The sequence below is a fragment of the Capra hircus genome, chromosome 24, assembly GCF_001704415.2.
Source record: "Capra hircus breed San Clemente chromosome 24, ASM170441v1, whole genome shotgun sequence".
In the NCBI taxonomy this organism is placed as follows: domain Eukaryota; kingdom Metazoa; phylum Chordata; class Mammalia; order Artiodactyla; family Bovidae; genus Capra; species Capra hircus.
Window position 1 is genome coordinate 34,939,962 of NC_030831.1, and position 536,447 is coordinate 35,476,408.

A 536,447-nucleotide genomic window follows, 5' to 3' on the forward strand; every position below is an offset into this window, starting at 1 on the left:
TGAGAATTTGACAAGACTAATTTACCTCACTGAGTATCTCTTTTAAATAAAGACAGTAATTTGGACCAAGTAAGAAAGACTTCACTGTCAGTTAAGACCATGACTCAGTATTAACTTATTACAGGACAACTGTTTATTTGTGCCCTCTATAGAGGGTTGTCTTCCCCCGGAGTTAGATACTGGTACCCAAATTTTGCAAGCAGTACAATGATCATATCTACACCATCTGTACTTTCAGTTTATTGTGAATTATATTATCAAGCATTCAGTACCAGCTGCATGTGAATAGACACGCTGTCAGAATATTAATAGAGCAGAATGATCACAAAAGAGCATTACTCTTTTAAACTGTCAACTTACTAATTGGTTTCTGCAAATTTTAAACATCTTATCTGCTTTACTCTACCTATGGGCAGATAGCTTCAGATTTTTTCCCCTATCTTTCCAGCCTCAAAATGGAACATGCATAGTGCTTAATTCCTGGACTCTGATGGTGGTTTTTTTTCCTTTTAATGCCATATAGAAGTGATCCAGTATGGCCTTTGAAACCTCTAGGTTTTCTTACTAGAATTAAAGGGACTCTGAAAAATATGACAAACAATAAACTATCATATATGTTTTCATGATATGTATTCTAGAATATATGAATAGATATTATAGATATATAAATATCAACATACAAAGTAAAAATGCCTAATATTTTCTGTATTTACTTAGAGCTCTTTATAATCATTAACCATAGTTCCTACTATTTTTGTGTGTGTGTGTGTAATAAAGTTTTATTAAAGTATAAAGGAGATAGAAAAAGCTTCTGACATAGGCATCAGAAGGGGGCAGAAAGAGTGCCCCCCTGCTAGTCTTCAGCTGGATGTTATATAGTCACCAGCAGTCTGTTAATGAAAGAAAGGAATGTCTTAAAACTCAGAATGGCACCAGGCCCCTCACCCATAAGATGCATTTGGGGATAATCTTGGCACCAAATGGTTCATCTTGGGCCATAAAATGATTAACTTGAATCTTGAAGAAGGGCAGATCACCATACAAATAGTTTCATTTCGTGTCCAACTCTTTGCGACCCCATGGACTATAGCCTATCAGGCTCCTCAGTCCATGGGATTTTCCAGGCAAGAGTATTGGAGTGGGTTGCCATTTCCTTCTCCACCTACTATTTTTAAGATCATTTCTTGGTAAAGAAGTTTGGGCTTGAATTCAGAGCACATGAAGTTGATTCTTGGCTCTGCTATTAATTCACCATTTGACCTGAAGGAAATCATTTGTCCTGTCCAGACTTTGATTTCATCTAGAAAATGCAGATGGTTAAAAGTATATATATAGATGGAAATATCAATGTTACAGAGTTATTATGAGGATTAAATAAATATTAATAACATGTGAAAATACCTTATGAACTGTGACAGTGCTATATATAAAGTACTATGTTGCTTTGAAAAGGTGTTTACTATTAGAAACCAAAACCAAATAACATTTTATTACTAATACAGCTTTCTCTATCTAAAACGCATTGGTTTAGGTAGGGGAAAAAAGTACATGTTGATCTCTGTGGTGATATTAACCTTGATCCCTTGGCTGAGGTGGTGTCAGTCAGGATTCACCACAGAGAAGTTACTAATTTTTCCTTTGTAATTGATTCAGGAGTGGGGTGGGGAAGGGAGGAGGGCCTATTTTGAGACTATGCAAATATCCCATTTGTTTAAATTTCTTTCTACTCATTGGTGGATCTTATCTCGCCTGTAGCAAGGTACTGTTGTGTTCTGATGGTCTTTTTCTATTTCTCATATTCCTTCTGTGTTTGTAACTGAAATCCTTATGAAAGAAAATGCTGTCACTTTTCTCCCCCACTGGCCCCATTTCTTTGTTTAGGTGTTGACATCAGTATAGATTCATGAGTATTGTTCTTTGGCTTGTAATTAAATATCAATACTATCCTTATTTTATTGTTCAATTTGTTTCAGTTTGGGCATTCTGGATGGCTTCTGTGTCCCTTTGATATGCTGTTGTTTTTTTTTTAAGTGGGTTGGCACCACCAGATGCTCTCGTCTCATCTTTTATTTTCTCTACTCCAGTCCTGGAATCAGTACAGTTCTTCAAGGAGTCCTGATTTCTCTTATTAAAGAATGATATTTAAAAACCAAGATACTGGGACTTCCCTGGCAGTCCAGTGGTTAAGACTTTGCCTTCCAGTGCAGGGGTTGTGGGTTCTATCCCGTCAGCAAGCTGAGACCCCACATGCCTCAAACTGCCCCACCGCCAAAAAAAAAACAACAAAAAAAAACAAAACATAAAACAGAAACAATATTGTAACAAATTCAATAAAGACTTTAAAAATGGTCCATACCAAAAAAAAAAAATCTTAAATAAAAAATAAAAGTCAAGATCTGGATGTAGATATGCTCATTGCTACAGGGATCCCATTGCTTATAGCCCTTTTCAATGGAGGTAGGAAAAAATTATATGCAAATATAATGCATGCACATGTCTATATTTATCTATCATCTATAAGTAAAGGAGTCCATCCATACTGACACCTCTGACTCCAATTCAGCAACAGAATGAATTCCCATTTCTCATTTGTAATTTCTTTCTCTAAGTTAGAAACCTGGCTCTGATGGTCTATAATATATTTACTTATTTACTGAACAGTACAAATAAAAATAGACAAAGTCGTTTCAGAATTTCTAACCTACACTCCGGTGAAAAATTTACTTAACTTCACAGAGTGTGGTTATGTGACTCACTTGTAATACACTTAGATTCATTTGTCATGATTTGTATTCTATCTTTCTTAACACATCCTGATGGATTTTTAAAAATATAAGTCCATGAGTTTTAACAAATGCACAGAATTGTATGTCCACTACCCCAGTTCCCTATTCAAACTTAGTATCACCTGCCTAATTCCCCCATGATACATATTAATAGAAACCCATTCTCTTCATCCCCACAGACTCTGGCAACCACCAACCAGCTAATATTTATTAGCTGTGCTTTCTGAAGGCCAAAGAAAGGAATTAATTTATAGTGACTTTTCTTTTTTTTTGCCACGACACATGGCTTATGGGATCTTAGTTTCTTGACCAGGGTCAAGGCAGTGAAATGCCAACTCCTAATCATCGGGCCACCTGGGAATTCCCTAAGACTTCGCCTTTCAATCACTGAGTCATACTGTTTAAGAAGCTGTGAAAAACATAGCAACAAAAAAGAATAGCATCCATGAAAAATTACTGAGAAAAAATTAAAGGAAGTAGGTGAACTTCAAACTTCTAGTTTATAGGAAGTTCAGGGGTCAAAGGAACATGTTAAGAGACCAAATGGGGGTGCAATCAGTAAAATGAAGAAGTCAGGAAACTTTACAAGTTGCACGGAAAAAAAACCAAAATAGGGTAAGAAAACAAATCAAATGCAAAAATGTCATCTATAAAACTTTATTTTTTTGCCACATCATGTAGCTTGTGGGACCTGAGAAACCTGACCGGAGATTGAACCTGTGTCCTTGGCAGTCAAAGTGTGGAGTCCAGCCCTAACAGTGATCCTGTGGTTATATTTTTTAAAACTGCCCTTATGTTCAGGGATACACACTGAAACATTTGTAGATGAAATATCTCACATCTGCTTCAAAATAATCCAGTGGGTCATGGCAGGGGGCAAGGGTGGGGAGATGGGTGGCAGTACAGATGAAACAAGTTTGACCAGAGCTGACAGTTGTTGAAGGTGGGTAGTGACTATAAGGGAGCTCAGTGTACCAGTCTATTCTGCGTACGTTTCAAAGGTCAAACAGAATCAAAGTGGAATACAGTTCCACTAGGAAATACTTACTCTAAGATGAATATAATCAATTACTATCTATCAAACCACTTCAAAATCCTGCTGAGAGTAGTCAGTACAGCAATACATTGCAAACTGTTAATCAAGCAGAACATTCCTGGTTTTTACAGGTGACTCATTCCTTAAAGCAATGGAGGATACACTGTGGCAACCAACTTGCCCAGTTATAAATTCATAGGCTCTTTGTCACAAATACAGACTGGCCAAATTCCATTTTAAACCTCTAATAATTTGTAGAATTGTTACCTTTACAATTCATCCTATCCTTACCAAGTCAACTGAACAAAGCAGGAATAATATTGTAGCACAGGGGCTAAGCGGTCTCTTTCATTAGAAACTGTATCCCACAGGAACGGCATTTGGCAACAGATAATACAAGAAGCAATTTACTATAGTTTGTTCTAAAGTAGTATTTTTTTCTTGCAGAACAGTAAATTCAGGGGAAGACAGTTGCTGGCGCTGGTTAAACATCTTAAGAATGTGAAGGTCTAGGTCTTTAATTCTCTTGGACTTTTCCTCATTGTAAAAAATAGCTGCCTTAGCTCCAGTTATCCCATCTGTGTTCCAGGGAAGAAAGTGGAAGGGATATAGAATAAAAGACCCAAGACAGATGATTCTGTTTTTTATCTGAAAAGAATAGCTTTTCCAGAATCCCTGTAAGAGATTTCTATTTACATGTCATTAATCAGAACCAGGCCAAATGGATCCTGATAAGCCCAAATTGAGAGGGAAAATAAAGCTTTTAGAGCTCAACATATTTCTATTCCCCTGAAAACTGGGCTCTTGTAAGAGTAGAGCATGAATACTGAGTTGGTGACTAACCATGTATTCTACCAAACCCATTTAACCCAAGGTCTTCAAAATGTCAGATTTTTAAAATTTCAAAGATGACCATACCTCCTCTCTGGGTTTTGAATAAAACTGAGAAGACAGGTAGGTTCAGATTACCTACTTTATTAGTGGTTAAGACAGATTAAAGAACATAACTTGGGTTAAGATAAGAATTAAGGCTTTTCTTCCCCCGAAGCACACTTAGAACAAGCTTATGGGAATAGAGCACTCTTTCTCAGTCCATGGATCACAAATAGAAGAGGAAGTCATAGGCTGGAGGACCTCTTAGAAGATGCCTCTAAGGAATGTCAACAGAACAGTCTTCCTTGGGGAGATAAAACGGCCAGGCCTTTTCTACCCTCAATATCTGATGAAAGTGTTTGTTGTTCAGTCCTGTCTGACATTTTATGACCCAATGGACTGTAGCCCACCAGGCTCCTCTGTCTATGGGATCTCCCAGTCAAGAATACTGGAGTGGATTGCCATTTCCTTCTCCAGTGGATCTTTCCAACCCAGGGATCAAACTCCTGCATTGCAAGTGGATTCTTTACTATCTGAGCCACCAGGGAATCCCAATAGCTAATATTTTATGGACCCAAGCAGGAATATGGAGAGAGGAAGAGATACCCTACCCCTATATGAGAGAGAATATTTAGGTTTTCATTTTCAGGGATACTCCCTGAGAGTTATCATTTTATGAGAACACTGAGTAAAGGTTGGCAGCCTATTATAAAAATATGATTAGGAAATTTAAGCACATTATTTCTTACTGAAAGATAAATCTGAAGTAAATCACAGTAAGATCCTGGTTTAAATAAATCTGCTTCTCAGTATGTTCTAAGCAGAGTATTTGGTTTTTCTAAGTTGGGTGCCAACAAGAACATCTACACATGGACTTTATCAATGTTACCCAAAAGAAGTATAAATAGACACAGAAGATAACTCCCAAAGGGAAAACTACAGCTTAATGAATGGGAGAAACTGGATTAGAGGTGAGGCTGACTAGCAGTAAGGAGTAAATACAAAAGTGAGAAGATGATTAAGACAGTTGTAAAGCCCTGTTCTCATGAGGTTGATTTTATGTGTCAAATTGACTGGGTTATACAGGTGTGGGTATTTGCCTTAACATTGCTCCTGGGTGTGTCTGTGAAGATGTTTCAAATGAGATTAACATTTGAGTTGGTGGACTGAGTAAGGCAGATTGCCCTGTCCAGTTTGGGTGGGCACCATCCAATCTGTCGAGGGTCTGAACAGAAAAAAGTAGATAAAGACAAGAGTTTGCTCTGTGAACTGGACTGATTGATACGCACTGATCTTCTGCCCTCAGACTGGAACTTCCAACCATCAGTTCCCTCAGTTCTCTGGACTTGGACTTCCACTGTTGATTCCTGGGCTTTGGGCTCAGTTGAGAACTTTCTTGGGTCTCTATCTTGCAGAAGGTTGATCATTTCTGGCTATCTGTCTTTATAATTCTGTGAGCCAATTCATTATAATATATCTCTTTGTATATGTAAATATCTTTTAGTGGTTCTGTTTCTTTAGGGAACACTGATACAGTTTCCCAAGAAAGATGAGTGGTTATCTTTTACCTACAAATGCATTAAGATTCACATCAGCCAAATCCCTCAGGTGACATTTGCTATTTCCGGTTAGGAAAAACAAAAAGCAATTGTCATAAGCTTTATCTGTGTACAGTTAAGGGGAAAATACCCAATAAAAACAAATGTGAGACCCTGGCTCAAATCTTAAAACTGCAGGATGAAATACACATTCAGATTGTACAAGCTGTAGATCAGTCTGTGATGCAGAGGCTTACTGGGCAAAAGCAGCAGCCGAGGGAACATTAACCGGCCCATGGGTTGACACAAAACCACTGTCTTGGAAGTTCTTGTCACTTGCCTTTGTATATTTTATTTTGGCTTCTTTGTTGTTTAGTCACCAAGTTGCGTCTGACTCTTTTCCGACCCCATGGACTCTAGGTAGCCCGTCAGGCTCCTCTGTCCATGGAATTTCCCAGTCAAGAATGCTAAAGTAGGTTGCTATTTCCTTCTCCAGGGATTGAACCTGGGTCTCCGGCACTGCAGACAGATTCTATACTGTCTGAGCCACTAGTGAAGCTCTTTGTAAACTAAATCTCATATTATATACTAACTTAACTCAAAATATAGGAAATACACAGAATTTAAAACTTTTACTTAGGGGAAAGACTGATTCAGATAAATGGAACACTACCATGGTCCTGCACAGAAAATTTAAAAAAAAATGCAAAATTTCTCTTCCTTCTCAAAAGTACACCTCTTGTTTTATGAATCCACCATGAACTTTCACATTAAAGACCAATATTAGACATATTCTTTTGTTGTTTTAATTGGCATGTCTCCAGAAATGTCTGTTGTTGAAGATACAAAATTCTTCCTCAACATAATAAGCAAAGTCCATTTTAGGTTTTCAGGAACGACTATTGTGTTATTAAAGGTTATTCTGATACATTGGTCACCTGATGCAAAGAGCTGACTCATTGGAAAAGACTCTGATGCTGGGAAAGATTGAGGGCAGGAGAAGGGGATGGCAGAGGATGAGATGGTTGGATGACATTACTGACTCAATGGACATGGGTTTGGGTGGACTCCGGGAGTTGGTGGACAGGGAGGCCTGGAGTGCTGTGGTTCATGGGGTCACAAAGAGTTGGACATGACCGAGCAACTGAATTGAACTGATTCTGATATTATGGAAGACCATATGAATTTTGTCTACTAAACACATTATGACATTTCACAATACTAAACCATCCTTGCTTGACCAATCTAGTTGTAGTAAAACAAAACACGCTGTAAAATATAATTTCTCTATTAGCTCACTTACAGTTTCCTATATAAACTCATTAATTTCTTTAAACAAACCCCCAAATTTCACAAAATCTTAAGCTTTAAAAGATATCAAATTGGGAATTCCCCAGCAGTCCAGTGGTTAGCATCCTGTGCTTTCACTGTTGACGGCTTGGGTTTGATCCCTGGTTGGGGCATTAAGAACTCACAAACCAAGTAGTGTGGATAAAAGGGAAAAAAACCCACCTCAAAACGTAAAAACAGAAGGCAATCCTTTTTGTAATACCACATGCCTGGTAAAGCCTGCCCTTGAACACCAAAGGGGACAGGACAAGGAGGAAAGTTCTACAGTCCAACTGGCCAGCTTCACTTCGAACCCAGTTACTTCTAACATCTGGAGATGAGGGTGATGCCTACTGGCTATCCAATAGGAAGAAAACCATCTGTTGTCCCCTGGGTAGCCCAGCCAATCAGAAACTGTAGTTACCCAACCAATGAGAGGCCTCTTCCTGCAAAAGATTCTGCTTATTACTGCCCCTCGCCAGGCCTCCCTGCCTCCCTCCCCCACGCCCTATCAAAAAAGGCCTGCTTCCTGGTTCTCTGGAGTTGCCTGTGCTCGGCCAGTTTGCTGCCAAATTGCAATTCTGGGTATTCTCAAAGTCACTGTGCTGATACAATAACTGGCTATTATTAAAGTTGACAAATTCAATCCAGTACCCACTAGGTTTAGCCTTATATTTAAACTGTGTCCCCAGACTGGTTTCACACTACAAACCTTGAAACACTAAAATTCACAAAATAAGACACAGTTAAGGGACTTCTGAAACTCCAGTACTTTGGCCACCTCATGCGAAGAGTTGACTCATTGGAAAAGACTCTGATGCTGGGAGGGATTGGGGGCAGGAGGAGAAGGGGACGACAGAGGATGAGATGGCTGGATGGCATCACCAACGCGATGGACATGAATGTGAGTGAACTCCGGGAGTTGGTGATGGACAGGGAGGCCTGGTGTGCTGCGATTCATGGGGTCGCAAAGAGTTGGACACGACTGAGCGACTGAACTGAACTGAAGGGACTTCTCAGGTGGTCCAGTGGTTAGGACTCCCCGCTTCCACTGCAGAGGGCACAGTTTTGACTCCCTGGTCGGGAAAGTAAGACCCTGCATGTCATGTGGCTCAGCCAAAAAAATTAAAAAGTAAAAAGGCACAGTTAAAAACATTTTTTTTGTTATTGGCATTTGACTTAAAATGAGCTTCCAGTTTTCAAAACAGACAAGATAATACAAAGTATGATCAGAGTGTTCACAGTTTGCAATTGTGTGTGTTTCCCTTTCAGCCTGTTAGTGCGGTGAGGTCAGGAGGCGCATGTTTATTCACAACTTGAGCTTTACTGTTCGTCCCCTCCTTGATGAACACTGGGTCCCTTTGCCTTCTGCTTGCATTCAACTAATCGGCTCAAAAACAGAGGATGGAAAAGCACGAGATGCACACACACACACGCCACCCACAAATGCTGCTGCTCTCTCAATTTACCTGACTTCCCAGCAGCAGTAAACTAGCTTTATAAGAAACTATGTACTGAGACGTTGTTCTCTAGGGTTTCCCTGATGGCTCAGTGGTAAAGAACCTGCCTGCCAATGCAGAAGACATGGGTTTGATCCCTGTGTCAGAAAGATTCCCTAGAGAAGGAAATGGCAACCCAGTCCAGTATTCTTGCAGGGAGATCCCATGGACAGAGAGGCCTGGGGCTGGCACAGGAGGCATATACAACTTGGTGACTAAAACATTTTTCTCTAAATCTAATCTATTAAAACAATTCAATAAATCCTTATTAATGATAGGAAAGAATCCAGTTTTGCTGGCAAATAAGTCAGTTGCCTTTTTTTCATTCTTAAAGAACTACTTGTAAAAGTATTTGGTACAGGAGCCAATGATAGGTATATTACACATTTACAAGTCTCAACACTGCTTATAACAGATAATCTAGTGAACACTGTTTACAGTTTCAATGCAGAGAATGTAAAACAGACTTCCCTGGTGGTCCAGTGGTTAAGACTCTGTGCTTCAAATGCAATGGACATGGGTTTGATCCCTAGTTGGGGAACTAGGATCCCACAAATTGTCTGGCAACCCCCCCCAAAAAAACCCCATTAACAATGACGACAAAATCAACGACTCCTGAATTAGATGAGCATCACCTTTTACTAAGAAACATCTCCATGGACCAAAACTCAGGAAAAGGAGAATCAATTTTAGACCTCATTCCACAGGACCTCAGTTTCTGACGTATCAAAAAAGACTTATTTTACGTGTAGGAAGATTCCACAGAAAGGAATCAAGGTAAAACAAAACACGCCAGTGCATGTGAAATAAAAAGGTATATATTCTACATACATTCATGAAAGAAATACTTTAGTTCAAAAAATTAAAAGCCTGATCTAAGATTGGAATTACTGTAGGACGACCTAGTAGTAATGCTTAGCTCTTACTGTGTTGATATCAAGTATACACACATGAACTTTAAAAACTTAATATGATATAATCAACAGACAAATGTGTTACATTTATGTTTATTAAAAACTGCTACAAACAAACAAAGCCTGTACAAAAAACTTGCAACATCCACCCCTGTAGAACTTGTAAGCTCCAGCAACATTATCGCTTAGGACTTCACATTCCCCTGCCTTGGCCTCATAGTCTTCCTCTGTCACGTATCCGTCTTCCTGCCCCACCTGCCATAAACAAAACCAGGACAAAAAACATCCCATAATTCTTATCACTCTGAAACAGTAATCGCAAAAGACATTATCACTCAGGGCCTCCCTCTTTCTCTGCCTTGGCCACGCCCTCTTCCTTGGCTGCCATAAATGAAACTTAAAAAACATAAAAAAAAACATACCGTAATCCTTACTACTTTCTTGGGAGACATTATCGCCTAGGACCCCCTCTTCCTCTGCCTCTGCCTCTGCCTCGTCCTCTTCCTCGGCCTCGGCCTCTTCCTGCAACTGAGGGAAGAGAAAAACAAAGTAAGGTAAATTCTCTTCTGTGCTGATGTGACCTGGCCACTGCCAACAGCACCTACAGTAAAGAAAACTTTAACTCAGCTTCTCTCAAATGTAACCTCAGAGTCACCTCTTCCGATACTTTATCATACGGAACCAAGAACTGCTGGCTTAATACCTTAATATTTGTTTCATTTGACTTTATTTATTGAGAAATTCATCAAGGTTTAAAATATTTTTTCTTTGTATCATGCCTCAAATTCACCACAAAATGAAACACAAATGATCTGAACTTCACGTAAGATGAAAGAGATTTCATACTAATGGAACAGAAACACTATGTGCCAGTTTTGCTACTGAAGAGAATCCAAGTAAGTTAATTCACATTAAGAAAGTTTAAGATACATTGCATCAAATAACAACCTCGTGATTTTTCTGAATCTTAAGTCGTCTGACCCAATCATAATTTAGTACTTTAATACAGTAACAATATCCCTGTTACCTGGTCATCCTAGCTCTGAGCTTCCTATTTTCAGGTATCTATGAATGTTCTTAAAACCCTGACATTTCTACTCATCGTTTGGAGTCTTATCATTCAAAGCAACAGAGTAAATCTAGCACTTCTCTTGAAACAAGGCAGATTAACCACACTTATCTCCCATTCGCTCTGAGGTTCTATTCACGATAGAAAAGAAAGAAAAACGGCAAATATCCATGGAGCAAGGGCACAGAAAAAATGCAGCAGTTTAAACATCTCAACAAATTTCTAAGTCAGAAAACAGACTGAGAACAACAAATTTTTAGTAAAGGAAGAATAGCCTCAAAAAGACCTAGGACCTTAGAAGCCAAGCGTAAGGTGAGGCAGGAGGCTGAAGACATGGGGGAGAGGCTGACAACCCTTGTGTGGGGCAGCAGACTGGCTAGCCCTCTTCCTATCCTGCAATGCTAATGCCTATTTCCCTGACAGGTAGGCAGGAAAAGAAAGAGAAAATTAACCTAAAGACTTTGAAGCAGAAAGGGTTTGGATTTGAAAACAGTTGCAAAGTGGATGGCAGCAAAAGTCACCGAGCCAGAGGGACGAAGAGAGGGATCAAGTCAGTGTTTTTTGAGCTATGTGGTACAGCCTGAACGGTTTTTTTTTTTTTAACTGAAAGAGAATAGGACAGGAAACTTAAGGGCATCTGCATGTATAAAGACTAAACAGTTCTTTGTGAAACTTTGAATGAATAGGTCATGATGCAAAAAGTGGATTTGTTAGTGTGGGTGGGAGGAAAAGTCTCAAAATCATTGTGCTAAGTTCAGTATCAGTCCCTTTCTCCTGTCCTGCTCCTGCGATGCTGGTTGCCAGACACATCTCCCATGTGACTACAATCTTTTTCTGAGAAAACCAGTTCCAGAAAAGATTTCCACATCCTAAAATCTGGGGTTGCCTCGGTGGAGAAGCAAATTTACTTTGAATCCACCAGCGAAGGAGTCCAGCCTCCCTTCCCAGAAGTTCTCTTTCCAGGGTCCTTCTTAAACCATGGATGGCCAAAGTGCAAGATACTACAGTTAACACCTTCAACATAAAGAGCATATTAAGAGGTTAAATAAAAAGAGAAACCAGAGAAAACAACACCAAGTTTAGAATAAAAGACAGAGAGAAAAGTAAGAGAAGAGACTCAGTCAGTCAGAAAACTCAATTATTAAGAATTCCAGGAAGAAAGAACAGAATAAGCAAAACAGAAGAAATTTATCAAAGGTACACAAGTAAATTTCTTAGCTCTAAAATACAAGAATATCCATACTGAAAGGGCCCACCAAGTACCCAGAACAATGAAATGGACAAAAAGCTAAGTCATTAAGGAATTTCAGAATAGCAGGAATAAAGGGTTCATCCCCAAACGTTCCCAAGTGTGCAGGGAATGGGGAACCAGGCCATGCACAAAGGACCAGCAGGTAAGAACAAACAACACTGGTCTTTTGAATAGCAATACCAGGAACCATAAGAAACAGCAGGTGTACTCATATGACAAGTATAGGCAATTAAAAGCAACCAACCAACCTGTGTTGTTGGCAGATATAAACATATTTTGAATAGTGGATTAGGTTATAAATATACCATACACAAAAATGTTTATAATCCTTCAAACTTACCAGCTTCCCTTTTCTTAGATTTCACCTTTGGTTCCACATCCACGAGCAGTGTATCCAGAGGTAAGCTGTCTGGCAGAATAAAATACCGAATGTTATTTCCTCGAATACTCAGTGTTTCCAGCTGTACAGGTTCTCTGTTCTTCAGGGTCATTTTCACTGCTTTAAGATGTGTATTCATACTGACGTCTACACCTGGAGGGAAAAAAGAGGGCAATTATTAGCATAAAAAGGAAGGCAACCGATTTATCTATCAGGCCACAGTTGGTACTATATTAGATTTATGAGCTCTATGTTCCAGGAATGGTACGCTAAGGCATTCTAGTTTAATCCTCAATGTCCCTGTGGTAGATGGTATGATTATCCCTATTGTGAAGACTAAAATATACAGCCAGGATATAAGAAACATAACAGTGGTTGTCAGTGAGGGGAGAGAACTGGATTTTTACTAGATTTTGCTCCCCCAATTAACTACATTTTTATTAAGTGCCTACTGTCTGTGAGGCAGATCTTGCACTGTACTACTTTTGTCTTCTTCCACCACTGTATTTTAAATTCGTAAAAAGCAGGAAAAACACTCAGCCTCCTCCACAACATGTAACACAAAGCTCAGAAGTGAAACTGAAAGTCGCTCAGTCCTGTCTGACTCCGAAACCCCAGGGACTATCCAGTTCATGGAATTCTCCAGGCCAGAATACTGGACTAGGTAGCCTTTCCCTTCTCCAGCAGATCTTCCCAACCCAGGAATCGAACCAGGGTCTCCTGCATCGCAGGCGGATTATTTATTAACTGAGCTAGAGCAGACTAAATCATTGTTTAAAATCACAGAATTTTAACAGCAAAATTATACTTCCTTAGATACGATCACTATGTATCAAAACCTTATACTACATGGACTTCCTTTCACAGCAATTGGTGTTGCAAAGTTCTAGGAAACTCACAAAAATCACCAATTATGTAAATATTTCAGAGAGTAGAATGGGGCCATCTGCTAAGACAGCATTTTCTTTCATCAATTCTTTTAAAAAATCTGCCCTTTGGCGGGTGTGTGTGTGTGTGTGTGTGTGTGTGTGCAACATCTACTATCAGTGAAGAATCATAGTGGCTTTAAATATAAAACTACATATCAAACATCTAACATCACTAAAACAGAGACATCTAAGAAAAAAAGACAAAGAAAATACTCAAAACTGTTATGCTTAGGTAAAATTATGGTTCCTCATCACCCCCTCCCCATTTCCTATGTATGTTTTACCCAAGATAATCAGATATGGAAACCCTATCCTCTATCTTCAAAGACTTTACCATTGAACAGGGGACACAAAATTCTAATAAAAGTAATATGTGTTTTGGAAGATGTAACACTCCAGGGGGCACATACAGGCAAAAGTGGAAAAGGCATAAATCAAGAAAACAGTGGTTACACATAGGATAACCTGAATCCAGTCTGGTATTAGCACAAGAGCTTAAGGGGAGACACATGTAAGAAGGTGCATGTAATACTCCAGACAAAAGGCATGAGATTTGTACTAAATAAATGTTATTAACCAAACAAAGAATTCTGGCCTGCAGGTCAAAGAGACAGGGGGGAAAAAAGTGTTATAAACTCAGTCCAACCTCCATACCTGTGATTGTTCCATGGACCTGTGTTCCATTCTTTAATTCAATGGTTACAGTTTCGTGACTCAATTTCATCAAAAATCTATAAAGACATAAGAATAAACAGCAAGTTTTTACTTTTACTACTCCAAAAACACGTTTATGAAGTCAAAGTGAAATTTCTAGATGTAGAAAACGTGCTCTGGATGCTGTCTGCACCCATTCCCGTTAACAGTGTGCATTATAAGTCCCCTAGTTGTATAGAAAGGGGCCTCAATAACAACTCACCGAATAGTCATCCATTCCTCACTTCACCTATTCTGCTCTCCAACTTATGAAACAATGCAGAGGAAATTGAAGAGTTCACAGATTCACAACCACATCTAGGAAAGTAAACAATAATCCTACAGTATGATCTAATATGCAACTCATATTCAAGATTTCTGGCGTATAGTATAGTATGTACTCTGTATACTCTACCACAGCATCCAGCACAACTGTAGGACTCCCACAACTGGAGGATTCCCTATGTCCCCACAGGGAGAATCCACTTGAGGGGTGGGATCAGGAGCTTTATATCTAATCCTGGATTGTAACAAGCACTAAGAGTTGGCAAAAATGTTTCCACGATTAAAGGGAAGTCAGCCTTAAAAATGTAACTTTTTAAGAGGTATAGACAGCCATCAAAAAAGGGGAAACTACTTGATCTTGTATAAAAGCAAGTCTCAAACCTGCTCTCATATAAAGAAAAACCCAAGTGTTAAATCCTTTCCCTTTCCATATTTGCTGTCAAGGAAAAAAGTCTCTCTTAATGAACTGAATCCAAATACATTTTATCCAGTCCAAGGATATTTCTTTGATAAATAATACATGCCGTTCTATATTACCTGGTACTGCCTGTGCTTGGTAATGAGTATTAACAGTGACCAAGACTAAGCCCCCAAGGAGTTCAAACTCTAGGAGAAGAAGGGACACATAAAGTAATTTTTTAAGGTAACTACATAAATTTCAAGCACTATGGAGATACGCACAGGTTTTTGTTGTTGTTGTTGTTGTTTTATCATGAATATAATGTAGCATGAGTAGGAAGGAATCAGATCTTAGTGGACTTCTAACAAGAAGTCTGAAAGGCTGCTAATATATGCAGCAAGAGAGATAAAAGCAAAGACACAATAAGAAATAGCACAATGTACACAGAAACTATATGTATTACTGCTGAAATATTAAGTCCAAGAAAATGAGTAGAGAAGAGTTGCCTTTCAGGGGATGCCCCAGCTCTGTTAAAGAGTTCTCCTACGAGAACAACAGAAGGGTTTTCATCAATGGAGTGAAGCATCACATTAGATGACAAAGTAGGTGTCTTCTGGGGTTGGACACGACTGAAGTGACTTAGCAGCAGCAGCAGCATACACTTTTCAAAATTGGGAAGTGATGCTAAATTTCACTGTATGAGACATTTACCTTTTAAGAAGTGAGATTTAAAAACCTGGGTGGAGAAAAAAGGAAGTCTGAACAGCTTAGTGGTGTCATGGAAGTGGCAGGGAGGGTTCATGGAGGGCAGGAGAAAGAAACACTACCATCCAAGCCAGGAACCAAACAAATTAAAATTATTTTCTGATAAATCTTTCACTATCTGAATTCCCTCTGCTTACTGAATTTCAGATACTCAGATAATACTTAAATATTCAGGTAAAATGGGATCCTTCAGTATACCACTGAAATGGCATCCAAAGCCACACTATTAAATTAAAAAATCAAAGAAAACAGAATAGTGAAAGACACTTATTAGGTACTTAAATCTGCCAAAACCTGGCAATTTATCAGATTATTAGGATCATCAAGAGGAATAAGTCATGGATGACTCCCAGGTTTTTGATCAGGGTGACAGTAAAATAATAATGATGTCACCAACTGAGATGCTGAAAGAAGTCAACCAAATCTGCAAGCCACTTACACAAATAACCATTTTTTCTGGTGCAAAATACATTCTTCAGGTATTAGAAATTTTGTTTCTATAGTCTAAGACACCGAATAGGATTCAGTACATTCATTAAAATTTATAGAAATACTCTGTCCCTGTCACACAGACTGTCTTTAAATGAGACAAACTGATTTCAAAGAGTAATACATAAAACTTAACTATAGATTCAGGTTGGCAGGTATTGACTACACACCAGTTATATCTCAATAAAACTGGAAGGAAAACAATGTACAAAAAGTTGACCTTAAATGCGCTCTCTAAAATGCCACCCTGAATGAGCATTTTTATATGCTATTTCAAATGTACTAGAAACTATCTACTTGTCTGCCTTCACCACAAAACATAAAACTCCAGGAAGGCAGGGACCCTGCCTGGGAAAAAAAAAATAATCCATAATGAACGTACAGTGTAACAGGTGGCCAAAAACTAGTCGACACTGACAATCCTTGACTGAACAGACAGTAAACTAGCTAAGTTAGTTTATAACTGCCTGCTAAGATAGAAACTTAGTTATCAGAAACCTCTGCTTCTATGTTCCACCTCTCAGTCTCAAGCAAAACCACCAAACCTAATCTATTTGCAGGGAGTACAGAATGAATTACTTCAATCAATAAGCACGTCTTCAGTATGCAAAACTAACCGGCCAAATTTAAACACAGATACAAACCAGAAGAAATCTCGAGTATCTGTGTAATTAGTCAAAAAATACAGCAAACAGATTCTTCCTAAATCAAAAGCTTACTCTACAGGGAATTAATGCAGACTGTATAACTTAGAGTCTAGGGAGTAACAACAAGAGGGGAAAAACACTAAGAAAACAACTTACGAAATCAAAAAAGTCTTTTTTGATTGAAACATTTGGGAATTGGGTTACATTATTTCTTAATAAACCTCTGCTGCATGCTGAGACGAAGCAGAAAAGTAACCCAGACTAGAGCACAAGTTCGACGCCAATCAAAGTCTACCGACTTTCACCCAGAGTTAAGAGCTTGGGAGCCTGGCGCTGCACCTCTACGGCCTCTATGACTCTAGGTGGGAACACCCGGTCTGGCCTTTATTTCCACCTCTAGGAAGACAGGCAGGACCCCGGCTCGAGCCAGTCTGAAGCCCAGGCCCGAGCGCCTGCGGGGGCGCGGGCCAGACCCGGCTGCAGTGGCGGGCGCCGGAGGCCGTTGGCAGGCCGCGCGCGCACGCGGCTTTCGCGCCTCCTGCATCGGTAGCAGCCCGGCCTCCCGCTCCGGGCCCCGATCGGCCCTCCCGAGGCCCCACTCCGCTCAGTCACCTCCTCACCTCACGAGCTTCATCCTAAAGGCGCCGTCACCCTTTCCGCCCGATAGTACACGAAATCCGACCACCGAGAGCCGAGGTTGGGCGTATGAATGGCCGGAAACACTTACTCTCGGGGATCCGACGTAGAGACCGCGCCGAGCGCAGGGACGCACGGCGGAAACGCTGCGGCCGTGCTTGGGCTTTTCCCTTCCGGCTGCGCGAAGCGCCACGGCGGCCCCTGGCGGTTGGAGGTGTGCCTCGCAACTGCTGAGGGTGTTTAGGGCGGGTTTAGACTTTCAGTATGGAGATTTGAGGAGATTACATCCCCTTAACGGGCAGGGCAGGGCTCCGTGTATTATGCAGCACCAGATTTACTCGTTAATGAAAGTTAGTTCTGGGAGAAGTCCAGAGGATTATGCTAATTCTGTTCCAACAGCAGGAACTTCAACATTGCTTTATGTGCCTGAAGAAAATCACACAATTTAACTGATTATAATATAACTAATGGATACTTTCTCCTTTAGTCCAGGTGATCTCCAAAACTAGAGCTTTAATTTGTATCTCCAGCTTGGACTTCATCCCTGGTCATCAGAATTCCTGAATATTGTGAGGCATTGCTCATCTAACATCAATGTCATCTGGAGGAAATGTTAGAATGAAATTCTGTCAGCATGGGGTCTGAAATTCTGCACTTCTAACAAGCCTTTTTATTTTTTATTTTTATTTATTTATTTTTACTAACAAGCCTTCAGTTGATGAAGATGCCCCTAGTCCATGGATCTCAATTTGAGTAGCAAGACTGTAATGGACTTATGTGTGCTACCTTCTCAACATCTATCCCCCGTCTTCCCAACAGCTCCTAATAATCTCCTGGCGATCCAATGTGGACCAAATGGCCATCATTTTTGTTTTTATTTTCTAGCTTGAAAATTTTTAAGAATTTTTACTCTCTCATAGTATAAAACCGTCAAGAGTCCTGAAATAAAGTCAGCAAGAATGGAGGAACAAAGAAAAAGCCTTTATTTGCTGCTAGCTAGAGGGTCAGTCTGAAAATGAGACTCCTCTGTCTTCTTGGAGTTAGCTGAGGTTTTTTATGTTACAAATGGCTTCCCTGGTGCTGCAGAGGTTAAAGCATCTGCCTGCAATGCGGGAGACCTGGGTTCGATCCCTGGGACAGGAAGATCCCCTGGAGAAGGAAATGGCAACCCACTCCAGTATTCTTGCCTGGAGAATCCCATGGACAGAGGAGTCTGGTGGGCTTCAGTCTGTGGGGTCGCAAAGAGTCGGACACGACTTAGCGACTTCACTTTCACTTTGTATGTTACAAGTATTTAGATTGGCCATGAGAAAAGAATAAGGAAATGAGAATGCAACCAGTGGGGCAATACAGCTGTTCCATTAATTTTTAGAGGCGGATGTCTTAATGATAAGGGCTTCCCTGGTGGCTCAGTGGTAAAAAAGAATTCATCTGTCAATGCAGGAGGCTCTGGTTCCATCCCTGGGTGGGGAAGATCCCCTGGAGAAGGAAATGGCAACCCACTTCAGTATTCTTGCCTGGGAAACCCCATGAACAGTGGAGCCTGGAAGGCTACAGTCTTTGGTTGCAGAGTCAGACATGACTTAGCAACTGAACATTAGCAGCATGCAAACCCCCACCAAATTCACTTATGCAAATCTTCACCAACACTAATTGTCACCAATCTTTTTATGGACAATTTGATAGGGGTAAAATTAGACCAACAGGCTACAGTCCATGGGGTTGCAAAAGAGGTAGACATGACTTAGCAACTAAATAACAATTAATTTATGTATCAAAAATAAATACATATGGTTTTATATGGTGTAACCTTTGTAAGGATTCCCATGTTCCTGATTGTGGCCAACACAAATACAGTGAATAGACAACTGAGAAGCAGAGGCTCTGGAACTTCCCTGGTGATCCAGTCGTTAAGACTCCATGCTCCCATAGCAAGGGTCAGGGAACTAGACCTCCCATGCAGCAGCAAAAAGATCCCACATGCTGCAACGAAGACCCAGCATGGCCAAATAAATATCTTTTTCAAAAAACAAAAGCCAATTTTGGGGGAATGGAAACTTGTAAATATGGTTTGTGTAGGTGTGTATGTCAGAACTTAATTTATTACAGATAAAGTGGTTTACACACAAAAAAAATTCCACCAATTGTCTTGACAATCTAAAGGTGAAGGTAAATGTATCAATAAGTCAGATATTTTATCAGTAGTAGATAACCAGCTTTAACCAGGTTGGCAGTCTACTCCCTGGCATTAAGGGCACAGATCCTCTGCTTAGTGGAAAATCCATGCCTAAATTAGAGCTCCCCATCCATATCTTGGGTCCTACAACCTCCCAACAATCAGTTGATTATGACTGTTTACTCTTGTATTTACTACTGGAAAAAAAAAAAAATCCCCGTATAAATGGGTGTGTTTAAACTTGTGTTGACCAAGGGACAAATGACTGTGTCAAGGATTGGGGATGTGGGGGTGAGGGGCGGCAGACAGGTTTTCGCCAATTATCAGAAGATATGGTGGTGGGCCAATGGCTTCACCCACCAAGAGCTCTCATTTTGGTTTTTAAACCATAGCACCTCTCCAGACTAAACTGACAGGCAGCTCTATAAAGTTTTATGGAAGATGATGAAAAAAAAAAATCAGGTTTCACTAACTTAAGAGGGTATATTGGGGTGGACTTGGCTTCAAAAAAGGAGGGCAGTAAGAACCATGGGGAGAATCCACTTTTGATCACCTCTTCAGATTCTCAAAGGCAAGAGGACTCATTTACCTATCCTCACAGTCCTACAAATAAGCAAAGAGAAGCAGAGAGGGCGTGTTCAAAAGCAGTGTCGAATCAAGAATCCTAGGATCCTGGATTCAATCTTTGGAGGCCTTTGTCTCAACACACGCCGTGACTAAATTTAGTGGAACTTCCTACAATTTCTTGTCAACTCTTGTGCTCTGATGCCCAAGGAGGAAAGTGTGCAAAGAAACGCTGAAGCCCTGCATTTTGGGGAGACGCTGGAGAGCAATGCCGGGAAGGAGGGAGAACGGATCAGTCGCCTCCCCTTTTTTGTACACTGGCTCGTGTGGAAGATGAGAGGTATCTGAACTGGAAGTCGCAGAGAGCAGTACCTGCAACCAACAGAAGAACCGCTGGCGACGGATCTTCAAGACAAACCTCCACCGCTGGGGGCGTGGGTGGCTTTATTCCGAGACGACCGGGGGGAAACAAGGGAAGCGGCTGCCGGTCGGGTACAAGGCGCCCACCCGTGGAGGCGCGCACGCGAGGCCTCCCACCGCGCCTGCGCTGCGGCCGGACGCGGGCTCGCCTCTCCCCGACGCCCCGCCGTCCCGGCCGGGGTGAAAAACGGCGTGACACGCAGCGAGCGTGGCGGCCATCTTCAGCCTCTGGGCACGTCAACGGAGCGGGTTCGGGCAGAAGAAGAGCGTTGCGCAAGCGCGCCCAAGACGGTCCCAGGTAACTCCCATCTGACGGGCGAGGCGTCGCCGTCGTCGCCGGAAGTTTGGCGTTTCTGTGCCGCGGGAGAGGAGGCGGCGGCGGCGGCGGCAGCAGCAGAAGCAGCTGAGTGTCTCCCGATACCCGGATGTGAGGCGGTCTGCTGGCTCGCGTCGGACCCTCGGCCGGGAGCAAAGAAGGTAGGCGAGCGTCCCGCCCGCCCCGCCGCCTCTGTCGTCCTCGTCTCCCTGTGGCCAGCCCCTCCGGAGAGCCGGACGCCTCTGCCCTTTCCCGTCCCACCCTCTGGGTCGCGTCGCCTCACACGCCTTTCCTCCTCCTAGGGTCTCGGCTTCGGGCGCCCCCGGGAGGGAGTGGGCGGTTCCGGGACGCGGTCGCCGGAGGCAGGCAACCAACCTGCGCGGCTCGGCTGCCTGGCCGCCGCATCACCTGCCGCGGCCCGCTGGGAGGTCGGAGGTATTGAGGAGTCGTGGCCAGAGTCTCGCCGGGGCTTCTGGAGCCCCGTGGCGGCGTGCAGCCATTGCGGCGGCCGGGGCGGTGTCGGCCCGCAGGTAGCCGGGCCTCGTCCCGATCTTCTCCCCCGAAGCCGCTGCTCCAGCCCCGGCGGAGCTGCTGTCCTGCGGCTCGCTCTGCTGCCCGCCGCCCACCCGCTGACCCGGCGTGAACCCCGAGGCCTCTGCAGTCTGCGGGCTGGGCTGTGGGGATCTTGGCTTCACGATCCTTAGCCTGGGAGGGGAGCGGTGGCCTGGGTCCAAGGTCAGAGAGGGATTCTGGTTGGACCCGAGGATCTGGGCGCAGGCCAGGCTGCTCTGGAGTAGAAATTGGGTTTGTTGAGGGCCATCGCGAAGTTTGTAGAGAGAGATGAGAGCAGAAGGGAGTTGAGTCCTCGATTTTGATCCCTGTTCACAAGATTATTTTACAACGGGGGTTGTTTTCCTCGGGCAGAATGGGAGAGATAGCTACTCCAAAAACTGGAGAACACTCCCTCTCCCACACCCTCAAGCTTCCCCTCCCCCATCCCCAGTTTTTTTTTTTTTAATTGAAAACCCACCTCATACAGTAAGGCTTCTCTAGTGGCTCAGGTGCTAAAGAATGCCTGCAGTGCAGGAGACCGAGGTTCGAAACCCGGGTTGGGAAGATCCCCTGGAGAAGGGAATGGCTACCCACTCCAGTATTCTTGCCTGGAGAATCCCATGGACAGAGGAGCCTGGCAGGCTGCAGCCCATGGGGTCGCAGAGTCGGACACGACTGAGTGAGTAACACACGCACAGTATTTTACAGGAGACGGGGCGGGGGAGGAGGGAGTAAGCTTTGAGGTTTGAAAAGTACTGTGAACCTTGTTTTCCGGTAGCCTCTGGATGGCTGAAAAGGGATTCTTTCTGCAGGAAGTAATTGCAGCACAGAGTATTTAGATAGTATTATCAAATGCCGTTTCAGTAAATAGCCTTTGCAGGAACCAACAAAAGAATGCCACTTAGTAGAACAGTAGGATGTGGGTGTACTTTGTTTTTTTCCCACCTCAACTTTTTTTTTAAAAGCTGGGTAAAGCACGAGTTCAGTTTATAATATTTTGAATGCCGTGAATTATGCTATATTCAGCGACTTCTGGTCAAGTCTTTAGTATGCCCGGCACCAGCCGCAGTGGAACTGGGTCTAATTTGAAAAACTTAAAAAACCCCCATGGACAGAGGAGCCTGGCGGGCCACGTCCATGGCGTTGCAAAGAGTTGGGCACGACTTAGCGACTAATACACTAAAAAATCTCACCGTGGAATTAGATATGAGAGTAGGATGAAAAGTGCTTAATTTGGAAGCTGCAAATTGAGGCCTAGAGCTTGTGCGGAAGTGAGAAAGCTGTAACACAGACACTTCCCCTTTTTAGGCAGAATGCAGTGTATGCCCCTAGGTCAGATGTGTGACTTTGGAAGTACCCGACTTAGAAGAAAACTTGTCCTACTTTATGCACATCTGCTCATCTTACTATTTCTTGGGTAAAGAAAATTCGTTGATTACTATTATGATTTTGTAGTGAAAAAGTAATTGTTTTATCATCAGCTTTAAGCAAGATTTTGTGGTAGCCCTTTAAATCAATACATTATGCTTCCAGAAGAACTGGGAAAAGGCCCTAATTAATGAATGTCATTAACCCCTTTTGCTGGGTGGCCCTTTTTAGCTTGGTCATTCATTACAGCACAAAGCTGACTGTAATTATTCTAATAATGAAGGAGACTGGCATTGCACAATGGATTTTTTTTAATAGTTAAAATGTTTATCATGAGATTTGTTACCTGATTTATATTATACTTTGTGAGTAAGTTGAATAACCTCAACTGAAGGTGATCAGAAGTTGAGACGGTAGTTAGAAACTAACTCCAGTGAGATTTTAACCATATGTAATTTGCTTAAGGACTCGTTTACACCGCCCCCCGCCCAAGCCCAGACTTTAATGTTTTCCTGTGCATCCTTTTTCCTTGGCACAGTAAAAGTTCTTTGGCTCACTCTCTGCCTAAGTTCTTTCTATCAACTACTGTGGTTACTTTTGACGAATAACATCATTCTGTTGACCTGACCACCCTGTCTTCTTTTTTGCGAGAGCTACATTTTATGCTTAGTTGCATTATAGTACACCTGAAGAAGTCAAGATTTATGTCATCTGCTCTCTTCAGCTTACTTTAAAGATTTATGGCTGTGTATGTGAAATTCACAAGAGATAAAGCTCAGTATGTAAATTAAAATGGGGTTTAAGATGTTACTTTTTAAATTTTTATTTTATCAGCCACACCTCATAGTTCGCAGGATCTTCATTGCCTGACCAGGGATTGAACCCTGGTCCTGGCTTTGAAAAGGTAGAATCCTAACTCCTGGACTGCCAAGGAATTCTCTTAAGTGTTACTTTAATATAGTGGTCTCAAGCTTTTTGGTCAGGATCCCTTTACATTTTTCTTTTTTTTCCCCTTTACATTCTTAAAATTATGTAGGACTCCAAATAGCTCTTATGTCTGTTATATCTATTGGCAGTTACTATATATTAATTTAAATATATTTAATATATAATAAATAGCTAATAAATAATTACAGGTTAATATAAATAACTTTTTAGAAATTCTCCCGTACATGTTGTATATGACAACCTTAAGCATAGTCTCTTTTTTTTTTCAAACTTCCAACTTTTTATTTTGTTTTGGGGTATAGCCAATTAACTGTGTTGTGGTAGTTTCAGGTGAACAGCTAAGGGACTCAGCCGTAAATATACATGTATCATCTTTCCCAAACTCCCTCCCATAAATAACTTTAAATGAGAAACTACTATTTCCTCCCTCCCCCCAAAAAAAGATTAGGGAAAAAATAGCAACTGTTTTATATTTTTGTAAATCTCCTTATTGTCTGACCTAATAGAAGACAGCTGGATTCTCCTATCAGTTTCTGCATTCAGTCTTTATGATGTTCTGTTTGAAGCATAGGGCCAGCTGCACAGGAATGTGTTGGGAGGAGTAATTGAATAACATTTTGAATTAATTGTGATATTCTTTGACTTTACAACAAAACTCAACAAGTGGTAGTTTCTTAACAGTTAGTTGTGGTGTGGAGTCTGAAACTATACCTATATCCTTCTCATTCGGTGTTCCATTAATTACATTGGTCTGTTTGCAGTTTGAATTGATCTTTTACTGGTATATAATTTTAATCTCATGAGCCTTTGAAAGGGTCTCTGGAATCTGCAGGATCCCTGTACCACACTTTGAGAACTACTGCTTTAAGGTAAATAATTTAATAGTTTAGAATTAATGTAATTACTGAAGCTGAAAGGGATAATGGTAGTATGGAAAGAGTTGACAAGTAGTTAAGTGAAATGAGGCATAATTAAGACAAACATTTTCTTTTTCATGCTTTCTTTTCAGAAAAAATGTTACATCAGTATATTAATTATTACAGCAAATTATTATAACTAATACTTGATAACTGCTTACGGTTCTAGGAACTGTTCTAAGAACTTGGTATTAGGAAATGAAATGTTCCTATTGTCATTGTTGCTGTCATATTCATTTTTGGGGGGCTTTATTTTCTTGATGTGGGTAGATGGTAGTATAATAAATTGTGGAGAATGGCAGTAGTGGAATGACTTGACTGACAACTGAATTTAAGGTGCCTTTAAGACATCAGGATGTATATGTCCAGTTTGTTGTTGGATATCTGAGTAGCACTAGGGATGGAAATTGTGTTGGGCTATTCGTTTGTGTGTTAGTGGTCTACAGGTAGTAATCGAAAGTATGAGTATAAATGAAATGAGTTAATGTGTGTCTTTTGTGGTAAGAAACCAAACCTTGGGGAATACTAATTTGTAAGAGACTGGTGGAGGAAGAGAATTTAAAAAATTAAATTGTCAGTGTCTGTCTTAAGAGTTTTAACTAATGATGTTGAGAATAACGTTGTTTTACTGAATGTGTATGATAAATCTAGTGTAATTAAGAGATTTTTGTCTTTGAATGTTTGGAAAAATTTATTAGGGATAGTACCTTGTATTACTGTATGTTTCTGTTCCATTCTCTGTTAATGGTTTATTGTTGCTTCGGTTGTAACATTTTATATGTTTTTGGCTAGTGGTAATTCATTTAATTTTATGTTCCTTAACATGTTTTTTTAATTTCTAAGTATTTTTTGGGCATTTTAGAGCATGAGAAACACTTGGATTACCCTAAATAGGGGATAATGAATGGATTGGCAGGATACACAGAGAAATAAGGAAGAGAAGACTGTATTTGTAGAGCCAGATCTTGTGGAAGGAGAAAACAGGAATCACCAACACTAGGCTTTACAGAAATCAGAAGTTAGTTCAGGACTCAGAAGGTTGCTGAGAAAAGGTGCAGCTCTGGCATTTGGCTTACTTACAAGATAAGCCAAATGTTCATCCAGGGGTGATTTTTGCCTTCCAGGAGACATTCAGTATTGTCTGAGAATATGAATATATTTGATTGTAACAACTGAGGGCAAAGTGCCACTGCTATCAAGTAGGTATAGACCAGGGATGCTAACTGTTAAAACATCCTCCATGCCCACACCCCCATACTCCCTGTCAAAGATTTTTATTTGCTCCAAAATATTAGTAGTGGCAAGATTGGAAACCTTGCATCATAGTGACTGTATTGGCTGCTTTGGTGTCAGGAATCAGCTGGAGAGCGTAGGGACAGGAGGTTCAGAATATTAACTACTTATGAACTCCCTGAAGGCCCCCACCTTTGTTTTTTAAAGCAGGTACCTGCGGCCATGGTGAATTTTCAGAAGAGGTTATGAATTTGACAAGCCACCAGTCTCAAACATAGAGTTTCCATATTGCCCAGCAGTTATATTCTTGGGTATATATCCAAAAAACTTGAAAACATATGTTCACATGATAACTCATTCAGGATTATTCATAGCATTGCTCGTGATCGCCAAAAGGTAGAAACATCCCATCAAACAGTTTATCTACTGATGGATAGGTAAATAAACTGTGATATATTTATACAGTGAAATAGTATCTGCCAGTAAAGAACAAGCTATTACAGATACATGCTGCAAACCTACTGAATGGAGAAGGAAATGGCAACCCACTCCAGTGTTCTTGCCTGGGAAATCCCATGGACAGAGGAGCCTGATGGGCTACAGTCCATGGGGTGATAAAAGAGTTAGACACGACTTAGCAACTAAACAACTCTACTTGAGCCCTGAAAGTGTTAATGCTAAGTGAAAGAAAGTGAAGTCGCTCAGTCGTGTCCGACTCTTTGCGACCTATGGACTATAGCCACCAAGCTCCTCCATCCATGGGATTCTCCAGGCAAGAATACTGTAGTGGGTTGCCATTTCCTTCTCCAGGGGATTTTCCTGTCCCAGGGATCGAACCCAGGTCTCCCACATTGCAGGCAGACGCTTTAACCTCTGGGCCACCAGGGAAGCAAAAGAAGCCATCCACAAAAGGCCATGTGTATTGATGATTTCATTTATATAAAACAGCCAGAATAGTGAAATCCATATCCACAGAAAGTGGATTTGTAACTATCAGGAACTAGAATGGGGTTGGGGATAGGGAATGACTGCAGATGGGCTTGGGGTGGTGAAAAGATTCTGGACTTAGTGACAATTATTATACAACTCTGAACATATTAAAATCCACTAAATTGTATAATTAGGTGAATTTTATTGTCCATCTCAAATTATATCTCAGTTAAAAAAAATTTTTTTTTATTCCTGATCACACTGTCTGTGGGATCTTAGTTCCCTGACCAGGGATTGAACCTGGGCCCTTGGCAGTGAGAGCTTGGAGTCTTAACCACTGGACTGGCAGAGAATTCCCAATTGTAAAATGATTTTCAAAATATCACTTTAAACTTAAAATATTTTGGGTGATATAATCTAAATGCTTTAATGATTAAAATTTGAATATATTTTATTATAACGTACAATTCAGAAATTGGATGTACTCTTAAATTCTCAGGTACTTTCTAACATGTGTCTTGTAAATTATCTTTCTATATAAGTGTTGTGGATTTTCTGAAGTGATCGTTTTATGTTAAGTTTGATTATTGTGTTTTGGCCCCAATATTAATTTTATTAGAATTCTATTAAGAAGCTAGCTTTGGCTTGTGGAGGGATCTTGTCAATTTGTTAACAGGTGAGAGAATGCATTTTTACAAGATTTTATTTAATAGAAAGGGATGTTATTAAGGTATATAATGCTAGGTTAATAATGATTTAACATATAAGGCAAACTAAAGTGAACTAATCCTTAGCATAACTGAACAGATGAGTGACACAAATACTGTAGATTTGTGTATCAATTAACCTCTTTGTTCTGTTAGGGCACAACTGCCAGATGTTAAAATATTTAGAAATTGGGAGGAAAAGATGTAAAGTAATTCATAATTTTAAAAATTAAAATTGTTGGTGGTTAAGTAATAGAGGACTTTGAATGAGTTTTTTCAAGTAATTGTACCTCAGAGGTTTGTGTGTGTGTGTGTGTGTGTGTGGGTGTGCGTGCACAGTTGCTCAATCATGTCCAACTCTTTGCCACCCTATGGACTGTAGCCTGTCAGGCTCCTCTGTCCATGGTATTTTTCAGGCAAGAATACTGGAGTGGGTTGCCATTTCCTACTCCAGGGCATCCTGACCCAAGGATCAAACCTGTGTCTCTCTGCATTTCTTGCATTGGCGGGCAGATTCTTTAGTACTGTGCCACCTGGGAAGATAAACCTCTGAGGCTTAATTTTGGGAAAATCTGGGGCTTCCCAGAAAATTTAACTATAATATGTATTAGTCAGTTATTATATGAGAAACTGCCCTACAACTCAGTGGTTTAAAACTGTGTAAGCAGTTGTTGACAGTACATCTGTAAGCTGCTGTGGGTTAGGGGATTTATGTCAAAGTGACTTGAGTTATGCTTTGCTGTGGGTGTGGGTGGGCTTGGTGCCTCATTAGGGGTTTGACTCCGGTTTACTGTTTGTGTTTCTTCTGGGGCCTAGGCTGAAGAGGCAGCATCTACCTGCTGAAACTCTTCTTCTGGTAATGGCAGAGGTAGCAAGAGGGCAAGACCAATTGCACAAAGACATTTTAGATCTCTCTGTATCTTTTCTGCTAACATCCCATTGGCCAAGTCATCAGATAGCAAAGCTGTAGGGGCAGGGAAGTATGCTCTGTCCACCATGAGGCCAAAGGAAGACATATGGTCAAGCTGAGCCTCTGATGGGAAGGAAAATAATATACTCCTTCCATGGAGGTGGGGTTTGGGGTAGAAGATAGTGATTATTTTCAGAGAAAAACCAAATTTATTATACGGTATAAGAAAATGAGATGCAACCATATTGAACTGCAAGATTTTTGTATATCAAGTGAAAAATGGTCACTAAGCTATTGTTAGTCTAGCTTAGTCCAGGTTGTTCTAATAGTTAATAGACAGTTAATAGATGATACTGTTTTTGTATTCTTATGTTTTTTAATAGATTGTTTTACTTTATCTATATAGAATTCTTTTTTTTTTTAAGATTAACAGCCAAACACATGGAAATTATTAGAACCATCATTCATTAGAAGCATCATCTATCAACTTGAAGAAAAAAATTATATGTAATTTTCATTTCAATAAGGTAAGTAGCTTATATTGTTATAATTTAGTGCCTTCAGAGATAATTGGTCAGTATGCCAAATACACTTGAATATATTCAAAGAAATGTAACTTTTTTGGACAAGATTATGTGTTCATATGATAAAATGGAGTATATAGTGAAAAGTAAGCATTTTTTTCCCACACTTCTTGCACTTGGTCCCATAGTTCTCTTTCTCGGAAGTCTTCACTGTTACTAGTTTCTTGGGCATCCTTCCAGCCTATTGTGTTCACAGGCAAGCATATGTTTCTATACCTTTCCTTTCTCCCACTGTCTTCCTTTTTTCTTTTATGACAAGTGGAAGTCCGCCCTGTTATGCACCTTGCTTTATTTGGTTTAACAGCGTTTCTCAGTTGTAGGACCATATGAGTTACTTACAGTTCTGTTTTATGGGCAGATTTATTAAAGCATAAGTAGTGACGTGACGTCAGTCAGTCGTGTCCGACTATTTGCGACCCCATGGACTGTAGCCTACCAGGCTTCTCCGTCCATTGGATTTTCCAGGCAAGGGTACATTAAAGCATAATGTATGTATAAAAAATGGCAGCCTTTTAAAGTGTACAGTTTGGTGGATTTTGACAGATTTGCACATTCTTGGAACTACCATCACAATCACGATAGAGATCATTCCCATTACCTCCAAAAGTCTCTCTCTCCCTCTACTCCTACCCCAGGCAGTGACTCATCTATTTTCTGTTACTATAGATAAGTTTTCCTTTTCTAGAATTTCATAAAAGTAAAATACTTTATGTACTCTTCGTGTCTAGCCCTTTTCATTCAGCATCATGATTGTGAAGTTCATTCACGTGGTTCCAAGCACTTTGTTCCTTTTGATTGCTGAGTGTTCTGTTGTACTGAAACACCATATTTTTGTTTCCCCATTCACCTGGGCAATAATTGGGATGGCTGTATGGGGATCTTTCTCCCCATCTTGTGGTATTGCCCATTTCTGCTTCTTGAGAGATTCTCTAGTTTAAGTAGAGTTGCTGCTCACTTGGCTTTCCTCAATTTCCAGTTTAGGATCAGGTTTCTTTGAGTTTGGAGGTTATTTGTCCTTCTTTGTAGCTTCTGTACTTTTATTTTTTATCATCTACACTTTTGTTTTTTATCCTTTGGGTTTATGGTTTTGTCTTGCTTCATTTTAATCTGTTGCCTTTTTTTTTTTTTTAGTATTACATGAGAGTAGACATAAATGTTGTGTATTTAAATCTGCCTTTTTACTGTGTGTCACTATTTTTCTATGAATATAATTATTTATGTGCTCTATTTTTCCTCAAAGTAGGATTTTACTTTACTTGCTTAACCATTGTATGCTTGTATTATGATTTTTTTTTCAATTACAAAGTTTTTCTAAAATGTAAAATTGAAATAGAAAAGCTTACTTCATTGGATGCATGTGCCATAGTTTACTTCAGATTCGAAATACTATACTTAAGTGTTATGTGTAAATGGAGCTCTGAAAACTAATGTTGCTGCTGCTGCTGCTAAGTCGCTTCAGTCGTGTCCGAATCTGTGCGACCCCATAGACAGCAGCCCACCAGGCTCCCCCGTCCCTGGGATTCTCCAGGCAAGAACACTGGAGTGGGTTGTCATTTCTTTCTCCAATGTATGAAAGTGAAAAGTGAAAGGGAAGTCGCTCAGTCGTGTCCAACTCTTAGCGACCCCATGGACTGCAGACAAAATTATGGAGTATAGATTAATATATTGATTAATAGATGAGATATAAATAATTACGTCTTTGTACTTTATAAACATTTCTCAATATTTTAACTTTTAGGTGCTGTATAATGTGTTAAAAAGAAATTATAAGGAATGATTTTGTCAAATTCTTATGAGTTATGGTGGCTGAAAGATCACATGTATCTTGTGGGAAAGGAAATGTAAGTAACCTCAAGGAATAGATTGATTTTCAGCTATTCTCTGTTTATTTAAGACAGGTGTTTGATTTATAAGACTATACTTAGGATACTTTTTTCTGTTAGCCTTAAGTATGCTGCCCCTTCAGCTTGGCCCCAGAAGAAACACAAACAGTAAAATGGAGCCAAACCCCTTTTGAGGCACCAAGCCCACCCACACCCACAGCAAAGCCTAACCCACAGCAGCTTACAGCTGTGTAATCAACAACAATTGCTTATACAGTTTTAAAGTGTATTCTAAGTATACACACTCAGTAATTGAAAGAGAGAGTAACATTTTTTGTAAGTTGTGGTTATTTCTTTGTAGTGTTAGCATTGCCAAATGCTTGGGTTGTACAAAATTTAATGTTTGTTTTTTGTTTTTCCAGAAATGGCAGCACAAAAGGAAATCTATATTAATAGAGTATTTTATTAAACGGACGTGGTTAAATAAGAACTTTAAATCAACAGACTCAGCAAACAAGGAAAGAAACGTGTTAGCTGTAAGACATGTTTCTAATGAATCAAAGTCCAATAACTGTAGACTTCAGAAGAAAAAAATTTTCAAAAACTTTGTCAAAACAGACAGGTCAGTGATAAATAACTTCTCTAGTCATAGGCCTAGGCCTGAAAACGAATTTAATTGAAACATTAACAAAACAGATGAAACTTGAATTAAAATTTTTGTCATAAAAAGTTCTGAAAATATCAGCTTAGATTTAAATTTTCCTCAAATATCTATTGCCTTGTCCAAAGTAAAGCAAATATCATTCAGCCTTCATGCCATAAGGATGACAGAAATCTTAGCAGACTAGTCTTTTGTTGAAAATGTGTATCAGTATCAGTTGATTTTTTTAGACCTGCTCAGTAATAATACTAGACATTCAGCATTTATTATTTACTAGGAAAGAAAAATTTCGAAAATACTCAGAAAAGGAGGACCTTACTCAGGAATGATGTCCATTCAGGAGAAATCAAAAGAAAATTCCTCCAGTGTTATTAAAAAGAATGAAGATAAGAATTTAGAAACACAAGTTCAAGGTTCTCAAAAGAATCTAGCCAAAAAATCAGATCCAAAGGAAGCTATAAAATCACTGGTTAAATCTTCCAATGAAAGTAAAGTAAATCAGCCTGAATTAGGAACATGCATGAGCACAAGGTCAGCATCCACTGATAAAAGAGCCAGTAAATCTACTAATAAAAATATGGTGACTGTAAAGGGACATTCACAACAGGAATCTACAAAACAGAAGAAAATATCTCAGAAAAAATCAGTGCACGAAACCCCTAAATCAAATGAACAGCTGAACCGGAGATCACAAAGACTACAACAGCTAACAGAGGTTTCAACAAGGTCTCTCCGTAGTAGAGAAATTCAGGGTCAGGCTCAAGCAGTTAAACAGAGTTTGCCACCAACCAAAAAAGAGCACTGTAGCAATACTCAGAGTAAATCTACTAAAGCTAAAACAAATCAGAAACATGTGAAAAGAAAAGTATTGGAAATAAAGCCTGATTCTAAAGAGGAAGAAAATTCTGTAACTAATGAAGCGATCAATTCCCCCAAAGGAAAAAAGCGCAAAATGGAGCATCAGACGGCTTATACTTCTAGTTCTCAGTGCGTAAAAGGATCTGAAAAGTGTCTGCAGAATACCAGAAAAGAAGAAACAAAATCTGCTTCTGAGATAAAAAGATCCAAAGTGGCTGCTTCAGTGGTCTCTAAAAAGAACGAGATAAAGAAGTCGGTTCACGCACAAGTGAATACTAGTGCAAAATCCCAAAAAAGTCCACAGCCATCAGTGCCTGAACAAACGGTAGACAATGGGCTGGAGCAAGCAGGAACAAGCAAACGCGGGAGCATTCTCCAGCTCTGTGAAGAAATTGCTGGTGAAATTGAGTCAGATACTGTAGAGGTAAAAAAGGAATCTTCACAAATGGAAAATGTAAAGGAGGAGAAGCCTACAGAAATAAAATTGGAAGAGGCAGAGACTGAAAGACAGATACTTCATCAGAAGGAAACGAATCAGGACGTTCAGTGTAATCGTTTCTTCCCCAGTAGAAAAACAAAGCCTGTGAAATGTATACTAAATGGAATAAACAACTCAACTAAAAAGAACTCCAACTGGACTAAAATTAAACTCTCAAAATTTAACTCTGTGCAGCAAAATAAATTAGACTCTCAATTTTCCCCTAAATTGGGCTTATTACGAACCAGTTTTTCACTACCTGTGTTAGAAACGCATCAGCAAGTGACTCAAAGTACATTTTTAGGGTCAAAACCATATGGTGATAAAAATAAAGCTTGCCAGCGGGAAGAAATGAAAGAAGTTAATTCTGAAGATGTTAAACCTAATGATATTGCAGTTGAAATGAATAAGATCCCCCAAAAGGCTCCTGAAAATTGTCATTTGGGTAATCAGATAAAACCACCTCCTGACCAGCCATTGGATAAGCAGAAGAAAGATGCTTTTGAATCAACACCGGATAAGGTAATCTATTTTCATTATGTATCTGGAGGTGTCTGAGTATTTTCTGATAAGAATTAAGTGTTTATAATGTACTTTAGCTTAAAAATTAAGTTGTAAAAGATGGAAGAGTTATTTGGTAAGGAATTAGTGAGAGTTTCGTTAACCCAGTCTTGTTTTGAGTAATAGAACTTACTGACTCCTTTAGATGGCTCATATTTACATGAATGCTTGTCATTGTTTCCTTATTTTCATTTTTATTTTATGTGAAGCACAAACCTGTCAAATTCTAGCTTTTCATTTTCATTTAACACACTGGTTTGTTTCCTTTTTCTATTAATTATAACCAAAGAAACTGTTGCATAGTGAGTGACTAAAATGTGGAACTTGAAATTGGGCCCAGTTCTGATCAAGTTGTTAAAATAACTTCATCTGGCACAAGTCAACTTTTCACCACCTGATAAAACTTGAATATTTCTAGCAGAAATGCCTTTTGCTTTGACTTGTGCAGCCATTTTGAACAGTTGGCAAATAAATGCCTGAAGGATGTAAATAATTCAGTCCTCAGGCTAAGAATAAAATTATAGTGGGCAAAAAGTTTGTAAATGGGAAAGTAAATTGAAAAACAGAATCTAAATAGCTGGAAGAAACTTGATTACCTAAGAAGTAGTTTTGAAACTTTATAAAAGCAGCTGAACCATTTCTTTCCAAATTAAGATGTAGTTAAAATATCAATATATAAAATCAGTAGGCAGAACTTTAGCACTCTATAACACTGATTTTTAAAACTCCACCAATTTTGTTTCAGTTATTTAATTTTATAATGAGAAAGCTGAGAGCGGTAGAAGAATGTGGGTTAGGCCATGTGTTTGGTGGCACAAAGAGATTTGAATTCAGATGTCCTGATTTTCAGTCCTTAATTCTTTCTACAGTGACATACTCTGGATATAAGAAGATCATTTGAGAAAAAAAAGTCACTTGAAAGTTTTACAAATGATTTAAAGTTCTCTTTCAAGGCATTTCAGTCTAGAAGCAAATTTGAGTGAGTAAGGAGTCAGAGTTTGTGTCAGAAGCCCCCAAAATAGATCATTGTTTATTCTCATTGATACATGGGTATTTTAATAGTTGTAGAAAAATATACCGCACTTTATTTATGGTTTCCTCTGTGAAAGCCCTTTTACGTTGTTTCCAACTTTTTCACTGATACCAACAATGTGATCACTATCATAAAGAGTGGTTAGGAGATGTGGTGTTGAACATATCGTTTCAAGACATATTGAGTGCTTGCTGCATTCAAGACACCGTGCTAATAAGGCTATAGATGGTCTGTGTCCTGCCTTTAATGAACTTACATTGTACTAGTCACTTAGAGATTTCTCTTCTTCCCTTAAGTACTAAGATGTTTAGTGAAGCCATCATAATAGCTTTTGTTTAATGAACACTGCTTCTTTATTAAGCAAAGGAGAGCTTCATATTATTGTCACCACATTCTACAGTGTGAGTTTAATTACTATCCACGTATTACAGGTGAGGAGAGTGAGGCTTAGAGATGTTAAGTGAAGCTTAGAGATCTGTGTAGCATGTAAGTGATGGAGCCGGGCTTTCAGCTGAGATTGACTGGCTTCAGAATCTAGCTGGATTTATACTTGGGGAAGTAGAAGAGTGTAAAAAAGCAGACTTTACACCATTTGAAAACTTATTCTGTGGCTGTCTGCAATTTTTCTTCTTTTCATTACATGGTGTCAGTCTCAAAAATACTGAAAAACGATGATGGTTAGTAAGGCTGAGCATCTGTCTGATAGGCCTTCTGAATTCTTTGGGCTGAATTTAAAGTATTTGGATTTTACGAATTTTATTTAATTTTTTTGTTTTTATTTATTTTTAATTTTTTTTAAAAAATTTTACTTTACAATACTGTATTGGTTTTGCCATGCATTGACATGAATCCGCCACGGGTGTACATAAGTTCCCAATCCTGAACCCCCCTCCCAGATTTTACGAATTTTAAAGCTCAATTATTTTATGATTTTTTAAAAAAAAACTAGTAATTCTAGCTTCCTAATGGAGATTGATTACTAACGTCATTATTTTTATATTTTAATTTTTCTACCTTTTAATGACAAAAATGTTCATATTTCAAAAATGTAATGTTCAAGAATAATGTTATGTGTTCTTTGTAACAGTTACAATACAGATAGATACAGACACACACAAAAGAATTATCTGTTCACCACCACATCTCCATTCCTCTGAGATAGCTAATGTTTGAGTTTGCACTATTTTCCTTTGTTAGTTATTATCTACTTTGACAGAGTTCTGATTTAGGAGCTCTTAGAGATACAAGGATAAATATGATAAGTCTTGCTCCTAAGAGTATTAGGAGATTAAAAAATATATACTTGAAACTATATACTTAAGTATATATATATACAAAAATATACTTCATATATACATATGCATATGTACTTAAGAGTATATAGGAGATTAATAAAAAAATAATTCAAAATAGAAAGTGATAAGGGCATGAAAGATGGATGAGGTAATCGGGAAATTTGGGGAAAAGGAATGGAAAACTTGGAGGAGATTTGATGGAAGGGGTTAATATTTAATGACTTGAGTTTATACAGGGGTAAGCTGTTATAGATTAGTATTGTTCAGTAGAGATAAAGTGTGAGCCACATAAATTGTTTAAAAATTTCTGCTAGCCACATTTAAAAAAATTGGTAAAGTTAATATATTTTACTTGTCATGTAAAAATAATGGTTCAATGTGTCATGAGTTTTAAAAATTGAGGTATTTTACTTTTTTTTTTTTTTGTCTAATACCTCAGAATCTGGTAGGTGATTTACGTCTGCAGTAAATCGCAGGTCAGTCATATCACATTTTAAGTGCCCAGTAATGAGCTGTGGCAGTGGCTATTACAATGGACAGTGGGACTTAGGTAGATGAAACCCAGAAACAGCATAGAGCCGGCAGATGTGGAGTGTATCTGTGGGAGAGGTAAAGGTTTCAGTCTAGCATGAAGGGGAATAATAAGAGTTGATGCTGAGAGGAAGGGTAGCTTGAAGGGAGATCATAAAGAGACTCATATCTTGTGTGAATTACTCCATATATGATCTTAAATTTTCTTAGTATAGGGCTAAAATTCACTGAAAATATTGTAGAAAGACCCAAAGGTTGATACAAAAGTGAATATTAACATTTTGGATTATGTGTGCTTAGAATTGCAGCCTATGTTTGGAATCTAAGCTTGAAAACAATCCAGTGGAAAATGCCACTACTGTCTCAGCTCTGCTCAGTCAAGGAAAAATTGATACAGGAGAGAATAAATGTCCAGGTAATACTTTGAAAGTATTGTTTAGATTTCACAGTGGTCAGAGATTTTTTTTGTCAGCATAACAGAAGACTATATCCACTATCAAATAAACCTTCTTTTAACCATTGCTTATGTTTTTCAAATGTGTGATAACCTTTGAAGGGGGAGAATTGTGTCTGTTGATTGGGTTGTGTACAATACTTAAGGTGATTCTTTGACTCCCTACCAAAACTACTTTGCTTTTAAATCTTTTATTTTGTTTGTGAACTTACTTTCTGGAGAAGTGTTATTTAATGAATTGCTTAAATTAATGATGGCAGTTTATATCTCAAGTATAAATGACTAGTTTACCAGGTTCTTATCTTTAAACCTTAATTACTCAGTTTTCCATCTTAGTAATTGTATCTTTGATTTAAATCAGTTCTTATAGTCTGTTCACTTTTACCATAAAACACTTTATTTTTGTAACCTAATGAATATTTTGAGGGTAATTCCCTGGCAGTCTAGTGGTTAGGACTCAGCGCGTTTTCTGCAGGGGCACGAGTTCCGTCCCTGGTTGGGGAATTAAGAGCCTACAAGCTGAATGGCATGGCCAAAAAAATTGGGCAATATAGTCTTTGAACTCTTGAATAGGAATTTGTTCACCTACATCAGATGAAGCACCAGGAGATACAGAAGAGAAATTCCTAAATATTGAGTTCATATAATTGATTGCATCGCGTATGTCATTTAACCTTTTCACTTAGGAGTGCTTAGTTGCTAAGGTGTGTTTGACTCTTGTGACCCTATGGACTGTAACCCACCAGGCTCCTTGTCCATGAAATTTCCCTGACCCACCGGGGACGCCCTTAGTGGGGGAAGGGGAAGTATAATATGAATACCAGAAATGCATTTATTTGTTAGAAAATTAATTGTTATTGCATTATTTGATTGGTAATATGATTAAAGGACTTCCCTGGTGGCTCAGTGGTAAAGAATCTAATCTGCCTGCAGTGCAGGAGATGTGGATTCGATCCCTGGGTTAGGAAGATCCCCTGGAGAAGGAAATAACAACCCACTCCAGTAGTCTTGCCTGGGAAATCCTGTGACAAAGGGGCCTGGCGGGCAACAATCCATGGAAACGAAAGAGTCAGACACTACTTAGCACTTAAACCACCACCAATGTGATTAAAACTCCAGAGACTACAGGTTTTTTTAAGCTAATGTTTTCCTTTATTTCCGTTTAGAGACTAAATAACTATGAACGCATTATTATGAACAGTTATTAAAGCATTTAAACAATTTCCTTTATTGTTCAGTGCTAGTAATTATTGCTGAAACTAGAGACACACTGTTAATCTACTATTAGATCTCTCTGTAGCTCTGTAGAGCTGTTTTGCCTCTTCTCTGCAGAGAAATTCCTAGAAAGGTGACTCTTAATTTTAACAAATGGTATTTATTAAAAATAAAGCATTTAGTGCATTGAGGTTGTTTTTCTTCATGATAATTTTTAACTGTTAGGTGGACGGCTAGTACAAAGCTTAGTACATAACCCATCTTTTTATTAAATCACAGGTTCAATTCCCAAACAGCACAGTATATTGTGTAATCAGACATCTAAGACGAGTGATAACAGGTAAGGTATTAGATTAATATAAGTATAAATATGAGAACGTCAGGATTTTATACTTGGAAGTTTTGAGTTTGGGGAATTTTTTCCCTTGAAAGGTTGCATTAGTAATCATCAGTGTTTCACACAGATGTGACAGAAATTCTGTTTTTAGTGTACTTCTTATTTCCTGTGTGTACACATAGTGTTTTGCAGCTTTTAGTGTTTTCTCAGTGTGTTATGGTAGAAAAGATATTTTCTACCTGCTTTCCTCATTCTTTTAAATTCTGTATTAGATTTCATTGTGCACATGTTCCATTGTTTATGAAACAGTTCTCTATTGAAACCTTGGTTGTTTCTAGTTTATTTCTGTCAGAAAAAAAGTCCTGCAATAAACACTTATCTTTGTCCACTTATGTGGCTCTATCTAGGATAAATTCATAGCTATAGGATTTAACCTGCCTTGCCAAATTTCCTTGCAAAGTGGTTGAGTCTTACACTCCCAGCAACAATATATGAGAGTGCTCCTTTTGCCCAAAAAGCCTCATGATACATATTAGCAACATGTAAAAGTGTTTCAGTAGATTGAAAGCTTTTTGTTTCTTTACTTTGAAAATAAATTAGTATGACATTTTTGCTTTACTGATTACTGAAAACAGTATTTAGGACAAACTGTAGTGACTCAAATTGCTGAAACTATGAAACTTAAAACTTATTCATACTATAGTAGGTACTACATTTTTTTGTCTTTATGTTGTAAATAAGATGTTTCTTTGGGTTTCCTTTTGGTTTTTAAAAGGTTATTTCCCCGCCCCCACACCCCTTGAAATTTTATTTGTCACAGTGTTGTATAGAAAATCCTAAGTATTTTTCTACCAGTGATTTGAAATGATATGGATCTATAACATTTAATAGTTGGTTGGTTGGTTGGTTGTTTTTTCAAAGGGAGATACCACCAAATCATTCTTGGCCCAAGTGTAATTCCCATTTGGAGATAACAATTCCAAAAGACTTGAAACTAAAAGAAGCAGAGAAAGCTGATGAAAAACAGTTGATCATAGTAAGTATACAACTTGACCTTTTAGCTAAAATGTATTATACCATCTTATTTATGCACATTGTCAAGGAATAAGTTCATTTTTTTCCCCTACAGAGACTTTTTGTCACTGTAATTCTTCATTATGGAAATAATTCTTGGTATTATGACAGCCACTCTCTCAGTGATTCCATCCTATAACAATAAAAATTCAAATTTCCTTACTTCTAGTTTTATTTACAACAGATTGATACTTTATTTCACATTATTTTCTTAAATGTGTCATTTGATCCCTACCTTCTTTTAGTAGTTGGTTTAAATTTTAAAATAACATGGAACTTAATAAATACAGATGATTTTAAATATGTATATTTTAGTATATGATGTAATTGTAAAACTACATTTTACAGGAAGATAAACCAGTAGTTAATTTGAAATAGAAAATAAGTACAATTTGGTGGCAAGGTAGAAAAGAGAGGGAGATAGTTTGGCTGATGAAAAATCTAATTTGAATGAGTAAGCACAAAATAAAAAAAATGAAGAAACCCAAAATAATAGGAACATTAATATAGTTCCAGTTGACACAAGTAATTAGATTTTTTGGTACTGGATAATTGGTTCTAGCTTTAATATGGGGGGATAATTTTGTAAGAATTGTCTAGAAATCTTTTTGAGAAAGATTAGTGAGGGAAAAAGTTGTTTCATCAAATTCAATACTTTTCTGTAGTCAAATCAGTATGATAGTGCAACAGGATTGATTAGACAAGTAGAGTCTAAAGCTGCACCATCCAGTGTGGTAGCCACATGTGACTGTTGAGTACTTGAAATGTCACTCACCAGAATTGAGGTATGCTCTAAGTGTAAACACATATGCTGTGTTTCGAAGATGAGTACAAGAAAACATGTAAAGTATCCCACTAAGTTTTACAAATATTTAATGTATGTTGAAATTATAACATTTGGTATATGTCTTGTTAAATATTTATTTTATTGGTTTGCTTCTGCAGAGTTTAATGTGGCTATTAGTAAATTTAAAATTTCCTTTGTGGATGACGTTTTTGTTGGATAGTGCTGGTCAAGAGTTGATGGTAATGATGATGTTAATGATCATGATAGCAGCTAATATTTTTCAGTACATTGTTCCATTTCCTCCACTTATATTAACTAAGTTAAGCCTTAGAAGAAAGTATGAGATAGGTACGACTATTATTTTCCATTTACCAGTGAGGAAAAGAAACCAAGGTAGATACTTGGTCATTACTAAGAAAACTGCCCGCTTGAAGAGGTTGTTTGTACATCTGTGTTTGTTACTCACAACTAAAGCAATTAAAGAGTGGAAGCAACTAAAGAGTCCACCAGTGGGTGGATGGCTGAACAAAATGTGGTGTGTATGTAGACGGTGGAATATTATTCAGCCTTAAAAAGGAAGGGAATTCTGACACATACTATGATTGAACCTTGAGGACATTATCTAAGTGAAATGTCAGTCACAAAATGACAAATACTACGTGATTCTACTTCTATGAAAGGTGCCTAAAAGAATCAAATTCATAGAGATAGAAAGCAGAATGATGGTTTCCAGGAGCTGGGGAGGAAGGAGGATTGGGGAACTGTTGAGTGGGTATAGAGTTTCAGGGATTTTTGTTTTGTTTTGTTTTTGACCACTCCTCACGGCATGTGGGGTCTTAGTTCACTGACCAGGGATCAAACCTGTGACCCTCGAGGTGGAGGTGTGGAGTCTTAACCAGTGGACCACCAGGGAAGTCCCTAGAGTCTCAGTTTTGCAAAATGAAAGTAATTCTGTGGATTGGTTGCACAACAGTGTGAGTGTACCTAATACTACTGAAATGTACACTTAAAAATGGTTAACATGGTAAATACAATGTTTTGTATCTTAACCATAATTCAAGCAATTTTTTTTAACTCCCTGAATTTTCAGGTAATATTTTATCAATAGTTCAGTCTTTCAGAATGAGCTTCCCTTCAGTTTTATATGCAATCTTTCATTTACCATTTGATTTCTTTTTGCTCTGTGGCCCTAGCTGTAAGGCACTAGGATATAGTTAGCTTCTGTTTTTTGTTTTCAGTAATTAGTTGAAATTTCCCAGTTTCAGAGCAGCAAGAATAAAGGAATTATGCTTTTAAAATTAATATTAAAGTTAGGTCATATTGCTGTAATTTGTCTTTTTAAATGAGGATAAGTATAGAAAACCTTTTGTAACCAGTTACTGTGCTACAGCACAAGTATGAATTACTGGAGTATAGGTGATTATAGTCAGTCTTTCACAGTTACTTGATATAAAGAAAATAGGGAATGTTTAATTTTACCTTTGCTTAAGAGTTTCTGGTGACATCAAAATACTCTTTTTAATATAACTAGAACAAAACTGTTAAAGAGAAAAGACTTAAGACATTATAAAAAAAAGTCTATGAAGCATTTCTTCTAAACTTCAATGGTAAAATTATCACAGATACAAAATACATACTAGTTCTCATTTATAAGTATTTGCCACTTGAGGCTTTATAACTAAGAGTGTAGTGTTAAAGATACTTTCTCGGTTCTTTTCAGTTGTTATTAAATGGTGTGGAGTGAATGATTACTAAAATGGAAAACAATTCTTAATAAAATTACATACAGATTTTGAAAGTTAGCATCTTCATTTTTGTCATCAACATGGAATGTTGTTTTAAACAGTTCTCACTCTATGTTCACATTATAACTTTAGAGACTGATATTGTCAAATTATTCTTTCGTGGGGGAAAAAAAAAACCCTCTGTTTGTTTTTTATAAATAGGATGCAGGACAAAAAAGATTTGGAGCAGTTTCCTGTAATGTTTGTGGCATGCTTTACACTGCTTCAAATCCAGAGGATGAAACACAGCATCTGCTCTTCCACAATCAATTTATAAGTGCTGTAAAATACGTGGTAAGTGGAATTCATGACTTCTAAAACACAGAATCAGATCATTAGAGATGAATTGTCAGATTCAAGTCATTGAAAAAATTTTGTCTTTAGAAAAGAGCACCATATACAAAGCCCTTGTAGTATATATACAGGCTTATTTTTTAAAACAAAGCCAAACATAAAACCCAGCAAATTCATTCTGGCTGGTGTATGTTGTGGGATTTTAAAATTTAACTTAATTTTTAAATTGTTATATTTTTAAAGTGTTATTGTACCTCTTCTAACAAGTGATGCTCTTCAACTTGAGTATTTTTTTAAATTTCCTTTGACTTTAATTGTTAACTATTGATAAGTCTGTTTAGTATTCAGAATAGCTTGACACAACTTTTTTTGGGTGGGTTGATAGTGGTATATGTTATACCAAATAGATTGTGTGGGGATTTCCTTTACCTTCTCTTTGCTAACATAAGAGTTTTTGTTATTAAAGTTAAAGAACAATTCTTGATGGCTAAAACCTCAGAATTTGTAGTATACTTAAAAAAAAAATCCCACAAAGTAAATATGTTTTAGTATATATATTTTAATGTATGTGCAGTTGAGGCATAATGGGTATTATTTAATATTTGTTTTTGGAAATAGCAAAATTTTAAATAATTTTGAACCATTTCAGATATCTTGTGAAAATAGTAATTTAATGTAATTGCTGTTTACCCGTATCTGAAATGGAATTTATTTTATACATGTTACCTTCAGTACTGTACACTCACATTAATAAGACCTCCAGGATATCTGAACTGAGATCACCAATTCATTTCACATAGGCACTAGATTTAAAAGGTCTTTATTGGCTTCAGTTAAATTTGTATCCTTATCTTTGGTTGAAGAATTCATATTCGTGGTTTTATTTATTCAATTACTTCTTCCCAAGATAGGTGGGGTTTTCCTTTTTTGGTTCCCTTCTTTGGTGATCCTTTATATTCCTTATTCCATCTGCTCTTCCCCCCACACACCCTCCTCCCACTTAACTAAACAAAATATAAGGTGTGTGGACATAGAATATAGCTAGATATTTATTTATCATTTGAAATTTGTCCTTTTCCAATTTGACTCTGTTAATATCCTTACAACTTGAAAAGAAAAATAGGCCTTCAGGTAGCTAAATGATGGAATACTTCTGGGGCAGAAATACTTATTTTATATCCATCAATCTGGTAGAACTGTATTCTGCTCAGGTTACATTATTTGATTCTTGCAGCCAATTTCCAAAAATTATAAAGAAATTTGGTTTAAAAGACTTAGTTCTTTATTTTAAGGGAAGTTCTTAATTTCTGAGACCAATTGTAAGGAAATCAACCAGGAGATAATGTGCTTTGCTCTTCCACAACACCAAAGGAAATTAGTTTATGGAACAAGGTGGAGGCATCACTTAACAAATCCTGACTCTTGCAAGTCCGTAAAGCAGCAGAGCAACTTAAGGAAGACTGATTCCTGCCCCAGACCCCCCTCTCCCCCTTCTTGATGGGACAGAGCTAAAGGTTATTTTATTTACTTTGACATAAACTCAAGAGAAGGAATTGAGTTTAGCAGTTGGCCATCCTTTGCTAACATCAAAGTTAACGTTCTTACCTTTTGTTGTTTCCAAACATAGATATACATAGATTGTAAGGTAGAAACTCCTCCAGAACTTTGTAGCATTCTTTTCTAGTGTATGGAGAGGATAAAAAAGCACACCCGTATTAAAGATGTTCTGCTGTGACCACAGCTCTGGATTCTGGGTTGTCACTTATGTGAATCTTTTATTGGGCACCTAGTGTTGTGCTTTTGCATTAAGTACTCGTGTTTGATGAAACATCTAAATTTTTTAAATGCCAGTTTATCTGTCATGTCTGTTTCTTGGAGAGAAGCACTTAGAACTAAGAAGTCATTTTGTGCTGTGGCTTTTGTTTATATTTTTAATTTTAAATGGGCAGTGTTCAGGGATTGGGAATAAAGTTCTGTACTGCTTAATACAGAATTAATTTTTTACTGCTTAAAATAGAATAAATTAGAATAAGTTTTAATTATTTTAATCAAACACTGTCTATAACGTAAGCAGTTTTTCTTGACAGTAGAAATTTTTTCTTATAATTATTTCATGATGATAATCTATGACAGGTAAAAATGTCTGAAGTCTTCTTTTCAAAAGATTAAAATAATATATAAGTTATATAGTCATGGTAGAAATTGATGCCACAGGACCTACTTTTAGTTGACTGAAATATTTTATCCCTTACGTATTTTCTTTGACTTGGGGTAGGGGAGAAAAATGACAGTGCTTTCTGTGTATTCCTTCATTGTACTCCATCTGCTTCATTGACCCCATTTGTGGAAGTGTATTTTACGTGACTTACTGGAAACTATTTAGGAAGGAGCCTCTTAAAGCTGCCTAGGGATCCTGGATTCTGGTTTAGACCTAGCTTCCCTTCAGTTTCCCTTCATGAAGTGTTTTCCTAAAGGTGTGAGGAGAAAACAGGAAAAACTCCCCCAAGAGCATTCAGCCTTATTGCCAAGCAGGGAACTATCCAGAATTCAGCTGTATTATAAACTTTCAGTAATGCAGAAGAGGAATAATATTTTGGGTTCTTTGCAGAAAAACTCCTGACTTAATCCTTCTTTACCTCTGTCTGTCACTTAACCTCCTTTGAGTTGATTATATGACTGAATGCATTGTGGAGGACCTTACATGCAGGGTATTGGATATGCCCTTGGCCTGCAAATTTAGGAACAAAGCCTGAAAGAAAGGAAAAGTTAACAATAAAAGATTTAAACAGCTATTAAAGCAATAAATCAATATTAACTGTTTATAGATTAACTTTTCAGTTTAGAAATGATAATTACTTTGGTAGAGCGGTGATCAGAAGACGGGTTGTTTTTCCTGTCTTGGTGACCAGAGAAGCTTTGAAGAAAGGTTGGACCAATCCCTAGCTGGCTGTATAGCTGCACTGTCCAGTTTGGTAACACCAGGCCTCCGAAAATGAGAAATGCAGGTCCTCATTCACACCAGCCGGTGCTCCGTTGTCACGTGTTGCTAGATGCTACATGTCACTGTGGAGGTAGAATATTTGAATTGTCATAAGGAGTTCAGTGCTGCTACAAGTAGATTTATCAAAACAAATAGCTTTAGAGGAAGAGTAGGGATTGTAGCCTCTGTTCAGTTCAAATATTGCAGGGAATGAGAGAAGTACACTGGAGGTGATCCTGCCGTCACAGCATACCTACAAAATGAAGTCTTCAAAGCATCTTTAGAATTGAATCCGATTTTTCTAAAGTAAAACTTAAATTCTTGTGTATATTCTTTTATTCCTGACTTATTCAGTGAGTGAAAAAAACCACTATGTCATGGGACTTTTGTTTTTCTGAATACCTTCTGTCAAACTATGAAAGATTAACTTAAACAGGTTGGCTTGCTTTTAGTGGTTAAGTCATTCAAAATGGGAAACCATGAATCTTGAAATACTCTAGTGATAATAAATATAGCTAACAGATTTGAAGGTTAGCTTCAGAAAGCATTGTGCTTAATTATGCTTTAATAGACCAATTATATCATTCATGTCTTGTTAGCTGAACATAAGTGAAAGTCGCTCAGTCGTGTTTTCGACCCCATTGACTAGAGTCACTTGAAATTCTCCAGTCTAGAATACTGTAGTGGGTAGCCTTTCCCTTCTCCAGGGGATCTTCCCATCCCAGGATCAAACCCATGTCTCCCACATTGCAGGTGGATTCTTTACCACAAATTAACATATATAAGATACTAGGTTTTAATTATTTTATTTTAATTTCAGCAGTTATATTGTGTGTACAATTAAATTTAGTTCAGAAATAAATTGACCTCAGTCACTTTCAAACTAGTCTCAGATAATCATCTTCAGTGCTTGTGATACTGTGATTTATAAGAACAATATTTATTTAGTTCCTGACTCACAGCTCCCCAAACCTTTGAAATTTCCTAAGAGATGGGATACAATGTGTTTTGTTATGTTAATGAGATGACCTTTGGAACTAGCCTAAGGATGGGAGCCAGCTACTGAGGGTTGGAACTTTCAGTTCTCACACAGTGATCCTAGGAGGGAATAGGCACTGGAGATTGAATTCTGTTACCAGTGGCCAGTGATTTAATCAGTCCCACCTCCGGTGAAACCTTCAAAAAGCCAGGACGGGGTTCAGAGAGGTTTTGGGTTGGTGAACACATGGAGATTTGGAAAGGTGGTATGCCTGGAGAGAACATGGAAACACATCTTTAACAGTATTGTTAATACAAAATTATTTTTGCACAGTAACCAAGCATGAAGTTAAAACCTTCTGCTTGGGGGTAGTTAAGGTATATTAATACTTTTATTATACCATTTTATAAAAGTAGGAAAAACCAGGAAATACAGATAAACCAAAAGGAAAAAAATTAAATCACATAAATAACCTTAGTTTATAATTTGGTGTACAGTCTTACTGACTTTTAAAATATTCATAAGTACATGTTTGCTTTTAAAAATCATTTCAACAGAAATCTTTTTACGTATTTCAAGAGTCTGTAATTTGTTTCTCTTATGCAGTTTTTCTGCAGTTTTTTATGCTGTGTGCCATGGGTACTGTCAAAAAGAGCATGTGACTGAATTTTGAATGAGCTAATTTTAATTTACTTTTGTTTCTAAAGATTAAAATTTTTTTTAAATGGTATTTGGAGTATGTTTATTTAAACAAATAACAACTGTTAGTCTTGCTGCTGAACTAAAATGTCTGTTTTTCAAATTCCTTTAGTGATTTAAATAAAATTTTAATTGAAGTACACCTTGTAAAGAGAAGTACACAAATAAGGAACGAGTGCACAGCTTAATGGTGTATTTTTGCAAAGTGAACACCCACATGACAAGAAGCACCACTAGTATCTCAGAAGCCCCTTTGTGTCCCCATTGCAGTCAATGCTTGTCTCACCCTCAGGTCTAATCACTCTGCCAACTGGATTCATTTTACATTCATTTTTCACTTCTGAATAAATGGTATTTGCGTACGCCTTGGACCTTTGGCACAGTTTGACAATTGGGTAATTTGAATTTTCCAAAATAAAGTTCAATCCCCATTCCCCCCCCCCCACCACCAAATAGCGAATCCCCATGTATTTTTCACTCAGCTTCACATAGCAATAAACAAGATTTTAAGAGTATAATCACGCCTTTAAATTTTAATTCCTTAATATCAGCTATTCCCTCAGGGTTCAGAATCTCCCCAAATATCTCATAATTTCCTGTACTGTTTGAATTAAGGTCCATGTATTGCACTGGTTGGTATGTCTCTTAAATGTCTTTTAATCTAAAGATTCTCCCTCTAGGTTTTTTTTCCCTTGCCACATTTGTTGCTAGTCTTTTTGAAAAGCTAGTTATTGATTTTATTTCTCAGAGTATTCTTTCATGAGTATTTCCATTCAACCTTTAATGGAAGTGATTAGTAGGAACTTTTATAGTTGGGATATAATTTTAACACACAAATCTTAAATGTTTGATTGATGAATTTTGACAGTTGTATATACATCAATACATTTACCACCCAGTGTATTTTGTTTTCACTTGTAATCTTGTTCAGATAGAAAAAGAGGAAAACCTCTTCCATTCTTGAGACTCTAAAGCCTAGAATAGAACAGCAAAGGGCAAAAAAAAAAAAAGATCATTGATTGCTGTTAGCAGTGTAAAGCTTTCTGCTTTTTAGCAGCCAGATGGGTGAATTAAGAATGGGATTTGGAAAATACTACTTGCTAGCAGAGGGCTGTGTGTAACATCTTAGAGCTAAAGGTGAAAAGTGTAAAGGCACTGCATTGAAATTTATATCTTTGGGGAAAGCTGTGGCTATTTGGTTATTCCTCTAAATCACATTTACCCTTCAGCAAACACCCTCTGCCTCAGTTTCAAGCAGCAGACAGACTTCATCTCATCTAAATTCTCTAAAGATAGGAGGATCATGTGGTTATTGACTCCAGGAAAGAGTTAACTGCAACTGAGGCATATAAATGTCTTTAGTATCTTGACAGTTTTTAGCCATGTTGGTTCTTTCATCTTTGCCTTGTCCAAGGTTTGAACTTATTTTTGCATGTAACTTTGGGGGCTTTATTAATTGTGTTTTCTTAAAGTAGTACATTGATTGTAGTTTGACACCACTAGTAAGGTAGAGTGGAAATTACTAAGAGTTTCTGAATAGCTCCTCCTCATCTTAAAGCAGTTCTCTAAACTACTAAGTGATGTGGGTGACGGCAGCTATTTTGTCCATAGCCTAGGTCAGGAAACAGAATGGGTTGCAGTGATTTGCCCAAGATTATATTACTAGCAACTCAAGAAATGGGATTTAAACCCTCAACTTTTAATCCAGAACTCTTAAGGTTTTCTCTTAAATATGCTGTCTTCATGGGTATAAGAAACTGAAGCAGCAATAACTCTGCCCTTTGCAGTTCCTCCTGCTTATACACATACATGAAAAAACAACCATGTTTAAAACATTTTTTGAAATTGTATCAAATCCAATTGTGAAACATTTTCTGTATGAACATGCAAGTCTCAACTTGTTTCAAGAGAAAATTTTGTACAAAAAAGTCAGTAAAGCAAAATAATTTATCTAGTGCCGATGGTACAGTATAATGTTGGCCAGTATTGTTATTTTTAAAGACAACAGGAAAGTAACTTATCAAATTATTTTTAGATAATTCAGCTCAGGAAACTATGACTTTGTTATAAGTTGGAGTTAGTTAAATTCTAAATCTTCATTGAAATTGTAGCTTAGTTTTTAAAATGAAAAGTCTCCATTTTCATTTTGTGTAAAATAGATTTATTTTAAATGCTTTTCCCCAAAATAACATTAATGTAAATTTGTTTTTTAAAGAGGATGATATCTCATGCCTTTTCAAAACATTTACCTATATTCAGGTCTGGATATGATTCAGATTTCACTTCTGATTTGAGAAAAAATGACTTCTGTGACTATTGTTTCTGCTCCTTTTTTCTTTTCAAATTTTGGGAACACATGACCATCCTAATTATAATCATCTGAATTTGCTTTACTTTTGGGTGCTCTATTTTTAAACAAATTCTGGTTTTAAATACTTTAATCCAAACAGTTGTTTATACCAAGTTTGTTATTAGACTTTTTGTCCCCAACCAAGAAACTACCCTTTCCCAAAAGACCATTCTGGATCATTTCGGAAAATCAATCTCCTTTCAGACCTGCTGTAGTGTTTTTTAAAAATATTGTTGCCTTTTTCTTGGTTTCATTGAGCTTTAATACTCTGAAACAAATCTCAGAAAGATGCTGGTTTTCTTTAAGATAAACACATTGCTTCTTGAAAAACCTTTTTATTTCAAGTTGGTTGGGTAAGACAAATGGAACAACTAGTTAAGCTCATTCCTTCTGTACTTATTTTTAACCTCAAAGCTCCTAGTTTTAACCTCTGGTTCAGTCCCATCTTACTAGATTTAAGTGGCTTTTGTTTTGTTTTTTTTTTCATGCAGGTTCTGCTCATTAATCACCACGAGTGTGGATCTGAAGAAGAGTTTATTACCTCTCTTTTTTTGAGTATGTTTAACTTCAGATACACACAACGTAGCCTCTCCTTCCCTATTAGATTCTTAGAAGGTAGTTATATTTTTATAGTATCCTTCTTGTGACTTTTGATAGTTGTGATCAATAAGAATAAAAACTATTCCTTACATATTGGGCTCCTGCATGCAAATCAGTTCATTTAAAACCTCCTGGAGGTCTTTGGCATGCCAGACATAAAACCACGAGTGTTTGTTTGTGGAGGTAACCATGTTCCAGAGAAATTTAAGACTTGACTTCTCTTATCAAGAAACTGGGAGAGTTATCCTTTAGGTTCTGGGAGTCACTGACTTTAAGGGGCTTGCTTTTGCTGTGTGATTTTCAAAATTAATTTAAAATGGAAAATGATAAATTAGAAATGCTTTTGTGGTCTTAGATCACTGAGTGAATAGTAGAAAGAAATTAGCTTTTAATTGTACCTGTGTGTGCTTAACAAATTAGCTGATTTATCATATCTTTTTAAACATTGACGAGCATATATACTTTTCCATGTTTGTAATTTTTAGACACATTGATGTATTTTTCTTATTGTACATGAATATGATGTATGAAATGTGGTAAATAAATTTTATTCTTTTTTCTTAATATATATCTAGGGTTGGAAAAAAGAAAGAATTCTAGCTGAATATCCTGATGGCAGGATAATAATGGTTCTTCCTGAAGATCCAAAGTATGCCCTGAAAAAGGTAAATTTCCAGTGAAATTTCACACAGAATGAATAATTTCGCAGCTGATTTTAAGAGTACAATGTATTGCTGGCAGAGCACATTTAAACACCCCATTCTGAGAATAAGAAATAAGCATTTAGTCACAACCCAACTGAAAAATGAATGCTTTAACTTTGTAGTGTGTCATTTGTTGTTGATTTTCTAAGTCATGTCTGACTCTTTGCGACCCCATGGACTGCAGCAAACTAGATTTCCTGGTACTTCACTATCTCCTGGAGTTTGCTCAAACTCATCTCCATTGAGTGAGTGATGCCATTCAACCGCTTCATCTTCTGTCCCCGCCTCCTCCTGCTCTCAGTCCTTCCCAGCATCAGGGTCTTTTCCAATGAGTCGACTCTTCCCATCAGGTGGCCAAAGTATTGGAGCTTCAGCATCAGTCCTTCCAATGAATATTCAGAGCTTATTTCCTTTAGGATTGACTGGTTTGATCTCCTTGCTGTCCAAGGGAGTCTTCAAGAGTCTTCACCACCACCACAGTTCGAAAGCATCAATTCTTTGGCACTCAGCCCTCTTTATGGCCCAGTTCTCATATCCTCACATGACTACTGTCTAGCATATGTGAAATGAATTTTTAGTGGATTGATTAGTATCTCATATTATCAGTAATTTGAGTAATGATATAGAAGGCATAGTAAGTGCCACATAAGTGATTTTAAGAATCAAAATACAAATCTGAATAATAATTTATAAAACTGAAACTAATAGATGTCATTTTATTCTGAGAGTAAATTTCTAATATCCTTGTTCTTAGTAATCTACAGTTCACTATGTTACTGGTTAGTAACCCATAATAGGTTAAAAATCCTAAGAATTGTGAGTCATTTGCCTTTAGGAACTGAGTCAAGTGTTGCATTGTGGGATTTTTTCTAGGATTAAGAGGACTTGGGTTTTCATCACTGAATAAGGAATGTGTTACATGGTATTCTGCAATTCAGAAGTGTGAATACTTAACCCCCTTAGGTGTCATTTGCATTTTAAACTTAGTGTCACAGATGAATGTTTATTGGACTGAATATTTGCAGATTTTTTTTTAACTGGCAAAGGAACTGATGTTTGAGTGCCTATAAAAATCTTGACTTTGAATACCTACAAAAGTTTGAGCTTATCGTATTTGACCTTGACAAGAATTCCAGGAGGTAAAGTGGTAGAAGTAGTTTGAGCATTATGGGCTCAAATCCCAGAAATCCCAGCTCTTTGGTTCCCAGTGTCCCATATCTGACATTGGAAAGTTATCTAACCTCTGAATTTTATTTCTTCCATATGCAAAGTGAGAAACTTATCAGCCTGTAAGAGGTGTTGGATTTAAATTAGATAATACTCATAAAGTGCTTTGCATAATATCTGGCCCTATAAACTTTTGATAAGGAATAAATATTTATGCCTTTTCTCTGTGCTCACTTTCACTCCACTGATGAGAGTAAAAATTAAGGCTTTCTAAGAACAATGTGGCCTGCCTGGCTAAGGTTCCAGTGAAGTTCTCTCCAGTGCTCCATTCCGTGATGCTTACACTGGGAAGCCTTAGTGTCCTTATTACCTATCAGAGGAGCTCTCACTCTTGTTCCCAGACTACTGGGCTTGACATTATTCTCCATTCTTTCTTCCTTTTGCAGATTGGTCCACAGAGCTTGAAAAACATTTAGTGATCAGGATAGTCATTCAGAGGCACTCTTTAGAGGATGTTCTGCTTGGAATAATATGCTCAATTTATTGAACTGAAATAGAGCATATTTTTACATATATAAAATGCTTTTGTTTAAAAATAATAATTTTTCTTTATTTGGCAGGTTGACGAGATTAGAGAGATGGTTGATAATGATTTAGGTTTCCAGCAGGCTCCACTCATGTGCTATTCCAGAACAAAAACACTTCTGTTTATTTCTAATGACAAAAAGGTAGTTGGTTGTCTAATTGCAGAACATATCCAGTGGGTAAGTGATTTTTAAAGAATGGTTGTATGTAGTTTGGTGTTTAAAGAGTTACAGCAATAACATCATTCTGGTAAATTTTTCAACATTCTGTGTAAGGAAGAGTATGAATGCGAGAACTCCTGTGCATAATTTTTTTTTACTACAGTGAAGTTGTCTTGCATGGGAGTTTGTTTAAGTGAGTAAATATAAGATAAAAATTTTACAAATCAAAAGTACTATTAAATTTTGTTTAGGAAGTTTCCTTGTTGGCTACTAATGAAATGTCTGTCTCAGTCCCCTTCAGCACTGAAATAAATCAAGGGTTGCCAGATTATAGTCCAGAAGGCAAAATCTAGCCTGTTTTTTACAACATTTTATTGTAACATAGCTATGTCGATTTGCTTAAGTATTGTCAGTGGCTGCTTTCACACTGCAGAAATTGAATTAAGTAGTTGCAAGGGGTCAGTTACGCTGCACCGCCTGAAATACTTATTTCCTGGCCCTTCACGAAAAACTTCCCACGCCTGCATTAGGTTACCACTTCTTTGGTTGAGCTCTGTTGAAGACTTGGCTTGTATTTAAGAGCCAAACATAAACAAATAATAGGATTATAGTAGAATTGGTATATTAATATTGTAAGATGGTCCCAAGTTACACCAATTTAAGAAAACAGAAGACTTTGGACTTCCTAATCATGCTCACCTTGAGGTAGACCTCCTGTGAATTGTCTTATTTTCAGCTGAGTCTTGCTCATGAATTCAGTGTGCATTGTTTAGTTGATGTTTTTTAGTATATTAATAGTTGCCTGCAAGTATATACGCTTCAACATAAAATTTTCTAATAAGGTGCAGAGTTGAAACACATATGTGTGATTAATGTCTATAATTAAGCTACATAAAAATTGAATCTGAAAAAAAAATTCAACTTGACATTGTGTAAGTTTATGAATTTTGCTATTTGTAATCACAAATTTGATTTAAATAAATAGGTGACAAGGTAGTTTGGAGATATAAATTTGATATAAAAGGACTAAGACATAGAAACTTGCCATCCTGTAATTGAGTTAATTTTGCATAGTGCACATCTTTTGGCTTTATTTTTTCCATTGCCCCAGATTTATTCTTTGCTTGATCATTTGTCCACTTGATAGGTCTCTGAGTCTTGATTGACCCACTTTTAAAAGATATCAGCAATGTTGTGCTTGATTTACCAATATGTCAAAGTGCTTCCTGTGTATATCAAATAACTGTTGTCTGTTTAAGGATTGTCCTTAGCAACTCATCCCCCTTAAATTCGATCCAGCTAGCATGATTTATGACTCCTGAGGAGGGTTAATAGTAAGGTACCCACTTGAAGGAAGTATCACTTTTTATGTGGGACATAACTTCAGACAGAATTGATCATTGAAACAAATGAAGTTAATTAGAGGAGGGGAAAAAGATATTTGAAGTCAGATTTGCACAGAGTGATAAGGGTATTTGCAAATTTTATATAGAGTATTCTTAAATTTGTTTGGCAAATGACTAAGCATTCAAAAAAAATTGCAGACATCTATCTGGTTTTTTGACTGTTTCTTATAGTGTTTTTTTTGTTTGTTTTGTTGTTTATAATGAATGTTTTTTGATAAATGCGCGTGTTGCGGGGTTTTTTGGCCCTGCTGCGTGGCTTCTGGCATCTCAGTTCCCTGACCAGGGATTGAATCTGGGCCGTGGGAGTGAAGGCACGGAGTCCTAACCCCTAGACTACCAGGGACCTCGGCACCCTTGTGTGTTTTTTAATTCCTATTCTACCCAGTTCCAAAAATGACTTGTCGCAGTGTTTATATTAGAACATAGCTGTGCAGTACTTGCTTGTTTATTCTTTGTTAACTCTCAGTTGTGTTGTCTAATTGTTTTAACTTTTGTACCTCATTCTGTCAAAAGGCTGGTGGTGTCCCTTTTTGACCACTAGACTGGCAGAAGAGATGTATGTTTTTCAAAGTACTTTTTTTATTTTTAAGAGATAGGAGTGTAGGGAAAGGACCTTCCTAAACTTCTGATTCCTCTGCCATCCTGAGTCCCAATTCTGCACAGCTTTGAACCCTGTAACGATGACAGCTATCACAGAAACAGTTGTGACTGCTGAGTTCACCACATGTACTTTCACTGCGAGCCCTAGAACATGGGAGGTGGAGAACATTAACATTCACTTCCTATTATGTGCCAGCCATGATGGCCAGGTGCTTTGTATTTCCTTATTTAATCTCTCGCAAGTCTCTGAAAGAGATGGCGGAGAGTTCCAGTTTATAGGCAAGGAACCCAAAGCTAAATTAAGTAACTTCATCTCGTGGTCACATAACTAATAAGTGAGAACAGAATGTAGATCCTCTGTTTATTTTCTAAAATGAGAGCAAAATGCTCTCATGGGAACCAAAGGTTCCTATGGTTTGTTAAGAAGCCAGATGGACGTAGTGATGACCTCACAAAAGGTCGGTATGAGACAATTGCTTAATAATAGTCTCACTTTAAACACCCTGCCCCCCCCCTTCAGGAATGTCTATATGTGTATAACGGACTCACTTTGCTGTATAGCAGAGAGTAGCACAACATTGTAAATCAACTATACTTCAGTTTTTAAAAAATCACCTATGAATTTCCCCTTAATTTTGCTGCATATAGGGCTACAGAGTTATAGAAGAAAAACTTCCAGTTATCAGGTCAGAAGAAGAAAAGGTCAGATTTGAAAGGCAAAAAGCCTGGTGCTGCTCAACATTGCCAGAGCCTGCAATCTGTGGGATCAGCCGCATATGGGTGTTCAGCATGATGCGTCGGAAGAAAATCGCTTCTCGCATGATTGAATGCCTAAGGTAACTTGGATGTAATCCTTCAAATCATTGTCAGTAGTTAGCATTTAAGCAGAGTTTTATATAAAAATTGACATTTAGTTCATCGTAAATGTATAACCTTTATTTATATTAATTTAAAATTTGCATAAGACTGTCAGTATGTAAGAAGTATGGGAAATTTCTTGGGAGTTTAGCTTTTAGGAAAATTTTTAAGAATAATGTTTGTAAATAATCTAAGTCTCTCAATAGTTTTTCTTGATTTTATTCCTTTTTTCTTTTTTTTAAAGTATGAAAATATGATAACACATTTACAGGAGACTTGGAAAATACAAACAAAGTTATATATATGTTGCTTGATTTTTAATCAAAGGGATAGAGATTCCAAAAATTATGGTTTTTTTTGGTCTTTGTATTTGTATATGAATTTTAGGAACAGCTTGTTAATTTTTGCAGAAAAACTCACTAACTATAGATCAATTTGAGGAGTAATGCCATTTTAGCAATATTAAGTCATCTGATTCATAATCATGGGATGTCTTTCTGTTTAGTAAGGTCTCCTTTAATTTCTTTCAACAGTGCTCTATGGTTCTCATTTTTTAGGTCTTGCATGTCTTTGTTAAATTTAATCCTAAGTATTTACTTAGATTACTGAGTATTTACTATATATTTCAGTGTTGTTTTCTAAATTTCATTTTGAATTGGTCATAGAAATAAAATTAATTTTTTAATATTGATTTTATAATTTGCAAACTTGCTGAACTCGTGTTTTATTAGATCTGTTATTTTGTGAATTCCTTAGAATTTTTGTATATAAAAGATCATGTCATCTGTGAAAAGATAATTTTACTTCTCCCATTTCAACCTGGTTGCTTTTCACTTCTTTTGCTTGTCTAATGTCTAATTGTCCTTGATAATAGATAGGTGTCAGCAGTATGGCCTTACCCTGTTCCTGATGTCTGAGGAAGTTTTCAGTCTTTTTTTTTTTTTTAACTGTTAACTTTGACATTTTTTGATGCTGTTTATCAGTTCCTTCTATTCAGAGTTGTTGGAGTATTTTTATCATGAAAAGGTGTTGGGTAAATGTTTTTATAACCATTGTTGCTTTTACAAAACAATCATTTTTAAGTTTCTAGAATATACAGCATTATTTACGGGTTTTTTTCCACTTTTAATGGTTAAAAATAATTAAATTTTCTTTTTTCTTCTACCCCCCCTTTTTGTTTTAAACAGGAGTAACTTTATATATGGTTCATACTTGAGTAAAGAGGAAATTGCTTTCTCAGACCCTACTCCTGATGGAAAACTGTTTGCAACACAGTACTGTGGCACTGGTCAGTTTCTGGTATATAATTTTATTAATGGACAAAATAGTACCTAACATAAACTCATGCCTGCAGTATCAGAAGACATCTACTGATGAGAATGGATTGGTTGTTGACTTAAACCAGGAACTAGGGCCATTTTTATTACAATGAACTCAGGACTGGCAACAACCAGAAGGTTGTTCCATTTTCATAAAATTGGAAAAAAAAAATGAAGTAATTGCTTATTGTTGTTTTGTTTTTTAAAGAAGATATTTTATTATCTTTTACAGAAATTTATGATTGATGTATTTTATCTATAGTTATTTAGACATGTTTACATGCAGCAGATAATTGTTCATAGTGGACTGAAAACTAATGCAAGGACTATGGTCTCAGTGATAAGTATAATCTGAAGTTCTTAATTGTGGCAATATACCAGTATAGCTTGGTACTGTATTTTTTTAATATTGATCTGCTGATACCAGTTATAGTTTTAAAGATTGTATTTTCACAGAGTGGAAACCAATGTTTTTACATTATTATTCAAGAATAGTGTGATGTGTTTAGGAATCAAGACTAATTCTTAAAGGGTCTGATACCTACTTTAAGGGAATCACCACAAAAAAAGCAAAGCTCCTTTAGCAAGAGAGAATTTGAAATACTGAGTTTGTTCTTCTGTTTCTCTTTTTCTGCTTCTTGCTGCCATCACAAAGCAGAAGGTGGAAAAGAATTGAAGCTTTCCTCCTTGGAGAACTATGAATGACTCGAATTAGAATGGTGCCCTTTAGTTTATTTATTTTTTCATTCTGGTTTCACTTTTTAAAATAAACGTCAACTTGGCACACTTTGGCTATTCACAATCCCAAAGAGGTTTATAAAAACCTGTGGACTAGTTGCAAGCTAAATATGTATGACTTGGTATCTGCTTTGTTACTCCTCAGAAATACTACACTCGGTATATGCCCTCATTATTGGACTTCATTTTGATACTTGTCTATCCTTCATAGTGCCCTCTACTTTTAAAGGGTTTATATGTTGAAAAACTGCTGTGGCCTTTTATGACTTGTATATAGTGTAGAATAAAATAATAAAATACTTGATAGTTTTTTCTAAGTGATAAATGTGATAATGATATGTTGTTATTGTGCTTTTTCAGGAAGTCTGTTAGGTTTGCTACCTTGAAATAAGATTAAAACAATGGGTTTTGAAAAGGTAGTTTTCACCAGTTTGCTGCAGAATCTGTATATCAGTAACATCTCCAAAAGACAAGATCCTAACATGGGAATTTTCTGGTCTTTCAAAGAAATGAAGAGCCATGGCCCAAGAATGAAACACCACTATGATTTAATATAGGTGAATGTTATGAGCTGACATTAAAACCAGCTAAAATTAAGACTTTTAAATTAAGATCGACATATTGTGATATATGATATATATCATTGTGATAATACACACACACACACACACACACATTATCACCCATACATGTGTGATTAATTGAGTGGTGTAAGGCTCTGTACCTGTCAGTAGGGTGGAATGGTAAGGCAGTGTGACTATTTCTTCTCATTCATCATGATGGTCCAACTCTTGACACTGCTTTTCTCTTTGGTCTTGAGACTCTTTTAGTCATCGCTGGTCTCAATGTTTGCCTGACAGGGAACCCATGATTTTTTAAAAACAGGATGAAGACTTCAGGTGTAGCATAGATGTTCTAGTAACTGTTAAACTCAAAATATAGGCCCAGATCCCATAAAAGCAATAGGATTCTCTGGGTAGCCATACTCGGTGGGTTTCAAAGGGACTTGGAAGTAGACAGGCTGTATTTATTGGTTGGTTTAAAGGTTACCATTACTAGGAAGATTGTTTCTTTTCATGTTTATATTAAAGACACAGCCCCTCAAATAAATTTTACAATCTAACTATTTCTCCAAGAAGAGATTAATAATATTTAACATTTGAGTGTTTGCCATGTGTCATACCTTGTGTTTGTGCTGTGCTTAATCACTCAGTCGTGTCTGACTCTTTGCAACCCTATGGACTGTAGCCCGCCAGGCTCCTCTGTCCATGGGGATTCTGCAGGCAAGAAGAATACTGGAGTGGGTTGCCATGCCTTCCTCCAGGGGATCTTCCAACCCAGGGATTGAACCCAAGTCTCCCATATTGCAGGCAGATTCTTTACCATCTGAGCCACCAGGGAAACCCAAGAATACTGGAGTGAGTAGCCTATCCCTTCTCCAGGGGATCTTCCTGACCCAGGGATCGAACCTGGGTCTCCTGCACTGCACGCAGATCCTGTACCAGCTGAGCTACCAGGGAAGCCCTAGTGATGCATTATTTAATTATGACAGCCACATAGGTAGAGTTTACAGGTGAGGAGTCTAGAATTTAGACAAGCTTATAGAAGAGGCTGCAGTCTTTGTGAAAGATACGCAAATTGAACTAAAGCTATGATGTATAGATGAAAATTAGACAAATGAACTCTGAGAAGTTAAATTGAAGAATTGATGGAGTTGATAACTGACTAGAGAAAGATCATGACAGGAGAATCTGGGTAATTTTGGTTTAGGTAGCAGAGTAGGTGGATTTGGGGCCGAGAAGAGCATACTGGAGAATTAGGTGGGGAAGGATGAGCTTGGTTCTGCTCACAGTTTGAAGGTGGTTGCTGAATCTCCAAGTGGAGATATCTATTTGGTGTATATGACGGAACATGTAGACCTAGAGTTTGGGGAAAGTTTGAACTAAGCCACTTTATTTAGTTATTTGAAGATTTAGAGGAGATCTCCACCCTGGGGTTTATTAGAGGGTGGAGGAGACTATTGAAGAACTTGTGAGGATACACATGCAAGGGGAGAACCAGGAGAAAGTGGCAGAAACCAAGACTCAGGAACCATCGACACCGTCACACCGCTGAAGACGGAAGAGTGACGACAGAAGCAGCATTGTGGTCTCTGTGGAGTTGTGGAGGCACCAGCGCTACAGTGAGTAAACGCTAGTGGTCACAAACATCAGTAGATTGATTCTGTAATTGCTAATTATACAGAGGTGCCTGTAAATGTTTTCTCAGCTACCCTTGAATAGTTGGGCTGAATGTCTGGTATATTGACAGTATAGGACCCACCAGTATAGACAGACACCCTGCGATCTTATACGTTATGCTCTTGTTTACGTGGACGGACAATGGTTTTATTTCAGTTTGTCAGCATTATAAAAATCAGTATTTTATCAGTTTATAATGTGCAAGAGTGAACTTGATATATCTATTAAAATCATGACTATCATAAGAACAGTAAATACAGTAGACATACACTGATATTTTAATTGTCGCTTACTTTGCATGGCTGCTCAGCTAGGGGATCTTGGTAGGAACACAGCCACATTCCTTCCTGGCTGTAGTTCACTGGTGGTGAAGGTGGCTAAATTGATTTCTGGGGTAGCGACTGCAGACACACATAGGCCTTCTACCTGTTCTCATGGCTCTTGGGCTTTCTAGCAGATCAAGGGAAGATTCTGTCTCAGAATAGCGAAGAACTGGTAAGAAAACTTGCTGTTGCTTTTCCTAGCTATTCCTATCCCATTCGCCGTCATAATCACTGAAGTGCAGCTGACCCTGGAACAAGGTGGGGGTTGGGGTGCTAACCCCACGCGTAGTCGTGAATCAGGTGTAACTTTACAGTCGACTCTTTATATTAGCACTTTGTAGATTCAACCAACCAGGGATTGTGTAGTACTGTAGTAATTTTTTTCTTTTTGAAAAAAATTGTGTATAAGTACACCTGTGAAGTTCAAACCTGTATTGTTGAAGGGTCGACTATAGATTCTTTCCTCAGCTTAATACTTGACAGCTAAGACATAGGAATTTACAGTGTTTCCTTGGTCCCAGGGGTCCTTCCTGCATCTTCAGTTATGATTTTTTTGTTTTTTTTTTTTCAGGGAAGCCAGGGTTTCATTGTTTTATCAATATTCTCTTAGACCCAGAGGAAGCTATGAGCTTCTTGCCATGACTGAAGACAAGCCTGAGCAATGTGTGTTCTCTGGATATTGTTCAGCTCTACGTAGTTGCATACAACGGTACAGCAGTCAGTTTCACAGCTGGTAGTCTTTCCAAGGCAGCTCATTGGAGTTTGTAATGGGACACTGGCAGTTTCCTCCTTGCTCCTGAATCTGTCAGCATACTTAAAATAGTTACTGGCCCTCCTGAGGCAACAGCCAGGGACCTCTGACCCTAAAGAATGTTTTTACAGTTCTATATCAAAGGTTATTTTAGCACTGTCAATATAATAGAACTGAAAGGCATTCCCCCCGCCGCTCCCAGAATAATAAGTTAATTCTCCAAAGCTGGTGAAATTAGAGTTTAGAAATAAAATGGAGAGTAACCTCAGGTTATACTACACAGTTCTACCATCCCAAAGTCTGCCTCTTGGGACATGGAAATAAATATAGTTGCCATCTATAAAAGATCGGGGATGTACCATGGATATTTCTAACATCTCTTTAATCATTTCTAGACCTGTTATTCATGATTATGTGGCACTCTGCAAGTGGGCATGGTGTGTAGATACTTTATATGTGTGTATCTTCTTTGGATAAGCTATAGATTTTCAGTCCACAAATACTTACTCAGCACTTTCTTGCACTGTTAAGCCAGAATAGTAGAATCTTAGAGTTATCCAACTTACGACAGGTGGACTTGTGGCCTTTCTCGGACACTGGCAGAACCAGCTTATTCCATTTTTGAACATATCAGAAAATGTAAAGAAAACACACTTTCTTTTTAGAGGGTGAGGGAGAATTTAATACATTCACCAAATTAAATGAAAGGACAAGAATGTACTGTCAACACAACTTAAGACAATTTAGAATCATAAACAAAATGTGAGGTAGACTGACTAGTGAAATTCACCAAATTTTGGTTAAGAAACTTTACAGTAATAAAGTAACACAGGTGCCTCCTTTTCTAACAATCACAAGAAGCAATTGCATCAATTACAGCCCAAAAAGTTGAATACAGCAATTCTCATTGTAAGTTTACATTCAGTATTAACCTGTGTGAACCCTCACATATGGCAGGGCTTAACAGGTCTATAGGTCAGTTATTCTGCAGGCCAAGTGAACACATTCACACCATGATATTCTAAGGGCTGGCGAGGCTCGAAGTGGAACACACCAGGGGTTGTATTAACCAAATCATGGTGGTCTGTGCTTGTGCAATTTTATCCTTAAAGGAGAATGACCTAACATTCTCTAAAGAATTATACTGATAAGGTGATTTTAAAAGATCCAAGCCTTAGTAAGACAGACACTGGAAAGAATAGGCAGGTCAGTTTAAATTCTCCATCATCAGGGTGATGGTCTTTTGGCTTTATTCTGGCATTTCTCTTCCAAAGAGTTAAACAGAATTTAAGGGATGATAATCATCTGATTTTTTCAGAGTGTAGCCCTAATAAATATGGAGTCTCCACAGCTCAAATAAGTACTTAAAATTTTTTTCCTTAAACTGAAGCCATAAAGCCAGAAGAAACCCTGAGAGGCCATCTGCCCCAGGAACAGCTGTTTTAGGATTATTTCAAGTATTTTATTTGCCCTATATAGTAAATATTGGAATATTGCACAAACAGTGGGTTTCTTGATATCATCTGCAGTAGGCCCTTTCAACAAAACAAGTGAAATACATTCATATCTAAATCAGCCTGCTTCATTACGTACCTCTTTGCCAAAAGTTCTGCTGTACTAAAAACAAGTATTTTTAAAGCATATATAAGGCAGGTCCTCTTTTAAAGATCAATTAAAAATGGAATTTTTAAAAGGAATTGTTCATTTTGATACATATACAACAAAAATAGCTATTAAAACCAAGAGATACGAAATCATTTTCAGATTAGTACATTCTATCTTTTCACTCTCTGTAAACTCCGTATCACAAACTAGTAAAGCTGGTCAGGTAACACTATTTGTTCTGAGTGAATGCAGGCTTAGCAGGCCCCTCTCAGTAGTTTCAGGCCTTAAACAAGACATCTATTCAAGTAAAAATGGCTGTGTAAAGTGGAGATAAAGTGAAAGTGATATATGGGCTAATAAGAAAAATGTCAAGCCATCAATGAAAATTGAAGTAATCTGCAAGAATCAACTTCCAATAAACTTAGTATGTTCTAGAACATTGTCTAGAAATCTGTTTTTGATTAAAATATGTGGTAAAAGTCTGTATAAACTTATGTCTCCTACTGTTGATGCTGAACAAAGATCCCCTGCTGATTTTTGAGTCAAAAAGACTTAAATGGAATTCTTCTTTACTGCACACACACTCTCACTCACTCACTCACTCACTGGTAGAATTAAGTAAAACAGCATCTCTCTATGGCTCTATTTCCCATTTCAGCAGTTTCTGTGGTATTGTCAGTATAAGGCAGCTAATTCAGTGTATCTTTGAAAGGAAACTCCGCTTTAGTCTTTGAAACAAACTAGGTCCACTCCACACAGAAGCTTAGCCTGCCCGACATTTAGCTTTGCTGGTGACAAATGCTTAATTCCAACCCAATGGAGTGGGTGTGGGGTGACTGCTGAAACCTTCTTAATTGGCTCAACTTTTGAATCAGGTTTTCCTTGTACAAGATTAATCACTGTTCATATTCTCACAGGCATGATGTGCTTAAGAGACTGGAAACATTTTTAAAGAATGGATAAAGCAAAAGAACGTAAGCCAGGAGAAGCTGCATAAATACACACAGCGCCTGCTCTCCATTTACTGACGTGTTTGTTCAGTTTAAATAGTAAACTTTCAACTCCTGTGGAAATTTTGCCAAAAGTTTCAGTACATACAAGATTATAAATCATAAACTAACACTGCACAGAGAAAGACAAGGCTACTTTTTTTTTAAATACAAATATCTTCTACATTCTATCATTTCAGACCCCTGAGTAATACTGTACCAAAGTACAGATCTGAAGAGAAACTGAGGGCTCAGGCCTCAAATGTTAATCTTCAATTAATTCCACACCAATGGCGTGAGTCTCACATAACACATTCAGGCTCGCTAACGCCAAGAGTCAGTTTTCCCCCTGACAGAGCATAGTAGAAAAAAACAACGCAGTGTCCATGCGGTTTCTCCACAGTATTTCCTCCTCAGGCTCCCGTGGGCAGACCACATCTTGAGTTAATTGCATAACTACCTAGGGTGGAGTTAACCTGAATTTAAGGTCCTGAAACTGGAAGTGAAGGAAAGTGATGCCCCCCAGAGATCTGGGTCAGATTTGGGGGTGGGGGCGTTTCTTTGGAGAACAGACAAATACATGTTGCACTTTGCTCCACAGTGATTGTACTTTAAAGGAAAAAATTAAATCCCCAATAATTATTTCTGCCCCACCCCTTCTAGGCATTCCTCTGCTAGTTTTGGTCTCTTCAAAGGTCATACGTGACGTCCGGTGAGAAAGTAGAGCGGCTTGTCGTCGCTGCTGTTGGCGGTCTGGAACTCGTCCCGGAGGCGGAACTGCCACTCGTCCTCCAGCTCCAAGCGGACAATTATTTGGCGCAAGGAGCTTCTGTCTTGGCAGATGACACACAGGGTAGCACCTTCAGGAGAGAGCAGGGATGTGTCTTAGGCTCAGGGGTTGAAAGGACTTAGAGAACCTTTCTTACCTCCCTCTGATTATATCCCCTAAGCGAACACTTTTGAGAACCAACGTATAAAAGTAACCTGTCAGGACTGTTCATTTGATTATTTACTTTGAATAAAGAAACTGATGTAAATGCCAAAGTTTGAAAGAGTGTAAAGTGAAGGCCCTCCCAACCACACCCCACCCCTTCTTCTGTGTGTGTGTGTGCGTGTTGCTCAGTCGTGTCCAACTCTGCAACCCCATGGACTTTAGCCCAGCAGGCTCCTCTGTCCATGGAATTCTCCAGGCAAGAATATTGGTGTGGACTGCCATTCACTTCTCCAGGGGATATTCCCGATCTAGGGATTGAGCCCAGGTCTCCTGCATTCTAGGCGGATTCTTTACCGCTGAGCCACTAGGGAAGACTTTCTGCTGTGGTAACCAGCATTAAAACCCACATTGTAAGGTTCTGTGAGTCCCGCTAGATCAAGGGTTCTCAACCTTGGCACTGGGGCCACAAGACTATTGTGGGGCTATTTTGTTCTTGTGGTATGTTTAGCAGTGTCCTTGGCTACTTCCCACTCTGTGCTAGCAGCACCCCACCCTGTGACAACATGAAATGTCTCCAGATATTGCCAAATGCCCCCAAGATGCTTCCTCCTGTCCCCTCACCCCGACACACACACTGTTCTCATAAAAATGGCACGCTGTACACAACATACTGAACCTTTTTTCACCAACCTCAGGAGTCGCCTTATCAAGGTTATTTGTGATGCTTAATCTGCAGTTTGTTCTTAAGCAAACCTCTGTATGCTGTATATCTGTTGAAGCAACTTGGGCTTCTCTTCCAGAATCGTAACTCACTAATTTTTATTGAAATCAGATTTATATGAGAAGCATTTGCATTGCATCATTCCTATGTAAAATTAATAGCAGCGACAACATCTTTAAACCTGGCTATATTTATCCACATTTAGCCTAACTCCCTTATTTGAAAAAAGTCAGTGCCCCAGTTTCAAAGAAAGGTGTATCAGCTTACTGGCAAAATGTGTTAAAGTGCTCTTTTATGGTTTTCACCTCTGCATTTTGTCCAGTGGGAACTAACAGCACTCACAAGCAAGATGCTGAATTTGATTTACCTTTGAGAAACTTAAATTTCTTAAGAAGATCAGCACCTACAAAAGAGTCACAGAGGTACAAGAGGAGTCCACCGAAGCACACCGCTTCACAGTTGACGTTGCTGGAGTGGGGTCTGGAGCTGATGTAGCATATGGCCACCTGCAACCATCAAGCACAGAGCACACTAGCATTTCAGAAGCCAGTAAAACCTCTGCATTGTCAGTTGAATGATCCATGCCTGCCTTTCTAGCTGTCCCTCTCAGGGTCAGGTAACGGAGACATGTTTTATTGGAACTTAAGGGGGCTGCTTATCTGAGTTTTGTACTCCCTTTGTGTGTCATGTTTTAACCTACCTAAAGCTTCTCTTATTTCTCATAATAAAGGGTAGTTATGAGAGAAACTGCCAGATGCAGAACAAGCCCCTCTACCTGAGCGCCCCGGCCCCTCCCCCTTTACCTCTGGTCCAATGTTAAGGTAGCAGTCGATGGCCAGCACGGGGCTCCGAAAGTTTCGGATAGCTTTGGGGAAGAGTTTGTAGGAGGCGTGCTGCAGGAACTTCTCCAGGAGGAACTGTGCAGGGGCTGCCAGAAGGGTGTGCTCACTGTCGGGAGCACAGACGTACTGTAGGGGCAGGATAGGCGCCATGCTCTCTGACACCTGGAATCAGAGCCAAGGGAGTGATGGGAAATGTTTGTGTGGGCATTGTGTGACCCCCGCCAGGAGAGCATGCCTGCATCCTGACAGCCCGCAGGAAAGGCAGCAGCACCGTCTTGTCATCCTGGGGTTCTGAAATTCTTCCTGTTGGATTTAACATAATTTATACGCAGCAAGGGCCCGAGCAGATGTTAAAGGAGGCTTCTTTGAAAGTTTGTGCACTTAGCATGTACATTGTAAGGACCAGCAGAAACCTTTTTACAGCACTGCTGGACGTGGATGGGTTAAATCCCATCCTGTCAGCACCAGGAAAAAAAGCAAGGAGGTCTTTAAGCTCCACCGGATAGTCCACATGCTGTAAATGACTGTGCATGGCCAGTCAAGTCCATCTTTTCCAACTCTGTGGACTGTAGCCTGCCAGGCTTCTCTGTCCATGGGATTTCCCAGGCAAGAATACTGGAGTGGGTTGCCATTTCCTTCTCCAAGGGATCTTCCCAACCCAGGGATCAAACCCGTGTCTCCTGCATTACAGACAGATTCTTTACTGCTGTGCCTCCTGGGCAGCCCTATAAATGATTAGCTACCAGCAAATCTTATAAACGGAAAAGGGTAGGCCCACAGAATTAACCCTTAACACATTTTGATCTGCCTGACTTTAAAAATAAAACTGGCAAAGGCCATGCAAGCAAGCAATTTGATTTACCTTTCTCTCACCTGTTACATAAAGAATGTAAAAAATGTTAACTTTGCCAGTTTATAGAACACATTTGAAACTAAAGCTTTGATGGAGTTAAGCCTTAAATCTAAAGAAAGGTAATTTGTTGAAATTTCAAAACGTAGGTTTGGTTCTAGATGAGTCCTCAGGGAAACAAGGCTCCAGATTTGACATTAAGAGGGGCCTCCCTTGTGTCACCTCACTTTCCAGTCAAGTGGCACGTACTTAATGCCGACCAGGAAACAGATAACTGAGGGATCATCTTATTTTCAGCAGGAGACTCAAGCTTGCCAACTTACCATGATCTTTGGTTTAATGATAAAGTCCCTCTGCCCGCCAACTTGCACATGTTTCTTCATGAGACTGAAGTTGTTAAAGCGGCAGATGAGCAGTCCACTGCTGTTGGTTCTCAGGTTAAAGTCAACGTCTTCACAGAAATACCTAAATCAGAACCACAATGGCAGGGTCCGTGGACTGTCACCTCTCAGCTGTGCTACTTACAGAGACAACACCTGTGGCAGATGTTAGGTGACCGCCTCAGAGAGAGCCAGCCTTTCCCCCATGTGGGGCTGGCTCCGTGAGCACCAGCTTGTGTTGTAATGCCCTGATGGGGGCACTACAGTCATTAAGGAAGGAGCACTGAGGGGACTGGTCCCAGACCTGGCACAGCCCCTTACTTAGGCACCCCTGAACTGAAACAGGACCACGCACTCTGTATACTCTTTGTGGGACAGGAGTGCAGAGCTGCTCCCAGTGTTAACATCCTGGCTGCAAACAGGATGAAGCATCTGCCAAATTTAAAACAGAAGTAAAATCGCTACAGAATATTATAAGAGCTGCAGCTCGGGGGTTGACTTAAGACGGACTTGCGGCCTCTGACATTCTTCCTTGGCCATTTCGGATTTTCTGGGACAAGTGCATAGTTCATTCGGGAGGCAAGGCCAGGGCTAGCTGGCTTTTCCCCACAGGATCCAGATCTCAGGGTCTTGCTAACATCTCAGGAAGTGACTACCTTCCGAGTTCCGAGTGAAAGGTTAATTGTGAACAGGTTTATGGGTCCACACACTGATTTCCACTGATGAAACAATTTGGTCCCTGTTTCAGTTCTTGTGGAATAATAAGATGGCTGAAATATGCTTCCTAAGCATTTCACATTGCAGCACTCATGACTGAGTCTGGGTCAGTTTGAACAGTGATGAAGGGGCACTTGGGGGCTTGTGATGCCCCATTCTCTGTCCGGATAAACAGTCTTAGTTTCTCAGAGACGAATAAACACATTACAGAGGCTGGAGCTGGGCAGAAACAGTAACCGGCAGGATGATGTGCATCCAGGAGCCCAGCTTACCTGTTGAAGTCGTACTGCACGTTCTGAGTCAGATCTATGTTGAGGAGGATGAAGTCGTGCACGTGGCACCTAGAGAATGGGACCTTGAGGCTCCGAGAAGTCAGCCTGCTGCTCCACTTCTGGATGCCCAGGATCGCGTAGTGCACGATTTTCGGTGTCGCCTCCATGTGCTGCAAGACACTCTTCAAGGACACATTCTTACTGGAAACTCCTGTTTCCATGGGCTGGCTATGAAATGCAGAGTTCGTTTACATAAGAGATCACTCAGTATCACTGAAGACATGGTCACATGGGAAGAGCTGACACTACTGTATGGTCTTGATATCTGCAAAGGACACAACTAGCTGGTTGACTTTCTCTTAGTCTGGAGCGGACAAGGATGTCAAGCCTGGTTTCCATGCTGCCTGTCACTGCTGATCTAGAGAAGCTGCCTTCCAGGGGTGAGCGTCCTTGTGTGTGTCCGACTCTTTGCTACCCCATGGACTGGAGCCTGCCAGGCTCCTCGGTCCTGTAATTTTCCAGGCGAGAATACTGGAGTGGGTTGCCATTTCCTCCTCCAGGGGATCTTCCCAACCCAGGGAACGAACCTGCACCTCCTGCACTGGCAGGCTGGCTCTTTACCACGGAGCCACCAGGGCAGTCCCCTGGGGTGAGGCTGACCCCTTAAAGGCAGAGAAAGAAATCGGCCCATTTTCAAGGTGAGTAATGAACAGGGAGTTGCCAAAGAGAGGCAGCCAGAGGTTAGGAGCACACAGGTACTCTTCCCAGTCCTGGAAATTACAGTATAATAAAGGAACATTTCTTAATGTCCCTGGCTTCAAATCCACCAGGGAAATGAGGACACAGGGTCACACATCTGAGCTGGAAGGGCCTTGAGTCCATGTGGCACAGTGTTTCACTGGGGCTGAGGACATCTGGGCTCATTTACTGCCTAGGACATCTCCAGGTTTAGCATTTCATGGTCCTCATGGATCCCCTCACCGCTGCGCCAGGAGGAGAACCACGTGTTTTGGCCCAGCCGTAATTTTATAGGGGATGGAATTGAGACAGAGATGGAATAACTTTCCTTTTCATCCAGTTAGGAAGAAGAGCTAGGGCTAAAAACCATTCCAATTCAGAAGCCAGTAGTCTTTCTACATAAACCACAGTGTCTTTCAGCAGACTTTTACAGCAGACCAAAGCTGTGGTAACACAAACAGTCCAGGAGTTTAATGGCATACCAAGTGTCTAGATTAAAAAATCCCTAAGTCGCCGCAGAAAGTGCTGGTGAGAGTAAGTGGTCTCAGATGGTGGCTCTGCTCTGGGAAGCTGTGCCCCTCCTTTACTTTCCTGTGCCATGATGGCCGAGGAGAGGACCTGCTCGGTGGCATGTCACATTCCTAGAACTGCACAGAACCGCCCCTACCTGGTCTGCTCCTGAACACTGTGAATGTTCCACAGGACACACGAGTCATCCATCACGACGATGAAAGGCCAGACACACTCGCGTTTAACTCCCAGCTCTTCCAGGCGGTTTCTCTCCAGCTCCAGGTTGTGATACGACAGCTCCTTAATGAGGAACCTGGCAGCACCTGGAAGGCAACACAAGGCTGGGATGTTCCCCTCAGGCTTGGTGGAGGCCCCACAGACATGTCACATTCTCTCCATACGCATGAGTGTTCGCCTGGTGACTACACATCGGGGTTGACCGGACATCCAGGAAATAATTTAAAACGCAGATTCCGGGAGCCCACCACCAAAGGCTCACACGTGTCTGATGAGGGGCCAGAGACCTTTTCACTGGTGATTGGTGAACTGCACTTTGAGGAGTGCTGCTAGAATCCCTGTGCCTAGGCTTCCCCACCTGTAAGAAGGCGATGATAATGTCTACTTCATAGACTGTTGTATGGTGCTCAGGACAGTGCTGCACATGGTGAGTGAGTACTCAGTGTTAGCAATTAAGATGATGACCATCAGGAATTAGCCAGGTTTTATGAGTGGGCCACCCTAAAATGAGGCTTCCCTAATGGCTCAGATGGTAAAATATTTCCCTGCAATGCAGGAGACGTGGGTTCAATTCTGGGGTCGGGAACATCCCCTGGAGAAGAGAATGGCAACCCACTCCAGTATTTTTTTTTCTTCCACTCCAGTATTCTTGGAGAATCCCATGGACAGAGTAGCCTGGTGGGCTACAGTCCATGGGGGTCACAAAGTGTCAGACATGACTGAGCGACTAACACAGACCCTAAAATAAAACACAGAAATAAAGAAGTTCAAAAAACCCCAGTTAAGTCCATGGAGGAACCAGGAAAATAGTTTGTTAACAGAATTGTGTGTAATACTTTGCATTATAAGGGCCATATATGAAAAAGCCTACAGCTAACATACTCACTAGTGAAAAACTGAAAGCTTTTTCTTTAAGATCAAGAATAAGATAAGGATGCCCAACTTTACCATTTCTATTTAACATAGTACTGAAAATCCTAGCCAGAGAAATTACACACACACACACACAACACACGCATGTCACCCGAGTTGGCAAGAAGTAAAATTATCTGTAGACATGACTTATGTGAGGAAAACCTTAACTATTATACACATGCACATGTTAGAATAAATTCAGCAGAGTTGCAGACAAAAAACAACACAAATTAGCTGTGTTTCTATATGATAACAATGAACAATCTAAAAGGGAAATTAAGAAGTGCTTCATTTTCATCAAAAAGAATACTTGGAATACGTGTTTAACCGAGGAGGCTAAAGACCACTATACTAAAAAGTACAAAATACCGCTGAAAGTGTTTCCAAATAAGTGGAAAGACACGTTCAGGGACTGGAAGGTGCAATACTATTGACAAATCCCACAAGCAACCCACAAATTTAATACAACCCCTATCAAAATATCAGTTTTTCTTTTGTTAGAAAAGTTCATTTTTAAATTCACATGAAACTTCAAAGGACTCTGAATCACCAAAACAATCTTCGAAAAAGAACAGCAAAGCTGGAGGTCTCACACTTGACTGATTACAGAACTAGAGTAATCAAACCAGTGTAGCAGTGGCATAGAGACAGACACAGACCAATGGAATCAGAATACAGAGCCCAGAAACACCCTTGCGTATATGATCAAATGATTTTTGATAGAGGTGCTAAAACCATTCAAATGCAAAACGATGAAGCTGGACCCTCACCTTAATGCTGTATAAAGAAGTCAAAATGACCGAAGAGCTTTTATAAAACTCTTAGAAGAAAACATGGGGGAAAGCTTAATGATACTGGTTTTGGCAATAGTTTGTTGATTTGTTGGCTATGACACTGAAAGCATAGGCAACAAGAGGAAAAACAAATTGGACCACATAAAAATTTTAAACTGTGCAAAGAACACATTCTTCTATGGAATAGGGGAAAATATTTATAAACCTTATCTGATAAGGGGTGAAAATCTAGAATATACAAAGAACTACAAGTCAACAACACAAACCTTACTAAAAAATAGATTCTCCAAAGAAGATACACAAATGGCCAGCAAGCAAATGAAAGTACGGTCAACATCACTAACCATTAGGAAAATGTGAATCAGAAGATACTGTCACATACCCATTAGGTTGGCTACTAACAACAACAGCAACAATTCCCAAAAAACACAAGTGTTAGTGAAGATGTGTTAAAACTGGAACCATTTTACATTGTTGGTAAGAATGTACAAGCCATTATGAAAAACAGTATATGTCAATTCCTAAAAAAAAGTTAAAAGTGGAATTACTGTGTGATTAAGCAGTTCTACTTTGGGGTATATACCCATAAGAACGGAAAGCAGGGTTTTGAGATTTGTGTTCATGTCCACAGTAGCAGCATTCACAATAGTCGGAAGGTGAGGAGCAGACCAAGGGTCCATTAGTGAGTGAATGGTAATAAAAATGGGGAGTTAACCTTTGATGTTACTGAGTCGGTTTTGCAAGATGGACAAGAGTTCTGGAGACTGGCTGCATAACAACGTGAATGTACTGATGAATGCTGAACCGTACACTTAACACTGGCTAAATTTTGTGCTGTTTTATCAATTTTTTTAAAAAAAAGCTGCTTTATTTGCATATATGTTGGTTTCTCTCCCCAGATGATTACAAAAATGGCAAAACTGGCACTAAATAAATTCACTCAAATCTGGGATGAGCAAGTATTTTCTCCTAAAGGTCAGTTAGGCACAGAAAGGTGTGAGGGTCATGTAAATATAGAGAAAGATTTTAGTTAAGTTTGGGGATATGTGTTTTTGCGGAAGGATAAAGGACCAAAAATATGTGAAATTCTTACCTCATTTGATGTTAAGTGATGGGAAATAAAATTACATTAAAAATATAAACCTGTTTGGAAAATATTTTAATCAATATTAAGGCTAAAACTTAAGGTAATGAAAAGGAATGAAATGGAGAACAAGAAAGGAAGAGTCTTAAGGAAAGGGGAGAGAGACCTGGAGAGAAGGGCCACGTGGATCCAGGGCACTACTCGGGTCTTTTCTGCCTTCACTCCAGAAATGGGCTCTAAAGCTCTTCTTGATCCTCAGCCCTCCTGAAGCTCTGCCTCCAAGTTCCCACTGAAGCCAACGGGAAGTGAGTGAGATGCAGGGAGTGGGCAGAGGGCAGGGCTCTAGGACACTGGGTCCAGTTGGAGGTCTCCTGCCTTCAGGGGTAAACGAAGGAGCTCTGGACCTCTCTCTCTAGTTCCTCCTCCCGCTCTGTCAGTACACTCGACAGCCAGGTGTCCCCTTGAGAAATCAGCCCCCACTGACCCTAAACCCCGAGAGGAAAAGCAGGAAAGGCTTCCAGGCACTTTTAAGATGACTGCCATCGGCAGTGATGGTGCTTCGTCTCCAGCTGTACAGCACCCCCGAGAACTTGCTGTGTGCCTTTAAGATCAGCGATGACCCCCAGTGATCCCTCCAGACCTGGGTCTGAATTGCTAACCACCCCTTCCTCCTCTGGCCGTCCTCCTCTCTGTGAGGTCCCTGCTGCCAGCTGGTAGCGAGCAACACCTGCAGCCTGTGCTGGCCAGAGTCCCAAGCCCTCCCAGGGTGCTCAGTGTATCAGTGACTTCTTTGGATGCTAGTCCTCAGAAGTTAAAACATTCTGCAAGACTGCAGATGAAGAGAAATGAAAACTCACGTAAAGAGGAGTCAAGGGCTTCCCTAGTGGCTCAGGGGTGCAGAGTCTACCTGCCGACACAGACACGGGTTTGATTCCTGACTGGGGAAGATCCCACATGCGGAGGAGGAACTAAGCCCGTGTGCCGCAACTGCTGAGCCTGTGCTCTAGAGGTGGGGAGCCACAACAACTGAGCCCACGTGCCTCAACCACTGACGTCTACATGCCCTGGAGCCCACGCTCCGCAATGAGAGAGTAGCCACGGCTCACCACAGCTAGAGAAAAGTCTGCAGCAACAAAGAGCCAGCCCAGCCAAATATAATTTTTTTTTGAAGAGTCAAAAAGTCCTTTGGTCCACAGAACAAGACACTTTGCAGGGTCATGGGGCCCTCTGGAAGCCTGAGGAATGGAGCTTGGTATTTTTCTTCCTAGCCCTTGCCCGGCGTCCCGCATGCCCCCTTACCCACGCCTGCGTTATTGAACATGCCGGGAAGCACCAGCATGATGTGGTTGGGCCAGTATTTGCGGTATAGCGGCATCTCATACTCTTTGACCACCAGGAGGTGCAAGTGGCTGACGCCCTCCATAGCATGAAAGAGGTTTAGAAGTCCGTGCTCGTGGCGACCGCTGGAGGGGGTGAAAATAGGGCTCTTGACCACGTTCAGATTCTGCTGAAAGAAAAAAAAAGGGGGGCCAGAGGCCAGAAAGAAAAATTAGAGCCCTTAGATACTAGATGCTTATAAAGCTGGCTCTAGCACCTGAGGCCGGCCGGCCGTGCACCCAGACGCTCTATCACCTACCTTGTCGGAGACCAGTGGCAGCCGCATGCTCTCCAGGTGCTTGCCCTGCTTGCTGAAGACAAAGTGACTCTCTTTGGATTTGGGAATGATGAAGTAGAGCTGCACCTCTTCTCCCAGCATGGAGGACGAGAACGTGAAGGCATGGAGAGTGGCGTCGGACATCTGCGTTTGCAAAGAGCAAAGGGAGGGCGTGTAAGCTCACAGTTGGCAAGCTTCCAGGCTGCTCCTCTCAAGATGGTTACTGATAAGAGGCCAGCTATCCTGGACTTTTACCTCCCGCCAGACCTGGCTGTGCGTGCAGTGTCAGAAAAGGCAAACACTTCATCTTTTAGTGGCTGACACGAGATCCAAGCTTCTCACCCCAAACACCCTTTCTGAGGGTGGTGCAGTGACTGCTGCCGAAAACTATGATTTCTCACCTCCTTAGGACCACTAGTGCTCAGCCCTGCAGAAGTCCAGTATACCTCTGGGAGGTCTTGCTATCCAAACACTCCCAAAGTTGCCCAGTTATGGGGGAAAACGCTCCTCTGCGCGCGCGTGTGTGCTAAGTTGCTTCAGTTGTCTCCAGCTCTGCTACCCTTTGGACTGTAGCCCACCAGGCTCCTCAGCCCATGGGATTCTCCAGGCAAGAATACTGGAGTGAGTCGCCATGCCCTCCTCCAGGGGATCTTCCTGACCGAGGGATCCTCTTCTGAGGGGGTCAGGTCAAATGATATTTTTCCTAAATAAACTATTAAGATTGGCATCATTAAAACAGCCCTGTGGGCCCATCTTTCCCGGCTACACTGGAAGCTGAAGATGTCTGAATGGTCACTTACCCTAGAACTCTGGCTTCCAGAAGACTTTTGACTCATCCAAGCCACATACAAATCTAACCTCTTTTTTAAGTTGCTGGAAAGTTCACACACTCTCTCATAACCCACCTCAGAGAATAATTATATACAGGTCTTTACAATGCAGACAATATTTGGCCTAATGAGAAGAGAGCATCACTAGTCAGCAGGCACGAGAAGAATCCAGGTAGCCTTCCCAAGAGGTTCAACCTAAATATTGTATTTCATAGAAAAATAATATTGTAATACTCCCCTTAAGATCTCCTTCATTCTGCTTCACAAGTATCAGGCAGTACTGTAATCACACAGAAACTAAATAGAAGGTTTTTAATATATTGTCTAAAAAATGAATTTTCTAATGATTTATAGATCAGGGGCTTGTATCATCTATATTCCATAAAGCATTGCGAGCTGATTTCCAACAGTCCACTGAAAGTTTTCAGTGACACAGGAAACCATTTGGGGTATGAAAGGTAACTTCTATCAGAAGAGCAGAAAGGCCAGTACATCCTTCTGGGTTCCCTGGGGGAAATGGAGATCAGATCCTCAAGCGTAGCAGCAAGTCTGGGGAGGAAGCGGGGTGCCCACCCAGCACATGCTATAGACAGGAAGAGTTGTTCTAGACGTTCAGGGCCAAGTGCTAAAGGTCAAGAAGATAGAGTGGGGAAGCAACGTGGAGCTTAGCCTCCACACAGGCGCTGGATACAACCATCACTGGCTGCTTTCCCATCCTCTATGCCTAAAGATGCTCTGGCCAAGGAGGAGTGCAGCAGTGCGGGGTACTTGCTCAGCTTCCGTGTTCTACCTCTCAGCGCTCTCCAGATAAAAGAGCACACGCTGACTCCTCTGTGTGCCTAGGGGGCAAAACCACCCCACGCTGGAGTAAGAGGGAGACTGGGTCTGTGCAGATCACAGCTCACAGGGCACACCCTACAGACTTGCAGATAGTAACACCATCTTCATCAACAACCCGAAGGAGGGAAAGAGACCCTTTTGCCAAACATACTGTAATATCCAGCTTTTTCAGAATCAGACATACCAGTTACTTTCTAAACACAACACATGTAACCATTTGATGAAGTGACTTAAGACACAAATCAGTTTCTTTCTCTCCCCTGCCTATAATCCCAATAAACCCAAAGTCATTTTATCAACTGCTTCATGCATTCTGCTCACAAATGAGTGGCTCCATCTCATGAATAAGCTATCCTTGGAAGTTCCCTGATGACCCGCCTTAAGAATCCGCCTTGCCATGCAGGGGACGTGGGTTCAATTCCAGGTTGGAGAACTAAGATCCCACATCCCTCGGGGCAGCTATAAAGCCCACGGACTGCAACTACTGAAGCCTGCGCTCTCTGGAGCCCATGCACTGCAACTTCAGAGTCTGTCTGCAGCAATGAAAAGATCCTGCATGTGGCAACTAAGACAGGTCTTTACAATGCAGACAATATTTGGCCTAATGAAAAGAGCATTTTTAGCCGACACAACTAAATAAATATTTTTTAAAAAACCAAAGAAGCCATCCTTTGTCTAGGGCTTGAAGCTGGGCCTTTCCCTCTCTTGCACACAGAACCCAGGCTGGGTAACAGGCAGGAGCACAGGGGCTGCACCTGGGAGGCAGAGGTGAAGTCCATGTACTGGTGGCACTGCTCACAGTGGTGGAAGGTGTTGTAGGCGGCATACTTGGTCAGCATCATGGACATAGTTTCTCGTTTCCGGGGCTCCTCAGCTTTGGGTTCCTTTATCGCTTCTGTGTAAAAAGAGACAAAACACCTTCCCATGCTGTGTGTGAAGCCTCTAAGCCTCGGCAAAAAGTCCCCCACCCCCAGAAGGGCTTTTTCTAGGATTCCGCAGTTTATGCCCTGAGAGGCAGCTCTGAAAATTACAAGGTGACCTTGCTGTTGTTTAGTTGCTAAATCACATCCAATTTTTGCAAACCCATGGACTGTAGCCCACCAGGCTCCTCTGTCCATGGGATTCTCCAGGCAGGAATACTGGAGTGGGTTGCCATGCCCTCCTCCAGGGGGATCTTGCTGACCCAGGGATCGAACCCACGTCTTCTACATTGGCAGGTGGATTCTTTACCACTGAGCCACCCAGGAAGCCCAAAAGGTGACATTCATGTGAATAAAACGAGACATGCAAAGCCGTATGACAAGCTGCTCTCAAGGAGTAAACGGCCCCAGGTTTCCTGCCCTCATTTAGGTGAACCCTCGACCTTCAGGCTCCACGTACACTGACCTTGTTTGACCCCTGCCAGCTTTTCAGTATATACCAGGCTCATCGATCTGTACTTGGGGTCGTGCACACTGACGTCAAAGGGCATTTTACTGACGCTCTCGATGTCAGGCCAGGGTTCGCCCTCTGACTGGCTCACTTCACTGCTTTCGCTGTGATCTAGGCCAAGAAGGAAAGTGCACAGAGCAGCCCAATCAGACCGACTGGCTGCCCTCCCTCCCTCTCACCCAAGTGTCAGGGAAACATACAGCCCAGGTAGGTGGACAAAGGCCTTTCTGAGAAATCAGCTCTTGAGTCCAGGGGAGAAGGGTGCAGAGTATCCTTCAGACCTGCTGGGAGGGATGCTGGCCCTCACTGGTTCCCATTAGCTTCTACACATCCAGCCCAGAAACTCCCAAACCTAAGAGACCCAATAGTCTCCCACACCCGACCTCCAGGTGTCCTTAAAATCTTGTTTAACTTTGGATGATCTGAATCCTATCACAAGAGTTTTAGTCATGGGGTTTTAAGATGCTGACAGCTGAAAGGATTTCAGGGGCTCATTAAGCAAGATTCATAGTGTCTGTCGCTTATTAGAATCCACTGGAGCTTGTAAAACCCCTGTGCTCAGGCCACACGGCCTAGAACCACCTTCCTTCCTTAGGCACTTGTTGTATTTAAAGCTCCTTCAGTGCTTCCAGCATGCGAGAGGTTGAGAGCCTGGGGCCTTGGGTTTGAGTCCAGGCTACTGCCCCCGCTGATCTTATGACTTCACACCTGCAGGCACCTTTATTTCTTAGGGTTCCCTGATTGTTTTAAGAAGTCCAGATGGCATATTGAAAGTGCTAACACCATGTGGCAGGCACATGGTGTGTGTCCAATAGTTGATATTTGTTATTAACAATAAAAACTATAAGATCAGCTTAGGACAGTGTATAGGGTGTGTGTGTGTGTGTTAGTTGCTCAGCTGTGTTCAACTCTTTGCAACCCCATGGACTGTAGCCTGCCAGGCTCCTCTGTCCATGGAATTCTCCAGGCAAGAATACGGGAGTGAGTTGCTATTCCCTTTGTCAGGGGATCTTCCCAACCCAGGGATCGAACCCATGTCTCATTATGTCCAGATATTTTAAACCTCATTATGGCAGATTCTTCACCATCTGAGCCATTGGGGAAGCCCTCAAAAGGAGAAAGAAAGAAAAAACTCCTCTCTGCCAAAAGCCTACAAGCTGGGAGCACAGCTATTACCTTTTAAGCACAACACTGCTTATTTTTACATCCTGGACCTTTTTAAAGTTTAAGTTTCATTTTAAAATATGCATTGTGTTTAAAAGTTAGAGCTTATTCTCGTTTAATAAAAACACATCCCCATGCCTCTCCAGTACACTGCTGCATTCACCGGCACCAAAATGAGGGTGAAGGAATAAAGCCAAACTAACAGTCCCGCTCATCACAAAGGCCAGGTTTGACTCTCACAGCTGCAGGCCCTGTAGTGGAAATGTGAGATGAAAATTAAAGGCATCGTTCTTCCCAGGAGCCTAGGAGGTGGGGGTCAATGGGATGACGGCCCCTCACTCCTGGTCAGCTTGGCTCTGCCTTTGCACTGTAGCCCTGCCTGCTTTGGGCAGCCCCCGGGGTCTTTCAGTCCCCTCTGGGGTGGCCTGGGGTCTGCTACAGCTCAGCTGGGCACACAGACAAGGAGATGTGGACGGGAAGTCAGGACTGTGTGCGTTTGTCTGGAATCATGCATGTAAACTGCAGAGGATGGAACCTGAATCAAAAGCCACAGGAAGATGATTAAACATGGCTGATTTTACCTAGTCTGGCTCTGAACTAATCTATCCCTTGGGCTGGTCACAGGACAGGTCCAACTGTTTAGGAAAAGCAAGCGAGTGGAGGTCTCCAAGGGCTAATGTGATGGATGATGCAAGGCCTTTTTCTTCTCTGGCTTCATCTTTCAGGGCTTGGGAAGACGGTCTACTCATGACTACTCCTGCCCCCACCCCACCCCCCATTTCCTCCAGCACCACAGTCCCTCTGAGATGCGAAGCCACCCTCCCCTGGCTGCAGGGCTAATGCTGGCTGACCCCTGCTCAGGCCCACGCTCCCGCCCTGCTGGACAGGCTGAGGGGAACCGCCTCCCTCACAAGTGACAGCAGGGTGGCAGGGCCAAGAAGTGGGGCAGGAGGTGCAGGCTGGGGATGGCCTGTCAAGCACCAGCCCCTCCACCCTTCTGCCAATCCCAAGGGGTTGTTGATGGTGCCAGGGTTCTGTCCTGCTCAAGGAAGTTTTCCTTTGAGTAGTAATCCATATACCTTCACTCACAGCCAGCAGGCAAAACATAAGTTTACCTGATGGGAGTATAAATCGTGCCCTGGACCCTTAAGCCATAGAACACCGCAGTCTACTAATTTTAAATCTGAGCAGTGTCACCATCTGAGCCGTGAACGCACCTGACAGGCTTTATAAGATGCCTCTGTGCCCAGCGACTCGGGGGACACAGTGGGGATCAGGGTTCAAAGGAGGGGAAGTCACACCCCGACCTAAACGGCCACTGCATCTTACAACTCTTTGTTGGCTCCTGGCCTCTAACTTCTCAATCACCCTGCACTAACTCTCCGGAGGCCGCGGACAGCCCCGGGATGTAGTGGTAATAGCGCGCACCGCCACGCCCAGCGCTCACCGGTGTTGATCTCGGCCTCGTCGTACACGTCCACTTCCAAGAGCCGGATGAGCATGCGGAAGAGGAGCCTCAGGAACTGCAGGTAGGAGCCCGTCTTCCCCACCTGGGGCGGGTATCGAATTGTAGGCGGGGAGGGGGAGGAAAACAGAAAAGAGACGTCACACCTGGGCTCTGAGTGGGGCCTCGACGCCCCCCGACCCGGGACACCTCCAGACCCCGTGCCCCCACGCCCTGCCTCCGACCCCCCAAGCCCAGAACCCCTGCCCCCGCGCCCTACTCCGACCCCCCGACCCCGCAGCCCCAGAACCCCTGCCCCCGCGCCCTATCCCCATCCCCCAAGCCCAGAACCCCTGGCCCCGCGCCCTATCCCGGATCCTCCAATCCCAGATCCCCGCCCCCGCGTCCCACCCCCGATCCCCCAATCCCAGACCCCTGCCCCCGCGCCCTACCCCGACTCCCCCAACCCCAGTCCCCCACCGCAGCCCTCCCTGCCCCTACCTGGGGGGGCCCGCTCAGCAGGAGCCGGCGCGGGTGGCAGGCCCGCGCGCCAGAGGCGGGGTCGGGCGGGTTGCCGTGGTCGGCGTGGTGCGGCCGCGTGGCCGTCCAGCGGCGGTAGTAGAGCGACTGCTCCTCGGGGCCGGCGTGCGCCGGCGGAGGCGGGCGCAGCGGGCTGGCCCAGGCCACGTCGGGGTGCGGCAGCAGGGCCGCGGCCGCCGGCAGCTTGCCGCCCCGCCGCGCGCCCAGAAGGCTGTAGGCCGCCTTGGACAGGATGACCACCGGGGGCAGCGCGGCCTGGGGGGGCCGGCCGGCCCGGCCCGGCGGCCCGGGCCACGGCAGCACCCCGGGCCCCGATGACGACGGCGACGGCTTGGCGGTGGTGCTGCTGGCCAGCGGGGGCCCCAGCGAATCGCACTCCTGCTTTAGGAGCTCCCCGGGTCCCGCCGGGCCTGCCGAGAGCCCCTCGTCCAGCCCCGCGCTGGGGACCGGGCTCCGGAAGCTGGGCGTCGGGGGCGGCTTCTGGGACTTGTCGGCGGTGCTGGACGAGCTGACCCCATTCTCCATGATGGAGCCTGAAAGCGGACCCACACGCCGCGCTGTCACCGCCGCCCCTGCCCCGGGGGAAGGCCCGGGGGTCCAGGCGGCGCTCGGGCTTCGGGCCGCCCCTCTTCCCCTGGCGCCCTGCCGCCCCCCTCGCGCCCCCTCTCCCCCTCCCTGGCTGCTGGGTGGGGTCAGAAACGGCCACTTATTCCCGGTTCCCTCCGGCCGGCCAGGAGAAACCTGGACCCACGTCCTATCCTCCCCACGTCTTCAGGCTGCTGGTAGTCCCGGCGCCCTGGGGCCGACAGCCCCGCCGCCTCCTGCTGCTTCTTTCCATCTGCCCTCGCGTCTTTGTACACCGCGGGTTATTAAACTGTCCTCTGGTTACGTCGTTTGGATAAGCCATCCGAATCACTCCAGAACCCTGACCAATACACGCTCCATACCCAAGTCCTGTCCAGCGGCACTCGCCTCCTTCTGGGGTCCAAGGCCCCACCCTCCTGGCTGTGGACAAGCTCCCCAGGGTGCAGCCCCTTCCACAGATGCCCAGACCGGCGTGGGAAAGCGGCGCGTAACCTCCTCCCTCCCTACCCGCCAGGGCCGGAGATCTGCTCCCCTGCAGCCAACTCACCGCAAATGTCCCCCACCCCAACCCTTCCCTGGTGGCTCAGACGGTAAAGAATCCACCTGCAGTGCAGGAGACCTGGGTTCCATCCCTGGGTTGAGAAGATCCCCTGGAGGAGGGTGTGGCAACTCACTCCAGCATTCTTGCCTGGAGAATCCCACGGACAGAGGAGCCTGGAGGGCTACAGTCCATGGGGTCACAGAGTCAGACACGACTGAGCAACGAAGTGGTTTGAAGACAAACCAGAGTCGAATTGCAAGACTCTTTCTGCTCAGACTGGCGCCTCCCAGGCATGCGGGCAAATCCCAACCTTGGGAGCTCCTAGGTGAAGGGCCAGTAACCAGAGGCTCCTGACCCCATCGCTGCTGCTCAGCTGACTTGTGTGTGATGGTTTTCTTCTGCCTTCAAGGCCCTTGAGTCTTCTGGCCTGCATGCCTTGGGCAATGAGCACCCCCTGAGGGCCCTGAAAGTCAGCTGGAGGCTGGTGGGGTGGTGGGTAGGGTGGTGTGTGTAGGAGGGCAGCACCTGGGTCCTCCAAGATTGGGGAGGGGGAACTCCAGACAGCAGAGTTCATGAGAGCAAGGACAGAATCCAGAGTCTGCGGGGCAGCTCTTCAGGCGGAGGGGAGGGAGGGGGCTGATTAAGGAGCCCAGGGAGGAAGTGGACTCTAATCACTCCACCCCACTCCACCTTCCTCCTCTCCCTCACTGATGCTGGTTGGTGTGGAAAAGCTTCTGAGTGTGTTCTTCCCCTTCCTTCTGTTACCCTTTACCATCTTCCCAAACTCCCTCCTTTATTCTGAACTGGTCTACCAGGCAGAACCGGGGAGCCTGTCTTTGGAGGCTGGGGATACAGCCCTGACCCATGACTGAAGCAGACCTCGGTGAAACAATTCTCATGCTCTTCCAGGCACAGATACCTGCCTCTTCCATTCGGAAGGGGTGTGTGTGTGTGTGTGTTTGTGTGTGTGTGTGTCAGTGTCGTGAGGTAAGAGAAGGGAAACACGGGGCAGAAGGAACATGAATGGTGGCTCCCTCTGTTGTGGGATTTTCATTTTTCACCTCTTCTCTATACTTCATTACATTCTCCAAGTTCCCTATATTACACTCTATTATAACTTTCACAATCAGAAAAAAAAAAAGGAAATAATGCTCTGTGTGTGTGGGGGGGTAAGTTGCTTCAGTTGTGTCCAACTCTCTGGGACCCCATGGACCATAGCCCACAAGCCTCCTCTGTCCATGAGATTCTCCAGGCAAGAATACTGGAGTGGGTTGTCATGCCCTCCTCTAGGGGATCTTCCCTACCCAGGGATTGAACTGACGTCTTGTATGTCTCCTGCACTGGCAGACGGGTTCTTTACCACTAGTGCCACCTGGGAAGCCCTGGAAATAATGCTGCCAGGCACTGCCATCAGCCACACAGTAACATAATAAGAGGGCAGTTGGTAGGCTGTAGGCTGGATCATCCCAATCAACCAGTGGTCCCAGAGTAGCCTTCCATATATAAACACTTGCCATTTAGGTACTTGGGGGAAAAGTCACTCATTCATTCATTCAAACAAACACATACTCAGTGCCAGGTACTAGGCCAATTAGCACAAACCACTTCAGGGTCTGGAAGGAAAAGAAGGCCTTTGTGCAAATATCAGATGTGTAATATCGATGAGATGATTAGGGTACAGAGACTAGGAGACGTGGTGTTAGTGAGGATTCATGAAATTTACTTATTGTATTTAGCCTATTGGTCAGGACGATCTCCTGGAGCAGGAAATGGCCACCCACTCCAGTATTCTTGCCTGGAGGATCCCTTGGACAGAGGAACCTGGCAGGCTACAGTCCATAGGGTCACAAAGAGTTGCACATGACTGAAGTGACTTAGCATGCAGCGTGCACGCATGCATTTAGCCTATTAGCAAGCTCTTCATTAAGTGCTTCCCAGGCAAATGTCTTGTGGCTGCTCATGACTCACGTTTGTCAACTATGTCTCCCCAGGACTGAGTTCTGGAGGGGATGCCCAGGTCAGCCACCGCTGCTCTGAAAGCTGGATGGGAGTCAGCAGGTGCCTCTGCCTTCTCTAATTCTACCTCTTCCTCTCTCCTGCCCCAACCCCTGAAGAGAGAAGGTACTGACCTGAAGTTCCTGTGACGGCGCTGCTGTTGCTCTGGGGTCTCTCCAGGTCGATCAGCAGCTCCTCGGTGTCATTCTCGCTGGCCGCGGCTCGCTCTTGCTCCTTGCCGCTGAGGTCCAGGGCAGCAGTGGGCCCCCGGATCACCTCTTTGGACACGTAGCAGCAGGCCAGCCCCATCTCCTGCTCCAAGGCCGTGCGGGTTAAGTAGCTCGAATCAATTAACCGGAGGTCACAGTACTTTAGAGACCTGCAGAAAGTAATGGTGTCTTTGGTGAGGCGCGAAGCGTTTACGTGTGGCTGACAGCGGTCAAAATGGTGAGCTTCAGTGCCAGGTAATCCTCGATGTAAACCTCAGTGCTGCCGCCTCCTAGCTGTTAGGGCCTCGGGACGGTCACTTCACTTTCTCCACACATGGAATAGAGTAACAGTGCCCAGCTGACAGTTATTGCAAAGAATGACTGACACAGCACAGGCAATGTGTTTAGAGCAATACCCAGTGGGCTGCCCTGGTGGCTCAGACGGTAAAGAACCTGCCCACAATACAGGAGACCTGGGTTTGATCCCTGGGTTGGAAAGACTCCCTGGAGAAGGGAATGGCTACCCACGCCAGTATTCTTGCCTGGAAAATCCCATGGAGAGAGGAACCTGGTGGGTTACAGTCCATGGGGTCACAAAGAGTCAGATATGACTGAGCAACGTTCACTTAACTCACAGCAAGCATTCAGTGAATGCTGTGACTATTCTTGGGCTTCCCAGGTGGCTCAGTAGCAAAGAATCCGCCTGCCAATGCAGAAGACTCGGGTTTAATCCCTGGGTTGGAAAATTCCCCTGGAGAAGGAAATGGCAACCCACTCCTGTATTCTTGCCTGAGAATCCCATGGACAGAGGAGCCTGGTGGGCTACAGTCCATCAGGGCCCCAAAGAGCTGGACCCAACTGAGCAACTGAACAACAACAATGACTATTCTTGCTATTGCCTTCCAACCCACAGGCCCCAGATCCTTGAGGGAACAGCAGCCTAACAGAGACACTTCATCCAAAAAGCTCCTCATTGGGGGCAATGCTTCTCCTCCCTGCCTCTCTGGCTGCCCAGCTTTCATGCATAAACACTTCTCCTCCGGGGCTTCTCTCTCATTCCCCAAATTGCTAGGCAATCTCTGGAAAGTTGAAAGAATTCAAGAAGGCTAAATTTCTTATATCCCCGAGTAAAACAATTGCCTTCTCACTTGCCAAGTGAAGGAAGTGGGTGAGCATCAGCTAAGTTTTAACCGTCAGCTCAACCAAGCAACCAATGGAAAATGAGAATTAGTGATTCGTATCGTACCTGGGAAAGGTTTCTCCAAGAGGATCTTTGCCAGTTAATATCACAATACAAGGCAGACCTTCTAGGTCCTGGTACGTCCGAGGGACCCATTCTTCCGCTTCATTTCCTCTCCAGGTCTGTAGAAGGGGACCCATACGATAAAATTAAAACCCCTCATTGAGTTTCTACCTTTTTTGTTTCTACAGTCAGATTTTACACACATCTGTGCTTCCAAATGACTTCCAATAAGTGTGTTTGTGTGTGTACATAGATTTTATTGCTACTGAAAAGAATACACCAAGTACTCATGGGCTTTCATGTTATCTCAATAAGGTAAAACAGGAAATCTTAATGAATATATCATCTATTAGCCATGCACACCAAAGAAATATACAATGTGAAATATCCCACCAATGGCACAAACCTTACAGAAACCCTGCTTAAACTACCTGACTCAGTGCTCTTAAGTACAACACTTTCTTTGTATAATGGAAAGACTCTTAGGATTGATTGATTGAAAAAGACCATTTCGGCTGTAAATGACTAATAAAATAATCACAGCAAAACTTATATATAATCACCTCTATACATTAACTGAAATGTACATATACACACATATGTATATCTTTAACGAAAGGAACAATGTCAAATACAGGAATTTATCAAGAGGAAGAAAATCTCAACTTGAAGGATGCTCGAAAGTGAAAAGATCTTACAGATTTTTTTTTCTATTTTAGAGCAGAAAGAAAATAAATCATTTCTTAAGTGGATAAGGTGATTTCTACTACTTTTTATGAAGTGTGTAGCATCTAACTGGGCTTTATATCAGCTTTCTAGCAGGAATTATTATAAGAAATGAACTGACATTTCTGATGTTTTGGGGAACAAGAACTATGAAATGAAGTATTAAGAGATGCATATAATGTTATTTTAAAACAGACTGGAATTTCCTTTGCTAAAACCAACATGGGATAAAAAGAAATATATCAGGCAAGATATGATATGATATAATATAATATAACAGAGTTTGGTTACGGGTTGTTGATGTCTATAAAAACCAGTCTTGGAAATAAATATACCCACAATTATTTCAAGTAAAATGCATACAGTTTGTAAAACCGGAAGAGCCCCCAAACCTCAATCTTTTGTCATATATTTTTATGCCAAGGAGAACTCAGTGGATCTACATAACTATTTATAAGTTTGAGAGACTTTCTATGTCTTAGAAAATCAATCTGTCAAAAACATTAAGACATTAGCAGAAAGTTTCTCCCCACCCCCAATTCAGTTTTCCATATATCTTCATGTCAAAGGGAACTAGAACATTACCTAAGTCAAAGCAAATACTTCTGCAAATAAGAATAATTTTACTCATAAACCTTCTTGTTGGACTTATGAGATCCCTGAATATACTTAGGTCTCCCCAAATATACTTCATGGTTCTAGCAAGAATGAGGTTGGGCTATAATGATGGAAGAATAGATGTCATGTTTTATAAGGAGAATTATTTTCAAAAAATGATTAAACAGATTCCACTTTTACTCTTGAGCAATCAGAGCGAGAGAAACCCACTACATAATGTTTTCCTGTCCCGTTGTTACTTATGATGATGGATGGCTGCCGTTCTTCTACTGGTCTGTCATGCCCTCAGGGAGCTTTTCCTACAGAAGCAGTTAAGACAACACGAAAGACTGAGAGAGCATTGACTTAGGGGCTCCTATGGGGTTTGAGGTCAAGGCAATCTAATGAAAGCTTCACAGGCCTTCTGGACAGACTAACTTAGATATAAACTTATATCCTTCCAAAGTACTTATTCTCACTTAAAAGTTAACCACAATACCTAAAGGATAAGCACAAAAATAAGGCCCCCTAATGGAAAAAGAGGCACTGGATATTACCCAAGGCTAGAGACAAAAGGCATGGAAAATCCCATGGACAGGGGAGCCTGGTGGGCTGCCGTCTATGGGGTTGCACAGAGTCAGACACGACTGAAGAGACTTAGCAGCAGCAGCAGCAGAGACAAAAGGGATCCTGGTGCTGTTTCATCAGTGGTAAAGGTTGGTATTAATAATTTAGAAATCAGCAGGTGAAACAGAGACCACCTGCCAAGTGGCAGTCTTACTAGGGATGTGAATGTTTCAAATTTTCACTTCCACACTAGTGGAAAATAGGGACTTCCATGCTGGTCCAGTGGTTAAGATTCTACCTTGCAATGCAGGGGGCCTGGCTTTGATCCCTGGTCAGGGAACTAGATTCTACATGCTACCAACTAAAGATCCTGTGTGCGGAAACAAAGACCCGGTACAGACAAATGAATAAATAAAAATAAATATTTTTAAAAATAAAAAGGTGGAATATAAAAAGGATGGATCGATGTGATTGAGGGATTTTGAACATATGGAAACTCTCTTGTTTTTTAAGCCATCCCCCACACATGTGGGATCTTAGTTCCAAGAGGATCAAACCTGCACTCCTGCATTATAGGTCAGAGTCTTAACCACTGGACCACCAAGGAAGTCCCTGGAAATCTCTTCTGTGTAGCTGGTGCTTGGCCACTACTCATGCGAATTGAGGTGTAACTGCTTGAGAAGTAATCACCTGAGATCTCTTCATGGCACACCCCTAGCAGCCCCTGGAAGCCCTGCAGGTGATTCTGATGTGCTTGCAGCCAGGTTGCTGCTGCTGCTGCTAAGTCGCTTCAGTCATGTCTGACTGTGTGTGACCCCATAGACGGCAGCCTACCAGGCTGCCCTGTCCCTGGGATTCTCCAGGCAAGAACACTGGAATGGGTTGCCATTTCCTTCTCCAATGCATGAAAGTGAAAAGTGAAAGTGAAGTTGCTCAGTTGTGTCAGACTGTCAGTGACCCCATGGACTGCAGTCCACAAGGCTCCTCTGTCCATGGATTTTCCAGGCAAGAGTACTGGAGTGGGGTGCCATTGCCTTCTCCGTTGCAGCCAGGTAGGAACCTCAATTATTGACTGGTTTTCAAACTATGGCCACAGGGGCAAATTATTGAAGACTGCTGATTTACACTGATTTAGTAAGTATCTGAACAAACAACCTAAGACGCTCTAAGCAGCTACACCCGGTCAGTGCCAACAGAGACCCAGAGAAGACCTTGCAGCCTCATAGCCTTTTAGAACATCTCCCTGCAGAAGGTGTACAAGACCTCACAGAGCAGTGCTGATTACCTGCCTGTCCAGATTCCTCATCATTAGCATCATTCAAATTGTCTCATAACTAACAAGTTGTATTGTAAGAAGAGTTTCAGGATTCTCATTTCTTACTTATCCCAGGAATACTGCTATATTTTGGTTTATGACTTTAATTCAAAACTGTGAACATTATATCTATATATCCATATGTGAAATGTAAATGTTACAACTTCCACTAAATATAGGAGCTTCTATGTTTAGACAGATTTATTTGTTCCAACTGTGTATCAAGCTAATACAAGACATTTTGTTTGCATTTTGGATTATTTGAGTTAGGTAGTTATACACAATACAAAGGTTTACATTTGTAAAATGCTCTATGAATATGAAATAATAATGCTCAAATTACAGCCCTTAGAGACCAGGCAGTCTAATGCTCATTTTGCAGCTGGTAAACTGCAGCCCAGATGGAAATATAACTCCTCTAAGACTGCATGCTTTCTTTTTATACAATTTGTGCCAAAGTAGGCTTTTCTTCATCCAGGTTAGCTCAGTATTTAGTTTCTGCAAAGTTCAGAAACCATGTTGATCTAACCCAGACATAGAGCACCTTGCTCAGTACCACACCTATCTGTGTGCAGAATTTCATTAAGTGCTGTCAAAGGGCTGGGACACATTGGATTAGAAGAGTCCCCAGAAAAATCTGAGCGGGCCATGAGGTAGGGACTTAGGTTAGTTGATCAAAGAAGTCTCCCCTGCCCCCACCACACCTGACAGGAGGGGTTCAGAAAAAGCAATGCCTTCCCCGTGCAGAGGGGTGGGGGACTTAGCCATGCACAGGCTTGGAAGAGTCTCAGTCCAGCCCACACTTGGGGCCAAAGCAAGTACAAAGAAACAGCAAACTGTTGGGGAATCCACATGCAAGAGGGTGGGCAATCGTCCTCTGTGAGCCCTGAAGAGAAAACAGGATACTTTACTGACTCTGGGTGGACAGAAAAGATTCAGTGAATGGATGATATTGAAAGGCGTGCCCCCATGGAGGTCCGAGAGAACAACTTACCTTTTTTTTTTTCTGAGAAAACAGATGGCCGAGGGCTAGATGAATCTCGAACAAGGTCAATAAACAGGGGTGAAATTGGGTCATCGCATTTTTTTTTGCACCTGCAGTCGGAGAGCATGGAAGACCAACTGCATGCATGCACTAGCATGGGGGACCCAGACTGAATGTTAATAAACTAGGAAGGCGGACACATCCCTTAGCTTAGCCTTAATGTTGTCACGAAGATCGCGTGACACTTGTGCAAAACTCTAGCAAACTGCAGGTCTCTGAGCCGCCTACACGGGGTGGGGGTGAGGGGGTCCTAGAAAATGGAGCGAAGGTCTGTCCATTGCTAACCTTTAGTCGTGCCACAAAGTGGGCTGCCACGCTGAGTTCAGAGGCAGGGTTCCCCAGGACCACCTCGAAGCGGTACTGGAGCCCCAGCTTGTCGCGCACCTCCTGCAGCCGCTCCTTGGCCAGCATCGCCAGCTGCACGGAGGGCACCCTGAGGATGAGCATGTGTCCGCGCCCGCTGCGGTTCTTCCCCGGGCAGCTGAGGAGGTCATCCATGATGTTGAGGGTCTCTGGTGTGCTGTGGTCACGTAGGGACGCCACGGTGGTCAGAGCCATCAGAGCCTCCGAGTACTGCTGGATGAGCAGGTAGCAGCGAACCACCATGCTGTGCAGCCTGGGGTACCTTCAACAGAACACAGGGGCGCTAGCATGGGGGCCATGGGGCCCTGGGATCGCGAGGGCTGTGCGGTAGGAATGGAGACCCAGCAGGGTGGGCAGGGGATAGTGGTGGGTGGTGGGCTTGAGCTCAAGAATGACCTGGATTTGAGTCTGTTCTTATAAGGTGGATGAACCTAGAGCCTATTATACAGAGTGAAGTCAGAAAGAGAAAAACAGATATCGGATACTGACACATATATATGGAACCTAGAAAGATGGTACTGATGAACCTATTCGCAGGGCAGCAGTGGAGATGCAGACAGAGAGAGCAGACTATGGATGCGGGTCGGGGGGAGGAAAGAGAAGGCGGGACGAATGGAGAGAGAAGCATGGAAGCATATACACTACCGTTTGTAAAATAGCCAGAGGAAATTTGCTGCATGACTCAGAGAACTCAAACTGAGGTTCAGTAACAACCCAGAGGGGTGGGATGGGATGGCAGGTAGGAGGGAGATTCAAGAGGGAGGGGACATATGTATACCTATGGCTGATTCATGGTGATGTATGGCAGATACCAAAGCAATATTGTAAAGCAACTATCTCTCAATTAAAAATAAATTAATTTGTTAAAAAAGAATGAACTTGGAGACCTCCTGTAGAGCGCAGGGAACTCTGCTCAATGTTATGTGGCAGCCTGGATGAGAGGGGAGTTTGGGGGAGAGTGGATACGTGCCTATGTATGGATCAGTCCCTTCCTTGTTCACCTGAAACTATCACAACATTGTTAATCGGCTATACCCCAACACAAAATTAAAAAGTTTAAAAAGAAGAATGACCTTGGAGCCCACATCACTAGAAGGAAAAGCTGAGCTCACAACACCTGCTGGCACAGGTACCTCGAGTTCAAGAGGCTTAGGGACAGTCTAGGGATCCGAGCTTCTCCCAGAGTGGTCTCTGAACCAGCAGCATCCCCACCGGGGATGCTTGTTAGATGTGCCAAACCCTCCTACCCGATGTGCACGGAATCAGAAACAGCCTGGACAAGGTCCCCAGGTGATCTGTACCACATTGTATCTTGAGAAGCACTGGTCCACTCAGACTATCCACAGAGTTATAAACGATCATCCCTAAATTCTAAGCTCTTGCTGCTGTCCTGGGGTTTGAATGCTTGGTAGCTTATTTCTCTGATACTTAAAATTACAGTTGAGGAAACTGATACACTAACGTAATGTCTGTGAAGTATGAGGAGTAAAAAGAGTAATTATTATGGCTAATTTGAGGTCAGCTCCCTTGTAGCAATAACAATTGTTGTTCAGTCGCTAAGTCCTGTCCGAGTCTTTCCGACCCCAGGGACTGCAGCACATCAGGCTTTTCTGTCCTTCACCATCTCCTAGAATTTGCTCAAACTCATGTCCATTGATTCGGGGCAATAACAGTATCTTCTCATAAAAATGGAGGAAGCTTGGAGCCGGCTGGAGAAATAGCATCCCCTAGTGGTGTGGTCTCCCATCCACCTGGGCGGAAGGAGCCCAGGGAAATAAATAGCAGGGGTGTCCTTGACTCACCCCAACATTCCCTGCTCACCACCTTCCACTGGACCAACTTGGCTGGGGTTTTTTTTTTTTTTCTGTTTTTTTACAATTACAGAGCAGGCAGAAAATAAACCTCTCGTTTACGTGCTATTCCTCATAAGACCCGGCCAGAAGACAAGGAATACACATGGGTAAAGAGGACACACTCGCAGACCTGAAGAGGTGCTGGTCAAGAAAGTAGGCCTGGGGAAAGCAAGGAGCTTGGCTGGGCCTCCTGTGGAGCCTGCAGAAGGATGGCGGGTCTATGAACTTTCTTCCTGGATGCTGGCTTGTAGCACAGGCAGCTTCCTAGCAGCTGGGTAGACCAGAGGGGAATTTCACCTTTGCTCCACTTTATAATTCTATTTAAAGTGAAACAGTCATCACCAGCCTTGCACAGGAAAGCCCAGGGTCAAATACCAGTTCAGGTCAGCAAATGACTACTATGGTTTTGAAGTACTTAGAGCTGGAAAAGACCATGGATTGATTCCCTGGGTTCTGATTCACTTTCTTATGGAAGGATGCTGATTTAAGGACTGGGAGAAATTCAGCTACTTGCCTAAGATCATCCAGTCAGTCAGAGACAAGAGTGTGGATTTTATTCAGTTCTTTGACAATGTCTTCTCAAATGGTAAAGATTTAGTAGACTGGGGAAAAGTAAAGAACTCCTTTAGTTCCATTGGTCCTCCTGAACCAATCCATTCAAGTGTTCAATAAATCATAGCTATTATGAGCCTGGGGGACCTGGGCTGGAGGAAGTGAGCACAGATGATGCAAGTTTAAGGCTTACTGGTGTTTTTTTTTTTTTTTTTTTGCTGCGGCATGTAAGAAAACCAAAGTTAGATCAAAGGGTAACTTTGATATGAAAAGTGAAAGTGTTAGTTGCTCAGTTGAGTTTGACTCTTTGTGACCCCATGGACTGTAGCCCACCAGGCTCCTCTGTCCATGGAATTCTCCAAGCAGGAATACTGGAGTGGGTTGCCAATCCCTTTTCCAGGGGATTTTCCCAACCCAGGGAATGAACTCAAGTCTTCCACATTGCAGGCAGATTCTTTACCATCTGACATGCAGGCTTTTAAATTTTACACTGAAAGAGCTATGAATTTAGAAGTGAATAGTTTTCCCAATTTTGTTTTTGTTTGTATTCAATTGTAATCATAGTTTTTGTAAGGATTACAAAAGTTGTATAGGAGCTGATGGGACTGTCCATTAAAATACAAGTTCTAAAACTGCAAGATGTTACTGAAAGAAAAGATAGGTTCCAAGCTGGTAGATAGAACAGGAGGCTGGGGAACCCTTAGAGGGGACACTCATGAGGTGGTTTTAGAAATCTCAGATCACAGGCACCATGAGGGGATTAACATCTCAGTGTCTGTTAAGTCTTCTCAAACCCAACAGCTGCGAAAGTACAAAATCCCCCTGCAAGCCTGTTCCTTTTCCTGACACCACCCAATAACTTGCTGGGTAGGACGTTTCTCCCCGATCATCTTTATTTCTTTTTCTTAGCAACCTTATAGGGCAGCTTTTAAATAGATGGTTTGTGATCAATGAGAGACAGTGTTAAGAACTAGAGCTACTAAAAATGTATCTCATCACGTAGTGCCTGACTGCCCCATCACTGGATGATCAGACAGAATATTGCAGTGGACAGGGAGGAACCTCTGCTAGGTTAAATTCTTTTCTTTTTTTTTGGCCATGCCCAGCTTGAGGGATCTCAGTTCCCCGACCACAGATTCAATCATGGTCCTAACCACTGGACTGCTGTGGAATTCCCTATTAGATTAAATTCTTATGCCTCTTTTTTTGAGTCTATAGTTCAAGATCAGAGAGGGGAAATAAAATGAACAAACAAAACAGAAAATCCCTTTGCTCTTCCAGCATTTGACTTGAAATTGAGGAAGGAAAAGGAGACAGAGTCATAAACCTTTACCCCAAAGTCGGGGACTGGAGGAGGGCCACTTGAAACTGAGCTCAAACAATCTGATTATTCTTTAGTGTTCTCCAGTCTTTAGTGTTCTCCAGTTTACACTTCCGGAGAAGGCAATGGCACCCCACTCCAGTACTCCTGCCTGGAAAATCCCATGGATGGAGGAGCCTGGAAGGCTGCAGTCCCTGGGGTCTCTGAGGGTCGGACACAACTGAGCGACTTCACTTTCACTTTTCACTTTCATGCATTGGAGAAGGAAATGGCAACCCATTCCAGTGTTCTTGCCTGGAGAACCCAGGGATGGGCGAGCCTGGTGGGCTGCTGTCTATGGGGTCACACAGAGTCGGACATGACTGAAGTGACTTAGCAGCAGCAGCAGCAGTTTACACTTCAAGTCTCTCATAGTAAAGTTTCATTTCACAGGTGCTTGCCTGTGGTAGACAGAGGAGAAAAGTGTGGGGTGCATGATGGGGAGGGGGAAGCCAGACCCCAGAGGAATGGCTTCTAATAAGCCAATCCCTCTCTGCCCGAATCATCTCTGGGTGCAGCTGTGAACCTGCCTGGGAGATGATTCAGAGCACGGAAGGTGGTCCTCCTTCCCACTTGGGGTCACCGGATTCCTTTGCTGGTCCTGGATGATGATAGAAAACCCAGCTGAGTGAAAGGTCATCTCAGGACAGGCTATTTTTATTCTGCTCTTGAGTGTCATTTGCATAGCCTGGGCTCCACCAAAACTCCCTGTGACTCTGACAAAAAGACGTTTGGCGTGTTCAGACAAACAAGAGCAGCTAAAGACAAGGTTGAAGGTCCTTACTTACCTTTCCAAGAGCGTGTTCACCATTTTTTCAAATGTCTCGTCACATCTGAGAAGGGGGCTCGTGATTCCCCACTGCAGAGATTTACTGTACTCGTTCAGGCCGAAGTACAGCTTCTCCTCACAGCTCACATCCTCCTGGTTCAAAACACAGAGCAAAAGCCAGTGAGGGCAGGGCACAAGGTGTTTGATATTCAGGGTTGGGGAGGAGGGACCTGAAACATGTTATTGCCTGAAAATTAGAAAAAATTTTGAATAAGCAAGTGGGACTATATCAGACTAAAAAGCTTCTGCACAGCAAAGGAAACAAAGTGAAAAGGCAACCTACTGGATAGGAGAAAATACTTGCAAACCATTTACCTGATGAGGGGTTAATATCCAGTATCCATAAAGAGCTCATATAACTCAACAGCAATCCCCCAATCCAGTTAAAAAGTGAGAAGATCTGAACGAAATGCTTTCATTTTTTTTCCTTCTCTTTTTTTTCTTAGCAAAATGATAGGGGCAGCTTGTTACACAGATGGCTTAGAATCACCTGGAGCTAGCGGGGTTTGAAGAACTAGAGCTACTGGGCTCCCCCAGTATCACAAATCATAAGTGACATGATTTACTGAATTCTTGTATCTTTGGGGAAAATGTTGCTCTGCTTAAAATAAAAAAAATCTCCGCTCCCAGAGTCCTGCCCTGTCAGTGACCCTGAGCTTAGCACTCCCTGTCTTTGTGCAGCCATCTCTGCTTTCCCTCCAGCCCAACCCTCTGCTCCGTGGACACTGTTCCCTGGAAGGTCACCAAGGACTCCTGAGGCCAAACCCTCAGTCCTTGGCCTCGCTGCTCTCTCAGCCATTCTCTTCATTACTTTCTTCCATGATTTTATCTATACCAGCTGCTTCGGTCAGTGATCAGCGTTCCTGAAAAAATATTCCAAATCCTCAGTATAGAGTCCCAGCTCCTACCCCAGCTCTGTGTCTGCCACGGCGCACTTGCCTGGCCTCCGCTCAGTTCACATCTGTCTTGTGTGCCCTCCGCACGCAGCTCTACTGCTCTACTATCTTCTCTTTTCCCACTAAAGGCACCACCTTAAAAATATCTCTGCCTTTTCCCTCTTCCTCAAAAAACAAATCCTAGAAAAGTTACCATTTCTTCCATCCTCTTTATTGCCAGCACCTCTATTCTGACTGAGGTACTCGTTCATTCGAACCTGAATTATCAGAGAAGCCAGATGACTCACCCCCACCTTTCTAATCACTTTGACTTGACCTCTTATAGTTAATAAATTGCCTTAAAATGCAGCCTCTTAGTATCCACTAAAGCTGAACTCTGCACTCAGCAATTTCACTCCCAGATACATACCCAACAAAAGTGTATACAGATGTCTACTAAAAGGCATGAGCTAGAATGCTCAAAGCAGCAACTGAAATCAGTGAGCAGGGTGAATAAATCAACTGTGGTGAGTCACCCAGCGTAACCTGTATACAACCAAAAGAACGACTGTTTCACGACTCATTAAAATATAAAAGAATCTCACAATGTTGAGCAAAAGAAGTTATATATCACAGAGCGCCTGCTGCATGTCTGCATCACTTTAGTTCAGTTCAGTCGCTCAGTCGTGTCCGACTCTGCAACCCCATGAATGGCAGCAAGCCAGGCCTCCCTGCCCATCACCTCAGTTGTGTCCGATTCTTCGTGACCCCATGGACTGCAGCCTGCTAGGCTTCTCTGTCCATGGGATTCTCCAGGTAGAATGCTGGAGTGGGTTGCCATTTCCTCTTCCAGGGGATCTTCCCAACCTAGGGATCAATCCTGAATCTCTTCCGTCTCCTGCACCGGCAGGCGGGTTCTTTACCACTAGCGCCACCTGGAAAGCCCATGCCTATTGCACAGTTCCATTTATATAGCATTCAAAATGAGGCAAACCAAGCCAGAAGAGTGCCTCCTTCTGGCGACAGAGTGCCTGGCCTCTGGAGTGAAGCTCGTGTTCTAGTTTTTCATCTGGGTGCTGGTTCCACGGGTAAAATTCACAGAGCTGTATATTAACATTGAATAATGGTGAAACTAAAAAATATAAGAATTATGCATATTCTGGGAGTTCCCTGGCGGTCCAGCGGTTAGGAGTCAGCACTTTCACTGCAATGGCCTGGGTTCAATCCTTGATCAGGAAACTAAGATCCTGCAAACTGCGTGCACAGCCAAAAAAGAAAAAAGAGTAGGTTCTGCTATTTCTAATAATACTGCGCCTTTGCTAAAAAATCATTCACCGACGTGTAACAAGCGTAAGCTTTCCCAGCCTTGTCTCAAAGATTCCATATGTATGTTTGCAGGTTTCATTCAATCCCACTAAGTATTTTCTGAACAATGCCTGGTGCTTCCTCCTCTCTAGCCCTGCCCTGATGTCTGCTGTCGGCAGTGTCTGCTCTGTCCTTCCTCTCCTCCAGAGACCACCCCGTGCGTGCTGTCCTCCTTGTCACCATTCCTGATACTCTCAAATGGGTGGCACTTTCCCTCCTTCAACCCACAGACCACTTTGGCTTTTTGCAATTGTCTTCTTCTACTTTGTTTTTCTTTTCTTTTCTATGTTTGTCATTTTGTTTTTACAAATGAAAATTGTATTTATTTAAGATGTATATATTGGAGAAGGAAATGGCAACCCACTCCAGTATTCTTGTCTGGAGAATCCCATGGACAGAGGAGCCTAATGGGCTACATACAGTCCATGGGGTTGCAAGAGTCAGACATGACTGAGTGACTAACACACAGGGTGTATAACTTGATTTTTTTCTTCTTTAAAACTATTGAAATATAATGGACATGAACATTACATTAGTTTCAGGTGTACAACATAATAATCTGCTATTTGCTTATGTTGTGAAATTATCACCACAAGTTTAATTAACATCCACCCATCACCACATATGGTTGTAATTCTTTTTTTCTCGTGGTGAGAACTTTTAAGATCTACTCTCTGAGCAATTTTCAAACGGGCTGTACAGTGTTATGAACTATTGTTATCTTGCTGTACATTATTCATTTTATAACTGGATTTTGGTACCTTTTGACCACCTTTACCCATTTTGTCTGCCCTCCAGCCCCCACCAATTGGCAACCACCAATCTGTTTTCTCCATGTCTCTCTCTCTCTCTTTTTTTTAATGTGGACTTTTTTAACGTCTTTATTGAATTTGTTACAGTATTGCTTCTGTTTCATGTTTTGGTTTTTTGGCCAGGAGGCATTAGCTATCTGACCAGGGATGGAACCCACATGCCCTGCATTGGAAAACAGTCTTAACAACTGAACCACCAGGGAAGTCTCAGAATGAATCATCCAAAAGCACAGAACTAATCCAGAATATCGATGATTATGTCAGATCATGTTACATTTTAGGGGGACAAACTCCACAGGTGGATAGTTTTGTATCTGCACGATAACCCAAAGTAGAGCCCACCGAATCAAATTCATAGAGAACACTATTCACTAGCTTTTGTTGTTGTTATTATTTAGTCACTAAGTTGTGTCTGACTCTTTACGACCTCATGGACTGTAGCCCACCAGGCTCCTCTATCCATGGGATTCTCCAGGCAACAATACTGGAATGGGTTGCCATTTCCTTCTCCAGGGGATTTTTCCAACCCAGGGATTAAAACCGAGTCTCCTGCATTGGCAGGTGGATTCTTTACCACTGAGTCACCTGGGAAGCCCATTCTTTAGCCTTTAGTGAATACTAATTGTAAGTATATGGAACTTTTAGAAGCTAAAGCATCCGTGAGGCTTCTGATCATGTTTTATGATGCGATTCTGCTCCCGAGGGAACCGAGAACATGAAGGTAGGGGAGAGACTCACTGTGCTGTCCAGCTGCATCCAGTGCACCTCGTTGCTGGTGCTGATTCGGGACTGTTGGGTCTGCAGAGTGTATGGACAGGAGGTGACCTGGAGCACCAGGAGGTTGAAAGCTTCCAGAACCTCTCTGCCGTTAATGACCCTGTCAGCCAATCCATGGCCCGGCTCACCATGTGACAAAGAGCCCGACATGACACTGTAGAGACATTGAAAGTCACATTAACACCTCCTCATTTACGTGACTAGATGCACAATCAGAGAGCAAAATAGAGGTCATGTCTTAGCTCCTATTTTTTTTCAGTTCTTATTAACTGAGACCAGCAGTGGAAACAATCAGCATTTGATGTAGAAGAGCAGAAACAACCCTCTTTCTTACCCCTTTCAGACAGCTTTCAGGGACATTTTTTTTTTCCTTTTTCAGTTTGTCCATGATACACCTTGAAGTCTAAACTCCATTATCCAAGCCAAGGATATCCAAGTCTGTAGCTTGAGGTGGATTATTTTAGTTTGAAAGCCTCACCAGTGTAAGAGAGCTCTCGATCAAAAAATGATGCTGAGCAATGATCTGTGCCCCTAGAGAGATTCCCCAAACGACAAGGAATCCTTGCTGTGTTAATACACTTTGCTTCCTCCCTTGAGGCTGCTAGACCATGGAGAGGGCTCTTCCTGCCCTCTCCCCATGACCAACACTTTTATATCTTTGTTCCGTTCAATGTGGATGTACCAGGTTTCCATGCAGCCTCAAAAACACATGCGTTTGTGTGTGTGTGTGTGTGTGTGTGTGTATATATATATATATAGTCAAAGAAGTAATCTCAATGCCCATGAGAATTAAACAGAGAGATTCAGTGTGAAACCCTCAGAAGTTTCAAAGATGAGGTATATAAGGTCAGTGAGCTATTTCTGCTCATAGAACACAAGCAGTAACTGAACAGGATGTGGGCAAAATTTCTTTTCTTTACCTTTCCTACCCCCTTCTCACCCCTCTGTCCTTCTCTGCAAATTTAACAAGTTATGCAAGATCTTACTTACACCTGCATGGGGCTCTAGACCAGATTATGGAGTACCAAGCACATTCTAACTTCTGAACAAGTGCTTTTGTAATTCTAACATCTCTATCACAGATCAAAAAACAAAATCCAGATGCCTAACCTCAGTGTGTCCCAAGGGAAGAAAGTCTGTGAGTGCTTGAGGATGCTAAAATTTTCGGACAAACCATGATATGTAATATGTGACAACTATTTTTCCTTAAAAAAAATCTTTTTGCTTTTTCCAATCCATAGCAACAAAGATACCCCCTACCAGATAAGTACTGTGATTTGATCTGACTCCATCACACCACACATACTACCCTATCATTAAAAAGCCCATAAAGAGAATGTTCCCTTGTTTAAACTGGTAAATTGTGGAAGATTCTGAAAATGCTCTCAGACCATGGATGTGGCATCCCTACTGCTGTTAAAGGGAAGAGGGAAGAGAGAAAGGTAAGGAGGAGGAGAAATAGCAGGAGAGGAAGGAAAAGAGGGCCCGGAAAGGGAGGGTAGGAGAAGAACCAAGGAGGAAGAGAGGCTGCAACAGGGAAGCACGTGGACCTTCTGGGAGGCTGCTCACCAGCTCCTCCTTGCTGTTACCCTTTCCCTGGAGCAGCCGAGTCCCAAGATGCTCTTAAGAGGGAATTTTAACAGGAACTTGAAACTCTGAATTTGAAAATTCGCCCACAGTATAGTTAACATCAATATTAAAGCAGTAAGAAACACTGGGAGAGCAAGGAAAGGGCAGGAATGAGTTACCCATGAGAAGATGCGCTTTCAAATTACCACCTTTTAAATCATTTATTACATAACCATTACTGTTTGAGAAGAAATATTGTATTTGCTCACTCTGAAGCAATCACCTCGTTAGTTCCACATGGGAGTTGTCATGAACTAGCACAAACAGCGTGTACGGGTTCTGTTTCACCCTTCTCATAAAAACTTCAAACTTGGTTTGTATCTCATTGTCTAGACGAACAACATATTTCTCTGCTCTCTGATAGGCTGTTCCATTTTCCTCCAGACCCAAGTCTACAAGGACACCTGCCAAGAAGAAAACAGAGATTATCTTTTTTAACGTACATATCTATGAGATAAACTTAAGTTTAGTGTCAACTGATTTACTGAGTACTAACCATATATGGAGAGATTTACAGAGTGGATAGCTTTCCTTTTCCATATTGCCCACCACTATTTGAGGAGGAAATATCAGCTTTCCTTTTCTTTAGAATACCACACTTGACCTGCCATACCACATACAAATGACACCAGGGACCAATCTGATACATTAAGTAGAAGCTTGAATAATGAGACCTCTGTCCAATCAAATTCTATTTCTATGTGAAGTGCTCTGCTATAGGCCTGCGGGGGAAAAAATGAAGCTTTGGGCTACAGCTCTTGGCCAAATTAATATAACAGTGCAAGTTTTCCTTACCCCAAATTTAGCAACATAACACATATAAGAAAAAAGGAAAATAAAATGTAACGTCCAAAGATACCACAGGCAGATCATGAGCTTTTTTAAGGTGGTATTTTACTCATTTTATACAGTGCCAATGTTGCACAGTATACAAAGTATGGGAAGACCTCAATGAAAGTGGGATTATGTGCCAAATCAAAAGAATGAACTGAATTACTATGAAAACTCTCTTTTCAAAATGTTAGAAACTGTACAACTTTAATACTGTATCATTATCTCTGTCTATAGTAAAATTACTTCTATATACAAACATCTAAAGTAGGTCTAGGTGCAAGAAGCTGTTATAATTAAAACACCAAATCCTCCTTTAAGATGAATAGACAAAGTGGTAATTATGTGAGGTGAAGGACGTATTTACTAACCTTACCATGGTGAACGTTTCACAATATATACATGCATTAAAACATCACAATGTATACCTTAAACTTACACAATATGTTCATTATGGCTCAATACAGCTGGGAAAAATACTGCCCCCAAACAAGAGCGCACAGCACTCCGTAGCCCATCCCGAGACACTCAGCCCTATGAGAGGAGGACCTTGTGACTCAAGCCTATGACCCTCTGGGGAGGAACCAGAAGACTGATCTGGGGTTAGATATGATCTTCCAAACATATTCATTTAACATCCAATATCAGCCACATCCATCAGTCCCAACTGTGTGGGAAAAAGTTTTAAATTAAGAAAGATAGGTGAAATGAAGAGACTTTTACAAATTATGTTGACTTAGTTTCATTCATCAATTTTTTCATATAAAACCAGCTCAATTAACAACGACATGCACTTAGCATCTAGATGCCATAATATTAACAGCTCTAAATGGTATAAAGGAAAGTAAGAAAAATGTTTTACAATATGAAACATTCACTATACTGGAAAAAGTGAACAGAACGGTAATTTTGCTTTCAAACTTTTTTCATTAGTCAAAGATTTTGAAACTTTTTTCTAACTTTTCTCTTTACTCAGAGATTGTTTTCAATTTCCACCCAAATGTAGTCAAATGCTATTGTGACTATTTCCAAAAGCCATCAATCAGATATTTAATTTGGCAGGTAGCCTGATTTCTTGGAAAGTGAACTGCTTATAAAGTGTATTTAACATTCAGTAGAGGTTTCTTCAACATCTATTATGTATCAGGTACTATGTCAGGTACTGTGCTAGGCTTGGGGATACACAGGAGGGCAGGACAAAGATCTTAATCTCATGGATCTTATGATGGAGAATACAGATATTTTTGACAAGTATCTGATGAGAGACAAAGCCCTTTGAAGGGAGCAGCTGAGCAGAGGCACAGAGAAAGGACCTACTTAATCTCTGGGGGCTTCTGTTCCTTTTTGTAAAAATGGAGAGAGTAGAGCCAGTCGAAAATTAGCCTGTATTTCCTAAGTTTATCCTTAGGAAACAAGCAGTGCAAGTTAAAAATCTCTAAATATGAAAACGTGATAAATAATTCACAAAAAGGAAAAATATATCTTGTGGATAATTGAGTTGATCACATTTCAAAACAAATGAAATGAAGACCAATTGTGTATGACTTTTTCACATCAGGTCCATACACGCCCTTAACGGAAAGGTGAAGTTCCACGCATCTCCGAGGTCGTTCTCTTACACATAACACGGTGTGTTAGTCTATGTAGCCAGCTGGCTCTGCAGTGGTGTGTCTGGGTGGAAGGAGGCACATCAGATGTACTTGATTGTTTTAGCTCTAACTGGACATTTTTAGTAGATCATCCTTACCTTTAAATTTTGTTTTAGACTTGCTTTTAGTTTTAAGTTTTGTTTCTTTCCTGGTTATGAAAGTGATAGATACTCATCTTGGGAAAACTGGAAAGTATAGAGATATATTAAAAAAGAAGAAAAAAATCATCCATGATTCTTTAACTCGAAATAAGAACTGCAAACATTTTTGTCCATTTCTTCCTGTTTTTTTTTTTCTTTAATGGATATTCTTCTACCTAGCTCATATTTTGCAGTTGTATATCCTGACCTTTTTCACCTATAACTGCAAAGTGAGACATAAAACCATCCACAACCAGTCTAATGATACAGTATTTATCCTTTCATAGAACCTGGTGGTCTTACACCATGTATATTAAAATGTAAACAGAATATAATTTAATATTCCAGTCTAATTCCTTTCTCCCTTCACAGCTTCTCCTTAGTGAATGTAAAACAAAAATGGGTATGGTCTCTTCCTTCAGAGGGTCTCTTTCAAGAGGTGTTAATGGCACTATTACAAGCATTTTATTTCAACTCAGTAAAAGTTTCTTGTGCAGCTACTATATTTAGAAATAAGTGGAACAATCAATTACTGTAAAAACAAAAGAGAAAGAAACAAAACTATCACTCTTTACTACTAATATATTTTGGTAGCAAACACAAAAGCATCCACAGATAAATTAATTAGTAAGAATTTAGTTAAGTTGATGGATTCAAAATCAATTTATAAAAATTAGTTGGATTTCTATATACCAAAAGCAAACAGGAAATGTGTTTTTAAAAAACCATTTTCAATGATGTCAAAAAATACTGCTTAGGAATGAATCTTATAAAAGATATGTAAGACCTTTGTGGAGAAAATGAAACTATTAATGACATTAAAGAAAACTTAAAGAGAAGTATATCATAAAATATAGTTAAAATTATTTTTTAAATGTATATGGCAGAGCAAAAAACCAAGAATAGTCAAGACAGCTCTGAAGTAGAAAAGGTGGGAGAGATCTATCTACCCAGAAACCAAGAATTATCAGCTGTATTATTTTATATACAAAATCATTATGTATTTGCCCCATGTTTTGGCATGGGGCAAACCCTGAAAACAGACCCCCATGTGTGTAAAAACCTGATTTATGATAAAGCTTGCAATGTACATCAGTGGTAAAGAATGGACTCTTTAATAACCAGTACTGAAGAAAAATGAATATTGGCTCTTACCTTACCTGATATTAAAAAAAAAAGAAATTCGGGTGGATTAAATGTGAAAGAAAAAACTCTAAAACTTTTATGAGACAATGAAGGAGAATAACTGTGTGACCTCACAGAGGATTTCTTAAACACAAAAGGCCAAAGGATAGATAAACTTTAAGATTCATTTAAGTTTATTCATCAAAGATGTTATAAACAAAAATACAAGCCTTCCAAATCTATAACTAGTATTACTAAAAAGGATTAGTATTCAGAATAGAGAAATTCCTCCTATAAATCCAAGAAGGGCAAAAAAACTGGAGCAGGCATTTCCTAGAAGAAACCCAAATGGCCAATAAGCATCTGAAAAGATGTTCAATCACATTAATAAAAAGGGAAATACAAATTAAAAGCATATAAAATGGAAGCATATCAAATTAATAAAATAACAAAAAACAAGATAATTGTGAGGAAGAAGTAGATGAAAGACAGACTTATGTATGTTAGCATTTCTGCAAAGCAAATTCAAGGATAAACCAGAAACTAAAGAGATTGGTTACCAGTAGGAGAGTGGATGGGAAAGCGGTGTAAAGAAGTGAGAATGAGAATGGGTAAGTATGAGGAGGGAAGGGACGCTTCGTACCACCTTTGGCTCTTAGAACCACAGAAAAAAGTTAAACAAGAATAGAATGGGGGATGGGAGAGTGGAGTCAGAAGGGAGAAAAGGCAGGCAACACGGAATCCAAATGGTAACAAATGAAATCGAATATCACCATCCTGGAAAGGTGAGCATGACAACAGCAAGTCTAAGTTTAAACAAATCAGTGTGGGTTGGGAATTGCACAACTTCTAGAAAAAAAATCAAAGAAGTGAAAAAGTACATTGTAGATAACAAGAACTAGGTTCCCTTGTCAGAGAAAGAAGTCACAAATAAAGACACAAGAAGGACTAAAAGGAACCTTGCTTCACTCTGTATGACAGACCCCAGGTCCATCCACATCTCTACAAATGACCCAACTTTGTGCCCCTTTATGACTGTGTAATATTCCATTGTATATGGGAGGGAGGTCCAAGAGGGAGAGGCTATATATATGTATATATATATAGCTGATTCACTTCTTTGTACAGCTGAAACGAATACAACATTGTAAAGCAATTATACTCCAATAAAAATATAAAAAGCATCTTGCAGTGTTCATATAGAATTGGCAAGATCAGTATATAGATATAGAAATAAAGAGGTATCTGAGTCTATATTCAGGGCTTCCCATGTGGTGCTAGTGGTAAAGAACCTGCCTGTCAATGCAGAAGACCCAAGAGGCGAGGGTTCAATCTCGGTGGGGAAGATCCCCTGGAGAAGGAAATGGCACCCCACTCCAGTATTCTTGCCTAGAAAATCCCACAGACAGAGGAGCCTGGGGGCCATATATATGCCTAGGTTAATATACATACATATATTTTCTACCTCTGTGTGTTGAGCAATTACACACCAGTAACAATAAATACAGTTCCAGTTTCTCTTCATATTACTTGTTATCCTCTCTGTTTTTGCTTATAGCACTCTTAGTGGGTTTCATAAAGTAGTATTCATTGTGGTTTTGATTTTCATTTCTCCAACTGCCTAACGGTGTTGAGTATCTTTCCATGTGCTCATTGGTTATATGGATATCTTCTTTGGATATTTGCCCATTCAGATCCTTTACCCATATCTTAATTAGGCTATTTGTCTTTTCATTATTGAGTTATAACAGGTCTTTAAATAGTTTAAGTCCCTATCACAAATATGATTTGCAAATAATTTCTCCCATTTTGTGGGTTCTCTTCATTTTCTTGATGGCATCCTTTGAAGCACAAACACTGTTAAATTTTTTTGAATTATGTACTTATTTAGGCTGCACCAGGTCTTGGTTGCAGTACTCGGGATTTTCTATCTTGGTTGCTGCATACGGGATCTTTTCTTTTGTTGTAGTTGTTGCACCCTGTGGGATCTTTAGTTGCAACATGAGAACTTAATTGTGGCTTGAAGGATCTAGTTCCCTCACCAGGGATCGAACCCAGGCCCCTGCATTGGGAATGCAGAGTCTTAGCCACTGGACCACCAGAGAGGTCCCCAAATGTTTTTAATTTTGATGGTGAAAGTGAAAGTTGCTCAGTCGTGTCCGACTCTTTGCAAGTCCATGGACTATACAGTCCATGGAATTCTCCAGGCCAGAATACTGGAATGAGTAGCCATTCCCTTCTCCAAGGGATCTTCGCAATCTAACTGTGTCCAGTCTGTCTGTTTGTTGTTGCTGGTAGCAGCAGTGGCGATGGTGCTCTTGGAGTCTTATCTGAGAAATCATTGTTTGATCCAAAGTGATGAAGATTTACACCCATGTTTTCTTCTAAGAATTTTATTGTTTTAGGTCTTACACTTAGGTCTTTGATCCATTTTATTGCTTTTTGTTTGTGAGGTAAAGGTCCAACTTCATTCTTTTTGCATGTGGATAACCAGTTGCCCCAGCACTATTTGTCAAAAAGATTACTTTCCCCATTGAATGGTCTTGGCCACCTGGTAAAAATTCAGTTGACCATAAATAGGAAGATTTCTTTCTGGACTCTCTCCATTCTACCCATTGACTTATATGTCTATCTTTATGCCAGTACCACAATGTCTAAACACTATAGCTTTGGATTAAGTTTTAACATGGGGTAGTCAGTCTTCCAACTTTGTTCTTCTTTTTAAATACTGTTTTGGGTATTCTGGGTCCCTTGAATTTCCACATGAAATTTAGAATCAGCTGGTTAATTTATGCAAAAAACTCAGCTGGCATTTTGATATGGAATGCATTGAATCTGTAGATCAATTTGGGGAATAATGTCATTCTTAAAAATATTAATGGGACTTCCCTGGTGGTAGAGTAGATAGGAATCATCTGTCAGTGCAGGGGATACAGGTTCAATACCTGGGGGTCTGGAAAGATTCCACATGCTGCAGAGCAACTAAAACCCATGTGCCACAACTACTGAGCCAGCAGGCCCAGAGCCTGTGCTGTGAAACAAGAGAAGCCACTGCAATGAGAGGTGCGTGTATCACACGCAGATTAGCCCTTGCTCACCAAAACTAGAGAAAGCCCAGATGGCAACAAAGACCCCGTGCAACCAAAAATAAATAAACAATAAAAAAATATTAATGTCCTCCAATTCATGAACGTACAATGTCTTCCCACTTATTTAGGTCTTATAAATTTTCTTTCAAGAATATTTTCTGTTTTGAAGAGTATAAGTTTCACACTTGTTTCATCAAATATACTCCTAAGTGTGTTATTCTTTTTGATGCTATAATAAATGGAATTCTTTTTAAATGTAAGTTTTGGATCTCTTGCAATGTTTCTGTGACTTTTTTGTAGTATTTTAAAATAAAAAAAAAAAAACTTAAAAAGAAGCACAACCATATAAAATATTTGCAACTGAGACACACTGCTGGTGGGAATGTAAAATATAACCAACCACCTTGGGAAAAAAATGTAACATTATTTTAGTAAGGTTGATAAGTGTACACAATCTATGCCCCAACAATTCTACTCTGAGAAACTGTTTACCTGTGTACCAGCACTGCTTGAAATAAAATAGAAACAAATGTCCATCAGTAGCAGAAATGAATTTCTTAAAATGTGTGTTATATTCATATAATACTAAAAAGCAGTAAAATTAGTAAATTACAGCTACACACAACAACAGGATTAATCTCAGGAACATATATTGAGTATAAAAAGGAAATTACAGGCAAATGCACTTAGAGAAAGCATTTAAAGTAAACAAAATTAAACAATATACTATTTAGGAGTTTTGTACAGTGGCAAAACTATAAATGAAACAAGGGAATAATAAACACAAAACTCAGCATAATGGTTACCTTTCAAAGAAGATGAATGTTAGCATGGAGAGGGGAACAAGAGTAACATATTTTAATGGGAACATGGTGTGTTCCCTATATTGTGATTTTTAATATCTCTTACAAAATTTATAAATTTGATCTGTTAAATATTTAAAGTTTCTTAAAAGGGGGAAAATAAATATATACCCCTCTTTTAGAAATTTTAAAAAGACATTAATAGGCATACAAAATCTATTTGATGGATATATCATCAAAATACAGTAACTATTTTCCCATCACTTTCTACTTTGACTACTATAGAAAAGTTGAAAGACTAGTGAAGGCATACCTATATACCCTTCAATGAGTTTCACCAATTGTTAGTATTTTGCTATATTTGCTCTTTCTCTTCATTTTTATCCATTGTTGTTATTCTTGCTGAAAAATTTGGAAGTTAAGTCACATGTAATATTCAACCCTATATACCTCAATGTGTACTTCTTAAGAGCAATGGAATTCTCCTGTATAACTAAAATATCCTTATCATGTCCAAAGAACTGAACTAACATTGATATAATACTCTCTAGTACACAGCCTGGATTTGTACTTTTTAAATGAATTTTAATTGTAGTATAGTCATGGTATCCAGTCCCATCACTTTATGGCAAATAGATGGGGAAACAGTGGCAGACTTTATTTTTCTGGGCTCCAAAATCACTGCAGATGGTGACTGCAGCCATGAAATTAAAAGATGCTTACTCCTTGGAAGGAAAGTTATGACCAACTTAGACAGCATATTAAAAAGCAGAGACATTACTTTGCCAACAAAGGTCTGTCTAGCCAAGGCTATGGTTTTTCAGTTGGACTATAAAGAAAGCTGAGCACTGAAGAACTGATGCTTTTGAACTGTGGTGTTGGAGAAGACTCTTGAGAGTCTCTGGAACTGAAAGGAGATCCAACCAGTCCATCCTAAAGGAAACCAGTCCTGAATATTCATTGGAAGGACTGATGTTGAAGCTGAATCTCCAATACTTTGGCCACCTGATGCAAAGAGCTGACTCTTTGAAAAGACCCTGATGCTGGGAAAGATTGAAGGCGGGAGGAGAAGGAGATGACAGAGGATGAGATGGTTGGATGGCATCACCGACTCAATGGTGATGAGTCTGAGTGAACTCCGGGAGTTGGTGATGGACAGGGAGGCCTGGTGTGCTGCCATCTATGGGGTCACAAAGAGTCAGACACGACTGAGTGACTGAACTGAACTGAACTGATTTACAATGTTGTGCTAGTTTAGGCGTATAGCAGAGTGAATCAGTTACACATATACACATATCCACTCTTTCTAGATTCTATTTCCATATAGGTCATCATAGAGTATTACTGAATAGAGTTCCCTGTGCTAACAGTAGGTTCTTATTAGTTATCTATTTTGGATATAGTAGTGTATATGAGTTTCATTAATTGTCCCAGAGCTGTGTTTTTTATTTTTAGGTCTAAGATCCAATCAAGAATTAAGCATTGTACTTGGTTGTCCAGACTATTTATTCTGTATAATTAAAACGGCCCCGTTTGTTTTTTTTTTCTTTTTGGTCTTTTAAAAAATGCAGGTTAGGTGTTTTGTAGAGTCTCACACACTCTGGATTTTCCTGAGAGTGTTCTTAGATGATTAGAATCAGTTAAACACGTTTGGCAATTATACTTCATGGGTGATGTCATGTACTTCCCTTTGTTCATAAGGTCAATCTGTCCCATAACGGGAGATGCAAAGTTTGATTGCATGGACTCTATGCGATCCTATGGACCGTAGCTCACCAGGCTCTTCTGTTCCTGAGATTCTCCAGGCAGGAACACTGGAATGGGCTGTCATGCCCTCCTCCAGCGGATCTTCCTGACCCAGGGATTGAACCCACATCTCTTATGTCTCCTGCATTGGCAAGCGGGTTCTTTACCACTAGCGCCACCTGGATAGCCAGAACTGGAGGTTTAGACAGGGTTAACAGAGGCTTGTTTTGTCTCTCAGATAGTGGGGCAGCTTAAAACTGATGGGATGAGTTCCAGGCGGGAAGGAAATGGAAGGTAGCAATAAGAGAAAAGAATCAAAAGTGAGGAGAAGGCAGCATCCAGAGCCAGGTTGGAAGCATCAGACTTCAACAGAGGAGGGCAGCTCTTCACTGATTGGGAAGGGAGGGGAAAGACCAGTGTGTAAGCAGTTAGGTTTCCAGATTTAGAAGGAAGTTTATAATCTAAAGTGGAGAGGGAGGAGAGAAACAAGCAGCATGGTCATTTGTTAAGAGAAGGAGGAGGTCAGAAGTGTGAATGAAACTGAGTCTGCAACAGCCAGTCACTGTGGAGGGTGGGAGAAAGAGCCAACCAAGAAACCAGAAAGAATTTATGAGACATCAATCGAGCTGATTTCTCCCCCTACACTGTGTGTTGCAAAGGAGGCTGTGGTCTGTTGTTGGAGACCTTGGGATTTACAGTTCCAGGATCCGTAGGGTCTGCAATGTGACTAGGAGCAGGTGACCAAGCAGGAGTAAAGGTGATGGTGTTTCGGAAGAAAGCATGAGAAGAGAAACTAGGAGCTGGTGAGACAGAGACTGTGAGCCAGGTGCCAGCATCGGCTGTATACTAGAGGTGGGCACTGTGCGGCTACTGTTTAGTTGGAAACTGACTGCACAGATGCTGACTTTGGGTACTTGTTCAGTTATACTTAAATGAAGGAGTCTTAGTATTTCTCCACTTCATCTCAGGACAGAGTGGTTTCCTTGTATTTTTTTTCCCTGGATCTTATTCCATGCTGCCTTTGTCACTGCCTTTTTTTCTGGCTTACATTTCAGGTAAGGAGATCTAAAGTTGATGATATCAAGAAAGTACCTTTCAGAAAGTGAAAATGCCTTCTCTCTCTCTCTGCCTCCCTCCTAATCTCTACCACTGCCTTAATGCTTCCTTAAGTTCTTTTGGTTGGAATGACCTATCTACATATCAGCAGATGACTCTGTCTCTCTGGTTATTTTCTGATCAGGCATGCACTGAGCTGTCAAATTTATGTCATTCCCCTGCACATGATGAAATTTCCCTGACTGGATGCTGCCAGACCTGCACTCGGTTGCTGGGTGCTCCCACTAATACCATTCTCAAAGCAGGGAGGAACACTTCCCTGGTGGCACCGTGGATAAGACTCCACCTGCTAAGGCAAGGGACACAGGTTCATCCCCTAGTCCAAGAAGATTCCACATGCCGAAGATTCCACATGAAGCTCATGTGCCACAACTACTGAGCCCTCGTGCTGCAACTATTGAAGCCCGGGCTCTGCAACAAGAGAGTAGCGGCCCACTCTTTGCAACTAGAGAAAGCCTGAGTTCAAGGCAGCAAAGACCCAGTGCAGCCAAACTAAATAAATATCCCAAGGACTATTTAAAAAAAAAAGCAGGGAGGAGGAAAATATGGACGGTCACCAACCCTTCCTGTTTTCATCCTATCCATGTTGAGTTGAAAGTGGCTTACAGTTTGATAACCTAATTCTAATTTATAGAATTTGGAACTTTTTGAATTAGAAGAATCACACTACAATATCAGCCTATTTAAAAAATGACACTAAAACAGAAGTACCTCCTATAGTCTAGAAATCCCATGGACTGCTGCACCACTTACAAGTCCTTTCAGGGCAAACATAATCCCCCTGAGGAGGACAAGGCAACCCATTCCAGCATTCTTGCCTGCAGGATTCCCATGGACAGAGGAGCCTGGTGGGCTACAGCCCATAGCGTCACAAAGAGTCGGACATGACTAAAGCAACTTAGCAGAGCACACACAAAAATGATTAACCCATTTCATCTTTTTTTCACCTTCCAATTCTTTTCTTAATGTTTTCTTTCCCTCCCTGCCTCCCTTCCTTAATTAGAAAGGGACTTGAGGTATCAGTGGGTCACCTTGGTGCTGAGTCGGCAGCAGCTTGACGGTTTCTATTTCCACCTTTTTCTTTCAGCCACTCAAGGGCTGCCAAGGAAGTGGCCTTTCTGCAAGTCCTGGCTGCTTCTCCCTGCCTGGTGCTTTTCCTGGCAGGTGGGCCCCACAAACCCTTCTTTTAGGGAAAGGCAAATGGAACCAGAGAGCAAAGCACTTAGACACTGGCACTCCCTCTGCCCATCTCTCCCCTTCCTCCCTCCAGCACCACCCTGCCCGTCAAACAGTAGCTGAGCCCCTACTGGTGCCAGGCCCAGGAGAGGCAGAAAGGAGGCACCAGACACACAGAGATGAGAAAACAGTCCTTGTCCCCAAAGCACTGCCCCCTGGACCTTACACAAATGAAGATCTCCTTGATTCACAGACCAAAATACAAGGAAACTGAGTCAAATGACTTCTTGAGAATCCTTTCTGTTTTCATAGCAATGACTTTCAAGAATTGTTTTAGTGGAGAATCTCTGCTCTGGAAAATCTCTTTACACCCTAACATGCTCCAGGTCCTTCACATTCTATCAACTGTTACGTGTTTCAAGAATATGAAGGTATTCAAATAAAAAAGTGAATAAATTGTGGTGTTGTTATGATACAGAATATCATATACATTCATTAAAAATGATGTTTACAAGGGACTTCCCCAGTGGCCCAATGGTTAAGAATCTACCTTGCAATGTGGGGGATGCAGGTTCGATACCTGATCAGGAAACTAGGATCCCAGGAGCCCTCATGCTATCCTCAGGTAAGAGTCTGTGCTCTGCCAGGAAAGATCCCCAGTGCTGCAACTAAGACCTAACATAGCCAAAATATATAAATATTTTAAAAAACAAAAAATAAAATAAGAATGATGCTTACAAAAGCTTAATGAGATGGAAAAATAGGCCAACTATAACACCTGACACAGGCAGAGAAGAGAGCCTAGACTATTAGGTATTAAGTCACTGAAAGTGATTATCCTCGAGTGGCAGGATAATAAGTGCTTAAAACTTCCTACTTTTGTTTTTCAAAGTTAAAAAAATAACTTTTTACCTATAATAAAAATGAGTACAGTTATTTAAAAATATCTAGAAGTGATTGTTTCTGTAGCAAATATTTCAGTATACATGCCAAGGCCAGATGTGAATACTTTTAAAAATGTGCTTTGCCTTGAATTTTCTGAACCTGTCTATAGCACTGATTTTCTTTAATTTTAAGCTACTGTAACTAGTCAAATTCCAGTACCTTTCAGAGGAACGATAATCTCAAAATACTCACTTTGGAAGAATCCAAGGGCATTGAGAAGGGGAAAGGAAGGGCCAATGAAATTTCTCTAGCTGTCAAATGTGCAGGGTCTTATTTAGGGTCTTGCACTGATAAGCTCAGTACGTAAAGAATCCGCCTGCAAGGCAGGAGACGCCGGTTCGATTCCTGGGTCAGGAAGATCCACTGGAGAAGGGATAGGCTACCCACTCCAGTATTCTAGGGCTTCCCTGGTGGCTCAGCTGGTAAAGAATCCTCCTGCAATGCAGGAAACCTGGGTTTGATCCCTGGGTTGGGCAGATCCCCTGGAGAAGAGAAAGGCTACTCACTTCAGTAATCTGGCCTGGAGAATTCCATGGAGTGTATATTGCATGGGGTCGCAAAGAGTCGGACATAACTGAGCGACTTTCACTCACTGATTAAGAAAGGTGAAAGTGCAGGTCATCAAGAGGTTATTTGAGGAAAAGGCTCGGGGTGAGGGAGTCTGACCGCTGACCAGAGATGACTTCACCTCTTGAAACAGGTGCTCAGATACCCTGGCCGGCGTATGACTGAGCTATTGGATAACAAACTCGGCAAGGCCACAAATGCCACTTGGTACAAGGAAAACACCTATAAGAGAAGGTGCTCCCTCCACGGCAAGGAAGTGGAAAATCCACAAGAAGTAACCAAAATCTGGTTAATGCCTGGTGCGACGAAAGCCCCTCTGCTTCCCTCAGTGGAAGTGGGCAGAGAGAAAAATGCAGAATGGCCAGTAGTGGAAGATGCCTAGAATTCACTTCTGCTTCTGGAAGAGCTGAGAGAGAAGGCGTCTGACCATCTCTGGCTAATACACTTACAAGTCAGTATTTCCAACTGACTGTGGTGTAACTTGTCAATCAAAATTTTAGAGGTTAAAGTGAAGATTGCACTGTTAATCAGGTGCTTGGGTCTCCAGAAGGAATGGACAAACCTTTCATGTCTCAGGCATAGCCACTAAGAGGTGTTAAAGAGGGAAAAGGCTATGGTTAGCTGGTTCATCTAGCCCATGGAACTAGCAACGAAAGATTTCACAGAGAGCTGTACTCATCAAAGGGTACTCCTCTGACGAGCCGTCTGGTCTCCCCTGGGAGCTTGCTGGAAGCCAACCCAGTCCTGCTGAAAGGAATGTGCTTTTCTTTTTTAATGATTTTTTTTTTTTATGAGCACCATTTTTTAAAGTCTTCATTGAATTTGTTATAATATTGCTTCTGTTTTATGTTTTGGGTTTTTGCCCACAAGGCATATAGGATCTTAGCTCGTGTCAGACCAGGGATTGAACCCACACCCCTTGCATTGGAAGCCAAATTCCTAATCACTGGACCACCAGGGAAGTCCCAGGAATGTGTGTTTTATTAATAACAAGGTCCCCAGGTGCTCTGCATGTACAGTACAGTTTAAGGTATAGTAAATGGCAGGTGCAGAGTATTTCAAGCTCTTCTGAATTTTCCTGCTTCCCACCTGTTTTCAAATATATAGAAAATAAATTTCTTTACTGTGGCAAAAAGACTTATCCTCCACTTAAAAATCTCTGTGAGTGTGTTTGTGTGTGTTTGCCATCAGCTAAGGTACTCAGAAGCAACTTGACATTTATAATTTCCTTTTCAAACCTAAAGTTAACAAAAGCAGGCATTTTCCAGCAGTCTCAATTTTCTAAATTCCTTATTGCTTCTTGTAATTCTAACCAAATGTGATGTTTGAGAGGGATGTTATTTACCACAGAGTAGTTAAATATTTGCTCCTTACCTTTTTACATTTTCTGGAAAAAAAGTTTTTTTTCCTTCTCGGGTTATTCTCTTAGGAGATGACCTTCTCCTAAGGTCATCAGGAGAAATTCTAACTTTGAATTTTTAAAATGAGGTTTCTCGTTGCTAACACGGGGAGTGGTATTCTGGTTTCTAGGTTGAAAACGTGCTGGTAGTGTGCTTAGCAGCAGCAGCAGCAGTGTGCTAAATGTATAAAAGTCCTCCTGTGAGAATGTGACTCACTGAGCCATAGAAAGAGCTCAGGTAGCTCAGACCCCACCATCCCAAGCAGGGTTATCTCTGCCCTGAGGGAGTTTCTCTTCATAAATGAGTGACCAGCTTCCAGGCCACTGATGATATCACAGATTTAACAGAATCGGGCAAACATGCACATCAGTTTACCCTTGACCTAGGAGGAACAAGGTCAGAGTACTTTGAGGACATACTTACACATGAATTTGAAGTAATATTTAAAGTACTCCTGTGATATTTAGTACTGTAAACAGAAGGAGAGAAGTGCTCTAAACATGCTTGGATTAAGCCAAAGGAAAAAGCAGAGTGAATCTAAGACTGGATCTAGGTAGGGCCCTCCTTGAAAGCTCCATCTTACCTGATTGTCGAATCCGTTGAAGAGTTTGTTGCACCAGGACTTCTGACCTTGGGACAATGATGATGAAGTCCACTTTGCTGAAGTAGCCAAGGTCCAGGCTCTGGCTGCCGCTGTCCGCAATAGCACACACCTGGGACAAGAGTTTTCTGGCAACTGTGAGCTGCGGCTGATAAATCTGGAAGGTCTCATTCCCTAAATCTAAAATGTGAAAAAGTCATAAGAACACGATTAATTCACTTCTGTGACGGCCTCTATGAATCTATACAGGGACAAGTAATACACCCAGTGTAAAGTGATGCTCTGTCACCAAGAACCTTCACTTCCTACCCTCTCTCTCTATTAACAGATCGTCCAGAATTAACAGATTGTTTCCCTGACAACTCAGCTGAAAGGATGTGCTCAAGAGTGAATGTGGCAATTTCACAAATGTGTTATTGTAAAATCGATCGTCTCACAAAGTATGAGCTCAGCACCCCTCCCTTGCCCAGAAACAAGGCCAACAGACCACATCTTTGCAGCTGGAGCCAGGACTCATCTCTGGAAAGGGAACAAGCTTCCTGGTTTCTTTAGGACTGTCAGCACAGGTCAGGTGCCCAAGCCCAGACCCCGACCAGAGGCAATGCCATAACCATAATCTTGCTGAGTTCCTTTGAGCTTTTCTGGATGGCACTGCAGTAAACACTGTCTCTCCAGCAAGTCAGTTGCAACATGGTTTGAAATTCTCCTCCCCATGACACTAACTTCATCTTTCTTTCCACTTAACTCCACTTTGCCAGTGCGTGTGACTTGGCAGGTCTGGTCAACAGTGGTGCTGACGCCTGTACTATCTGAAGAGACCTGATTCATGACACATCCAGCTGGCTGCTCAACAGGTGACATATCAGAAAAACATTGCCCAGATACTTTAAACATGCCAGTAGCTTTTTATTACAAGTTACAACCAAGCAATCAATCTCTTATATGTGCATGCATTCACACACACACGAGAGATAGGGTTAGTCAGCTAAACACCTGAGCAGGAAACATTTAATGCTTCTTGAAAGGACTGCTTTTTATCAGGAACACATGTGGAAGTCTGAGCGGCACACACAAGGGCCCAATTAACCTGTGCTAATAAATGTTTTCTAAAACCAAGCTGCAACACGGCCCAGGCAAAGACAGTGGTCACATGACCACCAGCCACCATGGAACCCTGACAGTGAGTGGGTCTCCCTACTGGCTGAGAGAACCCACTAGAAGAGCCCCAAACTGCAACTTTCAAGAACAGCCCACATAGTTTTTGACCCACAAAGATAATCAATCAAAATAAAAAATCCATCTTTGGATAGTTAGACTGTTATATCCTTCACTTCACAGGTTAGACAGCTGGGGACTAAAAGAGGAGGCATAACTTTGTAGAATTGAACTTAGCAAATTTTGACGTTGGATGAAAGCTAAAAATGTGTTTAAGCAGCGTTTCTTTTCATCACTAAAATCTCTTATTTATTTATTATGTATTTTAGGCAATGTTTCTTAAACAGGGAATCGAGGGTGTGAATGTGGGAAGCTGTAAGTCTTCTAAGAATTTTAAAATTCTAACTTGGTGCACATAATACATTTTAGATCATGCAGATGATTACTTTACTGCCATATAACGTCCAGGAGTCAAAAATCTTTATTGCCTTCAAATTCATTTTTATGCCTGGGGTGATGCCAAACCACGCTCCTTTTCCTATTGCGGTCATCCTAAGGCCTGAAGGATGCATTCCCACCAAGTATTAATAGAAGCCAAAAAGCTGTCAGCAGCCGCTCATACAGATCTGTTTCATATCCATTCCTCTGTTCTTTGTTCTGTCCTTTTTGACACTGTCCCTATCAAACAGGAACTTGAGGTAGGAATCTGAACCTAACGGAATCCAACCTAGAGATCCAACTCCTCACCCTGGTCCCACCGTCCCCCTTGGCATCCTGCAAATCTGCTGTAGGGCACACGATGTGCCAGTGTTTCTGCTCCAGCTTCCAGGAAGGCCTCACTAACCCTCACTGTGCTTGCTAAGCCGCTTCAGTCGTGTCCGACTCTTTGTTGACCCTATGGACCGTAGCCCGCCAGGCTCCTTTGTCCATGGATTCTACAGGGAAGAATAACTGGAATGGGTTGCTGTGTCCTCTAGGAAATCTTCCCAACCCAGGGATCAAACCTGCACCTCTTATGTCTCCTGCATTGGCAGGCAAGTTCTTTACCACTAGCACCATCAGGGAACCTCTGAGATTATGTGTGTTTTACACATTGGAAGGTAAATGCAGGGAGTGGAGAGCCAGGGGCCCAGGCCAGACTTTGTCCAGATTCTTTCAGGCAGTTCTCTAAAGCCCTATGTGAATACCTAGAGCTGGTGGGCCCAGTTGTGGAGCTAAGGAAGGTACACCAAGGACCCCAGAATCTTGTGAGGGAGAAAAAAAGAGAGAGGAGTACTGTTTAAAATAAAATCTTTGACCTAATTCTAGACGACATTTACTAAGAACAAAGGCATCAGACTCAGGCCACAGGCTAAGGGAGAAGGAAATGGCAACCCACTCCACTATTCTTGCCTGGGAAACCCCACGGACAGAGGAGCCTGGTGGGCTACAGTCCATGGGTCACAAAGAGTCGGACATGATTGAGCAGGCATGCACGCACAGGGTAAGGCGTTTTTAACCTGAGCCAGACCTCTCGAGGAGATAATGAGGAAAGGGCTGCCAGTCCATGACTGAAAGACAAGACCTCAGAACCCTCAGAACGAGTCAGCTTCTATGTCCGTCCCGAGGATGGGGTTCCCTCCTTTTAGCCTGAGGTGACATTACCCAGGTTCTGCGTGGGGATCATAGCAGCAGCCTCCTGAGGCGACACGTATTCGTTAAGGTCTCCGTTGAAAGGGGTCACCACACTATCTCCTCGTCTCTGTTGCATTTTGTCTAGCAGCTTGTCTAGGTCATCACCTGTTACAAAATGAAGCAGAGATGAGGAAGTCACCAGGAAGGACGTGTTTGTACCAGACGTTGGGCAGCTAGGCTGGGCTTCTGTCGAGATCTGCCAGCCATCCCACTTCTCACATCAGAATTCACACTCAGTCACCCCTGTAACAGAATCCCCATAGCCACAGCTATCCTTGTTTGTATCATGCTTATAGGTTGCAGGCTCTCACATACTATTGATAATTCTCTCTCGGCCCCTGTCATAACCCAGAGCAGGCAGGATGGGATCACTGCGTCTCCATTTGACATATTAGAAAACTAGATCTGGGAAAGCCCGGTGTTGCCCAAGGTCACACAACACAGCAGTGGCTGAGCTGAGGCCTCCCATCCTAGCGCCTGGACCCCTCCGCTGTGTTAGGAGCAAAATGCTTAGCAGAAACCATTCCAAATGAGAGAACATAAGTCGTCGAGCTTAAGCTCCACTCTCAGCTCATGGACAGGCTAAGATTTAGATCCAGAAAATCATGCAGCTGGGGACCCAGCAGCGTTGCTGAATCTGACAGCCACTCACCTAATGATGTGGTTTTGAAATGTGATGCCAGGAAACTGACCTTTCCCGTGATGAGTTCATAACTAATTTCTTTCAAAAACTCACTTGTGGTGAGCATGCTCTCTGCCAGAGCCCTGGACTGGTGCTGACCTGCAGAACAGAGGGAGAGATGACGTGCCAGTGGACAAATGCTCACCAGGACATGATTTATAATAAAACATCCAGAACTGAAAATGCAACCAGAGTCTGTGCCTAGAGGGACTTGGATAAGGAAAGTCTGGTGCATCCAAAGGTAATGCTGGTGACTCCCCAGCATTTGAAAGGATGATTCCAAAACTCCATCTGAAATGAAGTTTCAGATACAAAGTTAGGTGATTAAGGGAAAAAAACAACATCCCTTATGTGCATGGCAACCCACTCCAGTATTCTTGCCTGGAGAATCCTGTGGACAGAGGAGCCTGGCACACAGGCACGCATGTTTGTAACTGGGAAAACATGCCATGGATATATTTAAAAACTAACAGAGGGATGTTAAAAACCTTTAAAAAATTGTCTGCATGGCTATTATGAATATCAGTCTTAAAAAATGTTAACTTATGTTGTTTTTTCAACAAATGAAAATTAGAAAAAATGAATGTGTTATACTTTCTGATGAAGCTTGTTGAAAGATACATACATCACAGAGAGATAGGCAGGTGGGTTTCATCAAAGCAAGGAGGCTGGGCCCCTTTGTTAGAAAGATGTGAGAGCCATTCACGGAGAGGAGAAAAGCAAAATTTAGTCCAAATGGCAACTCAGGATGGCATCTGATAGAAAATCAGCACCAGAAACAAAAACACATTTTGTAATGTACCAACTTTCTGAAGCTTTTCTTTATGGTCAGTGTTACAGCATTAAATACCCTCTCTGGTGAAGAGGTGAATATGTGAGTTAAGCTCCTGGCAGATAACGATGAACTGGCTTAGGCCACCTGTGGCAGTGGCTTTCTCACATGCTAGAGTGGTAACATTTCCAAAACCTTTTAAGGACAGAAGCGACATGAGACAAGGGTATCTGTTACCAGGATGTGCTTTGAAATAATGCTCCCACCACCAGCTGACAGGGAAGCCAGCCAAACTACACGCTGTAAAAACTCTGATCTGAGGAGCAAAGGAAAAGTTAAAATTAGGAGGAAGAACCCAAGCTGAGGCCCTTGATCAGATATTAATTGCATGGATTCCTGAGACACTCAGAAAGTAGTTTTCAAATGGACAGATGATTGAATGAATAGATTTTAAAAATTACTCACCTAATACGACCACGCAAAACTCATTTCCTCTGATTTTTGAAGCACAAATGGTTACCACATAATCCGGTAGTTTTTGATAGTGCCTCATTTCACTGAGAGTCCTCAAAGTTTCTGAAATGCCCTCTGCCAAAGAGTTCTGGGTCACAATCACATGAACCAAGTCTTGAGACACGCTGGCAATTAATCTAGCCAGCCAGGGGAGTTGTCCTGGTGACACTGGTGTGCACTGCGCACCCATCTGCAGGGCTTTCTCTCTCAGAGTAAATTCCTGCATAGCTTTCAGCATAATTTGTTCAAATTCTTCCCTGAGAGGTATCTGATCAGGACCTAAATTGAAGAGAATTATAGCTAGAATTTTTTTTTTTAGATCACAGCTAGAAAAGAGAGACACATACATACACACACAAATACACCAGTATGCTGTCTATTCTGGCTGGCAAGTAAGCTTTTTTTCCTGTAGTAGCCTTAGGTATGGTGCATCTACTAATCATTTTTGATTGTGAAACTGCCTTCTCTCTTCTCTGTCTGCCTCAGTATATATTTTTACAATGCAGACTTCTGTTCCTGTTACCTTTAAAAAAAGATGTGCTCAGAGAGTATCAATTCCACTGTATGCCTTGGGAGATGGTCACTGAGGGTGGTAATTTAAAAAATAATATCAGAAATATTATTATATAATATTGTTGTTGTTGTTGTTCGGTCGCTATGTTGTGTTCGACTCTTTGCAAACCCATAGATTGCAGCATGCTGAAGGCAGTGTTTTTGTTGACATATGAAACTTGGCATTATGTAAATAGTTAATGACTAATAATGCAAGAAGCTAACCCACTAGTGTGTATAATCAGTTTCAGGCTTCACACAGTTCTCATTTTATTCATAAATACTTTAGAAAAACATTTGCATGTATAGCCTCTGTACCAAATTTTGAGAATACTGTCCACAAAGAAAGTTAAGTTATTTTTCACTCCCAATTTATATTTAGGCAGTTTCACGCTTTCCCCAGATAAAGAATGCTCTCATCAGTGAGTTATTTCCCAGAGTTCTGGGGTAAAGATGGCCTTTGGCCCTCCTCTCTGGCTGTGGTTATGGCTAAGCTTTCACGGTTGATCCGTCCACCCTGGAATTAGGGGGATTTTGTTTCTCTTTAGAAACTCAACCAGGCTTTAGGACAAAATAAGCAAGTCAATGTCTGGCATCCAAGTGACATAAATGAATTCTTACACTTAAGTTGAAACTGGAAGGACTATGTTCACTACTGCTACCCAAAACCCCTTCTTTGGCTGTGCAGAACTGAGCTTTGAAACTCAGGCTTCTAAAACAGATCTAGAACCCCTCGGTGTCTGTGATCTGAGATCAAGCAATTGCCTTGGAATCCAGAGTCAAAAGCCCCTTGCAGAAAAATACAGGGATGAGGGACCTGACTTCTGTATGGGAAGGAAGCACTTGAATGAATCAGAAATCTCTCCTTCCTTTAACAGGGATTTAAGTGGTCTCCCTGACCCTGCCCGTCATCTCTGGGAAAGGAAGAAAGTGAAAGTTTAGTAATGTTTAGGACAATCAAAATTAAATAAAATGTTATAGGTTTTTTCTTTTTAAATATGTTTTAAAAATAAACAATTTTGGATAACCACAAGTACACCTATTGTCTAGCACAGGGAACTCTGTGTTATGTGACAGCCTGGATGGGAGGGGAGTTTGGATGCATGCATATGTATGGCCGAGTCCCTTTGCTGTCCATCATGTGATTGTGCTGTGAAACTATCACAACATTGTTAACTGGCTATACCCCAATACAAAATAAAAAGTTAACAAAAAAAACAATTTTAATTTGAAAAAGAAAACAACCCAGTTTTTTCCAGGATTGGCTGGAGCCAGAGGGAAGTAAAAGAGTGAAGTCCTCATAGACTTTTCTCTTCTGTATATAGAAAGAGGGCAAAGAAGTGGCAATGTTAACACTGGCTTTATGGTTCCATGCCTTCCCCAATCCTTTACTAGGGGAGACCTTTCTTATCACCTGGGAGCCACCAAAGTTTCTGGTCTTCATTTAACTTTACCAAACTAGCACCATGGTTCACGGCCATTAAGTACACACTTAGTAGTGAGCTCAAAGTGCATAGAACTGTATGAGGAGAAGGGAAGGTAGTCGTCTGTTTAAAGATTTCTCCCATCAGAACAAACCACAGCTCAAAAAGCATGTGGCTCTGCCTGCCTCCAGCTTCTCATAGGCCATCTGAAGAAGCTGGTGAACAGGTATGTCATAGGACCCACACCAAACCACGATGGAATTAACATGTTCTATTAGGCAGCATCATTAATCCCAAACACAAAGGCATTCTGGGAAAATAAAATCTCAAACACGTTCATGGCATTCTTGATTACCTTAAAATTCACTTCTAGAGTTTTGATCAAATTACTGTTAGGAATGAGAAATGGAGGAAAAAGTATTAAAGTTTAAATGAAGTAAGAGACTTTTTTAGAGTAAATTGCCTAGTTTCCAATCACCTCCCATCATTTCTTCATCCTTAGCCTTTAAGCTAAATTGCAGGAGCCTTTTCTCCATTTGATTATGGTCATTTTTCCCCCTTCAAGTACTGATCTCCAGTTACTCAGCCCAGACAGCAGGGCTGAAGGCTTTTCAGCTAGAGCTGCCATAATAGGAAAGAACAAGGGTTGCCATAATAGGAAAGAACAAGGGTCCAACCGACTCAAGGTCCTCCAAGACTCTGGATTTGCTGATTTCATCATCTACTTCAAAAGACTTTCAGATTGTGAAATAACTGAGACATTTTTTTTAAGTGACTGTAGTGGAAGGATCCATTCTTTCTGAAAAATCTTGCTTTTCTTCTTCTCTGTTACATTCAGGTAACTGAACCATCTGAGTATTAGCCCTATCCTCTTAGGAGTCTGGATTTATTTTTTTGGATGTCTATTTATAATCTATACAATATGTGAAACTATTCTTGCTGCCTTCTTTGAAATTTCCAAAGGCCAAAAAAAAAAAAAAAGGACTCCAGAAGAGTTAGTTGAGGAGAACTGACGTCTCAATGTTTAAAATTTACATTAAGAAAAAGAAACAGCTATTTATTTTGGACATCTAGAAACATAATTAATTGGTTGCCAGTAAAATTCTGGATTGAATTGATCCTGAAGGGCAGAGAAGAGTTTTGTCTAATAAAGAGTGTTCTATTTTTTAATAAAAGAGCTTTTAGTAATTTAAGGGAAGATGTTTTGTTTAGACCATGTGGTTCATTTAATTAACTTGGACTTTGACTGCTTAAATTGTTACTGAGATTGAAAAAAATGCTATACTGATATGTTTGGTTTGCTATAATAGCATTACTTCATGTGGTCTTGTCTTACTGATCCTGAATGTATCTTGAAGCTGTTTTTTCATCCTGAAACATGATTGAAAGTCAATATGTATCAATTAAAATTATGATGTCAAATGTCAGACCCAGGAGATTTTTTATAATTTTACTACCTGCTAATAAAAATGATTAGCAAGTCCCAGATTTATCATGAAAGTGGCTCATGAGATACCTGAAGCCTCACAGAATTTCAAAAGCCCACGTCAAGGCAGATCCTATGTCAAGGCATGCCTTTGGGCTCTCCAGGTACTAAGAGGCACAGCCAAGGCTGCAAGCTGATGATCCAAAGGCTGAAGGTGAAGTTTGTGTGTGTGTGTGTGAGTGTGTAACATTGTTTAGCCCCATGTCTTTTTATCATTTAACACCAAAGTACTTTAAAACATTGAAAAAAATTCACAAGAGCACAGATAAAATTTTTAATGTGTAATTTTACACCTCAAACATTTTTCCTAAGTAAATCAGTGGTTTGAAGTCATGGAAAGAGTGTATAATTAGGCTGCATATTAGATGGCCCACTGCAGTTTGCAAAATAAAGGACATTGCAATGTAAATGCTGTGGAGCCACTGCAGTATTGTTGGGGCACATGCATACACCCACTATGGGGCTCAGGAGGAGATATCAAATAGAGGAAGGAAGTGAAGGGTTCATGACCTACGTACCCCTTTACCCTAAAGCCCAGAAGACCTTCCAGGGAGTTCCAAGATACTACCTCAAGGAAGGGAAGTGGTCTGGGACCACATCAAAGGGATGAAGCTAGAGAAGAAAAAAAAGCATGTAGGGACAGTAGATAAATAAGATAAAAAGGCCAAGTGGAAAATCGGAAAATAACTGTCTAAGGCAATGACTACATTTGCATTCCAGATGGGAGCTGCACTTTCAGAAAGGTGGCTTGGCCTGAGTCCCCAAGGGAGGTACCCATGGCACAGCTCTCAGTCAGTCTGCCATCAATTGCTTTGGAGACTTTAGATCAACATGGGACTGGACACTAGGTGGAGCAATTTATCTCTTCTAGAACCTGAAGAAGTAAAGCAAGGAGCAAGGGAGGCTAGGTCTGAGAAAAGAGGAGAAAAAATGTAGGAAAGAGAAGGAAATGAATAGGAAAGAAATGGAGGAAAGGACGAGGAAAAGTCATAGTGACTGGGGTTGAAGAAAAAGAATGTTAGAAGCGAAAAAGGAGAAGGAAGAAGTGGATAAAGGTGAGAAAGTGGGTGAGAAAGGAAAAAAGTATGTTACAAAACAATAAAAATGGTCACCATCAAATGATTATTGAAAATAGCTTACCCAGCCGTACGAGATACTGTATTGTCAGAAGAATCATGTTTTCCACGCTCAGGAGTTGGCTGCCAGTCAACCCTAATTGTTCCAAATCCTTGTTTTCCAACTGTGGAATCTTGTAGCAGTTCACCAGCAGAGGACTGACAACAATGTCACCAACATTTCCATAGAAATAGGGTAAAGTGCCATAGCCTGCCCCAACAGAAGCAGGTCAATAAAGTTCAACATTTCCTCCTGAGGTCCAACCAGGTATATTTGTTCAGCTAGGATCAACGATGCCTACCAAAGTTCCCTGACCTCTGAATGGCTACCAAACAAATTACTCAAATATATCAATCCTAGAGAATTCACTCAAATGCTCTAAATTCTACCCTTTTATTAAATTAGATGAACAAGGAACAAAATACTCAAATTATATTATATAGGGACATGCTAATTAATATCTCTGCCATAGAGGATTGATGAAAGTTTGCAAAAACATCTCTGTATCCTTTGTAAACCTGCAGGAATAAAATATTTTCAGATAAAATTCCTGATCAGATAAGAAGTCAGAGAATAGACTACCATAACATGCTTACTTCACTTCTTGATGTTTTCTTTTAAAAAGTTTAAGCTAAACTCTTAGATCAACAGCAATATTCTGCCAGTCACAGGTATTAAAACTTGGAGGGTCTTACTCTTTTTGCTATCTTAGCTATTTTTGTTACGTTCTCTTCCTGAATGTCAATAAAAGTCTCAAATCATCTTAGAAGTAGATAGGATAAAATGTGTTGAAAATACACACTGTGTTGATGGTCTGATGGAGAGAACAGTCCCTCCATGAGTCTTTCTAAAACAGACACCAAAGGGTCCTAGTTTTACTTATCCTTCCAAGGCTTAGCTGCATTGTGCATGTAACTCATATGCTCAGTAAGCACTTCCTGACTATATGGAATTTAAACAACTGGATTTCCCCCAGTGCCTGTAGGTCCAGGGGGCAGCCTGATAAAGAACAGGGCTCAAAGCAAACCATCCATGTCAGTAGGCTCAAGCCAACTGTAAGAAACAGATAACACCTCACATAGACATACCATAAAGACCCACTGGGCTCAAACACCCTATCTGTTTAATCCTGGGGGTAAAGTCAGCAGTCTTCTTCTGGCCTCGGCTAGTCGCACCTCCCCCCGACCACCACCCTCGGCAACGAGGGGACTCTTGATGTGGGTATGAAAGGTACCACCACTTATCGAGAGCTTAGAAAGGCTCTCACTCCTACAGCTTCCCATGGTTGAAATCTGCAGCCTGGGGCCTCTTGGTCCTCCTGAGAGGGGCCTCTTCGCCAGCTCAGCTTGTTCCTTTTCTCTGCAGCCTGGATCTCTTTGACTGAAATAAGCCCTCCCCAGCTTTGTCCGCTTTCACCCACCCTTCACGTCCCCAGCTGAAAGGTGACTTCTGAGAAGTCTTCTCAGACCCCTCCCAACAGAGTTAAGCTCCCTCTCCTCTGAGCTCTTGGAGTTCTTGGCTGTGAACTCTAGACTCCCCCCCACTAAACAATGCTCTTTGTGGGCAGAAAGACTGCCTTCTTCCTAACTTCTAGTCCCTTGTTTAGTACAGCTTGAAGGAACTGACCAATAAAAGCTGAAAGAATTAATAGAGGCATCAATGAATACATTCACGAATACATGAATAAAGACACATCAAAATGGAGGAGTGCTTCTAGATTCCAGGGGACACAGGCAACTTGGAATTCCTTTCCTTACCTATCAAGATAACTGGTCTAACTCCTGAGTTACTCAGCAGATTTTCAGGAACAATTACAGTTTCCCCTGCAGGAATGGGTCGAGGTTGTAAAATTCCAGTTAATGGGGTCTGTGGAACTGGGGTAGATAAAAGGGACTCTGCAAAAAAAAGTTGTTTGACAAGAAGGATTATATAGGAAGGCTAAATGAAATACAGTTGAAATCAACACAGTGTGACTACCTTTAATATGCAAGTTTTATAGGTCTAATAGCTGTTTTATTAAAGATATTCATGCTTACTGTATAAAATAAGAAGTGAGTGGAACAAATATATCAAATCATCTGGAGATAGCTACTATTTAACATTTTGGCAGTTTTTCCTTTTAGTTGTTTTCCCATATACAGTATTTTGGATTCTGTTTTGTGTTTTATCTCTTCCTGCACTAAATTATCAAGGCATATCTAGTCATTACAGAAAATGTGAAAAGTATAGAAAAATGAGAATAGGGATAAATTCATAATTAGTCAGTATACCTACAGGCAATCACAGTACCATGTTGGCACAGTTCTTTTTGTATGTATCATTTCTACACAGTCTTTAGAATTACTTTTTAATCAAACAAATTTTTAAATAACCTTATATCCTAGAATTGGTATGTTTACATTTGTCTGTGTTTTATACAGCAAGGTAGATGGGCATTTGAACATTTTAACTGTAGGCATCAAATGGCCACAGTTGGGTATTATAAGAGGAGACTCAGTTGGATTTCAGGATTCTAGTCACAGACTGAACCACTCAATTCAGAAACAGTAAGTACAGGTCATGTAAGGACCCAGATCACAGGAGAAGACATCTAACACCACTACTCACAGTGCAAGTTCAGTCATGATCTGTGATGGTGGGCTGGTAGCATTATGCCCTCTGTAAAGAATGGTTTATGGATACTATGGGATACAACAAAGCCAGATGGTGACTCAAGATCTTTCATGATGGCACATGTGCTTGTTCAGATGGCAGATACGATGGGGACAAAACATCAGCTGCTAGAATGCTGGACACAATTGTTGGCAAAGGAAATTTATCTTCAAGGGTTCATGGAAAGAACAAGATTAGGAGATACCTCTGCTAATTTAAGGAAACTTAAAGCCCATCTTCTGTTGAAATCTTACCAGTTCTTGAAAGAGGGCGAACTGTAGGAATAGGTACAACTAAACCAGGTTGGGGGATGAGTGACCCAGGATACCATCCTCGGTGTCGCTTCTTTGGTGGCCCAGAAATGAACATGGTAGCTGAATGCAAAAAGAAAGATGAGGCTTGTCCTTAGTGATGGAAGTAAGGAAAGAAGTCAAAGTAACACAGGACCTTTACTCTGATTATATTCAGAAAGTCGAAGTCACTTTTCTAGCGGTAAGGATAAAATTAGAAAAAGTCACATATTTACAATACCATCTAACAACTGCAGGCTGTTTTATGATGTACAGTTTTACCTAAATTATTTCATCTGATTCTATCAACAACTCCATGAAGTTGCAGGACAACTACACTGTTATATCCATTTCATAGAGAGTGAATGAAAGGCTCACATTTACTCAGGGTCACATAGCAGAGATGAACTTTGAACCCTGTAATTTGCTCATCAAAGCCCATGACTTTTAAAGATACATCTTATATATTTGCTTCAATGTTATTTCCTTGGTAGGCCCATCCTTGTAGAATGGGCAGTAGACACACAACTGTAATTGTTCATACCAATCATAAACTTTCAAAATATTGCACGAGAAACTAAGGAAAAACTGGGACTGCCCTGCCAGACAGTTCATCATTCCAAACTCTTTGGAGTACTTCTTCCATAACTGAGTTGCATTATTTCAAAACTCTAAGATGGGTATTGTACCTTGGTCTCCCGAGGCAAAGCTAGGTCTTGGTGACAACGAATAATTCCCTGGGCGGGCGGGCGTGGAGCTAGACGCACTGCTCTTTCCTCCGTGGCTACTGTTTCCATTAGCAGCATCTGTGGTACAAAAGAGGAGCCACTCAGAACAGAGTCTGGGTGGGACACTGCTTTCTGTGATGCTGCAACTGTACGACAAACCACACACCCTAGGACTCAAAGACATCCCACTGATGGGACAGCTCAGCTGCGCAAAGCCAACTACAACCATCAGAGTAGTACCTTCAGTAACATGAACTATCATCCCAAATAATTTTCTAGGACCCTAAACGATCTTTTTTATTTAGTTAGTTTTTTGGCTGTGAGGCATGTGGGATCTTAGTTCCACAACCACGGATGGAACCCATGCCTCTGCAGTAGAAGTGCAGAGTCTTAACCATTGAACCGCCAGAGAAGTTCCCCCAAGAGATCTTTTAGAATCATTTTCAGTGACATCTTTGGAGATGGTGGGTGGAAATAAAACTTTTAAAAAGACCTTTATCATGGAAATTTTCAAATATATATAGAGAGAATAGTATATGAATTACATTCCCCCCACCCAGCTTCAACATTTATCAAGGTATGCCCAATCCTGTTTTACTTATACTCCCTATCTCTTCTCCCCCACCCTACATATGCACATATGGGCTCTAGATTATTCTGAAGCAAACTCATTTATCATATTACTTCATCCATAAATACTTTTGTATGTGTTTCTAAAAGGACTCTTAAAAACATAACTGTGATATTGCTTTATACTTAAAATTAACAATAATCAATAATTTCTTAATATTAAATATCCCATCAGTATTTGAATTTCCCCCAGTCATCTCAGAAATGGCTTTTTACATTTCTTATTCAAACTGGGGTTCTAAAAATATCCACACATTGAATTTAGTCGCCGCTGCTGCTAAGTCGCTTCAGTCATGTCTGACTGTGTGCGACCCCATAGATGGCAGCCCACCAGGCTCCCTCGTCCCTGGGATTCTCCAGGCAAGAACACTGGAGTGGGCTGCCATTTCCTTTTCCAATGCATGAAAGTGAAAAGTGAAAGTGAAGTCGCTCAGTCGTGTCCGACTCTTAGAGACCCCATGGACTGCAGCCTACCAGGCTCCTCCGTACATGGGATTTTCCAGGCAAGAGTACTGCAGTGGGTTGCCATTGCCCTCTCTGGAATTTAGTTGCTCTGTCCCTTAAACCTCTTTTAATCTGTAAGATTCTCCTTTTTGTTTTCTTTTTAATTTTTAGCTTTTCCTTCAAGGCTTTTTACGTTAATTTTAATTAGAGTATAATTACTTTACCATGTTGTGCTAGTTTCTACTGTTCATCAAAGTGAGTCGGCCATATGTGTACATACATCCTCTCTGTTTTGGATTGCCGTCCCATTTAGGTCAACACAGAGCATTGAGAGGAGCTCCGTATGCTATACAGTAGGTTCTCATTAGTTATCTGTTTTACACACAGTATCAATAGTGCATATATGTTAGTCCCAATCTCCAAATTCCTCCCACTCCCTTGTTTTTTCTTTCTTGCAATTAGTTTGCTGAAAATATAGCAGAATTTCTCATTTTCTGTATTTTGCTGACTGGATAGCCATGGTATAATTTGATATCTCCTCTAATGCCTAAACTAATCATCAGATATAGATGCTTGCTCAGATTTTTCTTTTTTTTCTGACAAGAATACCTCCTAAGTCTTGTTGTATACTTCCATTAAGAGAGGCACATAATAGCTAGTTTGTTCGCTTCTTGTGATGCTAAGATTCATCAGTGGGTTTAAGAGTTGCTAGCCTAATCCTCAAGTTATATCAGCCTTTCATACTATAGTTTTAGCAACCATGATGATTACCACCAAGATTCATAATTTCATTAATTTTTCCTTTAGCTGTAAAAACTTGGGATTCAGTTTGTTCCAGTCTATAATCTAACCAGAAGACAGATTCTGTAAGAATTGTTGGACCAAAGTAAGAACAAAAGTGGTCTGGGTAAATTACGATGCCTAACTGTTGGAAAGTTGCCAACAATAATAGGTTCTCTTTCTCATTTTCCTTCTACCTCTCTGACCATTTCTTTTTGTTAAACACTGCCATTTTCTAGGGTTCTACCTTTAGCTCACAGCTTGCCTTACTCTACATTTCTCCTTGATTGATATCATTTACTGTGGCATGCTGGTGGGTCAGCTTTACACCATTAATCCTGCTTTCTCTCTGTGACAAATTAAATGACTGTTGAGTGGCTCCATTTGGATGCCTCATCGTTATTCCAAACTCAATACACCCTATATTGAACTTGTCATCTCCCGGGGAGACTGCTACCCCTGCTGTATTCCCAATGTCAAGTAACAGAACCAACCACTAGCCCAGAAAGATGGAGATCAACCGAGACCCCTTCTTCCACTTCACGCTCCCATTAATCAGTCGAGACTGCTCATTTCACATCCTGAGTTCTCCAATCTATCTCCTCCTCCCCTACCGATTTTCACCCTGGTCAAAGACCTCATTATTTCTCACCCAGACTACTGAAAGACCTGCAACTTCTATTGTCATCTCTTTTTTGCTGCCCAAATGATCTAGTCAAGTTAAAAGAAGACTATGTCACTCCCCTGTGCCGTAAGTTATAGAGTAAAATTCATGCTTCTGAGTCTGAACTCCTATGACCTTTCCCTTGTCTGAAAGTGTAGCTGCTCAGTCACGTCCAACTCTTTGTGACCCTGTGGACTATAGCTTGCCAGGCTCCTCCATCCATGGGATTTTCCAGGCAAGAATACGGGAGTGAGTTGCCATTTCCTTCTCCAGGGGATCTTCCCAACCCAGGGGTTGAACCCAGGTATCCCACATTGCAGGCAGACTCTACCATCTGGGCCACAAGGGAAACTTCCTTTGTCTGCATCGTGCTTACTTCCTGCTTGTCCTTGAGTTCTATATTGTATGTTTCTAACAAGTCCAACCTGCCAGAAGTTCCTGCACATGTCATGTTATACTGCTTCTCTCCTTTTCCTTTCAAGCTTTGCTCCCGCTTTCCCCTGAACATGGAATGTCTTTCCCCTATTCCGTTATACAGTGAACATCTCCTCATAGCTCAAGACTGTACTCCTCTAAGAACTCATTCTTAGTTTCTCCCTAAAAGGCTGTGCTAGATGCCCCTCTTCTAGGAGGTGCTCCCCTTAGGATATTATGTATTTATTGTAACCCTATGGACTGTAGCCCACCAGGCTCCTCTGGCCATGGGATTTTCCAGGCAAGAATACTGGAGTGGGTTGCCAGGCTCTTCTTCAGGGGATCTTCCAACCAGGGGTCAAATCCATGTCTCATGTCTCCTACATTACAAATGGGTTCTTTACCAAAGCACCACCCAGGAATCCCGCCCTCTATTTACTGCAGTATACTGAAAACATCTCACAGGTCAATCTCCTCTGCAAGGTTACGAGCACATTAGAAGTCAGGGATTGAGCATTATTTATCTTAGTATCCCCAGTTCCTCATCAGAGAAATGTATATTGAACAGAATCAATCTGTTTTGTCTCCCCTCTGTGCCAAATGTCCATTGACTCTTTCGGATCTAACAGAGAAAATGCAAAGCTTTGTATAATAATGTGCTATTGTAGACAGCCCCACTTTTGCCTTCAGCAGGCAAAGAAGGAGCTTCTGTTTTCTTCTACCAAATTGCTAATTAAACTTCTCACAAGTCTTTTGTAGACTATGTATTCACCAAAGAAATATAAGTGAGGAAAACATCACCTGCAGCAAAAGTCTTCCCTGCAACCTGCAAAGACAAAGCCAGTGGCTTCACAACATTCTTATTCCGGGTCAGGTCCTGAGCTCCACTTAAATTGATTGCAGAATTAGCTGGACTGAGAACCGGTGAATCTTTAAAATGAAAGAGGTTGTTCAAATTAGAAACTAGTTATATACGCGGGAAGGAAGTTAATTCAACAAGAGTGAGCCGAGAGAGAGTAGACTGTAGAATTACAGTTATCCCTTGATCTATTTTAAGAAAGTCCATTTTGCTGTACACCAGTTTTATTTTCTTTTTATGTATTTAACAAACACTCCCTAACAGGTACAATGTGCTGGGTGATAGTCTAAGCACTTCAAATATATCAATTCACCTAATTCCTATATGAACTCAATGAGGCTGTTACTATTACTTTAGATAGTGGTAGCCATTTAACTTGGTCAAAGTCACATGATGTGGCATCGAAGATATGATCATGTGTCATACTAAAAATGTCTCTACAGTTTCCTTCAAAGTCATATTTTTATGAGATATATTTATCTCTATCCAGATAAGTTTATCATTTAAAAAGTATTATGCAAGCTAAGTCATTGTAATGTTGGAAAAACAACTTGCCTTTGAAGAAAACTTGTGTTAATATTTGGAAATAAACTAGAATTTCTACCTATGTAATACCAGGGACATCCAAAAAAAATCCCAATTTGGATTCACAAAATAATTCAACATGAAAAAATCAAATGCCATTTCAGAGGCAGGCTATGTGAGAGATAAAGACTCCAGCCAACTAGAGTTTTCTGAAATGAATATAACAGACCCCAAGTTCCTGACTCTAAGGGCTTCCCCAGTAGCTCAGTGGGTAAAGAAAAAAAAGTGAAAGTGTTATTCGCTCAGTTGTGTATTCGCTCAGTCATGTCCGACTCTTTGTGACCCCATGCACTGTAGCCAGCCAGGCTCCTCTGTCTATGGAATTCTCAGGCAAGAATCCTGGAATGGGTTGCCATTCCCTTTTCCAAGAGATCTTCCTGATCCAGAGGTCAAACCCAAGTCTTTAGTTTGGCAGGTAGATTCTCTACCATCTGAGCCACAAGGGACCTGCATTTCAGTAGACACAGGAGGCATGGGTTTGATCCCTGGGTTGGGAAGATCTCCTAGAGGAGGAAATGTCAACCCACTCCAGTATTCTTGCCTGGAAAATCCCATGGACAGAGGAGCCTGGTGGACTATAGTCCACAGGGTCGCAAAGAGCTGGACACAACTGAGCAACTAAGTGGGAGTGTGAAGTCCCTGACTACACCAGCAGAACAGTGTAATCAGGTAACATAGGAATGGGTCAAAGGAACTACTAAAACTCTGAGAGTTTAAAAAACAAAGTGTTCTGAAGAGCAGGATTCTGACGATACTACATTAGAAATTATATAAAAAATTAATGCTCATACCACAATGTGATTCCCAATACATCTAACCAGTGCATAAAAACTCATAAGAACTCAAAAGACTGAAATGGTCCCCTGCTGGCTCAGGAGAGTTCATATTCCTCTCTGTAGGTCAAACTTACACCATGGAGTGATTTTAATCCCTACAGGAAGAACAGAAGCCAGCAACTGCACACACAACATTATAAAGTCTCAGGAAACTGAAGACAGGCCAAGGTTTTCAGGTACTAACAGAGAACCGTAACTACAAGAGTCGCAGGTAACTGTGCCATGTCTCTATACAGGTTGGTCATTATGTTTCAGGCCACAAATATATTGTTTGGTGCAAGATTCGTTGTTTCCTAGTTTACACTTAGAATTTTAGCATATTTCTAACAGTCCAGATAAGCATACAGGTGAAATCTGGTTAATAAATTTTAAGTGGTGGTAATTTTTTCAAGTCAGTGAATTCAGATAAGCACAGACCATCAGGTACAAAATGAATGTACAGAAATATGCACAAGAATAAAGAAACTGACTAATAAAAGCTCTTCCTATCACCATATATAGAAATTAACCAGAAATGGATTATAGATCTAAATGTAAGATAAGAGCTAAAACTGTAACACTCTTAGAAGAAAACACAGGAGTAAATCTTCATGGTCTTGGCTGAGGCAGTCATTTTTGAATGTGACACCAAAAGTGCAAGCAACAAAAGAAAAAATAGATGAATTGGACTCCATCAAGATACAATAATGTTGTGCTTCAAGAGACACCATGGAGAGACCATTGAGAGACACCACCAAGAGAACAAAGAGACAACTCAGGCGAAATATTTGCAACTCATATATGGTAAAGGATTTGTATCTAGAATGTATAAAGAACTCTTATAATTCAATAATAGAGAGACAAATAACCCAACTAAAAAATGGGCAAGTTGTTTGGAATAGACATTTCTCCAAAAGAAGATATACAGGTAGCCAATTAGCACATGAAAATATACTCAATATGATTAGTCATTGGAAAAACACAAGTCAAAACCATACTACCAACATACACTAGGATGGCTAAAACAAAGTGAAACACAACACAGCAAAATAATATTAAGTACTGACAAGGATATGGAGAAACTGGGACCTTCACACATTGCTGGTAGGAATGTAATATGGTGCAGCCACTTTGGAAAAAATTTCTCAGGGACTTCCCTGGTGGTCCAGTGGCTAAGCCTCCATGCTCCCAAGGGCAGGGGACCTGTGTTCGATCCCTGGTCAGGGAGTTCGACCCCACATGCTGCAACTAAGAGTTCACATGCTGCAACTAAAGATCCTGCATGCCACAACTAAGACCTGATGCAGACAAATAAATAAAAATAAAAATATATACATTAAAAAAAAGAAAACAGTTCCTCAAATGGGTATACATAGAGCTATGACCCAGCAATTCCACTCCTAGGTATAAAATGAGAGTGAAGTAAAAACATATGCCCATGCAAAAATCTGTACACAAATGTTCATAGTAGCATTATTTACAACAGCCCCAAAGTAGAAAGTCAAGTGGGCCTTAGAAAGCATCACTACGAGCAAAGTTAGTGGAGGTGATGGAATTCCAGTTGAGCTATTTCAAATCCTGAAAGATGATGCTGTGAAAGTGCTGCACTCAATATGCCAGCAAATTTGGAAAACTCAGCAGTGGCCACAGGATTGGAAAAGGTCAGTTTTCATTCCAATCCCAAAGAAAGGCAATGCCAAAGAATGCTCAAACTACCACACACTTGCACTCATCTCACACGCTAGTAAAGTAATGCTCAAAATTCTCCAAGCCAGGCTTCAGAAATACATGAACCGTGAACTTCCAGATGTTTAAGCTGGTTTTAGAAAAGGCAGAGGAACCAGAGATCAAATTGCCAACATCCGCTGGATCATCAAAAAAGCAAGAGAGTTCCAGAAAAACATCTATTTCTGCTTTACTGACTATGCCAAAGCCTTTGACTGTGTGAATCACAATAGACTGTGTGAATCACAATAAACTGTGGAAAATTCTGCAAGAGATGGGAATACCAGACCACCTGACCTGCCTCTTGAGAAACCTATATGCAGGTCAGGAAGCAACAGTTAGAATTGGACATAGAACAACAGACTGGTTCCAAATAGGAAAAGGAGTATGTCAAGGCTGTATATTGTCACCCTGCTTATTTAACTTATATGCAGAGTACATCATGAAAAACGCTGGACTGGAAGAAACACAAGCTGGAATCAAGATTGCCGGGAGAAATATCAATAACCTCAGATGTGCAGATGACACCACCCTTATGGCAGAAAGTGAAGAGGAACTAAAAAGCCTCTTGATGAGAGTGAAAGAGGAGAGTGAAAAAGTTGGCTTAAAGCTCAACATTCAGAAAATGAAGATCATGGCATCTGGTCCCATCACTTAATGGGAAATAGATGGGGAAACAGTGGAAACAGTGGCAGACTTTATTTTGGGGGGCTCCAAAATCACTGCAGATGGTGACTGCAGCCCTGAAATTAAAAGACGCTTACTCCTTGGAAGACAAGTTATGACTAACCCAGATAGCATATTGAAAAGCAGAGACATTACTTTGCCAACAAATGTCTGTCTAGTCAAGGCTATGGTTTTTCCAGTAGTCATGTATGGATGCGAGAGTTGGACTGTGAAGAAAACTGAGTGCCGAAGAATTGATGCTTTTGAACTGTGGTGTTGGAGAAGACCCTTGAGAGTCCCTTGGACTGCAAGGAGATCCAGCCAGTCCATTCTGAAGGAGATCAGCCCTGGGATTTCTTTGGAAGGAATGATGGTGAAGCTGAAGCTCCAGTACTTTGGCCACCTCATGCGAAGAGTTGACTCATTGAAAAAGATCCTGATGCTTGGAGGGATTGGGGGCAGGAGGAGAAGGGGACGACCGAGGATGAGATGGCTGGATGGCATCACTGACTTGATGGACGTGAGTTTGAGTGAACTCTGGGAGTTGGTGATGGACAGGGAGGCCTGGTGTGCTGTGATTCATGGGGTCGCAAAGAGTCAGACACGACTGAGCAACTGAACTGAACTGAACTGAACAAAGTAGAAAAACCTAAATATCCATCAACTCATAAATTCATAAATAAAATACGGTATATCCATAAAATGGGGATGTTATTCAGCAGCAAAAAGGAATAAAATACTGATATACACTACAACGTGGATGCATCTTGAAAACATGATGTCAAGTGAAGAAGGCCAGTCACAAAAGGCCACATGTGTAGGCATATAGTCAGAAAGCAGTTAGGCATTAGATAAGGTCAGAGGGAACATGAATCATTTTATATTATTCCCTACTCTTTACCATCTTGCCCATGCTTGTATTCTTGAACTTATCAGGTATTGGCATATTCAGTGTTTAACAGTGGTTTTGATCAACTGGGAGCAGCCCCAATGTCCAAAATTCAATAGCCTTTGTGATCTTACTCAGAGGTGAAGCTGAACTGTAGGCTGTTGTGCAGAAACTGGTGCTTAGACACTGAGTAAACAGCTGATCACCTGGCCCGATTGTCACCAAGACCCGATTATCTTTACCCGTGAACTTGTAAACATGGGAGCATTTGAAAACTTGGAAAAATCCTCAAGCAAGTCACAGCTCTGCTCTCTGTGTTGTAGGATTTTGTAAGATCCTGTTTCGCTCTTCAGGTCATGAGCTCCTTGGTGGCATTCCCAGCTTCTGGCACAAGGTCTGCCACGTCATGGCTAAAGAAACAGTGAAAAAAAAGCCACAACAACTTCCTTATCCTCTTTATGCAATAGCTCAATCTGTTAGCCCAAGATCACTGGGGGAAAAAATTTTTTTTTACAGGGAGTCATTTAAGTAGCAAGTAGAAAGACTTTGGATTCTGATTTTGTCAATTACTTTTTTTTTTCCCAAATAATTAACCTTTTCTGAGATTCTGTTTTGTGATTGGCAAAATGACCCTAAAACCTGCCTCACTGTAGCAATTAACATGTTTAGCAAGTACCTAGAACACAGCAGACATTCAAGAAATACTTGTCTTGCTCAATCTTATTAAGGGGCTTCCAGATGCTTGAGACTTTAAACCTTTACAAGCCCTCTTTTTGCCCTTGGTACCTGTATTAAACTTAGACAGACCGTGTAGACTTCCCTGGTGGTCCAGTGGCTACGACTCTGAAGTCCCAATGCAGGGGGCCCAGGTTCGATCCTTGATCAGGGAACTAGATCCCACGTGTCACTGCAACTAAGACTTGTTGCAACCAAATAAATATTTAAACATAGACTACATAATTTGCTTCTTTCCTGGGGATAGTACTCTGAACCTATTTTCTATTTCGACATTCACACTGGCAATTAGAGTAATATTCTTCTAATAAGACACAATATTTTCACTAATGCACGCTGAGGCTGCGTCATTCATGTCAGTCATATTTTACTTCTGACTTAATGAGACTAGCACTTAATTAAAACACAATCCTTTGCTCATGTCAGCAGCACATATACTAAAGCTGGAACGATACAGAGAAGGTTAGAATGGCCCCTCTCAAGGATGACATACAAATTTGTGAAGCATTCCATTTTGGGGCTTTTTAATATCTTCAGTGTCTACTTAGCTTCTTGAACATACGAGATATGTTTAATAACTGTTTTGATGTCCTTTTCTGCTAATTCTGACACCTCTGACAGTTCCGGGTTGGTTTTGATGGATTAATGAGTCTCAATATTAATCGTGTTTCTCTGCCTCTTTCAATGGGCTTCCTAGGTGGCTCAGAGGTAAAGAATTTCACCTGCCAATGCAGGAGGTTCTGGTTTCATCCCTAGGTTGGGAAGATCCTCTGGAGGAGAAAATGGCAGCCCATTGCAGTATTCTTGCCTGAAGAATCCCATGGACAGAGCAACCTGGCGGGTTACAGTCCACAGGCTCACAAAAAGTTGGACACGTCTGAGCCTGCACACACTCATGGGAATTGTATAAGTTCAAGGTGTACAGCATTTGACTTACATACATCATGAAATGATTATCACAAGAAGTTTAATGAATAGTCATCATCTCATATAGATACAAAATAAAAGAAAAAGAAAAAATTTTTCCTTGCGATGAGAACTCCTAGGATTTATTGTCTTGACAACTTTCATATACATTATACAGCACTATTAATTATCTTTATCATATTGTATGTTATATCCCTAGTACTTATTTATCTTATAATTGGAAGTTTGTCTATAAATATTCTTGAGCTTTATTCTGGAATACAGTTGAATTGCATGTGTGCATGCTAAGTCACTTCAGTCATGCCCAACTCTGCAACACTCTGGACTGTAGCCCACCAAACTCCTTTTGTCCATGGGATTCTCCAGGCAAGAATACTAGAGTGATTGGGTAAGATACATACTCCTACTTTGTTCCCCATCTATAAAAACAGGCAAATGACCTACGCTTGTCATCGGCTCTATCAGGAAGGCAGCCCACTGTTCTTGGAGTGACTCCCACTCTAATAAACTGTATTTTTCTTTTTTTTTTAATTAAAAAAAATTAAAAGAATACTGGAGTGGGTTGCCATGCCCTCTTCCAGACAGTTAAATTGCTTGGAAACAATTTGATCCTTTTGGATTTTGTTTTTTGATATTTTTAGGCTATTTTGAAGCAGTGCTCAATCTAGAATTAAGTATTCTTCATGACTGAGACAAGACTTTCCCAAGTACTCCATCCAATGCCTGATAAATTGTGAGGTTTTCCCACCTAGCTGGTTGGAACAGCCCTTATTCCTGGCCCTGTGTGAATGTTCCCTCCCACCCTTCTGGATGGAACTTTTTACCAGCCTTGATGTTGTTCAGTCACTCAGTCACATCTGAACTTACACAATGCCCATGAGTGTCTGCGGTCATGTACACTCACTACATGCCAACCACTCAACTGAGGATTTTCTAAAGTAATCCTAACAACACTGTGGAGTGGCTGTAGTTCACACTTCTGTTCAGCAGATGAGGAACTAGACTTAGAAAGCTTAAGTGTTCTCAGTGTCTGCCACACAGCAATAGATACACATGGAACTTAAACCCGAATGGGCGAATTCCAAAGGGTACATTTGTAGCACCAAAATATTTAAATAAATGAGTGGGGATAAAAGAAGAATTTGCTTTAAATTTTTTAACCCATTTCTCAAAGAACTGGATAGATCTCATGTTGTTGTTCAGTCACCCAGTCATGTCCAACTCTTTGCTACCTCATGGACTGCAGCACACCAGACGTCCCTGTCCTTCACCATTTCCTGGAGTTTGTTCAAGCTCATGTTCACTGAGTTGGTGATGCCATGCAACCATCTCATCCTCTGTCATCCCCTTCTCCTGCTTTCAATTTTTCCGAGCATCAGAGTCTTTTCCAATGAGTCGGCTCTTTGCATCAGGTAGCCGAAGTATTGGAGATTCAGCTTGAGCATGAGTCTGTCCAGTGAATATTCAGGACTGATTTCCTTTAGGATTGACTGGTTCGATCTCCTTGCAGTCCAAGGGACTCTCAAGAGTCTTCTCCAGTGCCACAAGTTCAAAAGTATCAATTCTTCGCTCTATGGTCCAACTCTTACAGTCACACATGACTACTGGAGAAACCATAGCTTTGACTATACAGCCTTGAGTAGTTTCCAAATATGCATGCATCAACTGACCCTATACTGAACATTTCAGGGAAGTTTTCGCACGGTGCTGGGGATCTCTCTGTGCGGCTGTCTGCCTTCTGGTACTTGGTCCAGTGAACTTTACCTGCTTTGGTTCCTTCCACTCAATTTAGGGGACCACTGGGCTCCACCACAGTTCCCCCTCTCTGGATCATGGACTGGAAACTGGCAGGTAAGCTGGGGCAATGCTAAGACTCACATTATCTGCTTCCTATTGCTCAGAATCAATGTCGTTTGTTGCCTGAAGGACAGTGTCCTAACAACTGTTTTTCATGTAGTTTTGTCTCTTTTTTCCTGGTTGTTTCAGGTGGTATGATAAACTTAGTCCCTTTTAATGCATTTTGGCCAAAAGTGGATATAGAATTGATCTTTACAGATTTTTTTGGGGGGGATGCTTTTTTAAATTGGAGTATAATCACTTTACAATGTGTAGGTCCTGCAGTATGACAAAGTGAATTAGCTATAATACACACATATCCCCTCCTTCTTGAGCCTCCCTCGCCCCTCCCCACCCCACCCCTCTAGGTCGTCACAGAGTACCAAGCTGCGCCCCCTGTGCTATACGGCAACTTTCCATTGGCGGTCTATGTTACACACGGTGGTGTATGTATGTCAATGCTACTCTCTCAGTTCATCCCAGCCTCTCCTTCCCTGTCTGTGTCCACAAGTGTTCTCTACACCTGCGTCTCTATTCCTGCCCTGCAAATAGGTTCATTAGTACCATTTTCCTAGATTCCATATATATGCATTAGTATATGATATTTGCTTTTCTCTTTCTGACTTACTTCCTGGGCATGATTCATCCACATGGTTCATCCACATCACTACAAATTACCCAATTTGGTTTCTTTTCTTCGTGGATTTTTCAACCTTAGTCCTCCCCTCTCATCTTCCCATTCCTCTTGCCTTTTACTCTGTTCTTGAAATTTGAGGTAATTTATGAACATTATAAAGAATTCGAGATAATATCATCTTTGTATAACCCAGCAACTGCCTAATAAAATTGTCAATAGTGAGCAGAGAAAGTTCAAATTCTGGTTTTGTTACCTTCTACCTAACTGTAACTTAGATGCATATATGTTAGGTTCTGGTCCTTATTCCTATACAGAATGCTGAAGAAAGATAAGTGAAAACCAGATCTTTCTACTGACCTGTACATTCGACTTCATCCTGAGAATTTCTAGTGCTTAATTATGAAAAATATAACATAAAGGAAAACTCAGAAATAGAAACAAACATGTTAAAATATCACTTCTTGAAATACCATATGCCATCCCTTATATGTGGAATCTAAAAGGAAACGATGCAAATGAACTTACAAAACAGAAAGAGACTCACAGACTTAGGAAACGAACTTATGGTTACCAAAGGGAAGGGACAGTTAGGGAGTTTGGGAAGGTCATATACACTGCTGTATTTTAAATGGATAATAGACAAGGACCTATTGTATAGCACATGGAACTCTATTCAATGTTATGTGCCATCTGGATGGGAGCAGGGTTTAGGAGAGAATAGATAAATGTATATGTGTGGCTGAGTCCTTTCACTGTGCATCTGAAACTATCATAACATTGTGTGTCAATTAATTGGCTATACTCCAGTATTTTTTCCATGCTATAACAAAAATACCTATAGAGGTTAATATTTTTAAAAAAATAATTTTATTTATTTATTGATGTTTGCCCGTGCTGGGTCTTTGTTGCAGCATGGGGCTTTCTCTAGTTGCGGTGAGCAGGGGCTACTCTCTAGTTGTGGTGGGCGGGCTTCTCATTGCAGTGGCTTCTCTTGCTGCAGAGCACAGGCTCTTGGGCACACGGGCTTCAGCAGCTGCGGCACGTGGGCTCAGAAGTTGCAGCTCCAGGCTCTAGAGCACAGGCTCGATAGTTGTAGTGCCTGGGATTAGTTGGTCCATGGCATGTGGGATCTTCCTAGACCAGAAATCAAAACCATGTCTCCTACATTGGCAAGCGGATTTTTTAACACAGCCACCATGGAAGCCCTAATATGTTTTTGTTTTTTAACCTTAATAGGATTATTTCGTATGTGGTTGGACAGTGTCCCAATTTTTTTTTTTTTTAACATCTTTGTCCTGTAAATATGCTATGATTTCTTTGTTTCTATATTAAAAGGGTGCTTCTTTTCTGTTCATCTAAAGGATAACTGCAGTGAATATCTTGAGTGTCCTTTTAGGTTATTTTCTTGGCTAAGGCCTCTGAAGTGAGATTACTAGAGTAGAGGATATAAATATTTTTAATGGTCTTGTTATATATTGCCAAATTGCTTTCTTAAAAGGTCATATTGAGGCTTCCCTGGTGGCTCAGTAGTAAAAAATCCGCCCGCCAATGGAAGAGACACGGGTTTGATCCCTGGGTCAGGAAGATCACACTTGCCTCAGAGCTAAGTCCATGCGACACAGCTATTGAGCCTGTGCTCTTGAGCATGGCAGCTGCAACTGCTGAAAGCCTGTGAGCCCCAGGGCCTGTGCTCTGAAATAAGAGAAGCCACTGAAATGAGAAGCCTGTGTACCGCAGCTAGACAGTTATCCCCATTCTCCAAAACAAGAGAAAAGCCCTCTCAGCAACGAAGATGGAGCACAGCCACACAAAAAATTATACATAAAAAAAGAAGTCATATTTCTGTGTACCTCCATCAGCCTGAGATTGTCAGTCTTATATGCTTGCCAGCACTGTATATTATCACTTGAGATGGGATACTGTGGTTAATAGAACTGATGAATGACTTTTCATTGTCATGATTTGCAGTTTCTTTATTTCTACAAAGTGCACCATTCCTCCTTATACTTGCTAAAGAGTTTCATTTTCTCTTTTGTGAGCAGGAGTCTCAAAAGCACTACAGCCCTGTCTCAGAGGAGTTTGGTCGTTGACTTCTTCACTCTCCCTCCCAGTCACTCTTTGGATGTTTATTGAGAAGCATTCCCTCTTTGGATATTTATTGAGCTGCTTCAGGAGGCCAGATATGATGCCAGGCTCTGGGGATAGAATAGGGGAAGAAGGCAAAGATACAATCCCTGCCCAGGGAAAAGCCCATGTGTTCCTGGTATCTAGTTAGGAGTGGGCAGATCTGCCAGCCCAAGGGTTCCACCACATGTGGAAAAAGGAGACTGTGTTTTGGTAAAGGGATAATTTGAATATTCATGAGGAACTAAGCTTAGAAAAACCTGCGAGAGGAACTTTGCTTAGTCTGACCTTAAGGAAGTTTAGTGGCTAACGGACAAATCGAAAGAGGAAAGGTACGCTTAAATGATACAGCACTTTTGGTCTCTACATTTAAGATATCTACAATATCTCCTTAAAGCTTGACACTTCTGCTTGCTGCATTTAGATTCTTCAGCGACCCGGAATTGATTTTTGTGGATAGAGGACAATAGGGGTCCAGTTTCAATTTTTTTCCACATGGGATACCCAACTTCTGAGCATCATTTGTTGAATGGAAAGGTTCTGCTGATCTGCAAGTCACTCTGTTAAGTAGAAAACACCCACATGTCCTAGGAATCTGTCTGGGGACTTTCTAATCTGTTTTGCTGCTCTTTGTCTATCCCTGCACCAACTCCATGCTGTCTTTATTAGGAAAGCTTCATGAGGTTGATATATGATAGGGCCAGTCCTTTCATTTGTTATTGTTCTGACTTCTTTAATACAGAAGCATAATCACTTCTCAGCCTTTTGGCTAAGATTAAGTGTAGTATCTGTCCTTATCAGTTTAATACATAAGCATAAGACAGTAAGGGGTTTACATTACTTTGAGCCATCAGTTGCTCATCTATAGGGAAACCCCGTTTCATAGACTGTGCATTCGTCTCCAATAACAGGGCTACCTTCTCCACTAGGCAGAGAAGACACAGTGCCTCAGGTCCATTAACACTTTTAGGTGTTCATGAGAATGTTTTAATTTCTTTTAAAATTAGAAGAAAAAGATGAACTTTTGGTCAAAGAAAGTGTCTTAACATTTAATGTTAATATATTCATCTTTGGGGCTTCCCAGGTGGTAAAGCACTAGTGGTAAAGAACCCACCTGCCAATGCAGGAGACATAAGAGTTGCAATTCGATCCCTGGGTCGGGAAGCTTCCCCTGGAGGACGACATGGCAACCCACTGCAGAATTCTTGCCTGAAGAATTCTTGCCTGAAGAATTCCATGGACAGAGGAGCCTGGTGGGCTACAGGCCACAGGGTCGCAAAGAGTCGGATACAACTGAAGTGACTTGACACACACATGGCACTCATGCATAGTCATCTTTATATTAATACCAACGCAGCCATAAAATAGAACTTTAAATACTTTAGGCAAATGTATCCAGGGCCTAAGACAGTCATACATTCATACCAGGTCCTGCCTAATAGCATCTTCTTAAAAATGACACTATCAGTTCCAGGGGCAGAGCTTAGGTGGCCCATCTCTATCCCAGCTTACAAGCTAATTTTTCCTTCTCATGGTAGAAGAGCATACCATCTTCAGTTGGAAAAAGAGTATGCATGAGCAAATTAACAATCCCACAAATGCTAATTTAAATAAAAATGGAATTTAAAAATATTTATTTCCAGGCATCTGCCAGTTACTAGGGTGTAGAGGGATAAATAAAATGAGCCTACAGTTTCTAGCATATAAAAAAATATAGATGAGGGTTTCTCTAGTGGTCCAGTGGTTAAGATCCACCTTCCAATGCAGAGGACATGGGTTCCATCTCTGGTCCAGGAAGACTCCACATACCGCAGAGCAACTAAGCCCATGCACCACTACTTCCATGCTCCACAACAGGAGAAGCCATTGCGATGAGAAGGCCACACGCCACAGCTAGAGAGCAGCCCCCACTCACCACAAGAGAAAGCCCTCTTGCAGTAACAAAGACCCAGCGTAAGCCAAAAATACAGAAATAAAGATTATTTTAAAAAGAATATAGATGGTTAATAAATCACAATTGGGAGAATGGCACACAGTTCAGTTCAGTTTAGTCCCTCAGTAGTTCCAACTCTGTGACCTCATGGACTGCGACACACCAGGCTTCCCTGTCCATCACCAACTCCCAGAGTCTACTCAAACTCATGTCCATCACATCAATGATGCCATCCAACCATCTCATCCTCTGTCATCCCCTTCTCCTCCCGCCTTCAATCTTTCCCAGTATCAGGGTCTTTTCCAATGAGTCAGTTCTTTGCAACAGGTGGCCAAAGTATTGGAGTTTCAGCTTCACCATCAGTCCTTCCAATGAATATTCAGGACTGATTTCCTGTAGGATTGACTGGTTGGAACTCCTTGCAGTCCAAGGGACTCTCAAGAGTCTTCTCCAACACCACAGTTCAAAAGCATCAATTCTTCAGCACTCAGCTTTCTTTATAGTCCAACTCTCACATCCATACATGACTACTGGAAAAACCATAGCTTTGACTGAAGTGAAGTGAAGTGAAGTCACTTAGTCGTGTCTGATTCTTTGCGACTCCATGGACTGTAGCTTACCAGGCTTCATCCATGGGATTTTCCAGGCAAGAATACCGGAGTGGGTTGCCATTTCCTTCTCCAGGGGATCTTCCCGAGCCAGGGATCAAACCCGGGTCTCCCGCATTGCAGGCAAATGCTTTACCATCTGAGCCACCAGGGAAGCCCTATAGCTTTGACTAGATGGACCTTTGTTGGCAAAATAATGTCTCTGCTTTTTAATATGCTGTCTAGGTTGCTCATAGCTTTCCCTACAAGGAGCAAGCGTCTTTTAATTTCATGGCTGCAGTCACCATCTGCAGTGATTTGGGAGCCCAAAAAAAAAAAACCTCTCACTGTTTCCATTGTTTCCCCATCTATCTGCCATGAAGTGATGACACCAGATGCCATGATCTTTGTTTTCTGAATGTTGAGTTTTAAGCCAACTTTTCCACTTTCCTTTCTTCAAGAGACTCTAGTTCTTCGCTTTCTGCCATAAGGGTGGTGTCACCTGCATATCTGAGGTTATTATATTTCTCCTGGCAATCTTGATTCCAGCTTGTGCTTCATCCAACCTGGTATTTCACATGATGTACTTCTCATATAAGTTAAATAAGCAGGGTGACAATATACAGCCTTGACGTACTCCTTTCCCGATTTGAAACCAGTCTGTAGTTTCATGTCTAGTTCTAACTGTTGCTTCTTGACCTGCATACAGATTTTTCAGGAGGCAGGTCAGGTGGTCTGGTATTCCCATCTCTTTCAGAATTTTCCACAGTTTGTTGTGATCCACACAGTCAAAGGCTTTAGCATAGTCAATAAAGCAAAAGTAGATGTTTTTCTGGAATTCTCTTGTTTTTTCAAGGATCCAGCAGATGTTGGCAATTTGATCTCTGGTTCCTCTGCCTTTTCTAAATCCAGCTTGAACATCTGGAAATTCATGGTTCATGTACTGTGGAAGCCTGGCTTGGAGAATTTTGGGCATTACTTTGCTAGTGTGTGAGATGAATCCAATTGTGCAGTAGTTTGAACATTCTTTGGCATTGCCTTTCTTTGGGATTGGAATGAAAACTGACCTTTTCCAGTCCTGCGGCCACTGCTGAGTTTTCCAGATTTGCTGACATTGAGTGCAGCACTTTCACAGCATCATCTTTTAGGATTTGAAATAGCTCACCTGGAATTCCGTCACCTCTACTAGCTTTGTTTGTAGTGACGCTTCCTAAGGCCCACTTGACTTCACATTCCAGGATGTCTGGCTCTAGGTAAGCGATCACACCATCGTGGTTATTGTGGTTTTGGCTCACAAGTACAATAGCAAGGCTGAGTTAATCCTTAGTTGCAAAATAGGTATTGTTATTTTCAGTTTTACAAATGAGAAAATCCAGACACAACAACTGAGTGGCATCTCCCAAGCCTCAACCAATAAACATTGGGGACAGTATTTGAACACCAGGACTCAGACTCCAAGCCCTGTACAGTTTACTGTTTGGTCAGAAACAGTGCTCATTCTTTAGAAAACACTCAGTAAATTAGACTGGATTCAACCAAGGGAGAAATGTTGCCACTCCAAATGATTTCACCTTTGTCTTTAGAGCAGCTTTTTAATCTCCCTCCCCAGCTTTACTGAGGTATATCTTAACTATCATAAAGCTTACTCAATTCAAGTGGATAGTTCAGTGATTTCTAGTAACTTGACCAAGTGGTGCCACCATCACCATAAACCAGTTTTAGAACATTTTCATCCCCCAACAGGAAACCTCATGCCCACTTTCAGTTAATTTTCATTCCCTCCTTGCCCCAGGCATCCACTAATCTATTTTCTATCTCTTGCAATTTGCCTTTTCTGAACATTTCATATAAATGAAACCATATAATACATGGTCTCTTTTGACTAGTTTCTTTCACTTAGCATAGTGTTTTTGAAGTTCATTCATGATATATGATAGCAGGTATCAGTAGCTTGCTCTTTATTATTGCTGAATGATATTCTATTTTATGGATACACAATGTTGTCTATTTGTTCATGAGTTGATTGACATTTAGCTCGTCTCCAGTTTTCGACTGAATGAACAATGCTGCTATATAAACATTTGTGTGCAAGTTTTTACAAGAACATGTCCTTATTTCTCCTGGGTAGATGGGGTAATATTAATATTAATATCTCATTACAGTTTTGATTTGTATTTCCCTAATGACTAATGATGCTGAGCATCTTTCCATGTGATTATTAGCTATTTGTATATGTTCTCTGAAGAAATGTCTGTTCCAAATCTTTTCCCCATGTTTTGATTGGACTGTAATCTTCTTACTGAGTTGTAAGAGTTCTTCATAAATTCTGGATACAAATCCTTTATTAAATATGTGTTTTGCAAGTATCTTTTTCTAGTTTATCACTTATCTTTTCATTTCCTTAATACTGTCTTTTGAAGTGTAAAAGCTTTGAATTTTGAGGAGGTCCATTTTATCAATTTGCCCAGAAATAAATCCTTTTATTTATAATCAATTGATTATTGATAAGTGAAATTCACTGACAAAAAGGCAATCTGTTTAACTGGTGATGCTGGAGCAATTGGATATCCACATGTGAACAGGTAAACTTAGATGCTCAACTCACATGACACACAAAAATTAACTCAAAATGACTAATGCAAGAGATAAAACAATAAAACTTTTAGGAAAAAATATGGAAAATTTTGTGTTAGGCAAAGGTTTTTTTATCTGTTCTTTTTTCCTCTCCCTCTTTATTTCTGGCTGTACCACACAGCTTCCAGGATCTTATTCTTGAATTCCTGTCCTTATTAAACACAAAACACATACGTGTGTGTGTGTGTGTGCAGTAAGTGCGTACAATATAGGTAGTAACTATGTAGCCACCTTCAGTCAAAACCATAAAATATTTCACCAGGATTGTTGGCTAAAATTTGAATTATCAATGACACAAATATGTTGAAAAAAAATATTCAAAAGATAAAGCAGCGAGCCAGCCAGAACAGAATGTCCAGAGCTCGGCAGTTGGAATGAAAGACAAAGCTGTGTAAATAGTAAATTAATCCCATCTTCAAATATTTTCCTTATTTGTGTGCTTTAGCAAATATTTTGCTAAAATGTATGCTTACATTTCTGGCTAAGAAATGCTGATTACAGGCAGTCATTGATTGCAGATTAAGAAGGCAATCTCCTACAGGAGGGTAAATCTCTATCAGCTAAGGAGATGCTGCATACGCTTAATGTTTGAAATGAAAACATAGGCTGGTATAAAATTCTTACAGTCTATTACTTTCAAAATACATTGAAAAAAATTATTGTTGAAGACTCCATAAATATTATTTGTCAAGAAGAAAGTTTTAGACACAAAGTTTTACTCTTAAAGGCACCATCTTCTATTAAATTCTCTGGATTGCACCTAAAATTAATAGCTAATTTCATGGTCAAATTACCATTCTCACCTCAAGAAGGGATACACAAGAATATTGACATGGCACTTGGTCACTTGTGTTCACTGTAAGTCAATTGTGAAAATTGAAGAAGCCGTTGCTAAATAAAGCCTGAATCTTGAATTCCTCTATTTGGAGCAATTTTCATTTTCAAAATATATTTCTGCATAATTAAAATGCTAATTAACATTTCACTATTTATTATTAACATTTCAGTATCTTTTCATTATTTTCAGGTACAACTAGTTATACATATTCACCTCTCCCTTATGAAAGGTAACATATTTTATTGCTTTTATCCCTTATTTGAGTGATTTTTAAATCACTGGAGCCAACAATCAAGTACTGGAACCCTGCCTTATAGCATCTGACAAGGGTCTGGGAATATAATAAACACACAGTAAGTTTCTGTTGGAATGAAGTAAGTATTCACTACTAATGCTGTAGTTTTAAAATTGAATTTCCTTAGACCCAAGTTCTAATGGCAGAAAATATACTGCAGAATCAAATTACTAAAATTGTAGGAGACATCACTGTAACAAAAGCTAATATTTCCGGGCCAAGAGCCAAATGCCAACTTTTTTCTTACTTGAATACCTAATGACATGATGTTCTCTCATTTAGAATAAATGAGAATTTAGAATATTCTCTTCTCTCTTAAATGATAGCCTTTATATAAATCTCTTGGACAGTTTAAAGGCTAGACTTAAAATCCAGGATGAAATGGTTTTTGCTGAGTCCAGATACATAGCAAAAAATGTCCCCAAATATAGTCATCTTCATTATCACTGCAACTGTTACTAATATATTCTAATAATCACTTCCACCTTGAAAATAAGTGGAAACCATTTACCAGCGCATCAAAATTTCATATACATTTGGAAGAGAAATGCCAAGTAGTGCAATGAAGAAAGACAGCCTTCTTTCTAATTCGTTGTGGTTGAGTGAACTCTGGCAGAACACATATGCTATGAGGTTTGTGGGTAAAATACTTTCCAAAATACAAGTGAACTGAAAAAAAATTCACTCATACTTTTGAAATACTTTTCTTCTTGCCTAAGATACAACCTAGGCTGGTTCTGAAAACTTTTCTCAAATACTATCTTCAGGGATCTCTTCAGTTACAGCCCTCCAGCCCTTCGGCCACCTAGAAACATTAAGTCCCCCTGGAGTATTATCCTGACCTGAGTGTAGGCCTTCACACTAGAGGAATTCTCAGAAGTTTTAGACTAGTGGCTTATCTGCTCAGTTATCAGATCAGCCATTCTGTTGACCCTGCTCTGATACTGTAACGTGGCTTCAGGTCCTAAGATTTTATCTGGTTATTTGTAACCAAGCTGCAATCTTGTATTACCTGAAACTAGATCCTAGATTCTTCCACTGTGATCTCCAGTCCCGCTTTGGGATTTTAGTTTATATCCAGGTTGGTTTGTAATACTCAATATAATGTTCAGCAAGCCTAGTTAGAGCCCTACCCTAGCACCCCAGTCTTCATGAGAAGGTCCTCAATAAATGCCACCTCATAGCTATGACGCAAACTTCTCTCATGGCTGTATTTCTACTCACTGCCTCCTGTCAGACTCCTCTAGACACAGGTCCTAAGCTTGAGCTAAATTCTCTACCAACTGTCAGTTCCTGTCTCCTTGCCTTGCCTGGCATTGGCAGTGCTCTTTGGGATTTGGGGTCCTGGTCACCCATAGACTGACCCATCTCAATGCTGAGTTCTAATTCGAATAGTGACTCAAGTAATACCTCTATTAAAAAAAAAAAATCTCTGTTCAAATCAGCCAACTGTAAGTTTAAAATGCCTCAATAAATATACATCTGCTGCTTGAAACTGCGAAAGAAAATAACCCGTTACCTGTCTGAATGAATCCTGATTTGTATCCATTTGTTGTGCCGTTTTCTGGGGTTGCAGTTGATGACACTGAAGAGTTTGGTTTAATGGAGTGGCAAGTGGTAGAGGATTGTCGGCTTCTACATTCTAGGAAGGAATAAGAACCATAGAGAACAATATTCTGTTAAAACAAGTGATGGAGCCACAATCCACAAAATCTCTGAAATAAACTCCTGCTCCTCAAGGGGCAGCCACTTTCTTTAAGAGATCCCCCTTCCCCAGTCCTGACTCCAACAGAACGTCCAAGCTGGTGAACATAATTTGTCTTCCTAGGGCCATGTTTGGAAAAGAAAGAGATGATTTTGTTCCCTAGAACAGTTTGGCTTTTGTTAGGCACAGACTAGTTCCCAGGAGAAAAATTACTCATAACCAATATGGTCATGCTAGTTTTATGGGTAAGACTGAGGTTAAATTATCAATAATTTATAAAAACTCAGTAAGCTTTTAAGCACCAGTTAATCGCTTGTCTGGGACTGATTTCAGTACAGAATAGTAACCTAGATTTGGAGCCTCCTAGACTCCCTTCAACCTTAATTTATGTTCAGAAACAGAAGCAAAGAAAAATTTGTAAGCAGAGGAGAAAAATGAGAAATTTTCAAATTCTTACTATTCTCAGTTCTTATTAAAGGAAACTGGCAGATATTATTCAAAGTAATTACTGATTGGGCAACACTAAACTTCATTTTAAATGAGCCAATATTAATTGGGCTTTGGTGTAGTATACTTTGCACTGATTCAGGTAGATAGCAAATATTGTGACTACCTGTGTGGCTATAACTTCCAAACAATTTATACTATATGTTGCACCGTATTAGTATTTAAAGGTAGTGGGTGAAAAAGGAATATAAATGGTTGTAAATGACAAAGTTAATTATAGTGGGTCCTTTAGAAAGCTTCCAAGTTTATTGGAGACATGCAAAAAGTAAGTGCAGTTTTCTGCAATCTTGTATGCTGTGACCTTCCTTGAAGAGCTACTATATCTTGGCCGAAAAGGATATCTCCATGTCAGGTATATTGTATACAAATATGTATTTGACATTATATACATAAATATAATTCCAAAATAGCAATGGCTATAAGTGTGAGGTTCCAGAAGTCACCTAGGATCATTGTGTCACAAACTATTTTAAAAAGGTAATTCTTTACCAGAAAGATGAATTGTCACTGAGCACTAAATAAGAACTTAAAGATACTCTATGCAACCATAAAATAGTCATCACTCTGTATCAACACAAAGTGTCTCGTCACTTTGCCGACAAAGGTCTGTATAGTCAAAGTTATGGTTTTAGTCATGTATGGATGTGAGAGTTGGACTATAAAGAAAGCTGAGCACCAAAGAACTGATGCTGTTGAACTGTGGTGTTGGAGAAGACTCTTGAGAGTCCCTTGGACAGTAAGGAGATTAAGCCCATCCATTATAAAAGAAATCAGCCCTGAATATTCATTGGAAGGACTGATGCTGAAGCTGAAGCTTCAATACTTTGGCCACCTGATGCAAAGAGCTGACTCACTGGAAAAGACCCTGATGCTGGGAAAGATTGAAGGCAAAAGGAAAATGGGGCGCCAGAAGATGAGATGGTTAAATAGCATCACCGACTCAATAGACATAAATTTGAGCAAACTCTGGGAGATAGTGGAGGACAGGAAAGCCTGCCGAGCTGCAGTCCATGGGGTTGCAATGAGTCGGACACGACTGGAGCGACGGAGAAAGCATGCACACTAAATGCCAGAAGAGCTAGGAAGAGTCCATTCCCTCCCCCTCAGAGAGATGTATTCCACACCCCAAGAGATAAATACAATGAGAAATTTAAATAGTTTCTATTAAAAATGAAAAGCAGCAAGTCAAGGGACTTCCCTGGCGGTTCAGTAGTTAAAGGTCTGCCTCCACTGCAGAGAGAGCGGGTTACTTCCCTGATTAGGGAACTAAGATCCCACAGGCTACGTGAAGTGGCCAAAAAAAAGAAAAACCAAAAAAACAAAAAACCGAAGCAAGTCACATAACCTGTCAGGGGTTTTATATTTTGGCACAGTCTTCTGAACTGGAGGTATTTATCTATTCCACACCTGGATTCTGAACCCCGCGTGGGTCACAGGTCACTTGTCAATATCCTAACACTCACATTCCCTTCCCACTCCCGGAAACTGACGCTACCTTTCCAGCAGATAAGAGGTCCCTTCGACAGTACACCCTGGGAGCTTCTGACTAGGTAGTACTTTAAGTGCTTCTGCTTCTTTGGCTGGGTGGTGAGCTTCAAGTTTATGTGGTTGGAAAATTCCGTGAAATACCGAAATCCTCTTTCTCCACAGCCGATACAGTTTCCAGAAAACCCTGAAATGACGAAAAACAGTTACTGGTGGCCTTGCATGTTGTTACAATACTTAACTTTTATACTCAAAAAGGATAGAAATACTCACGCTTGGGCCTGTTAACTTCCTAATTTCAAGGAAATAATTCAAAGGAAAAAAAAATAGGTGCAAAAAATTTAGCAATTATAACAGTGAAAGATGAAATAATTTTAAAATGCTCTAAAGGGATAATGATTAAGGGAATAGAATGGATAATATCATAGGATAGAATTTATATAGCTGGCACAAAAATATGAAAAATATTGGACCTAGAGATACCTATTATTTCCTCCTTACAAATTCCCTTCTGTTTTTAAAATTGTATTGGTTTTTGGCTGCGCTGGGTCTCTGTTGCTGCACAGGGTTTTCTCCACTTGCGGCGAGCAGGGGCTACTCTCTAGTTGTGGTGCGCAGGCTCCTCACTGCAGTGGTCTCTCTTGTCGTGGAGCACGGGCTCTGGGTGCACAGGCTTCAGTAGTCGCGGCTCCTGGGCTCTGGAGCACAGGCTCGATAGGGTAGCACACAGGCTCAGCCGCTCCACAGCATGTGGGATCTTCCCGGCTCAGGGACGGAACCCGTGCCTCCTGCACTAGCAGGTGGATTCTTTACCACTGAGCCACCAGGGAAGCCCCATATTTCCTTCTTAACCTACTGACCCTGGTTCTCCATCCTACCCACCATGTGGACTTGACTCCACAGCCACAGCTGATTAGGCTGTGGACCATTATCTGACCCCCATCTTGGACAGTCAGTCTCTCTCCTGGAATTTTGAAATAAATGCAAAAAGAATTGGTCAGATGATACCAGACCCTGGATATGTAAAGTTTCGTAAAATCTGAACCCAAGTCAGGGCTATGCCAGCTCGGGTGTGGGAGAGAGCAAACTGGAATCATGAAGAGGAGCTGGTCTCCAGATAGGAGAGTACGAACAGAGATGTATAAACTCAGGGCATTGTTCACGTTCTAGTTTCTATGAGATCCAGTTGTACCTTTTGGCACAAGTTTCCTGAAATTCCCATTTCCTCTCTATTCAAGGAGATCCAACCAGTCCATCCTAAAGGAGATCAGTTCTGGGTGTTCATTGGAAGGACTGATATTGAAACTGAAACTCCAATACTTTGACCACCTGATGCGAAGAACTGACTCATTTGAAAAGATCCTGATGCTGGGAAAGGTTGAAGGTAGAAGAGGATGACAGAGGATGAGATAGCTGGATGGCATCACTGACTTAATGGACTGACTTAAGTTTGAGTAAACTCCGGGAGTTGGTGATGGACAAGGAGACCTGGCGTGCTGTAGTCCATGGGGTCACAAAGAGTCGGACACAACTGAGCGACTGAACTGACTGATGTAAGAAGAGAAGGACCATGGGATTCAAGACAGACTATCTTATAATGTCCCAATCTCAGAATGCTGACAATCAATTCAGAATACTTAGAAATGGGCAGTCCAACTTATTATTTATTCAATGATTATTTGAGCACCTACCTGTATGCCAGGCATTGTGCTAAACACTGGAAAACCAGCGGTGAATGAAAGATAGTCACAATCTCCCGTCAGTTACATGATATTAGTAATTCTACATAATTAGTTTATTACCATCACTTATAGAGATATAAATATTAACATAATTTCATAAATTATTTAAAACTTATTCAGAGATGGATTTCATTTGAGGGCATTTAGCTATTTGTCTAATACCTTGCAGTTGTAGACCAAAAGAATAAAGATGTCAAAGGTTGCCTCATTCACCAAACTCCTGAAGTCAACCATCCATCTAACCATTCATCCATCCACGTAGCCACGTATCGATCCACTAATCCATGCATCTATCTACCTGTCCATCCATCCATCCAACAAATATCTGTACGCTGCTATGTGCTGGCACTATTTTGGGTACCAGGTTTTGGCACTGAACAAGGAAGACAAAACCACGGCCTCCATGGACCCTGCTTTCTGCTGTGATCATTATCCCTTGACGGAAAATTGGCTGACCTATGAGGCAGACGCAACACACTCAAAACACAATAAATGTAAGAATCTTCAGCTGAAATAAAAACAGTGTCAAAAATGAGGCTTATCTCAAAGGTCCAAGCCAAGTAGTTCATAAAAAATTAATGCGAGAATTGGAATTAAAAAATTATTGGGATTAGAGTTTACCTCTTTTCCTCTACCTGTTTCCTGAGGTGAAAACCAAAAGAGTGTAAGGAGGAAGAAAAGCAATGGATCTGGATAATCTTCAAAGAAGAGAAACTTCCTACTAATGATGAGAATTAGCAATATAAACAAGTAAGAATGCGATAGTCCATTTTCAAAACTCTGTATGGTTTCCGTATTAACTTTGATTCAAGACAGATTTTATCTGCTCAAAGTGCATGCTGTTACTATCACAAAAAAATAATGTCTCTTTCAGCCAAATTACCTTTCTAGTTTTTCTAGCAATCAGATCTTTCAATTGCATGGCAGATGTGGGGCATATGCACCGCCAAGTGGATCAATTTATTTTAAAATCAATTTCCCCATAGTCTTTGGAACCTGCATAATCTATATAAAAATTTAGACAAATTGATATTGGAGTCTACTAGGATTATAGAATATTTTAAGTTTTAAAAAAATTTCCCACTAAATCTTTTAAAATTTATATATATATATATATATATATATACATTTTGCTGTGCCACATGGCTTGCGGGTACTAATTCCCTGACCAGGGATTGAATGTGGGCCCTCAGCAGTGAGTGTGTAGAGCCCTAACCACTGGACTGCCAGGGAATTCCCCCCACTATATTGTAATGTATACTAAAATCATTCATCTTAAGTAAGAAATGTTAGATGAATATTAACTTTTCCACAATAGAGTAATGAACATATCAAAATCTCATAGTGCCTGTCTACGAGAACTTTTACCATTTTGTGGCACTACACTTTCACTTGGAGCAGCGGTTAATAAAAAATTATTAAACAAAGTCCCATGTCTATAAGGTTATTTAATAAATATGATAGACTGGCAGAATAATTACCATTTAAAGAGCAAGTATGTGCCAGGCACTGTGCTATTGGGTACCTTATAAACATCACCCCTTTGATCATTATAACCCTGCAGGGTAGGCATTATCGGTTTCTTTACATATCAATAAACGGGGAATCTGAGACTTCAAGAAAATAAGTAGCTTGCTCAAATTCTTAAAGTGCTAAGTAGCAAGTCTGGGATTTAAACTCAATTTTAATTCCAAAGCCTTTGGTTTCATATTCCTGATTACAAAGGATTATAAAATCTATTATTCTGATGGTCTTTTCTGTGTTTTTTCCATGACATTCTGAGAGGATCCCTCTAATCATGAAGAAAAGGCATTGAGTAAACAGGCATTATAAGAGATTTTTCTATGTTCATAATCAGAACCATATATGCACTGTCCCATTTGATGAAACTTTGATGCTTTTAAAGTGCTAAAAAGGTTTCCAACAACAAAAAGTTGTTCTTCCAGAACCAACTAGCTTCTTAGCTCTGTGATGGAAAAGACCGTGTCTTATCATTCTTGTGCTCACATATCATAGCCTAATGTGATTTTTTGGAAAAAACACTGTTGAATGAATAAATGAACAAAAGAATACTTGGATCTTCTTTGCTAATTTAGTCCAATGTACAAACTTTACAGGAGATCCAACCAGTCCATCCTAAAGATCAGTCCTGGGTGTTCACTGGAAAGACTGATGTTGAAGCTGAAACTCCAATACTTTGGCCACCTGATGCAAAGAGCTGACTCATTTGAAAAGACCCTGATGCTGAGAAAGATTGAGGGCAGGAGGAGAAGGGGACGACAGAGGATGAGATGGTTGGATGGCATCACTGACTCGATGGACATGAGTTTGGGTGAACTCCAGGAGTTGGTGATGGACAGGGAGGCCAGCGTGCTGCGGTTCATAGGGTCACAAAGAGTCAGACACGACTGAGCGACTGAACTGAACTGAACAAACTTTAGGTGTCTATATTAAACCATCTGCTCAATTTCACTAAAAGAAAAAAATGGATATTAAAAAAAATTAAAGCCCATGAAAATGAAAATTATCACTTCTTTTTCTATGAATCAAGAGCAGGCTTTGAACTGTAGTTTAAGGAAACTTTACAAAGCATGTGCAGGATCATTTTCTGACTCAAGATACTGATCTGTGTACTCCTAGACTTCACACAGCAAAGGAAACCATACACAAAATGAGAAGACAGCCTATGGAGTGGGAGAAAATATTTGCAAATGATATCACCACAAACGGGTTAGCATATAAAATACACAAACAGCTCTACAACTCAGTATTGAAAAAACAAACCACTCAATCAAAAAGTGGGCAGAAAACATGAATAAACGTTTTTGCAAAGAACACATACAGATGGCTAATAGGCACAGGAAGAGATGCTCAACACTGATGGTTATTAGAGAAATGCAAATCAAGACAACAATGATATCATTTCGCACCTGTTTGAATGGCTATCATCAGAAAGTCTACAAATAACAAATGCTGGAAAGCATGTGAAGAGAAGAAAACCCTTGTACACTTTTGGTAGAAAAGTAAACTGGCGCAGTCATTATGGAAAAGAGTAACAGAGGTTCCTTTAAAAACTTAAACCAGAACTGCTATATAATTCAGTAACTTCAGTGCTGGGTATAAAGCCAAAGAATGAAAACACTAAATTGAAAGATATACGCACCTCGAAGTTCATAGCAATGTTGTTTACAATAGCCAAGATATGGAAGCAACATAAGTATCCATCAACAGACAAATGGATAAAGAATATGTGGTATGTATATATAATACATCATATATATATCCTGTGGATATATATATATATGTGATATATATATAACATACAAACGAGTTACATTCCAAGAGTGTATTCATAAGTCCAACTTATTCAAAAGCCCAACAGAGTTAACCTAGGTACCCAACTAACACAGTTGGCTATATGGTACTATACTGTAATAGGTTTATAATACTTTTCACACAAATAATACATGAAAGACAAACACACAAAATAAAACATTTTCAATCCTACGGTACAGTATCTTGAAAAAGTGCAATAGTACTGTATTGATACTGTACTATTGCACTGTATTATATATAATACGGTATGTATTGCTGGCATACAGGGGCTGGCATCCAGTGAACAGACAAGAAGAGTTACTGACTAGAGGAGGGAGAAGGGGCGGGAGATGGCAGAGCTGAAGGACTGTCAGCAATAGGAGATGGAGGGCAAGCTGCAATTTCACTCACACCTTACATGACTGGACGTGCACATATACATTCACATCTTTGAAAGGCTGCAACTTGAAGGTTTGTATGTAGTGGCCTTAATATATATGTATACATACACACATGTATACACACAGACACATGCACACACAATGGAAGATTACTAAGTCATAAAAAAGAATGAAATTCTGCCATCTATAAAAACATCGATGACCTTAGAGGGTATTATGCTTAGTGAAATAGGTCAGATAGAAGAAAAAAACTGTATGATGTCACTTATCTGTGAATCCAAAAATAATACAAATGAATGATACAGCAAAACAAAAAGACTCACAGGTATAGAAACCTAGAGCTTATCAGTGGATAAAGGGAAGGAGGGGGTGTGATAGGTGTAAGGGATTAACAGATACAAACTGCTAATATAAAATAGGTAAGCAACATGGATATGTATTTCAGCACAGGGAATTATACCCATTATCCTGTAATAATTTTTAATGGAGTACAATCTGTAAAAATACTGAATCACTTGAATCAATGACACTTCATGCCATTCATTTGAAACTAATATTGAAAATGAACTATACTTCAACTTTAAAAATAATAATTAAAAAGTAAATCCACTTTTGTTATTTTCCATGATGTAGAGAAGCTAAATTGTGAAAAAAGAGCCAGATTTAAAGTAACACTAGAAAGTAAAAAAAACTCTGAGATAAAAGTTACACATCAAAAAAAAAAGTTACACATCTTATATCATAGATATATTCCTATACATCTTGGTTGAATTAATGCTAAATATAAAATGAGAACCACATCAATAAAGTATAACTAGAAATAATGGATGGTACAGAATAGGTATCAATAATTTACAAAGTAGATAATCCACAGTTGAATAATTGAGAGTTGATTTTATATCAGGTCCAGATCAATGACTCTAGAGAAAGTAAATCCTATTTTATTTCACAAAATAATTATTTTTGATAAATTGCATGGCATTCTTTAACGCCTGGTTTTAAAAATCTCTTCGTTAAGATGAATATTTTGAGATTAATAAAAAAGTGAAAGTTAACTTGTGAGAAGTTACTAAATGACAGCATATTAAAAAGTAGAGACATTACTTTGCCAACAAAGATCCATACAGTCAAAGCTGTGCTTTTTCCAGTAGTCATGTACAGATGTGAAATTTGGACCATAAAGAAGGCTGATCACCAAAGAATTGATGCTTTTGAACTGTGGTGCTGGAGAATACTCTTGAGAGTCCCTTGGACTGCAAGGAGATCAAACCAGTTGATCCTAATGGAAATCTACCCTGAATATTCATTGGAAAGACTGATGCTCAAGCTGAAGCTCCCATACTTTGGCCATCTGATGCAAAGAGCCAACTCATTAGAAAAGACCCTGATGCTGGGAAAGACTGAAGGAAGGAGGAGAAGAGGATGAGATGGTTGGATGGCATCACTGATTTAATGGACATGAGTTTGAGCAAACTCCAGGAGATGGTCAAGGACAGGGAAGCTTGGCACACTGTAGTCCATGAGGTTGCAAAGAGTTGGACACAACTGAGTGACTCAACAACAACTAAATGAAAAAATGTTTCTTACTTAAACTAAACTATATAATCTGCAGCTAATTCTGTGATTTTTAAAAAATTCTGTGATAATTTAAAATAAACTTGTATTTTATTTAATTCCTTTATCTCAGAAGGAACTTTGCAGGTATGAAATACTCACCTAAAAGTGCATTTTTCCCATGATCATCTGGCAGGAATCGCTTGTCCACAGCACACACTAGGATGTGTTCAGGAAGGTTGGGAGACTTGGCCCCCACCAGGAGGAATCCTGCTGGGATGTCAATCTGTTCCATACACAGAGATACCAAACGCAGATCTTTTCCTGCTTGACAAAAACCTAGAAACCAATAAAAAAGAGAAAAAGGAAAAGGACACAGTGGAATGTTTAGAGAGGTTGTAACTCCGCATCACCCATCTGGAGAGTAGATTTGCCTGTGGGAATCACTATGAAGGACTAAATTTAAAGTTCATATGCAAAGTGAAAGAAAAGGAAGTCTCTCAGTCATGTTCGACTCTTTGCGACCCTATGGACTAGCCTACCAGGCTCCTGCATCCGTGGAATTTTCCAGGCAAGGATACTGGAATGGGTTGCCATTTCCTTCTCCAGGATTGAACCCAGGGATTGAACCCCGGTCTCCTGCATTGTAGGAAGCCGCTTTACCGTCTGCGCCACCAGGGAAGTCTCAAACACACATCTCCCACATGTGCTCTTCTGAGCAGAGCTAAAAAGATGCTCATGCTCAGTTGCTTCAGGGTCCAGATCTTTTCAACCCCATGGTCTGTAGCCCACCAGGTTCCTCTGTTCATGGGATTTCCCAGGAAAGATTACTGGAGTGGGTTGCCATTCCCTCCTCCAGGGGATCTTTCCAATCTAGGGATCTAACCCGTGTCTCCTACATTGCAGGCAGATTCCTTACTCACTGAGCCATCAGGGAAGCCCAAAAACTTACTAAAAGGAGATATTTCCAACTGTTTTAGCCAACACTGATGACTTTATATTTTCTTATCCACAGATTAGGAAATGATAAATATATAAGAAACTGACAAACATACATAATTTTATGTGACTATAATACAGTATTCTTAGTTTCAATGCAAATTCACTTCTCTAAGTCAGATTGATCATAGAACAAATGTTTTCTGTTTCACAGAGGAAGAGACTGAAGCTCAGAGTTTAGTGAATCATAAATGAATGAATTAGAACCAGAACTCCAAACTGTTTAGGTTATTTTCACTAGATGAGACATCATAAGAAACAGCAAAACCTTACATAACTGCTTTGTAACCATGAATTATTACCTTAATTCATTAGTTCATCATTTACTAAAAATGATTTGCAGATTTCCCTGGTGGTCCAGTGGTTAGGAATCTGCCTGCCAATGCAGGGGATGTGGTTTCAATCCCTGGTCTGGCAAGATTCCACATGCCACAGGACAACTAAGCCCACACATCACAACTACTGAGGCCATGAGCTACAACTACTGAAGCCCACGCATCTAGAGTCTGCTCTCCACGACGAGAGATGCCATTGCAATAAGAAGCCTGCCCAATATAAGGAAGAGCCAGCCCCCTCTCGCCGCACCTAGAGAAAGCCTGCACATAGCAACAAAGACCCAGCACAGACAAAAATAAAGAAATAAAATTAAAATAAAATGATTTTCAACATGCTGTCTTTGGCCTGGGGATAGAGCTGAACTGATGTGTCATCCTCTAATAACTCACTTGTAGTCAACTGCAAGGATGTATAAGGAACTGGCAATTACAAGACAATATAACAGAGGACAGCTATGCTCTGCTACAAAGCACCAATCTCCACGTCTTCTGGGAAATGATCCTCCCAACGCTCTAGTTATGGGATTCCCCTGGACAGCTGTGATATTCCAGCCTGAGCTAGTGCTGGCACCTGGTCCAAGCTGGGCCACTGGAACATCCCACCTTTCTAGCCATAGTTGGGCACCTGACAGAAAACTGGACAACAGAGGATGGATGGCTAATTCCCAGACACAACCCTGGGAAGAGCGCCATCATCGCCCAAAGCACAGTGGGCCAGAACCATGCCAGGCTCTCCCAGAATCAATGCATATTATGATGTTAACCAAATGCCAACAAAAATAGAATGCCATCAGTGAGTATATGAGAAATAAATTTTAAAAAAAAACAACCAAATATGGTATGAAGCTATGCTGCATAGGAATCTACTGTATGGTTTGGATCATTAAACTGCAAAAGCAGACAGGATAAAATTAGAAAAAAGCCAGGAAATCAAAGGCTAGAATGATAAAGACAGTGGGGTTCAACTATTCCAAGCTTGTAGATCCTCTTTTAAAACTAAAAACTCAAATGTAACTTCCAGTGTTCACAATTTGAGAAAAATAATATCAAATGTTCTTGTGACTTCTTTAACAATTTGAATGAATTTGTATTTTATTATTCACAATATCATTTGTATTTATTTCAATAATCATTTATATATGGGGTCATATTATTTATTCAGATTATAAACTTTTTTTTTTTTGCCTATAGATGCATTGAACCCTTTAAAGAATCAGCTGTCTCCACCTCCATTAAGGGACAAAACTCTCAGGTTTGAAAGTTGGGAGTTGATGATATGATATGAAAGGCAGTTAAAATTTATGGAGCACTTAACATAAGCCAGGTGGAGTGTTAAGCACTTCAGAGACTTTCTTATTTACAACAATTCTAGCTAGGTATGACTGTATCCCTTTCATACATGGAGAAATTGAGGCTCAGAGAGGTGAGAGTGTTTGTCCAAGCTTACATAATGAGTCCCATAATGTCCAGTGATGTGAGACATGGAAAGTTTGCTATATAAAAACAGGCATAAAATGTATTAGTCAACTTGGAAAAAAAAAAAAAAGGCACTAAGAATAGTTATACTCCAGAGCCAAAACCATGAGGGGTTAACACAAATGTCTTTACCAAATTCTAAAATCCTAACCCTAGGAGGCTAAAATAGAGACTCCCTGGAAGTCAGGTTAAATTAGAACACTGTTGCTGAAGGCACTGGTTCATTCCCTGGTGGGGGAACTAGGATCCCACATGCTATGCAGCCAAAAAAAAACTCCTAAAAGGAGCAGTAAATTTCTTAATCAAAGGAATTATTAATTCATATATAGACAGCAAATCTATCCCTAGTAGGTAGCACCATTATTACAACTTTCTCCAAAGGGCAAAACATAAACACCTTTGCAAAGGATATAGATAATTCTGTGATGAGAGGTTTACGATTACTGATTGATGGAAACAGGAGATTTCTGCTTGAGGAGATTTCTCTGTCACTAAGGAGTAGTACTACAAACTCTCTGAACTTACAGTCACTCCATATTAGAAAAAATACATGTCAGTACCAATCTGCACCAATCTGCATATTATTAAAAAGCAGAGACATCACTTTGCTGACAAAGGTCTGTATACTCAAAGCTATGGTTTTCCAATAGTCATGTACGGATGTGAGAATTGGATTATAAAGAAGGCTGAATGCCAAAGAATCAATACTTTCAAATTGTGGTGCTGGAAAAGACTTTTGAGAGTCACTTGGACAGCAAGGAGATCAAACCAGCCAATCCTAAAGGAAATCAATCCTGAATATTCATTGGAAAAACTGATGCTGAACCTAAAGCTCCAATATTTTGTTCACCTGATGCAAAGAGCCAACTCATTGGAAAAGACCCTGATGCTGGGAAAGATTGAAGGCAAAAGGAGAAGGGGGTGTCGGAGGACGAGATGATTAGATAGCATCACTGACTCAATGAACATGAATTTGAGCAAATTCCAGGAGATAGTGGAGGACAGGGAAGCCTGGAGTGCTGCAGCCAGAGTTGGACATGACTTAGCGACTGAACAAGAAGACAACTTTTAGAACATCAGAGCTATCTGGAATCTCAAGGTCATCTGATACAGGATTTTCCAAAGGGGAGTTATCAAAGTCCTAGGGATTCATAAAGATTCTCCATGATACTGGAGAACTATACATGAAACTAAAATAGATAACATTACCAATTTCTAAAACCTAATAATTATTCTAATAGTCTACCTTTAAAGTAAAATGTTCTAAGGACATTCTATACTATACATGTAGGGATAGTGGAAATCAGATGAGTGAACTCAGTACTCACTTGATTGAAGCCCATATCAATGTGTGGTTTTGATTATCCCACATTTTAAGATTGATTTTTATTATCAGTCACATGTATTGATATGTTGCTTAATATATACCCATAATAAGCTAGTGGTTAATAATGGGAAGCTTAGGGAACATAGATTGTGTTTCACGGACACAATCATTTTACAAATGTGCCTAAGTTACTCTTTGCTAGATATGAAAGTTAGAGTCAACCTCATCCTCACTTATCAAATTACATAAAATACACTTCTAGGGCACCAAAAAAAAAAGCAATGTTAAGGTAAAATTTTAGTGATTATAATACAATTCGGGGCTTCCCCAGTAGCTCAGTGGTAAAGAATCCCTCTGCCAATGCAGGAGATATGGGTTCAATCCCTCGGTCGAGAAGATCCCCTGGAGAAGGAAATGGCAACCCACTTCAGTACTCTTGCCTGGGAAATCCCATGGACAGAGGAGCCCGGCAGGCTACAGTCCCTGGGGTTGCAAAGAGTCAGACAAGACTTGGTAACTAAACAACGACAACAATCCAACTTGGCTTTTTGTGTAAGAAGGAAAAGCCTACTTCTTTCAGCAGCATATTATTTGCAGACAAATTCTGCAAAGAGCAGTCTGAAACTCTTTCCTCACGTGGAGCAAAAATTATAAAAGTAAATTAGAACACCCTGCTGGCTTAACTGGTAAAGAATCCACCTGCAATGCAGGAGACCCTGGTTCGATTCCTGGGACAGGAAGATCCTCTGGAGAAGGGACAGACAGCCTACTCCACTATGCTTGGGCTTCCCTGGTGGCTCAGATGGTAAAGAATCTGCCCACAATGCGGGAGACCTGGGTTCAATCCCTGAGTTGGGAAGATCCCCTGAAGAAGGGAATGGCTACCCACTCCAGTATTCTGGCCTGGAGAATCCCATGGACAGATGAGCCTGGCAGGCTACAGTCTATGGGGTCCCAAAGAGTTGGACATGACTGAGCGAATTTCACTTTTAATCCTAAAATGTAAAAGTTCCAAAGTTTGGGGAATACAAGTGGATCTGGCCTTTTTTTGATGCTGGGAAACATATAAATACACTTGGCTCCCATCCTCTGCCACTCCTCCTACCTGGGGGAAAAAGGGTTAACATTTTATTCTTGAATTTGTCAACAAAATATGCTTTTCCTTACACAACCAGTTTAAAGTAAATTAAACAGTAATTGCTACATGCTCAGTCATATCCAACTATTTATAAACCCATGGACTATAGCCCACCAGGCTCCTCTGTCCATAGAATTTTCCAGGCAAGGATAGTGGAGCACGATGCCATTTCCTCCTCCAGGGGGATCTTTCCAACCCAGGAATCAAACACACATCTCCTGTGTCTTATGCACTGCAGGCGGATTCTTTACCTGCTGACCCATCAGGAAAGCCCTAAACAGCAACTAAAGGATAAAATGTAGACAATTTTTTCTCATGCGTGAATAATATCAAAGAGTAATTAGTATATTGATCTAAAATAAGTATATTCTACTTAAAATTGATTCTTTATCACATGCCATGCAGTGACAGAATTAGTTTTTAAATTCCTAAGGGGTCCAAAAATTATGTACTATTATAGGAGATTTGTGAGTCAAAGATTGGGTAACACTAATCTATCCCTATCTCTAGTTTGTAGACAAGGAAACTGGGACCCATAAAGGTTAAGAAAACAATCCAAGGTCAAATTCCCAGCAACCCAAGAAGTTGGGACCCAGGTCTCTTGACTCCAGGTTAGAGAGTTAATGTCACTGTGACCACAGACTAAAGGTTACTCTGACCACAAGAGCATCCCTGGTCTGACATAGGACACTCTCCTATGGCTTCTCCATTGCCTATCTTTGCTGAGTCTCATCACCTAGCTTTCTAGGCTGAATCCTTGGGGGCACTTGTCAGAGCAGTCCCTGCCAGCCATGGGCTCTGTCAGCATCCACCTATCTCACACCTACTGAAAGTGAATGTGTAGCTCAGTCGTGTCCAACTCTTCGGGACACCATGGACTGTAGCCCACTAGCCTCTCCTCTCCACCGGAATTCTCCAGGTAAGAATACTGGAGTGGGTAGCCATTCCCCTTTCCAGGGAATCTTCCCCACTCAAGGATCAATCCAGGGGTCTCCCACATTGCAGGCAGATTCTTTACTGTCTGAGCCACCAGGGAAGCTGCAGTGAATCCTCAAAAGTTTTGCAAGTCACAAAGGTGCCCCTTTCTAATGAGCTTTCTCAAAGCAATACATTGCAGCCAAAGGGAGATTAAGGGAGGAAAGTACAATTTTAGTTTGGGGCTAAACAGGAATAGCGGAGAAGGCAATGGCACCCCACTCTAGTACTATTGCCTGGAAAATCCCATGGGCGGAGGAGGCTGGTAGGCTGCAGTCCATGGGGTCGCTAAGAGTCGGACACGACTGAGCAACTTCACTTCCACTTTTCACTTTCATGCATTGGAGAAGGAAATGGCAAGCCGCTCTAGCATTCTTGCCTGGAGAATCCCAGGGACGGTGGAGCCTGATGGGCTGCTGTCTATGGAGTTGCACAGAGTCAGACACGACTGAAGCGACTTAGCAGCAGCAGCAAACAGGAACAGAGTAGAGAAGACACAGTTTGTGTGCAAAATATCTGAAGAAAGCAGGATTTGCTCTGGAAGAAAGATGATTTTAACGTGATGTCTGTGATATAAGGAAAACTACACAGTCCACTCAAAGTAAGAAGCACTAACAGCTTTCAGCACTTTAGCCTTTAAAGGTTTTCCCATTTATGATATGAGGACACCTAGAGGTGAAAACTTATAATCATTAAATAATGACTGGATTCTAGGAGAAAAATTTTTCTCATAGGAGGAAGCAAACCTCTTCCTTTAATTTTTTTTTTTTTTTTCAAAAAGTGCCTGTGGGTTTCCTTGGTGGTCCAGTGGTTAAGAATCTACTTTGCATTGCAAGGGACACCAGTTTGATCCCTGGTCAGGGAAGATCCCACATGCCAAGGGGCAACTAAGCCTGTGAGCCACAATCGCTGAACCCTCGCCCCCTAGAGTCCGTGATCCACAACAAGAGAAGTCACAGCAATGAGAACCCCAGGCACCACAACTAGAGAGTAGCCCTGAGCACCACAATAAAGTCCACGTGAAGCAACAAGGACTCAGTGCAGCCAAAACTTTAAAATAATGAATAAAAATGAAAAATAAACAACTGCTTGTTACAGTGAAAAGAGAAATTTTCCTCTTTTGTGTTTAAAAAAAAAGACTCATAATGATGGCAGCATATAAAAGGGAAACAAGAACGAACTGAAATTGCTACCAAGGGCTAAAACTGGAAAAAGTTAAGCAAGATAATAAAATAGTATTGGATTATAACCCCCAAATAAAATAAATATTCATGAATGAATATAAACAAATGACTGTGTAAATTAATAAACGAGGGAAAAGAGACAAACTTCCACACAGTAGAATTCCAAATAATTTATGTAGCTACTCTGCCCTCAAGGATGTGCAGCCTCACTCCCCATTCCTTAAAAAGCGTAGGCTGAGTATAGGGACTTTCTTTGACAGTATGAAGGGGGAGTGCAGCAGGGATGGGATACTCATGGGGAATGGAGATAACACTATCTCAGCCAGGTGATTAAGGTCAACATCACCACCCATAAATCATCTGAAAGTATGTGCCCTTGATACAGTAAGATGAAAATGACACTTTATCTCTGTGATCATTCTTCACCAAACCCATATATAACCCCAGTCTCATCAGGAGAAAAACATCAAATTCCAACAGAAGGTCTAGAATACACTTGATCTATAATCTCTGAAACTATCAGGATCATCAAAAACAAAGGAAGTCTGAGGAACTGTCACAGCCAAGAGGAGTCTAAGGAGACACAACAGCTACATCTAATGTATTAACAGTACCCCTGACCAGTTCTATTGATCAAACTAGATAGCAAATTAAAAAGCAGAGACGTTACTTTGCCAACAAAGGCCCATCTAGTCAAAGCTATGGTTTTTCCAGTAGTCATGTATGGATGTGAGAGTTGGCCATAAAGAAAGCTGAGCGCCAAAGAATTGATGGTTTAGAACTGTGGTGTTGGAGAAGACTCTTGAGAGTCCCTTGGACTGCAAGGAGATCCAACCAGTCCATCCTACAGGAAATCAGTCCTGAATGTTCATTAGAAGACTGATGCTGAAGCTGAAACTCCAATACTTTGGCCACCTGATGTGAAGAACCGACTTATGTGAAAAGACCCTGATGCTGGGAAAGAATGACGGCAGGAGGGAGGAGAAGGAGACAACAGAGGATGAGATGGTTGAATGGTATCACTGACTTGATGGACATGAGTTTGAGTAAATTCCAGGAGTTGGTGATGGACAGGGAGGCCTGGTGTGCTGCAGTCCATGGGGTCGAAAAGAGTGGGACACAACTGAGCAACTGAACTAAACTGAAGACCCGTTCTGGATATTCCCTGGCAGCTCAAACAATAAAGAGCCTGCCTGTAATACAGGAGAAGGCAATGGCAACCCACTCCAGTACTCTTGCCTGGAAAATCCCATGGACGGAGAAGCCTGGTAGGCTGCAGTCCATGGGGTCGCTGGGAGTCGGACACGACTGAGCGACTTCACTTTCCCTTTTCACTTTCATGCACTGGAGAAGGAAATGGCAACCCACTCCAGTGTTCTTGCCTAGAGAATCCCAGGGACGGGGGAGCCTGGTGGGCTGCTGTCTATGGGGTCATACAGAGTCAGACACGACTAAAGTGACTTAGCAGCTATAATATAGGAGACCAGGGTTCGATCCCTGGGTTGGGAAGAGCCCCTGGAGAAAGAAATGGCTCCCTAGTCTTTTTGCCTGAAGAATCCCATGGACAGAGGAGCCTTGCAAGCTACGGTCCAGAGGGTTGCAAAGAGTCAGACATGACTGAGCGAACACTTTCAGATGGGTTCTGGAATAGAAAGAGGACAACAGGTAGAAACTAAAGAATCCAAATAAACTATGGACTTTAGTCAGCACTAAAATTACTAATAATGTAACATGTTCACAATAGGGCAAACTGTGGGGACATACAGAAACTCTGTAGTGTTTTCTCAATTTTTCTGTAAATCGAGAATGGCATTCTAACATGTATACTATCATGTAAGAATTGAATCGCCAGTCTATGGCTGACGCAGGATACAGCATGCTTGGGGCTAGTGCATGGGGATGACCCACAGAGATGTTATGGGGAGGGAGGTGGGAGGGGGGGTTCATGTTTGGGAACACATGTAAGAATTAAAGATTTTAAAATTAAAAAAATAAAAAACTAAAATGCAAAATAAATAAATAAAACTGTCCTTAAAAAAAATTAAGTCTAATAAGGAATAGATCTGTGGTTGCCAAGGAGCAGAGGAGTAACGTTGGGAGCTGGAGTTAGCAGGTGCAAACTAGCATGTAGAGAATGGATAAACAACATCCTACTGTATAGCACAGGAAAGTATATTCAATATCCTGTGATACATCATAATTGAAAAGAATACAAAAAAGAATGTGTTTATATGTATAACTGAATCACTTTGCTATACAGCAGAAAGTAACACAACATTGTAAATGAACTAAATTTTTTTTAAGTTCACTTTTTAAATGTCCTACTTTGTCTTTTTGCCTTTCAGTTAATCACCAACACAAGACTATAGGCAATTTAATTAAGAGGAAATAGGTGAGGAAATGAAGGCAAGGGTGAGTCCAGGGAAAGAGTCAGGAAGAAAGAAATCAATCCAAAGCCAGAAAAGATTTCAAAATCAAAGAAAAGTTCCTCAGTTTACTTCATAGTTACTTTGAGAAGACGCTCACAAGAGTCGGGACTGTTTCCTACAAATCTTCATTCTTGGGACTCAGATCAGCTAATTATATACAAAATATATCATCAGGGACCCCCAATTAAGAAAAATGTATATTATGCAAAGGGAAATATTTAATTTAGCTTTTTTAAAAAAAGACTGAAAATAAGCTCTGTGCATCTGTACAGAAGTAGCTAAAGAATCTACGAAATCTGATTCTATTTCAAGACTTATAGGATCTAAATATCTGGAATAGCAGATAGCTCTATTTCTTCACTATTTGAAATATGTCAGAATATTAATATAATAAATATTGTTCAGTCACTCAGTCGTGTTCAACTCTTTGTGACCCCATGAACTGCAGCACGCCAGGCTTCCCTGTCCTTTGCCATCTCCCAGAGTTTGGTCAAATTCATATCCACTGAGTTGGTGATGCCATCCATCCAACCATCTCGTCCTCATTAAATCTCAATTAAAACGTCAAATAAAATGGAGAAACCTTAATACTCCCCTCTAGGGTAATTTTAAATTTCATCTGGACTAATCTTGAAAAAAAGATAGGATTTTTCTTTTAGAAGGGGATCTGGGGGGAAATACCCTAAGGATGGTGTAAGCCTGATTACTGTACACAAGGAAAGAAAGATACGGAATGGGGCACAAACATAACAATTTCTTGGACACACTTGCCCCTAAATAATTTCATTTTCTAAAAGTAATACTGACATGCTGCCTTAAAACCAAGACTCTTGCAGCAAATGATTTTAATTTTAAAGGAGTCCTAGTACAGAGCACTTCTTTGCAAACCTCATCTGCATTTTCCTTAAGAAATCAGCCAAGGTTTTCACTTCACAGAACCAGGATTTGCATTCTCCAATTACCTCCAACTTGAAGGTTACAGAGTAATCTAAGTGGGGGAGGGGAAAGTTTACTGAAACAGCTGTAAACACAAACTCAAGTAATCAAAGCCGTATTTGGAGGCTTAAAATTTGGTGGCCCTTTACCCCTTTAGACAATCAACTGCTTCCCAGTGGGGTAGAAACCTACTAATAATTTACATAAGAAATTAGCAGCCAAAATTTACATCTGAATGGCAAACCCCAGAAGCCCATCAGGTGTTAAGTATCTGCTTATCTAAATTGCCTCTAAAAATAGCTTTACCTTCCTGTGAGTCTTAGGTAAATAGAAGATTTCCCATGAAGGGAAGCTGGTCTGCTGACACAAACCCAGGTACTATATTGCCCTATTCCACTGTCAATTTCATTAGGAAAATGTCAGGGCTGTTCTGCCTTTGAGTGAGAGGACTCTTAGAACTGCCTTACAATGAACCACACTGAAAGAGCTGTGGACCAACTATAAACTATCAAGAGTGTGTGCTCAGCCATGTCCGAACTCTACAGCCCCATGGACTGTAGCCCACCAGGTACTCTGTCCAGGGAATTTTCCAGTCAAGAATATTGACTGGTTGCCATTTCCTTCTCAAGGGGGTCTCCCCCACCCAGGGGTCAAACCCACGTCTCTTGCGTCTCCTGCATTGGCAGGTGGATTCTTTACCACAACCAGATTATGAACTAATTAGAAATCAGGCTGGAATAGCCAGGAAGCAGGACCATATACCGTTAATGGAGGGGAGAGAGTATAATTTGTTATGTGATCAAAAACATGAAATACTGAAAATGTTTAAGTAGGATTTTCTTTTTTTAAAGTGTGGTTAAAAGCCTTTGTAGAAGAGGAGGCTGACAAGATAAATAAAATGGGATGATAAAAACATGTTCATTTTAATCTTCTATTGATAACAATATACTGGATGAATGTTCAAAATACATGGAAAAGGTATATATTAAAACATATGATATCTCTGTTGTTGTTTTAAGAGTGGAACAGAAAGAAGTAGAGACATCACTTTCGAGCAGCATTCTTGCAGGAAGTTCGTGAGGCATTGAAACAGTCCTGAGCTGGGTCTAGGCTTGTGTTTGCCACATACCATGTCAGAGAAGTCATTCAATGGCTGTGTCTCTCCGTCTCTTGATCTATAAGATGGGGTGATAGTGCTTGTCTTTCTTAATAGACACCTGCTATGAAGTCACAGGAAACGGCAACCCACTCCAGTATTCTTGCCTGGAGAATCCCATGGACAGAGAAGCTTGGTGGGCTACAGTCCATGGGATTGCAAAGAGTCGGACACGACTGTGCGACTTCACTCACTCATGAAGTCACAGGCAGCAATGGGAGTGAAAGCATGGTCACTCCTCATTCCTTTCTCTAATTACTGGTTTCCAGCCTTAAGCAGCCAATCAACGATTAGAAACTAGCCCAGACAATATTAAAGGAACTGAAAAATAAAAAAGGAAACCCACCATCTGTAGTGCAAGACCCTTCAGGGGCAGGTTTCTGTGAATAGGGAATTGGTGGGCTATTTGAATCTGACATATCTTCATCATCTTCATCATCTTCCATTTCATTTACTGTGAGGTTGTTAGAAAAATCCAGGCTTCCATTTTGGGTGTATCGGTGTACCAAGTCTTTATCCAGATCCTCCACCTTGGGTTTTACATCTGGGAAAGCAAATAAATCATAGCTAATTTAATAAAAAGATGCATATGGGGAGATAGCCAAAAGAAAAATTCATAGTTCTGAAAAGATATCTGAGGACAGGAAGACAGGCATTGGCTAACATTTAACCCACATATTTCAGAGATCCCCAGATCTAGAATTCCCACTTCTTTTAAAAGGCATGTAGAAATGTGTGGGATTGAGAAACTTACCTGCAGAGGAGAAAGGATGCTGGTCAGGATCCAGGTACAGCTGGGAAAAAATTGGTCGTGGTACCACACTACTACATCTCAGAGAGGCTTCAATGGAGTTGTGGAGAGCTTCTTCAAATCGAGCAGATTTCAGTTGCCCAGCATATGAATTCCCCATGGTCTATACCACCCCCCCGAAAGAAGAAGAAAAAGGAGAAAGTTGACATTAGTAAAGAGTTATATGTATGCAAGGTACACATAGAGCTGATATAAACTATACCCACATATCCTGTTACAATAGAAACTATATGAACTACACATTTCTTGAGATAACTTATCAGTTTATCTATTCTATCACTTTTGCTTCTTATCTTCAGAGTCCAAAGGGGCTTTCAAAAAGTCCCTTTAAGGGATCATGTGTCTAAGGATCAAACCACAATAAGTGCTTTAAGCGAAGTTTCTCCAACTAGGAAATCAAGATTGACCTGTCAATCATGAAGCCCAGCACAGTGACAAGGGGGCCACACCTTCTGCTTAAACTGGTGAGTGGTGGACTGCCATAACCCAAAGGAATACTATCAGTGGTTTCAGAAGAAATATCAAATTACTTCTCTCTCTACTAAGATTTTATTACCCTAGGAGGATTCTTCTCTGAAAAAGAAAAAAAAAAATGAAAGCTTTGTGATAATATATTTAATTGATGAATTCCTAAAAGCAAGATTTGAGCCTTTTAAAATTCAAAGAACTCATTCATGTATTATTAGTATTTATTTGAAAAACAATGCTGTTTCTTTTGCTTAGTTTGAATCACAGTCTTATTTGGGACCTCAGAAAAGCATGGAATAAGAAGTTTTGATGCAATCGCCTTTACTTCTCATCAATAGTTACAAAAATTTCCATATATCTGAATAATAACCAAATTTATTGGGTGCTAATGCTAATGATTGGTCAAGGACCCCAAGACCTCTTCTGGGTTCTATGAGGTCAAAAGTCTTTTCAAACTATTATTAGGATATTATTTGCCTTTTCATTCTCATTCTCTCAAACATTTACAGTGGAACTTTCTAGAGGCTATTTCATGAGTGACACCACAACAGATTGAAGGCAGAAGCTGACAGACTACTCTTTCTACTAACTTGTTTTGGGGGAAATACATTTATTTTCCATGTATAATGGGTTTATTGTTAACTTTTAAAATTATTAAGTATTTTGAAATTTTCTCAGCTTTAATTTCTAATAAATATAATACACGTAAACAAAATTCAATTGTTTTTAAGAGTGTAAAGAGGTAATGAGATGAAAAGTCTGCAAAATGTTGGGCTAGAGAATATACCAGGTACTTCCTAAAAATTATTTTATTTAATCCTCAGTATTCCAGTGGTCATGTATGAATGTGAGAGTTGGACTGTGAAGAAAGCTGACCGTTGAAGAATTGATGCTTTTGAACTGTGGTGTTGGAGAAAACTCTTGAGAGTCCCTTGGACTGCAAGGAGATCCAACCAGTCCATTCTGAAGGAGATCAGCCCTGGGATTTCTTTGGAGGGAATGATGCTGAAGCTGAAACTCCAGTACTTTGGCCACCTCAAGCGAAGAGTTGACTCATTGGAAAAGACTCTGATGCTGGGAGGGATTGGGGGCAGGAGGAGAAGGGGACGACAGAGGATGAGATGGCTGGATGGCATCACTGACTCAATGGACGCGAGTCTGAGTGAACCCCGGGAGTTGGTGATGGACAGGGAAGCCTGGCGTGCTGCGATTCATGGGGTCACAAAGAGTCGGACACGACTGAGCAACTGAACTGAACTGATTCTGAAGTAAGGCTTCCCAGGTGATGCTTGTGGTAAAGAATCCATCCGCCAATGCAGGAGACGCAAGATATGTGCATTTGATCCCTGGGTTGGGACGCTTCACTAGAGGAGGAAAGCGCAATGCACTCCAGTATTCTTGCCTGGGAAATCCCATGGACAGAGGAGTTTGGTGGGGCTAGAGTTCATGGGATAGCAAAGAGTTGGACATGACTGAGCAATTAAGCACACACATATATATCAAATAATTATACTATATACCTAAAACTAATGCAATGTTAGATATCAACTATATCTCAGTAAAACTAGAAAAAATAAATTACTAGGCTTTTCTTATGATAAGTACATGTGCCAAAGTATATATATAATGCTCAAAGTTGTAAGTTGAAGAAAATCAACAAAGCCTCTCAAATGAAATTTTCCTGAAATACCAAGGGTTTTTTTTTAAGGTTTCAGGAGTAGTATTATGATATTCTTAAAGAATTAAGTTTACAGATTTTAGAATTAAAACATGAAATTTTAATTTTAATTTCATGTTTTCTATCTTCTGTAACAATTTGAAGATAGGATTCAAACAGGAAGTACTAAAATATATGAATCAGGTAATCAAAAACCAAGGTTTTGTTCAAACTTGTAAAACCCTACTGGAACAAGTATAAACATTCAATTTTTCTACAGCAATTTATTTTTTCACCAGAACCACACACAATCAAAACAGAGTGGAGGTTGGTAGAGAAATACACCATGTCACTAATATATGCGTCTAAGTCAAAATCCAATGGCCATCTGACCTTTCTTCCTCCCTGAAGGGAGAAAAATATGAGGAACTAGCATGGTTATTCATGGGATTTCTTACTGCGGAAAACAATAGAATAACTTCAAAGGTGGACCTTTAGCCTTTCTCCAGAGCACCAAATGCCTGAAAATCTTGCCTCTTCTTAATCTATTACCTGCTCAACAAGTTATCTTCCTTTCATCACTGAAAACCTACATTCTCCAAGGGACCTTTTTAGTTGAATAAAGAAGTACTCAACTATACATGGAAGATAACATAATCTTAATCCCTTCAATTTATACATAGTTTAAGGAGTAATATGATAGATATGGCAAATAAATATTGTGCTGGTTAAACTATTAAATCAATATAAATAGGGGTGATCCAGTTTCACCATCATAGAAGATACACAGAATATAGCAGCATAACCCTGGGAAATGCTCAGATGAAGACAACAGTAAGTTCTCATGGAACAGCCTTGGGAGAGCAAAAAGAAGGGGCTGACTATTCCAGATGAAAACATAACCAGGCAGTTTTAAAAATGATAATTTATAAGGTGAAGAATGACAAAACTGACCCCAAACTTCTTTGGTGCTAAGTGTCAAGTTCTTCACTGACAGTTCAGTTCTACCCAAAGAAGGGCAGAGGTCAAAAGAAGAATTTTTAATGCAATGTATTCTTAATATCTTGGAGAAAAAAATGGCAACCCACTCCAGTATTCTTGTTTAGAAAATCCCATGGACAGAGGAGCCTGGTGGGCTAGAGTTCATGGGGTTGTAAAGACTCAGACACAACTGAGCAAATTTGCATTCTTAATATCATATGCTGTACATAATATTTAGGGTCACTGAAATCACTGGCCTTATCCACCTAGACTACTAAATCTCTTCCTCTGAATCTCAAAGAGCCCCCAGGCATAACATCCCATTGAAAGTGAAGAAATTGTAGTCATTTCAGTTATGTCCGACTCTTTGCGACCCCATGGACTGTAGCCCACCAGGCTCCTCTGTCCATAGAATTCCCCAGGCAAGAATACTAGAGTGGGTAGCCATTCCCTTCTCCAGGGGATCATCCCAACCCAGGGATCCAACATGGGTCTCCCACACTGCAGGCAGATTCTTTACTGAGACATCAGGGAAGCCCAACATCCCACTGAAAGTCAGTGTAAATAAATCTAACTTCAGGTCAGAAAATGGAGAAATACTTTTTAGAATCAGTTGTTGAATGAAATACAAGAAGAACAGACTGTGACTTCCGTACAAAGGCACATATTTTATGTCTCTGGCTGTCACTGGCTGTGAGACTGCACTATATTGCTTTCCCATGTTTCCTTTTACTGTTGTGAAATTACACAGGGAAAACTATATTAATTGTCTTGGCATAGCACCACAGACCTCTGAGATGCGAACAGGCACTCTTGGGGTAATCTCTAAAAAAGATATGGTACCCTATATGAGCTCTTTCAGCACCATAATTAATTGCTAAAAATGCAAGTGGGATCAAGCGCAAACCATCAGGACAGTGTAGTTTGGTGTCTTTCTACTCTTCCTTTACCCCTTCTCTACAGAAGGACAGGGGCTTCCCATGTCCAAAAGTGGTAAAGAATCTGCCTGCCAATTAGGAGACACAGGTTCAGTCCCTGGGTTGGGAAGATCCCCTGGAGAAGGAAATGGCAACCAGGCCAGTATTCTTGCCTGGGAAATCCCATGGACAGAGGAGACTGGCGGGTTACAGTCCATGGAGTGGCAAAGAGTTGGATATGACTGAAGTAACTAAGCATGCATGCACGTCATTATTAGTATCACAGGGAATGGTCATAGTGGTGGTCTTGGTGGTGATGGTAGTAGCAGTAATTGTCATCATTGTCATTGTCAAGAAATCTGAAAGAAAACATTCTTTGTCAAACCACGATAATAACAGTAACATAGGGGAACTTAGCAACCACCAGGAAAATACAATTACTGCCTCCATTTTTAGGAGAACCAAGGTCTAGAGAAGTTCAGGAACTTGCCCAAGGTGATACTATGAGGAAAAGGCCAAGACAGGAGTGGAATCTAATCAGTTTGTCTATGGCAGCAGACGTCTTAGGTTATCTAATCACATATGCCATTCTGTAGTTAAAACACCTACAATAATGACCCAATTGGGAAAAATGCATATTATGTAAATGCCTCCGAAATTGTGAAGCCAAGCCAAAATAAAAATCAAGGAAAAAGAGCTTTGTTTGCTGATTTTTCCTTGTCTACCCATCTGCTCAGATGCTCATTCATGTCCGACTCTTTGCAACCTTACAGACCATAGCCCACCAGGCTCCTCTGCCCATGGAATCCTCCTGGCAACAATACTGGAGTTGTGTGCCATTTCCTTCTTCAGGGAATCTTCCCAACCCAAGGATCGCACCTGAGTCTCTTACGGCTCCTGCACTGGCAGGTGGATTTTTTTTTTAACAATAGTGCATCTATATATTCCGGGGCTGCAAAACAAGGCTGAAATGTGAGTTTTAATGTTGGATACCAGACAAACAGTCACAAAGACAAGCAACAATTTAAAAAATTGAAGCAAAATAAAAACACCACTTCTCCCCTCAATGAAAAAACCCAAACCTTACTGTAAATGTGAGATGAAAGATAGATATGAACAGAGAGTAAAGTACTTCACAAAGAATAACAGAATTGCCCTCGGTGTCTTTAGGGGTTTGGTTCTAGGACTCTGGTGGAGACCAGTATCCACGGATGCCTGAGTCCCTTACATAAAAACACTAGTACAGCCTTCTGAACCAATGATCAAGTTTAATATCACTTGTTTTAGTATCAAAAGTGAGGCAATGAGACACTGTGGGCCTCCCCATGGGAAACAGCATGAAGCAAACAGAAACCACCTAGGACTTATTCCTGCCAAAGCGGGTAAGGAATGTAGTCAAAGTCTAACTTCCATTTATGGGATGAAGGACTAAGTTAAATGAAACCACATGGAAACAAGCAGATTCAGAAAGAGGGACAAGTAGAGCAACAATCCAGTTTCTGAAAGGAGCCAAGGTTATCTAGTTTGTAAGTGATGGAACTAGAATTCAAATGTTTACTCAAAAGCCTGTTTTTTTCCCCTGCTAAACCAAGCTATCTGAAGTAGAAAAAAACGTGAGTGAAAACGATACATTCTGTTTGTGTGTACTTGTTTTTGATTCGAATTTTTTTTTAGGCACAATTCATTGACTGTGTGCCAGGCATAGTACTAAATAGCTTCGAATAACTTATGAGTTGTTACTTATCTTGTTCTTTATAGATGTTGTCACCTACTTTCCAAAGTTTAACAATCATCCACACAGCCAGATAGCATTTATAAAAATCCTACTATTGAAGTAGTTTAGCACACAGGGTCTGGAGTAACATGGTCTTAATTCAAATCCTGCACCCACTACCCTGTATGATACTGGGCAAGTTACTTAATCTCTCATCTGTAAAATGGGGCAATACAATCAGTATCATAGACTTCTGTGAGAATACATAAGATTTTATGTTTTTAGAATAGTGCCTGGCACAAAATAAATGTGCAGAAAATTTTAGAAGTACTGTGTAGTGTTTTCTTCTTTTTGTAAGCTTGGTGCTATGTTGAGTATACTAAGAAAAGTTGAGATGTATCTCCTTGTATATTTTGGAGGCAGTGTTCTAGTAACAAATGACCACCAATGTAAAAGTTGCAAAAACCGGTATTTGGTGATATATACAATTCACTTATTAAACTTTACAATCATATATACACATCATTATTGCCTCTTACACCTATCAGATTCTTTGGCTCCATATAAAATATTTTTGTTTAAGGCATTACTGTTTAATGTCCGTTAACACACCCTTGCTCTGTTAAACATATTCACTGATGAGAGAGATACTATGTGATTATCGGACTAAGAAATCAAACATGGTTCTTGCAAGTTCTCAAAGAGTCTATAATTCAAAATTAAAAACAAGCATATAGTTACAGTTATTTTATGCTCTTTTCTCATTTTATGTATTCTTTTAAATTGATATTTGTTGCTCTAGTATCTGACTTTCCCATTATACTGCAACTACTTGGGGCAAAACATTGTATTTACAACCAGAGTTGAATTTAAACAAAAATGAATACATTGAGCTTTTTTGTGTCTTACTCAATTATACAGTAAACAGGTTTGAAGAGATATTATGTCTTGTCAAGCACATTCCAAAAAAGGCACAAAATTTATGATGCATTCAAAACAAAAGTGTTCTATTTCATTTTTAGTCATTCTCCTTGCTGAAAATCTTTAGAAAATGCAAACAAATTAAAAGACAAAATTTTGAGCCTCCTTTAATAGTTCTGTACATTTAAACCTGGGTGACTCTCCTTGGGCAGTTTCTGAAGCCAAAATTATTTTAAGTACTGAAATAAAAACCTAGCCCTAGTTACTTTATTCTAAGATTAACTGTTTTTAACCAATATACTTAGGGATATGTAATATGTCCTGAATTGCCATAGAAATGCTTATTGTTCTATGTGAACTAATTTCATAATGATTATATAAAAGCTGTCATAATTAAAAGATAAGGGATAATGCTATCTTTTCCTTTCTGACAGGGAGTTACATGTTACTACTGGAAATTTTTACTTTCTTCCTCGGAATACCAGAAATTCTTCTGTAAAATAAACACATCTCGTCAAGACCCTCTGGAACTAGTATAATTACCAGAGGCAATTGCTGTGTCAGATCAAAGAAACGAAACAATAACAGGCAACGTGTGACCTCTACCATGTCGCCAGAGACCAATTTTTCAACAGGCAGAAGAGTCAATAATCCAGAACAGAAAACATTAAATAACCAGAAATGCTTCCAAAGTGTGGCTTAGCACATCCATCAAGGCTGCCACATTCAGAGAGTTCTGAGTCTCTGTGGTTTCTGAGGACAAACTTCTGGGGATTTATCATAACAGTCATTAAAATCTACATAAAGCACCAGAGGCAAAAACCAATTTCCCAAGTGCAGTGTTGAATTTCAAAAGATATTACAATAATTTTCCAAAGGTCATAGGATGCTTTAACCAGTAGAGTGGGAAGAACACAGATGATTCAATAATTTCCATATAACATTCACCTTATTTTTCTTTATTTACCTGCCCCCATTCTGTTTGGAAAGCAGGCAAAGAACATTAACCAGATAAATATAATTAGTAAGAATACCTTAAAGACTTCTGCAGGTTTTTTGTTTTGTTTTGGTAATACTGGGTCACTAAATCCAAAAACAGGGCTTTGGTATCCTTTGTAATGTATGTAGTTGACTGATAAGAATCATAAGGGTACAAAGAGGGGTAAAGAAATTCTCATTCATGTAATGATAGAAATACACTTAAAAATGCACTTTTAAAAAGCACCACGAATAAAACTGTGCCTTAGTAAAGCAAAATCTGATTGATTTTCTTAGCCGCCACTGCAATGTCTTCTTTCAAAATCAGATGTGAATGAGGGACTGAACACACACGTATCTGAATTGTTTAACTTGCAAACACTCATTCTACTGGTGATTTAGAGACTAATAAAAGGAGGGCTTAGCATAAAGGAAAAAGCACTGGCTATGCAAAGCCACTGTGAACAACATTCAGTTCTTGTATAGACGCATTACTCTTGCTTCCTTCATCTTTCCACTGTCATTTGCCCTATCTTTCCATCTTCTTATCTTATTAACATTGTTAATTCTATTTGTCAGTTTTGCCACAATTTCAGCTACTTAAAACAGCTGTGGGTTTTCTCTAGGCAATTATCAGTCACTACACTTAGGTTTCTAAATTAGTTGTTGAAAGGCACTTTAACCTTGGGAAAATAGACACAGAGCACGCTGCCTCATTAAGCCTTACGTTTATGTGCGTGTGGCTTTAAAACGAAAACTTATTTTAAAGCATTAAAAAATCACACACACAAGTAATTCAAACTTATTGTAAAGTTATCAATGAGCAAGAAAATGCTTAACAAAGCCTATTCTGTACTATCCATCACTTTATCTTTTCCCCTTTACAATACAGATGGCAATACACACACTCTATGTCTATGTACATGTATAGAGTATATAAACTGGGACATCAAAATATTGCCAAATTCCTCTTTTACTACCTGTCTGCCAGGTGGCAACACCTGTGGAAAGTCTCCACAATCATGTAAGTGGTATCTTGAGGCCATGGCAAAGAAAGTTCTTCCCACATGCAGATTTCCACCCCACCACTCCACTCCCGCCTCCTCTTTCTCCATTTCCCTCCAAAGAGAAAATTCTGTATTCGCGTTTCTTCTTCTCCCCTCTTGACTCTTACTACCACCACAAAATGTGGTTTTCTCCTTACTACCACAAAATGTACCAGAAGCACAGTCAGGGAGAAACCCCACGCTTAAGGTTATTCATTGGCTGATACCCATTTCTATGAAATACAACTAAATTCAAAACAAAAAAATTCTGTAATCCAAAAATAAATGATACTTCATGAGCCGTTTATTCCTTTTATGTTAAAATAAACTCAAAGAACTTTCCAGAGTTAACTTTTGGTGTTTTTAAAGGTTTATACTATTCTGCTTTGGGGTCAGTCAAAAGCTTGTTAGAATGATTTTAAAATTAATGTAAACTAATTGCTTACCCACCTCTCCCCACCCCCAACTCCTGCCACTTTCTGCTCCAAGGAAAAGGTGATATTTCAACAGTGTAAAATTCTTCACTGAGAGACAAACATTAAAATGATAAACATTTTGGAAAGCAAAGTACACTTCAAACCCTAACTGTTCTTTCAGACCTATATTGACTCATAGTCGTTGCCAACATTTGGTAAGGATTATCCTTCCATTAGGCAAAAGCAAGCATTCCTTAGATAAATCAGGAGTTTTTGCCATGAGACTCATAAAACCTTTTCACAACACAAGATTTTCAAGAGAATCCTTGAAGGTTTTAGGAGCCTGCTCCTTTTACTCAGTAACAAAATACACCCCATGGTGTCTCACTGACCCCACTCAGCTGTCCTTTGACCTCTTCAATTGTTGAAGCCTAACTCCAGGGCCCACAGAATTTGCCTCCCATATCAAAAAGGCGAATGAGGCTTCCTCCTAGCACCTGGTGTAACAAAACCCAACCGTGTCTCCCTCTCGCGATCTCCTCCGCTCCCTCGCGGGCCACTTTCCAGATGTCCCAGGCCCAAATGTTAAGCCAATACTAGGTTTCAGGATCTGCGTGGTCACCACGCAGGAACAACAGGAACCGAGCTGAAGTGGCAATGACCCCTCTTGTTCTTTTTGGCCTCAAAAGGATACGACGGGTCATAAAAGAGGAAAAGATCTTTGGCCTCTCTTGGAAATGTCAGGCTATTTAAGTACATTGTAACTTCCAAAAGGAGGGAGCCGGTCTTGGTTATGCCCTGACAGTCAAGAGTTACCTAAGCAGTGTCCCTAAATTCTTAATTCTAAGAGGATTTTTTTATTTTCTTTGACATAGAAGGGGAAAAGGACAGGATCAACTTTCTCCCCTTCCTTGCATTCAAAGGCTTCTAAAAATAGAAACAAAACTTTCATAAAACTTTCAAAACATACATCTCAGGGTATATGATTAAAAAATGTAAATACATGCAGTCACTAGAGGCTGTTTGGTCTTCTCTGCGGAGACCAATAATCTGATGTCTCTCTTGTTAGACAAGTTGAAAGATAAAACCACAATCAACAAAGAACCAAGAGCTGAATTCTTATTGTCTTAATTTAGGTATGCAGGAAATATAACACAGAGGCTGTTGTAAGAAAAAAGAAAAACCTTAAAGCTGAGAAAGTGTTTTGTTTGGGGTTTTTTGGGGGTGTTTTTGGTGGCGAGGATGGGGGAGGGGAGAGGAAAGCAAAGAGGAGAGAAAATAGAAGGAGAGGAGCTCATAGAAATATCTGCTTCATCAGTTTAAGTGCCAAAGACAGAGCTTTATTTATATTCTAAAATGTTCCCCTCCCAAATTTGACCATGAAAGATTTGGATGAGGGGACATATTATAATTGTACAATACCTTGGTTTATTTATTAACATTTTTGAACCATGTTCATGATTTAGTTGGGCTGTCAACACTTCAGGGAGCCTGTTGCCTAGATTTTACTTGATTAAAGCTTTTTTGTACCTGCAAAAACAAAAAATAATATATACATAAAGACATGAACTAATTTCCAAATGCATTATATTCCACAATACATAACTTAAATATTTACAATTCTACAAATATTGCAACTAGAAAATTTATCGGTCTTATACAATTCCATATATATTATAAAGGGCAAATATAATATTCCTCTTTCCCCAAATGATCACTCTTTACATACCTGGAAATAATTCCTTCTTAAGATTTCCCCCTACTAAATGTAATTGGAATAAATCTGTTAAGTCTGCATTTTGGACAGGTGTTACCATAATGCTTAAAGCCCACAGATTATTTTTATTTTTAGGAGAGAAATTGGTGACAGATAATTTCCTTACTCAAAGTTTGAGTTTTATAATTTCTGGTGCTACACCAAAATTTATCTTCTTAATGAAGTATCAAAAATTTAAGACATAACCAATGTTGATTAAAATTATTTTTCAACTTTTTGAATTGAACAGTTTAATAATTTCCAACAAACAAAGCCTGAAAGAATAAAGGCAACTACTGTTTCCCATCCTTTTGATTAGTGTATTCCTAGAAGAAATTAAACTAAATAATTATAATTACATATAACTGGTTGAAAATTACAGTGAACATATTCTTCTGCTAAGTAGATTATAGTAAATATACAAGAAAATATAGTCAGAACCAGAAAATGAAATAAGAACTAATTTTCACTGATTTTTATACGTAACTTAGAAGTGTTTCTATTTTGTTATTATGTCTAAAGAGAAAATAAAAGAGGATTTTTTAAAGAATATACTGGTTTCAATGCATATTTATGGCACTAAAATATGTAAAGTAATATCAATGTATATTTTCTTTAAAAAAAGCTTTCATTTTATTTTCCTTTTAGGACAACTTGAAAGAGAGAAAAGAACCATTTCAGATTTTGAAATAAAAATATCTTACCTCCCTTACAGTCAGAAGAATGTCTTCAGGCAAAAGCACAGTTAAAAATGCAAGACCTGGATGTTCAATCTCATGCATTTCACACCCACCCGTCCACCCACCCACAAGTAGACATCTTTTTGTGAGTCAAGAGTCTTGCTCCCTCCATCCAAACCTAAGATTACCCCATATGGTCAGCAAGGTCAAACTGCATTACTGCCAATGAAACTATATGACTCCACAAGGACCTTAATGATTAAAAAAAAAAAAAAAAAGGTCAGTAATCCAATTCCAGTGGCTTCAGAGTCTAAAATTGCTAATTTTTGGCCACGTGCTGCACACTTCACCTGCTAGTAATGACATTTTTGTATTTTCTTCTAATTACACTCAAAGCTAAGACCTTTGGCCCCGAGCCACAGACCCCTATTCAGGCTGCACACATTCTCTTAAACGACCTGATCCTTTGTTGTCACTCTTCCTCTTTCATCTATTATTTACACCCATAGAGAAGGAAGATACTCCACCATTTGTATAGCTTAAAGCTTCTAATCATCTTAATTTCTTTGCCTTTCAACCTATGGTTTTTTCATAGACGAATGCCAAAAAGTTTGACAAAATCATTTTTTTTCAACCACATACTTTCCCCTCCTTCCCTTTTCTTACTCTTTGCCAACCTCCTTCCTGTCCCTTCTCTACCACAGAAGGTACTCTTGAACAGCCGGCATTCACAAATTTTGACTTTCACCAACAAAACGAATTTCAAATATAATACAAAATCTCCATCTTGCTCTCACAGAGTGATAACAATTATATTTTTCTCCTCAAAGAGCTGATTAAAGTGGAAGTTTACTTTAAATAACTTACTATCTGCTTCAGCCTCCCTAAGGCATGAGCACAGAATTTTCAGAATTCCCCTGCAAAAATGTCAAAGAAGCTTCAATAAACAGTTAGGATGTTAGTTATATAGCTGAAACTTTTCAAACATTTTATTATCTGCAGATGCTCAAATGCTTACAAGAAAGAAAAAAAAAGAGGAAGGAGAGCATAACAAAAAATACATACAAAGAAAATTTTACCAATAAAAGAATTTGTAAATTACTACCACATCCAAACAGCAAAGTCCTTACATAAAACATTCTATATCATTGTAATTTCCCAACATTTTCCCCACACTTAAAAAAATATATATCCAAACACATTTTGAAAATCCAAAGCACAGGACTGTTTACCATGTTGAAGATGTCCCCTTCAGATCACAGCAGCCACCCCGAGACTCTGATTTCCAAGATGTTTATAAAAGGACACACGATCCATCTTTGCTCTCTCTTCCTCTATTGCTCAGCTTACTCTTGATTTCTAGCAGTATTTCCTTGTTGTCTGTCCTCTCTGCAGACCCTAAAACCCCTTGTCTTTTCTTATTTTCACCATTTGCCTCAACCAGCAGTTCACTGGAGACCCATCCATCTTGTAATGCCTAAAGTGACAGATGCTCCCAGGAATGACCACACTGCTGAGTGAACAAAAGATAACATCACCTCTAGGAACTCCAGAGAGAAATACAACTGCAACCTTAAGACAGGGTCTGACTTGACAGACACTGGACCATAAACCTCTTCTAAGCGAGAAAGAAAACAATTGCCACACACACAAAAAAATCTGACACAATCAAAGGCAGAAAAGAGTGATTATTTGTGGATTGCCTTTTCACTCTGCAGCTCACTTTTCCCCCCCTCAACGCTTTTATATTGGGGCAATTCACTTGCCAAGAGGCAAGAGAAGTTCTTGTAGGGGAAAAGCCTTTCCCAGTATCTTCTTTCATTCAACAATATTCAAAGTGAAATTCATTCACAAGTGTGTTTCAGTAAATCTAAGCCTTATGATACAGCATCCTTAAGCCTGACCCACCTTATCTGCATAAAGCAATGTCTAGATTCCAAAATGCTGGCTCAGTGCTACTGCTGTGAAAGGATACACATACTTTGCAAATTAAAAACACATTAGAAATTAAAAAGCAGTGTGACACAATGTCAACAATATGTGTAGCTCATAAAAGAAAGCTCACCATTCATTCATCAGACAACCTCCAACTTGGGTTAAAGAGCCTATTAACAAGAGGATTCTGGGAAAGACTACAGCTCTCTTTTTCAACAAAGAAAAGGTCATATTAACATCTCCCAGCAACGAACTAATGATATGGATGCTGTAGATGCAGGGGACTCTGCTTGATACCATCTAGGTTTGGGGAGGGCAGGCAGGCTGCTTTTCATTTTTAAAAGCATTTAAAATCTTCATGCAGCAAAAGGCAAATTTAAATTCTAACATTTAAATTTAATTTTAAATTTCTAACATTAAATAAATACAATGAAGGGAAATTTTAGAACAGAAAAACAAAAACTGACTTGGAGAGCAATTAAGAACATTGTGATCAATGTCAATTATGAAGATTAACAACCCCTTTTTATAATAGATATCAAGCAACACAGAACTCTGCTGCAGCTAAATGCATTATCATTTTCAAGCAGGGTAAATGATACAAATACCTTTGTTAAATCTAAAATAAAGAGCCAAATGCTCGAGAAAAGTCTGTCAGCCTTATTTCTAAGAAGAAATGTCAGCATTTATAATGTCATTTCTTTAATACAAATATTTTAATTTTTTTTAAAAATTTGCACAAAAATCTTTTAAGTTACACTTCTTTCTCTTTGGAGAAACTAATGACTCATCCCACTTTACTAGAAAAAATAAAATTTAAAAGATATTTTATTTTATCTCTTGCATGTAGAGTATTTGTGGGGTAAAAGAAAACTTTTTAAGTTGACAAATCAACATATCTTTTTCTTTAACATTATCTTATGTCTCTCTTTTTTCCTCAAACACTTCAGTGTATCTGTACAAACAACACAAATATTTCATAAGGTCAGAATTTCCTGATCCTTATTTTAATACTGGAAAAACATATGTATATAAAATAATTAAATGAACACATACAATTAGGTAGATCAATGGGAAAAAGATTAGGTAATTATAGACTGCTTATCAATATGAAAGGACTTGTTCTAATATGGATGATCTTTAACTAGACAGCTTTGTTTAACACACACTGACCCTAAGTTGTCCCCCTAGAACCCTGATCCAAAAACGTCACCTCATTCAACACTCAAATTTTGGCATTAATATCAAGAGAGAGACGTGACCTTGAAATGACAGTTCCATGGCAGAAAGTAAAAAAAGAAGACCCAATTAAAAGACCTACTTTAAGACATAATAGGATCAATACTGCACGCAAGAAAAGTACACCCCCGTGGAAAGTTCTTATTGCCTGATTGATCAAAAACAAAACAAAACTTTTCCTTTTTTCAGGGCCTCTTCCAGATCACAGTCAGTGCCAGAAATCCACACAGGAAAAAAATCCATCAAAATGAAACCCTAAAAGGGCTTACCCTTCACCATCCCATTTGCACTTCAAAACCCTGTAAGGCCTTCAGTTAAACCCCAGGGCTGAACCATTTCAATAATAAGAGAGGTGGCCAGCAGTGATTTATCTCCCATTTGGCCTCTGGACAGAGCTGTAACGTCTAGGAGGCTTCCCTTCCCTGACTCAACCCTCCCCGCTAAGTCTCAACCTTCATTTGTGCAGCTTTGGATCTTCAGTACCTTATAAACAACTCATATGCCCTTTCCAGTCAGATGCAAGAACAGTGTGTAACCCTGGGTTTTCTTGGCAATGCTTTCACAAAACGGAATGCTGTTGTAATAATCAGAGCATTGAAAATACCAGGTTAAATTTCAGGTTCTCTTTGCTGTAATAAGTTGAAGAAGAAAGAAACTTCAACTTAAGCCTTTTTCTTCTCACACATGTTGATTGTTGTCAGAACTTCTTAAACTTTTCCCAATTTATACCTTGATATCCATTACATCTTGGGCTACATCAGCCAACTTCCTGTAGTGATGTTCATGTAAATTTAAATCCTTGCATTGTAAAATATCTTAGCAAATCCAAAAATGTGGAGATTTCACAGGTCACAGACTCCTGGGTCAGAAAGACCTTAAGAACAGATAGCAGACCACTATGACTCAACTGATTTATTCTACACTTGTTATCAAATTTGTACTATAACTGACATCACACACATACAATTTTCCTCTAGTAAAATAAATACCAAACAATGTCAACAGTTATTTAAGTTGAAATAAATGTACCAGAAGTTATCAGATGGGAAACAGTGAAGTTACTCCTTAAACACTCCTTAAACATGGAGAACATTTTGTCACTGGGCATGAATTTCCTATTTCAAAATTATGTTCATATGCTTGCTAATACACAGAAGATGAAAAATATATACACTCTTTTCCCTACCTACTCATTGCTTTCTATTTTCATTTCAGTGACAGGGTTTTGTTCTTCTAATTGATTCTGATAAATTCCGTCTGAATGCCACATTAACAACTTGCCCCAAATGAATCCACTATAGTGATTCTGATTTTATAATATGAAAACTTTCACATTATTCATTAATTTTATAAATTTAGAGACTCTACAGGCAAATATAAATGTATTTCATTTAAACCTAATATCAGTTAAGAGAAGTTTAAAAGAATAAAATTAATTATATGGCCCTGAAAGTTAAAAATACAAGAAATATAAAGTTTTGTTGATTCAAAGAAAAGTTATTCATGTTTTTGGAGCTATTTATCAATAAAAATATCTAACTATCCTTATACCTCATTAGCAAATAGTTTTCATTTTTAGAGCTCCAAATACCACAAGTTCTAAAAGCAAAAAATAAACCAACTCTTACAGCAGATGACTTTATTGCACACTACCAGGTCAGTGAATCTCAGATTTGTGTATGAGATCCTGCACATATAAATCAAGAAGAACAGATAACTGAAAAAACCAAAGGGACATGGCTTTTTATATCACTGAAACGAACTTTGTCACTAATAACAATACTCAGAAAAACAAATTTCTTAACCTACCACATGACATTAAAAAAAAAAAAAAAAGCTTTCCTCAGAGAGTCAGCAAGAGTAATTGATCCACCACAGAGGAAATATTCAATCTTCATTAAATATTTATTCAGTGCAATAGGTTGTTAGGTCTATTTAGACCTCAAAGAAGAAATAGTTCCTGTCTGGTAGGAATCAGGTCTTGGGAGAATTGAATGGAGATGAGCTGAAGTTCCTCAAGTAATGACACTATATTTCAAAACAATGATGCTAAAAATTGGAAGTGTGCTATGAGATGGTTGCTGCTACTTTGAAATCGGATACAATGAAACTGATAGTTCAGGGAGTAATAATTTTAACAAGGTATGACCAGCTAAGTAAGCAACTTGATTTCCTAGTAACCCAGGACAATACAATTTGGATGTTTAAGATCTGTGGTTCCCAACCCTTCCGCCATAGCCAAGTCGCCTGTCTTTTCTGGGCCTCTTTCCTTATCCATAAAATGAGAGGTAAAGGTAATCCATTTCCAGATTGAAGACACTATGGTTACAGTGGGCGAAGGGAAAAGATCCCATTCACAACCGGAACATGAAGAACGCACAGGACTCATCTTAATGACAGATCTGTAACAACATCATGTTTTCAATTGCCAAAGGTGAGCTGGATGATATAAGTGAAAATTTACACACAGAGAAATATGCTGCGTTTCTTACAGAGAAAGCTAATGGTAAAAATACTTGTTTCTCAAACAGAATAATAACACAATTCCAATCAAAAGTACAGTAAAATTTGGGCGGAAAATTGTGAAAACATTCATAAATTCATAAGGAAGATTATCATAGAAAAGATGGGGAAAACATCTTTTTGAAAAATGTTACAAGGGGAGGTGAGTCAAAATAAATGTTAAATGAAGAAAGAGCTTTTGTTCATTGTCACTAAATCCAGTGAACATTTTTTTTTTGGTTCTTGTCTAACATGTCCTGAGTATATTTCATGAAATTTCCTTTCCTTTTGCTGGGTTTCATCTCACAGCTCTCTGGTTTTCCTCCTTCCCTATGCAGCTCCTTAGCTCTCTTTGCACTCCCATAATACTCCACCCAGCAATGAAATGTGGTAGTTCTGCAGATTCTAGTACGTGGCAGCCATCCTTCAACAGGCCCCATAGTTCCCACCTCCTGTGTAATCCACTCCCAAGTCGAATCAGGGCTGACTTACATGACCAGTAAAATACGGAACAAGTAACAATGCGTGATTTCCAAGGTCATAAAAGATATTGCAGTTTCTTATATATAAAACAGAAAACTAATAAGACTCTACAGTATAGCACAGGGAATTCTATTAAATACTCTGTCATGGCTTATATGGGAAAAGAATACTAAAAAAAAAAAAGAGTGGAAATACATATATACGTAACTGATTCACTTCGCTGTACACCTGAAACTAATACAATATTGTAAATCAATTATACGCCAATAAAAATTAAAAAAAAAAAACTGGGAAATACTCCAAATCAAGTAATCATTTGAATTCTGGAATTGTTGATTCCCTCTACCATGTTTCACGTGGAGTTTACAAAAAAAAAAGATACTGCAGTTTCTTCCCTGACCTCTTAGATCGCTTGCTCTAAGAGAGGACAACCACTGTGTTGTACAGACACCCAAGCCGCTCTGTAGAGAGGCCCTCATGGGTAGGAGCTGAGGCCTCCTGCCAATAGACAGGATCAACGTCCCTAGCTGCTCTCCTTGCCTCCTCTCTGGCACTCTTCAATCGCTACTCTGCATCAAGTGAAATACAATCACCAACTCTTTGCTAAAGACCGTGGAAGTTTTATACTGTTGAGGATAAAAATCAATATTGTAAATATCCCTGCCTACCTCTCCAGTCTTATTTTGCAATGTTCTCTTTCTAAACGCTGGGCTCCAGAAACACTGACCAACTTAGACACTTCTGTTCCTCTGCTGTGAAACCACTCATCCTTTCACTTCTGCCCAGTGAAATTCCCTCATCCTTCTAGATCCTCTCTGAAGCACTGCTTCTCTAACTCCCTCAGCCCTTTGCTGAAACCTCTCAAAGAACCTTTTTCATCTCCTTCTCAACATTTAATTCACTTTTGAGCTATGTAATCTGTATGATCAATTGTTTTAATGCTTGTCTTTCTTCCTAAATTTTAAACTACATTGAAAGTACGGGCAATATTTTTTGGGTTTTGCCTGTTATTGAAATCACAGCACCTATTGTGGTGCCCTCTGGCACTCAAAAATTCTGCCTGAATAATTTAATAATTTAAAATATAGGACTGGCACAAGAATGAGAAGCTCATTGGTGACAGTCCAAAAATTTTTAATATCTGTAAGCATTATTGTATGATAATTGAGGCATTCTAAAACAATGAATTGCTTTATATATTTATACATGGACATCACCAGATGGTCAATACCAAAATCACACTGATTATATTCTTTGCAGCCAAAGATGGAAAAGCTCTATAGAGTCAGCAAAAACAAGACCAGGAGCTGACTGTGGCTCAGATCATGAACTCCTTATTGCAAAATTCAGACTTAAATTGAAGAAAGTAGGGAAAACCACTAGACCATTCAGGTATGACCTAAATCAAATCCCTTATGATTATACAGTGGAAGTGACAAATAGATTCAAGGGATTAGATCTGATAGAGTAAAGAACTATGGACAGAGGTTCGTGACATTCTACAGGAGGCAGGGATCAAGACCATCCCCAAGAAAAAGAAATGCAGGCAAAATGCTTGTCTGAAGAGGCCTTACAAATAGCTCAGAAAAGAAGAAAATAGAAAGGCAAAGGAGAAAAGGAAAGACATACCCATTTGAATACAGAGTTCCAAAGAATAGCAAGGAGAGATAAGAAAGTCTTCCTCAGTGATCAGTGCAAAGAAATAGAGGAAGACTACAGAATGGGAAAGACTAGAGATCTCCTCAAGAAAATTAGAGATACCAAGGGAACATTTCATGCAAAGATGGGCACAATAAATATGGACAGAAATGGTATGGACCTAACAGAAGCAGAAGATATTAAAAGGTAACAAGAATACACCGAAGAACCATACAAAAAAGATGTTCACAACCCAGATAATCACGATGGTGTGATCACTCACCTAGAGCCAGATATCCTGAAGTGCGAAGTGAAGTGGGCCTTAGGAACACTTCACTACAAACAAGCTAGCAGGTGATGGAATTCCAGGTGAGCTATTTCAAATCCTAACAGATGAAAGTGCTTCACTCAATATGCCAGCAAATTTGGAAAATGCAGCAGTGGCCACGACTGGGAAAGGTCAGTTTTCATTCCAATCCCAAAGAAAGGCAATGCCAAAGAATGCTCAAACTACCACACAATTGCACTCATTTCACATGCTAGCAAATTGATGCTCAAAATTCTCCAAGCCAGGCTTCAACAGTACATGAACTGTGAACTTCCAGATGTTAAAGCTGGATTTAGAAAAGGCAGAGGAACCAGGGATCAAACTGACAACACCCACTGGATCATTGAAAAACCGAGAGAGTTCCAGAAAAACGTCTACTTCTGATTTATTGACTATGCCAAAGCCTTTGACTGTGTGAATCACAACAAACTGTGGAAAATTCTGAAAGAGATGGGAATACCAGACTATCTGACCTGCCTCTTGAGAAATCTGTATGCAGGTCAAGAAGCAACAGTTCGAACTGGACATGGAACAACACACTGGTTCCAAATTGGGAAAGGAGTACATCAAGGCTGTATATTGTCACCCTGCTCATTTAACTTATACGCGAAGTACATCATGTGAAATGCCAAGCTGGATGAAGCACAAGCTGGAATCAAGATTGCCGGGAGAAATATCAATAAACTCAGATATGCAGATGACACCACCCTTATGGCAGAAAGTAAAAAAGAACTGAAAAGCCTCTTGATGAAAGTGAAAGAGAATGAAAAAGTTGGCTTAAAACTCAACATTCAGAAAACTACAATCATGGCATCTGGTGTCATCACTTCATGGCAAATAGATGGGGAAACAGTGGAAACAGTGTCAGACTTTATTTTTCGGGCTCCAAAATCACTGCAGATAGTGACTGCAGCCATGAAATTAAAAGACACTTACTCCTTGGAAAAAAAGCTATGACCAACCTAGACAGCATATTAAAAAGCAGAGACATTACTTTGTCAACAAGGGTCCATCTAGTTAAAGCTATGGTTTTTCCAGTAGTCATGTATGGATGTGAGAGTTGGACTATAAAGAAAGTTGAGCGCCAAAGAACTGATGCTTTTGAACTATGGTGCTGGAGAAAACTCTTGAGAGTCCCTTGGACTGCAAAGAGTTCCAACCAGTCTATCCTAAAGGAAATCAGGCCTGGATGTTCATTGGAAGGACTGATGCTGAAGCTGAAACTCCAATACTTTGGCCACCTGATGTGAAGAGCTGACTCATTTGAAAAGACCCGGATGCTGGGAAAGAATGAAAGCAGGAGAAGAAGGGGATGACAGGGTGGGATGGCTGGATGGCATCACTGACTCAATGGACATGAGTTTGAGTGAACTCCAGGAGTTGGTTGTAGACAGGGAGGCCTGGCGTGCTGCAGTCCATGGGATCGCAAAGAGTCAGACACGACTGAGAGACTGACCTAAACTGAACTGAAAACAATAAAGGGAAGGAGCAATTGTTCATTTAATTACTCAAAGTAATTAATTGTTCATTTAATTACTGAAGTAAGGATCAACAATACAAAAAGTAACATCTAACAAACAACTCAGACACTAAAAATAAATGCCAGAGAGACAAAACATTAAATTTAAATATCTATACCTAAATAGATTTCTATGCCCACCCACATCAGACCATATAAAAACTGTAGAAACAGAATTAAATATTTTTTACATCGATATTTATCATGTACCAAGATTTATTATGGTGTTATAGTGAGAATTTTGCTTTCTAAGCCTGGAAATCACAAAGGATAAGACTGACAAATTTGACTAATAAACATATACAACTTCCATATATTAATATTTAACAGCTAAAACAAAAAGAAAAACTTTTCCAGCTAATGAAAAGAGTTAAAGTCTACTATATACATAAAGGAACTAAAAGAGGTAAACTAAAGATAGTGAAGGGCAGGGAAGCCTGGTATGCTGCAGTTCATGGGATTGCAAAAAGTCGGACACGACTTAGAGACCGAACAACAACAGTGTACATGATAAAGTAAAACATTAATACCTCCACTCCTGAGCACAATCTAATATTCCATCCATAGCGAACTGCAGCCTGCCAGGCTTCTCTGTTCATGGGGATTCTCCAGGCAAGAATACTAAAGTGGGTTGCCATGCCTGCCTCCAGGGGATCTTCCCAACCTAGGGATCAAACCCAGGTTTCCTGCAATGCAGGCAGATTTTTTTTTATCATCTGAGCCACCAGGGAAGCCCAAGAATACTGGAGTGGGTTGCCATTCCCTTCTCCAGGGGACCTTCCTGACCCAGAGATCAAACCCAGGTCTCCTGCATTGCAGGCAGATACTTTACCACTGAACCACTGGGGAAGAAAAGAGTAACTAGAAGGAGATGCTTGCAGGATTAGACTCTTCCCTCATCCTGAAAAGGATGAGGTGATGGATGGTACAGAAGAGAGGAGATGGCCAGTGGACTCAGGTACTAGAAGGTGTAAAGAACGGAGAGAGGAAAAGGATGGAAGCAGCCCTTACGTGGCAGAACCACAAGGCAGGAGCCGGTGTCCTTGCTAACAGCAGTGCTGCTTTATCAGCCTTAGACAATGACTTCTGAACTCTTTTTACACGGGAAAGAAATAAACTACTAACTTGCTATTTAGAGTTTTCCTGTCAATGTAATCCAAACTGACATAGGAAAGGAGAGTGTTGAAAAAATAAGCAAGCATCCCTCAAAAGCATGAAACAGCATAGCATATACAGAAGACAAGGGGGTTTCCCTGCTGCTTCAGTGGTACAGAATCTGCCTGCCCATGCAAGAGACAGAGGAGATGACCTGAAGATCCCCTGAAGAAAGAAATGGCTACCCACTCCAGTATTCTTGCCTGGGAAATCCCATGGACAGAGGAGCCTGATGGGCTACAGTCCATGGGGTCACAAAGGGTCAGATACGACTGTGCAACTGAGTACACATATGCACACACAACCCAGTCTTAGAAAGTCTAATAATTTGCTCAAGCTCACATGGCTAGTTGAAAACTGGTCATGTCAGGAATCAGACATAGATTCATCTTACTTCAGTGTCGTGTTTTTGCTTGGCTAGGTTATCTCTCATAGAATGGCATGAAATGTATGAAATAGTATGACAGGCAGTACAATGGTTTGGATTATTGCAAATGAAGCAACTGACAAACAACTAATCTCAAAAATATACAAGCAACTTATGCAGCTCAATTCCAGAAAAATAAACGACCCAATCAAAAAATGGGCCAAAGAACTAAATAGACATTTCTCCAAAGAAGACATACAGATGGCTAACAAACACATGAAAAGATGCTCAACATCACTCATTATTAGAGAAATGCAAATCAAAACCACAATGAGGTACCACTTCACACCAGTCAGAATGGCTGCGATCCAAAAATCTGCAAGCAATAAATGCTGGAGAGGGTGTGGAGAAAAGGGAACCCTCCTACACTGTTGGTGGGAATGAAAACTAGTATAGCCACTATGGAGAACAGTGTGGAAATTCCTTAAAAAATTGCAAATAGAACTACCTTATGACCCAGCAATCCCATTGCTGGGCATACACACTGAGGAAACCAGAATTGAAAGAGACACATGTACCCCAATGTTCATCGCAGCACTGTTTATAATAGCCAGGACATGGAAACAACCTAGATGTCCATCAGCAGATGAATGGATAAGAAAGCTGTGGTACATATACACAATGGAGTATTACTCAGCCGTTAAAAAGAATTCATTTGAATCAGTTCTGATGAGATGGATGAAACTGGAGCCAATTATACAGAGTGAAGTAAGCCAGAAAGAAAAACACCAATACAGTATACTAACACATATATATGGAATTTAGAAAGATGGCAATGACGACCCTGTAGGCAAGACAGGAAAAAAAGACACAGATGTGTACAACGGACTTTTGGACTCAGAGGGAGAGGGAGAGGGTGGGATGATTTGGAAGAATGGGAATTCTAACATGTATACTGTCATGTAAGAATTGAATCGCCAGTCCATGTCTGACGTAGGGTGCAGCATGCTTGGGGCTGGTGCATGGGGATGACCCAGAGAGATTTTGTGGGGAGGGAGGTGGGAGGGGGGTTCATGTTTGGGAACGCATGTAAGAATTAAAGATTTTAAAATTTAAAAAATAAAAAAAATTTAAAAAAAAAATAAAATAAAAATGCAAACTGGGGAGGATGGTGGTGTCTTCTCTGATTAAGCGCACTTTGGAAGAAGATCAGGTTTTGAATGGAAGATGGAAGATGATGCTTTCAAGTCTTAGATATACTGATTTTGAGATGGCTATGAAATATCCAAATGGAGATATCGAGCAGTAATTTGATAAGATGCTTCTGAAGTTTAGGGGGAAGCAGGTTGGAGATAAAGCTCTTGGCATCAATTTTTCTTAGAGGTCAGCTAAAGTCAAGGCAATTACTGAGACTTTTCGGGGACTCCCAAGAGTGAGAAGAGCAGCCTGTTGAGAAAAGGGTTGTGGGTACAGCCTTGAAAAGAAAGGAGTATTTTGAAATAATTACTTAAGAAGAAGGAGACCAACTCAGTCAAGGACAGTCAAAGATATCACTAAGTTGTACTTATGGTTAGGGATAATGAATTTATAGTGATATCAGTCTGAGTGGTGGGAGGGTTTTCTACTGTATAAATCACTAACTCAATAGGAGGAAAACTTGCTAATATTTCATTATTTTTCCGGTTCCTTTCTTCTCTCCCAATGTGAGTTGCCTGAATTGACCTGGGCACTTAACCTATTATTTAAATCCATCTCCCCTTCGGACTCTGAAATCTTCAAAAAGTCTGTTGAGACTCTGAAAATCTTTTTTAAAAACCATTTTTATTCCCAGCAACTCGCACGGCAATATCTGTATACTTTGTATACTTGTTTTATCTTCTGGTTAGGCTGTCTGTAAGGGCAGGAACTGTTTCACAGTTGCTGTTGTTCAGTCACTAAGTCCTGTCTAACTCTTTGCAACCCCATGGACTGCAGCACATCAGGCTTCCCTGTCCCTCACCATTTCCTGGAGCCTGCTCAAACTCATGTCCATTGAGTCAGTTATGTCATCCAACCATCTCATCTTCTGTCATCCCCTTCTCCTGCCTTCAATCTTTCCCAGCATCAGGGTCTTTTCTAATGAGTCAGCTCTTCACATGAGATGGCCAAAGTATCAGAGCTTTGGCATCAGTCCTTCCAATGAATATTCAGGATTGATTTCCTTTTGGATTGACTGGTTTGATGTCCTTGCTGTCCAAGTCTTCTCCAAGTTGGTGATATTGTCTAGCCATCTCATCCTCTGCTGCCCCATTCTCCTTTTGCATTCAGTGTTTCTCAGCATCAGGGTCTTTTCAAATGACTTGGCTCTTTCAATCAGGTGACCACCTGATTAGCACTTCAGCTTCAGCATCAATCCTTCCAATGAATATTCAGAGTTGATTTCCTTTAGGATTGACTGGTTTGCTCTCCTTGCTGTCCAAGAGACTCTTAAGCATCTTCACCAGCATCACAATTCTAAAGCACCAATTTTTCAGCGCTCAGCATTCTGGTCCAACTCTTACATGACTAATGGAAAAACCATAGCTTTGAGTAGATGAACCTTTGTAGGCAAAGTGATGTCTCTGCTTTTTAATATGTTGTCTAGGTTTGTCACAGCTTTGCTTCCAAGGAGCAAGCATCTTTTAATTTCATGGCTGCAGTCACCATCCACAGTGACTTTAGAATCCAAGAAAATAAAATCTGCCACTACTTACACTTTTTCCCTTTCTATTCGCCATGAAGTGATGGGACCAGATGCCATGATCCTAGTTTTTTGAATGTTTTTTGAATGCTGAGTTTCAAGCCAATTTTTTCACTCTCCTCTTTCACCCTCAATTAGAGACTTTAGTTCCTCTTTGCTTTCTGCCATTAGAGTATTATCATCTGCATATCTGAGGTTGTTGATATATTTCTCCCAGCCATCTTGATTCCAGGTTGTGCTTCATCCAGCCTAGCATTTCACATGTAGAAGTTAAATAAACAGTGTGATAATATACAGCCTTGCTGTACTCCTTTTCCAATTTGAACCGGTCCGTTGTTCCATGTCTGGTTCTAACTGCTGCTTCTTGACCTGTATACAGGGTTTCTCAGGAGACAGGGAAGGTGGTCTGGTGTTCCCATCTCTTTAAGAATTTTCTACAGTTTGTGATCCACACAGTCAAAGCTTTTTGCATAGTCAATGAAGCAGATGTTTTTCTGGTATTCCCTTGCTTTCTCCATGATCCAGTGAATGTTGGCAAATTGATCTTTGGTAATTCTGCTCTTTCTAAACCCAGCTTGTACATCTGGAAGTTCTTGGTACACATACTGCTGTAGCCTAGCTTAAAGGCTTTTGAGCATAACCTTGCTAGTATGTGAAATGAACAAAATTGTACAGCAGTTTGAACATTCTTGGGCATTGCCCTTCTTTGAGACCGGAATGAAACTGATCTTTTCCAATCCTGTGGCCACTGCTGAGTTTTCCAAATTCGCTGGCATATTGAGTGCAGCACTTTAACAGCATCACCCTTAGGATTTTAAATAGCTCAGCTGGAATCCCATCACCTCCACTAGCTTTGTTTCTAATAATGTTTCCTAAGGCCCACCTGACTTCACACTCTAGGATGTCCAGCTCTAGGTGTGTGACCCCACCATCATGCGTCCTCATGCACAGTATGTTCTTATTAAATATTTGTGAGATTGGATTGACTTTAACCTGTAAAACTCAGTGTAGAAACTAACCAACTATCGAATACTATCAAGCAGTGATTTTTAAGATTCCAGACTTGGAATAAACAGTCTCCTCTCAACCTTTTATTCTGTTTTTCATCAAGAGGTGATTAGGACACCTCCACCCTAGTATGTGCCAGGTTGTGTTTGGAGTTTGGGTGGGCCCTGAGGGCCACTCTTTAGGTTCTGTGACCATGGATGAGTTACCAAGCATTTCTCTGTTTCCTGAATCCTTGAGTGAAACTCAAATGATTGGACCTGATGATAGCTGGTGTCCCTTCTCATTCTAAACTCCAGAGATCCCATAACCCCCTGGAAGACCTTTAAACCACACCTGAGAACCACCGCCTTATAAACAGCAATTAACACATGACCTCCAGGGCTTCTATGGTGGTCCAGCGGTTAATGCAGGGGACAGGGGTTTGATTCAAGGTCCAGGGGAATCCCAAATGCCACAACAGAGTTCATATGCTGCAACTATTGGAGCCTGTGCTCTACAACAAGAGAAGCCACAGCAATGAGAAACGCAAACACAGCAGTGAGAAGCAGCCTCTGGTTGCAGCAACTAGACCAAGTCCGTGCACAGCAACAAAGACTCAGCACAGCCAAAATAAGAATAAGAATAAGAAATTTTTTAAAATGGGCTCCATGTTTCAGTACTGGAAAATGGGCGAATGAAACCCTCTCCCTATAAAACTGGGTTATAATCTACAAAGCACATTACTTTTAAAATTAAGACCCTGATGCATGCGGGCATGCTAAGTCACTTCAGTCACGTCTGACTCTCTGCAACCCTTTGGACTGTAGCCTGCCAGGCTCTTCTGTCCATGGGATTCTCCAGGCAAGAATACTGGACTGCATTGCCATGCCCTCCTCCAGGGGATCTTCCAGACCCAGGGATCGAACCTGCATCTCTTACATCTCCTGTATTGGCAGGAAGGTTCTTTACCACTAGCACCACCTGGGAAGCTCAAAGACACTGATGCTTTATATTTGATTATTGCTTTGATCGCTGGTAAAAACATTTTTCAATGTAGGTTTACCCAAAAACCAAATGAAAGGGCACTTCAGTAGTAAAAAAGAGAAAAAAGCTAGAAGAATATGAGACATCATATTGGATCTCATGTGTGCTTTGGTTAACACTTTCATTTTTTTAAAATTTTCAGATGAGAAATGAAAGGGTGTAAGTGACTCAAGATTGCAGAAGTAGTAAATGGCAAGGCTGGTACTAAAATGCAAGGCTCCCTGTCATATAGTAAAAAAAAAAAAAAAAAAAAAGAATTGGTCAAAATTCCTGAAAGACAAAAACAGATGAAGGTGAAATGCCAGTTGGCTGAGTTTAAACAGAGGCTCCACTTTGTTCTTTGCAGGTTCGAGAATAAACAATTCCAGTGATTAACATGAAGGGCTGCCAGATGAAACATTCTTACTCCTAAACAAAAATATTTGTAATTTTGCACCACAGTTAGTAGATCAATTGTAAAAATTCAAGTAATGGAAAACAAGGAGAATTAGCAAACCCAGAATACAATTTTCCTTCACTCTTTCAGAAGACAGATTGAAAAAAACAAAAAAATAAAATCCCCGTACCTCCCTTCATTAGCAGCCAGGGTGGTGAGTGCCATTGTAAATCCCACATATAAAGGCTCAGGGCTACCTGCAGAGCCTAGGAGTACCAATCACATTAGCGAAGACACCAGATGACCAAAGGGAGCCGTAAGGGTCTGGGAAGGCGAGTAAACAAAAGGCAGCATTCCAAACGAATGCCATTGCTAGAGCCTGCAGTGTAAAATGCCTGGGTTTAAGAGCCCTAAAGCAGATTAGTTTAAGGCAACAAAAGATTCAAGTGAGCTACAAATAACTCATTTTGACACATTAAGAAATTGTCTTCATTAGATCACCAGGTACTTAAGTACAATTATTAAAAAAAAAAATTCCACCTAAATTGTGTTTCAGGCACTGAGGCCTAGAGGAACAGGGTTCAAAAAAATGGTTCATGACCAAAATTCATGAACCAGACACACGGGCCTTTTCCCTTTGAGTCTTCCTGACATTTTAAAGGCCTATCATGACATTAAAATTTGTTGTACACATCATTTCGGTTTTACCACTCTATTTAAAGGTGCTACTCTAAGTACCAACCAGAAAAGCTCAAATCTCTCCAACTGTAAAGTGACTTTTCTTCCACACTGTTACCTCATTTACAAAGAAAATAAGCAACACTTTTGGGGTATGAATGGCCAAAAAAGAAGAAAAAAGGCCCTGGTGTAGCTTTCTGAACATTTTCTATCACTTTACATGCTTGTTTCACTTTTGTTGCAAAGTTTAAACTCAGATACAATTTAGATACTTAAATTTGAAAATGTTGAAGGGAGATTTATTTCCATGTGGGGAACGCTGAGATTTGTTGCTATTTGTTTTTTATTGGGGAGAGGGACAACTAAAAAATTATGTTAAATAAATTTAATAACCTCCAATATTGTTTGCCATTTTGCTCACTAAAGAATCCATTTTGTCAAGACTAATAATACTGATGTAAAATAGAAACAATCACTTATTTAAAGTCCTGTGAAAAGACATGGTCTCATATGTGTAAGAGTAGATAAAATGGCCTTCCACTCAACATCTTCAGGTGTTCAGACCATCAGTAAGTCTGAAACTGTACAAATGTATTTAGAGACTCCCTTTCTCACTAGCAGATGAGCAGATGGGCAAATGTGGTTCTGATCATTTAAATAGTCCTAAAATCCAAGATCAAAATTGAGATATAATTATGATAACCTTTCCCCCTAAATTTTACTTTTCAAAAATTAATTTCTCATCACTGGTTTAAAATCTAATAAAACCCCTCACCAAGAACAAAAACAGTCCGGCTCATACTTTCCCTTAAAAAGGTGCACCCATCGTTTCATCGGGTCCTAATAGGGTCATGAGCAAGGCTACACAAAAACAGAAGGAAATACTTCACAGCTAATGGGCTGATGTTACCTGAGGCAGCAGTCCCCAACCTTTTTGGCACCAGGGATCAGTTTTGTGGGAGACAATTTTTCCATGGACAGGACAGGGGGATGGTTTGGGGATGATTCAAGCATATACATTCATTGTGTACTTTATTTCTATCATTATTACATCAGCTCCACCTCAGATCATCAGGCATTACATTCTGGAGGCTGGGGACCACTGACCTGAGGCTTTTAGGTCAGATGAAAACTTTTGACTTCGTTTGTGTTCAAGTGAAAAAACACTGGAAAAGTCAATGAGTCTGAATTCCAAAAAGCTTTTTGACTTCCCCATTCTTCTGGGTTTAAACACTATATCATCATATAATAAAGTTATAACAAAGTTTATAATTCTTATAATATGTATACAAGTAAATAATCAGCCAATCACTCTCGTTTCAGAGAGAAAAGATGTATATATTGAGAGGGACTTGTGGCAGAGCCACGTTCCAAGTTGTTTGTGGATGGTGACCCCTAACTACAAGCTCTCAACTGAAGAAACGCTCATCATTGCTGTGACCTCTCTGGCCTTCTCAGTTTTGTTGCATAGACAGTGACAGAAAGAAGCCCGGTCACGTCAGTGACAGTGTATTTTCTTGGACAGCTCCTTATTTGCTGGAGAGGCTCCTTCATTTTCTCATCTACTCCTTTCTTCTCTCCTTGACAGTCAAGAGGCAGGACCAAGAGTGGCCTGACCCATGTTGCTTCTAAAGAAATAAAGATAAGCAGTGCAATGAGGGAGAAATCTGACTCAAATCATGCTCTTCTACTCTACATCCGTGTGGCCTGAGGCTAGTTATCTGCAAAATGGGAAAAGTATCTTCTACTTTACAGGGTTAAAAGAGAGAAAATAATAACTGTGAAGCACCTGGTATTTATTAGGCATACAACAAACGTTAATACGCTTCATATATAAATCTGTAACCACAGGAAGAATAATGCTTCAGAGTTCTTTCATGCATGTATATTATCTCAGTTAATCCTTGTATGATCGCCACACTCGTAAAGAGCCAAGTACTCAAATGCATGATCTCTGACTCCAGAGCTACTGTATTTTTCTCTATTGTGCTGCTACATGAGGTGCTGTGCTGATGGAGGCCACATTCCATTCCTTTATGTCAGCCCTTGTGATGGGTTAAGGAGTTTGGGAGAAATCTTAGAAGCAAGCAAAGGAAATTTAAAAATCACAATCAAACAGAGCCAGGCCACTTAGGGTAATTCTAGAGGGATATGCTGCCCTATCAATAAAGTATCTTTGATTGATAAAAAGGCAATGAAAACAAAAGTAAGACCCATTATAACGTCCTGGGTTCCAGATCTTTATAAGAACACGATTATTTTAGGTTGGCCAAAGAAAACTCATGAAATAGACCTATAAAATCTTGCCTCAGTCTCAAGCTGACAGAGGTATCCTACTTGTCATTAGATGTAACCAACAACTAAATTAACCCAAAATTTCTAAACAACACCTCAGAACTGTACAGGGAACTTGGATATACTTTATTTCATTTAATCCTCAGAGTAGCATTTTAAGACACATGTTGTATTCATTGCATGAGAATACAGACTCCAGAACTTCTCTGATGATCCAGTGGTTAAGAATCTTATCTGCCAATGTCAGGGACACAGATTCAATCCCTGGTCCAGGAAGATTCCACATGCTGTGGGGCAACTAAGCCCGAGCTTCACAATCCTGAGCCCACACTCTAGAGCCCACGGGGCACAACTCCTGAAGCCTGAGTGCCTCACAGTCCACGCTCTACAGCAAGAGAAGCCACCGCAACGAGAAGCCCGTGCATCACAACTAGAGAGTAGCCCCTACTCACTGCAACTAGAGAAAGCCAGCTTGCAGCAAGGAAGAATATTTTTGGCCAGTGCAGCCAAAATTAAAATGAATTTTAAAAATTCTTTTAAAGAAAAAATTTAAGAAAGAGTACAGATTCCAAAAGATTGAGCAATTTGAGAAAATCCACAGTGCTGAGATTCAAACCTACATTCTTTAAACCCTATATGCTGTGCTCTTCAAGCTAAGTTACACTATGCTCTCTACAGCAACAGAAGAGAATATGTGAAATGGCCCAAAATGTTAACAAAATTGTTAATTAAAATTCAAGAGAGAACTAACAAATTTTAACTGGTTAAACGTGTTTACTTACACAAATTGTGAAAATCCCTATTTAGAGAATTGTGAGGTTAGAATGGCATCCATAAGGAATTGCTTTAGATTTTAAAACAACTTAAAAAGCTATTCCTAGTTTACTTCAGAAGTCAGACTAAAAGAAAATGGGCGTCCTTCACACTACACTGTTTACATTAGGTGTGATGGATTCTACGCCATTTACATTTGACTCTACTTAGTATTTTTTTAAACATCAAATTTTCTAATAAGCTAAATTTAAAACAACCCAGAAAGACAAATTTCCATCCAGGAATATGATCTTCTCTCTCCCTTATAACTTTTCTTTCTATTACCTACCCTGAGAAAATCTGCATTGAGAGGTAATATAAATGGAACTCCCTAATGAACCTGAGGGATATAGACCAATGGCCTAGTTGGAAGGCACAGTGCTCTTTATTCCTGATATAATGTAAAGAGACCAAGAAGAATCCTAGGAAGACAAAGCGGAGAAGAGTGATCGCAGAGCTGGATGAAGGCAACCAACAGCCAAGTGAGGTAAAATGAATCAGTCCTGCTGACCTGGGCAGAGAGGCTGGTCAGACGGTGATGGTGGTGGTGGGAGAAAGTGCTGAACGAGAAATCAGGAGTCACAGTGAGGAAGAATAAACGGATGTTCCCATTTGTTTCAGCAACTGCTGCAGCAAGGGCTAGATTCAACCTGAATGTCACAAAACAGAAAGCCTGGTTGGAGGGACTACTGGTTTTTCCTGATGATACCAATGTGGCTACCAAGACGCCCTTTAAGCTCAGAACTCCTTAGATCAGGGTTTTTCCACAAAGTCTAGTTTAAGGACTACAACAGAAATTACCCGAAGAACACATTTACTGTGTGCATTCCTTATCCTCTCCCCCAGAGATTTACGAGTCATGGGTCTAGGGATGGAATGAGGAATATGAATCTTGAATACCCCAGAGAATGTTGCCAGATTGAGCAAACAGGCAACCCTAAGCCCAGGAAATCAATCCTGAATACTCTTTGGAAGGACTGATGCTGAAGGTGAAACTCCAATACTTTGGCCACCAGATAGGAAGAGCCAACTCATCGGAAAAGACCCTGATGCTGGCAAAGATTGAGGTAAAAAAGAGAAGGGGTGGCAGAGGATCAGATGGTTGCATGGCATCACCGACTCAATGGACATGAGTTTGAGAAAACTCCAGGAGATAGTGAAGGACAGGGAAGCCTAGTGTGCTACAACCCATAGGGTCGCAAAGAAATGGACATGACTTAGTGACTGAACAACAACAACACCATGTTATTCTATAATATTAGAGTTTGAAAGCCACTTACTTGGATTAAAAAAGAGAGATCAAAAATATGTATGATTGTTAAATGGTATGCTTACTTGTACCAGTTAGCCAAATACATTAAGACAAAAAGTTATAACCTTGCTGCCTGATCTGCGGACTGGATATCAGACTGCTCTGTGACTCAATCTCCTCCTTTGGAAAATGGAAACAAACCAGTGATGGTGCCGACTAAACCCCTTACCATTCTGTCGTTATGCTCAGAGGAGGAGCCTGAGGACAGAAGAGAGTTAGAAAAGGCCATTTTTGTCAGGACAAAATAAAACTCATCCCAGGGGTGAGCATCAGGTCTGCCCCAAGGCCCCGCAAGTTCTTGGATGCCTGTGGCATTTGACCTTTACTGTTTCCTCTCAGGATGGCCTCAGCAAGGAATAAAAGCGTTAAAAATAAAAAATTTTAAACATTGTTTATCCATTAGGTTTTTAAATAGAAAACCTAAAAAAAAGTAATCAACTGGAACCCTGAAAAAAAAATAATCCCAGAACATCCTGGGAAATACTGTTCTTATAAGTGTGAGTGAAGTCATTCAGTCCTGTCTGACTCTTTGTGCCCTATGGACTTGTAGCCCACCAGACTCCTGTCCATGGGATTTCCCAGGCAAGAATACTGGAGTGGGTTGCCATTTCCTCCTCCAGGGGATCTTCCTGACTCCTGCCTTCCACATTGCAGGCAGACTCTTTACCATCTGAGCGACCAGGGAAGCCGTAAAATGTCACCAAAATCATTGGGATAAAACATTACGCTTAGGATCCAAAGGAGAAAACCCAACTCCCCTAGGTTTTGTATTCTACTTTTCCTTCCAACATGGCTTTGAACTAAACTTTAAGAAATGATGACTGGATTCTGCATTAGATGAAGGCTATATTTCTAAAAAACACTGTGGGATGTTCAACTATGAAACAAGAGGCATCACGTCTGTAGCATTCTGAGGTCAAGGAAGCTGCAAATGTTACTCCTGTCTCAAAGAAAAGTTAGAAAAACTGCAAATATTAATGTCATGTGCATGCACGTTCAGTTGTGTCTGACTTTGTGACCCCATGGATTGTAGCCCACCAGGTAGGTTCCTCTGTCCATGGAATTTTCCAGGCAAGAATGCTGCAGTGGGTTGCCATTTCCTATTCCAAATATTAATACCAATTATTAAAGTCTTTAATTAGAGAAAGAATGCCAGAAAGAAGGAGAGTTCTCAAAGTGGTCCAGGAGCATAGAAGGGCAGAGGTGTGAGTAGAAAGGCATTTTGAGGGGCTGGGAGAGGCCTGCAAAGACACATCTCGGACTTCCCTTGTGGTCCAGTGGTTGAGAGTCTGCCTGCCAATGTGGGGGACGTGGGTTTGATCCCTGATCCAGGAAGATTCCTCATGCTTCAGCACAACAAAGCCCACGTGCCATAGCTACTGGGCCAATGCTCTAGACCCTGTGCTCTGCAGCAAGAGGAGCCACTGCAACGAGAAGCCCGCGCTCTGCAACTGAAGAGAAGCCCTCGCTTGCCTCAGCCAGAGAAAGCCCACACATAGCAACGAAGACCCAGTGCAACCCAACATAAACGAAAACAAAATCTTGAAGCCCTGCAGTCTCCTGATGGTTGGTAAACACCAGTGCGCCTCAGAAATCTTCCACTGCTGCCTGTGACATGTAGGTGTATGCCATAAAGGAAAACAGATTGAAAAACGAGTCGCATTAAGTTAAGCTCATGCACACAAGTAAGTGTAATCAGACTCAACGTAAGGGATACCCAGCAGAATGTGTTGGCTTACTCAAGATTTCTGGCCATATCACTGTCGCAAGGTCCTGCTATTTTACTACCAACAGGTATGTGGGAGGCTGGTTGAAATCATCTGATGTCATTCCCAGGCTGAGGGCTTTGTTTTGTTAGTTTCTATATAATGATGCTCTTGGACAGTGAGAGCACCCAGGGTCTTTCCTTATTAGAGCGACACAAGTCACTTGACAGAAGAGAGACACCTGATTCACATGACCGGGGAGCATGTGAACTTTGAACACTTTGAACAAAAGAGGAAGCTTTGTGCCAGATGTGAAGAAGTGAAGTTTATTTTTCCATTTAGCTTGTTTATTTAAGTAAGAAGGAAGGAGACAGTGGCTGCTTCCCATTCCAAACCTCTCAGGGAATGACATTCTTTTTTTCTTTTTTTTTAAGACTTTTTTTTTTTGTGGGGGAGGGGGGGTTGCCATGGACCATTTTAAAAGTCTTCATTGAATTTGTTAACATATTGCTTCTGTTTCATGCTTTTGCTTTTTGGTCGCAAGGCATGTGGGATCCTAGCTCCCTGACCAGGGTTCCAACGTGCAGCCTGCACTGGAAGGCAAAGTCTTAACCACTGGACAACCAGGGAAGTCCCCCCTCTTTTTTCTTAATAAATGGACAAACTTGGCTATTGCAGCTTCCAGAGGAGGAAAGGAGACAAGTCACTCATGCTTATATTTCATCTATAGTGAGTTTAACCTTTGAAACCTGCCAGTCAACAGAGGAGACCAAGAGGGGAAGTCGGAGCAGCCTTGCTCATCTAGCATTCTCTGTTTACATGGAAAATTACTTCTTAAGGAAATTATTTTAGGAAATGCAAAGCGCATGATAGAGACTTTATTCAAGATCTCATAATACTCATTTAAACATCTAACAGCTGAGAAACTCTCAAGTCTTAAGTCTATTTTTCCTTTTAATCACTGTGTACAAGAGGCACAGTGATAGAGCTTTTACTTTTAAAACAAAATATCCAGAGAAAAACTTCTTTCGTCCCTGATTCATCTATCTTATTTTGGTCAGGCACACCATGTTTCTAAACTAAAGATCTTGTTGGTATACATGCAAAGACACACACTTTTTCACAAATTGTTGAAACATTCCTCCTAATGCTGAAGGTAGTATATGCTTCTAATACATGATATAAAATACACCACAAAACAGTCATTAGTATTTTGACCATGTATTCCCAGGTGACGCAGTGGTAAAGAATCCACCTGCCAAAGCAGGAGACACAGGTTCGATCTCTGGGTTGGAAAGGTCCCGTGGAGAAGGAACTGGCAACCCACTCCAGTATTCTTGCCTGGAAAATTCCATGGCCAGAGGAGAGGAGCCTGGAGGGCTACAGTCCATGAGATCACAAAGAGTCAGACATGACTAAGTACGCGCACGCACACACACACACACACACACACACACACTCATTATCAAAAAAGGCCAGGCTACAAAATATTAAATGACCTTCCACGATTAACTATTTATGTATCCATTTAAAAAAACGTTTACCTCCTCTCCATCCCCCATAGCATCCTCTCACTCCACTTTTTGCAGGAAAAGAAAGAACATCACCACAAAGATTAATGGAGCATCAATAAAGTATTTTAGGTACAAATGACCCACTTTTATGTACTGCCAGAGAAACTCAGCAAGGGTTTAAGAAGAAGAAAACCTGAAGTTCTCTTCCATTGAATTCATGTAGCTGGTGGTGATGAATTGATTGTTCTCTTTTAATGGCAGGGTCAGAAAGACAGAGAGGAAAGAGGAAACATAGCTGGCTATATTTTTTATTAATTAGTAAACTGTTTTTTTTCTTCAAATGTTCTATGTCACTGAGATGAATTATCTCCAGTTTTAATTAAAGCCCTCTCAAAGGATAACTCATCTTTCTAGAAGAGAGGGCAAGAGGGGCATAACAGAATGATTTTTCTTTCAGGAAGACAAAACATAAAATGTTCTCTCTTTATAAAGGAAAGAGGAAAGGTATTGTATCTATCCCCCTCCCCCAGATTTTTATTCCTTGGAATTGTTTCTTAAACATATGTGCTAAAGAAAATCATCACTTTACCTTTAAAACTCAAACTGAAAATAGACTGGTAACAAATCAAATATTAGATCCTGCCTGAAAGTCGAGAATCTCAAATTGTGAACTTATATCTATTTATCTAAGTATCACTATCAAGTGTAAATTAAAAGTCACTTACTCAGTCTTGGCTATGAATTCTCACAAAGATCTGAATCTGGTCCTGTTATAATACAATTACTAGTTACTTCCCTGGTGACTCAGTGGTAAAGAATCTGCCTGCCAATGCAGGAGGCGCAGGTTCGATCTCTGGGTAGGGAAGATCCCCTGGAGAAGGAAATGGCAACCCACTCCAGTATTCTTGCCCGGGAAATTGGACAGAGAAGCCTGGCGGGCTACAGTCCATGGGGCTGCAAAGGAGTCAGACATGACTTAGCGGCTAAACACCACCACAACAAACAACAAAACTGACAATTACTAACATCAGCTAACATGTAATGTTCAGTTTAAAGATATTTTTCCCCATGCAATCTAGTAGCCGATTTTTATTTAAAACCTTGGTGCAGCTACCATTTGATACAATTAGTGAGCAAACATTTATGCGTGCACGTGTATGCCTGTGTGTATGTGTGTGTACGTGTCTGTGTGTGTGTGTCTACACAGTAAGGCCTCCTTCTAGACATCAGACTTCTGGGAGTCCTCCACCATCCAGCCTAGAACCAGCCAAGTACCCAGAAATAAGAGAAAAATAAAACTTTACAGCAGTGTAATGAAAGGAATGTAACTGGCTTGTATTATAGGTAGCGGTTACCCTCAGGTGTAAAGCGAAATAGCAGTTTACCAGGCACGTGACACACAGATTCCAAGGAGAAGTGGTAATTTATCTGAAGGGGAGAGACTCCATATCTATGAACAATGGACGGTAAAAATAAAAATATGGCTGCTCAGGCCATTTAGTGTGGAGGCAAACAACTCCACGAGATACTTCAATGGTCACTGAGAAAGTCACTGTATTTCAGGGTAGCACAACAGTGGGACTTTATAATCAGGACCCTGAGTAAGTGAATGCCCATCCTTTAAGAGTATATTAAAAGATACCATTAAGTGATATAATTTAGGAAGTTCTTTCACTGAAACTTTTTTTTTTTTTACTTTCAAGGCTCCAGTTATCTGGAAAATAAAGTTAACTGAAACAACTTTTGTATTGTTTTACTTCATGCAGTGTATTTTGTCTCTAACTTTCAAAGGTTTTTCTGAATACTGATTTGTCATGCTCAGAGAGGTTTCAAGGAAAGGAGATATCTTACACAGTATCATTATTTACATGCAGATTACACCTAGAGTTCATTTTTTAAGGATTCCTTTTCAAATTATAGCATTATTTGCCCTATTAAAAACTATTATTTATTAATCTGTTGTACAAGTTTTACATTATACCACAGGGTCTCTTTCTCTGCACTGCTATAAAAAGGTGCCATTCTTAGCTTGTAATAAGTTATCCCTCACACTATTGTAATGTTATTTTAAAATCTGATGCACAAATGGGTATTAAGGCCTCCGAAGAGATCTGCATAAGGAATGGGAGGAAGAGTGGTTTGAAACAAAAAATCTTGTCTCATTAGTTACTTGTTGAGCATCACAATATCGTGGATATAATCCACCAGTTCTGGAATATGCTTAGAAGACAACAGAATAAGAAGATTTTGGAGCAGCTGAAATCTTTAACTCTCTTCCTTTGAAAATCTTCTGTCACAAGTCAGAAGGATAATGTCTCTTTTCACCCAATGAGAAAGCTGTTCTCACACGAGCATAATTAATCTTCTGACACGACGACAAAGAAATTCCTTAAAAGGATTTCTCTGATTTCCTCTCAAGACAGAAGATTGTCTTTATCCATCATCTGTTCTTCCTGATCCCTTCTTTTTGAATATCCCCATCAGCAGAATTGTCCATCAGAAAGGACAGCAGGAGGGAAGTCTCTGCATGATGGATAGGGCTCAATGCTCCGCAGGCCTATTTAAGTGTGAGCATCTATTGTTGCAAACTTACTTTACAGCAGTTAAACAAATATAATAGTCACCAATTCAACCATTGTGCAGCTTAGACTTGACTAAAACTAGTAAGTGAAGTTGGCTAATGACAAGGCACTGAGTTTGAAGCCAGATAAAATTTTGCAGTTAGCCTAATGTCTACTCAGAAAAACAGAAAATTCTCCAAGTTATGCAATGACATGCATAGATTAGAAAGTGTCATACACTATTCTGTATGTAGATGGCCATTCCCATCAAAAAATAAGAAAACTCAGGGACTTCCCTGGTGGTCCAGTGGCTGAGACTCTGCTCCCAATGCAGGGGGCATAGGTTCGATCCCTGGTCAGGGAACTAGATCCCACATGCCACAGCTAAGACCTGGCACAGCTAAATAAGTTATTTAATTTAAAAAATACTTATAAAAAACCCAAGAAAACTCTGATACTTGTTATCCTAACAGTCACTCGGTACTTCTTACCTGTATCATGGTTATCTGGAAAGAACTCCCTCCAAACTACATGCACTGTTATCTAAAAACTCAGGTGCGGCAAAGAAAAAAGGGCTACAAACATGCCTCTAAGAATTTCTTTTCAGATTCATCCTAGTAAAGTTGTTTCAAGAAGAGATGTAGGTATGTCTGTGTGGTCTTACTCCCATCTGTGAAAGAAAACCAAAGGCCTTTTGAGGCTCCTTGTGAGCACCTGCTGTAATACTTCCTTGGGAAAACGAATGAACCATTGTCGTCCGGAGCACCACGAGTCAGTTCCAAGGAGAGGAGCAAAGCATTCTGGGCAAAGGAGACCCCACCAAGGACAATGCAGGCCTGGCCCCACTTAGAAAGCAACCTGCAGGAATTGGAAACACGTCTAGAAATCTCACTGAGCTGTAAGAGGACACCCGATATCAAGAGCAGAGGTTACAGCATGCTCTGTGTTCTTTATCGATGCTGCCAAGAAAGGCCACTTAAGCCGAGACACCAGGACACACTGACACCATATGTTCTGTTTGTACCACAATGACCTTGACTACTCAGTTCTGGGTGCACCCTATGAAAATATTTGTTTATCCTTCTAATTCCCAAACAGTGAGGCCAGTCCATAGGCCGGGGCCTGGCTCACTGGTGGTCTCCTGGCACTGTTACAAGGACACTGTCCAACCCACCGTGGGGCTTCTTCTCCAGCTGAGCTGCCTCCTCCAGAGAAGGAGAGGAACTGATAGCTGATTCAAAGCCAGGACCCACGTGTTCTGCAAAGAGTGGCTTGATTTCAGTTTTTCTTAAATTATAGGTTACATTCAGAACCAGTTATCCTTTTGAAGATCTAAGAAAAATGACTTCTATCCAGGATAACGACTGAGGAAAAACCTTACAGATAAAGACGCTAAGAAATCTGAATAGAGAATATGGCCCAGAGTCTGAATGTAGAGAAGCTGGAAGCCAACAGAGGTAGAGAAAGTCACCCCAAGAGAGGGACAGATGGGGAAGGCAGGCAAGCAGCCCAGAGAGGACTCTGAAATGTCCCCTCACCAGCTGAAGTTGCTCAGTTGTGTCTGACTCTTTGCGACCCCACAGACTGTAGCCTACCAGGCTCCTCTGTTCAAGGCCAGGTGTGCAGGACCCAGGAATGGGACAGGTAAATCTTTCCATATACTAGGGGTGAAAAAGCAATGAAGTCTTTGAGCTGAAGTCCAAGTTCAAGACAGAGAAAGCAAACTAGCGGTTACCAAAGGGTAGAGGGAAGATGCAGGGCCAATTAGGGGTATAGGATTAAGAGACACAAACTACTATGCATAAAATAAACAAGCAACAAGGATATGCTGCACAGCACAGGGAATTATAGCCATTATCTTGTAATAACTTCTAATGTAGTACAATATATATAAACACTGAATCACTATGCTGTTCATTTGAAACTAACATAATATTATAAATTAACTATTACTGTTTCTTAGTTGCTAAGTCATGTCCAGCTCTTTGTGACCCCATGGATTATAGCCCTCCAGGCTCCTCTGTCCACGGGAGGAATACTGGAGCAGGTAAGAATACTGGAGTAGGTTGCCATTTCCATCTCCAAGAGATCTTCTCGATCCAGGGATCGAGCCCAAGTCTTTCACTTGCCAGGTGGATTCTCTACCAATGAGCCACGCTGGAAGCCCTTAAATTACTAAGAACTATACTTCAATTTTAAAAAGTCCAAGTGCAATAGGAATATCCTCTTCCCTATAATGAACCTTGGAGCCAAATCCTTGACAAGAAGAACCTACCAGTGTATATGGGAGATCTGTGCCTTCCTCTTAATTTCGCCATGAACCTAAAACCGCTCTAAAAAAGTAGTCTTTTTTTTTTAAAGAAAAGCCAAAAACAAAACAAAACCCACCAGTGTTCACAGAACTAAGGGGAAGCCAAACATTTTATTCTTTTGCCTTTCAGACATTTCTTTGTTAAGACAAGGATCAGTTATAGACTAATTATGTTAGAACTGCTTTTAGGTGAAGACATGCATTGACTGGATCTGAGCTTCCCCCTTTCCAAGGGTGTATACCATTCACTCTCTTAGCTTCAATTAGCTCATCTGTGAAGTAGGAATAATAATGATGTCTACACCTTTCAGGGTGTTGTGAGGATTAAACGTAAACCCTGATACTTGGCAAACACTCAACACAAGACAATGGATGATTTGATGTTCTCTATTTCGCTTTTTCTCCCCCCATCCACACAACTCTCTAAGTAGGCACACCTAGCTTCATTTCTGGAAGTTTATACACACACACACACACACACACACACACACACACACACGATACAGTGGCCTTTAGTGCCGAGGACGGAGCAGACCCAATAGATGGAGCTAGATGAACACTTTGGAGCTATTGAGAGAAAGGAATGAGGAAATCAGGCAGAAAAAAGCAGAGAAGAACAGAGCAGGCCAGGGTGACATGGAGCTGGCAGCAGACCGTTTCTGAGGACTCTGTCTGAACCTCTGAGGCCAGGATGTGCCTCATTCTGCTCATCAGCTCAGCATCACCACCTGGTTTCCTGGTGCTCTGGGCCCTGTTGTCAGGTTGGGGTCTCCCAGGGACACACAAAGCACATTCTGTGCTTGCTTTTATTTCCACTCAATTCAACACATACTTATTTTGTCCTCATAGTTGCCAAGCATTGTGATAGATGCCGAGGATAATCTGTGACTAAAACTGTACCATCGAGAAGTTCATGGATCAGAGGGACGGACAGGACGATCACAGACAGGCTAAGAGAACATGTCCAGTGTCCAAGAAGCCTGGAGGGAGGGGGCAGCACTGGGTTAGGACTTCTCAGATGAGCAGCAGTTTATATGACAGAGAAGGGGGTTTTCACGTCAAGAAACTGTGGGTTAAAGAAGTAGGTGTCACTTTGAATGTGTGTCTGAGTAGTAGAGCATATGAAGGCGAAATGCTGAGAGGTCAGGCTAGAGTGGAGCTAGGTTAAAAAGGCAATTAGGATTTTAAAGAAAAAAATTCTTACAGATATGGGGCATACTTAAAGATTGTTGGCAAAAGAGTGACATGATCAAATTCATTTTTTCGAAAAGACAATTCATCACAGAACCAGATGGAAGGCCTTGGAATGGGAATAGGAAGAGGAACAATAAAAAATGGAGAGTCTGGGAAGGACAAGATTAGAATGGTCTGGCGGAGGACAGTGAAGGGCTGACAAGGAGTGGAGATGAGACGTCATTTACTTAAGACTTAGGTAGGATGCCAAGTTGATGGGATTCAGTGCCTCACTGGACACAGAATATGAGAAGGCGAGGAGAAACCTTAGACAGCTGGGAAGTTTCTAATTTGAGCACTTGAGTACATGTCATGCCGTCAGAGGTGGTAAAGGAAGTCGCCCTGTTTCTGTGTATGTGAACTTGCAGAATACCACGCCTGAAGGCCTTTTGTTTTTCTTATTTAACATCATGCTGAAGATTAATTTATTCAATAATTTTGTTTTTTGTGTTTTTACGGGTTCAATGTGGATTCAGGTTTTCTCAGTTAATCTTTAATTGAATTATTTGACATAACTGTATAAATTTAAGGTATATGATATGTTAATTTGATACTTTTATGTTATGGACTGTCATATGATTGCCTAAAGGCTTTTTGTCTAAAGGTTTATGCCACTAACACCTGGACTCCCCAGGAGAAAATTTAAGAATAGATTGAAACTTCAAGAAACTAACATTTTCCAATTTGTCTTTATAAGGTATTCCTTTACTTCTTCACCCTTCCCAAGGAAATCCAATTACACCCACTAAAATAAATTCTAATTTCAACAGTTGCCCCAGAGATTCAAATTTGAAGGTTTATTTCATAAACTGAAAGGCTTGATGGATTTTGTGGCTAGACCAGCCTTTAAGGATGAAACAGCTACGTGAAAAAAGAGCCAAATGGGAAATGAGAAGACATTTGGAGAAAGAGCTGGGAAGTTTTTAAATGGGGAAAAATTGCTAAATGATCAGTTTCAAACATTAGAGGTCCAAGTCAAAGAAAACATGGATACTTTTTAGAAGGTATCAGCAGGCTTCAGTTCAGTTCAGTCGCTCAGTCATGTCCGACTCTTTGCGACCCCATGAATCACAGCACACTAGGCCTCCCTGTCCAGCACCAACTCCCGGAGTTCACTCAGACTCGCGTCCATCGAGTCAGTGACGCCATCCAGCCATCTCATCCTCTGTCGTCCCCTTCTTCTCCTGCCCCCAATCCCTCCCAGCATCAAAGTCTTTTCCAATGAGTCAATTCTTAGTCTCACATCACTGTTTCATGGGCATCTATATCAGATTAATCAGAGAAGGCAATGGCAACCCACTCCAGTACTCTTGCCTGGAAAATCCCACGGACGGAGGAGTCTGGTAGGCTGCAGTCCATGGGGTCGCTAGGAGTCAGGCACAACTGAGTGACTTCACTTTCACTTTTCACTTTCATGCATTGGAAAAGGAAATGGCAACCCACTCCAGTATTCTTGCCTGGAGAATCCCAGGGATGGGGGAGCCTGGTGGGCTGCCGTCTATGGGGTCGCACAGAGTCGGACACGACTGAAGCAATTTAGCAGCAGCAACAATAGCAGCAGCATATCAGATTAATAGATGATTTGTATCCACAATTCACTAACATGTTACAAATGTAAATAAAATGAATGATATTTTAATGAAAAGCAATTTGGTTTACTCTCTACCCTACAAAATTGATGCTTCTGAACTGGGTTGCTAGTGAAGGTTCTTGACAGTCCCTTGGACTGCAAGGAGATCAAACCAGTCTGTCCTAAAGAAAATCAACCCAGAGTATTCATTGGAAAGACTGATGCTGAAGCTGAAGCTCCAATACTTTGGCCACCTGATGCAAAGAATTGACTCACTGGAAGAAACCCTGATGCTGGAAAAGACTGAAAGCAAAAAAGAAGCGGGCGGCAGAGAATGAAGATGGTTAGATAGTGTCACTGACTCAATGGACATGAATATGAGCAAACTCTGGGAGACAATGGAAGACAGAGGAGCCTGGTGTGCTGCAGTCCATGGGTCACAGAGTCGGACACGACTTAGCAACTGAACAATAACAACAACAAAGCATGATTACCCAGCATTCATTTTGATTAAAAGAATATAAAATTATTACTGAGAGGGGAGAAGGACTGTGGACTGGATGACTGGAGCTCCAGCACTCAGCTATCTTGGACCATGAGGTGTCTTTAGGAACAGAAGGCATACACAGTAGAGCAAAAGATGGAAAGAGCCTGGGACCATCTCAGGCCCACATTGTTTCCCCTGGGAGTTCCTAATCATAAGAGAGAGATGAATTCTATTTTATTTAAGCCACTATTTCTTAGCTCACTGTCAAACAATTCCAACAGAAACAGTTCCTCTTAACACTTTTCCTACATAGTCTTAGGGTTTGTTTTTTGTTTGTTTAGTTTTTGTATGTGTCTGTGCAATTTCTCTCACAAAGAGTAGGTATTATATTGTACACACTGAGCTTTTTTAGAATCAATTTATGATGTTGCACTAAAAATAATCTATGACATAGTATTTGAAGATTACCATAGAATTCTTCTCTATGAATGTGCCATTATTTATATAATGAATTCTCTGTTTGAGGAGATTTAGTAAGTAGTTTTACTTATTAACAGTCTCACTCAATTTACTGTAATTTATTGAGGATCAAAATTTATATGGCTATATTTTACAGCAAGTAAGCACAATAAATATTTGCTGTCATATAAGGTTGAGCTGTGTGGCCATTATTTCACTCAATTCAGTTTTTAAGTTGAATTCAAGCATAGAAGAATGGTACAGAGAGAAATCCAGCAGGTATTGAGCTATTTGTCCACCAAAGATGGAGAACAGCAGAGACTGCTGCCATCTGAATAAATTTATGATAATATTTTATCAAAAAGCCTCAGAACTAGAAGATTCACCCCCACAAAACACCATCTTTATAAGCTCAGTAGCAACTTCTCTTGCCATGATCTTCATTTTCTGAATGTTGAGCTTTAAGCCAACTTTTTCGCTCTCCTCTTTCACTTTCATCAAGAGGCTTTTTAGTTCCTCTTCACTTTCTGCCATAAGGGTGGTGTCATCTGCACATCTGAGGTTATTGATATTTCTCCCGGCAATCTTGATTCCAGCTTGTGTTTCTTCCAGTCCAGCGTTTCTCAGGATGTACTCTGCATATAAGTTAAATAAGCAGGGTGACAATATACAGCCTTGATGTACTCCTTTTCCTATTTGGAACCAGTCTGTTGTTCCATGACCAGTTCTAACTGTTGCTTCCTGACCTGCATACAGGTTTCTCAAGAGGCAGGTTAGGTGGTCTGGTATTCCCATCTCTTTCAGAATTTTCCAGTTTGTTGTGATCCACACAGTCAAAGGCTTTGGCATAGTCAATAAAGCAGAAATAGATGTTTTTCTGGAACTCTCTTGCTTTTTCCATGATCCAGTGGATGTTGGCAATTCGATCTCTGGTTCCTCTGCCTTTTATAAAACCAGCTTGAACATCAGGGAGTTCACGGTTCACGTATTGCTGAAGCCTGGCTTGGAGAATTTTGAGCATTACTTTACCAGAATGTGAGATGAGTGCAATTGTGCGGTAGTTTGAGCATTGTTTGGCATTGCCTTTCTTTGGGATTGGAATGAAAACTGACCTTTTCCAGTTGTGGCCACTGCTGAGTTTTCCAAATTTGCTGGCATATTGAGTGCAGCACTTTCACAGCATCATCTTTCAGGATTTGAAACAGCTCAACTGGAATTCCATCACCTCCACTAGCTTTGTTCATAGTGATGCTTTCTAAGGCCCACTTGACTTCACATTCCAAGATGTCTGGCTCTAGATTAGTGATCACATCATCATGATTATCTGGGTCATGAAGATCTTTTTTGCACAGTTCTTCCGTGTATTCTTGTCACCTCTTCTTAATATCTTCTGCTTCTGTTAGGTCCAGACCATTTCTGTCCTTTATCGAGCCCATCTTTGCATGAAATGTTCCCTTGTTATCTCTAATTTTCTTGAAGAGATCTCTAGTCTTTCCCATTCTGTTGTTTTCCTCTATTTCTTTGCACTGATCACTGAAGAAGGCTTTCTTATCTCTTCTTGCTATTCTTTGGAACTCTGCATTCAGATGCTTATATCTTTCCTTTTCTCCTTTGCTTTAAGCCTCTCTTCTTTTCACAGCTATTTGTAAGGCCTCCCCAGACAGCCATTTTGCTTTTTTGCATTTCTTTTCCATGGGGATGGTCTTGATCCCTGTCTCCTGTACAATGTCATGAACCTCATTCCATAGTCCATCAGGCACTCTATCTATCAGAGCTAGGCCCTAAAATCTATTTCTCACTTCCACTGTATAATCATAAGGGATTTGATTTAGGTCATACCTGAATGACTTCCCTGGTGGCTCAGACGGTTAAGTGTCTGTCTACAATGTGGGAGACCTGGGTTCGATCCCTGGGTTGGGAAGATCCCCTGGAGAAGGAAATGGCAATCCACTCCAGTACTATTGCCTGGAAAATCCCATGGACAGAGGAGCCTGGTAGGCTACAGCCCATGGCATTGCAAAGAGTCGGACACGACTGAGCAACTTTACCTTACCTTACCTGAATGGTCTAGCAGTTTTCCCTACTTTCTTCATGGGAAATAGATGGGGAAACAGTGGAAATAGTGTCAGACTTTATTTTTGGGGGCTCCAAAATCACTGCAGATGGTGACTGCAGCCATGAAATTAAAAGACGCTTACTCCTTGGAAGAAAAGTTATGACCAACCTAGATAGTATATTCAAAAGCAGAGACATTACTTTGCCGACTAAGGTCCGTCTAGTCAAGGCTATGGTTTTTCCAGTAGTCATGTATGGATGTGAGAGTTGGACTGTGAAGAAGGCTGAGCGCCAAAGAATTGATGCTTTTGAACTGTGGTGTTGGAGAAGACTCTTGAGAGTCCCTTGGACTGCAAGGAGATCCAACCAGTCCATTCTGAAGGAGATCAGCCCTGGGTGTTCTTTGGAAGGAATGATGGTAAAGCTGAAGCTCCAGTACTTTGGCCACCTCATGCGAAGAGTTGACTCATTGGAAAAGACTCTGATGCTGGGAGGGATTGGGGGCAGGAAGAGAACGGGACGACAGAGGATGAGATGGCTGGATGGCATCACTGACTCGATGGACGTGAATCTGACTGAACTCCGGGAGATGGTGATGGACAGGGAGGCCTGGCGTGCTGCAATTCATGAGGTCGCAAAGAGTCGGACACAACTGAGCGACTAAACTGAACTGAGCAACTTCTCTAGCCTAACTGGGCAGCAATCTGTAAGATTTAGATAAAAATCTGTAAGATTTCTCTACTAATTAGGTGACATCAGGAAATTCAAAAACTATAAAATTATGTCTAAACTCCTTTATGTCTAAAGATCAGCAAAACACACCTTTACCAATATTTTTATTTAAAATCATTCTCAGATCCCAGTGAGTGTACTGAGAGTGATGAAAAGTCAGTCTGTGTACTGAGTCATCAGAATCTACAAACCTACCATGACGCGGTGACAAGTGCTGTTGAGAACTACAACCCTGGAAGCCCCGAGGAGTCCTCATATGCACCAACTAGCTTATGTCTGGTACAGTCTCCTTCTTAAGTAAGAAAGTGGACTAATTCCCCTTGGACATATTTACAAAAGTAAGTGTTGAAACAACAACAACAAAAAGCCTTCTGCTTGACTTTATACAAAAATCTCCAGTTACCTAAAATTTCTAGTTACTTGTTATCTTAGCATATGAATAGTTGCTATTGTTGTTCGTCACTAAGTCGGGTCTGACTCTTTGCGACCTCAGGGACCATAGCACTCCAGGCTCCCCCGTCCTTCACAGCCTCCCAGAGTTTGCTCAGATTCGTGTCTATTGAGTTGGTGATGCCATCCAACCATCTCATTCTCTGCCACCGCTTTGCCCTTTTGCCTTCAATCTTTCCCAGCATCAGGGTCGTTATCCAGTGAGTAGGCTCTTCGCATCAGGTGGCCAAAGTACTAGAACTTCAGCTTCAGCATCATTCCTTCCAATGAATATTCAGGGTTGATTTCCTTTTGGATTGACTGGTTTGATCTCTTTGAAGTCCAAGGGACTCTCAAGAACCTTCTCTAGTTGTCTAGATTTGTCATAGCATTTCCTCTGTGGATAAAGTGAAAGTGAAGTCGCTCAGTCGTGTCTGACTCTTTGCGACCCCATGGACTGTAGCCTACCAGGTTTCTCTGTCCACGGAATTTTCCAGGCAAGAGTACTGGAATGGGTTGCCATTTCCTTCTCCAGGGGATCTTCCCAACCCAGGGATCGAACCCAGGTCTCCCGTATTGCGGGCAGATGCTTTACCCTCTGAGCCACCAGGGAAGTCCTCCTATGGATAAAGTATCTTTTAATTTCATGGCTGCAGTCACCTTCCACAGTGATTTTAGAGCCCAAGAAAATAAAATGTCACTGCTTCCACTTTTCTCCCTTCTATTTGCCATGAAATGATGGGACTGGATGATTATAGGAATAACTTTTCCCTAGAACATTGTAGAAATAGGAATGAATCTGCACTCAACCTCTCACAAACCAAGCTCTCTAACATAGCTTTTTACTCTTGCCCAGAATGGCTAGGATAATACAGTGCTGTTTCCATTAGGTTCAGTAAACATGAACTGAACAGCTGTGTGCTGAGTGTAGAGTCATTTCATTAAATAGCATTTGTAAGAAGCATGAAGTATGTACACATCCAAATTTTCCAACAATCCAAATACAGTAACAACTTCTCTCTCTAGGGGTCACTGACCCAAAATTATCAACTACTGGAAACACAATCCAGCGTCTACAAGTCAGCAAACAAGTATATAAACAGACACAACAGATAGTACAAAGTTCACATGCTAAAACCATTTGTACTACTTCACTCAAGGGGAGCCACTCAGGCACTCACTCAAATTCATTTCCTCTCATTTTAGACCATTGGAGGAAATTTGCTTATATGATTCCTAGCATTTGATGGATTAAAAATGAATAAGATGCCAGGGACAAGGATAATGACAGTAAAACAAAACAAGAGGTAACCCTAAATCCGATACTGACAGTGAAGACAAAAAATAATTTCAAAAGAAGACGAGGAGAACTTAAAATACACAATAATCTGGAGCCATTCAGTTTAGAGTACATGTTTCTAGTCTGTCGCTTGGCCCAAAACTAAGATGTTGAAAATAATCAAAATAATCAAAAAAGTAAATAATCTATCATAACCTTTTGAAAGAGGACTATAAAATTATTTCTTAAAATTTAAGAATCTCATAAAATAAATTATAAAGGTCCTTTACAACTAAAAAACTCTATACATTCATGATTCTCTGGAAAAATCAGGAATTATTTTCCAATAATGTGGGTTATATACATTTAAAAATGTAATACCATGTGTTTTTGTGTTTTTCTCCTTTTCTCACTAATCTGAATAGTATCTTTTCTTCTGGTATGTCATCTAGTTAGTTGCTTGCAAATTCATAAAACATCACTTATTTCCACTTCTAAGTTATATGGAAACCCACAATGATGATAAATCAAATTGATAATAGTGACCATCTTTATTTTGAATGCTTCTAATATTTCCCCATTAAGCATGAGGCTGGTTTGGGGTTGGACACACAATATCTCATGCAAAGGAACAGTGTATAATGCATTGGATATATCCATCTCTTGTTATTATTTTAGGAGTTTTCAACCAAGGGCATCCGTTGAATTTACAAAGTACTTTTTCAACATCTGTGGAGAAAATAATATGCTATTTCTTTGAGGCAGAAAAATTTCTGAACAATTCTAGAATTCCTAGAATAAGCCCCACTTGGTAACATTATATCATTCTTTTAGAATGCTTTTGAATTACCTGGTAGGCTACAGTCCATGGCGGGGGGGGGGAGGGGGGGCGGTGGGTGGTCACAAAGAGTCGACACGACTGAAAAACTAACACTCTCACTCTTCAGGAAATATGTTTCCCCAAATCCTCTCCTCCGAATGGTTCTGGATTAGAGTTGGCAGACGTGGAGGACAGTGGTGTGAGATTCGGGGGTGGGACTGAGGGAACGTTACCGGTGGAAAGTTGCTGCAGTCAGAAACAATGGCAGATGGGTGCCAAAGCGGGTCCTCACTCGTTCTCTCTCTCCTCTCTTCCCCATCCAGCTTTTCGTCCTCACTCCTGGCTGGCAGCAGCTCCAGGCCCACCAACACTGGCTGCGGCTCCTCCGAGGCGGCGACACCGAGGCGGCAGCTCCCCACAGACCTCTCCCTGAGGCAAGCTCCCACCTCAGAAGCAGACCTAGCTGGGCACACGCTCCTGTTCGTCCACCCACATCAGTATTTCAGGCGACTGGTCAGGGACTCCGTGAGCCTCTGCTCCCCCGTTCAGACTCTCTTTCCCAGCCCCTTCCACATTTGTTCAATTTCTAATTGCTAAAATAAACCCCTTACTCCATCACATTCTGGAGTAGCTCTATTTCCCTGATTGAACCCTGACTGATAAAATGGGGATTCTGTACCTATCATTTCCAGTTTGCATATGTTTAGAGTAAAATATGAAATAATGAGTCCAGAATACTTCTAGATTTTGGGGGCCCCTCCATCAATATCTTTTACAATTTTAACAAGACTTGTTTTTGGAAATTCACCTTTACCAAGTCTGTCCAAACTGTTAACCTACTTTTCACAGAAACAATAACTATCTTTGTTTTTTTAATCTATATGTTATTGGTTATTTAACATTTAATTAAAACATGCATTTATAGTAACAACTGGCAAATACATGTTTGGAAGCAAACAAATAATTCCCGTAAGGAGAAATGCATGGGCTACCAGATAACAGCCATGAGGGTTCAGCTATTGGCGTGCTATCTGTGGGCAGCTGGTGAGTGTGTTTTACATATGGAATGAAGAACCCTGGTATTCCTGTGAGGTGAAAACTGTTTTTCCTATAATCCGAATGTGACACATCCCACAAACTATTTTTGGAATAAATCTCTGTCATGTTTACTTATCATTTACTACCTCTTTATGAAGGCAGAAGACAGAATATGCCCTTTTTGTCTGAGTGTCTGAGTTTCATCCTCATTCAGTTCAGTTCTTCAGTTCAGTCGCTCAGTCATGTCCGACTCTTTGCGACCTCATGAATTGCAGCAAACCAGGGCTCCCTGTCATCCTCACTAGAACTACATTATTCTGAGTTTTTTAAACTTTAGGTATTAGAAAGTAAGACCGATTAGGACTGAGTTTTGACCCATACATGTGGCCTTGTTAAGATCACACTAAGTTCTTTGGAAGAATTTGACCAGATTCTTTAAAGAGGCACATAATTTAAAAAATGTAGAAAGGATAAGATATGACTTTTAAGGTCATTCTGCTGTCTATATTTGGAAGAAAAAAAGTAAAAAACTGTATAACACACTCTAAGTATCACGAAGTTTTTCACCTGAATTTAAGGACTGTTACTGGTTTTTAGTCCTTTTTTTTGTTGGTTTTTTTTTTTTGCCACGCCAGGCAGTTCATGGGATTTTAGTTCCCTAACCAAGGATTGAACGCAGGTCCTTGGCAGCAAAGGTGTGGAGTCCCAAGCGCTGGACTGCCAAGAAAATTCCATACTTGTATTTAGTCTTAACTTCCTTCTTTTGCTGTGACCTGATCAAATCGATCTGATCAAACAGATAAATCTAAAGATTATCAAAGAATCTTAAGATTCTCTTAATCTTTAAATTGTAAAGGTTAAGTATTATGAATACTTAATACATACCAAGTTCTGAAATGGCTATTTTCGCAGGCGCCCATCTCACTTAACCTTTACACTAACCTGGAGGACACAATTTATTCCTCTTTTCTATATGACGAAGGAGATCAGCAGGGTTGGGGACTTAACCAAAGTTACTCAGATATTAGCATCAAGCCAAAACTGACTCCAGGTCAGTTCAATGGCTTTTTGCTTTAGAGTGGAAAGAATATGACCAAGAGATCACATATCTTAGTCCCACATAATACAATTGTGAAACTTATATTTGTTTTCCAACTACAAAATTACTATGTGATGAATTTGCAATTATTATTTTTAAATGTTATATAACTTGGGATAGGGGAATTTTTTTGACTGTTATTAGGAAAGATGAGGCCTATTTCAATAAACTGTCTAACTGCCAAGAAATGGTAATAACAAGATATATTTAAAAACAATTTTTAATTTTTTTGGCCCTGCCATGTAGCTGTGGGACCTTAGTTCCCCAGTCAGGGACTGAACCTGCAATCATTGCATTGGCAGCTTGGGGACTTGACCACTAGACCACCAGGGAATTCTGAAGATAAATTTTTTTCTCTAAGTCATAGTGATGTAAGTAGAACTTTGTATTTCTATTCTCTTTTTTTCAGCAACTTAATTTCTAGAGACATTGCCTGTTATCTTTCACAAGAGCCCAGTAGCAAGAAGTGTTTGTTACTGCCAGTTAACACAGGAAGAAGCAAACTCAGAAAGTCTCAAGAACATACAAGTATGTGGCCAGGGCAGGAGTAATCATGTCTGAGCCTGGTGTTTGGTCCATTAATGTTAGCTACATCTCTTCAACCACATTCAAAATCAGCCATCACCATTTGGCAGAGACCAAAAGATCTGGGAGACAAATTTCAGCTATAATCTTGAGTATTCTAAACATAATATTGCACCTTTTCTGATTTTCTGTAATTTGAGCCAGACCTCTCTCTTCCATCAACTTAGGCAATGACTGAAACAAAAGGCAATTGTTCATGTCCTAGTTTTGCTGAAGAACACAAATGGTAAAGGTGGCAGATTTGCTTTTTGCTTGTCACAAATCCATGTTTCCCTGATCTACTACATAAGCAGGCTATAGCTAGGAACTTACTTTGCAGTAAAAATTAATAGCTACATTCTCCACCCAGCCTCTAAGTGAATTCTGAAGAGATGCATCTGGATAAAAAGAGATATGCCTTTCCATCCAGTTAACAAATATATTCAAGATCATGGAAACTCCAGTCATAGACTCTGGGGAGTTCTAGGTTTAAATCTTCTGGTTTAAGTGATATTAGCATCTGTGCATAAACATCATTTATTTGGGTGAAACTCCCACCAGACCCAGAAAAAATGAATTACCAATGATTCCCACCACCTCCAAACATGTTCATCTTAGCTTCACTCTTTGTACTTAGATTTTGTTTGGAGACAGTTCTCTAGCTGAACATTCTATGCTTTATATGTTCTCTTTCCCACTGATTGGCAAACATCCCGAGAGAAATCCATCTCAGTTCTGCTCCTAGCTCACAAGTCATGGAAAGGGGGAGAGTTAGTATAGATACAAAAGTAATACTGATGGCTCGCTGCACACAAAGTCCTCTTTATACGTTATTACTTTGACTCCTCACAAACATTTTGTGATCTAGCTATTATTATCAACATTTTGGGCTTCCTAGGTGGTGCAGTAGTAAAGAATCCGCCTGCCAATGCAGGAGACATGGGTTCAATCCCAGGGTTTGGAAGATATCCCTGGAGAAGGAAATGGCAGCGCACTTCAGTATTTTTGCCTGGGAAATCCCAAGAACAGAGGCACCTGGTGGGCTACAGTCCATGGGGTCACAAGAGTCCGATAGGACCAAGCACATATGTACTGGTACTATTGCTGATTCAGTTCATTGTACAGCAGAAACTAACACAACATTGTAAAGCAACTATGCCTCAATTTTAAAAAGATAATAAAACTACCAGTAAAAAAAAAAACAACTAAGGAAAGAAATTAGTAGAGAGTATAAGCACCTTTACTGTAGCAACTTAAGAGTTTGAACTGCAATAATTAAGCCACCTTGGTGAAAAATCACTGATAGCAGACACAGGAAGAGCAGGCAAACAGGCAAAACAAACAGCCCCTGTGTACCAAGTAATTCCTCCTGCAGAAATTCCTTTGATGTTTCTGCCTTCGCCAGTCAGGGAAAAGAACTGCCCACTTTCTGACATCAGGACGAGCAAGACACTGGTAAACTGTTATTTTACTTAAAAAATTAAAATTCCTATTTATGAGAAAATGCCCATACATGTATAGTGAGGAAAGAGAGAAAGAAAAGAAGCCAGCACTATTGTTTTACTCACCATAAAGATGGGGGGCAATAACAGAGCAATCTAACTTGGGGAAAAGACAAAACCCTGAGCCAAGTATTTCAGAGGATTCTAAGGAATGCAATTTGGATCCAAGTTTGAGGGAAGTATTTTGTGAGTTTTAATGGGCAGAAAAAAGGAAGAAATTATTTTACAACCCAGATACTGTCTCCCTTTTTGGTGGCACAATTAATTTGTTACAAAATTGCATTAGACCAAACTAGAGGCAAGTTTCTTGAATACTCTGTCGTGCTGGACCATCACTGGTGCTATCCTACATCACTGGGATAAAAGAGAAAAGTGAGTGTCTGTGGATCTGCTCTCCCTTGCCTCTTATTAGCTGGTAAGCCTTGTGTAAGCATCGTCTCAGAGCCCCGTCCTCTGTGAAATGTGGATAAGGTGGTGGTTTAGTTGCTAAGTCATGTCCTACTCTTGCGACCCCATGGACTGTACAGCCCACCAGGCCCCTCTGTCCATAGGATCTACCAGGCAAGAATACTGGAGTGGGTTGCCATTTCCTCCTCCAGGGATTGAATCCGTGTCTCCTGCATTGCAGGCGGATTCTTTATCACTGAGTCACAAGCGAAGCTGGGTCTTCTTGCAGAGGAGGTAAGGTACCATGAGTCAGCTCATAACCCAGTTATTGCCATGTATTTGGTGCTGAATGAAATATGCTTCTTTTGTTGTCATCGTAATTTACAGTATATAATAAAGCCCCCGAAACAGACTTCCCAGAGTTGGTGGAGTAGACGTTTGTCTCCACTGTTTGCCTCAGCAAGTATCTGCCTGGCTTGCTTTTTTTTTTCAGTCACTAAAATTCTACTAACAGAGATGTCTTCCTTTGGCTATTGAAGTCTTCTCTCCCATTGAAAGTGGTCAGCAAAAACGCATATGCTTCCGCATACTTGACATCCTGACATGTTATCGGCTGAGCCCTCTCGGGATTAGGTGGTATCTAGCTGAGCATAATGTCTTTAGGATAAAGTTCTCTTGTTAAGCAACATGTGCCTGGAGAAGGGAAAGAAATATTTAGCTGGCAGGTACGCAGGTGCCACTTGAGGCATAGTTTATCCTTTTGTCAAAGATTTATCTCCAATGGCTTATTTGTGGAAATATGCTCATTTGCCAAAAGGAATACCCATCTGGAAAATGACAGGCCAGTCCTGCTGGTTCACAGCAATTCAGAACCATCAGAATGACTTGTTCTGACCTGCTTAGAATAAACAAAGCTCTACGCAACTATTAACTACTCGCATTGCCTGACTTCTTATAACTGTGTTATAAAAACACAGTTCTCACAATATGTCCAAAGTATTGGCCAAGGTCTCTGTTTTGTTGATTTTGCTGCTGTGAGAGAACTCAAAGACAACTAATATTTGCATTACTAATTGGCTTTGGTAAAGTGTCTTGATTATTACATTCTTCTTTCAAGTGCTTCAAGCGTCCTTCCACCTAGTCTGTGCTGACCAAGAAAATCAGTTACTGTCCTCTGTCCCTCACCAAGCGTTAGGCCAGTTTGACTTGTTTTCCTCACCATCTACCACTCCCTCTATGCTCCTTGTAAATGTTACTTGCATATTCACAACTATGGATTTTGCTCTCTCAACATCGCCCCTTTTTGAGAGTCCTCAAACCCAAAGGACTTATGTCCACCTTAACCTCTACAACAATGTGTCTCTAACAAGATGTCTGCTGTGCAAGACAGTATTTGGGGTGCAGAAAGAAAAAAATTTAACTTTTATTGACATTAAAAATTTTTATTTTGTGTATATATATATGTGTGTGTATATATGTTTTGTTTTTTTTTAACAGAGACTCCTCAGGGCATCTGAGATCCTTTCAGGGCATCTGTAAGGTCAAAACTGTTTTCATAATAACACTACAATGGAATTTATCGTTTACAGTCATTGACTCATGAGTGTACAGTGGAGATTTCCAGCGGCCACATGACACAGATATTGCAACAGATTGAGTGAGGAAGCAGATATGAGAACCCAGTTGCTGCTATTAAGCCAGATATGAAAAGGACTTGAAAAAATGTAAAACAATGAAGTTCTTGTCACTAGATTTTGCCCTGTTTTAGATGAGTCGCTTTTCATTAAAATGTTATTCATATTAACATGTAACGAATGATTATTGCCTTATCCAAGTGAAATGGTTTTAAATCCTGGTTTTGAGTATCAGTATGGTGAATATCAGTAGATATACAATGATGTGTTGGTGCTGGCTCCTCCTACCTTGCAGAAGAGCAATTCATTGCTTAAAATAGTCCACGGTGAGAGTTTCCACCACAGAAATCGGCAAATGCCACAAACTAAGGCTTTTGTTTTGAAAGACTGCTTTACCAGCACACCACTGGACATGTCGTTTAAAAATTCTTTGGGCTCCTCAATGATTTTTAAGAGTGTGAAGACTTCCTAGGCTTCCCCAGTGGTTCTGCTGTAAAGAATCCACCTGGAATGCAGGAGACACAGGGGACACGACTTCAGTCCCTGGGTCGGGAAGATTCCCTGGAGAAGCAAAAGGCAACCCACTCCAGTATTCATGCCTGGAGAATTCCATGGACGGAGGAAGCTGGCAGGCTACTGTTTGCGGGGTCGCCAAGAGTCGGACACTACTGAGTGACTGAGCAGGCATGCACCCAGAGTTCCTAAGACCAAAACACTGGGAGCCTCTGCTCCACAGTATTCAACAGTGTTAACAGCTACACCTTGAAATCCTTTTCATGTCCCACCTCCCTTTTCACACTGGGCACAACATACAATCCTCTCTGCTCATCTCATCCTTATTCTTCACTCCTCCCGCTTCCCCTCAAACCCTTTAGAGCACCAGTCATTCTCCTAATTTAGTCTCTGAAACATCCCTCTACTAAAATATATTGCTTCTCAGAGTGCCACAAAATCACTTAGGGTGCTTATTAAAAATGAATATTTTAGAACAATTGTACTGACCCAAACCTACATCTCTGGAGGGGGTAGTCATCAACTTCTTCATATCCAGGGGTGATTCTTAGTATGACCCTAAGTTTGAGAAACCTCTCACCCTCTCTCCTTCGGGGATCTCACTCATTTCTAGATCCTAAACACTTTGTTTTCTAGCCTCAGCCGCTCTCTTGAGCTCCAGACATAAATGCTCTTGTTACATCTCCATAGATTGTCTTGCCACCACTTCAAGTTCAACATCCCAAGCAAATCTGCCACTCATCCTGCTGTCTTCCCTCGGTCAATGACACCACAGTTATCTCCATGACTCAGATTTGCACTATTGAAACGATGCTACCTTTTACTTCTCCACTGCTCCCATGTCTACCTAGGTCTCCAGGCATCTACATCCCATCTTTGAAGCACTACTTGCTTCTCTCTTGTCCATTTCCAACCTGGTCTTGCCTTTCTTAACTCTCCCCTTCATGATTAAATCACCTTTCTTTTTTGTCAAGAAGTTCAAATTCTCAGTGATTTGAAAGCCATCTTTTAGTGCCCCTAAGATTTCTAATGCCATCTGCTGCCAGGTAAATGATGTATGACACTCTTGGAAAGTTCTTTTTGGAGTTTGTTGTGTAGTCACTCACCATTCACTCCATCAGTGGGTACACTGCATGGTTTTCTGCACAGAAAAACTGATCTGAAGATGGACAGAAGCAAGGCTTTGGTATGGGAGTGAGTCTGAGATCCCACGGCCATGCAGGCAGTGCAGAGACCCTGAGGAGCCGTCCCAAAGAGTTACAACACCGACACTACACACGCACTTGTGGAAAGAACAGACTGGAGTTACCAAGAGAAGGCAGAGTAAAAATGGGAGGAAAAATTACATGGAAGGCCAGTGAGAAGGGGAAAAGGTTGAAAGAAAAAGAGCAGACAAGGTGTGTTGGGTACTCCCTGTTTATCCCTTGATCCACTCTCTTCTCATCACCCTGCTCTGTGCTGGGAGGCACACAACCACAGAGGTCACCTGTGCTTTGACTTCTGGTTAGGATTAGCCTAGGGGAGATCTGGAGAGAAGGAGAGTATAAGGAAGGGGGAAAGTGAAGTCAGAGTATTTCCCTCCAGCCAGATCACCTGTGGCTGCCTGAGTCCTCTGCTGAAGGCTGCGGCTCCTCCCAGGCAGCCCTGTCCACTGTCCCCCAGTGCTGGGTCCCAGTAGGGTGCCCTTCCTAGCACCTTCTGTCTTGTCCACAGGAAACCAGGACTGCATTCAGTCTCATGGCTTCTATGAAGACATCCCACCCCACCCCCCATGCTTACAGATTCCTCTAAATTTCCACTAAGATACCAACCTTTTCTGCCCATCACTTTCATAAGCCAAAGTTTGGACAGGGGACCCCAGATTTGCACTATCTGGTGTGGCAGTCTTTAGCTACAGTATGGCTATTAAAATGAAAAATTCAGTTTCATAGTTTCATTAACCATGTGTCAAATGTTCAATAGCCACATACAGTAATAACAACTGTATAGAATATTTCCATCATCACAGAAAGTTCTGTTGGACAGATCAGAATCTAGACTAGGGTTTCTCAACCTTAGAAATACTGACATTTGGAGCCAGAGAAGTCTGTGTTGAGGGGTTCCGAGGGGCTGTCCTTTGTATTATAGGACATTCGGCAGCATCCTTATCCTCCACTCACCAATGGAAGCAGAATTCTTCCAGTTGTGACAACCAAAAATGTCTCCAGATGCTCCCACACTCAGGTTTAGATGAAACCATTCCACTATAGATTGTGTTTTGCTTACCCACAGAGAAGGGCAAGATAAGTTAAAGGAAAAAAATAAAGTGAAGATACACTTGGAGCAGGAGATAAGAGTAAGGAAAGGAGGCAAGAGAGGGGAAGGTTTCCACAAAGTCCTGCGCAGTTTACTATCACTTTTTCGTAACAAGTTCTAGTCCTTCAGTAAAGTGCACTGAATTTTCTTTGGCCGCTCCCCTGGCACTTGGAACACTCAAACAGGGTCATCATAAGGTACCACACCGCCACTGCACACCCTGAAAAGATCAGGGAGAGTTTTGGCTGAAGTGTCGATTGACGATATCTCCCGTCGGGAGCACAAAGGGCAGGGCGGCCAAACATTATCACATAATGAAATTAAAGACAACCAGGAGGCCTCACTAACTGGACAGGGTCACCCGCACACATCCCTCCCCCTCAACATAGGAAGGCAGTGTTGTGTCCTCCTTGACCCACCCAATCCTGTGTTAGGATCTTCAGGGTTAGCAGGCATTGAGAGCAGAAAAGTTACTACAGCCTGGGATTCTGGTGGCTACAACTCCACTATGCAAATCAGGTTTCCCCAAAAGTCCTAAGGGACGTCGTAGAGTGAAAACCTTTTTTAAAGACAATGGCCCACATTTAGCCAGAGACCCCTTCTTCTGAAATATACCTACTGGTTTTACCCAATGCTGACACAAAGAAAAGAAGACTTGTGTTCAACCTGAAATCTTCCATCTGCCCAGAAGGGTTTCCTTGACACTCTGAAAGATCTCCATCCAGCAAGACGAAGGCACAAAAGAGGTCCTGTTGTGGGCTCAGGAAACGGTCACGCTTGAGAATCACAGAGGCCACTGGATGGAACTAGGAGGTGGGAACTAAGAGCAGAGCAGGCCAGGGCCAGACATCAGGCACAGCCAGAGAGGCTGGCGATTTCCTGCTTTCTTATCAAGCTCCCAAGGCAGGGACCACAGACGATTCGGAAGGTCTACAGCACCTGGAGCTGGTGTGACTCAGATGGTAAAGAATCTGCCTGCAAGGCAGGAGACCCAGGTTCAATCCCTGGGTCAGAAAGATCCCCTGCAGAAGGAAATGGCTACCCACTCCAATACTCTTGCCTGGAAAAATCCCAAGAACAGAGGAGTCTGGCAAAGAGTCAGATATGACTGAGCGATTAATGCTTTCACAGCACATGGGCTGGAGGGATGCAGAAAGCAGGGTGACACCTACCTTCTCAGTTCAGGGTCACAAAGAGCAATGACAGAGGGTCAGGACCTGGGCATTAGAGAGGTTTACAGAACTAGGGGAATAACTCAACCAAACAAAGTAAGTCACAGGGTGAAAGTCTTCCGCAGGCTCCAGCCAGGCACCATGTGGTACTAACACTCTAACAGTGAATAAATCTAAGCTCATGCCCTCCACGTGCTCACAATCAGCCCCGATGGTCTGACCATGGTGGTGCTGGTGGCTGGTGATGATATACGGAACCTACTGTTTAATCCTGGCAAATGTGTGAGGCTGGGAAATGGAGGGACTGTCCAGTCCAAGACTGTGAATCATAATTATCCGAACACTAGAATGTTCCCTAAACACACAGTTCAAGATATAAAATGGCAGGGATTAAACAGTGCTCACCTTTGAATTCACCTCAGATCCATACACAATGTCTGGTTTACAGAAGCCAGTCAATAAGCACTGACTGAATACGGAATGAGGTAAAGGAGAAGCTTATCTATCTCACATGATAGATTCCCCCAGAAAGCAATGACTTTTTCTTTTATTTTGTGCCTGTTCCATAGGCTGCTCAGGTGATATCTGAGTAGTGGGTACTTAATCAAGAATAGTTGGGCCTTCCCTGGTGGCCCAGAGGCTAAGTCTCTATCCTCCCAATGCAAGAGGACCCAGGTTCAATCCCTGGTCAGGGAAATAGATACCACATGCTGCAACTAAGACCTGGCACGGCCAAATAAATGAATAAGTAAAAATAAGTATTTTTGAAAAAGGAAATATAAGAGGATACCATGAACACCTATAAGATAACACATTGGACAACCTAGAAAAATGGACAAATTGTTAGAGTCATACAACCTTCCAAAACTGAATCATGAAGAAATAGAAAATGTGACTAGGCTGATCACTAGTAGAGAGATTGAAATGGTCATCCAAAACCTCCCAAAACACTATGCTGAGGACCAGACAGCTTCCTAGGTGAATTCTTCCCCAAATTAAAAAAAAAAAGCTAATAGTATCCAAAAAAGAGAACACTTGCATCAGAGAGGATTCCAACAGGAAACAGATGCCACATTTAAGTTAGGCTGGTTTGCAGAGACTTATTTGAAAGGGACTATTTGCAAATTTCTGGGCGCAGGGTTGGGAATAGTGTTGAAATTCAGGGTTGTAGCAGCAGCATTGTTACCAACCCTGGAGAGAAGGGAAGAGAGGAAGGATTGATTGCAGGAACCTGAAAGGAGAAAGTCTGAGAGTGAAGAACCATGACCTTAGGTCGAGGGCCACAGGCAGCGCAAGGCAGCCCTGTAAGCAGGGAGTCTGGAGAATAATTAGCCTGACCTCACTCTCGCGCCCTGGCTCTCCTATGGGGACTCCGCTGTTGGTGGAAGGCAAGGGGCACGGGAGTCCTTGGAGAGTCCTCACAGGCAGCCTCCCCAGTACAGAGAGGGAGGGCAGAGAGGGAGACAGCAGGACAGAAGCGGCAAAAGGAAGACTCCCTTAACAACAGGTGATGGCTGTCTCTGAACTGGTGGTGTCTGGAAATGCTTGAGATACCATAATCAATCTTTCCATGATGTGATGAGAAAGAATTAACTTGAAACTCTTACTCCGTAGTCATGGTCAATAACTGAATGTTAAGACTACCACTCTAATTGAAAAACAGGATTTCATCTAGGCCAAAAGTCAAGTCCCAGTTAAGAGAAATGTTAAGTTCAAATAAAAGTATGAACCTCAATTCTGTAAGACCTGCAGGTCAGCCACAAATACACCAACTTCAGACCCCTGGCTAGAGGTGAAGGGATGGTGATTCCTGTCAGGAAGACTAGTTACAGGAAATATGTTGCTGCATGCAACTAAAGTTTCTATTGTTAGAGAATATAGCACAACTTAATACTGGGCAGTTGTCAGTGGAAGAGGGAGAAGGCAAGATGACCAAAACTCCTAAGGAAAAAATTACTACTGTGCAGTAGAACACAGATAATTGAGGACTGGGAAGTTCATGACGAAAGTCAGTGAGAAAAACTCTACCTTGAAGGCTGCTACTTTCCCTAAGAAAGTGGAAAGGAAAATATCCATCAAATGACAGAAAATGACAAAATGCAATATTGGAAAGAAGAGGCTAAGAAGAATTCTTATGTCTCCAGCATTCCAGGCAGATGCTTTAATCTCTGAGCCACCAGGGAAGTCCTATGTGATTTTAGCAATCAATAAAAGAAACAAAACCAAAACATCTTTATCATCTTTTAACTTTGGTGAGTCTGTGGCCTCCAGCCTATTGACATATGCAAACTATAGGCAGGGAAAGAAAAAGATTCATTGGCTTTCTCCTCTTTTATGCCTTAATCATAGGCATACATCCAACTTGTTATACTTGATTTACAAAGATTTACAGTCACAAAATAAATACATTAAGGGCTCATTATTTCCATGTTCATTAATTCCTGAAAAATCATAATACATTCAGAATCTTGATGGTTAAATTAATTGCTGCTTATCACACTCAGTCTGGAATTTGATGTTTTCCTTCTAAAGAGAGACATATGCATGGCTACGACCTGTTCAGTGCAAGCTGTTCTCATCATAATGAGCACTTATCACAATTTCAGACTCTTAGCTACAAGGAGTACACCTTGTACTGTTGTTCAAGCATATAAAACTCACAGCAAGTTGCAAATACAAGATATGCACAACTGATAAATGATGACTAGTTTATATGCACAGATACAGCAAGAGAAGACGCCAAATGACTGCAGTTGCCAATCTCATTAGCTTTGCCACAAATTAATAGAATAACCAGAAGAGAAGTATCTATTCCCTTGCCTTGGGGCCACTTAATTACCATGAATATTTGGCAGCAGTATTATCACTAAAATATAACCTATAAGTATGTTTATGGATTCAATAGTTTATAGTCTTCATGGACCTAAATATTCTTATTCACTAATTCAACCACAAATATTAATTGAGCACCTACTGTACACATGAAACAGTGATGCTAGTACTATAGGGGATACATCAGCAAACAAGGCCAGGCAAGGTTTCTGCCCACATTGAGCTTATTTCAAAGGTAGATGGCAAATTACAATCAGTAGGTAAATAAGTAAATAAGGATTTTACACAGTGACCTTTCATCCAAGAGTAAAATGAAATATGTGATGGGATGAAGAGAAACAGAGAAGGAAGGATTTAGGTGAAATACTTAGGGAAGGTCTCTTTGAGGAGTTGACAGGTAAGGAGTTTATATGTGAGTTGCTTAATCATGTCTGACTCTTCACAACCCCACAGACTGTAGCCCACCAGGCTCCTTCTGTCCAGGGGATTCTCCAGGGAAGGACACTGGAGTGGGTAGCCACTTCCTTCTCCAGGGGATCTTTATGACCCAGGGACTGAACCCACGTCTCCTGTATTGGCAAGCAGGTTCTTTACCACTAGTGTCCCCTGGGAAGCCCTAAGCAGTTTATAGGTAAGTGTTGAACAACAAGAGTAAGTCAGCACCTGGAGCTACAGAGAAACAGAATTCCAGACAAGAAAGAGCTAAGGTATAAGCCCTGAGGAGGGAATGAGCGGAGAATGCTTGAGTAAGGAGGTCAGTCAGTGAGAGGGAAATGACAGGAGATAAGGTGGCCTGGGCAGCCAGGTACCAGACCTCGAAGCCCCTTGGAGGGCAGGGAATTCGGATTTTGTTCCAGGAGTAATGGGAGGTTGCCATAGGGTTTGGGGACAGAGAGGATATGATCTCTGTTAAAAGGATAATTCTGGCTCTGAATGGAGAACACATTCTAGGAGGGAGAAGATCATTGCAGTCATTCAAGTGAGAAAAGATGCTGGCTGGAACTATGGTAGGAAAATGGACAGACTGGAAACCTATTCTGGAGACAAACCTACTGGCAGATTGAATGGGGATATGCTCAGGGAAGGAGGGCTTCCCAGTGGTAAAATGGTAAAGAACCCACCTATCAATGCAGGAGATATAAGAGACGTGAGTTCAATCCCTGGGTCAGGAAGATCCCCTGGAGCAGGAAATGGCAACCCACTCCAGTATTCTTGCCTGGAGAATCCCATGGACAGAGGAGCCTGGTGGGCTACAGTCCTTGGGGTCACAAAGAGTTAGACACAATTGAAGTGACTTAGTATGTATGCTCAGGAAAAGAAAAACATTAAAAAACAACTCTCAGGTTTTTGACTTAAGCAACCAGGTATTGTCATTAACTGAAAGGGGGAAGAAAAGGAGAAAAGCAGGTATGAGGTAGATGGAGTGGTTATGTAGGGGAGTCAAGAATTGCATTTTATACCTATTACATTTGAGAAACTTATTAGATATCCAACCAGAGGTAAAAAGCAGATAGTGGAACCTGGAGTTCTGGAATCAGACATACTGTTTTTTCATCTAAATGAAAACAATTTTTAGAAAAGTAAACCCAAGAGCAGTGGGGACTGTGTCCCTAAATTTACTCTCAAATTCCGAAGTGTTGTAAACACACGGGATGGTGTGAAGTAGTAACTCTAAAACCCCAAACTGAAATATCACTTTTTTTTTTGTTTGCTTGATGTTCCTACAAAACTCAGCTCAAGTATTCCTCCACCAGAAAAACACAGGACTGCCATCTCCTTGTACCAGAGAATGATCACAATCAGGAAAACTACAGTACGGGCTGAGTTAATAAAGGTTTGAAATACTGTATGGATTTGGAAGCAGGTATACTGATTTGCTAGCTCCAGCCTGAACAGAAGTGTCCCTCACCAATGATATACAGGCAGAATCAGGCTTGGGAAGGATCTGTCACTGCTGCTGCACCAAAAGAGCAAATTCTATGAGGGGCAACTGACTAAAAGGTGTTAATAATGCCTTTTGCAGGGATAGGTGGAGTTAGGTCAACAGAATTTCATAGAGACATAAACACCTTCTGACTGGTTGTTCCTTAACACAGTCTCAGCTCTGGATTGATTGGCTTTCTTACTACACATTCATCCATTCATCTTACTCAATGCATGATTCACCCTGGATTCAGAGAGGGAGACAAGGGAGGCAAAAAACATTTCAGCTCTTATAAATGGAACTCTTGAAGTCCCGGGGGGCGGGGGGGAGAGAGAGAGAGAGAGAGAGAGAGAGAGAGAGAGAGGGAGGGAGAGAGAGAGAGAGAGAGAGAGAGAGTGTGTGTGTGTGTGCGTGCGCGCGCGCGCGCGCGCTCCGCCATCCAACTCTTTGCGACCCAGTAAGTATCACATTATAAATTATATAATAAAACAGGCTCAAATAAAAAGCCAACATGTTGAATTTAATAGACATGCAAATATCAAGAATTTTTACTTGGGCTGATTTCTTTACAGTAAGGTCTAACCCCACAAAACCTCTTTGTAAGATCAATAGGGCAGGAAGTGGCAAAGTCATAATCAGTGACCTTAGATCTTTTTGAAGTGCAAAGAAGCAGAGTAACAGCCTACAGGGGAAAACTAACATCACACCTTTGAATCAGTGAGTGAAGAAAGATGATCATTAACAGCTAACCTATCCTTTAGGGATGCTTTCAAAACCAATTAGAAAATCTCTGAAAAATATTATATTTATGGTTAAAAGTTCAGCCCTTCTAAGAATTTTTTTCCCCAGATACATTTCAGAATTTAAAAAAAAAATCTACCAGTAATTTTCCATTTGGGAACTTCTTTTTCTACTTTTAATGTAAATCTGAGATTATCTGGCGGTTTCTATGCAAGTCTAATAAACGACAGTAACTGCACATGGGGGTAAGACTGCAGTGTATATGCACTTTGAGTTTTATCTTGAAAGTGCCCATGCGAAGACCTAGCCTTTAAGAACTTGTTGCATTCAAAACACTTGGAGACATAGATTGAAAGTGATCATTAAAACCCTCTGAATATGGAACCTACTTCCTTCCAACAAGTATATCGCTGCAACTCAAGCCCGAGACATCCTTTGGGCACTGAGGTATGTTTCTTCAAATCTTCCAACAAATCCTACTCCACCCCCAGGGGGGAAAAAAAAACAAAACTTGCACATCTTATATCTTAGTCTGTTTATCTTTAGTTTCTACATATTTATATTTATTCAAAGAGGACAGGAGGGAAAAGAAAAAAGAAAGAAGAGAGAAAGAAGAAAGCAAAAGGCCATCCATGTTTACTTTAATATGACAAAGTTAAGAAATGGTAGGTACTATCAAAAGCATCTGGTCTACCAAGGCATCCATGCTCTTTGCTATTCTTCTTGAAGTTTCCTCCTCTTCTATCTCCCTTCCTCTGTTCTCTACCTTTTAGCCAACTCCTTCCACCCTAGTCTCTACGCCACCAATGGCCACACCATACAGAAGCAGGGCAAAAAGTAAATGATGGGTATGTTTCAACAGTCATAATAAATCAGTATAGCATGATAGAGTTAGCCAGTTAAAAAATCTGGTAATTGGTTTGAGCCAAGCTGAGTAAGTATTTCAAATTAGTGATTCTTCTAATCACAACCAGCAATAAAAGGCTGATAGGATTTATCTAAGACATGTAATCAAATCATGTCCTATAGCTATTTCTAATCTTTCAATAGGAAAAATGACCCTGTTGCCGTTGTGTGTTCAGGCACTCAATCCTGTCCGACTCTTTGTGACCCCATGGGCTGTAGCCCACCAGGCTTCTCTGTTCTCGGGATTCTCCAGGCAAGAATAGTGGAGTGGGCTGCCATTTCCTTCTCCAGGCGGACTTCCTAGCAAATTCATATCTCCCGCATTGCAGGCAGATGTTTTACCACTGCACCACCTGGGAGGCCCCTAAAATGATCACAGGAGACCTAATTAATATTTCAGTTCCACCACTTCTAAGCTTTTTCAAAAAAATTCGCCAATAAAGAGCATGAAAAGAATTTGGGCACCTCAAATGCTTTTAATTCATTGGCCTAAAGCTCTCAACAACAAAGTTCTCCAGGAACAAGGTCCTTGTACATGGATATTGTTCAGCTGCTAAAAAATTATTGCTGTTTAAGGTAGGACTACAAACTGCTGTTCAGTCGCTCAGCAACTTTTTGCTACTCAACCCTATGGCCTGCAGCATGTCAGGCTTCCCTATCCTTCACTATTTCCCAGCTCAAATGGACATACTCAAATTCATGTCCTTTGAGTCGGTGATGCTATCCAACCATCTCATCCTCTGCTACCCACTTCTCCTCTTGCCTTCAAACTTTCCCAGCATCAGAGACTTTTCCAATGAGTCAGCTCTTCGCATCAGATGTCCAAAGTATTGGAGGTTCAGCTTCAGCATCAGTCCTTCCAATGCATATTCAGGGTTGATTTCCTTTAGAATTGACTGGCTTGATCTCCTTGCAGTCCAAGGAACTCTCAAGAGTCTTCTCCAGCACCACAATTTGAAGGCATCAATTCTTGGGGGGCCGTCCATCTTGGGTGGCCCTGCACGGCATGGCTCATAACGTCACTGAGTTATGCAAGCCCCTTCGCCACGACAAGGCTGTGATCCACGAAGGGGTGTATACATGGATACTATTTGCTAAAAGGAGGAACCAAGCTCCCAGGGAGGGGGGCAATCTGCTAGCAACCAAGACAATCTGTGACAAAAGACTCGCCTCTGAGAGGGAGTTTCTGCACACAAACTTCACTCCTAGGATACCAGCAGCCAAGGATGTGCTTTCTCCTGTTGAGTTCTACAAAGCGAACAAAATGACTTGTCACCCTCACTCCAACAATACACACAGATAAGGGAGGTCCAAATTCCTTTAAGAACAAATGAAATAAATGGCAAATTATCTCAATTACACTAAATGATTCTACGACACTCTGCAAGAACGCTGACATTTTCCTTTGTGAATAGCCTTCTGCCAGATAGCAAACACCCTCCAAATACCAGCCACTGACGGCATCACAAGTAAGGAATTAAACACAGGCTCTACATTCCAAACACTAGAGGACACAAGAGTCAAACTTCCTTTGGGCATATGTTAGGCGTAGCTGGATCTTGGGTAACCCTTATGGTGCCAGAAAGGCCTCCCTGAAATTAAGCTGGAGAATAATCCTCTGAGAGGCAGAGTCTGAGAGTCTAACTGTAGAATAGTGTGATTTTATTCAAACAGGAGGCCTTTTTCCTCCCTACTCAAAAATGGTGTGTGTTCTGGAGGGCAGGGAATGGCAGGTATTTCAAGATAATATTTCAAGGAAAGATAAGAAAAGCAAGGAAATAGCATAATAATAGCAAAAATATAGCAGTGAAAAAGTTTTCCAGACTAATTTTGTGTAATGCCTGGCCTGTAGGGAGACATATGCCTTAAAAGATATTTCCATTCTTCCTGCTTATTTTGGGCTGATTTTATAGAACAAAACAACGTAACTACATCAAAGTATCTGCAGAGATAAAATCTAGGGACTTTTCAAAACCTAAGCATGCTTGGAGAAGGGGAGGGGAAGGTGAAGAGGGAATAGAAGTTAGAGGAGGATAGAACAGAGGCAAAACTGGTTTTTGAACCAAAGTAAACAGGAGCATTAAACATTTATGAGTGTTTTCATTCATACGATTTCTTCCTAACTCAACGAACACTTTGGCTTATGATGGGATTGACGCCACAGTGAAACTTGACAACTTCAAAATCAACTTCATGTTTGGGTACCATTCTTTCAGGTGATGAATAGTGGGAAATCAGTGAAGGAATGCCAGTTGAAGTCAGTCATTTATCATGAACCAAAATGGCTAAGTGCCCCATAAACTGCAATGATCCATTTCCTATTAGCATCACACAACAGAAGGCAGTCTCATCTGCATTAACAAGTCTTACCACCTCTGCATGCAGAGAGGCTAACGTTAGGAAATAGGTTATTTTTGTTCTGTTATAAATCCTCATTATTATACCATAAAAAATTCTTTAAGGATATAAACTACTGATTGATACATTAAGGAATTCTTTGACAAGATCTTCCCCTGCTTAGGTTTTTATGATTATTATATTTTTAAAAATTTAAACTTGGTAAAGTACTTTAATTGTTTTCACTCAACCTCTACCTGGATTTCTCTACATAATAGAAGCTTCTTTTACCATAATGTCAAACATCACAACAGGCTACAGTTAAAATAATTTCCTGTTTGCCACAACATTTAGGTAACACTGACACATTTTCAATGTCCTAAGTTTGCCAAATACTAGGTTTCCTAATTCCAAAAAAAGGCATGACCATAGCATGTCATGACTTAAACTAAGACCATTAAAGTGTTAAGTTCAAAACTTTTCCCATGAACACAGTCTAACAGTTTAAACGTGTTAGTGGCTCACATCCACATGACTAGTGACACTCTTGCCTACAGACATGGTCAGGAGTTACCTTCCTCCAACAAATGGCATCACTTCTAAACAGAAAGAAAAAAGAAAAAGAAACCCAAATGGCAAGATGAGAAAAGCAACTAAGGAGAATGGGTACCATTTAAAAAGATGAGTAAAACAGGACTGTTTACTAAGACACTACGAATCCATACTTTTTTAAAACCTCCTCTTTTGAAATGAAACACTGAAAGCACAAAATTTTTAACTGCAGAATGTACTTTAAAATACATAAAGTATTTTTACTGTCTTTGAAGATTCTTCAGCCTTCCCTCTTCACCTTCCTTCTTTTCTTCAAAAGAAACATCAACAAACTTGGAAAATACAACAAATTTGGAAAACAAAAAAGGACATGGCAAACTACTTTTTATCATTAATACTCAATTATGATGAGCACCCTGAGAACAGTTATTTCAAAAAGTCACAAATTCCCAAGAGGACAAGAGGAATTAGACAAGGTCCACATCCTCAAGATGCTTATAATCTACTGAGGAATATAGGATGTGTGTGTTAGTCACTCAGTTGTGTCTGACCCTTTGTGACCTCATGGACTGTAGCCCACCAGGCTCCTCTGTCCATGGAATTCTCCAAGCAAGAATATTGGAATGGGTTGCCATTTCCTTTTCCAGGAATATAGGACACCTTCATAAATAATAAAAATGTTTTAAAAACCCTGCAGCAACATGGGTGGGCCTAGAGATTGTCATACTGAGTGAAGTAAGTCAGACAGAGAAAGACAAATACAAATGATATCACTTATATATGGAATCTCAAAAATGGTACAGATGAACTTATTTACAAAGCAGAAACAGAGATGTAAATATAAAAAAACAATCTTATGGTTATCATGGGTGAATGGGGGGATAAACTGGGAGACTAAGACTGACATAGACATACTTCTATATATAAAATAGATAACTAATAGGAACCTACAGTGTAGAACAGGGAACTCTACTCAGTACTCTGTAACAACCTCTACAGGAAAAGAATCTAAAAGAGTGGATATACTGTACACGTATAACTGGTTCACTTTGCTGTTCAGCAGAAGCTAACACAATATTGTAAATCACCTATACTCCAATAAAAAATTTCTTTAAAACTTTGAGTGAATTATTAAAAAATCAGTATATACCATAATACTTTTAAAATATCAGGACTAAAAAAAAAAATACTTGATGACTCATTAAAAAGGATTTTTGGAAATAGAGAAAGAGAGAATAGACTATGAGCTGGGGTGACTCAGGAAGAATTCATGGAAGAGGACAGCTTAAGCTTGGTGTCGAAGAGTGAGCAAGTTAGTGGACTGATAAGTTCAATATTTTTTTCCAAACAAAATAATCTCTGAAAATATACAGGCTCCCCTAAAAGTGTTGTCCCAACTAGAATACATCATTCTGAGTCTCCACAACAGCCAGCCTTTCATACTTGGACTTTTAACCTCTCCATTTCCTGAAATTCTCGCTTGCTGCCCATTCACCAAATGACGACCATCATTGTTATCCTTTCTCCTTTGAAATCGCTAATAACCCTCACGTCAGAAGATCCCACCCACCAAGAACTAGAGGATCCTGCAGAGTTAGGGTTGCCTCTTTATGACCTTATTTATGTCAAGTAGATTTTAATCATCAGAAACTTTCCTGACTCTCTGAGAGGATGCCCTTCAAGGACAAATTAAAATAAAAGAAAAAGTTTTAAGGGGTCTCCAAAAAGATGTCTGTTACGATTTCTTCCAAGCTCTGCCCTTGAGATTTGGGGACAGGTATTTACATGTTATACAGATTCCTAAAGCATGATCAAGCTCTTAACTCTTGGCCTTTCTCAACTTTCGTGGGAATTACTGCAACACGTAGACCATGTCTCCCCAACCCTAGAAAACACCCCTGGCCCAGTGCATTCCATATGCTTTTGCCAGGAAAATCTTTCTAGACTACAAAACACTACACAGGAACCCCTTTGGATAAAAATCCTCCAGGGGATTGCGACTACTGATAGAGTGCAGTCCAGTTCTTTAGCTGGTGCTGCCCTGCCTTTTTCCCCCTCAAGGCACCCAGAGAGAATGCAAGAATATTTATAGAGCACATACAGATAACCAGAGATGTCTTGCAACAAGAAATACAAGCATCCCCAGCGGCTTGAGGGCAAAGTAGTATCACTGCCCACCTGTAATTCATTCCTAGTCCAGCACAAGAAAATCTGGTTAGGTGATCTGCCCTCTTCAGCCATATCTCTCTTTTCTCCTCTACAGCAGGGAATCTCAAACTGTACTGTGCATACAGGCCACCGGGGATCTTGTGAACATGAATATTCTGATTCACTAAGTCCGAGATGAGACTTGAAGTTCAGGATTTCTAACAAGCTTCCAGCGGGGGACGGCTCTGCTGGTCCGAGGACTGTACTTTGAGTAAAGGAGACGATGGCAGTGGTTCTCAGGCTGTCCATGAAAATCACCTGTGAAGCTTTAAAAAGTCAGCCGCCTAGGTTACAACTCAGACCAACCAGAATCTTGAGGAGAGCTATTTTTAAAACTCCCTAGATAATTTTATTATTTTTTATTTTATTTATTTATTTATTGGCTGCATCACACAGCATGTGGGACCTCAGTTCCCCAGTCAGGGATGGAACCCGTGTCCTCTGCATTGGAAGCGCTGAGTCTTACTTACTGGACCACCAGGGAAGTCCCTCCCCAGATGATTTCAATGTGCAGCCAAAGTTGCATTTTCTACTTGAGCCAGACCATTCTCTCACTATTCCCCGTTCCTTCTCTGCTCAGCTAAGTCCTACCCTTCTCATAGCGCCTGATGTTAGTCCTCCTCTGGGAAGCTTCTCCAGCCGTGGATGACATCGGCCGCACCCCCTCAGACCCTCTAGACTGCATATCCCGTCCTTGTCCTCTGCCCTGAATCAGCAGCGGTATGTGCAGTGCTCCAAACAGGTGCTGCTGATTACCTGTCTTCACACGCTCAGGCCTGGCAGGAACAAATGTTAGACGTAGCTTGGTATGACTTTCAGATGCACTTTTGGGGAAACTCAGCAAATAACAACAAGGGAGTTCTTTCATGTCTGAATTGAAAAACACAGGTACTGTCTCAGTCTGGAAGGAGTATTTTCAGGCCTTGACCGTGCTTGCCAGTTAACCTCAGTTAGGTTCCTCTCGGTTAAGGATAGCAGAGCTTCTATCCAGTCACTAAGATCTGCTCTCAAAAAAGGGTGAAAAGGAAGAAAGAAGCTGGAGCCCAGGGTCATGACCTTTAGGGTAAGATGTGGAGAGGCTCAAATAACAAGCCATTCCCCCCACAGGGAAGCAAGAATTCTCTGGGAATGATGGTCATGGGAGCCCATTCAAATCTGAGAATGAATGCACTGGCTTCTCCAGTTTAACCGACTAATTCCCTAACTACTCCAATTTAGGATATAAAAGGCTCCTACTGCCATAAATATACAGAAAAAGCAAGGAGTTGTCAATTCAGGTATTCTCAAAACCTGAGTTCACGAAAAGCTTAGTTAATGAATAGACGATCTCATAATATCAGTCTCTTTACCAGAAAAACATTTTCAATATGAAACTAGAATTTTTTAAAAACAAAAGGCGTGGACTTCGAGTGGTGGGAACATGTCACAAAAGACAGACCGAGGGAAATCCATCATAATTCCAAACTGAGAAGAATTTGAAATGAGAGACAGAGGGTCACTGATGAAGATATTGATCTCTGAAGTAACAGGCCTGGATTCAAATCCTGACTCTGTCCACTTTGTGTCTGCAGGCAAATTCCTTTACCTTTGTAGGCCTCAGTTTTCTCTCCGTGAAATGGGGATCCTAAGGGCAACTCATGCATCTGTTTTACATGATAAATGGGGCCGTTTCTCCAACAATGCATATGGTATGCATTGTTTTATTTTAAATACTTTTTTATTTTATTTTAAATACTGTAAGTATTTAAAATGTTAAATTTGTTTTTAATCTGTTCAGGAAGGCCTTTACCACAAGAGCTGTGTCACAGAGTATAGTATTGCAGTGATCTACACTTAGACCTTACCAAGCCACCTGAACCCACATACACCCATGTTTTTAATGCTTCGGTGCTTCTGCACTTTGCATTTTACCTGGAATGAACCCTCCCAACTTCCTGCCCTTTGCTTCTGCCAAAATAATTAAAATAATGACTCCTATTATTATTATTTTGTCTCAAAGTCTCACTCCCATGGAATCTCCTCTCCTCTGGGTTCGTTCCCTGTCACCTCCCCATTGGAGGCTGTCTCCTATGCTCCTTGTTGTTCAGTCGCTAAGTCGTGTCGGGCTCTTTGCAACCCCATGAACTGCAGCATGCCAGGCTTCCCTGTCCTTCACTATCTCCTGGAATTTGCTCAAACTCTTGTCTATTGAATTGGTGATGCCATCCAACCATCTCATCCTCTGTCGCCCCCTTCTCTTCCTGCCCTTAATCTTTCCCAGCATCAGGGTCTTAAGTCCTACGCTCCTAGAACATCTCATAGGGACCTATATTGGAGTACATATCACACTCTGAGTTGTGAGCACCTGTGATTCTTTCTCTCATTTGTGAATTTACAGAGCCATGCTGTCCAAAGTGGTCACCACTAGCCTCATGCGCCACTATCAATATTTAAATTAATTAAACATAAATTAAAACTCCCAGTTCCTCAGTCTCATGAGCCACATATCAAGTGTTCGAGAGACACATGCGGCTATGAATACCATACTGGGCCATCATCACAGAATATTCTTTTGAACAGCAATATTCAGGAGCTTCCCTGGTAGTTCAGTGGTAAAGAATCTGCCTGCAATGTGGGACACTCGGGTTCACTCCCTGGGTTGGGAAGATCCCCTGGAAGAGGAAATAGCAACCCACTCTAATATTCATGTCTAGAGAATTCCATGGACAGAGGAGCCTGACGGGCTACAGTCCACGGGGCAACAAAGAGTCAGACACAACTGAGCAATTAAACAACAACAAATTCATCCTCTTGTGCAGGGATTATGTCTTGTTTATTCCTAGTGCCACCCACTTACTATAATGTTTATAAATGCAAGACAATATCAACAAACACAGGCATGTCTATACATACTCTTTCAGCTGAAAGAGAAAGGATTAATTATTCATTAATGTTTGAGCCTACAAGAGAAAATATAAATACTTAGCATCACCACAAGGCAGGCAATGAATAAAGGATGTTTAATCATGCGTCCCAGGTGGCGCTAGTGGTAAAGAACCTGCCTGCCAATGCAGGAGACATAAGAGATGTGGGTTCGATCCCTGGGTTGGGAAGATCCCCTGGAGAAGGAAATGGCAACCGATTCTGGTATTCTTGCCTGGAGAATTTCATGGACAGAGGAGCCTGGTGGGCTACAGTCCATGGATCACAAAGAATTGGACACAACTGAGCAACTTTCAGGACAGGAATCATGTGAACGAAGTTGGGTAAGAAGTCGAATTCCTTGCCTTCTGTTATAAGTCATAGTTATTCAGCCAGACAACTGTTAAAATTTTATTTTAAGGAAAGTCAGTACAATGGCTGAGTGGTCAGTCCTGTTTGGTGGTTTGGTTGTATCTTGCCTGCCTCATCTGGCCAAGTCCATTTGCTCCTTAATCTCAGCCCCAGTGTTTATCCCTCTCACGTGAAAGCCTGTAAAGCACCTCTGAGATGTCTCCAACAGACTCAGACCAGGTCAACAGAAAGCATTTCCCCGCAGGGCAGAGCAGGCAGCAAGACCATTCCTCTGAATCCTGCTTTCTTCCCAATGATTTCCCCAGCCTCTCTCTGTCCCTCGACCACCCCAAACAAAGATGCTGAGGTACCAGTTACTAAACTGCCCTGCTTCATGACACGATACCACCCAGTCCAGTGTTGGTCATCTCTTCCCTTGTCCCTCCAAAAAGCATTCAACCAAGTCCAAATCTGACAAAAAGATCTGTATTTTGCTTGCCCCCCACTGTGCTCTCTCCTTGCTGTCTCAAGTTAATAAATTTAACTGTGATTACAGTAGCTTTCCCGCAGTCTTACCCTGTGACCAAATTTCAGGACCCAGCCTATCATGGCATTCATTGTGTGCCACATAATTCTCCAAGAAGAAAGAAACAGAATATTTTTTGCTCATTGATTTGCTGATCAAGAGCCATGTTTGTGGTCTTCCTTGGTAGCTCAGTGGTAAAGAACCTGCCTTGTAATGCAGGAGACCCAGGTTCAATCCTTGGGTCAGGAGAAGGAAACAGAAACCCACTCCAGTATTCTTGCCTGGGAAATCCTATGGACAGAGGAGCCTGGTGGGCTACAGTCCACGGGGTCACAAAGAGCTGGACACAACTGGGCGACAGAGCATGCATGCACGCAAGGAAGCCAGACTGGACATATTCAAGTTCTACGCAACATGAGATCCACTTTCAACTGGAATTACAAATAGGAAGTGGCATTTCCCTCAGAGTTAGCTTAAAACACACCATCTACTGCCATGCCATGCAAAGCACATTCATCTCACAGAGAAAATAAACAGGCATCTCATCAAGAGACTGCTGAAAAGAGGCACAAAATGGCAGTGCTGTAAATGGATAATGTGAATAACCAGCAAAAGCAAAGAATATTCACAGAAAGAACAGCCTGTATAGAAACCAAGCACGTGGACGTGGTATTTGGGCCTGCCCTGGAACGAGTACATCAGTAAAACACAAGGACCTTTCTACTCTTCTGTGACTTGGAATTAAGGTTCTCGAGCAAGGGGGCAGACCTCATCTCCACACACAAGCTGGTGACGGGAGACACAGAGAGAGCTCAATCCAGATCACGGCAAGGCTTGGTGCCTGACTATCACCAGCTTCCCAGAGAGGAAGAAACAGAAAACCCATCAACACACTTACAGCTCACACCATAGAATATTCAGAGTAAACTATATAGACCAGTGATACTTACTTCACAAGGGTGGCTTCTGTTATCTCTCTAAAATCTTTCAGGCTTTCACGGTCATCGCATAGAGACACCTGCACATGTTGTGTGTGGTGGTGGTTTCAGGGCTCCCAGAAATTCCACAGTCCACCCTCTCATGCCCCAAAGTAGTCTCTACTTCGTTCATTCTCTTTCTTTAAGGTTTAAGGCCCCAGGGAAATGCATGAATTTAGCACTACAAGGAAAGCCCAGGGCACTAGTTATTTCTCCCACTTCACAGTTCACTCCAAGATTGACTGATTCATAAGTTCAGCATGTTGTCTAACACAAAGGCATCATGTTCATAGTATCTTCGGGAAACACGGTTCCTCTCTGCTTCTCTCCATTAGTAGTATTAAAGAATAAAAAAAGAATAAAAATACAAGCTTTATCTGACCCTGCACGCATTCACCCAACACACACTGCATCCCAGGTAGTACCCCAGGTCCTCAGGAACACAAAAGAGAAAAAGCACTTACTCCGTAATGGTGAAATCAACACGTGCTCAGCAGGGAAATGCCCCAGGTGTCCCTTACATGGGCTGACAGTGAGTCAGAGAAGGCTTCACCACAGAGGTAACACGGAGCTGAATGAAGTCAGGCTTTCCTTAGGCAACTGCGTCTGTGAGGTCAGGGGCAGCAGGGAGCATTCCAGGCCAGCCAAGGGGACAGTGCGTGCAAACTCACTGAGATGTGAGAACGCCTGGGTTTCAGGAACAAAGGGGTAAGTTCTCAGTGCAGCTCGGGCACAGCCTGGGCAGGTGGGAGAGGAGATGAAACAGCCAGATTACAACGTGTAATCACCTGGCTGAAGAATATGACAGAATGTTGGCCTAGCAATCATTTTTAGTGAATGAATCTGTGGAATGATAAAGAAAACTCCTTCAGAGAATGACTTGCTTGCCTGGAAAAATATTAGGCAAGCAGTAGGACAAGTATTGCTCGCTATGAAGTTAGGGAGTTTGGGGTGGACATGTACACATTGCTATATTTAAAATGGATAACCAACAAGGACCTATTGTACAGCATAGGGAACTCTGCTCAATGTTATGTTGCAACCCAGATGGGAGGGAAGTCTGGGGGAGAACTGATACACGTACATGTATGTCTTGAGTCCCTTCACTGTTTACCTGAAAATATCATAACATTGTGAATTGGCTATACCTCAGTATAAAATAAAAAGCTTTCTTAAAAATGGAAAAAAATAAAAATAAAATAAATATAAAATAAAAATAAATGAATTGTATCAATCAAAAAAAGAAGTTTCTTTACCTCAATAACAGCTACTGATACCATTTATACAGATCTGCTACGCCTTGCACACTTTGAGCCTACAATAAAGGTTTACCATTAATTTGAGATGTCCTGTTTTAAATGAGCTGAGTTTGGGGAGTTTGAAGGGGAAATAGTGTCTAAACGATGATTTAGAAAGAGAAATGGAGCCACCTGCCCAGTAGTTAGGGATTAGATAAGTATTTATATAAGATGTAATTTTTTTAAAGTAATAATATTCACATGAGAGTATTGTGATATCAAGATAAAACAAACAGTGGTTTTAATACCAAAAGATGAATCATCCATTTCATACAAAATAAGAGCAACTTATCTGAAATACACCCATTTGAATTCAGAGTTCCAAAGACCAGCGAGGAGAGATAAGAAAGCCTTCCTCAGCAATCAATGCAAAGAAATAGAGGAAAACAACAGAATAGGAAAGACTAGAGATCTCTTCAAGAAAATCAGAGATACCAAGGGAACATTTCATGCAAGGATGGGCACAAGAAAGGACAGAAACGGTATGGACACAACAGAAGCAGAAAAGATTAAGAAGAGCTGGCAAGAACACACAGAACAACTATACAAAAAAGATCTTCATGACACAGATAACCATGATGTGATCGTCCACCTAGAGCCAGACATCCTGGAATTTGAAGTCAAGTGGACCTCAGGAAGCGTCACTAGGAAGAAAGCTAGTGGAGGTGATGGAATTCCAGACGAGCTATTTCAAATCCTAAAAGATGATGCTGTGAAAGTGCTGCACTCAATGTCAGCAAATCTGGAAAACTCAGCAGTGGCCACAGGCCTGGAAAAGGGCAGTTTTCATTCCAATCCCAAAGAAAGGCAATGCCAAAGAATGCTCAAACTACCGCACAATTGCACTCATCTCACACACTAGCAAAGTAATGCTCAAAATTCTCCAAGCCAGGCTTCAACAGTACATGAACCATGAACTTCCAGATGTTCAAGCCGGATTTAGAAAAGGTAGAGGAACCAGGGATCAAATTACAAACATCTGCCGGATCTTTGAAAAAATGAGAGAGTTCCAGAAAGATGTCTATTTTTGCTTTATTGACTACACAAAAGCCTTTGACTGTGTGGATCACAACAAACTGGAAAATTCTACAAGAAATAGGAATACCAGACCTCCTGACCTGCCTCCTGAGAAATCTGTATCCAGGTCAAGAAGTAATAGTTGGAAATGGACATGGAACAACAGACTGGTTCCAAATCGGGAAAGGAATATGTCAAGGCTGTATATTGTCACCCTGCTTATTTAACTTATATGCAGAGTACATCATGAGAAACGCTGGACTGGATGAAGCACAAGCTGGAATCAAGATTGCTGGGAGAACTATCAATAACCTCTGATATGCAGATGACACCACACTTATGGCAGAAACCAAAGAAGAACTAAAGAGCCTTTTGATGAAAGTGAAAGAAAGTGAAAAAGTTGGCTTAAAACTCAATATTCAAAAAATTATGATTATGATATCTGTTCCCATCACTTCATGGCAAATAGATAGGAAACAATGGAAACAGTGACAGACTTTATTTTGGGGGGCTCCAAAATCACTGCAGATGGTGACTGCAGCCATGAAATTAAAAGACACTTGCTCCTTGGAAGAAAAGCTATGACCAACCTAGACAGCATGTTTAAAAGCAGAGACATTACTTTGCCAACAAAGTCTAGTCAGAGCTATGGTTTTTCTAGTAGTCATGCATGGATGTGAAAGTTGGACTATAAAGAAAGCTGACTGCTGAAGAACTGATGCTTTCAAACTGTGGGTTGGAGAAGACTCTTGAGAGTCCCTTGGACAGCAAGGAGATCAAACCAGTCAATCCTAAAGGAAATTAGTCCTGAATATTCATTGGAAGGACTGATGCTGAAGCTGAAACTCCAATACTTTGGCCACCTGTTACAAAGAACTGACTCATTGGACCCTGATGCTGCTGGGAAAGATTCAAGGCAGGAGGAGAAAGAAACAACAGAGGATGAGATGGTTGGACGACATCACCGACTTGATGGATATGAGTCTGAAAAAACTCCGGAAGTAGATGGACAGGGAAGCCTGGTGTGCTGCAGTCCATGGGGTCACAAAGAGTTGGACACGACTAAGCAACTGAACTGAACTGACTGACTGATCTGAAAAATAAAGGCTGAAAACTTACTTTATCCTTGAAATATGGTACGACCACTAGATTTCATGGAAGCCTCCTTACTCTCTTTTTTGGCTACATCTGGAAGGTAATTAAAAAGATCCATTTGGCAGCTGAATGAAGAAGGAGGATAGGAAACCAGGTGTTCATGCTGTTATATTTTTTAACAGAAATACTCCAAGGCCAAAGCTCACTTTTGTTGTTGTTGTTGTTTAGCCGCTAAGTCATGTCTGATTCTTTGTGACCCCATGGACTATAGCCAGCCTGGCTTCTCTATCCATGGGATTTCCCAGGCAAGAATACTGGAGTGGGTTGCCATTTCCTTCTCCAGGGGATCTTTCCAACCCAGGGATTGAACCCGTGGCTCCCGCTCGGAAGGTGGATTCTTTACCACCGAACCACCAGAGAAGCCTAATGTCCATTTTACCCTCTCCATTTCCCAAAAGCCAAACAGCAATAGAGCACTTGTCACAACCACAAAGACAAGGCAGGAGGTCAATAGAAGCTGTTATAACCCGTCTTTCTCAGTCATCATAGCCAGTGAGTTGTTGGTTATAAATAAGTAGTTCGGATGGAGCCCTTTTTTGCATTTGCCCCAAACACTCTGCATCTTCAGCAGGGAAATCTTTTTGCTGTCATAATTCTGAAAGCAATTACTAGCAACTCAGAATGGAACTTGTTGCTATGGTAATGGCATACCACCAGCAACTATCACCCATGGTCAAATATATATATACCATCTAATGAAAAATATGTATACCATCTAATGAATCTGCCTGCAGTTCAGGAGACCCCGGTTCGATCCCTGGGTCGGGAAGATCTGCTGAAGAAGGGATAGGCTACCAACTCCAGTATTCTTGGGCTTCGCTTGTGGCTCAGCTGGTAAAGAATCCACCTGCAATGTGCGAGACCTGGGTTCAATCCCTGGGTTGGGAAAATCGCATTGAGAAGGGAAAGGCTACCCACCCAGTATTCTGGCTTGGAGAATGCCATGGTCTGTATAGTCCATGGGGTCGCAAAGAGTTGGACACGACTGATTGACTTTCACTTTCTAGTTTAATTACCTAGATAAAGCAGCAAAAAAACAAAAAGAAGGTTATCACAGTGACTGTATTTTTCTCATTCAGATAAACAGACTGTTCCCCATCCTACACAAAATCAAGGGAAAGATTGAATGCAAAGTAAACTGGAATCAACCAGCACAAAATTATTACTTAAGCCAGTGTCAGCAAAATAGTAGTTTACATTCCATACAAACAGGTATGTATATTGAGGATAAGATTAACAATCATATTTTACTGAAGCTCCCCTCTGGTGAATCTTCACCATCGTATACTCCAGGGAACCAGAAAGAAAGAGATGACTGTTAGCATTTCCTTACAGTAAGTCAGAGTCCCCTCCATGCACTGGGCAGCTCCACCTGTAATTCGCAATCTTCATCTTCCCATCCTCAGGCCTCAGAGAGTGAGCAAGAAAGAGAAAGAAAGGTGATGACCTTACAAAATTTATGCCACTTCTTTCAATCCCTCAAGAAGTCACCATAAACTAAGTCTGTACAGAATAACAGGGTGACAGATATGCTCAGTGACAAGAGGTGTCATATCTAAAACCAGAGCAAGCTGCTTAAATCAGGGGCCGTCCTCGTATTTCTTGCCAGCCATGGCCTTGGAAATACAAGGAAGAAGACTGGGAAGAAAGGTTCCGACATCCAGTGCCCCCGGAAAGAAGAAAGCATAACAGGAGATGTGGGAGAGCGTGCCTTGTGTTTCAAAAGTGCGTCTGTCTTCTGGTCTGTCTTGGACTTGCTCTACTCTGCTACCACATGGCCCCTCAACCTCCTCATTACACCAGTTTTAGGACACACACAGTGTATGGGTATGTAGGCGTGTTTTAATGAAAGGGGATAGTTAGCATGACTATCATTGCTGTTAAGGTAACTTTCCTCATTTCAACATGGGAATAGTAATATCTACCTCACATGGGTTGCTAAGAGGAATAATTTAAAGGAAATGACTTTATAAGCTGTAAAGCATTGCCTCAAATGTTATTTCCGAGTATAACAGTGCCTTGCAACAGATATGTATCATTTCCTTATTGGCAATGTGTTTTATCAACCTCCCAAAGTATATATCACAAAGTTAAATAAAACATTTCTGTATCCCCTTGCTATCTTTCACTATTAAAAAAGAACTACATGAGGGACTTCCATGGTGGTCCAGTGGCTAAGAATCTACCTTCCAATGGAAGGGACGTGGTTTCAATTCCTGGTCAGGGAACTAAGATTCCACATGCCTCATGGCTAAAGAACCCGAACATAGACAACAGAAGCAATATTGTAACAGAGTCAATAAAGACTTTAAAAATGGTCCACATCAAAAAACTTTTCTTTAAAGACAGGTAGAATGTCCCCCAGAGAATGCCAGAAAAATAGAAGAGAGCTGTTTTCCTTAAATATAACTTTCCACATTTCTTTGGAGTTTGAAAAGTATAGGTTATATAAAAGGAGTATTTTTAGCTCAGCTCTCAAAAATCTCCTAGATGTATGCTCAAACTATGAAAACAACAATATTTAATTAATATGAAATACAGCCTTTTCATTGTTATTTACTATTGATAAGGAAGAAATAACCCTGTTGGCATTCTTCAAAGCTGAGCTCACCACCATTCATTAATATGCAGTGCAAACTGGTCAGCTCAGAGGAGTGGTACTTGGTCCAAAATCAGCAACCTGGTTGTAGCCCTGCAGGGGTACAAACACATTCACTGCAGAAATGAGGGACCGTAAAACTTTGCTCCACAGAGAGACACACACCTATTTTCCCCAAGTAGAATAAAATGTTTTTCTGCATAGACTTCTTGTTTATCTGGGGGAAAAAAAAAATCCTCATAGTCTGTTTTCATCTGTGTGTGCGTTTTAGTTGGTCAGTCACATCCGACTTTTTGCGACCCCATGGACTGTAGCCCACCAGGCTCCCTTGTCCATGGGATTCTCCATGCAAGAATACTGGAGTGGGTAGACAGTCCCTTCTGCAGGGGATCTTCTCTACCCATGCATCAAACCCAGGTCTCCTGAATTGCAGGCAGATTCCTTACCATCTGAGTTTTCAGCTCATACCACCCAAAATGTCTTATGCACAACAAATAAACAAAAAACAAAACAATAACAACAAAGGCAATAATATTACACTGATTTTAAATAACTTAAAATAATTTTTTAATTTATTATATGCAGGTAGGTTTAAATTGATTTTGATATTCTTTTTCTCTTACCACAGCAAGCCTGCTATAATCTTAGCAGGAGGACTCTTCCTCCTCTTCATTAGATTAGCACCTCTACTCAAATGAAAAGATGGTAACTTTAACTCTAATGCTTGGTTTAGAAATATATTCAAGGGTAGTGTTTCTCTTGTTAAAGGTAGGAGTGAGTCCAAAGATATTTGGCTGCCACAGGAAACAAATGTATTGGGTCTGTTTTTTAAATTAAAATTTATTTTTAGTAACATGTAAAAAAAATAGATAACTTCAAAGAAGCACAGGTGATAGGGTTGAATCTGAATGTCTGATAATAATCACAAATTTTCAAGTCATGTATTAGGGAATATGTATTTCAAATAGCAATGAACACTGTACTCCATTTTTAAAACATATTTATTTTATTATCTGGCTGCGCTGGATCTTAGTTGCGGCATGTGGGATCTAGTTCCCTGACCAGGGATTGTACCCAGGCCCTCTGTATTGGGAGTACAGAGTCTTAGCCACTGGACCACCAGGGAAGTCCCTGTATTCCATTTTAATTAAAGAAAACTCCCTCTCCTTCCCCAGGAGTTGCTTTTACTGAGTATCAATAGTGCAGTGGAGTGTGCAGCTCTTTAGAACAACGTGTGCCAAGTTCTTGTTCTAAGTTCTGCTGTCGGGAAAAAAATAGCATCCATGACTAATTATACACTCTAGTCTATTTCTTAAGCAAACAAATAAAAAACTCAAACTCCAAAAACGTTTCACAAAATTAATCTTTTAGAGGGTAAAGTCATTTGGAAAGCCATAGCACTAACGCAATGGCACCCCACTCCAGTACTCTTGCCTGGAGAATCCCATGGACAGAGGAGCCTGGAAGGCTGCAGTCCATGGGGTCGTGAAGAGTCAGACACGACTGAGCGACTTCACTTTCACTTTTCACTTTCATGCATTGGAGAAGGAAATGGCAACCCACTCCAGTGTTCTTGCCTGGAGAATCCCAGGGACGGCAGAGCCTGGTGGGCTGCCATCTATGGGGTCGCACAGAGTCGGTCACGACTGAAGCAACTTAGCAGCAGCAGCACTAACTGGACTTAACATCAGTTCAGTTCAGTTCAGTTGCTCAGGCGTGTCTAACTCTTTGCGACCCCATGGACTGTAGCACCCCAGATTTCCCTGTCCCTCTCTGTCTCCCAGAGTTTGCTCAAACTCATGTCCATCGAGTCAGTGATGCCATCCAACCATCTCATCCTCTGTCCTCCCCTTCTCCTCCTGCCCCCAATCCCTCCCAGCATCAGGGTCTTTTCCAATGAATCAGTTCTTCGAATCAGGTGGCCAAAGTATTGGAGCTTCAGCTTCAGCATCAGTCCTTCCAATGAATATTCAGGACTGATTTCCTTTAGGATGGACTGGTTTGATCTCTTCAACACAGCTTACATTATACTTAACATAGCCTAGATTAAATTCTTTATCCTATGCAATGGAGAGACTAGAGGACTACATGACTAGAACTAGATTTATAGGGCGTCCCTGGTGGCTCAGTGATAAAGAATCCTCCTGCCAATGCAGGAGACACAGGTTCGATCCCTGGTCCAGAAAGATCCCCCACGCCACGGAGCAACTAAACCCTTGCGCCACAACTACTGAGCCTGTGCTCTGGAGCCTGGGAGCCGCAAATACTGAGGCCCACGTGCCCTACAGCCTGGGCTCTGCAACAAGAGAAGCCACTGCAGTGAGAAGCACCGCAACTAGAGAGCAGCAAGCTCCACTTGCCACAACTGGAGAAGGCCTTTGCAGCAAAGACCCAGCACAGCCACAAATAAATAAAGTAAATTCATAAATAAGAATTAGATTTATAGAATGCCACCTCAAAATTGGAATTGAGAACCGATGGCCTAGTGTTATCACCCACCCTAGGTTCAATCTACTTCACAGGGATATTTTGCTTCAGCAATGACTATAACCCTCAGCACTGTCTCTCGCTAAACAGCTTCATCTCTCCTGTGTGTGTGCTCAGCCACTCAGCTGTGTCAGACTCTTTGAGACCCCATGGATTGTAGCCCACCAGGCTCCTCTTCAGTGGAATTTTCCAGGGAAGAATACTGGAGTGGGTTGCCAGTTCCTGCTCCGGTTCATCTCTCCTATTCAAGGCCAAATCTCTAAAAATTTATACCAAAGACAGTTGAAGGACTAAAAAGAGTGGCTAATGCGCTATCTGGTATCCAAGGACACTGATAATCCTCAAGTCCATGGCTGAAATGCTAAGCGAGATTTGCCAAAACCTCTCTATAAAGACACTCATTTAAGAACCTAAGAATCTAGGTTCTGGGTTACACACTCCAACCATCTGACAATCACGCCATTCATCTGATGTGACCTTGGGGCAAGTTACTCAATCTTTTTTAGAGCCTGTTTCCTCATCTGAAAAATGAGGTTAATAGTGCTACTGCACAGGATTCTTGTAAAGATGAAACGAGATAGCCTAGGTAAAGAGCTTAGTACTATATTTAGTACATAATGGTACTTAGTAAATAATTCTGCTACTGTTCCGTCTTCACTTCTGCAGCCTCAGGTTTGAGTAGGTATTTATTGTTTGGCTTTTGCTTAAACTCTCATGACTTAGGTCTTGGAAGTCTCACTGTGTTTCATTTTACCACTAAAATCAATCTTAAATATGAAAGCTATTTCCCAAGATACCATTCCAATTATATCACAAACTCCCCCTTCCTTTTCAAATCTTTTCATTCTACAGAAGAAGAAGAAACTCAAAACATCAGCATCTTTTCTTACCCCTGAGCTTTCATTATAGTCAAACAGATCTCCTAATGGACTCCATGGACAGATGATCCAAGCCCCTGTGTGGGCAATCATGACAGCCTACCCTCTAATCCAGTGTTACTCAAAGCGTGGTACAGCAATTTGACTAAGTAGTTTTAGTCTGTTGGATCTAATTTTTTTAATGGAGGTTATATTTTGTATGTATCGTATATTTTGTATTTTGTTATATTTTTTTCATTTTTCTCATTATTTATGCTTGTCACGTTTTACAAAATTATTCATTTACTTGAATTGAAAAGAAAGAAACTGGTGCTTTACCACACACAGTTTGAGAAGCACTGCTTTAATGCACTGTCCTGTTTGATTAAATGCTATCTTCCAAGGCTCTTAGAGCAAACCTCACCTCCTTTTCTCAATATGGAGGGTTCCAGGTAACCTCACCACTGAAGACAATACTAAGCTCTAAAGAATCCACTCTACCTGAGCGACTCACTGGAAAAGACCCTGAAGCTGGGAAAGACTGAGGGCAGGAGGAGAAGGGAGCAACAGAGGAAGAGATGGTTGGATGGCATCACCGATTCAATGGACACGAGTTTAAGCAAACTCCAGGAGATAGTGAAGGACAGGGAAGCCTGACCTGCTGCAGTCCATGGGGTCTCAGCAAACAGTCATCTATTATATACCCGTGTTAGTTGTTTTGCCCACTGGAATCTAGCTTGATGACAACTTACTATGGCAAGGAATTTAATATAGGATTAATCCATTCGGGATCCCTTCTAGACATTCACTCTCTTAATGAGATGATTCAGTTAGAAAAATATTTAAATAAGTGCTCCTACTGCATGAACCCTGAGGACAACATTATGAGAAAGGTCTAGCTGGTCTGTTTTTTTTATCAGTAGTGTAGAGTCATCAACATTATCTCCTTATCTGTAAGGGGACTTTTACCAGTGCCTTCTACATGAATCATAAACCCCAGTCACCATATACAAAGCCAGTACAGGAAGCTTCTGTTGAAATTATTTGATGATCAAGTACACAAATATGGCCACCTGTTTAAGTGGATGTCTAAGTTCCTCCTATATTGAGTCAGAAATTTAATAAGCATGTTCAAAGCATTATATGAGGAAGTGATGGTATACCAAGATTAAAAATACACCAAGTCCTGACTCAAGGGGCTTACAACCTTGTTGAGGGATAATATAAGTATGCAAATAACTGTCATACAAAGTGACACCTAGTAGGTGCTGTGTGAGATTTATAAAACTCTGCTTATATAGAAGTTCAAAGAAGATCATCTCACATCTTTTTAAATGGAGGTTATATTTTGTATGTCTTTTTAAATTTCATTTTTCTCATTAGTTATACTTGTCATATTTTACAAAGTTATTAGTCTACTTGAACGGAAAAGAAAGAAACTGGTGCTTCACCACACGCAGTTTGAGAAGCTGGGAGGGTCTAGATAGGTTTTATGGTATATGGTACATTTGAGAGAAACTTAAGAGGATGGATAAGGCATCAACAGTTCATAGGATGAGGCGGAGAATGAAGAAATGAGCATGAGATTAGTTTTACACACACATACACACACACACAAACTCATTTGCTTACTGCCCATGAACACCCTCCTCAAAGTTTATGGAAACTGTATTAAAAACTAGTCTGTCATTTGTAAAAGCTGTAAACTGTTAAGGAAATCCATTCTCTCATCACTGGATTATACTGTATTTTATGGTTGTTAACTCAAAAAAGTGAATGTAATAAATCACATTTCCAATGTCAGGAAAAGGACAGTGGCTCAAAGAGGTGTTCAGTTTCCATTTATACTACTAGCAAGATTCTTTAGCTATAAGATATTAACAAGGATGTCTTTAAGTTAATCAGAGGTGCAGAAGCCCAGAAGAGAACTTGTATCACCTAGGAATTCTCAAGACACTTGAGGAGGGGGCTGAACTGAGGAACAGACCAAGTTGGGTATCAAAGGGAGCAGACTCTTCCGGCAGGCTGGCAAGCATGTGGACATGGGGATCACAATAAAGTAAACACACACAATCTCTACCTGACACTTCATCTCAGCAGACCCCCAGGGTCTCCTTATCTGTTAGCTCCTGCCTGCCTCTAAGTCATGAGCATCCCAGTGACCAAGACCAGGAAACGGAATTTCCTAAGGATTAAAAAGGTATGTTCCAACAGTTGTTTCTTTACTCTCCATTTCCCTGGAGCCTAGAAATGATTATTCTTTTCCATTAAAGTTTTCTTAGTGAAAAATATCCTTTTTGCTACATATCATAAATATTCCTCTTATTTTCTATGTTTTAACCTATCAAACATCTGCCGATGAAGTGGGAAGAACATGGACTTTGGAGAATCAGATAGATGCAAGTTTTCCTGGAGTACAGATCACACCTGAGACCGCAGTAGGGAATGAAGCCATGGATGAAGGATTGGAGAATCAATCTAGATGCAAAAATGCCTGGAGTATAGTTGGTTCTATTATGGATTACTTATACTCGATTATTTATCCAGTGCTTGTTGGGCACATCACATGGATTCTCTCATTTAATCCTCACAACATCTTTAGACAAAAATACACTTACTAAACCCACTTTATATGAGAGGAAACTGAGAGAGAGAAAAGCACACTTAATTGCTAACATTTATATGAATGCTAACATCTACATGAATGTTTACATGAATCTTTCTCCTTTTCTCTCAGGACTAAGGGCAATGAAAAATTCATTGACTGGGAGAGTAAGAAAGGCAGATTCCCAAGATGCCATTTCGGTACCCAAAGTAAACACACAAAACAAGACCTTGATAAGCAAGGTGAAAAGACAGCCTTCAGAATGGGAGAAAATAATAGCAAATGAAGCAACTGACAAACAACTAATCTCAAAAATATACAAGCAACTCCTGCAGCTCAATTTCAGAAAAATAAATGACCCAATCAAAAAATGGGCCAAAGAACTAAATAGACATTTCTCCAAAGAAGACATACAGATGGCTAACAAACACATGAAAAGATGCTCAACATCACTCATTATCAGAGAAATGCAAATAAAAACCATAATGAGGTACCATTTCACACAAGTCAGAATGGCTGCGATCCAAAAGTCTACAAGCAATAAATGCTGGAGAGGGTGTGGAGAAAAGGGAACCCTCTTACACTGTTGGTGGGAATGAAAATTAGTACAGCCACTCTGGAGAACAGTGTGGAGATTCCTTAAAAAATTGCAAATAGAACTGCCTTATGACCCAACAATCCCACTGCTGGGCATACACACCGAGGAAACCAGAATTGAAAGAGGCATGTGTACCCCAATGTTCATCGCAGCACTGTTTACAATAGCCAGAACATGGAAGCAACCTAGATGTCCATCAGCAGATGAATGGATAAGAAAGCTGTGGTACATATACACAATGGATTATTACTCAGCCATTAAAAAGAATACATTTGAATTAGTTCTAATGAAGTGGATGAAACTGGAGCCTATTATACAGAGTGAAGTAAGCCAGAAAGAAAAACACCAATACAGTATACTAACACATATATATGGAATTTAGAAAGATGGTAACGATAACCCTGTATGCGAGACAGCAAAAGAGACACAGATGTATAGAACAGTCTTTTGGACTCTGTGGGAGAGAGGGAGGGTGAGATGATTTGGGAGAATGGCATTGAAACATGTATAATATCATATAAGAAATGAATCGCCAGTCTAGGTTCGATGCAGGATACAGGATGCTTGGGGCTGGTGCACTGGGATGACCCAGAGAGATGGTATGGGGAGGGAGGTGGGAGTGGGGTTCAGGAAGGGGTTCACGTGTACACCCACGGCAGATTCATGTTGATGTATGGCAAAACCAATACAGTATTGTAAAGCAAAATAAAAATAAATAAATAAAATACAACACAGTAAAAAAAAAAAAATCAAGACCTTGAGACCTACAAATTCAGTGTAATCTCTATCAAAATTCCAACTGTTTTTTTTTTTTTGGCAGAAATTAACATGCTGATTCTAAAATTCACATAGAAATTCAAGGGATCAAAATTAGCCAAAACAATTTTCCAAAAGAGCAAAGTTGGAAGACTTACACTTCCAATTTCAAAACGGCAGTAAGCCAAAAGCTATAGTCATCAAGACTGTGCCGTTGGCATAAAAATAGACATACAAGTCAATGGAATACAACTGCGGATTCAGGAAAAAATCTTATCTTTAGGGTCAGTTGATTTAAAAAAATATTTATTTGGCTGCACCAGGTCTTAGTTTCAGTACCTGGGATCTAGTTCCCTGACCAGAGATGGAACCCAGATCCCCTGCATTGGGAGAGCAGAGTCTTAGCCTCTGAACCACCAGGGAAGCCCTCCATGGTCAGCTGATTTTTGATGAGGATGCCTAGATAATTCAATCAGGAGAGAAGAATCTTTTCAACAAATGGTGCTAAAACAGCTGCATATCAACATACAAAGAATGACGCTTGACTTTATACTATACATAAAAATTAACTCAAAATGGATCATAGACCTAAAATGTGGGAGCTGAAACTACAGAACTCTTACAGGAAAACAAGGTGTAAATCTCTGAGACTTGGATTAGGTAACAGTTTCTTAGACAGGACACCAAAAGCACAATGACAAAACAGGAAACAGACAAACCAGACATCATCAAATTAAAAACTCTTAGGCTTCAAAGGACACTACTAACAAAATGAATGCTACAGCATGAGCGAATCTTGAAAACATAAAATGAAAATATGAAATACCTAAAATAGGCAAATCTATAGTGATAGGAAGTAGATTAGTGATAAGAAGTAGATCAGTAGATTAGTGACTAGGACACGGGGATTTGGGAGGAAATGGGGGTAATTGCCAATGGGCATGGGTTTCCTTTTGGGGGTTGATAAAAATTTCTAAAATGGATTGTGGTGATGGCTGCACAACTCTGGATATGCTAAAAACCATTGGATTTTACATTTTGAATGAGCAAATTTTATGACGTGAATTATATCTCAATAAAGTTATTAAAAATAATAGGCCCTCGAATCAACTAGAAGGTGAAAGGCTGATAGGCCCCCACACAAAGGGGAAGGAACTGGAGTGCTCCCTGCCCCTCATACTGAGTGTTCCTGGCCACTTAGGGTCTGAAAGGGGAGACAGAGAGAGAGAAAGAAGTAGCTGTCAATGAGGGAGCTAATTTTACAACTTGGACAATCTTTTAAAATTACCCTTTAGAGTGTTGGCGGGTCTTCCCCAGTAGCTCAGCAATAAAGAATCCGCCTGCCAGTGCAGGAGATGCAAGACTTGGGTTCAAGCCCTGGGTTGGGAAGATCCCCTGGAGAAGAGAATGGCAACCCACTCCAGCATTCCTGCCTGGAGAATCCCCATGGACAGAGGAGCCTGGTGGGCTACAGTGCATGGGGTCATAAAGAGTGGGACACGACTGAGCAACAAAACAATGACCACAAAGTGGGGGTGACAAGGTTTCAGGTGTCATGCCCTGGTTACAGGATAGAGGGCAACGAAGTCAAAGCTGCAGACAGTACACGTTGTCTCTCAGGAGCCAACTTGACCTCGGGCTTCTTGAGCCCCTACCATCTAACTCATTCACTGAGCACAGCATCCTAGACATGTGGCTGCTTTCTATCTCTATAGACATAATTTATAGGTTCAACACAAACTAAAAATAAAAATGAATCACATGTTTATGTATCACCCAGAAAAGTCGGAATGGACTTGTACCAAAATTTTATAAATGGTCCATTTATAGATAATTAATTTATAGGTTATTTATAATATATAATATGTTATAAATTTATAATTTATAGATAATTAAACTTTTAAAATACTTTTCTAAAGTTTTAAACCAATTAACATCTATTGATAATTTATAGATAATTAAACTTTTAAAATATTTTTCTGAAGTTTTAAACCAATTAACATCTATTGCCTATAGAGAAGGGTATTGGATTTCCTTTCCTCTTAAAAAAAGATATATAAGGACTTCCCTGGTGGTGCAGTGGATAAGAATCCGCCTGCCAATGTAGGGGACACAGGTTCAATCCCTGGTCCAGGAAGATTCTACAAGCTGGGGGCCACTAAGCTCATGTGTCACAATTATTGAGCCCTCTTACCAAGAACCTGTGCTCCACAAGAGAAGCCACATCAGTGAGAAGCTCAGCCACTGCAAGGAAGAGTAGCCCCTGCACACTGCAACTAGAGAAAGCCCGTGTGTAGCGACGAAGACCCAGTACATCCAAAATTAAGTAATTCAATAACAATAAATAAAAAGGATAAATGAGAATTTCACATAAATGACAGATTATAATTCCATTTCTATCAAAGCCAAAAGCACAGCAAAGGGTTTTTAAAGACACGAAATCATAAGGACCAAAGAGAACAGAAGCAAAAGAAATGCAACAAAAGATTTAAACTGGAAAGCAAACGGATCAGCAAATGACCACACAGAATTGAGAAAGCTGAATCCCATGTTAAGTTTTAGAAACAACCAGTTTACACAGTAAACCACATACCTCCCCTAAAGGTACTGCAAGGTTGGGTTCCAGGTATGAGGATAAAGGTGAGGCTAGAAACAGGAGGATTAACTGAAATTCTTCCTTTGTGGCTCAGCTGGTAAAGAATCTGCCTGCAATGCGGGAGACCTGGCTTCAATCCCTGGGTTGGGAAGATCCCCTGGAGAAGGGAAAGGCTACCCACTCCAGTATTCTGGCCTGGAGAATTCCATGGACAGTCCATAGCGTCACAAAGAGTCGGACACGATTGAGTCACTTTCACTTCACTTCTTTTAAGAATCAGATAAGTTGCAGAGCCCTTCCCCAAGTCCAAGCAGGTAACTTTATCTCCTGCATCTGTAGAAAGCTGGACAGCCACAGTTTTCCCGGGGGGAGTGGGGCAGGGGTGAGGGTGGGGGTGGGGTGAGGAGAAAGCCATACCAGTCTGCAAACAGGGGGATCAGATGAGCATTTTATATACTAATAACTGAGTACACCCACTGCCAAACGGCTTTTCCAGCTCAGCTTCCAAACAAATGGTAACCCATTTTTCATCATCAAGAGAGAAGGTCAGAAGATTTTTCTCTGGAGAAAAATCTAACCAGCCCAAGAGGAAAGTCTTAACATACCAACACTAAGTATTCCTTAGTGAAATGGCCCACAGGTGGCAGGCCTCACCATGAGATCAGAGCTTCTTATCAGCTTTATGGGGCATTGCTCTTAAGTAAGACCAGACAACTAGGATCACCAGACAGATGAGGAATATCTCAGACCCAAAAGATAGGGACCGAAACAAACAAATGAAAAGCAATCTGGAGAAAAAAGAATCTCAAGAGGGAGAAAAGGGTATTTAAACATGTTTCATTAATATATTCTGAGACAGAAGAGAACACATGTCTAAATCAATAACAGGTAAGTATAAAAATATATTTTACCCCATGAGTTGAAAATGTATGTCCATACAAAAAAATCTGCATATACATGTTTCTGACAGCTTTATTCATAATTGCCAAAACTGGAAACAATCAAGATGTTCTTCAAAGGGTGAACAGATAAACTGTGGTATATCCTTACAGAGGAATATCATTCACTGATAAAAAGAGAAGTCATCAAGCTACAAGACACAGAGGAAATACAAACGCATATTGTTAAGTAAAAGAAGACAGCTTAAAATGGCTACATATTTATATGATTCCAACTACATTAACATTCAGGAAAAGACAAAACTACAGAGACAGTGTAAAGATCAGTGGTCGCCAGGGGCTTGTGGGGAGGAAGAATGACTGGGTGGAGCACAGGAAACTTTTAGGGCAATGAAACTCTTTTGTATGATACAGTAATGGTAGACACGACATTAAACCTTTGTTAAAACCCATAGAGGTGTACAATACTAACAGTGAATCCTAATGTAAACTATGAACTTTAGTTCGTAATAAAGTATCGGTGTTCATTCATGAATAACTTTCATTCATCTAACAAATATACTACTCTAATGCAAGATATTAAGAATAGGGGAACTGATGGGGGAGGCAGAACTAGAGTGGGTATCCAGGAGCCCTCTATACTTTCTGCTTCATTTTTCTGTAAACCAAAAATTGCTCTAGAAAACAAAGTTTATAGTTGTATGTGTGTGTGTGTTTGGCTGCCCTGCACAGCAGATGGGATTCTAGTTCCCCAACCAGGGATCAAACCTGTGACCTCTGCATTGGAAGTGCAGAGTCTTACCAATGGACCACCAGGGAAGTCCCTAGAAAACAAAGTTTATAAACTAAAATAAGGCAAAACAACAATGAAGATGAAGTACTCTTTAAAAGACCTGCTAAATTAGCAATGAAACCGGTACTCTTACACTTCAAGGGGAACTATTATTGGAAGACTCTTCTGGGAAGTCATTATGAAAGTATAACTTTCAACTGAGCAATTTTACTCTTGGAAATCTACCATAAGAAAAAGCACAAAGTATGATGGGGAAAAATCCACAGTACCAAGTAAAAAATCGGATCTCATCTAAATTACCCAATAGGCAAATGGCTAAGTAAATTATGGTATATCATTAGATGATACCAGGTGAAAGTGAAAGTGTTAGTCACTCAGTCGTGTCCGACTCTTTGTGACACCATGGACTGTAGCCCACCAGGCTTCTCTGTCCATGGGATTCTCCAGGCAGGAATACTGGAGTGGGTTGCCATTTCCTCCTCCAGGGGATCTTCCCGAACCAGGTAGTGGTTTTATTTTACAAAAATTACAATCATAACTATTTAGTAACATCATAGAAAATTTTTCATGAGAGAAATACTAATTTTAAAAGCAAGATACAAAATTATATATGCAATTATAATTATTAAAAAATTTCTGTAAAATGCTGTGTGAAGCTGGTGAGATTATAGATTCCCTTTTTCCTCTATTTTTCAAACTTTCTAAAATGTTACATTTAATTTAAACAAGGAAAGGGTTTGAAGTGATAAGGCAAACTGCATTGTGGGAATTACTTTAATATAATATTGGATTTAGTAATATCTCAATGATACTTTCCTACCCTATGGAAGACTTAAACCTTAAAGGCTTACATTTACAATGAGTTTTTGAGGGAAGAATTAGAGAAATATGGAGTTAGTTGTAGATAATTGACTTTATAGGACATGTGTTCATTGTACAGGAACTATTACTGTTACAAAGTGACCGTCGGGATATTCTAATGTTCATTAATTTCAAATTTCCAAAAGTCTTGAATTACCTTAAAAAAATCATTAGTCTTGGCACTAAGACAATTTGAATTTACAATACATAACTGATCAATTTCTGGTCTGAGGGTGACATACATATCTTTTTTTATGACTTCTGACTGCCATTCTATTCATTCAAATCTAAGCTCTTAAGATTATAATTCCTCTACATTATAACACAACATGACTGGTGTTTTCTCCCTTGCCTGTTTTATAGTTGGTGTTACAAATTGCTCAAGGCTTAGTAATCTGACTTAAACATTCTCAGAACACTTGATACTAGAACATTTTAACTTAGAACATCTCACGCTGTGTTCTCAGTGCTGCCAAGAACCAAGAATTCAGGTACTAGCTGAAACTATGCTAAGCGCTAAACGTAAGATCTTCAGTGGTTACTGCTAAACTTCACATTTTGAGGAGAATGCTGCCAAAGCTCTGCAGCCTACACTCTACAAGCCGAAAAGGCGTTGGTACTAAATAAAAAGTCATCTGTCATGCTACTTAATGAGTTTCAACAGGCCTCATGAGTTTTTATTGTTTTAGCAACAGACCCTAGAAGAGGAGAATGTTTTCTGCACTTCATTATCCAGCCAATTTCCCACCCTCAGTTCATTCCAGAGGACAATCTATTAACTGATTAGTCGTGATTTCTGTCGGGAACACCTGACTCCCAAATAGGTTCCATCCTTTCTTGTTTTCCCTCATCTTCCTTACTTCCACTGTCTCACACGTTTATTGAGCAAACTCGGTGTACTGAATGCAGAGTTACAGAGCTAAAACAGGTTGTCCCTGCTCTTGAGAGGCTCAAGACGGAATTAGGCAGAGACCAGTCAAGGAGCATAATGGCACAGAGGTTCACATGGTGCGACAAGCGATAGGGTGGTACCACGTGGAATGGCATAACGGGGGTAAAAGGGAGTTGAATTTTGTGGGATTCAGTTTGCAATGATCTTAGGACATCCAGTCATGTGGAACTCCTTGTAGGCATTCCTAGTAGGCACTCTGAGGCGTCTGAGAAAAAAGGTCCAGAGTAGGGGTAGAAATCTGTGAGTCAGTGGTATAGAGGTAATGAGATTGCCAAGCAGAGAAGAAAGGCTGGCCCGAGGATAGAATTCTACTTAAGGTGGGGGATGAGTAGCAGCATGCAAAGCTGTTGAGGGAAAGGAAAGAAGAAAATCCAAGGAGAGGAGTACCAACAAACAAAGTGAAGGCAGTTCTAAGAATGAGGTCAACTGTGTCATAAACTCAGATGTGTCCAAAGAGACAGGGATGGGAGGGGGGCACTTTGCATGGAGACTTGGCCAGAGCACCCTCATGAGCTTCACGGGAGGTGAACCATATGACACTATGAGGAAGTGGTGACAAGCCAGGAGCATGTGCTCAGAAACGTGGCTGTGAAAGGAAAAAAAAGATGTGTGGCCACAGTGTAGAGTCCAAGGAGTCACCATCATCTCTTCTTTCTTTATTTTTCTCTCCTTCCATCCTCCTCTTTGGCTTTATCTCATCTTCCTTTCTCTCTCTCTCTCTCTCTTTATTCTTTCCTTCTTTCATTTTTTTTTATAGGAAGACCAGAGATGAAATAGGTTTAAGCTACAGGCAAGGAAAACAGTTTAGAGGCAAATGTTGGAAACAGAGCAGGAATGGACCTCCCTTGTGGCCCAGTGATTGGGAGTCTTCATGCCAATGCAGGGCACCCAGATTCGATCCCTGGTCTGTGAGGATTCCACTTGTCAGGGGCAGCTGAGCCTGTGCACCGCAGCTACTGAGCCTGAGCACTAGAGCTCACATTCTGCAACAAGAGAAGCCGCTGTAATGAGAGGCCCAGGCACCGCAAACAGAGAGTAGCCATCAATCACCACAGCTAGAAAAGAAAGCCCATGCACAGCAACAAAGACCCAGCGCAGCCAAAAATAAATAATACATTAAAATTTGGAAAAAGAAAAGAAAGCAGGAAGAAGGTGTCACAAATGAATTCCTCATCTTGGGAATCAGAAGAGGTTGGGATCCGGTATTTACTGCATGAAGTCTTCTTTTTTTTCTTCCTTTGTGATGTAGAAGCAAGTTCATTTTCAGATAGCTAAGAAGAGAACAAGAATGTTAAAGTGAGAGAAGAAAGTTTAGGTAGGGCAGCTGTGAGATGTACTTGGAGAGGAGCCAACTTGGGGTCATGTAGGAATTCAGAACAGAGTTCCTAGCAGAAGAAAGAGATCACAAATTGTAGTTATATAACCAATTGCTCAGTGGCACCCCACTCCAGTACTCTTGCCTGGAAAATCCCATGGACGGAGGAGCCTGGAAGGCTGCAGTCCATGGGGTCGTGAAGAGTCGGACGTGACTGAGTGACTTCCCTTTCACTTTTCACTTTCATGCATTGGAGAAGGAAATGGCAACCCACTCCAGTGTTCTTGCCTGGAGAATCCCAGGGACGGGGGAGCCTGGTGGGCTGCCGTCTATGGGGTCGCACAGAGTCGGACACGACTGAAGCAACTTAGCAGCAGCAGCAGCAGCCAATTGCTCTAGTTGTGTGAATTTCTCCAGAAAAAGTCAACAACCTGGATGCAAGAGGAGAGAAAAGTAGATGGTTGGAGGGTCAGGTATTGATAAAACTCAGAGAATGTGTCTTGAAAGTACTGAAGACGCAAGGGTGTGTTTCCCATGGAAGAGATAGGGCTGCAGAGGAAGGTAAGGTTAAGAAAGACAGGTCAACAGGAGGACTGACTCAGCAGGAATAAGTCTATAAAAGAGGACAGATGCCTACAGGCATTCAACCCAGGATGAGTTCAGTATCAAACAGGATAGAGGTGAGGGAGAGACCTCAAGAGCCTAATCAGACCACCTAAAGCCATTCCAAACGGAAGAGACTCTCTCTTGTCTTTCAAGACCACCAGAAGGGGACATTCCTCCACATCAGAGGTCAAGGAACCTTTTCTGTAAAGGACCAGATAGTAAAGAGTGCAGCCTTTGATGGCACAATTATTCAACTCTGCCACTGTAGCTTAAAAGCAGCCGCGGACAATATACACGTGAATGAGCACGGCTATACTCCAACAAAACTGCATTTTCTAAAACAGATGGTGGACTGTATTCAGTCCAGGGCCAGTTTGTTAACCCCTGCCCTAGGCTATTTTCTTTGGGGGGATTTGTTCCTTTTTATTGATTGTAAGAATGCTTTATACATGGAGTATTAACACTTTGTCTATTTACATACACTATCTTATTTATAGTTTTCATTTGGGCTATTTGGGGGAAACATAAAAGTTTAAAAAAATACATGTTCACGTAGTCAAATCTATCAATCGTTTCCCTTGTTTTTGACTTTCTAACCAGGATTAGAATGGTCTTCCCTAACCAATGCTACATTTTTTCCCCCTATAACTTTTGCATGTAGTATGTGTATGTGACAGATTAGAACAGAGACTCTGGAGCCAGGATGCCTTGGTGGTTTCGTCCCTAAGGCATATCCGACTCTTTGTGACTCCCTGGACCACAGCCCGTCAGGCTTCTCTGTCCATGAGATTTTCCAGGGAAGAATATTGGAGTGGGTTGCCTTTTCCTCCTCCAGCGCATCTTCCCAACCCAGGGATCGAACTCACGTCTCTCCTACACTGCAGGTGGGTTCTTTACCACTGAGCCATAGTGCCTGTAGTCCCATCATTATCTTTCTAAGCATCCATTGCTCTAACTGTAAAACTGCAGAGGGGGACTCGCTCCTAATTTATAGGGCTGTTTCAAAGATTGAATGAGTAAAATCTGTGCAATATAATGAAAAGTGCATCAATCAGGGCTTGAAACATAGTACAAGCTAAATGTTAGCTATTGTTATTTTGGTATCTTTAATTCATATGAAATTTCTGATTTAAAAAGTGAATCTGAAGTCAAAGTCTACTTTCCCCTCCACTTATCTAACTCCATCTAACTACCACATTTTCTCAATCTAACTTCCAAAATGTAGCCAATATTTTCAGGGTTTTTCTCTTTCACTCTTGTTACAGGGTGGTATTCTTTTTAGTTTACAAATAAAAATTGTACTTCACTGAATGTATATCCCTGGTATTCATATTTTAGTCCTTGGCTAAAAGGTCAAGCTAAAGGGTTTATTATATGTTGCCATCTAAACAACTAAGTTCGGAGACTTCCCTGCTGGTCCAGTTGTTAAGACTGCACTTCCAATGCAGGCAGTACAAGTTTGATCCCTGGTTGCAGAGCTAAGATCCTGGTGGTTCCTGCCAATGGCACCCTGGGCTGGGAAGATCACTTGGAGAAGGGAATGGCAACCCACTCAAATATTCTTGTCTAGAGAATTCCATGGACAGAGGAGCCTGGTGGACTACAGTCCATGAAGTCGCAAAGAGTTGGACACAAATGAGCAACTCAGCTTGCTTTCAGCAATCAAAAACCCCAAACAACAGCTAAGTTCTTTTTTCTCTTTTATTGAGTCACATGAGCTAATATATTAAAGCAAGAGTCCAGTGAGGTCCATGAGGTCTGGGCATGTCTAACTCTGGGCCTGTCCCCCTCCAACCTGATAACCCTGGTCTTTTTCAGGTCCTCCCAGCCGTCAACCCCCAAGAACCTTCATGTATTCTCAAGTGCACTTTCCCAATTCTCCTCTAGCTTTGTCTCACTTTTTATTTTCATCTCAACACGGACAGTACCTCCTGAGAAACATTCTTAAATCCCCAATAAAAATTATGTGTTCCCTGTTACTCTTTGTCTTTCTGGTGTTCATCCCAATTATAAATCATATAGTTAATTAATTACAGTCTAGTATGTTTATCAATGTCTTGTTTGAGTAAGAACTGACTATTGGTTGAGTTAATGAACAGACAATTTAAATAGTATTACAAATATTACTGGTGAAATAAAAACATCACTAACTTGCTCTCCACAGATGTGAAATTTAAGGTCACTGAAATGGAAATATGTTTAATCTATGAAAAAATGTTAAGATCTTTTTTTTGGTCGTGCATGTGGCATGCAAGGTCTTCCCTGACCAGGGATTGAACCCAGGCACCCTGCACTGGGAGCTCGGAGTCTTAACCACTGGACTACTAGGGAAGTCCAAAATTTTAAGATCTTTACCTCATAAGCATTTGTATGAGCATAAACCATCACTTGAATGAACTGCTGGCAAATAATTAACATGCAGTCATAGCATCTAGCTGTATACAAATATATATACAAAGACAAAATATATATGTATAAGGAAAAACATCTTTATAAATATTCTATAAATCAACATTTTCATGAATTCAAAACTAGCCTTTTCTCCCTTTAGTCTGCTTTGAAGATTTACTATTGTCAATACGCCATTCACGCATTTATCCGTTTAATCATTCATTCAATTACATGTTCGCTGACTATCTTCTTGGCATTAAGCCCTGGTAACTGAAAGATGAACTGAACCTGGTCTGTTCCTGCGGGAATTTACAGCCAAGTGAGACACATGCTAACTGGCTATCATTGCCAAGGAGCAGCACACACAGGATTAAGAACAGCAGGCTGCCTGCCGCCTTGAGAAGTCAGGAAGGCTTTTCAGAAACAATGTGCTTAGGACTTTGTGTGTTAGCCGCTCAGTCAAGTCCGACTCTTTGCGACCCCATGGACTATAGCCCTCCAGGCTCCTCTATCCATAGAATTCTCCAGGCAAGAACACTGGAGTGGGTTGCCATTTCCTTCTCCAGAGGATCTTCTCAACCCAGGGCTCGAAACCAGGTCTCCTGCCTGCATTGCAGGCAGATTCTTTACCATCTGAGACACCTGAGACTTCAATTTTCCAATATTTTAACTATCCTTAAAGAGGAATGTTTGGTGAAAAGATACTGAAGAAATATCAAAAGATAGTAAATCTCATTTATTTATAACTTCTTGTGAAACAAAAACTTTCACATTTGTAAAGAATGCCTTTATTCATTTGTCAGCTGTCTTCCGTGACAACTAGATTTGAGTTGATTGCAGTTTCGCAGAAGCTTTCTAGAGGCTCAGCAAACCCACCTCTCTCCCTGGACACGTGGGAGAACATTTCCTAGTTCTCACGGTAGAACGTGCCTGACATGGTGGCCAAGACAGCTAAGTGTTGTGTGCTTTCCCTGTGCTCTTCTTCCTTCTAGGGCAATCTTGGCGGCTGGAATCAGAAGATGGCAGTTGAACAAGACGGAAGGAGACCGGATCCCTGAGCAAATGTGAAGACCTCACCACGATGGACTGAAGTGCCAGCAAGTAATTAATTAAGCCGCTGAAAAGCTGAGGATATTTGTTAAAGCAGTCAGCTCATTTGGATGCATCACGACACTATCAGGGTAGTATGTAGTCACTCAGAACTATAAAGAAGACGATGATGACAGCTACTCTTAGTCCCTTGTCTAACACCCACCTCTCTTCTTTGCTAATAGGACTCTGATTCTGTTCAGCATGCTAATAAATACAGCTCCAGCCAAAGGATTTTGACTGCTCTAATGTGCTAAGTCACTTGAGTCGTGTCCAACTCCTTTGAGACTCCACAGACTGTGAGCTGCCAGGCTCCTCTGTCCATAGGATTCTCTAGGCAAGAATACTGGATTGGGTTGCCATTTCTTCCTCCAGGGGATCTTCCTGACCCAGGGATTGAACCTGTGTCTCTTATGTCAGCTGCACTGGCAGTGGGTTCTTTACCACTAGCACCACCTGGTCTAAGCTCATCTTGAAAACTCTGTTCCCCACCTTTAGCCTTCCCAGCAGTGAGACATGGCCATGCAGCCTGACCTCAGAGGAGTGGGTTGCAGCAGTTTCTGGGGAAGGTTTTCCTCTCCTGATAAAAGGGGGCCTACATGGATGACATCACTCTCATCCCTTCTTCCTTCTCCTTCATTCACAAAGTGACCCACATTCTGAAACTAAGATAATAAAATGTGTTCTGAACCAACAGAGCATGTTTGCCAGTGCCGTAAATCTGTGGGCTGATATGGGATAGCCATGGAAAGAGTGTGTACCCCATCTAAAGGCATTCAAAGATAATTTTTTATTTAAACGCTGACATGACAAAATGAAGGCCTCAATGGACCATGGCCATTCAGATCATGAAATCTGAAACATAAAGGGTTATTCATTTAACACTAACTCTCAATATTTTTGTCATCATTTACTGCTTCCCAGATGGCTCAGTGGTAAAGAATTTGCCTGCCTGCACAGGAGATATGGGTTTGATCCCTGGATCAGGAAGATCCCCTGGAGTAGGAAATGGCAACCTGCTCCAGTATTCTTGCCTAGAGAATCCCATAGTCAGAGGAACCTGGTGGGTACAGTCTATGGGATCATAAAGAGTCGGACATGACTTAGTGACTAAACAACAACAACAACTGAATATATTAATAGCTTATCCTTCACACTTTGTCCATGTGTGACTTTAAATCAGTATAACACACTGGCTAAAAGTTTAGGTTTTGCAGTCAGACTACCCGGATTCAGATCCTGGCTCTGACATTTACCATGTGAACTTGAAAATGTTAGTCACTAATTCGTGTCTGACTCTTTGAGACCCCATGGAATTTACCATGTGAACTTGAAAGTGTTAGTCACTAATTCGTGTCTGACTCTTTGAGACCCCATGGACTGTAGCCTGCCAAGCTCCTCTGTCCATGGGATTTCCCAGGCAAGAATACTGGAGTGGGTTGCCATGCCCTCCTCCAGGGGATCTTCCCAACCCAGGGATAGAACTCTGGTTACCTTCATTACAAGCGGATTCTTTACTGCCTGAGTCACAGAGAAGGCTTATGTGAACTTAAATGCTACTAAGCTTTGTCCATTTTTTTCATTATTAAAATGGAGATAATAATAACATGCTTCTAAGGATGATGATAAGGATTAAATGACACAGTCATTATCAGGTTCTGAGAAGAGTATTCGGCACATATGCTTAATAAATAAAAGCTTTTATCCTTACTCCTGATTTCATCTACACAGCTTCAAGCAGTGAAATAATCCATTTTCTGAGAGGGGAGATCTCTGCTTCTTCTGAGTGCAAGTGTGCTTTATGTTCATGGCCTCCTGGTGAGTGAACTAAAGAATAATTAAGATTGTGTGACAGCCTTTGGACTGCCTGGGTTTTAAGCAGGGTTAAAATAACATCACAGCTAAGTTGTTTTAAGTCGAGGATTAAAGTCAATGACTAAGAGTCAAGGGCGGGCTGAGGGAGGACAGCGGTGGCTGCACCCTCTCATCCCTGTGAACTCTTCCGCCCTGGATGTGTGGACTCTGGAGCCTCACCCCGACAAGATGATAAAGAGACAAGAGCAAGTAATGGCCACAGATGATAATCCTCCCAGGGGCAGCAAGTCGGGCTCCGCTCCCACCTCTCCATTCACCTCCCCCATGCTTCTCCAAAACGGATTATCCACCATTTCAAGGCCACAGCCCACCTCCACATGTTCCTACCTTCATATCTCTGCATGTGCTACTCCCTTCCCTAAAAACTCCACCAGCAAGCAAAAGAGACTCCAGGTCATGAAAATGATTGCAATACAGAGACACCTCCCAAAAATGTTTAACTTGTATGCCTTTGGACTGCAAGGAGATCAAACCAGTTAATCCCAAAAGAAATCAATCCTGAATATTCACTGGAAGGACTGATGCTGAAGCTGAAGCTCCAATACTTTGATCACCTGATGGGAAGAGCCGACTCATTAGAAAAGGCCCTGATGCTGGGAAAGATTGAAGGCAGGAGGAGAAGGGGATGACAGAGGATGATATGGTTAGATAGCATCACTAACTCAATGGCCATGAGTTTGAGCAAGCTCCGGGAGATGGTGAAGGACAGGAAAGCCTGGTGTGCTGTCGTTCATGGGGCTGCAAAGAGTCAGACACTGAGCAACTAAACAACAATATATGCTCTTACTGTTGTCACTGGAATCAGAACAGGTTGACTGATAAAACTGTTTAATGTGTAATAATAGCCCAGGTTTCTTGGCAGATAAAAGATCCTAAACAAAATTCACATATAAACATGGCTTTCCTTCTGAAACTGGAGGAGGAAATGGCAACCCACTCCAGTATTCTTACCTGGAGAATTCCATGGACAAAGGAGCCTGGTTGGCTACAGCCCATGGGGTCACAGACAGTCAGACACTACTGAGCGACTAACACACACACACTTCCTTCTGAAAAAGGGCAAGTGGAGTTTTATCTTTGTGTGCATTCATTCAAATATACATATTCAGTATATTTATTGTCACTATACACAGTGAATGTATCCAACAGGAAAACAAAACAAAACAAAACCACCCCATCAGCCTGTCAAAACCCTGTTCACTTCTGAGTCTAGCATTAAGTCCTCCTTTTTCAAGATAGCATCTCTAGTTTCCCTCTCAAATAGTCTCTGTGACTTTTCTGAATTCTTGCTGAACATTCAAATATTTTTTAATACCTACTATGAACTTGGAATTATTCCATGTGCTGAGGGGACATGGTCTTCTGAGTCTCTTGCTTGGCAGGTGGATTCCTTACCACTGAGCCACCTGGGATGCCCCATTACATTGCTGCTGCTGCTGCTGCTACCAAGTCGCTTCAGTCGTGTCCGACTCTGTGTGACCCCACAGACGGCAGCCCACCAGGCTCCGGCGTCCCTGAGATTCTCCAGGCGAGAACACTGGAGTGGGTTGCCATTTTCTTCTCCAATGCTACTAGTAAACAATTTGGAGCTTCCCAGGTGGCTCAGTGGTAAGAATCTGCCTGCCAATGCAGGAGATGCAGGCGACTCAGGTTCGATCCTGGTTGGGAAGATCCCCTGGAGGAGAAAATGGCAACCCACTCCAGTATTTCTGCTTGGGAAATCCCATGGACCGAGGAGCCTGGCGGGCTACAGTCCATGGGATCACAAAGAGTTGGACACGACTGAAGGGACAGCACACACACAGTAAACAATTCCTTCCCAGGTAAACTGAGTCTGGTACAAGTTTATCTCGCGTTCTCAGGCGGGCAGATGTGGCATTCAGGGGGCAGCTCTGGGTCTAAAAAGAGATTTAGGAACACTGCCATCCACAGCTCTGATTTCTTTCAAGAGCTTTATTTAATCCACTATTTCAAACATGTGCTTTTATCTGAATCTCCCTCATCATATCAACTTAAATCTAAAATCAAGTTTATCACTTCGCTTCCCAAAACACTGACTTCTATCTTCCCTATTTCTGTTAATGGCACCATTTTTCTCCCAGGCAATGGGGCTTAAAGACATGGAGTCATCAGTTGCTCATTCCTTGCCCTTGACTCCAAAATTTAATCAGCAATCACAAATCTCATTTTATTTTTTTATTCTTTCTTTTTTATCACCAACACTAATACTGAAGTCCATTTTACCCTGAGCCCATATTTATGCTATAGGACATACTCACTTTTCTAACACAGCACATTGTGTCACACTGCTGTTCAGAAACTTTCAGTGGGCTCTTGTCACTCCCTAAATGCAGACTGCCCTTCAGAGCCTCGAATGTGCCTGCTCCATAACGTGGTTTCTATTTCCTGTCAACTCCTTATCCACCCCCACCCCCCTCATACTGCCTTACCCAGGGTCCCTGTGATCACTTTCATTGCTCCTCAGGGCCCAACTACTCTGCTTACCTCCTCCTTGTCAATCCAAACTCAGTTCTTCAGGGCTTAGATACAGTTCCACCCCCACCAACCAACCAGGCTGTGCCATCCTTCACTTAACTCATAGTACTGATGTCATCTACCTGGATCATTCGATAACTATCTGTATATACAGCTCTGTGACATCATTAATTGTGTCTTATGGAATTTTTCACACTTACACCAATGGTATATATATTAGCTATGGCTTGTCTTTTAGTATACTAAATGAAATGTATGCTATTATCACATTATCCTTACACAAGTATGAGTATGCTAAGAAATCTTATTTTTGATTGAAATGTAATTGACCTACGTTATTTTGATTCCAAGCGCACAACGTAGGAGGTTGTTGTTATTATTACAAATTGGTCACCTTAAGTCTACTTACCATACAAAATTATTACAATATTACTGATATATTCCTCATGTTGTACATTTCATCTCTGTCCTTCATTTATTTTGTAATTGATAGTCTGTACCTCTTAATCTCCCTCACCTATTTTACTCATTTCCTCCTCTCTGGCAAACACCTATTTGTTCTCTGTATCTATGCGTCAGTTTCTGTCTTATTACATTTGTTCATTTGTTTTACTTTTTAGGTTACACACGTAAGTGAAATCATACAGTATTTGTCTTTCTCTGATTTACTTCACCTAGCACAATACCATCTAGGTCCATCCATGTTGTCAGAGATGGCAAGACTTCGTTCTTTTCATGGCTGTGTAATATTCCTTTGGGAAAATAGAGAGGAAATATAGATCTATCACAACTTCTTTATCTGTTCATCTACTGATGGATGCTTAGGTTGCACCCATATCTTGTCTATCATAAATAATGTTGCAGTGAATGTAGAGGGGTGCCTATATATTTTTTCAAGTTAGAGTTTTGGTCTTCTTCAGAAGACTACCCAGAAGTGGACCTGCTAGATCATACGGCAGTTCTACTGTTAATTCTTTGATAAACCTCCATACTGTTTTCCATAGTGGCTGCACCAATTTACATTCCACCAACAGTACACAAAGGTTTCCTTTTCTCCGCATCCTTGCCAACACCTGCTATTTGTTGTTTTTTTGATAATAGCCATCCTGACTGGTGTGAGGTGATAATCTGATTGTGGTTGTGGTTAGTGATACTGAGCATGTTTTTTGGTGTCTGTTGGTCATCTATATGTTGTCTTTCGAAAAATGTCTGTTATACTTCTTTTTTGATTCACAGTACTCAGCACCTAGTCATCACTTAAATATATCATAGAACTTGAGAAAGGGAGCCCTGGAGGTTATCTATTGCCAATGCCTACTCAGGATAAGAATCTCTTCAACACTCCTAAGAGCCAATCCTCCAGCCTTTCTTGAACACTGGAGTAACAGTTCTTAGCTACATCATAAGACAGTCTGTTCCACTGCTGAAGAGCACGATTCAACAGAAAGGTTTTCATCAAACTCTGAAATGCAGCTGGTCGGAAGCACAACATACTCAACAGTACATTCAGTATGCTTCCCTATGTGCATGTATATGCCCAGGATATCTCAGGAAGGATATTCAAGGAGCTGGGGTTATCATTGGACAGAGAATTGGGGTAGCTGGGAGACAGAAGAAGACCTAATTTTCACTATTAGACTCCTTGGTATAATTAAAAATTAACAAGTAAAATATGACTTAAGTTCTTTCTTGTTGTATACTTAAATCTTTCTCCGTGAAACTTTCATCCTGATCCTATCTCTGATCTCTGGAGCTATCCACCATAACTCAGCTATGCTGATGGATGGATCGACATTTTAATGAACTGTTGCTAAGAATCATGTAAATTGGTACATTCAACAGAGGTTTATTAAAGGCTTCAAAAGTAGAATACGCTCTTACGTGAGTTAAAAACTGCTTCCAGCAAGCTTTATAAAAATTTATTTTATTAAAGTATAGTTGATTTACAGTTCAGTTCAGTCATTCAGTGTGTTTGAGTCTTTGCGACCCCATAGACTGCAGCACGCCAGGCCTCACTGTCCATCACCAACTCCCGGAGTCTACCCAAACTCATGTCCATCGAGTCAGTGATGCCACCCAACCACCTCATCCTCTGTGGTCCCCTTCTCCTCCTGCTTTCAATCTGTCCCAGAATCAGGGTCTTTTCAAATGATTCAGTTCTTCGCATCAGGTGGCCAAACTATTGGAGTTTCAGCTTCAACATCAGTCCTTCCAATGAACACTCAGGACTGATCTCCTTTAGGATGGACTGGTTGGATCTCCTTGCAGTCCAAGGGACTCTCAAGAGTCTTCTCCAACACCATAGTTCAAAAGCATCAATTCTTAGGTGCTCAGCTTTCTTTATAGTACAATTCTCACATCCATACATGACTACTGGAAAAACCATAGCTTTGACTAGACAGACCTTTGTTGGCAAAGTAATGTCTTTGCTTTTTAATATGCTGTCTAGGTTGGTCATAACTTTCCTTCCAAAGAGTAAGCATCTTTTAATTTCATGGCTACAGTCACCAATTGCAGTGATTTTGTAGCCCAAAAAATAAAGGCAGCTACTGTTTCCACTGTTTCCCCATCTATTTGTCATGAATTGATTACAACATTGTGCTAATTTCTGTTGCACAACAAAGTGATTGTTATACATATATATACATTTCATATTCTTTTCCATTATAGTTTATTACACGATATTGAATATAGTACCCCATTCAACATGCTTTAATGTGCTTGTGTGTATTAGTTGCTCAGTGGTGTCCCACTCTTTGCAACCCCATGGACTGTAGCCCACCAGGGTCCTCAGTCCATGGAATTCTCTAGGCAAGAATACTGGAGAAGGTAGCCATTCCCTTCTCTAAGGGATCTTCTCTACCCAGGGATGAAACCCAGGTCTCCTGCAGTGCAGGCAGATTCTTCACCATCTGAGCCACCAGGGACTTATTTTTTGCAGAATTTCCAAATCAGTTGTCTTAATTGTCTTAAATTTTTTACATAGGCCTTCTATTGTCACCCATATTAGCATAAGAAACTTGTTGCCTAAGGCATTATGATGTTATCTTGTATATTATGTAAGCAACTTTGTGATGTTCTTGACACCTGCAGTGCCCTCTTATTACCTGAAGGCCTAACACATAGTTAGTAGCTCTATTAACAGGCTATATTAACAGCTTTCAGATTTATGCATAATCCCCAAATTTCAAAGTAACCTTGAGAAGAAAGGCCATTTCTAAATATTACGAAAAATTTACAGAATGAATAAAGATATTCTTTCAGCATTATGAATAAGCATTTATCTCAGAAATCAAACAACCTGTGTTCTACTCCTGGCTCTTTAAGTAAATCTGGGCCCTCTATTTCATCTCCATCAGTATCACAGGTATGAGTATTAGACTATTTTTAAGAGCCTTTCTCTATGGAGCTTTCTGTTTATGACATCTTTGCTGCAGAAGGTACTCAGAAATTATAATACACACAGTTTGGATTTCTAGCTATTCACCTAACGAAAGCACCCCTGGGGGTATAGCAAGGCTTCCTTAAAGCAGGAATCACTACCAACTCTAGGCATTCCCCTTGTCAATTATCAGCAGCAAATCTGGACAGAGATTCGGCACAAGTCTGTATTTTCAGACATGACCAATTTCTCCATTTGAATTATAAGATATTGACACCAATGACAGCTGTCATCCTGAAACTCAGGTCATGAGCTTGCAGAGGTATAGTACAGACAGATAGTGATGATGCCAACTAACACCAGCTACAGTGTGGACTGTAATTAGTAACTGGCTATGAAAATCCCATTAATAAAATTCAGCTCAATTAAATAAGGACTTGTTGAGTGTCTACTAGGCCCAAGGCAATGTGACCCTGCTTCCATCCTTTGCCACCCAATACAAAGAGAAGAAATACAAAAGGCCTCTGTGAGTGAAAGGGCTTCTTGAGATGACACTGTTCATCAAGCACATGCTTCCCTCTATCAATTCTATCACGCTGACTAGACTCTAATCTTGCATCTAGAAAGTTCTAGTTCTTATAATCTCAGAACCCACAGAGTCATGAGGCAAAGGAAACACATACACACACACCCCTGAAGTCCAGACTAGTGATGTGATCCTTTTACAATGGACTCCCCTATCCGCACTTGGGACACCTGCAGATCTCATGTTGCCCTCCCACTGTATCTCAGTTTGGATGGAGAGCCATAATTTCCACATTCCAAGTTTCACCTGTTGGTAACCCCTCCCAGGGGGTTGGGGGAGAGAAAGGAAAGGGGGGAGAGAAAGGAAAGGGACGAGATCATGTTCACTTTCTCAGACACAGTAGTATTCTGGCATATATATACACTTATCTTAAATCTCTTTGGTCATTTCTATTATTCCCAGAGGGCAGAAAGCAATAGTAGAAGCAAAAAAAAAAAATTTCTGCAAATACCTTCCCTTATCACCCTTCATAATTGGAAGAGGTCATAAGGCAACGAAGCATGTGCTTCTTGAAGTTATTCCTGTATCAATAGGTATTTATAGATTCCTCCATCCATGCTGGGATCTGAAGAATCCAAAAGCAGTGAAGATACTGTTCCTACCCTCTGGAGCCTTATGATTGAATGGGGAGGTGCTGCTGCTGCTGCTGCTAAGTCACTTCAGTCGTGTCCAACTCTGTGTGACCCCATAGATGGCAGTCCACCAGGCTCCCCCGTCCCTGGGATTCTCCAGGCAAGAACACTGGAGTGGGTTGCCATTTCCTTCTCCAATGCATGAAAGTGAAAAGTGAAAGGGAAGTCATGTCCGACTCTTTGCGACCCCATGGACTGCAGCCTACCAGCAAGAGTACTGGAGTGGGGTGCCATCACCTTCTCCGAATGGGAGGTGAGATTTACCCAAATAACCGATTGAGAAGAGCCAAGTGCCAAATCATCTGATACTGACAGTAAAGAAGGAATCAATGGTACAAACACTATAGGAAACCTAGGGAAGATCCAACACAGCTTCTCCCCATAAGCAGAAATCTTCCATCATCCTTGTCAGGGCCACTGAACTTCTCACTTAATGGTGGAACTCACATTTCACGAAAGCAGTCCATTTAATTTTTCAAAGCCTCTTACTGCTGAAACATTTTGTCCTACATTGAACCAAAATTCTCACCTATTTTTTAATTCTACACAGTAATGATTTTTCAAAACTTTAGTTTAAGTGCCTTTAAAAGAAATAGTAGGCTAACAAGCCCAATAAATAAAGCAGTTAAACGTAGAACTCTTCTGTTGGGAGCTGCAGGGGCCCCCAGCATGTCCCCTAGGGCCCCCATCTCCTCCACGCAGGGTCCCCTGCAGCCCAAGGCATACCACAGAATGCCTGCTGCTCTGCAGAGCAAACCACTGTTTTAAAGGTAATTAGAGTAAATCTAATTTGAGCTGTGTTTGCCAGCCCTTGAAGACAGCTATCTTGTCTCTAAATCTTCTTGAATTAAACTTGCCCCCCTTTCAAACTATCTATTCCTTTTATATTATTTTCCCCCATAACTTCCTCATCCTGCTCACTCTTCTAAAATGCAGAAACCATATCTGAACATAGTTCATTAATGACTATGATCAGCTAAGGGTACGGTCTCTCTCACACTCTGGACAGCAATAGACGCAGACGAGGGCTTAGTGGATGAAGAAGGACCTGATCTGGACCCTGAGAAATGTGGAATTTAGACAGATGAAGAGAAAAGAAGATAAAATTCCAAGCTGGGTGATCAGCATGAACAAAGACACAGAAATTAAAATGAGGGCCTCTAGACACACTTTGAACACTTCTCTTCCAGACCCTTTCAGTTCTTCTTCATTTGGCCAGTTGCCCACACTCTTGTATTTCTCAGAAGAAAATTAAGCCAGATCTTACCTCCATGAATTTAGATTTCTATTGTGTTGATATCTGAGTGCCATGATCTAATCCATACTAAAACTAGATCATTTCAATATTATATTTAGTGCCACAGGGAAAGAGTACTTGATGAAGATATTTAATAAGCCTATAAAAACAAACGGTCATCTTTTCAATGAGTCAATATCTGGATAAGAAGATTCATAAAGGCTATAACACTACTGGGGAACATCACTGGGGATTCTCAAATCTAAAGCAAACCCAAAGAACATCTTGCCCCAAGACATTATCTTGTTTATCGCTTATCACACCATAGGTAATTCATGCCCCAAATGGTCTCTTGACTATGAAAAAAACAACAGCTTTTTCATATATAGGAGTGCTAATCCACCAAGGCAAAACATCCCATGAAAACAAATATTAAAAGATCAATTTGTGGGGCAAATATTTAATACATTCATCAGCCTACCTTCTCATGTTACTTAATATTCAGCACATCAGTGTTTCATATAATCTGATTTATTATTCAGGAAGTAAATCTTTTTCCCATAAAAATGTATTTGTTAGTGATTATATGAACATTTGCTATTTTTCATTACAGAAATGAAATTTTCACATACACACAGCACTTACAAGACTGAGGAAATTATCTTGTCCTAAATTTTATTGTGTGTTATGAATCTAAGAGTTTTAAGGCATTGAGAACAAAACTGACGTTACTAGCATTCAGGGAAATTGACTCCAATGTTTTATTTCCATTATTTTTCTCTTTCCCTTCATCTCGAAAGAAGATAATCTGAATTGCTCTAATCTGGAAAACAACAATAAGTGTAGCAAATACTTGACAATGAAGATAGAAAGCCTCTAAAAATCTGTTGCCTTAGTAACAGCAAGAATGTGGAAGAATAAGAATACACTGTCAGGACATCATTTCAGATTCCACAGATTTGAGGCCTAAATACAGTCAGCTTTCATTAGCTTTTTGTTTTTCCCAGCAGGTCCTTGGACTTTGAAACAAAACCTGAATGACAGCTATGAGCAATTCCAGCCTGGCTCCTGATTAGCTATGCCAAACAAAACAACTCTCAGCAGTGTAAACTTCCAGGCATCCGCAGCCAAGCCTCTCTGGAGACGAGGAGTCCTCAGTGAGATCTGAAGGAGAGCCAGAGAGGTTGGGGGGTAAAGGGTGAACAGGATGGGGGAGGGGGAGAAAAGGATAAGACCTTCCCCTCTACCTCGAACTAGTTCCATGAACTAGCCTCTGATTAAAATGAAGTAGTAACTAGTCTTGGCAGTATTCTTGTTGTAGCTTTATAATTCCCCCTATTCTATGATTTAACCCATCAGTTCATTAAATCTGAATATTCCCTTCCAATTAACACCCATAACATTCTCATATTCCAAACTACCCACGCTTTTAAACCAAACAAGCAATTCTGAGGCCGTACCGGCATCAAATAGAGCAGGCAGGCGATTAAAGAGATTCTAAAGAGATTCTGAAGAGACCGGAGCAAAACATAAGAATAGACAGTGCCCCATATGGATGCAAACTAAGACGATGTGCCATTTGTTGTTATTCACTTTCGCTGCAAGCGGACCTAAAATTAATTACAGCAAATGACAGTGCGCTGTGCTGTGTGGTCCCAGCTGCTCCATAATTACATCCCAGCGGAACTAACTATTAAAAAGCTTTTTTCTTACCATTGATTCTACCTAAAGAACATTCCTTTACCTACACAAAAGCATTACAGATTAGATCTCAAAGATCAGATTTCCTTTTGGTCAGATGCTTGATTTTTAAAGTTATAACTGGTTTCAGAAAAAGTGGTCTGGAGAAAATTCTGTATTGGATTGCTAGATGGCAATTCAGCTGTAAAGAGAGGAGTCATACTAAAAGGTGACTTCACTCTGCCAGCAAGCCTCTTAACACTTCAGAAGTTAAAAGTGAGTACTTTTATATTTCTTGGTCACATAGCAAAATGGTAGCACTGACATTTCCTCTTGTCTTCTGGAAAAGTGACATTTAACCACACTCTGATCACTACTGTTTCTGAGATAACCTACAATGGCTGATGGTTGATTAACTTATAATGCTGGGGAACAAAGGACCCTGCTTGTAATCTGTAACCACCTTTTTTTTTTTTTAACAGTCTTGTGATGATCTTGTAGCATGTAAAGTAAGGAAAATAGCTCTAACACCCTAAGATGTGATTTGCAGATATATGGTAACAGATGCCTCAGGAAAGCTTAACCGTTTACATGACCACATCATAAAAGCCCAGCCTGGATTTAGGACATTAAATTTAAATCATCAAAGGTTCAAGTAGAAAATTCAAGTTCGGACATACAGAAGAGAGAATATATAAAGATTCATCAAAAATTACAATCAGGGAGAGAGATTAATTTTGAAAACTAAGAACTAGGAAAATTTCCCTCTTTGAGATAGGTAGTATGAAACCAGAAAGCTACACTCCCAATTATTTTCTTTGACTTGTCTGCAATCCCACCAATTTATTAAACTTATAGAAAAGAATCTTAAGAATATTTTTGTAATAAATGAAGACAGTTAAGGCTGTCAAAACAACAGAAATCCCCTCAATATGAGTCTATGCTTGAAATCCCAAACCAAACCTGCTGATTCAGCACAAAGTCATCAAACAGAATTCTTATCAGTAAAAGCAACAATCCATTGTCTGGCTGAAACAAAGGGCAATGCACAGGAAATCAGCCAAATCTGGGCCAGATGGTCACAGATTCAAGTTTCATTCTCCCCATCCCCCACCCTGCCGGGCACTACAGAAATACATTCAGACAGCATTTTTGATTACCAGGTAACATCCCGGGGTGTAAGGTATAAACCTCTTATAATGACTATACCACCCCCACCTCAATACCATCTAATTTACTGAAAGACAAGGTCCTTATAAAAAGTTAAAAGAGGAAGTTACTGTGTAGCAATTGTTGAAAGGAAAATACCTCTGAAAACCCAGTGTCTATATCTTAGGCATGGCATAGAGGTTTACTAGGTGGGATAATTTAAAATATTCACACTGATTTATGCTCATCTATTTTTTTTTTCTTAAACCATGACACAAAATAGAAATGACCCCAGAGAATATACTCTATTTCTCCAGGTTGACCACTGGGCTATCATCACCTTATAGAGTCTTATGGTTTGTAACCCAGGAACACTTTTTACCAATAACAAACTACCAACAAAAGGAATCACTGATTCTGATTATAAACCAATATATCTGACTTCATAACACAGAATCTGTAAGTTAGGATACTGCTGTGAATAAACATTTCACACCCCTACTAGGTTTTAAATTCTAAAGATTAACAATTAAAGGAAAACATGCAGAATTATGTCTTAAAATTTGCAAGCACTCTATAGAAACCTACATATTAAAAATGGCATAAATAAAAATTCAAGCCCTCTCAAAATACTCAAAAAACACTCCTTTACATTTCCTAATTGTATAAAAGATATTTAGATTAAACAAAGGTCTTTTCTTTGAAGAGAAACCCATGACTATAGTGGTTTCTTGGAATGTAGTTACATTTATGTGACCTAAGCACACTTTATCAACCAATGAATAGCAATTCCTTTAGTAAACTTTATCATTCTTTTAACAAGGTTACTTTGGAAATGTCAGTGAGTGGTATGCTACAATGCTACTCTTTCAAAATTTACATATAGAAAGGTTAGGGTAGATCAAAGAGTTTTTTTGTCTATTTGTTTGTTGTTTTCTTTTTACACAAGATAATCACAGGCTAGTAATGTCTTCGAAAAATGACTTCAAAATATGCAATCAACAGCAACTCATCACAAATGGCCTGTTTTATTGTAGGGAAGTAGAAAAAGTTAGCACAAATAACCTCCATTAAGAGAGCATTCATGGTAGCTGACACAAAGCCAAAAAATAGGTATAAAAATGAAGCCAAATAACAGAACTTTAAATCTTGACCTTCTGTCTTAAAGTGAATAATAATAACTAGAAACTTTTTCAAAAACTTGTTCTCAGAAATTGTTCCTGAAAGTCGAGTTAAAATTACAGTATCAGACTAAGTTTTCAGCAGACGTTAGAAATATAGTCTAAATATATGCAGAGCACCATATGTAGATTTGTGTGTTATGCATGTGTGATACGCATGTCAGGGTGCCTCTGCTAACTTCAGTAGTTTTTGTTTAACATCTCAGATTTATTTGAAGTGTATTTCTACAACTTGTACTACAAAATAATACTCAACATCATACTGAAAATTGTTGAATTATGGCTGTATGTGCTTTTAAAACATATAAATTAATTTTCCTTCAATAGGATTATAAATTAGAAAAACTGCTGAGAAAAATTAATAATCCATTAAGAAACTTTAAAATAAGCTAGTTGAGTATTGTCTATTTAACAAGTTTTATTTCCTTCAGTATAAAATGAGAATTTATTTCACTATTCATGAAAAAAGAAGTAAATGACTATTCAATTAAAATTCTCTACCTTCTGAGCTCATCTTTAGAGTCTCTAAGATAAATTTACATTTAAATGAAACACACACAAAGACAGCTGGTCTATCTATCATAACCATCCCACACACATGAGTGTTTTCAGAGATTTAAATCTCTAGTTCTAAGCAGAGAGAAAATTGTGACTTACAACTATTTCTAATCAGTCAGTTTTATTTCTACATCATTGCAATGACATGTATATGCTAATGCTTTAACTTAATACAAGAGTTAAGGGGAAAGTATCTCTCAACAGTTCAAAACAGAATTCTACCATCAAAAGTCGACTCTGAACAGACTTCTCATGCACAGAAGTTTCTGGAAAGCTAGCTTCTAAATAAGATAAAAACAAAACCTGTATCAACAACAATAAATACAATGTGTCAGAATTCAGCAGACTAGTAGGCCCTAATATAAAAGAGGAACAGAGTTTAAAGCCAAAATATTAATATGCAAGCAATAAGTTGTAGCTGTTCTTTAAGTTCTTTCTTTTTTTTTTTTTTTCTTTCCTTAACATATATCTTCATCTTGTGACCCACAAATCAGGTAGAAAATTTAACTCCATTCAATTCAAAAAAATTATGTTGTCTTTTAAAAAGATAACATATTTATGATAAATATGGCACTGATTAGTCTTATTACTTTATTACTGTACTTAATAAGAAACATGGGCTTCCATGGTGGTTTAGTGGTAAAGAATCTGCCTGCAAATGCAGGAGACATGGGTTCGATCCCTGGGTTGGGAAGATCTTCTGGTGAAGGAAATGGTAACCCACTCCAATATTCCTGCCTGGAAAATCCCATGGACGGAGCAGCCTGACAGGCTATAGTCCATGCAGTTGCAAAGAGTCAGACACGATCTGGTGATTAAATAACAACAATAAGAAACATATATCAAGGGCCAAATTTGAGTGTGCATAGCTTTCACTGATGAAAAACTGGCAAGAAATCAAACTTCTAGAGTGAAGTTTATAAGAAAATATATTTTTAAGAAAATGCTCTTTGATCCCATACTTTAAATGCTTATCATTTCTCAATATAATCGATTTGCATTATAGTAAAATAGTAGTTTATTACACAAATGAGTGTAAGTTTGTTTTAAACATCGACTGAAGGTCAAAATAAGCTTTCACTCATTTTCTCTTTAAATGACAATTTCTCATACCTAATATTTACTACATAAAGAACCTCTAAAAAGGAACTCATTTACTAAAATTAATATTTGTTCTACCAAAACAAAAGGATACAAATTGAATACTTGATGTCCATGAAGTTTTACTAACAAATATAAGGCTCATACCAGGATTTCCTTAACATCGCTAGCACTGTTTCAAATTTTACATTCAATACTTCATGAACAAAGTTTAAAATGTCTTCTAGCTTAAAACATGGACACTAAATTTCCACCAGATATCAGTTCAACTGAATTGTTATTATAATTTTGGTATTTGGCACCAGAATAAATAACATGCTTCCGTATATGTTATATAAATCTTTTACTATATGAGTAATGATTCAAAAAACATGATTTAAATAAAATTAGATCTGAATCTACAAAGCCACAAGCCACAAAACTGTCTTAACTAGATTGTAGGCTTCCCCAAGGTCAGGAATAATTCTTTATTTTCCTCTCTTTCTCTCTCTCTAAGGCACCATTCTAATTATAGGGACTTGGTGAAGACTTATTAGCTTGACTTTTATTGTTAATTTCCTGCCCAATGGAGATTTCTGTTAACCCCACTGGACATTAACTTCTTGCTCAGTAGGAAAACTGAAGACAAAAATTATTTTTAAGGAAATGACAAACATATTTGATGCAGTGATTACTTTTTATCCAAAAGAAAACTGAGAAGCAGTGTGATATTACAATTGCTGCTGCCAATTATTACTTCAAAGCCTTAAGAAAATAAGTACAGGTCAACCACAAACTTTACGGTGGAATTATGGTGTCTGTTTGTAATACGTGAACTTTAGCTTCCCAAGGGTAAACAGCTGCCTGGTAATCTCCCATGTAGAGGTATCTAAAGTGCGTGCGTGCTAGGTCCCTTCAGTCGTATCTGACTCTGTGACCCTATGGACTGTAGCCTGCCAGGCTTCTCTGTCCATGGGATTCTCCAGGCAAGAATACTGAAGTGGGATGCCATACCCTCCTCCAGGGGATCTTCCCAATCCAGAGATCCAACCCATGTCTCTTTATGTCTCCTGAACTGGCAGGCATGTTCTTTACCACTAGCGCCACCTGGAAAGTCCTGGTATCTAAGTAAGTCCATGCTATTTTGATTTTGAAAGCCTTATCAATTTAAAATCAAACGAGCAAAATGAATTGTAATGTTTAAACGGTAGGAAAGATTTGTCCCATTTTTCAGAACACTTTTTCCAGACTTCCAATTCCATGGTTGTCTTCCACTATGGAGCCTTATCCTGGAAACAGATGGCTTTCAATTATTTCTTATTAACTAGGATATTTATTGACAAATTTAAAGTTCATGTTACCTAATTTACATAAGCAAATTTGTAAACAAGTAAATATGATAAACTTAACATACATGAAGGATGCATGCTCATTCTTCATGCATGAGAAATCATTATTTTGTAAAACTCAAAAAGAAGAGAAAATCAAGGGCATCTCCTTTCATTTCTGCCACAGTATTGTTTCAGTTTTATTTTTCCTTATTACTATTCTTAATGTAGAAGATAATGCTACTGATCTAGCTTCTGTAGTGCCTGGGCTCATCGTGGTATTTCCAGTAGAAGTGATAAGCTTATGCTGTTCCATCTACCCTCCCTCTCCCAGCTCCCTTGAAGTCAGTGGCTTAGATCTGAAAGAAGCTTGACCCAGGTGAAGGACAGATTCCACAGCCATAGAAGAAAGCTCACAGGTCCCTACAGAGGTCATGCATTTATTCGTTGACAAATATTTATTGAGGAGAACTAAGTGCTTGTTCTAGGTACAGAGATAGAGGAGTGAACAAAAGGACAAAGCGCTTCCAGTCACGGAGATTACAAGTTTGGTGAGTAAATCCAAGACCTGATCTCCATTATGCTCCTCAGCAACCAAGATACAGCCTTGGTACAGTCTATTTCTCAAAAATTAGGTACTGAATGGTCGCTTGATGGCCTGAAAGAGTTAAGATGCCCTTGAGCACCTATGTATGCCATCTTCAGCAAGAACAGCAATGTTTTCCATAAGATGCACCTTCTGATATCCAGATCTTACCTTCTAGTTGAGTCACAAGACAGGCACCCAAGAATGTGACATAGAAGAAAGAACAAAGATTCTGAATTATCCAACCCTAGATCTGACTTTTCTATGCACTACCTACAGGAGCTTACAGAATTTACTTCAACCTTTCAGAGCCTTAGTTTTCTTAGATATAAAAAGAAGGACAATGATGCATACTTTACAAGGCTGTTGTGAAGATTAGAAAGAATATGTGTGCAATGCCTGATGACGTGTACATTAACTTTTATTAATTTACTGGGTTACATTACTAATTCCTACTATAAATTAAATTATTAAATAGCAGGAAAGGACTAGTCAGAAAAGTATATATGGATCATAAAGACTTTTCTGGTTGTTTTTTATTAATGGTTATGTTTTATGCCTATGCATGTTGCTTTTATGCTCAGTCACTTCAGTCATGTCTGACTCTTTGTGACCCTTCTTTGAGCCCACCAGGCTCCTCTGTCCTTGGGATTCTCCAGGAAAGAATACTGAAGTGGGTTAGGGGATCTTCTCTTATCCAGAGACTGAACCTGCATCTCCTGCATTGGCAGGTGGGTTCTTTACCCACCAAGCCACCTGGGAAGCCCTATGCATATTCTCTGACATATACACATACTTTCTCTCTGATATTCCAGATACATAACTATGGGATGCATTTCACTGTCCTGCCACATTTCCTGTTTTGGAGGTAGAGTTGAGATAAGGCATACCACTGACTCAAGACTCTTTATGATGGCAAAAAACCGCAAACACTTAGAATATCTGAAATACCGTAACTCAGACACTACACTTCCAGACTCCAAAAGAGCTTTAGCTTTAGAAATACCTGCCAATATCCAACAACTTCTGCACATCTTTTGACCAAAATACTATGAAAATATTTCCCCTAATATTAGATTGCTCCATTTATATGAACAAGGGGCAGAAAGGTGATTTTAACATAGTCTAACTTTTCCAGAAAAGGAAAAACTTGGTAATATTAGTTGTGAGGGCAAAACATTTAATACTAATTGCTATTCTGGCACCAGTAGTAGAGAACCCACCTGCCAATGAAAGAGACGCAGGTTCCATCCCTGGGTTGGGAAGATCCCCTGGAGGAAGGCATGGCAACCCACTCCAGTATTCTTGCCTGGAGAATCCCATGGACAGAGGAGCCTGGCAGGCTACAGTCCATAGGGTCACAGAATCAGATACGACTGAAGCGACTTAGCACGCACGCACTTAAATACCTTTACAAGGGAGATTACGAGATAGTTGTTTACCCTTGGGAACTAAAGTTCACATATTGCAAATAGACACCACAATGCCACCGTAAAGTTTGTGTTTGACCTGTACTTATTTTCTTAAGGCTCTGAAGTACTAATTGGCAGCAGCAATTGTAATATCACACTGCTGCTCAGCTTTCGCTTGGCTTCCCTTGGCAGCGCTATGGTAAAGAATCTGCCTGCCAAGCAGGAGATGTGGGTTCGATCCCTGAGTCAAGAAGATCCCCTGGAGGAGGAAAGGGAAACCCACTCCAGCATTCTTGCCTGGAGAATCCCATGGACAGAGGAGCCTGGCGGGCTACAGTCCAGACAAGAGTCGGACATGACTGAGCAGCTTAGCGCACACACACACCACACACGATGAAGTCTGAGGCATGTCATTCAGCCAATCTGATGAGGAAAAAGAACTGAGATTTCTTGAGGGACAATTTTGTATTAGGCATCCTGCTTGATGCATTGATTCATTATCTCAGAAAGGTGACTGTTTTGGAATCCAACAAATAAATCCAATAAATAAATCAACTGTCTGAACATCAAAAATATATCAGGAGTCTCCAGTGGAAAATAGTTATTTGTTCAATAAAGATCTCATTTCTTGAAAAATAAATTAGGTTAATTTTGTATTATAAGGTGGCTTCCCTGATAGTTCAATTGGTAAAGAATGTGCCTGCAATGCAGGAGACCCCGGTTCATTTCCTGGGTCGGGAAAATCTGCTGGAGAAGGGAGAGGTTACCCACTCCAGTATTCTTGGGCTTCCCTTGTGGCTCAGCTGGTAAAGAATCCACCTGCAGTGCAGGAGACGTGGGTTCAATCCCCAGTTTGGGAAGATTCCTTGGAGAGGGGAAAGGCTACCCACTCCAGTATTCTGGCCTGGAGAATTCCATGGACTGTATAGGACATGACCTCTCAAAGAGCTGGATACAACTGAGCGACTTTCACTTTCACTTTGTATTCTAAGGTAATGAGCCTACCAGAGAATGCTGCTGTTTGTTTTCATGTCAACCCATAGAATGATACAATCTGTGAAATTATGCACAAAAGAAATGTAAGAGAAACATTCCTTACATTTAGTCTTTACATTAAATGAGATGCTGCTGTTCATGACTCCCATTACTAGTAATATGACTATTACTAATATTAATTATTAGTCTAACTTGATCCTTCACTGGGCTGCAACTTGTAAAGATATGTCTAATATCTCTAATATACCAAGACCTTAACTTCCTGCTCCAACAATTTTCATGTGATTATTAAATCATTAAAATAGAGGAGAATAGTCACTGGATTCTCTAGATAGGAAGTAAACCCTGATTCATGTGGGGAGTTCAGTTGCAACAAGAAGTTCTCTATCAGCTATCGCTCCAAAGGTTTGATTAGTTTATATTCCACAGGAGAACCAAGAGATCAGAGCATATTTTAAATGCCCATTTTTTAAAAATGCTGCAAACCCAAACTTTTATAAGGAATATCATCATATACTATTTGTTAGAAATCTAAGCAGAAAGTTTTCAGGTTTATTTCTAACAAATGAAATTGAGGAAAAATATTGTAGAAATACTTTTATCATCATCTATCTTCTTTCCCCAATACCACAGACAGTTTTATGACATTTCAAAGAATTGCCAACTAAATACAGACTGTATATGTCAAGTCTGTGGAATGTAATTTATCAGTCAATACTTTGTACTTACTATGTACCCAACACTGTATTAGACATTTTGAAAAATGCCATACTATCTCTTCTCAAAGGGCTTACATTCTCACATTCAGAAAAAAAAAATCTTTCTGAAATAGAGATAATAAATATCTATAATGAAAATCTAAAACTTTGATACATAAACTACAAGTGCTATAAAAGTTTAGAGAAGCAGAAAATTAATAAAAACTCCAATATTTAGGATACTTCCATAAAGGAAATAAACTAAACTAGGCTAAACACTTAGAGCTTGGTATCTACATTTAGACAGCAACTTCAAGTATCCAATAAGTAGTTAATATCCAAAATATACAAAGAACTCATACCACTCAAATTTTTTTAAAAAAACAACCCGATTAAAAAGTGAACAGAAGACCTACAGATAGGCAACAGTCACATGAAAGATGCTCATCACTAATTATCAGGGAAATGCAAACAAAAACCACAATGGGATATTCCTCACACTGTTAGAATAGCTACCATCAAAAAAGACCACAAAAAACAAGTGTGGGTGAGGACGTGGAGAAAAGAGAACCTTTCTATAATGCTGGTGGGAATATAAATTGGTGAAGCCACTATGTAAAACAGTACAGAGATTCCTCAAAAAACTAAAAATAGAACTACCATACAGTCCAGCAATTCTACTTCTGGGTATTTTTCTGAAGAACACAAAAGCACTCTTTCAAAAAGATTCATGCACATGTATGCTCACTGCAGTAGTATTTGCATCATCCAAGGTAAGAAGCAACCCAAGTGTCTGTCAATGGAAGAATGGATAAAGAAGACATGAGAGATATATATAGATATAAATATAATGGAATATTATTTGGGCATTAAAAAAACACGAAACTTTGCCTTTTGCAAACATGGAGGGACAAACGGAGAACTATGCTAACCAAAATAAGTCAAACAGAGAAAGACAAATTCTGTGTGATTTCATTTATATTTGAAATATAACAAACAAAACAAATGAACAAACAGAAACAGTCATCCATACAGAGAATAAACAGGAGGGTGCCAGAGGAGAGTGGGGGGAAGAGAGAAGTAAGTGAGGGAGATAAAGAGGTACAAACTTTCAATTGCAAAATAAAGGAACCACAGATATGAAATGTACAGTGTGGGAAATAAAGCCGATAATTATATCCTTTCTTTGTATAGGGATTGATGGTAACAAAACACTGAGGTGGTCATTTTGAAATGTATAGCAATATCGAATCACTATGTTCTATTTACAGGAACTAACACAGTTTGGACAATTATACTTCAAAAACAAACCAACAAACAAACTCACAGGAAAAGAAACAAATTTATGGCTACCAGAGGTGGGGAGTGAGAGGATCAGGAATTGGACGAGGGCAGTCAAAAGGCACAAACTCGTAGTTATAAGATAAATAAGTACTAAGGACATGATGTACAACATAAGAAATATAATTAACATTTCTGTATGTTACAAAAGTTGTTAAGACAATAAACCCTAAGAATTCTGACCACAAGGAAAATAATTTTTTTCTTTAATTCTGTATCTGTATGAGATGATGGCTGTTCATTAAACATTTTTGGTAATCATATCATGAGGTCAAATCAGTCAAATAAGTTAAATCACTATGATGTACACCTTAAACTATACAGTGCTGTATGCTCAATAAAGCTGGGGAAAAAATACGTATCTCTAGTTGATTCTGATATAAGTGGCCTATAGTTTGGCAAACACTGTTTAAATATGATGTGCAAGACTCTTTAGAGTAGTGTTGTCTGAAAAGAACTTTCTAAAGTGGTGGAAATAGTCTGTAACTGTGATGTTCAGTACAATAAGACACTAGCTACATGTGGTCATTCCAGGGCCTTGAAATGCAATTAGTATGCCTGAAGAACTGAATTTTTAATTTACCTGTAATTAATTTTAATTTTTATAGCCACAGCCAGCACTAGGGAATAGGAAGAGACTTTTAAGGGAAAACTGAGCCAAGCCACAGGTAGGAACGCATATGAGAAGGCAGGAAAGACAAGTGATCGGCTTGCCTAAAACAGAGGTTTTATATTTGATTATCATGAGGTCAGGTTATAAAAAGCCTTGAAGGGAACTAAGGAAACTGGATTTCATGACACATGCTGCTAGTTGTATAACTGAATCATTTCCTGATCTTTTTCCATATTAAAACGTGTGGGTTATTCATGCTTATCTCAGAGAGGAGACTTTTCCCCAGGCTCTGGAGTGAAACTTCATTATTCGACACCAGTCGTGGGATTTCTGTTTTCCTCATCAGTAACTAGCTGGCACATGTCATTCAGTTGCTAAGTCATGTCTGATGCTTTGCGACCCCGTGGACTGCAGCACGCCAGGTTTCCCTGTCCTTCACTATCTCCTAGAGTTTGCTCAAACTCATGTCCATTGAATCGGTGAGGCCATCCAACCATCTCATCCTCTGTCGCCTCCTTCTCCTCTTGCCCTCAATCTTTCCCAGCATTGAATTATTTGGAGAATGGGATTCAATGAGAATCCCATGAACAGTATGAAAAGCTTACACATGAGTATGTGATAAATTCTAACCAATGGGATTTGGGACATCTATGTATGTGGGTAAACTCTTTAGAAAGTATTTAACTTGAAGAAATAGAATCTTTTCCTGACTCCAGTCAGAGCCTTGCAAGGCTTGAATGTGCTGCTGACACCTGGGTACAATGAAAGGACAAGGTGGAAAATAAACAGCTAACAACTAAGGATAGCAGAAAATGACGGAAAGAACCCGAGTCCTCGACAATATCATCGAGCACCAAGAAGTGCTCCCCGCACCCTCTCCCCATATATTTTGGAGATATAAGGAATTAATTAGTTTTAATTTCTTTAGTTTTTTGTTCTCTTCCATGCATTAGAATGGAATACTAATATTTCGGGGAAATGCTAAGGAAGGCATCTGATCCAGGCTGAAACTGATATGAAACAAAGTTCAAGGCTTAGAAATGACAGGCATGAAAAACAGGTCAGAAGAGAGGACCAGAGTCAAGCAGACTAGCATGAAAGTCCTAAAAGTCAAAGTTGCCAAAAGATCTTGGAAATATTAGTGAAATATTATCATTTGTGAAATCATTCATGCATATAGGTAAGTACTTGAGGTAAGGTTGGAAAAGCAGTTCATTTTGTAAGGGTAGTAGGATTGTGATATGTGTCTTTGCTGATTTTTTATACTGTTCTCATTATGTTATTATTTCCACTTAAAATCTCCATGACAATATAATTTGTTTAAATGCTGTATATTCAATACTTTTTTGAAAATGGAAACATTCTTGAAATGTGACTTCTCTATATTAGCTGCAGCTAAAGGCATGAGACGATTCTGAAGAACAGGACAGTAAACCAGAAAGGATGAAGGAGTAGCCAGGTGACCTTGGGAAGTCAAGTAAAACCCTGTTTTCCTCTTAGGATTGATTTCTGGCTCTAAAATCCACAATTTCTGTTTTCAAATTGAAGAAAACTTTTTGGAAAAAAAAGAAAGTCCTACAACTGATCTCAAACTCCAGTTTTCTGGGCTCTGTTCTCATCTCTCGTGCTGTGTTTTGTTGCTGTTTGTTGCTGAATTGTGTCTGACTCTTTGGGACCCCATGGACTACGGCCCACCTGGCTCCTCTGTCCATGGGATTTCCCAGGCAAGAATACTGGAGGGGGTTGCCATTTCCTTTTCCAGGGCCTTGTGCTATGAGTTGAGTCTAAAAGGGAATAAAAGTCAATCTCTCCTCAAATTCTCTAAGCAAATGAGAAACCTTGGAAAATAATTATGCTTTACTATAACTGTTGAGAAAAAAGTTTCTGCATGTATGTTCAGTGAATAACGAAACTGATTTTGGAAATTTTAATGTGAATTAAAGATCTATATTAATATCAGGTAGGTATCAAGTGAAGCTTACTATTATTTTTAACTTTCATTTCCAAATAACTGATAAAGTTAAGCATTTTTCATATTTTTGACCATCTGGAATTGTGCTTCTGTGAATGACCTAATCACAGCATTTTTAAACTGTTTTAAAATTATGCTTTAGAAAATATTTTTATTATCATTTTGTGAAGACTTCCTTATATAACAGATGGTAATTTTTTGTCTGCATATGCAATGATTTTTTTTCAATCTAACATTTGTCTATGGTATTTGTTTACAGTTCTTTTTTTGCTTTACAAAAATGTTTTAAAATTATATAATCAGATATGCCTGTCATTTAGTATACAACTCTGGCTTCTTGTTTGGTGTAAATAAATATCCTCTGGTGAAGTTAATGGTTGTTTAACTGTGGAATATGTATATCACGGAATAGTATGCAGTCATTGAAATGAATAAACAAGAGCTATACCATTTGACTTATAGGTATGTCTTGTGTTTCATTAAATATTAAGAAAAAAGAAATTATATGTATAATTATGATTATATGTCTATATAAAATACAACATTATATATAAGATGTTGAAGATATACAATATATATATGTTTCCATGATCATGGAAAAAGTTAAACAAAATAAAGCGCAGACTAGCCACACTGTGGAAGTGAAAAGGGAGGTTAAAGAGGAAATTTAGACTCCCTGAACCCAGATGACTCAGTGGTAAAGAATCTGCCTGCCAAATTTAGGAGACACAGGTTTGATCCCTGAGTCAGGAAGTTCCCTTGGAAAAGGAAATGGCAACCCACTCCAGTACTCTTGCCTGGGAAATCCCATGGAGAGAGGAGCCTGGCGACCTACAGTTCATGGGGTTGTTCAGACACAAATAAGGGACTATGCACACATAACAATGAATTTCTTAAAAGATGGGACTAGTTTTCTTAAAAAACATACGACCCTATTATGTAAAATTATTTGTGTTGGTGAATATATATAAATATGCATGGAAATATGTAAGAGAATGGTGACCAAAACATTAACGGTATTTAAGATAGTTAGATTTCAAGAAGAAAGGAAGAGGAACGAGAAAATAAACACTAGGCAGAGAGAAAGAAAGAGAATGGAAAAAAAGAAAATATGATTTTAAACAATCAAATAAATTGAAATTCACCCTTTCAAAAAAAAAAAAACTGGATGAGGGGGAGGACAGAACCCTCAAGTGAAAAGGTTCCTCATTCTCTGATGTGGGTAACAATTATGACAATAATTACCATCCCCGAATACTCCAACAGAGGTATACACATAAACTTACTATGCTGCTGCTGTTAAGTCACTTCAGTCACTTACTATAAGCAGTATCAATTTAATCAGTTTTAAAAAGCAGGAAGTAAATGAGACACTGTATCAATTACATCTTCTCATTATGACCTCCACAGGCTGTAGTGAGAATTTTAGACACACCTCCTTTCTAGAAGCTAAACTTGCAAAATGATAAATGTGAGGAGTGGTTTTCAGACTTGTGTGTCCATAAAAACCACCTGAGAAGATCGTTAAAACGCACATTCCAGGGTCCCAGCCTAGAAACTCTAATTCCTCAGGGACAAGTAATCCGCATTTAACAAGGACCCCAGGCAAATAAGGCAGGTGTCGACAGATCACACTGAAAAACAGTGAATTTAAGGATGTCTGATCTCATTACAAACTGATTAACCAAAGAGTTGGAGGAGTGGGGTACACTAGGGAGAACAAAGAATTCCGAAGCCAGAGGATTTCGATGGCCACTCTGATCTGATCCCCCTCACTCCCTCACTTGCCTCTGCTCTTCCTGCCGTGGCCTCCCTGTTACCCCTCCGAGGACCTGAGCCCTGCCAAGAATGCTCTGCCTCCAAATTTCCAAGAGTTCCGTCCCTCCCAGCCTTCAGGTCCTCACTTAGATGTCACTTCTCAGTCACACCCTGGAGAGAATCTCAACTCCCATCTCACTTTCTAAGTCCTCTTTCTGCTTCAGTTTTCCTCCCCAGAGCTTCTCACTACCTAAAAGACAACACATTTTACTGACTTATTTCTTTTGCTTATTGTTTGATTCCCATCAGGACAGGGATGTTTGTTAGTTTTCTTCACTGCCACCTCTGAAGCACCTCAAACAGGGCCTGGATCGAGTTCAAGGAGATCGCACTTGGCCAAGATAAAACAAATGAAGCTCGAGAGATCAGTGATAGGAGGTAGATACCGGTGATAGGAGGTAGATACCGGCAAGAAGTAGAGAGCTTGTTATTACACAGATCCCCGGGCCCTTCGAGAGATTCTGATTCAGGATGTTTGGAATGGAGTCTGAGCCTCTGAATTTCTAACAGGAACCCTAGTGATACTGATGCAGCCTGAAGAGTTGTCAAGTGTCTCTGCCTGCTCTTTTGTGAAAGTCAACCAAGTCTAATATGAGAAGAGCTACAGGCTAAAAAGGCAGAGCTTGGTCATAACTACAATCATTTGCTGGAGGAGAAAATTTGTTCCCCTAATCTCCACGTGGGCTTCCCTCGTGGCTCAGACAGTAAAGAATCTGCCTGCAATGCAGGAGACTCAGGTTCGATCCTTGGGTTGGGAAGATCCCCTGGAGAGGGAATGGCAACCCACTCCGGTATTCTTGCCTGGAGAATTCCACGGACAGAGAAGTTTGGCGGGCTATAGTCCATGGGGTTGCAAAGAGTCGGACACAAATGAGCGACTAACGCTTACTTTATTTCTGTGTACCTAAGTTATCCCCCCAAATAAATAAAATGATTCTGCAACAGGATATTGTCACTAACAATGTATCATGGATATTTGTGTGTGTGTGCCCAGTTGCTCAGTCATGTCTGATTCTTTACGACACCATGGTCTGTAGCCTGCCAGGTTCCTCTGTCCATGAAATTTTCCAGGCAAGAATACTAGAGTGGGTTGCCATTTCCTACTCCAGGGCATCTTCCCAACCCAGGGAATGAACCCACGTGTCCTACATTGACACGTGGATTTTTCACCACTGAGCCACCTGCAAAGCTCATGGATGTTTAATACAACACAGTTTCTAGTAAAATATGATGTTCAGTTTGTTTCTAATTTTTCACTCCTATAAATAATGTTTAAGATGATGTTTTTACTACATGCATTTCTCTAATTATTTCTTTCTAACAAATTCCTGGAAGGGAAGTTTCTGACTCAGAGGTTCAACCAGTGCTATCCATAAGAACTTTCTCTGATGAAGAAAAAGTTCCACATCATCACAGTTCAATATTGTAGCCACCCACCACATGCAACTAATGAGCACTTGAAATGTGACTAGTGCAAATGAGAAACCAAATCTTTAGTTTTACATAATGTTAATTAATTTAAATTTAAATAGCCACACATAGTGATGGACTGCCACATTGAACAGTACAGGTACAGACATTTAAAATCTTGACACATGATGCCAAACTGCTCTCCAGAAAAGTTGTAATTGTCAATTTATAGTGTATAACAGAAACCATTTCTTTATCCCATCGCCAATGCTAGATATTATTGATCTACTAAATCTTTATATCCTGAAAGTCGAAATATGTCTGTATGGTTTTCATGTGCATTTCCTTATTAATAATGTTAAACAGAGTGCTTTCTTCTGTCATCATAATAATCCAAATGCAAATATTTTCACCCATTTTGGGGGCTTGTTTTCTTGTTTTGGGGGGTTGTGGTTTTTTTTTGTTTTTTGGTTTTTTTGCTACACTGGCCAGCATGTAGGATCTTAAGTTCCCTGACCAAGAACTGAACTGGCTGGCGCCCCCTGCAGTGGAAGTAGGGAGTCCTAACCACTGGACCATCAGGGAAATCCCCACCCATGTCAATTAATTGAGAAGTTGGAAATTATCTGGCTTCCAGGTTTGTTTTCCTGGGTCCATATGTTTTCTTTAAAATGTATCGTGTGTGTTAGTCGCTCTGTCATGTCCGACTCTCTGTGACCCCAAGGACTGTATCTCTCCAGTCTCCTCTGCCCGTGGAATTCTTCAGGCAAGAACACTGAAGTGGACTGCCATTCCCTTCTCCAGGGGATCTTCCCGATCCAGGGATCAAACCCGGGTCTCTCGCACTGCGGGCAGATTCTTTACCGTCTGAATTTACTGCCATCATTTAAATTCATATAAAAATATGAATATTCAGTTCCACTTGAAAAAAATCAAATGATCTGGTTAGCAGTGACATACAGGGCAAACATCAGTGCAGCCTTAGAAATCATGCTACCTTTAGTCTTTCTTGCCCACCAGAACTCAGCATACCCTATCATTTTACAGGTGTCCTGCTTCACTCAAACTACCTGCTCCAAGGCACCTGAGTTTACAATTCCTGCTCTGAATCACATTCAGAGAGGTTAAAAGGTGAATGATAACAGCTAACTTTCATTTCATACTCAGAATGCAAAAGTGATGTTGTATTTCTGGATTATCTTACCACTAACATTTAACAAGGAGAATACTATTCTAGGGATTAACTGACATTTACTACTCCCAATGTGAGTGCGTCAGTATCAGAAGTGTTGTTAAAAAGTGTTGTAGAACAGGCCCCACCCCCACGATTTGGGTTGGACCCCAAGAATATTCATGTAACCCCATGCTCCCAGCACAGCTCCACACTGGGACAGGGCTTCCTCAAAGACACAGACACTCCTAGACGTGTAGTGGTAATATGTAATTATGACGCGGACACTTCTGGATGTGTAGTGATAATGTGTAATTATGACGACACAGTGTGAACTCATACACCCTTTTCTTCTAAAACATGGCCGAATTTATTAGTTCATTTTACCTTCACAACAATTCTGTGCAGAAGGTGGATAATTAGAGCAGTCCTTTAATTGTTCATCCCATTTTACAGAAGAAAAGAAAGACACAAGAATTAAGAATCTCCTCTAAACACACAAGAAGTTCAAAAGGCCAAAGCAAGCAGGTTCCCTAACTCCTAACCTTGGTAGTACAGGCAAACACAGCAATCCAGCACACAACCCGAGCTTGTTTTCTATTTTACCATAAAAATAGCACGATGCCCAGGAACAGAGAAGACCATAGGAGATATGGTTCACAGCAACAAACATTTATCCAGTGTTGATTAAGCGTTAATCTATGTTAATCACGCCTACAGTTTCTACTGTAGGGACTGTTGAAGACACTCATAAAGCACAGAGATAAACTAAAAATAAAATCTGAAACCACAACCTTGAAAAGAGTGAATTCTCTATGTCAGAGGACAAAAGTAAAGGCACTGAAGGGGTGGGTGGTGGGGATAAACACAGAGCCGGGCTGCAGAGAGGCAGCCCTGTGGGGACTTCACATCTGGACTTGGAGGAGCTGCTATCACCAGTCAGTCAAGAATGGGAGGCAAGGAAGAGTACACAATAGGAAGCCCTCCTGGAGCCCAGGAGCACAAAGAGCTGCTGTTATCCACGTTGGGTGTGTGTTTGCCAGAAATATCAGGGCTGCTGGAACTCCAGAACTAACAAGGGCATGCTTTTGTGTAGTCTAAATTACCTTGACTGTATAAGAACTCAAGTCAGAGGATATAACTTCATTATCCACTGGTAGCCAAAAAATAACATGATTAACAATCATGAAACTTTCTCTCTCTGATCTTTTCTCCCCCCATTTTAGGAAGCATTCCTAGCCAAAATCCACCAATTTGGATCACAGTAATGCTAATTAATAAAAACCAGCCCTTCGAGGGGAAAAAGAGAGGATTGCATTTTCACTTAAATGGGATTGACAGAGAACACTATTCATTAATTTTAACAGCCATATTTTTAAGAATAATGGATAAAATCCATCATCAGTTGAGAATACAAGAAAACTACAACTAATCTGAAAGAAACCTGGAAAAGTTGGTTCACTCATTGGTGTTGTAACTGACCTGTCCTATTGGCTTGGCTTATAGTCTTGTTCAAAATGGCTGAGGTGATGAAATTTCCACTTCTCCAAGTAGAAAACTGTAGCAATACTATTGAAAAAAAAATTACCTCTCACCTCACACAAGATCAAAGGAATGCAAATTAAAACAAACAGATACAATTTTACACTGATCAAATTAGTCACAATAACATAAATGTTTAAAATAAGTACACACAAATAAGTACAAATGTATGTAATCCTTCTGGAAAGTAATTTGGAGATTACAAGAAATCAGAAAATTTCCTAATTAAAAAACATCTAACATTTACATATGTAAATACGTTTTACATGTATTACTGCTTTTTTATCTCAACCATATTAAGAGCTATTACTACACCTACTTTACAGATTAGGAAGCTCTGAGAAAATAAGTTACTTGCCCAATATTGCTCATAAGGGATGGAGCTGTTTTGGACACAGAACCTTTAATTTTAGACCCCAACTATTTAGAACTACACTGTATTACCTCTCTAGGGAAACAATTCTTTGTTTGTTTGTTTGTTTTAAAGAAGGTCCCATTCATAAGGGTAGCCATTGTATTTTTTAAAAAACAGGAAAATCATGAAACAGAGAAAGAGCTAAGTAAATTATGATACAATAAACTACTTGTAAACAGTAGAAAGTAAATTATAGAAAAATGTTCATAAAAAATCAGAGTAAACATGTGCAATACGATAAGACATTTGTAAAAATACATATTCACATGGTAAGGATGGGAAGGAAGCTGCTCAAAAACAAAAACGATTCCATCTTAGAAGAATTTCATTACTAGTACTTAATCTTCTTTTGTTTTTGTTAGTTTTGTCAATCAAGATTACTCTCAGCACCCTTACAAATCTAACCTTCTAGTTCATATTCTTATCACCCCAATTGAACAACTCCTAAAACTTCACTGTAATGTATTTATATTACAGATATTCAAACTAAATACATCATATTCTTTGTTGTTGACTCCGAATCTTCAAAGTATGAAATCTCTTTCTTTTACAAGAATGATTTCTGTAACCGCTAATTACAGTGTACTTTTGAAACCCTTAACTGAGATCACATATAGTGACTAAAATCACTTAACTCTTTTTACTGTCATAAATTTGAAATCACTCCTCGGCTCCCTGCAGCCCTCTAGGAATTTACAGTTGCAGGTGTCTTAGAGATTAGAAAAGTTTCCTACTAAGAACATGATCTCTAAGTGAATATTTATAAAGTCACTAAAATAGCTTGGCCATAAGGATTATTCATATTCTAAATACTTTTGAGAATCGCTAATGAAATTAGGCAAAGTTCCTTTGAAGTAGGTCAATGAACTTTATTTCCACTTTAAGAAGAAAAGTAAGAGTCTGGTAAAAGTAATTTCCCTAAAAATGGCACCATGAGCTGTGAAGAAAATTCACTCTCCTTAGCCATACAAGGTGATACACAGAGGCCCATTCAGGGTTCGACCTTTTTCAGTAGCATAAACAGACATTTTGTGGGAAAATAAAGTAGCTGTTCTCCAATGATATCAATCTCATAAAAGCAGGAATGTTGTTTAAACATCTCAACTTTTTCTTTATGAATCTACCATTTAGGATTTTTTTTTTTTTTTTGGTCCCTCCACTAACACCTACAGATCCAACTGGTTTATCCTTACCCAGTCTTAGGACACCTACAGAACTACCATTTTACCAAAAATCACAGAATTTTGGAGTTAGAAGGAGGCTCAGAAGCCACATGGTTCAATTCCTTTATTTAACTGGGGGAGGAAACAAAAGCATTTCTTAGAAAGTTAATTCATTTAGCTAGTTTATGGCAAATCCAAGCCTGGAACTAAGAGATATGACCAAATATCTTAACCTTGGCCTTCATACTATTGAAATTTTTATACTATCTCGTGTCAGCAGGAGTTATTCATATATCCTTTCAATGTCTTGCAGATATGTGCTGCGCTGGAGAGAATAGCTATAGTTCTCATTCTCTACTTCATAAAGAGCTCCGAAATGGAAGAAAAATCAAAGATTATAAATAAAAAACCAGGAGAAACTTGTGATGGAGGGAGATAACCATTTAATAGTTCTGCTTTGCACTGAATGCTTGTTCTAAGATTTTTAGCATTCTAACTGATAAGTGCCTTAGGCCAAATGAAAGGGTCTAACATCATCATAAGTGAATATCAAATTAAGATTCATCACCACTGAGAAGCAGTTCAGTCTTGCATATCCAGTTCCTTTCATCCTCGATTTCCACAATGTAATTCCATTCTAACAGAAGGTTTATAGAAAGATATACAAAGGAGGAGAGTGGTTGCCTCTGGGTGGAGGAAGGACTAGGGCATTAGGAATATGGGTCTCTGAGACAGAGGGCATATTTTACACTGGTGTTTGAAATTTTCATCCTTTGCATATAACTTTCCAATATTCATTAATTAAATCTTTCCCTTGAAACACATGCCTACATGCACGTAATACTATTTTAATAAAACAATTATTTAAATTTTTCTCTATCTGAAATTTTCAGTATTGCGATTTGTAAAACTACATAGAAATATTCCGAAAGGGGGGGGGGGTCAACACAGTTCCAAAACTCAAAAGAGAATTTCAGGATTTAAAGTACCCCTCCCCCACAAAAAAAAGATGTACAGAGGAAGGGGAGGTTTCTAAAAGGGGCGTTTCATTCAAAAAACCTTTTGCGGACAAACTCTTCCCCATCTTTAAATAGCTAGATTTTTTTAAAAATGATATTTCAGTGGGATTTCCCACCTCCCGGGCGAGGTGGAGGGAGGACAAATTAAAACATGGTTTCTGTCTTCTCCACCCGGGCCAGAGAGCCGTGGTGGTGGATAAGGACCTTGCATCAGTCACGCAACCGGAGGAAAGGAACCGATCGAGTAGGTGTTTCTCCGGGCTCCGTCCGGCTCCGCGGGCGAACCCGGCTCTGGACCCGACGTGGGCTCGGGCGGACTGATCCGCCCCGTGAAGTGCGTCGGCACCGAGCGTTCCTTTTTCCCCGGAGCCCGGAAGAGGGACTGAGGAAACTGATGAACTTTAACAAACCGCCTTCGCATCCCTCGCCTCCCTCCCCAGCCCGGCCCTGCACACACCGCTCCGCGCCGTCCGCTCGCGTCAGGTCAGCTGTCAACACAACCCTTTGTGTCTCCGTCGGCACAAGCAGGGTCCCCAGCCCCTCTCAGAGAAATTCGAACGATGGCCGGAGGACACGCGCGCGCGCGCCCGTGACCGAGTGACATTTCGTGCGGAGCCGAGCCGCCCGGGCACCCCGGGCAAACGCCCGGCCACCGCCGGACGCTCCCAACTTTCCACCCGGGGCTCAGCTCTCTCCATCCTCGCGCGTCACCTCCGCGCCTCCCTACCTGCCGCCCCCGACCCCGCGCCCGGGAGACCCCCCTCGGCGGCCCGCGGGCTCCGGGAGACGCTCCCCAGGGGCGCTCCCCGCCTCCCTCAGCCCTCCGGCACGGGCTCCCTCGCTCCCGCCACAAAGGCGGCGGTGACAGGCCTCTGGCCTTGGGGCGCGGACCGCACGGACTGGGTCTCCTCGTGGGGCTTGAGGCTGGCACGGGCGCCCAGCCTCGCCGTACAAACGCAGCAGCGCTCACGACCCGCGCTCCGCCGGGCCAGCCCTCCGAAAAAAGTCAGCCGCGCGCCGGCCTGCGCAGCCAGGGTGTGCACAGCCCGCCAAAGGGCAGCGGCGCGCGCTCGCGCCCGGCTGGCCACCTCTCATCACCACCGCCCCCGCGCCCCGCCGCCTCCCCGCGCCCCGAGTCCCCACAGCCGCTCACCTGGCCCTGGCAGCGCGCGAGGGCCGAGGACCGGGGGTGGCCCTCGCCTGGGTCGGGGCTCGTCTCCCCACCCCCAGCCGGGTGGCGGCGCCGCGCTCCGCTCGCTCGGCCGCGTTCCTCCGAGGAAGCTAGCGCCGCCGCTAGGCTGGCGTCTGTGTGCGCCGGGCAAGCCGGCCGCGCGCCCAGGTCCCCGGGGCGGAGCGAGGCGGCGGCCGCCGCGGCCGGAGGCGGATTCCTCAGGTGCGGCCCCTCCCGCTTCCCCGGGACCTCGGCGGCGGCGGGGACCCCCGGGCCCCCCCCCCTCCGCCCCGCCTCTCTGCCGACCGCCCTTCCAGGCGCCCCCCTCCCTGACCCTCGCGGAGTGCAGTGGGGAGTGGGCTCGCGGCCCCCCGCCCCGGGTGAATCCTCTCGCCCGGGGGCTCGCGCCTCCATTCCCAAACTCACACGGCCCCCGGGGGGGACGTGTATGTCCACTGCGGGGAGTGGAGGGGTCTCCTCGGGAGGAGGACTGTCCCCCACAAACGCCCCCGGGGCGGCTGACGGGCTCAGCCGAGAAGAAAAATTATTTTCTCGCCGATTCCACCTTCATTCATAGAGTGCTTTCGCCTCGCTGCGGGATTGCTTTCTCTGTCCGCTGGACGGCGGCGAAAGAGCCCTAAGCGTGAGCTCGAAGTGGGCGATCGGGGTCGAAACCCTTCCGCCTTTTGCTTGAAGTGGGGCTGGGGGTGGGGCGGGGACGGGACGCGCACAAACCCCAAGTGACACCCCCCGCTCCGCCCGGGGGCTCCGGCCTGATCTTCCTGGACACCTCCCAAACAAGCACGCTGCCTCCGGCCGGCAGATCTCGGCCGGGCGCCGCCTGCTCGCCCCTGGACCCGAGACTTCCCGGGCCGGGAGGGCTGCTCGACCGACCGCGGGGCCTCGACGGAGCGGCGGGGGCAGAGCTTCTGCAGAAATGCTTGGGCCCCGTGGTGACAGATGTGGCTCTATTCTTCACAGCTGGTGGGTTTTGTGATTAGAGCTGGAGCTCATTTATTTTTAAAACGGTCATTGTGGCCAGAGATGCAACTAGACGCCTTTGCTGGATGGCCCACACTGGAAGAAGCCGCTCCAGGCTGGATGTGATGGGAGAATCTAGCTAAAAGCTGATCTATTTGAGGTGCCTTTGGGGCCAGCATAGCCCGGGGTAGGTCAGCCGATGGGTGGCTGTGGGGAACGGACCGCGGTGCCAGGCCCCGGGCGTGTTGTTTATCAGTCTTGAGAAAGGTATCATTGTCAGTTCCAGTTTAAAGACAGCTTCAGTTAAAGCAGATCTCATAAGATCTCTAAGTCAGTACGTTTTGTTTGCTCGTCTTGCTTTTTTTTTTTTTTAAAGAACCGAAATGCATTTCCCCCTCCCCATTTCTCTTTTGGTCCATACAGAGGGAACTGACTGGAAGACAATAACTCAGGGCATAGTTCAGTTGTGGCTTGCAAAAAGTAAGCGATTTGTTTGTGATTTGGATTTATCTTCTCTTCCTCCTCTACTGGGAACACAAGCCCAAGTACCATTTTTTTTAATTGTTTGTTCCATGTGGGAATAAGGAGTAGATATGTTTTTGGCCTTGCTTTATAATTGAATCCTCGTTGTCCCGTCTTTTAAAACACATAAGAACACTTTTCTTTGCCATGAGAGTAGGGGCCATGTCTCTCTCATTCCCGGCCTGTAATGCCACTGTCCTAGATCTTGCACACAATACAGGCTTAGTGGATGAGATCAATGCAGTTTTTAAATAACTACAATACAGAAAGGTGCCGCTGATTAGTAGCATTAAAGCTCAAGGTATCAAAAAGAAATCAAATGTCAGTTCACAAACTCAACCTAAGAACCGGCTATATATGTGGGAAAAGTGGTGAGTAGAAACTGAACATTTCAATTTCACCTCCGTGCATAAAAACCAAGCTCCTGAGAGGTTAAAACAAGTAACCATCTTTTGAAAAACCCAGTCTGTCACAGGGTTGGTCGAGTTGAGGAGGGGAACACCTTCCATTTTAAAGATAAGGAAACAGGGAACAATGAGCAGCCTTTATGTAAAACCACAGAGCAGTTTTCTCTTAGTTTAGTTCAAGGACCATTTGTTGAGCATCAAACACACTAAACTCTGAAGATGTGAAGGTAAATTTGGCACAGTTGCTCAAGAACCTTAGACCAATATTACAGAGCTCTGGTATTCATTCTCCATTCATTCAACAAATATTTATTGAGCACCTACTGTGAGCCAGATGGCGAAGTGAGAACTGGTAATTTATCAGTAAACAAAACAAGTCCCTAACAAGGTTAAAAAGTTAGTGATGGCAATCTATCTGTATTCTGGTAGTCTGAAAATGTTTCAGGATCTCCTTCATTAAGTAACACTCCCTTGCTTTGAATTTATTTGTGTATATGTCTTGTCTCCTTTTTGAGGTTTGTGGATTCCTCCTCGTGTCCAGTAGACTTCTGTGATTATAAAATATGACAGAATCAGGACTTCTCTGGTGGTTCAGTGGCTAAGACTCTACACTCCCAATATAGGGGGCCTGGGGTTCTATCCCTGGTTGGGGAACTAGATCCCACATGCCACACCAAAGAGTTTGCATGCCACAACTAAAAATTCCACACACTTCAGTGAAAGATTCCGCATGTTGCAACTAAGACCCAGCACCATCAAATAAATAAATAGATTTAAACAAAAAATTGTTAATAAAAATATGACAGAGTTAAGGGTGAACCCTTTGGAGTTAAGGTGAGCCCTTTGGACCCATGGTTTTGAATCCTGGCTCCAAGGCTTACCTATTATGTAACCTTGACAGTGTTCCCATTTGTAGAATAGCATCATGATAGTACACACCTGAGGGAGTAGCCGTGCAGATTAAGACAATGCACAGTGCCGAGCTGACTATAAAATGTTAACTCCTATCATCTGTGAATCCCTCCTCTTCTCTGTAACAATGATTCCCAAATGCTTCTGCAGAGATTCACTGCATTAGAACCAAGTTCAGTGAAACACATGACTCATAGCAGTCAGGATCCATAGAAATGACGGATTCCTTCTTTGTGATAATTGGGAAGGTCCTCCATCTGAACGATGGGGGACATTCCATGATTACATCCTGGTTCTGCTCTCAAGAATGAATACCCTTTTGCATTAATTTCTGTGCCCCTTGGCTTACAGTCTCTTCCTTGTTCATTATCCTTTATGCCCACATCTGAAGTGGTCCTTGGGAAGTAAGCCCTCTTTGGAGACAGTTTTCACAACCCATTTCCTGTTGGTACAAGTTTGGGGTCCTGAGAGCTTATTTACAGTTAGTTTTTTACAACTGGATTTGTGATTTAGCCACACAATTTCCTCATACACTTAGTAGGCTGTTAGTTGATTTTAGTCACTAAGTTGTGTTCAACTCCTTTGTGACTCCATGGACTGAAGCCCCCCAGGCTCCTCTATCCTTGGGATTTCCCAGGCAAGAATACTGGAATGGGTTGCCATTTCCTACACCAGGGGATCTTCCCGGACCAGGGATCAAACCCATGTCTCCTGCATTTGTAGGTGGATTCTTTACCAGTGAGCCACCAGGGAAGCCCACACTTAGTAGACTGCATATTTATTTGCTTCCATTGAGTTCTATGTGCCAATAGTTCCATGTAAAGTTCTTTTCTGGACACTGTTTCTAATAATTGATTTCTTTGCTTCCTCACCCTGATCCTTTCTCTCTAGGTTCAGGTTTGAGACTTGATGACTCAGCATCTTGTGTACCATCATAACCAGTATCTTCCACAAGGAAAGGGGATGCTACTTTGCTACTCAGTGCCAGTTCACTGGCGTCACTACCTAATCCCAGCCTCCACTCTGCCACCATAGTCCTAAGAGCGTCAGACCACTATAGGGAATTGAACAGTGGTCTCTCTAATTCCAGATGGGATGTCAGTTACTGATGCTGAATGATCTAGATCTCCACTTTTAAATATGAACAAAGTCCTCACTCTCTCATATTTTATAATCACAGAAGTATACTGGACATGATGAGGTATACATAAACCTCAAAAAGGAAACAAGATATACACACAGATCCACTAGTCATGAAAAGAGGATCCACTATTTGAAAGAAGAGGACCAAATTAGAGCAACTCCCACTCACTAAAATGGAATTAATGCAGGAAATAGAAAACTTTTTTAAAAAAATCCTGTTCAGGTTCTCAACTGAAATTTAAAGAGTGACAAGGGCAAGTAATTGTGAAAATGGAGCATCTAAAAGCTAGAATGTCCTCAGAATTTTTTTTTAAATGGATGAATGTTTAAGTTGAAAAGATTATGAAAGAAGTTAATAGGAAAATAGATGCTACTGAATACTGAATTAGTGAATTATAAGACCATATCAAAAAGTCCTTCCAAGCATACCAAAAAGATAAACAGAAATTGTGAAAGAAAAGATTTTTTTAAATATTAAAAATATATCCAGGAGATCTAATATTTATATGTTAAAAGTTTTAGAAGCAAAAAAAATGGAATAGATATTGTATTTTATAATACTTACTTTGTAGTATATGAATACTACAAGATATGTAGACTATAAAACATCATTAAAAGAAATTAAGGCTTAAATAAAGGGAAACAGTGTTGTTGGAGTTTAAGAGTTAATATTGTTATAGTAGCTGCCGCTGCTGCTGCTAAGTCACTTCAGTCGTGTCCGACTCTGTGCGACCCCATAGACGGCAGCCCACCAGGCTCCTCCATCCCTGGGATTCTCCAGGCAAGAACACTGGAGTGGGCTGCCATTTCCTTCTCCAATTGTTATGGTAGCAATACTCCCCAAATTGATCTACAGATTCAGCACAGTTCCTGTCGGATTCCAAAATTGTCCCTTTCTTTTTTGAAGGAATTGAAAAGTTGATCCTATAATTTAGGAATTATACGGAAATGCAAGGGATTCAGCCAAAACAATCTTTCTTTTGTCATTTTTTTTATTGTGGAAATACTATTTAACCATATTTAGCTGTATGGTTCAGTGGCACCAAGTACACAAAATTATCTTAAAAAAAAAACTTTTTATTTTGTGTTAGGGTGTAGCTGATTAACAGACAATGTTGTGATAGTTTCAGGTGAACAGCAAAGGGACTCAGCCATACCCGTATACATGTATCCGTTCTCGCCCAAACTCCCCTCCCATCCAGGCTGCCACATAACGTTGAGCAGAGTTCCATGTGCTATACAGGAGGTCCTTGTTGGCTATCCATTTTAAATATAGCAGTGTGTACATCTCCACCCCAAACTCCCTACCTATCCCTTCCCCCAGTCTTTCCCCCAGCAACCATAAGCTCATTTTCTAAGTCTATAAGTCTAAGTCTGTTTCTGCAAAACAATCTTTTTAAAAAATAAAAATTTCAGACTACAGTTTCCAATTTCAAATCTTACTACAAAGCTATAGTAATCACGATAGTGTGGTACTGGCATAAAGACATATAGATCAAAAGGATAGAATTAAGTCTACAAATAAGCTCATGTATCTATGGTCAATTGATTTTCAACAGGTTGTCAATACAATGGGGTAAGAATAGTTTTTTCAACAAACAGTGCTGGGACAACTGAATATCCACAAACAAAAGAATGAATTTGGACATCTGCTTTACAGCAGCTATAAAAATTAACTTAAAAGGGATCTTAGATCTAAATGTAAGAGTTGAAACAACAAAATTCTTTTCATAGAGTTCTTTGACATTGGGTTAGATAATGGTTTCTTAATATGACACCAAAAGCACAAGCAACAAGGGAAAAACTACATACATTGATTCATAAAATTAAAAACTATGTGCATCAAGGGACAGCATCGAGGAAGTGAAAAGACAACCCACAGTATGAGAGAAAATATTTTCAAATCACATATCTGATATGGACTTGTTGTCTAGAATATATAAAGAACTCTTGCAATGCAACAATAAAAAGACAAATATTCCAATGAAAGATAGACAAAGAATTTGAATAGACATTTCTCCAGAGAAGACATATAAATGGCCAATAATCATGCAAAAAGATGTGCAGCATAATTAGCTACGGGGAAATAGAAATCAAAACGACAATGATATATCATGTTATATCCACTAGGATGGCTACATTTTTTTTTAAGTAACAAGATATATAGACTAGAATGTTATTCAGCAAGAAAAGGAACAAAATTCTGACACATGTAACAATGTGGATGAACCTTAAGACATTATGCTAAGGTCAATAAACCAATCACAAAAGGACAAATACTGTATACACAAATACGAATACACTTATATGAGATACCTAGAACAGTCAAATTCCTAGAGACAGAAACTAGAATGAATAGTAGTTGGGTAGGGGATGAGGACCCTGAAGAGGGCACGAGATCATGGTGGGTTGTTGTTTAATGGATACAGTTAGGTTTAGGGTTAAGGTCAAAGTTTCGGTTTGGGAAAATGAAAAAATCTTGGGATGGATGGTGGTGATGAATGTACAACAATGTGAATATCCTTAATCCCACTAGAATGTACACTTAAAATGTTTGAAATGGTGAATATGTTATCCATAGTTAACCATAATAATAAAAAAGAGATTTAGAACATTTTTTAAGCTGTAATAACAGATGTTGGTTAAGCTATAATAACAAATGGAGCCTTTATATATTGCTGGTAGGAATGTAAATGGTATAACTCTGTGGTAAACAGTTTGGCAGTTCCTCAAATTAGAGTTATAATATGATCCAATAATTCCATTTGGAGATGTATACCCCAGAGAATTTAAAACATATATTTGCACAGAACCTTGTACATGAATGTTCACAACAGCATTATCCATAGCAGCCAAAAGGTGGATACAATGCAAATGTCCATCAGCCAATGCATGGATAACCAACATGTGTCCTATCCATGCAATGGAACACTATTCAGCAGTTTTTTAAAAATGAAATACTGATACATGCTCCAAAATGGATGAAACTTGAAGACATGCTAAATGAAATAAGCCAGGCATTAAAGGTCATATATTGTATGATTCCACTGATGTGAAATATCCAAAATAGGTAGGTCCATAGTGATATAGGAGGTAGACTGGGCTTCTCAGGTGACTCAGCAGTAAAGAATCCACCTGCCGGTGTAGGAGACGTGGGTTCGACATTAGTATATGCATTCTTAGCATTAATAACAATAAACTAAGTGAGCTAGATTTCCTTAGTGAAAGACAAAAATCTTTGAAACAAGAAAATGTAACTATATTCTCCTTATACATTAGACCCAAAATAAAACAACATGGAAATATTGAAAATAAATGGACGGGCTGTTAAGGTTATAAGCACATGTAGAGGGGGAAAACAGTAGCAATATAAAATCAAAGTGAAATTCATGATTGAAAAGTAAGTATCAAGCAGGACAATAAAACCAATTTACTTGGAAGAGTAGCAGACATTTATTATACACTCACTACACGCCAAGCACTCAACTGAGGATTTCCTAATCCTTACAACACTTTGGAGTGACTGTAGCTCACACTTCCGTTCTGCAGATGAGGAACTAGGCTTAGAAAGATTAAGTGTTCTCAGCATGTGCCACGCAGCAATAGATGGACGCAGAACTCAAACCCTAATGTGCTAATTCCAAAGTGTACCTTTGTAGCCCCAAAATATTTAAATAAATAACGAGTGGGGCTAAAAGAAGAATTTGTTTAAAATTTTTTAACCCATTTCTCAAAGAACTGGATAGATCTCATAGACCAAAAATAAACAGAAGAGACAATTGAGGGACTTCCCTGGCAGTCTAGTGGTTAAAACTCTGTGCTTCCAACTGCAGGGGCCATGATCACTGATTAGGGAACTCAGATCCCTCGTGCCCATGCAGTGATGATTTGGGTAATGTGAGAAAACACATACCTGGGCTCCCCCAGTGGATCAGTGGTAAAGAATCACCTACGTACGATGCAGGAACTGCAGGAGACGAAGATTCGATCCCTGGGTCCAGAAGACCCCCTGGAGTAGGGCTGTGGGATCCCACTCCAGTATTCTTCCCTGGAGAATCCCATGGACAGAGGGGCCTGGCAGGTCACAGTCCATGGGGTTGCGAAGAGTTGGACACAACTGAGCAACTAATATGAACATGAACATATTCATAGAGTCATAATAAAGGCTATTGGAAACGTCAAGGAATTTCTTCCTTTCCTTTTCTGTTTCTTTCACTGATACAATTTGGGGGTGGGGAGGTATAATTTACATACCACATGACGTTAGTTTTAAGTGTACAACATAACGATTTCATACTTTTATATTTTGTGAAATGATCACCACAGTAAGTCTAGTTAACATCTGCAGGGAATTTCCGGTTAGGACTCCATGGTTAGGACACTGCTAAGGGCATGGGTTCAGTCCCTGGTCAGGGAACTAGGATCCCACACGCCACGTGGTTCAGCCAAAAATAAAAAAATTGTCATTATACATATTGACAGAATTTTTTTTCTTGTTAAGAGGACTTTTAAGTTGTACTCTCTTACCAACTTTCAAATATGCAATACAGTGTTATTAACTATAGTCATCATGCTGTACATTATAGCCACATTGCTTATTTATTTTTTAAACTGGAAATTTGTATCTTTTACCCATTTTATCCATTTTTAAATGGATCCATTTTTTCCCATTTTATCCCTTTACCCATTTCATCCACTGCCTCCCCTCCCATCCCCTCCATGGAAACCATCAACCCATTCTCTATATTCACAAGCTTGTTCTTTTGTGGATTTTTTTGGTCTTTTTTGTTTTTTGTTTTGTTTTTGTTGTTGTTTTGTTCTCAGATATACACATATAAATGAGAGATCATTTAATATTTTGTTTTTGTCTGGCATATTCCACTTAGAATAACACCCTCAAGGTACATCCTTGTTGTTGCAAAGGGCAAGATTTCCTTCTTTGGGCTGAATAATATTCTGTTTTATATAGATATAGATCACATTTTCCTTATTCATCTGTCAATGGACATATATTATTTCCATATATATTTCCATATCTTGGCTCTTGCAAATAATGCTGCAATGAATATGAAGGTATATATATTTTTTGAAGTTAGTGTTTTCATCTTGTTCAGATAAATACCCAGAAGGGGAATTGTTGGATATATGGTAGTTCTATTTTTAATTTTTTGAGGAACCTCCATATTATTTTCCATACTGGTTGTATCAGTTCATTTTCCCACCATGAGTGCACAGTGGTTCTCTTTTCTCCACATCCATGCCAGCATTTGTTATCTCTTGTCTTTTTGGCAGCAGCCATTTTGACAGGTGTGAGGTAGTATCTCATTGTGGTTTTGATTTTCATTCCCCTGATTAGCGATGTTGAACCTTTTTTTCATGTACCTGTTGGCAGTCTGTATGTGTTCTTTGAGAAAAAGTTTACTCAGATCTTCTGCCCATTTAAAAATCAAAGTATTCATTTTTTAAAATATTAAATTGTATGAGCTTTTTTCATAGCCTGTGTATTAGGAATTTCTTAACTTTGTCGTTTCTCTATGTTTATTAGATTCTTTAGTGATTAACAGTAAACTCCACAAAACCTAAGGACCAGATTGTTGGCCTTTGGGCATCTGAGGACAAAGGAATTTATGGAAATTCCAAGACACCACAGTCAGTATTGTTAAAGAAAATGACAAAAGAATGCAGGGACAATGACAACATAAAAAGGAAAGACAAGAAGGCTACCCTTGGGGCCTCCTCCCCTCCCCCACACAAGAAAAGGAGAAGATAGGGAGCTGCCTGGGCCTAACCAGCAGCCTAGAAGTTTCTCTCGTTTCCCAACACCTGTAACTCCTCTTGTTCAGACAACTGCAGCCATCTTTTCGCCAGTCTCTTATATCTCCTCCCTTTGCTCTTGCGGTTTCTTCAGCCGACGTGCTCATTTACCTCATCTTCGAGTAACAGAGCTGGGACTGTGGGGGATTAAGGCCTCTGGGTTGCAGTGTGTAAGGAAGCACTGCTTTCAGGAGACAACCCCGCATCTCCACCATCCTGGGAGAGTCTTTCTTAATTCTGCACCCTGGGTGTACACTGAGCACAACAAGGCTACTCTGTCCTCGTGCATGCAGGCTAAGTCCATTCAGTCATGTCTGACTCTTTGCAGCCCTATGGACTGTAGCCTGCCAGGTCCTCTGTCCAAGGGATTCTTTAGGCAAGAAAACTGGAATGGGGTGCCATGCCCTCCTCCAGGGGATCTTCCTGAACCAGGGATTGAACCCGTGTCTCTTGGGTCTCTCGCGTCTCCTGTATTGGTAGGTGGGTTCCTTACCACTAGCACCACCTGCGAAGCCCCATAAATGGCCCTACCTGAGACCAGGTCTCCAACCTGACTTCCTGCTGCATCCCTCTTTCTCTCTCCATTCCAATCACGTGTATTACCCTCCCTGGTGTTCCCCCAGGCCATTCCTGCCTCCTGTCTTTGCCATTTGAGCTACCTAGAAATCTGTTCACTCAGAGAGTAGCACATTTCACTTCTTAATCTTTCTCAGTTCTCTGCTTAAACAGCACATTCGCAGAAGCTATCTAACACAGCACCCTCATCACTACTGCTGTTTATCCCTTCATATTGCTTTGTTTTTCTTTAAGGTGCTTATTACAATCTATATTTTATTATTATTTATTTGTACATTATATGTCTTCTCCACTAGAATGTGTGCTAATGAGGGAAAGGAATTTTGTCTGTGTTTTTCTTGGTGCTTTATCTTCAGCACCTAGAACGGTGATTGGCATAGGGTGGGAGCAAAATAAATATTCATTGGATAAACTGATGAATTCTGCTCAGTTTTATAGCTCGTCTTCATGATCGTCTTACCCATTACAAGCCTTTATGGTACCTGTCAAGATTTCTGCTTGTATTTCCAAGGCATCTATCATAGTGCCCTGCATTTCATACAAACTCCGTAAATGTTAAATTGAATTAAATCTACCTCTCTGTAACTTCTCCCTTAACTCTTATCCACCACACATAATTATATAAGATTAAGCTACCTAAAATCTGGATCTGATCATGTTTCTGTACTATTATTGTAAAACCTCCAAGGAATTTTTTTCTGAATTTTTCATGAAACTATTGTTTTGGGAAATCTTCTATTTATGAAATACAAATAGAGTTCATACGTGTAACTTAACCCTCACAATTACCCATAAGACAAACAATACTCTTGTCACTTGACATATGCGGAAACAGAGCCTCAGAGAAGTTTAGAACTTTTTCCAGGCGCAGTTATCTAACAATTGTCTGATCTATTTGATTCCAAGAATGCAGCTGTCACACTACATTTTGCTGTAATTTCTTTGGTATTCAAAGCCTTCCATAATATGATCCTTATCTGTCTTTTCAGTCTTGTTCTTCTTCTTGAGCCAGAAACTAATATTAAACCATAGAAATGTAACCTTCCTATGAGGTCTCATGTAAGCTAGTGGAAAATGGCAACTGAGCAATCTGTCAATAATAGGGACATAATTTAAAAGAAAATACTGTTTCACTACAAGGACTGTTTACAAAATTAATATCTGTAAGTTTAATTTGAAATACATAAAAAATGGACTGATCGATGGATAGGGCGATATTAATAGATATGTGACCAAACATGTACAGTAAAATGTTGACTATATTTATGAACATAAGCAATGAGAATATGGTTCTTCACAGTAAAATGTTTTTGACTTATGCTTCTAAATTTTTATAATAAAATCTTGTGAAAATGTATTAAATAATAAGAAAAAATTTTATAATGAAGTAGTATATTTTAAAACATGAGAAAATTGTATATAAAAAGAAACTCTGTCCCTCCCCCCCCCCAAGAAAACTAATTGACTAAATTCTTACTAGTAAATGTGTTCAGAAATTTTGATTTTTCCCTTGTGTACTTTTTAGCATTTTACAAATGTTTAATGAACATGTTATAACATTCAAATTTTAAAAATAAAGCATTTTAAAAAGTAAAAATGCATAGTAAATTGCACCTTACAGTCCTACAATAAAGTTAGCAGGATTCATGAGAAAGAATAGGAATCAACAGATAGAAGCAGGTAGATTAAATGGAGAATTGGCCCTAAGACTGCCTCTCTGCTTTGATAAATAATATCTGACTTACTTATAGGGCTTCCAGGTGATGCAGTGATAAAGAATCCACCTACCAGTGCAAGAGACACAAGAAACTTGGGTTTGATCCCTGGGTTGGAACGATCCCCTAGAGGAGGAAATGGCAACACACTCCAGTGTTCTTGCTTGGGAAATCCCATGGTCAAAGGAGCCTGGCAGGCTACAGTCCATGGGGGTCGCAAAGAGTCAGACACAACGGAGCAACTGAGCATGCATGCACCAATTATTTATAGGATCACTCCCCTCCCTTTACCAAAAGGTATCTGCTATGAAAATACACCTATTTTCTTGTTTTCCTTGATGATCAAAAGGCCATTTCTAGTGGAACTCTTTCACACCCCTCTAGGTCGTACTGCTTAGAGTTAAACCATATCCACATAGGCCTTGACAGCAACCCTTCACTAGAACCCACTCTCTGTGTTAATGGAGGCTTCCCAGTCGTGTGGGGGTGAAGATTTGGTAAATGGATCTGATTTTTGTAAGAATGCATCAGATTCTTATAAGAATGTTCCTGGAATTCTGACTCCCTACTGTTAACATAAATAAATTCTCTACATCAACATGCCAAAATGGAGTTGGGCTTTAGAGCTAAGGTCAAGGGTAGGGTCAGTCAGCAGGGGTCTTACAAAACCTCAGAGGCTGTGACATCTCAGTGTAGGGTGAGTTTTTTTCCTAACATAAAAGTGTTTGCAGATTCTTGAAACCAACAAACAAATGTGACTTCACCTTTTTTTTTTTTTTTTTTTTTGGTCTCTTTGAAAAAAAAGCTCTCTTGCAGTTATCAGATGGCAAACTCAAATAAAGCTCTCTAGGCTTCATTTAATTAAAAGATAACTTTTCTTAGACAGCTATTATTTTAATCAGGTAATTTTCCACCATATATCAAACAGAATCCATTTAATGGGCAAATTTAAACACAAAAAGTTGTCTTAAAGGCAGGATCTTTGGAGAAAACACTAGAGAATAAAGAAACTACAAAATTAATATCAAAAAAATTATTGGGCTTCAATTATATATTTGGCACAATTTCAGTGTTCTAGTACCATACAGATTTACCCATAACTACAATTTGGTTTGGATTACCTGAGGATGAAAGTGAACATGTTCTTCAAGTTTGCAATATATAAAAGTCACATGGGCTAATTAGCCCTAGCAAAATAATTGTTTCATATAGATCTACAAATATACATTTAGTGTACAAATGAGAACTCATAGCATTTTTTAAGCCAGAAAAGGCATTCTTATTTCAAATTAAGTTTTCAGAACACAGTCCTATGTGACATTTCATGAAAAAACAATATCATTTTAGAAAGAATAAAATAGAAATCCTTTGGCTAACTGATGCAAAGAACCAACTCATTGGAAAAGACCCTGATGCTGGGAAACTTTGAAGACAAAAGGAGAAGAGAGCGGCAGAAAATGAGATGGTTGGATAGCATCACCGGCTCAATGGACATGAATTTGAGCAAACTCCAGCAGATACTGAAGGACAGGGAAGCCTGGCATGCTACAGTTCATGGGGTCGAAAGGAGTCAGACACGACTTAGCAGCTAAACAATAACAAATGGAGGATAAAACATGAACAAGATCCAGTCTCTCAAACTGTTCATTGTCAAGTTGGGGCAAGAAAGATATTCAGCTATTGTGTAGAAGACTGAATGTGAATGACATGTGCTCTAAGAGGTTGGAACAGAAAGCTGTGGGAACCCTAAGGAAAGAGAAGGTATGGGCTTTAGAGAGAAACAATTTTTTATAGTCTTTTAGTGTCAGATCTGGAAGGAACTGGGAGAATTTTAGCAGGTAGAGAGATCAGTGTGGTGGAGAGTCCAGGTAAAGGAATTGTGTGAGTTGAAGGCAGACAGGCAGAAAAACTATGTACTTGTCCAGAAAGGAAAGCAAAATCTGATCTGATGGTGTACTCAGTGCAAGCAAGGAGTGCTGAGAAATAAGGCTGGGCAGGGAAGTTGAAGACATACCTTTGGATGACCTCAAAAACTCCATTAAAGCTTTTGGAAAACAATGGGAAATGGTGAACTTTTTGGAGCCGGGTACTGGTATGACCTGACCTGCAATTTAGGAAGATTATCTGGCAGCAATACATGAGTTGAACTGGAAAGAGAAAAAGAAGGCAAAGAAATAAGGAGGAATCCCATTTAATAACCCAGAACAGAGATGTTAGGGCCCGAACTTGAACAGGGTTGATGGAAATTGAAAGTTGGGGATAGATAAAAGACATTTCAGAGATAATAGTTCAACTGGCTTTTGTATTATTTGTTTTGGGGGGACTTCCCAGGTGCCTCAGTGGTAAAGAATCCACCTGCCAATGCAGGAGATGGAGGTTTGATCCTTGGGTTGGGAAGAGCCCTGGAGTAGGAAATGGCAACCCATTTCGGTATTTTTGCCTGGGAAATCCCATGGACAGAAAAACCTGGCTGGCAATAGTTCATGGAGTCACAAAAGAGTTGGACACGACTTAGCAACTATTATTTGCTTTTGCTTTTCTTCTGTTGGAAATTCTTGATGGGAACTGTGGCTTTAATTGGCTGATGCAGGGAAACCAGGTGCCAAGTAAATCATGTTGGTTTGTAGCTTATGTATTTTTTTTTTCAAATCAAGAGTTTTTATTGTCTCTTTAAAATATCACAACTGAGTGCTATCTTGTTGTTTCTGCAGCAGGATCACTGAGATCTTACTCATCAGCCTGCTGAACTGTTCCTTTTTCAGAAACATAGATACCATCCAAAAATTTTCTGATATCCTTGTTTTTAACTGTGGTGGCTTGCTGAATCAAAGCAGCTGAATTTGACACAAGTTCAATGTCATTTCCTTCAAGAATCAACTCATCTTTCTGGGCTTGAGATACTGAACAGGCAACCCCTGGCCTCATTCGAACCCTGCGTATGTATTTTTCACCCCCAAAATTTCGGATTTCCACAAGAGAACCATTCTCCTGAATAACAACGTTGATGGGGAAGTGGGCATACACCAACCTCATCTTGTAACAGAAGCCCAGTGTAACACCCTTGATCATGTTCTGTACGTGACTACAGATTGTGTGAACAGTGGCCAGTTCCTTTCTATTTCCCCACCATTTGTCAACACGGAGCCTCTTCTTTTTCTTTCCAAGGAGACTGAGTTCTACACTGATGTGATTGAAGTCCCTCCGCAGGGTGCCTCTGGGGCCCTTCACAATAACTGTCCGTCCCTTCAAGTTAATGTCGACATTTTCTGGGATGTTGACAGTCTGATTACTGAGAATGGTCTTCATTCTCGCAGTAGATGCGGCAAAGAGTGTAGCTTATGTATTTTTAAAAAGCCAAACTAGTTAATAAACCTTGGAACATCCTGATGTTGGTACAAACATTTGATGTGCTCACATTTTCTAACATTATAGTTATTTCAGTTAGCTTTTTTAATGTATAGCTACTGTGTTGTTGGGGGCTTCCCTGGTGGCTCAGTGGTTAAGAATCAGCCTGCCAATGCAGAAGACGTGGGTTCGATCCCTGGGTCGGGAAGATCCCCTAGAGAAGGAAAGCGCACCCACTCCAGTATTCTTGCCTGGGAAATCTCACGCACAGAGGAGCCTGGTGGGCTACAGTCCATGGGGTAGAAAAAGAGTTGGACACAACTTAGCAAATAAACAACAACTATATTGTTAAGGACTTTCAAAAAGAACTTAAGGATGCTTTATGTTTCATCATCTCATCATTCTCATGAGCCAAAATTATTTTTAAATAAATTAAGAGACAACCCCACAATTAACATCACACTCAGTAGTGTGATGTTAAAAAATCAGGAATAAGACAAGGATACCCACTCCTAACACTTTAATTCAACATAATATTAGAATTTGTAGCCAGAGAAATTAGGCAAGGAAAAGAAAGAAAAGGCATCCTCATTGAAAAGAGAGAGGTATCACTATTTGCAGATGACTTAATATTACGGAAGTCAATATTACATAGAGAAAACTCTAAAGACTCCATCAAAAAACTGTTAGAACTAGTGAACAAATTCAGTGAAGTTATAGAATACCAAGTGTGTTAGTCTCTCAGGCGTGTCTGACTCTCTGCAACCTCATGGACTGCAGCCCACCAGGCTCCTCTGTCCATGGGATTCTCCAGGCAAGAATATTCAAGTGGGTTGCCGTTTCCTTCTGCAGGGGATCTTCCTGACTCAGAGAATCTTCCTGACTCAGAGATCAAACCTCGGTCTCCTGCATTGCAAATTGCAAATATTCTATTCTTTCTAAAATGATTTGTAGAATACCAAATCAATATGCAAAAATCTGTTGCATTTCTAGACACTAATGATGAACTATCAGTAAGAGAAATTAAGAAAACAATCCCAGTTACAGTTGCATCAAAATGAATAAAATACCTAGGAGCAAATTTAACCAAGGCAGTGAAAGTCCTCCTAATAATAATAAGGCAGATCTATTATGCCAAGTATGTTATGGCAGTAATTATGTTATTATTGTGTTTGGGGCTTCCCAGTTGCTCAGCGGTAAAGAATCTGCCTGCCAATACAAGAGACACAGGAGACAAAGGTTAGATCCTTCAGCTGGGAAAATCCCCTGGAGGAGGAAATGGCACCCCACTCCAGTATTCTTGCCTGGAAAATCCCATGGATAGAGGAGACTGGCAGGCTACAATCCATGGGGTTGCAATCCAGAACAATTATATTTAACTACTACAGTGGCTGTATATCTAGTCACACTGACTTCAGTGTCCCCCACATTCCCAACCTACCCAATCATTCATAGAATTGTCAGATGAATGTTCCTGTGTAATATTTATTCACCACTCGGATTTATATAGTGGTTCCTTAATGTCGACCCTCTAAAAACTACATATTTTCTGCTCAGTATTCAAGGCCAACAACACCTGGTCCTGTTCACCTCTGCAGCTTTGCTATAAGTGACCTCTGACCCTAAACCTCCATTCCACTTTGCCTGATCTTCTTATCCTCCACTCTCTACATGCACCTTCTGCAGTTTAGGGTTTTGCCTTCAGGCTCTTCTTACAGAGAATTCCCTCCCTTGATCTTTTTTTCCTTATTCAAATTCCTACCTGTCTTTAAAGGCAAGCTCAGTTTCTGCCTCTCCATTACCTCTTCTCCCAGGGACTTCAAAGGAAGTTGATCTCTGCATTTGCTAAAGTGATAGAGCATTTAAAGTCTGCACCATCTAATTTGACATTTAAATATCTGCTTATTTGCGTATGTGCTGGCTACCCCTCCTTTCCAAGCAGATTATCATTTCCTGGAGAACAAGTTAACTCTATTATGTACTTCTGATTCTCTCCATCTTTACTCTCTGCGCTTTGTGTGTGTGTCTGTGCGCGTGTGTGTGTCTGTGTGTTAGTCACTCAGTCGGGTCCGAGTCTGCAACCCCACGGACTGTAGATCACCAGGCTTCTCTGTCCATGGCACTCTTCCTGGCAAGAATACTGGAGTGGGTTGCCATCCAGGGGATCTTCCTGATCCAGGGATCAAACCCCAGTCTCCTGGATTATAGGCAGATTCTTTACAATCTGAGCCACCAGGGAAGCCCTGCTCTCTGCGTTAGTCAGAAATGTTCTGGCTGAAAGCAGTAGCATCTCGATTCAAATTCTTAAACAAAAAGATTTTTTTCTTCCTCAACCTAAATGAAGAAGCTAAGGATATAGCAAGATTTGGAAGCATATTGGATCTTAGGTGCTTAGGTACAACATCATCAGAAGTTAGTCTCCATCTCTTGGCCCTGCCTTCCGCTGAGAGACTGAGCTCAGGCGGTTTTAGTGAAGGTGGCCAGCAACAATAGAAGGTACATCTGACCAGCTTGGTAAACTGGGCAGAAAGAATGCATATTTTTCTCCATTGTTTTAGAAACTACCCAAGGCTGACTCCCATTGGCCTGGAGAGGGCCATATACTCACTCCTGAACCAGTCACAGCAACTCTCACTAATAAGGCGTAGGTCCCGTGATCAAGTCTTGAACAGGAAAGAGGCAGAGACAGGGTCGCTCCTTGCTAGCAGACCACGCCCATTGAGAAAGGTACAGGGATGCTGTTCCAAAGGAAAATCCGGACATGGTTACTCACAGAAGTGTTAATGATTCTGGGCAGGAAAAAATAGCCCATGTCTGCATGAGTGTCCCACCTGCTATGTCCTTTAGAACTTTAAAGAGCTTTCAAATGTGATCAACTTTCTGAGCTGTTAAATTGTATTTATTTTTTATGCACTATAGTAAAGATCTGGATGGGCAAAATGTGACGTCCAAGAGAGTGCAGGGTCATCTTTTTATTCTTATGTAAACACTGGAAGTCATGACAAGCATAACTTGTGGTGAAATAGCATCACCAAAAGAATTCTCCTTAAGCTTTGCTTCAGGCAGATTTGAAAGGGCTGATTAATGTGCTATAAACCATCCTATTGAAAGCTAGATTTTATTCTTGTTTCTTGTGCCATTAGAGCTTGATGAACTTCAAGAATAAAGACCTTCACATTTTGGAGAATTTGAAATAGAAAACAAATTTAATGATAAGTCATAGTCATTTTGGGGTCCAAAATCACTCCAGATGGTGACCGCAGTCATGCAATTAAAAGACACTTACTTCTTGGATGGAAAGCTATGCCAAACCTAGACAGCATATTCTGTCTAGTCAATTTTCCAGTAGTCATGTACAGATGTGAGAGTTGGACTATATAAAAGGCTGAGCACTGAAGAATTGATGCTTTTGAATTGTGGTGCTGGAGAAGACTCTTAAGAGTCCCTTGGACTACAAGGAGATCAAAACCAGTCAATCCTAAAGGAAATCAACCCCAAATATTCATTGGAAGGACTGATGCTGAAACTCCAATACTTTGGCCATCTGATGTGAAAGCTGACTCATTAGAAAAGCCCCTGATGTTGGGAAAGATTGAAGGCAAAAGGAGAAGGGGGTGGCAGAGAAAGAGATGGTTGGATGGCATCACTGACTCAATGGACATGAGCCTGAGCAATCTCTGGGAGATAGTGAAGGACAGGGGAGCCTGGTGTGCTGCTGTCCACAGGGTCACAAAGAGCTGGACATGACTTAGCGACTGAACTATAAACATAATGACTTAGTTATAATAAGTAACAATTATTTAGCTTTAATGTTTACTCACCATTACAGAAGCAAACACTCTTTTATTTCTATTCTCTTCAGATACTGTTTGCATCCTTGTCCCCACTCCCTCCTCAGGAAATTAGACACAAGTTGAACATTAACTTTGGTGGTTGTCACCATGGGGGAAGTTAGGACATCAATGATGGGGTCAGACTTGGCAGTCTTGAATGGGAAAGTGGATGGGGTTGTACAAGTCAGTCATTAAGTGGGTGAGATGCCAGTTGGTTGAGAATTACCTGGAGAGAATCTAGAATCAAAAGTTCAGCTTGAGTGAGTCCGTCACCTCAAAAGAAAAATACAGGAAAAAAAGCATCAAGTGGTATTTCACTAGAAGCTGGAAGCTAGAAAAGCATTAAGTGATATTTCACTAGAAGCTGGAAGCTAGCTGGAAGCTAGAAGCCAGATGATATGATGGTGGTGACCACAGGGCAACACAACACGCTAGCCACATGTTAATTAAGTGAATAAGCAACTGAAAGTATTTATTAAAACCAATCAACAAATATGGGTAATCTGGCCTGGAGTAGGAATAGAAGTGAACATGATAGCCCCCTCAGAGTAATGAAAAATCCCAGATTATACAGTTCTGTTAAAGACCTACATGACAGAAAAAAAAATCTGTGCTAACTTTAAATTAGAGTATAAAATAGGAAAAGGAGAAAAATTGGAACTTTGAATCCAGATTGAAATCCAATTTTCTATCACTTAATAGGCATAACCTTGGTACAGCTTTGCATTCTTTCCAAGCCTTGGTCTCCCTTTTTGTAAAACAGAGAATAATAATGACAGTATATACCTCATGAATTGTTCTAAGGATTAAATGAGAAAGTACATATGAGATATTTAGCACAATACCTGGAATATAATACGTACTAATTAATTATCAGCCATTATCACTATTATTTTCATTTCTAAGGTGAGTTCTTTGAAGAAAAGGATGAACCATCAAAATAACTTTGTTTTGTGGAAGCAGGATTAGAAACAAACTGAGTGGATTCAAAGGGTTCAAATTCTTGACTATATTTCCAGGTATAAAGCTGATGTTTCTGACTAGACTCTGCAGCAAAGAGGTTGCGGTGTCTTGTTCACATTTGTGTCATGTGTGTGTGTACCCAGCATACACTTGTGGAATGAATGGAAGAATGACTCTCAGACACACTCGTGGGGACATATGTCCCCTCAGAAACCATGGAATGATTCTATATGTGTCAGAATTTAATAGGCTACCTATAGTTCAACCCACAGTTTCTAGAAAGGGGCTTCCCTGATGGCTCAGCAGTAACAAATCTGCCTGCAATGCAGGAGAAGTGGGTTTGGGTAGGGAAGATTCCCCGGAGAAGGAAATGGCAACCCACTCCAGTGTTCTTGCCTGAAAAATACCATGGACAGAGGAGCCTGGCATGCTGCAGTCCAAAGGGTTGCAAAGGGTCAGACGTGACTGAGCACATACACAATTTCTAGAAGAGGAGAGATCTTGGTAACGGTATCCATTTCCCGAAAGGATTGTTGTATGTGGATGAAACAACATAGGGAACATAACAGAAGGAACCCTAGAAACTGTCATTGTGTTAGCCTCAGTTTTTAGGCTGCTGTTGCTTCCAGAATATTGGAACTTTGTGCCAAGATAAGGCAGAATGGGCTCTGAGGCTGCGGTCAGATTTAAAGTATGATTCATTTTCAAATTCAAAGTAAATGAGTGTATGCTCAAGTCTCCACTACTTAAAGCTACTTTGGGAGCTTTAAGTACCTGGGCTGCTTTACCTTATTGTTGCCTTTGTTGTTCAGCAGTTCTGCAGTGTGCCTTCTCTCCATGTTCGGAGCGCCTGCTGCTGCTGCTGCTGCTGCTGCTAAGTTGCTTCAGTCGTGTCTGACTCTTCGCGACCGCATGGACTGCGGCCTACCAGGCTCCTCCGTCCGCGGATTTTCCAAGCAAGAGTACTGGAGTGGGTTGCCATTGCCTTCTCCATCGGAGCTCCTCCTGGCTGCCATCTGGGACCATGACTTACATGTGCATCAACACTATTTTCAAAGAAAACAGGGACAACAACAAATTTTAACCAATCTACTGTAACATCAAAAAAGATCATATACATTAGGAAAGCAGTATACAAAAACATTTTTTAAAAAGTAAAGTAGCTTTCAACACAGTTCAATGCTGTCTAAATAAAGTTTAACCATGGTTAGTGATTGAAACTGAGCTATAAAGTTCAATAGGTCCCAATGACAGCTATCACATGATTTTTTGCTGGTGATATGCAGGAGAAATGACATCCTCTTTTAAATGCAGAACCTATTCTGTAACTACTAAACAAATGTGGGCTTAAAATTATTGGGAAATAAAAGGATAAAAGAGAATATAGGTAAAGACTAATATGATGAAAGAAAAATATATTACAAATGAAGAGACATGAAATTGAAAGAAAGAAGATCAACTAAAAAGAGAATAAAGAAAAATTGAATGGGTTTTTGCTGAACCTGACTTTTGGGTGAGAAATGATGAGATGAAGGGTTTGAGGACAGGCAGGGAGGTTCCTCTAACCTTCCATATCAAAGAGAAACCGAGATTTTAAGCCCAGAGTCTGGAATTCTCTTGGGACTCTATACAGACCAGCATCTGCCACCGTAATTACAAAAGGTGTCATCTGACCAACCTCAGGCTGCAATGTTAGGCTAGTGGTGTGAAACAAAACAAAATTTTACTTTCTTAACATCCTTTAAACAGGTGTTACTTCCCTTAATAGCACTGCCATGCTTGGTTTGAAGGAAGGAAAACCTACATCATTCAATAGCTCGTTCCAAGTATTATTTTTAAGCCTATGCATTTTCCCCTCTAAAATCCTGACTTCTTAAAGGGTTATAGGTTTATATAGTTTTTTTTTTCCTTCTTACTTAGATGATGAACAGAGTATTTTTCATTTGAAACACCCAATAGTTATTAAAAGTTCTATAGAGCTTGCCTTTAGAATGCATAATTTATATAATTATAAATTTAGGCTGTCTTATAATCAGGATGAAATTTATTTCCCATTCATTTGTGTGGCATCTAGTTTCCAGGGTGCTAGTTGTTGCTGTTTTTGGTTATGACTGAATTTCACAGCTGATATTGTGAGGAAGAAAAAATATTTGGTGATCAAATCAAAATTTAATTTTAACATTTTCCCTGGGGGTAAAATAAGGGATGAGAAATGAAGTTATACATGTCTTTAATTCTGGTGACAGTTTAAATGAATCATATGTCACTCCTCAGTGAAACTTGCATCTCATATCCAACATTTATTAAATAAATAAAGCAAGCCTTCTAGAGGATAACAGGAATTAAGAGTAACATTTGGCAAATAAAGTAATGAATTAACTATTGCTAGTTACATTTATGTTTATTCTTTTTTTAAAGGTGTTAGCTACAGTCATAAATTGACTTGTATAGCACGTCAGTATAGCACCTCTTTGGGACTTCCCATATGGTCCACTGACTTCACTTGTGATCATCTGTCCTTTCAGACCTTTCAAACCTTTTGTCTATAGCATATCTATCCAAAGTAAACTTTCATAGTTTTCCCTAGCAGTCTGGGCAGAGGACTAACAGTCCTTGAGGTTTGTTAGGCTCTTCGACATCTACAGGATTCTTCCCTACTTAATAAAAACTGAGTTCTTTATCAGATTTTGGCTTTTATATCAACTCTCATGAACACAGAATGTAGCTAATGGGGAAAGATTTTTTTAGTACTACAAAGGGTATCTAATCTCTCTGGTTGATTTTGAAAAATACTTTATATGTCTGTTTCTTTCTTGTATTTTAAAAGACAATCTGATAAGTGCTTTCTAAAATTGTCCACTCAACTCAGTTGAATCCTCCAGTTTCATTACATTTTAGACTAACTCATTGAAAGTGACGGAAAATGCCGATGATTCAGAATCTCCCAAATTCTTGAAGGTTGTTAAGTTATTCGTGGCATTATCTACTTGAGGATATTTTGGGGAGAGAGGCATAAAAGAAAGCACAGGGTGGCTAAAAGCAAAGAAAGGTACTTTGGGTTCAGAAAAAAACTGGGTTTGAGTCCCTGTGCTGTCACACAGTGTCAGCATGACTTTAGGTGGTTGCTTAACATCACTGACCTCCATCTCCTCACCTGAAAGGAGAATAAAACCTAGCTCATAGGGTTGATGTACAGAGTAAGTAAGTTAACTGAGAAAGCACAGAAGATGTCCAACTTAGCAAATGCCATATAGAACATAGTCCATAAATGGTAACCAATATAATTATTTTTAATATTTATTTTTATGCATTTATTTGGCTGTGCCAGGTCTTAGCTTCGGCACTTGGGATCTTTGGCAATCTTCTCTCTTTGTTTGCCAAACAAAGGATGTGGGATCTAGTTTCCCCGACCAGGAATTCAAACCAGGCCTTGTGCACTGGGCGTGTGGAGTCTTAAGCCACTAGACTGCCAGAGAAATCCCAGTAACCAATGTTATTAAAAACATATTAAGAATTAAAGATCTAAATGTACGATCAGAAACTATAAAACTCCTAGAGGAGAACATAGGCAAAACACTCTCAGACATAAATCACAGCAGGATCCTCTATGATCCACCTCCCAGAATTCTGGAAATAAAAGCAAAAATAAACAAATGGGATCTAATTAAAATTAAAAGCTTCTGCACAACAAAGGAAAATATAAGCAAGGTGAAAAGACAGCCTTCTGAATGGGAGAAAATAATAGCAAATGAAGCAACTGACAAACAACTAATCTCAAAAATATACAAGCAACTTATGCAGCTCAATTCCAGAAAAATAAACGACCCAATCAAAAAATGGGCCAAAGAACTAAATAGACATTTCTCCAAAGAAGACATACGGATGGCTAACAAACACATGAAAAGATGCTCAACATCACTCATTATTAGAGAAATGCAAATCAAAACCACAATGAGGTACCACTTCACACCAGTCAGAATGGCTGCGATCCAAAAATCTGCAAGCAATAAGTGCTGGAGAGGGTGTGGAGAAAAGGGAACCCTCCTACACTGTTGGTGGGAATGCAAACTAGTACAGCCACTATGGAGAACAGTGTGGAGATTCCTTAAAAAATTGCAAATAGAACTACCTTATGACCCAGCAATCCCACTGCTGGGCATACACACCGAGGAAACCAGAATTGAAAGAGACACATGTACCCCAATGTTCATCGCAGCACTGTTTATAATAGCCAGGACATGGAAACAACCTAGATGTCCATCAGCAGATGAATGGTACATAAGAAAGCTGTGGTACATATACACAATGGAGTATTACTCAGCCGTTAAAAAGAATTCATTTGAGTCAGTTCTGATGAGATGGATGAAACTGGAGCCGATTATACAGAGTGAAGTAAGCCAGAAAGAAAAACACCAATACAGTATACTAACACATATATATGGAATTTAGAAAGATGGCAATGACGACCCTGTAGGCAAGACAGGAAAAAAGACACAGATGTGTATAACGGACTTTTGGACTCAGAGGGAGAGGGAGAGGGTGGGATGATTTGGGAGAATGGCATTCTAACATGTATACTATCATGTAAGAATTGAATCGCCAGTCTATGTCTGACGCAGGATACAGCATGCTTGGGGCTAGTGCATGGGGATGACCCAGAGAGATGTTGTGGGGAGGGAGGTGGGAGGGGGGTTCATGTTTGGGAACGCATGTAAGAATTAAAGATTTTAAAATAAAAAAAATAAAAAACTAAAAAAAAGAAAAAACATATTAAGAGCTTCTCTGATGGCTCAGTGGTAAAGAATTTGCCTGCCATTGCAGGGGACACAAGTTCGATCTCTGATCCAGGAGGATCCCACATGCCGTGGAGCTGCTAAGCCCGTGTGCCACAACTGTTGAGCCTGTGCCCTAAAGCCCGTGCTCCACAATGAGAGGAGCCACTTCAATGGGAATCGCATGCACTGTAACGAGAGGGTAGTCCCTGCTCGCTACAGCTAGGGAAAAGCCCGAGCAGCACCAAAGACCCAGAGCAGCCAAAAAGAAATAAATAAAAATATTTTTCAAAAATACCGAGAAGGAAGAAGTGTCTAGCTGTCCTTTTATAACGTGTTTACCATCAACTGGACAGTTTTTCCCCCTTTCTTTTATCCAGTCTTGGAAAAAAAATACTTTTGGAGTAAGGATAAAAGCTTTCTATACCTATAAATATATAGTTTTATATGTATAAATGGCGACCCACTCCAGTATTCTTGCCTAGAGAATCCCAGGGACGGGGGAGCCTGGTGGGCTGTCTATGGAGTCACACAGAGTCGGACACGACTAAGTGACTTAGCAGCAGTAGCAGCAGCATACCTATAAATATATAGTTTTACATAAACATTAAAAAAATTAATTTTCATTTGGGAACAAAACACTCTGTGCATTGAAAGTGGTGCCTAAATCTTATTTGCAGATAGCTCTGTGTGTTTAATGTCCCTTCTCTGTGCTAAACAGAGAATGAAGGAAGGTATTGGATCAAAGTACATGGCGCAATGTAACCAGAATCAGGAGACCCGGAACGACAAAGAACATTGGAGAGCACAGGAACATGCCATTCCAATAGCCTAAAATATGATTCTTAACCCCTCCCACATCAGGCAACGAAACACAAGCATTGTCTAGTTTCAGGCTCAAGGTTGATCTCCTTAACGAAGCTAATAATAGATAGGAAAATTTCATAGATTAGTCAACCCTATGTTGTATGCAGTAAGGATTGTGCGAGACATAACCTCTCTTTGAGAAAAGGAGGAAAATGTCACTCTAACTCGATCACTAAAAATCACCTTGGAACCAGAGGCTTGTCAAATAGATGTGCGCAGATAAAATGAATTGCAAAGAGGCTGAACTGCTTGATTAAAATAAGATGAAATTTTCAATTATTTGCAGAAGTTGCATTCACAGTATAATAAAACATATTATTATTGTTTTAAATATTTTAAGGTGTTAAATAATATATTTAAATATTTTATTTTAAAATTAAAAAATTATTATTATTAAATACTTTGTTGATTTTCTTTCCTTTTTCTTTTTTTGGATTGCAGGATCTAAGTTCTCCAACCAGGAATTGAACGCAGGACCTTGGCAGTGAAAGCGTATTGTCCTAACCACTGGACCAGCAAGGAATTTCCCACAAAACATTATTGTCACAAGAGAAATGCTTTCAAGACTCAGTTTTCGAATTCCCTGGCAGTGTGGTACTGGCACAAAAACAAAACTATAGATCAATGGAACAGGGTAGAAAGTTCAGAGATAAACCCACTCACCTATGGTTACCTAATCTATGAAAAGGAAGCAAAAATATACAATGGGGAAAAGACAGTCTCTTCAGTGTTGGGAAAACTGGGCAGCTATATGTGAAAAAATGAAATTAGAATATTTTCTCACACCTAAATTCAAAATGGATTAAAGACCTAAATGTAAGGTCTTTAACATATTGTCTGGAAACAATAAAACTCCTAGAAGAAAACAGAGAGAGTCCACTCTTTGACATAAGTCTTAGTAATAGGTTTTTGGATTTGTCCCCTCCAACAAGAAAAACAAATGCAAAAATAAACAAATGGGGCTTTTAATTACACTTAAAAGCTTTTGCAGGATGAAGAAAACCATCAACAAAATGAGAAGACACAATTTTACAATGCAGTATCAGTGGTTGTTCATTTGTTCAAACAAAAGATATGAGTGACATCTAGTGTTCACTGAGACTATCTGCAACTTTTACCACTATTTTCATGCATTCACCCCACCTGCAAAATATTGAATGCAACATAAACACGAATGAGAGGTTGCAAATGAAAAAGGTCACTGTGATAATCAGTTCAGTTCAGTTCAGTCACTCAGTCCTGTCTGACTTTTTGTGACCCCATGGACGGCAGCACGCCAGGCTTCCCTGTCCTTCACCAACTCCTGAAGCTTGCTCAAACTCATATCCATTGAGTCGATGATGCCATCCAACCATCTCATCCTCTGTCGTCCCCTTCTCCTCCTGCCTTCAATCTTTTCCAGCATCAGGGTCTTATCAAATGAGTCAGTTCTTCGCAACAGGTGGCCAAAGTATTGCAGTTTCAATTTCAGCATCAGTTCTTCCAGTGAATATTCAGGACTGATTCCTTTCGAAAGGACTGGTTGGATCTCCTTGCTGTCCAAGGGACTCTGAAGAGTCTTCTCCAACACCACAATTCAAAAGCATCAATTCTTTGGCGTTCAGCTTTCTTTATGGTCCTACTCACATCCATACATGACTACTGAAAAAACCATAGCTTTGACTAGACAGACATTTGTCGGCAAAGTGATGCCTCTGCTTTTTAATATGCTGTCTAGGTTGGTCATAGCTTTTCTTCCAAGGAGCAAGCGTCTTTTAATTTCATGGCTACAGTCACCATCAGCAGTGATTTTGGAACCCCCCAAAACAAAGTCTGTGACTGTTTCCATTGCTTCCCATCTATTTGCCGTGAAGTGATGACACCAGATACCATGATCTTAGTTTTCTGAATGTTGAGTTTTAAGCCAACTTTTTCACTCTCCTCTTTCACTTTCATCAAGAGGCTCTTTAGCTCTTCTTCGCTTTCTGCCATAAGGCTAGTGTTCTCTGTGTATCTGAGGTTATAGGTATTTCTCCTGGCAATGTTGATTCCAGCTTGTGCTTCATCCAACCTGGCATTTCACATGATATACTGTGCATATAAGTTAAATAAGCAGAGTGACAATGCACAACCTTGACACACTCCTTTCCCAATTTGGAACCAGTCTGTTGTTCCATGTCTAGTTCTAACTGTTGCTTCTTGACCTGAATACAGATTTCTCAGAAGGCAGGTCAGGTGGTCTGGTATTCTCTTTTCTTTAAGAATTATCCACAGTTTGTTGTGATTCACATAGTCAAAGGCTTTGGCATAGTCAATAAGCAGAAGTAGATGTTTTTCTGGAACTCTCTTGCTTTTTCGATGATCCAACAGATGTTGGCAATTTGATCTCCGGTTCCTCTGCCTTTTCTAAATCCAGCTTGGACATTTGGAAGTTCACTGTTCACACACTGTGAAAGCCTGACTTGGAGAATTTTGAGCATTATTTTGCTAGTGTGTGAGATGAGTGCAATTGTGAGGTAGTTTGAACATTGTTTGGCATTGCCTTTCTTTGGGTTTGGAATAAAAACTGACCTTTTCCAGTCCTGTTGCCACTGCTGAGTTTTCCAAATTTGCTGGCATATTGAGTGCAGCACTTTCACAGCATCATCTTTTAGGATTTGAAATAGCTCTACTGGAATTTCATCACCTCCACTAGCTTTGTTCATAGTGATGCTTCCTAAGGCCCACTTGACTTCACATTCCAGGATGTCTGGCTCTAGGTGAGTGATCACACCATCATGGTTATCTGGGTCGCGAAGATCTTTTTTGTACAGTTCTTCTGTGTATTCTTGCCATCTCTTCTTAATATCTTCTGCTTTTGTTAGGTCCATTACATTTCTGTCCTTTATTGTGCCCATCTTTGCATGAAATGTTCCCTTGGTAGCTCTAATTTTTGTGACGAGATCTCTAGTCTTTCCCATTCTATTGTTTTCCTCTATTTCTTTGCACAATCACTGAGGAAGGCTTTCTTATATCTCTTTGGTCTCTTTTGGAATTCTGCATTCAAATAGATATATCTTTCCTTTTCTCCTTTGCCTTTCACGTCTCTTCTTTTCTCAGCTATTTGTAAAGCCTCCTCAGACAACCATTTTGCCATTTGCATTACTTTTTCTTGGGGATGGTCTTGATCACTGCCTCCTGTACAATGTCACAACCTCTGCCCATAGTTCTTCAGGCACTCTGTCTATCAGATCTAATTCCTTGAATCTGTTTGTCACTTCTACTGTATAATCATAAGGGATTTGATTTAGGTCTTACCTGAATGGTCTAGCGGTTTTCTTCAATTTAAGTCTGAATTTGGCAATAAGGAGTTCATGATCTGAGCCACAGTCAGCTCCTGGTCTTGTTTGTGCTGACTGTATAGATAGAGCTTCTCCATCTTTGGCTGCAAAAAATCTAATCAATCTGATTTCGGTGTTGACCATCTAGGTGATGTCAATGTGTAGAGTCTTCTCTTGTGTGTTGGAAGAGGGTGTTTGCTGTGACCAGTGTGCTCTCTTAGCAAAACTCTACTAGCCTTTGCCCTGCTTCATTCTGTTCTCAAAGGCCAAATTTGCCTGTTACTCCAGGTATCTCTTGACTTCCTACTTTTGCATTCCAGTCCCCTATAATGAAAATGACATCTTTTTTGGTTGTTAGTTCTAGCAGGTCTTGTAGGTCTTCATAGAAGCATTCAACTGGTTTGATCTCCTTGTTGTCCAAGGGACTCTCAAGAGTCTTCTCCAACACCACAGTTCAAAAGCATCAATTTTTCAGCGGTCAGCCTTCTTTATGGTCCAACTCTCACATCCATACATGACTAGTGGAAAAATCACAGCTTTGACTAGACAGACCTTTGTTGGCAAAGTAATGTCCTTGATGCCAGAGCTAAACACACATCCGTCCTGGAGTCAGGAAGCCTATGGGCCTGCAGGGGAAGATGGGGCATTTGAAGACCGGGCTCCGGTCCCAAGCCAACCACATGGGGCTGCACAAGGGCCTGCTCAGACTGCTGAGCACAGACACATAAAAGCAGCAGCCCCTTTATCTCTGCCCTTCAAATACCATGAGAAGATGCCCCCTGTGGCCTCTCCTAACTGGAAACCTTTGGGGAGGAAATTCTGGGACATTTAACCCAGCCCCCACCCTACTGATGTATCACCAACCCACAATCCTCCTTCCTCAGCCTTGAGCTGCTCAGAAGGAGAGATCTTGTCTAGCTCAGTACATTACATTTATTCAGCAAATTTGTATTGGGCATCTACTATGTGCCCTGTGCCAAATGCTGGGCACACAGAGCTGACTTGGACCTAAGCCTGATCTGAGGACCAACCAGAGGGAGCATTGTTTTGGTTTCAGAGCTGGATTCCCTGCCTTGACCTTGCTCTGCTCCCTGGAGAGGGTGTGTTGCCTGGATGAGGCACTTCTACATTCTCCATGCAGGGATTCTGTGAGGATTAAGTGAGGTTGTCTGGGGAAGCCTTACAAATAGCTGTGAAAAGAAGAGAAGCGAAAAGCAAAGGAGAAAAGGAAAGATATAAGCATCTGAATGCAGAGTTCCAAAGAATAGCAAGAAGAGATAAGAAAGCCTTCCTCAGCGATCAGTGCAAAGAAATAGAGGAAAACAACAGAATGAGAAAGACTAGAGATCTCGTCAAGAAAATTAGAGATACAAAGGGAACATTTCATGCAAAGATGGGCACAATAAAGGACTGGAATTGTACGGACCTAACAGAAGCAGAAGATATTAAGAAGAGGTGGCAAGAATACACAGGAGAACTGTACAAAAAAGATCTTCACGACCACGAAAATCACGATGGTGTGATCACTCACCTAGAGCCAGACATCCTGGAATGTGAAGTCAAGTGGGCCTTAGAAAGCATCACTACAAACAAAGCTAGTGGAGGTGATGGAATTCCAGTAGAGCTATTTCAAATCCTAAAAGATGATGCTGTGAAAGTGTTGCACTCAATAGGCCAGCAAATTTGGAAAACTCAGCAGTGGCCACAAGACTGGAAAAGGTCAGTTTTCATTCCAATCCCAAAGAAAGGCAATGCCAAAGAATGCTCAAACTACCACACAATTGTACTCATCTCATACACTAGCAAAATAATGCTCAAAATTCTCCAAGCCAGGCTTCAGTAATACGTGAACCATGAACTTCCAGATGTTCAAGCTGGATTTAGAAAAGGCAGAGGAACCAGAGATCAAATTGCCAATATCCACTGGATCATGGAAAAAGCAAGAGAGTTCCAGAAAAACATCTATCTCTGCTTTATTGACTATGCTAAAGCCTTTGACTGTGTGGATCACAATAAACAGTGGAAAATTCTTAAAGAGATGGGAATACCAGACCACCTGACCTGCCTCTTGAGAAACCTATATGCAGGTCACGAAGCAACAGTTAGAACTGGACATGGAACAATAGACTGATTCCAAATAGGAAAAGGAGTATGTCAAGGCTGTATATTGTCATCCTGCTTGTTTAACTTCTATGCAGAGTACATCATGAGAAACGCTGGGCTGGATGAAGCACAGCCTGGCATCAGGATTGCCGGGAGAAATATCAAGAACCTCAGATATGCAGATGACACCACCCTTATGGCAGAAAGTGAACAAGAACTAAAGAGCCTCTTGATGAAAGTGAAAGAGGAGAGTGAAAAAGTTCGCTTAAACATTCTCAATATTCAGAAAATGAAGATCATGGCATCTGGTCCCATGACTTCATGGGAAATAGATGGGGAAACAGTGGAAACAGTGTCAGACTCTATTTTGGGGGGCTCCAAGATCACTGCAGATGGTGACTGCAGCCATGAAATTAAAAGACGCTTACTCCTCGGAAGGAAAGTTATGACTAACCTAGATAGCATATTCAAAAGCAGAGACATTACTTTGCCAACAAAGGTCCGTCTAGTCAAGGCTATGGTTTTTCCAGTGGTCATGTATGGATGTGAGAGTTGGACTGTGAAGAAAGCTGAGCACTGAATAATTGATGCTTTTGAACTGTGGTGTTGGAGAAGACTCTTGAGAGTCCCTTGGACTGCAAGGAGATCCAACCAGTCCATTCTGAAGGAGATCAGCCCTGGGATTTCTTTGGAAGGATTGATGCTAAAGCTGAAACTCTAGTACTTTGGCCACCTCATGCAAAGAGTTGACTCACTGGAAAAGACTCTGATGCTGGGAGGGATTGGGGGCAGGAGGAAAAGGAGACGACAGAGGATGAGATGGCTGGATGGCATCACTGACTCGATGGATGTGAGTCTGAGTGAACTCCAGGAGCTGGTGATGGACAGAGAGGCCTGGTGTGCTGCTATTTATGGGGTCGCAAAGAGTTGGACACGACTGAGGGACTGAACTGAACTGAACTGAGCTTGAGCTCTCTTGGAACTGCGTCTGCATATGGACATTGCTCTGACCTATTAGACACTCTGATTTCTTCACCATCAGATTGACCTCAGATCCCAGTAGCTTGAAGGTGACTGTCAAGGAGCTAGGTTTTGTTTTTTGTTTTATTGTTGTTGCTTAGTTGCTCAGTTGTGTCTGACTCTTTTGTGACCCCATGGGCTGTGGCCCACAAGTCTCCTCTGTCTATATGATTTCCCAGGCAAGACTACTGGAGTGAGTTGCCATTTCCTTCTCCAGGGGACTTCCTGACCTGGGAATCAAACCTGTGTCTCCTGCATTGGCAGGCAGATTCTTTACTGCTGTGCAACCAGGGAAGTCCCCAATACTTCCTTTCTTCTTTTACCGATTTTTTTTTTTAACAAACTTTCTGTGGATGTGTATATGTGATAAATTATACATAATGTAAAATTTGCCATCTTTGGGTATACAGTTCAGTGGCATTTAAGTACACTTACATTGTTGTGCATGCATTCAGTTCAGTTCAGTCGCTCAGTCGTGTCCGACTCTTTGCAACCCCATGAATCGCAGCACGCCAGGCCTCCCTGTCCATCACCAACTCCCGGAGTTCACTCAGACTCACGTCCATCGAGTCCGTGATGCCATCCAGCCATCTCATCCTCAGTCGTCCCCTTCTCCTCCTGCCCCCAATCCCTCCCAGCATCAGAGTCTTTTCCAATGAGTCAACTCTTTGCACGAGGTGGCCAAAGTACTGGAGCTTCAGCTTCAGCATCGTTCCCTCCAAAGAAATCCCAGGGCTGATCTCCTTTAGAATGGACTGGTTGGATCTCCTTGCAGTCCAAGGGACTCTCAAGAGTCTTCTCCAACACCACAGATCAAAAGCATCAATTCTTCGGCATTCAGCCTTCTTCACAGTCCAACTCTCTCATCCATACATGACCACAGGAAAAACCATAGGCTCAACTAGATGGACCTTAGTCAGCAAAGTAATGTCTCTGCTTTTGGATATGCTATCTAGGTTGGTCATAACTTTTCTTCCAAGGAGTAAGCATCTTTTAATTTCATGGCTGCAGTCACCATCTGCAGTGATTTTGGAGCCCCCCAAAATAAAGTCTGACACTGTTTCCACTGTTTCCCCATCTATTTCCCATGAAGTGATGGGACTGGATGCCATGATCTTCGTTTTCTGAATGTTGAGCTTTAGGCCAACTTTTTCACTCTCCTCTTTCACTTTCTTTCTTTTTTTTTTTTTTTTCTCTTTCACTTTCATCAAGAGGCTTTTTAGTTCCTCTTCACTTTCTGCCATAAGGGTGGTGTCATCTGCATATCTGAGGTTCTTGATATTTCTCCCGGCAATCCTGATGCCAGGCTGTGCTTCATCCAGCCCAGCGTTTCTCATGATGTACTCTGCATAGAAGTTAAACAAGTAGGGTGACAATATACAGCCTTGACGTACTCCTTTTCCTATTTGGAACCAGTCTGTTGTTCCATGTCCAGTTCTAACTGCTGCTTCCTGACCTGCATACAGATTTCTCAAGAGGCAAGTCAAGTGGTCTGGTATTCCCATCTCTCTCAGAATTATCCACAGTTTATTGTGATCCACACAGTCAAAGGCTTTGGCATAGTCAATAAAGCAGAAATAGATGTTTTTCTGGAACTCTCTTGCTTTTTCCATGATCCAGTGGATGTTGGCAATTTGATCTCTGGTTCCTCTGCCTTTTCTAAATCCAGCTTGAACATCTGGAAGTTCACGGTTCACGTATTGCTGAAGCCTGGCTTGGAGAATTTTGAGCATTACTTTACTAGCGTGTGAGATGAGTGCAGTTGTGCGGTAGTTTGAGCATTCTTTGGCATTGCCTTTCTTTGGAATTGGTGCATGCATTACCACCATCCATTTCCAGGACTATTTTCATCTTGTGAAACTGAGACTGTATCCTCATGAAACAATTCCATGCTCCTCCAGCCCCTGGCTGCTACTTTCTGTCTCTATAAATCTAGCGACTTCAGGTCCCTCATGCAGGTGGCATCATGCACTATTTTGTGTGTGGATGTGATTGACTTGTTTCGCTTGGCATGCTGTCCCCCAGTTTCATCCATGGTGCAGCATCCTCAGAATTTCCTTCTTATTTTAGGGCTGAATGGTGTTACATTCAATGTATATATCACGCTGTGTTTATCCATTCACCCCCCGAATGGACACTTGTGTTGCTTCCCCCTTTAGGTTGTTGTGAATAGTGCTGCTGTGAACTTGAATTACAAATACATATGTGTGTGTGTGTGTGTGTGTGTGTGTGTGTGTGTGTGTGTGTGGATAAGCACATGGTGTTGGAAAAGAGCAGTTCTGAAAAGGAAGGGTTACAAGGCAGACAAAAGTAATAGATGATCACTGCTTTTAATTTTCTTGTTTGCTAGAAAAATGAATAGACTAAACCAAATCTCTACACATTTTTTAACTGGTTTGCACTTTTAATATCCTAAAAGAAAGACTCATGATACTTGCAATTTCTTTTAACATTTTAGAGTTTCAAGTTACAAAAATAGTTCAGAAAGTTCTCTTATATCCTTCACCCAGCTTCTGCTAATGTTAACTTAGAAAGTTCAGCAAGACCAGTGGTTTCCTTGAGACCAAGTCAACCAGCAGAGGAGTGCTTGGAACCACTCTCAGTGTTTGGCTGGAGCAGGCCACAGCAAGTGTGGGCTCAGTACAATCACATGATGAATTTCAGAGAACAGCATCTCAAGTCCTCAGTCAGTTGTGCTCCCGAGAGCTGGGAGCCTGGGAGGCAATTCTCATGACCACCATGGTCAGTGAAATTGAAGAAAGAGTATTAGAAATTACACATTCTGAAAAGTGAAGGGAAATAAGATTGCAAATAATGAACAGAACCTCTTCAGTCTGTAGGACATTTTAAGTGGTCTAACACAAGTATAATTTGAGTTCCAGAATGAAAAAGGAAATCAAATGAGACCCAAAAGAGCTGACAAAAAATAGTTGAAATTTTCTCAAATTTGGTGGAAATAATCTACTTACATATCAGAAGTGTAAAAGTGTTAGTAGCTCAGTTCAGTTCAGTTCAGTTCAGTCGCTCAGTCGTGTCCGACTCTTTGCGACCCCATGAGTCGCAGCACGCCAGGCCTCCCTGTCCATCACCAACTCCAGGAGTTTACTCAGACTCACATCCATCGAGTCAGTGATGCCATCCAGCCATCTCATCCTCTGTCGTCCCCTTCTCCTCCTGCCCCCAGTCCCTCCCAGCATCAGAGTCTTTTCCAATGAGTCAACTCTTCGCATGAGGTGGCCAAAGTACTGGAGCTTCAGCTTTACCATCATTCCTTCCAAAGAAATCCCAGGGCTGATCTCCTTCAGAATGGACTGGTTGGATCTCCTTGCTGTCCAAGGGACTCTCAAGAGTCTTCTCCAACACCACAGTTCAAAAGCATCAACTCTTCGGCGCTCAGCCTTCTTCACAGTCCAACTCTCACATCCATACATGACCACTGGAAAAACCATAGCCTTGACTAGACGGACCTTAGTCAGCAAAGTAATGTCTCTGCTTTTGAATATGCTATCTAGGTTGGTCATAACTTTTCTTCCAAGGAGTAGGTGTCTTTTAATTTCATGGCTGCAGTCACCATCTGCAGTGATTTTGGAGCCCCTCAAAATAGAGTCTGACACTGTTTCCACCGTTTCCCCATCTATTTCCCATGAAGTGATGGGACCGGATGCCATGATCTTCATTTTCTGAATGTTGAGCTTTTCACTCTCCTCTTTCACTTTCTTCAAGAGGCTCTTTAGTTCTTGTTCATTTTCTGCCATAAGGGTGGTGTCATCTGCATATCTGAGGTTATTGATATTTCTCCTGGCAGTCTTGATTCCAGCTTGTGCTTCTTCCAGTCCAGTGTTTCTCATGATGTACTCTGCATATAAGTTAAATAAGCAGGGTGACAGTATACAGCCTTGACGTATTCCTTTTCCTATTTGGAACCAGTCTGTTATTCCATGTCCAGGTCTAACTGTTGCTTCTTGACCTGCATACAGATTTCTCAAGAAGCAAGTCAGGTGGTCTGGTATTCCCATCTCTTTCAGAATTTTCCACAGTTTATTGTGAGTCATGTCCAATTCTTGTCCATGGAATTCTGCTCTGTCCATGGAATTCTCTAGGCAAGAATACGGGAGTGGGTTGCCATTCCCTTCTCCAGGGGATCTTCCTGATCCAGGGCTCTAACCCCGGTCTGCTACATTGCAGGCAGATTATTCACCCTCTGAGAAGAGGGTCAACAATTTCCAAACAAGATAAATACAAGAAAATCACAACCAGGCACTTCATAGTTCAACTACCAAAAGTAAAAATAAAGAAATTACATTAAAAGCAGTAAAAGGAAAATATTACACATGTTATGGTATATGATAGCATTCCATCAAAGGAAATAATATTTCATGAGAAATAGTAGACAGAGACAGTGGACATGTTTTCTTTAGAGTGTTTCCAGCACACCCACCAATATGGTGACAAGCTAAGCCACAAAGCAAAGTCTCATGAACTTTCAGAAATATTGAAATTTTACAGAGTAATTTCCCTGATCACAATGGAATTAACAAATAGAAGAGAAGTAAAGTCATCTTTGTTCACAGATGATATGATTATTTATAAGAAATAACAAAATAAATTACAAAAAAGCTAGTAGGTGTAAAACCTTAATTTAAGGTCATAGTATATAAGGTCAATATACAAAAATCAATTATATTTGTTTACTGTCAAATAATTCAAAAATTAATGTTTAAATACTAAATATAGTAGCATCAAAAATATAAACTATGTAAGAATAGACTTACAAAAATTCTGTAAGACTTCTACACTGAAAAATACAAAACACTAATAAGAGATATTAAAGAAAAATTAAGTAAATAGAGAATTGTATCATGATCATGGATTCTAAGACAGAACATTAAAGAAACAACCTTGCAAAAGTGATCTGTAAATTCTACATAATTCCAAACAGAATCCTAACAGATTTTTTCTAGAAATTAACAAACTGATGCTAAAAATTGTATGGAAATGCAAAAGACACAGAATAGAACAAGGCTGGGAGACAGACACTCTTACCATAAGACTGTGTAGAGAGATAGAAATTAGGATGACATATAAGGAGGTAATGACTGATAAATAGGTAAAGGGAACTGAAATTGAAAGCTGACCCACAGTCAGTTGACTTGTGACCTAGGAACCAAGGTAATTTGATGTGAAAAGTAAAGTCTTTTTTAAAACAGTGCTGCCTTAGCCTCGCCAAACTCTAATCTCTGTCTCTTCAATTCAGTAAAACCGCCACAATATGCTTGGATTTCTGCTGCCTGCAAACTGCCTCAGGTAACCAGGACAACCATATGACTCACCTTATTGTTTCCTTTGTCTCAGGGATAATGGTCCTAGGCTTTCAGCTGTCTGATGTTGTCCAGTCAATTTTCTAGTTTTCAGTTTTCTGAAATTGAAAACTGAAAAAAATTTCCAGTTTTCTAGTCATGGGGGAAGGTAAGTCTGGACCTTGTTACACCATTATGGCTGAGACAGAGCTGGTGTGCACTTTTAAAAAAGCTCTCTGCCTGCTCTGTGAAGAATGGGTTGTCATGGAGCAAAAATGGAAGAAATGGAAGCAAAGAGTCTATTCAGGAAGTACTGCAGGTGTGCAAGTGAGAGGCGACGGTGCTCGGTCCCTGGCGCAACAGAGGCAGGGACTGGTTGGCTGCTGAAGGTGCTTTGGAGTTAGAACTGGAATTAACTGCCAATGGATTGGATTTGAGGCAGAAAGGAACAGACAGATGTTGACGCTAATAGCAGACATCTGGGGCCTGAAAAACGACCTGCATGCCATTTACTGAGAAGAGAAGGCAGAATATGAGGAGATTCAGGTTTGTTTGGAGGAATGGAGATGGGACAGGGACCAAGGAAGGACTCTGAAACCTCCATTCTTTGGCTAGAAGAATAAAAGAGAAAGTTTATATTCTCCCTATAAGACTGAATCTTCTAATGTGTTTTTCTTAGATTGTTCTTATATATTATAGTTTTAAGTCTCTTCTCTAGGCCATGAACTCTTCGAAGAGAGCGTGACTGTCTTATTTATTCTGCTATCATATACGATGCTCAGAGTGGTCTAATAAATGTGTTAGAGAGAGACAGATAAAGTAGGGGATCCGATCAGCTTGGTGTCAGAGGTGAGAAGCTGGGTGTTCTGGGTTGGAGGAGAGAGCATCCCACATCTCTGCAGAAGATCTGAAATCTTCTGCTCTTCTTTTTTGGAAACCAACTGAGCCAAGTAAGGATAAAAGAATGTGTCTTAAATCATAAGTACTGCATATGATTTACATAACCTTAGATGGAGATAATCTAGAGAAGATGCCTTGTGATTTTGATATCGTTTGTCTCCATGAAGAATAAAAATCCTTCTTTGAATTGAAAAACACAAGGGCGAAATGGGGAATAGGCTCAAGTATGTGTCTAATAACACGCCAACATATCTAAGTACACTGCTTAAAACCTAGTCTTTCTCAGTTACAGTTTATAACATAACCTCCACAGAACTATTCACGGTCATAGATGGTTTTATTTTTATAATCTTTAACCTCAGTGTTAAAAATGCCAAATCTATGCTGCATTCTGTGGGCATGGATGGAAGAAGTTAACCCTAAATGGTAGTGAAAGATGTTTTTGAAATTTTCACTATTCAGGTTAAAGTATTGTCTTGAAAAATAGCCACTAAAAGTTTTTAATTCCTTACAGTGTTAGTTTGCACAGTAAATACTTTTTCATATAGGGAGAGTCTGCTGCTGCTGCTGCTGCTAATTTGCTTCAGTCATGTCCAACTCTGTGCGACTCCATAAACGGAAGCCCACCAGGCTCCCTCGTCCCTGGGATTCTCCAGGCAAGAACACTGGAGTGGGTTGCCATTTCCTTCTCCAATGCATGAAAGTGAAAAGTGAAAGTGAAGTCGCTGAGTCGTGTCCGACTCTTAGCGACCCCATGGACTGCAGCCCACCAGGCTCCTCCATCCATAGGATTTTCTATGTAGCAGTTAAAAGCTGTTACACTAGAGACCCTCTTTGACTTAGTAGCCTTGTGATTTTCAGCAAGGGCGACTTAACCTCTCAGTCTCAATTTACTCATCTATGAAAGGGGACTAATAGTATCCCTCACACCAGGTTCTTGTAAAGATTAACAATAAATGTAAAGTTCCTCTGAAATAGTTTGTGGTACCTTTTGTTAGCTAAAAAGAACAAAGAATAATGAAATAAGACCCTGGAGAGGTAAGTTTTGGTGTGACATATGAGGTCAGAAAAGATGTAAAGTGGGACTTTCCTGGCAGTCCAGCGGTTGGGACTCCACACTTTCACTGCAGAGGGCACAGGTTTGATCCCTGGATGGGGAACTAAGATCCCATATGCTACCTGGTATGGCCAGAAAAAGAAAAATTCGAAGGTGTACAGAGATACCATTGAAAGAAAGAAAAGGCCTTGGCTGAGTATGTTAGTGAATAGATACCATCGTAGGGATTCTGAAGGGCACTGGGGACCCGCTGGAAGGAGAGCTAGGACTTATCACCAATAGAAGGCTGGGAGCTGGCGCCAAGAAAGCCACATGACTCCTTGGCCATCTTAATTCAGACAAATCTAAGTAAATATTTACCCAATCTTATTATGGGAAAAAGACTAATTTTGGAAACAATGAAAGAAATCAAACACACAGGTTAACTATGTTTGCCTTTAGAAAAAAAAAACCCTCAACTTCTGTACTTTAAAAATATTTAAAGAATTTTAGGATGAAAGGGAACTTCATAAACAGAAGATATGATCCTGTAGAAGGTCTTCCAGGTAAAGTTAGTGGATTATACACAGGCACCTGCTTTTGCTCCTCCTCAAAACCCACTAAAATGACAGCAAGGTGATTGTCACAAAGGCATAAACCCACAAGGATGGAGAGAAAAGAGAGAGGAGGCGACAGAAGTAAGATCTTGAAGGGAGGAAACAGATGGGGTAGTAAATGACTTAGAAAACCACCCGAAAACAGGATCTGAAGGCAGCAGTGGGAAAGCTGAAGCCCGCCCCAGTTTACACTACAGAGTGTCCAAGGGGCTTGGGCAGGGGCAGCGTGGGGAAGCAGGAAGGGAAGTGGGGAGAGGCTGAACACAGGACCATTGCTTTGAGAGTCTATTAAGTAACTGGCCCCAGGTCTCCTTTCCACTCTGCAGCTGGGCCACTGATGAGACCCAATGAAACCAGAGAGGTTAAAACAGAGGACACCAGGCATGGCTGAAAGCAGGGCATATAGTACTGAACAGAGATTAAGGAAACCTTTATATCTTCATCCTCAGACTCGTTGGCCTCGTCTCCCAGTCAGCAAACCAGAGTCCCATCCTGAAGAAGGCAGATCAGAAGTTCCCTTTGAGGAGATTGACCAGTCTAATAAAACAAAGTGTACTCACCTTCCCAGGTGGCACTAGTGGTAAAGAACCCGCCTTCCAATGCAGGAGATTTAAGAGACAGGGGTGAGGTGGGGGTGGGTTTCAATCCCTGGATTAGGAAGAGCCCCTGGAGGAGGGCATGGCAACCCACTTCAGTATTCTTACCTGGAAAAATTGCACAGACAGAGGTGCCTGGTGGACTATAGTCCACAGGGTTGCAAAGAGTCAGACACGACAGAGCACTGGGCACTCAATAAAACAGATCTAAACAGACTGACAGTGAAGGTTCCTAACTCTGTGATCGGGCCAGATCGCCCTGTTGTGGAGGCCACATTCAACACGTACTCCCTTCCCCTTCCCCTGTCAGAGCCTGCAAGAAGCTTTTAATTCCCTACTCCTGAAGATATGAAAAGAGCCAAGAATTACCAGACATCTGAGGGAAGTTCCCAATATGAAAGATAGAAGCCAAAGAAATAAACAGAAAAAAAGCAACTTGGAGGATACAAAACTTCCAAGAGAAATAACCACCTTTTTAAAGAAATGATGCCATTAATATCCTGAGAGAGATAAGAAAAGGTATCGCTGCATAAAAGTAGAACAGGATACTGTTTTAAAACAAGGGACAGGTCTCTCAAAGGAAAAATTGTTGAAACTGAAATTTTATAGAAAAAAATTAACACGATAAAAATATTGAAAGAAGAAAATTAAGGAAATCTTCCAGAAAACAAGGTAAAAGACAAACAGATGAAAAATAGGAAAAGCAAATAGAAATATTAGAGGCCCAACGAGAAGGTCTAAAACCCTAATAATAGGAGTTCCATAAATATAGAACAAAGGAAATATATAAGAAAGTATTCAAAGAAAAGATTCAATATGATTTCTCAGAACTCAACCGTGTGAATCTGCAGGTTAAAAGAGTCCATTGAGAGCACAGCGCAATGGACAAAAATAGGCCTGCTCCAAGGTTCATGTGATGAGTCATTTTGTTGTGTCAACTTGGATGGGTCAGATACCCAAACAGGATATTCTGTAAAACATTATTCTGGGAGTTTCTGTGAGGGTATTTTGGATGAGATTAACATTTAAAGCAGTGGATTTGAAGTAAAGCAGATTGCCTTCCATAATTGGGGTGGGCCTCATCTAGCTGAAGGCCTTAGTAAATTGAGGCACTGCCTGGCCCACCCGGCAGACTTCTTCAACACTCATGAGGATTCCCCTTGGGCTTTTACTTTCTTCATGCTCTCAGTTCAGTTCTGTTGCTCAGTTGTGTCCAACTCTTTGCAACCCCATGGACTGCAGCACGCCAGGCTTCCCTGTCCTTCACCAACTCCCAGAGCTTGCTCAAACTCATGTCTATCGAGTCGGTGATGCCATGCAACCATTTCATCCTCTGTCATCCCCTTCTCTTCCTGCCCTCAGTCTTTCCCAGCATCAGGGTCTTTTCCAATGAGTTGGCTGTTTCCATCAGGCGGCCAAAGTATTGGAGCTTCAGCTTCAGCATCAGTTCTTCCAGTGAAGATTCAGGACTGATTTCCTTTAGGATTGACTGGTTTGATCTCCTTGCTGTCCAAGACCCTCAAGAGTCTTCTCCATGGTCTGGCTCCTGGGATATTTTTTGCTCCACCCTTGAGTCCATCAAACTTGAATGAGTCCACTCAATTGTGAAGAGAGTTCAACTTCTTTCCCACAGGACTCTTCAGACCCGTTCAAATGTTGAAATATCTCTGGATACATGTGTGAGAGTCCTCAAACATCCCACTGAGGGCAAGCATAAGGGAGTTCCCTGGCAGTCCAGTGGCTGGGACTTGGCACGTTCACTGCCATGGGCCTGGATTTAATCCCTGGTCTGGGAACTAAGATTCTGCAAGCAGAGCAGCAAAAAAAAAAAAAAAAAAAAAAAAGAGGGCAAACATAAGATCCTTGAGGAAGGTGTTTCCTAACATCTCAGACTAGCCTTTCTCAATTCCAACTCCCTTCAGCCAAGATAACATTATAAACTACAATTATTACATGGCATTTTATACTCCTGGTATCCTAAACTTTGAAACCATTTTATTTTTGTATAATTATAGTCTAAGATAAGTGGTTTTTTACCAATTAAGATGCTAGTGCTTGTACCAAAAGGAAAAAAAAAAAAAGGTATGTTCTTTAAAGAGAATCATCAAAATGAAACTGAGGTCCAAAAGCATTAAAATTATCATGATTTTCTGTGAAAAAAAGGTTATTATAATTTTGTTTTAAATGGACCCATTTTGACTGTTTCAAAATACACACAGACCTTTGGTATTTATTACACCAAGGAAGACCTACCCCATCACATGTGGCCTAAGCTGGTGACACATTGATATAATTCTGCTCATGCTCTTTGTACACGTGTTAAACAATCAAAGTGAAAATTCTGCTAGTATCAAAGATAGCCAAGTGAAAAGAGGCAATTATAAGCAGCTGGAACCAGAAAAAAAAGAAAAGTGATATTCACCATCATTTTGCATTCGAGCTTGTTTTTCTGCAAGTACTTTTCTTACATGTGGGTTGCATTACCACTAGATGGCAGTGCAGTGGCGTTTTGATGGTCTTTAAACTGCATGTCTATCACAACCAGGAAACGGGTTTGAAGACTCCCCTCAGCCTGGCTGAACCTTAGAACTGAGACTCACATTGGCTTTACTCACCCACCCATCCGTCCATCCATCCATCCATCTATCCAACCATCCATTCATCCTACAAATATTCACTGCCTTTAAAAAGAACTCTTGATGGAACTTCCCTGCAGTCCAGTGGTTAAGACTCTGTGCCTCCACTTCAGGGGGTATGGGTTCACCCCTGGTCCAGGAACTAAGATCCCACAAGCCGTGGCCAAAAATATAGAAATCTCTTGATACAGACACAGTTAAATTTAAAACACTATTACTAGAACCATGTTTTAAAATAACCGAATAACTGGTTGATTAATTGATTGATTGACAGATTGAAGGAGCCCAGCTAGAAAAGGAACAGATTGAAGTACAGAGTTACTGCACAATTGGTACAGAGGAATAAATCAAAATGTAAGCACTGGATGTTTTAAAGCACAAGGGGTCAAGCATTAGATCTGACTCAAGGAGGGAGCCTTGAGAGCCATTTCTTGCACTCAGAAACCCCAAATAATTCAAGGTCAAAGCTTTGGAACTAGAGGAAGTGAATCATGATCAGAGTCAGGATAAGGTGATGTTGATGAGATTTGGCCACGTTTATTTGTGAACTCAGGCAATTTTATAAAGGTGTCACCCTGTTAATTCCTGACAGAGGCAGTTTGGTACCAAGTTTACCAATTTTTAACTGTTACTATTTTTCTTGCACAGGCTTCCCCTGTATTTCAGAGGTAAGGAATCTACCTGCAATGCAGGAGGCACAGGTTCAGTCTTTGGATCGGTAAGATCCCCTGGAGAAGGAAATGGCAACCCACTCCAGTGTTCCCGCCAGGAAAATTCCATGAACAGAGGAGCCTCGTGGGCTATAGTCCTTGTGATCGCAAAAAGGACACGACTGAGCAACTGAACACACACATATTTTTCTTGCACACTATCAAAGGGATTCCTTTGCTTACATATTTGCCACTTATATACTTCATTCCAATCCTATTTTTACTAGCCTAAACTTCACCTACATCTGGCAGGATATTTCTCTTCTCTACTAAGTCTTACTTTGTGTAACTACTCCAAAACTAACGTGAGAAGTAGGTGAGTCTTCCAATTCAACTTCCATAGTTCAAACTGCCTTTTTCTTTTTTTTTTTTAGTTTTTTATTTTTTTAATTTTAAAATCTTTAATTCTTACATGTGTTCCCAAACATGAACCCCCCTCCCACCTCCCTCCCCATAACATCTCTGTGGGTCATCCCCATGCACCAGCCCCAAGCATGCTGTATCCTGCGTCAGACATAGACTGGCGATTCAATTCTTACATGATAGTAAACATGTAAGAATGCCATCCTCCCAAATCATCCCACCCTCTCCCTCTCCCTCTGAGTCCAAAAGTCCGTTATACACAGCTGTGTCTTTTTTCCTGTCTTGCATACAGGGTCGTCATTGCCATCTTTCTAAATCCCATATATATGTGTTAGTATACTGTATTGGTGTTTTTCCAAACTGCCTTTTTCAAACACACCAAAAAGGGAAGCATTTGGTATCTTCTAGTGGTCCAAATTGTGATTTTATTTTGTATTTATTTTGTTCTCTGATATAGAGAGAATAGCATAAATTAGAGAATAGCTTTGCCTGGTGGCTGAGACGGTAACGCGTCTGCCTACAATGCGGGAGACCCGGGTTCGATCCCTGGGTCAGGAAGATCCTCTGGAGAAGGAAATGGCAATCTACTCCAGTACTCTTGCCTGGAAAATCCCATGGATGGAGGAGCGTGGTAGGCTACAGTCCATGGGTCGCAAAAAGTCGGACACGACTGAGCGACTTCTCTTTCACTTTTGCCTTCTAAAACAATGGGCTTTCAACTTTCTAAAAGCTGACCTTCAATCAGAAATACATTTTATTACACAGCTATGCCAATCCCTGGCCTTTTCCCTCTCAAATCCGTTTCCTGTTCTTCCTCTTCTGTGTTTCAGGGTTGCTAATCCCAACAGGCTATGTTTCTGAGGCTCCCAGGTTATGTATGTACTTCTGGCTGGGTCCGATCCATGGGCAGCCCTGCTATGACACTGGAGGGTGGGAGGAATGGAAAAGCAAAGAAGATTCTCTCCATCTTCCCCTGCCTGTAGTGCATCTTTGACAGCTGTTCCAGTTCCGGCCAAATCAGCCTCTTGTGACTTCAGCTTCTTCTGCATAATCCCAGCTCCAGGGTCTATCAACACCACCCCCTCCCTGGATCCCTGAGTATTATGGTTTCTGCCACTGCTGATCTCTGAGTTGCCTCACCTTCTTCTTTTTCACTTCTCATTTTTTTCATCACATGTGTAACCTGTTTCTTGTATTAAATTCCTTCTATTTTGACAGTGGTTTATATATATATATATAATTTTGTGGTGCGAGGGCTTCTCATTGCAGTGGCTTCTCTTATTGCAGAGCATGGACCCTGGAACACGTGGGCTTCAGTAGCTGTGGATCCCAGACTCTAGAGCACAGGCCCAACACCTGTGGCACTTGGGCTTAGTTGCTCTGGGGCATGTGGGATCTTCCCAGACCAGGGATTGAACCTGGATCTCCTGCATGGGCAGGCGATTCCTCCTCAGGAAAGCCCCTGAATGGTTTCTGTTTTTCTGATACATTAATTTCCTGAATCAAATGTTTTGTTAACAGTTTTCCTTCTTTTGACACCTTGTACATTGGTTCTGATATTTCCTATTCTATCTCATTTTTATAAAATGCCAGCCACAGCCTCAAAACTGAGTCCACAATTCACTGATGGGTTACGTCTCACCAGAGGAGATTTGAAAGTTGCATTTGAGACTGTATTTATTCATTTATTGTTTAAAGGTGGGTTTACTGAATTATAATTTGTGCACAGTAAATTCACCTTTTTAGGTGCACAAAGTAAGAATTTTTGACAAATATTTACAGAATATTTGCATCTCCCCTCAAAGTTCCCTGCTCTCTTTTGCAGTTAACTCATCCCTCCCTCCCTAATCCCTATTGACCACTGATGGGTTTTGGTGGGTTCTTCTTTTTTGGGGGGGCTTATTGTTTAATCTTTTCCAGAAAATCATATAAATAGAATTATATAATATGGGATCTTCTGAATCTAGTTTCTTTCACTTAGTATAATGCTTTTTACACACAGAATTCACATGTGTTCTTTATCTACATTGCTGAGTGATAGTCTATTATCATGTTAAACCTTAGAGACTTTTTTGAGGTCCAAAATGTATATTTTACTTTAGCTACTTGTTTTGTAAGCTATCAGTCTGAAATTGTACAAAACCTTTCAGAGGTCATAACTACTCGGCCCAGTGATTGAAGCCATGGAGGTGGGAGCTCGTCATGGAACAACCTCAACAATGCCCATGTTCAAAGGCAAGAGAGTAAACAGGCTGGACCTTGGAGCTTTACTCTCTGGAGTTGAATTCTGCACCCAACTTTTGCTTCCTCTTGATCTGGAGCAAACTGCTTAACATCCCTTAAGTTATAGTTTCCTCATCTGTAAAATCAGATGATAAGAATGGTACATGTTTCCCCAAATTATTGGCCATCCCTGGTCACTCAGACGGTAAAGAATCCACCTGCAGTGCGGGAGACCTGGGTTTGATCCCTGGGTTGGGGAGATCCTCTGGAGGAGGCATGGCAACCCACTCCACTATTCTTGCCTGGGGAATCCCTATGGACAGAGGAGCCTAGAGGGCTACAGTCCATGGGGTCGCAAAGACTTGAACATGTCTGACCAACTAAGCACACATTGTGAGGATAAAATGAGATAAAATGTATAAAAATATTTGGTACATCGACTGGCCACAAAATACTCAGTAAATTAGCACATGTGCTATGAAAGCTGGTATGATTGTAGCCAGCCTAAACGGCCAGGAGGAATAACTTTCTCCAAGACTAAACCAGTCCCTTTAAGCATCTATTGCTCACTTCTGAGTGCCTGGGAGCTGTGTCACTACCAACCAAGGAGGAGAAAATTCCTGACTCAGTCCATGAGGTCAGGAATACATGTCTGTGAAACCCAAATGTGGGGACTTCTCCTTTACTCTGGCACCTCACATCATTAAGTTAGACGATCAGTTCAGTTTAGCTCAGTCACTCAGTCGTGTCCGACTCTTTGTGACCCCACGGACTACAGCATGCCAGGCCTCCCTGTCCATCAACAACTCCCAGGGTTTATTCAAACTCATGTCCACTGAGTCGGTGATGCCATCCAACCATCTCATCTTCTGTCACCCCCTTCTCCTCTCACCTTCAATCTTTCCCAGCATCAGAGTCTTTTCAAATGAGTCAGTTCTTTGCATCAGGGGGCCAAAGAATTGGAACTTCAGCTTCAGCATCAGCCCTTCCAATGAATATTCAGGACTGATTTCCTTTAGGATGGACTGGTTGTATCTCCTTGCAGTCCAAGTGACTCTCAAGAGTCTTCTCCAACAACACAGTTCAAAAGCATCAATTCTTCAGCACTCAGCTTTCTTTATAGTCTAACTCTCACATCCATACATGACTACTGGAAAAACAATAGCCTTGACTAGACGGACTTTGTTGGCACAGTAATATCTCTGCTTTTTTAATATGCTCGTTAGGTTGGTCATACCTTTTCTTCCAAGGAGCAAGCATCTCTTCATTTCATGACTACAGTCACCATCTGCAGTGATTTTGGAGCCCCCCCCCAAATAAAGTCTGTCACTGTTTCCATTGTTTCCCCATCTATTTGCAATGAGATGATACGAGATGCCATGATCTTCGTTTTCTGAATGTTGAGTTTTAAGCCAACTTTTTCACTCTCCTCTTTCACTTTCATCAAGAGGCTCTTTAGTTCTTCTTCACTTTCTGCCATAAGGGTGGTGTTATCTGCATATCTGAGGTTATTGATATTTCTCCTGGCAATCTTGATTCCAGCTTGTGCCTCATCCAGTCCAGCATTTCGCATGATGTACTCTGTATATAAGTTAAATAAGCAGGGTGACAATATACAGCCTTGATGTACTCCTTTCCCTATTTGGATCCAGTCTGTTTTTCCATGTCCAGTTCTAACTGTTGCTTCTTGACCTGAATACAGATTTCTCAAGAAGCAGGTCAGGTGGTCTGGTATTCCCATCTCTTTCAGAATTTTCCACAGTTTGTTGTGATCGACACAGTCAAAGGCTTTGGCATAGTCAATAAAGCAGAAGTAGATGTTTTTCTGGAACTCTCTTGCTTTTTCGATGATCCAGCAGGTGTTGGCAATTTGATCTCTGGTTCCTCTGCCATTTCTAAAACCAGCTTGAACATCTGGAAGTTCACAGTTCACATACTGTTGAAGCCTGTCTTGGATAATTTTGAGCATTGCTTTGCTAGCATGTGAGATGAATGCAATTGTGCAGTAGTTTGAGCATTCTTTGGCATTGCCTTTCTTTGGGTTTGGAATGAAAACTGACCTTTTCCAGTCCTGTGGCCACTGCTGAGTTTTCCAAATGTGCTGGGATCCTGAGTGCAGCACTTTCACAGCATCTTCTTTTAGGATTTGAAATATAGGACTCTAAATCAACAGATATGAGGTCTTTATGATCTCTTCAATTCATATGACTTTGAATCTCTGATGCATGTCTTGAAAAGATGCAGGCAGCACGGTGCAATGGGTTTAAAGCCAAACGTGCTTGGATTTAAAGCCAAACACTTTGGTACCAGCTTGCACTTTGCCACTTTTTACTGATGTGACCTTGAGAAAGTTACTTAGCATTTCTGTGCCCCACCTTCTTCATCTGTAAATGAATATGTGACTATTTCCCATAAGTGTTCCTGAATCAATTGTCACTTGCTATGCTTTCAAATTGAACATTTCATTATCTTATATAGAAAATACATTTTATTTTTCAAATGTGGCCATTCAGAGTAGAATTATATGAACTCTCTGTGATATGATGACTACATTGATTATTTCTGTGAAAGTATTTGTTATTGCTTCTGTAATAAAGACTGTGTTTAGAAAAAACTGTTCCACCTGACCCCTGAATGCCTGCGCTTAATACTCACCAGGCATGCACTTTCTAACAGCCTTTGTGTTGGTATAATGGACCAGCAAATTCTTTTTTCTGCTGGGGATTTGATCATATCCTACAAACAAAGACAGATTGTTTTGAATTAGTGTCTGTTGGCAAGGATGTTCCATTGTTAAATTACTTTATGTGTGAGTTTTGATCAACTTGAGCCTATTTACCTTACAAATTACATTTCTCTACAGAATAAAATTTTTCATTATGAATTAGATAAACTAGCTTATTAATGTATTTCTATTATACTAAACTCAAACAGTGCCTAACCTAATAAGGTTGTAACTTGTGTCAAGAAAGAACAAGCCACAGATTCACACGCAGTTACTGGATATTGCCTTTACTATTTTTCATTTCCACCTGTCAAATAAGTAGTTCATGCAATGCTGGTGTTTCAAAATGTTCTGTTGGACCCTTCTACATAACTACCACCCACATAGATGAGAATGCAACTACTAAGTCAAGAAAGACGACGGAACGGAAAGAAAGGAGATGATGGTGGCTGTGATATCACACAGAGAGTGCAGCTAACCTCGAGGAAATTTAAACACAGAAATAATTTTAAGTCTAGTGGGCTGGAATATAGGATGCTTGAACTTCTCCAGTTATATACCTTTTCTCAGATTTAAAGAGCAGATCTTCTAATAAAATTTGAGCTGGACTTCATTATGAGTCAAAGCATAGTAAGTAAATTAACTGTTCCTTGTAAGTCTCGGAAGCAGTCTTCCACCTCGTATCACTGGTAGCGGCCCCTAAATTATAGATCCTAAGTTTGATCCATGACTGGTATTAGCATCATGATTTCTAAAATTCTGTTTAAATATTGTTTTAATGTGATGTAGTCAGTCACTTCTACTGTCATGAAATTCACAGACCAAATATCTCAAGTTAGGAATTGTTTGTGGAGATGACTACTAATTATAGTGACTCTTCATTTATTTTGAATTCATCTCTGTTGCCCTTTGATCTCCTTAACATTCCAACCCTCAGTCTCCTTCTAAATATTATTTTTTTTAGTCTTTACTTTTTCCTCCATACTTTTAAGTTTCTCCTCATTCCTCCTAAATTATAAATTCTCAAACTGAAGGAATTAAAATAGGATTCCTGGTAATATACTCTAACGTTATCTTAATACTTTTATTACATACTCGAGGCTCTGTGAAAAATATGTTTCCTTTCCTTCTAACACAAGCTCATATGCTTTGATTACTAATGCCTGAGCCACCCCTCCCTGGTGATAACATAGCTCAGATCATCTTTCTAGTGTGTTGAGGAGGCTGTCATGTGGAATGGAATCAAAGCCTCAAAGAGAAAATTATATTGACTTGCTTTCCCATACAAGACCCAGAAGGAAATTAAACTGCTTTCATGTGGCTTGTATTCAGAAGCCCTTTGGCATAATATTCTATGTTGCCAATATATTTCCCCCTTTTGCATGTGAATACAAATAAAAATCTTCCTGGGAAGATAGGCAAGTTTTGAAACAAACAAAATAAAGAACAGACTTCCAACTTTTAAACAGTGTATTCACATTGCTGAATTTTTGTAAGGCCAGAAATAATTTGGCCAAATCTTACTGAGGATGTGTAGAAAAGCAGTCCCCAAAACTTAACACAAAAGCTTTTCATTTAACATAAATGCTTTTCATCTTTCGGATGATGACTTGAGAAATACAGAACCACGCTGAGAAAGATGTCTCATGGCTGAGGTTTTACAAATGTTGTGTTGTGGGAAAGTGGTATAGAAATTTTGCAACACCATTAGAAGGGCTGAAGCTGAAGCTCCAATACTTTGGCCACCCGATGCAAAGAGCCAACTCATTGGAAAAGACCCTGATGTTGGGAAAGATTGAGGATAGGAGGATAAGGGAACGACAGAGGATAAGATGGTTGGATGGTATCACTGGCTCAATGGAGTTTGAGCAAGCTCCAGGAGATGGTGAAGGACAGGGAAGCTTGGTGTGCTTCAGTCCATGGGGTTGCACTTAGTAACTGAACAACAAGAAGGCATTAAAAAAAAAAAATTAGTGTAACCTAGGCCTGGAGATGAGGAAGGAGAGCAAAATCCCAGCCCCAATATCAGATTCACTAAGTTAGGGTAAATAAATTTTGAAAAAGCAAAAAATAAAATAAATGTAAGGCATTATCACCAATGTAAGATTTCAAGATTATTACTAACGCGAATGGGGCTTCCCAGGTGGCGCTAGTGGTAAAGAGCCCTCTTGCCAATGCAGGAGACGTAAGAGATGCGGGTTCTGTCTCTGGGTCGGGAAGATTTCCCCTGGAGGAGGGCATGGCAACCCACTCCAGTATTCTTGCCTGGAGAATCCCATGGACGGAGGAGACTGGTAGGCTACAGTCCATGGGGTCTCGAAGAGTCAGACACGACTGACTTCACGTTCCCTTTTCACTTTCATGCATTGGAGAAGGAAATGGCAACCCACTCCAGTATTCTTGCCTGGAGAGTCCCAGGGACAAAGGAGCCTGGTGGGCTGCCGTCTATGGGGTCGCACAGAGTCGGACACGACTGAAGCGACTTGCAGCAGCAGCAGCAGCAGCGCAGCAAGCGACTTAGCACGCACACGCTAACGCAACTAGTATAAGAGTGAGGCGTTGGAGGCGCGGCTGCATCAGAAGCAGTGTGGCTGCTCACCGGCAAGAGGTTTCATCTGTCCTCCACGAGAGAATGCTGGTCTTCACAAAAAAACAGCTCCAGGCAGATTTGGGAAGGAGACCGTGTCTACTTGACATCAAGAATCTTCCCCTCCCTCCTACTTATTCATTCCAATAGTCTCTTCCTTTTTGTTCTCAGGAACATATCAGATATTTTCCCAGCGAAATACAAATGGCTAACATGGCTTCATCTGTTTCTTCCCAGAGGTAATTATAGAGATCAAAGCCTAAAGCAAAAGCAGTGTAGTTGAATCACACGTCCCAGGGGCTGGGCAGGTGATGTAAAGAAGCAAAGCATGTAGCAGTTAAGGAAAGCAAGAAGGGGTGACCCAGACCGAGAAGATCACTGGCCTCTGGCAAAGATGGCCTCCAGCTCCCACACTCTTTTGCCAAATGGGTTTGTGGGCTCCAGCCTTCCCAAATCTGACATTTCATTTACGGTTCAGATTTTTGTGGAAACCCCAGTCTAAAAAATTTCAGACTTCTACTGTTTGAGGGCTAATCTGGACACACCTGACAGTTGCATTTATCTGTGGGCTACCTGTTTGGATATGTGGATTGCAGGAAGATGTTCAAACCTTCGAAAGGCTATATGGACCAGTGGAAAGAGATTGGAGTGCCCCACGCCTATTGAAATACCAGCTTTATTTCCCACAGTAAGTGAGAGCAAATTACTTAACGTCACTGAGCTTAACTCCTTATTTGTAAATTGGGGATAAATCATTCCTGCCTCACAAAAATTATATAGCATATAAAAAGCATGCATCAGAGTTTAGCACACAGTAATTATTTCGTATGTGGTCACTGCTGCCACCACTGCTTATGTTTAATACAGTGGATTGTGGGCATGCACCAACCCATGGGGAAGGTACTCAAAAGGGCTACATTCCATGGAACCACTCAGACACACCATGAAGGAGGGTCTCCTATCTGTATATAAAATGATTCCTGGCTGTTGAGTTTGGTGTGGATATAGTCTGATCATGGATGTGCCAAAGAAGTCCATGGTTGTAGGTTACTGGATCATTGACATGAGACATCAAAATATACAACTTATATTTGAACAAAGAGGCGACATTGCTGCTGCTGCTGCTGCTAAGTCACTTCAGTCGTGTCCGACTCTGTGCGACCCCGTAGATGGCAGCCCGCCAGGCTCCCAAGTCCCTGGGATTCTCCAGGCAAGAACACTGGAGTGGGTTGCCATTTCCTTCTCCAATGCATGAAAGTGAAAAGTGAAAGGGAAGTCACTCAGTCATGTCCGACTCTTAGCGACCCCATGGACTGCAGCCTACCAGGCTCCTCCGTCCATGGGAGTTTCCAGGCAAGAGGACTGGAGTGGGGTGCCATTGCTTTCTCCGGGTGACGTTGCTACATACATTAAAATCAATAAAGAACAATTATTTTAAACGGGTTCTAGCTTTTATTTTTTAAAAAACTGATAGCTTTATATTTTTTTCTCAAAAAATCTATAGTATAATATCTAGATAGATAGTTTTGATATCTATAGTATGCAAAATTTGTAGCAAAACTTCATTTACTTAATAATTCTATGGAGTGAGAGAGATGACAAAAAAGATGGCATAAAGCCAAGCTTATGTGAAAGTGAATTATAATATATTTGTAATCTCATAATTTTAAGTCCTAGGCCATAGTGTAAAGTCCTTGTAAATAAATAGGAAAGTTGATTAAATCCTATTAAGGAAAATATAATTCAAACTAACCGTATTAAAATAGACTAGAATAGTCCCAGTTATCTCATTTCTTTCTCTTTAATTTCAGTCTGGATCCTGCCAAAACTGGAGACCTTTACCATGGATTCTTCCCTTTAAAAAACACAGGGGAGAAATAGACCCAGAAATGCACAGGGTAGAATAAGGCAAAGAATCTGATGTCAGCCATATCTATTCCGCAGGACGGTAAGGGATTGGCAATAAATATGCTGAATCTGGGATCTGAGGACACCAATACAGAGATGTTAGGAGCAAGATTCCTGGTACATGTGGGTCCAGTAGGTAGCATTGGTGGTGGTGGTGGTGGTGGTCTGGTTTAGTCGCTGAGTCATGTTTGAGTCTTTGCGATCCCATGGACTGTAGCCTGCCAGGCTCCTGTTTCCATGGGAGTTCCCAGGCAAGAATACTGGAGTAGGCTGTCACTTCCTCCTCCAGGGAGCTTCCTGACCCAGGGCTCCTGCGTTACAGGCAGCCTTCTATATTGCAGGCAGATTCTTTACTGACTGAGCCTCTGGGGAAGTCATGTAACATTACTAAGGATTAATCCTTTGGGGTCAATTTCCATGAAACAGGTCTTCAAGTTTTCCTTTATCAACCTGCTTTCAAATGTTCTCTCCAACTTTATTAAGTGACAACATTCTCAAAGTTCTGATAATTCTTTTAATAAGGCCAGTTTGTTTATCCTTGGATGAGGCAAGGAAGAGGGAGAGAAAAAGTGATGTATCGGCAGTTGTTCTAAGATAAAACAGAAAAGAAAGATGACTATCAAAGAATTTATGACTATGATAATCAAGATTGCTGATTGGTATTCTACATACATTTTAAATGATGTCATCATACGAGATTCATCTGTTTACTACTTTAGGACAAGCTTTGTTTGTTTTGGTGGTAGCACTATTTCCACCCATTTCAAAGGAATTTGCTTTCAATCATGCCTTATTTTTATATTTAGTTTACATAGAACAGTTGTATTTTCTTGGTTTTATTTTTTCCCTAAGAATTTCAGTTCAGAGCAATACTATATATTTGAAGTGGTTTTTGTGAATTTCTTTATGTTTGTTTTGATATCTGATTGGGACAAGGTGTGTCCTTCTGTAGACTTTCTGGTTTCTGGAAATAATGTTTTTCTTTTTCATGCCATAAATCAGATGGTTAAATAGGTCCCCTTACATTTTTTCTTTTAGAGTGAAAATATCTTATGGAAAAAGGGAAGGAAGTCTGAGTGAATATGACAGTAAGTTTTAGAAAACCATTATCCTCTTTTCTCCTCCCCCTTTGCACAGCTAAATAACTTCTGATGCAATGAAAAACACCAATTGGTCATTTTCTCTTAATTTGTCTGCCTCTTCAGACCCTGCTGCCCCATGGCCTCTAATAATAGAACACTGTAAAAAAATGTGTTCAAGGGCAAGTAATAATAATAGGTTTTATATTTCTAGTATTTGTGATGGTAGAATATGAAATACAGTAAAGCTGGGCTACCAAGGAAAAGCCAAATTTAGAGATCTAGGAAGCAAGAAATATGCCATAAAGCTCTCAACCAGTTTTTTTTGAGCATTTTTATGTTTGGGAACCCTGCTGACCACTGGTGAAATGACAAAAGTGCATAAAATGCAGTCCTTGCTTTTGATGAACTTACATACCAAAATCATCAGTCAGTTCAGTTGCTCAGTCGTGTCCGACTCTGCGACCCCATGGACCACAGCACGCCAGGCCTCCCTGTCCATCACCAACTCCTGAAGTCCACCCAAACTCATGTCCATTGAGTCAGTGACGCAACCCAACTATCTCATCCTCTGTTGTCTCCTTCTCCTCCTGCCTTCAATCTTTCCCAGCACCAGGGTCTTTTCAAATGAGTCAGCTCTTCGCATCAGGTAGCCAAAGTATTGGAGTTTCAGCTTCAACATCAGTCCTTCCAATGAACACTCAGGACTGATCTCCTTTAGGATGGACTGGTTTGATCTCCTTGCAGTCCAGGCCTCTTGAGTCCAAGACCCAAGAGTCTTCTCCAACACCACAGTTCAAAAGCATCAATTCTTCGGCGTTCAGCTTTCTTTGTGGTCCAACTCTCACATCCATACATGACTACTGGAAAAAGCCATAGCTTTGACTAGACAGACATTTGTTGGCAAAGTGATGCCTCTGTTTTTTAATATGCTATCTAGGTTGGTCATAGCTTTTCTTCCAAGGAGCAAGCATCTTTTAATTTCATGGCTACAGTCACCATCTGCAGTGATTTTGGAGCCCCCCCAAATAAAGTCAGCCACTGTTTCCACTGTTTCCCCATCTATTTGCCATGAAGTGATGGGACTGGAGCCATGATCTTAGTTTTCTGAATGTTGAGTTTTAAGCCAATATTTTTACTCTTCTCTTTCATTTTCGTCAAGAACCTCTTTAGTTCTTCTTCACTTTCTGCCATAAGGGTGGTGTCATCTGCATATCTGAGGTTATTGATATTTCTCCTGGCAATCTTGATTCCAGCTTGTGCGTCATCCAGCCCAGCGTTTCTCATGATGTACTATGCATATAAGTTAAATAAGCAGGGTGACAATATACAGCCTTGATGTACTCCTTTTCCTATTTGGAAACAGTCTGTTGTTCCATGTCCAGTTCTAACTGTTGCTTCCTGACCTGCATACAGATTTCTCAGGAGGGAGGTCAGGTGGTCCGGTATTTCCATCTCTCTCAGAATTTTCCACAGTTTATTGTGATCCACACAGTCAAAGGCTTTGGCATAGTGAATAAAGGAAAAATAGATGTTTCTATTACTATTGGTCTTCCAAAATCATAGCAATACTGAAATCATAGCACAAATTATAAGATATTTGAAGATGACCTCAGGGATATAGGGATGTCTACAGAGTGTGTGTGTGGTCTTTTGGTTGTTTGGTTGTCTTTTGGTTGTTTGTTAATACCTTTATTGAGATATGATGTATATGGGATAAAACAGGCCTACTCAACACGCACATTTCAATGATACTTAGTAAATTAACACAGTTGTGCAGTCATCACCACAATCCAGTTTTCGAAAATTAGCATCACTCCAAAAAATGTCATTGTGTGCCCATTTGCAAATAAATCTCGCTCTCCCACCCCCTGCCACAGATGCTCATTGGTCTGCTTTATCAGAACAGCCGTCAGTCAAGGGCTAAAGCTGACATCAGTACTGGAGACAGTGACCCTCTGGAGACTTGACCCAGCCACTAGTGGGAACGTGAACCGCTCTTAGCCATGGGTGCATAATCCTCTAGGGCTTTTTCCTCCTACCCCTTTCCTGTGGCTCTTTCCTCAGTCTCATTAGTTCTCTTATCTTCGGCCTTAAATTCAAGAGGGCCTATCCAAATCTCTGACAGCGATGGCCTCTCTCTGTATAGCTCTCTCCTCTGAAGCTTTGCCCCATTAGTTTCAGTTGCTCTGTCTTCCAGTTCTCAGTTCTGGCTCTTCAACCCAAAGACACTACTGGGCTTGATGTGTCTTCCTCCTCCCTGCATTATGGGCTGTTGTTAGGGTGGGGTTAATCACTGGGCTTTCAATTCGTTTGTTCTCTTGTCCCAGGGACTGCTGTCCCGTGCTGCCTGTTGTCCAGTGTCTGGAGACACATGGTTTTATATATTTTAAACAATTTCCTAGCTCTTTAAAGTGGGAAGGTTAATCTAGTCTCTATTATTCTGAATAGAAGAACAAGTTTTAGGTTTTTTGTCTGTTTTTAATTAATTATTTATTTTTGGTTGCACTGGATCTTCATTGCTGTGAGTGGGCTTCTTGTTGTGGTGACTTCTCTTGCATGGGCTTAGTTGACCCATGGTATGTGGTATCTTCCCAGACCAGGATAGAACCTGAGTCCCCTGCGTTAGCAAGTGGATTCTTAACCATTGGACCACCAAGGAAGTCCGCAAGTTCTGGTATTAAGGGTTTTAAAAATTATTCCCATATGCTTTCTACCTATGGCCAGTTTAATATAATAGAATTAATTCTCAATAAGTCAGCAATGGATTAATCCAGTTTTGAGATCAAACAGTAAATATACAGAGACATATATACATACTCAATAGACGTGTGTGTTTATACTTAAAAACAAGGATGAATCTGTGAAAATCTCTTCATATTGTTACGAACTACAATGCTTGTCATGTTTTGTCAACTTAGCTGCAATCTGTCCCTTCCCAGGCCACGTGTAGATAAATGTCATCCTGAATTTCATGTGGAATGGGGGTCAGATGATGGCTTTGCTTTTAGATTTTTTAAAAATGAATTTCTTTTGTAACCTCTTGGATGAGACTGCAGATTTGCTTAGTGGAGAAGAGAATGTTAGTAATAGAAGAGTGGAAGCAATGAGCACCACAGCCGGTACCCTGCATGATGTACTTAATAGTATGCTCTCATCCAGACAACTGTGTTTGGATCCTTGCAATAATTTTAAAAATACTTATTTATTTATTTGGCTCTGCTGGGTCTTAGTTGTAGCATTCAGGATTTTTAGTTGTGACATATGGGATCTATTAATAGTTCCTTGACCAGGGATCAAACCCAACCCCTGGATCGGGAGGGTGGAGTCTTAGCCACTAGACCACCAGGGAAGTTCCTCTTGCCATATTTTTGAATGATATTTACAGACTGATAAATGTATTCTTTTCTCAGGATATTATAGTTCTTAGTGACAGAAATCCCCACCCAAACTAGTTAAACAAACAAAGTCTTGCCTGGCTAGCTAAACTTAAGGTCTAGTTTCAGATGTGGCTAGATGTGTGTGTGCATGCTAAGTCGCTTCAGTTGTGTCCGACTCTTTGCAGCCCTATGGAGTGTAGCCCACCAGGCTCCTCTGTCCATGGGATTCTCCAGGTAAGAATACAGGAGTGGCTGGATACAGGACTCCAAAATATGTTATTAGCTTTCCAATTTTCTCTCTCCAACTCGGACTCTCTTTCCTTTATCCTGACTTCATTCTCAGAAGATTCTTCCATCGTAGTTACAAGATGGTTGCCTGGGGCTGCCTATTTCCACTTCATATTTCCACAAATGCCAAGGAAAGGTCCCAAGATCCACTCTGGATCAGCCAAGGTCACATGTCCACACTGACCACTTTGGCAAAGGAAATGTGATGATGCCCCGACTGGTTTAAGCCAAGATCATATATTTTCCTTAAGAATCTAAGAGGGTAGAGCTGTTCTCAGATCATGTGACCCGAGGCTGGAAATCAGACTGTGGTTAGAAGTTGGGTGAATGATTGCTGGAGAGGCAAGTAATAAATGTGCTCTCTGCACATAAGATGTAATCATAGCCAAATATATTTACACTAACTCCACTTCAAACTGTATTTTGACTATTACAGCCTATACTTCTTGCCCCCAACACACATCTAATCCTATTACCCTAAACAGCTGGAGGCTGATTATACGTACATATATTGTGTAAGAGGAGACTAGACAAGGAGACTATATAATCAGACAATGGAAATCTTGAAAGACCTCATAGAAAGGGGAAGACTTTAATATCAAGGGATGGAAGGTGATGGACATTCTAGGAGAAGAGAACAGCACGAGGAAAACAGGCAGGAAAATAGACAACAATAAGTAGGTCAATGAAAGTAAGTGTTGGGATCCAGGGTGAGACTATAAAGAGACTAAGAGACGGTCTTGCTGGTTCTTGTGCCCCAGGCTACAGATTTGAGTGACTCTGAATGTGCTTAAGGCCTAGGTCAGCAAATTTTGTCTATAAAGATCCAGATAGCAAATGTTTCAGAGGTCAACAGCAAAAATCATAGATATAAGGCACGAACCTACACAATAAGAAATCAAGTTTGCATAATGAAGTTCAAATTATAATAAAAATAATTATTTTTTGTATACAGGCCTGCCATATGAAATTCTTTGTGGGGGGATCACATTTTACTGCATTGAGGTTCAAAGCGAGCATGCCCTATGGACAAACGCATGAATGCATGCATGTCAGTTGTGTCCGACTCTTTGGAACCTTATGGACTGTAGCCCGGCAGGCTCCTCTGTTCATGAGGATTCTCCAGGCAAGAATACTGAAGTGAGTTGCCACACGCTTATCCAGGGGATCTTCCCGACCCAGAGATCTAACTCAAGTCTCTTATGTCTCCCCCATCTATCGCTAATGCCACCTGGGAAGCCCGAATGCATGAATACACGTGTAAAAACCATTCTTAGTTCACAAACCAGACAAAAACAGGCAGCTGGATGTAACCCACGGGCCATGGCTTGTTGACCTCTGCACTAGGGACTCAGTTCATGCTTTCGAGAAGGGGAGGTTATCTGATCATAATGTTGTTACATCAGCGTGAGACACACTGGAGGCAGTGGTGTAGAGGCAAGAGATAGTGAGGACCTAAATGAGACTGTCTTGGGTTTGGGTGGTCATGATCAAGTAAGTAGCTGACATGAGAGGTAACAATTTGGGGTCAAGTCAAAATCAGATGGAGCAGCATTAACCACTCAGATCATAAACCCTTATCGTAAGGAATGTCGGCTCCCTTTTCTGTAACCTCCTTGACCTGTGCAGGGCCTCTTATTTGTACTGGGAAAGGAGTCCAGATACCTTCAGGCAAGTCTTGCCCCTGATAGAAGTAGATGTAAGAAAAGATAAAAGAGCCTCCAGAAATAAAACACTGGCAAGATGACTGACTGAGAAAGAAGGCCAACTCTTCGAGTTCTGTTATCAGGGGCTGTAGAGACCCTTTGAAAGAAGAATCACTTCTCTCCTAAACAATTTTGGCACTACAGAGAGTCAACATGTCTTTGGAGCCCATCCTGTTTGGTTATATAAACTTAATTGGGTCAAACTCTCAGTTATCTAATACAAATCCTAATTCTCAACAGCTTTTAAGGCCACGTTAGATAGATACTACATCAAGTGAAACTGTTTTCAAAAAAATGGAAATTAGGTGCTATGTTTCATCTTGAACTGGACCCTTATTTACCTAGAGTCCAAGGTGAATGTGCAAGCATGTTTCAAGAAGCAGCTCTGGGCCACAGAAGTCTGTTTATAGGGAGGACCAGGGATCCTGCTTGGATAGTCAGTGCTGTGGGAGAGGGGTGGTTCTCAGAAAGGTGGTGTCTGTCAATTCAGTTGTTCTCTGATTTGGTTCCTATAGACTTATCCCCTGTCTTAGCGTACTGGGGAGACAACAAAGGAGGGAGTAAAAACTGCACTGAGAACTGTTTATAATAGCCAAGACATGGAAAGCAGCCTAAATATCCATCGACAGAGGAATGGATGAAGATGTGGTGCATATATACAATGGAATACTACTCAGCCATTAAAAATAATGAAATAATGCCTCTTGTAGTCCCATGGATGGACCTAGAGAATGTCATACCGAGTGAAGTAAGTCAGACAGAGAAGGAGAAATACCATATGACACCCCTTATATGTGGAATCTAAAAAGAAATGGATACAAATGAACTTACTTACAAAACAGAAAGAAACTCACAGACTTAGAAAACAAACTTATGGTTGCTGGGGGGATGGGATAGTTAGGGACCTTGGGAAGGTCATGTACACACTGCTATATTTAAAATGGATGACCAACAAAGACCTATTATATAGCACATGGAACTCTGCTCAATGTCATGTGGCAGCCTGGATGGGAGCGGGTTTAGGGGAGAATGAATACATGTATATATATGGCTGAGTCCCTTCCCTGTTCACCTGAAACTACCACAACACTGTTAATTGGCTATACCCCAGTACAAAATATTTTTGTTGTTTAAAAAAACAAAACTGTGCTAAGAGATTAAGAACCCTTGGAATTCAACATTTCATCAGTAACAGCAGACTGGCTTTTGGCATAAGTCTCAGTACCCTTGATTCAGGTATTTACTATTTTTGGGTACATGTTGGCAGCAGGGCACCTGCATGTCCCTGAAAGTGAAGAGGCTCCCTAAATTTTGTTGCTTAGTACCTGGTCCCAGCCCTGGTTAGCAGTCATAGACAGCAAGATGGCAATTTTGGTGACAACAAGATGCTAGTAGGTGGATGGGGTGCGGTGGTGGGGAGGAGGGGAGTGGTGAGTTGCACAGGAGGCCATTGTGTGCAGTCTGCAAAAAATTCATGAAACTAGAGTCACTCTATGAGCACATAGGGGGCAAATGTCAGGGTGGCCTCAGAATATGATTGTTGCATTACATCCTTGGAGGTATTAACATATGCAGACTTCAGTGTTAATAGAGACGTGAATTCCTATTCCACACATCAAAATGTATTTGGTGCATTTCATTCCTCCTGGAAAACTACAGAGAAGTTACAGCGGTGCAACTGTGTTATTTCCCACTAAGTGTTTGCTTTATAATGAAGGAAAACAGGCATATTTCTTAAGGAACAGGTGTAGTGCTAGTGGATAGGAGAATAGCAAACAGCAGGGGCCCACTGCCTTGGCAACAGCTTGGTGTCCTAGCAACAAGCATATTCATTTGCCTGGCCTGCCCTGTGGAGTTCTGTCAACAGAGGTAAAGAGCTCACCCACTAAACTTAAGTGGCAGCCTTTCTGTTCCAGAGTGGAGCTAGGCCAGTAAGTGTAAACTTGGAAGTGGAGAAGAAAATGAATCATTCTGCCAAGAAGCCAGTAGTTTGGAAGCTAAGAGGTCAGCAATGTAGGAGTTAAATTGATTCACATTTACTCTTTATCTAGATGTGTTGGATATCCGTTTCTTTACTTGTTCGCTCTCCTAAAGGGAGGATCAAAAATATGGTGGTGGTGGCTAAATTAGCCATGACTATGGCTCTGCCCCTCAGGCTTTCTTTGGGTTAAGAAGTGTGTTATTTTCCCCAAACTTCATTTCACCTGTGCCTCTCTGTTTGAAGCCACAAACACTAGGAGAAAGAAGACAGGACAGTGGCAGTAATTTAAATGTGGGAGCTTCCCTTTTCCCACATATTTTCATGGTAATCGTTAAATTCTGTGAGAATGATTGAGAAGATTTTTGATCTGGAAAATGTCCAAAATATTTCATGAGACCCATAGGAAATTTCAAATGATTGGAACTAGCTATGGGATAGGATAAAGGGCAAATTTTCTGAAGCTGAGGCCAGGGCAAAAAAAAAAAAAAATATATATATATATATATATACACACACACATATATATATATATACACACACACTTTATGTATAATTTCAAAGAGTACATAATAAGGAATTAAATGCTTAAAACTTATATTCCTTTAGAATGGTTTAACTCTTTTATTAGTGGGTGTCATAGTCTAGTAGATTATATACACGCATACACAAAATGTTTAAAAATCTTTCATAACTAAATCAACAAGAAGCCAAAAAGAAAAAATATATTTAATAATGAATCTTAGGGAATTCCCTGGCAGTCCAATGACTGGAACTCTGTGCTTTCACTACCAAGGGCCCAGGTTCAGTCCTTGGTCAAGGAACTAAAAACCCACAAGCCATGCAGTACAGCAAGAAAAAAAGTTTAAAAAAATGAATCTTAGCTGTTAGTTTCTAAAAAAAATTCAGTCTTTCCTTTTGACTCAAAATGATGTCATAAAGTTCTAGTTTTAAAAAAAATGACAGAGTAATGAAAAAAATTATAAAGTTAGTTTAAAAATTCAAGTGGATGCCTGAAAAATGTCTTTGGTAACTGTGGAGATCATTGTTCATAACAAAGAACATGCTGAGTAACTATGCTGGGATCATTATGATAACTTAGGCTTTTCAAATGAATTCTTACACCTTTGAAATGAATTCCTTACATCCAAGCTACTGACTGACCAACCAATTTAGAGGTTGAAACGACAAACAGATGGTATTATATTTCAGCTGATTACATGCAATTGATTAGTAAAAGTAAAGTACATAGAGATGAGACTGTTTTTTGGAGTGTGATGTCAAGAAAAAGAAACAAATGATACTGAGTGAAGATACAAGGCAAGTTTCGGCAGAGCATTAGGAGAACCTGGAAATAATCACAGGTAAAGCCAATCATTGCAGCAATGAAATTAAAAGACGCTTACTCCTTGGAAGGAAAGTTATGATCAACCTAGATAGCATATTCAAAAGCAGAGACATTACTTTGCCAACAACGGTCAATCTAGTCAAGGCTATGGTTTTTCCAGTGGTCATGTATGGATGTGAGAGTTGGACTATAAAGAAAGCTGAGTGCCGAAGAATTGATGCTTTTGAACTGTGGTGTTGGAGAAGACTCTTGAGAGTCCCTTGGACTGCAAGGAAATCCAACCTGTCCATCCTAAAGGAGATCAGTCCTGGGTGTTCACTGGAAGAACTAATGTTGAGGCTGAAACTCCAATACTTTGTCCACTTGATGCGAAGAGCTAACTTATTGGAAAAGACCCTGATGCTGGGAAAGATTGAGGGCAGGAGGAGAAGGGGACGACAGAGGATAAGATGGTTGGATGGCATCATAGACTCGAAGGACATAAGTTTGGGTGGACTCCAGGAATTGGTGATGGACAGGGAGGCCTGGTGTGCTGCAGTTCATGGGGTCGCAAAGAGAAGGACACAACTGAGCGACTGAACTGAACTGAAAGCCAATCATAAAAGGCAGAGAGTCTTGAAGAAGTTAGGGAAAGAAAATCTTTGTTAAATGTGAACCAAGAGAAAGTTACATATGTGTATGTTAACGGTTTAAATAAACACCCAAATATGTTTTAATTTAAGCAATGCCTTTAATTAAATGTAATTAGCAAACTCAGTCACCTCAGCTTCTATTTTAGTAACATGTTTAAAGGAGGTTATAAATCTCCTAGTAACGATGTAGCTAGCCACAGTTTTTCTTAGGAAAAAAATTTATTTCTCTAGAAGTTTGTTCTAAAAGACAATGTATTTATAGAAAATGAAATGTAACACCAAAGAGGCACTATTTTGCAAAGTATGTGACTGTTGGCTTGAGGTATGCTAATCAAAATGCATTTAGTTTTCCAAAGGAGAATTCTATACAAGGTGTGAAGGTTTAATAAAAGTTTCAAAGTCCTGCTAAAGATTTCCTAAGAGTCCCCATCTCACTTGCTTCCATTTTACTTCTGCTTCTCTGTGGTCACTATGAATGCGCAAGAAACCATTTTGCAAGCATTTAAATGGCTGTGAGCCATGTATGAGTCAATTAGATTGCCTATTTTTTAAATCTCTCTAACAGTTTATAAAACAGACTAACCCCTTCTCTCACACTGCATCAGGCCTGGATTCTGCCCTTTTGAGGAAGAACACATTACACCAAAAAAAAAAAAAAAAAAAACCACGGTGAGATCAGGGCAGAATGTTAGTATCAAACTCTTTTCCTTTCAAAAATGATCTATAAATTCTTGAGATCTCTATGAAACACATGTGCAATGCTCAGAAAACAGCGATTCTTTGGTAACAGAGCCTCACAGATTCCCAGGCCCTAATCACCCCCCTCAACAACTTATTCTTCTAGATTTGTTTGTTTTAGATGGACTAAACCATGTTGCTTATCAAAATTGCAAATAACTTCCCATGAGAAACCCACTTTCCATGAATACAGGTCTCCAAAGATAGAAGTTTCAGGGATGTGAAACACAATCTGTTCAATATTACTCTAGGCCAGTATTAAATATAATGAACCAATAAAAAGAGTGGCATGGATAACACAAAAACTATTTGAGTTATTTGTATTTCAAAAGGAGGTTGAAAAAATGTTTTAATTGCCTTCAAGGACAGCAGACTTGCCTTCCTTCCTCTTTTCTTCCTTCCTTTTGCCCTTCATTCCTGGGTGTTGATGCAGCCAATATCAGCATGAGTTTGTATTCTCTCACCCCAAGGTAGATGCTGAGGCTACTAGTGATGAGACATGGACTAATAGTGTGCTGAAAAAAATTCAACCTGGAATTTCTGCTTCATGGACCTACTTGAGGGGCCTTGGTGAGATAACTGGATACTATTTTATCCTACATATACATTCTGTATTCGGCAATACAGCACTTGATGTGAGCCATTTGTTACATTAGAACAGGAATGGACCTCTGCTTGCTCATCATTTAGAGCCCAAGAATCGAGAGGAGCATGGCATACAATACATAGAAACACCATGTGCTCAGTCATGTCTGACTCTGTTGTGACACCATGGACTGTAGCCTGCCAGATCCCTTTTGTCTATGGAATTTCCAGGCAAGAAAACTGGAATGAGTTGTCGTTGCCTTCCCCAGGGGATCTTCCTGACCCAAGGATCAAACCCATGTCTCTTGCATTGCAGGCAGATTCTTTACTGCTGAGCCCCTGGAGAAGCCCATGGCATACAATAGGCACTCAACTCAGTGGAAAAGACCCTGATGCTGGGAAAGATTGGAGGCAGGAGGAGAAGGGGACGACAGAGGATATGATGGTTGGATGGCATCACTGACTTGATAGACATGAGTTTGAGCAAGCTCTGGGAGTTGGTGATGCACAAGCAAGCCTGGCATGCTGCAATCCATGGGGTTGCAAAGAGTTGGACGTGACTGAGTGACTGAACGTGGCTTTGATTTACTCTTTTTGAACATTTCCAAATGCAAATAGAGAGAAAACAGTCATGCTAAAGGTATTTGTCCTTATCCAAACATGCCATGTTCTCTACATCTCCTTGTATTTTGACCCATTGCTTACTCAGTGTAGAACGTTTTTGAACAGCCTTTTACTTACAGATTACTCCAGCTTTCAGATGGAGGGATAACACTTTTTGTGATGCTTTGACAGACTCCTCTGTTTTGTGATGTTTCTTCCTACGCACATAGCTTCTTACACTCACAGTTCTCTTACGGCATTGCGATTGTTTATTGACCTAATAGGATGTCCTCTCCCTAAACTATGAATTCCTTAATAAGTGAGGAATATATCTTTTCATCATGGTAGTCCCATTCTAGCATCGGTCTGTTTTGTTGGAATACATGCAGTGTCCATTGAATAAAAGCTGTTTCCTTTCACATCCCAATAGGAAAGTCAGACACCTGATCAAACAATTTGGTTATAGTTTGATGCATCTTATAGTAGAAATATGATACAATGAGAGAACAAAGGAGGGGATGGTTACTTTTTCCTAGAGTTTGGGATTAGAATGCATAGAGAAGATAACATTTGACCTGTCCTTGGAACATGACAAGGAGCTCACCAAGTGGATGACCTAGAAGAGAGAACACAATGAGCAAAGGCAAGAAGATTTAAAATTGCACAGTATCAGGGCCTTCCAAGGTGGTCCAGTGGTTGAGTCCCCTCTTCCAACTCAGAGGACATGGATTTGATTCTTGGCCGGAGAACTGAGATCCCTCATGCACTGGGGCCACTAAACCCTTGCATGCAACTACTGAGCCCACAGGCCACAACGAATGATCTCGCGTGCCACAGCAAAGATCCTGCATGCTGCAACTAAGACCAGATCACCCAAATAAATATTTTTTTAAAATTAAAGTATTGCGCATGGGGCTGGAATTTTGCTTCCAGACAAGGTGGAATTGCAAGTAGATTTACCTTCTCATCTGAATCAACTGTAAAACCAGATAAAATATATGAAATGATGTTTTCAAGATCTTATACACAGGTAACAAAGGACAGTGATGGATGCCAAACAGGTAATAAGGAAGATGAGCCCTGTGATTGTCCCAACTTACCTGGAGCTTTCAGGCTGTGGTTCAGGGAGAAGGAAGCCAGGCAGGGCTCACTGGCCTGCCTGAGTCAGGGAGATGAGGCTGGGCATCTCAGGAAGCTTCATTTCCTTGAACCTGAAGAGATTCCTTCTGGAATCTTCAGCTGAATGCTGATTAAGATATTCATGTGAAGAAATTACCTGACACTGGAGAAAGAACCACCAAAAGGATGAAAAGGAATAATCCCTGGAGTTAATCCAATGATGAAATGGCTTTGGTTCCCATAGCTGAAATGGAAAATCTTGTCATTCACAGAGATTGAATAGATAGGGTTTGCACCAGACGAAATTAGGCCTAGACTCAAAGTTGTTCTAGTTCCCTCTAAGGAAGCTGGAAAGCAGGAACTGTGTAATGGGTTTTTTTATTACTGTGTAACACAGACACATAAACGTAGCAGTTTAAGGCAACACTAAATTTATCTCACAGTGGTTGTAGGTCAGGAGTCCAGGTACAAACTAGCTGGTTCCTTTACTCAGAGCTCATCAGTTCAGTTCAGTTCAGTTCAGTTCAGTTGCTCAGTCGTGTCCGACTCTTTGCGACCCCATGAATTGAAGCACCCCAGGCCTCCCTGTCCATCACCAACTCCCAGAGTTCACTCAGATTCATGTCCATCAAGCCTATGATGCCATCCAGCCATCTCATCCTCTGTTGTCCCGTTCTCTTCCTGCCCTCAATTCCTCCCAGCATCAGTCTTTTCCAGTGAGTCAACTCTTCGCATGAGGTGGCCAAAGTACTGGAGTTTCAGCTTTAGCATCATTCCCTCCAAAGCACACCCAGGGCTGATCTCCTTTAGAATGGACTGGTTGGATCTCCTTGCAGTCCAAGGGACTCTCAAGAGTCTTCTCCAACACCACACTTCAAAAGCATCAATTCTTCGGCACTCAGCCTTCTTCACAGTCCAACTCTCACATCCATACATGACTACTGGAAAAACCATAGCCTTGACTAGATGGACCTTTGTTGGCAAAGTAATGTCTCTGCTTTTGAATATGCTATCTAGGTTGGTCATAACTTTTCTTCCAAGGAGTAGGTGTCTTTTAATTTCATGGCTGCAGTCACCATCTGCAGTGATTTTGGCACTCATCTCGCATGCTAGTAAAGTAATGCTCAAAATTCTCCAAGCCAGGCTTCAGCAATATGTGAACCGTGAACTTCAAGATGTTCAAGCTGGTTTTAGAAAAGGCAGAGGAACCAGAGATCCAATTGCCAACATCCACTGGATCATGGAAAAAGCAAGAGAGTTCCAGAAAAACATCTACTTCTGCTTTATTGACTATGCCAAAGCCTTTGACTGTGTGGATCACAATAAACTGTGGGAAATTCTGAAAGAGATGGGAATACCAGACCACCTGACCTGCCTCTTGAGAAATCTGTATGCAGGTCAGGAAGCAACAGTTAGAACTGCACATGGAACAACAGACTGGTTCCAAATAGGAAAAGGAGTATGTCAAGGCTGTATACTGTCACCCTGCTTTTTTAACTAATATGCAGAGTACATCATGAGAAACGCTGGGCTGGAAGAAGCACAAGCTGGAATCAAGATTGCCGGGAGAAATATCAATAACCTCAGATATGCAGATGACACCACCCTTATGGCAGAAAGTGAAGAGGAACTAAAATGCCTCTTGATGAAAATGAAAGAGGAGAGTGAAAAAGTTGGCTTAAAGCTCAACATTCAGAAAAAGATCATGGCCTCCGGTCCCATCACTTCATGGGAAATAGATGGGGAAACAGTGGAAACAGTGTCAGAGCTCATCAGGCTGAAATGAAGTGAGTCTTGGAGTCCTCTTCCAAGGACTGTTGGAAGAGCTGTTGGCAGAATTTACTTTCTTGCAACTATAAAACAGAGATCCCTGTTTTATTTGGATTGTAAAGGGATATAAATAGGAGCATGGTTTCTATACTTTATTTAAACTGATAAATTGTCAACACCAGCAAACTATGATAAGTTCTACATATATAAAATGTCATACTTGAAAAAGTATACAAGGTGATTTATGCAAACAAACCATAGATACATAACAATGGAATTGTAAAATGGTTCAAATAACCCACTGGGAAACAGGAAAAAGAACACAGAGTAGTAAAAAAGAGAGAATGAACATAAAACAAAAACTGGCACATTCAACTCCTAAAATAATAATAGTTACATTAAATGTTACTGGTCTAAAGTACCAGTAAAGACTTGCTATAAAGCTAAAATAATCAAGACAGTTTAGTATTGGTGGAAGAATAAAAAAATAGATCAACGGAACAAAAAAAGAGCCCAGAAAAACACTCACATAGTCAACTGATCTTTGACGAAAACCCAAAGGCAATGAGATGGAGCAATGACTGTCTTTTAAACAAATTTTACTGGAACAACTGGACATCTTCATGCAAAAAAATTAATTTGGACAGAGACCTTATACCTTTCATAAAAGTTAACTCAAAATGGGTCACAGATATAAAGTGCAAAATGCAAACTGTAAAATTCCTAGAAGTTAACATAGGAAAAAACCCATAACCTTGAATATGTAAAAATTTTTTAGATATGATGACACCAAAGGCATGATGCATAAGTTGGATAAGTTGGATTCATTAAAATTAAGAACTTCTACCCTGAGAAACACAATGTCAACAGAATGAGCAGACATGTCACAGAATGGAAGAAAATATTTGCAAATATTTTTCAAAATATCTGATAAAAAGACTGCTGTCCAAAATATACAAAGAACTCAAAGCTCAACAATAAGAAAATGAACAACCTGACTTTTAAAAAATGGGCAAAAAACCTTAATGGACAACTCACTAAAGAAGATGCAAATAATACATACAGATGGCCAAAAGGCACATGAAATGAAACTCAACATAGTTAATAATCAGAAATGGAAATCAAAACCACAATGAGATATCTCCTCACATCTGTCATCAAAGAGGCTACAAATAATAAACATTGGTGAGGATGTGGAGAAAGGGGAACTTTTTAACCCTGTTCTGGGAATGGAAATTAGTGCAGGCACTATGGAAAACAGTATTGAGTTTCCTCAAAAAGCTAAAATACAAAAATTTGATCCAGCAATTCCATTCCTGGTTATTTCTCCAGATGAAGAAAATGAAAACACAAATTTGAAAAGATACACATACCCTAATGTTCATAACAGCATTATCTGTATTTGCCAAGATATGGAAGCGACCTATGCATGCGTCAACAGATGAGTTTACAAAGAAGTGGCGTATACACGCATGCACACGCAAATGGAATACTACTCAGCAATAAAAAATAGTTAAAATTCGACATTTGCGACAATACAGATGGACTTGGAGGTTGTGCTTACTGAAGTAATTCAGACAGAGAAAGGCAAATATTGTATGTTATCACTTATATGTGGGATCTATTGAAAAATAAACAAATGAATATAACAAAATAGTAACAGACCCACAGCACAAACTAGAGGTTACTGGTGGGGAGAGGGAAGGAGGAACAGGAAAGGGTAAGATTATGGTAGGGGATTAAGAGGTACAAACTATGTATATAAAATGATAGGCTACAAAGATATGTTATATAATGCAGGGAATATAGCAAATATTTTATAATAATGCTGAGTGTAATAAAGTCTATGAAAGTTTAAATCACTATGTTGTAAAGCTGAAACTAATGTAATATTATAAATCAACCAAACCTGCTTAAACAATTATGCTGTTTATGTTGGACAATATCCATTAGTGTCATTTGGCAAAGATTTTTGCCAAGATTTGTTTTGTTGCTGAGCAAAATGTATATTATTAATTTTATGACTAGTTTTACCAGCCTGTTAGCAACAGTATGACTTGTGCCTGTTTTTGCTGTGAAGTCTTCAATGTTGAAGAAAATCCTATTAGTTTTGGTTTAAGTAATATAAATTATCAATTTTATGTTGGAAAATATTATTCAGTTCTGGGAAAACTAAACTGGCTTAATTTTTAGCTTTTGAGGAAAACTGTACTTTTTTAGAACATGAAGCAAAAGTATGAAGAAATTCATGTTATTTTTTGACAAAGCTTCATTAGAGAGGATGAGGTAAATGGACTGCCTGTACAATAAAATGCAGCCTTCAGTTATCCATTAAGAAAAAAAAAAGAAAATGAACAACCTGACTTTTAAAAAATGGGCAAAAGACCTTAATGGACAACTCACTAAAGAAGATACAGATGGCAAATAAGCATATGAAAAGATGCTCAATATCTTATGTCATTAAGGAGTTGAAAATAAAACAATAATGAGATACCATTACCTACCTCTTAGAATAGCCATATATTTTTGAAAAGCCTTAAAAATTATATAGTTATTTGGTCTCTTATACTAGAGAAAAAAATTTTCCTAGCTTCCTCTTTAAATATAGTGAAAATGGTACAGAGTCATTACTTGTATATTAAGACAGACACACACTCAGAAATACATAGAAACACATGCAAATTAACAGACTATGAGGTCAGAGACCCTGTTCAAAATTTGTTTCTGTCATATACTACCTTCCTGATATGTATGTTAATTCATGTTCTGAGGCTCAATGGCTTTAATCTATACAATGAAGATATGTCGGAGGGTTATGATAATTTAAAAAGATAGTCAAATAAAATTCTATAGAGGTATAAGGCACTTAGTAAGGACTTAATAAACATTGATAAATATTCATTAAAATTATAAATTTTAACTATTATTAGTAAATTCACCCAACACCTTTCTCTGACCTTATATTTCATATAATGTATGAAATTTAAAATTAATAAATCTTACTATCTTAGGAAATAGCTATGTCTGTTTCTTAACCATGAAAAATTACAAAAGGCATTTTTCATTAATTTTTTAATCTTTTAGGATGCTTCAATTTGAAAATCTAGTCATTAGATTTTAATAGAAACTAAATGAAATGAACAATCCACTTACTAATTATTGTGTTTTTATCTTTCACAAATGCTAGTTCTTAGTCATTATGCATGCATTTTCCTTTTCCCAACTGCCTACTTAATGAAAAATACACAAAACTCCAGTTTATTTAGAGTGCAAGCAATTGAGATAATCAAATAATTGAAAATTGTCTATACTTCGTATTTTGAAAGAAAATCCAAATCAAAATTAATTCCAAATAGGCAAGCTGATTTGGAGAACCTTTATTTTATTTATTATTATTTTTGGCCACACTACTCAGCTTGTGGGATCTTCGTTTCATGCCCAGGGATTGAACCCCAGCCCTCAGCTGTGAGAGCGCAGAGTCCTAACTACTGGACCACCAGGGAATTCCATTGGAGAAATGAAAAAAAAAAAAAATTCCAGGTAGCTTCTATGAACAGTCTGGTTCTTATTGATAAATGATGTTAAAAAGGATGATGTTGAAGTTCATTAAACATCTTTGAATTATTGGTATAATCTGTGCTAATCAAATTCTTTTAAAATATAATTTATTATGTATTAATTACTTTTGTCAGTCTCACACATTTCAAAAAGCACAAACACTGTGTGCAAAGAGTGTAAAAATATGCTTTGTGTAGACTAAAAGAGCTAGATTACACAATAAGAATATATTCCGACTGACCTTATCTGAAACAAATCTTGAGCTGTAGTGAAGATTGGATATGAATTCTGAGAACTTGAAGACTGGTATTTAGGGGCAAAGTATTTTAGAAATAGCTGAGGAAAGATTTTTAGCTTCTCAAATTTAGTCTTTAAAAGATAAGATGTATCATGTATATTTGTGGGAATATTTTGTATCCTTAAAATACCTTTAAATGAACATGGCTTCACTGAAGATAATGTGGACAGACTGAATCATCTTGTTGAAAATAGAAAGCAGGGGAATTAGTATAAAGGCTAAAGGACTTTTAAAAATAGATTGCTTGTAGTATAAGTCAAATCATTATGCCTTAAACTTACACAGTGATATATGTCAAGTTTATCTCAATAAAACTGAAAGAATGAAAATTGCTAAAATGCCAGCTGCTTTTCTCCATAAGGTAAAAAAGGAATTTGAAAGTATCAACTTTTCCAATTAAATTAAATTCTTTATGTGATAAATCTTATCTGCTAAGTCGCTTCAGTCATGTCCGACTCTGTGCGGCCCCATAGACGGCAGCCCACCAGGCTCCCCCGTCCCTGGGATTCTCCAGGCAAGAACACTGGAGTGGGTTGCCATTTCCTTCTCCAATGCGTGAAAGTGAAAAGTGAAAGTGAAGTCGCTCAGTCGTGTCCGACTCTTAGCGACCCCATGGACTGCAGCCTTCCAGGCTCCTCCGTCCATGGGATTTTCCAGGCAAGAGTACTGGAGTGGGGTGCCATTAAGGCAATATTAATAACTGACATTTGCTTAGAATTCTACAGCTTATTATTTCTTATTGGTTTTCTTTTTGTTTTTCACAACAACTGAGGCAGGCATTATAAAAATCTTCATATTCCAGATGAAAAATCTGAGACGCAGAAAGCATACTCCTCACTTTTATCATTCAACTTTTCTACCAAATCACAGCAAAGATAGTTTTCCCTTTCTTTAGACAGTAAGAACTGTTTTCTGGTTTTGTAGTGTTCATTTTTTTTTTTTTAAGTCCCATGATAGGGAAATGACAGTCATAAATAGTAAAGAGAGGTTGCTATTTTCTCCACCATTGAAACAGCAGCTAATGCTGCCTTCTTAGGACTAAAAACAACCTAACAAAACTGCAATATTCTAAGACCCAGAAATAGAGATCAAGTAGATCTTGGCTCCCTCTGGAATTTAGGTTGGCATTTAGGGAGTGGGAGTGTGTACTCAGGCATTAAGGATCACTCTGATGCTCAGTCCCACTGGTGTTTACGAGAACATTAGTTTTGGAGAACACAGGACCAGGAAATGGGCTAGAGGTCCTAAAATGTAAGGGAAAAATCACAAGCAAGTTTTCATACAGGATTTCAAATTTCATTCAGTCCGCTGTTTCTACTACCATCAGAGAATCCTTTCTAAAATTTTACTCTTTTGCTAATGTGAGATTATCTTGTTTTTGGAGAGCATATGTTTCAGTCACTACATAGCTCTCAACTTGTTCCATAAGCCAAATAGTTCTGTTTTTAGAAACATATAAACTACTGTAGTTACCAGAGAAAATTAGATTTAGACACGTAAAAAAGTGAAAGCAATGACAGATTTTATTTTCTTGGGCTCCAAAATCACTATGGACAGTGACTGCAGCCATGACATTAAAAGACACTTGCTCTTTGGAAGGAAAGCTATGACCAACCTTGTTGTTGTTCAGTCACTCAGTTGTATCCAACTCTTTGCGACCCCATAGACTGTAGCATGCCAGACGTCCTTGTCCTTGATCATCTCCCAGAGCTTGCTCAAACTCATGTCCGTTGAGCCAGTGATGCCGTCCAACCATCTCATCCGCTGTCGTCCCCTTTTCCTCCTGCCTTCAATCTTTCCCAGCATCAGGGTCTTTTCCAATGAGTTGGCTCTTTGCATCAGGTGGCTAAAGTAATGGAACTTCAGCCTCACCATCATGAATATTCAGGACTGACTTACTTTAAAATTGATTGGTTTGATCTCCTTGCAGTTCAAGGGACTCCCAAGACTCTTCTCCAACATCACATTTCAAAAGCATCAATTCATCAGCACTCAGCTGAAATAAAGATACTGTGCTACTGGGCTCTATACAGTACAGTAAAGTACACAAAAGCATAACCACTTGTGGAGGATACACACGTGACAATATACACCAGACACGTGAACCAACTTGTGTAACTGGACATGCAAATGTATATTTGCATCTCAAATGTTCTTAACTTGAAAGTTCAAATGTAGGGGACTTAATATGATGTGTATACGATGTGTCATTTTTCCTTAGCTGCTTTTAAGACTCTTACATTTCAGTTCAGTTCAGTTCAGTCACTCAGCCATGTCCGACTCTGCGACCCCATGGACTGCTCCCAGAGCTTGCTCAAACTCATGTCCGTTGAGTCAGTGATGCCATCCAACCATCTTGTCCTCTGTCGTCCCCTTCTCCTCCCGCCTTCAATTCTTCCCAGCATCAGGGTCTTTTCAAATGAGTCAGCTCCTCACATCAGGTGACCAAAGTATTGGACTTCCAGCTTCAGCATCAGTCCTTCCAATGAACACTCAAGACCAATCTTCTTTAGAATGGACTGGTTGGATCTCCTTGCAGTCCAATGGACTCTCAGGAGTCTTCTCCAACACCAAAGTTCAAACACATCAATTCTTCAGTGTTCAGCTTTCTTTATAGTCCAACTCTCAAATCCATACATGACTACTGGAAAAACCATAGCCTTGACTAGACGGAAGTTTGTTGGCAAAGTAATGTCTTTGCATTTTAATATGCTGTTTTGGTTGGTCGTAATTTTCCTTCCAAGGAGTAAGTGTCTTTTAATTTCATGGCTGCAGTCACCATCTGCAGTGATTTTGGAGCCCCCCCAAATAAAGTCTGCCACTGTTTCCACTGTTTCGCCATCTATTTGCCATGAAGTGATGGGACCGGATGCCATGATCTTCGTTTTCTGAATGTTGAGCTTTAAGCCAACTTCTTCACTCTCCTCTTTCACTTTCATCCAGAGGTTCTTTAGTTCTTCTTCACTTTCTGCCATAAGTGTGGTGTCATCTGCATATCTGAGGTTATTGATATTTCTCCCGGCAATCTTGATTCCAGCTTGTCCTTCATCCAGCCCAGTGTTTCTCATGATATTTAGTTATCAATAGCTTAATTATAACGTGTCTGGGTTGTGGTTTTCTTTGAGTTTATTCTGCTTTATGTTCTGTGAAATTCTTGAATCTGCAAGTTAATGTCTCTCACCAATTTGGAGAAGTTTTCAGCCACTGTTTCTGAACCAGTTTCTTTATAGGACTCTACTGTTACAAACGTTAGACTTGTGATATAATCCCTTGACTCCTCATATTCAGTTTTTTCTAATCTTCTCTTCGTTCTTCAGATTGGAGAATTTCTGTTAATCTGTCTTCGAGTTCATTGACTTGTCATCGTCATTCTGTTATTGAGTTCATTAGTAATTTTAAATATCAGAGAATGTATGTTTTAATATAATTTTGTCCTTTTTTAATAATTTATTTTCTTTGCTAAGACCTCCTAGCATTCCATTTATTTTATCTCATATGTGTTTACCTTTACCTCGTGAAGTCTCAGCGGTAAGAAATCTGTCTGTCAATGCAGGAGACAGCAAGAGATGCAGGTTCAATCCCTGGATCAGGAAGATCCTCTCGTGGAGAAAATGGCAACCCACTTCAGTAGTCTTGCCTGGAAAATTCCACGGACAGAGGAGCCTGGTGGGCTACAATCCATGGAATCACAGAGTAGAACATGACTGAGCATACGCATGCATGAAATTTATTATAGTATCTGCTTTAAAGTCTCATAATTTCAACATATGTGTCCTCTTGGGGTTGGCATCTGGTGATTGTCTTTTCTCTTGAAAACTGGTCATGTTTTCCTGGTCCTTTGCTTATCAAGTAATTTTGGATTACATTCTGGGTTCTTTAACTATTGAACTGTATGGATATGAATCCTGTTAAAATTCTCTAAAGAATGCTGTTCATTATTATTATCTCTATTACTGTTTTAGCAGGTGATTGAACCAGTTAGCTGCAGCCTACAGGTTTTGAAAACCACTCTCTAGACGGCCAGCAAGACAGCTGGGTGTGCACCAGCATTGAACCTGCCAGCAGACTCTCCCTGCCCCCAAGGACTCCAGCCCTGCCATGGCAGATTTCCAGCACAACAGCTGCACTAACTTCTTGTGCACCCAAAAGGGAATACTTCTGTTTGCTGAGATTATATTGTGCCTTGTGATTCTGACCCTCTACAGTGCCTCACCATCAGGCTATATCTCTCTGTCGCTGATTGAATTGATCCTAGCTATCATCTTCTTTATCATCTACACATGTGACCTGCACACCAAGATACAATTCATTCACTGGCCTTGGACTGATTTCCTCCGATCCCTCATAGCGGCCATCATCTACCTGATCACCTCCATTATCTTACTTGTTGAGAGAGGATATCGCTCCAGAATCGTTGCAGGGATACTCGGCCTAATCGCCACGGCCCTTTTTGGCTATGATGCCTCTATTACTTGCCCGATGCGACAATAAAGACACACTGCAACACCTACTGACCCTGCTGATACCCAGTGTCCGTGAGCTGCCTTCATTTCTCTCTGTAATCTGCAAATAAATAAACTCCTTTCCAACCCCACAACACTTTCAGCCAACCCCGAGCCCCTGCGGTATTGAGGTGCAAGTGCCGCTATTCAGAGAATTTATCTTCCAGCTTACCCACCAGCCCTCCTGGGTGTGTCTTGGTCCCCTTTCCTTATACAGTATCCAGAAGGAGATGCCAATTCGGTCTGGTCTATGCCCTCATCTAAAGCACAAAATGGGGCTTCCCTGGTGGTTCAGTGGTAAAGAATCTGCCTGCCTATTCAGGAGACAAAGGTTCAATCCCTGGGTCGGGAAGACACCCCAGAGGAGGAAATGGCAACCCACTCCGGTATTCTTGCCTGGAGAATCCCATGGACAGAGGAGCCTGGTGGGGTGAAGGCAACAGGGTTGCAAAGAGTCTGAGATAACTGAGCCACAGTGAGGGAGAAGAGTACCTCAGGTTTCATACTCCAGGCCCCAGGCTGTGGCTCACTCCAAATAACTTCCTCAATATGTGTGTGTGGGAGGGGTGGAGGTGGGGGGCTGGGGAATGTGGTTCTATGTAGGAATAAACAAATAACAGATTGTTAGAACAACAACCAAAAATGCACTTTCTGTGGGCAGTGGTTCTAATCTCAGTTTAGTTTCCTGACCTTGCTGATGGCTGCTTCAACCACATCTCTAAGAGGTTAGTCTGAGATCTGGTTGGTGGTTTAAATCTTAATTCAAGCCCCTAAGCTTTTGATGCTTTGTGTCTGTCCCATGCATATGCAGCTTCCCTGGTGGCTCAGATGGTAGAGAACCTGCCTGCAACACAGAGAACAGACTTATGAACACAGGGGATGGGTAGGGAGAGTGTGGAACGAATGGAGAGAGTAGAATGCAAACAGATTACACTAACATTTGTAAAATAGATAGCCAGTGGGAATTTGCTGTATGATTCAGGGAACTCAAGCCAGGGCTCTGTGACAGCCTAGAGGGGTGGGTTGGTGTGGGAGGTGGGAGGAAAGCTCAGAAGGGAGGGGACATGGGTATACCTATGGCTGATCTGCATTAATGTGTGGTAGAAATGAACACAATATTATAATTATCCTTCAATTAAAAATAAATTAAAAAATAAAAAAGAATCTGCCTGCAATGTAGGAGACCCGGGTTCGACCCCTGGGTGGGAAAGATCCCCTGGAGAAGGGAATGGCTACCCACTCCAGTATTCTTGCTTGGAGAATCCCTACGGAGAGAGGCGCCTGATGGGCTACAGCCCATGGGGCCGCAGAGTCGGATAGGACTGAGTACGTGTGCATATGCAGCCCAAGGCTAAGCCAGAGTCTTGTCTAGTTTCTTACACAATTTTGAGACATCCTCTTCTCCAGCTCACTTCTCTCCAGGATTTCTCTTACACTCTCTGCCCCAGAGAGGCCCCTTTCCCAGTCTTTCCGTGCAAAAAGGCAAGAGTTTTAAAGTAACTATCAATACTACCGAACAGTTCTGCACTTAGGGCAAAGTCACAGGAAAAAAGAGGGGAAAAGATGGAAAACTCATTTTCAAATGCATTGCTTCTTCAAATTTTGACTCCACTCTGCGATCCACCTGATTTCATTTATTTTTAAGAGTCCTCGGCTGATAATTTTTGTGTACTTTGTCCAGAGTTTTCATGGTAATCAGCAGAAGAGACAGGCCATAGTTGATACACTCTTAACATGGTCAGAACTGGAAGTCACATCCTGATATTAGATGTAAGAAAACAAATTTTAAGGATGTTTGTAAAGATGTGTAAAATGAACATAAGGAAGAGTAGGGTCTTGGTGATCACACGGTCCAATGGAGCTCCCTCAGTGGTTGGAGTAGGAAGGGGATGAGTGCTAAGTATAGACAACACCAATCAAATGAATGCTTAAAAATAAGACACCACGTCAGAGCTCAAGCATTCTAGTTATGGAGAGACCTCTTGATGCCCTTTCTCATACTCTTCTTTAGTGGGTAGTTTGCACAAACATCCTTTAGTGATGTCGTGTGTGTGTGTGTGTGTGTCTATGTGTGTCTGTGTGTGTGTGTGTGTTAGTTGCTCAGTCATATCTGACTCTTTGTGACCCCAGGGACTGTAATGACCATCCAGCTCCTGGGTCCATAGAATTCTCCAGGCAAAAATACTAGAGTTGGGTAGCCATTCCCTTCTCCAGGGGATCTTCCTGATCGAAGGATCGAACCCGGATCTCCTGCATTCGGGCAGCTTCTTTACTGTCTGAACCACTAGGAAGGCCCTTAGTGATGTCTAGGGTAGTGATTTAGAAATTATGCTGCTCAGAGCTTTAGGCATTCCATGGAGCCCTTTCTCTGCCAAAGCAGTGGGGAGAGGGTGGGTGTCCTGGTACTACTATTGGCTTCAATTATAGCAGCCTACTTTTATCTGCTGTTCTTATTGGATGGTGGTGTAAGATGTCATAACAACTAAGATTTGCACTGGTTGAAAACAAAATAGAGAGCCACGTGTTTACAGTTGAGAGCCTGTCTTGATCATGATCAGTCCAGCAGTAGTATCTGTATGGTGCTTTCTAGTTCTTCTCTGATGCTTGTAAAACAGCTGAGATTTCTAGGTAAGAAGTGTGTGCCAAGTCACTTCAGTGGTGTCCACTTCTTTGTGTCCCTATGGACCATAGCTCACCAGGCTCCTTTGTCTGGGGTTCTCCAGGCAAGAATATAGGAGTGGGTTGCCATGCCCTCCGCCAGGGAATCTTCCCAACCCAGAGATCAGGCAGGTTCTTTACCACTAGTGCCACCTGGGATGCCTAAATATTCATGTAATCATATGAAAAGATGAAAATGCACAATCACTCCTGAAATAAAGAATAAAAGTCAATCATGAATGAGATTTCTGGAAGTATTTCTAGTATTAAATTTTCATTAGTGTCAAACTAAGAAACAGAATTGATACCTGAGGCATAATGCAGGTGGTTTTTTTTTTTTGGCCACCATGAGGCTTGCCGGATCTTAGTTCCCTGATCAGACTGAACCTTTATCCTCGGCAGTGAAAGAGTGGAGTCCTAACCACTGGACTGCCAGGGAATTCTCCATAACAGCATGTTTTGAATCTGGAAAGCACAGCTGTGAATTAGGTAGAAGGAACCCTGTCTCATGACTCGCCTTGATTCCCTTCACTGACTGCCCACAGTTTGGGAAACACAGCGGTTCACTAATGAGAAATTCAGACATGCATGGCCTTAACTGTGTGGAAACAGGTCTGAATGGTCAGAGTGTCCTTCCTTTCATTCACGGCCCCTCTTATCCAATTCAGTTTCTACAATCCCCAGAACACACTAAGGCTTAGGATGAAGAGGATGGAGACCTTGGGATAGGTAGTCTTCTCAAAGATAAAGAATTTCAGGTGAAGTAATACCTTAACCTTATAGAGTGCTGTGTGTCAACTGTCTCATAAAACTGGGAGGAAAAATTAGGGGAAATATAATCGATGAATTATGGGAGGAAAAAGAATTTCAGGCAGAGGTCGTCGTTGTTCAGTCGCTCAGTCGTGTCCGACTCTTTGCGACCCCATGAATCGCAGCACGCCAGGCCTCCCTGTCCATCACCATCTCCCGAAGTTCACTCAGACTCACGTCCATCAAGTCGGTGATGCCATCCAGCCATCTCATCCTCTGTCATCCCTTTCTCCTCCTGCCCTCAATCCCTCCCAGCATCAGAGTCTTTTCCAATGAGTCAACTCTTCGCATGAGGTGGCCAAAGTACTGGAGTTTCAGCTTTAGCATCATTCCTTCCAAAGAAATCCCAGGGCTGATCTCCTTTAGAATGGACTGGCTGGATCTCCTTGCAGTCCAAGGGACTCTCAAGAGTCTTCTCCAACACCACACTTCAAAAGCATCAATTCTTCAGCGCTCAGCCTTGTTCACAGTCTTCACTCTCACATCCATACACGACCACAGGAAAAACCATAGCCTTAACTAGACAGACCTTAGTTGGCAAAGTAATGTCTCTGCTTTTGAATATGCTATCTAAGTTGGTCATAACTTTTCAGGTAGAGGTAGAGCAACCCTAAAAACAGTGAAAGTTGAGGGCAGGGGTAAAGCTGTCCTTAAGGAAGAGTAAATACAGTTAAATTTTCTAGGTTAAACATCCTCTCTCTAACAGAGAAGCAGGAAGTAATTCCACTTCATTTCAAAAGAACTACACAAAAGAAATGCTTGCTAAGCAGAGAAAAAAAAAAACTAGAATAAGTCCTATGGATATCAAATCACAGAATATTAGAGAAGAGAGGGACTTCCCTGGTCATCCAGTGACTAAGACTCTGCACTGCCAACGCGGAGGGCCCAGGCTCAATCCCTGGTCAGGGAACTAGATCCCACATGCCATGACTAAAAGTTTGTGTGGTGCAGCAACTAGAGATGCCACATGCTGCACGAAAGATCAACTATCCCGTGTGTTGCAACCAAACAAATAAAAAATGTATATATATTTGTTTTAAAAAGGGGGACTTCCCTAGTGGTTGAAGGGTTAAGACTTCCTCTTCCAATGCTAGGTGGGTAGGTCTAATCCCTGATCAGAGAACTAAGATCCCACATGCCTCAAAGCCAAAACATAAAGCAGAAGCAATATTGTAACAAATTCAATAAAGACTTTAAAAATGGTCCACATCAAAAAACATGTATTAGAAAAGAGAGTCCATCAGTACCTAAGCTAGATAATGAGGGAACTAAATAGCAACACTCTGCCTCTAATTTGTTTTCAAACTCTGGGCCTAGATATTTTTCTCTCAATTCAAAGCTGAGAAAATGGGGGTGAGGGTAGGGGGTGGCAAGTGAGAACTATGCAATAAATTTCTGCAGGATAAGACAAAAAAATCTCCTAAAAACTTTTTTTGAAGTCTTCATCCAATACTGATTTATTACAGAAAGAGGAAGACATTTAGAAAGATGAATTTTTAAAAATCTCCATCTCCATCAATGGATTTATAAATGAACAAAATGTGGTATTTCCATACAATGCAATACTATATATCCTTAAAAGGGAAGAAAATTCTTACACATGTTATGTGGGTGAACTTGAAGATATTATGTTAAGTGAAATAAACCAGACACAAAAAAGATAGATTGTGTGATTCCACTTATTTGAGGTACCTGAAATAGTACCTCATTCATAGAATACTATGAATAGTACCAAAGTCATAGAGATGAAAGTTTGCCAGTGGTTGGGGTGCGGGGTGGGGGGCAGTATGGGAAGTTGGTGTTTAGTGGGTACAAGATTTCAGTTTGGGAAGATGGGATGTTCTGGAAATCACATCCTATCTTCCCAAACTGAAGATGGGTGGTGATGGTTCTACTGCAATGTGAGTACAGTTAATACCACTTTTCTGAACACTTACATATGATGAAAGTGGTAAATTTTATATGTATTTACTACAATTAAAAAATGTTCCCCAAATCTATTTAAAAAGTCAAGAAAGTACATAGTATATGATTTCATTTCTATGAAGTTCTAAGACTTGTAGAACTAATCTATGGTGATAAGAATCACAATATAGATTAACCTATATTAATGAGCTATTTATGGCAAGCTAATTATGAGAAGGAGGATGAGGAACTTTGGGAATGTTGAAAGTGTTTAAGTAATTGATCTGGTGGTGTTCACACAGGTGTGTATATTTTAAATTCCACTGAGTTGTACCCTTAAGATTTGTGCATTTTACTAGATCTAAGTTATACCTTTTTTTTTTCAAACTGATGTCTATGAAATACAAATAGGGTATCAAAAAGAGAGAGCAGGCTAAATTGAAATGAAAACATATTGAGGGCAAAAGGAAAGAGAAAGTCTTTAAGGAAACCAAAATTTTTAAATGCAGTAACTCAAAATCCATTCTGGAGGTCATATGTAGCAGACGTCTCAGGACAGAAGGACAGGACTGCCTGTCATTTGCCTCTATTGCTCTGGCCAAGACATAGAGAACTGAAGTAGATGTAAGATATGCTTACTGGTGAGAAAGAAACCAAATCATCATCATTTAGAAATCTATGATATTTTATCAAATCTATGACTTGCTGTTTTCCACATTTTAACCTCTCCAAAATTGAGATATATCTCAGAATTCGTCCCCTCTTTGGAGGACATTAAAAGATTTTATAGACCCAATAGTAGTTCAGCAAAATGGCTTGATAAAAGACCACTACATATATCAAATTCAATACTGCTCCTTTTTGCCAATAATCATGAAACAATCAGAACATAGGTCCTTTTCAAGACAGCAACCAACATTTTAGAATCCCAGAAATAATCCCAATGAGGAATATGTGTTGCCTAGGTGATGCAATCTATAAAATTTTGTCAAGAAACATTTTTACAATTTTTGAATAAATAGAGTGGTCATGTATGGATGTGAACGTTGGACCGTGAAGAAAGCTGAGTGCCGAAGAATTGATGCTTTTGAACTGTGGTGTTGGAGAAGACTCTTGAGAGTCCCTTGGACTGCAAGGAGATCCAACCAGTCCATCCTAAAGGAGATCTTTGGGATTTCTTTGGAAGGAATGATGCCAAAGCTGAAACTCCAATACTTTGGCTACCTCATGGGAAGAGTTGACTCATCGAAAAAGACTCTGATGCTCGGAGGGATTGGGGGCAGGAGGAGAAGGGGACGACAGAGGATGAGATGGCTGGATGGCATCACCGACTTGATGGACATGAGTTTGGGTGAACTCCGGGAGGTGGTGATGGACAGGGAGGCCTGGCGTGCTGTGATTCATGGGGTCGCAAAGAGTTGGACATGACTGAGCAACTGAACTGAACTGACTTTTGAACTGGAAAATGGAATATCATAAAGTATTCCTTCCAAATTAAGTCATAAAATACTTTCAGTTAAAATAGTAATGTAATGGAATGCAATACAGAATGAGGAGGTACTTGAAGAAATAGTCTTAAAATCATATGGAACAATAACTGGTTAAAATAGTTTGGGAAAATATTTTAAAAGAAAAGTAACGAAGGAATAACTTTTCTGGGTTATTAAAATAATCACATTAACTACCATTATATTATTATGTTGGTAGAATTAATATATCTGCAATGAATTACAATAGTTCAAGAATAAATATAGATATTATAATTAATATATGACAACGAGTGTAACATAATCAATAAGGAAAGTTAATTTCATAAATGATGTTGATAGAACTGTTCAGCAATTTGAAAAGATAAAAGTCGATTCTCAACTTATTCAATATATTAAAATGAATTTCAGTTGGAATTTTAAAACTATGTAGAAAGCAAGTCATAGCAAGGGTGGGGAAAGGAGACAAAAAAGAATAGAGATATATATAATCAAACTTTTGGAAGGTGGGAGGAGTCTCTAAGCATAAAGATAATAAAACAAATTCCTTCTAAAAAGTCATTGATAGAATTCTTTAAAGTATGTATTTTAATTGACAAAAATACATTCACAATGTTTAAATAAACAAAAAATTGGTAAAAATTTTCAATTCTAAAACAAAACAGTATCCTTAAGACATACATATATATGTGTACCTACATATATACAGATACATATATATATTCATATTTATACTCATATAAATCAATAAGAAAAATCCCAAGGCCCAACTGATGAATAGGCACAAATCATAAATTAATTCATAGAAAAAGAAAAACAACTAATTAACAACAAATGGAAAAATATTCAACCTTGTAGTATTGAAAGGTATGCAAATTAATACAACAATGAGCTAAGATGTTAATAATGACATTCAGGGCCAGCGAGGGGTATTAAAAGGGACATAAATGTCTGTAGCCAGGGACTTCCCTAGTAGTTCAGCAGCTAAGGCTCTGTTCTGTGTTAGAAATTCAGGGCACCCAGGGAACTAGATTACACACGCCATGACTAAATATCCTGCATACAGCAACAGAGTTGCTGCAACTAAGACCTGTGCAGCCAAATAAATAAACAGTAAATATTTATAAAAATAAAAAAATAAATATAAGTAGCTGGAGTATAAACTTGCATCAATACTTGAAAAACAATTTGGCAAAATACATCAAAACTGTTTAAAATGCTTTGGCCCACTTTTGAGAATCATTTTGAAGGAAATAATTTTCAATTAAGGAAAAATTGTATAATATAAAATTAAAAAAATTTTTTAAGAGAAAAAAATCCAAAAAAAGAAGGAAAAGGAAAAAAAACTTTTTTTTGGAAAAGAAAAAACTTTATGCACAAAAAGCTTAATGAAAACTTATGCACAAAAAAATCTTTTTAGTAGCGCTATTTATAGTAATGGTTAAATAAGCTATGATAAATTTCTGGACTGGAATATTATGCAGGTATTAAACCTTATATTTAAGGTAAATATGCTTATACAAATCATTATGTAAACTGAAAAATAACAGGTATATAATAACTATACATACAGCATATAAAACAAACAAACCTCTGCAAGGAACTAAATAATCACAAAAAAACTTCAAAATTATCAATAGTGATTATAGTTGAGTGGTGGGAATATGGGTGAATTTTGTTCTCTTACTTTTCCATATTTCCCAAAATCTTAAAAATAAGCATGTACTATTTTTATAAGAAGAAAAAAAAATGAATATTGCTTTTAAAGGCCTAGCATATGCCCTAGGGAACACATGAAGCAGTAATGACAAGAACACATAAACAAGAGCATATGTATTAATTCAACTAGCAGAGCACTAACACTGCCTGCAAATAAAAAGCAAAGTTTATAAAGGGTCATGGTTATTAGGAAAGAATATGCAGGCAGCTCAGATCTTTGCTAGCCCGTGGACTGTAGCCCTGCCAGTCTCCTTCTTGGTCCATGGACTTTTCCAGACAAGAATACTGGAGTGGGTTGCCATTTACTTCTACAGGGGATCTTCCTGCCCCAGGGATCAAACCAGAGTCTCTTGTGCCTCCTGCATTGGAGGCAGGTTCTTTACCGCTGAGCCACTGGGGAAGCCCCAAGAAGGAATATGTAGAGTATATAGGGTAATATTTACATGTTGATGGGTAAACGTACAAATCAGTACCTCTCTTCAAGTTACAGGGATTTTAGAGATGTTATATTTCAACTGGGCTTTGAATGAAAGGGAAGGGGAAAATGGTGAACTCTCAGAAACAGACATTTTTCTGTTTCCACATGGTTGGCATGGAAGTCTTTTTTTTTTAAATTAATTGGTGGATAATTGCTTTACAATGTTGTGTTGGTTTCTGCCATACAGCAACATGAATCAGTCATAATTATAAATATATAAATATATCCCCACCCTCTTGAGCCTCCCTTCCTCCTCCCATCCCACCCCTCTAGGTCGTCACAGAGTGCCAGGCTTGGCATGGAAGTTGAGACAGAGATGAGTGATAAAAGTTGTCATGAAAAAAAAAAGGGGAAGTAGATGTTGAGCAAAGAGCCTGTCACTGCCAAAAAAGGCAATTCACCAATTGAGGGCCCTTAAGAGGAAGAATCAGAGAAGGCAATGGCAACCCACTCCAGTACTCTTGCCTGGAAAATCCCATGGACAGAGGAACCTGGTAGGCTGCAGTCCATGGGGTCGCTAAGAGTTGGACTGAGCGACTTCACTTTCACTTTTCACTTTCATGCATTGGAGAAGGAAATGGCAACCCACTCCAGGGTTCTTGCCTGGAGAATCCCAGGGACGGGGGAGCCTGGTGGGCTGCTGTCTGTGGGGTCACACAGAGTTGGACATGCCTGAAGCGACTTAGCAGCAGCAGCAGCAAGCGGAAGAATATAAGTGCCTCAAAAGCAGTGGGCCAGGAAGCTCACAACTGGGACTCAATGGAGAGCTGCTGGGTGGGACGGGAAATGTGGACAGGAGGCTCTTGGAAAAAAATGAAAAAGAGAGTTTGTGACCAACCATGCGTATCTGTTATTATCTCCTTGATCTGGCCTTTCCTCTTTCACTAAGGTCATGTATACATCATCTCAGGGGTTCCATAAATACAAACTATTGTGGAACCCACCCTTGGAATGACCTTGCAACATCAGACATTTACATGCTGGAGCTTGTGAGTGTGGTAACAGAAGGGTCCCCAAGATGGCAATAACATAGAGCAGGGAAGTAGCTGTTTTACAGAAATCTGTTTCCTTCTATTTCTCGATTCTGTTTCCAGGATCAGTGCAAGTATTTTTGCAGTTGAATGGAATAGCAGCTTCTAAGAAATAAAAAACAGATGTTAGAGAAAGGCATTCCAGGGTGAGTCAGGAGAAGCCCTTAAGGGCGCTCTGTGCTCATGGCTGGCTCTACACTTTTCCTTGCTGGAATCTTGATAGATGCCGAATCCCCAACTTTCCTAGGCAGCACCTAGGCTGCCTAGGATGTAACCATGTTACTGCTACTGTTCACATAAAGGATGTAAACATGTACATCGACTACTGTACACCTAGTAGATATAAACATGTCAAATTATATTGACTCCCAAGGTTGAATGTTCTGTAGAAAGAAAAGAAAACCTTGCCTGATCTCAAGAGCATTCCTGAGTAAAGGAACATATTCTTCCTGATTCACGTCACAGATCTACAAAAATGTGTACATATAAACTACTTTGTGGGAAAATATTAATCATATAAAACCAACTTCCTAAAACAGAACTGAATGTAAATTTTCACAACTTTGAGTTTACTAAAGTTGTTCAGAATCAACTGAAGCTCTTCTAGATTAAAAAAAAAAGTAATGCCCTTTTGGAAAGTTACATGAAACATAATAAGTATCATACTTTCTTGGAAATGTTAGCTATAGTTTCTATAGGAACTTAGCCACATAACATTCTGAACACATTTGTGGTATGCAATTTTGAAATTACATGCAATTTATGGCACTAAATTACAATTGATATGTAATTTACAGTATGTACCTGAATTTTTGGTACGTTTTTAAGACAGACTAGACCTCACTATGTACTAAATTGAGAAAATATTAAAATTCAGGTGAAAATGTGTTTATATGGGGATATGATAGCTTTATAATTTTTTAAAAAATCTGGAAGCATTCTTTAATGTGATTAAAAAGCTTTTACATTTCTTTTGTACAAAGTTTTTATTGAAGTAAAGACAATAAACATGAATTAATTTGTCATTCCTTTGTGTGTGTGTGTGTGCTCACTTGCTCAGTCGTGTCTGACTCTTTGTGACCCTTATGGACTATAGCCCACCAGGCTCCTCTGTCCAAGGGATTTTCCCAGCAAGTACACTGGAGTGGGTTGCCATTTTCTCCTCTAAGGGATCTTCCTGACCCAGGGATTGAACCCACATCTCCTGCACTACACGTGGATTCCCCACCGGGAAAACTGTGTCATTCCTTTATAACACATTATTGTGGACCACTTCCTTGTGTCATGGTTAAGATAAAAAAAAAGTATAAAAGGTACGCTCAATATATGTTTATATGCACATTCAACTATGAGTATTTTTTTTTGCCTGAAATCCAACTGTTTGGTCATCTCATGCTGAGAAACTATCCCAAAAAGTGGCTCAAAGTAGCAACCATTTTCTTACGTGTTCACGATTCTGATGTGTGGGCAGTGTGTGAAGGGATTAGCTTGTCTCTGTTCCCTGTGGCATCAGCAGGGGAATTACAAATGGCTAGGGACTGCTGGAATGGCTTGATGTGGGTCAGAAGTCTGGAGTCTCTATTCTCTATGGATTCCTCAGTCATCTTCCATCTGATGTCTTCTTGTGGTTAGCTAGCTCGGGTTTCTTCACACCATGGTGATCTCAGTTTAGCTGGACTTCCCAGAGCACTGAACCGTTAGTTGCCAGGCAAACTAACAAAGTTTAGGCTTGATATTGGCACACTGCCATTTTTGCTGCACTTTGCTGGTCAAAGCAGGTCACAAGGCCCCAGCCCAGATTCAATGTGGGAGGGGCCTCCAGGAGGGGGTGAATACTGCGAGACAGGGTTCAATGGGGAACTTCCTTGGAGGTTAATTACTACATGATTGTTTGTGAAAGAAATTCTGTAAACATTAAAAGGAATCTATTTCCTACCAAATAACCAAAAGCAAAGGAATGTTGGACTTAATTGTCTTTCACTATATACAAGCCTACACCCAAATCTTTCTACTTTTTCCATGATCTCTCCCAACTATGCCTCACTCAGATTCTTTTAGCACCGCAGTCTCTTCATTAGGTCCTAGCAAGAGTCTCATCTAAATTAAACATTTCCAGATGTTTGAATACCAAAAACCAGAAAAATTAAAATATAACTAACTTGATATATTTGCTTAGGCTGCCAACTTTGTAATTTTTCAATTTCCAAGTGAAAACATGAAAAAAATGGTACCATTTCCTGTTACTCTTTCTTCTTAAAGCAAAGTACATTTAGTTTTTTTTTTTTTTTTAAGTAGTCAAGAGAATTTGAGATTGAAAGACGGTCTTAAAGTAGAACTGCTTACTTTATGAACAGGCCACCAAGGATGGCCTGGTTCCTGGACCCAGTATTCAAAAACCTCTAGTCAAGTCACTGTTACTGAAACGCTGTCAAGATCCTTTCTATTCACACCTTGCTCTTTTCATTTCACATTTTTCCCTAGGGACTGAAACCGTATTGGGTGGGCACTAAGTCACTTCAGTCTTGTCTGACTCTTTGAGACCCCATGGACTGTAGCCTGCCAGGCTCCTCTGTCTGTGGGATTCTCCAGGCAAGAATACTGGAGTGGTTTGTCATTTCCTTCTCCAGAGGATCCTCCCAACCCAGGGATGGAACCCGGTTTCTCTTCTGTCCCCTGCACTGACAGGTGGGTTCTTCACCGCTAGTGCCACCTGGGAAGCCACCATATCGATCACTTTGCAAGTTTTATAATTCCCTTTTTATATGGAATCATTTGTCTGTGTGATGTAAACAATACAACTGGAAGATAATACTAGGGCCTCCCTGGTGGCTCAGTTGGTAAAGAATCAGCCTGTAATATAGGAAATCCAGGTTTGAGCCCTGGGTTGGGAAGATATCCTGGAGAAGAGCATGGTAACCCACTCCAGTAATCTTGCCTAGAGAATCTCATGGAAGAGGAGCCTCGTGGGCTACAGTCCACAGGGTTGCAAAGAGTTAGACATGACTAAAACAACACACACACACAAACATATTGCCTAACAGATGGGAAGCACTCAGTATGTGTTCAGTTCAGTTCAGTGGCTCAGTCGTGCCCGACTCTTTGCGACCCCATGAATCGCAGCACGCCGGGCCTCCCTGTCCATCACTATCTCCCGGAGTTCACTCAGACTCACGTCCATCGAGTCTGTGATGCCATCCAGCCATCTCATCCTGGGTCGTCCCCTTCTCCTCCTGCCCCCAATCCCTCCCAGCATCAGTCTTTTCCAATGAGGACTAAGTCTATTCTATTACAGGTGAGGATTTCTCTATTAAAAAACAAAAACACTGATACAGAGTCTATCTATCTTATGGTAAAAGACAACTAGTGTGGGGTTACAATAATCAGATAGCCCTGTCGATCAACAAAATATATAGGCCTCACCTATATTTCTAGTAGTTTGGCCAGATGGACTTTCAGTCCCAGTTACATTTGTCAGGACCACTCAAGTATTGTCTTAGCTACCAGCATTTTTTCATGTGCTCAAGTGGAAAGCAGCATAATGCTAACCGTTCTGAGAAACAACAAAATTCCTAAGACTACCTAAAAATGGTAATAAAAAAGGACAAGCAGGGTTTAGGAAATTTATTTTAGGGCAACTGCCAGATTTATTTTAAGCTCTATGCTTAAAAATAAATTTAATTCACATGACTGGCTTAAAATACTGGAGCCAAGAAAAGTCACTGCAAAAGCATTTAATGAAATACCTGAAATTTGTTTGTTTGTCTTTTTGTGAGGACTGACTTTTATCTTCATTGATACTGTGGATTTTATAGTTCAATATTTCTTGCATCTAACACAATGCAAACAGAATGCCATTTTTAAAACAATAGTACATTTTCCTAAGCTCTGACTCACAGCAGAAAGTTGGTATGCTGTTCAGATGCTGTACAGAGCTTTTTATATAGAAAGACAATTGGTTCGTCTGTAGCCTTTTCCAGTGGTGGATAAAACATCCACATTTTCGATTTTTAGCAGTCCTTTATTTGACCTATGAGTCAAACTGAAGATTGATTGGAAATGAATTAAGTTGGATTTCCTGCTGAAAGTACCTTATCAGTAGGTTATCCCACAACAGTCAATGAAGCAATTGAATTAGGAGGAAAGGCCCATTATTTTCATGTTCTACTTCAGTCTAGTAAACTCACAATTTTAAGTTTCACTAAATGTTTTTAAGTTGAAATGGCAGAATTACACATTAAGAAGAAAACTACAGTGGGAGGCTTAATAGTGTAAGGAAACTAGTACAAATAACTTAAAAAATATTGATTTTTTTTTCCTATGAGATTATTTTCCTTTTTTTTTTTGAACTAAACTAAGCTTGACTTCTACTGACTGTATCTTCCGGAGTCCATAGTTAAAAGCTCCCCTGACACACACGCTGAGTTTGGAGGGTTATGCATGTACTACATTGCTTCGTAATTTTCCCATGGAAGCAAAGACGGGTTCAAACGACATGGGGTTCACGGAGGGCTGACGCTGAAGCACTACTGACGACCAGCCTCCGCTGGTGCTAAAATGCGGGTTCCTGTCGGCGAAGAGGCCTTTAAAAAAAGAAAAGAAAAAGTATCTCTAAAATAACAATAACAAGCATCCTTTCTTGCCACAACTCTCCCTACCGCTGCAGCCCAGAGGAAGCAGAGCTGGGGCAACGGCCAGGACGCGAGCGAAGGCGGCGAGAGCTCCTCCCCGTGTGGATCCCACGCCGCTTCCCGAGCCCTGCGTGGCTGCTCAGAGCCTGCCGGGGCGAGGGCGGTGCCACCCGCCGCACCCAGTCCACCCGTCCCGGCTGCCAGCCTCCCCGCCCGCCCGCCCGCGAAGCCCCGGGTGCGCCCCGCCTTCCGCCCCGCCCAGCCCAGCCCGGCCCTGCGGAGGCGGGCAATGCGCGCGCGCGCGCGCGCGGCGCCGGCCCGGTTCCCCTTCCGAACGTCCGCGCCCCGCATGCGCAGTTCGCGCCGGCGGTCTCCGTTTGTTTGAACAGGAAGGCGGACATATTAGTCCCTCACGGCCCCCCTCGCCCCACCCCCCTCCACCCGAGCACTCGCCGCGCGACTCGCCCTTTCCCCAGCCGGGGCCGCGGCGCCTCTCAGAAGCTTCCCCCAGCCGCAGCCGCCAGGACCCGGCTCCCTGTCCTCGCTGCCCGCTCGCCAGCCCGTCCTCCCCCGAGCCTCCAAAGGGCTCCGACCTCGCCCTGCCCCGCCGGACACCGCGACAGCAGCCCCAGGAGCGCCGGGACAAAATGGGAGAGTGAGGCTGTCCCGTGGGGGACCAGCTCCTGGCCAAGGCGGATCGGGGCGTCGGGCCGGGCCGAGTGGAGCCGGGGATGCGGGGCTAGACCGCCTCTAGCGCCTCAGAGCGGAGCGGGCCCGGCCCGGGGCCCGAGCGGCAGCGGCGGCGGCGGCGGCAGCTGGCACAGCTCCGCGCCCGCCCTTCGCATTCGCCTTTCCTCTTCTCCCTCCCCTGCTGCCCGAAGGAGTCTCCACCCTGCTTCTCTCTCTCTTTCCCCCCTCCTGCCCGTCTCGGCACCGGGAACCCTCCATGGCGAAGGCGGCCGGGGCCCGCTAGGCTGCAGCCCTCCGCCGGAGCGACGGCGCAGTCGGCCGTCGTGAGGAGCTGCCAGGTGGGATGCGACTTTGGGCGTCCGAGCGGCTGTGGGTCGCCGTCGCCCCCGGCCCGGGGTCCGGAGCGCGGAGATCCCCTCAGTGAGCGGGAGGAGGGGGCACCGGGCGCACCTGGTGACCCTGGGGTTCCGGCTCCTCCGCCCCGCGGCCGCGAACCCACCGCCGGAGGAAGTTGGTTGAAATCGCTTTCCGCTGCCGGTGCTGGTACGAGGGTATTGTCACAGCAGCAGCAACATGTCGACTGGGGACAGTTTTGAGACGCGGTTTGAAAAAATCGACAACCTGCTGCGGGATCCCAAATCGGAAGTGAATTCAGATTGTCTGCTGGTGAGTAGCCCTGTTCTCTTGTGCTTGTGTGAGTGTCTGTATTTATTTCCTTCCTCTTGCTCTCAGTCTGGTTATCTGCGAAAGAAAGTTTCAGGTGTACATCATCTTAGAAAACACCAGAACCTGGCGTTTTCCCTGAGGAATCTTGGGAGTCCCTCTAAAATCTCCTGCCTTGGCCCGGTGTGTCATTGGGCTGGCTCTGAATTCTCTGAACTTTTAGCTCTGACTCAGTTCATCATCACACAAAAGATACTTACAAAACTCTGTTGCAGGCATCATATAAAAAGTTACCACGTCAAAGTTATTACTACGTATGTAGCTTGTTGAACCGCGAGCTTAGTTACGAACTTTCCGATCGGTTTGACAGTGAGGTTGGAAAAGACTGCTTTCCATTTCCATCTGCTTAGCTCCTTAAGGGTTTAATTTTTAGACTTGTGACAATGGAGAATCGATTTTGAGGAAGTGATTTTTGAGCCAAAGTGTCATAGGTGATTTGAGTCAGAGGAACTTTTTGCTGGACTGTTAAGTGTAAAAACCCATGCTAATGATAGATCATCACAGTATTAACGTCTTTTACAGTACTGTTGATTACAAAAGTACTGCACAGATATTTTGTCATAACTGCCTTTTTTGGTGTTGTGCTTTAACATGATAGATTTTGTAGCATTCTAAAAAAGTTTTTATGATATAAAAGGCCAAAACACTATTTAAAAAATTCTTCAGTGTTTGATAGCATGCACAGTTATCTATAGATGATTGGAGTTCTTAAATTTTGTCAGTTTCCCCTAATACTGATAGCTGCAGTCTATTCGTAAGCAAGTTTTTCCTTTATCAAACAACTAGCAGTTATATAATTATTCTGTTTTTGTCCAAACAAAACCACTTTATCTTTAAAGTTGCAAGGAATATGTACGTAGGTAGTAATTTACAACCTTCTCAGGGAATTAATGTTAAATGTACACAGTATGTGGGAGTAAAGTTAGGTGAACTAAATGATGCCATTCAGAGAAATAATAACCATTTTAACATCTTATCTTGAATCAGGAAAATGTAAGTTAATGTATGAAATTAATATACATTTCAGTTACTCAAAATAGCTGTGTATATATATATATATATATATTTAACATGTATGGGTCTACAAGAGAGTTTTTCTCCAAAGCTTTCTAAATGACTCTGAGCATCTTTGACTGAAATAAGAGTTGTGGGTTGTATATTTGAAATGTCTCACCCACATTATGGATGCTCTTTATATTGAAAAACAAAAAGGAGGGTTGATGCTTAATACAATGGAAAACATTTTATTGAATGAGAGGAGGAATTAGAACATATCTTTCTAGGAAGGATCTCCAGAATTTTTAAGAAGTCTCATTCTTCTTAATACTTATCCAGTTTTTGTATATCTTTGATTTTGCCTTGTGTTTTGATCACCTTATTCCATGGAGCACTGTTTTACAAGGAATGTTTAGTAGGGGTTGTTTTGTTTGTTTTAGTGGTCTTCTAGCCTCTTGTCATAGTTTCATTTGGTGGGAACCTCATAAATTTATTGAAATGTGGAGGATACGGGGAAATGTAAGTCATGAACTCTTTTCTTGAAAATCCTAATCTCATACATATACACAAAAATAAAGCAAAACACAGATTGAGAAAATATGTAGTAAGTTTCAAATGACTGGAATAGGTAATGTATACTTTTGGATATTGAAAGGAAGAACTCTTGAGTTGATAGAGTATGTTGGATGCTGGATGGATAGGATTTGGGTAGAAGGTACTCAAAGAGGGAGTGGAAGATAACATGAATTGAGGGTGGAAACATGACTGCCTGGCACACATTTAGGGGAAGAGAAAGCTAGAAGGATAGATCGGGGTTAGAGCATGGAGGATTTGATTGCTAGGCTAAGGCGTTTAGATGTTTTTCAGAATGTTGTGGCTATTAAGTGTTTGTAAATAAGATTATGCCAGGATGAATGAAGAAGGTGAATGTGGTAGCCGTGTGCAGGATGGGTTGTGTGGAGAGAGACTAGAAATGGGGTGAGATTGGACATTTTAAAAAATTATTGTGATAGCCCAGAAATGATTGAAGCTCCAAGTTGGGTCATTTGGATGGGGAAGGAGAATTGATGGAATTTGACTGGCAGAGTTGGGGAGAAGGGACAGCTAAAAAATTAGATGACTGTAAGCCTGGGATTTCTTTGGAAGGAATGATGCTAAAGCTGAAACTCCAGTACTTTGGCCACCTCATGCGAAGAGTTGACTCATTGGAAAAGACTGATGCTGGGAGGGATTAGGGGCAGGAGGAGAAGGGGACGACAGAGGATGAGATGGCTGGATGGCATCACTGACTCGATGGAAGTGAGTCTGAGTGAACTCCGGAAGTTGGTAATGGACAGGGAGGCCTGGCGTGCTGCGATTCATGGGGTGGCAAAGAGTCGGACACGACTGAGCGACTGAACTGAACTGAACTGAAGCCTGGGTTATAGGGAGACTGATGAAAACATGGGTGAAACAAGTCAGGTTTGGAAATCACTCAGGAAGAATTGGCAACAGATGAGTTTTAGGTTTGTTGTGTTTGAGGGGATAGTGGGACGACCACAAAGACACGATCTGTAGACTATTGGAGATGTGAAACTGAGCTCATAGTTAAAGATAATGTTTGGAAATCATCTGATAGAGGTGCAAGTTGAAACTGATGTAATGATGAAAGGGTGAAAGAACAAAGAGGAAAAGTGGGCAGGCAGGCAGGGCCTCTCAGAGTTAGGACCCCCAGGTATCTTAGAGCCCACCATCTTAAAGAACCATATAGTCAACAGACTTATTCCCCCACCTTCTTCTTTTTGTTTAGTTCCATAATTATTGTTAGCTGTTAAAATTTTATTATATTAATCTGAACTTGATAAAGATTGAATTTTTCTTTGGAGGCAAAATCCTTTCTCCAGATTCGTAGCATCTAGCATGAATTTTCTATTTTATGTTTCTTATCAAGCGTTCATTCTTTCATTCATTCAACCATTTAGAATGACCTACCAGGTGGCCTCATCTTTTTCAGTGAGTCTGTTTTCACTCTTTCCTGTTCAGACTTTGGACATCTGATGTATTGTAGGAACAATACCCTTTTAAAATCGATTGACTTTATCTATTTTTTGGCTTTTGTTGCTTTATTTAGCTGGTACTTATTGAGTAGCATGTATTGTGTTTGTATTATGTATACGTATTATGTATTATGTGCCATGTGAAACACTGAAGTTCTGATATATTTTTTATAATCTCAGGAAAAAAAAGTCAAATTATGTTTCCTTGACTAGATTCCTTCAGAAATGAAAGTTCCCACACCTTTTGCTTTCAAAAGAATTTGCTGGCAAAGGGTCTTTTAAACCATCTCACCCACCATGAAAACAGCTTTTTTTGTTGAGTGTTAGTGGTTATACGATAATGTAACTGGGAGAAGCGCTGATGAATGATTTCTTCAACCTTATCTTGAACACATAGTTTAAGAACTAGATAAGCACATTTTTCATGTTGCAAATGCTAGTAGAGTCTGCAGATCTTAAGGTAATATGGTACCCATTCCCTTGTTTATCGGAGCATCCAGATTGCTCAGTAATTTGGTTTTCTGTCAGTCAGATTCTTTCCAGTGTCCTAATGGTTCTCTTACTGTCCATGTAATAGTTTATCCAAGAGCTGTTTTCCTTTTCCCAACTTGTTTTTAAACTTTAGAGTTATTTTATCTAAGGCTTGTTAGCAGTTTCTCAAGTTGTTGAATACCTCTGAAAACAGTAAGGAATAGAGTTTAATTAATGTTAATTTTTCCAGAGGGGAAAAATGTCTATAATTTGTAAATTAAAAAGGAAAAACAAAGCCTGGTGAGTGGGAAGGTTAGGTATATATTTGTCTTGAAGTTTGACATACATTTCTTGAAAATATAGCTATCTGACTGTAGCTTTTTTTTTTTTTTTAAGTTTTTGACCTTTTCCCTCTTAGTTTTGTTTAGTCAGTGGAGGTGTAGCAATGAGTTGGTGGCATGAAGGGAAGGGAACCAATGGTAGCTGAACAGTGCGTACATGCTAAGTTCCAAGACTGCTGTTCGCTTTGTATGTGTTACTACCATCTTTCATTAGTTTTTCAGAATGTAGAAGGCAAATGTTTCAAGTTTTTGTTTTTGAGTTTTTCCTCTTTGAAGGCTCTCTTTCTCGGTTTTCTTGACCTACTGATTTCCTATCTTTTCGTTGCTGACTTCTTTTTCTCTCATCCTCAATCTTGGGTGCCATAATACTTATCTTTCTCTTCTCTTCACTTGAAGAATTCACCCATTCTTACATCTTTGACTGGTATCATCTCCTTACTCATGATTTCCTGGTCTTCATTTTTCAGTCTTTTTGCTGTTTTTGAATCCTAAGTACCTGACTGCGTCTCTATGTGAATGTCATATTATTACTCAAATTACTAATATTCCAAAAATAAGCTTTGTCCCATGTAACTTACTGTTAACACTGCTAGTATGACTGTCACTCAGTTGGGACTTTTGTTGTGTACTTTAACTTTGACGATCCTAGGTCACATTGTTGTGTTATTTCAAAAGAGTGTGGCTAGCATTCCAGATTCTAGATTACTGCTGTATACTCCCTTTATGTGTCCTGCCAGTTGAATTGATCACATTTGGGTTTGTATTACTGTTGATGGAATGAAAAGACTTTGAGGTCATTGAATCTTTGGGCCTTAAAGCTATATGGTTGCCATTGTTCATAATTTATGAGTTAATGAGTGTTACCAGTATCTGTTGCACAGCCAATTAGTTTCGGTCAGAATGTTTTGATAGTATGTTGCAAGGTTTAAAAAAAATTACTTCTTTCATTTAGCAAATCTTTGTGTAGGTTCTAAACCTGGATTCAGATGTAGGCCCTGCACAGTACTTATCAGGTGATTGTTGGTATTATTTTAACCTCTCAGAGCTTATTTCATCTTAAGGAAAGGGGGGAGATAATAGTACTAGATTTTCAGAAGGATTAAATAATATAGGCAAACTGATTATCACAACACGTGGCATTTAGTTAGCATTTGTTCAGTTCAGTCGCTCAGTTGTGTCCGACTCTTTGCGACCCCATTAATCGCAGCACGCCAGGCCTTCCTGTCCATCACCAACTCCCGGAGTTCACTCAAACTCATGTCCATCGAGTCGGTGATGCCATCCAGCCATCTCATCCTCTGTCGTCCCCTTCTCCTCCTGCCCCCAATCCCTGTCAGCATCAGGGTCTTTTTCAATGAGTCAACTCTTCCCATCAGGTGGCCAAAGTATTGGAGTTTCAGCTTAAGCATCATTCCTTCCAAAGAACACCCAGGACCGATCTTCTTTAGAATGAACTGGTTGGCTGTCCTTGCAGTTCAAGGGACTCTTCAAGAGTCTTCTCCAACATCACACTTCAAAAGCATCAATTCTTTGGTGCTCAGCCTTCTTCACAGTCCAACTCTCACATCCATACATGACCACAGGAAAAACCATAGCCTTGACTAGATGGACCTTTGTTGGCAAAGTAATGTCTCTGCTTTTGAATATGCTGTCTAGGTTGCTCATAACTTTTCCTTCCAAGGAGTAAGCGTCGTTTAATTTCATGGCTGCAGTCACCATCTGCAGTGATTTTGGAGCCCCCCAAAATAAAGTCTACCACTGTTTCCACTGTTTCCCCATTTATTTGCCACGAAGTGATGGGACCAGATGCCATGATCTTCGTTTTCTGAATGTTGAGCTTTAAACCAACTTTTTCACTCTCCTCTTTCACTTTCATCAAGAGGCTTTTTAGTTCTACTTCACTTTCTGCCATAAGGGTGGTGTCATCTGCATATCTGAGGTTATTGATATTTCTCCCGGCAATCTTGATTCCAGCTTGTGCTTCTTCCAGCCCAGCGTTTCTCATGATGTACTCTGCATATAAGTTAAATAAGCAGGGTGACAATATACAGCCTTGACGTGCTCCTTTTCCTATTTGGAACCAGTCTGTTGTTCCATGTCTAGTTCTAACTGTTGCTTCCTGACCTGCATATAGGTTTCTCAAGGGGCAGGTCAGGTGGTCTGGTATTCCCATCTCTTTCAGAATTTTCCATAGTTTGCTGCTGCTGCTAAGTCGCTTCAGTCGTGTCTGACTCTGTGCGACCCCATAGACGGCAGCCCACCAGGCTTCCCTGTCCCTGGGATTCTCCAAGCAAGAACACTGTGGGTTGCCATTTCCTTCTCCAGTGCATGAAAGTGAAAAGTGAAAGTGAAGTCGCTCAGTCGTGTCAGACTCTTCGCAACCCCATGGACTGCAGCCTACCAGGCTCCTCCATCCATGGGATTTTCCAGGCAAGAGTACTGGAGTGGGGTGCCATCGCCTTCTCCGTTTAGCATTTGTTAATTGGTAACTATTATTTTTGTCATATTTACATTATTCATGTTACATGCTAGTTACTGTGCTTAGGCTGGAAGTTGATATTTATTGTGCTCTCTAAGGGCAGAGTAATTTATCTGGCACTTGAAACCATTCTCATAAAGTCATAATCCAGCTCTACTTTATTTGAAGTTTCCAAGCCAGTTGTTACTGAAAATGGAGACATTTAGATGAGATTCAGTACAGATGAGGAGGGGCTTTTGAAGATAGTTTATTCATTTAGTCATGATTTATAACATCCCTACTTTGTACCAAGGGTTTAGATTGATAAAAAAAGACAGTTGGCAGCTGGTTTGTAGAGATGTAGTGTTCTTACTCTCTTTCTGCATATCTTACACTTTCGCTATTCTGTTAAACAGGCTTTGCGCTACAAGAACCCTGTGGGTGTATAGAGAGGTGGCTCAGAGTAACAGCTGAGACATGAATTGAGCCATTCAGTAGTTTTTTGAGTCAGAAATGTCTTTAATCCAGAAGAAGGAACCACATATAATTTATAATGAACAAAAGAGTGAATATCCAGTTTTCAATTAGATTTTGTGTAACTCTACAGTTTATTTCACAATTACAAGTTTTGATGTTGTTGTTTATGTAGTGAAAACTGGAGATTCTTTAAGACATATGACAGAAAGGCCTACGTATCAGAGAAGACTACATACAGAGTTCTGTTGCTGAAGATGGTCTGGTAGCTCCCCTTTCCCATTACTATCCCTACTAAGAGAGACATCCATTTAGTATAGTCCAGAACATAGCTGATGAATACCCCACACATGTGTGTACAAGAAGGTGAATAGATACTACTATTTCACAATGGAAACATTTTTCAGAAATAATCCTGTTAGCATGGTATAGTGAGAAGCACACTGGACTGGAAATTCAGAGCATTGGCCTATCCTTGTTTTGCTGTTAACTCGCTATATGACTAAGTAAATCTTTTTTTCTTAACAGGGTTTCAATTTCCCCAGTGAAAAGTTGGGCTGTGTGTCCATTGCATCTCTAAAATTTTATAAGTGTTTATTATAATTCCTTAAAAACTTAAAAAGTTGTGTTATTGATTTATTATTAAAAAGGAAAAATTTAAAGTTAAGTGATATGGGGGTAGAAATATAAGAATAGGGACCATCTTTGGTAAGTGCTATTTTTGCAGCTAGTTCTACATAGCCTCAGAAGATCACCCTAAAATAATTTTTGCTATATTTGGCAGTTATTCTTTTTTGCATTTGTGACTTGTGTCATTATTTTAGGGGATTGTGCTGTTTGAACAGAGAAAGCAGTAATTGTGCTTTTTGAAACAGAGAACGCAATAATTGAGTTACTCATTTATTTCCATTAAAATATGTACATGTGCTAGTTTACTTCTCTTATCTCTTTATGCCCACCCCATCCCCCATTTGGGATTGTGAAATGTAAGAGTACACATTTTCATTATAGTTTCTAAACAATTCTAAACAATTAGTAGTAGGTTGGGTGTTTAAATTAATGTCCAAAGTTTGATGTCTTAGATGAGAGGTTTGTCTTGTACTTGTATTTTAAAGTGTAGGCTAACCCGTGTCCCCTTCTTTTTTCCTATGCTTATTTATTATTTAATTTTAGTTTATTGTTATTCCCAGACTCTTATTTATAGTCTTTATACCATACTTCCTATACTAACTTTTGGCAAGAAATTGAAACTTTATCTCAGGTTGTTTCCTGGAACTAATTTTGAAATAGTGAACTGCAGTTAGCTCTTCTTTTTTCTCTTTGCTGTTATTCATTCATTAATGAGTAATGAATTCATTTATTCAGCAAATGTTTATTTGATGTGTACTGTGTGTGAGGTGTTTTGTTAGGCACTGGGGACACCATGGTGAGTAAAAACAGAGGGTCCTGCCTTCATAGAACTTACAGTCCCAGGAAAAGGATAAGTTACGAGCAGATATCAGTAGGGTAAGCCTTGAAGGGGAGGTTTAAGAGATACGATCATGCCTTTTCTTTAGGGTGGGGTACGCTTAAAGATTTGTGGTGAAGTAGTCTGAATATATAATTTTCAGATATGAGCCTGTAGATTTTGTACCAGATTCCCTTGAGGACTTGTTAAAAATGGAACCTGGGCCTGTGCCCAGACAAACAAAATCAGAATTCTTTGTTTGGGGTGAGTCCTAGGATTCTGCATGGGACACAGACTCTTAGACAGTCTCTAGTTTGGAAACTATGGTTGTAGGGAAGGAACATGAAGTTTTTTTGTTTGGTAATTTTATAAATGAAAATTTTCAAATATTCACAGAAGTGGGGAAAATAGTATAGTGAGCCCCCACTACCCAGATTCTGCAATTCTCAAAATTTTGTCACACTTGCTTCATCAAACACCTTTTTTTCTTGGCAAAATATTGTAAAGCAAATTCCAGACATTGTCATTTCACCCTTACATACTTCAATAAACATCTCTTACAATTTTTTTTTCTTACATTAACGCAGAGGCCATTATCGAGTCTTAACAAAATGAAAAGCAGCTTGGTTCCATTAATTCCCAGTTTATATTCAGATTTCTCTGGTTGTCTAAAACGATCTCTATTTTGCAGTTATTTTGTTAGAATCTAGATCTGGACAGATTATATGTGTTACATTTGTTCCTAGGTCTTTTATTAACAAATCTCTTTTTAATATAGAGCATTCCCCCCTCCACCACCATCCCCTCTATCTACCACCCACATTGTCTTGTTGAAAGAACTAAGTCATTGGTACAATGCAGTATTTCACATTCTGGATTTGTTTGTTTGTTTTCTTGTCATGTCATTTAACTTGCTCCTATATCGTCCATATTTCCCGTGAGTTGATAGATCTAAAAGTTTGATTTAATTATTCCACCTTTTAGTCAGTAGTGTTTCAAGATTGTGTTCTCTTTTGCATCACATCAAGAGGCACACGGTATCTGGCTGACCCACCCTTTAGAATGCTAAGGTTGATCAGTGTGTTCAGGTGGTGACAGCCTGTAATAACTTGCCTTGTAAAATCCTTTAGTGTCCTTTCAGCTAATGGTTCCATCCATTTATAATTTTTAATTGAAGCAGTTATTCATTAGGGAAAGCAAAATAATGGTTTTCTAATTATATCATTCCTTTCACATTTATTAACTAATTCTTCTGTTAAGAGAACATAAGCATTTAAGAACTTTTACTCATCATCTGTAGGGCTGTTTGCTTATCATGATATAGAGTTCATAAACTACAGGACGAATGTTTCAGCTTTTTTCTTTCTTTCTTTCTTTTTTAATTTTTATTGGAGTATCAGTTCAGTTTAGTCCCTCAGTCGTGTCCGACTCTTGGCGACCCCATGAATCGCAGCACGCCAGGCCTCCCTGTCCATCACCAACTCCCAGAGTTCACTCAGACTCACATCCATCAAGTCAGTGACGCCATCCAGCCATCTCATCCTCTGTCATCCCCTTCTCCTCCTGCCCCCAATCCCTCCCAGCGTCAAAGTCTTTTCCAAAGAGTCAACTCTTCGCATGAGGTGGCCAAAGTACTGGAGTTTCAGCTTTAGCATCATTCCTTCCAAAGAAATCCCAGGGCTGATCTCCTTCAGAATGGACTGGTTGGATCTCCTTACAGTCCAAGGGACTCTCAAGAGTCTTCTCCAACACCACACTTCAAAAGCATCAATTCTTCGGCGCTCTGCCTTCTTCACAGTCCAACTCTCACATCCATACATGACCACAGGAAAAACCATAGCCTTGACTAGACGGACCTTAGTCGGCAAAGTAATGTTTCTGCCTTTGAATATACTATCTAGGTTGGTCATAACTTTCCTTCCGAGGAGTAAGCGTCTTTTAATTTCATGGCTGCAGTCACCATCTGCAGTGATTTTGGAGCCCCCAAAAATAAAGTCTGACACTGTTTCCACTGTTTCCCCATCTATTTCCCATGAAGTGATGGGACCAGATGCCATGATCTTCGTTTTCTGAATTGATTTATAATGTTGTGTTAGTTCCAGGTGTACAGCAAAGTATGAATCAGATACACATATATCAACTTCTCTTTTTTTTAAGATGCTTATAGTCTTTCTCTTTATTTGCCACTTTTCAGAGTAAGTATTTTAGAGGTTTAGTGTGCTAGACATGGCACAAATCGGGTATTTAAGGGAAATTAAAGAAAGGGGCTATTTACAAACAGACAATATTTAAGGAAATCAGTAGGAATAGTGGAGTACCCTGGGACAAGAAACACTGGAGAGAGATCTGCTACTACCTCTAGGCCTGAAGGGACAAAGGAAGAGAGCAGGTGGGAAGGGTAGCCTTATGGAGGGGGTTTTTTGGCTAGGGTGTGGTTTTAAGTAGAGAAAGAACCAGGGAAATACATCCCCTCCCACCCTATAGTCTCCTGTTGTGGGCTCCCTTTACTTGAAAAGCTGGTATACAAAAGAACCCATTGCTCCAGGCAATAAAAAAGTAAAGTGTGCTAGTCGCTCAGTCGTGTCCAACTCTTTGGGACCCCATGGACTGTAGCCCACCAGGCTCCTCTGTCCATGGGATTCTTTAGGGAAGAATACTGGAGTGGATTGTCATTCTCTTCTCCAGGGGATCTTCCTGACCCAGGAATTGAACTCAGGTCTCCTGCACTGCAGGCAGATTCTTTACCATCTGAGCTACCAGGGAAGCCCCTGTCTATAAAGGTCAGCAAATAAGATAGACCCAACGCTTATTTATCTCTCTCTTTTTTTTTTGCGTTATTGTGTAAACCGTTAAAAATGTATATATATACACGATGTTTTTCAGTCAGTTTTTGTCATCTTTGCTGTGCTGTTTGTTTTGTCTTTGACTAGTGGAAGCCTCTTTATGTTGACTCCCTTGTTGTTTGTCTGTGATCTTAATAATCTTTGAGGAACTTCCTTGTTTCTTGGTGTAATAAGATGCTCATCTTGTACCTTCCTTGCCCCAGACTTGGAAGTCAGCTGTTAATGGGGAATAATATTCTGACACTCCATCCTGGATGCTAGGAGTACTCATTGCTGAATGGTTGGTGGGTGATAGTGGGGTGGGGTCTGAAATCCTGAATTGAACTCTAGTTGACACTGTAAATTGAAAAGCTGTATGGCCTTGGACAGCTGATATTTACTGTCTGACCCTTGTTTTTCATTAGGAGTATAATACAAAATTCCTACTAATTGAAACCATCTCCAAATTGTTGTTAGATACAAGTTGCTTTAAATTCTCAACCTTGTTAAGAAATTGTTTTAGATTTGTCTTCTATCCTTTTTGTTAAGTTTTAAAATTGTAATAGTTCCTTAACAGTAGGGCAAAGAAAATGTTTCTCTGATTTTTGTCATCCACGCTTAAAGTATTTACTTGTCTCACCTTAATTGTATTTCCTCTGCTTATTTCTAGTAATGCGTAGTCATGGAGGCAGTGTCGTCTAGTGGTTGAGAGCATGTGCTTTGGAGTCAGATTGTGTGATTTTTAATCCCAACCAGATCAACCACTTAGTAGCCTTGTGAGTTTCAGCAGAAGTCTTAACTTCCTTAAAACTCAAATCCATACATCATCTTCAAATAAGATTAATCATAGACTCTTACAGGGCTGTTAAAAATATTAAATGTGATAATGCTAGTGCATGTAACATGTTTTGCTTAGTTCCCAGCATTTAGTAAATGTTGACTATTATTATCATTATTGTCGTCATTATGTCTTCATAATTTGTCTGGGAAAAAGGGACTTTGATGTTGATTGACCAAGTGCATTATTATCTGCTGCCCCACTCCACAGACCAAATTTTTACTTAGTTAAGTGATCTTGGACAAGTTATCTCACTTCTTTGAACTTGAATATATTTAATCTGCAAAATGAGAATCATGATAATATTTCTTCATAGGTTTAATCATGAGGATTAAGTGAAATAATTTTTTTGCAAGTTCCCTAAGTCCATCCAGGGGTTGATAATAGTTACTCCTTTCTTTGCTATAATTTTATGTTACAAATTTGATGAAGGTTCCACTGTTAGAAACACTAGTACTTGGCAACTTGGGAGAAGAGTAGAAGATTCTTTATTTCAAATGTTTCCCAAATCTGCTCTCTGCTTTCTGTTACTGCTGCCCTACTTAAATACAAATTTTCAACCAGTATTCTTGGGTTTAGTGGGACCATCTCGAAATTTGCTAGTATAGTCCATACCTGTGCCTTTCTTTTTCTTAACTTTAGTGCTTTTGGTCATATGGTCTTGGCTTATGTCTATACTTAGTCTTAATTCCTACAGTTCTCCAAAACAGACTGTATGTTCCAGGTGGATTTTGTCTCCGTCTTCAGCATGTGCCTGCTCTTTCCTCCTAGGCCTTCTCTTTCTCTCCTTTTGAGTTCTTCTCAATGTGGTCTTTGCCAGTTTTCTCATCTTTGTAGTCTAACATAAGTCACAACTGTGTTACATTGCTATTTTCTCTTTTGAATTTCTATAAATACTTGTAATCTGTCTCAGGTAGTTTAGAACTTGATCAAATTATCTTGTGTGAGTCTGTGTTAAGGTCTTAAGTGTTCTGTTCAATTAATATTTGTTTTTTTTTTTTTTGGTTGGAATAAATTTATTTCATCTGTCTGTAAACAAGGTGTTTAATAGTTATGGCATTTTTTAAAATGCATATTAAATCAGATGAGTTAGACTGTATCCCAGATGTAACAAAGTGCAGGGAAAGAAATGGACAAATCAGCAACAAGATTTGTTTTTAAATCTATACATTATCCACAAGGCCCAAACAATAGAAGCAAATACTAGAATGTCCCTAAAGTAGTGCCATTCGAAAGAAACCTTTAATAGGTCAGTTAAAATCCATCTCACGATAGCAACAGTTCATTTTAACAATAGTATGGCACAGAATACATATGAAAAAAATTCATCACAAGACAGCCAAGTCCACAATAATGCAACTTTATATAAAAACTCAAGCTGCAAATAAAAGTTGGTCCTATGAAGAACAAACTGGACACACTCCAGATGGTTATGTTGGGATACCAAAATGTCCATAATGGCAGCCTTTTACAATTTTACTAAAGAGTAGAGCTGGTGTGCAAAGAAAAAGACAGAAACAAAAATCTGAGCTATTGCAATGATGGAATGTCCCTTGGGATTCAATAAGTATGGTTACTATAAGGTCACGGGAGGAAGTGCATTTTGCTCTTGTTTTGCAGTTGCACTTGTATGTCCTGTGGACACTGTGATAAAAGGTTTGTCTCTACTCAAGTGCAACAACAATACTAAAAGCAAACTACTGCAGCTCTCAATAGCTCATCAACAAAAGTGATATTAATTGGTTAAATAAACCAGGCACTGCATAAAAGAAGATGGAAGCAAACCAAATACCTATGTGCAAAGGGAGGGGGTGGGAAAAGAGGAGTGAAGGAAAGATGCATGCACTTTTTCCGCCCAACCATGCGCTATGAAAGGAAGACTAGATGAGCTAAGTAAATGCTCAAAGTGCTGAGAGACACTGATCAAATTAGAGATTGTACAACCGGCACCTTGCTTAATATTAACTTATTTTAGTAATCAATATCCCATTAATTGCTAAGACAAAGTGATGCCCAAGTTGGCATGCCCCCTCCCCCCAAATTTCAAGGTGTCATGCAAATCATTATTGTGCTGCAATTATGTTGCCAGATAAGGTTGGTTACATACAGTGGTTAACATGCAAATGATCCACTGGGCAAACAGGAATTGTGACATTAGAAAACAGGCAAAGAAAAATTAGCTACCATCTATAATCAGGTAGCTCTGTGACCATAATTGGGGTGATGATGAAGACAGTTGCTAGGAAGATGGGGAGAGGCTGCTTACACATCAGACCTCCTCAGGTATAAAGCGAGTTCATATGCTTTCTTGTTAAGTGTGCCTCCGTGGACACCTTCCTTTCCCATGACTATAACCAATGCTGGAGTACACAAGGAAACAAAACAAAAGTGAACAGAATTATTTAAGGGGGGGAGCAGAAAGAAAGACACCTTTCCCCACCAACAGAGGGATACAAAGGAGACACAGGTTCATACCCCATCACCCTGCATTGCTAATAAAATTTCCAGAATTAAGACTCAAGCTTACAGCTAGGAAAGTTTAAGAGCAATTTTCCCCTAATACTTAACAGTCTGCCTAGCAGCTAGAACCCAGAGTCTCTCAAGTATTTTGCCATTGAGTATGCCTTCTTATTCAATCCGCCTTCATGGACCCCTTCTTTTCCCATTACAAAGACCAAGACTCTACCAGCTCTGCCGACGGCAACGTTGTATGTTGGCTCCCCACCTTGACTCTTTGTCCGGATGTCCATTGTGCAGTCACCATCCACGTATAGGCTATCTCTGATCACTGAGCACTTCTTTGCACCAAGAGTCAAACCATTGGTAAAGAAACCTTCCCGGTCTTTTCCTACAATCATATCTATTTCTACTGGCGTAATGCTCTGGAAGACGCCCCCGGCCGTGGCTGCCCAGACGTATTTGGCGTCGCAGTAGCCGACAGTGGCGGCCTCCTGGCAGCAGCCATGGCACATCAGGTTATCCACGTAGCTCTGCCAACCGGCCATCTTCGAGCCCCAATATTTGTTGTAAATAGTTATTCAGCGCCCCCCGCCCCACTTCTTTCTCAGTGAATTAGTTAGGACTCTGTCAGTTACACACAATAGCTCTCAACTGTAGTTTTCCTAGGCAAAAAAAAAAAATTTTCTATAGTCAGGGAACCTGGTCTCATTTAAAGTAAAGGTTCAGTTGAACTTCGGTAAGAATTGAAGCTTGGACCTCAAATGCCGGCAAGTGTTCATTCTCTTCTCGCTTTGTGTTGTCATTCTCTCATTTATTAACACAGTAAACTAGCGTTAGACACTTGTGGAGGATATGTGTGCCCAGAACACTGGCTTTATTTTTAACAACTTCAACTACTGACTGTAAATCTTGGGGTCTCAAATCCAGCGCTATGGAGCAAAAGATGCATCGATTCAGCTTGGGTCAGGTGCTCACCCCCGTGATAAGGATCACATGAGGACTGTGTGATTGGGGAGGCAGTTCCCAGGAAAAGAACAGTGGGGGAAGGCAGTCTCTAACATCGTCTTCTCCCTTTTTCTTTTTTTGTTTGATCTTGGATCGATTGAACTCTCTTCAACAGCCATTTCCTCAGTCTGTGAAATAGAGTTAAATGATAATTTATTTCAGAGGGTGGTTGTAAACTTTAAATGTGATCATCTTTAAAGCAGGGGTTTGAAACCTCATGAACAGTTGTGAGAATAAATGGCTGCCCCTCGGTCCCTTTTGCCCTCATGTCTTGTGCTCCTCTGGCCTGGCCCCAAAGCCTTTTACCTGTAGGAGTTAATCCTGCCATTGTAGGTTGTTAGCTATCTTTTGGCATTACCCGACTCAACCCACTCCCCTATAGCTTTTCTCATCTTTTTGAGTAGAAGAGCATGCAGAAGTTATGTAAATATTTAATATAATTAAATGAATTATAATTACAATCTAAATAAAAACAGTAGGCTAATTTTTGTAATTGTGGCATTCAGGCTCTGTCCCTGTGCCTTCCTTACTTATGGTAGGGGCCAAGTAGCCATTTAATGTAGTGATTGAAGGCTAAAAGGGCCTATGGAGATTCCACTCCTTTTACTAGGAATCTTTATTGTAACAGATTGAAAACTCAACCCCAATTAGCTTAAACAACAACGAATGTTTCTTGCCTCTGAATAGATGATAGATTCTAGCTTCAGAAATGTCTCTTTTCCGGGCCCAGGCAATGTGACTGGGAGCTAGTTTTCTAAATCAGCTATTTTAGGATTGTCTCCTTTCTCGGATACATAATTCTTTGTGGTTGTAAGGTGCCTGCCACTAGGCTGCACGACTGCTTGTTCGGGTCCAGTGGGAAGAAAAAGTCTTTTCTTCTAACTGATCTCTGGACTGGATCCTGTGCCTGTGTCTTAATCAGTCACAGTGGTCTGAAGAGTGGTATGATGATAAGTGTAGGTTTCCACCCTGTGCTGTAGTCTCAGAACTGGGAGAGAGTCAGCTTATCCCAAGGTAAGTGTTCGAGTTGCATGAAGGCGGGATGAAAATTTCAGTTTCCAAGATAAAGGGAGATGATGACCTGCTGGGCAGTCCCAAAGAGCAGTAGCTCCTCATCAAGAGAAACCCAAGTTATGATAATTTATTCTCCCTTATCATTTTTGGAAATGCTTTTTTTAAAAAACTAAATTGTTATCTGATGTTAGAATAAGTATTGTCAGCTAGGTGCCAAAGACCACCAGCTTAAGACCATAGCTGGGATAGCATTTTGTCCTTTAATGAAAGAATACCTGAATGCTGCTTTGCTTTAATGATATGTCTTTGGATAACTTAGTGAAAGAGTTCCAAATGCCTCTTCATGGATCAACCATGTCAAAGCCAAATACGGATTCTGACAGTCCTCACCACGGCCTTACCATATGAGAATTGGAGTTGGAAGATGTAGTACACTTGAGGGTCTGGGTGACAGCATAGCTAGGTTGGGAGGACTGACTCAGTTGCCCAGGAGCTAGACATCAAGCCTCCTGCATATGCTTGACTTGGTCTCTCAAAAGAGATTAGAAGTTTACTGTTCCTATGAGATTAATATTTTTTCCTAAAGGAAAACGTTTAAGTTGCTTAAGTAACTCTTGACCTTCTGAGCTATTATATATTGAGATACTGATGCTCAGCATGTAAACTCCATGAGAGCAGGTACCCGATTGTCCAACTCACTGATGGGCCACTAGTTCTGAGAGCAGTGCCTGGCATATTTTTAAGTTTTCAGTAAACATTTGTTTGTTGTTGAATTACTGGAAAATATTTTTTGTTTCTGTGATGAAATCCAGGAATGGCTGACTTGAGGTTAAGAGATAGGTATAATTGGTAATTGATTTAAATCTAAGCTGTATCTATTTTAAGGGGATAATATATTTTAAAACTATAAGTGGTATGTGTAAAGGAATAGGTGGGGTCCCCCACACCCCAATATCTTTTACTTTTAGATGAGAGACCAAAAGCCAGTGATACTCATTTTTATAACTTTGCACTTACTTTATTATTTTATTTAATCTTTACAACAGTTCCATGGGCTGGCTGATGCAGATATTAATCTTTATAAATTAAATTAAACCTTAGAAAAGGTAAATGAATTTCCCAGCATACAGCATATCATCAGTAAGTGGCAGGCTTTCTGATCCTCACTCTGTAGCATAGTGGAAAGAGCATCAAAGTTGGAGATAACACAGCACCAAGAGAAATGCTTCCACAGCACTTAGGAGAGTGCTTTGAACACAGAAGGTACAAAGTGAAAAACATTTAAATTGAAAGGTATGGGGGTTGGTAGCGGAGTAGGGAAGGTGAGATATGTAGTAGTAGGAAAAAGATCTTGCCAAGTGTTTATTGACAGTGTTGGAGGGGAAGGTAAGTTCTGTAGTATTTTACCTCAGAAGCAGTCGTCTAGAACTTGATTGGATAAGGGATGGAAGTCAGTTCTTTGATCAAAATGCAATGTATTTATTGCAAGGTTTAGATAACTTTTTGCTAAAACATATCTTTGTTGTGTTTGACATGATTGGAAAGTTTTAGTAGGCAATCCAAGCTATGAAGCATGGCGATCTGAAGTAGAAGAAAATGATTATGATGGTGAAGATTAATGGCACCATCATGCACGGTACTTTGACAGCAGACAGTAGTAACATTTTACTAAATTGGCATGAAATAAGTGTCAGACTTTATTTTGGGGGGCTCCAAAATCACTGCAGATGGTGACTGCAGCCATGAAATTAAAAGACGCTTACTCCTTGAAAGAAAAGTTATGACCAACCTAGATAGCATATTCAAAAGCAGAGACGTTACTTTGGCAACTAAGGTCCGTCTAGTCAAGGCTATGGTTTTTCCTGTGGTCATGTATGGATGTGAGAGTTGGACTGTGAAGAAGGCTGAGCGGCGAAGAATTGATGCTTTTGAACTGTGGTGTTGGAGAAGACTCTTGAGAGTCCCTTGGACTACAAGGAGATCCAACCAATCCATTCTGAAGGAGATGAGCCCTGGGATTTCTTTGGAAGGAATGATGCTAAAGCTGAAACTCCAGTACTTTGGCCACCTCATGCGAAGAGTTGACTCATTGGAAAAGATTTTGATGCTGGGAGGGATTGGGGGCAGGAGGAGAAGGGGATGACAGAGGATGAGATGGCTGGATGGCATCACTGACTCGATGGACGTGAGTCTGAGTGAACTCCCGAAGTTGGTGATGGACAGGGAGGCCTGGCGTGCTGCGATTCATGGGGTCGCAAAGATCCGGATACGACTGAGTGACTGAACTGAACTGAAGATAATAGGATGACTTTGGGAAAATGTTAAAAAAATTAATATCTGTGTATTTGGTGAAGGGATTACTGTCCTGTAACAGAACTGAACATTTATCAGGGGCTGGGGTAGAGGATTGACTGCAGAGAGGTATGAGGGATACAGGGTGATGGAAGTGTTCTGTGTCTTGATTGAAGTTGTGGTGGTGGTTATGCAGCTGTTAGTTTGTCAGAATTCATTGAACTCAAACCTAAAGAGGATGGATGAATCTTGCTTTACGTAAATTATTCTTCAATAAACTTGACTTTTTAAAAGAGAAAAAATGCTCATTTGGTGAAAGGATTAGTAGCCCTGTGATAGAACTAGCATTTGTTTGCTACTGTCAGTCAGTAAGGTGGTCTTGGACTATGAAGGATGTGTCTGTGCATGGCTTCAGTTATGTGTATGTATGTGCCACTTGGGAAGGACCTGTGCTGACTAAACTTTGAAGTATGATTGAAAAACCACTGATACTATTTGTGGCCAGTGATAAAATTAGGGCTTTTAGGTGAAAATTAGGATTTTGGAAAACCTGTATTTGCTACCGTGAGCGTGACAACTTTCCAGTACCTAAAAACTTTTGTCATGTAGTTAGTTGGTGGTGACATTAATAAATGTGATTTTTCAATATACTGTGATGAAATGTATCAACATTTGGAAGAGCTCATAATGTAGTGGGCCAATATTTTCTAAATTACCAATTGTAAAATCATCTATTAGTACAAGATCTAAAGAGTACAAGAAGTTCATTGCTGCAGTTTCAGATTCCATCTTGTAACTGACTTTTTTTTTTTTTTTTTTGGTCATACTATGTAGCTTGTGGGATCCTAGTTCCCTGGCCAGGGATCAAACCCAGGTCCTGGCAGTGAAAATGCAGAGTCCTAACCACTGAACCACCAGGGAAGTCCCTAATGCATTTGTTTTTAAAAATCCTTTCTGATGATCTTTTAGTCAGTGTGCTAAAACTATTCATATTTAATGTAGTATTAATGCATTTGGTTTCTTTCCCATTTTCTTACATATTTTGTACATTTTCCCTTTGTTTTTGTTTCATTTGCCTCTTTCTTGCCTTCTTTTGGATTATTTATACTTTTTTTAGTATCCATTTTAGTTTATTGTGTTTTTGATTATATATTTTTTGTGTGCGGTTTTTCTTAGTGGCTGCTTGGTATTCTAGGGATTTCAATATACATGCCTAACTTTTCACAATATGCTACCACTTCTGAAGGAATGTAGAAACCTTACTGCTGTAAATGCCGCTTTACCCTCCCTTATGTTGTAGTCATCTTATCTATGTCAGCTCTGTGCTTAGTCGCTCAAGTCGTGTCCAACTCTTTGCAACCCCATGGACTATAGCTCGCAAGGCTCCTCTGTCCATGCGATTTCCCAGGCAAAAATGCTGGAGTGGGTTGCCGTTTCCTTCCCCAGGTTTCAGCTATACCCACTGTAAATCCCATAAGAAAATGTTATAATTTTTGTCTCCATTGGTCAGATGTATTTTAAATAACTCAATAGGAGAAGAATAGATACTTACATTGGTTGCTCTTCTTTTTTGCCTCACGTTCCAAGTTTCCTTCCACTGTCATTTTCCTTCTGTCTCAAGAACTTCTTTTTTTTTTTTAAGTTTTTTACAGCAGGTCAGTTTGCTATGATTTTTGATAGTTTTCCTTCCTGTCAGGCTTTTAAAAATTGTATTTTTATACCTGAAGGATATTTTCAGTGGCTATAGAATGTGGGTTGACAGTTCTTTCCTTTTGATACTTTAAAAATGGTGTTCCACTTCTTTCAGAGGTTTCACATAGTTTCTGGTGAGAAATTTGCAGTTGTCCAATTTGCTCTTCCCCTGTAATTAATGTCATTTTTCTCTGGTTGTCCTCCAGGTATTTTCTTTGTTTTTGGTTTTCAGCAGTTTGATTATGATGTAGGCTCCTTTGGGATTATCCTGTTGGGTTTCACTGAGCTGTTGGAATCAGTAGTAAACATGGGAAGTTTTCAGCCTTTGTTTCTTCAAATATTTTTACCACACCAAACTGTTTCTCCTTTCCTTTTGGGACTCTTTAAGAGCACACGTGTTCCCTTCTGCTGTTTTCCCACAGGTCCCTGGGGCTCTGTTCATTTAAAACCTTTTATTTTTTTCCCCTGTGTTGACTAGATAATCTCTACTGATCTATCTTCACGCACAGGCGTACCTCATTTTATTGTGCTTGATTTTATTGCACTTCACAGATACCACATTTTTTACAGATCTGTGGCAATGCTGTGTTCTGCAAGTCTGTGGTGTCATTTTTCCAACGGCATTTGCTCACTTTGTGTCTTTATGTCACATTTTGGTAGTTCTTGCAATATTTCAAACTTTATTTGTTATGGGGATCTGTGATTAGTAATTCTTGATGTTAGTACCATGACTATTGAAGTCTCCAGTGGTACTTTTTTTTTTTAATCAATAAGGTATTTTAAAATTAAGGTGTGTGGATTGTTTTTCAGACATAATGTTATGGCACCCTTAATAAACAACAGTATTTAAAGTATTTAAAAATATAAATTTTATGTGCACTAGGAAGCCAAAAAATTTGTGTGGCTCACTTTATTGCGGTATTTGCTCTATTGTGGTAGTCGGGAATCAAACCCACACTATCTCTAGGGTTTGCCTGCATAGTGAATCTTTTCTCTGTCATCTCCATGCTGCTGTTGAGGTTACTGAGGGTGTGTTTTTCTTTTTGGTTATTGTATTTTTCCCTTCTCAATTTTCCATTTAGTTCTTTTTCTTATTGCTTGCATTGTCTAACCATTAATTTTAAGTGCTTGCCTTATTTTGGGGAGCGTTTTAATAATAGCTGTTTTAAAAGTCTTTGTTAGATAATTCCAACCTTTATGTCGTTTTGCTGTTGGTGTCCTGTCATTCATCTTTCTTCTAATTTTACAGGATGTTACAAATTAGTGCAGAGAGGTCTAGTGCTCCCTTCATCCAGTTTTCCTCAGTGCTTATATTATGTGTAACCTTGGTGCATTATCAAAACCAGAAAATTGTAGTTGGTTCAATGTGTGTTTATAGTTCTGGGCCGTTTTTTCATGTTGAGATTCCTGTAGCGACTGCTGCAATCAAGACACAGAACTAATGCATCACGGCAAAGTTTTCCCAGTGTTACTCCCGTATAGATGTATCCCCCCAAACTTCACATCCCTAACCCCTGGAAACTGCTAATTTGTTCTCCATCTCCATAATTTTTTCATTTGAAGAATGAAAATCATACAGTAAACAGCCTTTGAGATTTTTTTTCTTTTTTTACTCCTCATAATGCCCCTGAGATCCATTCCTGATGTTGGAGGGATCAGTAGTTGACTCCTTTTTAGAGCAGGGTATTATTCCATAGTGGGCTTCCCAGGTGGTTCAGCAGCCCACTCCAGTACTCTCGCCTGGGAAACCCCATGGACAGAGGAGCCTAGTGGGCTATAATACATGGGGTTGCACAGAGTCAGCCATGACTGAGCAACTGAGCATGTTCTTTGTGCCTCCCAAAGGGGCATTATTCCGTAGTATGATGTACTGCAGTCTGTTTAGCCATTTGCCTGTTGAAGATAATTTTTGTTGTTTCTATTTTTTGGCTGTTAGAGATGAAGCTGCTGTGAGCATTTGTGTGGAGATTTTTGCATGTACAGTGTTTTCATTTCTATGGGATGAACGTCCATGAGTGCAAATGCTTGGTCATATGATTTGTTGTTGTTCAGTTGCTTAGTCATGTCCATGTTTGTGACCCTGTGGACTGTAGTACACCAGGCTCGTCTGTCCTCCACTATTTCCTGGAGTTTGCTCAAATTCTTGTCCATTGAATTGGTGATGCTGTCTAACCATCTCATCTTCTGCTGCCCCCTTCTCCTTTGGCTTCAGTCTTTTCCAGCATCAGGTCTTCTCCAGTGAGTTGACTCTTAGTATCAAGTGGCCAAAGTTATGGAGCTTCAGCTTCTGCATCAGTCTTTCCAGTGAATATTCAGGATTGATTTCCTTTAGGATTGACTGATTTGATCTTGCAGTCCACCGGACTCAAGGGTCTTCTCCAGCACCACAATTGTTGTTGTTTTGTTGCCAAGTTGTGTCCGACTCTTTGCAACCATGTGGACTGTGGCTTGCCAGGCCCCTCTGTCCATGGGATTTCCCAGGTAAGAATATTGGAGTGGGTAACCATTTCCTTCTTCAGGGGATCTTCCCGACCCAGGGATCTAACCACAACCACAATTAGAAAGCATCAGTTCTTCAGTGCTCAGCCTTCTTTATGGTCCAACTCTCACATCTGTGCACGCACACCTCCTGGAAAAACCATAGCTTTGACTGTATGTACTTTTGTCAGTCATATGATACTGGTTACAAAGCTGTTTTCCAGAGTGACTCTCCCATTTTATATACCACCCTGCAATGTATGAGAGATTCTGTTTCTCTGCATTCTTGTCAGCATTGAAATTGTAACTGTTTTTCATGTTGGTTGTTGTAATGAGTATATAGTGGCTAATGATACTTAGTATCTTTTCATGCACCTGTTGGTCATCAGTACATCCTCTTTGGTGAAATATCTGTCTATATCTTTTGCACATTTTCTAATCAGATTATTTTTTATTGTTGAATTTTGAGAGTGATTCAGGTATTCTAGTATGTTTGGTTTGCAAAAAATTTTCCCCAGTATTTGGCTTATCTTTTTATCCTCTTACCTGAATCTTTTGCAGAGCAAAAGTTAATTTTTACAAAGTTCAATTTATCTAAATTGAAAATATTTAAAAATATTTTTGTGTCATGTTTCAGAAACTTTCACTCAGTTTTGTAGTTCTCAAAAAATTTAACAGTTGTTTTTCTAAACACTTTTAACGTTTAAACCAGTGATCCAGTATGAGTTAATTTTTCTGTGAGGTAAGAACTTTAGATTAAGATTAACTTTTAAAATATTCAATTTTCCAATACCGTTTATTCAGTTCAGTTCCTTCATTGAATTGCTTTTGTATCTTGTAAAAAAAATCACTTGGCTATACTTGTGTGGGTCTATTTCTTGCTTCTCTATTCTGCTTCATTCATGTATACAGTTGGCCCTCTTTATCCATAAGTTCCACATCCACAAATTCAGTTTACCACAGATTGAAAACATTAGAGAAATCCAGAAATAGTCAAAAAGCAAAACTTGTATTTGCCTGTAGTCAGCAGGTATTTACATGGCGTTTATGATGTATTTACAACTATTTACGTAGCATTTACATTGTATTAAGTATTATAAGTTCTCTAGATGGTTTAATCTAGGATGTGTGGATGATATGTGCAAATGCTGTGCCTTTTTAGTTTGTTTGGTCGCGCTGCACAACTTGCCGGATATTAGTTCCCTGACCAGGGATCGAACCCAGCTCTGGCAATGAAAGCAGTGAGTCCTAACCATTGGGCTGCCAGGGAATTCCACTGTGCTATTTTATTTAAGGGACTTCAGCATCTGTGGATTTAGGTATTCCCTGGGGTCCTAGAACCAATCTCCTGGAGATACCAACAGAGAACCATATGTCAGTCCTTCCATGCATAGCGCACTGTCTTGACTGTTGTAGCTATGTGAGCCTTAAACTTGGGCAGAGTTATTCTTCCACATAATTCTTTCTCAACGTTTTTTTAGCTTTTCTAGTTCCTTTACTTTTCCATATAAATTTTAGAAAAATTTTGCCCATATCTACCTTATGTACGAAAACTATTGCTGGTAATTGATAGGAATTACGTTAAACCTTAATGTCAGTTTTGGGAGAATTAATATCTTTATCATGTTGAGTCTTTCAGTCCGTGAATGCTATGTCTCTCAATTTATTTAGATCCTTTTAAAATTTCTTTCATCAATATTTTGTAGTTTTCAGCATAAATTCTTTGCATATTTTGTTAGATTTATTCCTCAATATTCCTCTACCTGAGTAGATATAAATGACATTCTATCTTACATTTTGGTTTCTCCATGTTTATTGCTAATGTATAGAAATACAGTTGTTTTTGTGTATTAACCTTACGTCTTATGACCTTGTGGAACTAACTTATTAGTTCTTGGTGTTTTTGCTTGTTTTTCTTCTGTAGTTTCCTTGTGATTTTCTGCATAAATGATATTGTAAATATAAATGAATAACTTTCTTCCTTCCTGATCTGTATGTCTTTTATTTCCCCTACTTCATTGAGCTGGCTGTAGGCTTCACTGCTGTGTTGAATCAGAGTGGTGAGAGAGGATATCCTTGCTTTGTTCTTGATTTTTGAGGGATATCATCTTTTTCTTTTTTTCTTTGCCATTAAGTTCGATGTTAGTTTCAGGGGTTTTTTGTAGATATTCTTGATAAGTTGCGAGATTGTTCACCTCTATTCCTGAGAGTTTTTCTCATAAATGGGAGCTGGATTTAATCAAATACTTTTTCTGCGTCTGTTGATAGCATGTGATTTTTCTTCTTTAGCTCGTTCATATAGTGAATTATATATGAAGAGTACTTTTAAGATTTGCTCTCTCAGCAACTTTCAGATACTCAGTACAGTATTGTTAACTGTAGTGAACGTGCTGTGTGTTACATCCTAAGGACTGAAAGTCCAAGCTCTTATTTTACAACTAAACCCTCTTTCCATTCTAGTCCAGTATCACTTCTTTGAGCAGCTAATGATGGTTGTTGCTTCTGTGTGTGTGTGTGTGTGTGTGTGTGTGTGTGTGTGTGTGCATTGGAATGTGAACATGGGCTAGCCATCGCTGTGACTGAAGAAGGATGCCTCTTCAGGCTTGAGTCATTCTTAGCTCAGGGGTCTTCATATAATGAGGTGACAGCCGCTCTGCTTTCTCAACTGCTCATACAAGCTGGGGAGGCTTCAAAGAAAAGAATGCTTTCCAATCATAAGTCTGAGAGCTTTGGTAGACATGTGCCTCCACAACCTTTCTTTGACTCACAGAGTTTTGAAAAAGCCCCTTTAGACCAAAACACCTGCATCATGGTGGTCTGGTACATGCGTAGATGCCTCTGATTTTATCCTTGGTGACTTATGATGTAATCTTATGTTCCAGAATTAGAATTTTAAAATGAAAGTTCATCATATTCTTCGAACCAAATGGTGGAAACAGGCTTCTTTGTCTATAATGCTTTTGTGTGTATTTCTTTGTATAGCTTTTTTTTTTTTTTGGTCGCTGTAGGTATTAGACATGTATAATTCACAACATTGGATTGGTGTTGACATTTTACTGGTTTGAGGAAAGGGTAGGAATCTTCTTTGTGTTCCTTTAGCCTCCTAGTATATAATATATTCATCTTTAATATCTATATAAAATGAGAAACAATCAGGTAATATTAAAATTTTTTGTTTCAACTTTCAAGAGGATGAAAATATATTGTATTTTCCCCATTTTTACTTTTTCATTTGTTCTTTGTGTTATCCGAAGAGTCATCCTTTTATCATTTTTGATTTGAAAAATTTCCTTTATTGTACACAACTATACTTCAATTAAAATTTTAAATTATTTTTTAAAATAAATATATAAAAAAGAATTTCCTTAAACTGTCATTTTAGAATAGATCTGCTGGTCACAAATGTCTTAGTTTTTTGTCATCTGAAACTATCTTTTTTTGTTTTTTGATATGGAATTCTACTTGGACAGTTTTTTTGTTGGTTTGGATTTCTTTGGCTATGTCCTATTAGTTTCTTCAGTTTAGAGGCTTAGGTCTTTTGCCGAATACAGGGAGTTTTTAGCTTTTATTTATTTCACGCCTTTCAGTCCCATTATCTTTCTCTTCTCCTTCTGGGCCTCTAGTGACATTAAATCTTATGATTTTGTAGGTCTCTTAAGTCTTTGTTCATTCCCCCCACCCCCAACCACCTTTGATCAAGGTCTGGCTTTGTGAAAATCTGTATAGGAACTTTAAGAAGATAGCAACGAGCTGTGTATTTTTTTAAAATTATTTTATTTTTTAATTCAACAACAAATGTAACCATTCTGAAAAAATATTCCACATTTTAACTACATGTGTTGATTAGGGTGACATGAAGCACAGGCAAGTGACTCATTTTGGTGCCTTTAAAAGGAAACACTGCTTTGCATACCTTTCCTCTTTATTAAATAGTCAAGATCACACACTGGTGCTTGTTAAAATAACCAATAGATTTGGCTCTTTGAAATGTGCAAACCAGTGACAATGAGGACTGAAAAATGAAGATTCCACAAGCCATTTCTGTGACTCATCAAAAGACTTCAGACTGGAAAGGAAAAGTGCATTTCATTTTTTATTAGTCAATATAGTTGGCTGGAAATCAGTTTGTTTTTCTCACTTTCATTTGCAAAGTCGCTGGGCTGGGTTTATTGGAAAATATTTTTATAATACTGCTAACTGAACATATGACGTGTTTTATTTTTCCCCAAAGAAACGAATCAGACTTGAAGGAAAAATTGGAAAAATAAACTCTCTTCCCCCAAAATAAAGCCATCTGAAAGTTTCAAACCATTTGAAAGTTTTCATTTATTCATGCCCACACAAAATCTAGCTTGTGTTCACCTGTATCTGTAAACTGTTAAAATGATTGGGAGGAAAATCCTCTGTGAAATTATCCATGAATATATTTTTATGGCTTCTTATGATGTATCAGTTTCTTACAACAGCCCTACATGGTCACATTTCACATGTGATAGTTATTGTTGTTACACTTATTTTACAGGTGAGGACATTGAGGCTGTGAAGGGTTAGGTAACTTGCTTAAGATTACATGACTATCAAGTGTTCTTGATTGGAATATGACTCTGTGTGCTTATGACGTGATACTGTTTACATAGAAATATTTCTCTTTTTAGAAGGTTGACGTCTCAGCTTTATATCTTAATTCTGTCCTTCCTTAGATTTTTTTGAAACCTCACTTAATCATTTTTATTCTATAAAAATATATCTCCTCTACCTAAAAGTTTCTCATCAAATTTAAATTTAAATCATGCAAGCTTCTAATTTTTCTCACTTATTTTGGCCATTATTTCATTTGTTCCTTTTCCACTAGCTTTTCTACCCATTATAAGTTGGTTTATTCCCCTTCCATCGTGGGGTCGATAGTAACCTTTAAAAGAAAAGCTTCCCCAGGAGTCTTACTGTAGCTTTTCTGGGCCTAGGTGGTCTTGTACATCTCTTCTGTAACCTCTTGCCTCAGGTGTCTGTGGGGTTTGCAGTCTTCTGGTAGCTTTTATGAGCTTTGCCCCCACTGCTTTGTCTCTCTGTATTCTTAGTTGCACAGAACAGAAAGGTCCTTGTCCCTGTCCTTCAGACATCCCTCGGATAGGTTGAAACAGGCACACGCAGCAGTTGACAAGTGTGGTCTCACTCTGCTCCCTCCAGTTCAAGGTGGGGGAAGTGGGAACCAAGCTCAAGACCAAGACCACCCCGACTCCGGGAGAGAGTGGGGTAACAGTGAGTAAACATGTCACAAATTTTCCTACTATTTGAATGTGGCTTTTACTCCATGGGATATTTGCTTTTTTTTGCTCTAAACCTTTGTTTTCCTGAACTCCTACAAATTTGGTTTACAGAGCTGCTGTGTAGGGTTTTTTTTTTTTTTTTTTTTTTTTTTCCCTGTAGGGGAACAAGAGTTTGGAGTTTCCTAGTTCACCACTTTGCTGATGTCCAATAGTGATTTCTAAAAAGTTGTAGCAAAATACGTAGAATATGTAACTTGCCATTTTAATTATTTCTAAATGTACAGTTCAGTGGCATTACGTTGTTCTGTAGCTATCATCAGTGACATTTTAATTACAAATCGTTTGGCTCCTTTTGCATTTTTCATTTTAGTTGACCTCCCTGTGGCATTTTGCTCTGCTCTTAAGTTCTCTGTAGTTCTTTCAGCTTTCATGACACTGTTACATCTTCCTTCCCCATCTCTCATTGCTCATTGATCATGTTTGCTCTGCTTGTCTTTCAGATGTTAATGTTTCTTAGAAATCTATTATTCACTCTTTTTCCATTTTCCCCTTGGTTTACACTTGCTGGGTAATTGCATCTGTTATCATGAATTTAAATGTATTCTTGTGACTTCCAAACCTGTATCACAGCCCAGTCTCTCTGTTGAACTCAAACTCATATTTTGAACTACCATCTAGTTATCCATAAAGTGGTAGGTATCCTACAGGGATATCAAGTTCAGTATATCTAAAATCTTTATCTTTCCTCTCCAAAATGTATTCTCTGCCTTGGTTAATGAAGTCACTCTCTACTCACCTAAATTGGAAGATATTCATTCTCAATCCTTCCTGTCCCTCTTTCAGTCATTCTTCAGATTCTTTCGCTTCTAGTGCTCCATTCCTGTTGCCCCCATTTAGTGCAGACTTGGATCTTTTTGTGCTTTATTACCACAGTATGCTCCTGACCACTATCTTTTCCACCGGTTTCTTCTTTTTTTAATCCATTGTCTTTATCATTGTCAGACTTTAGTAAAATAAAAGCTAGTCATGTCACTCTTCCTCTCCCCGAAATTCCTATGGTTCCAGTAACAGAAATACCAAAATTCTTAGCCTGGTATACACATTCGTTAACCCATCCTCACATTGTTTCCCGCACCACCTCTTCCTCATATCTATGGACCCAGAACATCCTATTCTCATTCTTTAAATTTTTCTTGCCTTTCTTCCCTTTAGATTGCTTTATCCCACCTCCATCTTGCTCTTTTCAAATTCTCTTCTTTAAAGATCAACAAACTCAAACAAATGGAGCCTAATTAAACATATAAGCTTTTGGACAGCAAAGGAAACCATAAACAAAACGAAAGACAACCTATGGTCTTGGAGGAAGTATTTGCAAATGATGCTGCCAGTAGCGAATTAATTTACAAAATATGCAAACAGCTCATACAGCTTAATGTCAAAAAAAACAAACAACTGAATCAAATAAATAGAAAACCTAAGAGACATTTCTCCAAAGAAGACATATAGAGGGCCAACAGGTACATGAAAAGATGCTCACCATTGCTAGTTACTAGAGAAATGCAAGTTAAAACTACAATGAGGTGTCCCCTTACTGTGGTCAGTGGCCATCATTAAAAAGTCTACAAATAACAAATGTTGAAGAGGGTGTGGAGAAAAAGGAACCCTCCTTACACTGTTGATGGGAATAAAGATGCATGTACCCCAATGTTCATAGCAGCACTATGTACAAAAGTCAAGACATGGAAGCATTAAATGTCCATCAACAGATAAATGGATAAAGATGATGTGGGGTGTGTGTGTGTGTGTGTATACATACAGTGGAATATAGGATAGTGGAATATTACTCAGCCATAAAAAATGATGAAATAATGCCATTTGCAGCAACATGGGTATACCTGGAGATTATCATATTAAGTGAAGTAAGTCAGAGATTGAAGGACAAATGTGATATAACTTATATGTGAAATCTTAGAAAATAATACAAATGAATTTATTTACAAAATAGACTCATATACATAGAAAACAGGCTTTTGGTTATAAAAGGAGATGGGGGGATTAGGAGTTTGAGATGAATGGATACACTCTACTATTTATAAAAGGGATAAACAACAAGGACCGGGAACTGTATTCAGTGTCTTGTGATAACCTATAATGGAAAAGAATCTGAAAAAGGATAGATATATATGTAACTCAGCCACTTTGCTGTACACCTGAAGGTAATACGACATTGTAAATTAACTATAATTCTATATAAAGAATGGCTAAAGAGAAATAAAGGTCATCTCATATTTCATGTCCTTTATGAAGCTCCAGTTAAGCAGTCTTTTCTCTGTTTGTGTACTTTGTAATACTCAGGATCCCATATAATTTACTTTTTATACCTACTAACCAGTGAGCTCCCAGAGACAAAGTATTTTACTGTTTTTATCATCAGTATTATTACTACTACTACTCTTTCTGTTTTCTGAAGGCAGACTTACAAATAATTATAACAAGTACAGTAATTCCTGAAGCAGGAAGTGCATAGGAGGTGTTTTATTTTTTAACATTTTCTCAGAGTGTTGGGGAAGGCAGCACAAACATTTGAGGCAGTCTGCATATAAGAAATATTCATGTTCTAGCTGGGGAAAAGAGCAGGTAAGAAGGCAGCGGGGTAGACTGAGCAATGGGAGGTGACTCTAGGACAGATACATGCATGTAGAGAAAAATGAAGCTGCAAAGGTATAGTTTGAGATTGGTTGGGAAAAGCCACTGTATGTTTAATTAACTAAGTATTTGGAATACTAAATTTTTTGTTGTATAATTATCCTAGGATGCACTGGCATGTATATAGTAATGTCACATTGCTTAAACATATTTTAGTTTAATATCAGAAGTTGTTAAAATTCCCTGAGGAAAGTCTTTTTCCATTTTCATATCACTGCTTTATTTTGAGAAATTTCTTATCTCTTTACGTAAGAAAGAGATTAACATGGACCCAAAGTATTTTCTTTAAGTGGTACACCAACTGTCATCAAATATTTGACAATAGTCAAGAAAATGTTTTTGATTTTCAAAAGTCCTTGTTTTACTGCCTTAGTTTTAAATTTTTTTTTTTTTTTTTGCAGAGGGGTAATAGTTTCTCAAAAACTTATTTAGAATAGTAACGATTTTGATTTTGAAATTTTTTTTATACATAGTATTTGTTTCTTTCCTAGTGCCTTTATATGCTTGTACTTTATAACAAGTGTATTATTACTAATGGACCTAATCTTAAATGATATTTTACACAGGAATCTTACTTTTGTAATTCAGAACTATCCAGAGACTGAAGTTTGCAGCGGTGTTAAGTTGAGTAATTTCCTCCTGCTTCTTTCTCTTTTACTTAAACTCTGTTGTGAGGTAACACAACTAGTGCTTTCCCTGCTCCTAATACCAGCTCTTTTTAAGACATATGAAATGTCCATTCTTTAGAGTTTCTTGCAAAATGTTATACTTGTCGTTAATTATGGTTGCCTTTGTCTGTTTATGTGAAAGTTTTCAACGCTTCTCTAATGTGACTAGTTTCTTTCAAAATACAGTCATAACTGGTGTACTGCTGCTGCTGCTAAGTCGCGTCAGTCGTGTCCGACTCTGTGCGACCCCATAGATGGCAGCCCACCAGGCTCCTCTGTCCCTGGGATTCTTGGGGCAAGAATACTGGAGTGGGTTGTCATTTCATTCTCCATTGCATGAAAGTGAAAAGTGAAAGTGAAGTCGCTCAGTTGTGTCTGACTCTTTGTGACCCCATGGACTGCAGCCCACCCTGCTCCTCCGTCCATGGGATTTCCCAGGCAAGAGTACTGGAGTGGGGTGCCATTGCCTTCTCCAACTGGTCTACTATCATTGTTCAGATATACATAGCAAAGAATTTAACTTTTGTAATTCTTTGACACTTGACTCCTCTCTATAATAATTGATTATTATGGGAGGATAATAATTAATGTTAATTTCTGTTAAGGTTCTGAATTCTGGTACTAGAATATGGACTTCAGGAAGTGGCAAGCCTTATTCTCCATTATTTTACAGAATTTCAGAGTACTGAATAAAAGTCAGAATTCTTTGTCCTACTCTAAGGTTGTATTACCTTGTGTAGCTTCTCTACTTCATTAAAATGGAAGCCTGCATCCCTCTCCTCAACCTCAGTGTTTTGACTCCCCTTATAGCCTCTGTTGGTATATACCTTAGATTATGCTAGGAGGATACCTTCTTGCCCATTTTATTTCTCTGATAAAAAAATATAATTTTGGCTTATGAATGATACTGAAAAACTGTATACTGTCTCCTACAATTATAAAATCAAAGTATATGGTGATAGGGCCAGACACCTAGTCCTAGTGACTGTATACCAGTTAGTGGAGGCTGCTAGTTTTCCATTAACAAATGCATGCTTGAATTCTATTGTTAAGACTAGTCAGATGCATTATCTCCCCCCCCCCAAAAAACCCCCAACTTTTAACTATATATGGTATTTCTACACTCAGAAAGTTTTTAATATCATGACCTGAGATTTACTCTTGAGGTTTTATGACCACATGACTAAAATACATATTTTCTCTTTATGTCATTTCTGTCAATAGTGAGACTAACTTGTAGAGCTTTCAAATGTCAGCTAGAGAAATAAAGAGTGAAAAGTGGAACTGTTTAAGGGTCGAATACGTCACTCATTTAACTCTCACAGAGCCTGAGTTGTAGTGAGTTATTTCCATTTTATAAAAGAGAAAACTGAGGCTCAGTTATACAAACAGTGTTTACCAAAGAGTGACACTTTTTGTCAGCCCCGTCTTGCCCCTGGTTTCACTGTTTGAATGGATGATTCTCTTACCCTTTTGGTGCAACAAGTCCTATATCTCTTACATTGGCATTTAATGAACTCTGTGTATTTCAGGGTGCTTTAGGTCACAAGAGGGGCTTCCCTGATATCCGCCTGCAATGCAGGAGACCCCACTTCGATTCCTGGGTCGGGAAGATCTGCTGGAGAAGTGATAGGCTACCCAATCCAGTATTTTGGGGCTTCCCTTGTGGCTCAGCTGGAAAAGAATCCGCCTGCAATGCAGGAGACCTGGGCTCGATCCCTGGATTGGGAAGATCCCCTGGAGAAGAGAAAGGCTACCCACTCCAGTATTCTGACCTAGAGAATTCCATGGGCAGTTCATGGGGTCACAAAGAATTGGACATGACTGAGCGACTTTCACTTCATTTAGGTCACAAGAATTAGAAGATCCAATGTAAATTGAGTTAAACCATAAGGAAAATGTATTATCTTGAGATAGAGTGGGAAGGATAGTTTGCAGAGTAGGTTAATTCAGTGGTTCAGAAGCAGCATCACAGACTCGGGCTCCTTCCATCTTTCATGTCTCTTGTCCTCACTGTTTAACTTTGTCTCCTGCCAATTTCCCTTGAGGCCCCAAGGTGGCTGCTGTTGTTTAAGTGTCATATAGAGATATGACAGTTTCTCATAAAACAAGAGACTATCTCTGACATGTATCTCTTTCATGAGAGAAGAAACTTTTCCCCAGAAACCTTTCTGTAGGTTTTCCCCTCACATTTGATGTGCCAGATTATTACCGTGTTCCTGTACTTCAGCTGAACACTGGCAAGAGTAATAGGCCTCCGTGTTTAGCTTAAATTAGAAGTGACCTCCTTGAGTTGGAGAAGATCTCTCCCTTCATGGAAGCTCATAGTTTCATGGAGAAAGGTGGGTTGCCCGAACAAAATCAAGATTAAATTAGGAAGGGAAGGTAGAAGGAGGAAATAGTTGGGGTAGGAGAGCCAACAGTATCTGCGATGCTGTGAGTAAAACGCCATGCTCAGTTCTGGGGTTCAGCTTAGTCGTCGCATCAGAAATCGAGCTGTGGAGATTAAAGTAAAAAATAACTCTAATGTAAGGTAAGCTGTTTGATTTCATAGGTAGTTTGGGGAAGGTCATGCAGAAGAGGGCATGGTGGCGTACTAGAAAAAAATGTAGTATTTTGACTCAGGACACTAGGTTTGAGTCCTAACCAGTGTACTTTCTAGTTTTAATTAGAAGAATATGACCTGTGATTTTCTATTAGTTTTTAAATGGTACTTCTTGGACTTAAATATACATGTTTGTTCTCAATTCCTAACTTCATTTTAGAGATACAGAGTTTTTAAATCATGTTTTTATCATGGTCATGTTATTTCTGTAACTATTAGACTAAGAGTTCGTATTTTGATTGTAACACAACTTACTAACTAGCTCTGTGGCGTTGGACAAATCAGTTAATGTTTCTGATTGTTATTTGCCTTGACTATGAAATGTAGTGGTTAATTAAACAAGGGATTTTTTGAGGTTTTTTCCTAACATTTAGTAACTTAAAAAAATTATTTGGACTAAGATTGTAGGTAGTTTTGCAGTATATTTATTGGAAAGAGCATGTTATGAGTAAAGTTTAATGCACAGTTCCCTCACTTTCTAATGTTTTATTCAGTATTAGAAAACAACTTAAATTGTCATAAATTTAGATGTTCTGAACCTTTTAAAACTGGAAAGTGTCTTTGGAAGTAGGAGCTCTTAAAATCGTAGTTATTATAAGATGTTATAATATGTTGATTTTATTACATTATGCTTACTTGTATTTCCTAGGAATGTTTATCAAAATTTGACCTAAAATTGTGGGGCTAGTGTTATTTGCATTACTCTATAATCTGTGCAATTTTTTTGGAATGACATGGTCTGCTGAAACTTACTATCTAATAGGGAAAGTGTTATTTCTTGAGTAATACAATACATTTGCTCTGGAGCAAAAAAAAAATCATTGGTTTAACATACATTTTATGCCCACTTGTTCAAGACATTCTGGAAGATGCTGTGGGAGAAAATGAGATGTTAACTGTGGTTTCTGCTTTAAAGAGTTTAAAATCTAGTCAGAGGGGTGTATATACATTTAATTTATCTTGTCCTAGAAAATAGTGAATTAATATATTTATTGATTGGTTTTCAATACAAGTAAAAATTCTCATCTCTTTATTGTAAAAATCATTAACAGAAATATTCAAATGCTTTATGAGACTAAGAAAGGTGTCTCAAGGATAGATGAACCTGTTCTGGTGGGGAGACTTTTTCTCTGAAGAAAATCTGTGCAAACCTCTGAATTCTAAAAAGCCAGCAGTAGGGTTAGTTGGTCTCTTTAGTCATCTTCTCCATGGTCAGTTTCCAACCTAAGCAGTGATATATTTTAAAACCTATAAAGATTTGACTAGACTTTTCAGTTTCCTAGGGAAATATTTTAAGTATTCTAAAATAGCTGGAGTTATTCATACCTTTGACTTAACACAAAGTATATCTCCCCTAGCTTCTGTTTCTCTTTCAGACTTTTATGAACATGACTGTTCATGGTCTCCAGATAGTGTTTCCCTTTGCTGCTTTTTATTTTTGGGCTTTATTGTAGCAAACTAAATTTCCCCAGTTAAATACAATGAAGATGACTTGGGATTGTCTGAATGTTTCCCCTTTGGCACATGATAAGATATAATCTGAACAGATGCATTCCTGTTTCAACACTGATTGGTACACCTTCTCATTGTCCTGCTCTTGCTTAGATAATACTTAAATGTCCCCCTTAAAAGTAAAAGTCCATGTTTGTCCCTTACTAGTGGTTGTTCTAAAAAGTGTTTCAAAGAAAGAGAACCCAATATATTTATATACGAACCATAAAAATGTGTCTAAATGCAGAATTTATTTTACACTAAACTTCACATTTTAGGAACTAATATTTGATACTACCTTATAAAATATTTGTGGTCCAGAATGTAGGTCATTTGTTTTTTATGAATGTTTGAAATAAATAAATGAGGTAGTTAAAGGGAGGCGAAAAGTAAAATTTCATGCCCTTATATGGAGAAAAGAACATAAGTTGAGGTCACTTGTAGCCAGTTTGTGGTAATTTTGCTGCTCCTCTGCCTGGGAGAGTTAGAGAGTGAAAACTCTGTTATCAGTGGTGTCCAACCTTTTTGGCATGAGGGACTGATTTTGTGGAAGACAACTGCTTACTTCTACTGTACCGCCGGGTTTCTAGCAGGCCGTGGACTGGTACTGGCCTGGGGGTTGGGGACCTCTGCTCTGTATGAAATAAAAATGAGCTTTCTCTTCTTCCAGTACTCCTGTAACCTTATAGAAGGTGTTAAATGAATGCAGGATGTGTGAGAGAAAGGCAGATTAAGCAGATTAAATGTTAAAGCATAAGTTTTATTCTTTATACTCATGAAAGAGGAACTTGTTCATAGTGTGATCCAAAAAAACTAACTTTGTTTGTTTGTTTATTTGTTTAGGATGGATTGGATGCTTTGGTATATGATTTGGATTTTCCTGCCTTAAGAAAAAACAAAAATATTGACAACTTTTTAAGCAGATGTAAGTAATTTTTTGTAGAGGTTAATGCTAGACTATATAAAATGAAATATTGACTTAGATAATTCAAGCCCTTTTTTTTCTTTCTATTTACTCTGGCTATTTCATCAATAGTATCTACATCAGATGAGAAGGAAATAGGAAAGAAACTTTGTCAGTTTGAGTGCTTATCAGGAAAATCTAAAATATCTTGCAGAGACGGGAATAAAAAGTAAATGGTTAACATAAATATTTTAAACATACATGCATATTGAATTTCAATAATGTTTTATTTATTCTGTTTTTCTTATATAAATGAATTAGCTGTTATATTTTAATACCTGCAGGTTAAGAATTGATTACATATGAAAAGCCCTCCTAGCTGTAAGATATGAATTTTCTTCATGAAACCTGGTGTATACTTAAGTTTGACAGATGTTCTTTTATAAAAAGATGTTTATAAGATTTTGATATTAGATATTTTGTTTAAAATTTGATTAGAAAACTTAATAAAATAGTTTCAAATTTTTCATCTTAAATAATTGATAATAAGAATTTTGGTCATAAAATCTTCCCCACTCCATTTTTAAAAATCTATTCCTAAACTATACATATTGATACAGTTAGGTTGAGTTTGTTGTAGTATTATCTGCCAATTTTGGTTATGTATGTTTTGTTGGAAAAGTTTTATTTTTCTAAGTAGTCAGATCTTTTTAACTTTAGATTTACTTTCTTTTATCATTTCTACACTTTGAAATCCTGCCTCAGAATTTTACTTATCAATCTTTTGGGTTTCTGTTTCTGTCTTTTTTATAAAAATATTTTTTTATAAATAGCCTTAATTCTGTTTTGGAATATAATGCCAGATTCTGAATAGTGAACTTTTAAACAAGTTTTATTAATTTCGCACATCTTACTGATATTGCAGGAAAATTTTAGTGCTGTTTAATTTGCTTCACCTCCTTACTTAACAGTACAGAAGAACTGAAAAGATGGAGAAGCTTGACCAGTTCTTTGATGGGAGGCAAAAGTATAATTGCTTGTTAGTACAGAGAGTGGGGGGGGGTGGGAGAGTATAGTTTGGTGAAGTAAGATCACAAGAATTGGAACACATTTTAAAAAATCGATTACTGATTTTACTATGCAACATTGCTGCTTTCATAATATTAAGTTTGCCTTTACATTATATTTTGTAAAGGAGCCATAGTAGAAATGTAATAAGTAAAATGAAGATAAAAAGCTAAACTATGTAAACTGATTAACCTGTGTAGTTTAGTCTAGTTTTTAGATTGAAGAAAAATACAGAGAATGATATTAAAAGTTTTAGCAATTCATATCTAGCCTTGTTAAAATTTTGACTGAGTAGGATTTATACCAGGATTGCAAAGTTCATGTAAGGTTCAAATATCAATTTGTGTATTAACATATTAAAAAGAAAATCCATAATATCATCTTAGTAAATATAGGAAAAGCATTTGAAAAAATTCAGTATTTATTCTTGGTTTGCAGATGTCTCTCTGCAAACTTGGAATTGGAGGAAAATTTCTAATGCTAATAGGAGAGGCCACAAAAAACCTATAGTTCAGATTATATTTAATTGTGTATGACTACATGCTTTCCTCCAAGAACTGGGAAAAGGCAACTCTGTCTTCTTTCATTACTTCATTCACTGTTGTCCTGGAAGTTTTAGACAGTGAAATAAGATAAAAGGAAAAATTATAGAGATTAAAAAGGAAGAATTAAAATTTATACAGACAGCATTTTTTTTTTGGTACAGAAAATCCTCAAGATTCTACAGAAAAACCTACAAGAACTTATCATTGAGGTTGTAAGCTAGAAGATTGATAAACAAAAAGCAGTTTATTTCTATATTTTAGCAATAAGCAATTTTAAATAGACCTAACAAATATAGCACCACTTACAGTAGAAGCAGAAGCATGAAAAATTAAAGGATAAATTTGACAAAATGTGTGTAAGACCTGTATACTGAAAATGATTTCATATACTGAGACATCTTAAAAAAGATACTCAGTGTTGATGAATTAGATAATTGAGTATTAAAATGTCAGGAATTCCCCAGCCAGAGTCCATGTGGTCTCAGAACCTAAGCATGCTTTTTTGTATAAAGTAACCATTAATTCTAAAATTCATATGGCAATATTGGGTCTGGAATAGCCAAAACGATTTTGGAAAGTAAGAACAAAGTTGGAGTATTAACAGTGTTGAATTTTAAGATCAGGACAGTGTAATGAAATGAAAGAGTAAACATATAGATAAATAGAACAGAAATAGATCCATACATATACAGTCAGTTGATTTTCAACAGACTTGACAAAGGATTTCAATTCCTAAATCTTACTTTACAATATATGCAAAAATCAACTTCAAATGTATCATAGACCTAAATGTAAGAGCTAAAACTAGTAACCCTTCTAGAATAAAACATAGAAAATATATAGGATTTTAGTTAGGGAAGAATTTCTTAGATGGGGCACAAATAGCACAGACCATTTTTTTTTTAAGATTGATGCTATCAAAGTTCAAAACTTTTTCTCTTCAGAATTATATTGCTAAGAATATGAACAGGTAAATCACTGACTGGGAGAATATAGTTGCAAAGACAAGTGAAAGAGGAAAAGAATCTTTTCAACAAATGGTGCTCATAAAACTGGATATCCATATGCAAGAGAGTGAAGTTGGACTTCTCTTTCACACCCCGTACAAAATTAATTCAGAATGTAAAACTGTAAAACTCCTAGGAAAAAACATAGGCATAAATTTTTATGACCTTGGATTAGACCATTGTTTCTTAGATATACACCTAAAGTACAGTGGCAGAAAAGAAAGAAATAAATTGGGCATCGTCAAAATTTAAAACTTTGTGCTTCAAAACTACACTGTCAAGAGAGTGAAAAGACAACTTACAGAATAGGAGAAAATATTAACAAATCATATACAGTTAGGTCCCCTACATATGGACCTTCAAATTGCGAACTTTCAAAGATGTGAACATGTGTTCCATGTGTCCAGTCATATAGGTTAGTTCACATATCTGGCATTCATTGTCACATACGTGCATCCTCTTTAAGTGGTTGTGCTTTTGTGTAGTTTACAGAACTCTCTAAGTCCAGTACAATATCTTTATTTCAAGCTCAGCTTGTCTGTAAGCAAGTGTAAAAGCAGCAGTAATGTAACTGGTACTACTGTACTTTTTAAGGTATAGTACTGTAAGATTTAAAATGTTTTCTTTATTTTTTATGTATTATTTGTGTGAGAAGTATTATAAACCTCTTACAGTACAGTACTGTGTAGTGGATTTAGGTGGGTACCTTGGGCTTACTTTGCTAGACTTACAAACAAATCGAACTTATGAACATGCTCTTGGAATGGAACTCATTTGTATGTAAGGGTCGTACTGTACTTGATAAAGGATTGATAATCTAAAGTCTTAAAACTCAATAATAAAAAGTCAGCCCAATTTAAAAATGGGCAAAGGGTTTGGATAGATGTTTCTCCCCCTTAAAAATACACACATATGAGAAGTTGCTCAACGTGATTAGTCATTAGGAGGTTGCAAATTATGACCACAGTGAAATATCAGTACACACCTATTAGAATAACTAAAATTTTAAAACTGACAGTATCAACTATATGTGAAAATGCAGAACAGCTGAGCTCTGACACATTGCTGGTTGGTTTGTAAAATGGTGAGCCACTTTGAAAAACAGTTTGGCCTTTTTCTTATAAAGTTATACATGGATTTATCAGATAACCCAGGGATCCCACTGCTGGGTATTTACGTAAGAGAAATATAATATGTATGTATACACACAAAGACTTATGAGAATGTTTAAGGAGCCTTTGTCTATAATTGCTGTAAACTGGAAGCAACAGAAATGTACATGAGCTGGTAAATAGATAAATAAATTGTGGTATATCGTGTAATGGAAGATTCAAAAGTGAGAAAGAGTGAATTACTGATAAGTGCAACAACATTGATAAATCTCAGAAGCACTGAGTGGTAAATGAAAAAAACCAGGAAACCTGCCCCCAAAAAGCCAGGTACAAAAGGGTGCATACTGTGTGACTCTCATTTACATGACAATATGACATTCACCTTCAACTCCTGAAGTTGTATTTATGTAATATTTCACAGAGAGTAATAGGTTTTCATAGGATAGTATTCTTCATATTTCTGGAATTAATTCATATAGATTTTTATAGTTTTCATTACTGGGTACATCAGAATTGTTTTCTGAATGTAAATGTTTTGTTTTGAATTACTTTTTGCTAACAGGTATCTCATGTAGTGACCTAAGAATATACCTGGAATATGGAGTAAGATCTTTTTCATTAGTAATTAAGCTCAAGTCTCAGTAAAGTATAGCAACTTTAAGGTATCAGTTCAGTTCAGTTCAGTCGCTCAGTCATGTCCGACTCTGCGACCCCATGAATTGCAGCACGCCAGGCCTCCCTGTCCATCACCCACTCCCAGAATTCACCCAAACTCATGTGCATCGAGTTGGTGATGCCATCCAGCCATCTCATCCTCTGTTGTCCCCTTCTCCTCCTGTCCCCAATCCCTCCCAGCATCAGGGTCTTTTCCAATGAGTCAACTCTTCACATGAGGTGGCCAGAGTACTGGAGTTTCAGCTTCAGCATCACTCCTTCTAAAGAACACCAAGGGCTGATCTCCTTTAGGATGGACTGGTTGGAACTCCTTTCAGTCCAAGGGACTCTCAAGAGTCTTCTCCAACACCACAGTTCAAAAGCATCAATTCTTTGGTGCTCAGCTTTCTTCACAGTCCAGCTCTCAACATCCATACATGACCACTGGAAAAACCATAGCCTTGACTAGACGGACCTTTGTTGGCAAAGTAATGTCTCTGCTTTTGAATATGCTATCTAGATTGGTCGTAACTTTGCTTCCAAGGAGTAAGTGTCTTTTAATTTCATGGCTGCAATCACCATCTGCAGTGATTTTGGAGCCCCAAAAAAGCCTCTAGTCAAGGCTATGGTTTTTCCAGGGGTCATGTATGGATGTGAGAGCTGGACTGTGAAGAAAGCTGAGCACCAAAGAATTGATGCTTTTGAACTGTGGTGTTGGAGAAGACTCTTGAGAGTCCTTTGGACTGCAAGGACATCCAACCAGTCCATTCCAAAGGAGATCAGTCCTGGGTGTTCTTTGGAAGGAATGACTCTAAAGCTGAAACTCCAGTACTCTGGCCACCTCATGTGAAGAGTTGACTCATTGGAGAAGACCCTGATGCTGGGAGGGACTGGGGGCAGGAGGAGAAGGGGATTACAGAGGATGAGATGGCTGGATGGCATCACCGACTTGATGGACGTGAGTTTGAGTGAACTACGGGAGTTGGTGATGGATAGGGAGGCGTGGCGTGCTGCAGTTCATGGGGTGGCAAAGAGTCAGACACGACTGAGCAACTGAACTGAACTGATGCAATGAAAGGAGGAGGAGGGGCAGATTTGAAAACATTAATATTTGGCTGTTTATGTTTGTAAACCATTATGAATTTAACAGATTTTGGGGCACAAGATTCATAATTATATGAATCTTTTAGAAAAGCATACTGATTAAACAAATCTTATCAGTCTACAGGAACAGAATGGAGATTGTGTATGTGTGAAAAAAAATCCATGAACCTGAAAGTAAAAATATGGTAGAGAATTTGTTTGGATTAAAAAAATAAACCCAGCAAGGGAAGTTTACAGCTATACAAGCTTATCTCAGGAAACAAGAAAAATCTCAAATAAACAACCTAACTTTATGCCTAAAGCAACTAGAGAAAGAAGAACAAACAAAACCCAAAGTTAGTAGAATTAAAGAAACAAAGATCAGAGCAAAAATAAATAGAAACTAAAAAACAATAGAAAAGATCTGTGAAACTAAAAGCTGATTCTTTGAAAAGATAAACAAAATTGATAAACCTTTAGCTAGACTCATTAAGAAAAAAAGGGAGAGGGCCCAAATCAATCAGAAATGAAAAAGGAGAAATTAAAACCAACACCACAGAAGTACAAAGAATCTTAGAGATTACTATGAGTTTTCCTGATAGCTTAGTTGGTAAAGAATCCACCTGCAGTGTAGGAGACCCCAGTTTAATCCCTGGGTCAGGAAGATTGCCTGGAGAAGGGATGAGCTACCCACTCCAGTATCCTTGGACTTCCCTTGTAGCTTAGCTGGTAAAGAATCTGCCTGTAATGCAGGAGACCTGGGTTTGATCCCTGAGTTGGGAAGATCCCCTGGAGAAGGGAAAGGCTACCCACTCCAGTATTCTGGCCTAGAGAATTCTATGTACTGTATAGTCCATGAGGTCTCAAAGAGTTGGACACGACTGAGTGACTTTCACTTTTCATGAGCAACTGTACACCAGTAAAATGGACAACCCAGAAGACATGGACAGATTCTTAGAAAAGCACAGTTTTCGAAGACTGAACCAAGAAGAAATAGAAAATACAAATAGACCAGTTACCAGCACTGAAATTTAATCAGTAATTTAAAAACTGCCAACAAACAAAAGTCCAGGACAAGGTGGCTTCACAGGTGAATTCTGCCAAACGTTTGGAGACCAGTTAATACCTATCCTTCTAAAACTATTCCAAAATTTTGCAGAGGAAGGAATACTTCCAAACTCATTCTGTGAGGCCACCATCACCCTGATACCAAAACCAGAGAAAGATATCACAGAAAAAGAAAATCATAGTCACTATCACTGATGAACGTAGCTGGAAAAATGCTCAGCGAAATACTAGCAAACCAATTCTAGCAATGAAGTAAAAGGATGATATACCATGATCAAGTGGGGCTCATTCCAGGAATGCAGAGATATTGCAATATCTGGAAATCAATCAGCGTGATATACCACATTAGCAAATTGAAGAGTAAAAAACATGATCATCTCTATAGATATAGAGAAAACTTCTGATAAAACTCAGTATCCACTTGTAATAAAAGCTCTTCAAAGTGAGCATAGAAAGAACATACCTCAACATAATAAAGGCCATATATTACCAAACCTTAACATCATACTTAATGGTATAAATCTGAATGCATTTCTTCTGAGATGAGTAACAAGGCTGCTCACTCTTGGCCATTTCTGTTCAACATAGTTTTGGAACTCGTAGCCACAGCAGTCAGAGAAAAAAAGTGGTAAAAGGAATCCAAATTGGAAAAAGGTAAAACTGTCACTATTTGCAAATGATGTGCTATAGACAGAAAATCCTGAAGATGCTACCAGAAAACTACTTGAATTCATCAATGAATTATGTTGCTGGATACAAAATTAATATGCAGAAATCTGTTGTGTATATACACTAAAAGTGAAATATCAGAAATAAAAATTAAGGAAACACTCCAATATAGCATAGCATCAAAAAAAAAAAAATACTTAGGGATAAACCTGCAGGCAAAGGACCTGTACTCTGAAAACTCTAAGGTACTGATGAAAGTAATTGAAGATGACACAAGCAGAATGGAAAAATATGTGTTCTTGTATTGGAAGAATCAGTATTGTTAAAATGGCCATCCTACCCAAGGCAGTTTATGGATCAGCAGTATTTTTCAGAGACTTAGTACAAAATATTTTTAACTTATATGGAAGCACAAAGACCCTGAATAGCCAAAGCAAGCTTGAGAAAGAACAGAGCTGGAGGAATCAAGCTCCTTGACTTCAGACTATACTACAAAGTTGTACTAATCAAAACAGTATGGTACTGGTATGAAACAGACATAGATCAGTGGAACAGTATAGAAAGCCCAGAAATAAACCTGTGCAATTATGGTAAATTAGTCTGCGACAAAGGAGGCAAGAATATACAATGGAGAAAAGACAATCTCTGCTGTAAGTGGTGCTGGGAAAATGGGACTGCAGAACATTTTCTAATACCATATAAAATAATAAACTGAAAATGAATTAAAGACCTAAATGTAAGACTAGATAGTATAAAACTCTTAGAGGTAAGCATAGGCAGAACATTCTTTGACATGAATCATAGCAATAATTTATTTTTTGGACTTTCTGCTTCCTAGATTAATGGAAATAAAAACAAAAATGAATAAAATGGGGCCTAATTAAACTTAAAAGCTTTTGCATGGCAAAGGAAACCATAAAACAAAAGGACAGCCACTGGACTGGGAGAAAATATTTGCAAACATTGCTACTAAAAAGGGATTAATTTTTGAAAATATAGACAAACAACCCAATCAAAAAATGGACATAAGACCTAAATAGACATTTCTCCAAAGGAGACATAAAGAGGGCCAAAAAGCACATGAGAAGGTGCTCAACATCACTGATTATTAGAGAAAGCAAGAGGTATCCCCTTTCAATTGGTTCTGTTATTGTATTAAATCACTGCACTAAAGGCTAAATTACATGCATTATTGTAAAAAGATGTTTTTATTTTTATTTTCTCAAGTTTTTATTTTTCCAAGTAATTGTATTTAGTAACCTACTGTACAGTATTTTAATGGAGTTTATCTTTTCTTTAGTGGCTACTTAAATTCCTTTCCAAAACAACATTTCATGGATTATACACTTAATTAGATATTTATATATATGTAAACAGGCAGTGATGATCATCACAAAGTTTGTCCCTCTTTCCCCCATCTTAAAGTCTTAATATTTCATTACTCAGGCATGCTTCAAAATGTAAAATACTTATTTTTTAAACTTGTTAAAATCATGATACTTTTCTGCTTATTAAATTATATATGCAAGGAAAATGAAATTGTCTCTACAGCTTAAACCAATGTAAAGATGAAAAAGTACTAGGTGAAATTATAAGTACTATGTGTATAATCTTCTAGTAGAGATTGACTTTTTAATTTTTTTTTTAAAGCAAGGTAACAGGGCCAGAAACTAAAGTAAACATTGACAGATTTTGTCATTTCAAAACTTTATAAAGAAAACTGGAAAAAATGACAACATATGTAAAAGAATTATATTCCTAATGTTTGAAGAGATCCTTCCAGTCCATAAGAAAACCAGAAACTATAAAAATGGACAAAGTAATTGAAAATGTAGTATAAAGAAGAAAAAATTAGAATGACCAATGAGCAGTTAATAGATGAACAAATGCATTAATATTTCAAGAAATGTAGGTTAAAATAAGAACACCCTTAACCTCCGGCAATCTGAGGAAGAGATTGGTGAGGTATATTGGAGAGAAGTTAGGATATTTTAAAACTAACAATCTTCAGGAGCATAATCTAATACTTAAAGAAATGTGTCTGGCAAAATCAGGTCTGCAAATACTTTGGAATATCAATAGATTATATTGTCATTTGGGCAGAAAGTTAGAACAGCCCAAATAAAAATCAGTAGGACATTTCTGTCAGCTCTCCATAGCTTGTTCAGTGAAAAAGCACGTTGTAGAGTGTCTTTTTATGCCAATGAATATAGATAACATATTTTTAAATGAATACACATAGTCTGATGAATAAATGTGCCATGATTTTAAAAACTGGTTCTATAATAGGTGGTTCTCAGGTTCCTCCCAGTTTTTCAATGTTTTAGGCTGTAATTAACATTTTTGTACATACAGCTTGGTATACTTGCTCTTCCTTTCTTTGGAGTGAATTCCAGGAATTTCTGAGTCAAAAGTTGTGTCCAGTTTGTATTTTGATATATGTGTTGCCAAAATTCAGTTTTATACCAGAAAGTGGTATAAAAGTTAGAATTTTTTTAGTGGAGCCATAAAATTGAATATAGTATGCAGTCTAATTTAGGGTATTACATGATCTTGTTTGAAGTTATTACAAGTAAAATATTACTAAATCAGATTCATATACAAATGTTAAATATTCTCTTTAGTTTTAAAATAAATTATTTATGTTGGAATACACTCATGGAAAAGTTGCAAAAATAGTACATAGTATCGTGCAGCTGCCCTTCATCCAGCTTTCTGTAATGTTAGCATCTTTTATAGCTGTGGTACATTGACAAAACTAAGAAATTAAAGTTGGTATATTACTATTAACTGCATACTTAGATATCAGTTTTTGCACTAATCTCCTTTTTTTTTGGTTCCAGAATCCAGTCTAGCATATATCATTTTATTTAGTTGCCATTTTTCCATAGTCGTCTCCAGTCTGTCAGAGTTCTCAAGCTTTCCTTGTTTATGTTTATGACCTTGACAGTTTTGAAGATTCTTGATCGAGTATCTTGTAGAACTTTCCTCAGTTTAGTTTTTTCCAATGTTTTCTCATAGTTCCACAGGGGTTATGGGTTTTGAGGATGAGTACCACAGAGATGACATGTGCTTCTCATCACATTATATTTGGTATATATGATATCATTGTGATTCATTAGTGATAATATTCATCTTTATCACTTGTTTTAATATAGTGTCTGTCAGGCTTCTCCCTTGGAAAGTTACTGTTTTTCCTTTCCATACTTGATTCTTTGGAGTCTGATCACCAGTCCAGCAGATGCTCAGTGCGGAGAGGCATCAATAAGCTACATCTCCAGACTCAGAAGACTACATACTATCTCACAGAGTAAATGTTTTTGATTTTGACAAGCTCTATTTATCATTTATTTCTCCTATGGATTGTGCTTTTGGTGTTGCTTGTAAAAATCATTGCCAAACCCAAGATTGATTTTTTAAAAAACTACTTTATTGAGATATAGTTTATGTACTGAAGATTGATCCATTTAAAGTATACAGTTCATTGGTTTTTGTCTGCATTTATAAGGTTGTTGCAGTCATTACTTCAGTTACATTTTGAGCATTTTATCATCTCATAAAGAAACCCGATACCCATTAGCAGTCACTTCCCATTCCTCTCCAAGTTCCCCAACCCTAGGGAATGCCTGTATAGATTTGCCAATATGGACATTTCCTATAGCTGGACTCATACACTATGTGATCCTTTATGACTGAATTTTTAGACTTAGCATGATCTCTTCAGGATTCATCTATGTTGTAGAATGTATTTCATTCTTTCAGATTGCCAAATACTACCCCATTTATAGATCATGCCACATTTTATCTATCCATGCATCAGTCGATGAACATTTGGATTGTTTTCTGCTTTTTGGATATTATGAATAAATGCTGCTGTGAATGTGCACAAGTTTTTATGTGGGCATATGTTTTCATTTCTCTTGGGTAGATGCCTGAAAGTGGAATTCTCAAGTCATATAGTTCTGTTTAACATTTTGAGAAACCCAAGATTGATTTTTTAAGTATATACTTTTATTATTTTGGAGTACATGTATGTGCCTGAACATATAGGTTTTCTCTGAACAGGTAAGAGCAGTGAGTGAGTGTGGCCATTTGTAAATAATATCATTGTATGTTTCAGTAAGTGTCTATTGAGCACATGCATACATCAAGGACATATTCATGAATGAAGTGTGGTCTCCACCCTTCAGGAAATGATAATATGCAGTCTAACAGAAGAAATACAAACAATTCCAGGCCATGTTGACAGATGAAACAATACGGAAATAGCAGTGTCCCAGAGGAGGAAGGCAGGGTGCAATGATAAAGAATCTGCCTGCCAGTGCAGGAGATGCTTGAGACACGGGTTCCATCCCTGGGTCAGAAAGATCCCCTGGAGTAGGATATGTTAGCCTGGCAAATTCCATGGACAGAGGAGCCTGGTGGGCCACACAACAGTCCATGGTGTTGCAAAGAGTCGGGGACGGACACACACATACACACACACCCGTGAAGTTGCAAAGAGTTGGGAAGGGGAACACACATGCATGTGCGCGGTAGGCAGCCTGTCAGATTGAGGGGATCAGGAATGGCTGAGGAGATGGATAAAGAATTAGAGCTTGGTAGTGACTTGCTTTCACTTCCATGCATTGCAGAAGGAAATGGCAGCCCACTTCAGTGTTCTTGCCTGGAGAATCCCAGGGACGGCAGAGCCTGGTGGGCTGCTGTCTGTGGAGTCGCACGGAGTCGCACAGATTCGGACACGACTGAAGTGACTTAGCAGCAGCAGTGACTTGCTCAAAACACGCACACACCAGACACACAGACACACACACGCACACACACACACACATACCCACACACACCCACACACCCACACACACCCTAGATTGAGGGGATCAGGAATGGCTGAGGAGGAGGTGGATAAAGAATTAGATCTTGCTTTTAGTGACTTGCTCAAATAAAGTGAGGCTAGTCATTTTATTTATTTATTTATTTTTTTAGGCTAGTCATTTTAAATGGGTGATCAACATTTACAAAGGACTGGAGATGTGAAGCAGCATCTCTGTGTGGGAAACTGCAAGTAACTGGGCATTGCCAGAGCATTGTTTAGGAGAGTATCTAGAAATAAAAGACTGGAGAATAGTATCTAACAGCCATCTTATGCTGTGTTGAGGAGTTTGGGGTTTGGTTTTGATTTTTGTTGATCTATTTCTCAAACTAGATTCCTCCTTATGTGTGTGTATACCTCTGTGCACACTGGTAAAACATGCCCCATCTTCCTGGAGCTTGAATCCTATTTGAACATTTGGGCTTAGAATAATTTATTATTATTATTAACTGTTGTATTGAAACAAAATCAGGATTAAGGGAATTGAATCTTACATTGTAGATTTTCTAGATATGTTTTAGATCATTTTAGAGCTTATTAGGACTGCTTGACTACTCTAGAAGTTTGCAAGGTGTACTGGATTTCTTTATGCAATGAGTGGCAGTATATTGGACAAATAGTGCATTGTACACAGTTTTTATTGCCATACTTTATTCTGATATTTTCTTAAAACATTTTTAAAATAATTAGGGATGTCTTATAATCTATAGTGGTACGTAAAATATGATGCACTTTATAATTGAGGACCCTAAATTAGGCAAAATATATCTTTTTCTCATTAAAAAGCAACAAAATCATAGAAAACTTGAAGTAAATGGAAAATGTGAAGAATAAAATAATCTCCAATCCCACCATACTTGGAAACTACTGCAGTTATTATTTTGGTATATTCCCTTCTGGCTTTTTCCTGTGTGTGTGTGTGTGTGTGTGTGTGTGTGTGTATATATATATTTAACAGTATATATTTATGTTTTTGGAAAATTGAGTTCATATACCATGTGCAGTTTAATCTCTGCTCAACATCATATGTTGAACAACATTCTATGTAATTATTATTCAGTAACACAAGTTAAATGTTTTGTAATACTCTTTTGTACATATATGTATTCCTAGAAGTAAAATTTATTGTGTATAAAGTATGATTTTTAAAAAAAAGACTCTAAAGAAAAACCATCTGTTTGCTTTCTAGAAAGTTAAAGAGTCTGTATGTGATTGAAATATTTAATTTTTCATAACCCTGAAACTATAAATTTTCAATCTTTCTGCGCTCATCTTTTGATGTGTTTATTTAGAGATGTTTGGCTAATTTGTGGCCTATCAAAACTTACGGTGGTTTCTTGTGACTCAGTTTGTCCATTTCATCCTCGCTACCCGTGCTTCTCTGAATTCATACTGCTTCTGCTGCTGCTAAGTCACTTCAGTTGTGTCCGACTCTGTGCGACCCCTTAGATGGCAGCCCACCAGGCTCCCCTGTCCCTGGGATTCTTCAGGCAAGAATACTGAAGTGGGCTGCCATTTCCTTCTCCAATGCATGCATGCACGCTAAATTGCTTCAGTTGTGTCCGACTCTGTGCGACCCTATGGACAGCAGCCCACCAGGCTTCTCTGTCCACAGGATTCTCTCGGCAAGAATACTGGAGTGGGTTGCCATTTCCTTCTCCACTCTGAGTTCATACTTCTCTGAATTTTAACTTTCTGCCAGCGTCACCTGGCTGAACACAGTTGACAGTCACAAATTGTTAAAAGGATCTGGTGGTCACACATTCCTGCTTATTGGTCTTAGAAGTAATAAGGGCTTAGCAATTTTATCATTTTGCTAGTATTAAATTTCATAAGAAACAGATTAATGTTTACTTTGGGGAAAAAGGGCTTGGGAGTTCTAAGAACTCTTCAGTTTTAAGTACAGTTACTGGGATAGGGTTCACTCAGTGGTGGTATTTGAGAAAAGAGTTGAAGTAGTTGAGAGGGTTAGCCATATGGATGCTTAAGGATAGAAAATGGCATACAGAGGAACAGCCAATGCAAAGGCCATAAGAAGTGTACCTGGCATGTTTGGATAGCAGCAGGGAAGCCACTGCAGCTGGAGAGGGTTAAGCAAGGGAGAGAATAGTAGGATGATGTCAAAGAATGAAGGAAATGGGGAGCACAGGTCATGTAGAGTCTTGTAGGCCATCGTAAGATCTTTGACTTTTGCTCTGGGTAAGATGGCAAGACCTTAGAGAGTCCTGAGCAGAGGAGTGACATGATCTGACTTGTGTTGTAACAGTACTGCCCCTAAGAACAGACTATTGAGAGGCAGGGATAGACACCAGAAATCAGTTAAGAAATGATTGCAGTTTAGCAGCGATTGCAGTAGTCCAGAGAAGACCTGATGGTGACTCGGTCCAGCATGGTAGCAGTGTAGAGCGTGAGAAGTTATCAGGTTCCGGATATATTTCAAAAGCAGAGTCAGCCAGATAGGATGTAGAGTGTAAGATAAAACAGGAGTCAAGAATGCCCCTAGGTTTTTGCCCCAAGCAAAACTGACCCATCAACTGACATGTTGAAATTCTAGGTAGAGGTTTGAAGTGAGAACACCTCTTCAGTCAGATACATTAAATTTGAGGTGTCTGTTAACTAAGTGGATATAATGTATAAGCAATTGAATATATAAATCTTAAGTTTCAGAGAGAGAGGTCTGAACTAGAGAAAAAAAATTGGGAGTGGTTGACATGTCAGTGCTTTTTCAAAGTCCACCAAATAAGTCAGTGTAAACACAGAAGAATGCATCATGAAAGACTGAGCCTTGAGAAGATTTAGTGTTAAGAAATCTGGGAGAAACCAGCAAAAGCAGCTGAGAAGAAATAATTTGATGTTGGAAAAAAATTACCCTTAGTACTGTTGTAGGAATGTAGTACCCTGGAAGTCGAGTACGTATAACAGGGGTCATCAGACTGTCAGAAACTACTAATGTATCAAGATGAAGACTGGGAATTTAGCAACATGGTGGTCACCTGTGACTTGCAGTTTAGTCCTGTCTTTTGTTGTTGTTGTTGTTTTTAATTTTGACCACACCGCATAGCTTGTGGGAGCTCAGTTCCCCCACTAGGGATTGAACCTGGGCCCTGGCAGTGTAAGCATTGAATCCTAGCTGCTAGACCACCAGGGAACTCCTTGACCAGCAGTTTTGATAGAAAGGTAATGACCAAACACTACCCCAAAAGGATTTTAGAGCAGATTAGAAGGATTTAGACATAGAGTATAGACAGATTTTGAGGAATTTTGCCATAGTGGGGTTGAGTAATCGGGCAGTAGCTAGTAAGAGAAATGGTGTCAGGAGGTTTGTTTGTTTAAGATGGGAATGAAAATGGCATGATATGATCCTGTTAGGAAGGGGAAAGCTAGTGACACAGCAGAAAGAGGGGAGAATGGCTGGAGCAATGTCCTCCAGCTAGTGAGGATGACATCACTGGTAGAGGGATTGGTGAAAGAGCAGTTTTCTCAGATAGTAAAAGTGAAGAGACTACATATATGAGGGCACATGCTGGTGGTTGAATATGAATATATAATATAAATATTTAATGGTAAGTCTGTGACAGTTTTCATTGTTTCAGGGTAGTAGCCAACACAGTCATTAGCTATGAACAAGAATCAGTGGGAGGTTTGAAAAGACAAAAGAAAATGTGAATTATTGTCTCTAGTAGAGTGGAAGAGTGAATATACTAAAGAAATGTATGATTGCCAAGCAGAATTAAGGGCATGCTTTATGTTTGCGATTATGGAGTTAAAGTGGGATCTGTCAGTATGATTTTATGTATTTATCCAGACATATTCAACTACATGGGTGCTGACATCAAGTTAGCTATAGAGTTAGATTTAGCTGAAATTACGGTTTTGCCAAACTATAATGAGGCAGAAAAGAGCCAAGGCATTAAAGTTGTATGCAGGCGAGTAATTATGATGTTTGATTGTGTAATTTAAGCTGGGTAGATAAGAAAGAGAACCTTTCAGTGCAGTGAGGTACAGTAAAACCAGATAGGGTCAGTGGGTTCGGAGATCTTGGTGAGCTGAGGATTGTTGGGGTTGAGTTGTTGGAGGGAATGAGCGGGAAAGTTGAGGGAGTGCTTAGCGAGTGTAGGATTTGAAATGAAGGGAGGACTGTAATTACAGATATTGATAAGATCTAGTATGTGGAAATGAGCAGCTGAGATAAAGTGGAGGACAAGATCCTTGGAAGAGAGACGTTAAAGGTATTGAGAGGCCAGGTTATTAGAAGTATCATCTGTGGGTGTGTTAAAATCCTGAAGAATTAGGAAAATCCTGGAGAGAAGGTTAGTAAACCAGAATTATCTAGCAGTGAGATGTGATGAGCTGGGGGTGAATAGATTACAGTGACAGTAAGAGGTAGTGGGAGATATAACCTTTTAAACGTGAAAAGCAAAACTGAGTAAGTGTGTAGAGATGGCAGTGGGGTTCACCTGTCCCGCGTCCAGGGCCACTGGAGGGTGAGCACATGGAGTGTAAAGGGCACCACTGTAGAGCTGGTGGGCAAGTGGGGTCAGGGGGCTGGGTTTCCATTGGAGCCGGGGTTGGCAAGCTATAGCCCACAGGCCAAATCTGGTGCACCATCTGTTTTTGAATGGCTTATGAGCTATAAATGGTTTTTATATTTTTAAAAATAATTTATAGAACATCAAAAGATTAATAGTATTTCATGATACATGAAAATTATATGGATTTCTGTGTCTGTAACTAAAGTTTTATTGAGACATAGCTATGCTCATTCTTTTCTGTGTTGTCTATGATTACTTATCTGCTGCTGCTAAGTCACTTCAGTCGTGTCTGACTCTGTGCGACCCCATAGACAGCAGCCCACCAGGCTCCCCTGTCCGTGGGATTCTCCAGGCAAGAATGCCGGAGTGGGTTGCCATTTCCTTCTCCAATACATGAAAGTGAAAAGTGAGAGTGAAGTCACTCAGTCGTGTCCAACTCTTGGCGACCCCATGGACTGCAGCCCACCAGGCTCCCCCATCCATGGGATTTTTCCAGGCAAGAGTACTGGAGTGGGGTGCCATTGCCTTCTCCAGATTACTTATCTGCTACAGCACAAGTTGAAAAGTTGAGTAGTTGTGACGGAAATCACACATGGCCTCTTTACTGCTTCACACCATTGCTCAGCACTGTAAATCACAGTGCTGCAGTTCTAACTCAGTAGCATTCCATGTGTATCACCATACCACAGCATTTTATTTTTTTCCCATTGTCAGTGCATGCCCATCATGTCAGAACAAAAAAGGAAAAGAAACGTGGACTTGAATGTTGTTATTTTGCACCGCGGTGAAGGGTGGGTTATTTCTTCAAGTTAGAGGGTGAAGCATTGTGTTACTACTCAGTGACACTGTGGCTGTGCTGAAAGAGTGCAGTGGGCATTGACAGGAGCAGAATAAGCACTCACCGTAACATTCCCAACTCACAGGAAAGTAACAGTAAGAAAAGCCCAGAAAATTTAAAAGAGAATATCCCATCACAGCAGAATTTTCTTTACAAAATGAAGGAAGAAAAATGATGTTATGACCTTATGTAAGTTTACAAGTGGCTTATTTGTTAGCCACACAGAGAAAGCTGTTTGCTGATCGTGTTTGCAGCAGCAGAGCAAATATGTATAGGGAGAATAACTTCCCGAAAACTATTAGCTTCTTGGCAAGAACAGTAGTTGCTCAAAGCATCAAGACTGTTGGGAGCAGCAGCAATAGTCAATTTAAAAGCAAGATAATTGAGTGATGAGATGTGTGACAAGGGATGGTAGTTAAAATTAGGTATGGTGCAGAAAATGGCTTAGTTGAACTAACAGATCTTGTGAAAACACAAGATGTTTAAAGCCTGTAGTTTGTAGAAAGCAGCAAGTACTTTTTGGAAAGTATTTGGATCTATCATGTGTTACTGAGCCACAGTATCAGTGGTAAACCTCATTCAGTCTCATGGACTTACACATTACCAATTCTGTACATTTTTGACAGTAATTGAAGCTGAATATTTCCATTTATCTTTGCATGCAGCAAGTCAGTGTCTTAGCAGTGGTAATATTTCATTGTGATTGTTTATGGATTTTTGTCCCCCAAATCTGTCTGTTGAATCCCTAGCTCCTCGGTATAACTGTATTTGGAGATAGGGCCAAACAAGAGGCAGTTCAGGTTGAATGAGATCATAAAGGTGGGACTCTGATAAAATGGAATTGGTGACAGGGTTAGTGTCCTCACCTGCACAGCACACAAGATGTCCTGTGAGCACGCAGAGAGATGCTGGATGCCAGCAAGCCAGAAAGAGAAATCTCCCCAGAAACCAAACTTCCTGGCCCCTGATCTTGGCCTTTGAGTCTCTAGAACTAGGAGAAAATGAATGTCTGTCTAAGCCACCCAGTCTGGGGTATTTTGCATGGTAGGAAGAACTGACCAAAATGAAGATTTTTCTTGATGAAGAGAACCACTCCCAACTGTCATTGAATTACCACTGAACACTGACTTTGGACATTAGTTTTTGCTTTAACCTAAAATTACAAGGCAAAACAGCACTTCTTTGCAAAACTGAAATGTAATGAAGTCATTTTGACAACTAATATTGTCTGAATCACAAGTAATGTTGAGCAGCTTTGTAACTTGTGCTGTTAGAAATTAAAAGAAGCAGCGAAATCTCTACTTCCACATAAATTTGCAGCAGACATATTTTCGGGGCCCAAAACTACAGACTTAATATCCTGTTTATGGCTCGAAACTTGGTATAACCAAAGCCAGGGGTCTTTCTCAACTCCATAGGCTATCATATAACTCATTATCTGGTTCATGACTTCCTTATTTCTCATCTAGAGTATTATAGTACTCTTAAAATACTCCCCACCCCCCAGCCTTTCCTTTATTGAATTTATCTTTTACATAGTCGCTGGAATAGCTGAAATGCAGATCTGACTGTATTGTTTCTATACCTCTTTCTTTTCATGGCTTCCCGCACAGAGTGGTGGTTTTCAGGTGGTGGTTCTAGTTCCCAGCAGACCCCACAGGACTCTTCAGGGCTGCGGTAGAGAGGTATACAAAGCAGTTCCTCTGCTACCACCCACTGCCATGATCCTCTTGAAGCAGAGCACTTTTATCTCTTTTCATATTGTACTGCTTTTAAACTTTAATGTGAAAAATATTTTTTGTTGATGAAATAATAATTTTACAGCTATTGGCCTATAGGTAAAGTTCAAGCTCCTTATTAACTAGATTGGGACTCTCCAGCCTCTCTTTGCAAGTCCTTCCCACAGACTTGATGCTCCAGCAATGCAAACAGTTCTGCTGTGCCTTTGCTAATATTTGCCCATCTGCCTGTTAGTCTCTCTTTTCTTTTTCCCAACTAGCTAACTGCTACTCCTTTTTTCTTTTTTTTTCAATTCTTAAGCCTTGTTTCAGGTTCTGTCACCTCCAGAAAGCCTTTTCTCGCTATCTCCCTCTCAGGCAGGCTTAGGTTAGGTGTCATCCTTGTTATTCCACAAACTCTGTGCTTGTACTTTATTTCCCTTTTTTGCAGTTTTTGGTATTATTATTAGTTTGTTTGTTTCTGTTTCATCTGAAATCCATAAAAGCAGAGACTATGTTTTTAAAGTTACATTTCTGTATCTACAGTGATTACTATAGAGACTGCATGGTTAACACAAATGTTTCTGCAGTAAATTGATTATTGTTTATATCTTGCTGATGCATTTTCAATAGATACGTGATCTAAAATTAAATGTACTTATATTATTCCTGTGTGGAAGTTTACTCTCTGTTGCATGTGTTTATAGGCCATAAGGTATACAAACACACGTTTAAATTGTGCATTTCAGAAGAAAGACAAGATATTATATGCAGCTTTTATTAGTAACTAGAACTTAACAGCTGCCCTGTATTTTGTACAACTCTGAAATGTGAAGCTTTTCCATGTAATCTCATGCCAATGTTGACCCATGTGGATTAAAATAGCCCTATTTTAATCTATGACCAAATTAGGAATTAGAATATCTACCCAGTGGGGATTTTAAATTATTGTAGTTTGTAGTGTGACAGGTTTGTATAAATAATTGCAGATTCCCACTGTGTGTTTTAACTTAAAGTCTCCATTCAAATAGAGAAATATAATAAGTATGTCATTCTTTAGCATGTTTATTTTACCTTTGATATTTTAAATTATATCTTTTTAAAAGGATTAACAAAACTGACTTGATAAAAAGATTTGTTTAATTAATCTAAAATATCTACCTGTGGCCCGTTGGTTCAAAGTTGATATATACTTAAAATACCAGGAACTAATGAACTAATTATCTTCAGTATATATGTAGTATATGTTTTTCTTTTTTTAATGTTCTGGTCAGATTTTAATAAAATTATTCAACAGCTAGAGTGAAGTCATTCCAGAATTTGTTGAAAACAATTCTCAGCACATTGAGCATTTCTCTCTTTTATAACTTCATATTTTACCTATATCAAATAATTTTTAATGCACATCTTTGTTTTTTGTTGTTTCTCAAGAACTTGAATGATAAATAAGCAGTTTTAGTTATACTGCTTCAGTGATTTTAAATTATAAACCTTTTCTTTTCATACAGATAAAGACACAATAAATAAAATTAGAGATTTACGAATGAAAGCTGAAGATTATGAAGTAGTGAAGGTGATTGGTAGAGGTGCATTTGGAGAAGTTCAACTGGTACGTTATTTTAATGAGATTAAAAAATCTTTTTAAAATTAAAAAATCTACTTGTTTGTTTCACATATGATGTTTTGGAAAAGTATTGATTTTATAAAAGTCTTGCTTTAAATTGCTCTAGACTTTCTTGCCTACTGATATGAAAGCCTAGAGTCTCATTCAGCAGTAAGTGTGAAATATTTTCCCCAAGCATTCAGGGTAGGGAAGAGGTTTCAAGCATCAAAAGAGAAGCCTTTACTCCTGATACTACTCCATCTAAAATGCTGTGGCATAGTAAGTTTTTAAACAAGAAGTAGCATCCGTAGAAGAGTGGAGAAGGGAAGGGATGTCATAATATAGGGAATAAAGTTTTTTTTCCTAATATTACTTACGGTATTTAAAGCCTTAACATGATCTTACTGGAGTAATTCAGAAGAGACGTTAAAACAGCCAGACAGTAATGTTAGATTATTTAGTAAATTGTTTGTGTAAACGCTGATCTTTAAATGTTAATGAAAGGTTCATTATTTTCCATTTCAAAGGTAAGGCATAAATCCACCAGGAAGGTATATGCTATGAAGCTCCTCAGCAAATTTGAAATGATTAAGAGATCTGATTCTGCTTTTTTCTGGGAAGAAAGGGACATCATGGCTTTTGCTAACAGTCCTTGGGTTGTTCAGGTATGCTTTTGCTGTTGTTTCATTGCTGTAGTACTGGCTTGTAACTTAACATATCTGAGAAGCTGACTTTGGTTTTTAGTGAACAGTAAGAGAGAATTTATTGGCAGTTATAAAAGTAATGTGTCATTTTTAAAATAATAAAATTTAATGTTATTGAATCATCTCTAGGAAGGAAGTAAATATTTGTCTCTCATTATATGGAACGGAAGAAAATGGGAGAAGGAAGGAAAAAAAGTTAAGCTAGGCCTCCAAATAATATTGTATTGGCTTCAGGTATTTCAGTGGAAGGAAAAATACATCAGAAAGTCAGTAATTGTAGGTCCTGGTCTTGACTGCCACAGGCTTACCTGAAGTTGTGGCCTGGTTATTTCCATCTTTGAGCCTCAGTTTCACTGCTCAAAAATGTGAAAGTTGGCTTAGATTGGTTATTTTCAACTGAATAGGTACCTCATTGGGAGTCATGGGAGCAAGCAGTTATTGGGATAGGTTATAATTCTGGGTTTTCTATTGCTGCTTCAATTAGAGCAGCTGCATGTTTTATGTGTCTTATATATTGGGGTTCTTATTAAGATTTCATGTGAGGGGGATAAGATATTCTGGTTTAAAAAATGGAGTAAAACTACTAAGCTAGATCATTTCTGAATTCCTAGCATGAATTCTGTAGCTTCTTTGTTTATACTATGTAATAAAAACTGTCCTAAATAAGCATAATAGTAATTGGTATAAAAAGAATATGAAATATGTTTAAGATTTGCATAATAAGGCTTTTTATACTTGAAATGTCTATTCTTGTTTGTATCAACTATATAGAGCAGGGTCTCTCAGCCTTGGTATTGTTGACATTTTCAGCCATGTGAGGGCTTCCCCAGTAGCTCAGTTGGTAAAGAATCTGCCTGCAGTGCAGGAGACCCACGTTCCAGCCCTGGGTTGGGAAGATCCCCTGGAGAAGGGAATGGCAACCCACCCCAGTACTATTGCCTGGAGAATTCCATGGACAGAGGACTTGGCGGGTTACAGTCCATGGGATCGCAGAGTCAGACACGACTGTGCGACTAACTTTCCGTTTCCTTTCAGCCATGTGATGTTTTGCTGCAGGGGGCTATTCTGTGCCTTATAGGGTTTGTAACAGCATCCCTGACTTCTGCCCAGGTCCTTCCAGTAGCAGCCCTCTCCACCCCACACACCAGCTATTAGCAACTAAAATTGTGTTCAGGCATTGTGATGTGTTGGGGAGAGTGGGTGAGTGGGGGCTGTGGGACGCCAACAGTTTCCCTTTCTGGTTGGGAACCACTGATATGAGGAATGATCAATGTTGTGTAAAGAGTTAAAAACATGACATAAACGTTTAAGGTTAAATTTACAACTTGTGAATTTTAATCTTTATTTTTCTTGATACATTGTCTGTAAATAGGGAAACTGCCACCAGATCAGCAATGTTTCTTTAATTATGGTGTCCGAGTGATTCACTGTACATGTTAACCTGGGATAGCCATGAGGCACCACTTAGTTTCTTATCCTTCCCTCTAAGTATATATTTTGTAATTAAAGTTACTAAGTGAAAGTGAAAATCGCTCAGTCATGTCTGACTCTTTGCAACCCCATATACTGTAGCCTGCCAGGCTCCTCTGTCCTTAGAACTCTCCAGGCCAGAATACTGGAGTGGGTAGCCATTCCCTTCTCCAGGGGATCTTCCCGACCCAGGAATCAAACCAGGATCTCCTGCATTGCAGGCAAATTCTTACCAGCTGAGCTACCAGGGAAGCCCATAAGTTACTAAATCCATAACTAAAATAACTGAAGTTACTAAATCCATAGCTAAAATCATAAAATGCTGTTGAAAAAAATGAAATACACAAATAATTTAAAGATATAACTGCCTAGGTAAATTAGTTATAATTTATACTTTTTCTCTAGGGCTTATTTCATTTAGTTTAGTTGTATTCTAATCTTATCATGTTTACTTAAAATGTCCTTTTGTAGAGAATTCCCTGGTGGTCCAGTGGTTTGGATTTGGGGTTTTCAGTGCCCTGGGCCCCAGTACAATCCCTAATCAGGGAACTAAGATCCTACAAGCTGCACGTCAGGGCCAAAAAAGAAAAAAAAAAAAAAAAATGTTCTTTTGTAAATTTGCTCTCCTTTTAACTTCAACCCTGGTCATATATTTATGCCTGATATTGTTGCCAATTTCATATTGATGGACCTTCCCCTTCCTGCTTTGACTCTTTTGCCCTCTTCCTGCTTCTCTGTTGGCTGCTCCTCCTACTGACTGCAGTTGTTTACTGAGCACCTGTTGTAGTAAGTGCTTTCAGTATTCGCTATTCTCTTTTTAACAACCCAGAAAGGCAGTTAATCCCCATTAGCTACATCCTCAATTTATAGATTAAATTTGTGCTTTTGTTCATTGAACATTCATTAAGTACTTGCCAACTGCCAGGCATCTAGATGCAGACTGTGCAACCAATAACAGTCAAATATCGTATAGTCCCAGTACAGTTCATATAGTCTCCCAAGAAGGATATAGTCACAGATAATTTGAGAGGTTATATAATAGCCTAGTCACACAGCTAGTCAGAGACAGTTAAAACTAAAGCCTAATTTATTAGACTACTGGAAAATTGTGATATGAATATAAATTTAACATTAAACCCCACTATGTACAACTTAAATTAGAACTACAATATATCTTTGCTTAGAAGAATTGTATATCCTTTATTGAAACTGTTATAATTTTTAAAAATTCTCAGTATAAGAAATTCAATTAATACAGAAAATGTAGAGAAAAAAGTCTCCAGCTCCTCAGAAATAACCAGTTAATAATTCCTTGACATATGCAAAGTTCTTTGTGCTATTTATGTTTGTATTTATTTCCTTTTTAAAAACAGTGCTTACAACTACTGCATTTGATTATTTTAATTATACTAGTATTTTTGACAATTCTTAAATGAAACAGTTTTGCTTAATCTTAATTAATTTCTTTGTTCTTCTGTATTTGTGTAGCTATTTTATGCATTCCAAGATGATCGTTATCTCTACATGGTAATGGAATACATGCCTGGTGGAGATCTTGTAAATTTAATGAGCAACTATGATGTGCCTGAAAAATGGGCCCGATTCTATACTGCAGAAGTAGTTCTTGCATTGGATGCAATCCATTCCATGGGTTTTATCCATAGGTAAAGATAAAAATGTTTAAATTTTCTCATTTGTCGAAGAGAGAAGCTAAAAATAAGTACTTTATTTGGTTAACACATCCCCCTCTGAGTCCACTTATTCTTCCATATGACATAAGCGGTATTTCAGGATTTAAAACTTTGAAATTTGTAGTTCTAACATTTCAGTTTACTGTTGATATAAATGTACTCTTTAATATTTCTTAATTTGATTATAAGGCTTTTATATAGTGTCCTAAAAAGTAAAATGGATAAGCTATTTTTTTAAGGTATCTTCCAGGGTATTAAATGCTTTTAATTTTTACATTCAAATTAATTTGCTTTTGATTAGTGAATAGATCATACTTCTTTGTTAGATGGGTAGTTTCATTTGTTCTACAAACACCAATTGAATTTGTGCAATTACTGTGCTCAGTGCCAGGGATAAAAAAATGCAAGTGACTTAAGACCCTCTTCTAGGGATATTTATGTATTTATCTATCTTGTGTGTTTCAGTTACTTTTTATGTTTGAATGTTACATTTCTTATGGTTATTCTCTCTCAAATGACTTGATTTTCCTTTCGGAGGAATCAAACTCTGCTTCAAAGGGAATATTACATGTCTTCTTCTGAGACATAACATATGAGAGAGTCTCCCTGATGAAGTTCAGTTTATAGATGTGGAGAGAGAGCTCATGTAGTTTAAAGGTGGTCTTACCTAAACTGAGTGAAGATATCTGAGCTAAAATCATTGCCTCATATAATTTTTATCAATTTATGACCCATTTCAGACATATTGTATTTTTTTTTCCCTCCTCAGAGATGTGAAGCCTGATAACATGCTGCTGGATAAATCTGGACATTTGAAGTTAGCAGATTTTGGTACTTGTATGAAGATGAATAAGGTTAAATAATTAGATTTTAATTTAGTTTTGCTAATTCAAGATTGGTGCTTTTTGCAAAATATTTTAAGAATTTAAGAATTACTAACCATATCTGGACGTGTACAGAACTGATGTGCCCTGTCATATTTGTTGGACTGAAATGCCATGGTTTCACTGTTGTGTTAGTAACTTGTAAGGACTTTATTTTTTCCCCTATTTAGGGGAAGTGTGGATTGCCAGATTTACTGAATCTTTTGAAATAACTCTGTAATGTCCACTGTTTTAACTAGAAAAGGGTTTAGTTTAAATGGCACTAAATACTAATGCCAGTGTTAAAATGCAACTTTCATAAAAACTAGATTTCAGTAATACATGTATTTCTTAGTGTTTTACTTAGCCTTGTATTAAACATGAAAAGATCTTACTACTTATTTTGGGAGTCAGTCATAAAAGATATCCATGCTCAGTGATTATATAATAAATAACATGTACATGGCTGAAGTAGCAAGTATGCTGCTTTATTTTCAGTTGAAACAGTTTATATTCTTTGAAATTTATCATAGAAGAATAACCAGAAAGTTGTATTTATTTCCGAAGAAACTTAACTGGTTAGGAGGAAAGCCCTATGTGAGAACTTTTGTATAAACATTGATAATTCTCTTGCATTAATACCAGCTATATACCAGTAACAGGTATATATAGTTTTGTTTTTATTTTGGAGAGAGGTTTAAAATGTATAGTAAGTGGAGGTCAGTGGGCTTAACACTATTATGCCCTTTCTCCATGCATGTGCCTTCCTGTTTTATATGTGTATGGTCGCTTCTTACATGGTTTTTTCTCTATTTCAAGTATAGTTAAATTGACTGGCTATTTTAGTAAAAAGCAGTTAAATCACCTTTTATGTATTAATGTTATCAAGTGATTTGTTGTCAGTTTCTCAACATATTTGCCATGACTTATATACTTGTTCTCTGCAGTTGAGATCATCTTATTGTTTCAACTGGAGGAATAATAAATGGTCTAATAAAAAAATAATAATAAGTGAAAAATAATAAATTAATAAATTCACTATGTCTTTCTAGTGAAAGTTATTACAAAGTAAAAGTATCTGTAAACACATACACATGAATATATTATGTACGTAGTATGTGTATAGGATTAAGCTATTTATTACTTTTTGTCAAGTTTGCATTAGGTTTTAATATGATATTTTTATAAAGACTTAGAGTTCTACAGGTTACATTAAGAAAAAACTCATGTGGAATAATTGACACTTTACATTTATATCCTAATTGAAAATTTGACCTCTACTTAGGAAGGCATGGTACGATGTGATACAGCAGTTGGAACACCTGATTATATTTCCCCTGAAGTATTAAAATCTCAAGGTGGCGATGGTTATTATGGACGAGAATGTGACTGGTGGTCAGTTGGGGTATTTTTATATGAAATGCTTGTAGGTGAGTAAAGGAGAATTTTATGTACCTCTCAACAGTTGTTCATCTCCATACTTAGACTTGGCTTCTTCTGATAAAAGATTATAATAAGTAAGCAATGTTGATTTTGTTAGTAGAAAACAGATTGATCCAAGCTGTGATCCAAAAACACATACTTTGTGTGTTTTGACAAACTTGATGTGTTACTTCTTTTTATGTATTTGGTGTATGTTTTTAGTTTATGCATAGTTAATTATCATTAAGCAGTAACATTGACTTTTCCTTTGAAGCTTATTTCTCTAAATGTATCTTAATTTGCTTTGTTTCCCTGTCAATTTGTCAGGTGATACACCATTTTATGCAGATTCTCTGGTTGGAACTTACAGTAAGATTATGAACCATAAAAATTCTCTTACCTTCCCTGATGATAATGACATATCAAAAGAAGCAAAAAATCTTATTTGTGCCTTCCTTACTGACAGGTAAATAATTTTAACATGGAACACTATTCAAGGAAACTTTCATTTTGCTGCTCAGTTTTTAAGGTCTATTTCTGAGCTCCTTTATTTGCACTGTTGAAATAAAAATGTTACCATTGTTCAAGTCTTTCATGACAGTAAAACCTGATGTAATTTTCTGATTTTTCTGGATCTCAATTACCTTACCTAAAGAAATTGGGATAGTAAAAGATTCTTTTCTGATGACTAGATCAGATTGTAAGTTTTTTCATTGTTAAAATTTTAGCTTAAGTATAAAGGTGATAGTATATTTTATTGAATCTGGTTTTGTTGTTGTTGTTCTTTTGGCCACGCTGCATGGCTTGTGGACTGTTAGTTCCCCAACTAGGGATTGAACCCAGGCAGTGAAAGGGAATTCCCTGAGGGTTTTACTATTGTTTTTTAGAGACATGTCAAAATCTCTAAAATTAGAGTGCATCTTAAGATCAGTGGCATGTACTAATTTAATTGAGGGCATTTTTTTTTTCCTAGTGATAGAAAAATGATGATGTGTCTTCAGTTGATGCCATTTAATACTGCATTGTGTAGCTGAAATTTGTTGAGAGGCTAGAACTTAAATGTTCTTCCCCCCAGCCGAAACAGGAAAAGTAAATATGTGAAGTGATTGATGTGATAATTAGCTTGTTGGGGGAATCCTTTCACAGTGTATATGTATGAATATAAAATTGTCACAGTTCAGTTCAGTTCAGTCGCTCAGTCGTGTCCAACTCTTTGCCACCCCATGAATCGCAGCACGCCAGGCCTCCCTGTCCATCACCAACTCCTGGAGTTCACTCAGACTCACGTCCATCAAGTCAGTGATGCCATCCAGCCATCTCATCTTCTGTCGTCCCCTTCCCCTCCTGCCCCCAATCCCTCCCAGCATCAGAGTCTTTTTCAGTGAGTCAACTCTTCACATGAGGTGGCCAAAGTACTGGAGTTTCAGCTTCAGCATCATTCCCTCCAAAGAAATCCCAGGGCTGATCTCCTTGAGAATGGACTGGTTGGATCTCCTTGCAGTCCAAGGGACTTGCTTCTGTCACCAGTCACATCCACAACTGGGTATTGTTTTTGCTCCATCCCTTCATTCTTTCTGGAGTTATTTCTCCACCGATCTCCAGTAGCATATTGGGCACCTACTGAACTGGGGAGTTCCTCTTTCAGTATCCTATCATTTTGCCTTTTCATACTGTTCATGGGGTTCTCAAGGCAAGAATACTAAAGTGGTTTGCCATTCCCTTCTCCAGTGAAAATTGTCACAATGTAAGCTAAAAATCTTAAAATTTTATTTGCCAGTTATACCTGAGTAAAGCTGGGGAAAAGATTTAATTATATCTGGCATATACTTTTTGAAATTAAGGAGATAGTGCAGAGCTGTACAACAAAAAGTATTATTTCCTACCTCCTTCCTTCATTAACATGGTCTTCTAGTTTCAACAAGCATTTTTTATAAATGTGAATGCACGTAAGTGTCTTAGAAACAGAAATGGCATATTATATATATGTATATCTCTTTGTCATTTACTTCTAAAATTTAAATATGAACCAGATGACTTACTAAGATTACATTTAGGGCTTAAGGTTGTATATGGTTAATATAAGTACTAGAGGGGCTTTGTACCTTTAAATATGTTTCAATTTTGGATTCACGTTAATTAAAGTTAATTTATCCTCCTTCAATATGTCCTTTAGAACCTGAAACATGATAGTTTTTGAAATTTCTGTATTTTAATATAAGCACTATATAAATGTAGTCTAATATAAAAACCATGCTGGGGTATAGAATTGAACAAGGTGCACAGCCTCTTCTCCACTATGTCCTAGCCCTTTGTGGGAAGCAGACAAACAGATGAGATACTTACTGTACAGAGATAAGTACTCTCAAGTATCATGTGCCAAAGAACCATGGAGAGGTTCCCTAATCCAGTCTGAGAGAGTCAGTGAAAGTCATTAAAAGTGTCTCATTATATCTGAAACAGTTTGTCTTTAACTCATGAAAAAGTTTGGGATTTTTGTTGTTTATAAGTGCTGTACTAAAGCACATGGTCCTAAGTTCCTCTTTCCAGCTCAACTAAAGGCACATTTTAAAATGCTTTTTTTCCTGTGCCTACGGAAGAGGCCAAGGATCAGTAGCTTGTCCCATTCAGCTCAGTTCAGTCACTCAGTCGTGTTTGACTCTGCAACCCCATGAACTGCAGCATGCCAGGCCTCCCTGTCCATCACCAACTCCCAGAGTCCACCCAAACCCATGTCCATTGAGTCGGTGCTGCCATCCAACCATCTCATCCTCTGTCGTCCCCTTCACCTCCTGCCCTCAATCTTTCCTAGCATCAGAGTCTTTACAGTGAGTCAGCTCTTCACATCAGGTGGCCATAGTATTGGAGTTTCAGCTTCAACATCAGTCCTTCCAATGAACACCCAGGACTGATCTCCTTTAGAATGGACTGGTTGGATCTCCTTGCAGTCCAAGGGACTCTCAAGAGTCTTCTCCAGCACCACACTTCAAAAGCATCAATTCTTTGGCACTCAGCTTTCTTCACAGTCCAACTGTCACATCTATACATGACCACTGGAAAAATCATAGCCTTGACTAGATGGACTTCTGTTGACAAAGTAATGTCTCTGCTTTTTAATATGCTGGTTAGGTTGGTCATAACTTTCCTTCTAAGGAATAAGCGTCTCTTAATTTCATGGCTGCAATCACCATCTGCAGTGATTTTGGAGCCCAGGAAAATAAAGTCAGCCACTGTTTCCACTGTTTCCCCATCTATTTGCCATGAAATCACGGGACCAGATGCCATGATCTTAGTTTTAAGCCAACTTTTTCATTCTCCTCTTCCACTTTCATCAGGAGGCTCTTTTGTTCTTCTTCACTTTCTGCCATAAGGGTGGTATCATCTGCATATCTGAGGTTATTGATATTTCTCCCAGCAATCTTGATTCCAGCTTGTGCTTCCTCCAGCCCAGTGTTTCTCATGATGTACTCTGCATATAAGTTAAATAAGCAGGGTGACAATATACAGCCTTAATGTACTCCTTTTGTACTCCTTTTTGGAACCAATCTGTTGTTCCATGTCCAGTTCTAACTGTTGCTTCCTGACCTGCATATAGGTTTCTCAAGAGGCAGGTCAGGTGGTCTGGTATTCCCATCTCTTTCAGAATTTTCCACAGTTTATTGTGGTCCACACAGTCAAAGGCTTTGGCATAGTCTATAAAGCTCAATTTTGTAGGAGGGTCTAGAATTACTTGTCATTGGTGTTTGGTCAGAAGTACGTACTAGAGGATAAAATGGAAATTTTATTTTTAAAATATCTTTTGGAGTTTTTTTAAGTTGCTGGTGTGAAATGAAGTTGTTAGTTGCAAAAAATATATTTACCTCTATTAAAAAACCTATCAAGAAAATTCATTAGGCTAATGAAGCAAGGAAAGTGATTCATCTGGTTATTTGTTGTCAGTAGAAAAACCATGGAGGATCGATAAATCTGTGGGGTATTTTGGTGTGTGTGTGTTTTTCTTTGGAAAAAATTCTTTAATATTCTCAATCTTCAACTTATTTTTTATGTATGCTCAAAATTATCCTGATAGTCAACATCATTTCAGGGTGACACAGAATTGTATTTATCATCTTGCACAAACTTAGCATTATGCCCAAAAATAAATATGAATTGATAATAGTAATAAAATCTTAAATGATTAATGATTTTTCTCCTTTTCTCTCTATTCAGAGAGGTGAGATTAGGGCGAAATGGTGTAGAAGAAATCAAACGACATCTCTTCTTCAAAAATGATCAGTGGGCTTGGGAAACACTTCGAGACAGTAAGTTGTTTCTTCTTGCACGTTACAGTGAATATTTGAAAGTAGTTGTGGTAAATAGTCTGTTGAAACTGCCTTCCTAAAATAAATGTATATCTGATGAAAATCCAAAGCACACAAAATCTGATGAAAATCCAAAGCTGTGTAAGTGTTGTCCTAATCTAGTTAAAGAGAGACTGATAATATTGGGGAAAATATACTGCTCCTTCTCTAATGTTCCATTCAGTATGCCAAGATGAAGTGTTTTGTACATGTAATGGAGTTGGGCTCAGCAATCATAATGTGATACTTGATCTTTGTTGAATTGCTTTGTATAGACTTCAGTATCTCATTATAGAGGAAGTCAGTAATTAAGAGGTAATATTTCTTGGGAGAAAAAAGTTTATTCTCCTGTTTTTGCTAAAACCTAAAGTATAAGGAGGTTCTATCAGAATTTAATTTGTGTTAGCATGTAAGAAATTATGGTATGCTTGGTTCCGTCAGACTTGCAGCTTGCAATGAAAATAAATAAAAATTTGTAGTATACAGGAAGTTGATTTTCAGTCCATTTAGACTATTTCCCTGTTTTAAAAACAGTTGAGATTATGACAGTTCACAGAAAACCTTGTTTAATGTAGCTGAATCGAAATCATCATGGCACCAAAGGTTCCCATGATCTTTGTGGATTTGGGAGGCCAAGAATTCACCTTTCCCTTGCTGAAGTCTCAGGAATTGTTCCCTTTTTCACTTAGCAGAGAAAGAATAGTGTATGTCAGCCCTTAACTTCCTGCTGCAGCATCAGCAATGGACAGTAAGTATGACATGAACTCAGCTATTTTAGAAGCAGTTACAAATTAGGTGTTCCTCTTAAGATCTCCCTATCTAGTTGAGATTGTAAGAGATGATTCTTTTTAATTTTGAAGAAATAGATCATGTAGGTTTGCCAGTATTAGTGAAATATCCTTGTTATATATCATATTGCCTTCAGGTACAGTACATATATTGTACTAAGCTGTAAAACTGACTACAGAGGGAAAAGGGGAAATAAAATTTTCTGGAAATTAAGAAATGACACCACTGCAGATACTGACATTGCTGTCTGGAGAAGCTGCAGGAGCAGCGTCACCTTGAGAAACTCTATTAACAGTTAGTTATACACTAGGAAATAAGGAACTTCCTCCTCCTCATAAGTAAATGTGACATGATTATTGTTTTCCTGTTGCGAGAGAAGCTTGCAAGACAGAGATGAGTAGAGTGAGATGATAAGTGACTGCTTTGAAAAATTCTGTTTTGTATTCAAATTATGCTCTCAGTTAAGTTTCAGAAGGTGGGAAACATACGTTTACAATTGTAAATCAGAGAAAATTTAAAAAGAGAACTACAGAAACTACCAAGTAATATCTTTCTGTTGCTTCTTTTTCAAAGTGAAGCTATGCATAAATAATTCCAGAGTAACTATACAGTAATTCACTGTGAAAAGTAGGGAAGACATAATTCCTTTTGCTTATTGAAAGTTTGTATTAATTAGGAGAGGAGGCAGTCTAGTCAGCAAGTATTGACCATCTGCTTTATCCTGAGCACAGCTCTATTGCAGACACTGGGAAAACAGCTCATAGTCTAGTGGAATTGGGGTGTCCACAGCAGGGGCATTTTTTATATTATACTTCTTTACTATAACTGTTTATGGAAAAAGCAAGTAAGATGAATTGTGTCATTGATTTAAATCAAATGAACTGCATGTTTAAAGAATTTCTATGAATAGGTAGTATTATCATTTCTGTATTTTTTTTTTAACCGATGGTTTGCTACAGTCTACTTAGATTTAATGTACCTGAGCGTTTTGAGAGCTTTCCCTAATCCTAGTAGCTCCTATTTTGTGCTTACTGTAAAAAAAGAAACAAAAATTGAAGTCTGTAGAACTTACTGTTCTCTTCTTCCCTTTCTCTCTTCCTACCCCTTCTTTACTTCCCACCCCTAAAATACCAAGAATACTTCTATTCTGAACTGACCTCTCTGACCTGCCAAGATTTTAAAAATTATATAATATAGTTCTTTTTAATTTTCTTTTGCCTCTCTAATTTTCTTTGGCAAGACTTCTTGCTGTTTTGCAAATAATAGTTCTTTTGGTAGTTTTACCACTTAACATGTCTGCAAGTTATAACGGCAATCTTCACCATCTGTTCCTTGGTCGTGTGGGAGCAGGGTACAAATACAAAACAGCTTGATTTTTGGCAGAATTTCCACAAGCTTCCTGATCTCACTCACTCTTAATTTAGAGGCACTAAGTATTAAGACTGTAAAATTACTTTTTCTCCTTATTTGGGATAGAATAGAAGAAATGACAGATTAAAGACAAGAAGAAATGAGAAGACCTAAATGGTTTTCTGCAGGTCACACTGCTGGCAGATGACAACGTCAGGACTCAAGTCTCAGTCTGTTTGACTCCAACATCTTTGATCTTGTGAAATACCATGTACCATTTAAGGATTTCTACTATTCAGTATTATATAGATTAGAAATGCAGGGGATTGGCACTTGTTGGAAGTTAAATTTTAGGGAAAACAAAATTATAACAGTTATTACATATAATAACACATTATTAATAATGCTGTCTTACATATAACATGTGGTTACTTGAAAAACTTTGCCATTCATGATCTCATTTCAGATAAGATATTGTCATTACTTAATCCACTTTTTACTTGATGGGAGACACTTATGGTAAACTGTGGGAACTGTCAAAACATGTGACGAGTTTTCAGTCTAGTTAAAAGCAAACACAATTAATTGTATGCACATATGTGCTACTTTAGGTTCTGTTTTTCCATCAGGTCTGGTGTCCTCTCTTAGGATTTTATATTTTCATGAAAAAGATAATCAATGTAGGCTTTGTGGATAAAAAATTTAGGAGCTAGCAAGTTTTAGGGTCTTAGAAGTTTAGACTGCCTCAGCATTATGTTGGGTTCTTTTAAAAACAATAAACTTTAAGAAAGATTCTCTCTTTTATTTTCATAAAGGATAAATATCTTAAAATTTACCATTGTAACCATTTTTAAGTACACAGTTCAGTAGTATTAACCACCTTCAGATTGCTGTGTAACCACATCACTATCCATTTTCAGAACTTTTCTGTCACCCTAAACTAAGTCTCTGTAACACAATAAAGCTTAAATCTCCATTCTCCCTTTATCCCAAACCCCAGTGACCACTGTTCTGCTTTATGAATTTGACTTTTCTTGCTGCTTCAAACAAGTGAATTCATACATTCTTTATCTTTTTGAGATTGACATTTCACTAGCTTGTCTTCAGGATTCATCCATATTATAGCCTGCATCAGAATTTCATTCCATTTTAAGGCTGAATAATATTCCATTGTGTGTTTATACCACTTTTTAAAAAAATCCATTCTTCTATTGACTGATACTTCAGAATGCTTATCCTTTTAGCTATGATGAGTAATGTTTCTCTGGTCATTGGTATACAAATATCTGTCAGAGTCATTGCTTTCCATTCTTTTGAGTTAATTTTGGTATATAGTGTAAGATAAGAATCCAACTTCATTCTTTTGCATATAGATATCCAGTTTTCCCAGCACCATTTGTTGAAATGACTGTCCTTTTTTCCTTGAATAGTGTTGGTACCCTTATCAAAAAGCATTTGAACATATAACGTGAGGGTTTAATCTCTGAACTCTCTATTATACTCCATTGATCTATATACCTGTCTTTATGCCAGTACGACACAGTTTGGATTGTGGTAGCTTTGTAGTAGCTTTGGAAATCAGAAAGTCTGAATCTTCCAACTTTGTTCTTCTTTGTAAAGATTGTTTTGATTATGGACATACCTAGCTTTATTGCACTTCACAGATAGCTGCAGTTTTTTACAAATTGAAGATCTGTGGCAACACTGTGTGGTCAGATGATGGTTAGCATTTTTTAGCAGTAAAATATTTTTTCGTTAAGGCCATAATTTTAAATTAGGTTTTTAATTTTAACAGTTTTTAAAACATAATGTTGTTGTCTCACACATAATAGACTACATTATAGCGTTAAAATAACTTCTATACACACTGGGGAGCCAAAAAAAAGTTACATGACTCACCTTATTCCACTGTTTGCTTTATTGCTCTGATCTGAAGTGGAGCTCACAATATTTGTAAGGTATGCCTGTATTTGGCATCCCTTGAGATTCCATATGAACTTTAGAATGGGTTTTTCCATTCCTGAAAAAAAAGACAGTGGAATTTTTAGAGCAATTACTGAATGTGTTTCCAGTTAGGCTGCCTTTTATTTTCTTTTCTTGCCTGTTTGCTCTGACTAGACTTTCAGCATGTTGTTGAATAGCAGTAGTGAAATTGAGCATCCTTCCTTGTCTTGTTCCTGATCATTGGGGAAAAGCTCTCAATCTTTCCCTGTTACATATGGTGTGGGCTGTGGAGTTTTCAATAGTGCCCTTTATTATATTGAGGAAGTTCCCTTCTATGCCTTGTTGACTGAATATTTTTATCATGAAAGTATGTTGGATTTTGTAAAACGCCATTTCTGTGTTATCTGAAATAATCATGTGGGTTTTTTTCTTCATGCTATTAATGTGATGTATTACACTGATTGACTTTCATGTGGTGAGCCACCCTGGAATATATCCCACTTGATCATAGTTTATAACCCTCTTAATATGTGGCTACATTCAATTTGTTAGTATTTTGTTAAAGATTTTTGCATCGGGGGATATTGGTTTGTGTTTTTTTCTTGTGGCGTCTTGGTTGGCTTTGGTGTCAGAGTAATTCTGGCTTCATGGGATGAACTAGGAAATGTTTTATCCTATTCTGTCTCTGGAAAACTGTGAGGATTGATTGGCATTAATTCTTCTTTATGTGTTTGATGGAATTCAGTTGTGAAACCATCTTGTCTTGGGCTTTTTGTTGAGACATTTTTTTGTTGTTGATTAAATCTCTTACCATAGGTCTTTTCAAATTTTCTTTTACAAGTAAGCTTTGATAGTTTGTGTTTCTGGAATTAGTTTTTAAATTTTATTCCTTTGATTTGTAGAAGCTTGATAATTATGTCCCCACTTTAATTTCTGATTTTAGTTGTTCATGTCTCTTCTTCTTTTTTCTTATTGAAGTAAAAGATTTGCCAATTTGATTGATCTTTTTGAAGAACCAATTATTTGTTAATTTTCATGGTTCATTTTTTGTTACATATTTTATTTACTTGCATTTTGATCTGTATTTTTTCTTTCCTTCCTCTAGCTTTGGGCTTGATTTACTCTTTTTCTGGTTTCTTAGAGTGTCAGTCTGGGTTGTTGATTTGAGATGCTTTTTTGATATAACATAGGCATTTACAAAATAAAGTGCTTCCCTAAGTATTGCTTTCACTGAATCCCATAAGTTTTGGTATGTTGTTTTCATTTTCATTCATCTCAAAGCATTTTCTTTTCTTTCTCATTTCTTCAGCTCATGGTTTAAGAGAATACTGTTTAATTTCCACATATTTGTGAATCTTCTAATTTTCCTTCTATTATTGACTTCTTGTTTCATTCCATTGTGGTTGGAGAAAATGCTTTGTATAATTTCAGCCTCTTTAAATTTATTGTATTTTGAACTAACATACAGTTTGTCATGGAAAAGTCCCATGTGCACCTGAGAAAAATGTGTATTCTGCTATTGGTGTTGGTGTATGCTTTATTTTTCTCTTGTATCTGTTTGGTTTACAGGATTATTCAAGTCTTCCATTTTCTTATTTATCTTCTGTTTGGATTTTTTTGTTCACTATTAAAAGTGGGTTATTGAAGACACTCTTAGAACTGTTTCCTTTATGTCATTTATATGTGTATATGTGTATCTTTGGAATTATTGTTGTATGCACATATGTTTATCATTGTTATATCTTCTTCATAAATTGACCCTTTTGTCAATATACAATGTCTTCACCTCACACTGATCAGAATGGCCATCATCAAAAAAAGTCTGCAGATAACAAATGCTGGAAAGGATGTGGTCTCTACCCACCAGATGTCAGCAACATCCCTCTCCCAGTTGTGACAACAAAAATTATGCACCCAGACATTTCTGACATTCAGACATTGCTGAATATCTCTGAGGGGCCAAAATTGTCCCTAATTGGGAACTTCAGACATTACTGAATATCCCTGAGGGCCCAAATTTGTCCCTGATTGAGAACTACTGTTTTAAGGTTAAATTTGTGCTAAGAGGATGTACTACATAAGGAATGACAATCCTTTTTTCCCCCCCTTTCCACAAATTAGGCAGTTAATGTCAGGAAGCTAGAATCGTCTAGTTGGGCAGTTTTCTTGGCCATTAAGGAAAGAAAATGGTGGAAAAGCTCTTTTCCTGTTACACTGTTAGAACTGCAGCTTCTTTTGATTGAATGTGTTGTTTCATTCCCAAATTTATCTGATCGGTCACGGTATCTGAGATGCACAACAAAAGTTACTTCTTGCCTGGAATACCCAGATGATTTAGTAGAGCAATAATTCAAATTATGTGTGAAATTAAGATTGTAATGTCAGTTACTTCTGTTTGCTCTTCTTCATCTTTTTCTCTTAGGGAACATGAAATGATTGTATGCAAAATAATTATTGAATGTTTTGATGATAATATTTCAGTTATATTTTATTATACTCCTATATCTTTAAACTAGAAAATGTTTTTCCAAATATTTATTTTTGTATGTACTTTCTGTAGTGTATTTAAGCTCCAAAAGAAGACAGTGGCAGTACTAGTTTCATATGATGTTTTCTATGTCGTGAAGATTTGCATTGTCACATACAGCTTTATTTTAAGTGTATGTGGGTCTTGTTTCCCATCAAGTTTAGAACTTCTGAAGAAGATTCTTTGTTGAGGTTTTGTATCCCTGTTCTCTTTTCCCAACAGCCATTTTATAAGACTTACCTGAGTTGTCCCTAATCACTTAATTCAAGGAAGATAACTATTGGTAGTCTGAAAATATAATTCAAAATACTTTGCTCCTATTCAGTGTATCGTAATAATAACCAATAATGGGAAAAGAATCTAAAAATATAATTCAAAATACTTTGCCCCTATTCAGTATATTGTAATAATAACAACCAATAATGGAAAAGAATATGGGGAAAAAATAAAAATACACACATACACACACATACACACACACATATAAGTGAATCACTTAGCTTTACACCTGAAATGTAATATTATAAATCAATTAATTGGAAAAAAAAAACTTTGCTCTTATAGAGCTATTGAGCTGGTGGGGAGGGGAATACTGATTATCTAGATTCTAGATAAGTAAAAATATTTCAGTAACAAATTATTAACTATATCCAAGACTGCTAAGAGATGCTTTCTAGTTTGCTGATTTCTAGTTTGCTGTAGAGCAGATTAACAAATGAAATACTGTTGCTAACCAACTTTAAGTGCAATTTGTTTTGCCCTGTAGTTTCTGAACAGTCTTTTCTATAGTCCTAATTGCTTTTGCACATCTTATACTACAGTGTATTTTAAAACAAACCTTAATAATACTTGACTTGTAATACTCAAATTAAACTTGAGGTATGTATGATAATTATCATAATTATTTTTGAAAATAATTGATTTACAGAATTATATAATCCATGATCTGTAGCTGCTGATTAATAATCCTAGTAAAGCTTATTGTAATAGAATTCAGCCCATTTAGAATTTGTGGTTCACAAGTTATTTATATGTAGGAAATCATTAGTAGTTAGTGCAAAATCATTTCTTCACTTGATATTAAATTTGAAATGAACTAATTTTGTTTCTGTTTTTAGCTGTAGCACCAGTTGTACCTGATTTAAGTAGTGACATAGACACAAGTAACTTTGATGACTTGGAAGAAGATAAAGGAGATGAAGAAACATTCCCTATACCTAAAGCTTTTGTTGGCAATCAACTACCTTTTGTAGGATTTACATATTATAGCAATCGTAGGTAAGTATGCTACACATTGGTTTTGGGGGTAGGCACTGATTTTGTTGTAGTCATATTATTTTCTTAGGGATATCTAAAATTTACCTTAGAATATTTAAAGTAGATTTAATGGTGTATAAAAATATATATTAATATGTCACATTCACCAATTAATTATATTTCCAGGATTTCATATTTAGTATCTTTCAAACTCATCCATGCTCAGGATATTGTTTTTCAGAAATTCTTTGCTGAATAACTTAATGTTTCTTCACATTACAGCTATTAATAGTTCAAGAGATTCTGTTACTATTGATACTTTGCTTAATCCTGTTATCCAAAGAGTTCTGATTTTATAAGGCATTTTTAAACAGTATGTAGTCTTCTAGCATTATCATCACTATATTGATGTTACAAAAGGCCTATAGTTTTCAATTCTTCAAAAAATTAAATGATTCCTCCCTAAAACTTCTCAGTGAATTCACCATATTTTACGTTATAAGCCTTGTGACCTTAGGCAAATAGCTTTGATTTTTTATACCTTCATTTCCTCAAAAATAGGGATGATGGGGATAATAATTGTGTCTCAGGGTTGTTGTAGGGGTTAAATGAATCAAAACACAGTAAAACAGAGCAATGCTCTGCGTGGCATAAGCACTCGGTGTTAGTTATTATTATCATTAGTATGAGCCAGTGTTAGTTTTAGCTTTTCTAGTGGACTTCAGATACAAGTGAAATGTTATTTTTATATGCTGGGCATTCATTCAACAGACACATTTGACAGTCTACTCTTCGTCAGGTATAAGGATTAATAAGATACAGAGTCTTCTCTTGAGATGTTCATATCCTAGTGAGGAAATAGATGAGTTGTACAATGTAGGTTGGCGAATACCACACAACAGAAATCTAAATAAAATGCTACACCAGTATATAAAAGTGAACTGAACTATGTGGCAGCATCAACTGGGTATGTCAAATCTGCTTGATCAGTTTATTTTAGAATATGTACTTCTAGTCAAATTATACTCCATTCAAATGGTAATAGACATTTGAATTTCTTGGAGTAATGATAAAATTTGAGGTTATTATAGCTCACTTTCTTTTAAAGTGAAACATCTTGTCACTTTAGTCAAAACTTTTAATAAGAGGTTAATTCAGGTCAAATTTAGAAAACAGGAATTCAGTTTAGTCCTGTGTTATGAAATTTCTCCAGTAATCCAACTATAAGACAATAATTTTGTTCTTTTGATGCTAGAATACTTTCTCTGTATCATCAGACAAGTAGGTAATACTTGAGTTTTGACCCCTAGAAAAAGACAGTATTTTAATCTCTTTTCCCTCCCTAATACTCTATGACTGTAATATTGGAACTATTTTATGTTGAAATGCACAGAGACCCTGTAAAGTGGTGTGTTTGTTCCAGCATTCTTTCTTTTTTTTCTCTTTTAAAAATTTTATATTTTTATCAATTATTCTGTCTTGAGTGTTCTAAAACATTCAAGATGTTGATATAAACAACCCCCCTAAGTGTGTTTAGATTTTCTGTAGTAGAGTTCAGCAGTTAATTACTTTTTCTACACAAAAGTGATTACTTTTTCTACACAAAGGCAATCTTGAATTAAATAGTCATTATAGACACACATGCACTATTTGTACTACATTATCATACTCTAGATTATGTTCTGTGATTTTTCCTTGTATTCATGTCTCATGAAAGTGAACGTGAAGTTGCTCAGTCATGTCCAACTCTTTGTGACCCCATGGACTGTATGTAGCCCACCAGGCTCCTTTGTCCATTGGATTCTCCAGGCAAGAATACTGGAGTGGGTTGCCATTTCCTTCTCCAGGGGATCTTCCTTATCCAGGGTTTCAACCCAGGTCTCCCTCATTGCAGGCAGACTCTTTACTGACTGAGTGACCAGGGAAGACCACTTCAGACCTAGCTGTGGGTTTTATTTAATATATGTGTTATTTCTGTGTTATGTTTGTAAAAATAAAGAATTAAGAACCTGCACTCAATTTTTAAAAGCAGAGTAAGTTCAAACAATAGGCATATAGTATTTGTTACTGGTTACTACTTGATATTAAAGACTGTTTTGTTTTCTTTTAAAAACTTTTTTTCTTCCCAGATACTTATCTTCAGCAAATCCTAACGATAACAGAACTAGCTCTAATGTGGATAAAAGCTTGGTAGGTATTTTCTTACTGTTATTTTTTTAAAAGCTGTTTTGTGGATAATGTATTTTGTATATATGATACTAATATATATATTGTTTCCGAATGTGTAGTTAGTGAGCCTGACTTTTTTTTTTTAATTTGGCCATGCCAAGTCTTAGTTGTAACATGTGAACTCTTGGGATCTAGTTCTCTGACCAGGAATCAAACCTGGGCCCTCTGCATTGGGAGCTCAGAATCTTAACCACTGGACCACCAGGGAAGTCCCAAGCCTAAATTTTTACATCATTTTTTTTACCTACTGTCTCCTCTCCTGTTTGATTTTTTTGCCTGAATATCAAATGGGATATTGTATGTGGAAGCAGTTAATAAACTACACGTTGCTACACAGGTTGACAGAGGTGGTCTCTTTTTTTTTTTTTTTTTTTTAATTAATTTATTTAGCTGCACCAGGTCTTGGTTGCAACACATGGAATCTAATTCACCAACCAGGGATCAAACTCAGGACCTCTGTGTTGAAAGCTCAGAGTCTTAGCCACTGGACCACCAGGGAAGTCCCCTCAGAGGTGGTCTTTTTAATCTTTGGAATTAGGAATGTATGATAAATCAGTGCATCAGGTAGAATCTTGACAGGGAAACAGATGGCACATTCAGAAAGTTTAAATGAGAGTTGTTTTTGTGTGTGATAAAATTTATGTAACACAAAATTTACCATTTTATTAACACCATTTTAAAGTGACATTAAGCACCCTCACATTGTTATGCAGTCATCACCACTGTTGTCTCAAGAACCTTTTCTTCATCCCAGACTAAAACTTTCTACCCATTAAAGTCTGTATTCCACTGTCCCTCCAGCCCCTGGTAACTGCTGTCTTTACTTTCAGTCTCTATGAATTTGAGTATTCTAGTGAAATCATACAATATTTGACCTTTTGTGGTTGGCTTATCTTACTGATGTATCAGAATTTCATTTCTTTTTAAGGCTTAATATATTCTGTTATATCTATGTACCACATTTTGTTTGTTCATGAAGTGAAGAGAGTTTAATGAAGGGACTATAAATGGTGTCATGAACAGGATCACAGGAAGCAGTAAATAACGGGTGTAAAGCAGCCATTGACTGACAGCAGTGGGAAGCCATCACCCCTAGTCTGAAGGACGAGGAGAGACAAATCTTGTTCCCACAGCTCAGAGAGAATATGGAGAATCATGAAAGAGGAGCACAGAACAGAGAACACTGCCAAAGCCACAATAAGGCAAGAGGAGAGTGAGGAGAGTGGAAATTTCATTTCTCCCAGCTGATCTCCAGCTAGTGGCACCTGTTGGCTGAAACCAACTTTAAAATCATGGGAGAGCCCACGTAATGCAGTCTGTAAATTTCATGACAAAGAAGGCAGAGGATGGATCTTCGAGCCTGAAAGGGAGAGGTGGCCAGTGGAGAGTAACTAGTACAGCGAGCGTCATCTCATTTGACCCTGAAAAGTGAATTACTATAGGAAGTAAATATTAGAAACATGAGTTCTTTTCATTGTGAGAGTAGTTCATAAGAGAGTGGATTTAAAAATTTTTTACTTGCTTATGTTTGAGAAGGTCCTTTTGGGTTAACTGGAAATTTTCTTAAATAAACCTGGCTGTCCTTAAACCAGTCTTTGAACTCTGTGTGCTGCAGGCTGTATTTTTAATTGAGACGAGGAATAGGCAGCATTCATTTTTAAAAGCTGATAAAATTGTTCTCTTTCTCCTTCATATGTTTCCATTTACATTCGAGAGAGCATATGGTGGGAAGGGGAAGTGAGAAAAAAGGGAATGAACTGTGTGGGTACCTGTTAGCTATTATGGGTTTTTCTCTTTTAAATTCTCATCCCAATAAAGCTATTTGCCAAGTTATATAGCTAACCAGGGCTCAGAAATCTTCAAAATTAAAGCACATTTGATCTGGAGAAGGTGAAAATAAGGAGCTGTTATAACTCCACTCTCACTGTATTACTTATCTGTAAGTATAGAGGTACATTAGGACTTAAATAATTCAGTGGTAGCGTGTTTACTTTGGGTTGATCTCGTTCAGCGGTGATTGCCATAAATTTCTGTCAGTGGCTCTTATCTTTTGCTCTGTTCAAGATCAGAGGGGAAGAAGAAAACACTTGTGTGCCTACTGTTTCTGTTAACCTAGCAATGGCACCCCACTCCAGCACTCTTGCCTGGAGAATCCCATGGATGGAGGAGCCTGGTGGGCTGCCGTCTATGGGGTCGCACAGAGTCGGACACAACTGAAGCAACTTAGCAGCAGCAGAACAAAGTATAAAAGTCAACCGATTTAATTTTCAACTCTTCTCTGAAATCCGTCTAGCAGAGATGCTAGAGAACAGCTTTTCAGTTGCCAAATATGATGAATATTTTTCATTTCATATCTTATTTTTCTTTTTTGTTGCATTTGACATTGAGCACTCTGTCGTCCTCAGAACTCTAAGAACTCTCACATTCTCATTATTTCTTGCCTTTTCTCTTTCTGCCTCTGGATTTTATTTTCAGTCCTCTTTGCAGGCTCTCCTTCTGCTTCCCCCTCCCCTTAATTATTAAATGTTTCTCAAAGTACTTCTGACATTGGCTCTCTGCCCATTTTCTATAATTAATCTCATGTGTGACCAGCTTGTTTCTCTGAGCTTTAGACCTGAATCCTTTCTTTCTCTCTGAATGGACTTCTCTTCCTGCACAACTTTCAGACACCTCAACCTAGGCCAAAGCTGAACTCAGCCTTTCTCTCTCCATCCTCTCCCCAGTAATTCTTTTTGTCATACATCTTTTATAATGCTATTCTGTTCTTATTTCTAATTGGTTGCTGGATCATAAATTCTGCCTTCTGATTGATGTAGTAATTCATTTTCTCTTCAGTTTCTACAGCTTCTTCCTTACATTAGACCTGTGTATTCCTTTTTGCCTGGACTGTCTATTAATTGATTTTTCTTTGTCTAGAATTTCTCTGCTATCTAATGTATTCACCTTCTTTTTTACTGAAGTGATATTTCTAAAATGCCAACACTCTGTCATTTTCCCTTTTAAAGTGTTTACATGTTAAAGTGCCCAACTCCTTTTCTGCATACAAGGAAATAGTCCCACTTGCCTTTTCAGCTGTTATGTGACTCAGTCTCCCTGTATGTTCTGTCCTCTGGGTGTGATTTCTCCCCATTATCCGATCATATTTTCTTTGCCTCTCTACTTTCGGACTCATTCATTTTGGCCAAAATGCATTCATTCTTTCACTTCCTCTGCTTGGTAAATACTTCTCTTCTTACACGTCTCATCTTAAACATTCCATCTTCCTGGCAGATGAGGTCTGTCCTCTGCTTGTGCAATACACCTTATGTGTAATTTTATTTATATCTACCACATCATAATATTTTGTGTATATGTCTTTGAGTTATTATAGGTTCTTTTCCCCCTCCTATTCCCTGTGTCCCACTATTTAACTATTAGCTTTATGAGAACTGGGACCAAATCTTTTGAATTTTTATATTGCTAGTGCCAGCCACAGCGCCTGACGTATTAGTGTTAGAAGGAAATGCTTGTTGAGTTAATAAAAATTTCAGACAAAAGGGAAAAAGGTAAGATTGGATCAGATACTTTCCTTGTGAACAGCTATAAATAAAATGGTAATATAAACTTGCTATTTTAAAATTCTCTGAATATTCTTATTAAAGTGAGTTTTTGTTGTTTTTAATTACAGCAGGAAAATTTGCAGAAAACAATTTATAAGCTGGAAGAACAGTTACATAATGAAATGCAATTAAAAGATGAAATGGAGCAGAAGTGCAGGTGGGAATATGCTTTACATTTTTCCCATTAAAAGTTGCATAGCAAATGCCTATTTGCACTCTAAATCCCTAAAAGTGGATGGAAGTAAGGCAGGGATGTAAAGATTGCCACTGATACACATACAGTGCAGACTATTCACTTAATACTGATTCACTGATTTACTCATTTTCTCTCCCATTTTAATTAGCTGACAGGGAAAATTAGTTTACATTAGATAAGATACTTTCTAAAATGTAAAAGTTGTTGAAGATTAAAATTCACTAAATTTAAAAAATTCACTAAATTTTTGATGCAAACACTCTTAATTTCCACTTTGCTTCTTTAGAACAGTATTTTTTCAGAATTTTTTTTTCCTGCGAGTCTAAATTTAATGAGCCAATATATTTATTAAAATGTAAAGTGATCAAGAAAAGTAGCCTAGCATAATGCTGAGTTACTTATTACAAACTTTAACATTTTATAGTTACTGTTAGTGGTTAGTATTAAATAAATAAAAGTAGGTAATATGGAGATGAAGTATTAAAAAAATGGAATTGCTAAGACTGGCAATTTTGTGACTAGCAGAGAAGAAACTAGTAAACTGCTCGCTGCCTATAGATTAAATGGTGAAGCATTTAATACAGGCTTTTTTTTAGAAAAGCACTTTAATATAATCCTGAACACGGGATTTGTAAGGAATTTCTGGGTGTAAAACATAGAAATAAGGAGAAGGAAATGGATAAATATTGGTTATATAAATGTTGAACAGTTTGTATAATTAAAGCTAGAAGGCAAATGACAAATTAGTGATAGTGATGGTAGTAGGGATCAATTTAATGAAGAAATTAAGAATGGCCAAAGTGGCCAGTAATTATACGAAAATGAGTGCATGTGTGATGGGGAGGGAGGTGGTGACCTCAAATCGGTTTGGGTAGGTTGCTGCTGCTGCTGCTAAGTCGCATCAGTCGTGTCTGACTTTGTGCGACCCTGTAGATGGCAGCCCACCAGGCTCCCCCGTCCCTGGGATTCTCTAGGCAAGAACACTGGAGCGGGTTGCTATTTCCTTCTCCAGTACATGAAAGTGAAAAGTAAAAGTGAAGTCGCTCAGTCATGTCAGACTCTTAGCGACCCCATGGACTGCAGCCTACCAGGCTCCTCAGTCTATTGGGTAGGTTAAGAGAGTCTAAATCTTGGAAGACTCTGTTTTTGAAAAGATAAGAAAGTTGGAATTTATCCTAAGGGTGATTGAAAGGCATTCAGTACAGTTCAGTTGCTCAGTTGTGTTGCAGTGACCCCATGGACTGCAGCACACCAGGCTGCTCTGTCCATCACCAACGCCTGGAGCTTGCACAAATTCATGTCTAGCGAGTCGATGATGCCATCCAGCCATCTCATCTTTTGTTGTCCCCTTCTCCTCCTGCCTTCGGTCTTTCCTAGCATCAAGGTCTTGCCCAGTGAGTCTTCACATCAGGTGGCCAAAATATTGGAATTTCAGCTTTACATCAGTCCTTCCAATGAATATTCAGGACTGATTTCTTTTAGGATTTGATCTGTCTAAAGCAATAAATTTATTAAACTTAAAGGAAAACAAAAGATCAAATTTGCTTTTTAAAAAGAGCTCTCTGGTTAATAAGGTAGCACTTGATATTTATTCACTAAGTGAGAATGAGGGAGGAAGATGATTCAGGGAGAATTCCCAGGTGGGGTCCTTGTTTGGGGATGGCAGAGAAACAGTAGATTGGTACTGTGCCAGGGGTGTGGGGCAGAGGGAATAAGTGTAGCTTTGGACGTGCTGAATGAAGTATTTGGTGAGGTATCCAAGTGAAGCATTGCATCGACAGATTTGAAGCGCAGAAATGTGTTTAGAGTCCAAAATATGAATTGTGATGGAGGTGATACCCTTTCAGTTTATCTCAAATTTTTGCCCAAGTTACCAAGTTTGCTTTATATATGCCACCTTTTTTAATCCTGCATTAAAGTTTAAATGATTGATCTTTGTTTAGTAGCAAGTATTGCCTGAGGAATTCAGGGCTCCTTAACCTAGAATCCTTGAACCTCTCCTAAAGCATCCATGCATGGAATTTAAGGTCCTTAAACTTGGGGGAGAATAGTGAATCTATTCTGTAACCTTTAACTGAAATTCAGCATTTTCTTTAATTATGAACATAGTAATCTACAAGTATTAGCAGTAGCTGTGAATTTTTTTTATTACCAGTAGAAATCACACAAATATTTTCCTAGAATGCAAATATTATCTCTAAATTCCATTTATGCTTATTACTACTTTAAAATTACTACTGCTAGATTATGTCATTTAATATATTAATAAAACGTATATTAGTGAATCACACTGTTTTTTAAAGTTCATGAATGGATAAGAAAGCTTTGGTACATATACACAATGGAGTATTACTCAGCCGTTAAAAAGAATTCATTTGAATCAGTTCTGATGAGATGGATGAAACTGGAGCCGATTATACAGAGTGAAGTAAGCCAGAAAGAAAAACACCAATACAGTATACTAACACATATATATGGAATTTAGGAAGATGGCAATGATGACCCTGTATGCAAGACAGGGAAAGAGACACAGATGTGTATAATGGACTTTTGGACTCAGAGGGAGAGGGAGAGGGTGGGATGATTTGGGAGAATGACATTCTAACATGTATACTATCATGTAAGAATTGAATCGCCAGTCTATGTCTGATGCAGGATACAGCATGCTTGGAGCTGGTGCATGGGGATGACCCAGAGAGATGTTATGGGGAGGGAGGTGAGAGGGGGGTTCATGTTTGGGAATGCATGTAAGAATTAAAGATTTTAAAATTTAAAATAATTAAAAAAAAAAAACAAAAAACAAAAACAAACAAAAAAAAATAAAGTTCATGACTGTATTTCACATTTCCTTTTAATCCTGTGTATTTTATGCTTTAAAAATATTTTTGTGAAAATGCTTCATCAGACTTGACTTCAGAAGGGTCCACAGCATACACACAAAAAAGGTTAAGAAATCTTAGCCAAATGGAAAAGTAAGGAATGTGGTGTTTCACCCCAGGCAGTAAAAAGTAAATGTATTTCTAATCTTTATTGCTTTTACTTTTACAGAACGTCAAACATAAAACTAGACAAGATAATGAAAGAATTGGATGAAGAGGTACTTTTTGTTTTCTCATCAGAAGTTGTCCTTTTTTAGAGTTTTTCCCTCTTTCAGATTGTTTTGTTTTTTGAGAATGTTACATCTGAACTTGATAGGTTGCAGTATAGAACAGGACCAAAGAATCATGATGAAAGCCTCACTTTGGAGCTAAAAGTTCATGTGGAATTAGATTAGGCTTTAGTTCCTTTTGTGTGGTTTTATTCTAGAACCATGCTCAAATTTTAGTACGTGAGTTTCAGTTTAGTGGTTCTTAATAGTTGAAGAGAGAAAGGAGCAGGAGGTGAGAAGTTGAGTCTATAACTGTAGCAGAAAGAGACAAATAGGAAGGAAGGAAGAATACAGCTTCAAAAGGACTTACATTAACATAATTTCATATGATCAAATGGGAATTATATGAATCTTGGAGTCATTTTTTTCTATCGTCACTTTGCAAGAACTTGTTACTATCAGGGAAATACTGCATGAACATTTTATGATTCAGATGTTCTTTTGCAAGTATGTAGCACATTTTTATTCCTTTCGGTTACCTTGTAAATATCTTTCCAAAGTCCTTCCTCTCACTGTTTATATCCTTTGTCCTTTTTTAGATTTAATCTTTCTGATGATTTTTGTGCTGTCTTAATTTTCTCCTAAAGAACAGCATATGTCAGTGGTGGTGGGCTTTTTGTTTTCTTTCCCCCCATATTGATAGCCTCAAATAAACACAGTCTGGACAGATTTATGTAATATTTACCAAGTTGCTGTTAGTCATTGTGGACTTGGCCTGGCACTGTAGTATTTGACATTGAATGTTTAAGAAATCCTTTTTGTATATCCCCACTTTTTGTTTCATTTCTAGAACACAGATAAAAAAACAAATATGCTAGGTTTAAGTTACTCGGCTTTCTAAATTCAAGGTAAAGAGGGAAATATTAATTATAAAATTAAAATTGTCCTGCTTCTATAAAGATGGAGTGAAAGTCCTTTCCCCTATTTCTCCCACTAAATACAGCTTAAAAACCCTGGGCATTAAACAAAAAAAAATTAGATTGTGAAAGGTGGAGGGAAGACAGACCAGCTAGAATACTTGAACCTCCAGAAATGATACAGTAATAAGTACTCAGGGTTTTTTGGGTTTTTGTTTGCTTGCAGTGTGTATTCCATGCTGGGTACTGGATAAGCCAGCAGTCTGGGAACACCAAGAAGCACAGGTGAAAAACGCCACTCTCTAAGTAGAGGACCAGGAAAGCGGCAGGCTAGCAAATCAGAAAACTTACAGTCACTGCTCTGTTCACCAAACACAACATAGAAAATGTAACCCCATCCCCACCAGCAGAAACAGATTTGGGAGCTCAGACTTCCAGCCTCATGACCAGGAAGGTCCATTGGAGGGACTTGCATCTCTGCTGGGCAGTGATGAGCCTTCCTGCCCAACGCCCCCCCACCCCGCCCCCCGCCCTCCCTCCACCACTCCCTCCCCCCCACAAAGACAGTGTCATTGGAGACCATGTGGGAATCTCCTTCCACTTGTGGCAGATAGCAAGGCCCCCTTCCTGCTCCCTGTTGTGTTGGTGTCAGAAGAGGCCTTGTAGAGAGTTAACACTTTGGACACTGAACAAATGAGTGCCCGCCCCCACATTGCAGTGTCTGTGGGAGTCATGTAGGCAGCAGTGACCAGGTACCCTCCCGCCTTCATGGTATCATCCGAGGAAGCCTAGTGGGGTGCCAGAACTCCCCTTTCCACCAATGGTGAAGAGGATCCACTCCCCCTCCAAACCCGTGTGTCATTGAAGACCAAGTGGAAGAACCTAGATTTCTACCTCCATTTGAGAGAAATGAGGCAGCACTTCCATCATCCCACCAGAATAGTGACCAGAGAGGCCTGCTGAAACAGAAAACCTTAAAAAATTTCCCATATTGTAAGATAATACCCAGAATGTCCAGATTTCATTAGAAAATCGGTCATAATATCCAGAACTTGGAATTTCTCAACTGGAATGAGAAAAGACAATAAACAGATGCCAGCAGTGAGATAACACAGATGTTTAAATTACCTGACACAGATTTGAAAGAATCATCATGTTTCAGTGAGCAACTACAAATATACCTGAAACAGATGAAAACTATAAACTAGAAAGTCTTAACAAAGACGTAAAAGATGTAGAACCAACCAAAAGTTAAAAATACCTGACATAAAAATCTCAGGGGATGGGCTCAGCAGCACAGTGAAGGATACAAGGAAAAGAGTCTGGGAACTTGAAGATGGATAGAAATTACATACTCTGAATAACAGAAAAAGTGACAGAGCCTCAGTGACCGCTGGGGCTATAGCAGAAAGGTTCTTATATTGTGTTTTTGGAATTGCTGAAAAAGAGGAGTGAAGAGGGCAGGAAGCAATGATGGCTGAAAATTCCGCAATTGTGGAGAAAGATGTGAACCTGTAAACAAAAGATACATGCCTACAAGAAACTGAGTGTACCACAAAAAGGATAAACCCAAAGATATCCACACCAAGACAGACAATAGATTTATGAAAACTAACATCAAAGAAGAAATCTTAAATGCAGCAAATGACATTTCCCTAACGGGGAAGAACAATGTAAATGACAGATTTCTTAACAGAAACCATGGAGAACAGAGGAAATGGTACTGCTTTTTTTGAGGGCTGAAGAAAAAAAGAGCTGTTGACTGAGAATTCTGCATCCAGTGTGAGAACCACAATGTTCTCAGATGAAGGAAAACCAAGAGAAATTGTCACCGGCACACCATCCCTAAAATAATTGCTAAAGGAAATTCTCTAAATAGAAAGGAAGTGATTAAGAAATCTTGAAATACCGGGAAAGAAGAAACAACGGAGAGTGAAACTATGGGTAAACACACTGCGTGCTCCTTCTCCTCTTCAGTGTTTTATATTACATCTGACAGTTGAAGTGGAAATTACAGTGTTGTCCAATGTGGTTCTCCATATGTGTAGAAGAAATTTTTAGACAATTATAAATAGGTATCAGCAGAGATAACGTTACACTTTAATCAAACTGGTCATAAGCCAATACGAGTAATACAATGTAATACTTAGAGCAGCCACTGAGAATTATAGAGAGATACGCTTAAAAACACTAGATAAAGCAAGTGGAATTCTAAAAAAATTTTCAAGTAACCTACAGAAAGACAAGAGAAAAACAGAACACAATAGAAACAAAATGGGAGCCTTTAATATATCAGTAATTATATTAAATGTAAATTAAATCAGCAGCAGTTAAAACAGATTGTCAGAGTAAATTTTTAAAAATTACCTACCCATATGCTATCTACCAGAAACTGTTCAAATGTAACAATATAGACAGCTTTAAGGTAAGAAGATGGAAAAATACATCATGTAAGCATTAGCAAAAAGAAGGCAGTGGTGGCACTATTGAAATCAGGTAAAGTAGACTTCAGGGCAAATAAAATTATCACTGGTGGAGGGACATTGCAGAATGACAAAAATGTCAATCCTCTGAGAAGATATGGCATTCCTAAATTTGTATTCACCAAACAGAAGAGCTACCAAATATGTGAAGCAAAAGCTGATAAAACTGAAAGGACAAATCTGTGATACTGTTGAAGACTTTTAAATACCACCCTCTAGACAGAGAATCAGCAAATGTATCAAACTCAGCCACACCATCAGCCAATGGGATCTATTCAACATTTGTAGACCCCTCTGCCTAACAGTAGCAAAGGACACATTCTTTTCAAGCACTCAAGAAATATGTACCAAGATAGACCACATACCAAGCAAACTACAGATTTCAAAGAATTAAAGTCATAAACAGTGTGTTCTCTGACCAAAATGTTACCAAGCTAGAAGGAATAACAGAAAAGTATCAGACAGCTCTACGAACACATGGAAATTAAACAAAACAGTTTTAAATAATGCATAGGTGAACGAAGAGAGTCTCAAAGGAAATGAAAAAATATGATGTTAGTTATATCTCATAAAGTTATGGGTCTGCCTCCTTTTAAAAATATTTCAGCAATGAAAATGAAGATAAACATCAAAATTTGTGGGATGCAGCTAACATAGTGCTCTAAGAGAAATGTGTGCATTGAAACATTTACATTAGAAAAGATGACTGTAGCCAAGGGAACTATAGTCAATATCTTGTAATAACCTATAATGGAAAGTGACTTCAAAAATAATATATGTGTACATGTATAACTGAATCATCTTGCTGTGCACCTGAAACATTGTAAGTCAACCATACTTCAATAAAATATTAAGGAAGAAAAGAAAAGATGAACTGTCTCAAATCAGTCATCTAAGCTCCTACCTCAGGAACCTAGAAATAGAAGAGCAAAATAAACTGAAAGCAAAGAGAAGGAAGGAAAAATAAGGAGCAGAAATCAGTGGAATTGGAAACAGGAAAACAAAATCAATGATAAAAAACCCAGCTGTTTGGAAAGGTCAAAAAATTGACAAATCTCTAGCAAGATTGTCAAAGCAAAGATAAGACACAAATGATCTGTATCAGGAATAAGGCAGGGCATATTCCTACAGACTCTTATGGCTATATTTTAAAAATTCTTAAGGAAATAATACAGTTCTAAACACTGAAGTGTGAGATTTAGGTGAAATGGACAAATTCCTCCAAAAATACAGGCTACCACAACTCACACAATGTGAAATACATTATATGAATATCCCTATATAACTATTAAAGTGAACTCATAATTTAAAAGCTCCTCCAAAGGTAATCTTCAGGACCAGATGGTTTTACTAGACGAAGCTACCAAGTGTTTTAAGAAGACTTAACACCGATTCTATACTTTCTTCTAGAAAATATAAACGAAAGGAACATTCCCCAGTGGATTTTATGAGGCTAGAATGACCAAGATACCAAAACCAAGCAAAGATAGTACTGCAAAGAAACTGTGGATCAGTTACCCTCAATTATGGCCAACTCATTTTTGACGAAGGTGCAGAAGCAATTCAGTGGAGAAAGGATAGTCTTTTTAGCAAGTGGTACTGGGGCAATGAGGTATTCATAGGCCAAGATATGGATCTCAGCTGGTCTTACATCTTAGGCAAATATTAACTTAAAAACCAGACATATATTTAAATAGGCACATAAAAAATATAAAACTTCTAGGGAAAAAATATAGGGGAAAATCCTTGGGACTTACAGCTTGGTGAAGTTATACATTACACCACAGACGTGATCCATATAAGGAAGACAGTTCGATAAGTTGGACTTTGTCAAAACTAGCAGTGCTTGCTCTGTGAAAGATTCTGATAAGATGATGACATGATAAGCTGTAGGCTGGGAAAATGAACGATTGTTATACACAATAACTTGGACGGATCGCAGAGATACTTGTTGGATGTAAAAAGCTAATCTCAAAAGATCCCTACTGTATGATTCCATTAAGATAACATTTTAAAAATGGCAGAGTTATGCAGATGGAAGACCTCCTGTTACTGGTTGCCAGGGATGTCGATGGTGGGAGAAGTGAGGGGTGCATGTGGCTATAAGTAGTGACTGGAGGGAGATCACTGTGCTGATGAAGCAGTTCTGTATCTTGGTTGTGGTAGTAGTTCTGTGAATCTGCACATGAGATAAAATGACATCAAAATACACATGATGTATATATATCAGTATCAATTTCCTGATTTGGTTATTGTACCATTGTTAAGTATAATGTATTCTTAGGGGAAACTGAGTGGAAGGCTACATGTACTCACTGTCTGTGGAACTTCTGAAATGTAGAATCATTTCAGATTTTCAAAATGAAAAGATAAAAGTTAAAATGTTAAATCTTATAATTGAAAGGAGTCTGGATGGTCTCTGTCAAATTTTATTGTATCTCTCTGGCAGCATCTTACTTAAAAGATGGGTTTCACTTATAGATGGGAAAGCCCAGAAAAACACACACTGTAAAAGGTTTGTCCAATGTGGTGCCTTAAAGAGAAAAATATAGCATTAAATGTAAGATATGCTGATGGTGGTAATGCAGAAGCAGAAGTTTCTTTTTCTTAAGTTGTAGAATTTGGAGTATTTTTTTTCCTTTAACTCTCCTCTCCCCTTAGTTTCATTTTCTAAAGTATCTTTTTCATTACTTTCTAATATACATTAAGTAGGTACATGCATACATAGACCATCTTAGGAAAGATAAATTGTTACAGAAACAGGAAGAGAAATTAAGGGAGACCTCATATAGGGACTAGTGAAGTTAAACCACAAACACTAACCTTTGGTATCATTTGAGTTTTGTACCATTTAATTATCAAATAATAATAATATCAATTGTTATCTGAGCCCTTGTGTATTTCATTTCTTAAATTTAGGATTGTAAATAAGCCAAAATATTGGTATTATTTGTGTTCATGTTAAACTGATCCAGTGACCTTCAATCTGACAAGATTCATAGGGTTGTTTTTATGTTCATGGATTTTTTTTTAATCTCTGAAAATTTTATATATCTAGTTAAAATAAAATTACTGTTTTCTTCTAAGGCAAGCTAATTCTACTGTAGGTATCATTATTAGGAAATACTATGATTTTGAAGCCAAAATATCTATCTTATTTAATTGTGTACTTTTTTAAAAAGAGCTGAGTTCTTTGAAGAACTCAGTTGAAGAAATGAGGAGTATTAATCGCAGTGGTGAACTTTTCTTATAATTTCAGGGGACTCAAAGAAGAAATCTAGAATCTACAGTATCTCAGATTGAGAAGGAGAAAATGTTGCTACAGCACAGAATTAATGAATACCAAAGAAAAGCAGAACAGGAAAATGAGAAGAGGAGGAATGTAGAAAATGAAGGTAGGTTGTTGCTTTTCCTTTGAAAAACACTGAAATTTCTAACACTGTCTTGAGGTCTTTGTCTTCAGGTTGTCTTAAATTTAATTCCTATGATATATTTTTGAAGACTCAGTCCTAAGCCCCCTCATGAGCTAATACCCATGGCCCAAAATAAATTTATAGCATATTTAAAAACAGTAGAATGTTATAGCTCAGGTAGTGATTTTTACCCTTGTGTGTGTATTGGAATCTCTTGGGAAACTTTAAAGAATACTAATACCTAAACTCCAGAAGTTCTAGTTTAATTCACCTCGACATGTAGACTGGGCATTGGTATATTTAATAAGCTCTCTCAGCACTTCTAACAAGTAGCCACATTTGAGAACTAACAAACTAGAATTTTATGTGTCTTGATATTAGTGATGCAAATTTAAAATATCTCTCTGTATCCTTGGATCCAGTTACTTCACTTCGAGTAATTTATATCACATACACTTGTGCGTATGCCTACTGGGACATAAAGTTATTAATTTTAGAGTTGTTTAAATTGCCAAAATTATGAGCAATGTAAATGTAATCCATGATATAATAAACTTTAGTGTATATGGTAGAGTACTATGCATTTTATAAGAATAAAGCATTTCTTTATAAACTTAGAATCTCTAAAACGTATCTTAAAAAAAATGCTAATTGTTTAAAAGAAAATGGCGTATTTATATATGCTATGAAAGTGAAAGTGGAGAGTGAAAAAGTTGGCTTAAAGCTCAACATTCAAAAAACAAAGATCATGGCATCCGGTCCTATCACTTCATGGGAAATTGATGGGGAAACAGTAGAAACAGTGTCAGACTTTGTTTTTTGGGGCTCCAAAATCACTGCAGATGGTGACTGCAGCCATGAAATTAAAAGATGCTTACTCCTTGGAAGAAAATTTATGACCAACCTAGATAGCATATTCAAAAGCAGAGACATTACATTGCCGACTAAGGTCTGTCTAGTCAAGGCTGTGGTTTTTCCTGTGGTCATATATGGATGTGAGAGTTGAACCGTGAAGAAGGCTGAGCACCAAAGAATTGATGCTTTTGAACTGTGGTGTTGGAGAAGATTGTTGAGAGTCCCTTGGACTGCAAGGAGATCCAACCAGTCCATTCTGAAGGAGATCAGCCCTGGGATTTCTTTGGAAGGACTGATGCTAAAGCTGAAACTCCAGTACTTTGGCCCCGTCATGCGAAGAGTTGACTTATTGGAAAAGACTCTGATGCTGGGAGGGATTGGGGGCAGGAGGAGAAGGGGACGACAGAGGATGAGATGGCTGGATGGTATCACTGACTCGATAGACGTGAGTCTGAGTGAACTCTGGGAGTTGGTGATGGATAGGGAGGCCTGGCGTGCTGCGATTCATGGGATTGCAAAGAGTCGGACACAACTGAGCGACTGAACTGAAGTGCATATATATGTATGTATATATGTGTGTGTGTATATATATATGATATATACACACAGATATGCATGTGAAAACATACATTTGTGCTCTCATATATTTGGGTATGGATACACAGACTATCTGAGGTAGGATGTGCAAGAAGTTAGTAATAGTAGTTGCTGAGGAGGAGAGCCAGAGGGGCTGGAAAACAATGTGCTGGGAGAAAGACTCATGTTTGTACTATATACCATTTGGTACCTTTTAAATTTTGAATCATTTTGAAAGTAATTGAAGTAAGCAAAGATTTTTACTTTCAAAAACAGAGAACATTAAAATTAGCTTTGTATCAGGACTCCCCTGGTGGTCCAGTGGTTAAGATAGTGTGCTTCCAAGGCAAGGGTGGGTTCAGTCCCTGGTTGGGGAACTGAGATTCCACATGCCATGCAGCATGGCCCCCTCAAAAAAGAATACAGTAAAAAAGAAATAATAGCCATGTCATTTCACTAATAGATTAACCTTTATTGAAAGAATAGAAGAATTTGAAATGTAACAGTGGACACAAATCTGTTTTTGCATTGTATATTATAAAACAGTACTCTACTTTTAAATAAATTTCAAATGTAAGTAATTCCAAGATGAAATTTAGAGCTAATATAACTGACTTTTATGGCCTAAGACCAAATTTCCTTTTTTTTTCTAAAAGGGTTTTGTATGCTTCCTCAATGCAAACTTACATGTTATTCCTTCATTTTCTAGTTTCTACATTAAAGGATCAGTTGGAAGACTTAAAGAAAGTCAGCCAGAATTCACAGCTTGCTAATGAGAAGCTGGCACAATTACAAAAGCAGGTAAGTTTTTGGAATGAGATTTTTTAATTATAATAAATACGTGTTTTGGTTAAGAAAAAAACAAAACCTATTTTCTTGCTCTCTTTTTAAATTAGCTAGAAGAAGCCAATGACTTACTTAGGACAGAATCGGACACAGCGGTTAGATTAAGGAAGAGTCACACAGAGATGAGCAAATCCATCACTCAGCTAGAGTCCCTAAACAGAGAACTGCAAGAGAGAAATAGAATTTTAGAGAATTCCAAGTCACAAATGGACAAAGATTATTACCAACTGCAGGCTGTATTAGAAGCCGAACGAAGAGACAGAGGTCATGATTCTGAGAAGATTGGAGACCTACAAGGTAATATTTTTTCTTATTGTGGTAAAACAGACATTAAAACTTACCGTTTTAGCTATTTTTAGTTGTACAGTTCAGTGGCACAAAGTACAGTCATATGTTGTGTAAGATGGACTGCTGTCCATCTCCAGAACTTTCTTATCTTCCCAGACTAAAAAGTTGTGCTCAGTAACTGCCCGTTTCCCACTCGTCTGCAGCCCCTGGTAACCACCCTTCTACCTTATGTCTCAGTGAATTTGACTGCCTCACAGAAGTGGTACCTCAGTATTTGTCCTTTTGTGTGTTAGTAATTTTTAAGTGTAAGGTAAAATATTTTTGATCATATTGTCCTATATAGTACACCTGTAACTGATATAATATTGTACATCAAGTATACTTTAATAAAAAAAGAAAATGACCTTGGTAATACTGGAAATGGTTAGCATTCTTTCTCTTTCAGGAGAATTCGTATCAAATTGTAATTTCTTCCCTCTCTCAGGTACCCTTGTGATGGAGGTAATGTGGTTATTTCCAGTCTTACAGCCAGATTACTGAAACCTTAATTTTTAAAAGTGTCCAATTCACAGAAGTCTTACTGAAAGTGGAACTAATCCAGGTAGAGAAGATTATTACTATTAAAAACCGGGATTCTTCATGCATTGTTGGTAGAAATAGAAACTAAACAGCTGTAAGAGAATCCCACTGCAAATAAAAAGTTCAGTACTTGGAAAGGTTAGAACTAGAGATATCAGCAGTCTTTCTGAGTCTAAAAGGAAAAAGATGGAATATAACTAACAGTGAATAAAGGAATACTCGTCACTAATAAAATCAGTTTGTTTTCAACAGGATGCCTGGCTTTAACCATTTCTCACTTTTTTTTTTTTTTTCTATTTTCTATTTCTGTAAGCGATAGCATCCATACTACCTAATCAAAACAGACATGCATGGAAGTTGCCAGATCTTTCAGGGAAAAGTAGGGGGTGGGGTAGTGCATTTTAACCTAAGTCACAGGATGGGAACATAGTTTGGAGTCTCCTGAGACTTGACGATCAGCTCTAATTCTGTGGAGAGAGGTCAGGGTCAGTTTTTGGACTTTGGAAACAGAAATTAGGGTCTCCCATTGGTTCTCAGCTGAGGAGTGTTGCACAATCTTATTTCTCAGGGACTAGGCTTAAAATAGATCTGAATACAACCAAGAAAGTATCCTCATTATATGTATTAGAAAAGCCTCATATGCCACGTCCTTAAATCGCGTCTCTAGGCCTTAATATACAGCTTATTAGCTGTGTGCATGTCACTTTGTCTGCCTTCTTTATCTGTAAACCAAGAAGATTGGGTGACTCCTATAAATTCTTGCAATTCTAAAATTCTTTGAGTTAGTGATTTTCCAGATACTACTGAGCTTTGAAGTGCTTGCTTTTAAGGAAGAGACCATCATTATGTGTTTATCAACAGTGGTTTTAACTGACTCTTCAGATATTGGTGAAGTTAAGGAAGATTCATAGCATGACTTATCATTAATGTGTATCATTTTTCAATGCTTCCTTGAAGGTTTATTTTTTGATTTACATGTGAATTGAAGCTCATACACGTTAAAAAATGTGCAGAATTTATGAGCTTCAACATACATATAAAAAGTACATTGTGGTAAAACACACACACATGCACACATAAAATTTTTGCATTAACTTTTTATGGTTCTTAAGACATTTTAGATCCCTCAGTATAGATCTTATAGTTTGGGAGGCTGGTCTTGTGGTAAAGTGATGGTTATTTGCTAGTTGAATGCTCTCTATGTACACTGATGAGCAGAAGCTTCTTCGTGTGTGTGGGAAATGACTTCCCAAATGTAATTGGACATTATATTCTTTAGGTTTTGTGGGCCACATATGATCGCTGTTACATGTTTTTCTTTTTTACTGTTTGCAACCCTTTAAAAATGAAAAAAAAAAAAAGCTTAGCTTCATGTCATATATCATAGTGTAATGTACTTTTGTTTTTAACTGTTACACAGGCATTTGGAAATTGTGTAACCATTTTTCTTGGTATGTTTTTGGATTTGACTTTTGGAAATAGTAGATCAGTTTTCTAATCTAATCAGATTTTTAAGATTCCATTTATTTTTTGTCTCTTTGATTTGCCAAATTTTGAAACATGTTTGAAAAATAATCACTATGACTGTAGTTTTTATTCATTGCCCGCTTGTATTTCTAACTGTATATTTTTTTATTGAGGTGAATTCATATAACCTAAAGTTAACCATTTGAGAGTGTACAATTCAGTGGCATTCAGTACATTCTAGTTCCAAAACATTTTAATTAACCCAGAGGAAAACTTTGTGCCCATTCAACTGTCCTTCCCTTGTATGCCCCTAGCAACCACTCATCTGTTCTATATTTCTGAATTTACCTGGTCTGGATATTTCATACAAATGACATCGTATAATTTGTGACCTTTAGTTTAGGCTTCTTTCACTTAGCATATTTTTAAGATTGGTTGATGTACCATGTATCAGTACTTCACTCATTTATAGCGGGGTAATATCCTGTTGTATGTATGTATATATATATATATATATTCCATATTTCATTTAGCTCTTCATCTGTTAATGGACATTTGAGTTTTGAGTTGTTTCACCTGTTGACTTATGAATAGCACTGTTGTGAAATTCCGGTACAAGTATTTATTGGAATACTTGCTTTCAAATCTTTCGGATACCTAGGAGTAGAATTGCTGGGTCACTTGGTAATGCTAGGTTTGATTTTGAGGCACTTCCAGACTATTTTCCATAACAGCCACATCTCATTTTATGTTTCCACCAGCATTGTTCATCATTTTAAGTTTCTACCAGCATTGTCTCATTGTGGTTTTAACTTTAATTTTCCTAGTGAGTAATTAGTTGAGCAATCTTTTCATGTGCTTATTGGCTATTTGTATATTCTTTTTGGAAAGATGTCTGTGCATGTCCTTTGTGCATTTATTTTTTTTGTCTTTTTGTTGTTGACTTTTAAAGAGTCCAGGTAAGACCTTATCAGGTATATGATTTGCTAATATGTACACCTCTTTTGTAGTTTGTCTTTTCATTTTTCTTAATAATGTCCTTTGATGTACAAAAGTTAATTTTGATGAAGTCCAGTTTAAAATATATTGCTTATGCTTTTGGTGTCATATCTCATAACACATTGCCAAAGGGCTTCCCAAATGGCGCTAGTGGTAAAGAATCAGCCAATGCAGAAGACGTAAGAGGACAAGGGTTTGATTCCTGGGTCAGGAAGATCCCCTGGAGAAGGGAATGGTAGCACATTCCAGTATTCTTGCCTGGAGAATCCCATGGGCAGAGAATCCTGGCAGACTGTAGTCCATGGGGTCGCAAAGAGTCAGACACAACTGAAGCAACTTAGCATGCATGTATCTGGGTGTCCCATTACTGTTTGTTGAAGAGACTGTTTTCCTTCACTGATGGGTATGGGTATCCTTGTTAAAAAGCAGTTGGCTGTAGGTGTACAGTTTTGTTTCTAGAGTCTCAGTTTTATTCAGTTGGTCTGTATGTCTGTACTTATGCCAGTAACATACTGTTTTGGTCACTGTAACTTTATAGTAAGTTTTGAAATTGCAAGTTTGAGTTCTTCAGTTTCATTGTTCTTTTTCAGTACTGTTGTAGCTATTCCAAACTACAAGTAATAAAATAAATTTACTACTTGGAGATTTAAAGCTTTTTTTTAATCTTAATGATCATGCTGGTGGAAAAAAAGGATTTCTCTCTCAGTGACTGTGATTTGAACTTTTTTCTCACTTGACAGCTCGAATTACATCTTTACAAGAGGAGGTGAAGCATCTCAAACATAATCTTGAAAGAGTGGAAGGAGAAAGAAAAGAGGCTCAAGACATGCTTAATCATTCAGAAAAGGTAAATGATTAATGTATACCAATTATGAGATAGTGTTACTGATTACCAGATATTATAAGGTGATTTTCTGAGAGACCATTCGTTCCTAATCTCTATATGTTTACATTTCTGAAAATTTTTATGGTTGGTTGGTGTGTGATGTATGTGGATCTTATTTTGAGCTTTTTTAGAGTGTTACTTATTTGTTTTTATCCTTGAAGGGTGTTAGATATCTGATCATCACAATGCAAATGTAACAGAGATTAGTTTTTTAAATGGTAGCAAAAAATTTTAAATGACCTGAAGAACTGTCCTGTTCTTTTCTGATACTCTCAGTGAACCCTTCTGAATATGATAGAAATCTTCCTTGCCATCAGCCCCGGCTAATGATTCACTTGGGAAAGGAGGGTAGAGGGCACAGAGAGGTGATACTTTGTTTTTAATTATATGTGCTTTTTGTGGAGAATCCCAGGGACAGGGGAGCCTGGTGGGCTACCATCTATGGGGTCGCATAGAGTTGGACACGACTGAAGTGACTTAGCAGCAGCCATTGTGATTTTAAAAGTAAGATATTATAGATAGTGTGAAGTGCACAAGAAGTGTAAATATAAAATTATGTTCTGAGTAAAAGTATTTAAGTACATATAGTGTAATATTTCAAGCCAATGTGATTCATATATTATCTCTTGAGATAAAATTAATGTAAGATTTAATGATTTGCTTTTTGCACAGCATAGTACTTGACTCTCATTCTCATTTTACAGGAAAAGAACAACTTAGAAATAGATTTAAACTACAAGCTTAAATCATTACAGCAACGGTTAGAACAAGAGGTAAATGAACATAAAGTAACCAAAGCTCGTTTAACTGACAAACATCAATCTATTGAAGAGGCAAAGTCTGTTGCAATGTGTGGTAAGTGTCAATGTTAATATTTTCTACATGCTTAGTTTTTAAATAATGACAAAAATTTTTGATTTTGATCAAATTTCATTGTGTAGTAGTTTAAACTCTTAGACATTATAAGTGATGATCTGGGAAAGGGGGGGGGCCTTCCTTTTTTTTCATTTTTGAAGCCTGCCTGTTTTTAAAATAAGTTTCACCTGCTGGTTCCCTTACTCCACCATGCTGTGCTCCCGGTACCACCCTTCTCTCCCTGTAAAAGTCAGTGTATTCTTATTTCTCCCAGTTTTTCAGCCCCTTCCTTTGTTTTCTTTGAGATGCATTCTGAAACCCATTGTCTGTTGATTCACTTTTCGTGCTTTGTACCTTCAACTCTGTTATTTCTTTGTATTTCCACTGAACTATGCCTCTAAATGCAACCCTCAATCAGACCAGCCAGCCGCTTTTCATTGCTTCAGCTAGTTCTTTAGATGGGTGTTATCTCAGTGCATTGTCCTCAGCCTCAAGTGAGCTGTTGTTTTTATATATGTCACTCATCAATTCCTTCTCCTAAATTTTTCTTCTCCTCTAGCTTCCTATGTCATGTCTTTATCACTTCGCTTTTAGGTGAACATTCTCCTATTTCAAAAAGAAACTGTGAAGTCGTAGACTTGAACTCCTCAGAATCTAATTCTCTGATTTGGGCAGGCTGTCCTGCTCCTTTACCATCTTCATTATCATCTCTCTCATCTTAGCAGAGCGTGATCCTTTTCCTGTCCTTGCTAATATGCTCTACCTATACTCAGATCTGGAGAAGGCAGTGGCACCCCACTCCAGCACTCTCGCCTGGAGAATCCCATGGACAGAGGAGCCTGGTGGGCTGCAGTCCATGGGGTCGTGAAGAGTCGGACACGACTGAGCGACTTCACTTTCACTTTTCACTTTCATGCATTGGAGAAGGAAATGGCAGCCCACTCCAGTGTTCTTGCCTGGGGAATCCCAGGGACGGGGGAGCCTGGTGGGCTGCCGTCTATGGGGTCGCACGGAGTCGGACACGACTGATGCGACTTGGCAGCAGGCAGCATACTCAGATCCAGTCTCTTATCTCAACTTAATTACTTTTTCGTTCCTTTATTTTCAACCTTTGTCCTCCACTGAATCCCTTCTTGTTGTTAACATGTACAAATCTTTCTCATCTGTTTAAAAAAAAAGGACAAACCATTGCAGCAACCTGTGGTCCTTCCTAATTGCCACTATTTTATTCTGTCCCTTTATAGCCAGATTTCTAAAAGGATGTCTTCCTTTTCTTCACCTTCTACTCACTTCTTAACCTATTGTAAGCTGAAGTGTCACCTGGCACCTTAAATTCAGTTTATTCAAGAGATAAACTTGCGATCTGATCTGTCAAACCTGCTCTTCCTGCTATTCTTACTGTATTGGTTAATGATTATCTTGTTTTTAGGAGCCCAGGCTTGTAATCAGACAAATCTGCTTTGCCGCTTAGCTTCTCTTATGACTGTTTCAAAAAATTAGATGGGGAAAATGCACTAAAGTGCCTGTACACAGAAAGCTTTCAATAAATGGGAAATATTATTGTGGCTATGGATGATAGTGATATTCAGCATCCAAGCTGGAAATTTGGGAGTTATTCAAAAAACCCCATTCTGGTGGTTTCTATTTTGTCACCTAGACAAGACAGCCTGAAAGTGAAATAGCAGATTTACTAAATTTGAATCCTGATGGTACAACTCAAGAGTTTCAGGACCCTAGTAACGTAACCTCTAGAACCTTAGTTCTTTGATGTTGATCAAGAAAGGAACCTCACTATAGACTGGTATCTTCTGATAGTAATTAAGTATTACACTATCATGGAATCTTTTTTATATGCATTGCAAAAATTAAGTTTGCTTCAGTAATGAATAGCTCTAAAAGATCCCAGGCTGTTAACAGTAGGGGTTTTTGACACCTAAGTGTCTTCTGCAGCCCATGAAAGTGAAAGTATTAAAGTAGTCTTTTTCGTTAAGTGTATATTTTTAACTTTTTCTTTCACAGAGATGGAAAAAAAGCTGAAGGAGGAGAGAGAAGCTCGAGAGAAGGCTGAAAATAGGGTTGTTCAGATTGAGAAGCAGTGTTCTATGCTAGATGTTGATCTGAAACAATCTCAGCAGAAGCTGGAGCATTTGATTGAAAATAAAGACAGGATGGAGGATGAAGTAAGAAAAACAGTTCTGAGTTTCATTCATCTTATAAAGGAGAAAATCATTGTTATGACTAAAAAGTCAGTATAACTTAAACATGGTGGAGATTTAAATAAAATTACCTACATATATCTGTGTTCACTGCTATAAGGTACGAAATAAGATAGTTCTGGGCTTGACCTCCATGGAATTTGCAACCCAAGGGGAAAGACAGATATTAACATTGTCATGACAAGCATGACATACTTTAAAAGGACATACCAAGTTAGGAGTATCAGGACTAATCGTGTTCACGAGGTTAATGGAGACCTCACTAAGAGTTTGACATTTAAGAGCTGAAGAAGGAGTAAATGAAGAGGGGAAGACAGAGAATAACCTGTGATAGCACTGTGCAGTGATGGAGAGTACATCACACTGGAAGGTCTGAGGAGCATGATTGGATTCAGAGAATGGCCAGGGACAGTGCCAGAAAAGTAAGCAACAGATCATGAAGGAAATTATAACCACTGTAAGAATTTGGAGCATTTTAGTCCTTACGCCCAATAAGTACTTGATAAATATTTATTGAATTGAATTCAGTATATGTTCAATTTTGGGGGTAAACTTTGCAGAGATGTAGATTAGAGCACAACGTTTCTGAATGAGCTAATAAACTTAAGTACCATTTAGGAATGTCGCTCCAAAGGTAACTTTTATACTCACCTTCTCCTCCAGAATTTCCATACAGGTACCATACAAAGAAACCAGATTTTTTTTTTCCCCTCCAAGATCTCATATCTGAAATTTGGGGATTCATTTGATTTAACACTAAATTCTGCAGCAATAAATGCATAAAACAGTGGAAACTCTTTAGGATACAGATATTTTCTGTTTGTATAAGGAAATAGTGTACTTGAGGTTAATAGTGTACTTGAGGTTTGATTAGTATTCGTTCAAATAATGTCTGATAAATTACTAAACAGATTTACGATCCCAATTATTTTTCTCATTCATAGGTTAAGAATCTAACCCTGCAGCTAGAGCAGGAATCAAATAAGCGACTGTTGTTACAAAATGAATTGAAGACTCAAGCATTTGAGGCAGACAATTTAAAAGGTTTAGAAAAGCAGATGAAACAGGAAATAAATACTTTATTGGAAGCAAAGAGATTATTAGAATTTGAATTAGCTCAGCTTACAAAGTAAGTCTCAGAAATAACATTCTTGATTTCTTTTTTGTGTGTGTTCAACATTGCTTCTGTGTTTGATATTTTATATGTGTATAGATTATGTACTTAGAGTTTGTGAAATTAAGATTTAGAAAAGTTTAGAAAAAATAAAAATTTATTTGCAAAAGTTTGCAAGGAGGCTCAGGCTTTGGAAGGGCAGACTTTAAAACAAATGCAGTTATTAAAAAACAAAAAACAAACAAAAAAATGCAGTTATTAAAGGGGGAAAAAAAGACATTGTCAGTACTATTGACTTTACAATAAGTCTGTTTATGGTAGAAAAATAGTGTTTTTATATGATTTCCATATCCACAAAAATCATCTATCATCACACTAGAATTACAAACATCAGGAATAACCTTTTTATTAAGGATTTAGTACCTTACAGAAAATATTCAAGTTTTCTTTACTTTAGAGACTAGAATTAGACATGATGACCCTGTGTGTGTTTGTTTTGTTTCTTTGGTTCATCTCAGAATGCAGTGTCCTTTTTCTCTATTCTTGAGATGTGATGTGTCTGCTTACTTGAAATAGAAACACAGCAAGATGTCACTGAGACTTTCAGAATTTGTGTAAGGACATGCTTCAGAGATTTAATGTCAAAGATGGGGATTCCTTAAGCCAAGTCATGGGATTTTATTTCCTCCAAATTTATGTTACATTCACTTGCCAGCTTCATGTACAACACTGTAACTCTTGTGTAGAATTGTCTCTCTTAATTTTGTTGAGTTTATGTTGTTGAAATTCTTTTCCCCTTTAGAGCCGCTGTTTTCACCAAGTTAAGGTGTTTTATAATTTTCTTCTCCCACAGTAACTTGCACTCAACATTCAACTAATAATTCATTCAACTAATAATTTCTATCAACCATATGCTGAAAGTAAAAAGCTTTTACCATCTAATATGAAAACCCAGCAGCTGCAGATGGAATTGTTCATTGTTGAATTAGCTGTGTGTTGGGTTGCATTGTGTATCTGACTTTTTGAGTCCTTTCCTCTCTGTGAGTGGTGTTTACATATATGTATTCTATATATGTACATCTCTCTTTATCTGTGTTGTCAGCTGTTGTTACTGTCTCCCTTCTTATTCCATATCTGAGTATTCATTTCCACCCCACCCTTGTGCTTAATTAATCATAAAGTATAGTACTGAATTTTTCTTATCATTTATTTAATATGTTCACATTTTTAATAATCTACTTACTGCATAAGACATTTTAAATGTACCCCTAAGAAAGCTGTTCTTTACAAAAATTTACCAAAATAATATCATTTTACTTTTGCATTTGGATTCATCCATAGTTAATATTCTCCTGAAAGTGAACTTCAGTAGAAAATGGTTCCCTCTACTTTTCATAGTTATCATTTTACAAGGAGCAAAATGGCACCAGACAGCGTGTCCTAACCAAATACAACTAGTTAAGTAATACTGAACAAAGTATTTGAATAACAAAGTATGATTTTTTTTAAAACAGAGGTTATTTTAGTAAACTTTTGTTTTAGCAACTTCAAAAAACAAAGAATAATATAAAGTCTAGTGAAAGTAGGAGCATTTGTTTACTGCTTTCTCTTTTGTCTGAAGACAGTACAGAGGGAATGAAGGGCAGATGCGGGAGCTGCAGGATCAGCTGGAAGCGGAGCAGTATTTCTCGGTGAGAATCACTTTTAACATGTAGACTGTTTCCAAAGCTGACTTAACAAGGGGTTTAGATGTTTAATGTGAACTGTGATTCTTTTTCAAATAACTATGAAGTAGTTTTCTCCCGTTGTATATCCCCTTCTCCACATTTCATTTCTGAATCTGTGTTGGTAGTCTAAGTTACAAAGAAATGACTATTTTTGTGCAAATATTTCCAGAATTGCTTTCAAACTGGAGCTACTTAGAAGAGTCTGTTGAGAGTTCTGTCTGCCTGGTACCAAGCTCTGGTGGGTTAGAGTGCCAGTATTACCATGTGTGGTTCACGTGTGCACATCACAGTGGCCTTCGTACATGTGTGTGTAGCTCTTGCTGCATACAGTTGTGGGTATAACTAATGTTCAAGAGATTTTTCCTGTTTTGGCTCTGTGTGCACTTTATGAATCTGTTACACTTTTTCTCCATAAAAATCATTTTCTTTTTTTACTACAGGCCAGGTTATTTTCATTACTACTGTTGATGAGCATTTATAGCTATTGCTTTGAGGCTTTATTGAAAACTCTGAATTTTTGGTTGCCAAGCTTGTGCCCTAACATTTCAGTTTGACATTTATCTAGCTGCTCTGTTTCTGTTTCACTGGCAAGCCACCTTTACTATGGGCTTTAAGCAGTGTAATTAAATGCACAGAGTTTGAGATGCACTGCTGAATATGCCCTAGAAACCAAGTATGAACAATATTGGAAGTAATGATTTCCTCAGTAAAAAATCTGGGTATTGTTAGAGCTCTGTGGAGTTTCATACAGTTAAGAGCTTCATGCTGATAAACTTGGTGACTTTTCCATTTTTTGTCTGTTTCTTCTTGGCTTATTACATAATCCCTGGAATATGTTTTTAAATTAAAAAAAAAATTCAAGATTGTTGAAAACCTTTTCCCTGAATGTAAATTAGCCTTCATGTTTACAGTGTGTGGGGGTGACTTCTACACAGCGGTCTATAATACCAAGCACACCTTCCTGTCCATAGGCTTCCATAGGGTAATCTTTCAGTGCCTCCGTATTTGGGGATGGATGTCCAAGTGATTTGTGGTAGTTTTTATGGATTCTTGATTTTTGCCTTTATAAAACAATACAAACTATTAACTGTCTTTAGTTTTGGTTTATTCTGTTGCTTGTGAGGACTGGTTAGATGTTGCTAAATTTGATAAGTTTTTATGAGCTGAATTTAAGATTTTCTTTAGTTTTGGCTTTCAGATCAGGTTATTTTTATTTCTTCATTGATTCCACATATAAATTTCAGTAATTGAAGTCGGAGAAATGAGAATCTGATTACTAAAGGCAGAATGGACTATTTCATTTTAGAAATTGTAAACAAACCAGAGCTAGCCATCATTTTTCTTTCAGTTGCATTCTTGTAGAAATGTATTTTTCCCCTAGAGAAGTGCTGTTTCTCAGAGGGATAATTAAATATACAGTGTAAAAGTCATACTCCACAGCTGTTTGCTGGTCCTCACTGTTTTTTCCTTATCTTTTAAACTAAAAAGTGTTAAAAAAACAGAAATTGACTTCACAATTGGAAGTTTATAACCTCTGCATCTATTACTATGAAATAAAACTGCAATGAAAATTCATGTTACTATGAAATAAAACTGCAATGAAAATTCAGGCCTAAGACTTTGTATAGATATATATTTTTACTTCGGTAAATACTTCAGAGTGGAGTTGTTAGATCATATGTTAATTGTTTAACTTTATAAAGAACTACCAAATTGCTTTTAACCCCATCAATACACTTATTTATTCTTATCACTTGTTTTGCAGACACTTTATAAAACCCAGGTAAAGGAACTTAAGGAAGAAATTGAAGAAAAAAACAGAGAACACTTAAAGAAAATACAGGAGCTACAAAGTGAAAAGTATGTCCTTTTTACTTTAGAACAAGAATCAGTCCTACAGCAAAGATTTCTTAACTTTTAAGTTTAAACAGAGAGTAGATGTGTCTTTATTCTTATGGCAGTGGAATAGCAAATCTTACTGGCCTAATAGAACAAATCAAACTAAATGTTGACTAAAATTTGCCTTTATGGTGAAGAAATAATTTGGTACTTTAACACTATAGCAGTTGTACAGAGATTCACTAAATTGTGACAGTAAATTGTTTTCAAAGGTCTCTCAATCTTCAAACATCTATTTGTATATAAATAGTTCATGTAGTATTTGCAAATTATAATTTTTATGTTAGGTAAAGATATTTAGAGTCTTCCTCTTAGTATTATAAGGCAGATTAATTTCTATTGCATGTGTGCTTAGGGCTTTACAAGGAGGCAGTCTTATGAATCTATTAAGTTTAATAACTGCTTATAGCTGGAGGATGTAAGAAAAGACATTGAAGCTAGTTTTCTCACATTGTATTGCCTTATCTTTTCCTCCCTCCTCAGATCAACAACTTCTTGTTCTCATTCTCAGCAAATAGTCTTGTTTTCTGAAAGTCATAGGACATCTACTCTCTTCCACTGACACAGCCACTGACTTGTCTGCAGCTGTACCATGTAGACCCTTCTGATTCATGAAAATAGACAAAATTAACATGAGCCGACCTAAAAGGCAGCCCTTCGATCCCATCCTTTTCTGCCTGTGACTCCGATGATTCTCTTCATCTTTCCTCTATTTCTTTTCTTTTTCTCTCTAATTTTTCTTGGAGTGTTGTTGATTCACGGTGTTGTGTTAGTTTCAGGTGTACCGCAAAGTGAATCAGTTACACTCCTACATCATTTTTTCCTTTCTGTAGTCATTTCCATTGTTACATAAGCATAGAGGTAAACATTTTCTTAAAAAACAACCTCCTTTTCTTTAAACTGTATATCTACTTACAACCTGTTTTTTGCTTCCTTTTTTAGCAAACTTCCTTGAAAATTGACATACCATTTACCTTCAGTTTCTCTTCTGTTATTCTTTCTTGAGCTCATTCAAAACTTTGCACCCATTACTCTACCAAAATAACCTTTTTCAAGGTCACCTGGAGCTTTATCTTATCTTATTTATTTATTTATTTATTTTTTGACTGAACAACAAGAGAGGAAATTTTTTTTATTAAAATATAGTTGATTTACAATCTTATTCAATTCATTAGTTTCAGGTGAACAACATAGTGATTCAATATTTTTATATAGTATATTCCATTTAAAGCTATAAAATTTTGATGTATTCCCTGTGCTGAACAGTATATACTTAGAGCTTATTTATTTTATACATAGTAGTTTGTATCTCTTAATTCCCTACCACTAATAGCAGCAATTGTCATCATTGATTACTCTCCCTGAATTTGCTTCATTTGGTTTCTGTGACACCGAACTCCTTTCCGCCTATTGAAGTGTCTCCTCTTCCTCACCCGTCTTTGCTCCTTTGTCGTTTTAAACTATGGAGGGCCCAAGGGATCACTCCCTGCTTGTTCTCATCCAGCCTAATGGCTTTAAATAACATCAGTGTACAAGTATATTCTCCCCTGAATTTTAGACTTGTAAATCCAGCTGTCTGACATCTCCACTAGAGTGTTTAACAAGCATATCATATATAACATGTCCAGAAAAATGCCTTACTCCCCCGCCTGTTCCTTGCTGTCTTCCCCGTGTCGGTATTAGCTGTTTTGTTAGTCCTAGTTGCTTAAATCCAAAAGTTTGCATCATCTTAGACTCTTTTCTTTTTTTCTTACATTCTGCATGCAATCCATCAATATAGCCTAGTTGTAACTAAAAAGCCTGTCCAGAATCTGATCATTTCTCACCACTTTTCATCATTTACCAACTTGATCCAAACTGCCATTGTCTCCAGTCTTGTTTATTTCAGGTGTCTCCTCACTGCTTCTGCTCGCTGCTTCTGCCACTATATTGCTGCTTCTGCCATTGTCCCCCTACTAAGTCTGATTTTAACCAGCAGCCTGAATGATCGCTTTAAAATGGAGTACTCAGAGTAAAAGCCAGAGTCCCTCTGTTGTTTTAGAAAGCCTTCTAACACTTGTTCTTTCTCCCCAATTCACTTATCACAACCACCCCCAACACCCCTCACATTAGCTTCCTTCAGAACATTTCTTATTAGATGTTTCCTTTGCCTGAAAGCATTCTCAGATACCTGTGTGGCTCCCCTCTCACTTCCTCCTTTTCTTTTCTCAAATATCAGCTTAGTAGAGAGACATTCTTGATCGCTGTCAACAAAATAGTGACCACAACTTACAGCCTCTTCACCCTTCCTTTTATTGTTTTCTGTGGCGTACTGTATATTGTTCATTTCTTTAAATTGTCTCACCTTGCTAATAAATACTTTCTGAGGGCAAGGAGTTTGTTACTGCTGTATGCCTTAAATCCCAGAACAGTGTTTGGCACACAGGAACTTTAAATATTTGTTGGACAAAAGAATGGATATTATTACTGGTTTTTGTAGTTACTATATATCTTCCTCTTCAGGTTTGAAACAAAATTTTATTTGTATTACTCCCTTAATAGAAAGTAGGTGGAAGTCATTCATTTATTTAATAAACATTTATTGAGCACCTACTGTATGTTACAGTTATGACCGAAATAACTTATTGAAGAGAGTTTCTCTTCCTAGGAAGAGCAGGCAAACTGCAGTGATCTGGTTGTGGTCCGAATGTCAATTCTGAAAGGCTTTAAAGGGTAATTCCCAAGGAGCATTCCTAGAATAGTTTATAGTGGTTTGCAAATCTATTTATAAATCTTCATAATCTTATTAAATTTCAGAGCTGGAAGTGACCTCAAAAATAATGTAGCTTAATCTTCTCATTTTATGGATTTGATTAAGTTGATTTCTTTTAAGTGTAAGGAACTTGCCTAGTGTCCCTACCCAATGGGATAGAATGGGGATAGAAGGGGATCAGGGTCTAGGTCTGGCCTCTTGATTTACAAGCCAGTGACTTTCCCACTGTGCCATGCTGCCTTTCCTTCCAGATCCCAGCAAATTCCTTTTCAGGAGTAGACTGCTTGCCATTGTTCTATTACCTTTTCTTAGTTAAGCAAAATAACATGGACAAAATTTTAGCATCCTTTTTCAAAGTGTGAGAGGTTACTTTTCTAGAAAGTTTGTAATGAGTTCAGGGTTTGTTTTAAGCAATAGAATACTTGATTCTTTTATCATTTAAATAGAATTGTGTTTTTAACCGTATAGTTAAGTTGGAAGAATGCATTGGATTTGTTTATACTCCTCTCTCTCTTAAATCTACCAGAGAAACTCTTGCTACTCAGTTGGATCTAGCAGAAACAAAGGCTGAATCTGAGCAGTTGGCTCGAGGGCTTCTGGAAGAGCAGTATTTTGAACTGACCCAAGAAAGCAAGAAAGCTGCTTCGAGAAATCGACAAGAGATTACAGATAAAGATCACACTCTTAGTCGGGTAAGTGATAGTTAGCTAAGTTATGTGATTAAAATTAATTGAAAATTCTAAACAGGCCACATTTTAAAGTGTTTGGATAAGTGTATGTGCATGAGTATTTCCTTACACACAGTGGTCTCCTTGTATGCATATATAAAATAGTTTATATAATCTAAAACAATGGTTAATAATTGAAATTCTTATTCAGTATATTGGGGTTTTTCCCCCTTTCTGGTTGTAGATCTTAATATATTTTATATGAAGAAATACTTAACCTTAAATTCATTTGCTTTGTTATCTTAGTAAATTGCAACTGATTTCATGGCCAAAATTCTATAAGATTCAGAGATGGTATTTTGGGATGTGGATATCCACAAAAATTCTTTGTGTATATCTACAAATCCATTATAGAGAAACCATTACTACAAACAGTTGTCTATTCCTGAAATGTATAGTATGGTCAATAGATTATGGGGCTAGAAAGGGGAATTAGAGTTTTCTTCTTGGTGGTAAAGCCACAATCAAGTGCTCTGGTGTAAGTAGATCTGGATTCAAACCACAGCTTTGCCCCTGAGAAGTTAACGTCATCTTGGCAGTTTGCTTTGATTTCTTCAAGCCTCAGATTCTGTGTCATAGGATTCTTATGAAGATTAAATGCAGTCATATAAATAGAATGGGGAACAAGTAAGTTACTGAAAGTAATTGTTGGAAGGCAGAGAGAATGAAAAGCACCCACTGAACTGAGAAGGTATCTTTAGACTAAAATGCCAAGGTAGGCAGCTCTGTACAGTCTTTGGACAAGTTACTATGGGTCCAGTAGTCACGGAGTGGGTTCAGGCAGAAAATGATCTAGAAGCATTCCTGCTGCACGCCGCACCACCAGAGGACCATTGGGACAATTTTATAGTTAATCTAGGGTATGGGAGGTATGTGCTTAAAACTAGGAAGTGGGTTCCTAGTTCCTAAGAATGGGTAACTAGTCTTGTCGGCATCAGGAATATGTCAGCAAAGGTCTTCATCATTATTTGGGGACTACAGAACATAGAGGCCACTTCTGATTATTAGATAATATCTACTACCTAAAAAGCCCTTGATGACAAAGAAATGATTTTATCACACAGTGCGGTCTGGGTAGGGTCAGGGAAGGAATAAATAGGGAGGAAATATATGGGTCCACAGTGGTATCATTTATGCTAATAGCCAAACATTTTAAATTGTTCTTTTTGTCACCGTTATTCAGATGAAGAAACTGAGGCCCAGAAAGATTGTAACTTGCTGAGGGCACAGAGACAGAGAACTAAATGTACATTTCCTAGTTTTTAGTCTTGCTCTTATTTCATTACATTTTGTATTCCTTTCATTTGTATGACTCTGTATGTATACATGCACACTGAAATAATTTTTGGAAGTTAACAGTTACTTTAAAATATTTTTAATCACTTCCACATATTTCAAACTGGAAACCAGACATTTTTATAGTTAAGCAATGTCTGACCTGTCCTTGTCTATGGAAAATGCAAATTTTTTTTTAAAGATTATTGCTTTAAATATGAGAGTAGCAAAGAGACTATACAACTTCAAACATTCTGTGCTTTGTTTAGCTTGAAGAAACGAACAGCATGCTAACCAAAGATATTGAATTATTAAGAAAAGAAAATGAAGAGCTAACTGATAAAATGAGGAAGGCAGAGGAAGGTATGTAAGATTTTTTTAAAAAATTGTAACATTAAAATCAAGTTCAGAGGTAAATCTTTGTTATGTATTAGGGTTTTGAAGAATTTGTTTTCATATGTTAAATAACTTGTGTAGCCTTAAGTATTACCTTGAATAGTGTTAGTCGCTCAGTTGTGTCTGACTCTTTGTGACCCCATGGACTGTAGCCCACCAGTCTCTTCTGTCCATGAAATTCTCCAGGCAAGAATACTGGAGTGGGTGGCTATGACGTCCAGGGGTTCTTACCGACCCAGGGATCGAACCCAGGTCTCCTGCATTGCAGGTGAATTCTTTATTGTCTAAGCCACCAGGGAAGCCCCTAGATATTACCTTAGGGAACTTAAATATTCTCACCATCACTCCCCCTACAAAAAGGTAAATATATGAGGTGATGTATGTGTTAATTAAATTGATTGTGGGGGGATCCTTTCACAGTGTATACATGTATCAGTTCTTCACATTGTATATTTTAAAATCTTAAAATTTTATTTGTCTGTTATACCTCAATAAACTGAAAAAAAGAATTATTTAATGAAGGCACTGAAAGTTACTATGTAGTATATACTAATTTGAATAATAAAGGACATTGTTACTTTGCAAGGCAGAAATTAATGGCATATCATATATGACATTTTATATAATTTGTTGACAGAATATAAATTGAAGAAGGAGGAGGAGATCAATATCCTTAAGGCTGCCTTTGAAAAGAATATCAATACAGAACGAACCCTTAAAACACAGGTATACATGCGGTTAGCCTTTCCCATATGTTTGTATTTGAGTATCATATTCAGAAGTTAGTATTTGCTCTTCATTTCCTTTTTCTTAAAACTGAGATTGTCAAGTCATTGGAACAAATAATGTAATACTCCTTTTTCATTAAATATAGAAGTCTTATTCAGGAAATAGGATTTCAGTTGAGTTAAGAAAGCTAATTTGTCTAGTTATCTGATTAGTAAAAAATATGTTTTAGATTGTATGGAGGACCCATAATTGACAGTAGGAAAACTTAATGAGGAGAAAGCGTATGCTTGGCTGAAGTCAAGAGAGAAGAATGAAAAGAAAGAGAAGAATGGGGAGTAAGAAACTTAAAAGGGGTTGATGTATCATTTTGCTTTGTATTTTGCAGCTAGATCAGTTTTTTACACTAAAACTTGATATCTTATCATTGTACCCGTAGTCATCCAGTAGTTTTTAATTCTTCAAAAGTACTGTGTACCTCAGTTCATTTTTTTTATTACAGTAAAATATTTTGTACTTATAGCTCCTTACCACTAATCTATTCTCTCTCAGTAATCCTTCAACTAAAGTAATTTTTCAAAAATGCACTTAACAGTCACTGAAAATCCTTCAGTGGAGATTTTACTTCTCTGTAAACATAGATCATGAAGATAAAGATTGACATTTATTTTTGTACATACTCCAAAAGAACGTAAGTTGAAAGAAAATGAACTAGGACCAGTATTTACAGCATATACAGATAAACATAAAGAGGATCTGCAAATAGGAAAAAAGTTCAGTAAAAAAAAGAAAAAGCCAAGGGACACTTGAGGAAAAAAAAGCAGTAAAGATTTTTTTAAAAGGCTCAACCACGGGGACTTACTGGTGCTCCAGTGGTTGAGACTCTGTGCTTCCACTGCAGGAGGCACGTGTTTGAGCCTTGTCAGGGAACTAAGATCCCACATGCCTCAAGGCGTGACCAAAACAGAAAAGGTTCAGCCACAGTAGTAAAGCAAGAAATAAAAATGGAAACAATAATGAGATATCTTTTTGACAATCAAATTGACAGGTTTTAATGAGTCATGATACTCAGCTGTGAGTATTATAAGCACATGGGGAATGTTCATTCATACAAAAACAATTTAATAGAAGAAAGCATTTGAATGTGCATATTCTGTGACCCAGTATGTGCTCATTTAGAAATTTATCCTATTTAAATACTTCCATAAATTCTGAAAAGAAATATACAGAAATAAAATTGCTACGTTATTTTTAAAAGTGAAAAACTAAAACTAACCCATACAATGAGATGCAAAGAAGCCATTAAAAATTAATGAAGTAGATCTACATGTAAGGACACAGAGAAATAGATATTTAATACAGTATTAAATTTAGGGAGCAAGTTGCAGCACACAGTGTATTGCAGAATTCCATTTAAAATCGAAACATTTATATATAATCTACTTATAGTTTTAGGAAAAGTCTAGAAGGATATGCACCCAGTAGATTGAAAGAAAAGAGAAGGCTTTAGCAGAGATAGTCTTTGATGAGTGATAACTATAATAGCTTTTCATGTTCTTCACATTATACTTCTATGTTTTTTTTGTTAGATTTACTACTGGAAAAAAACCAAATAGCCGTATATGAGTTCGGTGAAGTAAGCCTTTACTGCACTAAAAAAATTTACTCAAGGGTTCTTTATCCTTGATGGGATCTAATCTACATGGAAATGATAGTGGTTAGGGATTTGTTCTATCTTGGTGGAAAAATCTGATTTATTTATTATTATTTTTTTTTAGCTACTACAGGACAGATATACCATAGCTTATGTTTCTTTTTCTTGGTTTATGTAACTAATTCCCTGTGCTTTTAACAGTTCTGTCTTATTTAGAATATATTGTTTCCTTCTGGCAAAAGGGGTTAGCCTCAACTATATTTACAACCTCTTTCCCATTCAAGAGGGCCTGAGTATGGTGCTTCATCCACCCGCTCTCCTATTTGTCTAAAAGAAAAAAATTATCTTGAGCCTTTTTGCCTGTGTACTGTTTTGTCTAATTCTTGTGTCATCCTTGGCTCCCCTCCTTAATACCATTTCTACTTTGCTCGTTCGATTCCTGTTGGTCTTTTTAAGAAACATACGTGGACACAAATGCAGGTATTCCAGGAAGCCTTCCCTGACCTCTCCTAGTCTCAGTTAGGTACTGCTTCTGTAGCACCTTGCTTGCTTCTTTTTCCTGATTTTCCACTCAGCACTGTCATGCTTGCTTTCCAGCTCCTCTGCCAGACTAGGATGTCTTTGGGGTTAACTGTATTTTCTGTCCGTATATCTAGTGCCTATCAGAGTGCTTACATGCAGTATAGTAAGTGCTGAATAATTGTTGAGCAGTAACTGGATTTTTTGTAAGCTTATCTGTTTCTTATTAAACATTTGAACAATGAGATGAGTCAGTAATAGTTACTTGTGCTACCAGTTATCATATTCCAAACTTCATTAGGTTCTCCTAATTTTCACACACACATTTTGAAGGAAATGTTTTTGAAGGAAAAAAAATTTTTTTACTGGAGGCTTAAATTGAATAGCTACAATAAAGAACCTTATTAATAACATTTTAATATCATAATAGGCTGTTAACAAGTTGGCAGAAATAATGAATCGAAAGGACTTTAAAATTGATAGAAAGAAAGCAAATACGCAGGATTTGAGAAAGAAAGAAAAAGAAAATCGGAAGCTCCAACTTGAACTCAACCAGGAAAGAGAGAAATTCAACCAAATGGTAGTGAAACATCAGAAGGAGCTGAATGAAATGCAAGCGGTAAGGTTGTGTGTGTGCATTTGTTATTACTGTATATACCTAGCTATTTATCTCGTTTGTTCAGTATAAAAAATGCATATTTAGGTTTATATTCTTCTCAGTTTGATTACTATTACTCTAATATGAACCATGATCTTGACAAACTAGGAAGATACTCTGTTAACTATAATTTGAGTAATTTTTACCCCTTAGCATGTGCTTGATTAGAAATGCTACTTTTGGAGAAACCACTAAGGGTTTCCTCTGTATCTTTTACACTTTCATTTGGAACCATAAAAGCATTTTCTATTGTTTTAACAGGTGTTTGAGTTTGGTTTTTAATGCTTTGTGTTTTAGAAGAAAAAAAAACAAAATACTTTTTTAAAGCAAAGAGAAAAGGAGCTTATGCATGCAGTGTATTACTGAGGAAGAGAACTTGTGTTTTTATAGTTGTATTACAATCTGTGGTGGTAAACATTTGTGAAGTTTATAGTCAGTTTTTAGTATTAGCAATTCTCGGTTACGTATTTTATAACTCCACTGATTCTTAGTTTCTAATGTTGGAGATTTGAACTTAATTCTTTATATTATCTTGTTACTTTTTTATTTTTTAAATAGCAATTGGTAGAAGAATGTACACATAAGAATGAGCTTCAGATGCAGTTGGCCAGCAAAGAGAGTGACATTGAGCAGCTGCGTGCCAAACTTTTGGACCTTTCCGATTCTACGAGTGTTGCTAGTTTTCCCAGTGCTGATGAAACTGATGGAAACCTTTCAGGTAAGAATAATTTCTGTTACTTCATTCAAGTTTGCTAAAATATGGGAATTAATGTAGATTTCTTTTTTTGGATTTGTAACTCTGTCATTTTGTCCATGAATTCTTAAGAAGGGATTTACATTTCTCATGGCCCAGAGTCTGATATTTGCATACTTAGCATTTTATAGCATGAAAGCATTTTATAGTCATAAACAATTTTAGGCTCTTAAAATAGGTCTGAATGGCTTTTATTAAATAGAAACCTGAAGTTTATGAATCAGTATTGAGCAGCCCTTCCCTGTGGTGAAAGTCAAAACTGCTGCTACAACTCTGTTTAAGGAAAATTGTACATGTTTTTATGTGTAGCAGCTGTTTAGTGTTTTATGTATTTTTGTGCTGAAACTAAGAACTGTACTTAATAATCAGAACCATAGTAGCTCTATATAGAAACCTACCTAGTGCTGTAGTGATAAACTTCAGCCAGACTTAAAGTTTCAAATTTGGAGACGTAGATAAAAGCAGTTGGGAGGTGTAGAGAGGTGTCAGGGAGTGAAGTAAACACAAAAGTGAGGAGCTAGGATGTCAGACTTTCTCTTCTTTTTATTTTTATTTTTCCAGTGGAGAATCTAAAAGAAAAATACTGCCTCATTTTTGGATACATTGTAGTGTGGATTTTAGTACATTTATGTCTTTTTAACAGAGATGAGCAGTACACATGATGCAGGTTCAATTTAGAAATTAATAGGTTATAAATAGTAAACCATGCATTGTCAGTGTTAAAGGTATACATATACACACAGAGACACACCCATTTAATGTACTACATATTCTTAGTTCAAGGTCTTGAGAGTTTTAAGTGGTCTTAAACTTGAAATAGATTTTAATTAATGTAGTTCCTGAATAATGCATGAAAAGAAAGATGCAGATCACCACATTTGATATGATAAGGATCTGTGTTAACAGATATTACTTGTTTTTGTTGTTGAGAATTTGAAATAAGAAACTTGATAGACTACCTAGAAAATTCATGTTGTTGTTATTGGTCAAGAAAGTGAAATTCAAAATAGGAAGTGAATTCACTTCTGATATGTATTCTATGTAATAGTCATTCTTTAGTGGCTTTGCCAGCCCATAATGAGATATCTGGAAAGGGAAGGGCAGGGAATAAATATTTCTTATTCCGATGGTCAAAAAATTCCTTCTGTTTTCCCATTTTTGGCTCTCTGAAACCTCCAACCTCTTGAAAACCTTGTAGCTTCACTTCCTTATCAGAGGATCACTTTGGATTTAATAAGAATCTCTAGCTTCAGCTGTTGTTTGAGCATCATTGTAAAGTTATGACCCAGTCATCAGTTAAGAAAGAGTATGACATGGGAATTCCTGGCGGTTCAGTCGTAAGGGCTTTGTGCTCTCACTGGAGAGGTCCTGCGTTCAAAAGGTTTTTTGTCTTTATTCCATCCATTTCCCTTCAGCTTTGTTTATAATGTCTTACTATGTATGCCTTCGTTGTCTTTGTATTAGGTTAAACATTTCAGAGACTGACTTGGTGAATACTGTATAGAGGGTTTGAATTGAGAGATGAGGTTGGGGGAAGGTAATGAGTTTTATTTCATCCTGGCTTATTCAGGAAGGCTGAACTTGAAGCATCATCAGGTGGTTTGACTGGCAAACCTAGGTGAGATATCCATTTAGATTTCAGAATCCTGATTATTCAGGAGGGATCAGTCAGCAAAAGAAATTTTTAAATGGTTCTGCTGGTTCCATTCTGAGCTATACTTAGTATAGCTGTGTATTTTGAGAGATTTTTGCTTTTAATATTTTCAAAGTTCAAGCAGAGGGGAAAAAAAGGTGCTGGTGGCCATTCTCCATTGACCAGTCAGGGTCTCTCTCTATTACTGTGTTCTGAATTTGAAATTTTAGAGAGGTCTTTACAGTGCTGCACCTTTTCATATTGGAGGCTGTGACTTTCATATCGGAGGTAGAAATTATGGGTAATTATCATCAAAGTTACTTTACCTCTGTATCAGATATCTTACTGTTGCTGCCGCTGCTAAGTCGCTTCAGTTGTATCTGACTCTGTGCGGCTCCATAGACAGCAGCCCACCTGGCTCCCCTGTCCCTGGGATTCTCCACGCAAGAATACTGGAGTGGTTGCCATTTCCTTCTCCACTGCATGAAAGTGAAAAGTAAAAGTGAAGTCACTCAGTCGTGTTGACTCTTCGTGACCCCATGGACTACAGCCTACCAGGCTCCTTCGTCCATGGGATTTTCCAAGCAAGAGTACTAGTAACTTGAAAGTCTATATTTATAAAGTCTTACCATTTACTAGACCTCTGGCAAATAAAGTTAAGTTTTTGCGGTCATATCTAGAAAGAATTGTAAAAAGTTTTGGCATTCATTCTTAATTTGAGAGTTACCTATCATTCACATGTCTGAAAGATTTTTTGAAGGTAATGATTAATTTTATTTAGTTTGGAAGACTAATCAATGATTGGAGATAATCAGTACATCTGAATTCTTGAGCATTGATTGATTTTTTTTTCTTTTTTATATCACTTCTCAATTTAAATTTTTTGGAATGGTTCTCTAGCTGTGTTTCTTAAGCAATATGTAGTTCATCCAAGTAAACTTTGGTAGTCTTCAGAGATTAGTCTTGATGTTTGAATTGGCTGTATTTGGTACTGATTTACACCTCTTTCTTACATTATCCTCTTTCTTATATGAGTTACATATAATTAACTCTTAAAGGAGTTAATTGCTCATATTGCAATCATACACATCTAAAATTTTTTTTTAAGTTCAAATTTCTCTACAAATAAATGAAACCTGGGACCAAGTTTTTTTTTTGTTGTTTTTGTTTTTGTACTTCTATAGTATGTTATTGTTAATAATCTAGACTTAGAAGTCCTCAACATTTATTTATCTGGAGAAGCTGATATCTGTTTGTATTATAAAAGAATTTAGAATATTATACTTTCGGGTTGCCACTTAGGGCACAGGTGGTCATAGTTTTAAAGGAGGTCCTTACAACTAAAAAAATTTTTAAAGAATAAAAAACTGGTATATTAAGTTGCATATAAGACAAGAGTAAGTAATTTTTTTAAATCACTGAGTTTGGTTTACCTGCTGCTCTGAAGGGAATTCACTGGAAGGAAAGACTAAAATTCTGTTATAACATTGGCAAAAAATAATTTTAAATTGGCAAAAACCTTCATATATCTTCAGCACTTATTTTGAGTTTCTGATTTCTTCATTTTATTTCAATTAGGGCAGATAGAAAATTGGGCTTATTTAATTCATAAAATGCCTTTGATGTATAAAATTTCTATAGGAACACTGAAATGGCACCATACAACAATTCATTGAAAATATATTTCAGTCAGTATATTCAAAGAAAACACTGGCAAATTAATCCAAACTAGAACCAGAAAGCTTATATATTTCTGGCACTTATTCTCATAGAGAAATAGCTTGGAAGGAGGATATTTTGGCATATACAATTTTGTATAAATGTCAAGATTTCCATGGCTTTTATGTCTTTTATTTTTAGTGAGGAATTACTGGTATGAAATGGACTTTGGCACACTGAAGGGAACTTTTCCTAGCAATAACTTTTCCTTTTGTAAATTAGAATATTTGTGAATAATCAGCAGCCTTCTGTATGTTATTGAATATAAATTAGCCATGTGGTTTCTAAATTACAACCATTATTTAAATAGAGTGTGACTTGACTTGGAGAAGGCAACGGCAACCCACTCCAGTACTCTTGCCTGGAAAATCCCATGAACGGAGGAGCCTGTTAGGCTGCAGTCTATGGGGTGTCTGAGAGTTGGGCATGACTGAGCGACTTCACTTTCACTTTCACTTACTTGGCTAATTAAGAAAGAAAGAACTACAGAATAGTAATTTTTTAAAAGGTGTATCAGGTACCTACTCTGTATGTCAGATGCCTTGGGGTATATATATATATATATATTTTAAGTGTTAGGATGTGGTACCCTGCTCTCAAACTTTCAAAGGAACTGCCTAATGGGACAGATTAATTATTGATGAACAAAATAATAATGCCAACTAAGAAAAAAGTTCAGAGAAGAGGATCACTTTGAACTGAAGTTTCTCATTATTTCTTCCACTTTAATAACTAAATGAAGGAGAATAACAAAATCAGAGGCCATTAGGTACATGGAAGAAGCTGGAACAAGATCATCACTCCTGATTCAATTAACTGCAGTTTGTCTAAGGAAAGATTAGCACTGTGCTCTAGGAATTAAAACTCAGAAATTAGATTGCCTGGGTGAACCCTGGAGCTTGGCCAGTTGCTAGGATTACCCTAGGGCAAGTCAGTTCACCTTGCTAAGCTTTAGTCTCTTCATTTGTAAATGGAGGATGATAGGAGGACCCATCTTCTTTTATATTTCTGAGAATGTAATATCCTATGTTCATGAGGTTATATGTAGATTATATATGAGGTATTACTTGCACTTGATAAAAAATAAATATATAGTAAATGTTACCTATTATCATTACTTTAAGACCAGACTGTTTTACAGCTTTTAAGTTACACAGAGGAAGGTAATATATATTCCCCTAAGGCTCATGATTTAAACAATGGTATAATGTCACATAGCATTGTACCTTAAAGTTGGTTGCTTTTCGTCTGTATTTCAAATGTAATAGATCTAAAAAATAAAATTATTGTCTTATCTCTCACCTGATATAATTTCTAAATGGAATCATAAACACTAATTATATTTAGTATGTATTTAATATATTTAAACGTTAATGATAATCATTATAAAATTCCTTGATTGAGTTAGTCAGAGAGTTTCTGGTGGGCACAAACTGGTAAAAGATTATCAATTTTACCTGCTGAATTCTGTGTTCTTTTATTGTTGATTCTGATACTACAAACTTTAAAGGCTTTATACCTCTTTAGTTTGCTAAGAATTGTAATTGGACTTACCACTAGAATTAGGGAACCTCTCCCCAACCACATTTAGACACTTTCAGTGAAATTGTTATAGATGTTTTACCAGATCGTTTATCAGAATATTGTACTGAGAAAACAAATAAAATGCTTGTCTCTTATTCTTTATATCTAGTTGGTTCTGCCTGCATTCCTTATTTATTTATCTTCTATTCTTATCTTCTGTGAGTAATAGGACACTTCTGTACTTTTGCTTGCTCTTTCTCGTGTAAATCATGCCTCTGACTTGTTCCACTTGCTGCATTTTTTTTTTTTTTGGCTCAGTACTTTTATATCAATGTTAAGTGATATTTTAAGTCTTCTGTATCATATCCCATTTAAGCTGCAATCCATTCCAGTCTTGCCTGGCTGTTAAGGATATTGTCATTATTTCATACTTTTATGATTGAGTACTGAAAGTTAATTTTAAGGGGAAAGTGGCTTGGATTTTTTTTCTGCAATTTTTGTATGGCCATTAAAGTTGATTTGTGTGATTGAAGCATGAAAGAGCAGATTTTAGCACTTACTCATGTAGCTGTGTTCCAATGCCTGCTGCTGCATGCTGTCAGACAGCTTGTAATAGCTTTTCCTTTTGTGACAGAATACTATATATTTTTTTCCGTCTAGAATCAAGAATTGAAGGTTGGCTTTCAATACCAAATAGAGGAAATATCAAAAGATATGGCTGGAAGAAACAGGTACCATATAACTCATTTTTTTTAGTTGATATTTTGTTGTATATTTTATTTTTAAATCATAGAGCTTATATTAATTGTCATTATTTTTAGATTGATACAATATAATCTAGACATAAAAGGCAAGTATTATACTTACCACTTTAAACCAAGTTAATACTGATGTTTTCTCTTCCCCTTGTTATTTTCATTTTAGTATGTTGTCGTAAGCAGCAAAAAAATTTTGTTCTATAATGATGAACAAGATAAGGAACAATCCAATCCGTCTATGGTATTGGACATTGAGTAAGTTGCCTTTTATTCAATCTTAAGTCTGTTGAGTGTTAAATTATTTTTAGACTTACCATTTAGTTTTTATTTTGTTATTTAAACTATGTTATAAACTTCTTTCCCTAACAAATTTAAATAACAGCTTTATATTAAATCATACTTTTATCAAAATATGAGAGAGAAAACATTGCATACCTGATTGATGTATTCGAAAAGCATTTTTTTTAAATGTCAAGTATTTATTGGTATTACATTCATAGAACATCTCAAAAAATGTATAATTATGTTGGTCATTAATAATAGGTCAAAGAGGCCCAAGCTGAAACACAGAGGAATTCCAGCACGGGGATCCCTCACTGTCCTGTTGTGGCCATAGGAGCCACAGGGCACCCTTCCTGTGCCCCCTCTAATCCCTGGCAACCACTAATCTGTCCTCCATTTGTGTAGTTTTGTCACTTCAAGGATGTTATATAAATGGAATCAAATAGTGTGTAACGTTTGAGATACGCTTTTTCACTCAGTGTAGTTCCCTTGAAATCCATCCAAGATGTAGTTTTTTTCTTTTCATGATTGAGTGTTCTGTTGTATGAATATATCAAGAGTTTGTTTAACCATTTATTTGCGTTTTTTCTAATTTTGGCCTATTAAAACTAAAGCTGCTTTGAACATTCATGTACCAGTTTTCATACAGATTTGTAAGAACTTGCCATAGTCTTTTTCCAGAGTGGCTCCGTAGTTTTCTGTTTCTGCCATAGTTGTATGAATGATCTAGTTTTTTTGCATCACCACCAGCATTTGGTTTTATTACTATCTTTACTTACAAAATTCTGATAGGTTTATAGTGAAACTTACTCTGATTTTAATCTACATTTCTCTAATAACTAATCTTTTCCTATGCTTATCTGCCACCTCTGTGTTCTCTTCAGTGAAATACCTGCTTTTGTCTTTTACTGTAAATGTGTTTTTATAATCGCCTACATCTTACTTCTTTTCATTTTAGTAAATTGTTTCATGTTCGTCCTGTAACACAAGGAGATGTGTACAGAGCTGAAACTGAAGAAATTCCTAAAATATTCCAGGTAAAAATCTGAAGTTATAATGGTAGTAGATCCTTTACCTAACTTATAAGTGTATTTGTGAAGTAAACATAAATGCATCAATACTTTTATACATTTGAAACTTGTTTCTGCAGATCCAGACTTTTTTAATCTTCTGTTTACCATTTCTGAATGTAGATACTGTATGCAAATGAAGGTGAATGTAGAAAAGACTTAGAGGTGGAACCAGTACAACAAGCTGAAAAAACAGGTTTTCAAAACCACAAAGGCCATGAGTTCATTCCTACACTCTACCACTTTCCCGCCAACTGTGAGGCCTGTGCCAAACCTCTCTGGCATGTTTTTAAGCCACCTCCTGCCCTGGAGTGTCGAAGATGCCATGTTAAGTGCCACAGAGACCACATAGATAAGAAAGAGGACTTGATTTCTCCATGTAAAGGTAAGGCATGAAACTGATTCTTATACCATTTAATAAGATAACTTCTTCAGTGTAGCACTTCCTGTAACAAGTTGAAAAGAGATAATAAGATGTAATGTTTTGGCACTGGTGGAGCCACATATATATTTCTGATTTTACTTTATTTTTACTAGGTTATGACTAATGTTTTCTCTTTAAATTTTCTGACTTAATTAAAAAGAGAAGATATTGTCCAAGCTTAATTTAGCATAGTAAATCTTTTCAAATTGTTAAGAACCTGTGAGAGGGCTCCTTTAAGTATTATGTGACTTTGATTGTGCTCTTTTTTCTTAAAATAGTAAGTTATGATGTAACGTCAGCAAGAGATATGCTGCTGCTAGCGTGTTCTCAGGATGAACAAAAAAAATGGGTAACTCATTTAGTAAAGAAGATCCCTAAGAATCCACCATCTGGTTTTGTGCGTGCATCCCCTCGAACACTTTCTACAAGGTCCACTGCAAATCAGTCTTTCCGGAAAGTGGTCAAAAATACATCTGGAAAAGCTAGGTAAGGATTGAAGTGTTAACCTTTCTCACACTAAGTGACTGGATAATAGCTGTCAAAACCCAAAATCAAATTGTTCTTTTCCCTGTAAAAGGCATCATTTGTAGTTGGGTCTTTATATATGACTTAAAACAACTTTACAAAGTAGTTTAACTGATTCCTGTTTCAAGCTCAGAATATTTATAAATATCGTATTTATTTAGTTCCATGTCAGGTTTTATTGTCGTTGGTTGTGTTATATATGGTACATCAGTTCAGTTCAGTTCAGTCGCTCAGTCGTGTCCGACTCTTTGCGACCCCATGAATCGCAGCACGCCAGGCCTCCCTGTCTAACACCAACTCCCGGAGTTCACTCAGATTCACATCCATCGAGTCGGTGATGCCATCCAACCATCTCATCCTCTGTCGTCCCCTTCTCCTCCTGCCCCCAATCCCTCCCAGCATCACAGTCTTTCCCAATGAGTCAACTCTTCGCATGAGGTGGCCAAAGTACTGGAGTTTCAGCTTTAGCATCATTCCCTCCAAAGAAATCCCAGGGCTGATCTCCTTCAGAATGGACTGGTTGGATCTCCTTGCAGTCCAAGGGACTCTCAAGAGTCTTCTCCAACACCACAGTTCAAAAGCAGCAATTCTTCGGCGCTCAGCTTTCTTCACAGTCCAACTCTCACATCCATACATGACCACTGGATAAACCATAGCCTTGACTAGACGGACCTTAGTCGGCAAAGTAATGTCTCTGGTTTTGAATGTGCTATCTAGGTTGGTCATAACTTTTCATGTGAAACTTTGCTCATCTTATTTTTAGCTGTGTTAGCATAGATTTAAGTACCCAGTTTTTCTTCTTTTGAGGGGAGGGTAGTTTAACTACTTTCGACAAAATTTTTAAAAAAGTTTAAATGGTAAAATGAACAATTTCAGGGCATAATTAAACCCTTTCTTCAGAAGTGGCTATGCTATCTTCAAAGTTCTCTAATCCATGGAACCTTGGGACTCAGAGAAATTAAGCAACTTGCACAGATCACACAGCCAATTTGTGGCATAGTCATTGGAACCCATTTTTATCTCTTTCTAAGCCTATGTTTTTTCTCCTATCCCAAATACAAACTTTCCCTAGAATGTTAATCCTCTACTGAGAGGGATATTTGAGTCTAGAACTGATTTGTCTCTGCTAATGTCACCCAACTCTTCCAAGCAGGCTTAAAAACCATCTTTAATTTATCCTGTTTCTTTCATTCCGTATCATCAGTAACCAAGTCTAATTCTTTGGATTGACTCACATCCATTCCTCGTTGTGTTGCTCAGCTGCAGTACTGTTCCAGTGCTTTATTACCTCACTCCAGTCTTACTTGTGTAGAACCCTGTATCAGCCTCTCCTGTACAGGATAAAAGCTGAATAAATCTAAAGTACTTAAAATTGGTTTACAGCTTTGTAGGGGGAATAATGTGTTTGAAACAGTAGAAGCAGAAAAGAGATAATGGTGTATTTTTTCCCTTTTCCTGTTTGCCAAATTTTGTGTGTTACTTAATTATTACATATAATGTATGTGTACCTTTCCTTTCAAGTTTTGTTTTTTGTATTTATCAGCTGAGTACATTACTTAACAATTTTTATCTTTTTCCCCCCTCGACAGTTAACCACGTGACCTAGTGCCTTGTGGAATTGTGTGGGATGCTACCTGATGAAGCAGGCGTCTCTAACCATGCAGAGCAGACAGGCTGTTCCTTTGACACAAATATCACAGGCTTCAGGGTTAAGATTGCTGTTATTCTGTCCTTGCTTTGGCACAAAAGCACACTGAGGATTGTTTGTTTTGTTTTGTTTTTTGTTTTTTTATTGCGGGTTTGCCTACAGGTAGATTAGATTAATTATTACTATGTAATGCAAGTACAATTGAGGGAAAGCTTAGCTAGATATATTTTTTTAAAAAAGGTGCTGCCTTTTTGAATTTCTAAGAAAACGCCTGTCAATCATGATGGAACACAGTTTTCCTCATACCAGTGAGGGGAAGAGACTTTCACTTTCAAGTGGAATGGCTGTCACTGTCAAGATCAGCTCATGGAAGGAGTAAAGTGAATATCTCAAAATGAGACAACTGAAAGGTTTTTTAAAAAATAACTTCAGTTTTCATGCTCTTGCAAGACTATACAAAACTATTTTAAGAAAGCAGTGATATCACTTGACTTCAGTGCCCTCACTGTAGAATTTAAAAGCCTTACTGTTGATTGCCCATGGTGGACTTGATGGAAAATAAATATCTTACATTATGCTTTACAAAATACTGTATGTGTTTCAGCAAGTTTGTAGGTTGGGGAATGGGAGAAGGCAAAAAAAAAATTTACATTTAATCTATGCATTTTTGCCAAGCCATATTGAGTTATTTTTACTACTAGAGACATTAGGAACTAACTGTACAAAAGAACCAAGTTTAAAAGCATTTTGTGGGGTACATCATTTCTGTAATTGTATAATGTGTTTCTTTGTGGTTTTAAGTGATAAAGACATTAAGTTAACAAACATAGAAGAAATGTATGCACTGTTTGAAATGTAAATTATTCTTAGAACACCTTCAGTGGGAGTTGCATTGCCCTTTTAGTGCCTTAATTTGAGAGAATTATTTTACTGCCATGACTATAAAAATTTCAAAAAACATATTTTCAAAAAATTATGTGTGTTCAGGGTTTTTTTCATTGATAATTGGTTTAATTTAAAATATTTAGAGGTTTGTTGGACTTTGATAAATTGAGACAATGTTTGCATCAAACTACCTGCTTAAATAATGAATGACTTTATAAAACTCTGCAAAAATATGTAGAAAGTTGCACCCAGTATAAAAGAAAATTATGGCAATACATCTGTGATGTTTTCCAGTTAACATAGGAATTACCAGATAAATACTGTTAAACTCTTGTTCAATAACAAGAGTTGATTCATATGGGCAGTATGATTTATTGTTTATTTTTTTAACCAAATACCTCCTCAGTAATTTATAATGGCTTTGCAGTAATGTCTATCAGATAAGAAGCACTGGAAAACTGATTCGTCTCTAGGATGATATGCATGTTTCAAGTGGTATTAAAAGCCGCACTGATGGATATGTAATAATAAACATATCTGTTATTAATATGCTAATGACTCTGTGCTCATTTAATGAGAAATAAAAGTAATTTATGGATGGAGACCTTTAATAACGACTGCTATGGTGTTTTCTCATGGATGAGATGAATAGAAACCATGCTATAAATTAGTCCCTGACTGCATACAGATGTTTGTAAAATCTCATGACTAAAGTGAATTTTTAAAAGATAAAACTGGTTTGTGCTGTAAAATAAGAGTGGCTACAATTGAAATGAAAAGTTGGCTAATGTCTGTTAGAAACAGTTCTCCGTGAGTATCTTAAATTTCTCACATCCGGAGAGCGGAAGCTTTGACAGCCTTTCTTTGTTCTACCCTGTCTTTGTCAAGGAGATTTATATAGTGAACAGCCTTGGGAGATAACTGTGTTTCCATCAAGGAGAGGGCAGGTTTGTTTACTGTTGTACAATAAACATAATATTTCTCCCCGGGGCAGAAGTTGGGCAGAGTTGCTTGTGCTTATTGTAAAAGATTCAGGTACCCTAAACTTTGGACTCCTCAGCTGTGATGCAAACCCACCCCACTGCATGCTCAGCAACCCCCTGGACCACTCTGCATCACCCCTGTGGGACTCAGAGGGCGAGGGGAACTGATGGGAACGTGAAGCTTGTGCTGCTTGCTGTGCTCTTAAGTGTAAAGTCATTTGGCTTCGACCCAGGATCCATGGAGTGATGGTGGGCTGACTTGTAGCATGCAAGTAAACCTCAGATCCTTCACAGTTCTGGACAGTGTCCTTACTAGCTCCTCAGAACCGTCACCATCACCCCAATGTAGTATGTCTAGTGTAATAAGGTCCAGTAGAGTGCAGAGAATACAGTGAATTTTATGTACTTGACCTAGAGGACTTTTTTAAAAAACAAAATATTAACTTGAGCATAAAATTATTGAGAACTGACAGAGCTTTCAGCAATGACTTCGTATGCCGCATTGCAAAACCAGGTCAACACTTCTTTTCTAAGTTCAGGAAATCACTCGATCCTAAAGTACACCTACATGATGAAGGTCAGGGGAGTGTCGTGGTAAGGAGAACACCCCGCCTGCTAGTGCTCCGCAGTACCTTGCCCTGCCTGCTGCATGCCCTCAGGGGACGTTCCTGATCCAGGGATCGAACCCACATCTCCTGTATCCCCTGTATTGCAGGTGGATTCTTTACTGCTGAGCCTTTGGGGAAGCCCAGAAGTATAGCAATCACAGCGAAAGGCCTAATCATTCCTGCTGCTGCTGCTCAGTCACTTCAGTCATGTCCGACTCTGTGTGACCCCATAGACGCAGCCCACCAGGCTCCCCCGTCCCTGGGAGTCTCCAGGCAAGAACACTGGAGTGGGTTGCCATTTCCTTCTCCAATGCATGAAAGTGAGCAGTGAAAGTGAAGTCGCTCAGTCATGTCCAACTCTTAGCGACCCCACGGACTGCAGCCTACCAGGCTTCTCCATCCATGGGATTTTCCAAGCAAGAGTACTGGAGTGGGGTGCAGTCATTCCTAGGACCTGGGAAATCCTCATTGCTGGAGTCATGTCTATCCTTGAGCCTGTTCCTGTGTGTAGAGGGTGTTACCAAACCAAACTTGGGTCCACCTGCCCCATACACAGTAAGGCAATCTGCTGACCCTGGGTTGTAAGGAAGGGAAGTACAGTATTGATTGCAGGGCCAAGTGAGAAAGCCTCATGCTTCCAGTGGCTTTTACAGATGGGTAAAGATGGAGGGATAGTGTGTCAGGGTGTGTGATCAGCTTGTGCACAATTCTTGACTGGTTGATGGTGATGGTACTAGGGTGATGCTTTGGGAATCTCAATCAGCCTTCTGGTTCTAATTGCTTTGGGTCTGTGTGCTGGTGGTCAGCATGCAGTTAACTTTCTCTGTTTTGGTGGTGATTTAGTCACTAAGTTGTGTCTGAGCCTTTGGGCATATGGACCATAGCCCGCCAGGCCCTTCTGTCCATGGGATTTCCCAGGCAAGAATACTGGAGTGTGTTGCCATTTCCTTCTTCAGGATCTTCTAGACCCAGGGATCAAGCCCAGGACTTCTGCATTGGCAGGAGGATTCTTTACAGACTGACTCATCAGGGAAGCCCAGGGCTTTAGTAACTGCAAAACAAATCAAGGATACAGGATGAGGGACACATGTACACCCATGGCTGATTTATGTCAATGTATGGCAAAAACCACTACAATATTGTAAGGTAATTAGCCTCTGATTAATTAATTAAAAAATCAAGGATATAGTTCAAGATATTATCTAGAACCCTTGAGGGGAAACTAAAGCTCCTTGACTTGATTTTATAGCTAAAGTATTGTTACTTCACCTGCTTGACTGTTTTCCTTCCTTTCTGCATTTTCTCACTGATTGAATTTGCTCTTTGGAATTCGTGGAAGCCTTTGGAGACTAAAGCTTTTCTACACACAAGAGGTGGATGTGGTGGGGGACCTGTCCCCGGGTAGGCCCTTACAGGGGTCTGCTTGGTTTCAAGAGAAGTAGTGTTCTGATTGGTTACATGTGAGGTCAGACTCACACAAACCTTGACATTGAAAGAGGAGAAGGGTTGGTTTGCAAAGGGAAAATCAGGCTTCTCTTCCAAAAAGGCTAGAGGCAAAAGCAACAAATATTCCTTATGTTGCTAGTTGCTCTGGTTCTCTGTGGGGAAAACCTGGAAATTTTGGCACATTCTGTAATCTTTAACAATTGAATAACCAGAAAATGGATTTGTGTATGGTGAAAGATAACAGGAGTAATCACTATATGAAAAATTAGCATGCACATGGTGAAATTCTCTGTGGAATCAAATCTGAATGTGAGGATAAGTACTAAATTGGGGGTAAAAATACAATAGATTGTTTTGCTTTGGAAAGTGTTGACATTTTTTACTCCTATTTTTTACTCCTCACAAACACAGTGCCCACCACCAATCTTCGTTAAAATGCATTCAACTTTTTAGGAGGAAGGAAATTTCTAGTTTGTTGCCCTGGTTCCCAGGTGAGTTATCAGAAAGAAAACAACACTGCTGGTTTTTGTTTGTTTTGACAGAACGTCCAGTCACACTGAAAACTCACTTGAAGAGTTTTAAACTAATATTCCCGCTACTACCACCCAGTTCTCCACTTTAATTTTCTGCTCCAGTGCTCTAAATATCTTGCTTCAAATTACACAATATGCAAATTTTCTTGTAGAAAACAGAAGTAGAGAAAAAGTGGTCTTTCTGTCTTGACTGGAAGGGATCCCTATAAAAGATTTCTTGATATAGGTTAGATCTTCGCTTTGGAATAAGGTCATTTGGAAATGTGTGGCACATGGAAGAAATTTCAATATTACACTTCTCATTTGTGCTGACAAGTGACTTTAACAAGATAGAAAACTGCTTCAAGGAGACTAAACCTTTTATCCTGGCACTCAGGCACTCCCTAACTGCCTTCCGTATTATCCGCCCTACCTTATCTGTTGCCACATGCCCTGCACACATGTCTTCTGCTCTCTTCTGGCTACTTTCCTTCCTGTCCTCCACATGCGTATTAACTCTTCCTGTACTAGTTTTTCCCCTACATTTTCTGATGGACCATTAGCATCTGCCAGGCAGGGTCCAGGAGTCGACAATCAATACTTGTTGAATCAGTGAATTTGATTGCTTAGATGTTTTTCTTTTTCTGTCTCTCTAAAACCTTCTTACCCCAAGCTGCTTTCCATTCACGTCAATTTCTTTCATTTCTGAATTCCTATCATCACCACCCCAAGTACATTATTCAACAAATACATCAAATGATTGCGCGGGGTCTTGGAGCTCAGAGAGACTACATTTCCCAGACTTCCATGCGGCTTGGCCATATGATTGTTTTCACCACTGAAATGTGAATGGACGTGATTTGCCCACATCCCTCCCCTTCCTCTTTCTTAAAAGGATATTGCTGCCCTGTGCTTCCCGCAACCATCTACCCCCGTCCCCCGCATATATTCTTCCTGTGGGCTGAGACCCAGGTAACATTTGCAGCCCAACTCCGACCAAGCAGAAAAAGACAAATGCTTGGCTGCTCAAAAGGGTGATTTCCTGAGAGCTTGTTAGTATCTTAGGCTTCATCCTCTGTTCAGTTCAGTTGCTCAGTAGTATCCAACTCTCTGACCCCATGAATCGCAGCATGCCAGGCCTCCCTGTCCATCACCAACTCCCGGAGTTCACTCAGACTCACGTCCATCGAGTCAGTGATGCCATCCAGCCATCTCATCCTCTGTCGTCCCCTTCTCCTGCCCCCAGTCCCTCCCAGCATCAGAGTCTTTTCCAATGAGTCAACTCTTCACATGATGTGGCCAAAGTACTGGAGTTTCAGCTTTAGCATCATTCCTTCCAAAGAAATCTCAGGGCTGATCTCCTTCAGAATGGACTGGTTGGATCTCCTTGCAGTCCAAGGGACTCTCAAGAGTCTTCTCCAACACCACAGTTCAAAAGCATCAATTTAGCACTCAGCCTTCTTCACAGTCCAACTCTCACATCCATACATGACCCCTGGAAAAACCATAGCCTTGACTAGATGGACCTTAGTCGGCAAAGTAATATCTCTGCTTTTGAATATGCTATCTAGGTTGATCATAACTTTTCTTCCAAGGAGTAAGCGTCTTTTAATTTCATGGCTGCAGTCACCATCTGCAGTGATTTTGGAGCCCCCCCAAATAAAGTCTGACACTGTTTCCACTGTTTCCCCATCTATTTGCCATGAAGTGATGGGACCAGATGCCATGATCTTCGTTTTCTGAATGTTGAGCTTTAAGCCAACTTTTTCACTCTCCTCTTTCACTCTCATCAAGAGGCTTTTTAGTTCCTCTTCACTTTCTGCCATAAGGGTGGTGTCATCTGCATATCCGAGGTTATTGATATTTCTCCTGGCAATCTTGATTCCAGCTTGTGCTTCTTCCAGTCCAGCGTTTCTCATGATGTACTCTGCATATAAGTTAAATAAGCAGGGTGACAATAGACAGCCTTGATGTACTCCTTTTCCTATTGGGAACCAGTCTGTTGTTCCATGTCCAGTTCTAACTGTTGCTTCCTGACCTGCATACAGATTTCTCAAGAGGCAGGTCAGGTGGTTTGGTATTCCCGTCTCTCTCAGAATTTTCCACAGTTTCTTGTGATTCACACAGTCAAAGGCTTTGGCATAGTCAATAAAGCAGAAATAGATGTTTTTCTGGAACTCTCTTGCGTTTTTGATGATCCAGCGGATGTTGGCAATTGGACCTCTGGTTCCTCTGCCTTTTCTAAAACCAGCTTGAACATCAGGAAGTTCACGGTTCACATATTGCTGAAGCCTGGCTTGGAGAATTTTGAGCATTACTTTACTAGCATGTGAGATGAATGCAATTGTGCAGTAGTTTGAGCATTCTTTGGCATTGCCTTTCTTTGGGATTGGAATGAAAACTGACCTTTCCAGTCCTGTGGCCACTGCTGAGTTTTCCAAATTTGCTGGCATACTGAGTGCAGCACTTTCACAGCATCATCTTTCAGGCTTCATCCTACACCTGTGGAATCAGAGTCTGCACTTTAATGGAATCCCAGGTGATTCACATCCATATTAAACTGAGACGTTCTGCTTTAGGGGATAGCAGAGAACTTTTTGGAAGAAATGTTGGTCTTTGTTGAAGGCCTCATGAAGTAAAGCTGTTGCTCCTCATATATTATTTGGGAATATAAAATGTATCCATATATGTTGTTTGCATATTTGCTGGGGTTTTATGAAAGAGGAAGCCTATGGTAGACAGTGTAATGCTTCCCCAAAGATGCCCATGCCTGGATCTCCTAAATCTGGGAGATTACTTTATATGCAGGTCTGATTAGAGATTTTATTTTTTAATTGATTTCATTTATTTTCTTAAATTGGACTATAATTGCTTTACAATGTTGTGTTAGTTTCTGCTCTACAACTACTCTAGAGATTTTAAATGAACATATCCTGGTTATCCAGAGGAGGCCAGTGTAACCACAAGGGGCTTTATAAAGAGGGAGGCAGAGGCTCTGAATGAGAAGAATTGCTGGGCGGATGAAGCCGAGGTCAAATGGTGCCTTGGCTGGAGTGGGGCCGGAAGACAAGGAATGTGGGGAGCCTCTAGAATCTGGGGAAGGTAAGGAATGAAGTTTTCTCTGGAACCTCCAGAAGGAGTGTAGTCTTGCCAATACCTTAAGGTTAAGACCCTTCTTGGATTTCCATCTGCCGGAAGTGTAAAGTGATAAATATGTGTTTGTGTGTGTGTGGTTTCAAGCTACTAAATTTTTGGTAATTTGTTACAGCAGAGGTAAGAAATAAATACCTAGCCCTTTAATTTGGGGCAGCTTATGCCCCGTAGCCCAGTGTGTTTGAGTGGGAAGTGGAGTCAGGCGTTCCTTTCCTTGCCATTGGTCAACTATGTGTTCTTGCTCAGGACACAGAATTTTGAGGGACTGAAGTGGACTTGGGATTTGAAATTACTCATGCAGGAGTGGCCAGACTGTTTCTATGATGTGACCCTGCCTATGTTCCCTGCTGCTCACGTCCCTGGGTTTCTACCCATGACCTGTGCCTGGTTCCCAGGTTTTGCTAATAATTGAGGAAGTTTACCCTGTATCACCCATGAGCTTCTTGTCTCAGGTTTCTGTTGTTTACAGCCAAGACCTCTGATGAATTCAGAGCCAATTTCAATATTTCTAGTAGATTCTAAGTCTCAGGAGGGGGAGGACCTTTGTTTGGTTCATCTTTGTATCCACAGCTTCTACACTGAAGGTTTTACACTCAGTACATACTTAATGAATCAGAAGAGCAAACAGCTGTGATGTTGCTACTGGATAGAAATGGGCTATAGGAGCAGGCTTGAAGCAAATGTAAAAGAGTTAGTATTAAATACATTAGAGATGCATAGGATTTTTGTTGGCCAGATGATGGGGGGCATTCCAAGCAACAAACGGTAGGGGGTTCACCAACTAAAAGCCTTTCTGGTATCTGCCATCTTTTACAGACCTTATTTATAAATAAACAGGTTAAGATATTACCAATATATTTATTATTTAAAGAAATCCACCTTAAGCAGAAGATTCTCTCCATTCGACACAATTAGATCAGGACTTAGGCATGTATAAGGTGTGCGCCAGGGTGGCTGGTTGCCTACAACTCTTGCAGACATCCATGGAGACCAGCCATGCAAAATTCCTTCTACGCTTCCTTTCAGGGCTAGCATTGTTTCAGATCCTCACTTTGCCCCCTTTGTCTTAAATTCAGGTCCCCCAGTGAGGCTAGAAGTTACTTGTACCAGAAGTTGGGGCTGTGTATGTTGAAAACAGACTAGAAGACTCCCTGGTCATGGATACAACAAGCAAGCTCAAAAAAATTTCTCTTACATCCAGTTCTCACAGCATCTGATACGTCCAGCATGTCTACTGGGAAGCCACAATTCTGTTTTATAGTGTGGTGGGGGGAATCCAGATGTTGAAGAAATAGATGTATGTTGAAAGCTAACAGAGGAAAAACACAACAAAGATTCCCACATACCACAACTAAGGCCTGATGCAGCGAAATAGTTTCATTTTCTTAAATGGGAAGAAGATCTGAATAGACATTTCTCCGAAGCAGACATACAGATGTCCAGAAGGCACATGAAAAGATGCCCAGCGTCATTGATTATTAGAGAAATCTGTTGTTTAGTCGTTAAGTCATGCCCAACTCCTTTACGACCCCGTGGACTGTATGTAGCCCGCCAGGCTCCTCCATCCATGGGATTTCCCAGGCAAGAATACTGGAGTGCGTTGCCAGTTCCTTCTCCGGGGGATCTTCCCGACCCTGGATCAAATCCGCATCTGCTGCATTGGCAGGCGGATTCTTTTCACTGAGCCACCAAGGAAGCCCTATCGTAGAAACAGCGAAATGTAAATCAAAACTACAATAAGGGCTTCCCTGGCAGTGCAGGTTAGGTTAAGACTGTGCTTCCACTGCAGGGGGCATGGGTTCAGTCCCTGGTTTGAGAAGTTCTGTGTGCCACACTTTGAGGCAAAAAACAAACAAACAAACCCGAAAAGCTCTACCATGGAGTATCCACTCACCCTGCTCAGAATGGCCATCGTTGAGTCTACAAGTAATACATGCTGAAGAGGGTATGGAGAAAAGAGAACTCGCCTGCACTGTTGGTGGAAATGTAAATTGGTGCAGCCACTATGGAAAATAGTGTGGAGTTTCCTTAAAAGGCTAAAAATAGTTACAATATGATCCTGCAATCCCATTCCTGGAATAAGTCTGGAGAAAAGTAATTGAAAAGATACATGCACCCCAATGTTGATTGTAGCACTATTTATAGTAGCCAAGACATGGAAGCAACCTAAATGCCCCATCAACAGATGAATGGGTAAGGATGGAGGGGTTCTATATACACAATGTATTCCATACCTTCCCATTTAGCCATA

The 536,447-nt window shown here is 39.6% G+C and overlaps 6 protein-coding genes, 1 non-coding gene and 1 pseudogene across 15 annotated transcripts; 3 read left to right on the plus strand and 5 right to left on the minus strand.

Moving 5' to 3' along the window:
- Positions 10,053-20,723, minus strand: SNRPD1 (small nuclear ribonucleoprotein D1 polypeptide). 2 transcript variants are annotated; one of them, XM_018039588.1, is made up of 5 exons: positions 20,632-20,723; positions 14,259-14,335; positions 12,637-12,828; positions 10,398-10,503; positions 10,053-10,230 (listed from the first exon to the last, which is right to left on the minus strand). In XM_018039588.1, the coding sequence occupies exons 2-4, from the start codon at positions 14,326-14,328 to the stop codon at positions 10,427-10,429; spliced, it is 339 nt and encodes a 112-aa protein (XP_017895077.1). In that variant the 5' UTR covers positions 14,329-14,335; positions 20,632-20,723; the 3' UTR covers positions 10,053-10,230; positions 10,398-10,426. The 2 variants fall into 2 exon arrangements, with proteins under 2 accessions (XP_017895077.1, XP_017895076.1); XM_018039587.1 differs by lacking the exon at positions 20,632-20,723 and adding an exon at positions 17,504-17,661.
- Positions 21,041-58,127, plus strand: ESCO1 (establishment of sister chromatid cohesion N-acetyltransferase 1). 3 transcript variants are annotated; one of them, XM_018039586.1, is made up of 13 exons: positions 21,041-21,156; positions 28,986-29,087; positions 30,883-30,985; positions 31,390-33,486; positions 36,685-36,799; positions 38,333-38,393; positions 39,312-39,426; positions 42,198-42,329; positions 50,513-50,602; positions 52,429-52,572; positions 55,209-55,396; positions 56,606-56,706; positions 57,396-58,127. In XM_018039586.1, the coding sequence occupies exons 4-13, from the start codon at positions 31,954-31,956 to the stop codon at positions 57,440-57,442; spliced, it is 2,526 nt and encodes an 841-aa protein (XP_017895075.1). In that variant the 5' UTR covers positions 21,041-21,156; positions 28,986-29,087; positions 30,883-30,985; positions 31,390-31,953; the 3' UTR covers positions 57,443-58,127. The 3 variants fall into 3 exon arrangements, 2 of the variants coding, with proteins under 2 accessions (XP_017895075.1, XP_017895074.1); XM_018039585.1 differs by having other exon boundaries at positions 56,606-58,127; XR_001917170.1 differs by lacking the exons at positions 55,209-55,396; positions 56,606-56,706; positions 57,396-58,127 and adding an exon at positions 49,829-49,952 and having other exon boundaries at positions 52,429-52,540.
- On the minus strand, positions 63,389-308,317 carry GREB1L (growth regulation by estrogen in breast cancer 1 like). 5 transcript variants are annotated; one of them, XM_018039523.1, is made up of 34 exons: positions 308,149-308,317; positions 182,763-182,870; positions 172,186-172,345; positions 171,778-171,975; positions 159,639-159,815; positions 152,475-152,651; positions 150,287-150,409; positions 131,484-131,612; positions 127,712-127,828; positions 126,987-127,106; positions 125,838-125,975; positions 124,105-124,290; positions 119,455-119,781; positions 118,188-118,316; positions 117,506-117,640; positions 114,689-114,886; positions 99,742-99,922; positions 97,851-98,043; positions 94,020-94,153; positions 89,389-89,728; positions 84,857-84,972; positions 83,536-83,780; positions 80,242-80,813; positions 79,744-79,846; positions 77,088-77,243; positions 76,457-76,596; positions 74,014-74,175; positions 73,677-73,881; positions 69,505-69,670; positions 68,100-68,327; positions 67,054-67,195; positions 65,842-66,042; positions 65,406-65,544; positions 63,389-64,243 (listed from the first exon to the last, which is right to left on the minus strand). In XM_018039523.1, the coding sequence occupies exons 3-34, from the start codon at positions 172,340-172,342 to the stop codon at positions 64,080-64,082; spliced, it is 5,898 nt and encodes a 1,965-aa protein (XP_017895012.1). In that variant the 5' UTR covers positions 172,343-172,345; positions 182,763-182,870; positions 308,149-308,317; the 3' UTR covers positions 63,389-64,079. The 5 variants fall into 5 exon arrangements, with proteins under 5 accessions (XP_017895012.1, XP_017895011.1, XP_017895013.1 ...); XM_018039522.1 differs by having other exon boundaries at positions 73,677-73,884; XM_018039524.1 differs by lacking the exon at positions 131,484-131,612.
- On the minus strand, positions 266,396-266,467 carry TRNAG-UCC. The gene has a single exon. It is a non-coding gene; the product is annotated as a tRNA-Gly (tRNA).
- Positions 322,882-323,549, minus strand: LOC102170193 (annotated as a pseudogene). Its single transcript, XR_001297219.2, has one exon. The product of XR_001297219.2 is annotated as a 60S ribosomal protein L9 pseudogene (transcript).
- On the plus strand, positions 370,311-385,625 carry LOC102170475 (proteolipid protein 2-like). The gene is made up of 2 exons (XM_005697058.1): positions 370,311-370,493; positions 385,081-385,625. Exon 2 carries the CDS (start codon positions 385,217-385,219, stop codon positions 385,607-385,609), a length of 393 nt encoding a protein of 130 aa, XP_005697115.1. The 5' UTR covers positions 370,311-370,493; positions 385,081-385,216; the 3' UTR covers positions 385,610-385,625.
- ROCK1 (Rho associated coiled-coil containing protein kinase 1) lies at positions 400,657-528,049 on the plus strand. The gene is made up of 33 exons (XM_005697060.3): positions 400,657-401,692; positions 438,151-438,232; positions 458,884-458,984; positions 459,506-459,643; positions 462,641-462,816; positions 463,613-463,697; positions 464,992-465,136; positions 465,456-465,594; positions 469,335-469,426; positions 477,194-477,353; positions 479,462-479,522; positions 483,229-483,317; positions 486,405-486,453; positions 493,104-493,239; positions 495,398-495,489; positions 495,585-495,831; positions 499,608-499,714; positions 500,458-500,608; positions 502,628-502,788; positions 503,769-503,953; positions 505,560-505,629; positions 507,431-507,525; positions 510,843-511,008; positions 512,589-512,682; positions 513,353-513,441; positions 516,045-516,233; positions 516,831-516,990; positions 522,563-522,633; positions 522,827-522,915; positions 523,901-523,979; positions 524,136-524,397; positions 524,715-524,922; positions 526,551-528,049. Exons 1-33 carry the CDS (start codon positions 401,600-401,602, stop codon positions 526,552-526,554), a joined length of 4,065 nt encoding a protein of 1,354 aa, XP_005697117.2. The 5' UTR covers positions 400,657-401,599; the 3' UTR covers positions 526,555-528,049.
- Positions 414,699-416,834, minus strand: LOC102170746 (profilin-2). The gene is made up of 3 exons (XM_005697059.3): positions 416,314-416,834; position 416,116; positions 414,699-415,992 (listed from the first exon to the last, which is right to left on the minus strand). Exons 1-3 carry the CDS (start codon positions 416,635-416,637, stop codon positions 415,895-415,897), a joined length of 423 nt encoding a protein of 140 aa, XP_005697116.1. The 5' UTR covers positions 416,638-416,834; the 3' UTR covers positions 414,699-415,894.

Excerpts from the sequence above, each read along its gene's own strand:
- ESCO1 (XM_018039585.1), top strand. The coding sequence starts at position 31,954 with ATGATGTCCATTCAGGAGAAATCAAAAGAAAATTCCTCCAGTGTTATT. Across the intron at positions 38,394-39,311 it reads TCTAAGACGAGTGATAACAG|GGAGATACCACCAAATCATT; the intron begins GTAAGGTATTAG and ends GTTTTTTCAAAG. Across the intron at positions 52,573-55,208 it reads TTGCAGAACATATCCAGTGG|GGCTACAGAGTTATAGAAGA; the intron begins GTAAGTGATTTT and ends TGCTGCATATAG.
- LOC102170746 (XM_005697059.3), bottom strand. The coding sequence starts at position 416,637 with ATGGCCGGTTGGCAGAGCTACGTGGATAACCTGATGTGCCATGGCTGC.
- GREB1L (XM_018039522.1), bottom strand. The coding sequence starts at position 172,342 with ATGGGGAATTCATATGCTGGGCAACTGAAATCTGCTCGATTTGAAGAA. Across the intron at positions 159,816-171,777 it reads AGGGTCTTGCACTACAGATG|GTTTTTGTCAAGCAGGAAAA; the intron begins GTGGGTTTCCTT and ends ATTGGTTTCTAG. Across the intron at positions 152,652-159,638 it reads TGGGAAAAATGCACTTTTAG|GGTTTTCTGGAAACTGTATC; the intron begins GTGAGTATTTCA and ends TCGTCATTTCAG.
- ROCK1 (XM_005697060.3), top strand. The coding sequence starts at position 401,600 with ATGTCGACTGGGGACAGTTTTGAGACGCGGTTTGAAAAAATCGACAAC. Across the intron at positions 477,354-479,461 it reads ACATATTATAGCAATCGTAG|ATACTTATCTTCAGCAAATC; the intron begins GTAAGTATGCTA and ends TTTTCTTCCCAG. Across the intron at positions 523,980-524,135 it reads AAATTCCTAAAATATTCCAG|ATACTGTATGCAAATGAAGG; the intron begins GTAAAAATCTGA and ends TTCTGAATGTAG.
- LOC102170475 (XM_005697058.1), top strand. The coding sequence starts at position 385,217 with ATGGCAGATTTCCAGCACAACAGCTGCACTAACTTCTTGTGCACCCAA.
- SNRPD1 (XM_018039587.1), bottom strand. Across the intron at positions 12,829-14,258 it reads GGTCCATGGAACAATCACAG|GTGTAGACGTCAGTATGAAT; the intron begins GTATGGAGGTTG and ends TTTTCCCTCCAG. Across the intron at positions 10,504-12,636 it reads ATCTAAGAAAAGGGAAGCTG|TTGCAGGAAGAGGCCGAGGC; the intron begins GTAAGTTTGAAG and ends CTCTTCCCTCAG.